At 39.8% G+C, this 446,233-nt stretch overlaps 17 protein-coding genes across 30 annotated transcripts; 14 read left to right on the top strand and 3 right to left on the bottom strand.

The window, feature by feature from the left end:
- Window positions 1–12,353: 12,353 nt before the first annotated feature.
- On the top strand, window positions 12,354–32,406 carry naa25 (N-alpha-acetyltransferase 25, NatB auxiliary subunit). The gene is made up of 24 exons (XM_080876331.1): window positions 12,354–12,459; window positions 13,992–14,077; window positions 18,726–18,864; window positions 18,942–19,060; window positions 20,567–20,641; window positions 20,728–20,835; window positions 21,182–21,260; window positions 21,534–21,645; window positions 21,786–21,875; window positions 23,035–23,207; window positions 23,301–23,413; window positions 23,507–23,714; window positions 25,031–25,120; window positions 25,203–25,383; window positions 27,004–27,103; window positions 27,214–27,365; window positions 27,449–27,574; window positions 27,668–27,911; window positions 28,722–28,845; window positions 28,938–29,003; window positions 29,088–29,185; window positions 29,279–29,389; window positions 29,514–29,654; window positions 30,282–32,406. The coding sequence occupies exons 1-24, from the start codon at window positions 12,402–12,404 to the stop codon at window positions 30,402–30,404; spliced, it is 2,916 nt and encodes a 971-aa protein (XP_080732457.1). The 5' UTR covers window positions 12,354–12,401; the 3' UTR covers window positions 30,405–32,406.
- Window positions 32,407–33,532: 1,126 nt separating this feature from the next.
- brap (BRCA1 associated protein) lies at window positions 33,533–50,014 on the top strand. The gene is made up of 13 exons (XM_080876100.1): window positions 33,533–33,898; window positions 34,075–34,236; window positions 35,980–36,181; window positions 36,432–36,621; window positions 37,018–37,131; window positions 38,722–38,870; window positions 39,233–39,308; window positions 39,421–39,559; window positions 40,601–40,710; window positions 40,786–40,875; window positions 41,531–41,634; window positions 42,313–42,452; window positions 48,046–50,014. Exons 1-13 carry the CDS (start codon window positions 33,820–33,822, stop codon window positions 48,273–48,275), a joined length of 1,785 nt encoding a protein of 594 aa, XP_080732226.1. The 5' UTR covers window positions 33,533–33,819; the 3' UTR covers window positions 48,276–50,014.
- Window positions 50,015–51,121: 1,107 nt separating this feature from the next.
- tor4aa (torsin family 4, member Aa) lies at window positions 51,122–60,768 on the top strand. 2 transcript variants are annotated; one of them, XM_080863649.1, is made up of 4 exons: window positions 51,122–51,372; window positions 51,503–51,523; window positions 55,742–56,209; window positions 57,799–60,768. In XM_080863649.1, exons 3-4 carry the CDS (start codon window positions 55,742–55,744, stop codon window positions 58,654–58,656), a joined length of 1,326 nt encoding a protein of 441 aa, XP_080719775.1. In that variant the 5' UTR covers window positions 51,122–51,372; window positions 51,503–51,523; the 3' UTR covers window positions 58,657–60,768. The 2 variants fall into 2 exon arrangements, with proteins under 2 accessions (XP_080719775.1, XP_080719774.1); XM_080863648.1 differs by lacking the exon at window positions 51,122–51,372 and having other exon boundaries at window positions 51,379–51,523.
- A 1,027-nt stretch (window positions 60,769–61,795) lies between these two features.
- Window positions 61,796–74,810, bottom strand: LOC308384971 (non-selective voltage-gated ion channel VDAC2). Of its 2 annotated transcripts, none has more exons than XM_080863671.1 (9): window positions 74,675–74,810; window positions 71,947–72,017; window positions 71,627–71,676; window positions 65,786–65,938; window positions 65,647–65,699; window positions 64,597–64,818; window positions 63,971–64,121; window positions 63,812–63,869; window positions 61,796–62,150 (listed from the first exon to the last, which is right to left on the bottom strand). In XM_080863671.1, exons 2-9 carry the CDS (start codon window positions 72,011–72,013, stop codon window positions 62,059–62,061), a joined length of 846 nt encoding a protein of 281 aa, XP_080719797.1. In that variant the 5' UTR covers window positions 72,014–72,017; window positions 74,675–74,810; the 3' UTR covers window positions 61,796–62,058. The 2 variants fall into 2 exon arrangements, with proteins under 2 accessions (XP_080719797.1, XP_080719798.1); XM_080863672.1 differs by lacking the exon at window positions 74,675–74,810 and adding an exon at window positions 74,102–74,177.
- A 3,669-nt stretch (window positions 74,811–78,479) lies between these two features.
- Window positions 78,480–90,690, top strand: slc25a1b (slc25a1 solute carrier family 25 member 1b). Of its 2 annotated transcripts, XM_080874697.1 has the most exons (9): window positions 78,480–78,938; window positions 82,325–82,432; window positions 84,922–85,021; window positions 85,625–85,763; window positions 86,903–86,987; window positions 87,174–87,278; window positions 87,382–87,497; window positions 87,582–87,655; window positions 89,130–90,680. In XM_080874697.1, exons 1-9 carry the CDS (start codon window positions 78,827–78,829, stop codon window positions 89,242–89,244), a joined length of 954 nt encoding a protein of 317 aa, XP_080730823.1. In that variant the 5' UTR covers window positions 78,480–78,826; the 3' UTR covers window positions 89,245–90,680. The 2 variants fall into 2 exon arrangements, with proteins under 2 accessions (XP_080730823.1, XP_080730824.1); XM_080874698.1 differs by lacking the exons at window positions 78,480–78,938; window positions 84,922–85,021 and having other exon boundaries at window positions 89,130–90,690.
- Window positions 90,691–90,897: 207 nt separating this feature from the next.
- Window positions 90,898–131,713, top strand: pi4kaa (phosphatidylinositol 4-kinase, catalytic, alpha a). 2 transcript variants are annotated; one of them, XM_080874696.1, is made up of 54 exons: window positions 90,898–91,258; window positions 95,009–95,125; window positions 95,228–95,321; window positions 95,408–95,496; window positions 95,771–95,843; window positions 95,957–96,219; window positions 96,313–96,379; window positions 96,510–96,658; window positions 96,735–96,800; window positions 96,888–96,984; window positions 101,000–101,191; window positions 101,280–101,380; window positions 101,853–101,982; window positions 102,068–102,197; window positions 102,767–102,862; window positions 102,935–103,118; window positions 103,664–103,764; window positions 104,124–104,292; window positions 104,903–104,953; window positions 105,060–105,168; window positions 108,048–108,184; window positions 108,273–108,406; window positions 108,548–108,630; window positions 108,710–108,780; window positions 109,960–110,084; window positions 110,191–110,272; window positions 110,350–110,433; window positions 110,718–110,807; window positions 110,907–111,026; window positions 112,626–112,718; window positions 113,838–113,994; window positions 114,119–114,246; window positions 114,337–114,495; window positions 114,595–114,746; window positions 114,839–114,946; window positions 115,506–115,633; window positions 116,895–117,050; window positions 117,477–117,556; window positions 117,647–117,846; window positions 119,080–119,167; window positions 119,254–119,421; window positions 120,920–120,973; window positions 121,196–121,316; window positions 124,870–124,999; window positions 125,105–125,175; window positions 126,027–126,099; window positions 126,202–126,382; window positions 126,473–126,577; window positions 127,428–127,553; window positions 128,405–128,525; window positions 128,787–128,946; window positions 129,136–129,225; window positions 131,142–131,225; window positions 131,443–131,713. In XM_080874696.1, the coding sequence occupies exons 1-54, from the start codon at window positions 91,160–91,162 to the stop codon at window positions 131,492–131,494; spliced, it is 6,288 nt and encodes a 2,095-aa protein (XP_080730822.1). In that variant the 5' UTR covers window positions 90,898–91,159; the 3' UTR covers window positions 131,495–131,713. The 2 variants fall into 2 exon arrangements, with proteins under 2 accessions (XP_080730822.1, XP_080730821.1); XM_080874695.1 differs by having other exon boundaries at window positions 115,506–115,726.
- Window positions 131,714–139,257: 7,544 nt separating this feature from the next.
- On the top strand, window positions 139,258–152,122 carry marveld2a (MARVEL domain containing 2a). 5 transcript variants are annotated; one of them, XM_080875022.1, is made up of 10 exons: window positions 139,308–139,360; window positions 140,261–140,611; window positions 140,759–140,817; window positions 141,756–142,724; window positions 143,972–144,192; window positions 145,252–145,287; window positions 145,413–145,576; window positions 147,634–147,805; window positions 148,404–148,454; window positions 150,136–152,122. In XM_080875022.1, the coding sequence occupies exons 4-10, from the start codon at window positions 141,773–141,775 to the stop codon at window positions 150,253–150,255; spliced, it is 1,716 nt and encodes a 571-aa protein (XP_080731148.1). In that variant the 5' UTR covers window positions 139,308–139,360; window positions 140,261–140,611; window positions 140,759–140,817; window positions 141,756–141,772; the 3' UTR covers window positions 150,256–152,122. The 5 variants fall into 5 exon arrangements, with proteins under 5 accessions (XP_080731145.1, XP_080731149.1, XP_080731146.1 ...); XM_080875021.1 differs by having other exon boundaries at window positions 140,759–140,850; XM_080875019.1 differs by lacking the exon at window positions 140,261–140,611 and having other exon boundaries at window positions 139,258–139,360.
- An 886-nt stretch (window positions 152,123–153,008) lies between these two features.
- On the top strand, window positions 153,009–163,587 carry oclna (occludin a). 2 transcript variants are annotated; one of them, XM_080875027.1, is made up of 9 exons: window positions 153,009–153,123; window positions 153,631–153,708; window positions 154,082–154,721; window positions 154,805–154,972; window positions 156,386–156,516; window positions 157,343–157,525; window positions 157,736–157,907; window positions 159,949–159,990; window positions 162,848–163,587. In XM_080875027.1, the coding sequence occupies exons 2-9, from the start codon at window positions 153,656–153,658 to the stop codon at window positions 162,869–162,871; spliced, it is 1,413 nt and encodes a 470-aa protein (XP_080731153.1). In that variant the 5' UTR covers window positions 153,009–153,123; window positions 153,631–153,655; the 3' UTR covers window positions 162,872–163,587. The 2 variants fall into 2 exon arrangements, with proteins under 2 accessions (XP_080731153.1, XP_080731152.1); XM_080875026.1 differs by lacking the exon at window positions 162,848–163,587 and adding an exon at window positions 161,609–162,287 and having other exon boundaries at window positions 153,012–153,123.
- Window positions 163,588–167,684: 4,097 nt separating this feature from the next.
- Window positions 167,685–169,283, bottom strand: ankrd34ba (ankyrin repeat domain 34Ba; the record flags this gene model as incomplete). The annotated part of the gene is made up of 1 exon (XM_080875025.1): window positions 167,685–169,283. The coding sequence occupies one exon, from the start codon at window positions 169,281–169,283 to the stop codon at window positions 167,685–167,687; it is 1,599 nt and encodes a 532-aa protein (XP_080731151.1).
- A 21,774-nt stretch (window positions 169,284–191,057) lies between these two features.
- On the top strand, window positions 191,058–239,475 carry rasgrf2a (Ras protein-specific guanine nucleotide-releasing factor 2a). The gene is made up of 28 exons (XM_080875028.1): window positions 191,058–191,769; window positions 200,207–200,313; window positions 206,856–207,003; window positions 207,249–207,338; window positions 207,416–207,669; window positions 208,026–208,105; window positions 212,194–212,387; window positions 213,072–213,181; window positions 216,473–216,591; window positions 216,681–216,844; window positions 218,409–218,475; window positions 218,580–218,707; window positions 218,792–218,874; window positions 220,792–221,040; window positions 221,226–221,318; window positions 221,402–221,910; window positions 224,701–224,826; window positions 225,533–225,622; window positions 230,005–230,111; window positions 235,054–235,166; window positions 236,108–236,168; window positions 236,519–236,622; window positions 237,191–237,275; window positions 237,833–238,030; window positions 238,114–238,193; window positions 238,272–238,389; window positions 239,039–239,107; window positions 239,332–239,475. The coding sequence occupies exons 1-28, from the start codon at window positions 191,491–191,493 to the stop codon at window positions 239,425–239,427; spliced, it is 3,921 nt and encodes a 1,306-aa protein (XP_080731154.1). The 5' UTR covers window positions 191,058–191,490; the 3' UTR covers window positions 239,428–239,475.
- Window positions 239,476–242,025: 2,550 nt separating this feature from the next.
- On the top strand, window positions 242,026–250,872 carry ckmt2a (creatine kinase, mitochondrial 2a (sarcomeric)). Its single transcript, XM_080876652.1, has 10 exons — window positions 242,026–242,047; window positions 243,555–243,731; window positions 246,542–246,740; window positions 247,240–247,335; window positions 247,430–247,651; window positions 248,445–248,530; window positions 248,782–248,905; window positions 249,898–250,032; window positions 250,302–250,427; window positions 250,544–250,872. The coding sequence occupies exons 2-10, from the start codon at window positions 243,589–243,591 to the stop codon at window positions 250,658–250,660; spliced, it is 1,248 nt and encodes a 415-aa protein (XP_080732778.1). The 5' UTR covers window positions 242,026–242,047; window positions 243,555–243,588; the 3' UTR covers window positions 250,661–250,872.
- A 1,181-nt stretch (window positions 250,873–252,053) lies between these two features.
- Window positions 252,054–256,513, bottom strand: ube2l3a (ubiquitin-conjugating enzyme E2L 3a). The gene is made up of 4 exons (XM_080876653.1): window positions 256,378–256,513; window positions 253,666–253,761; window positions 252,961–253,147; window positions 252,054–252,857 (listed from the first exon to the last, which is right to left on the bottom strand). The coding sequence occupies exons 1-4, from the start codon at window positions 256,402–256,404 to the stop codon at window positions 252,703–252,705; spliced, it is 465 nt and encodes a 154-aa protein (XP_080732779.1). The 5' UTR covers window positions 256,405–256,513; the 3' UTR covers window positions 252,054–252,702.
- Window positions 256,514–258,362: 1,849 nt separating this feature from the next.
- On the top strand, window positions 258,363–305,772 carry zfyve16 (zinc finger, FYVE domain containing 16). 2 transcript variants are annotated; one of them, XM_080907432.1, is made up of 18 exons: window positions 258,363–258,551; window positions 264,898–265,007; window positions 269,890–271,919; window positions 277,782–277,878; window positions 282,255–282,431; window positions 282,521–282,660; window positions 289,310–289,526; window positions 289,678–289,800; window positions 290,494–290,649; window positions 290,740–290,964; window positions 291,369–291,451; window positions 291,805–291,909; window positions 293,478–293,628; window positions 293,746–293,826; window positions 293,914–294,076; window positions 294,223–294,328; window positions 294,467–294,643; window positions 299,786–305,772. In XM_080907432.1, the coding sequence occupies exons 2-18, from the start codon at window positions 264,938–264,940 to the stop codon at window positions 299,960–299,962; spliced, it is 4,278 nt and encodes a 1,425-aa protein (XP_080763558.1). In that variant the 5' UTR covers window positions 258,363–258,551; window positions 264,898–264,937; the 3' UTR covers window positions 299,963–305,772. The 2 variants fall into 2 exon arrangements, with proteins under 2 accessions (XP_080763558.1, XP_080763559.1); XM_080907433.1 differs by lacking the exon at window positions 282,255–282,431.
- Window positions 305,773–305,922: 150 nt separating this feature from the next.
- On the top strand, window positions 305,923–320,510 carry LOC308412837 (SEC14-like protein 2). The gene is made up of 12 exons (XM_080907451.1): window positions 305,923–306,435; window positions 307,042–307,117; window positions 313,697–313,740; window positions 314,620–314,682; window positions 314,829–315,017; window positions 315,097–315,192; window positions 315,273–315,333; window positions 315,417–315,500; window positions 316,373–316,479; window positions 316,573–316,712; window positions 316,866–317,035; window positions 318,087–320,510. The coding sequence occupies exons 1-12, from the start codon at window positions 306,382–306,384 to the stop codon at window positions 318,215–318,217; spliced, it is 1,215 nt and encodes a 404-aa protein (XP_080763577.1). The 5' UTR covers window positions 305,923–306,381; the 3' UTR covers window positions 318,218–320,510.
- Window positions 320,511–320,565: 55 nt separating this feature from the next.
- On the top strand, window positions 320,566–362,554 carry LOC308390279 (metal transporter CNNM4-like). The gene is made up of 7 exons (XM_080872071.1): window positions 320,566–323,358; window positions 333,241–333,384; window positions 334,369–334,503; window positions 334,784–334,953; window positions 338,765–338,861; window positions 348,770–348,945; window positions 357,206–362,554. Exons 1-7 carry the CDS (start codon window positions 321,852–321,854, stop codon window positions 357,749–357,751), a joined length of 2,775 nt encoding a protein of 924 aa, XP_080728197.1. The 5' UTR covers window positions 320,566–321,851; the 3' UTR covers window positions 357,752–362,554.
- A 22,911-nt stretch (window positions 362,555–385,465) lies between these two features.
- On the top strand, window positions 385,466–420,136 carry cnnm3 (cyclin and CBS domain divalent metal cation transport mediator 3). 4 transcript variants are annotated; one of them, XM_080872084.1, is made up of 11 exons: window positions 385,470–386,182; window positions 386,273–386,607; window positions 387,713–387,889; window positions 388,307–388,464; window positions 389,543–389,686; window positions 389,762–389,920; window positions 394,284–394,453; window positions 407,616–407,712; window positions 409,496–409,626; window positions 411,363–411,489; window positions 415,601–420,136. In XM_080872084.1, the coding sequence occupies exons 1-11, from the start codon at window positions 385,487–385,489 to the stop codon at window positions 415,657–415,659; spliced, it is 2,253 nt and encodes a 750-aa protein (XP_080728210.1). In that variant the 5' UTR covers window positions 385,470–385,486; the 3' UTR covers window positions 415,660–420,136. The 4 variants fall into 4 exon arrangements, with proteins under 4 accessions (XP_080728209.1, XP_080728208.1, XP_080728210.1 ...); XM_080872085.1 differs by lacking the exon at window positions 415,601–420,136 and adding an exon at window positions 413,453–415,587; XM_080872083.1 differs by lacking the exons at window positions 407,616–407,712; window positions 409,496–409,626; window positions 411,363–411,489; window positions 415,601–420,136 and adding an exon at window positions 396,587–402,006 and having other exon boundaries at window positions 385,466–386,182; window positions 389,765–389,920.
- An 8,967-nt stretch (window positions 420,137–429,103) lies between these two features.
- LOC308390304 (interleukin-1 beta-like) lies at window positions 429,104–442,804 on the top strand. The gene is made up of 5 exons (XM_080872121.1): window positions 429,104–430,097; window positions 435,974–436,160; window positions 440,009–440,173; window positions 440,583–440,722; window positions 441,183–442,804. The coding sequence occupies exons 1-5, from the start codon at window positions 430,092–430,094 to the stop codon at window positions 441,381–441,383; spliced, it is 699 nt and encodes a 232-aa protein (XP_080728247.1). The 5' UTR covers window positions 429,104–430,091; the 3' UTR covers window positions 441,384–442,804.
- The last annotated feature ends 3,429 nt before the right edge of the window (window positions 442,805–446,233 follow it).

Below are 446,233 nucleotides of genomic sequence, written 5' to 3'. Positions count from 1 at the left end.
GATTGTAAATATAGATAATGGATAGTAAATCGGAGTTCCTGACATAACTACCATTTACTAGTAGTCACTAGTGATTCGTGTAATTCGTGCATGGAGGGCTTCACCCCAAATCCAGTACCCTGAGACTAGGCTAAGCGGAAGGAAGGAGGCCAAGGACCAGTGAGTGTCATAGCCACTATTTCTGATTTCTGAGACGACAACTCAGCATTCTGTCTGTATCATCTCATCGATGTTTAATGTAAATGCACAGATGACCAACCTTATGTTAAAAGCTTTTTTTAAAATTATTATTATTTAATTGAAGTCTCCTTTTATTTGCTGCAAGTAGCCATTCAAAGCCTTGCTTTAAAATTGCCTCTTTATTTAGCACATGTGGTGAGGAGCCTAGAGTTTCCATTGCGTTAAGTACAAATCTGTCACAAATCTGTTATTACAAGAGACTCATAGGCCTGTGACAGGTTTGAATGAACTTAAAACACCTGAGTTTCCTAATCTGTTTTCAGCCTCTTATAATTCTAGACAAAGAGGAGTAGCAATTTTAATACATAAAAATATTAATTTCACAATATTCGACATAGTTATAGATCCAGAGGGCAGATTCATAATCGTTAAACTATCTATACTTAACCAAAAGCTATGTATTGCAAGTATATGTGGTCCAAATGTTGATGACCCCTCATTCTTCCACAAATTTTTTTAGTACACTCTCCGAACACCTAGAATGCACAATTGTTCTTGAGGGCGACCTCAACCTGGGGCTAAATGAAGAAATGGATAGGCTCAACACAGCAGGAACTCAGCACAATTGGCAGTCCACAAATATAATCAAACAATATATGAGCGACTTTGGTCTTTGCGATGCTTGACGCTCCCTTCACCCCAACAGTAAGGAATATACTTTTTTTCTCGCATGTTGATCACTCCTACTCCCGTCTGGATTATCTCCTAGTCAGCAGCTCACTGCTGAGTAACATCTCAGACACTGAGATTCACCCTATAGCTCTCAGCGATCATGCTCCTGTATCTTTAACACTAATACACAAGAAGAATACTACGTCAAGTAAAAACTGGAGATTTAATACATCACTACTCAAAGATGAAGAGTTTATCATATACTTTAAAAAAGAATGGACTCTATATTTAGGCTATAATGACATTCCTGGAATATCAGCATCTGTCCTCTGGGAAGCAGGGAAAGCTGTGATGAGAAGAAAAATAATTTCTTTCTCATCACATAAGGAGAAAGAAGAAAACAAAAATGTTCAGGAACTAGAAAAAAAACATCAAATCCTTAGAAAAAGCCTATGTATCACACCAAGATCAAGAAATATTGAACAAAATACACAAAACTAGAATTAAATGAAATTATTAATAAAAAAGACTAAATTCTTAGTACAAAGACTTCCTGCAAAATTCTGAACACTGTAACAAATCCGGACAATTTCTAGCTAACCAGTTAAAAATCACTAAAGAAAAAACAACCATATGTGCTGTTAAAGGTTTATCTGGGAATACAATATATGGCCTTATAAAAATAAACAAAATTTTTAGGGATTTCTATGAAATTTTATATACACCAACAAATAAACTCATCTAAAAACGAAATTGATCAAATTCTCGACAATGTAACTCTTCCAAAATTATTAGACACCCAAGCAATGGCACTGGATTCACCACTGATGCCAGGTGAACTCCAGGAAGCCCTGATAAGTATGCCCAATAATAAGGCTCTAGGTCCAGATGGCTTTCCAGCAGAATTTTACAAAGAATTCTGGACGATTCTGGCACCAATTTTCACAGAATGTTGCAGGAAATCAAAGAAAATGGCAGACTACCACCAAATATAAATTCTGCAAATATTAGTCTCTTACTAAAATCATGCAAAGACCCTGTATTTCCTGCAAGCTATCGTCTAATATCCCTTATTAATGTAGACCTTAAAATAATCTGCAAAGCTCTCTCAAAGAGATTAGAGAAAATAGCCCCCTTTTTAATTCATCCTGACCAAACTGGTTTCATAAAAGGTCGGCACTCATCAACAAATACACGTAGATTCCTTAATTTAATAGGACTACTCATGCAGTAAAAATATTGAAACCATAATATTGTCTATTGATGCAGAAAAGGCGTTTGACAGAGTTAACTGGAAATTTCTATTTGCAACTTTACACAAATTTGGTTTTGGAAACTCTTTCGTAAGCTGGTTAAAAATATTATATAACTCCCCAACAGCTTGTGTCAAAACAAATGACCAAACATCCTCCAGCTTCTGTCTCTTGAGGGGCACCAGGCAGGGATGCCCACTCTCCCCTTCACTGTTTGCAATTTTTATTGAGCCACTAGCAGCAGCAATTAGACAGGCTACAACAATTAAGGGAATAAAATGTAAGAATGTAGAACATAAAATCAGCCTTTATGCGGGTGCTGTGTTAATTTTTCTCCAAAACTCACAAACCAATCTCTCTGGGGTAATTGCATTGATAAACTCTTTCTCAAGAGTCTCAGATTATTCAATTAACTGGTCAAAATCTACAGTTCTTCCAATTAATTGTTCCTTCCATAATTCTTCATCTACCCGACTGCAATCTGGAAATATCTGGAGGTATCAGTGTCTCTCCTAAGCTTGCAGAATTAACTAAATTAAACCACATCCCACTTTTAAAGACAGTAGAAGGCGATCTGGCTAGATGGAAATCTTTACCCATATCTCTCATGGGAAGGGTCGCCGCTATAAAAATGATGGTCTTGCCAAAAATAAACTATTTAGTTTCAATGATCCCAAGTAAGCCATCACAAGATTGGTTCAGATCTCTAGACTCGTATATTTCTAAATTCCTTTGGAAACATAAACCCCCACGTATCAGCTTAAAAACATTACAAAGGACCAAGGATAAAGGAGGACTAGATCTGCCTAACTTTAATCACTACTTTTTAGCCAACAGGATTCAGTTCATCTCTAGATGGTTAAAACACACCTTCTTAGATGAACCCTGGATAGCTGTAGAACAGGCACTATGTAATCTAAAAATTTCAGACCTACCATTTATCAGCTCAAACATCAAATGACATGAATACTTTAAAAGCATCAACATCAGCTCTTCTCTGACAGCATGGTGGGAGTTTCTAAAAATAACAGAGTCTTCATTAATCCCATGCAAACGTACACCTATCTGGAACAATCCGGACATATTACAAAACAATGATCAACTTGCCATATTGGAGTTATAAAGGAATTAAATACTTGGAACATATATTGGAAGGAACAGACTTTATTTCATTTGACAGACTAGTTATACAATATGGAATCGACAAGAAAAGATTTTTGGAATATCAAAAATTGAAATCCATAGTAAAAAAGAAATTTAATTCCAGTGAAGCTGAAATACGTGGTACAATTTTTTAATCTAATATGTCTCAGATATGCTTAAAAACCTTTCAGTGGATCAGAAATCCCAGTGTGCAAGTAATACAATACAAAATATTACATAGAGTGCACTATACTGGTCATAGGATGTTCAAGATGGGCTATACGTCTTCCAACAACTGCTCACACTGTCAAGCAAATACACTGGAAAATTATATCCACGCTCTTTGGTTCTGTCCACCAGTTCAGATGTTTTGGCGTGAGATATGTGAAGACTTATCAAAGTGTCTGAAATGTAATATTCCCGCCTCCCCTTTAGTGTGCTTGGTGGGCAACTTGGATGAGGTCACTACAGAAATAAACACAGCCCACATTGTTTTTACGGCCCTATGCATTGCCAAGAAAACGGTCCTCATTAACTGAAAAAATAAAAATAATCTTAATTCTAACCAATATAAAAACCATCTAATAGATCACATTAGTCTTGATACAGCCTCTGCCATCACATTTGATCAATCCCTCTGGGCTCCTTTGATCAGCTTTATCACCTAGTGGGGGTGGGGGGTCATGGTTTGTTCCTGCCTCCGCTATTGTGGTTGATATCGGGGTAGGGACGGCCTTAGGGCGTCTGGGGATTCCCTAGGGACGTTTTCCCTGGAGGGCCTAACCCAGGGGTTGTGGCCATGACGTAGTTAGGGGCTCTGGTAGCTCTTAGATGGTGTTTTCCTTGTGGCTGCGTACAGCGGAGATGGGGGGAGGGTCTGTGCTGGCAGACGTTGGTTACTGGCCTGGGAGCCTGGCTGGCCCTGGGTGGGTGCGGGATGGGCATGAGGGCTTGGGGGTCTGGGGGTGCTCCACCCCCGGGCTGGGGCTCTGGCTGGGCCTTGGGGGCTTGGGTCCTGGTTGTTGTGTCGCCGGGGTTGTGGGCGGGTGGGTGCATGGGGGCTCAGCCCCAGTGCGGGGGACCTCTGGTGCATCGGCCCAACTGGAGGGCTCTCTAACTGGTGGGGAGGCTGTTACATCTTTGCAATAGGTCTCCTCTCTACTGGAGCTCACTCTGCAGGTGGGGGAGAGATATAGGAGAGGTGGAGAATGAACTCAACTTGGGTGTCTATTGTCTTGTGTAGTCTGGGAAATGATTGGATGATGGGTCGGGTGGGCTGTCCCGGACTCTGTGGGGCTGGGCGGTGCTGCTGCTGTGGGCCCCGGTCCGGATGGGCCTGGGCCCCCTTACCCTGGTGGGTTCCAGAATGTGGGGGTGCCTACTGGGGTCAGCAGGGGAGCTGGCCCCAGGGAGGGCCGCTTGCCCACCACACCCACCCACACACGCAGGGCTTGGGGTGCAGGTGTGTCACCAGGGTGCATGGGAAGCACTCCCCTTCTGTCCCCTTCTGGCCACCTGTGCCTCAATTTTATTCCGCAACCTAGACATCCACATTACTCATACTCTCATAACACATACATATAGGGCCTTGGGGGTGGGCACGTTATACAGCGTCCAGAGGATGCTCTGTGTATTCAAACCCACCTGTGGCGCTGGTGCCCTACCCTCAATTTTAAATGCATACAGACACTGAGGGTTTTCGGGAGGAGACGTGCTGCTCTCTGGCAGGAAGCACCATGCCCTCCTGTGTTTTAAATGCACTTTAGAACAGCACGCAGCAACACTACATATGAACCCCCGTTCTGTTAACCGTCGGGGCTGGGAGGAGGTGCTGGCCGTCAGATTGGGGTCTGGGATGTGGGGCCTCCCTGCTACTGCAGATAAGAAGGCAGTCTGCTTGCCTCCACCCCAGAGAGAAGGGTTACATCTCCTGGGTCTAAGTACGGTTTACCCTTCTGGGGGCAGGGGTACCTGGACCTGGGATATAGAGTATGTTTGGGGAGTGTGAATGTGTGTACAGTGTACAGTGTCTATTTGTGTCTGTCTCCTCATCGGGTGAGTGCCGAGTATTTGTTTGTGTATATGGGGGTGGGAAGGCACGTTTGTGTCTGCACGTTTGTGTCTGCGTGCGCCTGTTCATCTGTGTCAGGTTGGGTCTTAGACTCCACCTCTCTGGGAACATCTCAGGCTCTCCGAGGTATGGAGGCCTATCTCCCCTCACCACACTCCCTGCCGGTGGCTGATGCCCTCAAACGTTGGTGTGTTGGTGGTTCTTGGTGTCTGGGGCGCTCATGTATGTACCAACTCACTCCTGGTGGCTCGAGTCTGGGCCCCTTCCGGGGAGTGGGGTGCCCTCAGGCCTCTTGCCTCTGGGTCTGAGGCTCGGTAATCTCTGGCACAGCTGGCTGCCGGCAGAGCCCGCGGGCACGTCACTGCAACCCCCTCTGGCCCTCTCTTCCCAGGAGGGTGGCACAGTTGCCCCTTTGGTGGTCCTCCTTGGGTCCTCGTACTCTGGGGCCTCTGGATGTCTGGGTCCTGGATCTCGTCCTGCTTCATGCTCTGGGGGACGGGACTATGGCTCCCCACACTCCCTAGCAGATCGTTACATGGAGAAACCTTTTGAATATAATCGTGCTGATCCACACAGGTGTGCACAATATTTAATATTTAGTATCTACTGTTAGCTAGTCTATTGTGATGGTGTTGTATTTATTATGTTGCTCTTTTTTGTTTGTTTTCTCCTTTTTTTTTATTTATCTCAATACAGGTGATCCAGGTGTGTTGTTTGTTTTTCTTTTTTTTTTCTCCCCCCCCCCCCCCCCCCCCACCATCTCTTCTCCCCTCTATTTTTCTTTCGCTCCCTCTCTTTCTTTCATTCTTTCTCGCTGTCCTTTCCCCCAGTTATGTCTGTCCCGTCTGTAACAACCGAAAATCAAATCAAATCAATACATAATTATAATAAACGTCAATCAAATGGACCAATATGGCAAGGCCATGATGATCCACTTGGTAAAGTAAATCCACTTAGCATCTTTCTTGGCCCTCAGACAACAATTCTGATGGCTAAAGATCCAAACAGGACAGGCAAAAAAAAAAAAAAAGTACAAATCTGTCAACTGTTTTATCATTTTTAAAAAATGCTCACTGTCATGTCAAAAATACTTATGGGCCCCTGAAATGAGACCCAGGAATTGGTTACAGGAAGAAGGTGATAGACTGTCTGAAGCAGTTAGAAGACGACAATGCTACTGACTGGACCTAATACTACAGGCTATACCCAGGGGAATCTATGGTCTGTATTGTTAACCAAAGATACATAAACAGGGTGTACCTTTAAGACCAATTGTCTGTATGATCGACTCCGTCACCTCTAACATCTCAAAGTTTCTGGCTCCGATCCTCAACCCGTTGGTAGGCAACTTTGAACACCATATCCAGAACACCTTGGATTTTGTTGAGAAGGTTAGAGATGTCAAGTGGAGACAGGTGAACAATAGTCTCATATGATGTTACATCTCTCTTCACTTGTGTTCCAGTCACTGAAGCGTTGGAGGTAGTTCTCACTGGTGTAGCACTGTCTTGTTTTGTCTGCAATTTTTGCAAGCTTTGCACATTTCACTTTATGTAGTCCTATGTTGATTGTGTGTTATATGTCATATGTAGCACCATGGTCTTAGAGGAACGTTGTCTCGTTTCACTGTGTACTACACCACTGCACATGGTTGGAATGATAATAAAGCCACTTGACTTGATAACTACAGACAGAAACATGAGTGTGCCATGGGTTCCCCAGTTTCACCCATTGTGGCCAACTTGTACATGGAAGAAATGGAAAAGAGGGTTTTGTTATCCTACCCTGGGTGCAGTTTATTTATAGTAGCATGCCAGTGAACATTCCGTTGATGGAATGAAAACAGCAAAGTAATATATCAATCAACAAAATACATAGTTTTTTCATCTGCAAATGTGAAAAATGTGCTGCAGCACAAAATACTGGCCATACAGGCCACTTCTGATTGAATGCTACTGTGCAAAATCAGTTTTGTTTTTAAAAAAATAAAATAAAAAAGTGCAAATCTAGCACATCTGCTTGTGGTTTTGGTCATTGGGGTCTTAGGGTGTAGCATTTATTCTGTGGTCTTGGAGAGCTGGATCATGGTTGTCCAACTCTAGATGCTGGCTTGTTAACTTGGTTCAGACACAGCCAGGTGGAAACCTTTTGAGAGCCATCGGTTTCTGGTCCAGTAGGGCACAGTCCCTCTTGTAGACCAGGTATTCAAGTCAAAGATGTACCCGAAAAGTGGAATATGCCATCTCCTTAACTTGTAACTTATAACTTGTCTTATACAGGTGTAATAGCATATCAGAAAGTTTAATTCCTCCCATATGCTAATTATATACAGGGATGAGTGATGGGTATGGAATGGTGATCTTTGCATTGGACTCTTTGCTCCACCGTTTGACCGATGAAAGAAGCATGAACCCACAGGCATTGTTCAGTAGATTGACACATTTCTTGTCAAACCATTTCATTGCACTCAGACCTTCATCAGACCTGTAATAACAGGCTCCATGGCCCTCCTTCATCAGGTCTTTGTCTGCCATCATGGGAGCTCCACCGGTGCAGTTTGGTCATACAGTACCAATGCATCTGACACCCAAGGAGGTGCGCAAGTTCTGGACCAAGCAGACACTTGTGAAGAGCTGAGGTTCTTTTATGGGTTTGCCTAGTGTTTTTTACAACTTTGGCCCCTTAGAGGTAGCTTCTGTTCCTTTTCACTCAGGGGAGCATTGAAGAATGTAGATCCCCCTTGATACAGCAGCAAGTCATGGATGATGCCAGATGAATTTGCTTGGCAGAACAATTTAAAGCCCCACTCATCTGGTTCGTTGGCAATATATTGGTGGAGAGTGCCAGCCCTTGTGGCTTCATATGAAACCATGACCTCAAACACACTGTGGTTGAAGGTGGATGGTATCATGAGTATCATGCCACAGGACCATGTGATTTTTAGCCATATAATTGTTTAGCATCCATATAGTACTTGTTCAATATGCTTAGTAATATTAATTTACCAGCTACTATAATTTGGTTAAAATTTAATCAGTTGTGATATTTGTGATTTCCACGTGTTATTCTTGATTTTTACAATATTTACTAATATTAACTCAGAAAGTTACAAAAATGACTTACTGAGGAAATTATTTCAGGATATTCTTGCTGTGTTAACACTTAATGTGATTTATCAATCGCAATGGACAAACAAAATGGGTCTAGTGGTCTGATTTTGTGGCAAATAATCAATTTTAATAACATTTGGGTTATGTTAGCATTAGCACCATAAAGGGACAAATCAGCCGTTTGGTTGACCAAGTCAAGTGACATACATCTGTTTAGTATGTCCTCTAACACTATCATATATCAAAAAATTATATCTTCCTACCTTAGTTTAATCAAAAGCACTCAAAATATTTTGGATGTTTTTTTGTTTCTGACTTCCTGGTTGGGAGAGGTATAAGGAGAGGCAACAGTGTCCATTCACAGTGCCTTCTGGTGGATCTTTTTGGCATTACAGATGTAAACCAATTGGTAGAAAAGACTCAACAAGGTAGGTCAATTTCAGTGAAAGCCTCAGTTATATATAGGGCCTGAAAATGTGCTCTACCAAATGGTTGACTGGAACGCTAAAGGGTTAACTCAGTGGACCAACACATCAGATTCACCAGGGAGGATATGAAAAGTGGCAGGTTAGTCATCTTAGACCACAGGTGTCGAACTCCAGGCCTCGAGGGCCGGTGTCCTGCACGTTTTAGATGTGTCCGTGTTCCAGCACAGCTGATTTAAATGGCTAAATTATCACCTCAACATGTCTTGAAGTTCTCCAGAAGCCCTGTAATGAACTAATTATTTGATTCAGGTGTGTTGAAACAGGGTGATATCTAAAACCTGCAGGACACCGGAGTTCGGTGTCTGGAGTTCGACACCCCTGTCTTAGACTGTGAGATTTCCATCAGTAATGGGGGACATTTAAAAGCTGATGTGTACCGTAAACCTACGCATATGGATCAGTATTTAAGGTTTGACTCTCATCCATCCACTGGAACACAAAGCTGGGTGTCATCAGGATGCTATGATGCTATAACATACAGCGAAAACCATCCCCACAGACACTGCAGCCAGGGAAGCAGAGGAACATCACGTCAAGAAGGCTCTGAGTAAATGTGGTTATCCCAAATGGACATTTGTCAAAGCTAGGAAGACACCTAGCTCCAGCTTATCCAGGAGAGAATGACAGCTGCTGCCTAAGTGAAAACCCTTAGTGATCCTGTATGTGGCAGGAGTATTGGAATAGTTGAGACACATTTTTTCTAAACACCACATCTCCTTGGCTTCTAAACCCCAAAACACGATGTGCCAAAAATTGGTCCACCCTAAGGATCGGGTCCTCCGACACAAACATAGTAATGTAGTGTACGCTCTTAACTCATTCACTGCCAGCCATTGGCAGTGAATGAGTTAAACCCATTGACTCATTCACTGCAATTGACGGCTATAGACGTCAATGGCAATGAATGAGTTAAGTGCCAGGAGGATTGCCATAATTCATACCAAACCAAACAACCTCTAGCAAAGCGGATGGCACAACACAGAAGAGCTAACTTGCCAGGCCAGGACTCCGCAGTCTATTTACACCTACAGGCCAGTGGACACTTTCAATGATGAGGATGTACACATCCTGGACAGGGAGGAACGCTGGTTTGAGCAGGGATTCAGGGAGGCCATTTACGTGAAAAGGGAAAGACCATCTCCAAATCGAGTAGGGGACTAAGGGTACATCTTTCACCATCTTACAATGATATGAGTGCAGCCATTCCCCAACTCTCTGTGAATGGTACTCATGGCCATTGATCAGTGGTTGTTGATCAATGGTCATGAAAATTTGCATATTAATGATCAAGGAACTGACCTGACAGTTCGTTGTTCTTTCATGCGGCTAGGTTCAGTTATTGTGCAAATGTACTGTTTATAAGGTTGGGGAAAACTGCAGTCAGTGGAGACTGAGGAAGTCAGTAGGATGAGTGACGAAACGTTTCTCCCACTGAAAACGCTACGTCTGGATAATCAGAATCAACCTTTCGGGATGAGTTTATGTTATTGTGTTAAATTGATGCCCGAATGTTACAGTATGTGACTGCTTGGTGGAAAAACAAGAACAAACTAAATATACAAACAAAAAAGATGAAGCTGCCAAGCAGGAGGGAAAGAGGAAGACAACAGAGAAGATTCATAGATGATGTAGTGAAGGAGGAAATGCGGAAGTTTGGTATGACAGAAGGTGATGAAAGGGTAGTAGAGAGACAGATGATCATTTCCTATCCTCAATCTATGTGGTACCATATTCCAAACAAACTCTTTAATAAGGTCGGGGGGTTAGATTTTCTGCTCAGATGTGATTATGAAATATCTAAGATTCCTCTTAAGTTGTCTAGTTTCTATAAGCAAGCTTTGAATTTTGGGAAACTAATTTTCACCCACAATTTTTCACCTCACAGTTCTGTGCTGTGGAATAATAGGGTTATAGTCATCAATAAGAAGTCCTTATTTAAATCAGACTTGTATGATAGCGGTGTATGTTTTATTGTTGATCTGCTTGATAAAAACGGAAACTTGCTATCTTATGAAGAATTTATTGATAAGTATAAAATAGACATTTCATTTAATAATTATAATAAGGTTTGTAAAGTACTACCCACACCGTTGTTAAATCTTATCGTAAATACTTTAAAGTATTCACTAATAAGAACGTGCTTACCTTCACTGACGATAGGTACCTCAATAAAGGACAAACGATTTAATAATAAATTAATCTCTAATACCTTTAAGCAAATAGTATTCTACAACTACAATGTCAATGTCAGACATGATCTCAATAGCATGTTGAAAGAAAAGTCATTTTCTTTCACTTGCGCCTAAAATGAAAGAAACACACTTCAGAATTATATCTGGCATTTATCCAGTTGGAGAACTCCTGTATAAAAGGTTTAATTTTGAGGCCGACTCTTGTGCTTTCTGTTCTTCCGATCCAGAAACACTAGAGCATCTATTTTTCACTTGTCAGTATGTTAATGCTTTTTGGTTTGAAATACACTGTTGGGTTTCACTCAGAATTTCCAATATACCTTCCTTCACATCTAAGGATGTTCTTTACTTTATGGACAATCTGGATTCTGAAATCTCAGATGTTGTCAATTTTGTAATAGTGCTATGTAAGTTTTTCATTCATTTATGTAAGTGGAAGAATGCCTCTCCTATATTCTCCGTCTTCTTGAATTGCTTTTGTCAATATTTTAAGTCACTTAAGCTTATTTCAAATATGAATAAAAAAAACTGGTCTGTTTCCTTGACTTGTTTTGTATATGAAAATTTCTTTCAATAAAAAAAAAGAAAAGAAAAAAAAAAAGAGACAGATGATCTATTGGGGCGACCCCTAGAGGCTGAAATAAGAATATGGTTTTATTTTACTCTGTTCTTGAGTATTCAGCTTATATTTTATATATTTTAAATAATTTTAAATATATAAAATGACAAGGGTCATCCTGTAATCTTACAAAAACTATAGTAAAAAAAATGCTGGCTTTGCTTTTGTGCTTTGTATCTGTTAACTTTGAGCTTTGATTGAATACGTTTCAGTTTTTAATTTGTAATTATGATCTAAAATCTTAAAAGCCGGGCTTTGACTAAATCTGAATTATTAGTAAAATAGCCAGTCTTACTACAATTTGTGGCCCCGAATTAGCTTTGTTTTGAGTCACAGCCTAACTGGGTTTTTTTTTAAAACTTATTAGGTGATAAACACAGCTAAACAATATTTACAATTATTTTTTATCTATCTGGATAGCGAAACATTTAATCTGCCACAAATACACGAACTATTCTAAAACTACTTTCCTTGGCTATGAAATAAATTTTTTATCGTTAGCAAGCTGTCTGTTTTTCATATTGTATTATTATAGGTTTAAAGTCAAAACTTGAGACAGGTTTCATCCTGACAATACTTTTGCGTTTTCAGCGAGAAATAAAATCCTTTAGTCTTTCCTGAGGTCGCTTCGAATACGCATGCGTGAACATCTACTCAGCAGGTAAACTACACCATGGCGGCGAGAGGCCATGTGCAAGATCCAAACGACAGGAGGCTCAGACCTATATACGGTAAGTTTTCAATGGAAAGTTACACATTTCTTTGTGTGTGGAGGTTCGGTAAACACAGCTGTGCCCTGTCCTGGAGAATATGTTTAAACTAGAGGCTGCTGGAGTCGTGGGGCAGCGATGCGGCCCCTCCAGCTGCAGCCACGGACTCTGCTGCCCGCAGCGCCCAATGACAGTGCACCTTACCCGGTTTTCAACCAAGCCGGGGTAGAACACATCTCCAGTGTCGGGTCTCTGAATGAAACAGCCTGTCCCTTTTAAATCTATAGAGATTCTCGGTGGTGTTGTTGCAATGAAACGTGTGGACATTATTTGTCGTTCGGCTTGACTCGTTCTCAAAGTCGAAGTGCTTTCTCCTCTAGCTCATGGGCGCTATTTAACAGCGTAGCGTAGCTTAGCTTGCTAGTGTGTCAGCTAAGCTGCAGTCAATCAATAAGCTCCTGCACATGCTGCAGGTTGAGAAAAAGAAAAGTTGTTCGTTGATGCAAGTTGGCTTCCACTGTCTGACATATATTTCCTTTGCGATTAACGCCACTGTGACGCTTTAGTTGTTTTGTAGCAGACTGAAGGTTCCACTGTTAACTCCCAGCTAAATTTAGGTTCATAGTAGTTTAAGGACAATGCTTCAAGCTAACTCTAGCGGTTGAGATGTAATGCTTGCTTGCTAGCTAGCTGTCAGCTCGCGGACCTTTCAGTAACAGTGCTGATGAATAACGTAAATAATGGACTATTTGGTGTTGTTCCGTGAGGGGAAATTAAAACAGTTCACACCAGTTGAAGCTGTTTTAATTTCTTTTACTGCTAGTTTTGCACTGATGGAAAATAAATAGTATTTCAAGTCTACAAACCGAAAATACGCATTGTTTTATGTGTGTATACATATCTGTGTGCGTGTGCGCGCGGGGGATTTTTGCGCCCCCCCCCCCCCCGGTGTTACTTTGGGAGTGAAGCTTAAACTGTAATGCAGTTATTGCAGTTTCACTGCAACTTAGAGCTGAAACTTGATCAATACCGGGTCTTAAGTACACCTCAGGGTTCCCCTGGTTTCTGTAGTATTTGGCAACTTTTCCCTCCTGTGATGACAGTTTAAACCGAGAGAATAGACATGACATAAGCACACTGCTGTCTGGTACGGTTAATTTTGGCACTCAGCTGTACTGAGGTATCTCTTGTCTATGTCTGAAGCCGCATACTTTAACCATTCACTAAGATAAGCTGTATTTAATTATAGTGAAAGATTTACTGGCAGTTATTTTCATTATCTGCCGATCATTTTTACAGGTCAGATAGACGTGAAAGCATCTGTAACTCAGATTAATATGGTAAAATTTCAAATTTTGTTTAAACAGCGTTCCAGACCCTTGCAAATACTATCCTGCTCTGCAACACGAACCCTGATAAGCTGGGCCCACTCTGATGTTTTTGCTTAGAAAACAGGAAAAAAATGAATCCAAAACCAAAATAGTTTCTGAATTACTTTGTCAATCCCCCAAATAAATATTAAATAAAAGCGATGTTGTTCTTGTGCTTCCCAGATTACCTTGATAATGGCAATAACAAAATGGCGATACAGCAGGCAGATAAACTGCTGAAGAAACATAAGGACCTGCACTGTGCCAAGGTGGGTGACTAAATGACTGTTCATGCTGAAAGTGTTGAGCTCTGTTGGTGTTCTGTGAGGGTTCCTCCACTGTTGCAAGGAACCTGTACAGGTCTGTAGGTCAGTGGAGCTTATGTATTAAAAACAGTATATTTTATAAAATTTTAGTGTCAGTGCTCATCTGCTCTAATAATCACATTATTTGAAGTCCCAAAATATGAAGAGGGACGCATCAAGGTTTTGCTCAGGCTTGAATTTCAGTGCTAGTTACAGGTGTTGCAATAATCCAGTGGATTCATGCACATCTAGCACCTGTAAAGCGGAATATTCATGCACACTATTAGAGATTTGCAGCAGGACTGGACAGCTGTCTTAAAGTCACAGAATTAAAATAACGTCTGGACAACAGGTCAGAGGTACACTTGTCAGTTCAGCATGTCTCAGGAGTGGGGCTGTGCCATTTTCCCAAACTGCTGTTCAGTTTGTCCCCTTTTTTTCCTCTTCTTAATAAAGTGGGCATGGTCCAAAAGGCAGATTTGGGCCTCCATTATACTTATTTGCGGACAAAGCCTCCTGGAAACCTGATAGCTGAGTAGTCATACTTGTTATGCTTTTTTGAAGCCCCCGGTCTAGAGTGAATGTATATTTGTAATGTAAATTCTCGGAGCAGTCTGCACAGTCACAAAAAACATTGATGTGGACACTCACACTTGCCGTCTAATGAAATTCAAGGATGTAGAAAGTATAATCCCAGTGTTAGTAAAAACTGAGTTTACTAATCTTGGGATTATAGACACTCTGGATTTTCAGTCCCACAATGATAGCTAACTCTCTCAGTTAACTCGGCTAACTCTCACTCTGGTAACACTTTAGATGTCCAACAGTTTGAAAATTTGAAGTTGACTTTCATCTCCGCTGCAGATCACCAAAATAAACTGTTTTACTGGTTTGATCTAGAGCTGGGCGATATGGCCTACTATCCATATCACGGTATAATTTGAAGCATGTGCGGCAACGATATATATCGCGATATATTTCTTTTCTTCTGTAGAACGTATTTTACACACTATAAGGCACACTTAAAATCCTTTAATTTTCTCAAAAATCGACAGTGTGCGCAGAAATCTGTCTTTAGTACGACTTTAGTAAGCTATGAAGGCGCACCGCTTGATGGATTGTCGGAGCATTACGGCTGCCGTAGTCGAGGGCCTTGCGGAGTAATCTGGGTCCAAAACTCTGTCAACTTCAGGTCCCAAAGTCAAACGAACACTGCGGCATCACTGAGAGTTAACAACAGTCTAAATTTTTTCATCTTTAATAAAATGATCAGTGTTGCTGCTTTACCAGGTGTAACAATTAAGTTTAACATCCAGACATCCATGAAAACAGAATTTATGAAATTCAACGGAGTTAGAAGTTAGCAGGAAGTTAGCTCGCTAGTTTCCACCTAAACATGATATAGCATGTTCTGACTGAGAGGTTTCTGAAAAACTTAAAACGTGCAGCTCTGCTGTCACTTTCAACATAAATGAAGACAGAAAACTAAACAGCAGTGACATTTGTAGGGTTACTAGGGACTAGCTCGTATATAATGATGTGCTACTTGAACGCTAGCAAAACAGCTACGTTAGCATAACATTAGCACAGTGAAGCTGAAGGATGAACGCAAACTTTTTTCTACTCGATAAAAGTTAACGTGAGGGTTTCTGGTGGTTAGGGACAAATGCAATTGCATGGTAGGATGCTATAAACAGACCAAACTTCAGTTAGGAGAACAACTGAGATAATCCATCCACATTACGAGGTTAGTCATTAATATACTGCAACAACATGGGAATAGAGCAGCCGCGAGAGAATTCAGCATTAATGAATCAATGGTACGGAAGTGGAGGAAGCGCAGTTTTTGGCTTTCCCCATATTCCAAAAGTGCTTCGACTCTTTGCTATTACTGTCGCCCAGCATAATTTGCAGATGATGTTGTTTGCAGCTGCTGCAATGCTTTCAACCAAAACAGGCGCAGCTTGATGACGACATCAACATGCGTTATCGCGATAGAGTGGTATAGTCAAAATCTCTACCGTTGGCCAAATTTATATTGTTTCTACCGTATACCGTTTATACCACCCACCCTTAGATCCATGTTTATTTTCAGCTACTCTCACTGTATTGCTACCAAGTTATAACAAAATAATTACTTTTTAATATAACATGTAAAAATTGGTAGGATTCCTGATCTTGGTAAGAAAGTTTTAAAACTGATAAATGACGACTGAGTAGGTCAGACTCATTAGAGTGACTTTTTCTCCCATCTTGTTTTTAAAGTTAAGGTCCCATATCTTAAGACTTAGGGACATGTGTTATTCCCTGTTCTCAGAATGTATATTACAAGTTTCAGCACTAAATACTAGGGCTGGGCTATATCATACCGTTCACGATAATACCGGTGTAATTTTGGGCAACGATAGGAAAATGAAATATCGCGATAGAATATGGGTAAAACGCGCATGCGCAGTGCCTATGTTTACATACGCACATGGCGGTGACGCAGAATGAGAAGAGCGAAAGCGGATCGTTGAATGAAACGGATGAACCAGAATTGGTTTGTAAAAATGCTGCAACTTAAGTGGTGTGGAACTGGTTTAGCTTTCGTCTGTCAGATACACAACAAAGCACTATTTTTGGTAGAGCATGCTAATGGCCCATCGTTATTACCGTGTTGTTTGGAAAATACGGCATCCTTTGATTTTTCTGAAAATCGACAGTGCCCCTTATAATCCCGTGTGCCTTATGTATGAATTCTGGTTGTGTTTACTGACCTCGAAACAATTTTATGTGGTACACGGCGCTGGAAAATCTGTCAAATGTTTTAGTACAACTTTGCTAAGCTACGAAGCCGCACCGCTTGATGGATTGTTGGAGCACTACGGCATCGTAGGCAGGAGCCTCGCGGAGTGATACGTACTGTGCTTCAACATAATATTACCGTATTGTGTGTATAACCTCTTTTTAAGTTTTGTGGATATTATACATGGTTATGCTGAGGATATGTCGGCCAATTTCCACTGGAAATGCCTTTTGGTTAAACTGTCAGCAAGGAATTTGCATTTGCACTGTTAAATTTTTATATAACTTTAATGCACATAAAAAAACAGCTGCTTGTTTAAGTGAAAATACATTGATGGGGGTTTTTGCACTAATAAAGTTCTGGAGTTGTAAAGTATTTTGTCTAGTGTCAATTATATCGTCAGTTATATCGTTATCGCAAATTTTCAAATGTATATCGTGATAAATATTTTTGGTCATATCGCCCTGCTCAACTAAATACCACACAATTTTTTTTGGACCATGCCTGAATACCCCAGTTTATTTGTTTTTTTGTTTTTTTTGTGTGTCTGTAGCTTTAAATGCTACTGCACTCACCCCTTTCAGCAAGAGGTCTGTGAGTGACAGAGAAGGGCAGCCAATAGGAGCAATGTGGCTCATTCAATAAAAATAAGATTGCTAAGGATGTAGCAGGTCTACATCCTTAGTCCCCGAGACTCTGTTGGTTCTAACTCCTCAGTAATACTCTGTTGGTTACACAGAAGGCAGGAGACCCGACGGCCGAGCGTTTATTCTTGTTATACTCTTTTTGAAGTCCGCTTGGACACACAGTAACACACATCCAGTATTTGTGTGTTGGGTCAGCCCATCAAGTTTCCACATTGTTGTCTCTCAGCATTGTTTTTCTCCAGAGCGTGTGTGTGTGTGCGTGTGTGTGTGTGTGTTATATGATCAAACGACTTCTGTATGTCCAAGGTGTGACAATGGTATCCAGTCATAATCACAGTCTCATCTCAAAATTATTTTCTAAAACAACAAAAGCATAAAGATGTTGGCATTCGCTATTTTTTTGCAGCCTGTAGCAAAGTAACAGTTAAGGCCATTTCACACCGCTGCAAAAAAGCAACAGGAAATTCAAATATGAACTTGTTGCGTAACATATATAAACACTAAACGCTTTGCTTTTTAGTTGAAAACTCACCGTGAAAAAAAAAAAAAATGAAGTCAGCATCAGGCAATCATGAGAAGGTCCTGATGTTTCTTAAAAAAGAAAAGGAAGAGTCTGATTCTGGGTTGATCCAATTCCCAAGTGAAGCCAGAAGCTGGGAAAATTTCCAAGTTTCATCCTGGAGTTGAAGCTGTATCACCATCACTTATATTACATACTTTGTACACTGCCTCCATCAATGAAAGAGCTCTCTGCAGTCAGATGGGCCATTCCCAGACTGCAAGCAATCAGCCAATCATCAGCCAAAGTGGCAGAGTATCATTGCAGTACTGTGGATTCATGCTTAAGGCACACTGTACACTGAACTACAGGTGGGCCACTGCTGCAGTGTTACAGGTGGGGCTCTAAAATGATCAAGACAGCAGAAATTTAATTTGTTTATTAAACTGTTTTTGACATCAGAAGGTTTTAGGTTCCTAGTGCATCCTTGTCTTTGGAATTGTCTTGTTGAAAACCTTTGTTTGGGTTGCCATTGTGCTTCTAGCTCTAACTGAAAACCTCTGCAATGGCTTGCCATTTTATTCGTGCCAATGAAATCTGTAATGTTTATCTTTTTCTCTTTTTTTGCCTTTTCCTTCTCATTCAGTTTTATAACTCAGTCTTTTCTGCTTCCTCCAGGTCCTGAAGGCGATTGGCCTTCAGAGGACTGGAAAGCAGGATGAAGCTTTCACTTTAGCCCAGGAAGTGGCCACTCTCGAGCCCACTGATGACAACTCGCTTCAGGCTCTGACTATACTGTACAGAGAGATGCATCGTCGTGAGTATATATGCGCACACATGAAAGCTGGTATTAACATTGGATGACTGAATATTGAATATGTGTGTTGTCCACAGCTGAGTTGGTCACCAAGCTGTATGAGGCTGCAGTGAAGAAGGTTCCTCTAAGCGAAGAGTATCACTCTCACCTCTTCATGGCGTACGCTCGTGTGGGAGAATACAAAAAGATGCAGCAGGTGAGACAGCTCAAAAAGAGCAAATATGAGCAACAAGCAGGTTTATGGGCTCACGTGAAAATAGAGCTGGGCGATAGAACGATAACGATATGTATCGCGATATAACTTTTACGCGATAGAGAAATTAAGCTATCGCGATAGACCTCGCCGCTCTTGTCCTCTTAAAAAAAAAAAAAAAGGTCAGCCAATCCAAATTAAGTAGCGCAGAGCCGAACCAATCACAGCCGCAGCGTCACGTCGCGTGACTTGTTAGGTACAGCACAAGTGCCAAGCCGCACGTGTGTTTGTTTGGGAAGCAGCCAGCGGGTAATGGAGGAAATGAGTGTGCCGACTAGAAAAATCAACCGAGCGTGACCGAAGGGAACACAGATGATGGTTCCAATGCCGGAGAGATTGTCGAACGGAAGAGCCATAGAAGTTCCGTAGTGTGAAGGTATTTCGGCTATTTCAAGTCTGACAAAAAACAGAGTAGCGTGCACTGTAAATTGTGCCGAAAGCAAGTCTGGAAATACAATAAACTGGTGCATGCGTCACACTGTGCGCCACGTTATTGTTTCGGTGAAATGAATTTCTACAATACTGTTACTGTTAATTTTACTCTCTGCAGTGTTTAAATGCTTACATATACACACAGTTACTGTCCCTCCACACATACGACTCAGTTCTGCTTCTATGCCCCAGCTTTGTTTACTTTTTCCCACCGAGGCTTCTAGACTTCTGATTGGCCAACATTTCTGCACGGTTAGGAATCTCGCTCCACCTGCTGCTTTGGCATGTTCATAGCAGCGTTTTCCTTCATTTCTGCCTTTATGTGTGGACGGGATTATTTTTTAAAACGAAAACGGAAAATCTCCGTTTTCAAAAATACCCGTGTACGTGTGGACGTAGCCTCAGTCTCTGACTGGAAGCGCTAATTCATCATTCGGCTTTTGTCAGACTAAAGTAACTGTTAAAACTGTTTGAAAAGCTAAGCTATACAACAAGGAGAGATTGAGAATTTCCTTTTAGTTCTCAGTTTATTTGATATTGACAAAAGTTAGTCAGTTTTGTCTGTTCTTCTGTAAAACAAACTAAGATTTATTTTTAGAATTAATATTTTGTTTCTAAGTGGAATTGACAATTTAGTCTGTTTCGTTTGTTCTGTTTTGAAACTTAAACGCTTTAGCGGCTGCCTTTTGTGTAGTTTGCAATATTTGCCTTTATTTATCTGAAAAAGTCTCATGTTCCTTAAGTACATCTACCCTGTTGAACTTATTATGGGAAATAAATATTTAAATAAAAACAAGCTGCTGATTATTTCACATTTTACTTGTGAGCAACGGCACATTTAAATCTTACAAATATAGTTATTTGGCCTATATCGTGATAGATATCGTTATCGCCTGAAATGAAAAAAACATATCGTGATATGAAAAAATCTCATATCGCCCAGCTCTACGTGAAAATGAATTCCATTGATTTAGGAGCAGAATTAATGTATTAATGGCTACATCCTCCTATTTACAGGCAGGAATGGCCTTGTATAAAATTGTCCCGAAGAATCCCTATTACTTTTGGTCGGTCATGAGTCTTGTGATGCAGGTACAAGAAAGCTTTTATAACATGAATGCTGAAATATTAGAATGATTGGTAACAGACAGTAAAAGTACTGTGTGCTTGTTTCTAAGGCAATCTCAGCCCAAGATGAAAAGTTGGCTCAGACCATGTTCCTGCCTCTGGCTGAACGCATGGTGGAAAAAATGGTCAAGGAGGAAAAGATTGAAGCAGAAGCAGAGGTGAGTATGTTGGCTTTATGACTTCAGTGTTATGACAATGGAAACCAACTTAAATGGACAGCAGGATTCTGGCAAAATCCCAGTTACTCAACTTTTATTTTTAAAATTCAGAATTTCCTTTGGATTTTCATTAACAGCTGAGAGAGTCTTATATTTTAAGTTACAGTAGTCATGTTGGCATTAAAAAAACTTTTAGTGAATGAAACCCATGGCACATTAATTGCCAGAAAAAAACCCCCTGATTTCTGCACTTTAGTGTTAACTGCATACATGTTTAAGATGAAAATACAAATGTTAGAATATTGCACAGTCCTTACTTTTTCACTTTAACTTTTGTGTTCTGTAGGTGCAACTGTATTTTATGATCCTAGAGCGCTTGGGGAAATGTGTAGAGGCCCTTGAAGTGATCCGGGGCCCACTTGGGGGTAGGTAGATCCCCACACACACTCACAAACACACACACTTTCTTAAATTGACCATGTGACATTAACACTTTGAAATAGTATCAGTCATGTTTGGCAGGAAGAAGAAAAAGTTATTTATATTTAAAGTAAGCTGTAGTGAGAACATAAAGTGTTAAACAGCATTCTCAATAAAATAACAGGGATAGTTTGAAGTAATGTGGCACACATGGCTTATAAATCTGATGCTGTGCATCCTGAAATTCCTCTTCAGCTAATACTTGTATTTTTGCACAGAGAAGCTGACCAGTGAGCTGCAGAGCAGAGAAAACAAATGTATGATGCTGTACAAGCGACTGCAACGCTGGCCAGAGTGCAACGCTTTGGCCCACAAACTGCTACTTAAAAAGTGAGTGAGTTTTATCTTAACAGTGCACAAGCTGTCCAAGACCAATAACTGATCAGAACATGGCATCAGTCGATGCACATCACTTCTGATGGAGTACAGATATCAGCCAACAACAACCAAAAAAATGTGTTTCTTTGCAGTCCTGATGATTGGCAGTTCTACCCGGCTTACTTTGACTCTCTCTTTCACTTGGTGGATCAGTCGTGGAGCCCGCCAGAAGAAGGCGAACAGTGAGTACGCAGGTGTTTGAGTTTGAATGCATAAAGATTTCCATCCATGTGAACTCTGCATCTGTTCCCTTACTTTAACAAAACCCACACATGATGGTTAAATAAGGTTGGGCAATTCGGTTTTCCAACCAAAAATCGTCAGTCCAATAACCAACGATTATTGGACGGAATATATTTGCGCATGCGCTGACTTTTTGATGGGAGGAGCAGTATAACCATGTACGGACTGATTTGCGCGTTTAGAATTTGTAAGTCTGGTTTGGAAGGAATATTTCTTTTTAATATTTAATAATTAATAATTGACTTTCTTTTCTTGTTTGTTTCAGTATTAATATAGCTACTTTTTGGATTGTTCATTTATATATTTGAGATGCGCCAAATCGCACAAAAGACTTAACATTACGTTGGAAGTTGTTTTTTGGGGTTTTTTATGTTATGAAAGAGACATTTTGATTTTTAACTTTTTAATTTTTGTTGTTTGATCGAGTGTGTAAGACAGATAAACTCTGGAACAGCCTATAAACACTGTTATCGTGGAAAAAAGAAGCCAGTTTCTCTTTGTTTCCCTCCCCACCATTGTGGTTTTTTTATTTAAATAAAATATTTTTGTGTTTTTCTGAACATAGGCTACTGCCTTTCTTTCTTTCTGTTGTGAGTAAATGAATCGCTGCATTTGAGCGCACTCTGAGGAGGGTGCATCTGTTCGCAGCTGCTTCTCTTAGCTTCAACCAACATTATCAGCAAACTTACCCATGTGCAAATAAATAAATCACTCTTGTAAAAACGATCAACGGAAAGCTGAGTCTATCGTCGATATATTCGTCCAATCGCCCAACCTTGTGGTTAAAAGTCCCTTCACTAAGGCATTCCTCCTATTTAACCTTAAAAATCCCTACTAGTTGCTGAAAGCCATGTGTTAATTATTAAATGAATTATTAATTTAAAAAATACACACATCCTTCAGCAAGACAAACAAGATGTGGAACACCTTGTGTCTATGACCGTCTGCTGTGCTGTTCTCCAAACTTTATAGAGGATATTTTTTTTCCAAATTAGACATTATATAATATTATATATGTCCAATTTATCTCTTATTTCTTCATAATATTATATCTTGTCCACGCTGAAGTTTTTTGTTTTTTTTCTGTCCATCCTGTAGCTGTTCAGAGGGTTCAGTACATCACACTGTGGTTGAGGTGGTGAGGTTTGTGGAGGAGAGGATTAAGGGGGAGGACAACAAAGAGTCCCGCTCACTCAGAGGGCCTTACTTGGCTCGTCTTGAATTAATGCACAGACTGAGAGAAAGAGGCTGTCCTGAGGAAAGCCTGCTAGGTAAAACACATACACACACATATACTGAATAAGCATGTATTTATGTATGTCCTGTTGCCTCAGTCTGACAGTCTGTTGGTTGGCCATAAATAGGTGAGCCTTTAGAGTTAATGGTGCAATTCTTCAACAAGTTTGGAGACAAGCCCTGCTGCATCACTGACCTAAAAATATACCTACACCTGCTGTCTCCTGAGCAGCACGTTCAGGTGAGAGAAAGTTAAAGCAGAACTGTGGAACTGCCTCTTGCAGAATGAAAAGCATGGTCGTGAAACACATTTCTGTCTTTGAATTCTTTTTAGTTCATTAATCATCTTAGTGAAGCAGTTCCACTGGGCAACCAGGAAGAGGAAGGATTTGCTTTTCCAGAGGACACCAAGGCGCTGCAGAGGCATTTGTGTGTTTGTCAGCTGAGCCGTGCACTAGGGCTGCATCATTCCCTCGACGTGGATGGCAAACTTCATCTTATCACAGAGCTTAAGGCTCACTATCATCATGGGCTTAAGTTTGGTGAGAGCAACATTTTTATTCACTCTTAGACCCATAAGATTGACATTCATTCAGGATCATCAGATTTTCCACAGCCAAGAGGTGTGAAATCTTGTCGTGGAGCCAGACAGATATGTGATGTTGTCAACAGCAAAGTGTGAATGCCTTCCTTGTTTGCTGGCACATTTCTTCTGATAACAGCAGCATCCAGTTGAACATGCTGATAGTTGATTACTAATAGGGCTTCTTTCTCAGAAATTCCAGGAATAAAAAAGTGCTTTCATACATTTTTGTGTGTTCAATAAAGTTATAAAACTGCAGTTATGCATGACATAGACTGTAAAATAGAAAGACATTGGTAACGTTATGTCATCTATTGGTTTACGGACTTAAAATTTTCAAGTGTCAGATGTTTGTTTTCTTTTGTTTGTTTGTTTGGGGTTTTTTTTAAGCTGCTGTCTTGTTTTGTTACTCTACAGCCGTAAAAAGCTGAGGTGGGCGGGCAATGTGGACATTTAAGTTTATGAATGCAGTAACTTGAGAATGAAACGAGCTTCAGGAGTTTCAAATTGATACCACAGGTGCACCTGCTAATTATCTGTATTACTTACTTTACTAAAACAAGACATTTTAAGATGTTGGGGTTTTTTTTTGTTTTGGTTTGGTTTAAGCCAACCCAAAGTGGCTATTAGATGGACTGCAGATGGAAGTAGCTTCTGGGTCTGAAGAGCAAAGCAAACATGTATTCTTTCTAATTAGCAAGAGGGAGCTCCTGTGATGTTTTCAATAAGACATCCAAATATATAGACACGTATGCAACAATTGCCTAATGACTTTGTGGTCTCAGTGACCAATATTGAGTACAAACTAAAGGCCATTTTGTAAGTTATGGTCCCAATTTGAATAAAAAGGGACGATACACACAGGGTATGCTTTGCTATGATTGATAAGCTGTTAGCCAATGAGCAGATAGTGTCCCTCAGTTTACGGTTAGCTAATAAGGTGAAGGTAAAAATGCTCAGCTTGAGGTTTCAGATAGGTCTTCACTAACCGGTAGGTGACATCACAGTGGCTTTGCCTGTCTTTCATATACAACGTGTAGCACTTGGGTATTGGCTTCATTTTTTCATTTTCATTTTTACAGACAAGCATACTTTTCTTGGTCATATTTGGCATGTTTTTTAAGATATAAAGGTGACTTTGTTGGACGTTTGCAGTCAACATTCTAAGAATTGTAGGGTGACTTTACTGTACAAGAACTGAACACTTTTAAAGATTTTTCTTGTGTTCCTTGTGCATGTTTTTGTTTGTTCTGACTTCTTGGTCTCTCTGAACAGGAAAGAACGCTCTAAAGACGGAGCTGCAGTTTTCTGATATGTATTGTCTCATGGCCGCTCATGTATACATTGACTTATGGACAGAGACCGGTGAGTTTTTCTTTTTCAGTGCAGAACTTCCTGTCTCTCAGTAATGTGATGTGTCTAAATGTGTGTATCTGTATGCTTGTAGGAGATGAGGACATGATGTGGCAGTGTTTGGGTCTCCTCCAGGAGGGACTATCTCACAGTCCTTCCAACGCCCAGTTCAAGCTGCTGTTACTGCTCCTGTACTGTCGACTGGGAGCGTTTGAGCCTGTAGTGGACCTTTACTCAAGCCTGGATGCCAAACATGTACAGCATGACACCATAGGGTCAGTACAGAACATGTTTCTGTGGTGAAACATGGAAAGAAAGCGGATTTCTCGTCACACAACACTTTGTTGCCGATGGTTGGTCGCTCCTTGACGTTCTAGGCTCCGGTTGCTTAGTTAACTATATATCTAACATGTCTGCTACCATGTCATATGTCGGTCAACAGCATACTTCACTTTAATTGGTAGTTGCTTCAATCGTTTGCAACATAAAATCTATAGTATTCCTTAAGTTAGGAAACTGACTTCAATTCAATTTTATATAAAATAAAATTGAATCAAATGAAAAGTTGGAGTAGGGCTGCCACGATTAGTTGACTAGTCACAAGTCGACGACTAATTTAATAGTTGACGCGTTGTTTGAAGCTTTGTAAGATCCCACAAGACATAGGAATAAGTAGGATTTAAGAGTGTAATAATGGACTGAAACAGAATATGGCAGCACTGCATGTACAAGGATGCCAGCTGCCGTTAAATCCCCAAAGAAGAAGAAGCAGTGTCCGGTATCGTAGCTGTGTCCAAATTCAGGACCCGCATCCTCCTGTGCCCGCATTTGTAGGCCGATTACGTTACAGTGACACGACGAAGACTGACAAATGCGGCCGACAAATGCACCCTTCGTTTCCCCAGATTTGAAGGATGGGTCGGGTGTATACTTCGTGGCCCAACCTATCCCAGAATTCCTGCTCAGTTTCCAACAATGGTGGCATCTAGTTAGTTTTAATATTACTGTTATTATTCTTTCTGGGTCACAAAATAAATGTTTAAAATATTTTCAGGCGAGAATGTAGCTGTGTAAACTTCAAATATCTGCTCAGTTTATCAAGACACCACATATTTTCAAAAGCGCTCCGACGTTTTCAGAGACGTCTGTTACCCACCAGCTTGATAGCTAGCCGGGGTTCAAGGCTCACTTCAAGGCTCGGTGAGAACACCGGACTCCTGGCAAATCGTTTTCAAACCCACCACCATCTTTCGCTACTCAGGTTAAACATGATATATAAGTCACTTAGATAACTTGAAAATGTTATTGTTTGGCTTTTTTCAGTATTTTATTTGTTCCTGAGTAAATCGGTTTGGCTGAGATTAAAGTTATTGTTTTTACACCACTGAATAAACATCAAGCAGACAACTGATTATCAGAAGTGTGAGATGCTCGAGAATATACTTCGGTGTCCTGTTATATTTTAGATAGCAAGGAGCAGACGGCTGAGTTTATTAAACTTCACCGAAACAATCTGCAAACTTCATTAAAATTTAATAAACTATCATCTTGTCTTTATTGTTAGTTAGCACAGACCTTAAACACTTAAAGCTGTAAGCTAATGATGGCTGTATAAGAGCAGATGCATGCTGCAATAAGTTGTACGTTTTACATCCAATGGATGTATGATCTGATTAGTCGACTAATTGCAAAAATAATCGGTGACTAGTCGACTATCAAAATAATCGTTTGTGGCAGCCCTAATTTGGAGTAAAAGAATGTTCGGACTAATTTTGTACTTCGGATGAATGTGTCCTTGCCCTCATCAGAATCAGAATACCTTATTAATCCCCAAGGAAATTATCTGAGCTTTGACTCAGATACTTTAATTAAAAACATCTTTTTAATTTTTGCAGTTTTCTGTTAACGCGCTATGCTGAGTCACTGGGTCAGTTTGCTGCAGCCTCCCAGTCCTGTAATTTCTCCCTCAGGTTTTTCCACTCGAACCAGAAAGATGTAAGTCTATCCCTCTTTGTGATTTAACTGCAGAGACTTTTACTGGATCTCCTGCTCTTACGTTACCTTCCTTATTTATCTCTCCTTTGCCTCTGTCTTCTTTCCACCAGACCTCAGAGTATATCATCCAGGCATATAAGTATGGAGCGTTTGAGAAAATCCCAGAGTTCATTGCTCTCAGAAACAGGTTAAACCAGTCGCTGCACTTTGCCCAGGTCCGCACTGAGAGGATGCTGCTCGACCTCTTCCTTGAGGCTGATATGTAAGAATATTCACACTAATTTACATAAACTTGTGGATTTCTATCTATAGTTGATTGTGATGTTGCATTTTTCTGTTTTACAGTGTCTTGAGTCTGGAAGAGAGTGTGAAGGCCATGTCTTTGTCTGCAGAAGAGGATGACATCCCCTGGGATAGTATGAGGGACAACAGAGACCTAACTGTTTTTACGTGCTGGGATCCTAAAGACAGGTATAGTCCTTTTTTGGGGGGGTTTTGGTTACAGAGACGCTGGTACTCACTCACAGTCTCCAATCCAACCCTGTGCTACTCTTTTGTTTACAGACAGCTAACAGATGAACACAGACGTCAGTCTCTAGAGGAAGAGTCCATGTGGCTCAGAATACGTTCTCTAACGCTTCGCCTCCTCGCCTCATTGGCTGCGTTGGCACATATGCCCTCACAGCAAAACTCTGAGATATCTAATGAGAACGGAGTGGGAGACAAGACCTCAATTCTCAGCAGCCTGCTCTCCCAGCTGAACCAGGCTCTACAGACAGCAGCTCAGATGGCAGAAAAACACATACAGGTGCACACAAACAAGCAAGTCTCTGTTATTGTAGCGTCTTTACCGTTTAGTATAAAGTGCCTTGAGGCGACTGTATTATTTTGTACTACACAAATACATTTGAGTTGAAGTCAACCTCACTGACTCCTTTGTCCCATATACAAAGGCTCACTTCACAGCAATACATGAAAGAGAAGGCAAAGAGTGATTATTTTTATTTATTTATTGTTTTTAAACATGAAAGGTGATGGCATATGCATTCTAATGAATTTGAAGGATTTTTCTTTTAGACACAAAAAAGTCTGAATCTCAACTGTCTATTTCTTAGTCCACACGTTTGCCCAGAAAATGCACAAAATGAATTCTGTTCTCCAGGAAGGAGCCAGTGCATTAGTCTAGAGTTGTCCGATTTGAGTTTTAAAATCGTGACTGTTGGGCAACTAACAGTTTATTTTTAGATTCAAGAATCAAACAATACGAAGGCACAATATTTCAACAAGAAATCTCCTCCAGCTGGTTAGTGTGTGTGTGGTGATGGTGTGCTCACCGTGTCCCAGTCAGCAGTGAAACGATCTTAAACAGAAACTCTTTGATCAGGAATACACCTTATGATCTTTTAATTATCATCATGTATCAATTTTAACATCCTCCCCAAATGTATTGGATCCATGTTGCACAGGGTAACTGGAATTAACCTAATTTACAGCAACCCCAAGTGGTCAGATGAGAGTTTCGACCAAATCTCTACATCATCCATATTTTCACATGACGTTTGCTGTACATTTGCGCGGACTGGAGTGCTTTGCTGTAATGGTGATGTTGTTATTCCAGTATCCATTCCTGGGACCACCCTCGACCCGTCTGGTCCTAGCTTTGTCCAGTGGAAGCTGTCAGTGTCAGGCTGCAGCCCTGCAGTTGTCTGTCCACCTACATGAGCTCGAGACGGCTGGACTTGGTAAGAAGAGACAATGGTAACATGAAGACTAACAAACTAATTGGATTTAGCCTGATAATTTTCTTCTCTCCACTCCTTATTTACCCTCCTAGATGGGTCATCCGAGCTTCAGACACAGATCTGTAACGGTTTCAAATCAATAGTAGTTCAGCTTCAAGGTGAGTCACTAGATGGTTTTCTTTATCAAAAATAAACATTATTGTACATCTGGGATGCTTCATGTTTTCCTCCTCTGTCCACAGAAATCCTGAATAAATGCAAAGGAGATTTATTGGAAATGAAAGAAGGCAAATTAAAAACCCAGCCGTCCTTATTAGAAAACCTAGTCTTCTTTGTTGAGGTGAAACATCTCAGTTTCTACACACACAGTTTACAACTTGTTTCCTACCAAATCTCATGCTGTCTATAATATGCACCACTTTATTTTGCTCAGACTGTGTGCATAGTCCTGTGGATGGCTAGTTACTGTGCCAAGATCCTTCGACCACTGAAGACTAGTTTACAGAAAAAGAAAAAGAAGAAAAAGGATGCAAACACAGCTCTGGTACAGTTGCCCCTTTCACTCCTTCCATTTTTAGGTGTACTGTATCTGCATATGGACTCATAAACAATACTCTGCTGTCCACCTACTTGCCCTGAACACTGTTGTTGTGTCTTTTCTTTTCCAGCCAGTGGTGATGTGTGGCTTCCAGGAGCTGACAGGGAATTTGCAAGACCTGCTGACACAGGCCATGGAGCATATAAAGGGCCAAGAGACTGCCATGACATCACTTAAATTGTCCACTTTAACCTTGGAAGGATACACACAGGTTAGTGCAGAGAAAAATATGTTTTTGTTCTGTTTTTGTTCTTTAAATAGAAACAAACACAGGTTTGGTAGCTGACAAAATCTCCAGCCTGTCTCAGCTGCCATAGGACGAGAGGAAGGATACTCCCTGGATAGTTTGTCACAGGTCTAACACAGATAATCATTCACTCACATTCATACCTATGGGCAATTTAGAAGACCATGGGTGGAAGCCGGAATACCCGGACAGAAACGACACAGACACAGAAAGGCCCCGCCCATATGGTGGATTCAAACCCAGGACCTTCTTGCCTGAAACTAGTAATCATTAGATGGTCAAAGGAGCTTGCAAAGAAAAGCGTCTGGACTTCTTTAAGTTGCTTGAAGACGTTTCAAGCAACTTAAAGAAGTCCAGACGCTTTTCTTTGCAAGCTCCTTTGACTACGATGACCTGGATGACTGAGAAACCTTCACAGACATAATCATTAGATATTTTCTATTAGGATTGAATTTATACCTTAATTTGCAGAAAGACATAACAGGGTTTGGATATTACAGATCTTAAATCTTTTAAGCCTCAAATCCAAAGTTTAACTGTAGTATCTCCTGCCCGACTGTGAGGTTTCACCTCCTCTTTCATGTGTTTCAGGAGGAAGTGTCGTTTACGAAAGCTGCTACGGATAAGGTGCAGTGCAGTTACCTCCGCTCCCTACAGGAGGTGGGAGATCTGCTCAAGAAGAGAACAGAAACTATAAAGAACCTCAAGATATGAACGCCATCACGCATGTCCAGAATAACTCGCCCTCGACCATCACCCCTAAATGCCCCACACCACCATCTACTGTCAGCCCACCAGCTATCCTACAAATCCTTCCCTCTTCACTGATGATGGAAGTTCCTGGGCCTCCCATGTTCTCAGTCATTTCTGACCTTGAAATTCTCACTCGGCGTTTGTGAGTTTTTGATGTCTTTTTCTTTTTCTTTCAACACACACCTCTGGAACATTTGCAACTCTTATAGCACATAAGCTTGTAATGAAATTCATGAATTTATACAACAGTTCTAAGTAAAAATGAGGAAAAGAGACATGTTCCTTTAACAGGTGCAAAAGAAGAAGAAGAAGAAGAAAAAAATAATAATAATAATAAATATATAAAAATAAATAAATTAGTGAATACGCAGTTTTAGAACAGCTAATCTAATAAATTATTGTACATAATAAAGAGCAACAACCACAACTCCGTGACTAAATGAGAATATAAGACACAATAAACCACTATGTGTGTTGGTCAGTTATGTTTCCTTTTTTATTATTTTTGACTCTATTATTTTCTGGTGAGTTCCAAAAAAAGAAAAACGCAGTTGAAGGATTGCTTTTCCAGCACATTGGAGAGCAAATGGGCACAATTTTGCAATGAACTCTTTGTAACTCTTTGGACGCCTGACCGCCTGCAGGAAGCCTTCAGACTGATGTTTCCCCATACACAAATTATTGTCATCGTCATTTAAAAAAAAAAAAAAAAAAAATTCCTTTGCTTCGTGTACCCTGTGTGTTTATGTGACTTTAGCACTAAAAGTGGAACCACCTCTGTAGTTGCAGTATTACAAAGAGCAATGTTGGAATGAGTTACTTAATCAGGGTTGGGTTTTTTTTTTCTTTTTTGGGGAGGTTATTGTCTGCCGCTCTTTTTTGTTTGTTTGTTTTTTAATACTAGTGGCACCATTAGTGGAAGCGGTGCTTGTAAACACGGTCTTGTGGAATCAGGTTGTTCCAGCACAAAGAAGAAATCAGGCTTCAGAACTTTTAGAGACAGGAATGATTAGAATTATTTAAGAGACCATCTATGACTATCATAACATGAATGTTCACCAAAAACATGCTTTCTGTTGAGGCTGCGAATATGCAACTGCTTGAATTTGCGTTGCTGAAGGAAAAAGAAAAAGTGACAGTTATAAAGATAAATGCAAAGGAGACTGTGACTGGACTGGATATACTGACACTCATGTTCATACTAGACCAGATTATATGTCCAGCCAATATGCAGCTTCATAGTAACTGTCCTGGGACAACTCTTCTGTCTCAGGTGTGTTTCACAGGCAGACATTGGACCTAATTGTAAATAGCTGAGGCAGCCTTTTTTTGAAGTACTGTGTGTGAGTGAGGACTTCAGTGTGTTTTTAAAAGCAGGTGCAGTAGATGCTATGAGATTTGTCCTGTGTTAATGGTTTTGTCATTCCCGCTTTATTCCCTCATCTTCCTTCCTCCCCCTACTAAAAGACTCGTGAACCAAAATGGTGTCATCAGCTGCTGCATCTTCCCAATTTGTGCAAAATTAGCATCTTGTGCTGTCATCAGTAAACAGGAGGTGGAGGAAAGAAGCAAATGGAGGCATAGTTTACAAATACCAAGGGGCACTGATGGCACTGCAGGTTGTGCAGTTTTATTTATACTGTTGTAAGAATTTGGCACAGCAATGTGAATATGTGAGTAAATGACAAACTCTTCCCCTTCCTGTTAGTCCTGAATATACATTCAGTGGCATACACATCTGCTAATAAATGCCTTTTTTTTTTTTCCTTTTTTTTTTTTTTTTTCTTTAAAGAGTCGAGCCCATCTGTTTGAGTGGTTGGACAGAAGGTGTCTGTGATCTGATTACATGTGTTGAGAATAATGGTTGACAATCTGGAGTGTCATCTTGCCACCCTCTTTTGTTAGAAAATGGAAAACAGAAACACTGGAATGTCAAAGCTTTTTTTAAATAAAACAAGGTAAATGTGAGGATTTTGCTGTATTTTATGTTTTTGTTATTATCAACACTAGGAAAAGGAAAAGTCTGCTTTAGATTTGGACAACTTTTCTAAATTGTAGTCCTACAGATATCTCCACAGATGCTGTTTAACAGGACCAGCCAACCAGAAGAAGTTAGCTTTAAAAGGAGGGAAGCTACACCAGCTTGTTTCAGACACAATGAACTGAAACTTTGGAAATAAGCTCAAAATACAAGTACAGAGAATTGATGTTATTTAGTTAGTCAGTTCATGGTGATTAAACCCAAATCATGAAGTTCTCCTATACACACAGGCAACAGTAAGATTGGATGAAACGCTGGGAACAGAAAAGAATTTTTAAACAAATTATAAGAACCACTCATACAAAGGACCTCAAACCCAGGATGGAGAGTGTAATAGAAAAGTTGACACAAGATGATGAACAAAACTGGAGAGAAGGTAGAAAACCCACTGTGGTGACACCTTAGAGGGAGCAGCCAAAATAAGATGATGATGAACATCCGAGAGTGTGGAGACAGAGAACGTGGCATTTGAACTCCATGTCAGCTATCAGTATTTAAAATGAAGATGATGGAAATTTTGGGGGCCTTTTGGTTGGTGGAAGATATTAAGAACATTTCAAGGTAAAATTGAATATTCATATTTTGGCGGGCATATATATTATTCAGAAGTCTCTAAAGAGGTTCTGAGGCAGGTTTTATCTGAAGACCAGCATATGTGTCTACTTGTCAAAGGTTTCTTGTAAGGAAATAAAAGAGACTGCTCTATAATGAGAATGCACTTCAGTCATGAGTGAGTCAGTCATAAAAATGTCAATGTGCTACGACAAAGGGAGAAATAATGTGGGACATTTTGCCTTGCAATACAAGAAAAAACACCTTTTCCTGTTAAAGTAGTCACCATCATCTTTTTCTTCTTTTGGCTGCTCTCTTTAGGGGTCGCCTCAGCAAAATAATCTGCCTCCATCTGTTCTTAGTATCTTTTTCTGTCACACCACAGGGGAAAAGGGAACAAGAATTTAAAAAAAAAAAACAGCAGAGGGCAGTAATACACCGCTGTAGCGTCTACTCTGCCTTACTCAAATTAAAGAAGAAAAAGCTGAAGAAGACGAAGAAGAAGGGGAAGTGGTTCGACACAGCTAGCTTGTATTAGTATTCAAAACAAATCTGATTTGTGTTTTTATGCGCGGAAAAGAAAGAAAAAAACTGTGCATAAAATGAAAGTTTTGAAGCTAAACTGAAAGCTCTTTGCTTCTGCTGTATTTGTCTGCTTACTGTAATTAGACACGAACTGAATATCTTGCCAGTCATCCAGCTAGCTCTACGTGCTAGCTCTTTTAGCTCAGCTGTCAGCGGCTTGTTTTGTTCTGTGTTAAGTGGCATCCCCAGTTATAACACATGAGTGTGTCGCTGGTCGTTATTCGTCTGGAGTTAGCCGACCAGTCACCTTTTCCACAAGGTTTCCAGTACTGCGCTGGTGAGTTTTATTCTCTTAATTTTCAAATATCTGCTGAAAGTTAAACAGCTAACCAACAATAGGCGTGAAGACCCAATTGTCCACTGTTAGTCGTTTTACTGTTTTCACAAGGTAATTTCAAACTAACGAATTGCTTCATTATAGCTAATGCCTGACTCTGTTCCTCTCGTGTGCAGTTGAAGGCATGTCAGAGGAGGAGCTGCAGGAGAAAGCTCTGGGTTTAGCCAAACACAGTCTGAGTGGAAAAACCGACCTGGAAAGATCAGCTGTGCTGCACCAGCACATAGGCAGCAGAGCCATGGGGGACATGGTGATAGAGACCTTTGAGCCCAGCCCAAGTAAGAATTTTCCTGATGTTTAAGTGTACCTATATATGACATAAAATATGAAAAGCATAAAAGGTCAGCTCTGAGTGCAAGACTTTAGTGTTTTTATCACACTGAACCTAATTCAGCATCTTAATAACTATTAATGTCAACGTTTGTATGGTTAGTAAATAATATTTCTGAAAAGCCAGGCAGGTGAGAAATAACAGGGAAGAAAATGAAAGTGTAAAATACTGACACCAGTAAAATACACTATCTTTTCCATATGTGGTCATCAGGTGACTGTGTATCATGTATAAAACACACAATACTTTCTGGCTATTTTGTTAGGTTTACACCTACTATGTCAGGCCCCTTTTGCATCCAGACATGCCTTAATTCTTCATTGCACAGGGCTAACAAGGTGCTGGAAATGTTACTCAGTTTTTGGTCTATAATCTATTGATTTGCTAGCTACGCATTCGTGACACATATCTCCCGTTCCACAACATCCCAAATATATTGTATTGCAGCGGTCCCCATCCTTTTTTGTGCCACGGACCGGTTTAATGTCAGAAAATATTTTTACGGACCGGCCTTTAAGGTGTCGCGGATAAATACAACAAAATAAAATGATACAACCAAGACAAAAACTGTGGTATTTTATAAATATAATAATAAATGCAGATTCACTGTGTAATTGTGTAACTTTATTAGCAGTGTCCTCCTGAAATGCGCCAACAACATTGAGAGTAACATCCTCCTCTCTGCCCCTTAATGCTCTTTGGTCACTATGGTAATGCAGAAATATTTCTTTCAAAATAAGACACACAACTACAACACGGGAAAAGACCCAGGGAAACCAAGGTAACGATAAAAACCCTGAAGACCATAAATTTCACAGCAGAGCCGCAACTCTCGCGGCCCAGTACCAAATGACTCACGGACTGGTGGCCCCGGGGTTGGGGACCGCTGTTTTATTGGATTGAGATGTGGTGTCTGTGAAGGTCATTCTCCCTGCTGGAAGCAGCCATCAGAGGATTGAAAATAGTCAGCAGCAATACTCAGATCAGCAGCTGTGGTGTTAAAACGATGATCAGTTGATACTGAGAGGCTCTTGACTCTAAATGTCCTGAGAAACTGTCCCCCACAGTATTATTCTGCCACCAGTCTGAACCATTGATGCAAGCCAGGATCCATACTTTCATGTTTTTTGCCTGAAATTCTCACCTTACCAGCCAGATTTCGCAGAAGAAAACTAGACTCATCAGAGCAGACAACATTTTTCACATCCACCTAACTGTTTGGCTTTGGTCAGTCTGTCTGAATTGTAGCCTGTGGAGATGGATGTGCTGGAAAATCCCAGTAGATTATCAGTTTCTAAAATACTCATACCAGTCCTTCTGGCACCAACAACCATGACATGTTCAAAGTAATTTAAGTCACCTTTGGCCTCCATAAATAAAATGTGCCATTTATACATATTCATCCTCTTTCTTGTCCTCTCATTTCTTAGTTTGTAGAGCCTCAGTTTCTCTTTTCGCCTCTACTCACATCTTACTTCATTCCTTCCGAGAGATGTGAGCTGAGGAAGCAACGAATTTTAAAGCCATTTTAAATAATTAGAACATTTGGCGTATTTAGGCGTAGAATAGGCCTGCATGTCTATTCTACCTGTTTTTTAATTCTTGTAAGCAGGAATGAAAGTAAGTTGGTTTTGTCTGTTCATACACATTAAAAATATATATAATCTAAATTGCTGAATTTCTCTTCCAGACACAGGTGGACGTGAGGAGCGGAACAGTGAAATTCAGGATGCAAAGACTGGTGTAGACAGTCAGGAGGGTGCAGAGGATAGGTTTACGACAGGCACAGCTCCGGACTCACCCTCCAAGCAGCTCCCGGACCAGATCTCTTTCTTCAGCGGGAACCCATCAGTGGAGATCATTCACGGTATCATGCACCTCTACAAGACCAAGTGAGTCTCATCTGGTGTGTTTATGACAGATGTGATGAGGTGAACAATAGGGATCTGTATTTGGGCACTTTTTATCAGATCATTGTCGGCTAAATTGCAGCTGATAAAAGTCTGATGCTTTCTTTATCGAACTCCAGAGTCCACCTCAAACTGCATGTAATGATACAATTTCACTTCCACCATTTCAAGCTAACATTGACGTTTTAGTCACAATTCTTGTTTTCTTGTTTTTCCCTGCTCTTTATTGCAGCAAAATGACATCACTGACTGAAGATGTCAGGCGCAGCGCTATGGTGTGCATCATCACCGTCCCAGCGACCATGACCAGCCATGACCTTATGAAGCTCATGGCTCCTTTTAATGATGTCATGGAGCACATGAAGATCATACGGGACTCTACCCCTAACCAATACATGGTTCTCATTAAATTCTGCACACAGGTATCATCTCCTTCACTTTTCCCTCCGCAAGTGAAGTTTGAAGGATGTTGGTGTATGTTTTTGTAAGCCTGCATCAAAAAATTCAATGAATAGTAATAATTGTTGGTACTTGATGTGAGGTTTAGGCAGTTCAGGGTTTTCAGCCTCTCTGTAACATAAACAAATGCTGCCATATTGCAAAATGTTTTAGTTTTGTTTCTCAACTATAGTAATATTGATTTTTACAGTTTTATTTTATTCTCGCAGTTTTTTGGCAATAGACCTTGGGATTTTGATCAATTCAGAGTTCTGAGAGCTTCATGCTTAGAGATGACAGAGTATTAACTGCTGCTTTAATACAATTAACTGTATATAACTGTTCCAAATACAATACGTTTCCGGCTCTCTTATTTGTAGGCAGACGCAGACAGTTTTTACACAGCATGCAATGGCCGCCAGTTCAACTCTATAGAGGAAGCAGTGTGCCAGCTGGTCTATGTGGAGCGAGCAGAGGTCATCAAGTCTGAAGAAGTGAGTGATTTTTGGTTTTTAGCTTTTACACATTATTCAGTCTGCAGCAGGTGGGTGGTGTTTGTGAAGTTATTAGAGGATATTTATCTGAGAATATTAGAGATACACGTTAGTTAATGTTACAAGTGCATTGGTGGGAACAAAAACAAAAAAGTTTGGTGATTTGTGGAAACAAGTCACTCTTTTTTTTTTTTTTTTTTTTTTTTTTTTTTTTAAATAGTCAACAGAGTCCATTAACAAAAACTTGGTTTGGTTTGCTTTGTGTTTTTTAATTAGATCCTGTGTTTTGGGAGATAGAATTGCTTTACAATTACTTACTTTTTTTGTCAGTGGTGTCTGGTGTGAAACAGCTGGTTTACAGCAGGCAGTGTGCCAAAAATGTTTTAATATCACATTGACCATAACTTATACTGATTTTTTTTTTTCCTCTAAACTGCAACAGTTTCTAAGAACTGCATTTAAATATAACCCCTTTTTGGCATTTTATATTACTCATTCTGCTTTAATAAAGGTGCTTTTGTCATCTTATGGTGTTATTTTTGTGCCTCTATTCTGAGCACATGTTAAAAATAAAAATTGCAAGCGCAAATGTTGCATTTTGAGGAGAAAATAATTTTGAGTGAAGAAAAGTATTTCAGTGTTTGCTCTTATCCATATACACTCACACAATAACAGTCCCTCTTGCTCAGTTGTTGGATTTGCTCAGGTCTCTGCTTTGTGTGCTGACAGACATCTGTGGACCTGCTCTCAGTGGGTCGCTTTTCCTCTCAACGTATCTGCTCTGTGCATTAGCCACTGCATTCCGGAAACACGGTCCAGAATGTAGCTAAATCTAGTGGAGTGATTTAGTTTAAACTAGATTAAAACCAGCAAAAAAAATAAATAAATAAATAAAAATTATATATTTTAAAATATAATAATTAAACATACTAACCGAAAATGGATTTAGCTACATTCTGGACCGTGTGTTCGGAATGCAGTGGCTAGAAAGCTGATTGGCTCTTTTGGTCTCCAGTCAGAATTTTTGTATCCAAGTCTGTGATTGGTTGGTTTTGTGGCACACTTGTAACGGCTTACAGAAAGAATTGAGCGTGCAGGAAGCAGGGATGTTGAGAGCGGGAACGACACACTGAGAGCAGGTCCACAGATGTCGGTCAGCACACAGAGCAGAGATCTGAGCAAGAGCAAATATCAACAACTGAGCGAGAGGGGCCGTTATTGTGTGTGTATATGGATAATGGCAAACACTGAAATACATTTCTTGCATGCAGCAATGAATTTTGTTCGCTCAAATTAAACTTTTCTTCCCTCAAAATCATTTTCTCCTCAAAATGCAACATTTGCGCTTGCAATTTTTTTTTACATGCACTCAGAATAGAGGCACAAAAATAACATTATATCATCTCACCTATTGGTGTTTGCTGTTTACACCCTTTACATTGTGTGCAGCCAGAACGAATATAAGTCCGTTTAAATCAGTCCTTCTCTGTTGTTTCAGTATTAAAACCCAGAATTTTTTTAAAGTGATTTCTTGTCTCTTATCATCAACCTCCTTTCTTCCGTTCTTTCCTTCCTGCTCCGTCTCCTCAGGGAGCCAGTCTTCCAGTGATGGAGCTGACTGAGTTGCCCAAGTGCACTGTGTGCCTGGAGAGAATGGACGAGTCTGTTAATGGCATCCTCACCACTCTGTGCAACCACAGCTTTCACAGCCAGTGTCTCCAGCGCTGGGAAGATGCCTCGTGAGTTGAATGCACATACAAGTTCCCCTGTATTTACTACATCAGTTTCAACTTGGTAGTTAGCTAATTTTTGCTTACTCAATTTAAAACACTTGATATTAGACAATAAAACCTATTTCTGACTTACTTTAACAAAGTGTGAAAAGATCTGTTCTTATCTGCCAGCTTTAAGTCAATCATGTGTGATAGTTTCTCTGATGTAGTTTAAATGCATTCACCTGATATTCACTCCACTGGATATTTCTCCAGGCTTTGTCATTTTGTGCCATGTGTTGTTTTTGTCCTGCTCTTTACATGCATTCTCCTGATTTACAAAAGACAACTGCATGTTTGTGACAAAGCCGAATGTGTGTTGTTTTCAGGTGTCCTGTATGTAGGTATTGTCAAACACCAGAACCAGTTGAAGAGAACAAATGCTTTGAATGTGGAGTGCAGGAGGTAAGCTGTTTCACTCTCCCACAGTGGTGTAATAGAAGATAATCACTTGATCTTCTTGCTTTTTGCTTTTAACCTTCTTTTTTTTTGTCCCTCATTGAATCTTTCTTCATAGAATCTGTGGATATGCTTGATCTGCGGTCATATTGGATGTGGTCGCTACGTTAGCCGCCATGCCTACAAGCACTTTGAAGAAACACAGCATACCTACGCTATGCAGCTCACCAATCACAGAGTCTGGGACTACGCAGGAGGTACTGGATTTTGTGCATGCTGCTGTTAAAATGATGCATGTTCTGCTTTTTCTTATTTTCTGTTGTACTTATACTGTTACAGCAGTTGATGCTCATATACTGTACTGGAGTTCAATATTGGGCTCAGCCTTCAGACTGCTTTTCAGTTGCTAAATGTATGTTCTTTCTGTCTATGTTATAGAGAAAGAATAGCTCTAATATGGCCATCTCAGTCACAGAATGGTAAATGGCCTGTATTTATATAGCGCTTTACTAGTCCCTAAGGACCCCAAAGCGCTTTACATATCCAGTCATCCACCCATTCACACACACATTCACACACTGGTGATGGCAAGCTACATTGTAGCCACAGCCACCCTGGGGAGCACTGACAGAGGCGAGGCTGCCGGACACTGGCGCCACCGGGCCCTCTGACCACCACCAGTAGGCAACGGGTGAAGTGTCTTGCCCAAGGACACAACAACCGAGACTGTCCAAGCCGGGGCTCGAACCGGCAACCTTCCGATTACAAGGCGAACTCCCAACTCTTGAGCCACGATCGCCCCAGAAGTCTAACCTCATGTGCTATATCTTCAAAACTTCTGTTTACAAGGGCAAACCTATCACCAGAAAGCTGGTTTTAAGGGAGAAGAGATAAAACACTTTATACAAAGTTATACAAAGATTATTTTGAACCGCAAACCAGGCAAAGTTGTTGGTAGACTCCAAAAACAAAAAGTATGAAGCTGAAAATGAGCAGAATGGTTTCTCTTTAAGGAGGGTGGCTGTAAATTACCAGAATAATTTGCTGCTATAATCAGTTTTCTCCCCATAGGGGGCAGAAGAATACCTAAATAAGTTGGAGCCAGACTCATTATCAGCTTTTATGAAGTCCTGATAGCAAACAGTTCTGCCCTGTAGTAACTAGAGAGACAGTGAAGCCAAAAACAAGAAGGCAAAGTGTAAAAATGACAGAATAGTCTGTAATGATTTTATTTGATGTCTTTTGAAATGTGTTTTGGAAAGTATAATACCTGACTAAGGCTATTGCTGGTATTGTAGATAACTATGTACATCGGCTTGTGGCCAGTAAGACTGACGGGAAGATGGTGCAGTATGAGTGTGAGGGAGACACCTGCCAGGCAGAGAAAATTGATGCACTCCAGCTAGAGGTGAGCATCTGCTGTTGTTGTTTTGTAACGGCAATCGACATCAAAATGTTCTAAATGAGTTCTCTCTGTCTGCAGTACTCATACCTGCTGACAAGTCAGCTCGAGTCTCAAAGAATTTACTGGGAGAATAAGATTGTTCATCTGGAGAAGGAGACAGCTGAAGAGGTACTTGTGGACAAATGCAACACAAGTTTTGCAATCCCTTAATGAATATTGACTTATATCAGGCTGTAAAGTTTAGAAGAACCAAACTGAGGCATAGAAGTCGAGCTCTAGATTCCACTCGATTTACTGATACACATGGATGGTATGGTAAATGGACTGATTCTTATTTAGCGCTTTTCTACTCTCCTGGAGCACTCAAAGTACTTTATACAACATCTGAACTAATAATCACAAATGAACAATTCATAGCAAACACAAAGGTAAACACTTGTAAGTTAGACTGTGTTTCATCATGTTCTCTTGCTGACAACATCTTGAACAGTATTGGCTTATATCTACTCATGGGAGAACTGTTGAGAGCAAAGGACTCACTAGCTGCCCCAAATACAATGAACAATCGCCACAGACACTAATATAACTTATCACTTACAGCTACTTATTCACTTATAAAAATGTACATTTCTTAGCAGTTTAGAGTGGATTGGTTTGCTAAGCAGCACATGTGCAGTAGTATAGGACCCCAGTCCCGGCTTAGTCCTCTTGACTAGTGCCTGTCCATCTCGATTTATCTATTGCCCTCTTGTGGAAATGCAAAACACAGGTCCTTTGTCCCAGCTGCCTTTTTCTAACCTCTATCTTTTTGTACATATTTCAGATAAACAACATGAAAGCGAAATTTAAGGAGACATTGGAGCGCTGTGATAACCTAGAGCGACGGTTAGGAGAAATGAGCAAAGACAAACAGAGCATAGAGAAAAAGTAGGTGTTCGGTTACTTTTTTATATTGTGTGTTCAGTGGTCCCAGTAGTTGTTGGTATCTGTGCTCTTTTTTTATGAACCAATTGGACAGTGTGGTTGCACTATAGACTTGAGTGTATAACGCAAACTAAAACTCTAAAAATTATTTAGTGGAGGAGATAAAGTTATATCCCCACAGCACATAAAACAATTCAACCAAGGCTCTCAATATGTAGTCTTGAGGTGGGAAAATTCCTCATTTCCTTAGCAAACGATTGTTTGACAGCTGAAAATGCCCTAACAAGCACTTACTCAGATCCCATTTTTGTGCTTTTTTTTTTTTTTTTTTTTTTTTTTTTTAAATAACTGGAACTACAGAGGAAACAGGATTAAATGCCTTATTTGAAGAGTTGTCATTGTGGCTTGCAAAATGTGCAGTGGAGCAGTAAATCTTTGTTGCTGCATGGTCAACCAGGTATTGGGTGTGTCACTTCTATGATGCAGGCTCAAATTGATAGTAACATTGCTTTTCCTGCTATAACAAGCCAAAGTTTCTGCTGTTAAAAGCTTTATTTACATTACAACTTCTTAGTTTAGTTAAACCCAATCAGACACCCAGACTTTAGACCAAATAATCTATAGGGCTTGTTTTTGTATGGAACCTGACAACATGCAGCATTGCTGCATTTCTACTTTCAGATGCACTCAGTTGAACAGTCGAGTGGTGAAGCTGAGCCAAGAGCTGACGGAGGAGCAGGAGATGAACCGCTGTCTGAGAGCCAATCAGGCACAGCTGCAGGTACAGCTGTCAGAGGAGGAACGCAAAGCAAAAGAAAGCGGTATGTAAAGAGAGACCAATAAGTCATGTCGTAGTACTCAATATTGATGCTCTGTATTAACTCAGTGGGTTGAAAACTGTAGCATGCTGGTATAAACAGTTTTATCACAGTGGTGATATCAAGTTGTCGAAGCACAGCAAAAAATGGAACTTCTGAGGATGTTGATGCTTCAACTGAGAGGAAAAAACAAAAACGCTTCAAGTGCTGGACGTATTATTTTGTCAGCCTGCCAAATTCACAAATGAAAGAAGCCTCAGAGTGAACAATGCAGTGCAATATTTCCATGATTAATGTGTGATTTGTATTTTTTATTTTTAAAACCGTTGTGATACCCTATGTTCAGAGTAACATATACCAACAGGGAAGTGTAGCATGTTCAATTTGGCACAGCATGTTTACACATGCTGATAGAAGAATTTAATTTAGACTTTTTCAAGATTTTCTTTAATTGGCATTAAATAGCACCGGCTACAAATAAATGTGAACCTGAATTCTTTGTACACTTCTTGTTAGTTTTCATTTGTATATTTTTAATTTTAGTGTGTATATGCTCCAAATGCATGAGGTAAAGGCAATTGGTACAACACTGGTGGCCAGAGTACAGAAAGGATTCTTTTAGATATTTTAACTTCAAGCCTGCTAGTTCACTATTGCATCACCTATTGCTTTAAACAGAAACTGATGAAAGTAGTTGCGAATCTAGAGCAACGGGTTGGTGGAGAAGAATGAGTAACAGGACCGTTCCCAATGATTGGCTGCTGGTTGCTTAGAATATGTAAATACTCAAAATGAAAAAAGGACCTTTGACTATGAAACAGCATGGGTTATTTTTATTTCAGGGCTGTAGTGAGAAACTAGTTCCTCTTTGCACAGAAATATTTGCAAATCATTAACAAATTGCTTAGCCTGCGGCTGAGTACAGTCATTCTGCAAGCAGACAGGAACCACATACACCAAAGAAGTGTTTTTAATATAGATGGACAGAGTCAAACACTTAGGAGATTCATAAATTTTGTAAGCAGTCTCTCTGCTTTCAAACCAGCTTCAGTCTATATTTTCAGATTATTAAAATCTTCTTTACTTATGATTAAAATCTGCAGTGTAAAGCATTTACTGACACCTACTTTGTAGTGTATTACTATCAGAGCACCATTTGCTCTGGACTCAACACAAGGCGGCTTTCATCACTGTTTTGCCTGAGGCAAGTTAAGTATCAGGTCAGAGGTTTGAATGGAAATTTTAGGTTTACAGTTTCACCATACCTGTATTTTTCCTGGCACACACAGTTGTGAGGATCAAGATTATTTAAACAAATATCCTCCTGGGCATGTGCTGTGTGTTAATGTAGAAAAAAAATATAGTAAAAATGTCAGTTTTGACTCTTTCACAGAATGTTATATTCTAAATGGACTGGACTTGCATAGCAGTTTGCTACTTCAGGCACTTTTTACTACAAGCTTCATTTACCCAATGTCACACACCCATTTTTGTGTGTGTGTGTGTGTGTGTGTGTGTGTGTGTGTGTGTGTGTGTGTGTGTGTGTGTGTGCGTGCCTGTGCCTGTGCCTGGCTGGTTTGGTTGGTTGTTTGTTTTTTCAATTCACCTAAGCATACCCATATGGAAAAGATATATATAAATCTTATAAAGTTTGTATCTGTCTTGTGTGAAACTTGTATGAAAAGCATATAAGTGTGAAAACAGATATGAGATCCCTTGAAAAATTATATAATGAAACTTGTATGTTTTGGATACTTACTAAAACAATGTATGAAAGTAATGCGAAAGTGGCCACTTTCATGAGTAAATCATGTAAGCCTTATATGATTTACTCATGAAAGTGGCCACTTTCATGAGTAATCACATATAAGTTTTTACTATTTCTTTTCCGTATGGGTACTCATAGACACTCAGACTCCAAAGGATGTATTTGGGGGTAAGCTCAAGGTTCAGCCTCTTGCCCGGGGATGCTTTGAAATACTTTGGATTGCTGACTGGGGGGTGAACCACAAAGCTATAGTTAATAACCTGCTCTGCCTCCTGAACCACAGACATACATGTTCTTTCCTGTTAGAACTGACTGGGCTCGAATTGAGGTGATCACAGTCCTCCTGAAAAGGCTGTGCGATATGACCAAAATCTGATATCCCGATATAAGAATGTAACATTTTCTGTAAATTCTGTGAATCTCGGGCAGCTCGTCTTGCGGGAAGTGTTTCCAGCTGCGCGTCATGTAGCTGGAGTTGAGTGTTTTAACTGATGCATGAAACGATACATTTTTAGACATAAGTTGTAACGGCCGCAGTTTTCTTTGTGAGTATTTATAGATAGGTGTACTGCGGGGAAAAGCCTGTTCTAACATTTGAGTCTATGGTTAATTTTTTAGCACATGGCGGCTCTTTTTTAATCCTCATCCGTAAATAATTTGCTCTTTCACGTGATTCAGTTTATTTTGAAAAGTCTCAACAGAATCGTGAGCTTTATTGTGAAAGGTTTATGTGGAACATAAACAAGCGGACACGCGATGCTGTTACCGTCGTTGTTGCTAACCACAACGCATAAAAACAGGGGCTTGTCCGTCTGTAGTGTGTTTATATTAAATATAAGAGAAAGAGAGAACTTTAAGAAATTAATATAGCCACTACAGTGACCATCAAAACGATGAAAAAATATTGCCATGAACAGTTTATTTTGCGACACCACGAAACAAACGATAGCGTAAAATGAAACGATAGACGTTTTTATATCATCATCCGATATATATCGTTATATCGAACAGCCCTACCTCCTGCTCATATTTCACTGACATGTACTGACAGATGATGATCTGATCATACAAGTTCACCATGTTATGTTGAATTTACTTTGCAAGCTCTTTGTGTTATATGAATCGAGCTAAAGCAGTATTTTATAGACAAGCTGTTTCTGTTGCTTTGTTTTAAATTATTTTGAAAGCTAAATGAGATTTCTTTTTCTTCAGAGCTGACCCAGAAATGGCATCTTCTTATTAGGGGTGCAATGATACACAAAATTCACGGTTCGGTTCGGTTCAATGCTTTGGTGTCACGGTTCGATATTTTTTCGATACACAATAAGGTTCATGCCTTTTTAATTTGTCATTTATTAAAATTATAAATATATATTTTAACGCAAAAGTACAGTTTTTAAATTTAATGTTGCTGAAACAACAAAGTAATAAAAAAAATCTCTCTGATCGAGAAATCACTCATCTTTGGAAAAGAGAGTTTATTACAGAGAAATGGCTCTTTCCAAAATAAAAGCTATACTATACGCTTCTTCTGGGCTATATTCTCAGCAGCATATTAAACATATCAGGTCCCCATAAGGAGAATCATGTGCTAACGGCTGTCTAAATGACTCGGGTAAAGTTTGTAGCATGCGTGCTTGTTGTTTTTGTCTGCTTCCACTTGTCTTTGCACTAGGATGTTGTCGGAGTAAATGTGCAGTCATATTCGTTGTGTTCCCACTAGTGCTGTCAGCGTTAATCTCGTTGAAATGACATTAACGCCACAACACGGCAAATCTCCGTTAACGAGCTACCGCGGATCGCCCCGTGCATGGGGCTGGACGGCCAACACATTAACGAGCTAACTGCGCTAACGCACTAGTTCCCACCAATGTAATTGAGCATTGCGTGGCACATCCAACATACTGTTTTACTTTAGTCCATGACGCGCTTACCTTCAGGGTCATACGTCACATGAAAACCAAAATAGTTCCAAACGCCAGATCTGAATGAGGGTGGGGGAGGTTCAATTTGCCATGTTGCAACGAGCTTAACTTCTGTCTCGCTAGCTTCCCCTGCGCTCAGTGAATCTGCGTTCGACTACTCCGCCTAGGCTGCACTGTCGAGCACAGATCCACTGAGCGCTCAACACAGACAGCATCGTCAGAAGGAAAGTTGATAAAATAAATTAAAAATTTTGTATTGTTCGATACATATGCGTACCGAACCGAAAGCACTGTATCGAACGGTTCAATATCGATACGAGTATCGTTGCACCCCTACTTCTTATGTTCTGTAAACTTTAGTAACTGAACTGCTCTTTCAGGTTTTTGCAAACAGTGCAGCCACTGATTATGTTAACACAGTGATCTGTTCTTGGCAGAGGTATAGCAGTCTTTTCTTTGTTTAGAGTAATTATGGTGCAGCTTCATTTATTAGCAGCTGATATGTAGGTGGTGGATATGCAGAAATCAGTAATCTGGGTTAGGAACGGAAAAACTTAATCCACAGTGACATAAGTGTGACAGCATTCTAATCAAATATTAGTATCACGTCCAAGACTGGTAAAATCCAAGACTGTGGAGTTGACTTAGGACAGCTGAATGGGATCAATAATATACCAACCAGCTTGTCTGTATGAAAACACCAGAAGTCGTTTTGGGGTGGCAGTCGGCTAAGCAGGGTATTAAGAAGGAGTATCCTTTCTCCCAGTCACACTTTCACAAGTGTCACAATTTCTTGTCTGTCTTCAGAACGCCTGCGGTACAGTGCCAGCATGATATAATGATAATCACCTTTGCCAGTCTCAGCTTTCATTTGTTGTGATTAATTAGCTGACATATATGGCAACACTAATACATCAGCGATAATGTTTGCTAATAATAACAGCTGAAAGGCAGACCTCCAGTGATGTGTGGAATGTGACGTGGTTGTTGGAGGGTTGCACTTTTTTTTTCTCCCCCATTTCTTCTATTTTGTGTGTGGCTGAGAATTTCCCTCCAAGATCTGTGACTTTACGCCCCTTGTTTCCTCGTTGTATACTGCTGATCAGCACAGGAAATAGAACACTGAACATTGTATTTCACATCAGCTCTTAGGGAAGAAATTATTTAGATTGTCAGCTTCAGACCTTATGATTATAATCTCTGTAGATTTCCATACTTTTTGTATAGCTTTTCTAATGCTTACGATTCTACATGTTTATGGAAGTTCGCAACAAGGTCAGCAATGGGGGTTGCATGTAATCAGTAGCATGTTTCAAGTCCATTTCAAGCAAAGCATTTGTTCTTTTACATTGTGTTTACGAGTTCAGCCTCGTGTAAATGCCTCAGCAGTTCCACCCCCACAATGCTTTAAAGTAGCTTTTGATGTTTTTAATGATAAGTTTGTCAGGTGAAAAATTTCAAACAGTGTTTGAGAGGACTTCAGCTGACTTTGCAACAGTGTTTAAGTTTATAGAGCTTCACAGCAAACTGTATATGTATAAATGGCTGTCTGTCCCTCAGTGACACATAACTCATTTGGTTATTTGTGTCATTTGAGGATTTAGCAAATGACTAGATGTGTAAGATCACAACTTAATACATCTAAGACCTGTAAAGCAGACTGACTGTTGAACAGGAAAAAAGTAAAGGGCACAGTGTTGGAGTAATAGTAATAACAAATCTGTATAAACACAGGGTTCCTGCAACTGACACTGCTTGGGCCTTTAAATAATATCATTACTCAATAAATGCTAGTTAGTTAAAACTGTTATCATCTGTCTGGATAAATATGAGTGAATGAATGAACACGTTTAGCTCTACTTTAACCTGTTCACTGTTTGTTCCTCGTTGGCTTCTTTTATAGACGATCGTAAAGATGGAACAATAGCAGAACTGCAGGAACAGCTGAGAGACGTGATGTTTTATCTGGAGACCCAGCAGCAGATTGAACATCTTCCACCAGAGGCTCGCAGCGAAATTCAAGAGGGACAGATCAACATCCCAGCCAGCCCATCTGACGGCGCTCTGGGTTCGGCAGGAGCAGGCCCTTCCTCTGGCAGGGGCAGAAGAGGCCGAGGCAGGAAGAGGAAGTAGGCATGGCCTAAACTCAACTGGAACATGCTAGAAACTGTGTTGCTGCTTCTCACTGTGGACATGTTTGTGATTGAGCCCAGCCCTTTATTCAATATGTATCTGCATTATTGTAATTCTTAATAGGGTAAAGGCAGGAAGAAGGAGTAAATGTTGATAATATTTACCTGCACATTTTCCTAGCATAACTCCTAGCTCCTACAAGAAGAGCATAAGAGAGGATCGCTCAGTCACTCAAAACATCAGTGTGATCTAAATGTCCTCTTCTCTTTCCAAAACTTAAAAGTATATATTTTGATCACAATTTATATTTATTTGATCAGAAATATTTCATCTGTGCCCAGGTAGTACCATATTATAGTACTTCTTTTCAAACACTGCGTGATCTTTTTATTATCTTAAAATGCAAAGATGGTTCTTTTACAAGTGAGAGAAGAATCAAGGAAATTTATGTCCACATTTTCTGAGTTTTTCCTTCATTTCTTTGGACTCGGCTGTTTCATCTGTTATGTTCCAATGTTTTTTTTGTTTCTCTTTTTGTTCCTCCACTTTAAGTAGAAACACTCGTCAGAGAACATGGAGGAGAAAATGCCTTTTTCAGCAGTGCATTGTATTGGGACAGGAGTCAGTGTTCACAGAATGCACAGTATTTTTGTATGAGGAGCAGGAAGCATGTTTTGCCATGTTTTCACCATCTAGGTTAGTGATTCCCAACCACTAGTACAACTTGTGTACCTCAGAGGATTCTACAGCATTACCAGGAAGTAGTTCAAAGGATTATGTATGTTTGCTAATGATTTATTGAAACTATGTGGCTCCTTCCATCAATCTGTATTGTCCCAGTATCCCTTATTTTCCAGCTAATTTCCTGGAAATCTTTCTCAGAATTTCTCCCATAATATTCCCAAGACTGTAGTTATTGACTCTAAAACTAAAGTCTAATATGATTTTTTTTAATTTACCCTTTAAAACTCTTAATATTACTGGCTGCTATTCTATTATTCCTCCATTTAAAGATGATTTTAAATTACAAATATTGTGCCATTTGATGACATTGACCTTTGGCTCTAAGACATTATGATAAGCATCTGTATTATTATGCCATATAAACATTAAGATTTTCAGAGAAATTATTAAAATAACCAGGGTACATTAGTTGTACCCTGGTTATGTGTTAAATACAATACCATACCAGAAAAAACACCAGAAGCAACTGTGACCTTTGCAGTTACAATCCTGAACATGGTGTCATAACCTAGATGATGAAATAAGTGACTCAGCTCCCTCCTTGAATACTAAGATTTTTTTCCCTTGCAAAATGTTCACAATAAAGTTTTAGATGAATCCCTAAGGCCTTAATTAAAAACTGGTGCAGAAAGCACACATTGATTTTTTTTTTATTTTTTTTTTTTATAAACAGCCACTCAAAAGATCATTCTATGCAAAAGATTCTTTACAGCCCTCTAAAAGGAACATAATAATTTCAGAAATATGAGATTTGCTGTCAGTTATTTGAGATGCTAACTGTGACATTGTCTGACAAGATATTTCACGCATATAGCCAGTGACGGCCAACAGGAACCAAGCTTGCTGGTTACTGTTGTTTGTAGACATGAGTATAGTATCGCTCTCGAAAGTTAAATGAAAAGATGTTTTTCCACAGTGATCATCAAGAGAAAAGCTGGAATGTACCTGTAGCGACTGCTTTGAGAGAGGAGATAAAGAGCTGTTTTTTTTTTTTTCAGCCATAGAAGCTTTCATTTAAAAACAAAATACGGTAAGTCATGCTCCTGAAAACATCCGTTCATGCTGGGGTTTTGTTGTTTGTTTTATTGCCATGAAAGTGTTCAGTTTTTTGTTGTTAACACTAAAACTGTGCTGCCACTTTCAATAAAACATTTTCTGAAGTTTTTCTTGTTCTGGGGTAAAAAGTGTGTTAAGCTGAAACAGATGCATACTAGGTTGCCGTCAAGTGACGAATGATCTTTGTTGAAATGACATACTACGCAGCTGTGATGTTAAAGTGCAGACTGTCAGATCTAACTAATCCTTCTGCAGTCTACTACATTCACAGTTTATTACCAGCAGCCTGTTGAAAGTAAACTGTGTACATAGTTGGAGAAAACAGACACGCTGACAGATTAAAAAGCTTGGTCTTCGTAGACACACCATCTACCTGGTAATTGGCATGCATTTCTCTCTACACTCCAAGACAAGTTTTAGGAACTTGTCATTTGTCACACTCTATACCTCCCCCCTGATGACATTTCAATCCTGTGCCTGTGTTTAGTAACAACTGTAGTCACAGGCAAATGATACTGCATGCAAACATTTTCCACACCTTTTATTTTTCTATTTATATCCCCAAGTATGGCCTCTAATGTTTCATCAGCCAGTGGAACTACAAGGGTCAGACATTTCAAGTTATTGATTAATCCTTGAGGAAAAATCAAATCAGGAGCAAGCTGGTTACAGTTTCCAGCAGCCCTAAATGTCCCCAAATATTTCCCTAAACAACATTTACAATCATATAGAGAGGAAATAAATGCAACGATTATTGGGGTTTTCTCTATGTTATTATAGGGTCTTTACCTTACACCTTGTGGCAGCTGTTGTGATTTGGCGCTATATAAATAAAATTAAATTGACTTGAATGTGTGGTCTAAATTTAAGGAAAACAAGCCTCCTGAAATCTTCCTTACATCAAGTATATGAGATCTTTTGCACCAATATACAAATAAGTCCACCGTGATAAATGCTAATGAGAAACAAAGTCTGTGGGTTCTCGTGAGATGATTGACATTTCCCGTTTCTCATTACTGGCATAGCCAAGAAGAAACCAAAACCACGTCAACAAATTCTGAACGCATTGTTTGTTGACTTGATTACCAGCAGTTAAAAAGATATGTGTGTCACCTAAGATATCATTTTAATCGTGGGAATGAAAGTACTTGGGGTACATTTGAGCTGTTTTCTAACCACGTGTGAAAGCTGATAGCTAACTGTGAAAAAGCCTGAGCTGCAGCTGGACAGAAGAATGCGAGAATAAAAGAGGAAGCCAGAGGAGGAGCCAGCATATGGCCGAGAACAGGATTTAGAGGTAAGATAGTCAGAGGGAAAGGCTCTTCCTGAGTTGAGCTGTTGACTATATGGACGTTTTCTCTGCTCTCACCGCTGTGCTGAGCTATGGATTAGTCTTGCACTAAAATTCTTTTTTTTTTTTTTTTTAGATGCTTTAGACACGTATAAAGGTAAGTACAAAAAACCTTTTTTTGCCTAACAGCTTTGCAAGCAGAGTGTGCAGCTTGGTGAATCAACTGTTGTGTATGTAAAATACAAAGACAAAGAAAAAGGTTTTAGAAGGATACTAACTTTCTGCGTGAGGCTCATTTGTGTATATTTGCTCAACTTTCCACGGCCAAAACACACGAAACAAGAAAGAACTGCTCACTACAAAGAGATATTTTTGTAAAGTCAACTTCATGAGCAATAAAATCTCTGGCATGCCGTATCTTTCAGGTGGAAAAGACTAGAAAGATATGAAAGAGCACAGATACAGTCTTTCTACCCTCACGTGCTGTCCTGAATTCTTTTATGCTGAAGTAAAAGAGGCTTGGACACAGGGGTATTATAACTTTTCCGGAAATGACGCTGCCTCTTTGCCAAGATGAACAAGCCAACTCAGATTCCAATCATTGTTCATGTGCTCTGCTCAGTTCTCATTGACATTAATGCTGGCACCAAAAACTTTTAGCAGAAGTTATTTTCTATCCTGTAGTGCGATTGTGTTAATTTATATGTGACACTTGTCTGCTGTCTTGAGCTCTTCTGTAACTCACTTAAAGTTCCTCCTTTCCTATAGCCTGTGCGCTATAATACTGCAGACGGCCTTTGCGCTACAGTTTCTGTGTGTGCAGAATACCCAAGGGAGTACATCAAGTACACCATCAGAGGGTCAACCTGACAGCCTTTGATGACCAAAAACGGTTACAAATGCAAGCTTGTAACCACAGCCTACTTCAGAACCTCAAGCGCACGAGTTTGCAGAACTTATGAAGTTTAAGATTCCTGTGAAGGTTGCACTCACTTGTTTGCGTTTTGGTTTGCCATAGAAGGTTCTAGTAGAGGGTTCACTTCACTCTTCGTGGAACAACATTTCCAAAATGAATCTGAATATTGGTTTTGAAGAAAAACAAAACAGCTCTGTGAAAAAAACCCCAAAACAAACCCATAAATAAATGAATAAAATACAAAAAAATCAGCCTAAAATATTAAATAGATTAATTAAATTCAATAAAAATGTAGCATACTAAACATCAAAAGGAACAGTGATCTTTATCTTCTAACCCTACCGGAAATGCTGGCTACATTTTTAACAGCCACTGAAGCTGCATGTGTCATCCTTCTTTTGTTTTTCTTCACTGTTATATCTGCAGCTATTTCTCACATTTGGTCTCTCTTCCTTGCCATTTTTGCCACCCTGCTGTTCTCAGAATTCATTTCCTCACGTGCAAATTTCATGCAGCTGTGAGTTCCAGTATGCTTCAAAACATAGGAGCAGCTGTATTGTTAGTGTCTTCTGACGTCCACCACTTCAGTATCTAATATCAGCGTGGGGTTAGCGTGGGAGGATCTTACTTAAATTGAGCAAAGATTTTTTTTTTTTAAGAGAAAGGAGGACTGGGTGTATAAGTTGAGCTCTTCTTATTTGGATGCTTAGAAAGTCCTTTCTTTTTCATGAACACTAAAAATAAAGATATACTGTATATATAATTAAAACATGGCAATATTTCAACACTTATGTGTTATTTACAAAAGTTACAATAGATTAGCGAGTGCCAGTAGATTATCTTGCTGTGTCTAAAAATCCACTGCTTCTACTGGTGAGATTAAAAGTGTACTGTATATGTAGCAGCCTAGCTTCCCCCTGTTTCCAGTCATTTCATGCTAAGTTTATGCTAATTGGCTCTTGGGGGGAAAGTTCCAAACCCATATGATACTGGTATCAATTTTGTCATCTATGGCTCATGCAAAACTTATACCAAGGGATACAAAACAACCATAGATATACAGAAAATGACGATAAAGCTAGAATACACTAACTTAGCAAAGAAGAAAATAATGTGTATTTCATCTAGTAAATAAGCTGACATTAATACAGTGCACATTTAGCATTGCTGTTCAATAAATTTTCAGTACACAGTTCTTATTTGACAGGGTAACATAATAGAGCATGGCTGCTTAAAGACAGATATTTCCCCAATAAATGCAAAAGTCTTAATTTCTTTATGAAAATGAGAAATAGAAGCAAACTGAAACTTTCAAACATCCATGGAAATGCAGTATATAAGGAGAAAAAAAGTTGTACAATTCTATTGAGCTTGAAAGTCGAAGTCAGTATTTTAATTGACCACCTTTATGCTTCAACACAGCTTGAATTCTCTTAAGCAAGCCTTCTCGTAATTACTTTAACCTCCTACGACCCGAACTCTTCCACAGCATGCATTTTTAATTTCTCTTTGATATTTGGGCATATTGGGGCCCGATGAATGTAAAAACAAAGAATTACCAGTTTGTTTGTTTTTTACCTTATTTTTATTTTTAAGAAAAATAAGAGCCACATATGAGGATATTCGTTTAAAAGTATTTTGGTCTAAATAACCCAAAATGTGATGTCCACATATGTGGATGCCAGGGAGGTTAAGTAGTCTTTAGGAATGGTTCTCCAGCCTTCTTGAAGGACATTCCAAAGCTCTTTGGGTTTTGGCTGGCTTTGGTTCCATTTTCTGTCAAGATTATCCTGCACTGCTTTAATAATATTAGGACTGCGCTCTTGATCAATCCAAGACTAATACTAATACTAATGGTATTCCAGCTATCAAGGTATACGTTGAATGCAATAGCAGTGTGTCTGAGATCATTATTCAGCTGAAAAACAAAACTGTTGCCAGTCAGATGCTTCCAAGATAGTATTGCATAGTGGATCAAGATCTGATGGTATTTTTCTGCATTTATAATTTCATAAATTGTGACAAGATCCCCAACACACTGGGTGAAATGTAGTCCCAAAATATGTCAGAGCCACCATCAAGTTTTATAGATGCCCGTAGATACTCACTCTTCCACCTCCACGCATACCGACGATATCTACAGAGTCAGTGTTGCCATTAATTTCCAGTTTCCAGTTCTTGTGTAATTTTATTATATCTCAGCCTGTTTTCCAGTTTCTAAGTGACAGCCACCCTTCCACTGAAAGCATTTCTAATGAGGCTTCAGCGAACAGTAGATGGATCAACTGAAAGGCCAGATGCATCTCTCAGGTCTTGTGTCAGGTCTTTGCTGGAGTTTTTCCTATTTCGTAAGGACATGACTTTCAGATACCATTCATCTGCAATCGATAGTTTTGAAGGCCTGCCACTTCTTCTTTTGTCCTCTGCTTGTTCCGTTTCCTCAAATTGTTCACGACACACTGCAAACCATGCTAACGTATGCGAGAATATCTGACAGATATAAGTTTTTGGCTGATAAAAATCACCTTGCTGGTGAAAAAAAAAAATAGATTTTTTATTTTTTTTTTACATCATCCGTTTCGTTTCCTGTTCCTATGTGACCATGATGAGTAAGATATTATTAACCCTGATTCTTGGGCCAGTCTGGGGAAGCAGAAAGGCAACACTGAAAACAGAAACCCCCTTTTCAGGTAAATAAGAAGACTAAAGCCTTCAAAACCACTATTAAAGGAAACTTTGGAGGAAGTTGATGTCTTGCGTCATAGGGACTGGAATCAAAATTAAGATTAGGGAAAATGAGTTTTCCCCAAAACTGGATTTCTCATTGCTGATTCTATCATATTGAACTGGTGCATAAAAATGTAACATGTTTTTATTTTTTGTTCAAACCACAGAAAATAAGCTGAAACGTTCACATATCCTATACATAAGTTACACATTGCTAAAAAGCAATCAAAGAAAAGATTTATAACATAGCAAAGTTGAATATCTGAAAAATATGTTCCGTTATACACTCAGCACTTGGTTGTGGGCTCCTCTGCTGCAGAGTTTTTACTGGTCATGGTCAGCAAAACATTAGTAGTAGCTTTGGTACCGTGGGCACGTGCTGAGTCCTGTCAGAAAAGTAAAACTGGTTACTCCATACAGCTTTTCAGCAGCACAAAGTGCTCTCAAATCTTCTGGTAGATGGCTGCATTACATTTGGACTTGGTAAAACACAGTGGACCAAGCATCAGCAACACCAGCAGATGGATGGTTCCTCAGATTATCACAGACTGTGGAAACTTCACACTAAACTTCAAACACCTTGAATCTGTGCTTTTCCACTCTTCCTCCAGAATCTAAGTTATCCCAAAATGCAAAGTTTACTTTGACCTAAGTAGAAGACTTTGGACTACTGTGAACTTTTTAAGATGCACTGGTGTAGTTTCTTCAAAGTCCTTTATTTCCTCTCTGCAGATGAGTGACCGAGACAGCAGCATCTCTGCCTCTCAAACAGAGGGAGAATTCGAGGGAGAGATGGATGAAGAGCTTGAGGGAGACACGGAGATGGAAGAAGAGAAAAGTGAGAATGGGAGAGGCAGTCCGGCCCCCAGTCTCTCCAACATCTCCTCCACTCTGCGCGCCGTTATACGCATCAAACAGAAGTACCAAGCGATGAAGAAACGGCGTCAAGAGATGGCCCTGGGGGGCCAGTGTCCCCTCACAGGCGCCCCAGGACGAACCAGCCCCAAAATCTTCACCTTTGATGGAATCACCCCCACTGCTTTCTCCTCTCCATCATCCAGCATCCCACAGAGGAAGAAGAGGAGGAAGAAGAAACGGGTGTTGTTTCCTGAAGGAGGGAGACGAAGGGCTGCACCAAAGCAGGACCGCAGCCGAGCCAAATATTGCCTGTATCTGCTCTTTGCCATCGTCTTTCTCCAGGTAAATAAATAACAACACATTTTCCAACAAGTGGTGGAATGCTTCTCTAATGTGCTCCTCTGACCTTTTTCTGGTGCCATTAAGAATTTGATTTACAAAAACATTGAATGAATGAATGAATAGCTTCCATTATTATGACTCATCTCTTGCTAGTCTGCTTCTTTTGTCGCCAGCTACAGTATAAATAGGGAGGGCGGGAAAATTGTGCTATCTTCAGCTCATGTGTATGATTAAATATAGACCTTCTACTTGCTCAGTCATGTCCTAATTCATTCAGACGAGAAATACAACATGCCATGAATCAGTCTAAGGTGTGTTCATCTTTGAGGAACCTTGAGGCACTGTTCAGCAGAGATTGGTTAATCCAGCCGTCACCGAGCTGCTTTATTGTCACGTGTATCTTGCAGCTTTGTTTATGGTTTATTTTGCCATTTCAAATGTAAATATTTAAAACTGGTCCAAGTGTATTTCCTGTTCTAGTTTGCCAAAGTGAGAAGCTGGGCGGAAATCACTCTCAGCTGTTTGCCGTATAACTCCAAGGAGATAATCTGTATATCAGTATATTTATATATTTCTAAAGATATACAGTCATGCCAAAAAGAACATTTTCACAGAACGCCATATAGTCCTGTGAATGTAGTATTTATACAGTAGTATGCTTGCTGAAATTTGGATACTCTATAAAAAACACATATTTGGTGGAGTGAAATTGAGGTTTAAAAACTGTAAGAAATATGGTCCCTTCGAGGACATAGCCACACACCTCACTGTCTAATCACCCTGCATATTTAATACTTAGTGCAGAAATATTATTATTAACAGTTTAATTTCAAAATTAAATAATTCTGTATACTATTAATTAAATTGGATTCATGACGTTAGCAGTAGACTGGCTGCTACGCAGAACTTTTCTGCTTAAACACTCAAAGTAGAACAACTGTCATTCAAACATGCGTTCCTATCTAAAGATTCACACTGATGAATACATCAGGAGCAACTTTGGATTCAGTATCCTTGGGCAAGATAATCAATCTAGAACAACTATAGTCTTCTGTTAAGCAGATGATGTGCTTTGCCTCCTGAGCAACAGGCACCCCTACTTTCACTTCGTAACACTTCATAACGCATGCGTCTGTAAACGTGTCAGTTATTTCTTCCCCAACACAGCAGTGAGATTGTGTTTTACCTTTGGCAAAATTTGAATTGCTAATATATGAATTGATCTAGTACAATAAACTGTGTAACACACCAGGAAATTGGGGGTTTTCTTTTGTTTTCAATAAGAAGATGTTTTTTTTAAACTGTATATTCTGACATATCTGGAAGTTTAATGATTGAAATTCAACAAGTTTATTAGCATTATATTCTACATTTATTTAAGTACACAATTGTTCTTCTTTTTAAAACCTTCTGAAGTTTCACTTTATATGTAATACTGTCTATATAAAGGTTCAAGGACTGCAGATGAGTCTAAAATAATTCTTTGTTTTCAGTGTTCTTGGTCCAAGGAGTGCATCCATTTTTAATGAATCCTCGAAATGCCCCTGCACTCGGCTATATTCTTAATAGCTGTGGTTTGTTTCTTTCAGGTCTACAACGCCATAGAGAACCTGGATGACCACGTTCTTAGATATGACCTGGAGGGATTAGAGAAGACACTGAGGAGGGAAGTGTTTGGGCAGCAGGGAGCTGTGGAGAGCCTGCTGTCCCACCTGAAGGACTACCTGTCTACCTACGTCCACAACAAGCCTCTGGTGGTATCCCTGCACGGCCCGACCGGGGTAGGTAAGAGCCACCTGGGACGCCTACTGGCCGGACATTTCCGCTCCGTGGTGGGTGACACGCTTGTGCTGCAGTACTATGTGCTCCACCACTGCCCCCAGGAGGCGAACGCCCTGCAGTGTGCCAGTGACCTCTCAGCTCAAATCTCGGAGATGGTGGAACGAGCCGAGGAGGAGGAGAAAATTCCGCTCTTCATCTTCGACGAGGCAGAGCACATGCACCACGAGATCCTAGACACGCTGTTGCAGCTCGTGTCCTCCAACCAGTCCAATGAATACCTGAATGCTATTTACCTGTTTCTAAGCAACCTGGGTCATGCACACATCACCAAACATATGCTGCACAACTCTTCGAGTATTTCCATGGCGATGACAGCATCAGGTCGTCATAGCAATCTGGTAAAAGAGCTGACTCCTATTTTACGTAGCATGCTGGAAGAGCTTCACCCGCTTTGGACAGAGGCTGATATCTTACCTCTCAGTCTTTTGGAGAAAGGTCACGTAATGGAGTGCTTCCTGGACGAAATTACTCGAGAGGGATTCTACCCGGATCATGCTAACATAGAGCGGCTTGCGGGGGAGATTGAATACTACCCTGCAGTAGGGGGGCACGAATATTCCCAGACAGGCTGCAAGCAAGTGGTGGCTAAAGTCAACCTGCTGTGACATGCTCTTGTTTGCATTCTTTTAAACATGGAGAAAAGGGATTGAATTTACAATTATGAAACTTGAATGACACGATTCAAAGCCAACGCTTTTAAGAGTGGTTTTGTAAGAATGTAATAAAAAAAAATTCACACACAAAAAGGTGGGGATATTAAACTTTGTTGGGGGAAACAAGGAATAAATTTGGTGAACACTAAAAATGCGGCAGGTAGTCCCTGAAGGGTGGGTTCACCCAGTGTACATAAATAAAAGATGATTTAAGTTCCCTGTTGTTGTATCTCCCAAATACCTCTGAATAGCTGCATAGAAACAGGAGAACACCTAGACATCAGTACAGTGCTGGTTCACAGAGGATATTTCAGTAACTCCAGGGACAGTTCACCTAGCACTACCAGTAAGTAAAATGTAACTGTCTAATTAAACCAATCCAAACACTTAATGAACTGGCACAAAGGTATGTTCAGACATTCAGACACTGCTAAGAGTTTCTGGTTTGACCACCTTGACATTTGGAGCAGACACAAAAGAATCTGGGAGGATAAATCCCACTGACTGTTCTTCTGTATACATAAATCAGGCCTGGGCTGTGGTCGAAACCCTCAGTTATTGGACTGTGCTTTAAATCAGGCTCCAAATTCTTGGACCGTCTTGCGCCGGTCCAAGAATTTCACCTCTAGCAGCACAATACGAATGCCCCCGGCCGTCCCTCTTAATCATGGCCCCAGTTCAGAGAGAAAACCCACAAAATAGAACCGGAGTCCTATTCCATTATTCCTAGCTGTCCCTTGCCTACAGATTGAGTATCAGTCAGTGTCTGTTACACTCATGGTGAATTTTTTTAATTGATTTTTAAATGTGGGGCATTATAAAAGCAGCTCTATCTAGTCATGAATGCTAATAAAGAAAAACAAGTGAAGGATATACACCTTACTAATGGTCTTTTGTGGTATTGAGAAATCTCCTGGATAAGGTTAATAACATGCACTGGAGCTGTGTAAAATTAATATTCACTCATTTATGAAGGAGGAAGTTCATAATGCAAAAGTTACTAATACCTATTACAGGATGTTCACAGGATGTGTGACAGATAATGCAAGACAGCGCAAGAGCACATGGTAGCAAAGTGTCTTTGAAGGCAATCAACATATTTGAAGTCTGGTCTCTGGTAGGGTCATCCAAACAAAGACAGCACAGATGGGCATCACCATATATGTTAAATTGGACCCATTATATTTTTCCTTATTTTCTTTTATATATTAATATTTTATTTATTTTCATTATTTCATTATTTTTATTTTACTTATACTATATATAAATTCCCTATATATAATACACACCCAGTTACATTGGAGGATGATCATACTAAATGTATTTGCATAAAATGACATCAATGTAGTGCTCTAAATGCTCTTTCTGTTTTTTTCCTGCTCTTCTTGCTTCTGATGTTAATTAGAATTGGTATGGGAAGACAACTTTGAATGGGAAGGAGCTAAAAACCTCTTGTTCCAGACAGTGGAAGAATTGAGGGGCTCCACCAAAGCCCAGCACAAGTAAACCGTGAATCATGTAAAGGTACTAAATCAAAGTACAAGAACTTGCTAGTACCTGGGTGGAAATGACCATATTGTTTAAGGTATCTTTCAGTCCAATTGATATCAACTTTATGTGCAGAATTCACCACTTTAAACACCAACACTATTCTTCTTGATGCAAGTGCAACTTTAAAAGAATATTTTTATACTTTAAGAAATCTGTTTTCTTCTCAACAGACATGGCACGAAGGATAGCACATAACATTTGTTATGAAGCTAGTGGCACAAACTAGCTAGCTCAGTTTAGCAATAAGGTGGCTACAGATTAACAACTAGCTTAACAGCCCCATGTAAAGATAATTGCTTTAAATTATAAGGAACAATAAGCTATCACGTATAATTACATAAGATAGATTTTGTTATTAACATTCATGTCATGTGTGGTAATGGTAGTAAGGGTACATGTATTTTGGCCTGACAACTGTTACAAGCTTCTCTATTAGGGTATGTAATGGCAAAGAAAATGACTCCTACATTTAAGTTAGATCCAATCTTCACTTGTCATTTAGATCTTTAAAATCCCAAGATAGTAAAAGTCATGCTCAGCTCAGCTACAGCTACAGAAGCCTGGCCACCACTGCACTGTAAGAGCAATATAATACTAAATACTGAAGGCATTAATTGAGACAAAGAATTCAATTCATTAATAGGTGCTGTTTTCCCATTTTTTTTTTATTATTAGAGTTCTCTTAGTTTACACTGGAAAAAATGAGGTACTGTGTCTATGTGACAAAGAAAAGAAAGTCTCATAATAATAATAATAATAATAATGACAACACAAGATGAAAAAGAAACATTCTGATGCAGGATTTCCAACCAAAGTAACAGGACAGACATCTGGGGACACAACACTCCTCAAGTGTTTCGACTGGAATTACTTGGAGGACAAGCACCTGTACTTTAATATACAGAGCTTAAGAGTGGAGATAGTTTTGAAGACACGATCACTGACAGCAACGAGTGAGGTCCCCGAGCAACATGAGGAAACAGCTGGCAGTCAAGTTAAGATAACTGGTGCCTCTGAGATACAGAAGCAAAATAGCCTCACTTTCATTGTAACCGTTGAGCTGAGACAGATAGATGAAAACAACACTGTAGAAATGTAAAAACACAAACAAACCCAAAGAGCTACCAGAAGATTCCATTATGTTGATTTCACCTACCAAAAACAGAAGTCACAAAGGGCTAAAAAAGCATTTTGAGACATGTGCAAGAATAGATCTAACATCGTTCATGTCGTCATTCCAGAAATCGGTCTTTAACTTCATCCACCACTACTTCAATATTTAATGATATGTGTTGTATGAAAACAATGACATGGATTAAATAGTCCTTGGATTGCAGCAAAAAAAGCCAAAACCGTTCAAATGGATACAAAAATAAAGCGACGACACTCTGCACCTTTTTTAACCAAGCAAATAAGCTTTAAGCTCTGCATCCAACCCTTCATTTGACATGCTTTTAGGAATGCAGTAATAACTCAGTACTGAAGCTTTAAATGAGCTACACATGTACACCAACAACTACTTCATTCAAGACCTACAGGGAAATAAATAGTTATTTCAAACGCCATAAAAACAATTCTCCACAACTATGCACCGCCAGTTTCAGGATCAGCCACACAACTTTTTAAGCATAATGCTAAGACTTGACTATTACTGTCAGAAATGCTCATCAGAAGTATGAACAAGGGAGGGGTGTGTGAGGGAGAGTCCAGAGACAAGAGAAGGAGACAAGTTATCGTGATAGGAGGGTGCCGAAAACTAAGTGCTGAAGTGGGCTTCTTCTTCTTTATTGGTAGGTTTCGTGTTTACGCTTCAACCTCGAAGCCCATGCCGACTTTGTGTCCGCCGGCGTTGAAGTTCTTGCCATCAATGAGAGCTGAGAGGGTGACCTTAACACCTGCACAGACACAGTCATAACGTTGTAGATACACTTTCAATTTTAGACCTGTTCAAAAAAGTTGACATGGGGGCACGAGTATCAGTGCGTCTATCCTATCCTAACTATCCTGTATAAGTGTGTGGTGTAAATTTCAAAGCACATGGTTTGCCCCTTCTTGCTTGATAAAGATCTTAACTCCTGAATTTCTTAGTCAAGGTTGCCCTCACAAGCTTCAAATTTTCGATCGACTGAAACGGGTTAAAATAAAAACATTTTGTACAACCAAACAAGTTGTTATGCTGTGTAACATGTAAATAAAACAAAGTGCAATGACTTGCAAACATCATAAACTCATATTTTATTCACACTAGAACATTAAAAAAACACAAACATTTCAAATGTTTACATTTTACTATTTCATGAAAACTATTAGCTTTTAATTTAGTGGCAGCCATACATTTCAAAATAGCTGGGACAAGAGCAAAAGGTCAATAACATGAGTATGGGGGTATGGGTATAAAGAGAGCATTTCAGAGAGCTAGAGTTTCTAAGAAGTAAAGACAGGGAGATATTTGAGTCTGCGGGGGAAAAAAAGTTGATATTCAGAATATTTTTAGAATAATGTACTTTAATTTTACGTTAAGATGTAATATATAATTGTGAAGACTTTGAATATCTCAGGATCTAAAATGCACCATTAATAGGGAAAGTTCTATGGTTTTAGTAAACAGACAAGATCTTTTACAGGGAAGAGCGTTCATGGTTCAGACAGTGCTAAACTCCATACTGTATATGTTACAGGAGCATGGCTTCATATTCGAAGATTCTAGCTGCTTAACTGGCCTGTCTGCAGTCTAGATCTTAAACCATAGGTGTCAAACTCTGGCCCGCGGTCCAAATTTGGCCCGCAGCCTAATTACATTTGGCCCGCGAAGCCATACCAAATTACTATTAGAGCTGGCCTACTGGTATTATACAGCTAATATATATATTGTTTAGTATTAAGCTTTGCTTGTTCCATATTCAGTTTTTCAGCAAAACTTATTTGAGTCCATAAGAAAAGATTCATTCTTATATCTGGAGGAAGATTTTTTTTTCAATAAATATTAATGTTAGCCCGTGACTTTGTTCCAGTTTTGAATTTTGGCCCACTGTGTATTTGAGTTTGACACCCCTGCCTTAAACCAACTAAAAATATTTGGTGCATCACAATCTGTTGTTTGCTTAGAATCATATATGCAACAAGAATATGAAAACATTCCCCTCGCAAATGTCCAGCAACTGGTTTCCTCATTATCTAGACATTAACGTACTACTGTGTTACTGCCATCAAATTCATTATGACCTATTTTTTTTCTTAGAATTTTTATACTAAACTTAGTTTAAACAAGTGATTTTTTTTACTTTCTATTCTGAATAAAAATTCAGTTTGTGAGATTTGCAAGTCATGGATTTACATATTATATACCATTGTATTGTATGGTCTTTACCTTACAATATAAAGCGCCTTGAGGCAACTGCTGTTGTAAATGGTGCGACATAAATAAAATTGAATTTAATTGAAAAATATCAGTTTTTTTGGAAATGGGGTTGTATTTTTAAACAACCAAGATCTTCCTGTGTAGGTTGGGAAAGTATTTTGCTGGGTGCCAATGGCACAGTTGAGGAAGGTAACTCACCTGGTCGAAGGCTCTGGGTGTAGCCTATTCCGATCAGACTGGCATTGTTCACTTTGGCCTGTAGGGGAAACATGACAAGGCGTCAGACACAACAGCACAACGGTTTGTGAGAATATGCTTCAGCAACAGTGCATGTGAATGTGAAGAGTCAGTCCTCACAGACAGAGAGGCATCTTTGTCCAGCTTGTATTTGGCAGCAATGCCGAAACGAGTGTTGTTGCTGCCAGCTGTCCAGGCCAGAGTAACCGCTGTCTCCAACTCGTCATTTACCTTTTGGTAGATGGAGCCGCCAAACTCAGTCCCGTCATTACTGAGAGAGAACAGACATTTATTTACTTAAGCAAACAGAAGTCTATCCTGCAGACCAGTCTCCAAATTATAAATTCATCCCTCTTTGTATTCCACTTATGACAACCCATAATGAAATTAGTAACTGATGCCCAAAAATGTGTTTTAGGTCACTGGGACAATTTGCCACTAAATTCAAATCAGTTCCAAGTGAACATTTCCATGAGAAAAGTCTGGTTCGAGATGGGAGGAGACACAAATCCTGTGGGGTAGTTGCTCTTGGGGTAGAAGGGTAGAGGGGTAGAAGCAAATCAAGTCCAATATGAGGATATTCTGTCTGTGGGTTTGAACAACCTTTAAAAAAAATGCTTCCACCCAGCAGGTTTTTGTGCAGAGCTTTGACTACAGCAACAGAAGTTAGATATGTGATGCCCATGATTTGAAAAGCAACAAAGCATCTTCACAAACTGTTTATGTACGTATGTAAAATCACTCACACATTGGTGTGAAGCTGGAAGTCCCCGGCCCTGTATCCGAGTGCAAAGTTGTTCTGAGCCAGTTTGGATTTGGCCGTATCAAAGGCCATCTGATAGCCTGCCAGCCAGCCTTCATAGCCCAACACAGCAGAAGCGTGGATGATGGGACCCTCAAAGTCAACATCGCAGCCAATATTCATATAGTCACGCTTGTAGCCAGTCTTGAGCTTGCCACTCTTCTTGCTGAAAAGTTGGTTAATCACAGTGATGAGCCATTAAAATACCAAAACCAATGACAACAATAAATTCCAACTTATCTGGAAACAATATGATGTATTGAATTCCCAGATCACACAGCTCCATGCTGTTAAAAAACTATTTAAACCACATGAATGAGCCACACTTTTGCATAAGCTGACATGTTCTGTTATTACTGTAAACACAACTCTAATTAGATTCTGACACAGACAGAGTAGGAAAGTCAAAAATATATTAGTAGAGAGGGAATGCTTTGATAAGGGCATGCCAAGAGAAACAGAGTGGCCAATAAGTTAAAGGAAATATAAGACACTGAGAAATCAGCTTATTCTTTGAGACTCTGTAGCGGTACATTACTATACATCAACGTGGATACAATAAGTAAGAATAACAACATTAATTATTAGAGGCATTGAAGTACGCAGAAGAACTTTCAAATTTGAATATATTCGAGGTGTAGTTGTTAGATGTTACTAATAATTATAGGAACCTCTATGTGTGTCCATCTTTTGTCAGCACACAATAACATGTAAAGAGTGAGGTCAGCTGGATGAAAACTTCTCTTATCTGTTGATCTATCAGATTTGGAAAATATTAGTAAACTAAGTGTACAGCTTTTACTATATCGGTAGTTAAAGGTTTAAAAAGGAGGACTGAATTTGAGGATAAAAGAAGTTTAAAGCATGCAGCTAATTATTAACAAGGCAAGAGTGGAAAAAAGAGTCAGCACTCTGTTTATCCAGGATTGACCCAAAGTTAATACTGATTACATAACACAGTATAAGTCACACAAACCAATAAATGGAGTCTCACCCTGTGTTTGGTACAAAAGATGTATCCAAGCCAACTTTCAGTCCTTGAGCCAGCTATAGGTAAAGTAAAACTTGGAGTCAATAGGTTTTTTTAGGAACATTTAAACAATTAAATCAGTTTCTTAACCACAAACACACACCTGGTCCTCCACAGTGACTTCAGTACCCAGGGTGTTATCTGTGTTCCACTTCTGGTTGACGCTCAGGCCTAGCTCCTTCATCTTGTACTTGGTCTCCAGGCTCCCTGAGGCCTTCCCTGTATCTGTGTTACTGGAGCCAGATGTGTTGAACTCCTGGTGAAGGACCAATTAGCACAAAGCATGAGTGTGGAACGCAGGGTATTGTTGCGCAGATTGTTGAATTGTTGGATATCAAAATGGAAAAAGGAACTGAGACCAAATATAATTAGTCATGTCAAAAATACAGTGATAATCATCAGCATGTACTCTACATATTAAACAATACAGATACACTGACATAATAAGACAGTCTCACAGATGAATGCATGCAAGACACTAATGAGGCAGAAGACAAACAAAGTGAACACAAAAACAATGATAAACATGATGATTACAACAAAGTGATTATCTAAACTGCCACTGACAATAAGCACTAGAACACTTTTTCTAAACAAGAGTGCATGCTTAAAAACAAAGGAAAAAAGAGAACCTTGAAAAATATATGTAAGAATGCAATGTAATTCTCAGACAGTGGCTGTTGCCCTGACTTGCATTTATTAAAATAAGATTAGACTGCTTTTATGCATAGTGAAATGAGTAAGAACAGTGCCAAGTCATTAGAAAAACACAAATCCACCTCCCAATGTTAATAAGACATTTTTCTGTACTGGCATATCAACATCAGTCCTACCAGCAGAAATGTATTCTAGTTCCGATCACACCCATTCAAGTCAACAATGAAGATTCCACCAAATTCAACGCAGCATGGTTCAGAATTGGCTTTTAGCCTTGTGTCACTAAAATCACAATATTGTCAAAAATGTTACCGGATGCCAAGATGATTTTAGAGCCCTCTAAATGTTAACGGATGTGTATAGAATAGAGATATATATACAGCTACCACACATGAATGCTGTAGCAAATGTAAACAATATTAAATGGACTGGATCTTATACAACATGCCTCTTTAACCTATATTCATACAGGCACTTTTTTCTATACCTAAGTGCTTTCTGTGTAACATTAATCCAATTCTTTCATGTGATGGATGCGTCAAAAACCAACTTGGGATTCAGTACTTTGCCCAATGATACTTTGGCAGACTGGAGAAGGCAGGGATTGAACCACCAATAAAAAAAAGTACTTTATAACAGAAGGTAAGGTCAGCTAATTAATCCATATTCTGAGCCTGAATTTAGCTGGCACTTTTCAATGTATTTTATAAGCTAACCCTCTCAGCTAACGATCACAGATTTATACAGCACAGCCCAATTACAGCTAGCTAGCTAACGGTATCTAGCTTGCCAACATCATTGCCAGTAAAATAATATCTGAAAGGTAATACGAGTTAGATAGTGTTCCAAATTACTTAAGGTAGCATTGTACAGAAATCTGTAATCTGTTAAAAAGTAATGCAACATGTGGCATTGTTTTTGTTTTGTTTTTTATTTCAAATTTTATTTTCAAAGCAAATTATATTTGATTTAAATTACAATCAGGGCTTTTCTCTAAATAAATTCTTTATTACAAAGTACATTTAAAGTGGTGCCCTGCTGATGATTTTTGTATCGACAAGTCTTTCAGTGTGTGCTAACGATAACTAATTTCATTTTACATGTCAAAGCAGAAAAAAAACCTGAGGTAATGATCAGATAAGTCATCACCACACACTATGTATGCGTCGCAAAACAACATATGTATATGAATCAACAACATATCTCTGTGTGAAAATCTGTCAACGAACTGAGACAACGGCAGCACAGTTTCTGTGATTGTACTTCTGTGAGTCCAAAGAGATGGTCCTTTAGCAAATCTCAATTCAGACACAAATATAAGAAAAGTCAATGCAGCTGTATTAGAGACTGACTAATACATGCATCATGTTGTGACAAAGGCCTTCATAGCACATGATGTCCAATAGGGCTGTGCGATATGACCAAAATCTCATATCCCGATATAAGAATTCTATCGTCGATAACGATATAAATCACAAAAATGTAACATTTTCTGTAAATTCTGTGAATCTCGGGCAGCTCGACTTGCTTGAAGTGTTTCCAGCTGGGCGTCGTGTAGCTGGAGTTGTAACAGTGACCATCAAAATGATGAAAAAATATTGCCGTAAACAGTTTATTTTGCGACACCACGAAACAAACGATAGCGTAAAATGAAATGATAGATGTTTTTATATCATCATCCGATATATATCGTTATATCAAACAGCCCTAATGTCCAAGTTAAACTGTTCTAAAAGCTTAGTCACCATTACTGAAGCTACCAAACAAACACAGACGCTGCTTCCATCTTTAACACACTCAGGTGACATTTTATGGCATTTAAGAAAGATTGTGTGACTAAGAACCTCATCAATTACCTAGTAACTGACCAGGAACAGCCCTAGTCATTTCCCTGGGTAACTGCAAACTGATCAGTGTTAAGTCATTCGATTCATCCTATAATACAGAACACGACAATCAAAGTTACTGAGCTGTTTTGCTCTAGAGTAAAGGGGGCTGTTGACAGAATAATGAAACAATGCCATTCAGATTTTTTTTAAATAGCTATAAAAGTGTAGTGCAGCCCTGCCACCCAATGCATCTTTTTGCTTTCTTCCCGTTTTTAAATTCCTCCAAGTCTCTTCTTTTCCTTATTTTCTCTCATACATACACTGAACAAAAATATAAACGCAACACTTTTGTTTTTGCTCCCATTCCCCATGGGATGGACGTAGAGACCTAAAATTCATTCCAGATACACAATATAACCATCCCTCCCAAACAGTGGTCACAAATCAGTCCAAATGTGTGGTAGTGGGCACATCTGCTATATTGAGATAATCCATCCCACCTCACAGGTGTGCCACATCAGGATGCTGATCTGACATCATGAGTAGTGCACAGGTGTACCTCAGACTGCCCACAACAAAAGGCCACCCTGGAATGTGCAGTTTTTTGCGCTATTGGGGGTCTGGGGACCCAGAACCGGTCAGTATCTGGTGTGACCACCATTTGCCTCATGCAGTGCAACACATCGTCGCATGGAGTCTATCAGATTGTCAATTGTGGCCTGTGGAATGTTGGTCCACTCCACTTCAATGGCTGTGCGAGGTTGTTGGATATTCATGGGAACTGGTACACGCTGTCGTATACGCCGGTCAAGCACATCCCGAACATGCTCAATGGGTGACATGTCCGGTGAGTATGCTGGCCATGCAAGAACTGGGACATTCTCAGCTGCCATCTGCCCTGAACAATGTGAACCATGATTCATCCGTGAAGCGCACACCTCTCCAACGTGCCAGACGCCATCGAATGTGAGCATTTGCCCACACAAGTCTGTTACGGCGACGAGCTGGAGTCAGGTCAAGACCCCGATGAGGACGACGGGCATGCAGTTGAGCGTCCCTGAGACGGTTTCTGACAGTTTGTGCAGAAATTGTTTTGTTGTGCAAACCAATTGTTCCAGCAGCTGTCTGGGTGGCTGTTCTCAGACGATCTTGGAGGTGAACCTGCTGGATGTGGAGGTCCTGGGCTGGTGTGGTTACACGAGGTCTGCGGTTGTGAGGCCGGTTGGATGTGCTGCCATATTCTCTGAAACGCCTGTGGAGATGGCTTATGGTTGAGAAATGAACATTCAATGCACGGGCGACAGATCTGGTTGACATTCCTGCTTTCAGCATGCCAATTGCACGCTCCCTCATTGCTTGTGGCATCTGTGGCATTTTGCTGTGAGACAAAACTGCACATTCCAGGGTGGCCTTTTGTTGTGGGCAGTCTGAGGTACACCTGTGCACTACTCATGATGTCAGATCAGCATCCTGATGTGGCACACCTGTGAGGTGGGATGGATTATCTCAATATAGCAGATGTGCCCACTACCACACATTTAATAATAATGGATACTTTATTGATCCCCATGGGGAAATTACTTGTTTTTCTCTGCATTTGACCCATTCACTCAGTGAAGCAGTGGGCAGCCCACTAAGCAGGCGCCCGGGGAGCAGTGTGTAGGGACGGTACCTTGCTCAGGGGTACCTCAGGGTAGCCGTTAAGTGGATTCGAACCGCCGACCTTCCGATCATGGGGCGACCACTTTACCTACTGAGCTATCCCTGCCCCATTTGGACTGATTTGTGACCACTGTCTGGGAGGGATGGTTATATTGTGTATCTGGAATGAATTTTAGGTCTCTACGTCCATCCCATGGGGAATGGGAGCAAAAACAAAAGTGTTGCGTTTATATTTTTGTTCAGTGTATCTTATTACAATGATGGCTGTTTGGGGTGGCTGTGACTCAGGAGGTAAAGGAAGATCGGTGCCTCGATTCCCCGCCAATTTATTCTCAATTTATTGGGAAATATACTTAACACCGAGTTGCCTCTGATGCATCTGCTGAAGTGGGAGTGTATGCGCAAATGTTAGACAAAGGGCTTGGATACAGAAAAAAGTGTGTGTGTGTGAGATTGTGTGAATGACGCTTGAGTAAAAAGACATTTACCACTGAACATGTTCAAAGTTTCAAATAATGAGGACTGGTTGTTTACAACTACCCTGACTGCTCTAAACAGTCGTTTTCAGAAGTTTTTTTTTTAACTCTTGGCTAAGCATGATGTCAGCAGGGAAATATCCCTCACATGGTATTCTCAGGCACACAGCACTAGTGATGAGCACCGAAGCCCCACCCACCCACTGTTCAAACCTTTTCTGTTCAAAATGTAACCAATCAGTGGCTAAAAAAGAAGAGAAGCTAAAATGTCTCGTTTCCACCAGTGAAATAAAGACCAAGTAAAACATAAATACAGGACTATTTTGAGCAGTAAAGGTAGCACAAAAAATTTAAATATTGAGCCTGAAATTAATATAATAGCTTAATAATATTCTTCTCCATTTTCTGGCATTTTATCAATCATACAACATACTGTTTGGTCAGGTATAATAATGCAAAAATAATGTAAAGGAGTACAACCCAAAGTAAAGACAATCTCCATAAAGAAATGGAAATAGTATAAATGAGTGTGAAGAGAGAGAAAATCATTTTTTCATGCTTTATGAATATTATAAAGACAAAAAAACAACTTAACCACAATAACAACTGAAAAAATGACTTGTAATTGAACAAAGGTTTAGGTAAGTTAACAGAACAGAAATCCATGGAAACTTGTTCTGAGTTACACAGACAGACAGAGCAGTCAGCCCTGACACCGATCTTACCATCTACATTAGAGAGCGAGCAGTCCAGGGCAGCAGCGTGGAGACAGAGCAGGGGTTAGGAAAGGTGACCAGAGAGACAGACAAGCCACAAATGCACACCTGCAGGCCTGTCATGTTTCTCAAGAACAGAGAGCACATTAAGCCAAGCAGGTCCACATTCGTCCACCTGAGATGTTTTTACACATGAACTCAACAGACGTGTTCTAATGGAAATAACTCTGTTTGGTTAAGGTGAGGGTCACCTGAAGGAAGCAGCACAGACAGTATATGACATTCAGTCACTTGCTATGAATTCTCTAAACAATCACCTATCAAATTGCCACACAGAGATTTAATGTCCAGTCTGTCTGGACTTCTGCCTTCATGCAGGCAGCACAATGTCTAAAGAGTTCAGAGGTATAGTTTATGTGTGAAAACAGCTTTAAATCCCTTTCAGCTCCGAGTCACAGCAGGAGTCCAGTTACTGTAATTAAATAAGGCATTGAGCATGAGAGGGTACCTGTGCAGCAGGATTTGGAGGTTAGAGATTAGCATGAAAAGGCAAAGGAAAGGTGAAGAATAAAGAAAGAACATGAAAAGAAAAAAGTGTTCTCACCACTCCGCTTTGTGATTTGGTCTTGAGGTCCAGCTTCACAACACCAAAGCCTGATTGATTACAAAATATGAGTTAATAGTTATTATGTGCAAGACAAATCAGAGACAGGAAGGTTTAAAAAGGCATAATTTAACATTTTTAGATAGATTTCCTCCACAAAGGTGGTTTATTAATTGTAAAGACTAAGCCACGTTGTGGTCAGACTAGCTGTAACATCATTTTAAAATGTTAAACGAGCAACAGACGAGCTTGTAAGTAAGTTGTACTTTAGGAATTCCCCACAGTTAATAATTTACTCCTAAGCTTAAAACAGTGCTCACCATATCCCTTGCTGAATATATCTTTGGCGGCCTTGCCCAGGTCTGAGTATGCTGGAGGGACAGCCATTGTGCTGGAGAAGATAAAGGCAGATGTTTCTTTTGTCAAATTTGAAACTTCACAATATTCTACACAAGTGTTTAAAGGCTTAGCAGTAAAAACTCATCTTTAGAAACAGGGTATGACCATCCATGTTGTTCATCAATTGGTTATACTGCTCAGTTAAGTGCTCATACTGAATGAGCACTTAACAAAAGTTAAAGTCTCAGTGGTTTTTGTATATAGTCACAGGTTACTTCACTAGATATACATATTCAGCTGCTTTTTAAAAAAAATATCTAATCAGCCAATAACAAGGCCACTGCATTAAGGCATGGGTATAAAGATGGTCATGACCTGCTAAAGTTTAAACTGAGAACAGAGAATGTTTGCAGAGCATGTCTGAAACAGAGAAACTATCCAGTGAGCAGCAGTTCTCCATGAAAATGCCTTGATGCAAGAAGTCAGAGCACAATGGTCAGACTGCTTAAAGCTGACAGGAATGCAACAGTAACTCAAATAACCACTCATCACAACTAAGGTATGCAGAAGAGCATCTGTGAATTCACAACATGTTGAACCATGAAGCACATGAGTTGCAGCAGAAGACCGCCTGTCAGCCAAGAACTGGAAACAGGTTCCATCAAGATCACAAGCCATTCTCAAACTGGGTTCTTGAACATGATAATGATTTTCATTGTACTTCATTCTTCACTGTCTCTACAGTCACCAGAACCTTTTTGAAAGTTGCTGACATTTGAGATTTTTTGCTGAAGTCCCCATTTTGTTAGGATGGACTCCTGTGTACCTACTGAATGCAATAACTGCCTGTACCTGATTAAACAGTCGGGTTACCTATTGACATCCAGCAGAAGGGAACAAGCTGTTCTTTGATACACTCCTTTTAAGCAAACAACAGTATTCAGGCAGAAACTGGTGTACTTTGGTTAAGCAAGAAGAGCCACCAAGCAATGCACTGAGTCAGGAAGGTCCAAAAAACCTCAAGCAGAAAACTGTTTCAATGCCCAATCCATTAGGTTCAACTCTATGCTGTTCTGTGTTTACTACACCACCAGTCAGCGGTTACGACCTGGAGAGCTACAGTGGTTTCACATGGGATTCACAAGCTGCACAAACACCTGGGTTAACTGCTCTGTTCTGTATCTCTTTTTCCTCGTGACCTCAAGAGCTTTGACAGACAATATAAGAATGAACCATAACCTGTACATGAACATCTACAGCGCAATACAGGACCAAATAACAAAGCTAAGCTGTGTTTTACACAGTGTCAACCTAACAGAAGCTACGCCAATGTTAAAACCACAACTAACATGTCCACTTGGATTCAAACCAGTTTCCACGAAACATAAGAATTTAAACAGTTGCCACAGTGAACATGAATCAAGTTCTGCTGCATTTTGGTTGTTGTGAGATGCATGCCATTGATGATGATGACTTTTACAAGGTGTTAAAGTGAGTAAACCTTTGATAATTAGTATGCAGGGTGCAAACAGCAAAGTGGCAGCAGTTTGTAGGTAATTCCCTCTAGCTACTGTACGCCAAGAGCTCTTTCTTGCGTATTTGTAATGGTCTTCTACTAAAGCATATACTGTGGTAAAGCGAGTTGACTTTAGTTCTGACAGCAGTACTGTAATTATCAGGCTCTGGCTCTCTCTTACTCTCATTATATTTGATGAAACATCTGCTGTTATTACTGCACTTATGGTAACCTACCCTACCTACCTACTATGTTGTTATTATATTATATTATATTATATTATATTATATGAAACCACTGCACACACGTTTGGGTGTGTGTGTGTGTGACAAGATATGCACTCACAGTAAGAGCAAGGAAATGAGAAACTAGCGGTACTGTACTGATGACTGATGTAACTCTAAATAGACTCACACGGAGCTCTAAACGAGACATGTGCAAAATAATTTGGTAAATAAGATAAAGCCACATTTCCATATATTTGTACACGCGCGCTAACTCATGAACCGGCTACGATTGCTGCATGAAGAACAAAAAACTCAATGTGGGATAGCATACAAAAGGGGGGCTCCGTGTTTCTTTCTCTACTGAATATACTGCAGTTATAATCGGACTATTACCTTATGTGTACAAGCAGCTGGTATAGATAAGTTCCCAAGTGACCAATGCTAAACAACAGCTCGTTCTGCTCATCGCAAACGTTCAGTGCTGCATCTCTTAGTTGGGACAAAGGATAGCAGATGGCCGGGAGGAAGGCGTATAGGGGGTTTGACAGTCAGTTAGCTGGTTGCTGTCTAAGTTGCACTGACACACTAACAAGCAAAAAATATGATAGTTGCGAGCATATTAGTGACACCCTACTCCTTTCCCAAGCACACACACGCACGCACACTTTTATATCCAGCTAAACAGAAACCCCACTGGTACGGCTGCTAAATCCGTGCCTAGCTTGACTGTTCTGTGTCGCTGCAATGGAGCTCTAGAAACCAATGAACCAAAGGATTTAACTGTGCACTGCAAAGCTAAACATCATTACATAACAGATACCGTTAGCTATACCGTTACAACATGCTAGCTGGACATCTAACCTTGGAGATAAACGCACAATTCTCAAAGAAGCAACAGCACATATAAATAACTACGCAGGGGTTATAAAGATCAGCGATGTGTTTAACATTTATCAGCACTGTTACCGATGCAGCAAAGGTATTTGCAAAAGGAGTCTGCACAGCCCGGAGCGTCCCTGGCGTGATGCGGTGGAGTGAATTGACAGCTAACCTAGCTTGGAAATGCTTATAACGGGGACAGGGCACAATGAAGGAGATCTATCATGGCGCATGCGCGCTATCGACTAGAAGCGAACAAAGAGGTATTATAAGAGCAAGAGATATATCTGAGACACTGTTAATGTGAGGCAGTAAACGTTTATTAGAACACAGAGGCGGACAACAACGTGCCTTATTCGTGGACGCTTAGTCTTTGGACATTAATGCAGCTTTCAGACTGTCAGTCACATTTACTGTATCTTACTGTAGATAGATACACTGTGTGTCCAGGAGACGTGGCAGAAAGGAAGCAAGTTCTTCCCTTCCACCTGGGAAGAGAAATGGAGCAGAGGTAGTTTTGAAGGAAGAGAAGGCATGAGGCATGAGTTTGAAGCTGGAAATCAAAGGGGTGATGTAAAATGTTGTCAATCCATATATCCCAGAGGTTGGAAGACAAAGAAGAGAAAGAGGAATTTAGTAAGTTAGACGAAATGGTAGAGAGTATCCCAAGGATAGATAGGTTGGTGAACAGACTTGGATGGAATGGAAATGTATGTGAACGGAAGACATGTGATGAGGATGGGTTGGGTAGGGGTGGTGTTAAAGAGAGAAATGCAGGACAGATGGTAGTGGATTTTGGAAAAAGGATGAAAATAGCTGTGGTGAACACAAAGTTAAAAAATAGGAGGGAATATAGGGTGAGGTATAAGAGTGGAGGAATGACTGATCATTTCTTCCTGACTGGCAGCTCCATCTTCAACATCCTGTTGCTAAGTATGGAAGACAATGAATGTGGAAACATCAGTCGTCATACAGTTTTTGTGCTTTTGGACATATATTCTGGTCATTTACTTTTATGTGCTGTTATCTGAAATAAAACTGAATTAGTCTGATATATCAGCTTGTAAAGAGATTGTGAGGAAAGAACCACTGTGAGTTTTGGTGTTGAAGAAATGCCAGTTGAAATTGAACTCATGTAATACCACTTTTTAATGGATTTTAAATGCTATTTCTATAGAACCCTTGTGCTTAAACTGAGCACTCAAAGCACATTTTCCTATAAGCCTCAGTCACCCAAGCAGACATCAGACATTCATTCAAGGATTTTTCTCTATACCTAAGCACTTTGTCTAATCTTCATGCACATTCCGATAGATGGCAACTTGGGATTTAGTGGTTTCCTTAAGGACACTTCGACATATAGACTGGAGTAGCCGGGGAACTGATCCATCAACCTTCAGTTTGATAGATGACCCATTCTACTGGTATAGTGAGTCAATGCAACTTTTATTTAAACACTCAAAAGAACATTTGTCTATTTCTGGGACCAGCACTCCAATACAGGAAGTCTGGATCCGCTCTCTAACTAATCCTAATCTCTGATCCTATGAGTATTACCCAGTCGGCAATACAGAGCTTAAATGGGGCAGATGGTTGAGGGGACTCGCCCAGTTCTAATTGCCTCAAAAGTCATCCATGTGTCTACCCTGCCTCCACAGATAAAAACCAGACTCTGAGTAGTTTTACATGCCCGGTCAGTATCTTACCAGCCACACCAATTCCGACAACTGCCCTGTAGATTAGTGCACTTGGTAACAAACTGTGTTAAATATAACAGGTTGGAAAACTAAGCCCCAAGGGTCAGTTACTTTTAAAGGGCTGGAGTAACCTGTACGAGTTATTTATACTAATGCAGATTAATACTCAGGTTTTAACCTTTACTGTTTCACAAAGGGTTAAAAAGGGAATGTCCACTCCTTAGATTTTTTTTTATTAGAACAATTTAGCAAGAACAAAGCAAAGGGGGAATCAAATCATCTGAATTATACTTATCTAATGAACCTACTCTGAGCTAATGCTAACTTTTGTCTGATCTTTGTGAGGAGAAAAGTTGGAGAGAACAGGCACATCCAGATCTGAAGTTGTGCTTATCTCTGTGCTCTGTGAAGTCCTCTTGATTCTATAATATAACACGGCAAAAATGAGCAGAGGAAAAGGCAAAAAATACAAGACCGATTTGCAGGTTAATAGTTTGGGCAGCTGTTAAATCCTCTGGCATCTCTGCAGCACTTTTCGGCCGTGAACATCTTACAAAGGGCAGAAATCTTTATCTCATCTGCACAAGATTTTTATACCCAGTCATCCCTTCTCTTTCTGGACATTACATTTTCTGAGATGACATCTGGCCTCACCCACTCTGACATCCATAGACTGTTGTTGACTACTAATCACCCGGTGTCCAGTCACACCTTATCATCCTCTCTCTGACTTTTCCACATGCATGATTTAAAGCAAAGTTTAAACTTTAAAATCACTTAATTACATTTTCTTCTTTGCTGTGTTATTCTTTGTGTTGAAAATTCTATTACATATGAACATTCAATCAAATATAAATACAATTCAGTTCATGTTTCATTCAGTTTATGCAATTTTATTTCAATTAGCTTATTCTCATATGTACATCCATTTTAGTAAATCCCTTTTTAATTCAAATACAAAGGAATACTTTCTCTCACTTCAAACTCAGTGTTTATTGATCACACTATACTCAGTACAATTTCTTTTATCAAATCAGTCATGTTAAAATCAGATATTCTTTTAGATCCGTGGCTCTTCAGCTTTGCTCCCTCACCCACTCACTCCAAAGTCAGACTCTCAGTGTGACAGAGGCCTGTCATTAGAACCATTATTTTCCAAGGTCCAAACTGGATCATGTCTACATAATCCAGACATTAGAACAGTTTTAATTACTCAAACTGCATTTCTCATGCAGCACATTAATCAGACTTATGCTTTTATTATATCTTTGATTAAGAATAAGGATGATTTACTATATTTTTCAAAAGCACATATAGAAAAAAAGTCTGTTGCAGCACTCTGCATCACTTTTAACATATAAGGCTGGATGTTAAAGACCTTTTACCCTCAGATGTGATGAGAAGCTGGGAGGACTTCAATCTCTCTCTGTCCCCAAATGGCATCTGGGAAAAGGCAAAGCCTCTTGAAGAAATGGGTACAGGGTTAAACATTAATACAAATCAAAGTTTAACTTCATCCAACTTCAGTTAATGTGATGTTAGATAAGCTATAGGAAAATTAATGGTTAAGCTAGAGCTCTGTGCGGAGGTCTTGAGCCACTGCACAGTTCATCATATTTTACTTCCAAGAAGTTACCTTATTGTAATTTTTAAAGTGGTCCTGTGAAATAGTTTTCCATCATTTAGAGTGTTTCACTGGACACTGGCTGCTTGTCATTTTCAGTCAAGTCCTTGTACCTTACAGTTTTCAGACACATGTTTTGTTTGTTTGTTTGTTAAGTCACTTAGGACCATTAAAAAAAATCAACAGCAGATTTTCAAAGTAATCTGAAAAAGGAAAAAGATTTGCACAGGAACTAAGAGGTGAATCTAACCCTATAGTTTATCCATATGCTGTTACTGACTCCTCATCAGAAATGGTCTCAGTGGCAAGGTGACTGTCTTGACGAAGGGAAACAAGGAATAAGAAAGTTCAGTCCGTGTTAAGAATAAAGGTAGTCATATGAAATATTGACTTTAAAGTTCATTAGAACTTGTACAAACTCTGTTTTTGCAATATTGCAGAATAAAGTCCTGTACTGTACACTCACTCCAGCCCAGCAGGTGGCGGAAATAAGTCCAATTATACGAGGTTAATCGCCGCACAGAAGAATGAAAAGAAGAGAAACGGCGCCCTCTAAAGGCGTGTCAAGTATGTCGCTTAATGAGGCCGGTCCTCCTTAAATGTTTGTGACAAACATGGCGTTGTGCGGTATTGGGGGGGAAAGTGACACGTCCTGCCTCGCCCTGAATAAATACTGAGTCGATGCTGCCAACCTCTGTATGGCACGGAGGGAAGTTCCCTGTCAAAAGTACACAGACACGCACTCTTAGCCAGCATCAAAAGTCCAATGTTCAGCACCGCCTGCTCGCCTTTTTATTTTTCCGCCGCCGCTGCACTGAACACCCAGACTGCACCAGGACTCACAGCTGGCTGAGTTTGCGGCGATAGAGGAGGTCCGGATTGACTTCAAAAAGAAAGTTAGGCCGGGGTACCGCAGTCATGTCTGGACAAAACACATTTGTCAGCCCGTTTCACAGACCCCAGTGTTTGGCTGCTGCAGCTCCCGCGGGGAAAGCCAAACTTACCCATCCCGGCAAGGCCATTTTAGCAGGTAAGAAAGTTGATGTGGGACTGAGCAGAGGCCGCCCTGCAACTTGTTTCGAAGTTTCAACAGTGAGCCTTTAATTGCAGGTGGGATCAGAGCATAGCAGTAATCACTTCCTAGTGTCTCCGGCAAACATCTGCTGCTCAGCCTCTGTGTTATCACTATTATTATCTTCTTTTTATCTTTTCAGGCTAAAGTGTTTGCTTGTTTCTCTTTTTGTTGTAGAAAACCTGACATTTGGTAGATTTGGTCTGTTCAGCCAAAACATTTAGCAATTTGGTAAATGATAAACTTAAAATAAGTCTGCCTCTTTATGACCCAGGATCCAGGAAAGGGGGTTTTGCACACGTCTTACTATTTTGCTAAGTATTATACTGTTGTACAAGTACAGCATGGTTATTTTGAGAAGTTAGCAGTCCACCCTTTATAGTCGACTGCAGCAGGCTTATCTGTGAACACCATAATCAGGAAATAGCGGGTAGATAAACATATCTGAAGTTTTCAAGTGTCTTAAAAAATAATGTCAGAGTTCAACATTAAACCAGGATTCAGTCTGAATAGGAGCAATAATTACAGCAAGCAAACTCTGATGTGGTAAGAACATAATTTAAAGTATTTCTAAACAGAGGAATAATTATGGCCTCTAAGACATGAACAGAAGGTCCATGTGAGTCTGCTGTGGTACAAAACACTTACCTGCCTGCACAGAGCACCTGCTGTGACAAACCCTGCTCCTCAGCTTGGGGCCAGAGGAGCTGGTATGATCTGGGACTTGTAGACTCTAGCATTCAGACAGCTGAGTGAAATGAACTCTGGTGTCCTGCAGGTTTCACGGGTCAGTCAGTGACATACACATATTTTGCACAGCTCAGTGTGTACTAACTAGAGGACAGTCAACATTGCAACATTGTTAGCATGCACACACATGCTCCAGTTTTACTAAGCTTATTTTTTAACATTAGGATCTGGTTGTATGCCAGATATCAATTAAGCTTGGTCCTAGATTATAAATGTCAAGTGGAGCTTTCTGTTGAACTTTGCTTTTAGGTCCAGCTTTAATCCATTTTTGTGAAACTTGTTATAAAAGTTCAAAGATAAAGCCGCACATGTCCGTGTGATTTTTCTCTGTGTCACAGTCAGCAGTTCAGTGGGTGTTTTCTGCTGATGTGCTGGCTGTGTATGGTGTCCTCAAAGGCCCAGCTCTCCATGTTCCCTATAATGAGCCACAGTGACAAAGCACATTGCTCTCTCACCCTTTGCATGCATTCTCCAACATGCCAGCCACAAATATGGTTCTCCTGCTCTCTCTCATTGAATCCTGGCAGAAATGACCACTTGTTGACTAGAAGCACACTAGAAGAGGACTTTATATATCCAACTTTGTGTATAATGGGAATAATCTGGCTGTATCAAAAGTACTGTAAAACACACTATTAATAACCCAGTATATATGTGATGTACATAGATGGAGCTATTGTTGAGGCATTTTTGCCAAGAAATCCCATTTTTCTGTTGGCACTGAAATGCCATCTTCTACTTTTTTTTCTTTTCTTTTTTTTTTTAAGGTGTAGTTTGACAGTTTGACTCACTGCATTTTTCCAAACATACAGCTTTCATATAGCTTTCATGTGAAAGTTGAAGTTCTTATTCACTTGGATAGTGTTTGGCAAGTGTGAATGGGAGATTATCCACACACCATGTGATGTCACAGACTATGTAAAAGATGTACATGGCCACTTTTATGTCACTCACTGGTTAACACAGCATTAAGATGAAGCAATTAGCCTGGCTTGTTCAAAGATATTAGAATTACTATATGTTGCTATTACCTCATAAGCTTACTGGCACAATATGCGCTCTTATCCTGCTAGTATGAAGTAAAAAAAAAAAAAAAAAGTAAATGTAAATTAAATACTTATGTATGATTTTTTTTTTTTTTTTTTCTGAAAAAGTACAGGTCATGTTAATAACCTTTTACACCAGTAATATCTTGGGTCTGTTTTACATTCCTTCCTACTGTAACATTTCCAAAAGATACTACTAAATATTGCTGTTCTAATGTTTCCTAAGGAACCACGTGCCTTCTCTTTATAGAAATAATTTTTGTTATTGTTGCAAGTAATTTTAAAAAGGAAAAAGTAGTTTCAGAATTCCTGCTCGGCATGTCTGTACATGCTGGACTTAATAAACCAGTTCTGTATCTTTTTCCAGCTTCAATATGGGGAACGAGCTGCAGGTACTACTCAGCTGCGTCTTGATGCAGACTGTTTTTTTTTTGTTTTGTTTTGTTTTTTTCTATTTAGACAGAATTATGCCTGGGTGTGTCATAAATGGCACCGTTTATGTAATGGGCTGGTAGCCAAAATGCTACCATGTTTGATGTTGTTGTGAAGACAGTGGTTAGTCAGACTGTAATTAAGGGTTTTTTTTTTTTTTTTTCACAAACAGCCCCACTTGCTTGTTTGCGTGTGAGCTAGAATCATTGTTGTGTTGGATTTTTCTGCATGACATTTGTTTGAAAGAATGCATGTTACACAACAACACAGAACTGAACTTGTGAATGAATCCAAAAGTAAACATGAGTGAAAAAGCACATTAAAGCCTTTATTTTCATCCACTGAGTTCTTAGTTTTCCCCATTATTGCCAGATACTCTCAACACATTGAACCCAGAAGCACACTGGCCAAAACAACCTATATTTTGTCTAGCTTTTCCCCTTTTTACCCCACTTTTTACAGTTCTTAATGCTTTGACAGTTTACTACTTGTAATTTAAACTTGTCCCTTCTGGGTAGTCGAGGAACTGGTCCACTGTCACCTTGCTGAATCCATCCTGCTGCACATTAATGTGTATGGAGAGTACACACCCCCTTGAGTTGGAGATGGGCCAAGGGGAGTATCTGTAGTCAGAAAACAACTGAAAAAACAGCTGAGCCAATCAGCTGCAGGATGCTTGTTAGCTGTTCAACTGCAGATCTGTAGCAACCAGGCTTTTAAGGTGGAGCTAGTCTGCACTTGTACATGAATAACTGTATAGCAGGCATCCGTGAAACAGTGCAGTGTAGATGTGGTGAATGCTAATGTGCACCTCACTAACATTTTTGAAAAGCGACTTTTCTTTTCACACTTGCTTTTATTCTACAAGCCGTATCAGATATCCTTCACACCTAACCACACCAAGGTTTTTATCTGTATTCCTTTGAGCTTATTTTAAATGGTCACATGGCTTGCATCTTGTGTGTATTTTATTTAATTGATTTTGTTTTTTAAATTTATTGCATTTTATTTTGTGTGAGCTGCAAAAATAAATCTTTTAGTCTTTTAAATGGCTCGTTTTGACTCTTTTGAAACCAGCATTTTCTTTTTCCCCCCTCCTCCTTGCCCGTTCTTTAGGTGGGATTGCAGGAGGCATAGAGATCTGCATCACCTTCCCAACAGAATATGTTAAAACACAACTGCAGCTAGATGAAAAGGCCAATCCTCCTAAATACAAAGGCATTGGTGAGTCCTTGTTTAATGTTGTCTTTTTCTTTTTTTTTATTTAGTTCTAGCACTTTTGATGATATCACAATTAAAAAAAAAAAAAAAACACATTTAACATACCTTATAATTAGGGGTGCAACGATACACAAAATTCACGGTTCGGTTCGGTTTGATTCTTTGGTGTCACAGTTCGATATTTTTTCGATACAAAAAAAATGTTCATGCCTTTTTAATTTGTCATTTATTAAAATTATAAATATTAATTTTAACTCAAAAGTACAGTTTTTAAATTTAATGTTGCTGAAACAAAAAAGTAATAAAAAAATAAAAATATCTGATTGAGGAATCACTCATCTTTGGAAAAGAGAGTTTATTACAGAGAAATGGCTCTTTCCAAAATAAAAGCTATACTATACGCTTCTTCTGGGCTATATTCTCAGCAGCATATTAAACATATCAGGTCCCCATAAGGAGAATCATGTGCTAACGGCTGTCTAAATGACTCAGGTAAAGTTTGTAGCATGCGTGCTTGTTGTTTTTGTCTGCTTCCACTTGTCTTTGCACTAGGATGCTGTCGGAGTAAATGTGCAGTCATATTCGTTGTGTTCCCACTAGTGCTGTCAGCATTAATCTCGTTGAAATTATGTTAACGCCACAACACTGCAAATCTCCGTTAATGAGCTACCGCCGATCGCCCCGTGTGTGGGGCTAGACGGCCAACACGTTAACGAGCTAACTGCGCTAACACACTAGTTCCCACCCATGTAATTGAGCATTGCGTGGCACATCCAACATACTGTTTTACTTTAGTCCATGACGCGCTTACCTTCAGGGTCATACGTCACATGAAAACCAAAATAGTTCCAAACGCCAGATCTGAATGAGGGTGGGGGAGGTTCAATTTGCCATGTTGCAAGGAGAGCTTCTGTCTCGCTAGCTTCCCCTGCGCTCAGTGAATCTGCGTTCGACTACTCCGCCTAGGCTGCACTGTCGAGCGCAGATCCACTGAGCGCTCAACACAGACAGCATCGTCAGAAGAAAAGTTGATAAAATAAATTAAAAATTTTGTATTGTTCGATACATATGCGTACCGAACCGAAAGCACTGTATCGAACGGTTATCAATACGAGTGTCGTTGCACCCCTACTTATGATGCTTCAGTACTTTATATTACATAAAGTACAGTGCTGATGTAGAGTTAACATTTTTAATAGAACTTATGTGTTGTTATAGTGGCTTCAGAGCATCGGTAACATGGATATCAGTTTAGCAGAGTATCTGTAACTTCACAGAGATAAAACTGGTATCAGTCTTCTTATCTAACTACCATAGAAATCTTTCTGAATCTCTCAATCTATCTCAAAGATTAATTATTTAAACAGAAATCATAGATACTGTTGAAGGAAAAAATCTGAATGAATAATACTTTCAGGATTTCTTTACTTATTAAAATACAAAATTGCAATTCTCAGGTCAGGTAAGGACCTATGTATACGCAGGTATTGACGTTAGGTGGCTAATCTAGATCTGAATGACTGTGGGCGACCCTTACAAGCAGACAACGTGGAGGAGGTGGGCCAAGTTACCATTTCTGTCCTTTGAACTTTGCTCTGCCAGTTTCACAAGACAGTTGATCCCTTAGTAATCAGGCTTTGTACTTATGGCAGTTGACTCCTGTTGGATCTGGGGGAGAATCAAAGCTGCACATGCTGATCTAAATAGCTGAAAAGGATGTTAAACATGGCATAATAATAGATAAAAGTTCAACTCATTGACAAAACAATGATAATGGGCATTCTGGACTGGGCCTTATAATGGCTCAGATGGGTGAGAAAAAACACAACAAAACATCATCTTTAAATTATTGCTCGAGACATACAGTAGACAATACAGAAAATGCGTTTGAAAATGAAAAACCAGAACAAGCAAATAACACCAACACTGTAATAAACACATTTAAAGTTGTTTGCATGAAGATACCGCGACTCGGCTCAATGCAGAATTTCCAATGATGTAAAAACGTATTTGTTTAATGGCTACTTGAAACGGTTAAGGATCAGCTGTACTGGGTGTTAATCATTAATTGTTTAATCATTTATGTTGATTTGAAGTTGTCGCAATCTTTTGGGCTGTTTGCACAGCTCTCCTGACTTACACACCTGGAATAACAAGCATTGTGAGTGCGCAGACATTAGCAAATAGTGTTTGTGTAGTAAATTGATCTTTGCTCATGAACTTTGGCACAAATCGTGCTTGCGTACTGAAACTGAGTACACAGTACAAACCTCGGTACAAAGGACTGTTTGTTGTTTCCATCAAATTCAGTCTTATCTGTTAACAGTTTATTAGAGGTTTTTTTTGTTTTGTTTTTTTTTGTTTTTTTTTAAAATAACTGTGCATATGCACAACTGATCTTTGATACCAGTGGATCAAAGTAAATTTCTTTTTAAAAGCTGCTTCCTTTTGCTTTTTCTCTTGTCATTTATCCTGTTTCCTTCCCTCTGCAGTTGACTGTGTGAAGCAGACAGTGAAAGGTCATGGTGTGAGGGGTCTTTATAGAGGTCTAAGCTCGCTGGTCTATGGCTCTATACCTAAAGCAGCTGTCAGGTACTGCAGCGCCACAAACAAAAAGCAAATGAGCACACTAAACACGTTTTGGAATGTGCACAGTCATCTATTAACTTTACAGCAACTTTTTTCCAACTTAACTTCAGGATTTTTTTCAGGGTTTTTCACTTTGTTTTACAGTGTAGGAATAACATCATGCCATCAAAACTCAAAATAAAAATGTTTCTAATTTTGAAGCAAACTGTAGCTATCACACGATATTATCAAAAGATTTGTCATTGATTTGTATTTGCTTTATGATTAACTGAATATTTGATCAGTTGATTTAAAATTTATAGCCATATGAGTAAATAAAGGTAATTGCTTATTTTTTTATTTGTTCTTAGTTTTGATTGTCACTTGTGAATAATAATTGATGATTTGCCAGGATTTTTTCTCATCCAGACCTAATCTATATTCTCCTCAAGCTTCTTCAGGAGTTTCCTAGTACAGGCCATGGTTGTAGTAAGAAAGGCCAAATGTTAATTCATTAGTTAGTGCAATTCACAATAGGAAAGCCCGAAAGTTGTTACTATTAATGGCTTCTAAGTGAGATGAAATGTATCTCTGAGTTTGTTTAAAAAAATTCTCTCACTTCTACAGATTTGGGATGTTTGAGTTCCTCGGTAATAAGATGCGTGATGAGAGTGGCAAACTAGACAGCAAGCAAGGATTTTTCTGTGGCCTTGGAGCTGGAGTGGCAGAGGCTGTGGTTGTAGTCTGTCCTATGGAAACAATTAAGGTAAAAAAATAAGTTGAACACATCATGTTGTGTGTTTCAATTCAAATATTTTTTATTACGTGTGGTGGAGATACAAATCTCTCTGGGCTTACATCAGGAAGGATATCTGGTGTTTCTATCAAATCAAATCAAATCAAATCAAATAAATGGAACAACCCATTGGTGCAGTCCCTTGTGAATAAGGAAGGAGCCAAATGTAGCTTTTAGTGGAGTAAGTAAACTTACTTGTGTGGTATATGAATCTTGGCATGGTATTACAGTAACATAAAATAACAATATAGAGGAAATGTTGTTAGTTTTAGCCTTTGCCTGGGTAGGTACATTTGTCAGCCTAACCTTGATAAAGTTTCTTTAGACAGGTTCCAAACTAAGTGAAATGACCCAGAAATACCTGTGTGGCAGCCACAAGAAAGGCTAGCTGATTTCTCTAAATGCTGAGAAAAAGTGCTTCAGTGCTCCCTTAATTAGCTCTATTAGGAATAAATACACTTGACCAAGGGATCAGAGTGATGCATTCACAAAGAACATCGACAAAACTGACAGTGGTGCATAATGGTAATGTTAATTATAGGTGCATTTTCCATTTCGTACCATAACTTGCTACATGTATTAAATTTTCAGTAAACAGGCTGTCGAACCCACAGCTGAACTCTAAATTGGATCATTTTCCTCTGGTTAAGATTCCACTGAAAGCATTAACAGGTAGAATGAAAGCTTTCACACTGAATCATCTCCCCAGAGAGTAAACATAAAATGCAATAAATTTGATTTTATAGGTTATATGTTAAATCTTTGGAATGACACAATTATTTTTTTTCATGGTTCTCATTTATATTGATCTGAAGTACAGCACAACGAAATACAGTAAGAATGAGTCAGGGTGAAGTAAGATGTGCATGTATTGTTGTATTATAGCACTTCTAGTCAATCTAACATCTAATTCATATACTAAAATGGAAACTAATAAACTAAAACGGAATCAAACATAAACCTTTTATACGGTTAAAAACTTCAGGCATCAAAATAGAAAATATAAACACAATAAAAACACAAAACTAATATCCCTGGTGCGAACACAATTGGAAAATTAAAGTTATGGGATACTGCAGTCATTTAACAGTTCAGCTTTGTCCTTGCAGGTCAAATTCATCCATGATCAGACATCAGCAAATCCAAAGTACAGGGGATTTTTCCATGGGGTGAGGGAGATTATTAGATCCCAAGGTAAGAAGGGCTTCAGTTGCATTATACTGCCACCTGTTGTTCCTACCATTTATACACATGTGTTATTTAGATAATTATCCTCCTTATGACTTCTGAGAAGTTCATGAATTCATTTTAGGTGATAAATATGAAAGCTGTAATGAAGGTTGTCATGAAAAAGTGATTATTTTACTGTTGCACTTTTAGGACTAAAGGGGACTTATCAAGGGTTAACAGCCACTGTCCTAAAACAAGGCTCAAACCAGGCCATCCGCTTCTATGTCATGACTTCACTAAGAAACTGGTACAAAGGTAAGGGAGTCAATACATTTGCAACCACTTGATGCAAATAAAAATGCAGTAAAAAAAAAAACAAAAAACTCTTTTTGTTTCTTTTTTTTTTTCTGACGCCTAGGTGATGACCCCAACAAAGCCATTAACCCTTTGATAACTGGACTGTTTGGAGCTATTGCCGGGGCTGCCAGTGTCTTCGGAAACACTCCCCTGGATGTCATTAAGACCAGAATGCAGGTTAGTACCTTAACATATTTCCAGTTTTCCTAGTTTATCCCTTAGCTTTCCAACTAACATGTATATATGCATATTTTCCAACAGGGCCTTGAAGCGCACAAGTACAAAAGCACAGTAGACTGTGCGGTCAAGATCCTGAAGCATGAGGGACCACTGGCGTAAGTTCATGTGCCTGGTTGATATAGTATCTGGGGAAAAATGATTTAAAGGTTTTAAATATATATCTATTTATTCTCACTGTTGGATCTGGCCTTGTTTGAACTGTTAAACTGTCAGTTACCACATTTATATTGGTGAGAACATCATGTAATTTAGTTAGTGACTGCATAGTGTAGTGGTTTACACATCTGCCTAACATACCTGGTTCAAGCCTGGTAGGACACATACATCCTTTGGAGGATGTTTCAGGAAGGGAATCCTATGTGTGTGGTGACTTATCCATCTATCCATTAACCCACTTTATACTATAGACTGAGATTAAGCCTGTTCATTGTAGGAATGATAAAAACAAAGGTGTATTTAAACTCAGAACACATCTGCAGACAATTCAGAATCAAAATGATGTAAGATTTGGATAACCAGAGGAACACAAACTGAAAACTCATCTGTTTATCTTCATTTTGACCATTTTTTTCAAGGTGTTGTGTTATCGTTAATGTCAAAGTTGCTTTAGTTTGACTCACAGGGAAACTTTGTATGGCTCGTCTGTATAGCTTTATAGGTGCTCTGTTTCAGACTAGGTCTACAGCTGCTAATTGATATTTTATCCTCCACTTCATAACTGTTCTTTAAAAAAGTAGTCAGCAGCACAGTAGTGGAGTTGTTAGCACTGTAACGTCACGGGACCGGTTCAAACACTGGTTGGGCTCTTTCTGGGTCGAGTCTGCATGTTCACTCTGTTGTGCCTGCGGGGGTTTCTCCTCTGTACTCCGGCCTTCCCCGTAGTGGCTCAATAATGTAGCAGTTTACACATTTGTCTAACAAGCAAAAGATCCCCAGGAGAGACTAATTCATTTAGGGTCACATCATCAGGTGTAAAAAAAAAAAAAACAAAAAAAAAAAAAACAACTATAATAATAATAATAAAAATATAGCTCTGGCTTCCTCCCACAGTTTAACAGCGCCCATGTTAGGTCAACTTGTGGCTGGACATTGGGTGTGAGGTAGATGAAGTGTGCAAAGTATATTGAATAAACTGTTGTATGGTTAAATGTGACTTATAGTCTGACGTGCTTTGAGTGGTTAGTAGGACTAGAAAAGCACTGTATAATTGCAAGTGCCTTACATTGTCATTACTTCATTACAGTTCTGTAATTTCATAAATATAACAAAAACTAGGGAATGAATAAATGAATATACAAAGCACAAAAATAAAAATAATTTACTGCAGAGTAGCAACATATTATACATTTAAATATTTAAAACTTTAGTTAAGCTGAATTTATACTTATAGGCTCTGTCACCTATGATCTACGGCTTCATATAGATATTTTTGGTCAGAAATGACTAAATTTGGCTTACAGAGTTATTGCCACTAACTTTTTAAAATTATTTTTTATTGACCCTGTAGTATTGTGAAACTCTGATATCATGGTTGCCTAATGTAACATTCACTGTCTGTTACTTCATTAGGTTCTACAAAGGTACTGTGCCTCGGCTGGGTCGGGTGTGTATGGATGTCGCAATAGTCTTCATTATCTACGAGGAAGTTGTGAAACTCCTGAACTTGGTTTGGAAGACGGACTAAAATCAAGTTGTGCTAAATAAGCAGGACTGTCATGACAGGCCAATCTCCTTAAATCCTGTTTCTAGGTTCAAATATCTACCTCCAAGTGATTTTTCAGAAAGAAAGAAAGAAAGGGATTGGTATGTTCTTGATTTATTTATAGCCCAGCAAACAGTAGTTGGAACTATTATCTAGCAGAATCACTGCTTACAGATGCTCTTTTTTTTTTTTAAATTCCACAGAACATTTTTTCACCCTGCTCAATCAGAGAACTGAGAGTGCTCTCAACACAAACAAGGAACTAAAGTTTGTACGTACTGAATCAAAGACAAACCAGTTACTTACCTAATGTAATATATAAACTATAGGTTAAAAAATTATGGGGAGTTGACTCAAATTTATTGAATCAAAAATTTAAACCCCTTTTATATGCAAGTTGTCAGAGAGGTTAGAAACCATTCTGAGGATGTGAAATGCTCCAAAAGCTGCAGGTACATTAAGAACTGCATGGCCGAAGTCAAGATTACAGAGTAATCTGCTTTGTGATTTCTTTTATCCTCTCCATGCACCTTGGAAGCAGGTGAAGTTGTGCCAGAAAATTATTTTTTGCTAAGATTACAGAGTAACCAGTTGTGGAAGATGCAGCATTTCTTTAAATGATAATACACATGTTCACATTATTTAGAAATGCACATTTCCATAAAGAAAGTGTTTGTGGGTAAAGAGGGTTCACTATTAAGTTGCAGAGATGTTTTAAATCAGTTAACTTACTAATGTCACTAAAAGTGCCTACGTGCTGTATAATGAATTTTGTGGTGTTTTGCGAATAAGAATGATTATTTAATGTTGTCACTAAAGACTAGAATAATTTACACATACTACTCTGTTCCAGTCAGTGTCTAATAAGTTCATGTCTTCTATTATCCTTCGAACTGTTAGTTTTTTGTTGTTTTTTTCATTCATTGAGAAATGGTGTTATTAGTGCCTTCCATCTCGTTCCTTTCTCATTAACTTTTAATTGCAGTTTATTTTTATTCTTAACTGTGTAATATTAGTTGCCTTTTCTTTTTTTTAATCAACTGATGACCCAATGTGCCAACTGCTGCTTGAAAATATAATGCCATGCTATTAACTGGAGTTCTAGACACGGAGTCTGGTTGTTTACATGCAATGCCTTTTAAATTAGTTTGCTTATCTTATCTCTTTGTGGAGGAGACACAATGTTTACCACATGTTGCCTTTTTCAGCCTCCCGTTTAACCAGACCCTACAGGAGCATCACACTTTGTCACAGATTTTTAAATATTTCTGGAGTTTTCTTGTTAACAGGTGAATATTCTATGAAAAATCTACCAGGAGTTAAAAGCTGGTATTGTGCCTTCGATCTTCTTAATTCTAATATCAATGCTCAGAAATAAACATGGATCAGACTGTTGGTATGGTCTTTTTTCTTTCAAGCCATCATCCAAATTTCTCCTAACTTTTTGTCAGAATAAGCATTGTATTCTTTGAATGTGTAGGATTAATAATAATAATAGTGCTATTTGTGTTGTACTATATAAATTTTTTGTGATTACTTACTGTTGTGTGTAGTACTGGTGGTTATTTGTGGTTTTCTGTGCACAAATGTTATCTTCTTTGCTAACAGTCACCAAACAGACATTAGCTATCATTGACAGAATGTGATAAAATGCTGTTATATTGTTATATACATTATGGCCACTTGCCCTGTGACTGCTGAGATAAGCTCCAAAATCCTACGGAACCCATGGATGGATTATTTGTTGGCATATTGTCGATTTGCCCTTCTTGGACCTTACGCCTGCCGTAGCTGTCAGTACAGCCCAATGACAGTCATTGGTATTCACTAGCTACTCGTTGAGAGACGCTTGAAAGAAGATGCTTGTGTGTTTGTAGTTCTTCCAAGGGTAGTTAACATGTCTCTCAATGGAGGCGGAAGCAGAGGATTTTATTTCAACACCGTCCTGTCTTTGGCAAGGTCGCTGGCAGCTCACCGGCAGGCACCTATAGACAAGGTAACGCTTCAGTTAGACTAGCGACCTACCGGTGACCAGCTAATAGCCTAAATAGTCTCTGACAGTAAGGCCCGTCACAGACCGCTTTTCTACCAGTGTGGTCTGTGTTATGAATCAGAATAGACTCTAAACATGACTGTTTTGTCAATATATAAATTATAGAGTTATTTCAGGATTAAGGGGCGCCACATAGCATCACTGGTACCTTGCTAATGTCGGCTAACGTTAGCTGTTTTTAGCCTGTAGTTTTCCTTTTAAAAAAACCCAACTTTTCCCCTCATGTGAACAATTAGATCCTTACTCTTCATCCGTACATGTTGGCACAGGAAAGCAAACCCTTTTTGTGTCCTGATTCAGTCGAACACCCGCTGTATGTACAGTTATGCATTTACACAGTATTCTAAACTTTTAGTTTGAGGGTCATTACCAAATATGGTGGCACCAGATCTTTAATCATTGTGGTCTGAACATTCTTTGAATGGACCAACATGTGTAGTCAATGTTGTCAGGAGAGGTGCGGGATAAATACAAGTGTTATGAAAATATGTTAAAAAGCGTTACTTATCTGTAATTTATACGATGTATAAAGAAATAAAATATGTATGACGTAATCAAGATTTGTCCAGTCACCTAAATATTTTGGAGCTGTTCCAATGAGCTGTTTATTTGGCTGACTTCAAAATGAATTTGTTTTTAAATGTATTTATGTATTTGTTTGTTTGTGTAGCGTGTATTTTTATTTATTTGTGGCAGGAAAACACAACGATAGTTATGTAAAAATGACTGCTTTTAAACTCTTTACCTTCAAAATAGACACACAGATCAAGATATAAATTATATATTAGCCACTGTTGGTCAGCAACATCTTTTTTGCTGTTGTATAGTGTGTGTGTCTGTGTGTGTTTAGTACAGTAAGCATATTGTAAATAATTAAGTAAACTAAGACCAAGACAAAATTGTACTTTAGCTCAAATCATTATCAGTTTTTTGTTTTCTCGTATTTAATGGGAAAGGTTAATAAGTTCATAATTGGTAGTCATAGCTTTAGCCTTGTGGTTTTCAAAGTTTTGTGAAAGCCAAAATTTATAGTGACAGTTGTATTCATATCTGCTTAAAACTGTTGACGTGTCATGAGTTATTTTTTCAATTGCACTTTCAGAAAGAGTTTTATTGCATATTTTCAGCATCTGTACCTAGAATGACATCTTTAGTCTTTCCAATAAGCTCCAATAGTGTATTTTATATCGTGCCATCATGACCTTATCACCCAAAGTGGTCGTCCAGAGGCTGAGGGTGTAAAAAAATTAAACTCTTTAACTGCTTACAGTCAGTTAACAAAAGCATATGTATCCAGCATTTGACTTTGACAGAATGATTTAGATGAATGATGTAGTATTTACCTCCTTGTTGTTGTACACTACAGTGATAATGAATGGTTGACAAAAAATCAAGACACACTCTGACTTGGCTATGCCTAGGGCATATCAGTTGCTCTAATACAGTGTCAGCATACTTTAAGTTCATTGTCCAATGTTGTGTAATGTTACCAAATCCAACATGGCTCACACAACAAGTGTATTCAGTTTTTCTCACTTCTGCTTGTATTCAATGTGTCCAGGTCTTATGTCAGGGAAAGAAACTGTGAGACCAATAAATTCTGATCCTGTTCCCAAACATTTCAGTGATGAGGGCTGAAGTAATATTTTAATCCATAGTCACATGCAGAAGTTTTAGCTGACAAATATAGCGTTAATATTGCTGGCAGAAGGTAGCAGAATATATGGTAAGGTGGAGTTTCACTATAGGAGTACTAGCTCGATTCTGAGTCCCCTTTTGGAGTAGGATAAAGCTGTCATCTGTGGTGATATTTTTAGTGTAGTTGATGGGTAACAAGGTCCTCAAACAGGTTAATCTGTTCATGACAGGAAAGAGGGGCAACTTCCCTGTTCTCTCAAATTAAGAGGAACAAGGCAAGAGGTACACAAAGAGGGAACAAATTATGACCTTAAGGTTGTCAATTTCACACGAGTCCATCTAGTTCCAAAACCTACTGCAGATGCCAACTAGCAAAAAGTGGTTTTGTTTGAATGGTATGATTTTAACAAACACTGATTTGAAATTGTTTTATTACAGTGGATCAGTCTTGAAAATGTGACACTGAATGTTGTTGAGAAACCTAAATTGTACAGCCAATTCTCTTCTGGATGAGCCAGTGTTACTCAGTTGAATCGTTAGGATATGTGTTCAGAGATTAAGCAGCTGAGTGTATTGTAAAATTCTACAAGAATGCAGAGGTTGAACTGATTAGAAAATACATTTACTGAGAATCAGAAGGGGGAAACGCTAAACAGGAAGTACACTCCTTGATAAAGAGCCGTGGCTGCAGTAATATAATGACCCGTCAGCCCATTGTGTTATTGTTTAAGAAGTGTGTGCCAGTTTGTGGACTTTATTTTGCTGTTTTTCTGTCTGCAGTAACCTGCTCTATAAATCTGTATGTGATCGTATTGATTATCTTTAGAGATGTAGGATGTTTAAGGGGTTGTCTGATAAACAAAATTTATTTATTAGTCATTGTTCTGAATTTTAGCCAAGAACTACATCTGGTATTGGAGACCGTGTCTGTAGAGGAGGGACTCTACTTAAAAGCCATCTTTGAGTGGGGATTTTTAACTCTTTCTGAAGATTAAAAATATTAATGAATAATAAATTATTATTATACTTCTTGCTTGTTGTCTGAGTTACGGAGTTACTTTCAGTGGATGTTAGAATGTCCTGTGGTTTTTTTGTTTAATTTCAGAATCAGTTTGTAAAATGGAAATGTCCTATTAATCTAATTTCTGCTTATCTTTTCTTTGACATTTTTCAAAAGTCAGATTTAATGAAAAATTTCAATGGTGTCTAAGCCAAAAAGACAGCAGCAGTTTGTAATAACCTGCTGAATACTCATTTCCCTCTCTTTCATTTATTAGTGTTTTGTCTCAAGCTTATTGAGATATTATTTAGTCTTAATAAGCAAATCAGTCATCTTACCTGGATGATTGATTTGGTCTTTGGCTTTGAAATCAAATAGTTTTTAGTGGAATGTTTTATGTGAAGTCTCCACAACATCCCCTTTGTGGGCTTTAATCATTTAAAATATCCTCTCTCTCCTCTCATGGAAAACAAACAGGAAGTAGTGGCCCTGCTCTCTGTTTAAATGGTGGTTAATCCCTCACTGAACTCTCAATCATGGGGCTAATTAATGCCACAGGCAGGTTTTCAACTGGACTTTTAATTGGATTCAAATCCTGAGGCCCATTTAGATAGTCAAAATCATTAACATTAATGGGACAACAAAGTGCCTGTTTTAAACCCACCCATATGGAAAAGATATATATAAATCTTATAAAGTTTGTATCTGTCTTGTGTGAAACTTGTATGAAAAGCATATAAGTGTGAAAACAGATATAAGATCCCTTGAAAAATTATATAATGAATCTTGTATGTTTTGGATACTTACTAAAACAATGTATGAAAGTAATGCCAAAGTGGCCACTTTCATGAGTAAATCATGTAAGCCTTATATGATTTACTCATGAAAGTGGCCACTTTCATGAGTAATCACATATAAGTTTTTACTATTTCTTTTCCGTATGGGCAGTAGGCAAGAAATTTCTCTATATTTAAAATATTGTTATATTTAATAGCTTCCTAAAGTTGAGAAATGTTTACAACTCCTCTTCATCCACCCACATTGTCCTCCCACAGGTTCAGAAGCTACAATGCATGTGTCCAGTGGACTTCAGAGGAATCTTCCAGCTAGATGAAAGAAGGAGAGATGCTGTGATTGCAGTTGGCATTTTTCTAGTCGAGTCAAACCTGCAGGTAAATAGCGTACCTCGTTTCCTCTCCTCATTGTCGTACTTTTGTGCTTGTATTAATTTAAGGATGTTCATTTTCTTATACTCTGGAATACATGTATTTCAGCACAAAGATGCTATTGTTCCCTACCTTCTTGGGCTGCTTAAAGGTCTCCCTAAAGTTCAGTGGATTGAAGAAAGCTCGGAACGCAAAGGAAGGGGTGGGTAACAGTCTTACATGTACTTTATCCTGTCATTTCTTTTCATTTTAGAGGTGCTGTTTAGTCATTTTTTATTTTTGTTGCAGATACCCTTCCTGTGGCAGAGAATTTCAGCTTTTGTCTTGTGACATTGTTGTCAGATGTCGCCCAATGTGATGAAACCTTACGAGGGCAGGTGTGTGGTAATGACTCTATATATACATGGGTATAGATGCTGTTTATCTCATGTGTACTCAGATTTTTAAATACATTAAGCTCTCATTCACACAGGCCTAGAGCCTGGTCAGCAACCATTTGACAACCACCGGTCGCTAGGGAAGAAAACAAATATTCCCCAATTGGTTAACATGTGTGCTGGCAATTCCTGGAAGTTATTTGTTGCTTCAGAAGAGTAAAAATCAAAATGGTTTAAATATTAATAAATATTATTTAAATGATTATGTTATCAGATCCTGGAAGCAGTTATGGACATCATGCAGGTCCTGCAAGATATCTGCAAAAATCCAGAAGCTCATGACAAAGGTACCAACAGAGACCTCGTTCTTCCGTTAAGTGCTGCTATAGATCATTCCAGTGCTAAATAACATCCACAATATTCTTGTACGTATTCTTGTATTATTCTTTTTCTTGTACAGAATACCTATGTAGGTACACTGTGCCCACCTTGCTTGGTGTTGCAAGAGCATTTGGCCGATACAGCAACACTGACGAGCCGTTACTATCCAAGCTGTTTCCTCGACCAGTTGTTCCCTTACTGTCCACAAATGATGATAGCGATACTGTCCGGCGACGGTCCTTCAATGACTTTCGTTCAATCCTACCAAGCTCCTTGCTCACAGTTTGTCAGGGAGACTCTCTGAAACGCAAAGGCTCCTCTGTGTCCAGTGTGTCACAGCAGGTAATAAAATGAAACGGGCAAGAAGGCAAAACTAACAACATGTGTTTATTTAAAAAAAAAAAAAAAAAAATGAAATCCTGATTTTGTTTTCAGGCCAGTCCAGAGAGAGCAGGTCTGACACCCAACTCGCCCGCTGATCCCTCTGCACAGTACTTTGAAGGTAATTTCAGATCAGGTTGACACCTCTTTTTGGGTGCAGTATTTCATGCTTTCAGAAGTTGTTTTGTTTTTTACCGCAAACAGAATAGACATTTTTACGGTACATAATTTATTCTTCCCTCTATGTTAAGGTTCTTACCTCCCCGATGGCAGTGCAGTGGACCCTGACTACTACTTCTCCACCATAAGCTCCAGCTTCTCTGTGTCCCCTCTTTTCACTGGAAGCAGCACTGGAGAGTTTCACGTCCCTCTAGATATGCTCAGACAACTCCTTCACATGGTCAGCAGTAACCACACTCAGAGTTTGGTTTTGTACATGCATGCAAGGTGAACATTGTATTACTTCTTTTGAACAGGTTCAACAGATTGTCTCTGAGTCGTTTTTAAAATCACTGGATGACACCTTGGCAGAACTTCAAGTGGTATGCCTCTCAAGTCCACTCAGATTTCTCTTCACTTTACTTTTCATGTTACGCTTTATTTGTAAATTTCTGTTGCTTTCTTTGCAGGTGAATCCTGGTCTTCATCTCTACTACAAAACCTTCAGTGATCCTCTTTATGTAGCCATATTTAAAATGCTGAGAGACACTCTTTATAATATGAAAGGTAAGGAAATCTGTAATAGATCCTTTAATTAAAGGTAGTTTTACCCTTAACAAAATCTAACTAATATTTTCAACACCTTCAGGCAGTGGTAAATTAACAAGGTGATTCTGCTATTTGTATCTAAAAAGTGCTGTGTTTCTCGTAAAGTCCTTATTTGATGAAGAGAAAAGTTAACCAGAAACTACAGAAACAGTGGTGGTCTGCATTCTCAATTGCACACTTTGATCAGGAATAAAAATATGGTGCCAGAATTACAGGTGATAAACAGTGCTGTAACTGATTGCAAAAATGAGAACCAGTAATATTCTAACTTTTTATTTTTAAAATTGTCTTTTAATTTTGTGATGTTTTTTTTTTTTTTTTTAAATCTACTGTGATCTTGAAAATGGTATTGAGTATATTACTGGTTATTAGTATAGTGTTTGAAATTTTAGTGTCATGAAAACCCTACCTATTAATTGCAGAAAATGTGCAGAAAAGTAGATGGATCTGAGATCCCTCAGATAACAGAGTAATAAACAGCTAACTGAGCTAAAATTAGGTCAGTTGCATATATAGATTTTGTTTTTCTGAAATTTGTATTACAAAGCTAACTTACCAATCTAATTTGGAGTTTTTGATTAAAATACTCTAAAAGCTGCCTGAATCATACACACAAAGTGAAGAGGTCCAGTTTAAGACTCTTAGTACATAGGGCCAATGTGGGCCTCATAAACTACAGCCTTAAGTGCAACCTAGAGGAACTGCAGTTATTACAACTTACACATTAGCTTCCTTGTAAAGCTCTCAAGAATGCCCATCGATTCTTTCACATTAGTATCTGTATTTTGTCTCCCTTCCATGTTTGGTGAAGAAAAAGTGGATGCAAGTTGCATTGACTCACCACATCATCTTGTGGTTTGTTACGCCCCACTTAAAAACGAAGTGTTGACAGTGCATCAGCCACCACATTGTCCATACCTCTCTGATGTTGGATGTCTATGTTGTACTCCTGAGCAAGCAACGCCCATCTCATCAATCTTTGGTTGTGATTGTACATGTGTTTTAGGAATACCAGAGGGTTATGGTCAGTATAAACCATAACAGGAGTGGTGGTTGACCCCACGTACACGTTGAAATGCTGCAAAGCAAGCAACATGGCCAGGGTTTCCTTCTCAATGGTGGAATAGTTGAGTTGATGAGGCTTGAACTTAGCTGAGAAGTAGGAAACCGGGTGACTGATGTCATCAACTCCATCCTGTAGCAGTCCTGCCCCAGTGCCACTTCTAGCTCGAAGACCTTGCTGAAGTCCAGAGCAGCCAGTACAGGGGCACTGCAAAGGAGAGACTTGGCACAGTCAAATGCATGTTGGCACTCAGCAGTCCATACGAAGGGTTCCTTTGGACTGCACAGATGAGTCAGAGGAGCCACTACTGTCGAAAAATTCCGGCAGTAGTAATTCCGGAAGCCTGGGTTAAACGAGCAAAAACATCCCTCAAAGTACTCACATGATCAGTCCAGCAAGAAGAATATACCACAATGTCATCCAAATACACATTACAATTGTTAATGTCCGTTAACACAGAGTTCATAAGTCGTTGGAAAGTGGCTGGTGCATTTCGCGTACCAAACGCCATCACTGTGTACTGCAAGAAATGGTCTGGAGTAACAAATGCTGAAATATCAGAGGCTCTGCTAGTTAGAGGAACCTGCCAGTAACAGATCTAGCTTTGTTATGTAGGTGGTGGCTCCAATGCTGTCTATGCAGTCTTCCATGCGAGGCAATGGGTATGAGTCAGGGACTGTGACTGCATTTACCCTCCTAAAATCAGTACAAAAACGAGGAGAACCTTTCTCCTCGTTTCAAAAACGAGGAGAACCTTTCTCCTCGTTTTTGGTGTCAGCAGACATGAAGAGCTCCAAGAGCTATGGCTAGGTATCGCCAAACCATTTTCAAGCAGGTACTGTACCTCTTTTTTCATTAACTCCCTCTTGAGTATGTGTGTTGCTTAATAGGGCACGCATCACCCACGTCAATGTTGTGCTTTAACACTGGGGTTCTAGATGGTACATCCCCAAACAGACTAGGGTGCGCTTGGATCAGGTTTTTCACGTCATCTTTCTCGTCATGGGGAAGATAGGAGAGGTACGTGTCTAAGGCATCAAGAACCTCTGAGTTCACAAGCCTACCACTCTGCTGACCTTCACTGCCCTTTACCAAACCATCATCATGGTTTATGGGCACAGAAATGAGTGAGATGGAGCCCTCTTTATCGTCTTCCCTAGAGTGAAACAGTTTCGGCATATTTATATGGCAGAGCCGTGTTTTGCGCCTTCTATCCGGAGTGCGAACAATGTAGTTTGTGCCATTGACTTTGCTCTCTACCACATATGGACCTGCAAATTGGGCTGACAGAGATGGACCAGAGGTGGGCACCAACATGAGTACCTGATCACCAGGTTTAAAAGAACGCTGCACTGCCTTCGTGTCATACTGCTGCTTCATTTTCCCTTGGGCTGCTGACAGAGACTTCTTGGCTATTGCACAAGCATGGTACAAACATTCCCGACACTGCGTGACAAACTCAAGCACATTTGATTGCGGCTGCACATCAGATAAAAACTGCAGCAGGGCTGAAACCAAGGGACTCCTGGTTTGCTTCACGAGCTGCAAACAGTAGGAATGGCAGTCCGTCATCCCAGTTCTTGTCAGTCTCCAGACAATATTTTCGCATCATCAACTTTATGGTCTGGTGCCATCTTTCTAGTGCGCCTTATGACTGGGGATGGTAAGGGCTGGAAGGGATGTGTTTGATACCAAGTGATTGCAAAGTCTGCTTGAACAGTTTTGACTGAAAATTGCTACCTTGGTCGGTTTGAACAACTCTGGGCAGACCAAATGTTGAAAATAATTTAAGTAGAGCCTTAACTACGGTGGGAGCGGTGATTTTTCGAAGTGGTATGGCTTCAGAAAAACGGGTTGTGGCACACATGATTGTCAAGAGGAACTGATTACCCGCTTTTGTTCTGGGTAGAGGACCCACACAGTCCACTAAAACACGCTCAAAAGGCTCCCCAACTACCGGGATGGGTTTAAGAGGAACAGGTGGCACCGTCTGATTAGGTTTACCCACAATTTGGCAAACCTTGCATGTTTTGCAGAACTTGGCAACGTCTTTCTTCAGACCTGGCCAGAAAAAGTGCTGAAGAACGCGGTCATAGGTTAAAGTGATTCCTAAATGACCTGACCGCGGGTGTTCATGCGCAAGCTGCAATATGCCGCCCCGGTTGTCCCCTAGGAATGGCTATTTGGCGTACCACCCCCCAACCCTCATCACCTCCTTCCTGCTGTAAAGCAGGTCTTGAGACCCATTTCCTCACCAGTAACCCATCCTCAAGATAAAACCTGTGTGCCTTTTTATTGTTTATTATCTCACTTACCTCTTTAAAACACTTAGGAAAAGTGAAAAAGAAAAAGCCAAAGCCAAAGTTACACAGAGTTTAAGTTCTCTCTCTCACTCACTCACTCACTCACTCACTCACTCACTCACTCACACACACACACACACACACACACACACACACACACACACACACACACACACACACACTAAAGCCTGCTGCCCAAACCACTCTAGCTCACAGCACAACCTGGATGATTTGCTCACTGGCAGACCTGTAACATAGGAAAAGGAGAAAAAAACTCTCACAGAGGGAGAGCCACTAGAGGTCAGCAACCATAACATGGTTCAAAATGGAGTTAGATGAAAGTACTGCTGCTTTCGAAAATAGGAGACTTTTCTTTATGTTCTGTTGATAGCTTTAGCTGATTTTGGAGTTGTTAAAATTAAGTATTTTTTTAACACTGGATTTTACAATAAGTGCTTTTTATATTATTCAATAACAAAATCACAATTTCTCCTTCCCTAATGTCTCTATAATAATAATAATAATAATAATAATAATAATAATAATAATAATAATAATAATAATAATAATAATAATAATAATACAAACATAATTTGTTTTCTGTCAGAACTTCAGACAGACTATGTGAAGGAGGTTCATGACTTTGTACTGGAGCAGTTTAGCAGCAGCCAGTCAGAGCTGCAAAGGATTCTTCATGATGTCGAGTACCTCCAGAGTGAACTGAGCCCACTCAAACTGCGCTGTCAGGCTAATGCCGCCTGTGTGGACCTCATGGTGTGGGCTGTTACTGAGGAGCAGGGTAAGTCTTGCTTCCTGTATCTTAGTCCAACAGTGAGTAATCAGTCTCGATAATCTTGATTGTAAACCTTTTTTTGTTTGTTTGCCAGGAGCTGAGAATCTTTGCACCAAGCTCTCAGAGAAACTGCAATCAAAGACATCCAGTAAAGTCATCATTGCTCACATGCCCCTCCTGATTTGCTGCTTACAGGTAAAGAACTACCAGAGAGGGAAGAAAATGATGTGGGAGCAGGAGTAGAAAAGTGTTGTGTCCTGTTAAGATTTTGTTTCTCTTTGACAGATTAGTGCTTTCTTTCTTTTCTTTTCTTTTCTTTTTTTTCAAGCCAATCAGTATGGTTTATACTTCTGAGGTATAGCAGGAGAATTTTGACAATGCTGAAATCGGGCTAAGATGCTCACATTAGAGCTATAACGATCAGTAGTTTGGTGTTGATGACAAATTTCTGAAACCTAGTGGTACTTGATTTTCTGGGTTATCACTGATGCTTTAGGTAATCACAGACTGTATCAAATCAGAAATTAAAAGCTTTAAAGTAACATCTATTGTGGCTGTCCTGTTGGAATGTTTCTCCTGCTTTCTTCACAGTAAATAGCTGTAAACCTGGGAGAAATGCAAATATTATTATTACAAATGCACATTTAGAAATACTTTTTGTGTTCAGGGGTTGGGTCGTCTGTGTGAACGCTTTCCAGTGGTGGCCCACTCTGTTACCACATCCCTGAGAGACTTCTTGGTGGTGCCCTCTCCTGTTTTGGTGAAGTTGTACAAATATCACAGCCAGTACACCCCAGGTAACTCATGCTCCACCACTACCAGCCAGCCAACCGTGTTCCTTCCAGTTTAATGTGTTCTTACAAGATTATGATTTTGTTTAAGGTGGTAGTGAAATAAAGATTCATGTGACCAATGAACATTCCCAGTCAACACTCAGCACCCATTCGAGCAAGAAGAGCCAGCCCTCCATGTATGAGCAGCTTCGGGACATCTCCATTGATAACATCTGCAGGTGAGTTCCCCCACAGGTACATTAGGCACTGGAGCTTTCCATTTTCCAGTTTGCAAGAAAACAGTATAAATAACAGGTTCACAGAAGTCTTCATAAATAGAACCGTTTAAGATCCAATTTACTCCCACAGAGTTTTTATGAAGGAGAAATAATGGTTCAGCAGTTGTAGTGCATCGGCATACCACAGAACCTGCAGACTGCTTGTCTATCTGCAGAGAGCATCTGTTTTGTTAAATGTGGGTAGTGCTAAAAATATGTGTTATAACCAGTATGTGTGCTCTCCAAAAGTTGATTCTGGATGATTGAGCATGCATCAAGACCAGTATGTGGGCTATTTTTGCTTGTGCTGTTGTTGGTCTGTCAGCAAGCTGTGGAAAACTCTGAAGTTATAACATACAAAGAGATGAAAGTGTGTTTAAAAACAATGATAAATGTCCACTGTGAATCCACACAGGTGTACAACGTGCTTCCCCTTAATATAAGGCATTGCTGAACGAAACCCATCCCACTTGCGTGTACATGTCATTGTCAACAAAGCCTTCACTCCCAGTCTTTCCTTCTGCTCTCAGGTGCCTTAAAGCTGGCCTGACTATGGATAATGTCATTGTTGAAGCTTTTCTCGCCAGTCTGTCTAATCGTCTTTATATCTATCAGGAAAATGACAAGTAAGCCTCTCACCGAAATTATACTCTGCTCTTGACTTGTGAAGTTAAAATAACCAAGATATTGCCCCACAGGGATGCTCACTTGATTCCAGACCACACAATCAGGGCTTTGGGTCACATTGCTGTGGCCTTACGGGACACCCCCCGAGTAATGGAGCCCATCCTTCAGATTCTGCAGCAGAAGTTCTGCCAGCCTCCCTCCCAGCTTGATGTCCTCATCATAGACCAACTTGGCTGCATGGTCATCACAGGGAATGTGAGTGTTTATCTTCAAACTTCATGTGTCTTAGAACTTCAAGCTTCTAGAGTAATTCAATTGAATGCAATTTTATTTATGAAGTGCCAATTCATAACAGCAGTTGCTTCAAGGCACTTTATATTGTAGGGTAAGACATGGCTAAACAAAACTAGGGTATCATCTGCATAGCAGTGTCTTACAATAATAATGCCCAAGGGAAGCATGTATGATGTTAACAGATTTGGTTCCCAGCACAGAACCCTGTGGAACTCCATTACTAACTTTTGCATGTGAAGAAGGCTTCCTAATTATATTAAGAAATTGGAATCATAGGAATCTCTGTGATTTAAACCACTGCAGTGCAGTTCCTTTTAATACTTACGCACAATTGTGAGTTATACAAGGGAATCAAGCTTCTGTGGTATGCTTTCTTTTTCAGAGGAAGGACAGTATATGACATCATATGCAGTGATATTAGACCCAAATCTAACCTTTTTAAAGTGTAATTTTTATTTTTGAAGGGGAACTTTGTGGTTTTTTTTCTCTTTTTCCTTCCACTTTAGCAATACATCTACCAGGAAGTTTGGAATTTATTCCAGCAGATCAGTGTCAAGGCAAGCTCCATGGTTTACTCTACTAAAGATTACAAAGATCACGGATACAGGTAAGAATCACCTTATAGGGCAGATGAGGAATTTTAGTCTTAAAAGAGCATTTTCCCCCCCCCTGGTGTTATGGTTTTGCTTGTTCACATTGGCGTCATGTTTTTTTCTTTACTATTGTCATTTCAGTGCAAGTGTTGGCCACTTGCTCTACAGTCCTGTGTTAGCATTCAAATGTTTATTTCAAGCTTCAATGTAGCTGAGTTTTCTTTTGTTTTTTTTTCTCCATCTTGAGCATCAGCAAGCAAAAACTGTATCAATTCTCTTATGGGAGCCTGAATGTGAACCATACCCCCGCTGTTACAGAAACGCATGTGCTACTGCTTATCTCGTACATAAATGTTCCTTCCTCTTTCTGCAGACACTGTTCCTTGGCTGTTATAAATGCACTGGGTAACATAGCAGCAAACCTTCAGGCTGAGCATATGGTTGACGAGCTGCTAGTCAACCTGCTAGAACTCTTTGTTCAGCTGGGCTTAGAAGGCAAGCGAGCCAGTGAAAGGGCCTCAGACAAGGGCCCAACTCTGAAGGTATGGCACACACTCACATTGCACATTCCAGTATAAGATAAGATAAGATAAGATAACCTTTATTAGTCCCACACGTGGGAAATTTGTTATAATGGGAAGGAAAAACAACACAAGTGGAACTAAAAACAACATAGGGTAGTTAGGTATAAGGTCAAACAAGTCAAGTGAAGTCAACACATGCAAGAGGAAGTTTTTACCTTAAATGGCTTTGCTTCATTTTCTTGGCAATCTGCTTTCATAAGATAACAGCATACTATAATTGGGAAATGATTCCGATTTTTACAGTTTTCCTGCAGCTAGAGCCAGGAAACATAGGTGATGCATATAGTAGCTGTTAAGTCACACTGTATTTAGTTTCCTTCAGATCTCAACCCCCCTGACTTTATAGTTTTTACAGTGCTCCATAAATTAAATTTTTCAAATTTTAATATTTTTATTAGCATGGGAATTTACAGGTTTCTTGTTTGTTTTTTTTTATGCTAGGGTGTTTAATAAATTTGTTAAACACTGAAACTTTTGCTTGTGTAGAAAATATTTAATGTAGTTAACTCATTAATTAAATAAAGTGGTAGTCTATTTTCAAGTGGCTAATTCAGCTCTGTACCTTCAGGCATCAAGCAGTGCCGGAAATCTTGGAGTCCTTATTCCAGTCATTGCAGTGGTAAGTGATTTGTGTATTTTCATCATATAATCTTTGATAATTCAGAGTTAGTGTAAACCTAGCACTTTTAAAAGGTCTGTTATCCCTCCTCTTCTTCTGTTTTTAGCTGACAAAGAGGCTACCACCAATCAAGGAGGCAAAGCCACGCCTGCAGAAGCTCTTTAGAGACTTCTGGCTCTACTCCGTAGTCATGGGATTTGCTGTGGAGGGTTCAGGTAGAAGGAGTTGTTTATTTCTGTTGTGTTGTGTACAAAAATATCAGAAATATCAAAATTTTGTTTGTTTTATCACAGTAAAGCAAACTGAAATTTTTGTAGCTCTATTTCTGTTTTGCATCCTTAGTCCTGTAAAATGTCAGTTTTACTATTTTGTCTCCCATTTATTTTAGTAGTCTCATCATATCAGTCTGTTTTAAATTAGGAAATGCAGTGGGAATTTGTGGGAAAGTTTTCAAGCAAACATTTTTTTATTCCTGGAATCACCATTATCTTTAATTTATTATAAAAGCCTTAATGAATTCATATATCTGTAGCTTCTTTTTAGGATTAAATGTAGTACTGTGCAAAAGTCTTAATCCACCCCTTATTCTTTATATATTTAATTTAATTTTTATTTATCCATTCATCCATTTTCTTCCATTTATCCTTGTCAGGGGCATTCACATTCATATCTATGGGAAATTTAGAATTACCAATTAACCTAACCCCACTTACTGCATGTCTTTGGACTGTGGGAGGAAGCAGAAGTACCTGGAGAGAACTCACACAAATACAGGGAACATGCACACTCCACACAGAAGGGCCCCAGCCAGGATAGGTGGAATCAAACAGGACCTTCTTGCTGTGAAGCAACAGTGCTAGTGGTGCGGTGATTGTCCCATCTCAAGGCACTTTATATTGTAAAGGAAAGAGCCTGCAATAATGGAGAGAAAGCCGGAACAATCGGACAACCCTCTATGAGCAAGCACTTGGTAACAGTGGGATGGAAAACTCCCTTTTAACAGGAAGAAACCTCCAGCAGAACCAGGCTCAGGGATTGGCAGCCATCTGCTGTGAACAGTTGGGGATGAGGGGAAAGAAATAGGACAAAGGACACACTGGATTTAATCATTAGTTACTATTGAACTCTGGCTCTCTTCCACAAAGTGGTTTATATACACATAGACAATGAAAAGCTGTGAGTGAAGAAGAAACACTTGGTGCATAATGGGAACCCGCTAGTAGCCTAGGCATTTTGTAGCATAACTAAGGGAATGTTCAGACTCACCTAACTATAAGCTTAAAACTTTCCCTTTTTTTAAAGCATATACAGTACTTAAAACTAGAGAAGATTTCTGTCTGCTATATCTAAACTGTAAGCTGGTTCCATAGAGAGCTGAGGTCTCTGCCTCTTATTTTACTTTTAAATACCCTAGGATACCCTAGTGCTCTATTGCGGTGAAAAGGTAGTATATCAAGGCCTGTATATGAGGAGGAGGATTTTTAATTTCATTCTGGATTAACAAGGAGCCAGCAAAGATAACAAATGGGATAAATAGGCTCTCTCTTTCTTGTCCCTTTCACTACTCTCGCTGCAGCAGTCTGGATCCATTAAAGCCTTTTCAGGGAGCCTTTAAAACAAACTGATAATAATGAATTACAATAGTCCATCCTAGAAATAGTAAATACATAAACTAGTCAATCACCATCACTCTGTGACAGGATGTTTTGAATTTTAGAGATACAATGCAAATGCCAGGAAGCAGTCCAAAATATTTATTATTTATTTATTAAGAATTATCCTAATCAAAAATTATGTGAAGATTCCTCACAGTATTACTGGAGGCCAAGTTAATATTATCCGAAGTAAGTATCTGGAGAGACACCATTTTTCAAAGGTTTTTAGGGCCAAGTACAGCAACCTTTTTTGTTTCATCTGAATTTCAGGTTTATGTCTTTAAGACATTTCTGCAGTTAAACTAATTTTGTGTGTGTCATTTTTGCTTTGGATAGATGAAATATATTAGATAGATAAAGCCAGAAAAGGGTGGAGTGCCCACTCCGGGTCAGGGACAAGACCCTGCCCCAAGTGGAGGAGTTTAAGTCTCTCGCGGTCTTGTTCATGAGTGATGGGAGAAGGGAGCGGGAGATCGACAGACGGATTGGTGCAGCGGCTACAGTGATGTGGACGCTGTACCGGTCTGTTGTGGTGAAGATAGAGCTGAGTGTAAAAGCGAAGCTCTCAATTTACTGGTCGATCTACGTCCCTACCCTCACCTATGGTCACGAGCTGTGGGTAGTGACCGAAAGAACGAGATCGCGGATACAAGCGGCGGAAATGGGCTTCCTCCGAAGGGTGGCTGGCCTCTCCCTTAGAGATGGGGTGAGACGTTCGGCCATTCGGGAGGGGCTCAGAGTAGAGCTGGTGCTCCTCCACATCGAAAGGAGCCAGCTGAGGTGGTTCGGGCATTTGACAAGGATTTCCTCTGGGCGCCTCCTGGGTGAGGTTTTCCAGGCATGTCCCACCGGGAGGAGGCCCCGGGGCAAACCCAGGACACACTGGAGAGATTATATCTCTCGGCTGGCCTGGGAACGCCTTGGTGTTCCCCCGGATAAGCTGGAGGAGGTGGCTGGGGAGAGGGAGGTCTGGGCTTCTCTGCTTGGGCTGCTGCCCCCGTGACCCAGCCTCGGATAAGTGGAAGGAAATGGATGGATGGATAAAGCTGAGTTTCATCTGCATAGTAATGAAAATATATGCTATGCCTTCTAAAAATACAGCTTTAGGGAAGAATATATAACGTATATAGAACGGGTCCCAGCATAGCACCCTGGGGAACTCCATAATGAAGAAGACACCCTATTTACATGAACAAATTTAACCGTGCTAGCTAGATATGATTCAAACCACATTTTCCTTCCAAGGAGTCAAAGTTTTTATTTTTCTAATTTTTTTTTTTTCTAACAGACATTGGGTGATATATTTGTTAGTGAGTTAGTAAGGAAGCTTTGAAAAATACAGTAATATGTGGATGAGATTAACCATTTGGCATTTACTCACATGACACCATTCATTTTAAAGATGTAAATCCTAAATTTGCTGCTGTTGAAATGTTTAGGTTTGTGGCCAGAGGAGTGGTATGAAGGGGTTTGTGAGATAGCGACCAAATCACCGTTGCTCACGTTTCCCAGTGGAGAACCTTTACGCTCAGAGCTGCAGTACAACTCTGCCCTGAAGAATGATACTGTCACTCCGGTATGAGAATGCCCACATGCAGACAAACACCCAGATATTTTGTAGTTTACCTGCTGGCACTAGTTTTTGATTGATTGTTGAATTCCAGGCAGAGCTGAATGATCTACGCAGTACCATCATCAACCTGCTGGATCCTCCTCCAGAGGTGGCTGCTCTCATCAACAAGCTGGACTTTGCCATGTCCACATATTTGCTGTCTGTTTACAGATTGGAGTATATGAGGTAAGCCAGCATGAGATTTATTTATTTATTTTTTAATATAAAATCTCATGCACATCTTCTCCAGTTTGTACTAGACAAATAAAACTTGACTAGTATATATATCTAACCTTTATTCTGGTTTGTTTTTCTCACATCTGTTAGGATGCTGCATTCTCTGGACTTGGACCGCTTTCAGGTTATGTTTCGATACTTTGAGGACAGAGCAATACAGAAGGATAAATCTGGTAAGAACAACTAAAAAAAAACATTGCCAGTAAATTGGTATTTTTCAATCATTTATTCTGCACATTCAAATGTTTTCAGGTATGATGCAGTGTGTGATTGCTGTTAGCGACAAGGTTTTTGAGGTCTTCCTGCAAATGATGGCTGAAAAAGTAAGTAAGATGTTAGAAGTCAAAGTATATCTTAAGTGCATTTATATCTTTACTTTATTATTCAATGTGTTCTTTGGTTAAATACATATTATTTGTCATGACCTGACTCAAAAGAATGTATCAAAAAAGGGCGATCATACATAGCATTAGGTTGCTGTTAAATGATTTATTTAAATAAAAAAACAAATACTGGTTTTCAGTATATATGCAGTGTCTGATTGCAGGGAAAATGTATGAGTGAGTTTGTGCATGCAAAAACAAAAGAGAGTGCTCTACCAGTCAGCAAACAAGGGGATAGGATATGAGTAGAGAAGAGTCAGCCCAAGGGACTGATTTTCCTCAGCACCATCTGCTCAGGTGTGCTGCGTCCTAAACTGGGTCAGCGCCACCCACCAATTACCTGGAATAGATAGACACAGAAAACCAACACCTGCCATGCAGCCGTCACACTCTCCCCCATAAGACAGGGTTCTTACCCTTAACCAAAACAGAAGATAAACTGCACAGATTTAACAATTTGGGTGTTTTAGGTGTGCTATTCATAACCCCTCACATACACTAAAGGTCCATCTCGAGACTCAGTTGTAAATCAAATGTTTTGTAACAGTTAGATAACATTAAGCAAAGCTGAAGTCATACGCATCAGATCCAAAAACTACTGCAGGAGCGCTGGAAGATTATCATATAACATTTAAAAACATGTTGGTTGTGGAACAAAAGTAGACAGGACCCAATTAAATCAATATTAGTCACTCATCTCAAATAGAACACACAGTTAATAGAAAAACACTGCAGTTAAAAGACAAGCACCCAACCAGATTGTGTATAGACTGCAGTCAAACTGATTCAGTTTTTCTTTTCTGACTTTGCTCTCCAGGGAGAAACAAATCAAAAATAAATGACCTACTGTACACATAAACTACACTTAGAAAGGTTCCCAATTGTAGTCTTAAAGGACTCCTGATATACTGATTTTAGATTTAGATTTTATTTTTGGACTCCAATAGAGTTGCTTTACATGATTTACAGAAGCAATTCGGTGAAAGTGAATTTCCAGCTCTCAAATGTGAGGATTTACTGCTTTTCTCAGTTTCATGTCATGTATATCACTGTAAACTATTTTAATGACATAATCTTGAAAATATTCTACAATAAAATTACATAATGTCACACTTTTAGCCAAAAACCAAAGCCCATGAGGAGGAGCTTGAACGCCACGCTCAGTTCCTCCTGGTGAACTTCAACCACATCCACAAAAGGATCCGTAGAGTGGCTGACAAATACTTGTCTGGCTTGGCTGAAACGTGAGCAAGACTTGATGCACATGTTAATTTACTTAAAATATCACCCAGAGTCACATTAACTGTACAAAAGCAGGTTCCTAATTGACTGTATTTTCTCTCTACTTAGTTTCCCCCACTTGTTGTGGAGTGGCCGTGTGCTGAAGACTATGTTGGACATTCTGCAGACTCTTTCCCTCTCACTCAGTGCAGTATGTGATGATCATTAAGACTGTTATACTGCATTTGTATACCATGACTTATGCTGTATAATTTGGATCTATTGCAGGACATTCATAAAGACCAGCCTTATTATGACATCCCAGATACACCATACAGAATCACTGTCCCAGACACGTATGAAGCCAGAGAGGTAATGTTGCTTTACTTATGATTTGTGTTTTTCAGTTCTTTCCCCTATATATGTATTAATTCAATTCAATTTTATTTATATAGCGCCAAATCACAACAACAGTCGCCTCAAGGCGCTTTATATTGTACAGTAGATCCTACAATAATAGATACAGAGAAAAACCCAACAATCATATGACCCCCTATGAGCAAGCACTATTAGATAATAGATTTTTGTAATGTATTGTCTATGTAGTAGATTTTTTTTTCTCATATATAAAAGACCTATTGTCTCTTTGGTTCTAGAGCATAGTGAAGGATTTTGCAGCACGCTGTGGAGAAATTCTTAAAGAGGCTATGAAGTGGGCTCCATCTGTGACCAAATCCCACCTACAGGTAACATTTATTTTGAAACATTCTAGTCTGTAACATGCAAAACTCCACATGTTGCCTTAAACATGCTTTAAACCACTGTGCTTTACCTGGTCTTTTCAGGAGTATCTAAACAAACATCAGAACTGGGTATCAGGCCTCTCCCAGCACACAGGCCTAGCCATGGCCACAGAAAGCATCCTGCACTTTGCTGGTTACAACAGGCAGAGCACCACACTTGGGGTGGGTGATACACTCATCATTTTTACAAATTCAAGTGTTGGGGTTGCTACAAAAAAAAAAAGTTACATGTTTTGTTATTTTAGTAGTAATTTCTCTACTTGTTTTGGAGGAAGGTTCAGAGGAGGTTGGAGATTGTTACCATCATGGGCTCATCCGGTCAGAATGAGAATGAACAGTCAGTAATCACTTGCAGGGTTTTTCGTTTTATTGAATGAATTGAAGGAAAGACACACGGACTGCTATCTCTGAAAGGAAATAAAGTGTGATTTAAGTAACTTAGTAACTCAAAATAATACATAAACTCAGGAGACTCAAACAGAAACTCACCTCAGCTGCCACCTCATGTGAAGAAAGAGTGAGCTGTAGGTGAGTGCAGTCCTTATATAACGAGTGACAGGCGAGTGCAATTAAGGGAAAGCACCACACCCAATCAAAGGTGAGGAAAAGAAACAAGGCGCATCTGGTGAAGTGAGTGTTCTGAAAGGTGAGCTTTTACAACACTACTACTACACTACTCTACACTACTTATTACATTACCTTTGAGTTACTCCATAACATCACCTGAAATAAATAACTATCAGTCAGCCATGTAAACCTGAGATAACGGTCCCACACACCAGTACATAATCCTATCATAAGGAGGGCATACATACAGTGCTCCAAAAATATTTTCCCCCAGCCTGATTTTATTTGTGCATCATTTTCATACTAACATGTTTCAGATAAAACAAATTTTAGTTTTGGACAGAAATACAGAACACAGTTTTTATGAAGTCATGAAGTCATTATTTAAAAACTCAATTTTTTTTATTTATTCTGGTTATCTTTTAATATTAAAATGCATTTACAATGATTTTTCTCCAGAAACATGTACAGATAGAAATGAAGGCTGCAATACTGCAAGCCTGACTCCTTATATCAGCTTTTGTTATCTGTTGCAGATAACACAATCAGGTTCTGGTTGTGTTTTTTTGGCTGGCATGTACTCAACTTTTACATCACCCTGGGTTGTTTGATAGCTTTGTGATAGCATGTTGTCTGTGCAGATGTTTACACTCAAAGTTGCCCTAGCATTAGTGGCAGTGCAGTCAGTCACATGATTTTTTTCTTTGTTTTCTTAGATATTTTAATATATTAATTATCAGAGTACATTATTAGTGATTTTGGGAGAGTTTTGCCATTTAAGTTTTCTTTATGGACTGATCCTAGTGCAGAAATGTGATTTAAAAACCTTCATCAAATAAACCTTCTGTCATTGTAAAGGTAACATTGCTGTGTGTAATAACTCTGTTGCTTTTGTTTGTCTTCAACTGAACAACTATGCATGTGAATCGTTAAATCTGTTTTATTACATTAAAATGTCAGTAGTGCATAAAATATGACCTAAAATATAAAGTGCTCTGGTTTACACAATAGGGTTAGCAAATCTGCAACAAGTTATTCAGTACTCTATTCACACTTGACAGATAAACTTTTGTTCTGGTAACTGTCATGTCACGTTGAGCACAAATGAGTTATGACTGTTTTTTATTAGTAACAGTTTATGCTTATAGTAACAGCGTGGTTTATTAGGCTCTTCTTTGTCACTTTCTCCTTTAGTCCACTCAACTAACTGAGAGACCAGCCTGTGTGAAAAAGGACTACTCAAACTTCATGGCCTCCCTCAATCTCAGGAACAGATACGCTGGAGAGGTAAAGTCACAATAAATATTACAACCCATATTCACTAAAAGACTGGGGGATGGAGAAAAAAAAAAGAAAGAAGTTGGGGAGAAAGTTAACAGAGGGAGAGGAAGAGAAACCTGAACCTCAGTGATGCACCCCAAGGCCCCGCATGTGTGTTGGTGTGATGAAGTGGGAGGAGAGAAGCCATTAGGGATGGGGAGGAAAGGATCGGGGTGGCCAAAGTACTCCCCCCCTGAAGCCAGAGAGGAGGTACTTTGGGGTACCAACCGCTAACCCCCATAGGCACCCCTGTTCCCCGAAATATACCAAGGACAGGCAGGTTTAGGCCCATCAGACGGGGGTCCATGGCAGCAGCAGCACCAAGCTCCACGCAGCCCATGGTGGCCCACCTGACTCCACAGCAAAGGAAAAACTACACCTACTCCAACAATCAGTCCCAAACTACATAAGACAATAGAAGTCACCCAGATTGAGTCCATCCTCCACCTGTGGTAGATTCCCCCCCCCCCCCCCCCAAAAGTGTGAAGGGGTGATATTGTCATGAAAAGGGTGGCCTGAGAAAGGATCAGCTAATGCTAACAGTCTTAGTTAAGAGTGCACAACACAGGAACATATACTTGCTAGAGTAACTACAACAAAGTAACATGCCAGTAAAATACTGGAGTTTAATTCATTGGGTAAGTTGTTAGTATAATTAACATCACAAGCAATACTACTAGACAGATCTGGAGGCTGTTTTTTGGCATTTATGTGTTGGCTTAATTTTTGATCCTGGAGGTTCCAAAATCTAGTTGAGTTGTCGGTGGCCATTGTTGATCACACTGTGGATAATGGCCACTTCTAATGGACCAGTACCTGATCTAATGGTCCAGAGATCTCTGTAATGTAATCAAAGGGGGAAAAGTTGGACTGCGTTAGCTATTGCGTTAGTGATCATGGCCACATTATTTTGGTTGAAAAAAACACAGATCCTTCTGAAATTTTGTTTGGTGAATGCTGAAATCTTGAAGGGCTCATAACGGTGCCAGAGTGAAACCAGAATACGATGCAGGCAGATTTTGGAAACATAACATCTGTTTATTAGATACATTTTTCATACTCATAAATGTTCTCTTTCATTTGTAGGTATCAGGCATGATCCACTTTGCCCAGGCAGTCCGGGGACAGTCTGATTTGGGCCGACTGATGATTAAACAATTGGGAGAAGCATTAGACTCTGCACAGCCTGAGGCTTTTACTGAGGCCATGTTCAAACTGACTGCCTTGCTCATTAGCACCAAAGGTTATTTTCCTTTATGATTTACTTTGGTATTTTGGTATTATAAGTGATGATGTTGGTATCAAATTCATGTCTCTCTCTTTTTTTGGGGGGTGGGGTGGCATTTTCTCTCCTGAATTGCCTGTAGATTGTGATCCTCAGCTCCTGCACCACCTGTGCTGGTCTCCACTCAAGATGTTTACAGAACATGGTATGGAAACAGCAATTGCCTGTTGGGAGTGGCTGCTGGCCGCACGTATAGGGATGGAAGTACCGGTACATATACTCAAACAAACAAAAACCTCTCTCTCTTGTCGGCATACTTGAATTGCATACATAGTGTCAGTATCCTGTATGCCCGCTTAGTTCATGCGAGAGATGGCAGGAGCATGGCAGATGACTGTGGAGCTGAAGATGGGCTTGTTCTCGGATGCTCAGGTGGAGGCTGATCCTCTCGCTGCCTCAGAGGAAAGCCAGCCCATCCCCTGCCCTCCAAATGTCACCCCTCACCATGTCTGGATAGAGGTTGGATAACTGCCAATCTGCTTGAGTTGTTTATGTGTTATCTTGTTAGTCAATTCTTTTTAAATTCTCGCCTTGTTCTGTGTCTCCCTGTTCAACTAGTTTCTGGTCCAGAGATTTGAGATCGCAAAATACTCCAGTGCAGATCAAGTGGAAATCTTTGGCAGTTTGATGCAGCGCTCTCTGTCTCTAGATGTTGGTGGGGCTAAGAGTAGCCTCAACCGCCATGTAGCTGCCATTGGACCTCGCTTCAGGTATATACCAGTCACAGTGTTTACATAGTATTTATGGTGTGCTTATACAAAATCTCTTTCCTCTATGAAAACCATCTTTCTCTGTGCTCTAGGCTGCTCACTCTTGGTCTGGCTTTGCTCCACTCTGACGTCGTCACCAATGCAACTGTAAGAAATGTGCTCCGGGAGAAGATCTACTCTACTGCCTTTGATTACTTCAGGTAGTCAGACTCAGATGCTTGCTCTTCTTCAATCAAATCTAGGCTTACAACAAGTTAACATTTTTCAGTGCTAGCTGATTAGCATGCTAACTTCAGCATGTCTGTCTTCAATCTTTCACCCAACCTCCTAGCTTTTGTTTATTTGTATTCTGTTATTGTTTGTAATTAAATTTACATTGAAACTTTTTAAACCATCCTATATATTATTACTTTGTAAAGTAAAAACTTATAAATAAACTATAAACTAGTGACAATTCATCAATTCATCCAACAACTGGCAAGGCAGTTAATCAATCACAAAAAATGTAAAACTTGAAAAAGTGCTGCATGAAAAGGGGAAAAAATTGAACCATTTTGGAACGAAAGTCAGGTCTCTGTCATTCTCGCTGTCTTTAACGTGTTGAGCTCTTTTAATCTGGACCAAAGAAGTAAGTTAACCAGCATTCCAACCTTTAGAGCCAAGATAGCCTTAGGGTTAGCCCTAACCCTAATTCAGGATTTAGGTAGTATTAGCCCTAATCTAACCCTAGTGAGACATTTAATGTTTTTGTCTTTCTAGTGTGGCTCCAAAGTTCCCCACCCAGGGTGACAAGCGTCTCCGTGAGGACATCAGCATCATAATCCGTTTTTACGCCAGCATCCTGTCTGACAAGAAGTACCTGGCAGCATCTCATTTGGTCCCACCTGGTGAGCTTGGTACTACCCCAGCCCCGAGCACGCTCTCTGCTGGGATATTTGGATCGCTTATCGTGTCCAGCACTTCTCCAATATCTATCTTAAGTAAGCCTAAAGCAGTGGAGCTTCGACTGCATTGCAGCAGGGGCATGCTTTTACGTGGGTCAAATTTGAGATTGCTTTTCCTCACAGTCCTCCTGATATATGCATCTTTGATATTGATTTAATTTACTTTTCTTTTCTCTTTTCCCTAAACGTTCTTATTTTGGTTCCTCTCATATGCTCAGTTTTTCTACTCTTTCTTTACTCATTTCCTCTACTTTGTGATCCATAAAATTTAAGTCAGTTTTTGTCTTAAATATTTAGAAGCTGTGAGGAAAAGCACAAATTTGTCAGCTGCGTCAACATGCATGACTACTCATCATATCAGCCCACCAGTCCCCCAAGTGATCATTTTTAAAGAAACCATAAATTGAAAAAAATGTTTTTCTTCCAACCAAGAAATTTCCTTCCTCTTCATACCCAAAGACCTTGACAAAAGGCAAGGCAAGGCAAGGCAAGGCAAATTTATTTGTATAGCACAATTCAGAGACAGAGACATTAGAAACAAAAACAAATAAAAAGCACGATTTAAAATTGATTAAAACAAACTAACTAACTAAACACACACATTTCACACCTGTTCGCGCGATCTGAACCCTTATCGTAAGGGGAGCTACCAGTCCTTCTGTGGACGAGCTACTTTCTATTTTAAATTCCCTGAATTTAAAATACTCTCTAGACCCAGTCTAGACCCAGTTGGGGAGCTACCCAGAGCTCTAATCCCACACCTGTTCGCGCGATCTGAACCCTTATCGTAAGGGGAGCTACCAGTCCTTCTGTGGACGAGCTACTTTCTATTTTAATTTTAAATTCCCTGAATTTAAAATACTCTCTAGACATTGTCTCATACTCATACAGAGCATACCTCTTCAGGTCCTCAGTGCAAATTCTGGCTCAGATTACTTGCATCCGATCCAGTATCAGTGCACCGGCTACCTACATTTATTCCGGAGTCCCTCGATTTCAAATACATGATCATGACATCAGCAGAGGGCTAAGTGACATGGTTCATCTCGCTCTTCAACAACTCCCTCATTATCGCTCATATTGTTTGTGACTGTTTTATGTGTAAGGAACGCTCTTGTATAAGTTTAATAAAGCACAGATGTAGATGTGCTGAGAGTAACCCACTGCGTTCATGGCCACACTGATTCTGTTTGCATTTGAACAGATAATCAGGATGCATCTTTGAACAGCCTGTCAGTGATGAACGCTGCTGATCTAAGGGGCAACATGGATTCCAGCTCCCGCACCCAACAGACTGGCCAGGGATGGATCAATACGTACCCGCTGTCGAGTGGCATGTCCACCACATCCAAAAAATCAGGTAGAACCTAGGTTCAGTGTTTCGGACAGTACAAAGAATGAATATTTTATTCAAGAGCCTTTCGAAACTGATAATAGCACTTCCTTCAATAATCAAATATAGTTTAAATGTTGCTAAAGTGTGTCATATCACAATGTCATATCATTTGTTTTAAGAGTGTGACTGACATTTCCTTTCGGTCTGGGTGGCATCATAAAATGTAAAATGAAAATATGGACATTAAAAGCATCTTTGATATAGCAAAAACTCTTGCAGTCATTTGGACTGCACTGCTCTAGACTTTGAACTGGTGAAATATCCAAGCCATCACCTTTTCCAAATCAAAGAGACGAACACAGATGGGAAATGTCTGTGAGACATTAAGGTACAAAAAGTCAGTCCATAAAGGACTTATGGACTGACTTTTTGTACCTTTTCTTTTTCTAGGCACATCCAAAAAAAGTAACAGAGGAACGCAGCTTCACAAATACTACATGAAACGCAGGACTCTGTTGCTGGCATTACTGGTGAGTAATATGAGTGTTTTGACTGCACTTAAGATGCCTGTTCATGATAAAACCTTCTTAATGCTCTTGACCTCTGGTTTGTGTACCCAGGCTAGTGAGATCGAACGGTTGACAACGTGGTACAACCCCCTCTCCACACAAGAGCTGGCCATTGCCACAGAGCAGTCAGTGGAGACAAGCATCGCCAACTGGAGGTCCAAATACATCAGCCTGACAGAGAAACAGTGGAAGGACCACGTCAACCTGGCCTGGAGTATCGCTCCATACCTGGCTATGCAATTACCAACAAGGTGGCCAATCTCTAAGAACAATCTCTAATAACTCATTTGTTTAAATGAGTATTAAACCGCTTTTGCCATTTAATTTCCCATTAACTAAATCCATGAGAGCACTGTTCTGAGTCATCAGGGCCAACTGTCCATTTTGTGCATAAGATAGATCAAATCATCTTAAAGGCCTTTGTCAGAGTTTTACCCCTGATACTGCTGGATAAACTCACTCAGGAACCAGGTCACATAGAGCTCAAGTTTTCACTCGCGAGAGGGAAGCAGTTGTCTCCAACCCACTTCAACTTGCTTTCCCCCTGCAGGTTGTTTTTATTGGTTACACACATGGATATTCATAAAGCTGTATTACCTATGAGAAATTACTATAACTGGTTACAAAGGGTGATTGTGCTGTGCAAGCATGATTATACATTGTGTGTGGTTATATGATGGGAGTGCAGCTCTCCCAGATTGTCGTTGGTAGAATCTGTTCTTCTCAAGGCTGCTTGTTCCCCTTATCAATGTCATGCACGTAGTCATATGCGTAGGTTACCTAGATAGCAAACAGAAGCATTCTAGCTTTCTAAATGGCATTATGTAGCTTTTTAAATGGCAACCTACAACACATACATTAAACCTAACAGCCTATCACTTGACTCACCCTACATAATGTTACACCCCGGCCTAGGCAACCGGCGTGCAACGCAGGAAAATAAAAATAAGGAAAAAACACACGACAAAAAAACCCACTAAGGCTCTCCACCAAATTCCCAAAACGGAAGTGTCTCAAAACGAAAGTATTGACAAAACCCATTTACAGCTATTTACAACAAACTATTTATTTACAACACGGGGGGAGATCGCGACCATGACATACTGAAACACAAGGCTTAAATACATAGAAGGAGCAATCAGGGAATGGACCACAGGAGGGAAACACAGCTGGGGCAAATTAGACCTGACGAGACAAGGAAACGTAAACTGAACACACTAAGATAACACAGACTTTCAAAGTAAAGCAGGAAATACATGACAGTCACGCAAAAAAACAAAAAACTGACAACACCGAAACATAACAATAAGCTTTGAAAACAATGTTGCCACTAAAAAAGGTCAAGACACAACATCCCTCCTTGTGGTCTGCTGCTTGTAATAGTCGAAATTCTGACTAAGAAGAAACCAGTGCTTAATGTAAAGGTGTGACTATCCTTCTTGTACTAGAGTGTAGATTTTCATTTTAAATGTCTTATTTTCCAGATTTAAGAATGACGCCATTGTTGCTGAAGTGACCAGACTTGTGAGACTGGACCCCGGTGCAGTCAGTGATGTGCCTGAGGCTGTCAAGGTGAGATCAGGTGTTCTTGTAAAGCTTGATTTTGGAAATCTTATATGTTTAATGTGACTGAATGTTATATAATTATCCTTCTTTAGTTCCTGGTGACATGGCACACTATTGATGCTGACTCCCCTGAGTTGAGCCACATCTTGTGTTGGGCTCCGGCTGACCCGCCCACTGGTCTGTCCTACTTCAGCAGCATGTACCCTCCTCATCCCCTTACTGCTCAGTATGGGGTTAAAGTGCTACGCTCTTTTCCTCCAGTAGGTCAAGATTTGTTTTTGGGTTTTTTGGGCTCAGCATGGCATTGACTCAAGCTGCTTTCATTAATGTGCTGAACTTTTTAAAAGGATTAGACATTAAAATGTCTTCTTTAAACTGCCAGCTCTCCTGTACAAAGCAATGTGGATTTGCACCAAGAATTGCTTAGTAATTATCGGTTACACTATATTGCCAAAAGTATTTGCTCGTCTGCTTTCACATTCATAGGAGTTTTAGTGATGTCCCATTCTTAATCCATAGGTTTTAATATGATGTTGGCCCTCTGCAGCTATAACAAATTCATCTCTTTTGGTAAGGCTTTCCACAAGATTTCAGTGTGTTTATGGGAATATTTGACCATTCTTCCAGAAGCACGTTTGTTAGGTCAAACACTGATGTTGGACAAGAAGGCCTGGCTCACAGTCTCCGCTCTAATTCATCTCAAAGGTGTTCAGGTTGAGGTCAGGACTCTGTGCAGGCCAGTCAAGTTCTGCCACATCAAATTTGCTCATAAAAGTCTTTCTGGACCTTGCTTTTTGCAGTGGTCATGTTGGAACAGGAAGGGGTCATCCCCAAACTGTTTCCACAAAATTGGGAGCATGAAATTGTCCACAATGTCTTGGTATGCTGAAGCATTAACAGTTCCTTTCATATTAACTAAGGGGCTGAGCCCAGCTCCTGAAAAGCAACCCCAGACCATGATCCCGCTTCCACCAAACTTTACACTTGGCACAGTGCAATCAGACAAATACCGATACTGTTCTCTTGGCAGACTCGTCAATCATATTGCCAGAAAGAGAAGCATGATTCGTCACTCCAGAAAACACATCCTCACTGCTCTAGATTCTAGTCGTGGCATTCTTTGCATTGGCTCGCATTCTCCCAATCTCTCTGTGCACTGTTCTTGAGCTAATCTGAAAGTCATGGGAAGTTTGGACGTCTGTAGTGATTGACTCAGCAGAAAGCCGACTTCTCCGCGCTATGGGCCTCACCATCTGCTGACCCTAATCTGTGATTTTACGTGGCTGACCAATTTGTAGCTGAATTGTTGTCATTCCCAATCACTTCCACAAGCGGTTGACGGTGGAATATTTAGTAGAGAGGAAATTTCACAACTGGACTTAATGCACAGGTGGCATCCTATCACGGTACAACGCTGGACTTAAGTGAGCTCCGGAGAACAACCTATTCTTTCCCAAATGTTTGTAGAAGACGTCTGAATGCATAGGTGCTTGTTTTGGCCATGGAACACCTGAATTCAATTATTTGAGTGAATACTTTTGGCAGTATAGGGTATAGTGTTCCCGGCATAAAACAAGCTTCCGATGGGCCACATGAGAGAGAATCATGAGGCAGTGTCTTGACCTGAGTTCATGTATGACAGCAACTTCAGAGGAGAACTTACTTTGTTCCTCCTTTAACACTGTCACAGCACCAAGATGGAGGATACAACTTCATAAAAACAAATCTTTCTTAATAGTTCTTCATTGTTCTTCCTAGGATGCCATCTTATTCTACATTCCTCAGATTGTTCAGGCTCTGCGTTATGACAAGGTAATATTAACAATTCCACCTTTGCTGATTTCATGACGAAAAATTCCATGCTCTACTCTGTGATAACTTGGGAGATTTTTTTTCCTTCTACAAGAAGTTCATCATATTCCCTTCCAAAAAAAAGAGAGATATTTGTGTTTTTGCTAAAGGCAAAGGAGAGATATATAATTAACTATAATAATAATACCAATATAAGCTTTGTCTACTCTCTATCTCGCTTAGATGGGTTACGTGAGAGAATATATCCTGTGGGCAGCCCAGAAGTCTCAGCTTCTTGCCCACCAGTTCATCTGGAACATGAAGACCAACATCTTTATGGATGAAGAGGGCCACCAAAAGGACCGTGAGTAGAGACTTATCAAATTGTGTTAGTTAGTCTGAGTAACAAAGAAAGAAAAGAATGAAAAACATTTAGTTTCACCCTAACTTCCCGTTATATTAAAACCTACATGAACACACTCAGTAAAAATACTTTTTCAGAGTAAAACATGAAACTGTTTCTATTCAGCTCTTCAAGCTCCTTCAACTGTCTCGTACAAAGTTAACCTAGTTAAGTCCAATTTAAGCTTTTTGAGAAATAAGTAATAGATAAAAGGTGACCATAAAAAAGTAAAGGCAGAATAAGTTTAATAAGAAATAAGTGACATATTCTATTATCATGAATTGACTCAAAGTGGGTAACCAAGAAAGAGTTTACACAAAAAGTTTACTTAAATAAAAGATAATCTATTCAACATAACCTAACCAAAAAAACAAAGATAACCAATGTATTGATGCAAGATGGATTGGAAGAGACAGACTTAACAGTTCTTCGGGGCCAACTTTTATAGCCTGAGGTGAGCTGCATTAGCTGACGATCCTCCCATGCCAGTCATCAGTAACAGCAGACCAGGAATTTCTTGAGAGTGAGAGGGGCTTTACACCCCCATTCTTAAAAAATCAGTGTTCCACCTTGACATTGGAAATTAATCTAAAAGAAATCATAATTTATTAACAATAACGCAACATTAAAACATATCCCATTTAATAAAATGGCCAGCTGATCCATCAAGCCAGCTGATACCAACACCCTTACCAAATCCAATTCCTCTAGCCAGCAACATGAGTAACCTGGATCAAATTCAAAGAGGACAAAAGAAAACGCTAGTAAAAATGCTAGATATAGCTGGAGATTTCTAATAGTGTAACTGGCATATAGAAAAGTGCAAGTGGTATCTCCCCCAGGTTGCAAATCTGTTCTTGCAAATAGGTTTTATAAGGAAAAATTCTTAAACCTCATAATAGCGGGGGGGGGGGGAAGAAATCAAAGGGTTGCTCCAGATCTGAAGAACTAGAATCACAAGCCACACTAACCATAATGTCCAAGACATTACCAAATAGGGAACCAAACTACAATAATGTTCGCACCTATTAAAAGTACATTTAAGGAGCTCTACACCAAAGCTACTAGACCAAGCTACCAAGTTAATTCTTTACCGCACTATTCAAGATCAGCTCTGCAGTTCTTACCAGTTATGTCTATCGACATAAGTACCAGAGGTGGGACCAAGTCATTGTTTTGCAAGTCTCAAGTAAGTCTCAAGTCTTTATCCTCAAGTCTCAAGTCAAGTCTCAAGTAATGTCAGGCAAGTCAGAGTCGAGTCTCAAGTCACTGGTGTAAAAGTCCGAGTAAAGTCACAAGTCTGAAACTTTGAATTTCAAGTCCTTTCGAGTCTTTAAAAAAAAAAACGAAAAAATAATGTTGCAGTTATGCTAAATGTAAATATTAGACCATGTAATTTTTAAATCTGTGTTTTTCTCAACACATGACGAAATAGTGAACGTAGAAAATATACACAAATTGTGAAATTGCACCTCTATAAAATGCAGCTCAATTAAACCTAGCTCCTAGAATAATTTTCACCGAGAGTTCTGAGATAAGCTGCATGTTATTCTTGGATGCGGTTGTAGGACCGGCTTTAAAATCGCATGACAAAAATATCATATACATTAAAAAAACTGCATTACCAACGTAGCCTGGACAACATTTGCTAGTTAGATGAAGTCAGCTATCTCATCGTAGCATATTTATATGCATATTTATAATCATACGGTTCTTGGAGTGAGTGCATACACTCATGAAGTTTAGTAACTTCAGGTCACTGCAACAAGCCCAGGTACAGTTTACCGCCGGATGGGTACAGGACCTTGAAATGCACCGTGTAGAACGAAAGACCATCGTACGTATCATAAGTTTACCAGTCTCACAAATTGTCTTCATAAATACACATTCGTTAACCGTTTATTAATAGGACCTTTGAGTTCAATGGTAATTAATTAGCAGTGGAAATAATTTCTGGTAGCATCACAGAAATGTAGCAGTGACAATAATATTGTATGCTGTAATCGCACTGGGCAATTGGTGATACAAAAACCTGTTTTACCCTGTGAATAAAAGTATATGTTTTTGTCAATGTACCATAATAACAGAAGCGAAACACAATATTGTGTCAGGACAATTCACTATTTATGCACAATAAACAAAGGAGCATAGCGCAACAATTTCTGTTCAGCGCCAGACTTGCTTGTAACCTATATCACCAATTATGTTAAGAAAAATGACGTATTAACTACTACAAAACACTGACCTTCGTGTAAATGCTTGGAGCAGACTAACCTGTGAGCTGGAGTGTTCTGGGACGTTATATTTGGTCTTTGGATGGCTGCAATCCAGGCCACCCGTCGCCTGTTTGTTACTTCGGAAACATGGCTTGAACAATTTCTCTTCAAGACGTAATCCGATAACAACCGATCTCTTTACCCGTCGGCTTCCCGTGGCTGTCATGCGACCGGCTATTGCAGTTAATAATACAACAGCTTCTTGCCATTTTTGTGTTTCTTTTTATCGCTGTGTGACTGATTTCAATTGAAAGCCTGCGTGCGCTAGTACCTCTTGCCACGAGTTCCCAGAATTCTTTGCGGTTTTACCCCTGAATGACGTCACATTTCAATCTCTATATAATATGTATGTTAAATTATATATTTGGGGTGAAATATCAAGTCTTTTCAAGTAAACCGGTTCAAGTCCAATTCAAGTCCCAGGTCATCAGTGTAAAAGTCCAAGTCAAGTCACAAGTCTTAGAACATTTTTTCAAGTCAAGTCTAAAGTCATAAAATTAATGACTCGAGTCTGACTCGAGTCCAAGTCATGTGACTCGAGTCCACACCTCTGATAAGTACTGTACACCATGCCCACTATTGAAAAGTCCAGTCATGTGTTCTGTAAGGCCACAACCCATGAGACAAATGAAGTGGTGAAGCACCAGCAATAGAGCCCACGCTCCCCAGCTCTAGTTCATCAGTTCAAATTATAGACAGATACTGGTGGTGAAAATATTCACCACCAGTATGATCAACTTTTGCTGGTACAATAGACTTTCTGGAAACCAGAGAAATGCTCTCGCGATATTGTCTTCAACCACATTCCCTGCTGCACTAAAGAGAAACCATAGTTGATCTCCTATTGATATCAGACATTTAAGCGTACTAAAGAGTAATTCACCCTTCAGATGAAACCAAGCCAAGCAAAGTGGAGGCTATTTGTGCTCTCTTCCGAAATCAACCACATCAACCATGTATATTAGTCTGCATATTAAAGTATACTTGGGCATGATACATGAGTTGCCCCTACTGTGTTTCTCAAAATGTGAATCTGTGTGAAATATATATATAGAGAGAGCTTAGACATAGAAAAAAGTGTGTGTGTGTGTGTGTGTGTGTGTGTGTGTGTGTGTGTGTGTGTGTGTGTGTGTGTGTGTGTGTGTGTGTGTGCGTGTGTGTGAATAAGACACGCTGTATAAAGAGCGTTCTCAAGTAGAATAGAAAAACTTAAAATTAAAATGAATGTTTCTGCATAGCTGACATTGGGGAGCTGTTGGAGCAGATGGTTGAGGAGATCATAGGTTCACTGTCAGGTCCTGCCAAAGATTTCTACCAGAGAGAGTTTGACTTCTTCAACAAAATCACCAACGTTTCTGCTATTATCAAGTAAGTCTGTTAGCTAGTATTCTGCTATTCGTCAGGGTCATGTATGTGCCACAACCACAGAGAAGTTTAAATTCTGCTGTGTTTGCTGCTTGCGTTTTTCCCCAGGCCAGTTCCAAAGGGCGAGGAGAGAAAGAGAGCTTGCCTCAAAGCTCTGTCCGATATCAAAGTGCAGCCAGGTAAGGAACTGTCTGAGAGTAAATATGGGTGACTCTGTAAACTGTAAACTTCAGTTAAATCTTCTGTGAAAACAGTTTTAATCTAAATATTTTAACATCACATTGTATAAACAGGGTGGGGTGCTCAAAATGACATCATATAGAGAGTAGAAAAAATGACTTTGGTCATGTTTATTATGAGCATCCACCAGTACTTTACATTCATTATAATACATTATAACGTAAAACTCTGTACCGAGCTTGTACCGAGCACAAAAAAAGAAAAAATATCAATATGAAGATGAATAAATATATTTGCTTGCTCTTAGTCATATTGTATGGGTCTGAATAAGGATCCTGCAGCTATTTATTTACAGCTATTTATTTACAGACTGTCCCTTAAAGACTGACATAATGTTCTTTCATTGTGTCAAATGATATTGATAAAATATCTTCACTTCACAGAATCAGTTTTTTTTGTTTCCAACCACTTGGCCAATATATAATACCTTTTGTCCATACAGACAAACACATGCCTGTGTTGTGATATTAAAACATTGCATAAGCCCTTTGTGTTGTAAAATAAAGGTGTATTCTTATAAGGTCAGGCATTTCTTCCTGCCTGTATAGTGTGCTTCTTAGGAGAGCAAGCTTTGAAGGGACAGATTAAAGTGTTTAATTTACACCCTTTAATTTTGCAAACAGATTTAAGGTTACAACACTGCTCTGTTTACTCTGACAAAGACACAGCAGTGCTGAAATGTTAGTCTGCTTGCAAAGGCAGAAGCTGTGAATTAGTCATTGTGCTTCAGGCCCTTCTGTCCTTTCAGAGTTTGAGTCTTATGTTTGTATCTTGTCTTGCTGTTTTCTAGGTTGTTACCTGCCTAGTAATCCTGAAGCCATAGTACTGGACATTGATTATAAGTCTGGAACACCTATGCAGAGGTAATGTTGGGTCTTTATTTGTGTTTCATAGAGTAGTTTCAATGATAAGTATGACTGTAACTTATGGGAGTGTGTGTTTGTGTGTGTTTTCTGTGTTTGCAGTGCTGCCAAGGCTCCCTATCTGGCCAAGTTCAAGGTGAAGCGCTGCGGAGTGAGTGAACTAGAGAGGGAGGGTCTCCGCTGCCCATCAGACTCTCTGGAAGATGGAGAGGAGAATCCAGATGGGTCAAAGAAGGTTTGCTGGCAGGCAGCCATCTTCAAAGTGGGAGATGACTGCAGACAGGTACAACATTTTTCTTTGACTGATCAATGTCTGACACTTCATACTTCATACTCAGACTAATTTCCCTTTGTGTTTTTCTCATTTCTCCAGGATATGCTTGCACTGCAGATCATAGGGCTTTTTAAGAATATCTTCCAGCTGGTCGGCCTGGATCTGTTCGTCTTCCCTTACAGAGTGGTGGCTACTGCACCAGGGGTATGGTTCTTTTCTCTATTATCTCTTCTGCTTTCATCTCCTTTCCCCATTTACTTCAGTACTAAGTATAAAAAATTTAATGTTTGTTTTTTTTTAAAAGATTTTTCATCATTTTATTTATAAAAATAATAAAACAATCCAAATAGAACACTATAGGAATGGAATACAGCTCTATGTAGCTCTAATTCAAATTGCATTGTCCCCAAAATGTTTTATTTTATTTACAGCTTAAAATACTATGTAAAATTCATTCTGACACATCTACATCCCCCTATTGTTTCAGTGTTTGTGCAGGTCAGCAGCATCTTGACAAACTGGAACATGCTAGAACAACTCTTCTAGTTACTCAGTAAAAATAAATATAATGCTACAATGCAAAGCAACTGCCAGCTTGGCTCTGTTCCAGCTGTGCGTACCTGTCCTGGTTTGACATCACTGTAAACCAGTACAGTGTTCAGATACACAGAAAGAAAAAACAATGGTATCGTCATATTACATACTTTGTAATTGTACTCTAAAACAATGAAAACATTAATTTTGTATAAAATATCATCTTTAAATGTAAAACAAATGCCAGTAAGCTTCCACATTATTTTTTTAATACTGTAAATGAGCATATCCAGTTTTGTTGTTGTTGTTGTTGTTATTCTAAAGACAGACCATGTTGGAAAGTGACCCTAAACATGGTGTATGTTTTACAAACTAATGTACATCAGAGAAAATTGTCGACTTGACATTTTGTGCATCTGCCACAAAGTTACTTTTCCTGTAAGCTTCTGTAGCTGATTTGGGATAATAATGGAGGATATTCTGATAAACGTCACACATCATCGCATCTTCTCTTTCTCAGTGTGGTGTGATTGAGTGCATCCCAGATTGTAAATCCAGGGACCAGCTCGGTAGACAGACTGACTTTGGGATGTATGATTACTTCCGGAATCAGTATGGTGATGAATCCACCCTCGCCTTCCAGAAGGTATGGAGCTTAAATTATGGGACTGTTCAAATCAGTTTTGCATATTTCATAATGAGGATTTATTAATAGTTCAGAAGGATTCATAGATGGTTCTAGTATGACAGGCTAGCCTAGTAGGATAGCCTGCCAAAAAGTCTTTTCAAAGTAAAAGTGGAATAGCCATATGGCTACAGACATGTGTCATGAGTGTCTTAATCTGAAATTTAGTAATCACAGGGACACGTTGTGGTTGGTGGTTTGCTGTCTGCCATTTTAAGCAAGGTGTATATTGCTAGCTTAGTCTGCTAAGACTCCTAAACATCAGTTCAGTAACAGTGACCAGCATGTGTGGACCAATAGTAGCACAAAGCGGTTTTCAACACACAACGTTGTGGTTTAAGCGAGAGAAATCACATACATTGTTTGTGTGGTCACAGCAGAGATATATGACTCTCTTATCTCTTAGCGTGACACAGGAGCCATCTTATGAGACAAACTAAACTAACTATTTATCAAGCTATAGTTGAGTGTAACCAGCCATACAAAAGACCTAACTGAAAAACAATTTTGTTGTGAAGCTTTCTTAACAGTCACTTCTCTTAATAGACGAACTTAACCTGCTTATCTAAAACTGTACTGAAACACTAGTAAAATCTGACACCTGTCACTCTTTATGATGTTCCTTGTGAGAATGGATAAGATGTGTATAAAATTAATAATGAGTTCCTGACATGAAAAGAAAAAGGCATATCCATGATCCTTGTGTGAATGCTTTGGGGAACATGGACTGAACTGTCATCTGAGAGATTTTTGAATGTGGTGGGAAATGGGCATAATTATACCTCATTATCACGTGTATGTTCTTTCTGCAGGCTCGTTACAACTTCATCCGCAGTATGGCCGCTTACAGCCTTTTGCTGTTCCTGCTGCAAATCAAAGACAGACACAATGGCAACATCATGCTGGACAGCAAGGGCCACCTCATTCACATAGGTGGGGTGTATGGGTTTGATCTGGATGTTTCCTTTTTTAACTATTATTATTTTATGATTTTTTTTTAACTGTAAGCTTCTTGAATGTCCACACTTGATGGACAGTAGTTATTATTGTTTCAGTAATTATGATCATTATTAACTTGTATTAATTATTGCTCAAATCTGGGCACAATGTTTTAAAACAAGATTGTACACACCAGAGAGTAGTTTCATCAATTTTACAGAGTAATGGTGAAGGTTTGGCATATTTTGTTTGCAGATTTTGGCTTCATGTTTGAGAGCTCTCCTGGAGGTAACCTGGGCTGGGAGCCAGACATCAAGCTGACAGATGAGATGGTGATGATCATGGGAGGCAAGATGGAGGCCACACCTTTTAAATGGTTCATGGAGATGTGTGTCAGAGGATATCTGGCTGTACGGTATGAAGCTGAAAAAACAAACAAACAAGTGTCTCGCGTACTTTTTTAGAAAACAAAAAGGCTTTCATGGTTGTTTAAAGGTTTCTGTCAATTAATTTTTGTGCTACATGGGATTCATCTGTGAAGAAAGTAGTGGCGAAGAAGTTGTTGGTATTGTAAGTTTATGTTTTGTTTTCTCTGGTCAAACAGCCCATACATGGATGCAGTAGTTTCTCTAGTGACCCTTATGCTGGACACTGGACTCCCATGTTTCAGAGGACAAACCATAAAACTTCTCAAGTAAGTTCAACAGTGTGACATCTGAGTGTTTTTGCTTCTGTGGTGAGTTATATTGTATGTAGTCAATATTATGTCAAAAATCTCCCATGCAGTAAAATCCTGCCAATTTATCTGAGACTAGAGCACTATAAAAACTAGTATAGAAATAAATATTTGGTAATACAGGGAGTGCAGAATTATTAGGCAAGTTGTATTTTTGAGGAATAATTTTATTATTGAACAACAACCATGTTCTCAATGAACCCAAAAAACTCATTAATATCAAAGCTGAATGTTTTTGGAAGTAGTTTTAGTTTGTTTTTAGTTTTAGCTATTTTAGGGGGATATCTGTGTGTGCAGGTGACTATTACTGTGCAGAATTATTAGGCAACTTAACAAAAAACAAATATATACCCATTTCAATTATTTATTTTTACCAGTGACACCAATATAACATCTCCACATTCACAAATATACATTTCTGACATTCAAAAACAAAACAAAAACAAATCAGCGACCAATATAGCCACCTTTCTTTGCAAGGACACTCAAAAGCCTGCCATCCATGGATTCTGTCAGTGTTTTGATCTGTTCACCATCAACATTGCGTGCAGCAGCAACCACAGCCTCCCAGACACTGTTCAGAGAGGTGTACTGTTTTCCCTCCTTGTAAATCTCACATTTGATGATGGACCACAGGTTCTCAATGGGGTTCAGATCAGGTGAACAAGGAGGCCATGTCATTAGTTTTTCTTCTTTTATACCCTTTCTTGCCAGCCACGCTGTGGAGTACGTGGACGCGTGTGATGGAGCATTGGTCCTGCATGAAAATCAAGTTTTTCTTGAAGGATGCAGACTTCTTCCTGTACCACTGCTTGAAGAAGGTGTCTTCCAGAAACTGGCAGTAGGACTGGGAGTTGAACTTGACTCCATCCTCAACCCGAAAAGGCCCCACAAGCTCATCTTTGATGATACCAGCCCAAACCAGTACTCCACCTCCACCTTGCTGGCGTCTGAGTCGGACTGGAGCTCTCTGCCCTTTACCAATCCAGCCATGGGCCCATCCATCTGGCCCATCAAGACTCACTCTCATTTCATCAGTCCATAAAACCTTAGAAAAACCAGTCTCGAGATATTTCTTGGCCCAGTCTTGACGTTTCAGCTTGTGTGTCTTGTTCAGTGGTGGTCGTCTTTCAGCCTTTCTTACCTTGGCCATGTCTCTGAGTATTGCACACCTTGTGCTTTTGGGCACTCCAGTGATGTTGCAGCTCTGAAATATGGCCAAACTGGTGGCAAGTGGCATCTTGGCAGCTGCACGCTTGACTTTTCTCAGTTCATGGGCAGTTATTTTGCGCCTTGGTTTTTCCACACGCTTCTTGCGACCCTGTTGACTATTTTGAATGAAACGCTTGATTGTTCGATGATCACGCTTCAGAAGCTTTGCAATTTTGAGACTGCTGCATCCCTCTGCAAGATATCTCACTATTTTTGACTTTTCTGAGCCTGTCAAGTCCTTCTTTTGACCCATTTTGCCAAAGGAAAGGAAGTTGCCTAATAATTATGCACACCTGATATAGGTTGTCGATGTCATTAGACCACACCCCTTCTCATTACAGAGATGCACATTACCTAATATGCTTAATTGGTAGTAGGCTTTCGAGCCTATACAGCTTGGAGTAAGACAACATGCATGAAGAGGATGATGTGGACAAAATACTCATTTGCCTAATAATTCTGCACTCCCTGTATGTGTTTTGACAGCTATTCTGTAGGTGTCAAAAAAGGAAGACAAACAAAACGCAGCCACCTGGAGTTAAAACAAACAAACAATGAGTGCAGCATGTAAGGCACACTTCCAGTGCCACTGGACTGTGAAACTGTTATTTCCACCCAAAATGTGTTCACATTGATTGTTTTTTTCTTTTGTTTTTTGTCAGAGGACGTTTTAATCCACAAATGAGTGAAAAAGAAGCGGCAGCATTCATCATCAAAGTCATCCAAAGCTGTTTCCTCAGTAGCAGGTGACAAAATACTTGCATTACTTAATTTGTGCTGCAGTTGTTACAGAAGACAAATGTATAAGCCCATTGCCAAAATTGGTCAAATATTGTATAGTGTCATTTTGGGATATTAAATAACTTTATTAACACACCCATAGTTAATAATAAAAATATAGAAACACCTTTTTGCTTTAACATTGTTCCTTCTAATAAATATTTGTTAACTTCATTTTAACAGGAGCAAGACATACGACATGCTGCAGTACTACCAAAACCAGATTCCATACTGAAGATCGTCTGTCAGCCTTCCACTGTGCATCCAGAACAAACGAGCAATGCTGTGTTTTTATAAAACTGAATGAGGTGGTGGTCCCGAACACTACTCTGCTCCTCAGATTTTGGCAAAAATGATGCACTTTAACGCTAAATCATCTCATTCTCATGTAATTACTTACACAAGACTGAAAAATGATGTGTGTCGTTTACTAAACAGGTATCTGAAACGCCCTTTAAGTATTTTCTTGATGCTGTTACTTGTTACTGTGCAAACACTAACTTAAGGGTCACATTAGAGAAACTTGGCCTAAAAGGGAGCCATCTTTACAGTGTTTGTAAAAAGCAGCTGTTATCATTTTGTTCCTATGCTGTTACCCATTTTGATGCACTTTATTGAGTACAGTATTTCTGCAGCTTCACCTGCCTACAGTCGAGAGATTAAAGCTCAAATGTAAGACATTAAAATACTCTGAAAAAAATGTAGATGTTTTTAAATTCATCCAAAATGAACGCAGCAGTCAATCAACATTTAACCTAACAGTAGTCTTTAGAAATGTAAAGGTGTTTAGAGAATCAGACATACTCATGCTGTAGCTTGTACTGTAGATTATTTGCTGTAGAATCACATCAGCACAGGCGGTTTCTGTGATATATGTGTAGAGTTATGTGTGACAAACTTTTAACTGTGCTAATTTGATGGTTACACCTTTTCATGCAAGTCTTTATATGTCATATCTGTTGTATGGAGGCATTTTTACACTAAACTTTGGTTCTGGTTGAGCCTTTTGTTTCCACTAATTTACCAATAGTTGTCATTGTATCTCTATTTGTCTAGAGCAGATGCACACAGTAGAAAGTTCTGCGAAGTTATACATTTAAGTAGCACTTACTTAATCTGCAAAACAGCTCACGTTAGTACAATTACTGTTAAATAACACATAAAGAGAGCAAGTGTTGCAGCTGGAATGTGCATGGCATATGTTACTCACAATCAAAATACAAAACTTATTTTGTATGAACAAAATAGTTACATTAACATACGCGAATATGAGCAATATTAAAAGACTTTCATGCAGCGTTTATTGTGCAGGACTGTGCGTCTTTTCTTGCTACTGCCTGTCTTTAGATTAGAAAATAGAGGCACAACTCAGACAAAAAAAAGAAAAGTGAACCTTATCTTATCTTGACTTACAGTGTTAATGAGCAAAAAAAACCAAGATTTTACTTTATAGTGGTTATAGGTTGTCGTTACTTGAGGGGCCATGGTGCTAGTACATTAAATGCAATGAATAAGAGTCCGAACAATTTGGTGGCAGCAATATTTTTCCAAGAGGAAAAGAGCAAATAATGTATCTTTGATTTCACTGAAATTTTTATAAACTCTTGGAATGGATCCAAAAAGGTGGCAAAACCAGGTAGTCCAAATGTGAAATTCCATGTACACTGAAACACAGTGCTTAACATCTGTGGCCTACTTTATTACTCGAGAGGAGCCAAATTTGAATCAGCTGCTACACCAGAAAGGAGTTCCAGGTTAGAGAACACTGGAAATAAAAGCACAAGGTGTTGTAGTGAATAGACCTAAAATAGGCCCACAAACTTAACCAAGAAATTCATTTTTCCTACTTTTTCAGTTTCTTTTTACTACTTCCTTATTTCTTTTCACTTTTTACTTTGCTCTTTACCCTTCTTCCAAATTTTTCCATGTTTCTCTCCATTTTTAATTTTTCATTCCGATCCCTTTTTCTTTCATTTTTCTTTCCTACTTAGCTTTACGCCACTCTATCATTTCTTATTACTTTAATTCTTTATTTCTCCATCTCTTGTTTTCTTTTTCTTGTCTTTTTCTTTATTTCTCCTGCACTATTTGTTTGTTTTTACATTTTTTCCCCCACGTGTAGTATTAAATGCTTAAATACAGCACACAGGCTGGACCATGACCCATTGGTTACTACTATTCTGTCTGTCTGATAGCATGTGTCAGAATACATGTGTGCAACATGTCTGCAAAACCCTGTTTGGAAGCATTCCTCATATTAACATTATTATTAATCTTTGTATCAAAACAATCCTCTTGGCTTACTGATGCAGATGATGATTATACCTAAAAAGCCATTTCTCCTTCCCATAGAATCACAACTGTAGTAATACTTGACATAAAAATAACTTTATGCAATATATATTTATGTGTATTAATCTTGTATCTGTGTGTTGTGTTCTGCAAATGAAATTGCAATGATTCCCTCTGTCCTAGTCCTTGTGTGAAAAGTTTAATGCTGCAGCCATGTTTTCTTATTGTATTTCTCAAAGCGTTTGAGTATATGGAAATTAAATGGGAGAATGTCCCTGCTGAGGTCAGTAGTAGGTTTTACTGAAATTCTGTTATTTTAAACATGTAAGTCATCCCTTATGTTAACCAATATCTCTCTGAAGCTTTGGTCATCTTGCATGCTTTACCCATATATGGTTGTCTTTGTGAGGTACAGTCTGGGTTTTAGCTGGGAGTGAAGTCAGGGAATTTTTTCTGGTCATCATTTTGTGACAGACCTTCATTGAGCTGTTCTAGGGTTCAGAACAGAATTAAGTATGGGTCAGGATTAAGGGCCTGGGAGTGCATTCATTAATGCCCTCATAGAAATAGCCATATGGTGTGTGTGTGTGTGTGTGTGGGGGGGGGGGACAGTTGTTTAGTGCATTGTTTAGATGAGCATCCGTTTTTTTTTTTCTGCTAATGTGTGGAAACTTGTTATTGTCAGAATAAATGTTAACATTTCACCAGAATCAGACTGTCAGTGTATCATTAATTCTTTTTTTTTGTGTTCCTCTAAGTCTTATTTCATTGACATGTTTCCTTTCTCCTTACATTGGCTCTTTTTTTTTTTAGCTGTTCCTTGTTTTGTTTTTTTGTTTTTTCCTTGTTTTCTTTTTCATTTCATTCTTTTACATACGTTTTGTACTTTTCTTTGTTAATGTTTATTTCTTTTACCCCTTTTATTTTTTCTCTACTCCTTTTTTTCATTTCTTTCTGAGGTGAAAAAAAAAGAGAAGAAAAGTTAAAAAAAAAAAACAAAGTAAAAAAAAAAATCATAGCAGACAAAACAAACCGTAAAAAAATCAAAATTTCCTTAAAATAATAGTGTTTGAAGGTATCAGATAACATTAGTTTTATAGGTTATGTGAGCCTGGCAACCACTGAATGAAGACAAGCAAGAAGGAAGAGTTGGAAGACCATAAAGCCAACGGCACTGACCTTTGACCTATCTGAAGCAACTTAAGCAGACTCCTTACAACAGTTGGAACAATAAGAAGCACAAAGTGCAGTTGTTTAATTTTAGTAGGTTTTTTTTCCATACTTAAACAATGTGATTTTTTAAATTTCTGTAATTATGTTCTAAATGTGGTCATCTGATATCCATAAAAATAACCAAAAATTTGTAAAATAACAAACCTTTATTTAACACTGGGCATCACAGAGACTGGTGGTTTATACCAGTAGCACAAAGAACATGATGATTGTGGGATGAATTGTCATTCACAAAGAAGCCCCAAGACAAATAGCTGGCAGAACTGAACTCTTCTTGTTCAAGCTGGTCTTTCTGAAACTCTGAAAACTGGACTTAGTGCTAGCTAGTAGCAAGATACAAAAATCAATATATTGAAATCAATAATGCATAATATTTTTGTGCAGTAACTGTTAATAGTTCCATGAACCATTGAGCCAGGCATGTTGTTATATGGATTTCATTAATATTGCTCCAAAGGTTATCAACAGTAGATATTTATTTCTAGTGTTAAGTTAAGGTGGTTAGCACTGTTGCCTCACAGCAAGAAGGTCTTCAGTTCAATTCCACCATCAGGCTAGGGTCTTTCTGTTTGGAGTTCCCATGTTCTTCCTGTGTTTTGTTAGGTTAATTGGAAACACTAAATTGCCCATAGGTGTGAAAGTGGGTCTATGTGTTGATCTGGTGTCCAGGGTGTACCCTGCCTCTCGCCCTAAGACAGCTGGGATAGGCTCCAGTGCCCCCTGCGACCCTGAAAAGGATAAGCGGAAGTTAATCAATTCAGCAGAATTTTCATACAACTGAATTAAAGATAAAAAACAACAATCCCTTGTGAGCAAGCACTTGGCGACAGTGGAAATGAAAACATCCCAAAGTACCAGGCTGGGGAACGGGTGGGCATCTGCTGTGGTTTGGGGGGAGGGGGTTATATATGTCAGAAAATTAAAGCAAATATGCCTTAAAATTGACCTTTAGGCACTGGAAGTAACTCTCTGGCTAACACAGTTATTTGCTATTAATATTTAGTGGTGTATAATTGATTATTTTATAGGAAATGGAGTTGAAGTCAGTTAAGTGAATAGTCTAAGCAGCCAGCAGAGCTTCTTGTTCTTTTTCTTTTTGCACATGTTTTCATCTTTGGCCTCTGGATTTTCTTGTTTGGTATTGCTGGCCTCCTTTATGTGTTTTTCTTGCACAGTCTCGTGGAGTGTCTCATTTTGGGCCTGAGAATGATCTAGTTTAGTAATGCCACTGCCCATCATTGGGTATAAAGTGGGCACTGTGCTCTGGTTGCCACAACCCATCATTAGGTATAAAGTTTGGATTGGGTTCTGTTTGTGACAACTCATCATTGGATACATTGTTTGAATTGGGATGATGTTGCCAATTATCTGGTTTGGTAACGTTGGACTCTTCTTGGTTTTTCATTGTCTCTTCCAGAGACTGCACAGTCTGCTGCAGTATTATCTTTTCTTCTTCTGCTTCCTGGAGTTTGTTTTTTATGTTTGTGTTCTCCTGGTTTTGCTACAGTTTCCATTAGGAAGCTTCGGTCTTTTCCAGTTCTTGTTAAAAGTTTTGCACCTTCAATTGATTTTTTTTCCACAAAGGGCTTTACTGGTGCAGAGTTTGATTTTGAGGTCTGTGAACTCACAGTGGGCTTGTTGTTCTTATTCTTGCATTCTGCAACTTCCTCTTCTATATCTTTTTTTACTTTGAGGAGTTGCTCACGGAGCTGTTCAATCTCCTGCTGCTGTTTCTTACATTGGATTCCAATTCAGCTTCTCCCTCCAGTTATTTTCAGCTCTGGAGTCTCTGTGGTTTGTGTTGAAGCCTTCACACTCAGCTCCACAGCAGTGTTAGCTGTGTTGCTCTCTTCAACAGGAGCATCACTCTCCTCAGAGAGTTCTCCTCTGTGCTGGACTCAGGCCTGTTTCTGTGAGCCTCTTCCAGCTGTTCTTGGAGCTCGAGAATGTATTTTTCTGCATTTTCTCTGCAGCACTTTAACTGCAAGCGAAGCCAATCATTATGGGTTTTACACTTGGCAGCTTTTACACTTTCCTGCAGTTGGAATCTTAGTGCAGCAACCTATCTCTCATATTAAATGGAGGTCTGCTATCACTGGGTATAAATTAGGCATTGGGCTACTGCTGCCAAGGCCCTTCACTGGGTATAAAGTGTGGATTGGGCCAACATTGTTGCCAAGGCCCCCAATTGGGGTCCCACGCTTCTTCCTCTGGTGTTTGGGTTTCCATTTTGCTGAATATATTCTGTTTATTTTTACCTCTTTAGTTTGGCTGCGCCAGATGAAGTCCCCTCATTTGGTGCCTTTAACAATATCATGCACTCTTCAAACTCTCAAGCAGCTTTAAGCAGTCTGCACAGTTCTTCCATTAAAAAACAAACAAGACAAAACAGAATATAAAATGTTTTTATTACTTAGTTTTTAATATAAAGGTTTTAAATATTTTTATAACAGAAAAGGAAAACAACAAACAAACAACAAATAACAAAACAAGCAGTCGACTGAAAAACACAGCTTTTTCCCTACAAAGCAATTCTGGCAATGAGAACATGACATTATTTTCATGAATTGACAACACATATACAGATGTATGAGCAGCCTAGGAGAGGCCTGCAGAAGTTTATATAGCTGTGAGTAGGCGCAAACAGGAAAGAAAAAAAAAGGTGTGTGTGTGTGTGTGTGTGTGAGGGAGGGGGAGAGAGAGAGAGACCCATACTCATTTCGGATAGATTACACCATCTTGTGGTATAAATATTAGCTTGCAACCTTAACCCTTGGAGGCTTTAAGTCAAAAAAGGGTCCCTTTTTTGACTTAAAGCCTCCAAGGGTTAATCAAAAGGTAAGTTTTTCCATTTTATGAATCTCCTCAACAACGCTCAACCAGTCATCCAGAACAGTAGGGTCAGTATATTAATTAATTAATTCTTCGGGTAAGTCTCCTAAATAAAATGTTATGACGGACCGTTGTTTTGATTTAAAGCCTATAGTCTATTCTATCTTTGACATCTCCCCAAAATTTAGAGAGTTTTCGACAAGACCAGAATATGTTGGTATGATTTGCAACAGTTTCCCACAGCTCCCCCAGCATGAGGAATTTCCCCCTGTTTGTTGTTTTGGTGTTATGAAAAATCATACCAAGTTTTTCCAACTAAATTTTTGCCAGTTGGCAGAAGATGAGGTTGAAGTAGCAGTCTCACACATATTGTCCCATTGTTCAGAAGATATAACAGTGGACAACTCTTTCTCCCATCTTTTTTTAATATAATCTGTTGATGTTCCCCTACTTTTTAATATACTCTGGTAGAGTTTAGAGATTATTGACTTACATCCCTTAAAGTATGTTTGCAAAATCAGATTCATTATTTCATTAGGTTGAGTATTAATTTCTTTAGTCACTTTTGAGGACAAATATTGCTGTAATTGCAGGAATCTGAAAAAGTCACTTTTTCCTAACTCATATATATTTTTTAATATTTGAAAACTTTGAAGGCCATTCTTATCCATAATTTCACAATATACATTAATCCCTTTATGTGACCAGTTTTTAAATTTTAAATCCATTTGGTTTGGTTTAAACTCACAGTCATAAGCCACCCACTTAAGTACTTGAAAATGTGGTTCCTTAGGTTTAGTTCTTTTACTCAATCAAACCAAATAAGCAATGTAAAAGATGCCAAGGGGTTCAGTTCTTTCTGACAAGCTGTTGTCAGTTTCTGATCTCCTATCAGGGCTTGTATTGGAATGACCCCACACATATTATATATTTCTTTTCCATTGGGCCTCACAAGTATCATCACACCATTGTATAACTATTTTGAGTTGAGCAGCAAAGTAGCAATCTCGGAGACTTGTGTGAGAGAAGCCACCTTTATCTTTACGAATTAATAATATGCTATATTTAATTCTAGGTTTGCACCCCCTCGACAAAATATTAATTTTACAGTACAAAATAAATAAAATAAAATAATAATTTAAGTGTGTATTATTGTGTCGTTGTTTTGTCACTGACGTGTTCTATTAACCATTCTGTCTCGTTGTGAAAATTATGTCTCTGTGTAGGTATACTGGATCTCTCTGTTGTCATACGTGTCTTTTTAGCTGTCTTTGAGAACTTTGTCATACTTTGTCCTTGATCATTTACTTTTCTTTGTACATCTAAGGAGAAATGTCAACAGTTCAAATTCCGCGCAGTTCAAAAAGCTGCCAGCTAGGACCAGTTCTCTCTGTTATTGTTGTGTTATTAGCGTGGTATTCGAAAGCACAGTATGTCTTATATTTGATTACTGTCCTGACAGCAGCAGCAGTGACACTTTATTATTATATTGCAGATTAAAGTGGTAGCGTCTACATGGATGAAGATCTAAACGAGCCAGCGTCAGTTTGTGGTGGCGTCAGTTTGTGGTGGCGTCAGGTGAGCTGCTGCTGAACTTCTCTTTTTTCCAACCAGGTAAACTGCTCCTCTGTGTAGTGACGTCAAAGGGATGGGCGAGTCACGTGCTTGCCTTCGAGTGAAACCTGCGGTTAACGTTACTGAAATGGGAGAGAGAAGAACGGGAAAAGGAAGGAAAGCGAATAAGGTAAGCGACCTCCAACGCGATGGTTCCACTACACAGAGCGCGGAGTTATGTGTTTCGCAGAATAATAGAAGGAGTCGGTTGGCGTGTCGGAATAAAAGTTTTTATGTCGAAAAGTAGGCGGTAAACAGAAGGCTGAGTCAAATTGTTGAGTGCTCGAGTGAAGTTTACCTCCTGTTCACTCAGCCAAACATGTGAAAACAGCTGTGTTCGTTAGAAAAACTCATATCGCGGTCTCCAAACTACGTTGAAAACGATATTAGCTTAACATAGAGTCAGACCAGAATATTGGGCTGACCTGTTCTCTTGCCCGAACCCTCATGCTGTGTGCCAGCTCAAACTATGAAGTCCACAGGTCCAGGCCTCCTTCCTTGCGCGCAGTGATATCATTTGATACGGACTACAAAGTGATCCTATTTTCTCGTTACCTGTTTATTATTAAAGCAAGTAGAGCTTGGGAACAGCTTCGTGATAACAGTAGCAGGCGTCTGTCTGACTTGAACTGGTGATAAAGTCAAAAGTGAACTAACAGTCCTCGTCGTGAGCCGCTACTCTACAGTTTAGTCACAGCTCAAGAATTCAGGTCCTTTACTCCAGCTATGAATACCATACTAGAATTTAAAATACTACTCTACGGCTGATGATAATAATCTGTTAAATAAATTAATAAGACGGTTATTTTCATTATTGACCCTTTATGTGATATTAAAAGAATATTTTTCTCCTTGCATTGACCAGTTGTGATAAGCCTGAACCAAAGGAGACGTTTGATTGGTCAATACTCTGAGAAAGCTTAAAGTGAACCTGTTACACTTTTTATTTTACATCTTTTTCACAATGGTGAAATTAGTTGAACATTAACTAGTTAATGTGACTTCTTCCTCATTACTTATGTTGTTGCAGGGCAGAGTCAACATCTTCCCAGTGATATTGAAAATGGTATCGAATAGCAAGTCATTTCCTGGGTATGGGTATAGAGTTTGAAATTCTAGTGATGTGACAACTCTGGAGCTATGTCCACCCCAGTGTACTTTAAGGTCCTGTACCTTGGATAGTTCTCATAGTACAACAGTAAAATTTTGATTGTTTAATAGCTTCATTAAGCATAATTAGGTCATACAAAAAACAGCCGATTCTGAGATGGTCAGGTGAAAGGCACTCACTGACTGGCAACTCAATTTATGTTAGTTTTGGCTGGAGAGGCGAGAGGGAACAGAAGTAGCTGGTTAGCAGAGACTGAACTTTCAAACTAAGGTAAGGTTAATGTGCTTGTGTGAGAAACATTGCCAGCTTTCGCCAGTTTAGCTTCAGCCTAAGTACAGTGCATTAAATGATAAGACAGTTGATCAAAGCATGGAGTTTACAACTCATCTTCATATCTTCCCTTGTCTGTCTCTACAGGTGATTCATCTGTACACTGTATAGTCATACAAGGTTTGCATTCTGACCTGCAAGCCAATGTAAGTCGTGTTGAGTGACTGCGTGTAAACGAGGTATTCAAGCATACTTTTTTTAACCTCTCAAGATCAAATCTGCCACAAGAAACTGTCTTTCAAAGGCTCATTAGTTAGTAAGAATGTATTTTTGTGCTGTCTGCAGTAGCAGCTTGCAGTAAGTAAAGCATTCCTGAATAGCTTATTGAGGCAACAGGGGAATTCATGCTCCATACTTGTTTGCAGCACAAAAATACAGTCTTTATTCAGCTTGCATGGAGGAGGCTTGGATAACATCATAAATCACAAGGGCTTTTTGTATGAAGAGGGTTTTTGCTGGTGGCTTCTGGTACTCTGGGGCTTATCTTTTTTAGTTTGGTGTACTTTTTTCTCCTCGTGAATGTTGGGCTTGAGTATCATTTATGAGATCATCATCAATCTGAGACTTAATTAGATTTTTTTCTTCCTTTTTTCTTTCTCCTTTTTTTCTTTCTTCTGTTATTTAAGTTGATAATAAGAATGAAGCTAAAACAAATGCACACTTCATAATTACTTGATGGATCACACTTCATTGAATACTTAATTAGGGAGTGTTTATTCAACCAGTCAACTATGTTTCAAGTCTCAAAAATTAATGGACTTGCTCAGTGATGAATTGTTAAGAGAAGTTACAATTAACAGGATCAGAAGGCACTGTCTGTTAGGGACCATGTATGTTTAAATAGTACATGTATATATATGTATGTATGTGTGTGTGTGTGTGTGTGTGTGTGTATATGTGTATATCTCTCTCTCTCTCTCTCTCTCTCTCTCTCTCTCTCTCTCTCTCTCTCTCTCTCTCTCTCTATATATATATATATATATATATATATATATATATATATATATATATATATATATATATATATATATATATATATATCAGTACACCAAATATTTACTTATAAACATGTCTGTGCATTTAGGGACCATCACCATCCTCATGTCCTATGGAGGAGGCTCTTACGGACGCACTGAGCGTGTCCGCCATGCGCCCCACTATGACCAGGTACCCAGCTCTTTACCCCGATCAGACTCCTATGATCAACAGCCCCTGAGAGAGCAGAGAGCTCCTCATCTTGCTCAGAGCACCGACCCTCTTCCACCTCCGCCTTTGCCTGCTCAGCCTCCTGTTGGCCTTGAGTTTGACCCCAGTGGAAGTGAAGACAACACTGATCTAGAGCCTGATCCTGCCATTGACATCAAACCAGTCCACCGCTTTATCCCCAACTCATGGAAGAACTTCTTCAGAGGAAGCAATCGCAGTAGTAAAAAGACGTGGTCCATGCCTACGTCTTCAAGCAATAACAACAGCACAACAGACGGAGTTCGCTGCTCCCCCCCACACTCCCCCTCTCTTCCTGCGTCATTCCAAGATAAATATGGCGGATCAGGCGGCAGCTACAATTCACGCAAAGAGCTTCTGGAAGCAAGGGATGGGCACGACTCTGTGTCTGGGCACACCTACCATACAGGTCTGACCTACAGTGAGCGAGTGCAGGAGTACCATCAGCGCTATGCCTACATGAAGTCCTGGGCAGGACTGCTGAGGATTCTGGGCTGTGTGGAGCTGCTGCTGGGAGCAGGTGTATTTGCCTGTGTCTGTGCTTATATCCACAAAGACAATGAGTGGTTCAACATGTTTGGATATTCGTCTCCTGGTGGAGCTTATGGAGCAGGTTACTATGGTGGCAGCATAGACGGGACCTCCTACTACACAGGCCCCAAAACCCCTTTTGTGTTGGTAGTGGCAGGGCTGGCATGGGTGGTAACTGTGATCATGTTAGTGCTCGGGATGACCATGTACTACCGCACCATCCTGCTGGACTCCTCCTGGTGGCCTTTGACTGAGTTTATCATAAACTTGGCCTTGGCATTGCTGTACATGGCAGCAGGTAGGAAACATAGCTGCATCTTGTCAGTGAAGACAGTTCAGTGGATTATTCAGAGAATCTGTTGTTTAAAAGAATATTTTTAAATAGTTTTTTTCAGCGTGGTAGACACCATCAATGTAATTTCATTGAAGACTTTACAGCAAGGGTTATAGAAAGTACCCAGACATCACCATAGACTGCCGTGCTAAAATCTTGGAATTTTACTGTTTTGTTTGTTTTTACTCAACCTGATAAATTTTGTTAAAGCAATTCTAGGTCTAGTTACTTGGATTTTTACCCAGACAGCTGTATGTTCTTGAAATTAGAAGAAAGTTGAACTCTTTACAGTGTGTTCTGTGGCTTGCTAACCAAGTTTGCCAAGACTCCTTTGACAACTAAGGACTTAAAAATTATGCATTAATTTCAAAATGCATAGTCCAGAAGTCAGTGGGTCACTTTTCAATGCCTACATTCATCTTTTATATACAGTGAAAGTTGTTCCGGGGACCTAAAAACATCTTGTTTTGTGCAGACAGTGAACTGAGAAATGCACCATGGCCCAGTATGAATGATTATTTTAAACTGTGAATCATAGAAATCTTCTTTAATAGAGTCCAGAAATAAATAATATCAAGCAAGAAATTGGCACAGTACTCCCTCTTAATTAAAGCTTAAGCGGTTATGATGCATGATAGGCATGATAGACTCATTAATAGGCAAGTCCTGTATTTCAAACCCAGTTATTGGTGGAATGCAGTTAAAAATGTAAAAGAGAAAACAATTTTCAGTTCAACTATTTTGCCATTGTAGCAAGGTTGAAGTGAAGCTATTAGGTATACTTGGGTTAATGACAACTTGGTTCTCAATATATATGTGGAGCCAGTCTGAGTTAATCAGTAACCCAAGGGTGTGTGAAAATTGACAAAGGAAAGACAAAGATAAAGGCTGTGATTTGGGGTTCTGGGTCATGTCATGTACTTCTCATACTCTCTATAGAACCAAACACTGAATTGCAAATATAAAGAAGTCAGATATGTTAATATTAACTACAACTCTGATTAATTTGCTGTGCTTAGAAATACAGTATTGCAGAGATTGAAGCATCAAGTAAAAAAAAATAGATTCAGGTAAAACTGAGGTAATTCCAGTGCATAACTTTGTCTGGTGGTATAATGTAATGATTTTAAAATTAAAATGAATTAAATATTCAGTCTCTTTTTAAATCAGTTTTTGATCTGCATATATAATAGAATATTTTTATTCTCCAGGCATTGTCTATGTTCGAGACACAACTCGTGGAGGTCTCTGCTCCTACCCAATGTTCAACAATGGTATTAACGGAGCGTTCTGCAGAACGGAAGCAGGCCAGATTGCTGCCATTATCTTCCTCTTTGTCACAATGCTTGTGTATCTGATTGGAGCCATTGTGTGCCTCAAGCTGTGGAGACACGAAGCTGCACGTAAATACCGGGAGAGGTACGGCCAGGAGGTAAGCTTGCTTTGTTTAGGTTTGCTCTGTTTATGAAATTGGGTCTAGGGATTCCTTACATTCAGTCAAGAGTTCTTCACTTTGATAACTTAAAAACAGTCTCAAACATGTCCACACATGCAGACGCAGACTGCACTGCAACAACAAACCACATAATTTGCACACAAGCTCCAGGGGAGTGAGTGAGTGGGTGGGGTCTGCCAGTCCTGCCCATGTGTTGCCAAAAGGGGTACACATAGTTCACTCTAGTTTTGCCTTGTATTCTTTCTCTTTTATTAATTGTGCAACATGCAAGTGACCGTTTTTAATTCGGAGATTTAAAGGAGATGATTTATGCCACTGGTCATAACTACACTAGTCATTTTGCCTAGTTATGCACTAAAATTGGAAGCACTGTTAACCTACTGAAATTGTAATTGTGAGGGACAGTTTGTGTAGGTACTCTGTGCGCACATAGTGGGTGAAAAGAGAGAGGGAGACACCAGGGAGTTTATTTCTTAAGTCATTTGCAAGTAAGCGCCTAATCACAGTTAACATTGTTCACATGTAGCAAAGAACAATTAAGCCTTCCATAATTATTGTTTACAAGTGGAAGGATATCAGACAAATGGGTATTAATGTAGTTTAATTGGTTATTAATTATTTTTTAAATTTCTTTATGGTATTTTTGTAATGGCTAATGGCAACAGTTGGTTAATAGTACAGATTAGCTAGCTTATAGTTGTAGCTTTAGTATCCTTGCTTGCAAAACCCTGAATGAAGGTTAAATACATGTGTGCTGGATGTATAGTCCTGCTTTTCACACTAAGCCAGTGGGCTTGTGGTCCATTTGAGGGGTTTATATAAAAAATAAAATAAACATATTTGCCGTCAATTCAAGACATATGAGCTCAGTAGGCACACAAGACAACATTTTAAAAATAACAGAGCAAAAACAAAATTTACAAACTCCTATTGTTATTGTAGGGTTTAATGGCAGCTCAAAAGTAAAACATAGAGATGTAAAAAATATAAATCACATGTTAATGAATTATATTTTTATATATCTTACATGTGCAGATGCAGCCATCAAACATACGAGCTGTGCAGTCATTGGTAAGGATTCTGTAAGAAAAGACTTCACACATTAAAGATGGAATGCAGAAAGAATAAATGCTTGTTTGATGATTTCTCTGTAAGTATTACAGTAATGCAGTAAACATGTTGCTGTGTCTCTGCAGATGGTAACAGATTCTGCTCCTGCTCCCAGAATTCCAGAAAAGGTCCAGGGCTCTTCAGTGGTTCCCATCCATACTGCACCAAAAGCAGTTCCTGCAAAGGTTTTGCAGGGAGCTATACCTTCGGGGCACATTCCTAAACCTGTTATAGTGCCAGACTACATTGCGTAAGTGTTACCTAGAAAATAGAAAAAAAAAGTCAAGAGAGTCAGACAAAAGTAGATACAGTACACAGTCAATCTGCAGTTGTTCCTTTCAAATGTTAAATAAAAAGGCTCAGACATCACAGAAGACGAGGGAAAATCACACCTGCACACACTTAAACATAAACATATCTATTCAATTCAATTTTATTTATATAGCGCCAAATCACAACAAAAATCGCCTCAAGTAGATACAGATCATATGACTCCCTATGAGCAAGCACTTTGGCGACAGTGGGAAGGAAAAACTCCCTTTTAACAGGAAGAAACCTCCGGCAGAACCAGGCTCAGGGAGGGGCGGCCATCTGCTGCGACCGGTTGGGGTGAGAGAAGGAAGACAGGATAAAGACATGCTGTGGAAGAGAGACAGAGATTAATAACAGATATGATTCAATGCAGAGAGGTCTATTAATACATAGCGAGTGAGAAAGGTGACTGGAAAGGAAAAACTCAATGCATCATGGGAATCCCCGGCAGCCTACGTCTATTGCAGTATAACTAAGGGAGGATTCAGGGTCACCTGGTCCAGCCCTAACTATATGCTTTACCAAAAAGGAAAGTTTTAAGCCTAATCTTAAAAGTAGAGATAGTGTCTGTCTCCCGAATCCAAACTGGAAGCTGGTTCCACAGAAGAGTGGCCTGAAAACTGAAGGCTCTCTCTCCCATTCTACTTTTAAATACCCTAGGAATAACAAGTAGGCCTGCAGAGCAAGAGCGAAGTGCTCTAATAGGGTGATATGGTACTACAAGGTCATTAAGATAAGATGGGGCCTGATTATTTAAGACCTTGTATGTGAGGAGCAGGATTTTGAATTCAATTCTGGATTTAACAGGAAGCCAATGAAGGGAAGCCAAAACAGGAGAAATCTGCTCTCTCTTTCTAGTCCCTGTCAGGACTCTTGCTGCAGCATTTTGGATTAGCTGAAGGCTTTTCAGCGAGTTTTTTGAACATCCTGATAATAGTGAATTACAGTCGTCCAGCCTGGAAGTAATAAATGTGTGAACTAGTTTTCCAGCATCACTCTGAGACAGGATATTTCTAACTTTAGAGATGTTGCACAAATGGAAGAAAGCAGTCTGACTCCAAGGTTCCTCACAGCGTTACTGGAGGCCAAGGTAATGCCATCTAGAGAAAGAATCTGGTTAGATACCATATTTCTAAGATTTTCAGGGCCGAGTACAGTAACCTCAGTTTTATCTGAATTAAGAAGCAGAAAGTTAGCGGCCATCCAGGTCTTTATGTCTTTAAGACATTCCTGCAGTTTAACTAATTGGTGTGTGTTATCTGGCTTCATGGATAGATAGAGCTGGGTGTCATCAGCATAGTAGTGAAAATGTATGCTATGTCTTCTGATGATACTGCCTAGGGGAAGCATGTATAATGCTTTTCTAATAGGAAATTTTTTCTGTGAGTTTTCTATTTTGTTTGCACTGATTTTGTTTTTACAAAGTCAAACACACTGAAACTCAACTAGCAAATGGTTTTAATATAAACTGGCAATCATTTTGTCAGTTACCATGAAGTGTATTATTTGTAATATAGGTGTTTCAGTAGTAGATGAATATCAGTTTGTCCACCACATCTTGTCCTCCAGCAACCAAACAGCAATTTTTGATTAACACTGAAGTTTTTCCTTTCACAGTGTGCATTAAATACAGCTGTTTACTCGGAACACATTTGTAAATACAAAGAAAACTGATAAACCAATATACACACATAGATGTACAAGGCAATTAAAACTCCATGAAAATAAATCGCAAATTAAAAGCTTTTCTAATTTGTCTAACTATTTACCATTTTTTTAAACACTTATGAAACTTTAAATCTTTCTCATATTTCAGACAAAAAAAATACTTATTTCATTTAATGAAATAAATGAATAGTAAAACACTATAAATAGAAAACACAACCATGATAGCATATTGGATCTTTATCTCCACTATCGCCATGTATAACTTAAATATGGTTAGGAAAAGATGTGACATTAAAACTGTGCTCTTTGTATTCCTGTTTCCTACAGTAAGTACCCAGTGATCCGGTCAGATGAGGAGCGGGACCAGTACCGGGCCGTGTTCAACGACCAGTACGCAGAGTACAAAGAGCTCCACTCAGAGGTGCAGGCAACCCTCAAGAAGTTTAATGAGATGGACGCTATGATGGGCAGTTTACCTCAGCACCCTACCAACCAGATGGTGATTGCTTATATACACCTCTTAAATTTAATTTAACAAGAACTGATGTTGATTTGCTTAGCACAGCTTCACATTAAGCTTAAACTACCCATTGAGGCCTTTTTGGATGTGTATAGATGTCTACAAGACTGAGTTAGCCACCGTCAAAAAGTTCTGTTTGTACTGTTATATCTACATTGACTCCCTTAAATTTTGCTTGTTGCATTTGGCATAAATACAGTAATTATTTTAAAAATAAAAGGCACTAATAGGTTACACTGAAACTAATAAAATGAAACTAAAATTAAACATTTTAAACTATAAAAGCTAAACTAAAACAAGCAAACCCACTCAGGAATCAAATGAAACTAAATGGAATAAGGATGCATTTTGATTGCATGTTTGGAATATTACACTCTGTCTTTTTGTTTTGAAATTGTACCTCATTTCCTCATCCCGTAACTTCCCCTGTTTGGACTTCCTGTCCCCTCTGCATTTCCCCTCCACCCTGAAATTCCTCACTCTCATCAGAAAGCTGCTGGTACTGCGTCACTGCAACTCATTTTCATACTGAGTTTCAGTGTTTGAGTTAACTATGCCTCTCTTTCTGTTCTTGTAGGAGGTGGATCGCATTAACAGAATCCTCCAGGAGTACCAGAGGAAGAAAAATGTGAGCTTATTGTCTTGTTACTGTTTTATACAATGGGGGGAAGTAATTATTTCCCTACCAAATTTGTGATTTTCTTCACTTACAAAAGTATAAACAGTCTCTACTTCTTCTTAGTTTCATTTTAATGCAGAAGAGACAGATTGTCGACCACAAAATTCCATAAAAACACATTACAGAATTACAAATTGATTTCCTTGTCACTGAGTGAACTAAATATTGAAACCCCTACAACCCAGCCAAAATTTTGGCGCTCACATATTAATAGTGTCCCTCTTTTGCATTGATTACAGTCAGTCAGTCATTTAAAGATATTCCTGATCTGAACTCATCATGTGTAGAAAGAAAACCTGTCCACTTTCTGCTAATGGTGATGGCTTAACTTACATGGGGAGCAGCTATGTGCTTTAAAATGGATGAGAACCATAGTCATAGATGGGTCTTTTAGCAGAATAGTGACCCGAAACTTTCCATAAAAATTTAATTACCATAAAACGCTTTTCCTTTCTTTGAAACTGTGCAACAGCAACATTAACCATAAACAAGGGAGGAGCAAAAAAAAACAAAAAAAAAAACCCCCCAAAGAAAAGATCAGATCATCAAGAAGGATTGCATGACAAAGACTGTTTGTGACACTGCCCCCTGGTGACAGTAAACAGTTGCAACATGTAGACAATCTTTCCTTCCCACTGCTGCTATGTGCTTTTTTTTGTCTTCTCAAGGGTTTTCATTCTTACATTGTTGGGTTTTTATGAAACACCTTAAGGGGACTTTTCTTGATTAGGTGCTATATAAATAAAGTTTAATTAAACTGAATGGAAATGTTCTCAGGTCCACAGCCCTCTGATACTTTTTTTATACCTTTATAAAGTCTTTATTGATTAAACATGGTGTAATTTTTACAGACATATCTTTTATTGCTCTTACATATTTTTTTATTGCTCCATAAATGATCAGGTTTAACAGAGCTTTGAAGGGCTAAAGGTCGACAAAGGTCCTATGCGTATACCTCGGAAAAAAACTGGAAGCTCTTTCTATGTCAAATACAGCTGGAAAAATGTCCAGAGAAACAAAAGTGAGCCAAAAGCTGTAGACAGAAGAACTTTTTTAAGAGTTTGCAGGAAAAGTACAGGATTCTTATTATTCCTTCAAAAAGTGACCCTCTGCAACAAATTTTTTTTGTTCAGTTATTTTGAAGCTAAATTAACTTTAGTTTCAGTGGTCACTGGGATATAATAACCTGTCAAATTTATAATCAAAATCAAAAAGATTTGCTGTCTCTGCTGTAATGTATCAGGTGTTAATGCTGGCCTGATTCCTTTTGGGAGAGGATCCACTGACATAGTATATTGTAACTTCAGCCATCATTAATTCTACATGTGCTTTTTTTGCATTTACAAGTCAAGAGGTCTGTTATGAAAAGGTCTACTAATCTCCACGGATATTGTGTAATTTTAGAATGTAGTTATTGTTGTGTTGAGTATTTGGGATAGCAGGACTATCTATGGAGTCATCGAAAACCACAGTGTTGTAATGAAGCAACATGTTGCCTATTGCAACAGCGTTGCACATTGTTTTTGATGGACAGCAATGTCAGATTTAGGAGTTTATTTAGGCTTTGTCTTTTGGTGGTTAAAGAACAGTAGACTATAATCTGATCACTGTTTCTGCCTTACCTTTACAGGATCCCACTTTCCTAGAAAAGAAAGAGCGTTGTGAGTATCTGAAGAACAAGCTATCACACATCAAACAGAAGATCCAAGAATATGATAAAGTCATGGAATGGAATGATGGCTACAGCTGAAAACCTCTGAGAAATTCCTGTACTGCAGCACAAATACTGAACTGCTGTCGCCATCTCTACATCACCAGTGCTGAAAATGAACACTTGATGTTGCAAGTTGATGCTGAATGCAGTCAAAACCATGAGCTTATCAAGCTTTCCCTGCCTTTTGAAATCTGTTCAGCGACAATAACTGGAAGAAAACACATCTGTCAACAATTTCTCTTTTGAATGTGTGGTTTCTTAAAGCTTTAGAGTCCAAAGCAAATGACCACAATGTTTCATCTTTAATAGGAATACCTTATATATATGTATAGCTTGTTTTTTTTTTTTTTGGGGGGGGGGGGGGGTTGCGTGGATGATACAAACTTGCAGCTATAGTAAATCTTAAAAAAATGTGATGCAAACTGGAAATGGAGAATGTTTGCTTTCAGAGTGAAAGTTGTCCCTGACTTCTACAACCAACACATTTCAAAATCTGCAATTTATACTTTGAAGGTGAATTGTCTACATTTCTGGTTTGCTACTGCTTAGTGAGTAGTTTTGTGAGTGATTGCAGACAAGTTAGCGTCTTCAATGTAAACTACTAGCACACTTAGATCAATGCTAGCAACTGAAGCAATTGCAAGTTTTCCGGTGCTGCACCATATACCCTTATGCAACCAATGTCATGCTAACAATTGTCAGCAATTTCTAGCAACTACTTTCCAACCAGTTAAGAGTGTACACTTTTCCCTAGTGAATAGAGGTTGACAGTGTGTCATTAACATGTCTTTAGGCCTTAGTGAATAATTCTTTAGCAGTTGATTTCACAGTGACTGCCAGCAATCTTCATCACCCATGCCAGTTAGTCTCACATTGCTATATGAGTGCTCACCACTCCCTAGGCTACACTCTTAACCCTGGAGAACCCATGGGGTCAAATTTGACCCTATGGTTTCCCTAGAAAACCAATGGGGTCGACTCTGACCCCATTGGTTCTCCAGGGTTAAATTTGGGTGATTAGCTTAGCTGGATATTAAGGAACTAGGATAAATAGCACGGCTAACTTTAATAAATCCCTAACTTGAATAAAAAACCCAAATACCCCTCTCCCCAGCCAGACCACAGTTCTGTCTATGTACCACCCTTTAAGCTTGCTGTCACTTTGTAGCTTTATAATTTGATTGAATGCAAACCAAAAAATTCTATGTGTGTGATGCTGTGACTAAAAAATGTAGCTGAGGTTGTCCATTTAATTTCATATCTGACAATAGTTTCAAGTGAATGTCTGTATAATTATTGATAATGCTACATTATTTCTGTCAGGGTTTAATCCGTTGTTTGTTTGTTTTTGTCAGTTGTCTGCGTAATTTGTTTTTTCTTACTTTTAACCTCATGAAAACCACTGTTTATATACTCTTTTAAGTGCACGTTTTCAGAATCAGAGTCTTTATTTATCCCCAAGGGGAAATTAGGATACATTACATTAGGATACATTTTTATGTTGCGGTGTCTGAATCTGAAAGTAAGGAATTGTAGAATTGTAGCTGTTTGCTATGTGTACTTTGGATGCAACTTGCACAGACTTTGAGTGGAAAAAAACATTTTGTACATTATAGTCACGTAACTGCCTAAAAATCTCAATTTATTTGCTTTATAACACTGTGAACCTTTTCACTGAACAGAAAATATTTTCCAAGGTTTTTTTCTCTTTAAATGTGTATAATTTTTTCATAATTTCATGCTTTCTGTTCTCCAAATACAGTTCTGCTTATTGGACAATGGTGTAGTTATATTCTTTGTTAATCAGCAGCCAGCCATTTTGCTTTGTGGCAAAAAGTAATAAAATATTGATGGGCAAGAACACCAAAGAAAACAAAAGGCTGGATGGGAGATGAAAGAAGTGACTGAGTAATCAACTGATTAAACAAATTTTATCTTTTGAGTTGCTTTCCCAGTAATACTTTTTCTGGCTTTTGGACTTTATAGTGCAAATGAGCCCATTGAAATACTTTTTCAAAAAAAAAAAAAATTAAAGAAGCTCTTGCTTTAGATGTAGTGTTAACTTAAAAAACATTTTGTAGACAAAAATAGGACAATTCTTTAATTAATAGTAAAAATATTAGTTGATGCAAATCTGGACTTAATCATAACATGAAAATCCTGACTCTAAAGTTAAATGTTTAACCAATTAGGTAGATCGACATCTGGTCACCTACCAAATTGAAGGTAAGTGGTTCGATCGCATCTCCTCCTCTCTGCATGCCAAATATCCATAGACAAGGTGCATCCATGTGTGTAACTGTCAGAATGAAAAAAGCTCTGATGTGAATGAGAAAAGTTGTGTTAAGTGTTTTTGAGTAGAAAAGCGCTATATAAGAACCAGTCCATTTACCATTATTAAAAACATTTTGCACTGGGTTATGTGCGAACATTAACAGAAAATCAAAGCTCAGAATACATTCAAACTTGTTTCTTGTCATTTTATTCAGTTCGTGTTAATTAGTCTTCTCTTGCTTACTTGTGTACGAGGGATACGTTTGTTGGAGTGACACTCAAAGATTGGCGAACTTCTTTATAATGTCACTCATATTAGTTTCCTTCTTTGCCAGGCGAAATAGGTTTGCACGTAAGTTGTTGGACACGTTTGTTAAAATACATTGGTTTAACATTTGTAAGAGACATGCACAACCAACTTAAAGTATTTATAGAAACGTTTTGTTTTTTAATTCAGAGGGAAAAGGCTGACTTCCGCTCATGTTCTGTAATGTGACCTCTGTGATTGTGAGGCGGGGCGTGCTGTTACCGAGCGAGAGACGAACCTGTCTAGGTGTGGTCAGGATGTTTTTATTGGAAGTCGCAGTTTCACTTGAGCTGTTTCAGCTGAGGACTCTTACAAAGCAGCAGGTTAGTGTATCGATTTGAAATTGTGGGACTATCAGCAGAGGCTTCTTTCATTTTAAAATAACGATCTAAAGATAAGTGTGTCGTTGGATACTCAAATCAATTATCCTATTAACCCTATTATCTCTTCTATGAAGCAAAATTGCTAGGAGGATTGTCATGCTAGCAATTGTAATCTTGGGTTTTTATCGCTGCATACTAGCACGGTTATGCTGTGGGGAATAAGTCTCTGAAAATGTCTTACAAATATCTTACTATGTAGGTGTTTGCAGCAGAGTAATTAATAGAGTCAATCATTGTAAATAAAAGAAATGTTCTGTTCCACTTTTTAGTTGAAATGCTGCCTTTTTTTTTTTCTTGGTGAATGTCATAATAAAGTCAGCAGATCCATGGACCTTAGGAAGACTTCAGTTATCACCATTTAACAATGATGATACTTAATAGCTATGACAACACTTATGAACCCTAAATGAGATCTGCTTTAACCATAAATATTCTTGTTTTTTACAGATCAGCACCAAGTGGATCAGAAGTTATGTCTTCCAGTCCCGTAGGAAGCCCTCCTCCTTACGAGGCAGATGATGACCAGTGAGTGTTTTTCGATTAATATTTCTACTGCTGATCATTTTGTATTGTAAGTGTTCATCAGAATGTTCAAGATGATAATATAGAGTATTTACGTTTTTCTTTCTGACTTTGTCATTTTTTTTTTAGTTTGTCTTTATTTTGGGTTGAAATCAGTTTTGTTAAGATTTTTGTTGTAGCTTTCATTTACCTTACATGCAAATAAAAAAGGTATATAATTAAAAATATTTACAAACTAATTAACTTTGACAAATCTTGGTAGAAATGTTGTTTATCTTATTAAATAATCACTATCACTATATATATGTGTGTATATATAATATATATATATATCTCACCATAAACACTGTCTCTTTTGTCTCTCCCCCCTACACAGTAAAATCGTTCCGCAGCCTGCCTATTCTTACTACCCAGATGATGAGTTCCAGCATTTCTACCGCTTGACGTCTCCACCAGGCATCCTCAAAATCATGGCTGTCATTTGCACTTTTTTGTGCTTGCTTATATTTGCTTGCGTTGCCTCCACACTGGCTTATGACTCTCGGGGAGCATTGTCTGGTTTTGGAGGCATTGGTGGCTATGGTGGCGGCTATGGTGGCGGCTATGGTGGCGGCTATAGCGGTGGCTTTGGCGGCGGCTATGGCGGTGGCTATGGATATGGAGGATATGGTTATAGTTATGTTGAACCACGTTCAGGCAAAGGGTTTATGATCGCCATGTCAGCCATTGTGTTCATCTTCGTACTCACGGTCTTCATCGTCATTGTATCCCGTCAAAGCCTATCAGAGAGCAGGAGGTTCTACCTGGCTGTGGTGATCATCTCTGCCATCCTAGCCCTGTTTATGCTTATAGCCACCATAGTATACTTGGTGGCAGTGAACCCATCGGCACAGTCATATGGAACACTTCAAGGCAACACCCTTACTGCATTGTGTGCTCCCTACCAACAACCGCAGTCCTCAGCACTATTTGTTAATGAATACCTTTACCGTTACTGTGTATTTGAGCCACAAGAGGTGAGGGCACAGATTTGATTTATGTCCATTTCTGTCTTTAACTTTTTTCTGTTTCTAATGTGGTGGTTTATTTCCCATTCCAGGCCATTGCCGTTGTGTTTGGCTTCCTGGTGACAGCAGCTCTGCTTATCATGCTGGTTTTTGCACTGAAGACGCGGCAGAAAATCCAAAATTTTGGCAAAAGCAACATTTTGTGGAAGAAAGTGAAAGTCATTGATGACTTGGCACCACCTCAGGATGTAGAGGCATGGGTGAGTGACAGCTTTATATGGGCTTTTGTAAAGATACATTTTCGCAAAAACATTTGTTATTGCAATGACATAAAAAAACAAAACAATTCGTTTCCAATGACGTAAAAACAGCTATTTTTTTGACAAGGACAGCACATTTGAAGCCTTTATTTCATTATTTTTCATTGAGTAATCAGTTCAATTTCTTAAGATCCATTGTTAGGCCTTTATGTTTAGTGTTAATTCCACCCAGCAGTCCAAAGCATTTAGTTTACAATGATTGTTTTGTGGTATCACATATGAACACATATGATAAAGGATTGGAGCATTTTTGCCATTTTCTGAGAAGAGAAGTTATAGCCCAGAACTGTCTTTGTGATCTGATGTCATGCAGCAGTAGAGGACTGGTAAAACCAGTTTGATGGTAGTCACTTGTTTATCAGCAGAGAAGGTGAAATGTGGACCAATGAGCTCTTTCTGTCTAGCACTGTATTTTTGGTTTCAAGGTGTGGCGTGCTCTCAGATAACAGTTTCAGTCTCACTCTGGCATGTCTTTAGTCACATGCTGGCATGTCATGAAGTAAGGAAGGAATTTACACAACATGAACCAGAGCTTATTATTGTTACTATGTTCAAGCATTAAAACAAAGGTATTTACATTTCACAATGAATGATGTAAAACGAGTTTCATTGGGGTTTAGCAATATATTCTAGTGAGTAGCAACGAGACAGTGAGTCATTTTGAAAGTCGTGATGATATTCACCACAGCCAAGTCCTTGCTGTACACTTCACTTTACAGTAGTGAACAGGAAAAGCAGGTTCTACTGGTACTTTGAATTGTATTTATTAAAAAAAAGAACGAAAGAAAGGAAAAAGTCATCAGTTAGCCCATGCGTAACTCCACATAAACAAGTTGATTCTTAGAAAGTATTTACTTTACTGGAGCTTATGGGAACCTGCCTGAAAGTGCTGAGGCAGTGTGAATGCAGCACACACAGTACATGTAGACAGTTAAAGTGTATCTCATTTGTGATATATAGTTTGATTTAGCTAACTAAAATGCATATCAAATGGTGAGAGAAAGTATCTGAAAGAAGAAAATGAATAGTTGGCTAAACTAAAGCTAGCTGGTGAATGGAAAAAGTGATGAGGTTTAATAGTTAATGATTTTGCTCAAACTTGCAAATGACCAGTGAGTTTTGGCTAGATGTTGGCACTGTAACCTTTACACATTCACTTGACAAATGAAAGGTTGCTGCTTTCCTGCCAGAGACACTAGTCCCCTTTGGGGTCACATGAGGAAAAGCATCTGGCGTAAATGTGCCAAATCAAGCATGAAAGTAGCTACTTACTGATGTGCAGTAAAAGTTTTGGATATGGGTTTTATATATTATTTAAAAATATGTTGCTAATTTGTTTACATTTTTGGGAAGGTGAACCATGTGTCTGCTGTGCCTGGAGAAGTTCCCATTTCAGACTACCCAGAAAAACTAAGGAGCTCGAGGAGTCATCTGGATGATGAAAGCACAAACTACGACAAACCACCATACAGCTACAGCCCTCAGTGAGTATGCGCCCTGATACAAGTGCAGGTGTTTATTTCTCAATCCTAATTCAACACTGAATCTCATTTTGTAAGACTGAGGACAGCACCCTAAGACCACTGAGATGTCACAGATACGCATCACAGTTTTCCTCCCAGAATCAGTACTGAAGTCTTGATTCTGGGAGTCTAATTATCCATGTGTTTGCAGCCATGCTAGCAGTCACTGCGGTTACTGCATATAACCGTAGAGTATATAAAAAATGGACATAATGTCTGGGTTTGAAAAGTGAAGCCAGTGAGGAAGAAAGCAGGAAACCTGCTTTCTTCATAACGGCCTGCAATTATGATTCCTCTGGTTCCAAAAGATTTCCAGTTGTGTAGACGTCTGTGGGGAAACTGGCCCTGCTCCTAGGTCACAGTGCTATCAGTACAATCTGTATGACATTGGTCTGCTGCAGTGTATTGCAGACTCAGCTTGAGCCTTGTTTATGCAACCTTGTTTTGCTCCTCGAAACTGATTGAAATTTTTTCTCATGACCCAGACCTAAGCAGAATGAGCTGATTATTATATTATTATACAGAATATGAAGAAAACATGTCAGTGCTGGCCTGGTATTGATGAGGTAACACACCAAGCTATAAGGAATTAGGAGGTTATTAAAGGTTGTCTCATACAGTATGAATTTGCAGGTTATTTATGGCGGTGTTTTACTTCCTCCTACATTAGTAGAAGTTTCCTGACACTCGTCTTACATTAAAATCTTCCATAGTCAACATCTTCTATTAATGTACTAACCTTTGACATCGATTTTCTAAAGTAATTATTGTTATTATTGTCACACAGGCCTGTTGTCCAGGAACTGCCACTGCAAAGCAGGCCTCCCTACAGCAGTATCTCAGAAGTGGCAAGTTCAGCCGGATATTCCAGAACGAGACGACCAGGTCGGCCTCGCCACATAGACGGACAGGACTACGACACAGATTACAACTCGTCTGGAGACGAGCTGGATGACAACGACTTTGACAGGTAAGACATAAGTTTTAATCCTCATAACCAGACCGCTGGAACTGATCATCTTTGAAACATTATTACCCCTCAAGTCAAGTCTATCATATATCGGTCTTTTTTTCTTTTTTCTTTTAATTTTTTAAGAATGTTTTCACATATGAACTTCTAATATTATTATAATTATTTTCATTCTTTTCTCTTCTCTTTCTTCCCATTTCCTTCCTCCAGTGAATTTCCTCCAATTGCAAATGAGCAAGAGCGCAATGACTACAAGCGTGAATTTGACCACGACCATCAGGAGTACAAAGATCTGCAGGCAGAGCTTGATGCAATTAACCAGAGCCTTTCAGCAGTGGACAGAGAGCTGGATGAACTGGAGGAGGGAAGCCCACAGTACCTGGTGAGATTTTAAAATATTTCTAGTACTTCTGACCATAGCTGGACTGGCCATCGGGCATACCGGGCATTTGCCCGGTGGGCCGCTGGCAATTTTTTATTTTTATGGGCCGATGGATTTTTTTTTATTATTATTTTTTTAGGAAGGGTATATATAATGAAAGGTGTTGGATTGGCCAATTGGTCATGATCGACTCTGGGCTGGACCAATTACAGCCGAGGAGGCCGAATGCACCCGCCCCCTTGTTTAGCAATCACGTGATTTTTCGCGCATTGCAGGCCGGGAACTCGTGGCGAAACAATCCAAGTACCGCATCAAATGCAAGCATTTGCAGCACCACAAAACGTTCATTCTCCGGTTCCAATGCCTTCTTGTTTTTTCTTTGCCGCACAAAAAAGGAATGTACAAAACAAAAGTAGAACAATGCCGGTCCGTACAAAGACAGACTCGACGAAAAGACAAAGAAAAGATACGAGGAAAAAATCAAAGGTGTGAAAGGGTTACCCTTACGAGCACACAGAGGGACAAAAGACGTCAGCGTGCTGCCCAACTTTCACCACGCTCATATTTATAATTATACGGTTCTTGGAGTGAGTGCATACACTCATGAAGTTTAGTAACTTCAGGTCACTGCAACAAGCCCAGGTACAGTTTACCGACGGATGGGTGCAGGACCTTGAAATGCACCGTGTAGAACGAAAGACCATCGTACGAACAAAGGTAAGTTTACCAGTCTCACAAATCGTCTTCATAAATACACATTCGTTAACAGTTTATTAATAGGACCTTTGAGCTCAACGGTAATTAATTAGTAGTGGAAATAATTTCTGGTTCATTACAGAAATGTAGCAGTGACAATAATACTGTATGCTGTAATCGTACTGGGCAATTAGCGATACAAAACAACTGTTTTATCCTGTGAATAAAAGTATGTTTTTGTCAATGTACCATGGTAATAACAGAAGCGAAACACAATATTGTGTCAGGACAATTTACTATTTATGCACAATAAACAAAGGAGCATAGCGCGACAATTTCTGTTCAGCGCCAGACTTGCTTGTAACCTATATCACCAATTATGTTAAGAAAAATGACGTATTAACTACTACAAAACTCTGACCTTTGTGGGAATGCTTGGAGCAGACTAACCTGTGAGCTGGAGTGTTCTGGGACGTTATATTTGGTATATCCAGACCATCCGTCGGCTCTTACTTCGGAAACATGGTTTAAAAAATTTCTCTTCAACGACGTAATCCGATAAAAAAAAAACAAAAACGATCGGCTTCCCGTGGCTGTCATGCGACCGGCTATTGCAGTTAATAATACAACAGCTTCTTGCCATTTTTTGTGTTTCTTTTTATCGCTGTGTAACTGAGTTCAATTGAAAGCCTGCGTGCGCTAGTACCTCTTGCCACAAGTTCCCAGAATCCTTTGCGGTTTTACCCCTGAATGACGTCACATTTTCAATCTTTATCCTGGTGGGCCGGTCTCTAGTCAAAATGCCCGGGCCGATTTTTTGTCCCAGTCCAGCCTTGCTTCTGACATTGATAATCTGAAAACCCAAGTTGCTGATGGATAAATGTTGGATATTGGATGCGTGATGATGAAAAAGTGCTTTTTCACTAAATTAAAGCTTTTCTAAACAAAAAAGAAAAAGTAATAAATCAGTAATAAATTGACTGCTACTTATGTAGCACCATTTTTCTCAGTTTTTAGCACTCAAAGCATTTTCTACTGCAAGTTTCATTTACCCATGATGTCCATGGTGTTACACACACACACACACACACACACACACACACACACACACAGTCATGCAGTACTTTTATCTAAAATTCACACACTCGCACTCCGATAAATGCATCGGGTGCAAGTATTTTGTATCAGTATCAAGGATGCTTCAACACATGGAAGGAGAGACAAGAGGCCGAGCCTTCCAGTTGGTAGACGCCCGCTCTACCACCTGTCACCCAATCAATGAAAGTTAAATGTGAGACTTTAGTAATCTGACTAAACTTGAAATGTTTGTCTGCCCTTTCAACAGGATGCTTTGGATGAGTACAACAAGATAAAGAATATGAAAAAGGTATGTGGGGAATATTTAATCTATACTTGTCAGTTTTCATTTATTTTTTATCTATGTCCTGTCACTGTGATACATGTGACTGGACACTAATTTATCATGCTGGTGTCTTGTTAGAATCCATATCAGCTGTAGACACATTCTTGTAATAACTCAGCGCTGATGCATAGTAGGGCTGCCATGATTAGTCGACTAGTCACGATTACGTCAACTATCAAAATCGCGTCGTTTGAAGCTTTATAAGATCCCTAAAGACGCAGGAATAAGTAGTAGGATTTATGAGTGTAATAATGGACTGAAACAGAAGATGGCAGCACTGCGTGTACAAGGATGCCAGCTGTCGTTAAACTCCGAAGAAGCAGTGTCCAGTATCGTACCTGTGTCCAAATTCAGGAACCGCATCCTCCTGTGCCCGCATTAGTAGGCCAATTACGTTACAGCGACACGACGAAGACTGTCCAAATTTGAAGACTCTGACAAATGCCGCCGACAAATGCGTCCTTTATTTCCCTAGATTTGAAGGATGGGTCGGGCATATACTTCGTGGCCCAACCTATCCCAGAATTGATAGCGCGGCCCAGCTCATTTTCCAACAATGGCAGCAGCTAGTTAGTTTTAATATTACTGTTATTATTCTTTCTGGGTCACAACATAAACTTTTAACATATTTTCAGGCGAGAATGTAGCTGTGTAAACTTCAAATATCTGCTCAGTTTATCAAGACACCACATATTTTCAAAAGCGCTCCGACGTTTTCGGAGACGTCTGTTACCCACCAGCTTGATAGCTAGCCGGGGTTCAAGGCTCACTAGAGCCGGTGAGAACACCGGACTCCCGGCAAATCGTTTTCAAACCCACCACCGTCTTTCGCTACTCAGGTTAAACATGATATATAAGACACTTAGATAACTTAAAAATGTTATTGTTTGGCTTTTTTCAGTATTTTATTTGTTCCTGAGTAAATCGGTTTGGCTGAGATTAAAGTTATAGTTTTTAGACAGCTGAATAAACGTCAAGCAGACGACTGATTATCAGAAGTGTGAGATGCTTGTGAATATACTTCGGTGTCCTGTTATATTTTAGATAGCAAGGAGCAGACGGCTGAGTTTATTAAACTCCACCAAAACAATCTGAAATTTCATTAAAATGTAATAAACCATCATCTTGTCTTTATTTTTAGTTAGTACATACCTTAAACACTTAAAGCTGTAAGCTAATAATAGTTATATAATTGCAGATGCATGCTGGTGCAATAAGCTCTAAGTTTTACGTCCAATGGATGCACGATCTGATTAGTCGACTATTCACAAAAATAATCAGCGACTAGTTGACTATCAAAATAATCGTTTGTGGCAGCCCTAATGGATAGCAGAAACGTTATAGACAAAATGGTGACTCTCTAAACTGACCATACGTGTGACTGTAAAAAGTTTTCTCTGGACAGATTGGTCATCTGTCCAGGGTGCACACTGCCTCTACCCTATGACAGCTGGAATAGGCCCCACCCCCACCTGCCCATACCCATCCTGAATTGGAAAAGAAAATAGTTGGATAGACGTAAGATATATAGGTGCCTTCTGCTGTATGTATAATTTACAAGCTTCACCTTTTTTATCCACAGTCTTCAGATTATCAGGTGAAGAAGCGCAGGTGTAAATATCTGAAGTCCAAACTGAACCATATCAAGAAGATGGTCAGTGATTACGACCGCAGGACCTGAAATAAAAATGTGTGAGGACTGTACGCCTGTCTGAGACTGGATCGAGTCACTCTGGGGTTAACGGCTGGATAAATCTACTGTGACTTACACTGAAAGAGATAAAACTGCCTAGCTGTTCATATTTTAGCAGAAAAAAACAACAACAACAAAAACCCCAAATTGTATTTCTGTCTTGTATTTTGTGCTACTGTTTGTATTGGTATAAGTAAGGACTTTCATAGATTATATTGTATGTGTTTATTTAGCCCCATTTGATCAGTCCTACTACGTGGCTATAGACTGTTGAGCACAAAATCACACACAATTCCAAGTTTGAATGTTTTTTGCTCACAGTAACTTGCTTTTACTGTCTCTGAAGTTTTAAGTCCATTCTACTTTTACACGATAAACAAAAACATGTAAATATGTAGCAAACAATGTTTTTAGCAGTTTGTGGTAATAAGTGACCTTATGTGTTAAAGTCTGTTAATTGAAGACAGAATAGACATTTTGACTAAGCATGTTTAATGCATAATGATGTGTTTTTAACAGTGGTTTGTGGTACATTTTTAATATAATAAAATCATTTTTTTCCTTCCAATTCAGTGTCCTTTCCAGCTGACAGTTTTTTAACTGATGTTTAATTGAAACAAGCGTAACATTCAAAGTGGTTGATTTACCTGCAGGGAGCTATCAGCTAATTTGGCCTGTCACAGATACCTTACATAAACATATGTTACCTTACATTTGCCAATAAATATGTTTTGCATAATAAACCAAGCATAATATAAATAATGCTTAGTGCTGTTAGAAAATTGTAACATCACACAACCTATAAAACAGTGTGTCTCCAATTCTAATCTACAGGGTGGGCCATTTATATGGATACACCGTAATAAAATGGGAATGGTTGGTGATATTAAAGTCCTGTTTGTGGCACATTAGTATATGTGAGGGGGCAAACTCCTCAAGATGGGTGGTGACCATGGTGGCCATTTAGAAGTCGGCCATCTTGGATACAACTTTTGTTTTTTCAATAGGACGAGGGCCATGTGACACATCAAACATATTGGTAATGTCACAAGAAAAACAATGGTGTGCTTGGTTTCAACATAACTTTATTCTTTCATGAGTTATTTACAAGTTTCTCTTTGTTCACAGCCACTGACATGTCGAAGAGGTTAACACGTGAGGAGCGGATCGAAATTGTGTTAATATCTGGTGAACACAGTAACCGGGTCATTGCAGCAGATTACAATGCAAGACACCCTACGAGACCACCCATCTCCCATGCTACAGTTAGCAAACTGCTTGCTAAGTTTCGTGAAACTGGTTCAGTGTTAGATTTGTCAAAATGTGGACACAAGAAAACTGTCACTCATGAAGAAACATCAGTGGCTGTCCTAGCTTCATTCAGCAAGAGCCCACAGCGTAGCACTCGCCGCATGTCACTGGAGAGTGGCATAAGTTGAACATATTAGCAAAGATAGTGGGTCCATTCTTCATCAATGGAAACCTCAAGGCCACTTGATATTTGAAATTGCTACATGATGATGTGTTTCCCTCTTTATGCACTGAAGCTGGCACGTTCTCTGAGTTTTTCCAGCAAGATGGTGCACCACCACATTATGGGTGCCAGGTCCAAGCATTCCTAGATGAACAGTTTCCTGGAAAGTGGATTGGTCGCCGTGGGCCGGTTGAATGGCCCCCAAGGTCTCCCAATCTGACCCCAAGAGACTTTTATCTTTGGGGTCATCAGAAGGCAATTGTCTATGGTGTGAAGATATGAGATGTGCAGCACCTGAAACTACGGATACTGGATGCCTGTGCTGGGATTTCTCCTGCGGTGTTGCTATCAGTGTGTGAAGAGTGGGAGAAGAGGGTTGCATTGACAATCCAGCACAATGGGCAGCATTGAACACATTTTATAAGTGGTGAGAAACTTGAAATATGAGTAAATAACTCATGAAAGAATAAAGTTACGTTGAAACCAAGCACACCATTGTTTTTCTTGTGACATTACCAATAAGTTTGATGTGTCAAATGGCCCTCTTCCTATTGAAAAAACAAAAGTTGTATCCAAGATCCAAGATGGCCGACTTCTAAATGGCCACCACCAGAGATGGGCAGTAACGCTGTAATCTGATGACTTTTTTAAAGTAACGAGTAAAGTAAGGGATTACTATCGCAAAAACGGTAGATTACCGTTACTTTCCTGTAGGAACGCTGCGTTGCTTAGTTACTAAAACCGTGATTTTTTTGCGAGAATGTCTCATGACAGTGACGTAAGCGAGTGTGACGTTCGTGACAACAGCTATGTGCAGATCAACAATGGATAATATATCGAGTACGGGAGAGAGTATGAGCGTGCAGCGTTTAAAGTACTGACCTTACTTACTGAGTTTGATTCCATAAAAAGTGAGAAAAACATTAGTGTCCGTTGTGCGTGGGAAGAAAACTTCTTTTTACAGCGAAAAAACCCCCCTAAACTTCCAAGCACCGAGTGCGCAACGACGTAATGGGAAATTCACAGAGAAACTCGTGGATTCTTCCACTGACCGCTGCCGCACACCTGCACCAGGGTAAACCTCCGCATACCCCACTCCTGCTTTACAGGTGAAAATAGAGCAAAAGGACCGCTAGTCTTTGACTTTATTTATTTTCTGCTGTGTTTTACTTGCATCTATTTGAAAGAGTGAGTGTAAACACAAAAAATATTTTATTTTATGTGCTGGAATGTGCAGAAAATAGGTTTAAATGTTAAACTAATTTATTCAAGTCAGAGAATGGTGCATATAATTTAATATTTACTTGATGCATAAAGTAAAAAGATTAAAACTGATAAAAGTAAAAGTTAAAAAAAAGAGACTTTTCCATTTGATTACATTTTGTATGATGGATTATGCAGAAAAAGTAGAACTGGGCTGAAAGATCTATCGCTGTATCACCTATTCAGGTTGTAAATCGTTTTTAAAAAGTAACTAAGTAACTAAGTAATTAATTAATTTCGAAAATAAGTAATAAGTAAAGTAACGGGATTACTTTTTTGGGAAGTAATCAGTAATTAGTTACTGATTACTTTTTTCAAGTAACTTGACCAACACTGGTCACCACCCATCTTGAGGAGTTTGCCCCCTCACATATACTAATGTGCCACAAACAGGACTTTAATATCACCAACCATTCCCATTTTATTACGGTGTATCCATATAAATGGCTCAACCTGTATATAATGCACCATCTGCAGCACATGAACACATTGCAGCTGAGAAGAATGTTGGATCATTTCATTGGACTTTTTTGTGAAATGTAATGAAATAAAAGTGAAACTATAATCCCATCATTACCTGATTTAATTCGTACATAGATCTGGAATTATTTGAACAGTGACAGTTTTGATTCTGTACTTAACAACAAATATAAACTGAAACGATCCAGATTTTAGCTTTAAGAGGACGATCGAGCAGATTGTATTAACTGTTTGTTACAGCCATTTTTATACACAATACCCTAATTTCAAGAGTACAAATTAACTGCAACACTTTTTTAAAAGCCATTGGTGGACAATTGCAGGGTATTGTTTCGTTATTCTAATCAATTGCACAGTTGAACTCCAGAGTGTTTATTCTGGAGTTCAGTTTGCATTTTGAATCCATTTCTTTTAACACACGACATGAGCTACTGCGGCAAACCTAACAGGCAATCCTTAAACCTAAAACAAGAAAATAGCAAATCATTAGCATAGAACATAGAGAATGAAGAAAACAACTGATCTTCCAAATTCTGCAGGATCTACAGGATCATTTCCATGGTATAAAAGAATGTTTCTAAACACCCTGAAAAGGAAGGTCAACGTATTATAACCTTACTTCTACCCAAAAAGACATTATGGGAGAAAATGTAGAGGGTTAACAACAAGGTACAAATTGGACATGAGCTATTCTAAAAAAAAAAAAGAAAAAGGAAAAAGCATACTAAATCATTCAATTTAGTGTGCTTGTTTTTAGTATTCAATAGTACTGTACTGGAATCATTCAATTCCAATTGAGCCCCTGAATGTAAGGACTGTGTCTAAAAATGACTTCAATTACTCAAGATTTAACATAGTTGTTTTCTTTAACAGCCCAAATTAAAATTACAGTACATCTAGAAAGTATTCACAGTGCTTCACTTGGTCCACAGTTTGTCATGTTACAGCCTTATTCCAAAAATGCATTTTAGTTTTTTAGTTTGTTTTTTTTTTTTTTACAAGAATGATCTGAAAAGAAAACTATGGAGAAGGACTGTGTCACTGTGCTGTCTGAAGGATACCACATTATCTGCCAACGATTGTGCAATGTTATGGTATGTGCTAACATACACATGCCACAACACTGCATTGACTATACTCTGCTTAGATTCAGCCAAATGCAGCAAAACACATTTGCCAGCACTTTACGGTGCAAATACAATGCAACCCAAAGCATTACAGTAAAATCAACCTAAGAATTCCTCATGATAAAGAAATGGTATATTCTGTAGTGGCCATGCCAGTCACTTCAACTCAACTGAAAGGGAGCATGCTTTTCAGAGCACTTTGCTCTCTGACTGCAGGCTTACTTGTTCCTAGAGTATTTAAAAGTAGAATGGGAGGCAGAACCTTCAGTTTCAGGCCCCTCTTATGTGGAAACAGCTTCCAGTTTGTATTCAGGAGACAGACACTATCTCTACTTTTAAGATTAGGCTTAAAATTTTCCTTTTTGCTAAAGCATATAGTTAGGGCTGGATCTGGTGGCCCTGAATCCTCTTTTAGTTACACTTTTGGTGCAGGCTGCTCAGGATTCCCATGATGCATTGAGTATTTACTCTTCAGTCACCTTTCTCAGTCGCTATGTGTTAAATAGACCTCTCTGCATTGAATCATATGTGTTATTAATCTCTGGCTCTCTACCACAGCATGTCTTTTATCCTGTCTTTTGGTCGCAGCAGATGGCCACCCCTCCCTGAGCCTGGTTCTGCCAGAGGTTTCTTCCTGTTAAAGAGAGTTTTCCCTTTCCACTATTGCCAAGTGCTTGCTCACACGGGGTCATATGATTGTTGGGTTTTACTCTGTATGTATTATTGTAGGGTCTACCTTACAATATATAAAGCGCCTTGAGGCTGTATAAATAAAATTGAATTGAAATAAATTGAATAAAAAACAATACTGATATTTAAAAATACATTTATTTGTCTGATTACTTTAGACCCTCTGAAAATGGTACTGTGTATAAAAGTTGGTGTAATTACTAAACTGTTAATGTAATATTTTTGTTACACCTTTTCAATGAAAGCTGAAAGTTTTGTTAGCACATTTCTGCACATAAAGATTTTAAAGCTGCATTAACTCAGCTCTTGAGTGTAGTTTAGCATTTCATTCGATTTTGAACTCACATACTCTTATTGATGTCTTGTGGAAAGAAGTTCTGGTGTGTAATGGCCTACAGCAATAAAAAGATGATTTGCAAAGATAACAAGTAATTAAATTAAGAGAGTGGAATGTCCGGCATTTTTTTCTTTCAGCTGTTGGTGAAAGAAAAAGCTAAACTAAAAAGAACTGAATATTAAACTTAAAATTGTTAAGTAACCAGAGGCATGCCTGCAAATTAAAGCTAACATTTCTTTAACTCCCCTGGATATACTTTCTACTAACTTTCTTCCACCAGAACAATTTATTAAAGTCAAACAAGCAGGTTTTTAGCTGGACTTTCTGTCATCCGAGTGACCAAAATGTCTAAATATAATTTGAGAGAAGATCTATATTTAAGAACTGCACACTAAAGCTATTTGACAAGACAGCACACCAAAGCACAGAAAAATCTATAGTTTATATGTTGTTAAATCCATGAATGTCTGAGGATCCAATAATTTTGCATACACTCTTTGGTTTTCCTCAATTAATATGCACACACCATGGCTCACAGGAGAACAGAATTCACGTCGGAACACGCTTGCACTTTTCTTGCATCCTGGCTAGATTTCAAGCTGTGGCCTTGAACTGTTCAGTCTGCATTGAGTGTCTTCTTAGAAGCATCCGCCTAGTAAGCTCTTTCCGGGGCCCAGGAGGAGCAGAGGGAAAAAATTGCTTTTGGCCAGACTCTTTCTCAGAAAAACTACTTCCATTGCTGAGGTTACAAACATTAAGGATGGGGGTGTTAGTAAGAGGTGGGAGAGATCTTGGTCTGGCCTGTGAGTTAAGATCCAGCAAGAAGGCACCAGAACCTCTGCGCTCATATCCAGAAAGGATTCTCTGACTCGTTCCTGATACCAACTCCCTGGAACCCATTGTGCTAGAGGAATGCAAAGGCGCCAGCCTCTTGCCATCTGTCAGGTCTCTAGCTTTCTGCTCTTCAGGGACATTTTGAATGTTTACAGCTATTTGTGGGTCAGAGTTGTATATGTCTGCACCTAGCTTGCGTCTTTGAATGACATTATGAAGGCTTGATGAAGCCATGCAAGGTTGCAGTTGTGTTACAAGAATTTTACCAGTGGAAAGCGAGGAGGGGACTGAATCTGTACCAAGGTTTTCAGAATGCAGATTAGGATGGGAGGCAGAGTGAGATGAAATGAGACCTGGTAGTGGTATCTTTTGTCCAACTTGTTTGGCACTATCATTTTTTCCATCTCTTGCTTTTTCATTACTTGCTTCACACCATTTGTAGCTGTCAGAGTTTTGGCTGTTATCCTCATCCAGTCTAGGAACTCTGAATGAGAAGTTATCAGTCCGACTTAAATCCTGGGCTTTTTCTGAGACTGAAGCTTCAAGAGGTTGCTGGGTGAGCAGAGATGCTGGGATCTTCAGCCAGGGTTCAGAATTCAGCCTCAGTAGAGGCTGCTGCAGTCCATTTAGAGGTGCTTGGCAAAGCCCGCGAAATCTTGACGGGGAGCACGGATGGGAGCTTATGCCACAGATCTGTGCTTCTTTAAAAGAAAAGACTGGTTTTGGAGGGCACAAGGTAGAGGAGGTGCACTGGGGAGATGTGATGAGCTGGATTTCAGATGGAGATGCAGGAGCTGGTAATGTCATTTTTTCTGCCTGGTCAAGAGGACGAAGGGGAGGCATGCTGAGGTAATGCTTGGTTTGCAGTTTACCACATGGGAATTTGTCAGTTGTTATGATGATCACCTCCTTTCCCTTGTCTTTGCATGCATCAAGCAACAAGTTCAGCACCTTTAGGTCTCCAGTCATGACTGCGTAAACCAATGCTGATGTCCCAGACTGATCCTCCAGACTGATGTCTGCCCCACTGGCCAAAAGCAGAGAGACCACCTCTGGGCCAGCCTGCTCCCGGCAGGCATGCATCAGTGCAGATCGACCTTCTTTGTCCTGGATGTTTGGGTCTGCTCCCTTCTCTAGAAGAAACTGTATCAGCTTGACTCGACTGGCACTCTGGGCATCAACATGCTGGGTACGGCAGGCCACCATCAGTGGGGTCTGGCCTTGGCTGTCACTCTCATTGATGTAGGCTCCCCCTTCCAGGAGCAGTCGTGTGAGCCGCAGGCGACGGAGAAACACTGCTTTTAGTAGTGGATTACCTGAATCTATGGTTACACCAGGATTACAGCCTTCTGCCTCCATGCTTCTTGGTCACAGATGGTGATTTTGAAGATGTAGAAAGACAGATTTCTGTGGAAAATAACAAAACTATTTAAGGTTCTGTAGAAGAAGAGCAGTTGCTTGCCATGATGACGATATCAGCAGGAAACCTGTCGAAAAACAGTAGCAACCCACACATACAACTCTAGAAATCTTCCTTAATTCTATACCAATATGATTCTTGTTTAGTTACGTCAAGGTGCAAAAGGACACAGTTAGAGCTTAGATAAGTGTCATGGTGTGGGTTAAAATTCCAGTCTTCGGGCTGTTGTTAGAAAAGTTGAAAAAAAAGAAAGTGCCAGGTAATGCATGGCGACACCTGTCGCATATTATATGTATGTGCTAATGTATTTGTTATCTTTAGTCTTACTTTACAATTTGCTTTTTAATTAATTAACTTTTAATTTAATCTACTCTGTTTATAAGTGATAATTTCAAATGAATTGCATATATTACAGTTTCTTTACCAAAGTGTGAAACAAATAGTCAGGAAAAGCAAGAAACTGATAATTGTCATCTTCATTTTCAGCAGTTCTATGTCTGCAGCACAAGCAGAACCAGCCTCTTTCTATCCGCCTTTGTGCTGTTTGTCCTTGCCTTTTTCTATCAGGCGAGAAAAGGCTGCAGTTAACAACGTCTCAGACAGTAACACAACATTTTCTTCAGTTAGTCACAGAAACCAAAACACTACAATGAAAAACATTCCTAGACTGTTTTTTTGGTAATTCTTCTGCTTTTTGTATGTAAAGTAGCAACAGTGGGTTGTCGTGGTTCGGATTTTTGAGGAAGAGACATACGACTGAAAGTCCATAGTGAGTCAACACAAATGATTTTATTAAAGCACATATATGTGGTGAAGATGGGCTCTGCAAAACATCTGCCTCGATCTCCTGCCTGACAACAGGTGGGTGTGATATTTACAGTGGGGCAAAAAAGTATTTAGTCAGCCACCGATTGTGCAAGTTCCCCCACTTAAAATGATGACAGAGGTCAGTAATTTGCACCAGAGGTACACTTCAACTGTGAGAGACAGAATGTGAAAGAAAAATCCATGAATCCACATGGTAGGATTTGTAAAGAATTTATTCGTAAATCAGGGTGGAAAATAAGTATTTGGTCACCTCAAACAAGGAAAATCTCTGGCTCTCACAGACCTGTAACGTCTTCTGTAAGAAGCTTTTCTGTCCCCCACTCGTTACCTGTATGAATGGCACCTGTTTGAACTCATCATCTGTTTAAAAGACACCTGTCCACAGCCTCAAACAGTCAGACTCCAAACTCCGCCATGGCCAAGACCAAAGAGCTTGCGAAGGACACCAGGAAAAGTATTGTAGACCTGCACCAGACTGGGAAGAGTGAATCTACAATAGGCAAGCAGCTTGGTGTGAAAAAATCAACTGTGGGAGCAATCATCAGAAAATGGAAGACATACAAGACCACTGATAATCTCCCCCGATCTGGGGCTCCACGCAAGATCTCATCCCGTGGGGTCAAAATGATCATGAGAACGGTGAGCAAAGATCCCAGAACCACACGGGGGGACCTGGTGAATGACCTGCAGAGAGCTGGAACCAAAGTAACAAAGGTCACCATCAGTAACACACTACAACGGCAGGGAATCAAATCCCGCAGTGCCAGACGTGTTCCGCTGCTGAAGCCAGTGCATGTCCAGGCCCGTCTGAAGTTTGCCAGAGAGCACATGGATGATACAGCAGAGGATTGGGAGAATGTCATGTGGTCAGATGAAACCAAAGTAGAACTTTTTGGTATAAACTCAACTCGTCGTGTTTGGAGGAAGACGAATACTGAGTTGCATCCCAAGAACACCATACCTACTGTGAAGCATGGGGGTGGAAACATCATGCTATGGGGCTGTTTTTCTGCCAAGGGGACAGGACGACTGATCCGTGTTAAGGACAGAATGAATGGGGCCATGTATCGTGAGATTTTAAGCCAAAACCTCCTTCCATCAGTGAGAACTTTGAAGATGAAACGAGGCTGGGTCTTCCAACATGACAATGATCCAAAACACACCGCCCGGGCAACAAAGGAGTGGCTCCGTAAGAAGCATTTGAAAGTCCTGGAGTGGCCTAGCCAGTCTCCAGACCTCAACCCCATAGAAAATCTGTGGCGGGAGTTGAAAGTCCGTGTTGCTCGGCGACAGCCCCAAAACATCACTGCTCTCGAGAAGATCTGCATGGAGGAATGGGCCAAAATACCAGCTACTGTGTGTGCAAACCTGGTAAAGACCTATAGTAAACGTTTGACCTCTGTTATTGCCAACAAAGGTTATGTTACAAAGTATTGAGTTGTATTTTTGTTATTGACCAAATACTTATTTTCCACCCTGATTTACGAATAAATTCTTTACAAATCCTACCATGTGGATTCATGGATTTTTTTTTTCACATTCTGTCTCTCACAGTTGAAGTGTACCTCTGGTGCAAATTACTGACCTCTGTCATCATTTTAGGTGGGGGAACTTGCACAATCGGTGGCTGACTAAATACTTTTTTGCCCCACTGTATACTTATGATGACCAGTAACTCGCGTCACCGCAGATGAAAAACAACATGCATGTTCAGTAATTCTATGTCAGGAGATAGTCTAAAACATAACAGTTCCTTTCTCAGTTCCTCTACCGCCTCCCAGATGCATCCTGTTATTACACTTTTCTGGACTTGCACAACATTTGCAATCAGTTTACCCAGACAGACTATGTGTCTGTGTTGTTAACCTAAGTGCATGACCTCCCTCTACGTCATCTGTTACCAGGCAAACTCCAATGCAGCAAGCTGCTGAATGCACACAGGCAATATGTGAAAGATTATTATGTGCTTATGCTAACACCTGAAATACAGACTTTAACATAACATCACCAGTTTCAATAAATGTGTCAATGAAATGACAATAATGATAAATCACAAATGATGCAACAGTAATAATAAGGATTAGGAATAGTAACATAGATTATGAACGTAAAATAATATTTCATTCCGACAGGGCGTTTATGTGGGACATACAGATACCTGCTTTACCAGTCATATTAGAGCTGTGATGACAGTGAAAATACACACACACACACACACACACACACACACACACACACACACACACACACACACACACACACACACACACACACACATATATATATATCTCAGGAAAACATTACTGCTGTTGTCTAATTTTTCTGGATTTGAACTACAGAATATAGTTATTGCGGTTTTGCATGAGAAAACAGACATCAGCTGTGCTGGGTGGGAATCACAGATGTTGTGCCACTTATGCATATAATGAACCTTACTTCTTGATTGCATTACCATTCATATGAGCAGGCAACATGTTTTCATCTTGCAACTGATGTCAGAAGTAAAGTCTGTCTGCTGGCAGCTATTACCCATCAGAAAAACACACCACCTACACCATGTTTGACAGATGAGGTGTAGGTGGTGTGCATTCAGTTATCCTGTTCCGTATTTGGTCAAAACCTCTTTGCTGGTGCCCAGGTCAATCACTTGGTTACTGAACTACAGGGAGTGCAGAATTATTAGGTAAGTTGTATTTTTGAGGAATGATTTTATTATTGAACAACAACCAAGTTCTCAATGAACCCAAAAAACTCATTAATATCAAAGCTGAATGTTTTTGGAAGTAGTTTTTAGTTTGTTTTTAGTTTTAGCTATTTTAGGGGGATATCTGTGTGTGCAGGTGACTATTACTGTGCATAATTATTAGGCAACTTAACAAAAAAATATATACCTATTTCAATTATTTATTTTTACCAGTGAAACCAATTCCACATTCACAAATATACATTTCTGACATTCAAAAACAAAACAAAAACAAATCAGCGACCAATATAGCCACCTTTCTTTGCAAGGACACTCAAAAGCCTGCCATCCATGGATTCTGTCAGTGTTTTGATCTGTTCACCATCAACACTGCGTGCAGCAGCAACCACAGCCTCCCAGACACTGTTCAGAGAGGTGTACTGTTTTCCCTCCTTGTAAATCTCACATTTGATGATGGACCACAGGTTCTCAATGGGGTTCAGATCAGGTGAACAAGGTGGCCATGTCATTAGTTTTTCTTCTTTTATACCCTTTCTTGCCAGCCACGCTGTGGAGTACTTGGACGCGTGTGATGGAGCATTGTCCTGCATGAAAATCATGTTTTTCTTGAAGGATGCAGACTTCTTCCTGTACCACTGCTTGAAGAAGGTGTCTTCCAGAAACTGGCAGTAGGACTGGGAGTTGAGCTTGACTCCATCCTCAACCCGAAAAGGCCCCACAAGCTCATCTTTGATGATACCAGCCCAAACCAGTACTCCACCTCCACCTTGCTGGCGTCTGAGTCAGACTGGAGCTCTCTGCCCTTTACCAATCCAGCCACGGGCCCATCCATCTGGCCCATCAAGACTCACTCTCATTTCATCAGTCCATAAAACCTTAGAAAAACCAGTCTTGAGATATTTGCCTTTGGCATTGATTAGAGGGGTTGACTCAATTTGTTTTAACATGTTTCAATTAATTTTAGTTTTTTAGTTATTTATTTTATCTTATCTCATTTTAATTTTCTTTACTTATGCTATTAGCATGTACAGCACTTTGTGAACTCTGGTTTTATGTTAAAGTGCTTTATAAATAAAGGTGGTATGGTATTTCTTGGCCCAGTCTTGATGTTTCAGCTTGTGTGTCTTGTTCAGTGGTGGTCGTCTTTCAGCCTTTCTTACCTTGGCCATGTCTCTGAGTATTGCACACCTTGTGCTTTTGGGCACTCCAGTGATGTTGCAGCTCTGAAATATGGCCAAACTGGTGGCAAGTGGCATCTTGGTAGCTGCACGCTTGACTTTTCTCAGTTCATGGGCAGTTATTTGGCGCCTTGGTTTTTGCAATTTTGCAATTTTGAGACTGCTGCATCCCTCTGCAAGATATCTCACTATTTTTGACTTTTCTGAGCCTGTCAAGTCCTTCTTTTGACCCATTTTGCCAAAGGAAAGGACGTTGCCTAATAATTATGCACACCTGATATAGGGTGTTGATGTCATTAGACCACACCCCTTCTCATTACAGAGATGCACATCACCTAATATGCTTAATTGGTAGTAGGCTTTCGAGCCTATACAGCTTGGAGTAAGAGAACATGCATGAAGAGGATGATGTGGACAAAATACTCATTTGCCTAATAATTCTGCACTCCCTGTATACATGCATCTCTTGGGTTCTGGCCTTTGGCATTTGTGTCTTCATAACCTTTTCAGCCACATTATTACAGTATTAGCAGAGGAGTTCGAGCAGTATCTCACAAGCCCAGATGTGACACTGACATATATAATTTATAGTGTGCACATTATAAATGTGGATCTCTAAGGTAGCATGAAACTAGCATACAACAGATTTGGGATAACAATTTGGGATGACAATCTACAATGTAGCTTAAAATCTTCACTCTACCCTTATGCTGTCCTTATTTTCCCTTCAAATGCTTACTAACTGCAGTGCAAACATTACACCTTTTGTCTTCCTCTCTGCAGATCTCTAACAGTTCTGCACATTGAATATCAAAAAAATCCACCTCACCTAAACAGTATTAGCTCAACATTCATCCTGTGGAAGACCACTGTGTGTGTGTTTGTGTGTGTAGATATATGTTTACTGCAAGTGTGTTGTTCATGGTGAGGATCCTAGAGCCATATAATTACAATGCTATCTTTGTTACTTCAAAGATTAACATCTTTTGTGCATTAAATTCCATTCAGAGTTATTAACTGGTTGTAAGATAAGCAAAATAATAAAATTAAGTTGCGAAGTTGAAGAATCGCTACTGTGTATCTGTGTGACTCACCAGCCTCCAGTCAGTTAAGATTAGTCCTCTCCTGCAGACATTCACTCTCCTGTTGCAGAGCTGCGACTGGCGTGATGCTGGAAGGATTGTGTCACAATAACTGAGAGGAGAAAGAAACTGCAGCAACCAAGGTTTTCCAGAATGAGTCTGCTTCTCAGACAAAATGTGTTATGAGCGCGAGTGATACAGACTTGATTTCAGGGAGGTCTAAGAAATGGTTAATCCATCGCTACAGCAGCAGCAGCAGCAGTTGCAGAGAGAGAGAAAACAAGGAAGGTTGACAAAGATGAACGCACAAGGTGAAGCACTATAGCAACAACATGTTCTTTCATCAAAGGGGGTCTGATTCAGCAAAGGCTTATTAATTGTGAAATTAGCCACAAAGGACTTTTTTTTTTTTTAACTTATGTGCAGAAAGGAAACTGCATTTTCTCCACCTTATCAATGACATCTCCATGACAACCATCAAGAAGGCTGAATGACGGCACACATTGTAATTGTGCTGGAGGAACTGTTCTTTGTCTGTATGAATGTGTGTGGGGGGAGAGTGTGTACACACCTCTGTGAGAACCAGATTCTTTGCATGTACCTTATTTTTTGTAATATGAATGCTTGAATGTGAAGGCTTGTAACAGGGACTCAAGAAAGACAAGGATTACTTACAATTTATTCACCATAAAAAGACTTGTAGATCTTAACAAATAATTATCCTATAATTATCCTATTATTATTTTAAGTCTGATGTGTTTCCCATTAATGCAAGTAATGTGGCTCTATAGATCATATTTACTTTGTGTTGTCCAGCCCAGCTGGACCAAATGTTCAGTTTTCCATATAGTATGTAAAAGCTGTCTGTGGTTGTGTATGTTTTATATCTATTTTACTGTGATCCACCCAGTAGGAAAATATGCTCAGCAGGAAGCTGTCAGTAGCCTCATAACAGTTTTCAAAAGCTTCAGTTTCTCTTGTGGCTACCTTAGGCTGGCTCCAGAAGTCTCATAGTAAAATGTTAAAGCTAAATTAACTAATTAAAAGCTTTAAATGCAGATAGAAAAAAATTGTTTTAGTGTCAGTGAATAGTTCCCTCATTTAAAACTAATTTACAAATTATAAATTGGTTTTATAACATACTTTCTTTCTTCCGTTCTTTCTTTTAGTTTAGTTTTTAAGGCCTAAAGTTACAACTGCAACAGACCCAGTGCCGCTACTGCCAAATATAGTCACTTCTGGCTCCAAAAAATACCATGAAGGTGGCCAGAATGAGTTTGAGGCTTCAAAATGTGAAGTTCAAAAACCATCAGGTGATATCACTGTGGCCACGTCCATCTTACATATACAGTCTATGCACACTTAAACAAATCAGCAAGTGCAGATAAATATGCCATTTCAAGGTGACTGGGTTGGATCATCCTTAATTCACTCACTGGCTACTTTTAATCAAAAACAATAGTTTTAAATGGTTCAATAAAAGATCATGCCAGAGATGGGGAAACAATTAACAGGTTATAATGAAATGAATGGCCATAAATAAATGCAAAACCATTAGAGCACAGTATTTATAAAAACTGCCATGCTTCTGACTTTTTTATATTCTTTGCACATTCTGCTAAGGCTGTTTGTAACCCAGCTGTTACAGTAATTGTCCAAACAATGGTACATGGTTTTTATCACTTTGCTGTAGCCATAGAAACAAGTGTGAGGTCACCTCTGAAGTCTGAGCTAGAAGTGATGTCACTTCCGAGTTGGGCAAAGAAAACAGGGTTTTGCTGCTTACAGCAACAGTGTAGAGCAATTCATGGATTACTCGGAATAGGTATTTTTTCCTCTACCTTTCTTTTTTAATTCTATTGTTATTTAGCAAGCCACACCCACACACTAGTGACAGTATCCATTGCAAGTTTTACTTATATTTGCAAGCCCAGTCTTATATCTTAGATTGTTAGGTAGGCTGTAAAGGGGTATTCCAGTTTGAAATCCCAAGTGGGAACTCGGAAAGAGGAACTAAGAGTGCAATATATAATCCCTCCACAAGATGTTAGCATCGGACAGCGTTTTTCCATATGAGGTCTTATTGATATTTTATGGTCATTTGGATTTTATTTATCCATAATAAAAGCAAAAAATGTAAACACGCCTTTTGTTTGTATATTAAATCAAATACTTTTATTATTCAGTTTTTGACTTAGAATATAAATAAAGCAAATTATTTGAGTAAAATGCAATTTTACTGAGCCACTTCTGTGCTACTAAGTCTCTTGTAAAGGTTATGTCAAATTATGGTCCTTCAAAATACTTATATTTAGTTTAAAAAAAACTATTTCAAAGTATATGTAAAAAGAATCCTTAAACAAGCACTTTATATTAACTCATGCAGCTCATATTTATTATTTTTTAATTGCTTTTTTTCTCATTTTAGTTAGTAAAAGATTAAACATTCCACCCATGATTAAAAGAAAATGATAAATACACACTTGTAAGTTATTGATATTTTTATTGTACGTGAAACAGAAATTTCTCTAAAATCTTGAGATCTTTGTATGTGTGTATATACACACTAAAAAATGCTGAGTTATTTTCATAGCTCAACTTTTGGGGAAAAGTCATGGGTAAGTTGGATTAGTTTGACAAAATATTGGTTTAAAAGTCATGACTCAGGAGTTGGGTTGGCAATATGCTGGGTTCTTTAATTAACTCCCCGGTTTGAATAATTAAGTTGGGTAGCTTTGATCAAGTATTGGGTCAGAATTTTACCCAATTGTTTGCATTGAAGACAATCCTCAGAAGAAGCAACATCATTCTTCACAAACTGCCATTTTCAACTACACTGTGACCTGATCAGATATCACTGGACTTCTCCTCTACTATGAAATAAAACATGGTAAGTAAAAAGTGAATTCTAACAATTTCAAAGTCATGCGCGCTGGGGTAATGAAAGAACAATCTGCTTTGAATCTAGTTTTTGTATGCTGAATTTTTTTTTCTTAGCCTTATTAGACAGATACAGTGAAGACTGACAGAAAAGTAAAAGGGGGAGATATGCGGCAAAGGGGAACAGGTCAGACTTGAACCCAGGCCGAACTGCTTTCAGCCATGCAGCATATGGTTAACTGCTCATCTAACTGAGCTAAACCAGCACCTAGTAAATCGAAGATTAACCCAAATGTTAATGGTAATATAACCCTCATGGAGCGTTATGAGTTTCAACCCAATTTTTGGTCAGTTTAACCCATTTTTGGATAAATATCCTACCACAGTGTGCTGGGTCAAACCAATAACCCAGCCCTGTTACAAATTGGGTTATTTTTCACCCAGCGTTTTTGGTGTGTATGTGAGTGTGACTGTTCTTTGCTTTTTGACAACCTTTGCCCCATCTGCTTCAAAGCAGTAGTACTGGGAACCCGAGTATGAATTATGTTGCATTCCCAAGTTTAACCAGTAAATCCTAGTGTAACCAACTTTAGAGATGTAAAGGTGAATTACAGCACAATAACTACTTGGGCTCGTAATAAAACCCTGGCCAGAATCAGAAGACACCAAATTCATGAGGGGACAAAGTATTGAGCAGCAATAATGACTCGGACACGGAATTAACTTTTGAGTAGCCACTGTTGTATTGTTACAAAGTGTAAAAAACAGTGTCCAATTTGTACAGGGGAAAGAAAAAGAGTATAAAATAAAATAAATAGTGTGCACACTTAAACAAAATAAAAGTACTTGTTGGGGCCCTTTAAGAATTCAAGTTATGTTGACAACAGCCAACTTCAAAGGTCCTTTTGAGTGTAATTAGAATATAAGTACGAGTGTGTGGGTGTGTATCTTCTTCAGGGTGAATTGTCCTCAAAATGGTTGGCTCGCCATTAGCGCAGGGCGATATGACCAAAAATATTTATCACGATATACATTTGAAAATTTGCGATAACGATATAACTGACGATATAATTGACACTTGACAAAATACTTCACAACTTTATTAGTGCAAAAAAACCCCAAAAACCCATCAATGTATTTTCACTTAAACAAGCAGCTGTTTTTTATGTCCATTAAAGTTATATAAAAATTTAACAGTGCAAATTCCTTGCTGACAGTTTAACCAAAAGGTATTTCCAGTGGAAATTGGCCGACATATCCTCAGCATAACCATGTATAATATCCACAAAACTTAAAAAGAGGTTATACACACAATACGGTAATATTATGTTGAAACACAGTACGTTTCACTCCGCGAGGCTCCTGCCTACGATAGCAGTAATGCTCCGACAATCCATCAAGCGGTGCGGGTTTGTAGCTTAGCACAGTCGTACTAAAACATTTGACAGATTTTCGAGCGCCGTGTACGATGTAAAATCATTTCGAGGTCAGTAAACACAACCAGAATTCATACATAAGGCACACGGGATTATAAGGGGCACTGTCGATTTTCAGAAAAATCAAAGGATTGATTTTAAGTGTGCCGTATTTTCCAAACAACACGGTAATAACGACGGCCCGCTAACATGCTCTACCAAAAGTAGTGCTTTGTTGTGTATCTGACGGACGAAAGCTAAACCAGTTCCACACCACTTAAGTTGCAGCATTTTTACAAACCAATTCTGGTTCATCCGTTTCATTCAACGATCCGCTTTTGCCCTTCTCATTCTCCATTTGCTGCCATACTTTTTCCGCCATGTGCGTATGAAAAGGAATAACACTTGTCTTACCAACGTTGCTTCTCTCCTTCATCCAGCCACTCAACTGTGGACTTCCAGCAGGTAAGTATTCTTGCTTTCCTTCCTCTCAATTCTGGATTATTGCTCTCTTTCGTCCCTGCGTTTCTCAGTTTAAGTAGGAGATGCCTCCACTCCTGTTCCTGAGATGAGAAAAACCGGGGAGGACCACGCACCTTCACCTCACTTCCTGGCTGACAAGGTGAATGCGGCCTGCATAGGCTCTGATTGGTCGCCGAGTGCTAGGTACCCCCACGTGGGGTGAACTGAGAGGTGCATTTAATTGTCATAGGACTTATGATGCTTTGTTGATGTGAACAGTTAAGGTAAAGGAAATAACACCTCCTCTTCCTTTATCATTGGTGTAAATATGTTTTTTTCATCTGGGCTACACCCTCCCCTCCTGAACTCATGCACATCCCTGTGCATGGTAAACAGTTAAATGATGATTATTCAGGGGGTCAAGGAAGGGGGTGGGAACAGGCTCTTCACCATCACTGATGACCTCTGCCCAAGCTAAAGACAGTCCTTGCACGAATGATTTTGCTGCTGTGATCAGGGGATTCCCTAACTCTGTATAATCAAGCTGTCGTGGCGGACGACGGTTTCTCTCAGATCTCCTGACAGAATCATTTGTATCTGTTGTTTCCCCTGTATCCATTGGGACCCTTTCCTCCATTCTTTCCTCAGGATTCGCACCTCTGGTGCCAGCCTCCTCAACTGGAAGTTGCTTTTCTTAGACGTCTGGATCATCAACGGGTGAGTCATTTTCAGTCGAGGCTGTTTCATCCACTTGTTCGATTGATGTGACTCCATCGGTGGGTAAGTACTCAGTATTATCTGTAGTACTGGCCGGCATATCAGGTATGTTGCCAAAATGAGATTGGCTGTCAAAATCAGGTGGGTTGTCAATATCAGGGACATTTAGAGGACTCTCACTGACCGTGGGGACAGGGGTGCTCAACCAAACTGGGATGAGCAGATCATCTTCTTCATCTGAGGAGTTCTCTTCCTCTAGCACAGGACTTGCATGGGTTCTTGGCCTGCTGACACTGGATTCTGTACATGCTCACTGGTTTCCTCCACAGGTAGGTAGCCACATGATAGCAACAGATCCCAGTGTAGTGTTCTTAGGGGACCATCTTTGCTTTCAGGCTTAACTGTATATACTGGGAAGTTGCCTGCTCTACCCACCACTACATGCACAGTGTGTTCCCATTTGTCTGAAATCTTATGTTTCCCCCAGATGCAGACATTCCTGACCAATACTTGATCTCCAGCTCCAAGTCTGAGGCAGTTACATATCTGTCAAACCTCATTTTGTTCTTGTGAGCTATCTTTGCAGCCATGTCCGTAGCTAGCCTGTAGCTTTCTTTGAGACGTGACTTGAGTTTTTGCACATATTCAGAGTGAGACGAGTGCTGTTCCTCCTGAACACAAGGTCAACTGGTAACTGATGTTGGCGTCCGAACATCAGTTCGTATGGGGTGAAACGAGTCACCTCATTCCTGGTGCAGTTATAAGCGTGGACCAGGGGTCTTACATGGTCACGCCAACAGGACTTATTTTGATCACGTAGAGTGCCCAACATGTCAAGCAAGGTACAATTAAATCGTTCCACCGGGTTGCCCCTAGGATGGTATTGGGTTGTCCTCATCTTGTGGATACCAGCCACCTGACAGAATTCCTTGATTGTGCGGGACTCGAAATCTGGACCCTGGTCACTATGCAACTTTTCTGGGATGCCATAGTGTAACATAAAGTTTTCCCACAGACACTTTGCCACTGTGCGGGCCTTTTATTAGGTATTGGGATAGCAACGGCAAATTTAGTGAAGTGATCTGTGATCACCAATATATCCTTGGTTACACTTTTTTCAGCTTCCAGGGAGAAGTCCATGCACAAGAGTTCAAGAGGTCGTGTTGTGGTAATGTTGACCAAGGGGGGCGCTCTTTCAGGTTGTGCCTTCCTCCACACGCACCTGCCACATGTCTTCACTTTCCTTTCCACGTCCAGAGCCATCCTTGGCCAATAAAATCTGGTCCTTACAAGGTCCAGTGTGACCGATATGATCATGCAGGCTGGTGAGGACTATGTTGCGAAGCTCAGCTGGAAGTACAAGCTGGTAGGTTGTCTGGGACCCCTCTTGGCGTCGCCTGTACAAGACATTGTTGCGGAGCTCGAGACAGTTAAGCTCTCGGAGGAGGAGTGGAAATTCGGGGAGCTGTGTACGCATGGTTGGAGGTGGTGTGTCTCTATGTTCGATCTGGGAAATAACATGCTTTATACACTGATCGGCACTTTGCACGTCTGTCAGCTCTGCCTCAGTTAGATGGGGACTGGTTGGCAGACCTCCAAACTGTTCCTCTTGCCCATAGCTATCAGGTACAGCGTTAGGAGACATTGCAAGAACCTCCACCAAGGCAACACAATCTGCATCTGCCCCTCTTTCATCGTCAGGACTGACGCTGTAGGTGAACTGCCTCTCACAGATTGCTTTCACAACAGACTGATTGACTCCATTGACGTTGTCTGGATCACAAAGGTGATCTTGAGTGAACTGTTGTATGCGTTCAATCTCTTTTTGTGATTTCAGCTCATCCGCTAGCCCTCCATGTCGTCTGCGTGATAATCCATCCGCATCTCCATTCTGCTTCCCTGGATGTAGAGGAGTTTGAAAGAGAATGTGGACAGTGCTGCTAGCCACCTATAGCTAGTTGCGCCAAGTTTTGCTGAAGTCAGAATGTAAGTCAGCGGATTACTATCCGTTATCATGGTGAAGTGGTTGCCGTAGAGATAGTGACTGAACTTTTCTGTATCTGACCACTTGAGTGCCAAAAACTCCAACTTGTGCGCTGGATAGCGATTTTCGCTCCGTGGCAGCCCTCTACTTGCGTAGCCTATGACTCTAAGTTGGCCTTCTTGCTCCTGATACAACACAGCACTGAGCCCGGTGGTACTGGCGTTGGTGTGCAGTATATAGGGTTTCTGGGGATCAGCGAAGGCAAGTACAGGGGCTGTGGTGAGCCTTTTGATGACTGACATGAAGGCTTGCTGGTAAGCTGGCGTCCAGCGACCTCCAAAGGACTCCTTTGGGTCATGGTACTGATGTGCATTTTGTCTTGAGTTTTCTTTTAATTTCTTGTGGCTAGGTGGATACCCCGAGGTTAAGTTGTGGAGAGGTTTCACAATGCTGGAATACCCTTTAACAAACCTTCTATAGTACCCACCAAAACCAAGAAACGACTTTAACGTTCGCACAGTCTGAGGGACAGGCCATGTTTTAAGAGCCGAAATTTTCTCAGGGTCAGTCTGAACACCATTTCTGGAGACCACATGTCCCAGATAACGGACTTAAGTCTGGAAGAAGACGCATTTCTCTGGTGACAGCTTTAACCGAAACTCTTTCAGAAGAGTGAGAACTTTCATGAGTCTTTCTTCGTGTTCCTCAAGGGTTCGGGAGAATACTATCACGTCATCAAGGAAGACCAACGCTTCCTTCAAATGCATATCCCCCATGCTCCATTAACCTCTGGAATGTGCTGGGGGCGTCAGTGGTCTCGACATGTGTGGGGGAAGGATCTTCAGTGGTAGGTGGCATGGCTTCCACATCCCCCCCCCCAATATGACACATCATCTCCTTCAGCACCTCACCATAGTCTTTGCTACTCAGCTTAGCTAGTTCCTTGAGCTCAGCTAAGTAGGTCTTCGTAACATTACTCCCAACCTTGGTAGTGTACACGCTACTGAGTGTCTTAATTTCATAGACAATGCTGGGGTCAATGAACTGTTCGTCTTTTTCAGATACCTGTGTTATCCCAGTGACAACAACTGCATTAGATATTTTAACAGCAGACTTTTGTATGAAATCCAAACTGGTCATCAGTGTTGGGTAATTAACTTTAAATGAGTAACTTAGTTGCGTTACTAGTTACTTCTATCAAAAGTAACTCAGTTACTTCAAGTTACTCGTTACTTTCAAAGTAACTAGTTACTAGAGAAAGTAACTTTGGTTTTACTCAGAATTCTCTTGTTAATGTGTTGCTTCCCTAACTTCCCCAGCAAGATTGCCAGTCTTCTAGCTTGCTTACTTGCCACAAATGCACTGTACCATCTACCAACAGAAAGGAAAAAATAATGTACATATTTCCACGACAGAAATCCCACGCCTGGGCCCTCATTGACTGCCGCCATGATTCTAGCCTACGTCACAGCGTCATGTGCGCTTTTTACATTCAACACGAAAACTGCAGTCATGGTGCTTTCGATTGTACTCAGAACTCAGAACTCGGAAATTCTGCCTAGATTGATATATATATATATATATATATATATATCAATCTATAAATTGTTTGTTGTAAGATTCAGATAATTATTTTTTAAAAGCTAGATATTTTAAATGAGAATAAGAAAGAAAAGTATTTCTTTGTGCCCCCCTCTGATGTGAACAGTTAAGATAAAGGAAATAATACCCTCTCTTCCTTTATCATTGGTGTAAAAGTGTTTTTTTCATCTGGGCTACACTAGTGTTTAGGAAACACATGATTTATATTCTTTTATCAATGTGTCATTTTTTAAATTTTATTTCAGTCTAACTCTACAGTATCAGTAGTAAATGTTGTTTATCATGCATGCCTATGCAAGGATCCTCTGTGGTTCAAAAACCACAAAACTGCTGCCTGATATAGCCATATGGAGTGTTTGAGCCCTGCACAGCAGCAAAAACAAGTGCCTATTACCTGCAGTTTCTCTACCCTGTTCTGATGAAAATCACCACTCTGAACAAGTACTCTCAGCTGGAAGCAAGAGACACCCACAGCACTGTATGTTTAGCCATCATGACTAACCAGGCACCTGCTTGATTTCCCTTTGAGGGAAAGAACACACTTTTGAGATTTTTTTTATAGCTAACTTTATAGCTAAGTTCACTGAATAGCAGGTCTATTACTGACACTCTGCTTTGGAAGAGAAAAGAACAAAGAAATTATGGAGGTGTACATGTATCTTTTTACATTAGCGCAACTCGCTTGTTCATTTGTAATTAAAATGCATTACAAAATTACATATTACATATTCAGAGAGAAAAAAAGATGAGGATATCCAATTCATGTGGCTAACAAGGCTCAACACCAGAACTTCTCTTTCACCGATTCCCTTTGTTTGTGTTATGTAGTATAAGAATGAGCCATATAAATCATTGTCAGCTTGGTCAGAAACTGTTGATGGATCAGTCCCAGGCTATGGAGTTATTATATTACATAATATTACACTGGTGGAAGAATCTTATCTTAATATCTCTTTGGCTTATGATTGCCTTTGATGATAATGAGACTTGTTTTTCCAGAAAGGAGACGCTGCTCCACATCATCACACTGTCTAAACAAAAACCTTTTACCCTAATGGTCCAGCAGTCAGAATAGCCTTCTCACCTTCTTCTCCATCCATCGAACCTATGATCCAACTGCTATAGGCAGAACCTGGACTCATCGCTGAAAACAACCTTCAGATTCCAGTGCACAAGTTGTTGACACCAGTCCAAACATTCCTGATTGTGAAAGGCACTAATAGCAGGCCTACTAACTAGCAGTCCTGTGAGACTAGTTGTGTGCAGTCTGTTCTGGATTGCCTGGGTACACAGCTAGATTGGCGGTATCTGGGTGTCAGCAGCTCAAAACAAGAGTGAATAACAGAATAAGTTGTTTGGCATTGGCAGGGAACAGTTGGCAATTTTTTCATGGGTATAAACCACCCTTCTGCTGCTCAACACACAAATGCATTTTCATTACAAATGTGGCACCATTTAAGCGAAAGTAAACAGGCTTTCCAACAGTATACAATTTATTGCCAAGAAGCACTGTTACAACACTTAATACATTGATCAAGCATAAATTTCCTAACTTTTGTGTTAAGTTTAGCTATGAAATAAGAAAACAGTAATATATATTCTGCAAAACTGGAAGCTATTACACTTTTTCCCAATAACATATGGATACAGATTATGGTCAGTAATGTTTAGAGATGTATAGTATATGTTTCAGGCATAGTGGTAGGCATGTAGTAAATAGTAATCCTCCTTAATCCTTTGCCGGCTATATCTAAAGTTGTCAGATGGAGATCTACAGAGAGTATTAAAACTCTGTATGGCCCCACTAAGGACCACCCACCATGCAATGCTGCTTGCATGGTGTATTTTACTGCCTAAAATGTAAAAAAACATTTTACTTTATTTTGACAGGCAGAAGGAAAGAAGGAACGGCACACAGAAAATTTATGGATATAGTGAAGGAGGTGCATGCAGAGGGTCTTCACAGTGCTCTTACAGTTTTGATGAAGGGAAAGCTGAAATTAAGAAATAATTTTGGCTGACAAATTTTTACCACAAATGAGCCTACACATGGCTCTGTATACATACTCAACAGTTTTCATAACTTCAAAAGAGAAATTAAAAAGAGAGTTACTTGTGGTGAAGACTATTTTAACAGCACTTTAACAGCTTTATTTTTTTCTGTTTGCCATCATCATTATTATCATCACTACAAAAACCCACCTCTGAACTCTAGACATCTGTTAGATGTGTAATAAAGTAACTCTTTTCTAACAATGAACAACTTCCATGCATAAACCCCCAAACAAAACAGCCATAATAAAAGTAAACAATTATTACTGTTTTATTATTTTAAGATAACGCTGTAAAACCTTGTCTTTATGAGTACATAAATGCCTCTGTTTACATTGTACATGAACACAAAGAGACATGCAATGGATTATACAGTCTTGCTACCTGTTTCACTCTCCTTTGCTGATGGAAGGTGTAAACAATGTACAATATGAATTATCCAACAGCAGATGTTGTGTAAAGATAAAAGAACACTTTCAGTACATTTGTTAGTTATTAAGGTACCCACAGTGCATAAAAATAATTTGTTAGCTTGCCCACATAGTCTTTGCTGTATAATGTTTAGCTTTTTATTCTAAATGATACAGGTTCTTAGCCATTTAGTAGAGGAAAAGCTTCACTGATGTACATTCAAAATTGTACATTTATTACAGCATACTGCTACAGTGTATAACAAAGGTGTGTTCTGACAGTTGGTGTGATGATTATACTGCTTTTAAGCTTACAAATTCTCAGAATAAGCAGTATTCCCCTCCAAGCTAAATACAATTTAAACTGAGCACTATGTGTCTAACGGCAGGCGCTGATGCAACATGTCCTTGTCCACTCCTTTAACCTCACAGGGTTTGTTTGCCTATTTGCTCTTCCCCTTGTAGCTCTGCTCATGATATTAAGCTGCAAAGGGACTTTTTCCCCCCAATTGTCAGCATTGCCACTGTCTGCCTGTGGACACAGTAGTCAGATGTGGCCTTTTAATGCTCTGAAACTGATCAGACATGACAGGATGAGGTTAATCTACCTCAGGAGTTAATGGGCTAGCTCACCAGGACTTCATAGTCGGCTGTTTACAAAAGCGGGGATTATGTATGTGCAATATCAGTATTTTTTTTAGTATTTATTTATTTATTGTCATTGTCAAGAACAATGAAATTGCGTTTGGGGCTTCCATACAACCCAAAAAAAAGAAGAAAATAATAAATACCCCTTAAAACCCAATGCCTTACTTTCAGTCTTAACACATTCGTTAATTCTCACTTTTTACCTTTTTAGGGGGAAAAGAATGTGCTTACAAAGTGCTTACTAAAACACTTCAGCATTACCAGTTGATCATTATAAACTTAGATTTAAGGAAGAGTTAAAAGGCAATACAACTAGGAGAAATTACACAAACACATACACACACACAGGTGCAAATACATAGAAAATACTTTCTACAGTTTTTCCAGTTACATTTTTCCCTTATTAGCTTCTCATTATTGGCTTCATTCAGAACTGCATTTACAATCCATCTCCTCATATACTATATCTTGAATAATCAGGACCCATTATATCTTAAAGACCTTGTAGTATCTTACTATCCAAAAAGAGGACTTCATTCTCTCATTGTAGGTTTACTTGTGGTTACTAGAATTTTCAAAACCCTCACTCAGTTATGCTGCATTGTGCTTAGGCTGTTGGGAGGCCTCCCATGATATACTGTTTCTTTTTCATTCATTTCTTTTCGCTTCTATGTATTTATAAACCTCTACTATATTTAATCAAAAATACTTATTAAACATCATAAATACTTATTAAACTATTAAACTAAGCTATTTCTTCCATAGTGTGTCTTTTGTCCTGTTTCTTTCTGCTCTCTCTCTCTTTCCCCTCACCCCCGACTGGTTGTGGGGAATGGCCGCCCCTTCGTGAGGCTGCTTCTGCCTGAGATTTTTTCTTTGTTAAAAGGGAGTTTTTCATTCACTCTATTGCCAGTAGCTTGGTTGTGGGGTTCCATGTGCTTGAGGGAGTTTCTTTCTAATATTGTAAGATCTTAGATTTATAATATAAAGCACCTTGAACAGAGTCTTGCTGACAGTTTATGTGGGTTGTATGTAATTTTAATAGAACAAATATGGATTAAATTAGATTTTTAATAACAAAAAAAATCAAAGAGTGGCAGTGTTTTTCTACTTTTCACACTCACATTCACACCTATGGACGATTTAGAATTATCAATTAACCTAACCTCACCTCCCCCCACTCCATGTCTTTGGACTGTGGGAGGAAGCTGAAGTACCCAGAGAGAACACGGGGACCACGGGAGAACATGCAAACTCCACATAGTAAGACCCTGATCTGATGGTAAAATTGAAGTCAGGACCTTGCTGTGAGGCAACAGTGCTAACCATAGCTGCTCCATGATGTTATTCAAATTTCTATTATTTTACAGTACTATTTTGACCCCTCTCAGAATATAACCTTTTTAACAGGTCAATGCAGAGTGGAGTGGAGTTAGACTTCATCATGGTAACTGATACTAAGCTGCCTAACAGATTACACAGGCATTGGCTCTGTTTCACTGTGCCTTTTGATAAAATAATCTGTAATAACTGAAAGTAGACATAGATGATTAAACTAAAACTAGGTATAAAAAATATATTATTTAACTTTAAACTAACAAACAAATCCAACAAGGGCGGAGGTGGTGCAGTGTTTGGCACTTTTCCCTTATAGCAACTATGTCTTGGGTCCAAATTTACAATCCGACTGGGGCCTTTCTTTCTTTCTTTCTTTTCTGGTGGGCCTTTCTGCATGGAGTTTGCATGTCCTTTTTATGTCTGTGTGGGTTCTCTACAGGTACTGTGACTGCTCCCACAGTCCTGAGATATGCAGATAGTGGAGTAAGGTAAATTTGTGATTTTAAATTGGGTTTAGATATGAATGTTAGTGCGAATGGTTGTCTGTCTCTCTGTGTTAGCCCTGTCCAGGGTGTACCCTGCCTCTTGCCCCATGGCACCAGCACCCCTGAAACCAGAAGAAGATGGATGAAATAAAAATAAAAAATAGACAAGAGCTAGCTGAAATTATACAGTGTGCTTACAAAACTATCCTAAATAAAAGAAATTTAAAAAAATAAAATACAGGAACTGCTTTTTACTTTTTGTCAGTCTGACATAAAGAAGAGGTTTCCTAAGAGGTTTTGAACAGAGATCTACGCACACAAGTGAAATGCAAAGTCTGTGGCACCTTAACTCCGTCAGTCATTTGTCTCTGCATGTGTGCGACACATACAAACACTGACTACTAAAGCATTACAACATCTGTTTCAGGCTGGATGGGACTTTCAACAGCCATCTTTTGATGCAAATAACCACTTTATAAAAATAGAAACTTCTGCTTTTGTCCACCTTACAAATGTGTGTTAGAAATGGACACACAGAGACACACACACACTTATTAGTGCTGAAGGCATATCTACTCTAAAGGGAACTTCCATAAGAGTGATAAATATTTATTTTGTTATATTTTAAGACTCCTTGAGAACACAAGTGCTCAAAGTGATATGTTGATTTTAAAGGTCAAATCTTGATACAAATACACTTATGCTTAGACATCACTTAGTATAACAACTTATTTTGTAAAAGAAATAATCTGAGAAATAAGTAAGTAGGTTTGCTTTTGATTTAGGTGATTTGGAGTCTGAAATGTATATCAGTCAGACTATCAGTCAGACCTTTGAAAAGTCACTGCAATACTTGCTATTTCATGGAACAAATTTCACCAAATGTTTTGGAGGACTGCAATTAACATTACTCATAGAGCCACATGACTAAGTTGAAATAAATCACCAGAGTTGTTTATCATGCTATTGTGATTTGCACATATCCATTTCTCTGGCCACTTTGTTAGGTATACCTGATCAACTGCTCCCTAACATAAACATCAATCAGCCACACATGGCACTAGTTTAGGTAGGAACCACAGACATGGTCAAAATGAACTGAAGTTCAAACTGACATGGGTTTTTAACGTGTGCTGTTTGTCTCAAAAACCCCAATACAGCCTGGTTTGAAACTGTTGGTCTGCTGGAATTTTTGTTACACAACCAACTCTAGGTTCCTTGCTGATTTCAGAGGTCAGGGAATAATGCTCATGTAAATGTAACAAAATTAGGCTGAAATAGCTGGTAACGGACCCCCACCTCCCCCCCACACACACACACACACACACACACACACACACACACACACACACACACACACACACACACACACACACACACACACACACACACACACACTTAATAGCAATACACCTTACATATACTTTGTAAGGTGTATTGCACACACACACTTAATAGCAATACACCTTACATATACTTTGGTCTCTTGTTTTGACAAAATTGCTTGCTTTTGGTCATCAAAAACCAAAAAGAGGCATTTGGAGAAAAAAGTAGGCTACAAGATTTATCCGGTTTAATATGGGCACCAATATCCAAACTGCTGAGTAAAAAAAAATCCCCAAGTTTGATGTCAACAAACCTGCGAACAATTTTATACCAAACCTCTAAAGGAGGCAGATTTCATGAAAAATATCACTATCCACCTGAGAGAACCAACAAACTGGACCTGAGCAAAGCGGGAACCAGCCCTCCTCAGCAGGGACGTCTTTTTTTTGTTTTTTCACAGCGAAACGTGTGCTGTGTAAAACTGTGGGTGTGTAAACTTTGGTGCACTTTGGTTTGCGCTGCTTAAATGGAACTCCTGCGAGGCTCCGCGCTCAGAGAGCAGCGCGCGGGCTGCGGCGATCTAAGTTGATGTCAAAGCCGATTAGCGCTGATGTCCGTCGTGATTCTGTTTTCACCGTCTGTTCACTGAGTCTATTTCTGTGTGCTGTTGTTGGCGGTACTACACACTCCGTCGTTTTCCTCATTTTTTTAACCACCAGGACAGAAACACACTGGCTTTCTAGGTCATGTCCGAACTTTGCAGCATGGAGATGTGTTGAAGCGGTGCTGCTTTTCAACGGTTCAGCTGACACTGGAGCGTGTATTTGACAGTCTGGTAAGAGTGATGCACTCTCCAACTTTTTATGCCATGGTAAACCTGGATTACCTTTTTCTGCAGTTGAGATGTTAACCACTTTCTCTTCAGTATCCATCCGGTAGAGATAACGGTAGCGATATCGAGGATGCGTGATGTGATACATATGTTTGCTCTTTGAAGTTGGGACCAAAATAAGGACAGGACTCAGTGTAAACATAATGCAGAAGAGCGTGCGGTACAATGAGGGCCACGCTCTGTATCTGTCAGTGGTTGCGCGCAAAGAGGGGACCAAGCGCGGCTACCTGAGCAAGAAGACCACAGAGAACAGTCGCTGGGCTGAGAAGTACTTCGCCCTCTACCAGAATGTGCTCTTCTACTTCGAGAACGACCAGAGCGCACGGCCCTCAGGTATATACCTGCTGGAGGGATGCACATGCGAGAGGGCGCCGGCGTCCAAAGTGTCCGCCATCAGCAAGGATGCTATTGAGAAGCAGCAGGTGCGTCCCACGGTAAACGTGCTTTTAGCGTGAAAAACCGTCAATTTTCTTTGCTCTTTCATTTCTGTCTTTCTTGAGTCCCTTTAAAAAGTCCTCACCACACATACACGGTGTCATGAGTCTTGCTCAGCGTTTCTTTATTTTCCCTCCCAAAACTCTAGCTATCAGGAATTCAGAAGGTAATTAGATATCCTTCATGATACAACCTTTAACTTATGGTGGAATATCCCACCAGGTAATTTTGATGAATTTAGGTTTAAAGCTTTTGCGCTTAAAATGAAGTGTTATGTCCTAATTATACTTAAAAAGTATTTTCATTCGAAACTGTGTCCCTTTTGTACTCAATGCATACACGTTTACATTCAAATATACTTATAAAATAATTCGTTTCTGGTTTGTCTTAAAACTGGCAGTTGCTCAACTATACTTATGCAACACTATTAAATGGTGAGTATTTTTAGGTATGAAAAGTTACACCATCATTCACAAGAATTACTTAGTAAAAGTTGAGAAAGAACACCGTCATTAAAGTTAGTTATTAACTTTACTGACTGACTAACTAACTAACTAACTAAATAAATACAAACATTTACAGTGCTTATAAAAACATACGAACCATTAGTAAGAATTATGTATAGCGGTTTTAGTTAGTAAATAATTCTGTCACTATTTAAACAGCAGAAATTTCAAGAGAAACCTATTAAACAAGTCACACAAAGGGAGTTGTGTTCATTGTTGTATTCTTTTGTGATTTAAAGTCTATATGTCAGGCATATGTCAGGGACCAATTTTGGGGGCATCCTGTTTTGGGGTTTAAAAGCCACGGAGACGCGGTGTTTAGAAAAAATGTGTCTCAACTGTTCTGATACTCCTGCCACATACAGGATACACCGTGGAGAGGTGGCCAGTTGGTTGCAGGGCTAACACAGAGAGACCATGCGCACTCGTGGGCAATTTAGAATCACCAATATAAATCAGAACAATGAGCTGAAAGAGGCTAAAATGAACTGTCAAATAATATTAAAATAATTGCTAAAACCGTTTGTACTATAGTTAGTAGTAGGAAAATATAAAGCAACTAAAAGATCTTTTTTTTCTTCCCCCTTCTCACCATGCTTAATGCTAATGCTGCTGCCCATTATAGCCTCACCTATGTGCCACTTGACTGATGTGTTTCCATAGTGATGAAGTTGGTAGTTGGTGAAATGGGACATACAGTAAGTTTGACGTTACACAATCAGAGATATGAAAATATGGACGTTTTCTTGAAAGGATATTTAACTGAGGCTAAAGGCTAAATGTGATAAATCACACTAGTGTGCTTTTAAATAATGAAAATTGATTCTGCTGTGAATATGTAATACTTTCTGTTTGTGAGTTTGTATCCGACATGTGGTACTGCTCTAGGATGATGCTGTGCTAGACTAAGAATAGCATCCTTGCTCGTTGTTTTGCCTGCAGTCACTGTCTGAATACCAAGTCAACACAACTGCATCTCACACATGGATGCTGCTACGCACTAGTGCTACCTGTGCTATTGGGAGACTACCTTTTACTGTACTCTACTGCCTTTCTATGAGTATGGTACACGTGTAACCAAATAACAACAAAACCTAGTGTAATTTCTTCAAAATAAGTTAAGTGAAAAAGTCCAAAACAATGTACGTATTTTAAATATGGCACAGTCCTCCTTGGTATGTGTTTGCACAGTGAAGTTGTGATGTAAATCCTGTGTTTGATCATAATGCTTGATCTGTAATGCTTATTTCTACCTCAATATTTTTATTCTTGGATTCTAGTAAGGTAGCTTTGGATGATTCAGAGTACAAAATAACCAAAGCTTGGGTGCTGCCCCGCAACTCTTCTTTTCCTCTTGCCTTTTTTGATTGGCTCCTTCTTAGAAATGGAAGTGCACTGTGTGGACCATATTAGGGAGATCCACTCATACTGACAGACATTCGGGAATAGAGAAACTGTTTGTAACTGAGCTTTAATAGAAAATCTATTTGATCTATTTCAACAGTAATTTTTATAACCACAATGTAGGTTGATCATTTAATGAGTGTGCATTTTTGCTCATTTAATAGCATTAAAAAGTGCAATAACATGAGATCAAGTTTTTTAGTAGTCTTTTCTAATACAAATCATCAAATATTCCCATTTTCTAGTTTTCTGAGCATTCATAATTGTTGCATTACTGAGTTTAGCAATCATAACTCCTAACTCCTGTTCATGTCAGTTTAAGTTCAGAAACAAGCTAAATGTCACAAAAACACTGTGTTGTGTTTTATTTCTGTGAGTGTTTAAACACTGAGACCGGTTTCCAGTTTATAACCACTTTAGCTGACTTATTATTAGAATTAGTGCTTATGAATCACTTTTCTAACTAACGAAGGCCTCTCTTCACAAACAGCAGCTACTTATTACAACCTGGGACAGCTGAAATGTTAGCCAAAAAATGAGACAAGAAGTTACCTTAGCTCAGATCAACTAAATATTTACTTTAATCTTCCATGTGTGACACAAGCACACTGCTTCATCTTCATTTCAACACTTTTTAATGAATTGAGTGGGGTACATGTGAATTTCTCAGTCCCAAAGGTGTTTTTGTAATTACCTTGACATTTTATTGACATTTTATTTAATTACACATTAAATAAAATTATTTATACTCTTTATACACAGATGATATTATCTTTGAAAAACAGATTTTAATGACATCCTAATAATATAGTTAATGTCTATTATATTTTTTATATAATTTAAAGACAATGATTCATGAAAATAACTGTAGTGAAAACCACACAAATATGTATTGCATAGTATAAAAAGTAGCCCAGACCGCAGCTTATGTCCTCAGAGAGACGAAGGAAGTAACACAGCACCATTGTCCTGCAGGTCAGGTCGTGTTGAAAGTGGTCCTGGCTGTAAGCGGGAGCTCTCATGTTTGCATCTGTGCATAGCAGACTGATGAAGTGTTTTTTTGTGAGTGAACGCGGTGATGCTCGATGCAGGGCAAGGCAGCTTACAGCTCCCTATTTCTCACTCTGTCTGTCCCTGTCCGTCTGTTCGTCTCACTTATTGTTATCCTTGTGCTTAAAGCAGGCTTGTGACCAGGGAAGCCGCATTAGCAATGCAAGGATGCTGCACAAGCCTTGATGGTTATGTAACCCCCACCCTACCCCCCAACGCACACAAACAAGCCCTTAAGCCTCTCTGGTCTGTAGCCGACACACGCTAGCAAGTGTCCCTCACCCGCTTTTTGTTACATCATTACTATACAGACCTGCTTTCTCTCTGTGGCACCCTTTTAGCAAACTATATTGTCAGACATAGGAAAGGAAAAAACTGATATTCAGCAAGTAATTTATATGTTTATTTGACCCATATCTCATGGATTAGAGGGTTGTGACTTTGTTAAGGACTTAATGTTTGGCAAATACAGACTATAATGACTTAAATACAACTCAGTTTAGTAACATACCCATGTATGGGCTGGAGGAGCCAGAGATTCATCTCCTACCTCCGGATTGGTAGATGATCTCTACTGCCTGACCTCAGAGAAAATCTATCGTATTTCTCTGAATTAATAAAATAGTAATTTTCCTGGAAAATTAGTGCATAACCATGTTCAAATTTCTGCAGTCGTATTGGGTTAAGTTGTTCTTGAGAAAAAACAGCAATTTATTTTGAATTCATATTAATTTATTAAATAAAAAACAGAGTTTGTCATGTGAATGCACCTCTGCAGTTTCTACTTTTAACATATTGCCTATTGAAAGTTTGTGTCACTCCTGGATAATTCTTTTTTTTAACGTTTTGTTGTATTTTTTTTCCTCCTGAGCCCGTAGGGTCCCTTATGTTTATGAGCTTACCAGTGTGGAACATTGGTAAGACCGTAAAATATAACGCAGGGGTGTGTGTTAAAGCTCAGTTTTAATTATTTTTTTATGACAAATGCAACAATACAAGTTATTTTATGTGAAATGTTGAAATACAGGGTTTAGCTAAGGTAGTTAGAGACATGCTAAAGTTTTCAGGTTACTGTAAGGTTATTTTTGTGTGTCTTTTGCTTTTAAATGGATAAGTACTCCTAAAACTGCCATGCAAAGGAGTTTGGTGTATTATGAAATCCAAGTCTTGATGAACTGCTGTTCCTTGTTACACGTGCTAACCTCATTAGTATGGTTTAGCAAACAGCTGAAGGGACAACAATATGACAAATGAAAAAAAAAGGACTGAAACATGCATTGAGTTACTGGTGACTGCTTTTTGAGTATTTGATGATGGGCTCATTCCTGTCAGACTTTACTTAGTGCATTTTTAAAAAACAAACAAACTTGTAAATGAAATATGAAATTTGAAAATGTGATATGGGATGGATTTTCACTATGATTTAAAGGGATTAGAATCTTGTATTCATGCATAAAGTGGAACAGGTGGAGTCAGGATTTGTATTTGTGTCTTTTCTAAATTATGTATACCCTTGTCAAATGCCCCAGTGAACTTAAACACGATAAGTACTTGTAAAAAATAGATTTAGCCTGCAATATATAGAAGTAGAAGTCCCTACTGAGCTTAAATATTACAGCATATTCATAAGCTTAGGAGTCAATGGTGGTATTGTTGTCTTCAGAAACGACACAAAAAGAGAACAAATTGGCTTTAAAATGAGAAGTTAGGCAGTCTTTTACCGCAGAGGCAGCAGCAATCTATATCAACTGGACGGCCAGCTAATGCTAATGTAAAGAAAAAATCAGCAAAAACCATGTGCATAATTATAATCATACATCCAGATTATACTCAGAAAAATGTGATCAGAGTTCTAAAACTGCAAAGATCTCAGCCTTAGATTGCAGAGGCAAAGTGGGAGAAAACCTGGAGACATTTTCTCTAAATGCAGAAGGGGCTCAGCGACCTCACAGGATAGTTGATTGTGAGCTCACAGAATCCTTAACAAATTTCTATTTATTTTTGAAATTTTCCATTAAGACCTTGCTGTAAAACTAGCTTCACAAACAAATGAATGACTGTGAACATGACCCAGTTGTGTACTGTACATTTTTATTGTTCTGTGCACATCAACACCACCAACCCAGTCAGGACCCAGTCCCATATTTAAGATGGCGAGGCATGATTGTGGAAGCCGCGCAGGTGCGTCCACCTTCCCTGCACAGCACCACAGGCCACGCCCCGCCACATACCCCCATCGCCAGGCCAGGGAGCCATCCGGCTGATCCTGCTCCCCTCCCCCCGCGAGGGGAGCAGGCATCCCTAGCCCCTCTTCCTGCCAACGGCGTGCTACCACCACCACCTGCTACTGCTGCGTGGCCGCCAGCTCGGCCACCATTCTGGCCAGCTCCTCATTCTGCTGGCCCAGTCCTGGGTCTGCCGTGCCTCCCGTCCTGGGTTTTGGCACCACTGTGAACATCCAACCCAGTTGTGTTCTGTATATTTTTATTGTTTTGTGCACATCCACATCAACACCACCAACCCCGAGTCAGGACGCAGTCCCATATGATGGCGGGGCATGATTGTGGATGCCGTGCAGGTGCGTCTGCCTTCCCTGCACCCAAGAGCACGGCACCACAGGCCACGCCCCGCTACAATGACCGTTTTTTTTTTTTAATTTTAAAGATACATGGCGCTCCCAAAGTTTTACATGCACAGGCTCATCTGCTGAGTGTCCTCGGCAGTCATGCTGGCTGCCACAATTGCTGCAGAAGCACTAAATAGCACTAAGTAAAATGACTAAAAACCAGAAGTTGAAGTGGGTTTATGATTACCTTGTTCAGTCTTGAAACGATTTAGCTTGATATAGTTTTGCTTTAACACAGCTGGCTTTGTTTTTATATTTGCATTTTTCTACTTCATATTTTATTTAACCTCCTAAGACCTGAACGCTTCCACAGCATGCATTTTGAATTTCTCTTTGATATTTGGGCTGATTGGGGCCCAATGAATGTAAAAACAAAGAATTACCAGATTTTTTCTTTTACCCACTTTTTGTTTCTAAGAAAAATGACATCCACATATAAGGATATTCGTTTAAAATTTTGATAGAACAGTGGCAGTATAATGTCCTCGTAAGTGGATATCAGGCCCTTGTAGAGCAAAATTGAGTATTCGGGTCTAAATAACCAAAAATGTGATGTCCGTATATGTGGACACCAGGTCCATTCATCCATCCGCTTCCGCTTATCCTTTTCAGGGTCACGGGGGGCATTGGAGCCTATCCCAGCTATCATAGGGCGAGAGGCGGGGTACACCCTGGACAGGTCGCCAGTCTGTCACAGGGCCAACACACAGGGACAGACAACCATTCACACGTAGTGACAATTTGGATTATCCAATCAACCTATCCCCACAAGCCGCATGTCTTTGGACGGTGGGAGAGTACCTGGAGGGAACCCACGCAAACACGGGGAGAACATGCAAACTCCACACAGAAAGACCTGATGGTGGAATTGAACTCAGGACCTTCTTGCTGTGCGGCAACGGTGCTAACCACCGTGCCACCGTGCTGCCAGTGAAAATTACGCCCATGTTCATGAAAAGTACTCATTGGTGTCATGGTTTAATTTTGCAACTTTATCTTTGCCTGTCTCTAGAAGTACAAGCCTTGTCAACGCCTTTGTGCAAATCACATAATTTGAACATAGGCATCTAGTAAATGGATAAGAAATACTTTTGAAGTGTAGTTTTCTGTTCTGTGCAGCCATTCCTGTGTAGGTTTCTAGGGATTGTCTTCTTTGAGAATACAATTCCCGACTTTCTCATTCATTTGCTCGAGTCTTGGGAGTTGTTCTAAGGGTCTTAAGACACATTTTTCTCTAGTTTTCTTTCCTGATTCTTTGCAATCTTTTACTCCAAACCTCTTCCAGGAGAGTTCTGTACTGTGTGGCTTTCTTAAGTGACAACTCTTGCTGAAGTTTTACACTGTGTGTGGAGATAACCAAACTAAAGAACATCATTGCACAGAAAAGATTTTCATGGGCTAAAAATGTTGACCCTAGTAATTTTTTTCTGAAATAATAATAATAATAACAATAATAAGAATACTTTAAAGAAAACTAGTATGTTTAGAATTGCCCTTGTTGAAAATTTTGACAAAACTAGGGGTAATACCCTCCTATTGGGATGTGGACATTTTGGAATGTCCAGACAAAAATACTTAGGGCCTGATATCCACTTACGAGGACATTATACTGCCACTGTTCTATCAAAATTTAAAACGAATGTCCTCATATGTAGATCTCATTTTTCTCAGAAAGAAAAATTAGGTTAAAAAAAAGAAGTGGTAATTCTTTGTTTTTACATTCATCAGGTGCCAATCAGCCCAAATAGCAAAGTAAAATTAAAAATGCATGCTGTGGAAGCGTTCAGGTCTTAGGAGGATACTAATCATTTTGTCCTCATCTTTACAGATGCATGTGTGTAAGTGCATCTGTATGTACTTCGTATTATTTGCACTAATTCTCATTTTGAAGTGGAGTCCTTGTACTCTTCCAATTATTACCTCCACTCATGAGGAAGCAGGTCTGTTTTCTGTGTGCTATTTTAGTGTTACTTGTGCTCTTTGTGCTGTTACTTGGGGCAAGAACTCTGACGAGGAAGCTGAATATGAAAATGTGAACCAAGTGTGGATGTTCCTTAGGGCTGCAGCCAACAGTTATTTTCATTAGTCCGTGTATACAAGGTGTATAACAATTGGCTTAAATTATGGAATTTATCACCGCAGCTGGAGGATGTTCATTCATCTTTTCTACTTTGTTGCCAATAAACAAATAACAGATTTGACACAAAAACTCTAATTTTTGAGACATACAAGGAAAGTGGCTTTTTGAGGCATTTACTTACTGATAAAAAATTATATTTAAGCTGGTTCTAGTTTTCTCTTTTGAGAGATCAGCTTTATAGGACTCTTGTCAAAGACAATTTCTTTCGATTTCCACCATAGAGTTTCAGCTGGATTGAAATCTGGACTGTTTCCTGGCCTTGTCACTGAATTATTTATGTGTCCAACACTAGACCTTTAACAAACAAAAGATAATAGCAACAAAAAATGACATCAAGCAAGAATTCACAAGACAAGTGAAATTAAAGAGGGAAATTAAAAGTGCGTCGGTGTCTCACTCCCATTTCTTCTTGTTGCATGTTGAAGCTCTACTTGGAACCTTGTTAAGATCCAATCACGCAAAATAGTATTTCTTTTTCCATTTTTCAAGTGGTCTTAATCTTTTGATTTGGACTGTATGTTGCACACATACATTAATGTAGTTTCATTAAACTTGAGTTAAAAACATATAATAATTCTGTCATTGTCTAGATTGTAAGCCTGAATAAACCTGTTGAAAAAAATACTCTGACCTAAGATTAGAGATCTTTTTTCCAAGCATGAAGTCACATTACTTTTTGTCTCTTTTCTTTCACATAGTACTACTTCATGGTCAATTTTGGCCACGATGGGCAGAAACCTCTAGAGATGCGAACAGAGGATGAGTTGGACTGCAATGAATGGGTGGGGGGCATCCAGCAGGCCAGGTATGAAGTGACAAGAGTTTTCACTCTTTTACAATGTTATAAAATATTGTAATTTATGTATTTTCATCTGTATACGACTTGATCTTTCTAATGGCTCCATACTGCAGTGGTTTAGATATTTCCTTGTAAGTGAAAGGTTTTTAGTTTAATTCCAGCCAGCGATTCAAATTTCTCTTGGTTGCATCAGGAAGGGCATGTAGCATAAAACTCTGAAAAATACCTGCTGTAGAGCAAGAGTGTGTTTATTTCCTGTTTTTATGCCTGTCTCATTTGTTCTGTATAGTGTCCTTGGGTATTTTAAAAGGCGCCTTTAAATAAAATGTATTATTATTAAGAGATGGGAAAGCCATGCAGCAAAGGGCTGCAGGTCAGACTCAATCCTGCATTGCTCCACTCAGGCCATGTAACATATGGTTACCAGCTCAACCACTGAGCTAAACCAGCACCAGACGGCTTTACCTGTCTAGCACTTAGAGTCCCCCGAGAGCAGCACTGCCCAGCCTTCTACCTTTCTACCTTTAAAACTCGCCTTCCAGCCAAATGGCTGGTAGGCTTTTAGCTAGGCTTTAGCTTCAGCCAAGTGGAAGCTAAATTGTCTAGTCATTCATATGTAAATTAGGTTGTTATCTGGGAATTCTGGAGGGGAGTGGGGGTGTGTGAATGAGGGTGTGGGGGAGCTGCTAAAAGCTGTGCACTTCCTTTTGTGTTTCATCTTGATGCATTCTCAATCATCCAGGGAAATAAATCTCTAAAAGTCACCAACTTGGAGTGTTTCAGTTTGCCATCTTAGGGAGAAATCAACACACATGGGTGTATGTCCTTCGTTGCTGAGATTTATTGATAAAAACAGTACAAAAAACCAACCATTTGTACACATATTTACAAATAATAATAAAAAGTGAGTGAGTACATTTCAACATTTTCAGCAATCACTCACAATCCTGGCACTGCCATGGTATCTGTAGTCTGCATTTACCACATGTGTATCTGTAGCAGTGAACACATCGCACAGTGGCATGATTGTTCTTGCATTTGTGTTTGACCTGACACATGGCTCTTTTTCCAGGGCTAGGTGTGGAGGGTTGTGCCCGAAGCAACTGTTCTTTTCTTGCCTTTTTCCCAGCTACATGAGAGTGAGCCAACTCTCTTGCAAGCTCCACCAGGAAGTCCACCCGTCTTTCCTTCGTCCCGGTGTATGCTTGATACAGCACATGTGCATTCAGTGCTGCCATGTCAATCATGTTGTAAAACACGGCAACTGGCCAGTGCCGTGTTCCTCTGCAGACAGTGTACTCCCGAACCATCTGGTCCATCACATCCACGCCACACTTTGTTTTGTTGTAAAGGGTGACAGTGTTTGGCTTCCTTTTGGTAGTGTTGGGAAGCTGGGAAGAAGGCAAGAAAAGAACAGTTGCTTTGGACACAACCCTCCACACCTAGCCCTGGAAAAAGAGCCATGTGTCAGGTCAAACACAAATGCAAGAACAATCATGCCACTGTGCGATGTGTTCACTGCTACAGATACACATGTGGTAAATGCAGACTACAGATACCATGGCAGTGCCAGGATTGTGAGTGATTGCTGAAAATGTTGAAATGTACTCACTCACTTTTTATTATTATTTGTAAATATGTGTACAAATGGTTGGTTTTTTGTACTGTTTTTATCAATAAATCTCAGCAACAAAGGACATACACCCATGTGTGTTGATTTCTCCCTAAGATGGCAAACTGAAACACTCCAAGTTGGTGACTTTTGGAGATTTATTTCCCTTGATGATTGAGAATGCATCAAGATGAAACACAAAAGGAAGTGCACAGCTTTTAGCAGCTCCCCCACACCCTCAATCACACACCCCCACTCCCCTCCAGAATTCTCATGTAACAACCTAATTTACATATGAATGACTAGCCAATTTAGCTTCCACTTGGCTGAAGCTAAAGCCTAGCTAAACACCTACCAGCCATTTGGCTGGAAGGCGAGTTTTAAAGGTAGAAAAGCCAAATGGCTGCTCTCGGGGGCTCTAAAGCCCTCTGATGCATGAATTATGAAAGCCTTGGTCAAGATTTTTTTCTTAAGTGCTTTTATTCTTCTCAGGACATGAAAAAAAATGTCCAACTCTTTTTTTCCCAAAAATAAGTTTTTTTTATAAAGTTATAAACTTGTCCACTCCAGTGGACTACATGCGCCCGAGCACTTAGCATGAAATACTGTGAATTTACTGTAAAAATTAATTACCTTGTGTTCTATTGTAAATATACAAACACTTGTTTGCTTGTATCCTTTGAAAAACATCTCAGCAATTTTTTTGGAACTTTCAACTCATAAGGCCCCAATGTTTAGACGTAAATAACAAAACCAATCAACAGTCCTAGCTGTGAATCCTACACCTGAATATGGCAAACTATCTCCAACAAGAGAAACATTTTTGAGTCTACACAGTTCTATAACGATGCAGGACAGTATTACCAAGCCCTTATTAGCATGCTGGAAGAAAACACAAACTGACATCTTAGTCTCTGCATCTCCGAACACTTCTATGTTCATCACAGCTAGGCTGTGTGAAAGTTTGCAAAGCATCCAGGGCACAATGGCACACAGCATTGCATGCAGATGTATTTGGTCTTCCGTGTGCACGCAACATCATGGCATCTGTTTGCATTTTTCACCTCGGTCAGTTGGGGCCAGTGATATCCTGTGGCAAACCTGACCTCACAGGCTACTTTGGTGACTGCTCTCCGCTTCACGGGTTGTGGGGTCCCACTGGGTCTTCCTCTTTTGCATTGCTGGAGGGTGAATCTCTTCTCCTGTTACTGACAGTTCTTTCCCATACAAGTTGGTGTTGTATGTTATATTATCAATTAGATCTGCTGGAAACAGATGTCTGAAGAAATCTATGAGATCCTTCCCCTCCACATTCAATTTCCACTCTCCTAGAAAAGGAGGCAAGTCTCCATCAAAGTCATTGTCTTGGACTTTCCAAATATTTTTGCGGGCTTGAGTATGGTCAGGTGCCATGTACCCATCTCCCACAGCTCCCTGATCATGCTGACCTTCCTCTTCATCCTGCCCTTCATCGTTCTCACTTTCTGCATCCTGACTGTTTGTGTCTTCATCATCCGTAGCTCCTATGTCTCTGTTCTGCTCTGGCAGCCACTCATCATCACTGGACTTATCACTGAACTCATCATCACTGCACTCATCAATGAAATCATCATCACTGGAGCTGGATGGAATTTCCTGGACTATTCTGTACCCTGCCTTATTCTTTGCTGCATTTGAAGTCTACAAAATATGATAAAATAATTATTATAGTAACTCAAACTACAGCTGATCTGCACAAAAATATATATTTTAAATGAGTAGTTTATAAATGTAACAATTATATGCTTACTCATAACCAAAACAGTCCCAAAAAACAGTGAGACAATTTATGACTTATGTTAAAAAAAATATAGTGGGTAATGCATGATGTCCACTTCATTGGACACATGGTTCATCATAGTTTTCTACATATTAGACACAACAATTTCTTATTCCAAACAGATAATATCCTTCCCTAGATGTTACTGCATATCATCTTTTTTTTTTTTTTTTACCTGTTGGGCTCTTTTAGCATAGAAGGATTGACAGGATATGCCAGCAGTGGTCGGCAGGGGTGACAGTTTGTCTGCCATCTTTGATTCAGAGGAAATTTACTTGCAGTTGCACTAACTGAACACTGAATTGACCTCAATGGAGCATGGCAGCAGAGAGCACTCTAGAGGCTAATATGCAGTTCCACCATAGAAACCAATGCATTAAAGAGATATGTACGTTTTAGTAGCTGTCCACTCCAGTGACCACTATGCATCAGAGGGCTAGGGTAGTTTTAGAGTCTCAACGTGAACCTTAAAGTAGATAACCCATAAGTAACGCGTAAAAAATTACATCTCACTAATTTAGAAGATCTTTATTTTGTGGAAAAAAGCTTTTTTGCTCTATAAAAAAGCCAACTGTGAAGCTAAGAAGCCGTACTACTCCTCACTGATTGAAAAAAATAAGAAAAACCTTTCTCTCTAGCACTGAAGCCATGCTGGCCAAGAGTCAGAGCTCTGTTGGAACTTAACTAGTAATGACGTCATGAATTTCTTCAGAGGTTTTAACAGTTGCGAAAGAAATGACTCATAAACATCACACATACTATCTATACTATTGATACTAATTTTCTTTCCGCCTGATTGATACTGATTCTGATTCTGAGTTAACTTCAGTAATCATTTCCTCCAAACCATCAACGTGTCTGTTAGAGACCACTCCTTCATTACTGCTCAAAGTCTTACCATTGATTATTGTTTTAATCTTACATATGATATTATATCCATGACACAATATACTATAAGCCAAATGTAAGCACAAAAGTAGTCTAGGTATTAGTTTCCTTGAAAACTTGCACTAAAAGTATAAAATAACTGCTTAACACTTCAGTTTAACAACAACTAAAGTAACTTATCCTTGTAGTTCATCAGCAACCTGCATCCATCATGTAAGTACATAATTACTTTCTATCCACCATTTACTCGTCCAGTTATGGAGGGTAGCTTAATTCAATTCAATTCAAATTTATTTATGCAGCGCCAAATCACAACAACAGTCGCCTCAAGGCGCTTTATCAATATAAAGCGCCTTGAGGCGACAGTAGATCCTACAATAATAGATACAGAGAAAAACCCAACAATCATATGACCCCTATGAGCAAGCAGTTTCGCGACAGTGGGAAGGAAAAACTCCCTTTTAACAGGAAGAAACCTCCGGCAGAACCAGTCTCAGGGAGGGGCGGCCATCTGCTGCGACCGGTTGGGAGAGAGACAGAGATTAATAATAAGTACGATTCAATGCAGAGAGGTCTATTAACACATAGTGAGTGAGAAAGGTGACTGGAAAGGAAAAACTCAATGCATCATGGGAATCCCGAGCAGCCTACATCTATTGCAGCATAACTAAGGGAGGATTCAGGGTCACCTGATCCAGCCCTAACTATATGCTTTACCAAAAAGGAAAGTTTTAAGCCTAATCTTAAAAGTAGAGATAGTGTCTGTCTCCCGAATCCAAACTGGAAGCTGGTTCCACAGAAGAGGGGCCTGAAAACTGAAGGCTCTCCCTCCCATTCTACTTTTAAATACTCTAGGAACAACAAGTAGGCCTGCAGTGCGAGAGCAAAGTGCTCTAATAGGGTGATATGGTACTACAAGGTCATTAAGATAAGATGGGGCCTGATTATTTAAGACCTTGTATGTGAGGAGCAGGATTTTGAATTCAATTCTGGATTTAACAGGAAGCCAATGAAGGGAAGCCAAAACAGGAGAAATATGCTCTCTGTTTCTAGTCCCTGTCGGTACTCTTGCTGCAGCATTTTGGATTAGCTGAAGGCTTTTCAGGGAGTTTTTAGGACTTCCTGATAATAATGAATTACAGTCGTCCAGCCTGGAAGTAATAAATACATGAACTAGTTTTCCAGCATCACTCTGAGACAGGATATTTCTAATTTTAGAGATGTTGCGCAAATGGAAGAAAGCAGTCTTACATATTTGTTTAATATATGCATTGAAGGACATGTCCTGGTCAAAAATGACTCCAAGGTTCCTCACAGTTTTACAGCTTAGTCAGTGCGAGTGAGATTCGGAGAACCTCAAAAAGTAAAGTGTGCTGTTAGCACAATTCAGTGGAATTCTGAGGTGTGCAGAATAGAGAATAGAGACTGGACTGTCCCCCCTCTCTGTTCCTGAGAGAAATGTTGTCTTTCTTTCTAGGTATTATTGTTTTGTGTTTTGGATCAAATGAAGGCATTTCAGGGATGAAGACATTTCTTATAATGTTAGGTGTAACATAATACTGCAGAAGTTACTCTTGATACTTCTGGTACATTTTGATGGTAAAACTGACAACACAGGGCCTTTATTTGTAATGAAATATGTATGTACATGATAATGCTGTTTGTTTCACTACCTTCCACTACAATGAAAATCTTTTCTTTCTTATTATCTTGTAGTAAAAATGTTCCACAATTTCATCTTGTTGTTCCTACACTTTTTGTGAGAAAATGTGCTGTGCTGAAAAGTGCGACTCAAACTCTACCTTCTGCTCTTTTTGTGTGTTTATGCAGATTTGACACTACTACCTCATGTTGTTCCATATTTGTTTAACATGCCTGTGTGCATTTGTGTGCAAGTGTGTGTTCTTTCTGCTCGCAGCGGTTCACATTTAGGTCACACTGGTGCTGTAGTGCTGCATGGTTACATCACAGACTTGATCTCGTAACTCGACCTCTGTTTTTCTCTGGTCTCACTTTCTGTGTCTTTCCTATTTTTAGTGTAACATTCAGTAGAAAGTATGCCTCTACTTGCCCACAATGACATATTACTGCAGGTGTCAATAATATCAGGTTACTGCCTGATCATTCGTTTAAGTCTATAACTAAAACAAATTGGCACACAAAGCTCTCTGTACATGTTAAATTACCACACTAACCGACTTCAGTACTGTCCTCCTGTGCTCCTTTTAGCTACTCTGGTATCATCATTGAACGTGACATCCTGATGCAGAAGTACATCCATCTGGACCAGATCATGGAGACTGAGAAGGTTGCAGCCAATCAGCTTCGTACTCAGCTGGAGGACCAGGACACAGAGATTGAGAGGCTCAAAGCAGAAGTATGCATGAGTGCATCTGCATGGCTACATAAATGCACATACTGTCACACACAGGCACCCACATGCACTCTAAAATCAAAGCATGCAGATTCCTAAATTAAATCACAGCAGGACTCCACTGATTCTGGGGCCTATTATTTGGGATTTTTCTTTTTTTTACCTTTTAAAATGTTCCCATGAATGTTTTATATTTTGTTATATTTTGCACATTTTTTCATATGGACGCTGTTGTTGTGTTGTTGCAGATTACAGTATTGAACAAAGCCAAGGAAAGGATGCAGCCGCACCAGAACAACCAAGACGAGGAAGACCCCGATATTAAAAAAATTAAAATGGTAAAGAATTGTAACTGCATATTAAAATGTAGAGAGACAAGGTTGTGAGAGAAACTTAGTGTGCAATGGCTATACAGGTGCAGAGTTTCATGCGTGGCTGGCTGTGTCGGAGGAAGTGGAAAATCATTGTCCAGGACTATATCTGTTCCCCTCACGCTGAGAGCATGAGGAAGAGGAACCATATTGTGTTCAACATGGTGGAAGCAGAGACAGAATACGTGCAGCAGCTTTCCATCCTGGTGAATTGCTTCCTTAGGCCGCTCCGCATGGCTGCCAGTTCCAAGAAACCTCCCATTCGCCATGATGATGTTAGCAGCATCTTCCTCAACAGGTGCAACTCTCTTTTTTTTGTTTTGCGTAACTTTTCACACAAATCCTGTATTTCAGCTGTTTGTAATAGTTTATAATAAAGTTTGTAATAAACTATATACTAGATATAAAATACTGATGTCACACATCAATTTCTGAACAAATATGAGAATGTAGTAAGTCATCAGCTAACACTTGCCAGCCTGGTTAGCAAACGGCTTCTATAAACTGTCTAGGTGTAACGCACCAAACCTAGATCCTTCTTGCGGCCTTCCTGGCCTTATAGTTATACTACTAAACTCATTCTTGGTGAATTGAACTCACTCCTCTCTCTCTCTCTCTCTCTCTCTCTCCCTCTCCCTCTCTTTCGCTATGAAGTGAGACCATCATGTTTCTGCATGAAATCTTCCATCAAGGTCTGAAGGCCCGAATTGCCAACTGGCCTACTCTAGTTCTGGGTGAGTGTTTCCAAGCTTACACTTTTTTTAACATAAGCTGTGGTCAGAAGGTTCTACTACTACATGTATAGAGACAAAAAAAAACCAACAAAAAAAAAAAACCACACCTCTGATTTACATGTAGCTCATCTCCTTGTATATCAAAGCTTCCAGTGGAGCTTTCTGACTGCTTGCATAGAACAGGGTGGTCTGTGGAAGTAGACTAGAGTGGTACATGATAAATGAACTGGTTCTTTTCTGCACTTCCTGAGTAGTCAACAAGTTGCTTCATTCAGTCAAGCACTTTTTTAATGCAAGTGCTTTTTGTCTAACATTCACACAAACATTCATATGTCCAATGGATGCACTGAAGAGCAACTTAGGAATGGCATCTTGCCCAGGAATATTTGGCATGTAGACTGCAGCAGTGTCAGGGATTGAACCACCAACCTCCTAATTAGTAGATGACTTACTCAACCTCCTGAGCTACAGCCACCCCAAGTTGCTGTCTGAAATCTTGATTGGATAGAAGGCACGTGGGTAGAAAAAGCATGGAAAAAAGTGCCGGTGTTAATGGGTGAGTTAGACATGTTGTATATATTTGAGTGGTAGAGTAGAAAGTGCTGTACAAGAATCTCTCCATTTTTCATTTACGATGGTCAAGGCTAATGATGAGAACTGAGTTTCTGACAGCAAGACAGAAAACAAATAGAAGTTTTAAGTTTGGAAACATGAAGCCAGCAGGAGCTTTCACCGGGAGTGTGTTAATGGTTTCTTTGTTAGATTCACTGGGTTGTTCACCATTAATGGATGCAAACTTCTACTATTACATCCTAAGGCATCTGAGGAAGAGCTTTTGGTGCAAATGAACTAAAGTGCAGCATGTGTCATCAGGTGCCTGCTCATAGCATATCAAAGGAGCAGGATTATTTGCAAAGTTTTTTTTTTAGGTGAATGCAAAATTAGATTGTTTAATGGATTTTTGTTTTGGTCAGAATGGGACAAACAGGGATCGATCTGCAAATTAGCAGAAGACATGGGATTGATGCAGGAATGCTTGAACAGATAACTTGAAAGGGAGATCAACCAAACTGATCACTTTATCAGGTGTGCCTGTCTAGTTGTGGGTTGGACCTACGCTTGCCTTCAGAACTTCCTTAATTCTTCATGGCAGTGATTCAACAAAGTGCTGGAATTCCTCTGAGATTTTCACATTTACACAATAGCAGCATGCAGCTGGTTGCACGTTTCCCGTTTTCACCAAATCCCGAAGGTGGTCTATTGGACTGAGATCTGGTGATTGTGGAGGCCATTTCTAGTACATTGAACTAAACATGTAATGTGATGGGATGAACAGGGTTACCAAAAGTACTGAAGCAGGCTGTGGTCCTAAGGAGCCCACAGTGTGCCAAGAAACCATCCTGAACACCACCATCATCAGCCTGAACATGGCACATGATAGATGGCAGGACAGATGGCCTGTGTGAATTGTGGGCTCACTTTCTTGTTCTTCACTGACAAGACTAACACCCAGTATGGTTTTCTGCTGCTGTAGATCATCTGCTTCAAGGTTTGATGTGTTGTGTGTTCAGATTTCAGAAATACCTTGTTTGTAACAAGGTGAGTTACTGTCGCCTTACTATCAGTTTGAAGCTGTCTGGCCATTCTATTCTGAAGTCATCAACAAGATATTTTTGCATCGCGCCAGATATGTTCTCCACTGGCCATTTTCCATGAACCCTAGACATTGTTATGTAGAACAATATCAGTGCATCAGCAGTGTGTGAAATACTCAAAGCAGCCTGTTTGCAGACAATAATCATACCACGCATCAAGTCACTTAAATCTTGCTTATTCAATACATTGTTTGAATTTAGCAGGTCTTCTTGACCATGGTCACGTTGATAAATGCACTGAATTGCTGCATTATGATTTGTATGAAGTAGATTAGGGGTGCAACGATATTCGTATCGATATTGAACCGTTCGATACAGTGCTTTCGGTTCGGTACGCATATGTATCGAACAATACAACATTTGTAATTTATTTTATCAATTTTCCTTCTGACGATGCTGTCTGTGTTGAGCACTCAGTGAATCTGTGTTCGACTACTCCGCCTAGGCTGCACTGTCCAGCGCAGATCCAGTGAGCGCTCAACACAGACAGCATAGTCAGAAGGAAGAGCGCAGGGCACCTCCCCCACCCTCATTCAGATCTGGCGTTTGGAATTATTTTGGTTTTCATGTGACGTATGACCCTGAAGGTAAGCGAGTCATGGACTAAAGTAAAACAGTATGTTGGATGTGCCATGCAATGCTCAATTACATTGGTGTGAACTAGTGTGCTAGCGCAGTTAGCTCGTTAACGTGTTGGCCGTCTAGCCCCATGCACAGAGCGATCGGCGGTAGCTCGTTAACGGAGATTTGCCGTGTTGTGGCGTTAAGGTCATTTCAACGAGATTAACCTGAAAGCACTAGTGGGAACACAACGAATATGACTGCACATTTACGCCGACATCATCCTAGTGCAAAGACAAGTGGAAGCAGACAAAAAAAAGCAAGCATGCTACTAACTTTAGCCGAGTCATTTAGACAGCTGTTAGCACATGATTCTCCTTATGCTGCTGAGAATATAGCCCAGAAGAAGCGGATAGTATAGCTTTTATTTTGGAAAGAGCCATTTCTCTGCAATAAACTCTCTTTTCCAACGATGAGTGATTCCTCAATCAGATACAGGGCTTGCAATATCGCTAGCCCGACGTCCCGGAGCTAGCGATTTTTTCAGTTGGGCTACCAAAATCTATCTCTGCCCTGCCCGTCGGGCTATTGTAGGAAAAATATATGTCAATGCTTTTGCATTCTTTCAGAAATGTAGCTGGGTAATTATGTCATTAGCATCGGTGAGCCACTGTCAATATGTGACATATTGAAGTCGCGTTTGAATTTGCGCTCGTTTTTTTGCTTTCACTTTGCAATCGTGCGAACTGTGTATAGAGAGCGACAGTACTGATCTGTGAGTGATGATAATTTGTGCACCAATTCCTCTGACATCGTCTTATTAATCGTTAGCTTACTATGCAAACATGACAAGTGAAATCTCCCGCAGCAAGCTTAAACATGTGAGAGGTTGATCGCACAGAGAATCGCTGAGCTTATGTGAGTGAGTGTGTAAAAGCATTTCAGTTCTGCTGAGCCAAATAAGACAGGTCAGGGTGAAGAAGTGACAGCCAAAGAAAAGCTTACCACAAAACGGAGAAGTTATGACAAATCAGACTATAAGGCAAAAAGAAAGTGCAGCTTTATGGTTTCATGGACAAAAGAATTTCTGTGGCTGCGATATGACGAGCTAAATAACCAGGGCTGCACATAAGTGGTCCGCAGGTGCGCATTCGCTGTCAAAATAAAAAACACGCACAAGGGTTAGGGTTAAATTTAAAAACTGTACTTTTGAGTTAAAATATATATTTATAATTTTAATAAATGACAAATTAAAAAGGCATGAACATTTTTTTGTATCGAAAAAATATCGAACCGTGACACCAAAGTATCGAACCGAACCGAACCGTGAATTTTGTGTATCGTTGCACCCCTAAAGTAGATATGTGTGGGCCACAAATAAAGTGGCCCATTATTATAAATCACTTGTTTTTTTGCTTTTTATAGTAGAACAACCTTTTGATAATACATTGTGTAGTATGCAGTATGCAAGACCTGAACTCTTCAATGGCATGCATTTTAAGTTCTCTTTGATATTTGGACATATTGGGACATGATGAATGTAAAAACAAAGAATTACAAGATTTTTTTTTCTACCCGATTTTTGTTTCTGAGAAAAATGAGATCCACAATTGAGGGCATTTGTTTTAAATTTCGATAGAACAGTGGCAGTATAATGTCCTCGTAAGTGGATAGCATGCCCTTGTAGAGCAAAATTTAGTATTTGGGTCTAGACAACCCAAAATGTGATGTCCACCACATGTGGACGCCAGGTCCTAGGAGGTTAAATATACATCTTGGATTTTTACATGTGATCTTCTTTTTTTTTTAAGCTTAATAAAATCTAGAAAACCTTCAATGATGTTGTCTTTTAAACTTCTTTTTGACACCCAGCGGACCTGTTTGACATTCTACTGCCGATGCTGAACATTTACCAGGAGTTTGTGCGTAACCACCAGTACAGTCTTCAGGTGCTGGCAAACTGTAAACAGAACAGAGACTTTGACAAGCTGCTGAAACAGTATGAATCCAACGCAGCCTGCGAGGGTCGGATGCTGGAGACATTCCTCACTTATCCAATGCTTCAGGTACTTTTTACATTAAACAATGTAATCCATTAGCTGCTGTTATAAAAACTATGTAATATGCTTAACTGTAAGGCTTAATAATTTGCAACAAACACTGATGATACAATAAATAAAGACAGCGTTATATAGTCAAAGTATAATATTTAGTCATATAACATGGTTACTTTTAAATGCCTTGACCTGATATATTTGCCCTCATATACTGATATACTGTGTATGAGCTCAAATGGCAGGATAGTAAATTTATTTGCATTAATCTAAATAACTTTGTTTTTTCGTCATTCAAAGATCTCTAATATCTTCGTTTCAGTCTGTGGTGGGGCGTGGTCTGCAGTGCCACTGCAGGGGAGGCAGACACCTGAGCGGCATCTGCAATCACGCCTCGTCGGCTTAAAGGCTGAACTAGGTCCTGCAGTGTTGGTGTTGTTGTGTGTGGCTGCAAAGCTGCAGCCGTCTGAAGTGTATTGCAACCGTATTAATAATAGATGCTGAAAAGCATGAGTACATGGTTTGGTCTGTGGTGGATCTTTCACACAGTCTCTTATTTAAAAAGTTAATTTCCCATTCGGAACTTTTTTGGAATAGCTTGGATGGGATTTCATCGTTTAACCATTTACAATTAATTCTTATAGAAGTGCTGTGTGTATTTCACAAATAGTCACATGGGGTTTTTTTACATTTTAGATTCCCCGTTACATCAGAACTCTCCACGAGCTGCTGGCGCACACACCTCATGAGCATGTGGAGCGCAAGAGTCTTGAGTTTGCCAAATCCAAACTGGAGGAACTGTCAAAGTGAGTGTGTGCTTATGAATACAGTTTAAGAAAATGATTGTATTGATTAAATACTCAGACTGTTGTTGAATAATAATAATAATAATAAAAATATGGTTAGCTTGAATCAGTTATTTGGTTTCTGAGGTTTATATGAACCACATAAACATGAGTTACCAGTGTTCTGCTTAAAATTGGCTTCACCTGCAGCACATAACTGCCTCAATAGCCTCAGTACTGATGTAGTACATGAAAAGTGACAGTGCACTAGACTAGAGCGTGCAAAAAAAAAAAAAGAAGAGATAAAAACAACAACAGTGTTTGAAAAGTAGTGAAAGTTCTTAAACTCTTCATTATATAGAAACAATTACCCCATATTAGATTTCATATCATATTAGAAACAAAGTGGCTATTGAAAGGAGAACGGTAAAGATTTTATGCTGGCAATAATTAGGTGGAAAATGAAATGAAAGACAAGTATCTACCAAGCTACTTAAGTGAAATGGCAACACGCCATCTAACAGAAGTTAAGCAATCTCTAGATGTTGTTTAAGTAGTAGGAGTACTGTGAGTCATGTTGTTGCTTTAAAAAGTTACATTTCTCAGAACAAGAATGCTATTTTAAGACATTGTTTTAATCCTGAGAGCAGTGTATTGAAAGGTAATGGTTTGCAATTATTCTTTAAAAACTGCAAAATGGGAATCTGCAGGTTTAAATTTTGTGAGAGAAACCCATATATTTCTGATTTATCAGACACCTCCAAAGAAGCAGCGTGTGAAGTGCATGCTGATGATGTAGCCAGTAATATAACAGCAAAACCTTCTAGGAAAAAAAAATAAACCCACAAACTGTATCAGTGTGTTCCTCGTAAGTAAACTATGGAATAATTATTCAATACTTATAGATCAGAAATAAATTAATTTAAAAGTTTGGGAGTAATACTTGGGCCAGGCAACCAAATCAACAATGTCAAGCTACAAACAAGCTTTAAAAACATTTTGGATTAGAAACCAGTCATTTTTAATTTTGGAGGTTTATATGTTAAGCTTTGATGGATGTCTGGCTGTGTAATCTTTGGACTTCTATGAAATTGCTGTAGGCAAACCTGAGTTCGTGGATCGAATTAGGTTGATGTCTACTCTTCGTTATAGTCAGCTTTCAACAGGCTTTAGGTGTAATGGTCTGTGTGCAGCAGGCAGGAGTAGAGGACCCAAAATGCAGATTTCTGGAGGCAAACATGGAGGCACAGCAAAAAAACCCAAAACGCTGACTAAACTGAGAAAACAAATAACTAGCAGCCAGGCTGGCAGACACAACACACGGCAGAGAATGATGGCAATCATAGATAAATCAAGGAAAACAGAGGGCTTAAATACAGAGAGTGATAACGAGGGAAATTAGACACAGGAGGAGAGCACAGCTGGGAGTAATCGAACATGACAAGACCAAGGGGAAGCAAAACTGAAAATATTAACATGGGACGTAGAATGGCGATGCAGACCTGACACTGAGATAGAGACATGAAAAAGGCATAACACTGAATAAAGGAAAGGCATATTAAACAGAACCTAAGACTGGAAATCAGGAGATACTAAAGAACTTAGGGCGCTAGAAATATAAACAAACAAAATAAAAACTAGACCTAGGCACACTAACATTAGCCATGAAGGAAAATATTTTTAAAGAGCATGACTAGCAGACCAGGGCCCTGTGCTTCGTACGTCGCTTACTACATCCAAGATCAAATGAAACATCCAAGACCAAATCATCGCGCTAACTCTGAGCTCGCTATTCCGGTTCCCCGAACACACCTGTTGTTGACGATTAGTATAGCTGGATGAAGTAATGTGAGATCACTGGGTGGCCCAACAGGGGCTACGCATCGATAGTAGAAACATTGATCGGCAACCCTTTGATTGGTCGGCGAAAATGTCGAAGGAGCGCGCTCGGTATTTTTCGGCAGCAGAGCAAGAACTCTTGAGTGAGGGATTTCAGGAGTTTCAGAGTTTAATTAAAACGCAAGGGAACACTGCAAAGGCTGCAAAAGCAAGGAGAGAGGGCTGGCAGAAAGTTGCTGACAAATCAAACTCGTAAGTAATTCAATAATAACAATAATAATGGAGTGGATTTATATAGCGCTTTTCAAGGCACCCAAAGCGCTTTACAATGCCACTATTCATTCACTCTCACATTCACACACTGGTGGAGGCAGCTACGGTTGTAGCCACAGCTGCCCTGGGGCAGACTGACAGAAGCCAGGCTGCCATATTGCGCCATCGGCCCCTCTGGCCAACACCAGTAGGCGGTAGGGTAGATTTATAATATCACACCATATTATCCAATATTATATTACATTATATTATATTATAATATGTTATATTATATCCCCTTTCACATTAGAGCCACAACAGGACCCACTAGAACATGGGAACAAGTAAAAGTGAAATATAAGAATATTCTACAGAATGGTAATATTTATCACTTATATTGCTTGTCGTCTCTTGGAAAGAGACCCTGGAATACTCTGTTTGTTTGTTCATAACAGCAACCAAGAAAAGGGCAGAGCAAAAAAAAAGACAGGTGGTGGTCCTGCACCCCCTCGTCAACAAGTTGGTTAAGTAAATAATACCCTCACGGGAAAATCGATATCTCTCTATGAGCACACTGTCGCGCTGAGCTAAAGGATCCTGTCTGTCCCGCAATATACGCTGAATTCTGAGGACTCTCCTTATCAATCTTGCACCTTCCGCAATGGGTTGCTCGCGTAAACTGACAGGATATGACTGCGACAGACTTCCCAAATCCACCTTCGCTTTTATAGCCGTGGTCTCTCATCTTGATTACACGAAGTAATTTACAATTACTACTCTGAAATATGAATTACATCTGTAATAATCACATACATGTAATAGAATGTTAATAGTACATTTCCCTTTTTTAGGGAATGACCTGTATGTATCTGTGTGAAATCAATAAAAGGATCAAGTGCTGCATTATCTTTAGTTACATTGATGTTATTTATTTATGGTGAAACAGTGGTGGAATATCGCTGTTGCTTTCGTATGAATGACGCGGACATACCTGCGTGGCCGCGATCTAATCCTGTTTACATAAAGTAAACCTGCTCCCCAGCAGGTTTACGCTTACGGCTCTGTTGCTATGACAGCAAGTCCCGGATGGGCTTCGGGGAACCGAACGATCCAGGATCACGCGAAATCGTCAACAATCTCATCCAGCTAACTCACTTAGCGCGGTACGAAGAACAGGCCCCAGAACATCCATTGTCCATCCATCATTGTTTGTTTTGGCAGGATGATACATGATGAAGTCAGCGACACAGAGAACATCAGGAAGAATTTGGCCATTGAAAGGATGATTGTAGAGGGCTGTGACATCCTTTTAGACACAAGTCAAACTTTCGTCAGACAAGGTGAGCTTCTGTCTTTGTATTTCATGCTTTACCAAGTCATGTTATTCCAGTTCTTAATCAGTTTACTCATTCTCATTGTTTGTGGGCAGGTTCTCTCATCCATTTACCATCCAGCAGTGAACGGGGTGTTCTCAGTAAGGTGCGCCTGGGCTCTCTCTCACTGAGGAAGGAAGGAGAGCGACAATGTTTTCTCTTTACCAAACACTTCCTCATCTGTACCCGAACATCGGGAGGGAAGCTTCACTTGCTCAAGGTCAGCTTCACCTGTTCACAACTTTGCATTTTATTTATTCAGTGGGCAGTGCCCTTTGGTTTGAAAACTCTTTGCTAAGGTAGACCTAACCAGCACTGATGCATTAAAAGTTTTAAACCACTAAGCATAATATCAAAAATAAAACAATAGTAAAAGCCAACTGGTGGTCTTTAAAGGTTCAACAATTATACCATTTTTCAAGGTTAAAATGAGCAAAATCAAAATGAAAACTAAAAGGAGCCATCTTGGTTCCATTGTGGTTAGCATGTTCATGAATATTATTTCCCATCAAAGCAGAAAACTTGAATGCCTTCCTTGCTCTGTTTTTGCATCAGCACACACAAAAGATAACGGTCTTGTGATTTAAGATAATAGGGAAAAATATTAAAGGAAACATATGCTAATTCCCATCTCAACATTTTTATTATTGGAATCTTCCATGATTCATACTTCAAAATATTTTTAACTCACACCAGGCTTTGGTGTAGCCCCTCAGTTTGCTATCTGTCTGATACAAACCATATCTATATGATCCAAGCCACAGACTTCTAGTAAATGGTCGGTATTTATATAGCGCTTTACTAGTCCCTGAGGAAAGTGCTTTACACTGTCCAAGTCGGGGCTCGAACCGGCAACCTTCCGATTACAAGGCGAACTCCCAAATCTTGAGCCACGATCGCCTTCTCTGTTAGTTGCAGAGAACACAAGGATGTCTCTAAGTGCACATTGTACCAGGACATGTTAGTTCGCAGGTTGATGATTAATATTGTAATTGCATCATCAGATTTGCAGCTGCATGTTCTGGACACTTGGGTGAAGAGAGGAGCTGTGGTGGTGAGTTGGATCAGGTGATGGGGGAGGATGCTGGACAGACCTGGCACACCCAAACATATTGTGAGGGTGTGTTGGGAATGCCTGGCAGAGGCCCTGATCTGTGAGATCTATAACTCCCACCTCCTGCTGAACTTCAAAAGCATTCCAAGGGAGGCTGGGGACATTGAGTCCAAATGGACATTGTTCAGCACCTCCATTGCTGAGGCTGTAGCAAGGAGCTGTGGCTGCAAGGTGGTTGGTCCCTGCCATGGTGATTTTGGCCAAACCAGTGGGGTTCTGGAAATACTGTCTGGAGCTATGGGGCAGCGTCTCTGATTTGGCAGACTGGGGTGGTGGTTCCTCTCTTTAAGAAGGGAGACCAGAGGATCTGCTCCAACTATAGGGGTTCACACTACTCAGCCTCTCTTGGAAGGTCTATGCCACCGTACTAGAGAAGAGAGGATGTAGATTAGTTGAACTTTGAATACAGGAGGAACAATCCAGTTTTTGTCCTGGATGCAGTACACTGGACCAGCTCTTTATCCTTTCAAGGATATTTGAGGAATATTTGAGGAAATGTTAAAAACAGCAATCAGCTGCTTCCTAATTTTTTATTTAGAAATGTTCATATTATAATATTAACGATTATTTTGAATTTTTACTTTGCTTTTCCCTCTTCCTTTGGGAAATATTCTTCTAAATAAAAAAATGACATAACTAACTTAAGCTGTGTTTTCTCTTCCAATAACAGCAGGGAGGAATGTTGTCCCTGATCGAGTGTACTCTGATTGAGGAACTGGATGCCACTGATGAAGACTGTGAGTGTCTTTCTTCAGTCATTATTTCCTTTTTCCATGCATAATAGCTCAACTGAGGTGCGACTAATGTTTTGGTTTGTTGTTTGTTATTTCCGACAATGCAGCAAGTCAAGGATTTAACCATCTGGAGTTTAAAATTGTGGTTGAGCCTCCTGATGGTCAGTCCTTCTCCATTGTTCTCCTGGCTCCTTCCCGCCAGGAGAAAGCTGCCTGGACAAGTGATATCAGCCAGGTAAGAAGTCAATGGTACAAAGATGGAATTGAATTTACCTACCTGTGGCAAGGTTTCATGCTTTTTTTCTGCTTTGTGTTTTAGTGCATTGATAATATCCGATGCAACGGCCTGATGACAAGCGTGTTTGAGGAAAACTCCAAAGTTTCTGTGCCACACATGATCAAGTAAGAAAAAATGAGTGAAAAAGTGCAGTATAAATAACTACAGTCGTAGTTGGAAGTTTATATATTTGTCATGGTCATAAAAAGAAGAATTGGTTGTACAACTCTGAATTTATTTTGGGAGTTTAACAATGTTAGAACTACTTCAAAGAAAGTTTCACTAACGCTGGCTAACAGCAAAAACAGAAGCACTTGTCCGATAGAAAAGTTCAGTATATGCTCAACAATTCACCTCAGTATTGCTACCACTGAATGGAAGTGAACTTAACTGAGTCATTGACTCATATTGGACTTCTTTCACAAAGATTTACCAGAGCCAGTTTTATAGGGGGAAAAGCCTATACTTTGTTGACTGCAGTTTGCAATCTTACAGAATCTAGCAGTGAGATGTTGTATCTTTAAATTAACAGTACTGTGCTAAAGTTTTGAACCATTCCTGATTTCTTAAGATTTGCAATGACAATTGAAATAGAATATGGGATGAACCAGACTTTCACGTCATCATGTAGTATATTCTTAACATCCTCAAGAGGACATCCTGGGCTTTCTATTGATGCCACATTTGTGGGGGTTGGGGTACCAACGCATATGAACTCTGTTTTAACAATAACAGGAATTGCAGTTTTTTTTTTTTAAGTGATCATCGTTTTCAGATATTGTGATTCTATTGCTAAAAATCTGATTGTTTCTTCAATTTGAGAGCCTAAACTTTGTTTTGGTAGGATTTCAGAAATAGGGTAATAGAGGAAAGGGTGAAATTGTGGTAGGAGACCCAGACCCAGAGCTGTCAAGAGATGTTGTGAAGGAAGGCCAGACATTAGAACTGGAAGGTGAAACACTCTGGAGAAGACCAGATTTTGAGGCACCCAGGTTGCAGTCTAGGGCTCTGAAGGTTTTAGACATGTTTAGAAAGGGAAATAAGAACTTGTTAATTCCAATTCACACACTCTTATCTTCCAGAGCTGTCCTTGTCCATATCAACCTAGGAGGTTTTCATTTTGCCCAAGCTCACTGTCCTCAAAATCTGGCATGTCTTCCTCTGAACTTTCACCTCTGCTGTAATGTCTGGCCTTCCTTCACCTCACCTCCTGATAGCACTAAGTATGACTCCCTTCGACTGTTCTACATAAAATCCTATGTGCCTGACTTAGTCCTCTGTTATACCATCCGTGGTCATTGTCAGTGCCGTGGGTGACATGACCTAACAACCCAGGTTAAGATGAATATTAGGTATGGACATTAATAAAAAAGTTATTCGTTAAAATATATGTTTTAGTGTTCCGTTTTGTTTTCATCATCTAACTGTTTTAATATTCAGTGAATGGAAATTTTACCAGAAATGCTGGAGAACAGCCTGCAGCATCTGTTGTAGTTTTCAAGAAGTCTCACACGTCTCCTGAGCAATCCCAGCTTATTCTTCTTTGACAAATCTGCCAAGCAGATACAGATTTGATGGTCTCTCCTCTCCCTTCCTGTGCAGGGTTCTAGAGATAGTCTTCTTCAAAACTACAATTCCCAACTTGGCTAAATTACTCACTAGTGTCTTGGCAGTTGTTATGGGGTCTTTAGGCACATCTAAGTTTTCTTTCGCTTCCAACTTCTGAACAAACAGAACAGCTTGTCATCTCTCAAAAGCAGCACATATATTATCAACTACAGATCCTATGAAAGATAATATATGGTTTAAGCTGCTGCTACATGCTGGGTGTTTTTCTGGTGGAAAAAGTCAGTCTGTGCAGCTGCATATGGGAGAACACCAGGGCTGCACAACACTATGGCTGATTAACCCCCCTAAACATCCATCCATCCATCCATCTTCATCCGCTTTATCCGGGGCCGGGTCGCGGGGGCAGCAGCCTAAGCAAAGACACCCCCCTAAACATTCTGATTTAACCTGACTGTGGTATTTTCTTTCTGAAGGTCTGATGCTCGACTGCATAAAGACGATGTTGACATTTGCTTCTCAAAAACGCTCAACTCCTGCAAAGTCCCGCAGATCCGATACGCCAGTGTGGAGCGCTTGCTAGAGCGTCTGACAGACCTGCGCTTCCTCTCCATAGATTTCCTCAACACATTCCTCCACACTTACAGGATCTTCACCACAGCTACTGTGGTCATCGACAAGCTGGCTGACATCTATAAGAAGCCGTTCACCTCCATACCTGTAAGGTACATGTCATCATTTGTAACAGGCATCCAAATATTCATGAATCCTCTATGTATTTCCCCCCCTTCATGTTTAGCACGTATAGCTGCCTGCAGCACGTCTTTCCATTTCCACATTTTGTGTTGCTCCTTTCATCCTCCTCATTCCTTCCTTTTTCCATGCTCTTTTTGTTCTGTCACTGCCCCAGAATTGAGCAACATTCATGTGACCGTCTGTCCATCATGTCACTCTGTCCTGACTACAGTCTGAAGATCACACAACTTGCACTGGACCAGTCCAAGTAAAGACCCTCAGTAGGACTGATGAATCATTTGAGTGTGTTCTTGTCAAGCACTGCACATCAGCTAGTTTCCTTTCTCTTAGATCCCTGGAGCTCTTCTTTGCAACCAACCAGGGCGTGTGGGGAACTGACCCTTTGAACAACAAATCGCCAAGGCTGTGCCGCAAGTTTTCCTCTCCTCCTCCTCTGTCCATCCCCTCTCGTACCGCTTCCCCTGTGCATTGCCGAAAGCTCTCCCTGAACTCCCCTATCAGTGTGAAAACAGGAGCCCTAGACCTGTCCACCACTCGTTCCTCTTCTGCAGCCAACTCCCCAACCTCTAGTCACAGCCCATCCATTGCCTCTCCTCCACCTGGCTCTACCAGAGCGCCCTCTGGCTTTTCCTCCCCTCCACCCACCGCCACAAGGTCTCCTAGCCTCCCCCAGGCCTCTGGGGTATCCTCACCACCCCCTGTCTCCACCAAGGCACCGCTGGATCTCAGCCGTGGTCCTAGTTCCCCAGAGCTGAGTCCAGCTGCAGGGGAGGATGCCAGTGGAGAGCCGCCTCGCATTGATGCCTTCTGTGGGAAGCTGAGGCGCAGCTTCCGCAGGGGTGGGTATCTGCAATACAAAGACATATGAGTCACACTCTGTGAGACCCCTATATCAACACATTTGTAAGCACATGCCTGAGAGTCAACTACTATAAAATAATACATTAAAAACAAGTATGTTTAAAAATTTGTATCATCTGTTTCAGAAGTAGTCTTACATTTTTCTCCTCTAATGAACTTTTTCTCCTCTAATCATTCATTTATTCCTGATAAGGCTTGCCCACCTAAACAGACTCAGTGAAAGACATAAATGGGTCACCATTACCCAACACAGGAATAATCGTGCTCTTACATCACCATCTGGCCACAGCTGACAGCCTGCTCACTATAAAAACAGCACTGAAGCATTAGATCAGAAACTCTCTAACAAACAACAAGGAAGAGAATGACAATAAGGAGATAAAGAGAGCTTTCTACTTTGCTATTGACCCTCTCCAAAGTCCAATAGCAGTCAGAAGAGCAGCTTGTAATCCACAAGTTCAATCATTCACATGAACACTCTGTCTGGTGTTCATTTGAAGGTTGCTTTCTTTTTTGAATACATAGCTTAGTTATCTGTGGAGCCTTTTAGATTAAAAATAATAACAATTATAATTTTCTAACTGTTGGTACGATTTCTTTAAACTGTCACAAAAGATATGTAGAGCTGTACAATTAATGCAGACATGTTTTTTTTTCCTACCATCAAAGTGTTTTCCATGTAGACTTTTCTTGGGTGGGTGGGTGGAAGGGGGGGGGGGGTGTATATTAATGGTTTAGCATTTTAGGGTTGTCTGAGACCATGATCAATTTACTAGTAGACAGTCCTCACACTTTTATTTTGTAAACCTTCACTTTTATTTTTACAGCAAACCAGTAAGCCACTGGCCTTGTTATATCTAGTTTTTCCCTACCAGCAGGCAGGTTGCTTTTTTTTTGTCACAGCCAGGCGGAAGCTGACTGTGTGTTGAGGGAATAATGGACCCAAATGCAGACAAAACGGAATGTGGAACGTCACTTGAATTAACAAAAGGCAAGCCGTTTATTGAGGCTAATAAAAAGGTGCAAACGAAGGGGCAAGCTAAACTGATGCAAAACTAAACTTAGTAGAAACACATGGAGCTGATTAGAATAATGACACCACAGGGGAAGTGAAACTAAACAGAATGAACATGGGACACCACAACTCTTCAAACTAAAACAGGAACATAACCCGTTATATTCCTGTTTTATGACATGACATGACATGACATGACATGAGCTTGACAACATAGGACACGCAGACATGAAACGCATGACAGGCTAAGACGCGGACTTAACATGGTGCACAGACAAGGAACATGAACACTGTAAAAACATACAGAGGGAAAAAGGGGCTGGAGATGACACAGGGACATAAGCACAAACAGAACAAGATGACTGGGGGGGAAACAAATGACAGAAGGAATGGGTCACAAGGGGAAAACGTGTAAACAAGAGGAGGAGATGGGAGACAAAGACTGAAACACATGAACGGTTAGGGAGACTTAAACACAGGGGGTGAAGATACAAGGGGAACCTAATAAACAAAGAACTAACATGGCAACCTAAGCAAAATAGAATGAGCTTTAGCTAACTAAATGAGACTAAAACATAAACAACGAATATCAAAATACAAGGAAACTCAAAACACTGGGTCACACAGCAATTTTTTTTGGTGGTCTTTGATGTCACTTAACTGCCTCTACAGTCTCTTGACCCATGTTCCAGTGTCTTGGATTATAGGTGGCCATGACTGTTCTTGTTCTGCTCTGGGGTTTCACTGCAAACTGGAGGACCATTCTATCCTGAACCTGCAGCAGGCAGAGAACAGGTTTATATGCTGCCTTGAAAAGATTACTAACACTGCAGAGCAGAACAAGGGGGGAAGGGGGGGGGGGGGGGGTCTTAGGGACTAGGAAACGTTTTGTATCAGAGACAACACAAACTTCAGTACTGTCATGACTAGGTTCAAGCTGTTAATCCCCTCATTATCCCTGTTAATCAGAATATCATTTTTGGTTTTTCTTACATTGTTTTCCCCAGTCTTAGGAGTCAGGCAGCAAAGAAAGAAATCATTCTGATGCACATCATAAAGTACACACATTTCTCCTAAATGTATGTTTAGAGTACAGTTAGGGCCTTTGAAATCTATGTCATCATAGATAAATGGTAAATGGCCTGCATTTGTATAGTGCTTTTCTAGTCCCTAAGGACCCCAAAGCGCTTCACACTACATTCAGTCATTCACCCATTCACACACACATTCACACACTGGCGATGGCAAGCTACATTGTAGCCACAGCTGCCCTGGGGCGCACTGACAGAGGCGAGGCTGCCGGACACTGGCGCCACCGGGCCCTCTGACCACCACCAGTAGGCAAACATGGGGTTAGTATCTTGCCCAAGGATATTTGGCATGCAGCTAGGAGGCAGCCTGGGATCGAACCACCGACTTTCTGATTAGTGGCTGACCTGCTCTGCCACCTGAGCTACAGCCACCCGATCTCAAAGGGTTAAGAGACTAGGTTACCAGTGTAACAGTAATTGGGGTTGTGTTTGGTCCATGTCACTTGGGATTGCTTGGCGGCTCAGTTAACTTGTTAATCTTAGATAGGAGATGGCTTATTTTCAGCATGTGCTCGATAGTCCCTAATAATATTTTAAGTTACTTTTGTTCTCTGTGTGTTTTACACTCCCACGTGATTGTTTTCTACCCTCAGTACTGTATACTCATTAAAAAATGCTCCAATACTTGTTTCAGATGTTACATGCAGTATATTCCTTAACAGCTGTCCTGGAGTCAGTATCCCTGGACAAATTCATTCCTGAGTCACCAGCTACCAGTGAGCCAGGTGACACATCCCCCTGCCGCTCGCCTTCAACACCGAGGCATCTCCGTTACCGTCAATCGGGAGGTACCAAATACACACACACACACACACACACACACACACACACACACACACACACACACACACACACACACACACACACACACACACACACACAATTTTCTAAATCTCTAGAGGCATGGAAAACAATGAGTACACTAAACATGGTTTTATTTTTTCATGGTGCAGCATAGAAAATATATTTGTTGAAACTGATTCATTTCATTATTTCATGAAAAATATTAGCTTATCTTAAATTTTATGGCAGCAAGATGTTTCAAAAATGTTGGGATCTGAGTATGGCAGCATGGCAGCTGAGGCAGACCCTTTTTAATGGTCAAGGTGGCTGACAATAGAGGTGTAACCCCTACCAGTTACACTTCTATTGTAATTTTATAGCTATAGTAATTTTTTTCCTGATTTGAGGTTTGATTGCTCATTACACTGGTTGCTGGTGTATGCTGGTACTGTGTGTGAAGAGCTGTGGAAACCCCACAGGTACCTTCACAACACCACTTATATTTGTTTAATAATTTTATTTTTGGTGACTTTCTTTTTTGTCCCCATGCCAAACAACTTTCACATGAGATGACTATGTAAACAGATTTGTCCTCATAATATGATGATTACCAATAACACAAACATATTTACACATTATTTATAACAGACTGTGTAAAGCGAGCAGGCTCTCTTTTTCTTGCTGTTTTTTAATGTTTTTGACTCCTTGCAGTTACATCAGGGGAGACCTCTCGCTGCTCTATGTCACCAGCTTCAGCTTTTGCAATCGCCACTGCTGCTGCTGGACATAGCAGCTCCCAGGGTGAGCATGTCAACTCATCAAGATCCAAAGATGCACACCAGAGGAAGGGAACTGTTGCTTTGGTGTCATTTAAATTAATATTAAGAGGTTGCTAGATGTAATGATGGGCTCAAATCATCTGCTGCAAAAATGTTAGTGCTTAGAAATTCACAGCTTCTACTCTTGTACTCAAGAATGTTATACAGAAGGTAAAAAAAAAAACTTTGATTCAGAGGATATTGAAATTGTTGACCCTATTTATTTGTCTCGGGACTCCATCAGGATTTTAAAAACAGTAGCTAAAAGCCTATATTTACAAACTTTTATTAGTTAAAATGTATGTGCAGTCGCCTTGTTGTGATGATGTATTTGATTGTAAAAGTCTCAAAGTTCTAATACTCTTCCATTTTTAATAGTACTATGCCTTTGTTTGTTTTTTGACATTTATACACTGTTACACTGGTGAATGCTCATATTCCATTCCCAGGGTTCCAAATTATGAGATAAATATGATTGTAAAGAAACTCTGTGAGCCCAAAGCTCAGGAAACAAACTCAGGCATTTTGAGGGAGTTTTTTTTCCTACTCTGGCTCTTTATGATGTCACGGAAAGTAGAAACACTATCCTGCCAAAAATATTCACTGGTTTGACTTCACACCCTCATGAACTTCAGTGATATCCCATTCTGAATCCATAGGATTTCATATGATGTCGACCCATGTTTTGCAGCTATAGTAGCCTCAGCAATTCTGGGATGGCTTCCCACAAGGTTAAAGAGAGTGTTTATGGGGATTTTTGACGATTTTTCCAGAAGTGCATTTGTGAAGTCAGACACTGATGTGGCTACCTAGTTTTCAAAACCTAATTTTTTGGAGGCAGAAAATCGAAATAAACTGTTTCCTTTAGACCAAGGGTCTCAAACTCATGGCCCACATCACCTCTGCTCATGGCCCGTACATTGACATGAAGAAAAATAATGCAATTTAGCCCGTTACTTTTTGTTAGGGAGGATTTGTTTGTTGTTTGTTGAAATATTTGTGGGTGTTTTCTTGTTTGTTTGTTTGCTTTTTGTACTACTTGAGCAATAAAGATGACAGTGTCAGCAGTGACCCACAGCTCATTTAAGTTTGAGACCCCTGCTTTAGAAAGTTGAGGAGCTTCACCAAGGCCCAGTATAAGACAAATATGCATCAATAAATGAATCATGCAAAGCTACTCTATTAGAGTCCAAGAAAAAATATATATAACTGGAAATGTTGTTGTTGTTTTAGTGGCTTATTATTAATTTCTTTTTTTCTTTTTTTGTTGTCCCGTTTGGATCTTTAGCAATCAGAATTGTTGTCTTAAGGCCAAGAAAGATGCCAAGCGGATTTATTTTACCAAGTGGATCATCATGGCCTTGCCATATTGGTCCATTTTATTGACCTTTATTATAATTATGTATTTATTTTATTTTATTTTCGGTTGCTACAAACGGGACAGAAATGACAGGGAGATAGGACAGGGAGAAAGAATGAAAGAAAGAGAGGGAGAGAAAGAAAACCAAAGGGGAGAAGAGACAGTGAGAAAGGGGGGAAGAAAGAAAGAAAAACAAACAAAACACCTGGATCACCTGTATGGAGAAAAAAAAAACAGAAGCGAAAACAAACAAAAAAGAGCAACATAATAAATACAGCACCATCACAATAAACTAGCTAGCAGTAGATAACAGTTTAATACTAAATATTAAACGCTATTGTGCAGCACGCAAGATAGACAGCGCACAATGTGCTTTGAGGCAGCAGCCAAGAAAGGTGTAGTCCACGTCTGTGAACACCCGTGGGTACACCTGTGTGCACACCTGTGTGGATCAGCATGCTTGTATTCCAAAGGTTTCTCCATGTAACGATCTGCTAGGGAGTGTGGGGAGCCATAGCCCCGTCCCCCAGGGCATGAAGCAGGTATGGAGGAGATCCAGGCCCCAGACATCCAGAGGCCCCAGAGTACGAGGACCCGAGGAGGACCACCAAAGGGGGGGAACCGTGCCACCCTCCTGGGAAGAGCTGAGTAGAGCCCCAAACGAGAGGTCACCCAGCTACGGAGCAGAGGCCAGAGGGGGTTGCAGTGGCGTGCCCGCGGGCTCTGCCGGCAGCCAGCTGTGCCAGAGAGGACCGAGCTTCCGGCCCAGAGGCCCGAGGGCACCCCACCCCCCGGAAAGGGTCCAGCCGGGCCACAGGCGCCAGGCCCCGCCAGTCGGCCACCAGGAGTGAGCCGGTACATACATGAGCGCCCAGCCCCAGTCAACAAGAACCACCAACACACCAACGTCTGAGGGCATCAGCCACCGGCAGGGAGTGTGGTGAGGGGAGATAGGCCTCCGTACTTTGGAGGGCCTGAGATGTACCCATAGAGGTTGAGTCTAAGACCCAACCTGACATATAGACACAGACGAACAGGTGCACGCGGACACAAACGTGCATTGCCACCCCCATATACACAACCAAATACTCGGCACTCACCCAACGTGTAGACAGACACAAATAGACACTGCACAGACAGTCACACTCCCCAAACATACTCTATATCCCAGGTCCAGGTACCCCCGCCCTCAGAGGTGCAAGCTGCACCTAGACCCAGGAGATGTAACCCTTCTCTCTGGGGTGGAGGCAAGCGGACCACCTCCTTATCTGCAGTAGCAGGGAGGCCCCACATCCCAGACCCCAGTCTGAGGCCAGCACCTCCTCCCAGCCCCCCAGCCCTGACGGCTAACAGAACCGGGGTGAGTGAAGACCCCAAACCTCCCTCCGCCCGCTCATATGTAGTGCTGCTGTGTGCTGTTCTAAAGTGCATTTAAAACACAGGAGAGCATGGTACTAGCTTCCTATCAGAGAGCAGCACGGCTCCTCCCGAAAACCCTCAGTGTCTATATGCATTTAAAATTGAGGGTAGGGCACCAGCGCCAGAGGTGGGTTGGAGTACACCGACCATCCTCTGGATGCTATAAAACGTGCCCACCCCTAAGGCCCTATATGTATGTGTTATGTGAGAGTGTGAGTAATGTGGATGTCTAGGTTGCAGAATAAAATTGAGGCACAGGCGGACAGAAGGGGACAGAGGGGGAGTACCTCCCCTGCACCCTGGTGGCATACCTGCACCCCAAGCCCTGCGTGTGTGTGTGGGTGTGGTAGAGCGGGAAGAGGGAGGCAGCTGAGGATGGGGAGGGAAGAAAGGGAGGGGCAAGCGGCCTACTGGGGCCAGCTCCCCTGCTGACCCCAGTAGGCACCCCCACACTCTGGAACCCACCAGGGCAAGGGGGCCCAGGCCCATCCGGACCGGGGCCTGCAGCAGCAGCACCGCCCAGCCCCACAGAGTCCGGGGCAGCCCACCCGACTCCACCCCAGAGAAAACTGCACCCACCCCATCATCCAATCATCTCCCAAACTACACAAGACAATAGACACCCAGGTTGAGTTCATTCTCTACCTCTCCTATATATCTCCCCCACCTGCAGAGTGAGCTCCTGTAGAGAGGAGACCACCTGCAAAGATATAACAGCCTCCCCACCAGCTAGAGAGCCCCGTAGTTGGGCCGATGCACCAGAGGTCCCCTGCACTGGGGCTGAACCCCCTACACCCACCCGCCCACAGCTCCGGCAACACAACAGCCAGGACCCAAGCCCCCAAGGCCCAGCCAGAGCCCCAGACCAGGGGCGGAGCACCCCCAGACCCCCAAGCCTCCCCGCCCATCCCGGACCCACCCAGGGGCAGCCAGGCTACCAGGCCAGTAACCAACGTCCGCCAGCACAGACCCTCCCCCATCTCCGCTGTACGCAGCCACAAGGAAAGCACCATCTAAGAGCCACCAGAGCCCCTAACTAGGTCATGGCCACATCCCCCGGGTTAGGCCCTCCAGGGAAAACGTCCCTAGGGAATCCCCAGACGCCCTAAGGCTTATTATTAATTTCTTACAAGTGGCACCAGTATTAACCTTTGCACCTTGTAAACTTTAGCAACACTTTATGATTTATTGTCTTCTCCATTTTTTGTAAATAATTCTGCTGTTTTGGTGCGGATATAGCTCATTTAGTTGAATGGACCACTTATATGTTATAAGGCTACCTACTGGACAGGTGCAGGTTCAACTCTGCCCTGGGAAATTTACTGCATGTCATTCCCTCTGCTTTATTGTCAGTAAAAGCTAAGAGCCAAAAATAAATATGTATTAAAAAAAATACACACACCACACACACACACACACACATATACATATACACATTTATGAGTAGGTTGAGTAGTGCTAGTAACTTAACATTAAAATGAAAGCCAAACCCTGAAAGGACCATGAAAATTCTCTTGATACCAAAATAATAAATGTTGCCTGACATAACATCTTTAATGGCCATGATCTCTGTTTTGTCCTTCTAGGTTTTAACAATTCTGAGAAAGCCTGTGACAAAGAATTCATCATCCGCAGAGCTGCTACTAACAGAGTTCTCAATGTGCTGCGCCACTGGGTTTCTAAGCATTCCCAGGTAAGTCTTCCAGTTAAGTTATAAATTCACCTATTTAAGGACTCTGGTGATTTTCTGTTTCAGTATAAATAGTTGTTCCTGTGTAATGTCACTGTAGCTGTATAGTTGAGAACTCTGGGTAGTAGAGACAGGAGTCCCCAGACAGCAGTCTTCTTGTCTTGCGTATATATTTAATATTTATACAAAAATATTTATACATGGGTAGTCTTTGATGGTGTCATTAGAACAAGCAAAAGCTAAATAACAAAAACTTGCATGTAAGTGACTAATGAAAACCTTTTTGTTTTTAATTAAGAGTAATGTGGTATTTTAAAATGTGTTTTCATTAGCTGGAAACATAGTTGCAAAACTCCTTGCATGCTTCACACTAGTTGAGAACATATGGTCCAACACACATTAAAGTTAAGCTAATTGCCAAACTAATTTTTAGGGAAAGGCGTTATGGACCTTTGATCTTCTGGAGATAGCTCTTTATCAGGAGCAGTGTATGTTTTGGGTCGTTAGCAATTTGGTAGATTAAGCAACAACTCAGACCCAGTTTTCCTGCTGACTGCTGGAAGTTTTCATTCAAAATCTTTGCATATCCTTCTGTCTTCATGATTTCTTCCACACTGACAAGATTCCCATTTCCAGATGCACTGAAGCATCCCTACAGCATAATACTAGTGTGTTTCACTATGGGAGTGAAACCTCTCTCTTCTTTCTATAAACATGGCAGCATCTGTATAGGCAAAAAACGCAAAAATTTCTTCTCATCTCACCTAAGAATGCACTTCCAGTATGCAAAATCGGTCTCCAGGTTGTCCTTCGCGTACTGGCTTGAAGCTGTGTCTTCTGCAGACGTCTGCACCCTTATAGTTCACTCTCGTCCAGGGCTCTAGTGATTGTCTTCTTTGAAACTACAGTTGCTGAAGTTTATATATATATATATATATATATATATATATATATATATATATATATATATATATATATATTCTATAACATATAACAGCAAGCCCTAGTGCATGGTGCAATAAACCACTTTAGCTTCATTTGTGAGGGGTGAAAGTGGTATTAGTCAGTTTCGTCCATTCTATTAAAGCTTCTTTGGAGGAAGAGACCTGCTGAATAAAGACGTTTTATTGCCACTGCAGAGAGAAGTGACACGGTAGATCTGTTGCCATTGAATCATCAAGCATTTTGGACCCATCACGACAGAAAGATTTTACTACATTAACAGAATGAAGAGCTGGACTTTAGGTGTTCTCTATAAAGCTAAGGTAGTAGAAATTGGTAGCAATTATACTGAAGATAAATGTTGCCTTCATGGCTCTTGTCATCTCCATGAAGAAGTTTTTAAAACACTGTTGTCTGTGGGAGGAGGAACTTCATGCTGAGCATCTAACCAAGAATAATACTGTGCTGCTGCCTTGTGTGTATATAGCTGACAATAAAAAAGTCAGCCATGTAAGTAAATGTGACCTAAGTAATGACTCATTTGCTCTAGAAAGTTTATAAGAAACCTAGAGCTGGCTAACTGGACCATTGCTCAGCCCACCTGAAAGAGTTTGTTGTTGTGTTTGTTTTGATTGTTTCTTTTCTCCCGTCACTTTTTTCCCTCATGGAGGTACTTTTTGCTCTTCATGTCTTGTCTCCCACCCAGGAAGCATGGAAAAAGGTCAGCATCTTCCCCAGGGTAGCGAAAAGATTATAATTTTCATTTTACATTATATAAGATGCTATTTTTGCAACTGAATATTTAGCTTGGAAAGTAAACTTCTGTTGGTTGGTCCTAGGTTAAGTGTTATGTGGCCATGACCTTTAATTTTTTTTAAATATCATCCTACAAAAGTCAGTTCAGTTTGTGGCTTTTTACACGCTACTACTGCTGGTCTTATAGTTTTGATGTAATTTTCTAGACAGTTTTATTAATTTTTTATGATGCTTTGCCACATCTAACTTATTATAACAACATTGTAAACAGTGTAAAACTGCTACTTCTTCCTAAAAACATGGTCTTAATTGTTAACACTTATCTGCAAATTGCAGCTCTAACAGATAAAAAGGAGCCTAAAAAGTGACAAGTACTTTTGGGATTGTTTTGTTGTTGCATTTCCAGGACATCAGCAGTCACTATCATTTTCAAAGCGGGTGAAATTGATTCACATTGACCTATGCTTCATAACTGGAAAGATTATTACCCCTGAAGTTGGCTTTGTGTTATACTGTAATGATCAAGTGTTGTCATTTATTTATTTATTTATTTATTTATTTATTTTTGAGAAATGTACTTTAGAGCCTCATGCTAACCATCCAGTAAGGTCTAAGGAATCTTCCAAGAATGGTGAGACAGAGAATTAATGGATCATAATTTCATTGCTCTAGAGGAAGTTAGGCCTGCAGTCTATGTTATCATGGCAATGTACCCCAATGGGATGTAAAAGATGCTGGGAAATTTAAAAACAAATGAACACAGAAAAATTAAAAACCATTGGTAAAGTTTTCAAAAGTGCATGTTAGAGTTATAATGTGTCTAATTAGTAGGTATATCTGATATCCCTGTGTTGGTGTTGTTCCTGTGTCGTCATTATAGGAGCAAGGTAGTTGTATTCACCTGTTTACCATACCTGGCATTGACAACTATAAAGAGGTGAGCACGGGTCAGATCAAAGTACCAACAGCTGACTTGGACCTGTTATTTCTCTGGTGGCCCTGTGGCTCTCCCATGCAGATGTTAAGATGCTGACTCAGTCAGAACCCAACATTTTAGCCTTAAATCTGATCCATGTTCACTCTACCTTAATGTTCATCAACACCAGGTCAGTTAGAATGCAGAATGGCAGTACAGATTTGCAGGCACCTCATTTCCAAACTGTGTAAGTTTTGTTTTGGAGAAATGCACAGAGGATAACAGGCAGCAATTCAGACTAGAGGTTGTAGTCACTCTTCTATGTGGTTTTTATGTAGATGATTGTCTTGTCACTATTGGTTCTGAAGAGGAGGCAGCTTCAAGCATTTGGTCCTCTCTGTGCTTAAGGAGGCTTTAAGTTCACCAACAAGCAACAGATTAGTAACAGACGAGTTATGCTTGCTACCATACCTCAGCAGGAGAGATCAAAGGTTAAGGACTTGGATTTGGACAGTGAAAACTTGCCAGTAGAGAGAGCATTGAGTGTTTAAATAACATTTAAGAGCAAACCTCTCACAAGGAGAAGGATATTATCCACTGTAAGTCCTCTCTATGACCCATTTAAGTTTTCGGGACCTGTTATGTTGTGTTATGGTATCTACTAACATCTGGGCTGGGATGACATGTTGCCACCCACTCTTGCACAAGCATGGACAATCAAGATGGATGACAGCTTGTACATTATAATACTGAGAGGCCCTTTAAATCTTATAACTTTGGAGATGTTGCTTCTGCTTCTGCTCAGTGTAATTCCACTGAAACAAACTAGCATTCCTCACATGCCCTTGGACATGTACAGCTCATTTAGCTGCGAGTAGAATGGACAAGGTGTTTAGAAAGGAGTCAAGGCAGTGATGTAAATTAATATTTGGACAAACTTTTGGATTTCATCATTTAATTTTCTTTCTAGATTGATCCGGGGGAGGGTTGCATGGTTAATTAGGTTCATTTGGAGCTTAGGAAGGAGACAGCTAAAAACAGCTTTGAATCTAGCCTAGGTCAGCTTGCCTGGCTTGAGGCAAGGCTTCAGAGTTAGTTGCTATTTGCTAATTCAGAAGAAGAAATATTCAGATGAGATCAGTGGTTTGCAGAAAGGTGAAATATGAAGAAGAGCAGTCACCTCAGTAGGCTTATTTTCAAGCTTATGGATGGCATTTTGAGAGTTGGGTTAGGCTTAGTAGAGCGCTATACCAGAGGAGGCAAGGCATCAGGTTTTATTGGCTTGGGATCTTCACACTTCTGACCTTGTGCTTCAACATGTACATCCAAAAACATGGCAGAGTGGACATTATCACATGCTTTCTCAGTTTCAGCAAAGCTTTTTGTTTCCAGGTGCAACTACTGCTACAATATAAGGAGGATTTTAGCTAAATATAGACTTCAAGCAGCAATGGGACGTCAGCTGATGATCTTTCCAGATGAATCTCCATTTACTCAGATTAGAGAGGATTGCTTTGGGCCTTCTTAGGTTAAGTGTGAAAGGCGTCTTACAGCGAGAGCTGTGCGACTGGAGGTGCTGTCATCTTTGAACACAGACGCCTTTATTAATGGTCTTGGGGCAATTTATTTCAAGACATGAGAATTTGAGGTATGATAGGATAATGTCAGTAATGAATGAGAACTGGAGTAACTGGAGGATGGAATCGGGCACAAATACATCAAATTTTTGCTAAGGTAAAGGTGTAGATAGGTTTTCAGTCCCCCCACTGGTTCACATCATAGTGAACTGCTAATAGGGTTTGTTCTGTCTCGAAAATACAAAATCTGGATGTGTCTGTCTCGCAGACCTGCATCTCTTCACCTGCTTCCTGCTCTCACTATAGATCACAATGTCATCTGCAAACATCATATTCCACAAAGACTATGTCCTTGCATTTTTCAGCCTTTCAGATTCCACCTTCTGTGTAAGATGTAGTCCAGCTGTGTTCACTTTCCTCCATTCTTATGCTTCACCCCATGTTCCTCCCTATCTTAAAGCACATGCTCACTAAAGTCATTTCCATCTCCTTGGCAAATTCTGGTTACTATTTGTTCCCCTGTATTTCTCTTCTTAACACCATACCTATCCAACACCTCTCATCACCTCTGTTCCCTTCACGTACAACCTCACCCTTTCCCCTTCCCACTGTCATATATGAGTGCAAGCTTAATTAGATGTTAAATACACAATAAACCACTGAAATGAATCTTTCTGTGAGTGCCCACTACTCTAATCTTAACTTCAAGTCTAAGCTTCCCTATAAATATATATGCATGTGTTGTTTCAATCAGGACTTTGAAATGAACAGTGAGCTGAAGGTGGGGGTGATCAGTCTACTAGAAGAGGTGTTGCGAGATCCAGATCTGCTGCCGCAAGAGAGGAAAGCTACAACAAACATATTAAGGTACAAAGGGATTGCTGTAAATATCATTGTGTACTTCTTTTTATCTACACACTGTCCTAGAATTTTTTTTCTGCAATAGGCAAGGTGAAGCCATAGACTGTGCATGCAAAATAGACTTAGTTAACATGTTGTCACCCATTAGTTTGCAGGCGGAAACTTCAGTGTAAGTGTTTAAGACCCTACCTTGCTTTTTCTGTAGTAAAAGTTTCCATATTTGGAAAAGAAGCTGGAGTGCTAAGATAGCACATTCTAGTGGGTTTGGTTACAGCTGTTATTGATAAACTGTAAGGGGGCAATGTGCAGACAAAGTGCAATTAGTAAATATCTGTAATTAGTAAAAGACTTATCCAAGACAAGAATTTCAATCGTCAAAACTGAAGCACAAATTTCTTGTGATGGTCTATCCAGAACAGCTGCCTGTGTCTGTGCACCTGTCAGTCCAATCAGTTTAAGTCATACAAGTGTAAATCTAGGATGAGTGAGTTAAACAGGGTTTTGAGTGCCGTTAACCTAGGCATTTTAACACTAGAATTTATGCAGACAAAGTCACATTTATAGCAGATTGCCTCTAGGGTGAAGTAGGTAAACAGCAGATTACATATAAAAAGAACTGATACTGCTAATTCAGCTCCCTGTGTTGTTAGCCTCATGACCCTGCTTTTGCAGGTCCCTTTCAATAAAATAAACTTTATCTGAAAGATAGGCATAGCTACTGTGCTGTCACCCATTAGTTAGTGAAGACCCTTGTTGTTGTCACGTAACTATGGATGAATTACTTTTTCAAAAATTCATGCAAATTTTAGATCATGATTTTGAATGTTTAGTTGAGTTATTTTCATTGCAACACAAAGTGTTGTAGAGGTTTACATAATGTTCATGAGATCAGCTTTCATATGACTGGCACTGCATGTATGTAATGCTATGTCATTTTTGGTTTTCAGTGCACTTTCTCAAGAAGAACAAGATGATGCTCAGCTCGGGATGGAAGGCATATTACAAATGGTCAGTACTGTCATTTAGCAGAACGAGTTTCATAAAAGATTTTCCTGACAAGTTTATAACTTGTTTGTCGAAATCCTTTATCTCATGAATGACACAGAAGAGCTGCCCGCTTCTACACTTCATTGTGGTAAGAATAATGTCAGTAATGTCATGTCCGTGCCTTGTGAAAAATAGCCGCTGTGGTTACTCTGTATTGAGGAGAATTATGTTACCTCCCTCCTCAAATATCCACAGGTCGTTTCCTTATATGTGGACTTAATTTGTGTTTGTGTGGTACTGTAGTCCCCTGAAGAGCTTTGCAGTTTAGTACTGTTTTTTACACATGCAGTTTGTTTGTCTGTGTTTTCAAGGCGGAGAGTCCTAAATCAGAGTGTTTTGAGTCACTCTCAGCCCTAGAACTAGCAGAACAGATCACCTTGCTGGATCATATTGTGTTCAGGAGTATTCCTTATGAGTAAGTATGTTATACAAGACATTCAAGCTCTCCTTGCATCACCCTGGAGTTATTTAATATGATCATCTCTTTAAAATGTCTTTGTACAGCGCATTTGCCTATATTGAGTCTAGTTGGGTATCTCAACGTGCCTTAAGAATACAGCTGCCCAGTTTATAGTAAGTTAGCAAGTTAACAAATTATACAGTAATTTAACTAGGATTTATTGGCCTGCTAAAACACCTTAAATTAGATGTGTAGAGGACTATAAGCCTGGATCCCAGCAGAATAGCTGATATCATTGGCAGCCTACATCTAGTTGATGTAGGCTGCCAATGATATCAGCTGATCTGCTGGGATCTAGGCTGTTTGATTTTATGGTCTACCTGAACTAACAATATCCTTGATTAATATGATTAGCATAAAACAAAATTACACTTAAAGAAATATAGTATTTGACTCAAAGATAACTTCCCATAGGGGGCTAAAGATTTGGAGGAGTAAAGCTCAGAGATTGTAGGGAACAGATTATGACATGTGGACATACAGTATGTGTAACCTATGATTTTGGATATTTTCTGTCCTGCAGGGAGTTCCTAGGTCAGGGCTTTATGAAGCTGGATAAAACGGAAAGGACTCCATACATCATGAAGACCACCCAGCACTTTAATGATGTAAGACGGTGACTTTTTATCCTGAGCAGTGATGTAGTGGTGGGGCTTATAGGGAGTTTTATAAAAAGTCTGTGGTACAACAGTTGTCTCTCTTGTTCAGTCAGGGGCAAAAGCCAGACAGTTTCTTAAAAAGTGGCCAGTGACCACTACTTAGAGTCCAGTACACATGACATCCCTCTGTAAGCTAGAGGGAGACAGAACTGAAAAAGAGGATTTAACAGACTTAATAATACAAAAGCATTCAGTAATCAAAAAGTGGAAATGGAAAAATACAAGTAAGAGCAGTGCCTTTAATTAAAATATATTTCTACATTTTAAATACTGGATTCTCAATGCTGAAGAATCAAAGGACGAGCTGCATTTAATAGCTGTCTTTCCTAAAATTTCAGTCTATAAAGAAGAAAGCTTTCACAATCAAACTAAATATATATGATTATCCACATTAGATTGGTGGTGTATTCTTTTGCCCACTAATATCAGTGACATAATTTGGCATATCACTGAAGGCAGACAGATTATTGGACACATCTCTCATCTCTCTATACCTTGCTTCACAGATGAGCAACCTGGTAGCGTCTCAGATAATGACCCATACTGATGTGGCCTCCAGAGCCAGCTCCATTGAGAAGTGGCTGGCAGTGGCTGACATCTGTCGCTGCCTCAATAACTACAACGGAGTACTGGAGATCATTGCTGCACTCGAAGGCAGTGCCATCTACAGGCTTAAAAAGACCTGGGCAAAAGTCTGCAAACAGGTTGATTCTCCTTTCAGAGAGCTGCTGAAAATAATACCACATCTGTGTACTGAAAAAATTACTCTTTTTTTCATTATTTTCAGACAAAGGGACTGAGGGACAGACTTCAGAAGATTGTGTCATCAGAGGGACGGTTCAAGAACCTCAGAGAGACACTGAAAAAGTAAATATAGCCAGTGAGCAGAGGAAAATGTCTCAAATCAGTTCATAAACACTGTACATTTCTGCTTTGTCTGCACAGCTGTAATCCTCCATGTGTCCCTTACCTGGGCATGTACCTCACTGACCTGGCCTGCATTGAGGAGGGGACACCCAACTTTACAGAGGAAGGCCTTGTTAACTTCTCTAAGATGAGGATGGTAAGGATTACACTTTCCTAAAACTGAAATTTGGCACAAAACTCACAATTCACTGTGCCTTAATGGTCTATATAGCAGAAAAAACTTTAAAAACATAAAATTTGAATCTGGATGTCAGTTATTGAGCTGCTTAAATCCGTTTGAGGCACATATGCCATACTCTATTGAATACTGACTAACGGTCATCTAGGACTTGATTATGATGATCTATTTAGACATTGAACATCTATGCACACAGCCCCTGTTTTTGTCCATCTTTGTGATATGATACTACAATACCTAAAGTCACGGTTTCCAGAATTTTGTCTTAAATAATTTAATACTTGCACTGAATATCTACCTTTACTACTGCTGGAGGCCTAAACAATACTATTGAACTGGCTCTCCAAAAGGCCTGTACTCTGTGCATCTTTTTTAATGAGCTTGTTTTAGATATTTCCTTCGAAATACAAGCATGTAGCAGGGAGTAATTTCAGGTTATTGGTTAGAGACTAACAAGTCTCTTACCAGGACAGCGAGTGAACCCCCCACCCCCCTCACACACACACACACACACACACACACACACACACACACACACACACACACACACTCTAGAAAAAAACATCATGTCTGAAGCATTCCAGTAACTTTGTCCTTGGTATCTCAGATTTCTCATATCATCCGGGAGATCCGTCAGTTCCAGCAAACACCGTACAGGATAGAGCACCAACCAAAGGTGTGTCTAATTAGATATTTGTAACGTGTAATTATTGTTAATGATTTTTTTAAGCAGATTTATATGAGCTGTTTACATAATTAAAAAAATATACTGAAGCCAGTTTAGCAGGAAAATGTGTTTAATAACAAACAATCAATATCAGAGTAAGTGTATAATTTTTCACTGCTTAACCTTCAAAAAATCCAAAATCTTTAAATTTAACTTATCTCATTCCATTCCAGGTGACTCAGTTCCTGCTGGATAAAAGCCTAGTGATTGATGAAGATACCCTTTATGAACTCTCACTCAAGATTGAACCCCGACTACCACCTGGCTAACTGCATCTTCTAAACAGACATATAGTTGATATATATACAATTTCTAGCTCAGAGCAACACATTCATTCATTCATTACACAGCAGGGGTTGTTACATAGAATGCCATCAATCACTGCGCTTGGGAAACTCAGGAGAAAATGTGCCTTACTGAAGTGTATATTTAGTGAGCAGACTATAAAACAGTGGTACAGTTCTGTTACCTATTCAAAGTTGTCCTTACAACATATCAGTTTTCTTTAACACAAATCAAATGAACACAAACTAGTTGCACTAGTTTACACAGTAAGTTTGGGGTTGTTGGGGTTGTTGGGGACCCTGTAGCAAGTAATCAAGTAATTGCATAATTGAGTAACTGAGAAAGTCTCTCTGTGTGTGTGTGTGTGTGTGTGTGTGTGTGTGTGTGTGTGTGTGTGTGTGTGTGTGTGTGTGTGTGTGTGTGTGTGTGTGTGTGTGTAGACATGCTGGGTTTCCTAAACAGCTGGAGTACGTCACATATTTTATCTACTTTAATACTGTCTGTTTCACAGGAGACGTTATCTAACGCTTCGCTTTTTATCTTTTTTTAATCTTACGCTATGATAAAAAGGAAAAATGAAAGCTTTATGTTCTTACAGATTCTCTCGCATGTCAGAGCAAAAATCCTTAAAGTTTAAACACATTGCAGGTTTTGAAATATGCTCATTACAGTTTTTAAGACATTTTTCTTTCTCTTTACAATCAGATCCTGTCTTTTGAGTTTTTTAATGTTTATGATTTTGTACACAAAACTTTTTGAGCTTCACTTTTTGAGAGTTGGACTCAAGGGGTTCTTTCATGCTACAAAAGCATAGTGCCACATATTCTTGATATGTGGCACTATTCTTAATAGTTCCCGTCAATGTGATCAATTTTTCATATTCATATTTCAAACTCTATTGAGTGTATTAGTGAAATAGTAAGATCTTTGCACTATTAATTTATTATTAATTCAAAGATTTTCATTAGACTGTAATTTTGATTATAACATGAATATAGTGTGATTTCCCCTGAACTTAAAATTTTGTGCTTGTTTGATGTCTTTGGGATGTGGTAGGGATGGGTTATTGGGTCTGGGGGCGTATTTTTTGCCATTTCAAAGGTCCGGAATCTGCTTTCTTACACTGCTGCATACTTTGAAGTTACAGTTTTGCTAATGTATTTATAAGCTTAAAAATAAAATAAAAAATAAACTGTTCAAACTGTAATTCTGATGCACATTGTTGTTTTATCAAGCAGAAAGAGGACACATAAAATCATCAAAAAGAAAAAAAATGAACACACATTGTTGCCAAAATAAAACTTGCACACAGACTAATGCAAGTTCACTGAGAAGAGATCACTTGGAAGAATTGAGCATGATTTACTGAGATATTGAAAAATAATGGATTTCATAATTAGACTCATGACCCATCATGGCAGACCAGAATCTCAGCAGTCATAGGATTTAGGACGCCCCCACCCCCCACCCCCCCACCCCACCCCACCCCCAAAGTCTAGATGCTGGTGGTTGCTGGTGAAGATGAAGACTGAGGGTCTGTGAGGTTTAGACGGGGAGCAGGTAGGTTGTATGAAGGAGAGCCTGAAAGGGAGAATGACTGAGAGCCCATATTTAAACTATGCGAAACAGGGGTTGGTTTAACGATTGCAAGAAGATGATTGGACTAGATTAATGATGTCAGCACTGAGAGTGACAGTGTGGGAAAATGTCAGTAAAAAACATGGCACAAAAACAGAAAACCAAATAAAAAGTGGGTTGAAAATTGGGTTGCAGATGTGCAGCAACTGTAAGGAAAGCAGCCAAAATTGTGTGCCCTACATAAGCATAAGCAGGGTATGAGTTGAGCCATCGGCCATAATATTACACTCTCTCTCTCTCTCTCTCTCTCTCTCTCTCTCTCTCTCTCGCTCTCTCTCTCTCTAAATTCATTTCCCTCTCGCCCTTGCGGGGGTCTTTACCCCTACTTAAAGCTCGGTTCCTCTACCAGATTCCTGGGACCTTGAGGTTCCTGCATCTTTGCTGTTCCAAAGACTGAAGTCTTCTGGACAGAGAGTCTTCTGGGATCTGCTGGATCTTAATCAAATAAAACAAGCTGCACTGAAGTTTACCCATACCCATGCAGCTTATTAGCTGACAGTGCATTGGGAGGACAGTACTTGTGTACAAAACTCTAAGGTTTATACTGGGAGATCTAGTTTCTCTTGGTATTGGCTACAGTGAGTCTAGTTTAACTACCTATCCACATAGGATTTTCTCACTAAATTTTATCCATGGGATTTTTGTAATGTGCAAATATTGAATCCTCTAACTCAGGGCATGGCTGCTGCTGTACATAGCTCTCATGGTCACAGAAGTGGAACAAGAGATCATTTTCAAATATCAAGGTCAAACTGGACAGTGATATTGGAGCCTTGGTGGTCATGGTTAATCATGGCTCAGCAGAAAGCATACTATACGTCCATTGGCTTATAATTATTTCTTTCTGAACTTTTGATTGGCTCCGACCTTCTAATCCCACATGACGGGGTGGAGCCTTGTGTAAGAGGAGAGTGAAAAGCTGTTTAACAAGAGACCCTGAGCAAGAAGGCAGCAGCTTTTCTACAGGTACTGTATCTCCTTTCTCTTATTTCTCCTACAGAAAGCCTTCATTTGCTTCCAATACTTGGGAAAATTATTGAGCTGGTTGTAGAGCTAGTATTAAAGATCCAGGCTGTATACAAAAAAACTGCATGCTTTTGACATTCAAAATTAATGTGAAGTTTAAAAGCTATGGACAAGGAAAGCAGGTGGAAGGTGAAGCAGGATTTGATGATGATTTCAAGGTGATATGTAAGCAAACAACAGGAAGAAACGTAGAAAATCAAACAGAGAGTAGGTGCTTTTTTTTTTTTTACATGAAAAGTTTCCAGTTAAAAGGTCACAGCAACCAGGGGAGGGGACAGTGATCTTAGAGCATCTGTAAGATCTCATAATTTTCAGTGTTGGTTAGTAGAGGTGGTTTCTCACAGGCTGATCTCTAGAAAGAACTCTTGCACTCTCTTTCCACCTGTTTTTCATCCTGATACATCAGCTCTCCTGTACACTTCACCTTCCAACTGCCTTGTTTCCATCTGTCTGTCCCACTGCCTTATGAGGTTCTGGTCTTATGACCAGTTCTGAATGTCACCGTCTGAGCCAGGCATGGCTTGGATCTTGACACTGAATCCTGGCAGTGCAACCGCCTTCCACCAATCTATAAATACTACGCCCATTGACCCACAGAGTGAACTGCCTTTAACCTACACAGAGAAAGGAAAAGCCTTAGAGTGGGACAAACGGAGCTCATAAAAATCATGTGACTAACTGAGTGACTTTTAATTTCAGGTCTGACTCTGATTAATAGGACTAACAACGACCTCACAGCTCCCCTCTATATAAAGACACACTCTCATGGACACAATCCACAGAGGATAAGCTAAAATTTGACCTTCCAGGCCAGGTCCATGAAACTAAATGAATTGCTTTTGTGGGACATTTCGACAAAATTAACAAGAATGATTATTAAAGCCATTTCTTTTTGAATAAATGTCGCATTTTTTGTTAGCTTACGGCTGACTTCTCACTGTTCAATAGCAAAGCATTAGTGTCATATGAAACCTGCCATTCTGTGTCATATGAAACCTGCCATTCAGACTGCGATAATAACACTAAGAGTGTTTGCCAGAGCCTCCCATGGTCTAAGCTTGATATAATATTGAATAAAACTTTTCATGGGTGAAAGGTCATTAGATAAGAGCAAGTTAGGCCTAGATTGTTCTGGGTATCCTACCTTAATCTTTAGAACTCTCACTACAATCACATCCCAATCCTCAGCCCTAACCCTGACCTGATCCTTTTTTGGATTTTTTTCGCAGTTTTATTCTACACCCCAAAACTATAACATCATGACAATGTGATTGGTCACTTGCAATGCTGAATTTACAGCAACATTTATTATGATGATCCAGGGACACCACAACATGAGGATACTAGATACACATCAGGTGTCCATTTCCACTTTGCCTATACGTGTATATGTTAGCACCATTCACAAGTCATCAACAAAACCTTGCTTTTGTGTTTTTATATGTAGTCCTTTTGCTACTGAAAACCCAGCTAGCAGAAAAATGGCAAGCTCTTTCACACGCCTGATCTCCAAGCGCAATACAGCTGTGCTGTTGGCCGGCTTGGGAGCAGGAACAGCTGGATTCTTGTTGAGTGAAAACAGTTCTCTGGCTGCTGAGGCAAAGAAGAAGCTTTACCCTCCCAGGTAAGACAGGTCAACATTAGCACCACTAATGCCACCAAGGGGTGACCAGTTGTAAAAAGAACTTGGTTGGCTAGAAATCTGTTAGAACATTACCATTTGGCTTCCTTGTTCTATGACCTTAATAGTTTTTTATTTTTTGAAGAATTTATGATCTCAGTGCAACTAAAGCTTTACTTTGTAAAATATGACAACAATTTAAAAAAGGAGGATAAAACCAGGGGTGCTCTAAGATTCAGCCTACATTACCTTGTTATTGACAGGTTGTTACAGTATATTTACACATCGCTCAGTCACATCTGCCCCTCACTGGCTATGTACGGCAGGGGTGTCCAACTTCAGGTCTCAAGGGTCCTGCCAGTTTGAGATATCACCCTAGGTCAGCACACCTGAATCAAATGATTAGTTCATTACCAGGCCTCTGGTGAACCTTAAGACAGGCCATTTATATAGCCCTATAAATCAGCTATGTTGGACCAAGGACACATCTAAAACCTCCAGGACACCGGCCCTTGAGGCCTGGAGTTGGACACCCCTGATGTGTGGTTTCAAAATACCAAGTGGCAAATGATACAATTCAACTAGTTAATCTATGGGCATGTCTGAAAGACATGAAGTTCCTGAATGACATTCTAAATTTAGAGAAAACTAAGGTTATTTTACTCTACCCTAAAAATATTAAAACATGGCCTCTCACCAGAATCTTATGCTAGGTGGCATTACCTTAGCCCCCAGTAACAGTGTGAGGAATCTTGGAGTCATTTTTGACCAGGATATGTTCTTCCATTGATAACATTTGCAGGGATATCTTCATCCATTTGCGCAATACCACTAAATTGAAAATTAAGTTTAAAACTTTTCTTTTTGATAAAGCTTATAATTACTGCTGACTTAGTGACCCTGAACCTCAATCCTTAGTTCTGCTGCGTCATCTTTTCACTCTCTGGTGATGCTATACACCACTATTATATTTAACCATTAATAGTTAATGGCTCTCTCTTTCATAGCGCGCCTTTTGTCCTGTCTCTCCCTGCTCACTTCTATTTCCCTTTCCCCCAACTTCCCCTTGAGCCTGCTGGAGGCTTCTTCCTGTTAAAATGAAGTTTTTCCTTTATACTGTCATCTAGTGTTTACTCATGGGGTTGACTTTCTAATATTGTTGTGCCTTTACACTAAAATATTGTAGGGTGTTTACTGTTCAATATAAAGTGCCTTCAAGCATGAGTTGGTACTACACAAATAAAACTGAATTGAATAGAATGATGTCACAGTGGCTTTGTACATCTTTCATATACACTCTATGCTTAAGCAAGAAGAAAGACAGTCAAAAGTGAGGTGAAAGAGTAGGTTACATCATAGGGACTGATGACAATAAGAGATGTGAGGATTGAAGCAAAAAGTTCTTTCTGCAGTAGATGACCTTGACCAGTCAGTGAGTAGGTATTAGACTGCAATTATCTCCCTTAAAAACAGACAGACCAACTACGTGCCTCACATCACTTGCACATTTCATAAGAGTGACTCACTACAAAATGTTTCCATAACAGAAATAAGCAGAAGGTGACATCACTAGACTGTTTATGAACTGATTCATGTGTTCAAAGTAAAAGTACCCTGTATACTGTTTTGTATTTTCTATATAACAAGTTATTGTTTCACAGCAATTTTCCAACTTCTGGGATAAATAAGGGCTTTCTGATCTCATCTTATGCACTGAGCCTGCAGCATTAATAAACATGTGTGGATTGTGTCAACACAGTCCAACTAAACATCTGAGAGTTTCAAAGAGTACACAATGTCATGTCAGATATGCTGGCGATGTCTTGCAAGATCAGTGACGCTCTCACATTTCATCTGGGTTACCTTTGGCTCACTCTCACTTACTTTTTCACACTGTATTTTATGCTCTCCCCTTTTACTGCCTTTACCCACTCATCCTATGCATACATAGAGTACACTTGCTTCTCTGGTGGCTGAAGATAGATTTTTCTGATAGTGTGCTCATATTTAGGCTCCAGGATAAATTTGGAATGATTTGAAGCCTACTTAGTGCCACTGCATGCTGGATCAGAATCTAAAAGCACCTTAAGTTCCTAATAGTTTTACACAATATAAAGATTCAGAATTTAGCCACTGACTCCATATACTCTTTGTCCAATATTAGATTCCTGATATTGATGAACTCTCTGATTCCAGAGTTATAGTACTCTTACCCCCTAAATGGCAGCTAAGTTTAGCAGCTAGTTGAGGACAAATGGGAGCCACCAGTAGCTATTATCAACCTCTGGCTCTCTTTCATTGCATGTCTTTTGTTCTGTCAAATGGCTGCCCCTCCCTGAACCTGGTTCTTCTGGGGGTTTCTTCCTGTTAAAAGGGAGTTTCTCCTTTCTACTGTTGCCAAGTGCTTGCTTAGATAGGGTCATTTTATTGTTAGGGTTTTTCTCCATTATTGTATGGTCTTTACCTTATAATATACAGTGTCTTGGGGTGACTGTTGTTGTGATTTGGCGCTATACAAATAAATAAATAAAAACCCCTAAGTTAGCAAAATAAAAGAACAAAAATTACCTAAAAATCTTTCCCCCAACCCCAAACCAACAATGTACACATCAAATTGTCTATTTGCTTACAAATGAGATATCTCCAGGTTAACCAACTGGTATTCTGTACCACAGCTATATGCTAGATCAGCACTGAATACGTTGAAGGGAAAATTATGTTGTCAACATTAGCTGGAGTAAGAAGGAATATTATTCCAGGGGTGTCGTAACTCTCAAAACTTTTACATTTCTTCAATCCGTCTCCTCTTGAAGCTCTGATTACCCTGACCTGAGGAAGCACAACAACTGCATGGCCTCTGCTCTTACTCCAGCTATTTATGCCAAATTGAGGGACAAAGTCACCCCCAACAACTGGACCCTTGACCAGTGCATCCAAACGGGAGTCGACAACCCTGGACACCCTTTCATCAAGACAGTGGGTTGCGTGGCTGGTGACGAGGAGAGCTACGAGGTAAAACAAAGTGGGTTTTGTTTAAATTATCCACTGAATAACCTGTGCTTATCTTAATAATAATCAGTATATTGATTAATTGTAAATCTGGTAATACGTGAGAACTCAAAAACTGAGGCAGTAAGGTTAAAAAAAAGCATGCCTCATATCACTTGCACATTTCATAAGAATTACTCACTACAAAATGTTTCGACAACAGAAGATAGCAGAAGACTTTTTATGAACTGATTCATATGTTCATAGCTAAAGTATCATGCATACTGTCAGAAATGATGTGTCATTATACAGAGTGTAGTACCTGAATGAAAGTATGGTTGGAACAGTCTTTTTTCCCCATTAAGCCAGTAACTGTTGATTCTTTGTCATAGAGCTGATGATTATCCTTATTATAAAGGTGCAATTCCACACCGTCTATATCATAAGACATCAACTGTCAAAGTAAATTTCTGACTTCCTGAAACAAACCTACACTGCAGACTTTGTTTGCTGGTGCTTCTAGGTGTTTGCTGAGCTCTTTGACCCTGTCATCAAAGACAGACATAATGGCTATGACCCCAGAGTCATGAAACATCCTACTGACCTGGATGCCTCCAAGGTTAGACCATAGCTTCTTGCCACTATAATTTCAGTGCATCCATATTCGATTTCTACACGTATGAAACACTTGTCTTTGCCTTTGTCCTTTCCAGATAACCCATGGCATGTTTGATGAGAATTATGTTCTGTCATCCCGGGTGCGTACTGGCCGTAGTATCCGTGGGCTTAGCCTCCCCCCAGCCTGTTCGAGGGCTGAGCGCCGTGAGGTGGAGCGGGTAGTAGTGACAGCCCTAGCTGGCCTTAAAGGAGACCTGGCTGGACACTACTACAGCCTAGGAGACATGACGGAAAAGGAGCAGCAGCAACTTATTGATGTCAGTTAATCATTTCAGAGAAATGTATACGCTTTCCTTTATATTTAAACTTATGATTTAATGTTATTTGTAATTATTATTTTGTGTGAATGGTAAATTTAAAAATGGTAAATATAGAGATTTATGGGGTGGATGTTTCTTTGGCACCCAGCACTTTGTTGGGTATCCGTTTAGCTTACTGGTTAAACAGGCACCATATGCCTTACAGCTGAAATTCAGTGGCTTGATTTCAGTCTAACCTGCAGCCCCTTGCTGTATGTCTTCTCCTTCTCCTTCTCGCCCTCTTTCCTGTCTACTCTTCACTGCTGAACTGCCAGATAAGGACAAAAATAAATCTTAACAAAATATGTTGCTTAAATAGAGTTTAAAACTTTCCAAACTGAAATAAGGCTTTCAACAGAAGGTGAAGAAACAGCAGCTGTGGCTTTATGTTCAGGTCATCTGCAGGGATATCAACTGACAGTGAAATGGGATAAGCTGTACTCTTGCATAATACCACTTTGAACCACAAGATGGTGCAGCAACCCCGTGTAGCTTCTGTAAAGGCTGTTCATCTATATTTATATATATATATTTATTTATTTTTTGAGAATATATTTTTTAAATCCATTTTTTAAAGACTAATCTCATTGCAGCCTCAACAATACCTATTAAAAAAGACCAATGCCCTTTTATATATGACTCTTTGAAATCTTTTCATCACCAAATTGTAAAGAAGTCTTTCTTCCCTTTAAAATCTAAAAATCTACATCTCTTTCCTTCTTGATCCTCCCTTAACCATTCCCACCTGTAGGATCACTTCTTATTTGACAAGCCTGTCTCTCCACTGTTGACATGTGCCTTTATGGCCAGAGACTGGCCAGATGCCAGGGGGATCTGGTATGGTCTATTCAGTTCTTGTGCATGTCCGCTGCTGTGTGACCATGTATGAGTTATTATTGTGCCTGTTCCTGGAAACTGAGCCACTAAAACAGCAGGAAGTTTGATGCTGTGTTTTCCATTTGGTGTGCATAGCTTTTTATAAACGCATGTTTTTGCACAGACGACAAGTGTGAATATCAAAGTGCCTTGTGTCATGAGTCATCAGCAGTAATGAAAGACGAGTAGTTTTCTTGTTTTCTTTTCCTCAGGCACAACAATGATAAGACCTTCCTGATCTGGGTCAATGAGGAGGACCACACCAGAGTTATCTCCATGGAGAAGGGCGGCAACATGAAGAGAGTGTTTGAGAGATTTTGCAACGGACTCAAACAGGTACAGTGGAGTGTGATGTCAAACAGAGTAAAGGGATATCATTTTGATAATTAGACAGTCTTTTTTGTGGCTGCTAATGTTGCTGAGTTGTATCAGGCTGAAATATCTCAATTATTACTCAGTTTATAAACATTCGTGTTTATACACGAATTGTGTCAAATTTCATATTTGACACATCTTCATTTCAGTCATCAAAAAGGATTATTCTTTGTGACACATTAAATCCACTGTGAGGTGCAAACTCAGCTGTTGTAACTCTGTTTGGCCACTGGTTTAAAAAATAAATGCATCACACTCCCAAACTGTATATAAAAGATGGGCAAAGCCACCATTCCATTCCTGACAGGTTTTAATAACGTTTCAGCATTTTAGTCATTGTCATGTTGTTTTTGGGGACCAAAAGAAACCATATTTGGACAAGAGGGTAGAACTTATTAGCTAGTACTACCTAGCTCGATTAGCAGGTTGGATCCATTAACTATTCAAAGACATATACCTGTTAAGTAGCAGACTTATAAAATACTAGAATTTCACTCACCAAAATTATGTGCATTGGCTTGATTATGAGCCAGGCTCCAGTGGCCACTAGAGGAACTGCATTTCATTAATTTAGCTATGTTACTTCACATGTCAGCACTATCCAATTTTGGTCATTTGGGGCATCTGAAAACAAGTGTCATAATTCTGAGTCTTTGATCCAGCACTTTGAGTGTTTTAAAATTCTGTTTATTAATAAATAATTTCTGTTTGATGACTAGTTTACTTACAGTCTACGTTTGAAAAAGGGAACAAATGTTATATATTATCTATCCTGACTCATAATAAAAGAAAACTGCATTTATTTCATTATGTACTTATTTTGTTAACATGAAAACTCCTCAAATTTCAAACTTCTCAGCTCTCAACTAAAGCGCTGCAAAAAGTGATTATCTTGCTCAACTATTATGTATAGATAAAATGTGATTGGGCAACCATGAACATACTGTTTACAGGTGGAGCACCTGATCCAGGAGAGAGGGTGGGAATTCATGTGGAATGAACGTCTGGGATACGTCCTCACATGTCCGTCCAACCTGGGCACCGGCCTCAGGGCGGGTGTCCATGTACGCCTGCCAAAACTAAGCAAGGTAATATAATGACACTATAACACTATAATTTTAAGTTCTGTTCACTTTTATTTAAATATTTTCAATTTACGACAACAGTTGTCTCATGGGACTTCTGTCAGCTAATTTTTAAAGGTTTCTATAATCCAAATTCTTCCTCATGATCTCATCTAGAATTTTTTTTAAATCCCCCAAAAAACCCAACTTCTATTCATGTTATTATTTCTGTTCTTGAAAAAGAAATCTTTTAACTACAGTTTCAACATGTTATAAATGATTCCAACTTACAGGACACACGTTTCAGCAAAATCCTTGACAACCTGCGGCTGCAGAAACGCGGCACAGGGGGAGTCGACACGGCTGCTACTGGTGATACCTTTGACATTTCCAACCTTGACCGTCTGGGCAAATCTGAAGTGAGGAGATTCTTTTGTTGCCCTTTGCACAATTTATTTTTTCATGCTAATAAGCTCACATGCATCAGTTCTATATAACGCCCTGTCTGAGCTATTCTGTTGCTGTGTGCTTCTAGGTGGAGTTGGTCCAGTTGTTGGTTGACGGCGTCAACTACCTGATTGAGTGTGAGAAACGGCTGGAAAAAGGCCAGGATATCAAAATCCCATCTCCCATTGTTCAGTTTAGGAAATGAAAACTGAACTCCTCAGTTTCCTCGGTGACCTGATCAGTCCTCCCTCTCAAACTGAGCCTGCTAGAGCACCTGAGAGGGACTCCCATCAGCGAGGAGAAAGCATTCTCTTTAAGTTTCCAAGACAGAGTGCATTTCTTTAAGATAAATCATCTTAGACGTGTTCTTTAGAGGAAAACTCTACCTCAAGAAAATTGTAACCCCAAGTTCAATGAATAAACACTATACAACATTTTATTGCTTTCATTTTGTTTTTTGCTGTTGTTGTTTTTCACTTTGGCTGAGCAATAAAGTGTAGAAAGTGGTTCAGAATTCTTTCACTGAAGCACGGTCTGTTGTTTGTATGAAGATAATGTCAGTTTTGTAGTTATTAGATGTCAGTTTATTTTCCTATCATCATCAGCCACTTTATTAGGTAAACCATGCTGGTGCTGGGTTGGAAACCCTTTTGTCTTCAGAACTGTCTTAATTATTAGTGGCTGAGATTCAAAAAGGTGCTAGAAACATTCCTGAGATTTTGGTTCATACTGTCATGATAGCGTCAACCAGTTGCTGCAGATTTTCCAGTTGCACGTGATGGTTATAAAGGAATGGACATGGTCAGCAATAATACTCAGGTAGGCTAATAGTGCTCTGTTGGTACTTACGGGTCCAAAATGTACCAAGAAAATACCCTGCGCACCATTTCACCACCACGATCATCCTGAAACATTGACACAGTATGGATCCATGCTTTTATGTTCATGCCGATTCTGACCCTACCATCTGAACACCACAGTAGAAATAAAGATTTTTCCTGTCCTCTGCTGGCCAATTTTGGTGAGCTTGTGCACATTGTAGCCTCAGTGTCCTCTTCTTAGCTGACAGGAGCGCCATCTGGTATGGTCTTCTAATTCTGTAGCCTATCAGCTTCAACGCTTAACATTCAAAGTTGGTGTCGCTGTAACAAGTAGTTATTTGAGCTACTGCCACCTTTCTAGTGGCTCAAAGTAGTCTGGTCCCTTTCCTCTGACCTCTAAAAATCTATAAGTTAACTGAATACGCTCTCCTTTCCTAACCATTATCTAAACCGTAGAGATGGTTGCGCAGGAAAATCCCAGTAGATGTGCAGTTTTTGAAATCCTTAGATGAGCCCATCTATAGCATCAACAACCATGACATTATCAAAGTAATGTCAATCGCCTTTCTTTACCTCTCCAAAGCTGGACCCAGCTGTAAATCTGGTAAGGATTATGCCTAAAAATCCCACTACAGGAATAGGAAAGATCCTGCATATGCCTCTGTATTTCCTACTGGCTTCTCACATTTGTAAGCATCAGTAATTTTGTATCTTGTTTTTACATCAGTAATAATGGATCTGTTCACTGACAACATGCACTTTACAAAGGGGCCAACAGAGGTGGAAGAAGTTTAATAATATTTCTAAAGATACAAAAATGATTCAATGACTTGAATGTTGTTGCATTTTCAGAAGTTTCTTTGCTCCTGTGTGAATTTTGCATGAGCAACAAATTTAAATTCTGCCACTGCCACGGGTGATTTTACAGATCACGGTGTATCCTAGGGGGAAAACGACTGAAAGGAGTAGACGACAAATATAACCCACAGCATAAATGCCGTCAAGATTTGAAACAATGCTTAAAAATCTGTAAACAGGTGTGCATAAGCTAATGATTAATCTAAGAACACATTCAGCATTAAAGTAAGCAGAACAGCACTTTTCAGAGATTTCACTTTCGACGATGCCACCTCAGAAAATTTTATTTTTTCTAAAAAGGAAAGAAAAAAAAAATCAGTAGAAAGAAGTCAAAAACAACCAAAAGGTGACACTTTGAGGCCAGAGCCTGCCTGTGCACCAAAAAGTCCTGCTTTTCTTTTTGGCAAAGTGAAAGAGCAACACAAGCCTCTATTAAAGAGTGGTTGGACAGTGCTAAACAATGCAGGTTTGGAGAACAGGCCATCTCTGTGAAATAAGGGGATAAGAACAGAGAGTCAGGCTGGGTTCTTTGAACAGGAAACAAAAAGGAAGTCTAAGAGGCGGATCGTCAGTCCACAGGTCGCTTTTCACTGTGTTTCTTTGTGAACTCCTCTGCGTTCTTCATGAATTTCGCACGGTCTTTAGTGTACTCCTCTGCCAGGTCAGCCCTCAGTGGATGCTCTGGCTGAGGCATGTTCACCATCGCAACCAGACACTGAATCACTGGCAGACAGAGGGAATGAGAAAAGAACATTTGTGAGCATATTTGGTACTTTTTGGAACAGATATAAGAAAACAATAATAAGATGTGGATGTCCATTTTCACCTTGGCAGGTTTTCGTGGCTGGCTTCCAGTTCTCCACACTGATGATGGGCAGGCAGACCTGGCCCTTTTCATCAATGTTGGGGTGGTAGATTTTTGTCTTGAAGGTTATCTTAGGTGGCTTGAAAGGATACTCTGCAGGGAAGATGATCTCAATCCGAAATGCTCCTTTGTCATATGGAGGACAGTCCTTGAAGAAAATAAGTATGTGTTAATTTCAGGAAAATCGGAATAATATTTAGTCAACAATAATTACATAATTTAATTAATAATGCTCTTTGACTTTAAGATGACTTGGTGGGGGTCATTTTTATGTGCGCTTTGATACTTTTAATAGTGAAAATTAAAAATGTTGCTAAAATGATTTCAGTGTTCTTCTCTAATAATGTTCTTCTTTTTTATACTTCTGAACATATCAAGGATGCCCCTCTCTACAGCATTAAACAGAACCAAAACTTGTGTCTGACACTTACCAAAACAGAAACCTTAAAAAAATAAAATAAGTGAACAAAAAACAAGTAAGCTGATAATGTACTGTTCACAACAGATATATATATATATATATATATACACAATATTTTTCATACAAGTCAACCCAAATTTCTACCAAAATGTTCTTCTCGAACTTCACAATGTGTGATCTGAAATTTGAGCCATTAGAGAAACAAAAGTGGGAAAAATGTATAGTTACATAGGGTCAATACTTACAGGAACAATAAGCCCTTGCCAGTTCAAAATATTAGATTCATCCACTTGAATGATTCGGAAATTCTTTATTCCAGAATCGCGAATGTCTTGAATCTCCTGAAACGAAACATAATTGATTGAAATTTGGTGCAAAATTATGCAGTGACAGAACAGGAAGAACAAACAGACAAATGCGTGAATGTATAACGTAGAGTAATCAGCCACAACATCTCCAAACTGGTAGCCAGAACCTACTAAAAGTGATCCAAGGAAGGAGAAATGGTGACTCGGCAGGTTCAGAAAGGGCAGTACTGGACCATGCCGTTTTAGCCCACAGAAAAACAGTCTTCAGCTGGCTAGGATAAAAATGTGTCAGCACACAAATTGCTGTGCATGACGCTGCACAAATGCAGACTGTCAGAACCTACAATGACCACATGAACAACACAGTGCTGACTTGGTCCCCAAATTTCCAAGATCTCAACCGAGACAAGCATTGTTGGGATGGGCACACACGGACACACACACACTGACTTAAGGTGTGTTCTTTTGGTGACATTAGGGTGAGCGCCACATTATGAGGTTGTGGTTTTAAACTTGTGGCTGATTGATGTCGATAAAACGTGAGGAAAAGTCAAGAAACCAGCTAAGAAATACAATCTGCTGGGTGTAGGTGATTCAGAGGAACTGTGTAATATGGCCCTGATGGACCGAGTCCCGTCAGACAGTAAACAGTTACATCACTTCCTCCACAATGACTCATACCCGCTCATTCCTCGGTTCAGATTACTATTCACACAATGCATTTTTCCTTCCAGGCTGTTCACATAAATACTGCAAAAACAATTATGGTGTTTTAAATTTTATTAACATCGGACAATGATGGCCTGTGTGAGACCTTCACCTCCACTAATACAGTTCTGCATACTTACAGGGCAGCAGTCATAGATTCATACTAATTAACAATAAATAAATAAATTAATGAATAAATAAATAAATTTAATTAAATAATGGGTTGCCAAAGTGTGACCTTTGCAATGACATGTGTGTATGGCAAACAGACAGAGGTGGAGAACTCAGTTTTTTTGCTATGAAGGCCTGTGATGTATGAAACACTCAAGGATTCATATAGACTAAGCTTTTTAACATAACCCTCAACAAATTAAAGAAAAAAAATTAAAAAACAAAAACCTGAAACAGCTTCAAACTTAAATGGGTATTGCATCTTTAAAATGTGCGTGTGCAGCAACATTGGCTGAGGACTAATGGTTCCATGATGGTTACTTTTAGTTATTTAAAAAAACAACAACAAAAAAACAAAAAGTGTTTAATTTGTGACTTGTTAACCTTGTTTGCGGTTGACTGATTTCAGGTATAAAGCAAAGCAGTTGCAGAGAATATCAAGGAGCAGCCTTGTGATAACAGTCACCTTCAACCACCACAACCAGCTGTTAGCTGAACACTAGCACTAGCATTAGTTTTAAAAAAAAATAGCGTTACAAAACAAATCCATCTGGTTACTCAGATCAAATATTTTTCATTCATATGGTCAAAAAATCTGCCAGTATAAATTTCAGAAGAACATATAGGTGAGATAGACAAACAGGAGGAAGAAACTAGTAAATGTTATCAAACCACTGAGGTCCTACAGTTGCAAGTGATTGGCAGAAAGAAAGTGACAGTCATAATATTTTATACCGATCAATTCAAGCTGTACATGCCCTACAGTCCCAGTCATTTCAGATAATTCTCTTGCAACAGTTTTAACTGAAAGCAAATAGTAGTTATTTTCTAATTCCCAGTGGAATTTGGAATTTACGTGAACTGTAAAACTGAACTGTCAGGAGATTTCAAGAAGTCGTGACAGCACACTTCACCATTTTCTTTTTGGTATGAGGAAATTACTAACATACAGCAAATCAAAACTAAAACGAGTCAGAACAAAAGAAAGTATGAACGCCTGGCCAGCCACTACACTGTTTACAACATTAGCATACAATTCATTTTTTTCTCTCTTTAAAAATAAAAATCAATGTCTACAATAGCCACATTTTTCTACTTACTCTTTTAACTTACAGGAACAATTCTTTCCAATTGTTACACTTAATTCTTCATAATTTATTGACTACTCTATTTTGTTGCTGAAAAAAGCTGAATAAAGGCATTACTCCTTCTGTTTGTTTTATATTGCGTTTGTTTACATGCAAGTACATGACCAAGTCAAAATAACTTTGTATACTGTTTTGCAAATAACTAACTCTTAATCCCCTAAACAAGAGAATAATGTCATTCATATATATATTTTTTATTATTATTAAACGTTTATTAAACGTATACGGCTCAGATGAGGTCTGACGTCACGTCCCAACCCCAAAGTCTCCATGTTTTCGCCTCCGCGGCTGCCTTCAGACGGCGAAAGCGGTTAAAACGAGCTGCTACAGTTTCCACCATGCTTGCCTATTAAACACCAGCTTGCTTTCCGACTTAAAGCCGTAGATGACAGTTTTATCTTAAAGCTTAATCACGCTCTGCTGGCATTTCAAATTAACAACTAAACCCCGAGTCACCGTCTATCGGCCGTCATTATCCTTTCGTTTTGTCAGACACTTGAGCGACAAACACCCGGACATTTTCTCTTTGCTCACGAATCTGTAGCTACACTCATAAAGTCGAAACCATTGTTTAAACCATGTCAAAGTTGCAGAAATCCAACAACTAAGATCTTTTTCTTACCCTAGTTAGTCTCCGAGCCGAAGTCATTGTGGTACCGATTCTGTCTTCTCCTTCTTCTTCCTTTTTCTTTCCGCTCTACCTCGACTTCTTTTCAGTTTGTTTTAAAACGGATGACGGGCGGGATTCTCTTGCGTTACCGCCCTCTTTGGGCCCGGAGGGTTACAGATTTTAACCAAATTTTTACCGCTTTGCTTTGGATATGTGTTCCTGTTTCCTTTTAGGTATCACCATTTCTTTAAGACATCCTTTTAGAATAAAACTATTATATTTATCCATCTATTGTGGTAAGCTAGTCCAGTATTTAGTTCTGTTTATCTAATACATTCATTTAACCATGGCTCATTTAAAGGAGATGTGGAAAATCGATGCAAAACCGTTATAAAAAAAACAAGCACACATGAATTATTTTGAAATTAGAAGACAATTAAAGAAAAAAAAAAGATAATTTCCCCACATTTCAAAGTGATGAAATGGTGAATGTCCTTTTATCAAAAAGTCTTTATGGATTTTTTTGAAAAGTGATTCTATTAAATTAAATTTTTTGTCACCTGTTTTGTCACCTTGCCTCTCTGCACTGAATCATTACTTGTTATTAATCTCCGCCTCTCTTCCACAACACGTCTTTTGTCCTGTTTTCCTCCCCTCACCATGAAGCAGTTGTGGCAGATGGCCACCCCTCCCTGAGCCTGGTTCTGCTGGAGGTTTCTTCCTGTTAAAAGGGAGTTTTTTCTTCCCACTGTCACCACAGTTCTTGCTCATAGGGAGTCTTATGATTGTTGGGTAGGCAATATAAATTGCCTTGAGGCAACTGTTGCTGTAATTTGGTGCTGTATAAATAAAACTGAATTTAATTGAATTGATGATACAATGACATAATAATGAAAATGCAAGAAAAAGAATCACAGAGTCTAAGAACATCCTACTCTCACTAGCTATCAGAAATGTTCTAATTTACTCATAATTCTCTAAATTACAACCTTTTAAGTGTGACTCACAGTGAGGAGCAGTTTTCTTTTCAGTCGCATCTTATATCAGGTGACCTCAATTGTTCACATGTTAGGGTGGGTTAAGGGATCACGCTGATTTCACCTGAAACCACAAGTGGTTTTTTCACACCTTATGTGATGAGTCACATGACTAATAGTGGGTCACTTACCCCCTCCTAAGGGACACTACCAACTAAGATTTAAATATCTGTGACTCTCCACTTTTTAGCCTTGGATGAGAGGTGAAATGTCTTCAACAAAATTAAAGAAGTCCAGCTGTTTCTTTTTAAGGTCCTAAGATTCCTCTGGGCAGAAATACCTTGTTGATGCTACAGGTCAAAAGAGACAGGCCAGGCTGCTTTGAGTTCACAGGACGGACACAAAAATACAAATAACAACTTGTTATAACATATATGTTATAACAAGTTGTTATTTGTATTTTAGGTATGCAGCAGATGACTCTTATTGTTTCACAGTAAGATCCACCATTGCTTGTCGTTGATAACTGTGAACAAACTCATCTGGAGCTATCACACATGACATGAAAGATGGCTATCGTGTTGCCATCTACTCATTTCTGAAGTCCCATTTTGAAACTTTGAGATGAGCCTTTCCAGCATCACAATCTCAGTATTAAAAAAAGAAGAGGTGATGGGAAATGGAATGGTTCTTATATAGCAAAATAATAAAATAATAAATTGCTATTACACAAAAGCACAAGGCAGCCCTTGTTCAACTTCCAATTTTTTATTCTTTATTTTTTTAGAATAGAAAATTATATTGAAAAAATTAACAGAGAAATTTACAGTGATTACCTTTAAGAAACTCTAATGTTTCAGAACTTGCCTGAGAAAGATTTTGTCAAGTTTTTTTTTATTTTTTTATTTCTCTTTTGTATGTAGCTCCCAGGAAGAACAAGTTTACTCACCACCACTTCTGCGCTGGTGAGTAAACTTGTATGCCAGCCACACAGCCTAACCATATCCTGTGACCTCCCGACAGTCTGCATGTTCAAGATGGCCGCTTAAGTGGAGAATTTACACCTCTCCAGTAAAACTAATCCAGCAGCTAGTTGGCCGAACGACTTTTACCGTGGAATTACCCTAAGATACCAGCAACGTTTTCTTATGCGTTACATCTGAAGAGATAATAATTGTTGAGGTTCGACACATGGAGTAAAACATACTGGTAAGAAATTCGTTAACCCCCCCCCCCCCCCTCTCCATAGTTTGGTAGCCACATTAGCCAGCTAGCCTGTTCAGTAACAACTAACAGGCTAATTTTTAGCAACACCTGGCGTAATCGTGCTAATTTCAGTAGACGTACAACAGGCAATCCAAAGGTGGCTCACCTTTAAACAGTTAGCCAGAGTTAGCTGTAAAAATAGGACTCTAGCTAACTGCTAAGTGGGGTTGTTAATGTGAAATGTAAGTGCTAATGTTACCTGCTAACGTTTCATATATGATGGGTTTGCTAGTTTTGTTTACCTTACTCGCTCTTATACTGCCTTTTTGGTTTGTGAAACTGTTTTAAATGAGAGCAAGAAAAATGTATGTAGTATGTGTTGTTTACGCCACAACCGATATTTGTAACTTCAGCTCTAAACAGCCATAGTGAATGTGTTTGTACTTCTCGTTTCATATTATTTGTCATTGCATTTTGCCAGTCTCATAAGCAATGAGCAGCAGAACGACATGAATTTTAAATGACAGAATACTTATCAAACCTCAGTTCAGAGGGTTGTTGAGACTTAATCCTTCCCTTAAATATTAAACCTTGTGGGAAAGAAAAGATAGTTACTGAATGACAGCAGCAAAAAGAGGCTCTCTAAGTAAGACCGGAAAAAGAAGTTCTTCCCACTTTGTGGGAAGCTTAGTGAAGTGAAATAAATTTTTTCTTTTTTTCTAGCGTTCCAAACGTCAGCTTGTTACTGTAATTACTAGAAAAACATTTACTGAGAAAAAGCTGGTGGAATTCCTTAATTAAACCACGTGTTCAGAAAGCTCCAACGTGAAGAAAAGTGAAATTAGTATCTGCTCCTATCCACCACTGTTTAGTGAAACATCTTCAGCAAAACTACAGAAGATAAAATAAGATATGGAGACATTAGCTTAGTCTGACAATGTTTAAAGCAAGCCATCCCTAGGGCTGGTTGGTTTGGACACTGAATTATTATAAACATTAATTATTTTTGTACTATCATCATGTCTGTTTTCTGCGACAGGAAAGGTTGCATAAAAGCACACGGCTAAGCATAGTTCTGAGAATGTTGATATGTTTGATTTTCTTCATTGCAGCCACCACATACTCATTTAAAAAGCTTACAGAAACACTCACTGATTTACTAGCATAGTTAAACGTACAGAGGCACATACACAAGAACACACACCTAATCTACCTCACAGAAGATACAGTACTTACAGACCTATTTTCAAACATATAATATAGGGTATATAAATACAGTGAACACGTTTAACTCTTTGGCAGATGTTGTATGAAGTTAAACTATTAAAAGCATTGCTATTTCTTAAAGGGAAACCAATGAGTAGTTCATTTTGAAAGACCAGTATTTTTTCTCTTTTAAGTATTTGTTATTATTTCTTGTCCAATTACTTGGTTAATCAATGGCATAGTCAATTAGTGAAACAATCAATAGCTGCATCCCTATTTATTTCCTTTTCTTTGTTCATGGACCTTTACTTTGAGAACTATGTAGTGATAAGCTTTATGAGTTAAGTTGAGACATTGAAGTTGTGGGAACTGCATTCTAGTACCAGTCTGTACCTTAGCACTACTGTGAATCATTCATACACGTATCCTTCTTGTGGTGTTCCTGTTAAGTTACCCGAGGATTGTATATCACCTAGTTCTCCTTTCATTTATCGCTTCCGTCTGGTAAAACTACAGCTGAACTACTACTACTTCTACTACTACTCTTCAGCTATAGACTATTGCGCTACACAAACGAGACATAGTTGTCATTAAGTAGTGTAAAAACCCACAAATCACAATGAGTAATAGTTGAGTGACATCAGAACTCACATGGTTCATATCATGTGATGGCTGTGAAACTGGTTTGTGTGAGGGTGACAATTCATAGTTGATACGGGTTTGTATACACTCTCAGCTTTTTGAATTCATGTTGGACTAAATTCTAAGTAAGATGGAGGCTTGCTCTGAAAACAATGACTTGTGTACTAAGGCTTGGCGATTGGATGAATATATCAGCTATCGATGATAGGCTTTTTGCTGATTGTTTTTACAAGAGCGATTTATTTATTTGACCATGAATAAGTTTGCTAATAATGTTGGTTGAAGCTAAGAGTCAACAGAAAAAATAATAACACTGTTTTAACAGCACCCTCTTCCAGCTTCCAGCAAATGCACCCTCCTCAGAGTGCGCACAAATGCAGCGATTCATTTACTCCAACTTATAACAGAAAGAAAGAAAGGCAGTAGCCTATGTTCAGAAAAGGAACCCCCACATTTTATTTAAATTAAAAACTCCACAATGCTGGGGAGGGAAACAAAGAGAAATTGGCTTCTTTTTTCCACCAATGGTTACAGGCTGTTCCAGTGTTTATCTGTCTTACACACTTCACCAAACAAAAAATACAAAATTAAACAAAAAGTTAAAAATCTCCGATAAAATGGTAAGTCTTTTGCCAATTTGGCGCATCTCAAGAAAATAAATAAATACATTAATTAATTCATAATCTAAAAAGTAGCTATATTAATACTGAAACAAACAAGAAAAGAAAGTAAAATATTCCCTCCAAAAAAACCTTTCTAAATGGGCAAATAAGTTCATGGATGATTGCTCTGCCCATCAAAAAGTCTGTGCCTGCGTGAATATATTGCCTAACGTCGGTTGGAAAATTTTTACATATCTCCCAACCTTATTTTGTTCATAATACAAGATAATTTGGTACAAGATTCAATGATGTACTAATTGATATTAAGATTAATGTCTTTGTCACCAGTGCTGTCTTTACTTCCTCCAGCTGACACTCAGCTCTACACAGTAATGCCCCATAGGGCTGGGCCATATTATACCGTTCACGGTAATACCGGTATAATGTTAGGCAACAATAGGAAAATGAAATATCGCGATAGAATATGAGTAAAACGCGCATGCGCAGTGCCTTTGTTTTCATACGCACATGGCCGATTGTTGAGTGAAACAGATGAACCAGAATTGGTTTGTAAAAATGGTGCAACTTCAGTGATGTGGAACTGGTTTGGTGTTTGTCCGTCAGATACACGACAAAGCACATTTTTTTGCAGAACATGCAAGCGGCCATCGTTATTGTCGTATTTGTCGGACTAAGATGCTCTTAAATCTGGGAGTAATCTGGGTCTTAAACTCCTTATTCTTCAGTTCAAACGAACACTGCAGCATCACTGAGCGTTAAAAACTGTCTAAATTCTTTCATCTTTAATAAAACGATCAGCATTGCTGCTTTACCAGGTGTAACTATGAAGTTTAACTTCCAGGCATCCATTAAAACAAAATTTATTACATTTAACAGAGTTAGAAGTTAGCGGGAAGCTAGCGGAAGTTAGCTCGCTAGTTACCTAAGCATGATATTGCATGTTCTGACTGAGAGATTTCTGAAAAAAATCAAACGTACAGCTCTGCTATCACTTCCAACATAAATGAAGACAGGAAACTAAACAGCAGTGACGTTTGTAGGGTTACTGAAGTTGGGCTAGCTGGTATATAATGATGTGCTACGTAATCGCTAGCGACACAGCTATGTTAGCATAACATAAACAGGGAAGCTGGAGGACGAACACTAACACTTTTCCACTTATAAAAGTTAACGTTAAGGTTCCTCATGGTTAGAGACAAATGCAATCGCATGGCAGGGTGCTGTAAACAGACCAAACTTCTGTCAGGAGAACAACTGAGATAATCCATCCACAATACGAGGTTAGTCATTAATATACTGCAACAACATGGGAATAGAGCAGCTGCCAGAGAATTCAACATTAATGAATCAATGGTACAGAAGTGGAGGAAGCAAGAAGAATGAGTTTAATAAAGTTTGATTTATCTGACTGCTTTGTTTCGCTTGATGTGCGTTATAATCCCGTGCACCTTATGGTCCGAAAAATACGTATTGCACACTGCAGTTTAATTTTGCAAAGCACCTCTTTTTAACTTCAGTGGATATTATATATGGTTATGCTCAGGATATGTCAGCCCATTTCTACTGGAAATGCCTTTTGGTTAAACTTTCAGCAAGGAATTTGTATTTGCACTGTTACATTTTTATAAAGCTTTAATGTACATAAAAACCAGCTTCTTATTTAAGTGAAAATAAATGGAAGGTTTTCTTTTTGCGCTAGTAATGTTGTGGAGTTGTATTTTGTCTCGCATCAATTATATCGTCAGTTATATCGTTATCGCAAATTTTCAAATATATATCGTGATAAATATTTTTGGCCATATCGCCCTGCTCTAATGCCCCATCTCCTCAGTAGTTTGCATTAGGGCTGGGCCATATCATACCGTTCACGGTAATACCGGTATAATGTTGAGCAATGATAAGAAAATGAAATATCACTAGGGCTGCTCAATTAATCGAATTTTAATCACGATTACGATCTGGGCTTTCAATGATCATTAAAAATGACTGAGCCGATTATTAGCCCCTCCCTCATTTATCCGCGACACCTTAAAGGCTGGTCCGTGAAAATATTGTCGGGCATAAACCGGTCCATGACGCAAAGAAGGTTGGAGACCGCTGATTAAGAGGACCCGAGGGAAGCTCGGAAAGCTAAGCAGAAGTTATTTGGAGAGGAGAGTGACTGCCGTTGGTTGAAAAGAGAGGTAAAAAAAACTTCAGTGGTGTTGCACACTATTTTATATTATTTTTTTTAAAGTCATTGTTAACCCTTTAAAGCCGGTCAGAGCAGCATGCTCCGTTTTGCGTAACTATTTTTAAATCCCTGTAGAACCTGAACCGTGTAAGCTAGCGCAATAATTTGTTTTGCATATGAAACCAGAGGAGTTGTACTTACATCTTATGCCATCAGCTTGTCCTCGGTCACGGTTTCCTTCCACATAAAGCTTTGCAAAAATTGCATAAAAAGCGCTTGCAGGAACAAAAACATAATATTCCAGAAACACGCTTTGCCGATCCGATCAGCTGTTCGTAACACTTCCCACAGTGAAACAGACGTCAGCGCGAACTATCGCATGTCCACCATTTCCTGGCCGAAACCGGAAGTGATGTCATTTTCGCTGAAAATGTAGTTTCTTTACTTGTAGGCCTTAAAAGCCTATACTGGTCATGTTTGACTTTTCTGAATAGTTTCTGGGATGCTTAGAACTCAAATTGCACTGCTGGAAATAGTTTATTTTGATGCACCTGCTGTTTTCTTTGCAAATTTGCATCATAGGATTGTTTTTTCGTTTTTCCTGTTGCTGTATCTCCAAAATAAAACTATGAAGACACTCAAACTAAATTTCCTGTTGTTGTAAACTATTTTTTGCAACTTTTTTGTATTTAAAGTTTTGAGGGATAAACCTCTTAAATTTCTCCAAGTAGAAATATATGTAAAAAAAACAAAAACGATTTTCAATTTTTTTGTAGTTTATTGCACTTGTTTGCAATTAATGCAGTTACTATGGACTTAATGCATACATATTATTAAAATATGGGCTATAACAGTTGATGTATAGCAACTTGAAATGCTCTCACAAATGGCACTACAACATGTAAAAAAAAATAATATAAGCTCTGGCGGACTTGGTTCTATGGTAGGTCTTAAAGGGTTAAATAAATAAATATCGTCAAATAATAGTGATCTCAATTTCAGTGAAAATAATCGTGATTATCATTTTTGCCATAATCGAGCAGCCCTACACAAAACTCTACGTCCAGATGAACAGAATCAACTTTTGGAGATTAATTGTTATGGTTTTCCATTGACTGTTTTGTGTTAATCTCTGGGTTGTAAAGCATTGTTCTTTTTCTGTTAGCCACTTTGATTCTTTTTCCTTATTTATACTTGCTTTTCTTTTTTTTATTTGTTACCAGAGGGGATCTCCTAAAGAAGAATATCTAAATTTTCACTGCAACATAATTATGGAATTTTAGTGTTATATGAAACTGTGCTTATTTAACACTAATGGAACACAGTTATTGCTGTGTCTTAAGCTGATAAAGATTATAATGTCAGAGATTTCTGCTTCTTCACCTCCAAACAACAGCATTATCAGCTCATTTTAGCCACTTCGCACTATCGTCATGTCACTTTGTGCAGAGTACTGACAATCTGCCACTAAATGGGATGATCCCTGCTAAAGATGTTCATTTGCAGCTCAGCGTCATGTGCATTTGCACTTTTGTTGTCTTTACCGAGGTCCTTGACTGGTGTAGTAAATGTTTACTAAGCTGTGGTTGGCATGTTAAGTGGATTTTTACTCCACCACCCAAACACCAAAGAACCTGAAAAACAATCCAACATTTGAAGTAATCCTTTCTTCACCCAACAGACCTGTTTTTGTTTTTCTTTTCAGAAACTGTAGGGCATAAAAAGCCTCTTTCCTTTAGTGCAGCATGGACAGCTTCTTCAAGGCAGCTGTATGTGATCTGGACAAGCTGCTAGATGACTTTGAACTCAATAGTGGTAAGACCAGTCACACATCACATGGACAGTAACATCTGATAAGGGATAGACATGATTCATTGTTAATGGATTTATTCATTTTATAGTTTATCTCAGTAAAGATATAACAACTGATAACACAAGTAACAAAGAATGTGTATGGAATTATTATATTATACTATTATAAGTCACGTGCGAGAAAAAACATAATCTGAGCAAATAATTTCATTTCACAGGTGCAATTAAATTCCCTGTGTTTAAATTCAATAACTCGCATGCGTAGAACTTAGCAGCCATGCACAGAAAGAAGCCATCGCGAACACAAGAGTGTCTGCTTTGAGGCTGCTGCAGTTTCACACTCTCGTGGGTAGTCCTCGGCAGGATTGGACTGACTTTTGACTGTTTGGAGGCGGAGCCCAAAGGAAGTGCGTGTCCTATTGGTAATTTTGATGCTCAGTTCCGGTTTCGGCATTAAACTGAGTTACACTGTAGCAGCAACAGAAGCATTGTTTAAAACTGTACTTCTTTGCAATATGGAAAATAAACTTTGCCAAATTAATTATCAACAGTTGTTGATTGCTGGGTAGCAATAAAAATACTGACAACTAGGGCTGGGCGATATGACCCAAAATTCATATCTCGATATTTTTTAGCTGGATGGCGATATAAGATATATATCTCGATATATTTTTTTTTAAAGCCATAAAGTAAGAACAAAAGGAGAGTTCTTAGTCAAAGCTGTGTCCCAGATGAAAATAAATTATGAGCATTTATTAAATAATTAAATAATAATGCTCCATAAATAAAAGAAAACAATGTTGTTTTTGTGCATAACAAAAAGCTCACAATTGTGCAGTCAAAATGTAAACTAAAAGACGCCGAGCACAATAACAAAGACAGATTTCACAGCTGCTCTGTTCCCAACTTGACTGACAGCCTGGAGTTTGTAATCCGCTTCGCAACCACGTCTCTTAACAGGTGCCATTTATGGTCCTTATACACAGTAGGGTAATACTACGTTGAAGCACAGTACGTATCACTCCGCGAGGCTCAGCCGTAATGCTCCGACAATCCATCAAGCGGTGCTGCTCCGTAGCTTACCAAAGTCGTACTAAAACATTTTTTGACAGATTGCTGAGATTGTTCCACATGAAATCTGTTCGCGGCCATCAAGCACAACCAGAATTCATACATAAGGCGCGCTGTCAACTTTTGAGAAAATGCAAGGATTTTAGTCCGTGCAGCACCTCTGGGCTGCATGGCGTTAGCGTGGTTAGCTCGTTAGCCTGGTTAGCTAGCTAACACGTTGATGCCGTCCAGCCCCACGCACGGGGCGATGCGCAGTAACTCGTTAACGGAGATTTGCCGTGTCCATCTTGTCGCTTCCTGCAGGTGAAGCGATGGGGGAGGAGGGGGAGTTGTGTTCAGTGAAGGAGAGGCGAGGCCGAGTAACGTTGCGTAAAGACGAAAGTGGACGAAAGAGAGGCAAATTTGCGGTTCCACAAGTATAATTATAACGTAACATAGACTATATCGATATAAAGGATATTGTCACATCTTGTATAAAAATATATCGATATTTTTTAAAAACTCGATATATCGCCCAGCTCTACTGACAACTGTCACTGAATTACTTTGATGCTAAAGAAAATCCTTTAAACCAGAGGATTAAGGAACTTTTGAAGCTATGGCAGTGCTGTTGTCCCAATGTGTTGTACAGTACTCCATAGCTTTTATGATTTAAAAAAACAACAGCAAAAAAACCCTAACTCGTAACGAGAACCAGGAAAGGGAGTGAGAAATTAGAACTTTCGCTAAAATACGTACATTTAAAAAAGTTGCTCAATCTGCAGCCAACACATGTAACTGTACATACCATAAGTTGGAGTGTTTCATAATGTGCCCTAGATTTCTGCGGTTTTAGCATTTTTTTTCTCCCCAGTGTTAAAGTGAAGCCAGTGATTTAAAAAGTCAACAAATCCTCAATACAGATGTGTATCAAAGATCAAGTCTTTCATACTGATTTTTGATTTATTTAACAACTGATAACACAAGGAACTGATGTTTTTGTTTATCATACAGCAGATTAATGGGACAGCAGTGCAGAGACTTGCATTAGAATCTTCTGCTTTTAAACATTTCTTCAGCATTAAAGTAATTCAGTGACAGTTGTCAGTATTTTCACTGCTAAGAGCAACCAACTAACTTTTGTTTTTGTGAGCACTGCTCAGAAGTGGCAAAACAGTAAATCAGACAATCTTTACATCTTGGGAAACAAGATATTTAAAAGAGATGATGTTAAAAAAACACCACATTTTGTGTAACTTCTTGGTCTGTGTTACAAAACTAGCAACCTTTGTCACACCAAGTTAACATGCATACGTTATACACACACACATCTATATTTACTCACAGACACGCGCATAGATGTACATGCATACGTACACATTTATCAGTGTACCTACAGACAAATATTTTCTCTTATCAGCAACATGTTGATATTTTCATTCTATACAATAGTGCCCAGTGACTTCTTTTTTTGGCCAGGCAGTGCATATAGCAGAATATATATAGCAGAATCTCTGTCAGGTCTGGAAGCCAGGAAGGAAGACTCTCACTCAGGCAAAGCCGTGTCCCATCTGGAGACACCGGATTTTATACTCAAACCTGTGATTCAATGATACTTTGTCAAACATCCAAGGTTTAGCCAAAAATGGTGTTTCTTCTAGAACTAACAACAACTGCAGTGTGTTTGTACTCTTAGCACATTTAAATAAGTTTTACACATTTGTCTTTATGAAGACAAATGGCTGTCTTCATTTGTCATGTTACTGGCATGCAGTACCGTATTTTCACGACCATAAGACGCACTGTACTAAAAGGCGCAGTCTCAGTTATGTGTGCCATTACTGTATTTAACACACACATAAGGCGCACTGGATTATAGGGCGCATACAAGTACCGTATGCGTATTTAAAAATAAAGCGGGAGCAAACCTGAGTTCGGTACCTTACTCACATTTCTATTACCGGTAATCGTCATCATCAACAACACACAAGCATACAAGTGTGCGTATTTAAAAATAAAGCAGGAGCAAAACGAAGTTTGGTACTCACATTTTTATCATCAATCAAACCCATCGAAGTCCTCATCCTCTGTGTCTGAATTGAACAGCTGCGCTAAATCTCCATCAAACATGCCAAGTTCACTTTCTTCACTGTCAGAGTCACTTTCCGTGCCGTGCGGCTCCTGGGAAATGATGCCGGCTTTTGCGAAAGCTCGAACAACAGTGCCAGCAGACATGTTAGCCCAAGCATCTACAATCCATTGGCAAATTGTGGCGTAACTCGCCCGGCGCTGCCTTCCACTCTTGGTGAAACTGTGGTCTCCATCGGTCATCCATCGCTCCCAGGCCGCTCGCAGCCTTACTTTGAACGGGCAGTTCACACCGATGTCCAGCGGTTGGAGTTCCTTTGTCAGGCCTCCCGGAATGACAGCAAGCTCACAGTTCATTTGTTTCACTAGTTTTTTCACATTGGCTGTGAGATGGGCACGCATAGAGTCACAGATTAAGAGCGATGGTGATGCGTGGAAAAAACCACCTGGTCTCCTTACATACACCTCCCTCAGCCACTCTTTCATCATTTCCTCATCCATCCAGCCCTTTTCATTTGCCTTAATGATGATTCCTGCTGGAAACTTCTCTTTAGGCAAAGTCTTTCGCTTAAAAATCACCATAGGCGGCAGTTTCTGTCCATTAGCATGGCAGCCAAGCACAACAGCAAAAGAAGACTTTTCATACCCCGTTGTGCGTATCGCTACCGTGCTGGTCCCCTTCTTCTCCACAGTGTGACTCACCGGGATGTCAAAAGTGAGCGGGACCTCGTCCATGTTTGTGATGTGGCTGGGCTGGATGTTTTTGTCGCTGATGTGTTTGCTGCAGTAGGAGCGGAAGATGGCCAGCTTTTCCTTATAATCCGCTGGAAGTTGCTGCGCTACCGTAGTCCTGGTCCGGATGGAAAAATGGCACCGTTTCATAAAACGAAAGCACCAAGACGGACCTCCTTGGAAATGTTCAATGTTCATCTCTTCAGCTAGTGAAACTGCTTTTAGCCGAATGGTGACCGTCGAAACGCTTCTCCCGCTCGTTCTTTGCTCGATGATCCACCGCTCGAGTCTTTCCTCCAACTCGGGCCACCTCGCCTTATGTCCGCGGAAACTCAGCTGCGTTTTCTTGACCTGCCGGAGCTTGTTTTCTAGCTTCCTCCATTTGCGAACCATCGATTCGTTAATCTTAAATTCTCTCGCCGCTGCTCGATTTCCATGTTCCTCCGCATAGCTGATGGCCTTCAGTTTAAACTGTGCTTCATAAGCGTGTCTCTTTGCCATTTTCAGGGTTGTTAAAACAACGATGTTCCACATAATGCACATACCTGTCCTTTTAGACAGGTATGTGCGATTGTCCGGTATATACGATCAACGCCCACACTTCACCCTTTAGCGTTCTCATGGTGTTCTCTACTACGTCATCCTTACAACACACAGGGCGCACTGCGCTATAGGGCGCGCCGTACTTTTTGAAGAAAATCTAAGACTTTTAAGTGCGCCTTATGGTCGTGAAAATACGGTAGTCTGTTTACTGGAGGGTCACAGGATGCCTAAGTAACCAAAGTACTTTATTAGAACTTAGCATTTTTTGCAGTTAGTAAATATAACCATGTATTTGTATTTTAGCACTCATGGTTCGGATAGCAGCACAACTTTGACCCCAGAACCATATTACCAGATTGGGGGGGGAAAGCACCAAAAAAAATCTAGCAAAACAGAATTGACGGTGCCAGTGTATCAAAAGTACAGCTCAAGTGTAATTGAATTAACTGTTTTCCTTTTTTTTGGATTGCAGAGGAACACGAAGGCAGGCCTGTTTCCCTGAAGCCCTCTGTGTACCCCTTCTCCTCACTTGGCCCTCAGTGTTCACCTATAGAGCTGTCCCCAAATCCACCAAGCCTCCCGGACCTTAATTCTCTTCATTATGGATTGACACCTGGCTGTCCTGATGGTTCTGCCAGTCATAACCATAACCGCAGCACTGATAGAGAGGTCAAAGGTCAGCCTCTCACTGGTGTGGACCTTCTGTTGTCTGTGGATCGCAGGTCAGCCAAAAGCTCTACCCCTCCCTGTCCAGACAGAGCTTTGAAACCTGTCTGCGACCTTGTGAATGACACAAGCTCAGCCATTCTGGTCAGGTCCAGTAGCCACGATGCCTTCAGTAAGCTGGACATTGTGGAAAAGCAAATGGAGGAAGAGGAAGCACTGCTTGTGGATTTTAACAGCCCCGAAGTAGGACAAGAGCAAGAGGGTGCATGCCATAGTCGAGACACTCAAAAAGAGCAAACCCTTGTAGGGAAGGGAGAGGTACTGTTGAGTCTAGATTTACATCAGCAGAGTGGTGGATACTCTGCCTCACTCAGTCTGCTTGATGTCATTCTCCCCGCAGCAGTGGAAAGGAGCTGTGATCCCGCAGATCATTCACTATCTTCAATAGATACTGACTTAGCTAATAAAGAGGAGGGGGACAGTGACGGGGGGGATATCTCTGAGCAAGTAGTTGAGAACTCTGTGGAACAGAGTGATCTGGATCCTGTTGATGGTGTTAGGAAAACTAGAACAATCAAAGTTAGTAAAGAGAATGAGTCTCATGAAGCCTTGGATGAATGTGAAGCAGAGGGTCTTCCAGGTCAGGAATCCAAAGCCTCACACAGCAAGCCGGTAGCCCTGTCATGTTTACCCATAGCTGTGTCCATGTGCGGCGCTCTTGTGAACCCAAAGACCACAGAAGATGATTCAGGGGAAGCTGAGCTATGCATTGATGCAGATGTGTCTGAGAGCACAGAGGCAGAATCCCTGTCAGGCCTGGAAGCCAAGGAGGAAGAGTCCCACCCGGAGGCACCCGCTTCCCACCCGGAGGCACCCGCTTCCCACCCGGAGGCACCCGCTTTACCTGCTTTTGTGGTCCAGGAGGTTGCAGAGGGCAGACAGTCTCCAGAGGGGCAACAACAGATTTTTCTTGAAGCTTCTACAGATCTTACCTCCACCAATTGTTCAGAAACCAGCCTAGTAGATCCTCCAGAGTTTGGTTTCCAGTACCTGCCTGAGAGCGACCAGGCTGAGCTGCTGGTTACAGATGAGGAGTTGGATGCTTTCCTGCAAGCACATGCTGAAGCAGAACAGGGTGTTTCTTATCCTGAATCTCTCCCAGAATCAAACAGGGCTCCAGAGGAAGGGCTTGTAAAACAGGACTTAGGTCTACCTTTTCCAGAAAGTGATCAAGCAATATGTGTATCTGCAGAGGGGAGCATTAACCCTGGTGCTCTATCAGTATCAGAGGACTCTTGCAGACCTTGGCAAGACTATTCTTCTGGGGTAAGCTCTCTGACCAGCAACACTTTCCAGTCCCAGCACAGCAGTAGCCCTGATCTACAACCCTCCTATGGAGGTGCAAGACCTAAACAGCTGCACTGCCAAACTGCAAGATCTCCAGCAACAGGAGAAGAGGAAGAGGGGGAGCTGGCTCAGATGTTAAGTGCTTCTACAACAGTGCCAAGTACTGCACAGGATGGAAAACGTTCACCAATAAACCCCAGTATTACAGATGAGCATTCCATCAACTTTAGGGATTCTAACCCTTCATATGCAACTCAGGAGGATCAGGATTACAGTGTGGTGTATGATGAACTGTCAGAACCCCCACCTTACCCTGGGGAGTTTACCATAGACAGTGCCAAGGCAGTGAGCTGCAAAAGGGAGGGAGTGGAGGAGCTAGGGAACAGACAGCCTGCTTGGGTGCCAGACTCTGAAGCTCCCAACTGTATGAAGTGCAATCAGAAGTTCACTTTTACCAAAAGGCGGCATCACTGTCGTGCCTGTGGGAAGGTATGTTAGTCACTGAATAGAATGTATTTTACACTTGAATATTAGATTGTGTCAGCATTATTGTCAGCTGTAAATACAGTGTGGCTGCAATTAATGGTTGTTATGACATGTTGTCAAATGGCTTTTTTCTCTGGCTTGCCGTTAAAAAAAATCCAGTGGCTTTCAGTGAGAAAGAGTCAGATTCATTAATTTAGAGCCACATAAATTTTGTGGGGTGTGTTTTTTTTTTTTTTTTTTTTTGTGGGGTTTTTTTGGCCAACACAAGTCATTCCTTTTTTCCCCGTTAAGGCCCTTGGCCTAATCTGATTTCAGGGTCAACTTTATCCTGTATTATGATACCAGAGTTTTGTTTTAATTATACCAATAACCACAGTCAGCCTTGAGGAGTCCATATTGGTTGATCCCTAATGTATAACCAACTGTTACTTTCCACAATAACAGTGGCTCCATAGTGTTAACGAATAGTTATGTCTATAACTTCAATTCCCTTTCAGTTGATTCACTCGGTACAACACATACAGTTGTAGTCAAAAGTTTACATACACTTGTAAAGAATATAATATAATGGCTCTACCGAGCATCCCGTTATTTCTAAAACTCTGATTTTTCTCTGATAGAGTAATTGGAACAAATACTTCTTTGTCACAAAAAACATTCATGAAGTTTGGTTCTTTAATGACTTTATTATGGGTTAACAGAAAAAGGTGATCACATTTTCTGGGTCAAAAATAATCATACGGCAACATGAATTAGCAATTTTGGTGACTTAGAAAGTTGTCAGTGAACTGAGCTTCATAGCATGGCCTCTTAACTGCTTGTGAGTGATTATGAGTGATGACAGCTGGTGACTTCTCTTAGGCCAGTTAAATAGGGCTCATTGGATACAAACGCTACAATAGGAAAGTCAAAGGAGCTCAGCATGGATCTGAAAAAGCGAATTATTGACTTGAACAAGTCAGGAAAGTCACTTGGGGCCATTTCAAAGCAGCTGCATGTCCCAAGAGCAACAGTGCAAACAATTGTTTGTAAGTATAAAGTACATGGCACTGTTTCGTCACTGCCAAGATCAGGAAGAAAACGCAAGCTATCACCTGCTGCTGAGAGAAAATTGGTCAGGAGGGTGAAGAGTCAACTGGTCAGGAGGGTGAAGAGTCAACCAAGAATCACCAAAAAGCAGATCTGCCAAGAATTTGAAGCTGCTGGAACACAGGTGTCATTGTCCACAGTCAAACGTGCTTTGCATCTCCATGGACTGAGAGGCTGCCGTGCAAGAAGGAAGCCCTTGCTCCAAAAGCGGCACCTTAAGGCTCGACTGAAGTTTGCTGCTGATCACATGGACAAAGATAAGACTTTCTGGAGGAAAGTTCTGTGGTCAGATGAAACAAAAATCGAGCTTTTTGGCCACAATGCCCAGCAATATGTTTGGAGGAGAAAAGGTGAGGCCTTTAACCCCAAGAACACCATGCCTACAATCAAGCATGGTGGTGGGAGTATTATGCTGTGGGGCTGTTTTGCTGCCAATGGAACTGGTGCTTTACAGAGAGTAAATGGGATAATGAAGAAGGAGGATTACCTTCACATTCTTCAACATAACCTAAAATCATCAGCACACAGGTTGGGTCTTGGGCGCAGTTGGGTGTTCCAACAGGACAATGACCCCAAACACACATCAAAAGTGGTAAAGGAATGGCTAAGTCAGGCTAGAATAAAGGTTTTAGAATGGTCTTCCCAAAGTCCTGACTTAAACCCCATTGAAAACATGTGGACAATGCTGAAGAAACAAGTCCATGTCAGAAAGCCATCAAATTTAACTGAACTGCACCAATTCTGTCAAGAGGAGTGGTCAAAGATTCAACCAGAAGCTTGCCAGAAGCTTGTGGATGGCTACCAAAAGCGCCTAATTGAAGTGAAAATGGCTAAGGGACATGTAACCAAATATTAGCACTGCTGTATGTATATTTCTGACCCAGCAGATGTGATCACTTTTTTCTGTTAACCCATAATAAAGTCATTAAAGAACCAAACTTCATGAATGTTTTTTGTGACAAAGAAGTATTTGTTCCAATCACCCTCAGAGAAAAATCAGTTTTAGAAATAACGGGACGCTCGGTAGAGTCATTATATTATATTCTTTACAAGTGTATGTAAACTTTTGACCACAACTGTAAGTATGGGACATATATATACGCCCCGCAGAGCAGCCACCGAACCGGAATCGGACCACCACCACCTTAGTGAGCGATAGATCCAGCAGAAAGGACAGTATGAGCCACCGAAGGGGCTATAACGTCCAACCGATAAAACCGTACAAAAGTTTTTAAAAACTTTTAAAAGTTTGGCATGAGCCCGCTGGCGGGCTCATGCCAAGCTGAAGCCCGCCAGCGCTCCTGCATGGTTTTGGCTCGTCATCGGCTAACCTGTCAACATGTTCCATGTGGTCAGCCCAGCTAATTGCCCGGACATCGACCGGATAATTCTCGTCTTCGGACTCGGACGAAGCCAGGGCTCCAGACTCGGAAAGGAGAGGTTCATGCCGTGCAACAGCAGAGCGTCCCAGCACTATTTCCACAAACGCCACCGCGTGTTTCCAGGATCGAGCGCCGGAGCTAGCGACAAAACGCACAGGCTTCAGGCTCCGTCAATGCTCTCCTAGCGTGGATGATCCCCAGGCAGACAGGGCAGGCATTGTGCTGGTCGCTGTTGTGCAAAGAGAAACCGCATCCCTGAAGACGGGGGCGAACAGAAGATTTCTGCTTTGCTCGCATCAGTTTGGAGTCCATTCCAAAACGCAAACCCAAATGCTGCACTCCGCGGGCAGCCTACGGACCAACTGCGTGGTGGAGGTTGACACCAACAGGGGCAGTTAAGCTAAGTTCAAGTCCGCAGACAGTGGAGCTAACTAGTAGCAGCTAGCTAGCCCAACTCAGCAGAGGTGTTCTCAGCGAGGTGAAGAGCATAAGAACTGAAGCATGACTGTGATGACAGCGGCTATATGTGCAGGCGGGTCCGTGCGCGTGTCATCACATGTCATCCGCCTTAAAGGCGTGAATAAAGGTTTCTTCAGCCAAGACACGCAAGGGCGTGATATTAGGGGTGGGTTCTTATAATCGATTCATCGATTAAAATCGATTCTGGCTTGGATAACGTAAAATCGATTCATTAAAATCCTGAATCGATTTTTTAATATAAATTTATTTTGCCCAAAATGCCAGAATCTCAGGTGAAATCTCACAAAATTTCAAGAACCACCAAACAGTTAAGACAGTAAATGAGAGCAGGAACACGGATTCTGCACAAAGACTTAAACACACAGCGGGACCCGCGGATCAGAATCAGTTAGATGTCGCTTTTCTCACAGTCGGGGCTGAAAGCCGACAGCTCGCTGACTCTGATCTGTCGGCGGGTCTGCGCTTTGTGTGCACGCCCTTTATGCGCCGATTCTAAAGCTGTTAGTTTGATCTCTCTCCAAACAATATTGACCGAACCAGCAGCAAAAGAAGATCCAAACGCTTCACATAAACATCGTCATGAATTCACTCAGACTTTTACTGTTTTGCTTCCACTGTGATGCACAGCTCTCTCTCTGTACTTCAAGAACAGTTTCCCTTTCTTCATTATTCGCTTGCTTGTTACGCACAAGTCTACTGTTGTTTACAGGCTGTCGGCCGCTGTTTTTTCCCTTTTACATTCTTCCGAAAAGAAAACCTCATTTCTGCTGTTCAATACTGAACAAATTTAAACTTTTTAAAATTATTCAAAATGCAAAACGCTGTGTCTGTAATAAAACCGCTGTAACTTCAGAGGTGATGTTCATATGTTGATTAATGGTTTTCTTTCGTTTTTGATGTACTGCAGAATATTTTTATAAAATCCCAGGCCAGGAAAATCACCTTCATGTTTTTCTGTGTTTTATCCTCAGCTACTTTGACACAAAGGCCTCTGCTGTGATGCTCACACCTGTGATAAAGTCTTGCGTGTGTCAGCTTCCTTTTTATTGATACAAAAATATGTAAATGTACTGATCTGAATTATAATATTTCTGACTGTCAAAATTTCCCAGATTTAAATCGAATCGAATTAAATCGAATCGTGGATCGAATCGATTCGGGGCCTTGTGAATCGGAATTGAATCGATTCTAGAAATCAGTGACGATACCCAGCCCTACGTGATATCCCATACTTAGGTGTTGTACCGAGTGAATCAATTGAAAGGGAACACCAGTGCCTAGCATGCGAAGGTATCACTTTCAAAACTGGGAGGTGATGCAAATTCCTGGATGGGTTGCGTCAGGAAGGGCATTTGGCCTAAAATTTATACAAGTTCAGACATGCAGATCTATTCACTGTGGCAACCCCTTGCAAATAGCAGCTGAAAGAAGTCAACTTCTGCAGTAATAGCAAAGTAAAGTGTAATTAGTCAGCCACTAGCCGCACAGCATTTACCTGACTTCGGTAGCTTTGTTAAATGCAAGTGTTCAGGTAGACAAAGAGTGCTACATAATAAAGCAATACAGCTGTTGTTTCACATAATTATTATTCCTTTATTTATCCAGGTAAATATCTCATTGAGATTAAAAATGTCATTTGTAAGAGAAACTTAAACAGTTTAATGCCGTTAAGCTGGGCATACACTGTGCGTTTTTTTTCAGTCACGTTATTCAGCTCCTGCTCAAACTGTACAATTAAATCGCAGGGGTTAGAGGTTCGTCGGTCATGATGCAGGGTCTCACACTATATGGCCCGATGCACTGATGTGACCTGAGTGCTCACACTGTGCGTCCATAACATGAAGCTTATAACACTAAATCTGTTTCTTGCTCTCCCTCTCTGTCTTTACTCACACAGACACACACACCACCACCATCAACTTTGCTAAATTGCTTATGAAAAACATTGACCAGGCAGCTGCAGTTGAGCAGCAATGTCCATACAACTCTTTTCATAGTTGGTGCAGTCATGATAAAGTTCTACAAGTTATGCCTCTATCGCTTGTGTCCAGATCACACGCTGCACTTCTGTTTGCGCATGCGCAGTGTGAGAGGCTGCGTTGACAACCTCACAAGGGCCAACAGGATTTCAAATAGGTTTGATTTCCTTGCGAGCATACGATTGATGATCGGGAGCTATTCGTGAGGTGTTAATCGCTTCTCGTTACCCCATGTATACTCCACGATGCACGACACACAATTAAGGTGAAACTTGGGCCGATCCCCAAAACGGTCGCACAACTGAAAAATATGCTCAAAATGGGCCAAAGATCACACAGAGTATGCCCAGCTTTACAATTAAACAGTTAATTGACTCAGAAATGCAGAGTTCACTGTTGAATAATCAGATTTTTCCTGATTACTTTATACAAAAAAAATCTGAAAACTGTGAAAAGCATCCATCATAAAAATCTAGATCCCAAAAGTGATTCTGATAAATAAATCACCATAGAAGTGATTACCTAATGAGCTTCTTATAAATGCCTGTTTTGCATTGCCTGTTTTTTCTTCTTGTGTAATTCAAGGTATTTCTGGAAGTTTTTAGCATGTAAGGGTAAAATTTCTGATGAAGTGAGGACCAAATATAGCACAGTGAATTGATGTAAGCAGAGAGCATGAGTCAGCAGTTCTCTTTTCAGCTTTTCTATAGGTCTGTGCTGAGTCAAGTCCCTCAAAGGCCTCTTATTAAATCAGACATGATTAGGTTCTACTATTGATTATAGCACAATCTTATGCTGTTTGAAGGACCAGATAGACAAACACGTTTCAACATCCTGTTAATTGTTGTCTTCTTCCAGACGTGAATTTACTGTCCATGCAGATTGCTGTGTAGCGTATCTATGCCGTCAATGTCATCCTCTCTCCTCTGTGGCAGGTTTACTGTGCTGTGTGCTGCAACAGGAAGTGTAAACTGAAGTACCTGGAGAAAGAGGCTCGTGTATGTGTCCTCTGCTTTGACACCATTCACAGAGGTAAGGTTCTTGTTTGGTTTATTTGTATGCCTTTATTAAGATCCCCATGTGTTGTACCATTATAAAATACATGATAATATAGCGAGTCAAACAGGTGGTGGGCGGCGTGTAAGGGGTCACCTGTGATGGCCCTGGTGAGAAATTGAGACAGAAAGAGTTGGCAATAGCCTCCAGGGGTGGCAGAGGGCAGTAAATGATTTAACTGCTCATCCAAACATGAGTGAGTAATGAAATTAAACTGTATTATGAAAATAAAGTAAATAAAACACAATAAATAAAGACAATAAAAATATTATTTGTCCTTTTGTGAGGACCAGTTTCAGCTCATGAGAAAGTTAGAGCATTTGAGCTGGCCTTTATATTTTCCTCACATTTCTTTAAATGCCTGTTTTGGAGTCAAAGCTTTTAGAGTTAAAGTTGAAATCAAGTTTGGACGTACTTAAATCTAACATTGTTTGCATTGTAACAATGGGTTGTGTTTCTTACATTAGTAGAAGGGAAAATGAGTTCTGATGGTTTTGTAGATTTGGTGTGTGTGTTTTTGTGCATGTATGTCTGTGTGTTCAACTATGCTAATGAATGAGTGAGTTTGTCTGTAAACGTTTAAAGGAAGATGTGGTGGCTGCATTGAAGAAAAACAAAGTTTTCCTCTGACAAGAAAGCCTAATTTCTGCTGTTCAGTACTGGAGGAATTTAAACTTTTACAAATTATTGCTTAGCTGTGTCTTTAATAAAACCTCTGTAACTTTGCTCTGCTTTACTTAAGCAGCATCATGTAATGTTCTTATGTTGATTCATGATTATCGATCTACTGCAGTATATTTTTAAGGTGGTTATCTGCTATAAAAATATAGGCCAGGAAAATCTCCTTCATGCTTTGTTTTGTCCTCAGTTACACAAAGGCATCTGTCGTGATCCTTACACCTCTGATGAAGTCTCACAAGTGTCAGCTTTGTTTTTATACATAGATATAAAAATATGGATATATACTGATAAATGATCAGAATTATATTTCTGACTGAGTCAAAATTGAATCGAATCGACCTTGCAAGGGACCTTGTGAATTGGAATTGAATCGATTATAGAAATCAAAATCAATACCCAGCCCCATTTCTATCCTAATGAAAACACATACAAGCTTTCCTTTAGTATTTAGGTAGGAACACAAAGCTGACAGCACAAAGCAAAGATAAGAATCCTAAATTTTGGGCGATGTAAATCAATTTACACATTAACATATTTCTGAAGTTTCTTCGTTACAGTGATTCTACTGTATAAACATGAACAGGTAGAAACAAAGGCTGCAGCCTGACTGCTCATCCATTTGCTACCTGAAGTTTAGGGTCTGGCTGCTAGGCTGGCGTGTGCATTCAACATCATTCTGGGTTCTTGGCTAGCTTAGTGTTATCATGCTGTATAGGCAGGTGCTTGCAATGAGCTGAATAATATGATGAAAGCCTTGAAATAAATATGGTCTAGTACACCTTATGCCCCTCTTTAGATTTACTCCTGCTTGCTCCAAGTATCAGTGCAATAGAGAGTGGTATAGCTGCCACAGTCAGCCTTCAACAGGCTACCTAATTTAAACATCAGACTAAGTTAACAGTTCATTTTTCGCTGTGTAAAACAAACAACGGTGGATTGGAACAGTTACAAAGTTAGCTTTTCCTCATGCCGGAGCTTGGTGATCAGGTAGTTTCGTTTACTTTTTCCAGTAAAAGTTTAATGCTGATTACAGGATTAAGTGATGCTGTTTTGGAGACTGGGAAAAACATTTTCTTTAACTCTCCCTGAGGTCACCATCTTGGTAACAATAAAAGACGTGGAAATAGGCACCTTTTTTTTAGCTGGACTGCAGCAGTGATATGGAGAGAGATGGGAGTTGATTGCAGAGGAAAGTGATAACAGGACACTATTACTTGTCCTTGAGCTTGTGAGTCTATGTAGTACAGGACCACCGAGTGCAGTGGACATGTGATGCTCACATGCTGTCTAAATTAAGGAGGAGATGGTCCACTTTAGTGGCTTTTGGATGCTCGGGCAGTGTGTTGCAATCCTTCTCTTCTCTCCCTCACACAGCTCCTCCTCTCCTCCCCTCTCTTGCTTTCCTCTCCCTCACTGACATCAGTATACGAGGCTTACTGCATACACCTCAGCCTACAGCTAATAGCCTGTTATTATTTACGAGAGGAGCCACTTCAGAAAAGCTGTGAGGACTGGTCTGATGTCAGTTGGCGAGAGAGATTTGTCATAACGTGGATTAATTGTGTTTTAGTTGAGGAGGAGATGATGAGGTAAGATGCTTCTTACTTGTAATGAATAAAATGTTGGAAACTTTGTACTGCTGCTGTGCTGGATTGTTTGAGTTTAGAATGTGTGCATATATTGCAAATCAGTGTTTTGTCTCCATTTTAAGTAATATATTTGGTTATGTTACCGTTGCACTGAAAATGGGGTCAGTAAATAGCCTTAAGCCTTGGTTGACTTTTTTTCTGCCATGTCATCCTTTCGTTGCACAGCAAGGCGAATAACTGTTCTTGCATTGATACTAATTGAATTATTGATACTAATTGAATTACTTAAAAGAAATTATAGAAACAAGGATCTAAATAACAATAATATCTTTGTAATGTTTCAATCTGCTGTGGTTGCATTCCTGTGTTTTTGAAAGCGACATTGTTGTTGCTGTCATTACATACTGGATAAGTAAAGCTATGTGATACATAATCAATATAATACGACATAATTGCTTGATCAGCAGCGCTGAGAAAAGCTGCTCTGAAAGCCTCTCCACTATAGCCAGTTTTCCTGAAAGTAATAACTCATCTTATAGCAATGTTGGGGACTAAACCAATATCCAACTGGCACAGCTTTAGAAAAGCTGTTATGCTGATGTACGCTACAGTCCTACACCCCAACACTGAACTTTATGAATACAGAAACTTGAGAACAAGGCAAGAAGGAGTTTCAAATTTATACGTGTGTGTATATATAAGTGTACGTCCTAAAACTTGACCTCATGATCAAGGATAGCGGTTACATTTTGTGAACATCTTGTGAATGTGATAGTTTGAGAACGTAGGATTTTGGAACTGATACCATCGGTGTATCGGCTTAAGGGTACCACTGGCTGCCACCAATTTTATTCTTTTAGTCAGTGAGCTAGAGGAAACATGTAGCGGCACTCTTCTGTATCATTCACCTGCTGCATTAAGAGGGACTCCAACTCCACCATCTTGGACTGCAGCTGGTAATGATAGCTAGAGAGCCACACTTAAGGGAATGTGGAGCAGGTGGAAAGTGGTTCACGTTCCATAACAACACAATCACCGAGGCAGCAATACAGATGGAGGGCTACCAGCTGCAGGCCAGGACAATGGAGTCGATGTCCATCTGTAAGAGAACTAATTTGAGAGGCGTTTTGTTATTTGTCAGGATTTTCTTAATTAAAATTCCTGCAGTGGAAGTCTGTGTGAATATTATATACTTGACAAATTCAATATTTAAACTGCATTTAGACGCATTTAGATATATATCTGTGTTAGTCCATTATTGGTCAGATACTGCTAATATACTGTCCAGCTTTTTTTCAACAGGCTTCTCTGAAGAAACTTACTGATAGAGATGCTTTTTCCTTCTCCAGTGTCCTCACTTATTTTCCAAATCTGTAACAGAACCGCAGAAAGTGGAAGTCCTTTTTAATTAAACCAATGAAATATAGCTATAATAATATGTTGCAGTGCTTTCCTTTGTTCTCCACCATTTGCACTTTCTAAACACAACTTATTAATTACAGGAAAATTATTCACAATCTTGTAGCCATTGCAGTAGACATGCCCCCCCTTTTATCTTCTGTATGCTTTTTTTAAATCTTGTTTTAATTTTTGTAACAACCATTAATTAATTGTAGATTAATTGTAGATTTTTTTTTTTTAAAGCAAAAAGAAATATCCTGGTTCTTCGTAGCAGGGGACAAATTTAGGCTGAGTGGGCCTTATAGGCCTCAGTCACACAGACCTGTAAACTGGGCCACTTGGGAAAAATGTATGGATTGCATTCAAAATAAAAGTTGTGCCTTACTACTAAAACCAGCATGTTTCTTCAAAAGGCACAGCCTTTAATTACTTCTCCAGAAATACAATAAACTTTAATAACGAAAAATCATTTGACCACTGAAGTTTAGTTTACTCTAAAGAGGACTTGAAAATCTAAATAAAACCTCAGATTAGATTGCCACCATTTCACAGACATTCATATTCAAGAAACTAGTCTCTACATCTAAATGAGTCGGGTAACTAGCTTTTTAGACTCGAGTTAACACCTTTAAAAAAAAAAAAAAAAATGAACATGCTTCTAACAGCATCCTTCTGTTGTAGCCCAGGCTCTGGAACGGATGATGAGTCCTACAGGTCCTAGCCCAAACCCAAATGTCCCATCTGAATACTGCAGCACAATCCCCCCTTTACAGCAGGCCCGTGCTGCTGGTACTCTAAACTCCCCACCACCTACTGTCATGGTGCCTGTGTCTGTTCTTAAACACCCAAGCAATGACGGTAAGGTTATTCTTACACAGTCTGCTTTACCTTTCACTTGTTTTCCTTAACTGTACCCCTGAAGACACTTCCTTTTTCTGTGTTATTAGGTTGTCCTCGTGAGCAAAAGCGCGTGTGGTTTGCTGATGGTATCTTACCCAATGGAGAGGTGGCAGACACCGCCAAGCTGTCTGTGATGAGCCGCAGGAGCTCCCAAGAGTTCAGTGGTGCCACCCCAGATGAGACAACAGTAATGCAATCATCCTCATAGCTCATCTATCAGGATTCCACCTTTTTAGAACTTTATAACCAGGGGTGACCATACAGTAAGTGGTCCGCAGGTGCGCATTCACTGTCAAAATAAAAGATGCGCACCAGACAAGAAGTTGCAACGCGCGTTTGCGTACATATAAAAGGCACTGTTTTTGTCCGCTAGAGTGGGATTTTCATTGCATATTCTGAACCACATCTCTGTGCGTCCATCATTTGTTTGAAGCCAGCTCACCACCTGCAACCACTTTTCCGAGAATACGTGCTTCTTTTGCGGTTTGGACTCCTTTGGACATTTCTTTGGAGATGGAGGAACACCAATGTAATTGCTTAAAGGAGCTTGCTTCTTCAACATCTTTAAGAGTTCTGAACAAATGTCTGTCCTCCTCCAGAAAATCCTATGTACCCAAACACACGTTGCAACTTCTTATCTGGTGCGCGTCTTTTATTTTGACTGTGAACCCGCACCTGCAGACCACTTACGTACACCCCGGTTTATAACTCAACAAATGGCTCAAATTACTGATCCCTTGTTTTGGTATAAATACATTGTAAATACCTACACTCATTTAATAGCCAGTATTAAAGTCAACATGCCCATCTGTCTTGAAAGTTCAGTCACTACTGACCAACTAGTCCCGGCTAACTTGGGTTTCTCATTCTGTGGTCCCACAGACTCCACTCCTATGGCGTTATTTTTGTGCCACTATTCTGAGCGCACGTAAAAAAAATTTGAGCACAAGTAAAAAAAAGTTTGCAGGTGCAAGTGTTGTATTTTGAGGAGAAATTTATTTTGAGCGAAGAAAAGCTGAATTTGAGCGAACAAAATTCATTGCTGTGTGCAAAAAATGTATTTCAGTGTTTGCTATTATCCATACATACACACACACACACACACACACACACACACATACACACACACACACACACAATAGCAGCCCCTCTCGCTCAGTTTTTGTATTTGCGCTCGCTCGCAATTTTTTTTTTCTGCTCTTACTCTTGACGAAGGCGGTCGCACTTTTCTCCTCTCCTCCTCTCCCTTAGCTTCCCTGCTTAGCCTCTTATGTCCTAGTCTAGTCTCGTGGTTTTTTGTATTACTTTTCCCTGGAACACTCTCTCACGGTCTGTTCTCTAAAACCTAAAAGAGGAATTATGGATTTGATCAACTGGTCCCTGAATGCAATTGACACCCCTTTCTCAACGAGAAGTTTGGGCTTGGGTGAGCCTGAGTGCTGAAGATATTTACCTATACGGAACCATGGTAACAGGGTTCTTGCTGATCGGAGCTGGCTTGGTCCTGACTTATTGAAGAATTAAGAAAGCGGAACCGGCTGTTCAAACCCCCACAAGGCTGCCCGCTGGGATTGAAACAATGGGAGAGGCGTGAGTTTCTCAAAATGGACTCATTGAGTGCAGCACGGATAAGATCTTGGAAAGGCTTACGGCTGCCGTGAATACTCAGAATAAGATCTCTGAGTGCAGACTGGATTACATCTTAGAACGGCTCGCTCGGAATAACATCTCTGAGCACAAATTGGATGACATCTTGGGGAGGCTCACTGTGGTCGTTAGTTCTCAGAATCGGCTCTTTGAGAACAAGAATGACAACATCACAGAGCGCAAGTTTGATAACATCATGGCAAAGCTCACGGTTCTCCAACAGGAGATTGAGAGACCAGTGTTGGACTGTTAGAACTGCTTTGAAATTCATATGAGCTGTTCGCACTAAAGTAAAAAGCACCATCACTTCATGCGGATACCCTTTCGTCACCAGCTGCGGTCGCAAGGCTGGAGCCGAACAAGAACACCCTGATAACGACTGTGTTTAGTCTGTTCCTTCCCATTCCATGCAAGGCCACCTGGGTTGGCTGGAAGACTGTTTACTTAGCCTAGCAGGGCGAAGGACACTGTCTCAGCTGAACTCTGGACACGCACACACATACATACATATACACCGATATGCACACACTCATCCCCCCTCCCTTTCCAAACGCCTTCGATGTTGTGCTGTGGACATTTATGTGCTTTTTTGTTCTCATGCTGTCCTCCCAGGAGCCCAGCATGAATAGAGGTCTCTTTTTTTCCTCTTGTACTTTCCCATTGTAGTGTATATTTCAGTGTTTTTTTTTTCTGTAACGCTACCGATCTCCGACCTGTATCCCCATGTGATGTCTGTGTTGTGTGTGTAAGGGGGGGGGGGGTCCTATTTCACTGCAGGGCAACCTGCACGTGGCGAATAAAGCCTTGATTGATTTGATTGTTGCTCACGCTCTCAACATTTCTGCCCGTGCGCGTTCAACTCTTTGTGTACGCCGTTATATTTGTGCCACAAAACCAGCCAATCACAGACTTGGATGCAAAAATATCTGATTGGCTGTTCTGGTCTCCAATCAGCTCGAAATGATGAAATGCAATATCCCAGAATCCATTTCGTCCAAAACTCAAACGAGGCAGTGGCGGAAGAACACAGAGTGGCGGAGTTTGAAATCATCAAGACATCACATATTTCAATAATGCTCTAACGTTTTCGGAGATGCCTGTTACCCACCAGCTGACCGTGTAGCTGGACTGGCCATTGGGCATACCGGGCATTTGCCCGGTGGGCTGATGGTGTTTTTTCATTTTTATGTTTGTTTATTTTTGTAACGGTATAAACAATGAAAGGTGGTGGATTAGCCAATTGGTCATGATCAACTCTGGGCTGGCCCAATTACAATACATCCGTATTGAGAGGAAAAGGAATGCAATTAGTACCGTACTTCTATGGGCTCAAAATATGGTCATAAATATTTTGTACTTGTAAATCGGTTTTGTACTTGTAAATCAGGATTTGTGTGTGTGTGTGTGTGTGTGTGTGTGTGTGTGTGTGTGTGTGTGTGTGTGTGTGTGTGTGTAAAAAAAGATTAGTGCGTGCGTAAAAACGATTTGTGCGTGCGTATAAAAGATTTGTGCGTGCGTAAAAAAAGATTTGTATGCGTAAAAAAGATTTGTGCGTGCATAAAAAAGATTTGTGCGTGCGTAAAAAAGATTTGTGCGTGCGTAAAAAAGATTTGCGCGTGCGTAAAAAAGATTTGCATGTGTGTAAAAAAGATTTGTGTGTGGACTTAGCCAAAAAAAAAACCCTGCAAGTTACAACTACGAATTTTGACCCTATTTTTCTTCCTTTCACATTGGTGAATGTCATGTCAATCACAAATGTAACAATCCAATCAGAGAACAGATGGGTTTGGCTGTCGGAGGGGCGCTTTTTTTTTAACTGCAGGTCTTTGAAGGGAATAAATGCCCTTTTACATGCCAACCCAGCGTTTTCCTTCATCACCACCAGTGTTGGTCAAGTTACTTGAAAAAAGTAATCAGTAACTAATTACTGATTACTCCCCCCAAAAAGTAATCCCGTTACTTTACTGATTACTTATTTTCAAAAGTAATTAATTACTTAGTTACTTAGTTACTTAGTTACTTTTTAAAAACACGATTTACAACCTGAAGAGGTGATAAAGTGATAGATCTTTCAGCCCAATTCTACTTTTTCTACATAATCCATCATACAAAATGTAATCAAATGGAAAAGTCTCTTTTTTTAACTTGTTTTATCAGTTTTAATCTTTTAACTTTATGCATCAAGCAAAACATTTAATTATATGCAACATTCTCTGACTTGAATAAATTAGTTTAACATTTAAACCTATTTTCTACACATTCCAGCACATAAAATAAAATATTTTTTGTGTTTTCACTCACTCTTTCAAACAGATGCAAGTAAAACACAGCAGAAAATAAATAAAGTCAAAGACTCAGCGGTCCTTTTGCTCTATTTTCACCTGTAAAGCAGGAGCAGGGTAGGCGGAGGGTTACCCTGGTGTAGGTGTGCTGCGGTCAGTTGAAGAATCCGCGCGAGTGTCTCTGTGAGTTTCCCATCACGTCGTAGCTACTCGGTGCTTGCTCGGAAGTTTAGGGGTTTTTTTCGCTGTAAAAAGAAGTTTTCTTCCCACGCACGATGGACGCTAATGTTTTTGTCACTTTTTATGGAATCAAACTCAAAGTAAGGTCAGTACTTCCACACTTTAAACGCTGCACGCTCATACTCTCTCCCGCACTCGATATATTATCCATTGTTGATCTGCACACAGCTGCTGTCACCAACGTCGCACTTGCTTACGTCACTGTCATGAGACATTCTCGCAAAAAAAATCACGGTTTTAGTAACGCAGTAACGCAGCGTTCCTACGGGAAAGTAACGGTAATCTAATTACCGATTTTGCAATAGTAATCCCTTACTTTACTCGTTACTTTAAAAAAGTAATCAGATTACAGTAACGCGTTACTTGTAACGCGTTACTGCCCATCTCTGATCACCACGAAGGACAACAGTCTGTGGTCGTCCGAGTTTGGTGATTTTTGTGTCACAGGACTACGTGTTTAATAGAGGGACTTCCACAGCCTTTTCAACAGCGCTGCGGACGCGGGGGGGGGGGGGGCGGCAGTGTTTTGGAAATGACAGTCTTCATTACAAAGCTTTCTTCGTTATGAATTAGCATACATGTTTTTATTGAACATTTGAAGAACTAGCAAAAAAAAAGCCACAAACTCTTGTAGTTCACATAAAGTCAGAGATAAAAACGACAAGGAACAGGTGCATCTAGTACAGGTAGAGCTGCTGCAAAAACCCACAGAGCCCAGCAGCCAGCGTAACAAATTCTGGATCCTTTGCTTTTAGTTAGCAATTAGCATTAACTAATCCTAAAGTAATAATGGTATTTCTAACCACTGACATACCACAACTTTATCCTTTCAACTGCTGCTGAAAGTAAGGGGACCTAACTGCTATCGGATATTTATATAGAGATTACTCTTCAAGGACCTGCAGTTCAAAAAAATGCCCCTCCGACGGCCAAACCCATCTGTTCTCTGATTGGATTGTTTAATTTGTGATTGACATGACATTGACCAATCAGCTTAAAGGAAGAAAAATAGGGTCAAAATTCGTACTTGTAACTTGCAGGGGTTTTTTTTTTTGGGCTAAGTCCACACACAAATCTTTTTTACGCACGCACAAATCTTTTTTACGCACGCACAAATCTTTTTTACAAGTACAAAACCGATTTACAAGTACAAAATATTTATGACCACATTTTGAGCCCATAAACTTCAGCTAGAATGAAAAAAGACAAAGCTGGAGTTATTCTGTCTTTACGTTGCACAGCTGCCTCTTCTCCCATCATTCTCTCTCCCTCCCTCTCCTGTGGCTACTTCAATCATAAAACCGATCAATGATCAGCTGTCTCTCTTGTTTGTTTATCTCCCACTTTGCGCCAGAAACAGGAAACCAGCGGATGTTGTGCTAAACAACAACAGCACGTTCAAGCTTGATAAGCTGTTGTTAGAATTTATTTAAAATTAATTTCTAGTATCAGCTGATGTTTGCTGGAGCCACAGCTGTAAAACTGCTGGTCATGGTATCGGTTTGGAAACATGAAGGTGATACAAATCATACATATATACCAACAAGACGGTGTACATCACTGTCACAACAGCGTTTGTTTTAGTTCAAAGGCTTTATGGTTTTTCCTATAATACCTGGTGGTGTAGTCGGCCGATTTTTTTGTCAGTTGAGCTTTACATATTATGTTTAACCCGAGTGACCACCCGGTCAGCTGGTGGGTAACAGGCATCTCCGAAAACGCTAGAGCATTATGGAAATATGTGATGTCTTGATGAATCGAGCAGGTATTTGAAGTTTACACAGCACCATTATCGCATGAAAATATCTTAAAAGTTTATTTCGTGACCCATAAAGAGAAATATTTCAAACTCCGCCACTCTGTGTTCCTCTGCCACTGCCTCGTTTGAGTTTTGGACTAAATGGATTCTGGGATATTGCATTTCGTCATTTCGAGCTGATTGGAGACCAAAACAGTCAATCAGATATTTTTGCATCCAAGTCTATGATTGGCTGGTTTTGTGGCACAAATATAACGGCGTACACAAAGAGTTGAACGCGCACGGGCAGAAATGCGAGCAACACGTTGAGAGCGCGAGCAACACGTTGAGAGCGCGAGCAACACGTTGAGAGCGCGAGCAACACGTTGAGAGCAGTGGATTTCAGTGTTCAGCAAACACTGAAATACATTTTTTGCACGCAGCAATGAATTTTGTTCGCTCAAATTCAGCTTTTCTTCGCTCAAAATACATTTCTTCTCAAAATGCAACACTTGCACCTGCAAACTTTTTTTCACTTGCGCTCAATTTTTTTTTACATGCGCTCAGAATAGTGGCACAAAAATAACGGCATACACTCCCAGTGTATTGAACTGCAGCTAAGGTCGCTGGCCCTTCTACTCCATATATCCATGTCAATTATCAGGGCCAGAGGTCCTAGAAACTCTTTCATAAATTGAAAACAAGTGCTGCCAGCTGCTGTCCAACATGGACAAGTTGACGTTCATACACATGATGAGAAACTCTTGAGAAGCAGCTGATTTATGTGCTTCTTGGCAACCTGGCATTTTCTAGTACTGCTACACTAAAATAGACAATTAGATAGACAATAAATAGAAATAAAAAAAAAATGGACAATAAAAATTAGTCCATTGACGATGGTATTACATGAAATGACATTCTTATTTCAGCCTGGCTTACCTGGGGCAGAGACCGGAGTTAACAGTGCATCTTCCCCTGAGGCTGCTGTGGCAGCAGAGGTAGCTTGCCGCCCAGTGTCTGGACCCTGGGATTTCGCGTTGCTTTGTGGAATTGGTTCTTCAGTGAACAGGTTTCCCAGTCTGCTGCCAGACAATGAAGACGAGCTGCCTCCACTGCTCATTGCCACTGGAGAGGACGAAGGAGGAGGTGTGTTTTAGACATGAATCTCTTGGTTTATTTTTGCACATCTGGACATCTTATGTCTTTCTGTTGTGCTTGGATCAGAGTGAAATGTAAGTCTCACACTGGCTTTTATGCGAAATGCTTTAATAATCGCTCTGCTGTGTTTTCTGTTTAGATGTTTTAGTTGAGGAGAATCCTGCTCCATGTCAGATTCTGCACTTACTAGAAGAAGGCGGACCCCGTCCTCTGACATTCATTCTTAATGCCAACCTGCTAGTCAATGTCAAACTGGTGACATGTAAGTGAAAAATGAATGAACAAATATGGAATTATGTAGTACACTAAAAAGTGTGAAATAACTCAAAACATGTTTTATGTTTTAGATTATTTAAAATAGTCATCCTTTGCTTTGATTACTGTTTTGCACAGTCATGGCATTCTCTCCATGAGCTTCATGAGGTAGTCACCTGAAATGGTTTTATGCAGTCTTGGAGTTCCCAGAGATGCTCAGCACTTGCTGGCCCTTTTCCCTTCACTCTGTGGTCCATCTCATCCCAAACCATCTCCATTGGGTTCAGATCAGGTGACTGTGGAGGCCAAATGAACCTGACAAGGCACACCTTTGAAGTGAAAACCATTTCAGGTGACTACATCATGAAGCTCATTGAGAGAAGACCAAGGATTGGCAGCGCTATCAACAAAGCAAAGTGTGGCTATTCTCAGGAATGTAAAATATAAAACATATTTAGAGTTATTTATCTTTTTTAAATTATTTTTTTTGCTACATAATTCCAGATATCTTCCGTCATATATTTGATGTCTTTAGTATGTATCTACAATGTAGCAAACAGTAGAAATAAAGAAAAAAACATTAAACAAGAATGTGTGTCCAAACTTTTGACTGGTAGTGTATCTCATATTTCCTCTTTCAAATTTTGTGAATCCTCACATGCCTTCCAATGTATTAACTCTTGTGTGTTTTATCTTCCAGACTCTGGCAGGGAATGCTGGTGTTTTGGCTCTAATGGGCTGCAGGCTCTGGGACAGAAAGAGTTAGTATTTCTGTTGGAGTGTTTGCCTCAAGAAAAAACTCTTCCCAAAGACCTCTTTACCATATATCTCAGCATTTTCCAGGATGCCCAAAAAGGTAATACCTGCCTTCAGCCTGCCTTTGCAACTTTTAATAACTACACCTTTAGCTTATAAAGGATAACATAATCATTATCTTGTGTTACAGGGAGGTTTGTGGAGGAGCTGGATAATGTGACTTTTACAAGTAGTTTCTTGGGCAGTAAGGATCATGCTGGGATGGTATTCTTCTCTCCCACCTGCCAGTCTCTAGACGGCCTCACTCTCCCTTCACAGCCATTCTTGTTTGGCCTGCTCATTCAGAAACTGGAGGTGCCCTGGGCCAAAGTCTTTCCACTGAGACTGCTTTTGCGTCTTGGAGCTGAATACAACTGTATGTAAATCTTTGTTGCTCATGACAACACTGAGTGTTATTTCATATTAAAACATAGTAATCTTAAACTTTGATTTGTTGAAAATGAAAAAAAAAACCTGCTCTTCTGAAACCTTATGGTTATTAGTTTATTATTATTATTGTTAAAATGATTAGTTTCAGCAGTTTGCTGAGTAAATAAAAATACCCCAGTTCCACCTTCTCATTTGTAAAGAGCTTATTTTACCAAAAGCAGTCACACTAACACATTTTATATCGTAAGGTAAACCCTTCTACAAGTTAAATTACTAAACCATTGTAAATTACTGTCTGTAAGCATATAGGCTGTTCTAGGAGAAAGACACAGGGACAAGTGATACATATTGTGCTTTTATGGTTTATTTACATATGTTTTTGTTTTTCAGCGTATCCCACCACACTGATAAGTATCCGTTTTCGGCAGTCAGTGTATCGAGAGACAGGACACACCATTATGAATTTATTGGCTGTAAGTAGTGCAAAATAAGATTTTGCAATAAAGAAAATAAGATTTATTTATAATTGAGAAGCTTGGCAAAATTTTGTTAGAGCTAAAACTACACATAATTCTTAACTCCACTCAAGCCACATTTTAAGTAATGCAGATTTCATGGGTGTCTGGCAGAGTAGTTTTTGATTTTGATGATTGACAGTTTAAAATTAATTTGTTTTATACTGGGCTTTTGGTGAAAGGTTTTTGAACATAAATGTTATTAGGACAACAGTCATAGACACTTTTTTGATGCTGATTATTGGCAGACTTGAAAAAAATTGATTAGAACACTTTGATGAGTTCAGATTCTATAAACTGTTCTCATCCAGGATCTAAGGAACTACCAGTATAGCCTGTCAGTGGTGGAGGGCCTGAGGATCCACATGGAGATGGGCCACAGCTACATTGATATTCCCAAAAGTAGCTTCAGTGAGGTAAGAGTTCCTTTAATTTTGTAAAATAAACTTGTTCAGATTCTGGTTAGGATTTAGATAAACATTGATAATGCTTGAATATGTCATTTGTCACAGTTGCAACTAAAAAAAGAATAACTTCCCAGGTGTTTTAGTGCCCAAGCTTCATGTACTTGGTTTCAGTAGATGTTGACTTCTTTATTTACAAGTGCTTTGGGTTAATTTTTTGGTAATCAAACTACAAACAACCCCCAAAATTTCTGTAACTTCTAGAAACATATTGGTTTAGAAATTAGGTTTTTGTGGTCGTCCTCTAACTCCCTTCAAAGGATAACTGAAAAGGGTACAAAGTAGATTAAATCAGTTGAATGATCAGTACAATATGTTTTTCTTTACTTTCTTTCGTAAATTGTCCTGCCACATGTTGAGAAATTGTCTTGTACAAACAAGTCAAAGCTACTTAGTTTCATATAGTTGTATCGTGGTGTTTTAGGGCCATCATTGGCAAATAAAAATACGTTTTGGAGGCTGAATATAGAGGTAGCATTTAGAGAAAAAAAACCCTAATAAACCCTTGATAAATTATCTATTAAAGAATGTGTAGTAAGATCTGTCTTGAATGAACAACCAGAAAATGATTCCCTTGTCGTTTTAAAATTCTCTTTACAACATAAAACCGAAGTCCTCTTATGCGCCCCAGATAGACATATACCCAGTATAATAAATGGTCTTGGTCCTCTTTCAACGTTTGTAAAACCATCTGTCAGGAACTTGGGGATTATCCTTGATCCTGCTCTTACGTTAGATAGTCATGTTAAATCTCTTGTTTGGTCTTGCTTTTATCATTTAAGAAATATTTCTAAATTGAGCTCTATAATATCCTATACCGAACTGGAGATTGTTATTCATGCTTTTATCTCTTCACGACTGGACTATTGCAATTCCCTGTTTACTTGTCTAAACAAAGGTTCTTTGGAGCGTCTGCAGATCGTTCAGAATGCTGCAGCAAGACTTTTGACGAAAGCTTCTAAATATTCACATATAACACCGTTGCTTACGCAGTTACATTGGCTTCCTGTCGAATTTAGAGTCCATTTTAAGATTTTGGTTTTAACTTTTAAGGCTCTTCAACATCAAGCACCACCATATATTATTGAACTTTTACAGCCCTATGCCCTTAGTAGGTCTCTGAGGTCGAGTAGTCAGGGCCTACTTGTCATTCAGTATACGAGATTGAAAACTAGGGGTGATAGAGCTTTTGCTACTGTGGCCGCCAGACTGTGGAATTCCCTTCCTCAGGACTTACGATCCGCTGATTCATTGATTACTTTTAAAAAACAGCTAAAAACACATCTTTTTAAAATTGCTTTTTGCTAACTTTGTTTGTATTTTGTCTTTTTAATCTGTTATATCTTGTAAAGCACTTTGTGATCTCTATCTAGAAATGTGCTATATAAATAAAATTTTACTTACTTACTTACTTAGGCCAAAATCAAACAATGTATGTATGTAAAAATAATAAGTAAATAAAGCAAAAGTTGGCACACAGCAGTGTTGTACAGAAATGTATATTTTTCTGTATTTTTCAGGTGCAGAAGGTGATAAATGCATCCAATGAACATGTCATCAGCATTGGAGCAAGATTCAGCTCGGAGGCCGACTCTCACCTGGTCTGTTACCAGAATGAGGAGGGAAATTACCAAACCCAGGCCAACAGCATGCCTGGGAAGTCTCGGACAGGTGAGTGTCTTTAGAAATGCTCCATACTCCTCTATTTTTGAAAAATAAAACATTAGAGGCAAGCATTTTGTTGTACCATGCATATATGAACTTCTGGGGGTTTGTGTTTTGTTACAGTCACTGGGGCCAGTTTTGTGGTGTTCAATGGAGCACTTAAAGCCTCCTCAGGTTTCATTGCGAAGTCCAGCATTGTAGAAGGTACTGTGACTGGTTGTTGGCTCTGAAATACTTATGTCCATTCTGTTATTGCTGGGCCAGACTAGTCAATTGTTTTGTTTTTACCAGATGGTTTGATGGTGCAAATCCCTCCAGAGACCATGGAATCTCTTCGCTCTGCCCTCAGGGAGCAGACAAACTTCCACATACCCTGTGGCAAGATTAATGATGAGCAGGTCAGAGAGAATGTGACTGTCCGCTGGGTGGAGTGGAATCCACCTGTCAACACAGGGTAACTGCACGCAATGATTTACTCCATGTGTGTATGTGTTTGCCAATGCCAGTATTTGATCATATTTTAACTAAAACACGATGCAGTTTAAATCTCTGGGAAAACAGTACTTTCTACTGTGACCCTGTGAATTTGTATTCCTGCAGCAAAACTAGTGGAGTTGATGGAAGATCCCTAGATGGAGTGTGTAGTGTGAGGATGCAACAAGACACTGAGTTTGAATCAGACAATCGGCTGATTACATGCACTGAGGTAAATTTTCCTTTTTTCACATCAAATTGTTTGCTCCTATCTGACACCTACTGTGAACTGAATGAGGTTTCCATTCTGAGTTCTAAAGCCATCTAAAAGTTGTGATGTGTGCATGACCTGAACTGTATTTCTGTTCAGGTATTCTACCAGCTGAAGTCTCCAGACTGCAACCTGGCATCTGTCTTATCGTCCTGCAGTGTTTTTCAGAAGGAAATAGCGTTGGCAACCTGCAGTGCTCTCACTCCTCACCTCGCCGTTCTCACTTCCAGCGGAATCAACTCACTCTCACTGTGTGTCTCGACACAGGCTGACATGGTAAACAAGCAGTGATTCAGGTTAATATTGTAAAACCTTTTTAAGACGCAGAGTGGTCTTACAAGGTATTTGAAAATGCAGATGCAACAATAGTGATGTATTAATGATGACTGACTGTATTTAAAAATCACACACTAGTATCACCACTCTAATGGTCATTTTTGAATTCTCTTGGTCAGTTATGGTTACAGACTTTCTCACCACCTTCATATGCTTGTGTTTTGAGTTTAACCATATGTGTGTGTGTGTGTGTGTGTGTGTGTGTGTGTGTGTGTGTGTGTATATGTATTAGGGGTGCAACGATATTCGTATCGATATTGAACCGTTCGATACAGTGCTTTTGGTTCGGTACGCATATGTATTGAACAATACAAAATTTGTAATTTATTTTATCAACTTTCCTTCTGACAATGGTGTCTGTGTTGAGTGCTCAGTGAATCTGCGTTCGACTACTCCGCCTAGGCTGCACTGTCGAGCGCAGATCCACTGAGCGCTCAACGCAGAGAGCATCTTCAGAAGGAAGAGCGCAGGGCAAGCTAGCGAGAAATGGTAAATGGCCTGTATTTATATAGCGCTTTACTAGTCCCTAAGGACCCCAAAGCGCTTTACATATCCAGTCATCCACCCATTCACGCACACATTCACACACTGGTGATGGCAAGCTACATTGTAGCCACAGCCACCCTGGGGCGCACTGACAGAGGCGAGGCTGCCGGACACTGGCGCCACCGGGCCCTCTGACCACCACCAGAGAAAGAAGTTAAGCTCTGGTTGCAAGCTCTGGTTCTCTCCTCCTGCTACCCCCCCCCCAAAACCCATCTCCATAGAGACTGTGTCAGCTCCCAAACAGACAAAAAACTAACTAAAAACCAGCAACAAACAACTTAAACATAAACAATTACAAAGAAAGAACAATAAAGTATCCACATCTGAACCAAAGAGTAAAACAGTGAAATGTGGATTATTAAATATTAGGTCTCTCTCCTCCAAGTCTCTGTTAGTACATGACTTAATAATTGATCAACAAATTGATTTACTCTGCCTTACAGAAACCTGGTTGCAGCAGGATGATTATGTTAGTTTAAATGAATCAACACCCCCGAGTCATTCTAACTACCAGAAACCTCGAAGCACAGGCCGAGGGGGCGGTGTGGCAGCAATTTTTCACACCAGCCTGTTAATCAACGAAAGACCAAGACAGACTTTTAATTCATTTGAAAGCCTGATGCTTAACATTCTCCACCCCAGCTGTGAAACTCAGAAACCAGTCTTACTTGTTATCATCTATCGTCCACCTGGGCCTTACACAGAGTTTCTGTCTGATTTCTCAGACTTTATATCTAATTTAGTTCTGAGCTCAGATAAAATAATTATTGTGGGTGATTTTAACATCCATGTAGATGCTAAAAATGACAGCCTCAACATGGCATTTAATCTGTTATTAGACTCAATTGGCTTCTCTCAAAATGTAAAAGAACCCACCCACCACTTTAATCACACTCTAGATCTTGTTTTAACATATGGCATAGAAACTGAACATTTAACAGTGTTTCCTAAAAACCCTCTCCTGTCTGATCATTTCCTGATAACATTTACATTTACAATAATTGATTACACAGCGGTGGAGAGTAGACTTTATCAAAGTAGATGTCTTTCTGAAAGCGCTGTAACTAAGTTTAAGAATATAATCCACCCACTGTTATCATCTTCAATGCCCTGTACCAACACAGAGCAGAGCAGCTATCTGAACGCTACCCCAACAGAGGTCGATTATCTTGTTAATAATTTCACCTCCTCACTACGTACGACTCTGGATACTGTAGCTCCTGTGAAAACTAAGGTCTCTAATCAGAAGTACCTGACTCCGTGGTATAATTCTCAAACACGTAGCCTAAAGCAGATGACTCGTAATCTGGAGAGGAAATGGCGTGTCACAAATTTAGAGGATCATCATTTAGCCTGGAGAAAAAGTTTGCTGCTTTATAAGAAAGCCCTCCGCAAAGCCAGAACATCTTACTATTCATCACTGATTGAAGAAAATAAGAACAACCCCAGGTTTCTCTTCAGCACTGTAGCCAGGCTGACAAAAAGTCAGAGCTCTTTTGAGCCAACCATCCCTTTAACGTTAACTAGTAATGACTTCATGAACTTCTTCACAAATAAAATTTTTATCATTAGAGAAAAAATTACCAGTAATCATCCCACAGATGTAATATTATCTACAGCTACTCTTAGTACCATTGATGTTAAGTTAGACTCTTTTTCTCCAATTGATCTTTCTGAGTTAACTTCAATAATTACTTCCTCCAAACCTTCAACGTGTCTTTTAGACCCCATTCCTACAAAACTGCTCAAAGAAGTCCTGCCATTAATTAATTCTTCGATCTTAAATATGATCAACCTATCTCTAATAATCGGCTATGTACCACAGGCCTTCAAGCTGGCTGTAGTTAAACCTTTACTCAAAAAGCCATCTCTAGACCCAGCAGTCTTAGCTAATTATAGGCCAATCTCCAACCTTCCTTTCATATCAAAAATCCTTGAAAGAGTAGTTGTCAAACAGCTAACAGATCATCTGCAGAGGAATGGTTTATTTGAAGAGTTTCAGTCAGGTTTCAGAGCTCATCACAGCACAGAAACAGCTTTAGTGAAGGTTACAAATGATCTTCTTATGGCCTCTGACAGTGGACTCATCTCTGTGCTTGTCCTGCTAGACCTCAGTGCAGCGTTCGATACTGTCGACCATAATATCCTATTAGAGCGATTAGAACATGCTGTAGGTATTACAGGTACTGCACTGCAGTGGTTTGTATCATATCTATCTAATAGACTCCAATTTGTGCATGTAAATGGAGAGTCCTCTTCACACACTGAGGTTAATTATGGAGTTCCACAGGGTTCAGTGCTAGGACCAATTCTGTTTACATTATACATGCTTCCCTTAGGCAGCATCATTAGAAGACATAGCATACATTTTCACTGTTATGCCGATGACACCCAGCTCTATCTGTCCATGAAGCCAGATAGCACACACCAATTAGTTAGACTGCAGGAATGTCTTAAAGACATAAAGACCTGGATGGCCGCTAACTTTCTGCTTCTTAATTCAGATAAAACTGAGGTTATTGTACTCGGCCCTGAAAATCTTAGAAATATGGTATCTAACCAGATTCTTACTCTGGATGGCATTACCTTGGCCTCCAGTAACACTGTGAGGAACCTTGGAGTCATTTTTGACCAGGACATGTCCTTCAACGCACATATTAAACAAATATGTAAGACTGCTTTCTTCCATTTGCGCAACATCTCTAAAATTAGAAATATCCTGTCTCAGAGTGACGCTGAAAAACTAGTTCATGCATTTATTACTTCCAGGCTGGACTACTGTAACTCATTATTATCAGGATGTCCAAAAAACTCGCTGAAAAGCCTTCAACTAATCCAAAATGCTGCAGCAAGAGTACTGACAGGGACTAGAAAGAGAGAGCATATTTCTCCTGTTTTGGCTTCCCTTCATTGGCTTCCTGTTAAATCCAGAATTGAATTCAAAATCCTGCTCCTCACATACAAGGTCTTAAATAATCAGGCCCCATCTTATCTTAATGACCTTGTAGTACCATATCACCCTATTAGAGCACTTCGCTCTCGCTCTGCAGGCCTACTTGTTGTTCCTAGAGTATTTAAAAGTAGAATGGGAGGGAGAGCCTTCAGTTTTCAGGCCCCTCTTCTGTGGAACCAGCTTCCAGTTTGGATTCGGGAGACAGACACTATCTCTACTTTCAAGATTAGGCTTAAAACTTTCCTTTTTGCTAAAGCATATAGTTAGGGCTGGACCAGGTGATCCTGAATCCTCCCTTAGTTATGCTGCAATAGACTTAGGCTGCCGGGGATTCCCATGATGCATTGAGTTTTTCCTTTCCAGTCACCTTTCTCACTCACTATGTATTAATAGACCTCTCTGCATTGAATCATATCTGTTATTAACCTCTGTCTCTCTTCCACAGCATGTCTTTTATCCTGTCTTCCTTCTCTCACCCCAACCGGTCGCAGCAGATGGCCGCCCCTCCCTGAGCCTGGTTCTGCCGGAGGTTTCTTCCTGTTAAAAGGGAGTTTTTCCTTCCCACTGTCGCCAAAGTGCTTGCTCATAGGGGGTCATATGATTGTTGGGTTTTTCTCTGTATCTATGAAGCGCCTTGAGGCGACTTTTGTTGTGATTTGGCGCTATATAAATAAAATTGAATTGAATTGAATTCAACATGGCAAATTGAACCTCCCCCACCCTCATTCAGATCTGGCGTTTGGAATTATTTTGGTTTTCATGTGACATATGACCCTGAAGGTAAGCGCGTCATGGACTAAAGTAAAACAGTATGTTGGATGTGCCACGCAATGCTCAATTACATTGGTGGAACTAGTGTGTTAGCGCAGTTAGCTCGTTAACGTGTTGGCCGTCTAGCCCCATGCACGGGGCGATCAGGGGTAGCTTGTTAACGGAGATTTGCCGTGTTGCGGCGTTAAGGTCATTTCAACGAGATTAACCTGAAAGCACTAGTGGGAACACAACGAATATGACTGCACATTTACTCCGACAGCATCCTAGTGCAAAGACAAGTGGAAGCAGACAAAAACAACAAGCATGCAAGCATGCATGCTACAAACTTTACCCGAGTCATTTAGACAGTCGTTAGCACATGATTCTCCTTATGAGGACCTGATATGTTTAATATGCTGCTGAGAATATAGCCCAGAAGAAGTGTATAGTATAGCTTTCATTTTGGAAAGAGCCATTTCTCTGTAATAAACTCTTTTCCAAAGATGAGTGATTTCTCGATCAGATAGATTAATTTTTTTATTATTATTTCGTTGTTTCAGCAGCATTAAATTTAAAAACTGTACTTTTGAGATAAAATAGATATTTATAATTTTAATAAATGACAAATTAAAAAAGCATGAACATTTTTTTGTTTCGAAAAAAGTATCGAACCGAACCGTGCATTTTGTGTATCGTTGCACCCCTAATAGGTTTTGGGAAGTTTTTTGACCACAGTAATTGTGAAGTGAACATCTGGTATTGTGACAGCCCTATTTTATTGTGTTTAGCACTTAAAGCCTTTTGAATATTTCTTTACTGTTTTTTCTCAGGTGGAGTACCAGGCTGGCTCCAAAGGCAGTCTTCTCCCACAGCGCTACATGAATGAGATGGACAGCGCTCTAATCCCTGTCATCCATGGGGAGAGTGCAAGTGTGCCACAGACTGCCATGGACATGGAGTTCATGTTCTATATCACACATGCCATTGAATGTGCATGTAGACCATGACACACTCAAAGTTTTGGAGGCAAAAAAACAAAAACATAGCTGCAGCTTCAGGCAGGATGCTTGTTCCCAGCTGGAGCAGCAGCCACCCACACAGGAAGAAAAACATTTCCACCCTGAGGTTTGTGATTTAGAGGGATCAATGATTGGATGATGGTCTTCTGTTAAGAAGCCATTGTACTTTTGAGTGTTTCATGTTCACCAAAGCTGCTTTAATACAAGAAGCCAAACACTAAACAAGAAATATGACAACATGACCAAAAGCAACCAAACTATTCAAAGCGCTTTCCTCTGCTCTGCCTTCCAGACTCCCTGCTGGCCTCCGTCAGTGTGGAGTACCTCAGTGAATGTTTCCTACAGACACTATGGAAATGGCTCTCATTATTTTTACATTAAAAGTAGGGACATTAATGAGCGTAGACATGTGATCAGGTGCTACTATAGAGCTACTTGACATACATAGTTGACTTGTTCTAAATGCAGACATCACAGGGCTCACTTTCTCTCAAGGTACTATGCTCTCATTTGACATGATGGTTGTGATGATACTGCACAAGAAAACAATGGGCCTTCTGCAGGAAACCTTTTTGTAACTATGTCCTGGGGCTGGGCTGATGAATGATATTTGATTGAAATTCCAAGTTTGCCTTTTAATGATAATTTATAAAAACTAAACCAAACTTCATTACAGTGCACTGCTCTAAAGGACACCTATCCACGTGCCCAGAGTTTCTCCCGGTTTAACTCAACTCAAGCTAAGAAAAGTAGAGTGTTTGATCAACAAGGTCTATCTACAGGGAGGATTAACAATCGCCAATTGCTCAGGGTCTGTTTTTTTTTTTTTTTTTTTTTTTTCCCTCAATTGAGTCTGCTTTCTGCAACAAGTAACAGTTGGATAGCAGAGGCTTCAGCTCTCTTCCACTCACAATGTAACTGCTATGCAGGTCTCTTGGTGCACACACATCCACTGCTGCTCCCTGCCCCGTTTGCAGCAACAATCTCCCAACCAGCATGGCATGGACCAGTGATGCTAATTTTAGCTTTATGTTAAAAACAACTCCCAATTATTTCCCAGCTGCCTACTAAAACACTCTGGTACTCTCACGACTCTCCCCTTTTTTCATTTATTTATTTGTTTTTCATTTAAATTATATTTGACATATAATTTATATGTTAAATTATATGGCAAATATAATTGACATATAATTGTTAACTGTTAACAATTATTGAGTTTTTACATAATGCTTAAGTGTGTTCATTTTGTGTGACAGAATCACTGGTTTAATTGACATCTAGACCTGTCATGCTTTGTTACTTGTTCTGCTTTATTTATTGTCAGTTAAGTGTTACACAACAACTAATCGTTGATGCACAACAACCTAACAAGCTGACAGTGAATAACGTGTACAAGTTACCAATCTTATATTCGCCAATAAAATGTCAGACTTTAAAGAAAAACGACAGCCATTATGACAAAAAATCCAATGAAGATGTATCCAAGTCAAAGAAACACATTCCAATGTGGATAAAAGCAGAGACTGTGCACTACATTAAACGACAGGTCTAGAATATACATGAATTTCATACGACAAAAGTGCAGGATGCAACTCATTCAGGGGAGGCAGCCTCACCAGTGTAAACGGTTAGCTCAACTGAGCTGCCCAGATGTTTGGCTAGCTCAGTGTCTAGATGACACTTCGTAATACTCTCAGCTGAAAGCATCTGAAAAACATTTCTCTGAGCCCTGATTGTACAACAGCAGCAATAATCAAGGATTTATTTATTCTGTCAATTATAATTCGTAATTATAAGGCCACACTTTCCTTACAGGCAATGAGAGTGATGGAAACAAACCTGTGGGAGTGAGTCTTTCCTGCATGAGGCCCAGTGTGTGTGTCAGTAACATGGCTGAAGTTTGCGTCTGGAACTTTACAAATGTTTTTTTTATTCCTAAAAAGTGAACATATGACAGGTATATTTTGGCAGGATTAAGAGTGTTGACCTACTGACCTTGATGAAACTACAGAACTATTTGGATAATAGTATTACAACTGGTGGAGGTGAGGGGTTAAAATATTCTCTTGTAGTTGAATATGTCTTTCTTGGTGAGTAGCTGACGTTAAAGCTGCTCATTACTGAGCTTGCAGGTGTAGCTCTTCTCAGAGCTTTAGTTTCTGTTTCCATCATCCTGCTGGCACAAAATTGATCCAATAGTATGTTTGTCTTAAAATCTTTCCGTTATTATTTGATCATCCATCTTCACACTGAGGTTTCATTTCACACTGAGATCTTACAAAAGAAAAGATGATGTCAATCCCGACAGTTTTTATTTCTCAGAAGGAGGTGTAAATTTAACAAAGAGGATGCTATATTAATTGTACACACTCTGCTTCTGGATGAAAATGTCCAGTCAGGGGAGTTAAAACAAAAAAATCCCTCCTGTTTTTCACAGAGATGCTCTTTCAGTGTTGATGACTTCTTGCCAGATCAAACACAAAATACTAATGATTATTTTCTCCTTTAAGATGTTTTACGTTATCTGCTTCAGTCTCAGTTAAATGTTGTTTTTGCACAGCTAATGAGAACTCTTTCATTCAGTTCATCTCACAACTTTTACTAGTTATTTAAAAAAATGAAGATGATTCTTTCAGATGAGAAGATTGATTACACTATTATCAAGTCACGAACACAGATTGTATATAAGCAATGGAATTGGCCATAGTAATGTCACCAGTTATGTGGGACTGAAGGTGCCTGTTTTCATTGTGAGCATTGTAGTGTTTTTGAATTGGATGTGAAGCGTGATGGATGGATCAGACTGAAACTATTGCTATTCAGTCTGGTCGCCTCCTGTTGGCCATTTATAGAAATTCAGAGTTAAAGCTCTTCCACATTGGCTCCACTTTACAAGCCCAGAGGCTACCTCTATCTTTTATATAGTCTATGTTCACGAATTAGCTTAGCTTAGTTCAGTGTGATTGGTAGAAACGGGTGAAACTGTGTAGCCTGGCCTCATTCAGCCTTCAAGAACCATCAAAGCTTACAAATTATTCTGTATATTTTGTTTGATGTTTAGAAAGAAGGATGAAAACCACTGGAGTTAATTGAGTTAATTGGTGGTTGGTTTTTAGGCTTTTTACATGGATAGAGCAGCTAATTGTCTTTACCAGCTAACATCAGACTTAAGGGCTGCCATTGACTGACACATTCAGTGACAGGTAACAATAGCAGTGACACACTCAAGTATTGTCACCTTAATTCTGTGCTGACTATAAGATGCTGAAACAACTGGTTATTTTGTTCTAATGAAGACTTTGGTTTCTGTTGCAGAAAAGGCAGAACAATAACATTTTAATTATCAGCCAAATTATTATTTTTAAGTGTTGTTATTGGCCCAACTTTTCAGAGCTAATTCTCTATTGACCATTTCTTTTAAGATAAATAATTCCTATGCTTGGTCTCAATTTCGTTCATAATATTAGTTCACTTCATGTAGTACTAAAACTACTACTACATGCTGACTTGTCTAGTGTGTAAGTTTGGACTGATTAATTCTCAAATGGACATGTCACGTTCTGCTCTTAAATGAAATGACATTCTGAATGTTGGACTCAGGTTGTCCCGCGATTTACTGCATGTTCTAAACTTGTTCTGCCTTTTACCACCCATATGGACAATTTGCTGTCTGCTGCTGTTAGCTAGTAAGCTAGCAAAGCCACTATCATCAGTGCTGATGATTACAGCCTCCTGCTGGCTGAACCTTGTTTGGTGGTCCTTTTCTATCATTCAAGTAGCGAAGAACTGAGACACGACGGTGGTTTCCAGTCTAAATTCAAGTCTCATCTAGCAGCTTTGTGGCTTTAGTTTAAAATTAACACACAAATATAAGAGTGGTATCAATCTTCTCATCCAGGTTTTGTGCAGAAGGACAAAAAAAGCTAATTTCCTCAGTTTATTGATTGGAGTAGGAGCTGTTTTATACTGGGTTCATATTTTAGCATTATTTAATGTCTCTATAACAGCTTTAGGCACTTTATAAATATCAGTGTGCTGATGTGTTAGAAAAAAAAGGTTTGGTTTGACAGATGCCCGAAGGCAATCTGTCAAACCAAACCTTTTTTTTTTTTTTTTTTTGGTAATGATATTTCTGGATCCAAACTGGCAGTTATCTCTTATGAGTCGGAATAATAAATGCTCCTGAAACTCAGAGTACACAGAGGTTATGTCCCTGTAAAATGCATTCACTTTTGTGTCCACTGTTTGTAGCAGTGTTTTGCAGCCTCCATTTGTCTAAAGCTAGGTCTGAGTTTGTTTGTTTTGTTTTGTTTTTTTAGGGCAAAGTGCATTGTGTCGCATCTCATCTCACTTTTCAGTTAGGACTTTTTTTCCAAATGTATAGATGATATCCTGTATACATAGAGATTGTATCAAACCTTGTGCATTTTTTAAATATTAAAAGTTATTTTTGAAATGTTGGTATAAAAGAAAAAAAAGTTAATATTTTTGATAGAAGGTTGGCTACATTAATTCTGCAGTTTGTGTAGCAAGCTGTTTGAGAGGAGAAACAAATCAAGAAATGAATTAATTGTTAGAAGGTGGAAATATCTAATCTCAAAATACATGAAGCGCTTTCGTTTGACATGAATGTTTTTGGTAAAAATCTGAATACTGAGCTTAGTTATGAACTCTTCTGCAAGTCGTGCTCTAATTCTTAGCAACAACTGCGTTATTATGAATACTCGTGTAAAGACTTGTAAACCTCCAGGTTGATTGCAGTCTTCTAGATGTATGAAGGTTTATACAGTTTTTTTTAATCACTGAAATCTGTGAGTTGTTGATTAACTTCTCCATGTGAGATATGTTTATTAAACACTAGAAAGGTCAACTGCCGTAACTGACTGTGTTGATATTTAGCCATGCATGCAATGACTGAATGTTAAATTGGGAGGCTTTCTAGCTTCAGTAGAAATCTCTCACCCTTTGGAGAGGCCGTGATCTATTGCCTGAAAACTGCATTTATGTACACCTAATCTGCAGATGATATTTTCTGCTAACATAAAAGGTTGTCCAAAGATTTAAATTGGCTATAAATCTGACCTGTAAAAAACCTATGCAAACGAAATGTGTTCAGTGGACTGAATAAGCTGAGTCTGAATCTGTATTTATATTGAATCTGTATTTAAGGTCCTTTACTAAACACCAACCACACTTTAATCAGGAGCTCACAAAGACTTACTATTTTCCACCTAAAGCCACTTTTGTTCTTTATGGTGGATTATCTAAAGTTGTTATTATTACCATTACCACCATTATCATCATTATTATTATTGTTGTTGTTATTGAGTAGTTTGAAAAAGGAAAAATGTGAGTTTTGATTCTGATGTAGAAAGCGGGTATGAGGGGAAATTGTGCCGTTTATACTGCCGTGCAAACATCTCTGAAACGTACGGCAGTGGTTTATGTAAAACTTATTGATTTTTACAAAGTCCACCTTTTTTCCCCTCCATTACAAAATGGACATGTTCTCCTTCCACAGTCCAAAGCCTAATAGCTTTGGATTTTGGGACGAGAACATGTCCATTTTGAGAAATATTTTGGGAGGCAAATTATTCAAATTTCTTTCTCTCTCGTTAAAACAACCTTCCACTGTGTGAAAATGAGAAGTATTGATTGATTTGATGTAAGTTTTTGTAAATCATCCATTTATTCATAAGACCAGCTTTACTTTTTGAGGACCCTGCGGTCTGCATCCTAACCAGTTTCTGAATAGCCTGTGTATTTAAAGAATAAAAGAATTTTATGAAAAAACAAAACTCAACCTGCCTGTTATCTTTCTGAAAGTTAAAAAAAAAAAATAAATAAAATATTTAACTGGAGTTTCCACTTGCTTCACAGAGTCAGGCCCACAGACTCGCCACTGTTGTATGCTGCACAGCCAGGCCCTGATCATATGCTGGGGATGTATATATGTACACTGGTGCATGTCTATACAAAGCTCTAAAATTCAAAGCCCCAATATTAAAGTGAACTCCAAAGTTAATGGGGATTTGGTGTAACTTAATTAGCAATGGTGTGATAAGTGAGCACTTGGAAGAGTTGCACTTATGGGCCTTACTGAACTGGCCCAAAAGCGATGTGAAAGTGAATTAGTTTATCGGGTATTCACCCGACTCTCCCTATTAGTCATTCCATCCCTGCCTGTAATCAGGTTTCACAAGGTGACAAAATATAAACATCTTTAAGCTAAAAGATGAAAGTCCACCTATTTGTGTGAGTGTTTGGTGTGTGGGCAGATCTCTGTGTAGGGATGGGTCGGTGTGTGTGTGTGAGGGGGTGTGGCTTTTTTACTATTCTATCTCAATTTTCCCCAAGTGCTGTTCATTCACATAGGCTGCTTCCATTAAACACACAAGGTCACAGAGATGAGTGGACGAATAGGAGACCTGAGCCCAAAGCAGGCTGAGATTTTAGCCGAGGTAAGACATTTACAATTAACGTTATGCAGATATATATGTTCAGTTGAATGGTTTAATTGTTCTTATCTATCAAATTGTTGTATCTGTGGGCTTGAGGTAGTGTCATATGCAGTAACTCATTGACTCTGGTCTTTGGTCTCATCAAAATTGGTTGATATTATGCTGTGAGTTTACTGGGGTGTATCTTTTTTTTTTCCACACAACGAAACACACCACTTTATGTTAATGTCTTGTCTTGTAACATAAATTTAGGGTGGTGGGTTAAGCCTTGAGGAAAGTTTAACTATTCTCTTTTTGAATAAATTGAAACTACAAATAAATTAAAAAATCATTTTGTAGCTTGAACTGATGAGGCCAAGTTAGTACTTTTTGGGCCATTAACAGTCTTTATTATAAGTTAGGTATCTCCTGGTTGTAGTTTCATATATTTGTATGACCAACATATATTTGATTGCCTGTGATTGCACACTGTTATGTACAGACATGAGAGTGGTATCAAACCTCTCTTACTTTGCAATAAAGCGACCAAGTCTAATTTTGCAAATGTAAAACTGTTCCTTAAATAATAAAATAACTTTGTCTTCTCTCTGGTTCTCTCACTTCCAGTTTCGGGAGAGGATTCAGGACATCCTTCCAAGCTTGCCTGCGCAGCATGATCACTACCTCCTGCGCTGGCTCAGAGGTGAGACTTGCATTTATGTACAACACACACTGAAACCACCTGTTTATAGCAACAATCACCCAAGTCTAGAGTGACTAAAGACGAATGTAAAAAAACAGAACCAGCTGGAAAAGATGAGTGACAATTAACAACAAAAAATCACGTGGAAAGGAGAGATCTTCGATTCAGTACACTAAATGTATGCCAGTCTCTCTTTTAAAGAGGCTGCCATATGTTTAATAAATCGGTTTTACTTTGACACATATTTCATATATGTTAGTGTTCTGTGTATTTACAAATATTTCAATGAAAGTGCTTAAATATTGCCACTTACTGTTAATTTATTCTTCTGCCCTACTACAAGAATGACTTTGTCAATCCAATTACTTATCAGACTCCAACCCTGATATGAAGTGTGCATTCTCACTGTTCAGGTGTGTTGAGAAGCTGTAACTATCTTAAGATAAGAAAGATAAGATACTTAACGTTGAGTGAAACACAACAAACATATAACAAAATAAGTGGAAAGGTATGAGGGTCAATAAAAGTTAAAAACGAAACGTAAACCAAAGTAAATTGACTCAAATAAAATAAGGATGAAGTCGGATGCAAATATGAAATTATTTATTAAATAACAAAGTAAAATGTTTCAAAAATCAACAAAGGAAAAATCTGATTTCAAACGGCTTAATGAATATAAACAGCACATATCAGATGGCCCAGCGTAACAGAGGCCAGAGCATTGTGTTTGCATCTGTTCTCTGCTGTAACAGTGAGCGAAAAGATGATTCTCTGCTACCCAGACATGTTGTATTGTAAGGACTATTGGGTGACATATTAAAGATTTCCTGTATCAGTACTTGTGGCAGCTAACAGGCATAAAAGCTGTTAAAGACCCTCATATAGAGGCTAAACAACTAATAATGCTATAAATTAAAGATTTCAGTAACACGGGATATTTTTGCACAGAATGAAAGCTTGTGGTATACCACGAACTTTTCATGGCTGCCATTATACTCTACAAGTATACTGGCAGCCTTATAATGCCTGAGGCTACCTTCAGTCTCTGGTAAACTCTGATATTTAAAGCAGTTGAGTAGGAATAAACAAACAAACCTGTTCCGAACATGAAACTAAATCCAGTTTCAGTGCAAGAGTGTAGCCATACCAGAGATGGAGGGTTCATCCATCCATCCATTCGCTTCCGCTTATCCTTTTCAGGGTCGCGGGGGGCGCTGGAGCCTATCCCAGCTGTCATAGGGCAAGAGGCAGGGTACACCCTGGACAGGTCGCCAGTCTGTCGCAGGGCTAACACATAGGGACAGACAACCATTCACACTCACATTCACACCTAGTGGCAATTTGGCTTATCCAATTAACCTATCCCCACAAGCTGCATGTCTTTGGACGGTGGGAGGAAGCCGGAGTACCCGGAGAGAACCCACGCAAACACGGGGAGAACATGCAAACTCCACACAGAAAGACCCCGGCCTGATGGTGGAATTGAACTCAGGACCTTCTTGCTGTGCGGCAACAGTGCTAACCACCGTGCCACCGTGCTGCGGTTCAGTATCGGCAGAATACTTCTTTCAAGGGACTGATCTCATAGATATAACCTATGCGTTCATGTTGATTATCTATTATTGCCTACAAATTTGAGTTTTTCTTTTCTTTTTTGGGGGGGGAGGGAATACTGCATTATATTAAATTTCATGCCTCTAACACAAGAGGGGCAAAACCTTTTACGTAGTAAGTTTATTGTGTCATTTTACTAAACGATCTGAATCTGAAGTGCGTGGTATAAGGACTCCAGACTTTTAATAAGGTGGTTTTAAATCAGTCTTCTTGTTAATTTCCACTGCCAGTGAAATAAAAGTCATTGAGTAATGCATTAAACATGTGAGCTTAGAATGAGGGAGAAGGCCTCCCTTTCTCTGAATAGCATTGGAATTGCATTCTATCTGATGCTGTGTTTAAGGGTCCAGTGAGACCTAAAAAGAAATCAAACCTGACTGGAGATAAAGAAACATAGTATTTTCACATGGGCTTATACTTGGAAGGAAGTTTACTAACATACAAAAAATAATTAAAGATTTTATATAAAGGAAGTGGAGTAAATGAAGTAAACATAATTTAAATGTGGAAATATACCTACCTCATACAGTACTCGAGTAAATTCAATTATCGCAACTGATTATGTAAAGTGTAATAAATCAGAAATTAGAAGTAACTTCAGTTTTATTATGCTAACTTGTGTTTCCAGTTATTAAGGTTTAATGAATGGTGATGATTTTTATCCCCATCTATTCTTTCCATACAAGCAGAGCAGCTGCAGGAAGAGCTGATATACATCAGAAAACATTGTTGTTGTTTTTTAAAAAAACAAACAAAAAACAACCTTTTCTGGCTGCATTAACTGACTTTCCATTCTTTAGAAAGTCAGTTTATCGAATAACCTGTCAAATTAATATTACTGAATCATGGTTAGTGTTGGCTCAAACAAAAGAGGACTCTTCTATCATAGAAATGTATCAGGATAAATTCTGAATGTATTTATTTGCATGAATAGTCAATGAAAATGTGCCATATGTGCAGTTTTCACATATGGCACATATAATCATTTTAGATTTTTTTTGTACATTGCAGTTGATTGACTGAAATAAATATGACCCAAACTGTTAATTTTCACATTTTCTGTTTCTACATTTTGAATCTAAATTTCAGATTGATGTAAAAATCAACCTGAAATTTGACCTCATTCACTCTGCATTCACTCTGAAAACTTCTAATCTGACATATTATTCTGTGGTTTGCATGTGACATTAGTTTCTGTTGATGAGTAACTTGTTCCATGTGTTAAACAGCCTGTAGCTCCTGGTGCCCAAACACCAAGAAGCACTGCAGAATGAATGTAAACGTTTGTATACTTATAAATACTAAATTAATTAATTATTAAGCATTTACTTCAGTGATAAAGCACAGAAACTAAGATCATAAAGAACTGTCAAATGAACATAATACCAAATGTGAAAAAAGTACTACCTGATTAGGATGAAATAATTACTAGAATGCTCAATTAATAAACAGTAGCTTTAAACTACCATCAAAATGGGTTAAAAATTGCTTCCCTAACCTTAAAGAAAAATCACTCATCTTGGGTTTCTTGGTGCCCTCCTGATCCACCACTTGAAACTGATACTTGAGCTGTCAGTTGCATTAGAATTTGCATTACTTAGGCTAGCTAGGCATGTCTTGAAACTAGTTTTTGTGAATGCAAAGGTGCTAATGACAGGGGGGGGGTTTACAGAGGGAATTCATTTGTTGTTGAACAAGTGCTCAGATGTTTCATTTTTGGGGAATAAAAAAGAAAGCTTACATGTTCTTTTGCCTACTAATGTTTAGATTAAACAGCTGATAGATGTAGCATATTGTCTGATTTGTAGTTAAATCGGGATTAACTGCATGGCACGTGTAATAAAAGATATTTAAACCTGCTCACATACTCCCAATGGGTATAAACTACCCAAAAAAGCAAAATAAGACAGACAAAAAACAAAAAACCTTTTTAACCTACATATTTGAAGCATGGGTTCAGTCTGTATCAAAGACTGAAATGTTTTTTATTTCCTGTAATCTGATGGAAAACATGTATTAAAATGAAGTGCATTTACATGCTGTAGCTACAAATGTCACTCTTTTGTTTACCCTCCATTCCATGCAGCTCAAGAGGGAAAAACTGCCCAGAAAAACAGACATGAAACATGTTGTCCCGAAGACACTTGTGTTTTTAACAGAACTGCATTTTAAATTTCTTGTACTGATAAAAGCTGGTAAAGACTCACTGCTCACTGTTGCACTCTTTAACTGAAACATGATGCTCAAACTTGAAAAGACTTTCCGATAGAACATGTCTCCTCCAGCTTCTTAGCACAGACAGGCTACATGATGTATATAAAATATGGGCATGGATAAACCTGGACTCTTTCTAATGGCCAGCAGTGAGCCATTACTGAGTCAGACTCAAAGAAGTCTAAGCTATTGACTCATCAACTCTTGTGATCTGTGACCTCAGTAAACAGTTTGTGGTTTCAGTGGCTTACTGAACACATCATGATGTTTACTTTTAGTTCAAAGGGAGGATAAAGCACAGTGAAACTGACCATTGGGCTTGCAGTGTCCCTCTGTTTCTCAGTAAGATCCACTCAACTTTAATCATGACTGAGTTTAAACACCAAGATGCTGACAGTGAAAAATCTCAGCCTGAGTTCTCTGCTGTTCAGTTTTCTCAAAATCCTGTGCTTTAGTTGGTATTTGATGATGTAAAGACAAGAAATCAGTAATTAACTGTCCTGCTTTTGACTACTTGCATCTGTTCTGTGTCTGCTTCAAAAAGTTAACCATATATTTTATACTTGAACCAGAGCAGGATGATGCATTATGATGCATTCAGGGAAACAGCCCCCCCCCCTCCCCCCCCCCCCCCCCCCCCCCCTTGCAAAAAAACCCCCTGTGAACTCAGTTATGCCATCTGTTGCCTCTCTTTCCGCTAGGCTAATGACCTACTGGCTGCCATCTTTACATGTGACCTGTAATGTTTTAGCATTTAGTTAGATAAGGTTACCTTCCAAAAAAGTTGTGATATACTATTTTTATGTGAGATATAAAGTGGCATATATGGCATAACACTCTCTACTAAAATGCGGTGTAGTAACAACAATACCCTTTGTTTGTTTGTTTTTAATCAGGTTATTTATGAAAGCCTTAGTCGTCTTTCAGTTAATCATTGATTTCTTACCTATCAGTTTTGTCTGACAGTTTAAAGAGAATGAACATGGAGTCAATGCCATTCTCAGTGTAAATGTTTGTTTTCTGCTGTGCAAAACCAGACTTGGTCTTGGTCTCCAAGCTTGATCAAGAGTAAGCTTCAAAGCACTGACTGCTGCTGTTTCAGCTGAGCTACAATTTAATTAAGTTGTCCTGGTGATTTTTAAAAAGACTGATATTTTTTGTCTTCCTGTATTTAATAACACAAAAGTCAAACTGAGTTCTAAATCTTTATGAAGTATCATGAAATAGGTAGAGCTTTGAGGGCAGTCCCTGCGAGAATCTGACATAGTTTCTAATCATTTTGAAACTTGACACTAGCTTTAGTTTTGTCAAATTGTAAACTGCAGTAAAAGTATCATGTCAGCTGGTCAGTGCATTCACTCCTTGATGCTACCATGTGAAAGAACACATCAGACTATACATTAGAGTTTGACTGATTAGTTTAAGGTATGGTTCGAGTGAAGAACAGATTACAGTCTGGGTGATCTGGTTTAGAAAGTTAGACACAGATTAGAATGCTCGTTTGGTGTTTTCACCTTTCACCAACTACAGCACCCATTGTACATGTGTACATGGGTGCTGGATGATGCTTCAACAGAAACCAGAACAGTTCTACAACAACCGCAGTCTGACACTACATATTACCATCAAGGTCTAAATTCCCTCACTCCACACCACGCATGAATTGATTCCCTGAATCCAGGAGAACATCTGGATCTGAAAGCCTGTGATATGTTCTTGACAACCTCAAGAAAATGTCTCACAATTTTGCTTATTTCAATTTGATATGTATTTCAAAAATGGTAAATAAATCTTTGGTGAATTTGTTGATTAGGATTGCGTCCAAAAGTCACATTGTTATTCAAACCTTTTTTTTATTATAATTTTTAAAATAATCTGACAAAGAAACTAACTAAAAGACACACAACACCAATTAATTTCCCTGTTGAAGCTAATAATAGGGTAAAATGTTTGAAAGAAGACACTTTTCTAGCAAAAGTCAGCTCTGACTATTTCAGATCTTTCTGAACAGAGAGCACAAATGCTCAGAAACAGTGTTTTCTTGGTTGGAGATACTGTTACGGCATTTTGAATCAGTGACTTAGGTGATTTATGCTCTGATCAATAATGCAGGGCCCTGTCTGTTCACTCAGCTGTTTAAAGGTCCATAGTTCAGAGGGACTCAGATAAACGGGGTCTCTGTGTCTGCAGTTCAATATTTGTGTTAACCTTGGCCAGTCTCTTTGCTTGAGTAAAAAAAAAAAAAAAGTATCATAAGGTTTCTGTTTTATGATCATCAGATATTGTTGATGGTCTTTTAAGTTTACTTTCCTCTTCTGTATGCAATCATGATCAATCTACTTAAAGGGCTAATTATTTGTATTAAAATGTTTAATATTGCTTGGATAGTATCATGGCTAACTTTTTAAGGATTCTTTTTGAAAAAAAATTTTCTTTATCTTTTGGTGGTGATTTGTTGAGATGTTTGAGAAAAAAGGGGAGGGTGAAGAAAGATTTCTTTTCAGGTGTCCTATAGTTTTCCATTTAAAAAGTAATAAACTGGCAACCACAAACCAAATTTAAAAAAAAAAAACTATAAAGGAAGAAATGTATTTTCTTTGTTCTTAGTTAAAATAGGTATTTTATTTTCCCAGAAGATGGTGTCTTCTCATAGTGTCTCACAGTAACCTGGCATTTCAGTGTTACAGAAGTGGCGTTGTCAGTTTGATTGTATGTGTCTAATGTGGGATTTTTTTCTTTTCTTTTTTCCAGCCCGTAGCTTCAATGTTCACAAAGCTGAAAGCATGATCAGGAAGGTAAGCTCTGTGTTGTTCAGACGGTGAGAGCCTGTTTGCTCTTCAAGTACCCAACTAACACCCAACACGTATTTCTACCTGGTGCTGCTTTTCAAATCTCTGTACTAAATGTATTAAATCCATTAAAACTGTATTTACCTTTTAGATATTACATAAAATGACGAGTTTATATAACACAGTGCAATGTTAAAGATTAATCCAGTGTTTGACTTGTGGCCCTCTTTCTAGGGAATTTAGTTAGTGACTCTTTTCATGTTCAAGGACAAAGTAATATAGGACAATGTATAGTAAAGTAAATTCATGGAATTAATGGATCAGACTTTATGCCTATAGTTTTAGGGAACCTAGTGCACATATTTCCAGCTATATATCTTTTCAGAATTCACAGTTTAAAATAATCCTCATTGTGATTGGCTGAGTGATAAAGTGATAAAGGCACAGGTGAGTTGGGCTTATGAAATACACCACCAGAACTGTGTAGTTGAGATGATCATATTAGTGATATCTGCTCTCACTGACATCAAACAAATCCAAGAGTGGAAAAACTTAGTGAAAGCAGAATGTTTAGAACAGTCTGAGGGCAGAGCATTGGGCTCACAGAGGTTACTTAATGGACTCTTTGTCTGAAATTCTAGACATATTTAATATAAGCAGCCAACCATTGTAACAGTATATACTGTGTATATGAAACAGAAAATAAAGTAAAGCATGAAAAAAGCTTCTTCCATTTCAAAACATGAAATCATTTCTAGAATAATAGCTATAGAGTGTCTTTGACAGCTGGAGCATTTGTGGGGAAACACATTACTCTGTGTTTGCCTGGTTTTTGTAAGCTTTAGTCTTTAACTTACCCAGCCTTGTTGTCTTCGACCTCTGCAGCATGTGGTGTTTAGGGAACAGATGAAAGTAGACACCATCCTATCTGACTGGAAACCTCCAGAGGTAACCTACTGCATTTTCTTTTTAGCTAATATTTGTGAAAAAGTAGTCTGAACTGAGGATGAAGGGGACTGTTGTTAAATGAGCAGTCTTTCAGACTCTTTAGTTTTTGAAGGTCACATTTTTTTCTTTATGAATCCATCTCTCAGGTGATTGAGAAGTATGTATCTGGAGGGATGTGTGGCTATGACCGTGAGGGAAGTCCAGTCTGGTACGATGTGATTGGCCCTCTGGATCCTAAAGGTCTGCTGATGTCAGCCACCAAACAGGACTTCCTGAAGACTAAGATCCAAAACACAGAGATGCTACGGCAGGAATGTCAAAAACAGTCTGAAAAGGTCAGCCAGGAGTTCTCTGTTCTTCCCTTTCCACTCCTCTCTGCTCGTCTCTTCTAATGTTACTGTGTCTCTCTCTCAGTTGGGGAAGTACATTGAATCCATCACTCTAATCTATGACTGTGAAGGACTTGGATTGAAGCACATTTGGAAACCTGCTATTGAGACCTATGGAGAGGTTTGTTATCAGCTTTTGTAACAATCACCCACTCATACACACGAAACATCTATGTGTCATTACTGCTTTCGGCCATGTAGATCCTCACCATGTTTGAAGACAACTATCCTGAAGGCTTGAAGAGGGTGTTTCTCATCAAAGGTACATAAGACCATTTGTCTGCATATTTGATTTCCACGTTCTGTTTCAGAATTTTGGTTGATAATTTGTATCTTTTGCTGCAGCGCCCAAAATGTTTCCTGTGGCCTACAACCTGATCAAACACTTTCTGTGTGAGGAAACACGGCGCAAGATCATTGTTTTAGGAAGTAAGACAACTTTTCTTTATCCCAGTGTTTTCTGAGTCTTTACTTGATCTTGATGCTAACATTAGCATGCTGAAGTAACAAAGTACTTGCAAAAAGCAGAAACGGGATTCTGAGACCACCCATGTGAAAGCCTTCCATTACTTGGCTACGTCTAGAAATTCTGTCCATAAAAATTACAAACAGAATGGATGACAAAGGGCAGCCCTGGCAGAGATCATCATGAACTTATCGCTGGCTATGCGGACCAAGCTCTTGCAATGTTTCTATAAGGACTGAATGACCACAGGTCTGGTGATACAATTATGAAATCGATCATCGACCTACTGCCTAGAGCTTCCTGGTGCCATGTGGACCACCATGTTTTAACTTATGCTAAAACATGGTGTTTGTTTTGGACAAACTGTGGTTTGGACAGAAATCCAACAATAAAACACAGCTTGGGTTCAGATCCAGGAGGCCATTCCTCCCAATTATGCCTCTCACCCAGGGCAACTCTAGACTAACACAGAGTCCATCCCGGCTCCAGGAGACTGGTTCTAGAGCCCAAGCCGTGCGTTGAGGTGAGCCCAACTATATCTCATGAGGATGAGCTGGGACGAATCTCTGGTGGGCTCCTTCCCCGCCAGAGAGTTGACATCCCATGTCCCAATTTTGGTAGCTGGGGATCGATCCACCAGGGCTTCTGTGCTACCTGGCACACATTGCACCTGACCCCTATGGTCAATATGCAGTCTTTCTTATATTTACTATTTAGAGTTTATAATTTTACTCTTTTCATCTACACGAATGTCAACCTATAAAGGAACTAAGGTCATGAAACAAAGCAGTCTTATTAAACTAAAAAGTTTTAAATTACAATATTGTGTTTACAGGTAACTGGCAAGAAGTGCTACGTGAACATATTGACCCAGATCAGCTTCCAGTGGTGTATGGAGGAACTCTGACTGACCCAGATGGAGACCCCGAATGCAGAACCATGGTGAGAACAGAGGGAAAGACTGATTAAATACAATGCTGTTCCTCTAAAATTGGAGACTAAAGTGATGCGTGTTTTTGCGTATTGTGGTTGCAGATCAATTTTGGTGGTACAGTTCCCAAGTCCTACTATGTGCAGGATTCAGTGAAGGTTCAGTATAACAAAAGTGTGACCATCAGCCGTGGCTCTGTCATCCAGCTGGAGTATGATGTTCCTGCAGCCAGCAGCCTCCTGAGGTACAGCAGGTTTATTCTGTGTTCTGAGAACAATGAATCACTGACTTGTAGTGTGTGTTTGTGGTGATTTAGTGATATAGACTTTAAAATTAAATTAAATTTAAAAAAAATACTAAAGCTGCCACTCATGATGAATTCATTATTGCTTGTCAGGTGGCAGTTTGCCAGTGATGGAGCAGATATTGGGTTTGGAGTGTACAAGAGGACTAAAGAGGGCAGCCAACAGAAGATAGCTGACATGCAGCAAGTTCTACCCAGCGAGCGCTACAATGCACACTTGGTCCCTGAAGATAGCTGCCTCACCTGTCCTGAGCCCGGAGTCTGTAAGTAACTCACAGCTGTGTGTACAGGTACTTTTGCAGTAATGTCTGCAAAATTAGTCTGTAACAATGAAAATTGCTCATTTCATTTTGCTTCCAATGCGCCAGACTTTCTTGTTATTTTTTCTTTAAGTGGACTTGAGCAACAGTCCTCCAGCTTTCTAAAGATCTTTCAAACTCTATTCAAAGACCGTTTATATAGGAATCCTTTTTGTTTGTTTGTTGAGGCACTTTAACAATTGACATGTGAATCATTTAAGCATATTCAAGGCTCCTAACTCAATGGACATAACGGATAACTTAAATTCAATTTTAAATTGTAACTTTACGTACCTCGTTACTAGCAGCCTGTTGTAAAAACACAAAGCACATAATTTATTCCCTTTTCCTTAGCTAAATGTCAGACTGCCTTTCAAACCACCAAAGATAACAGTTTAATAGGCATACAATAGTACTTTTGCACTAACAAGGTGATTCCCAAAGAGCTATTGGCCAAAAACTTGGCATATCTCAACATTGTATGCAGTGGGTCCTTAGAAAATGTGAGGAAACTGTCAAGTGGAGGACAAAAGAAAATGTGGCAGACCTAAAAAAATTACCTACAGCAGATGAGAAGTTGAGGTATACCAAATTACATAAAAACTGGACTGAAAATCAAGTGCCAATAAATGTTATGTAGTGATGACTCCAGATGTGAAATTTTGGTTTAAATTGTCATTGATATCAGGACAGAGGTACAACAGTGAGTGTCTTACAGTCATAATACAGTGAAGGCTCTCGCTAATCCAGTATGACCTTTATGTGAAAGCAGTGAGGGATCATCTGGACAGAGAATGTAGCAAAAGGCTAGCTCTTCTTTGGATGCTATAGGGTGTTCACATATTCAGAATCAACAAAATTCTTATTAAAACACAACCTGTCACATTTATAGAGTGATTTAGAAGTGTAGCTGTAACGCGGTGATTTCCCTTGTGGGATCAATAAAGTATTTTATGCGTTTACAGGATGATAGCTTTTCTTAGCTGTTAGTGACTGTATCCTTTGCTTTGTGCAGATGTGCTGTGTTTTGATAACAGCTACAGCATCCTTCAGTCCAAGAAAGTGAGATACAAGGTTGAAGTTATTCCACCGGCAGATGTTCTGATGCAATATCCACGCAGCAGTGGTGATGGAAGGCTACAGTGAGGACACCCACAGCTGAGAGGACACAGTTCTGATCTTTGTTACTAGTTAGCTATGTCATCCCATCGGGGCTAAATTACCTCCACTTCTTCCACTGCGTTCAGTATGTATGAATTCATGATACACACATGCATACATTTGTTGTAATTTTATTACGAAGTGACTTAAAACCAGGCTGAATTTGGGAGTCACAGCTGAATCTGCAGCTTTCTTTATCTTTATAGAACTTTTCACTGATTAAAACTTGAAGTTTACCTGACTAATTGCTAAACAACCCATGATAGCTGATTCTACTGGTCACTTTGAATCAGCAAAAAAGATGTTTTTGTATACATCTGATTCATTTTGAGCTCTATTTTTGGCATCTACCCCCTCTCAAGGGAATTATCGCTGGGGGGGGGGGGGGGTTCAGCCCCATTTTGATCACAAACTTCATGTAATTCATCTATATGTAGTCTGTGAGTTAAGCTTGTGAGGGAAGTTAAACAAAATATCTAAATCATCAATCAATATATATTTCTCAATCAAACGCTAAATCATGAGATCATTTCTGAACATGTATTTACACATACATTTAGGACACTGTACACATTATAATTAAACACTGTTAGGTGTGTTTGGCTTGTAGTTAATGTAACAGATGAGTTACTTTAATTGGAGAGCTTTCCACAGACTTCTGAAGGTTTACTTCAGCATCTTTTAGTGGTAGCTTTAGCTAGTATTGAGTGGTACATACAGTATTATTAAGGGAAATATTAAACAAATTGAGAGAAATAACAGGGTTGGTTTGCCCACGGTGTAATGTAGCCATTGTTTTCCACTGCAAAGAAGAACCATTCAGAACAACAGTAACAAAAAGAAATGTTTACTTTATACAGCATTTCAAACCAGAACCACAATTAACTGTACAAGCTCATCATTTAATACTGAAGGACCACATTTGTAAAGATTTACTGTGTTCTAGTAATTTTTGTAATTAATATGGTAATATATTAGTAAGATGTTCATATATACGTGCTTTGTGAAATATAGTATAATATAAGTGCTTTGTATAAGTGCGTCAGTTTGGGATGGATACAAGAAAAAAAAGCCCTTAAGTTTTAAAAGGCCCACAACATCATGTTTTTGTTGCCATATTTGTCTCTTTATAGTCATCCTGTCTGTGTAGATGTGTTCAGCTCCTTGTGGTAGTTTTGCATCTTGTACATAGTTTCTCTGTCTTAATATTGACATGTTTTGTTTTTGTAATCTGGGCCTGTTCTATGAAGAGAGTTGAACATATCCAGGGTGTCTTTTTGTAATCTGGATTCATCCACTAACCTGGTTATTAGCTGGTTATCAGCTTGTACATTTCATTATTTTTTAAAAGAGAGTTTTAGGTTTTATTCTGCTGCCTGGATTGTTATTAGCTGTTTGAGAGCATGTAAAGAATAAATATAAAAATTGAATTCAAATGAATGCTTAGAGCTGGAATTTGGAACATATCCTGCTCAACAACAGTACAATTTACCATGGCAATATACCCTCATAAGAAGCTAACTACCTTCATGATACAAAACACGCCAGGATTAACCAGTGGAAATATGGTTTAAGAGGTTAAGTAATACAAACTTCCGTGTTAGAGAAAACACACTGTAAAGTAATACAGTATTACAAGTGTGCATTTTAGGCACTTTGGTGGGTAAGATTGGAACAGAGCTACTACATTTAAAAAAAAGTTTAGCCTATTTGAAAGAAAGGTGTCATAAATGTAGACTGTGTAAATTAACCAACTTAGCAATATCACAATTCTATCTTTTAGACATGTGAGAATAATGGATTGTAACTGACTATTTCTTTAAATTTATATTTAAAAGATAGTGTTAATTTTTCACCTATAGACTCAGTTGTGTTTAACAGCCTAAGAGTAAAAAAAGAAAAGAAAAATAACACCAGAACGTAATGGGTAGGCTTAGTTTATGTGCCAATTGCATATAAAGTCCACAAGTACAAATAGTTTTTCTGGTACAAACATGCACAGAGGCAAAACAGTCAAATTACTTTCTGGGGCTATTTATCAAATCAAATTCTGAAGTTTTGTTTGATAAGTGTACCTCCACTCTGCTCAAACTGGATAATAATGGCCTTTAAAATTACTGATTGCTGCACTATAATCTCTTGAAATTAAAGATGTACATAATTATAATTGATCCACAATCTAAAGAAGCATGACGTCATGATGTAAAATGATGCTGGTTTATTTCTTAATCATTGGAAACTCTGTCATTGTGGAATTTTAATAAATAAATTTTTATTCATAAATACAAACCTTTTGTACTGTTTTTTAATACAGTATCCCTTATGTTCAAGCACATGCAAGTGTGGTATTACAGAAACACATAATAATCAGTATGTGACTGCAAACTTTCAGCTTTAATTCTGTTTGTTTAACAAATACTTTAGATTAGACACTGTTGGGGAATTACATACATTTTTTTACATAGTCTCTCATTTTCTGAAGCGTCAGTGACTGCCTGAAGTCTAGAAGCCATAGACATCACCATGAAATCAAACCATGTGAAAGGAACAAACGTTCATTTCGTTTTAAAATTCGCATGCTGTGACTAAAGAAAAATGTCTGTGTCTGTGCACATCGCTTTAAAAGAGGAAATCGGTCAGAATGCTTCGTAATGTGTTCAGTTAGGGTTGTTCCCTGGACCCAGGCATCGGCAATACAAAATAACAACAAATAAACACAAAAAGACTCACATAAAGAGACAAAATAGACAAAATGGCACGGAGACAAGACGATATGATAACCATTGTATTTGTATTAATTTTGGCACGCTCGGCCCCTCAGAAATAATTTTACCTCAGACCTAAGTACAGTTTTGATAAGTGGTGTGGCCACTGGGTGACGCTACAGGAAAGGACTTTTAACGTTATTGGCTTATTACATAACAGCTAATTAGCGAATATTAGGATCTAATAATAAATAAAGATGGCTAATAAACACTGCACTGGGAAAAAAATCCGTGACAATGCAGTGATGCAGTAATGTAATAGTCAACCTCGGAAATTATTAGGCTTTTCCACATCTTAACTGAACTGATACAGACAGCTTATGTAATTATTATCATTATACAAACGGGCTATATCCTGGCTCCACAGAGTTTGTCTCTCAGGAAATAAATAAACGTCCCCTGCATCTAGCATCCCTGGCCGGGCATCGTGCCAGCGGGATGCAGGCTGGTGCAGGATGAGGATGGAGGGCGGGGGGATGTACACAGATGCCATGTGCCTTTACATAACCGCAACTGGCTTTGGATACAATTGGATGAGAAATCGGTGGCCAGGGACAGCAGCAGCAGCAGCAGCGTCCGTCCTGCTGTGTGCCGCAGTGCCCCGAGCCCAGCGGGGAGTAACGTGGCCGGGCACTGAGGCGGGGGGAGTGTGAGTGTTGCTGCAGAAAAATGATAGCGAAGCGTCACCAGGAGCGTGTGTGACCTGCAAGGAGCGTGAGTGTGTTTGTTTATCAGCTCTACATGTCGCTGTCCGGCAGTCGGTGTTAATGTGTGTATGTGTCCGTGTATGAGTGAGCGTATGTGAGAGATAGCGGGAATGGGGGGAGAGGGAGGAGCTGCTTGGACATGAGTAAATGACGTCAGCTCCCAGGTCGCCGAGCACAGAAACAAACATGGCGACAGAATGGAGTGGACAGCAGGGTTACATTCTCACCGTGGTTATCTGTCTGTGGAGCGGTCGGACAGAGTTGGTGGCAGCCGCTGGGCCCGGTGTCAGCGGTGGAAGGGGAGGCGGCGGCGGAGGCGGTGGGAGTCAGGTGCTCGGCATGAGGCTGGAGAGGAGCAACAAGCCGGCCAGCACCACTGACGAGGGTGTCATCCAGGTGACCGAGGAGAGCTCCGTGCAGCTCCGGTTTTACGGGGTCCAGCTTCACTCGGGCGCCTGGTCTGAGATCCAGTTCACAGAGGTCAAGAAGGAGGAGGAGGAGGAGGAGGAGGAGAAGGGGACGGTGGTGGCGGCGGCCCGGGGCGGCAGCGGCATGATGGACGCGCTCGATAAAACTTGTGCGGATTTCACGCAGGACATCACCGTCGGGAACTTCATAAACGTGAGCAGCCGGGGCACGTCGGGACTGCTCAACGTGCACATTAAGCCGCTGCGCAAAAGCGACCAGAAGAAAGAATACGCTCTGTGCACGTTGAGCACGGACGGCAGGTGGGTGCAGCTGGGGGACAGCGATGGCCGGATGCTGGTGGTGGAGGAGAAGAAGTCGCTGCTACCCATGTGGCTGCAGGTCATCATGATCTCGTGCCTGCTGGTCCTCTCGGGCATGTTCAGCGGGTTGAACCTGGGGCTCATGGCGCTGGACCCCATGGAGCTGCGGATCGTTCAGAGCTGCGGCACCGACAAGGAGAAGAAATATGCGAGGAAAATCGAACCGATCCGCAGCAAAGGCAACTATCTCCTATGCTCGCTTCTCCTGGGTAACGTTTTGGTGAACACCACCCTCACCATCCTCCTCGATGACCTCATCGGGTCAGGTCTGGGCGCCGTGGTCGCCTCTACAATTGGCATTGTCATATTTGGGGAGATCGTCCCCCAGGCGCTGTGCTCGCGTCACGGGTTGGCTGTGGGAGCAAACACGATCCTGGTCACAAAGTTCTTCATGTTCCTTACCTTTCCTCTGTCCTTTCCCGTCAGCAAGCTGTTGGATTTCCTGCTGGGACAGGAGATCGGCACTGTGTACAACAGAGAGAAGTTGGTGGAGATGCTTAAAGTGACAGAGCCTTATAATGACCTGGTCAAAGAGGAGCTTAACATGATCCAGGGAGCCCTGGAGCTCAGGACCAAAACTGTGGAGGATGTGATGACTCCCATAGCCAACTGCTTTATGATCCAGGCAGATGCTGTGCTGGACTTCAACACTATGTCAGAGATCATGGAGAGCGGATACACGCGCATACCCGTGTATGATGAGGAGCGGTCCAACATCGTGGACATCCTGTATGTGAAGGACTTGGCCTTCGTGGACCCGGACGACTGCACAAACCTAAAGACCATCACCAAGTTCTATAACCACCCTGTGCACTTTGTGTTTCATGACACAAAGCTGGATGCCATGCTGGAGGAGTTCAAGAAAGGTGGGTGTGCATTGACATAATCTAACACCTGATGATGTTTTGTTCTGAAAATCTGCAACCTTCATATCACCAGGGACCTAAACCTGTGTGAGCTCAACAGCCCCCCCTCTCTCTGTTCACCAGCACTATTGATTAGTGGAACACCACAGCCTACACACACACACAAAGCACATTTCATCATCGGGGCACATGTTGTACTACTCTTATAAGGGGTCAGGGTTGAGCTTTTAACCTGCACACACCTGATAAGGCTGTCATGAGGGCAGTGTATGTTTATGCATTCACTTATTAAAGATTGGAGAGCTTTAATTGTCCCATGCACAACAATACAACTAGCATAGCTGCAGTATAAAATTGAAACCCAATATGAAAAGGAATAAAAAGAAACTAGACAAACACTTATTTGGATAAACTGTCATATAAATGACAGTTTATTAAAAAAAATCCATAATATGTTTCTAACATGTGAAATAAGAAGTGCATCTAAGTTAATGTTATCATTGTGTCTGCTGAATATTTCTTTCATTAATCAAGTGATTAAGTCAAACATAAGGCCTAGATTAGTGGCTACGTGGCTGTTGGCCGTTTGGTGCCACTGGCTGATTTTGCAGGGTACAAAAATTAGCAGTAAGGTACATACATACATTTTTCACTGTATGTGGAAAAAAAGTAGTATCAAGAGATAACGAGATTAGCTGTGGTCCACCCACCCAATTTCTGAAATGCTTTTCTAATTCGGTGCACATCTGAATATTTGATGGTTTTCCCTTCATCCTAGTGACCAAAATACTACCCAGAGCTTAAACCACAATAAGATGGTTACAGTCAATGTGCACTGCTGGTGGTCTGTTTGATATCCTAGCATTTTTTTTGTAATGATGTTAGCCTGGCTCAGTGTGGAAAAAGTTATTGACCACATAAAGCTAATCTGAGAATCTAATTGAGCTTTATGTGGTGAGGGTGACACCCCCAAAGTGTTGGGTCATAAAATTGCTTAGCAATATCTTGAACCCGCAGTTCACACTGATGTAAAGAAATGCAGCAACTTGCAGTTCAGACCTAAGAAAAAGTTATCTTTTCTATTATTTTTGTTTGAAAAACATTAACAATTAATTTCTAGAAAAACTGCTGATCTTGTCCTTTTCAGTGTCAGATAAGAAGTAGGGCAGCATTTACTTTTCTTATCAGTAAATACGCATATTTAGATCATTAATGGAAATTCATTTTTGCCTTCGAATAATTCAGTATACACTCTTCAGCCACTTGGAACACTAGAAATCTAATACACAGCTTATACTTTGTTTTCCAACATTTTAGTTCTTATGTCATATTCAGATATATATCAATACATTTTAATATAAGAAACAACAGTAAAAGGTCATGTTTCTGCTGTTATATTTTTATAACCGATAAATCTGTTCATTCTATATTTTTGCAGAGAACTGACACATCTCTATGCTATAAGAGTGCAGTTTCCTTGATTTCAATTATATCCACCCCTCATTTGTTCCAAGACACCATGATTGTTATGACAAAAATCTTCATTTAAGCCTTCGCAGTGGAACTTAATGACTCCCATGGGTGATGTCATGGTGGCTATCTCCATCTTTTCTGTTCATGAAGAATATGCCAAACTTTAGATGTTCTTAACATTTTATCCATTTTCAGTCATTTTTGGTTATTCTGGTAACATTCTGGCTGTCTGTCAGGGTTATATTGTTGATTGTCATTTATGCTTAGAAATATTTAACCATATATGCTTAGAGGTGTATAATCGATTGTGTAGTGATAGGATGTGTGATCCTTAGTAGTCTGCAAAGACTTTGTGTGCATTCCAGAGTGTTCTGGCATACACACTCACACCCTAGGGTCATGAGAGATCTCGTATCTTCTCTTACTGATATTCTGACCCCACAGTTGGCCATATTATTTTGCAAATTATTACATTAAAATGCTCCAGAAGGGATAGACAGTGCAAAGATAGTGTAGAGGACCAGTTCATTGACTCCAATCAGGTATAACTGATCCCGATCAGTTATACCTGATACCCAAATTAGCCACACCACTCCAGCATCCAAATGGATATATTGGTTTTTTTTTCTTTTTTAATGTCACCCACAGTACATTTGTTATGAAGGAGGAAAGGGTTCATAAAGGACAAAACCATTTTTATGCTAAATAGTAAAAATGCTTTTGATAATGTAAAGTTGGGTATCAACCTCAAGTTACTTCTAGAGGAACTGCAGTTTTTGTCACTTCACATTTACTTCATTTTTCACCCCAAAGTGAACATACTTGAGCTGTGCAAGTTTGCATATAAGCACAGCTCAGTGATAAAGATAAAGCAGAATCCGCACCGTTTAAAACAATGTCAGCAAAAGTTAAAAATGAATTTGTGGCAGGGCTGTGATGTTAGATTGCATTGAATCTGCCTAGTAAAGTGGCTTTAAGTGAATGTAAAAGTAATTTTTAAAAAATGGGGAAAAATCAAGAATACAAATGTCACCATCAGAAGCATTTCAGCTTACCAGAAACGACAAACTAAAATATTTATAATTGTGTGCTGCAATGACTTAAACCTAAGTGGCCACAAGTTACTCCTTTAATTAAATCTGGCTGTGGATACCACTGATCATCTCTAGTCAGAGATCATCTCTAGCCTAATCACTCAAATCATCTGATTTGTGCTGTTTGATGGGACGAAAATCGGCACGTTCAGCCGTACAGGAGTAGTGCCAGAAATCCACTGATATACACACCTTGAAAGCTGAGCTTAATATCATAACAGCCTTGGCGCTGCAGCTGATTGTGATGGTCTTGCAACATATCAATGTGGTTTTTTTCCCCAGAGACATTAAAAACATTGCATTTCATTCTTTGACATTACATTTATAAGACTGTAGATATGAAAAGAACTACATTATGAAGCTCAGTCATTGTGGAACTGGCTGCATGCCTCATTTCCACCTGCTGCGAGATCGATCAACTTTAGACCAGACAACAAACTACGGAGGCTCCGGAAAAGTGCAATCAAACGATGAGTTTTATTATCACAGGAGAACAACCAACCATCAGCATACGGAATGGGTTGCTCTGACAAGAATACATTGGGTTCTGGTTTTATAGGATAAAATATCACACCTACGTCAATACAGTTCAAAAATACATGGTGACAGACGGGCAAAAGTTCAACCCGTGCAGACAAGGGTACATCACGTACACTTCTAATAACCATACACTGACATATTACTTCTCTTTTCTACATTACTTGCCTTTTAGGGTAATAACTTCAGGTCTCAGCATCTCTGAGAGCTAATAATGGACCCTCGTCCTTAATCACTAAGTAGAGTCCTTTGCAGCCAGTCTCAAACTGAAGCAGAAGACGCTTAGGCCTTCGCTCAGACCTGCTACTAGATTAATATGTGTATCGTAAGCGTGCATGCAATTAACCTGCTATGTTCTCATCTCCCCTCAGCATGTATCATCTGGACACTCTCACCAGTGAAGCTTAAAACCTTCTAGAATGGAACATCAACTCTAACCAAGCACATTTATGCATTGTGTATAAAATGAACTCAACCTGTAAAAATAGAAAGGTCAATGTGATGACAGACATATTCAATGCAATATAAACCCTGTAGGAAATATTACTGATAAATGATACTGTGAAACATGTTATTAATACATTCTTCATAAGGCAAATTATATGGTAGCAATAAAAGAGTCTCTGAATCCCAACACACCCCAAATTGCAAAAGAATTAGTGTAATTTCAGCTGTCATTGCAAATAAGCATCACCTTCAGCTGTGGCTTTTTATAGCATCAAAGCCCAAGTCCTGCATGCATGATGCATAAGCCTAAATAAAGTGCCATTTGTCAAATTACCATGATAATAGCAAAACAGGAAATCAAGGTCTCCATAGTATTTTAGGCAATCTGATGTCAACAATTCAGTTTAAAAAATTGGATTTTTATATTTCAGCCCATTAATCTTCAACAACATGAGCACATTTTTGATGAGAGACACTTTTTGTTTAAGGTTAGAAACTGAACTTGTCTGCTAAAAATGTGCTGCAAGGAGATGGCGTTCAAACCTTCTGTGGGGGGTGGGACTGATGGTGGTAGTAGTGCTGTCTGATGTATGAGTCATGTTTTTGGCTGCTGGCTACCACATTGCTAGGACTGCACACTACAGTGCTAGCAGTCGTGGCTTTGTTTGGTCATGGTAGGCTGTCTTTATGATGGGTCATAAGAGACTAATTCTCACTTTAATAGTTTCATAGTTCCAGGTGAAATATTTTGAGTGGGAGGGAATAATTTATGGGAGCTTGAAGCAAATTAGTGAAGCATCTGTGGTTTTGTGAGTTACCCAGTGGTCTATTTTCCTACCTTTACAAGTGGGTACAAGTGGCAGGAATGAACTTGCTTTGAAGGGTGCCTAGGCTCAGCATTAGAGATCATCAGGAAGGGCTCAGAGTAGAGCTGCTGGTCCTCCACAGTGAAGGGAGTCAGTTGATGTTGTTCAGGCATCTGTCTAGGAAGCCTCCTAGGTAAGGTGTTCCAGGCATGTCCAAGTAGCAGAAGACCCTGTGACAGACCCAGGACATGCTGGATGCGAAAACCTCTGTCTCCCCAGGCGTGGAGGAGGGAAGTGGGCATCTCTGCTTAAACATGTCAGAAGAAAATTGAGGGATAATTTTTTTTTTTTAAATTTTAGAATCCCATATGGAAAAGAAATAGTAAAAACTTATATGTGATTACTCATGAAAGTGGCCACTTTCATGAGTAAATCATATAAGGCTTACATGATTTACTCATGAAAGTGGCCACTTTCTCATTACTTTCATACATTGTTTTAGTAAGTATCCAAAACATACAAGTTTCATTATATAATTTTTCAAGGGCTCTTATATCTGTTTTCACTCTTATATGCTTTTCATACAAGTTTCACACAAGACAGATACAAACTTTATAAGCTTTATATATATCTTTTCCATATGGGATCATTTCTTAACACAGAACATTTTTTAAAATGTTTTTAAAGCACATGTAGGAAGAAGAAAGCTGTTTGATAGAAATCTTGATGTCAAAGTCATTTTTTTTGCCTCATGGGGCAAATGTTTGAATCTGTTGGCTGAAGCTGCTCACTATTCAAACTACTGATGATATATTGATGCACTGAAAGCACTAAGCCTCAAACAGTGGCTGTTTGAGTACATGAAGAACTATAAATTATATAATATATTTATATGTATGCCGTGAATCATTCAGTCATATTCAGGCTCTTAACACCAGGGATAAACCAGTGTCATGTCTACACGTAATGGACAGCTTGGCAATTAATCAATTTTAAATTAAATTATTAGGCACCTTGTTGCTTGGGGCCTTTTGCAAAAGCACATACGGTAAGTTGTTTCCTTGTATTTACTGAAACTATAAAACTTGTGAAAGATAACAGTTTCACAGGCATGCAATAGTATTTTTGTACCATTAAGATCTCAAAAAGCTATTAGCCCAAAATCTGGCATATCTCAGCATGGCATGCAGAGTGGACCTGAGAGATACATCAGCCTATGGTGTCAAGGTTGCTGGTGAAAGAGTGGCTTTCAAGAAGCTATACTTAAGGATGGGAAATGGAGAGAAAAAGCTGAGGTATGCCATTACACTAGAAATGGATTGAAATTCAGTGGTAACAGGTTTATGGAGTGATGAATCCAAATTTGAAACTTTTGGTTCAAGTCACACAGAGGAAGTTAGAAAAGAAGTACCACAGTGAGTGTCCACAGACATCTAGAAAACATGATGGAGGTTCTTTCATGGGTTGGGGTTGCATTTCAACAAGTGGTATTGGGAATATGGTCAAAAGTACAGTCCCAATTAAAATAAATTAAAAATTTTGCATGGTGGTAGAGCTTCAACATGCAACAAAAAGAAATGGGAGTGAGACAAAAAAAATTTTGAGCATTTTACAGCTGATCAAAAGTTTAAGATCACATGCCTTTAAAAGGCCAAATCTGTGCAAAAATGTGGATTAATTGTCATTTTCTGTCAGGTAGTCACACTGACATTCTCATTGCAAAGGCAAAAAAAATTTCCCTTTTTGAATGTGTTCGGTTGTTGAACTGCATAAGCAGTTTCTCTCACAGTGTGCCATCACTGCTGAGGTGGGACGCATTAAGACAGTCATTTGGAATTCCTTAAATGATCCGGAGGATTATGGAACAAGAAAGTCAAGTGGAAGACCCCCAAAAATTTCAGTGCTGGTGTCTTGACAGACAGCCACTGGACGATTCTCGACCCAAATTAAAGCCGTTACTGGTGCAGGCTGCAGCCCAATAACCATCAGATGGCATCTGAGACTGAAGGGCTTCAAAAACAAAAAACGTCTTCAAAGGCCTCGTCTCCTTGAACTCCCACAGAACCGACAGTTTGGACTTTGCAAGAGAGCAACAAACATGGGATATTGGAGGTTGAAGAAAGTTTTATTCTCTGACAATAAAATTTTTTACCTTGATGTTCCTGAATGTTACCCACCCCAGCCCGCCACCTCTCACCATGGGGAAATTCCAGACTGAGACAGAGTCCAGCCCCTCTCCAGGAGGCTGGTTCCAGAGCCCAGGCCATGCGTTAAGGTGAGCCCGACTATATCTAGCCGGTACCTCTCAACCTTACACACTAGCTCAGGCTCCTTCCCCACCAGAGAGGTGACATTCCATGTCCCAATAGGTACCGACATGCAAAGCGGAATGCGGCGCGGGTGGTGGCTGAAGCAAAAACTCGGGTCTAGGAGGAGTCCGGAGAGGCCATGGAAAAAGACTTTCAGGCTGCCTCGAAGAGATTCTGGCAAACTGTCAGGCGACTCACTAGGGGAAAGGGGTGTTCTACCTGCACTGTGTATAGTGCGGGTAGAGTGCTGTTGACTTTGACTGAGAAAGTTGTTGGGCGGTGGAAGAAATACTTCGAGAACCTCCGCAATCCCACTGGCTCGTCTTCCGTTGCAGAAGCAGAGTCTGGGGATGAAGGGGATGACCCGCCAATCTCTGGGGGCGAGGTCACTGAGGCAGTTAAACAACTCCTTGGTGGCAGAGCCCCTGGGGTGGACGAGGTCTGCCCAGAGTTCCTGAAGGCTCTGGATGTTGTAGGGCTGTCTTGGTTGACACGTCTCTACAATGTTACGTGGAGATCAGGGGCAGTACCCCTGGACTGGCAGACCGGGGGTAGTGGTCCCCATCTTAAAGAAAGGGGACCGGAGGGTGTGTTCCAACTACAGGGGAATCACACTCCTCAGCCTCCCTGGGAAAGTCTAAGCCAGGGTGCTGGAGAGGAGAGTCCGTCCGTTAGTCGAACCTCGGAAACAGGAGGAACAGTGCGGTTTTCGTCCTGTTCGTGGAACACTGGATCAGCTCTTTATCCTCTTGAGGATGCTTGAGGGTGCATGGGAGTTTGCCCAACCAGTCTACATGTGTTTTGCGGACTTGGAAAAGGCATTTGACCGTGTCCCTCGGGGGTCCTGTGGGGGGTGCTCCAGGAGTATGAGGTGTCTGGCCCATTGCTACGGGCCATTCAGTCCTTATACAACAGTTGCAAGAGCTTGGTCCGCATAGACGGCAATAAGTTGACTCGTTCCTGGTGAGTGATGGGCTCTGCCAGGGCTGCCCTTTGTCACCCATTCTGTTCATAATTTTTATGAAATTATAATTTTTATGAACGGAATGTCTAAGTGTAGCCAAGTGGGAGAAGGCTTTCACTTGGGTGGTCTCAGGATTTCATCTCTGCTTTTTGCAGATGATGTGGCTCTGTTGGCTTCATCAGGTGATGGACAGCTTGCCTTGGAACGGTTCGCAGCCGAGTGTGAAGCAGTGGGAATGAGAAACAGCACCTCCAAATTTGAGGCCTTTGTCCTCAGCCGGAAAAGGGTGGAGTGCCCATTCCGGGTCAGGGACGAGTTCCTGCCCCAAGTGAGGGAGTTTAAGTATCTCGGGGTCTTGTTCACGAGTGATGGGAGAAGAGAGAGGGAGATCAACAGACCAATTGGTGCAGCGGCTGCAGTGATGCGCACACTGTACCTGTCCCATGTGGTGAAAAGAGAGCTGAGTGTAAAAGCGAAGCTCTCAATTTACCAGTCGATCTACGCCCCTACCCTCATCTATGGTCACGAGCTGTGGATAGTGACCGAAAGAACGAGATGGCGAATACAAGTAGCGGGAATAGGGTGGCTGGCGAGAAGTTCGTCCATTCGGGAGGGGCTCAGAGTAGAGCTGCTGCTCCTCCATTTCGAAAGGAGCCAGTTGAGGTGGTTTGGGCATCTAACAAGGATGCCTCCTGGGCGCCTCCTGGGTGAGGTTTTCTGGGCATGTCCCACCGGGAGGAGGCCCCAGGGCAGACCCAGGACACGCTGGAGAGATTATATCTCTTGGCTGGCCTGGGAACGCCTTGGTGTTCCCCCGGACAAGCTGGAGGAGGTGGCTGGGGAGAGGGAGGTCTGGGCTTCTCTGCTTGGGCTGCTGCCAACGCGACCCTGCCGCGGATAAGTGGAAGAAAATGGATGGATGGATGAATGGATGGTCCCGAATGTTTCCAACGTTATTGGCATGACTGGAGGTGTGGAGGTGTGGTCCAAAACTTTTAATCAGCTGTATAGCAGCCTGCTTCAGTGTAAGAGTTGTTTTCAACAAATTGCATGCTCAAAAAATGTTTTTTCTCTCTCCCATTTCTCCTTGCTGCATATTGAGGCTCTACTTGGAACCTTGTTAAGATCCAAGCATGCATAATATGCTTTTTTCTTTTTGTTGTTGTCATTTTTCGTGTGGTCTTAATCTTTTGATTTGGGCTGTATCATCAGATTTTAATCTACCATGCAATACGAACTGGAAAGTGTATGATGGGCAACTGCTTCGGTTTTCAGTATGAAAATTATCCAAAAGATATTGTCAATGCAGTAAATGCATAACCTGGACATAAAAACACACAACACTTCAGTAAGTCACTGTGCCTGTTTCCTTGCAAAATATAAAGAAGTAATGGGTTGCTCAAGACCTTTTCAAAGCAGATCAGGTGAAAAAGGCTGGGAATGAAACACTGTTTAAAGGTTCACCACTGGAGTTGATGAAACCTATTGAAACAAAATAAATGTTTTCTTGCTGAAAATGGACGTTTCTGTTTCTTTTACTTCATACAAATCAGTGAGCACCATGGAGGCCAAAAGTAGATAGTGCTTCTGCTTCTGCTGGTGTTTGATGACCATGAACTGTGACAGGTTTCCATCCTGCTGACCTGATAATGTTTTTACTTAACTCTTACTGGCAGCCATTGCTCATCATGTTGTATCAGGTTTAGTTGTTTGCACACAGTGCTGCATGCAGTCGGTGCATGTGGGGAGTGTTGTGAGAACAATGCAGAGTCATGAGTGCAATAATGCTTTGTGTCCTCTTGTTATATACCTCTTTCTACTTAGCTTCGTTCTCCTCCTGCCTCTCTCTCTGTCTCACTTCTCTTTATCTCATTCTGGCAGTCCTTCCAACTCTTTTCTCTTCAAAGCTCTTAGCCTAGTCTGGGCTATATTAAGGCATGAGTCTGCCCTCTCATCAGTCAGGATAAATCCACTGACAGATCGAATAGCAGTGTGACTTTTGTAAAACAAAAAAGGATGTTTTCTTGTAGCAGGAGCTAAATCTGTCTAAAGGCTAGATGCTGAAGTTAAAGACGCAGCAGCTGCACTGAAACTCGCTAACTTCTTCTCCTCTGTCGTGTTTGATGCTGCCCCACTTTCATGTTAAATGATTTCTGGAAACATAGGGAATTTAAAATGATGAGAAAAATGATATGCATGTTCTACAGTGCTCTTGTTTCTCATAACCTTTAGGTGATCTGTGTCCTCACCAGGTAAATCTCATTTGGCCATCGTCCAGAAGGTGAACAATGAGGGGGAGGGAGATCCTTTCTATGAGGTGCTGGGATTAGTCACCTTAGAGGATGTTATCGAGGAGATCATCAAGTCAGAGATCCTGGATGAATCTGACCTCTACAGTGAGTCAGCTCTTGCTAATTGCTGACTGCAGCACTCACATAAATGTTATAACACATAAACACTCACTCACCGACAAAAGCACTGGTACAGTGATACAGCAGCACATGTACACAGGACCTGTACTTAGAGATGATTGCTGTGTTGTCCTACTCATAATATATATAATTGTATATAATTTAAATGTTAAATAAAATCCCCACAGCCTCCCATGTTAAAGTGTCCAACTTTATGATATTTATATTGTTAATGATCACATTAACATGACTAAGGTCTGAAAAGCTCAACCTTTAATAACTCACATGATGGAGTGTTTTTATGTCCCTAATAATTTGACTTGCTGTAAGTTGCAGACCACAAAAGTTGTTCCTTTAGTTTTAATGAGTATATTTTTAATATTTTATTATTCATTTGCCTGACACGTATTGCTTTGCGTTACACCTGTATAGCTTATGAATTCACCTTGGTAAACAAGCTGACTAGCATTACCTTATAACTTCTCAAAGTCAAAGTAAACTTTATTGTCATCTCTGCTATATACAGTACAGTACAGACGAGGCTCCAGTTCCATTCAGTGCAAAAGACAACAATAAATATAAGAAGAGAAATAAATATACGCTTAGGTACGTAAGGTAAAAGGATCAATAACAATTTAAAATTTACAATTTACAGGTTTAATGATTTAAAGTGACCAGTGTAGCAGCTTGTAAACATGAGATTCTTGAGGGTAGAATTGTCCATAGAGCAGCATCTGCATTACAAAGGCAGTGGTATGTGGAGTGCAATAGAGTCAGTTAGTTAACGGTTTGTGTGGGACACAAGTGCTATCAGCTGGTGCCTGCTCGTGCTGCCTCCTCCTCTTTGACTTTCACCTTTCTAAGTTTAAACTTTTTTGAAATTTTAACAGAGCAAAACATGACTTTTCATTTAATTTCATTCATTTTTACTATTATTTAAACTCCTATTTCTTTTCTTTCTTGCCACAGCTGACAACAGGAACAGGAAGAAGGTGGATCCCAACAAAAGCAAACGCGACTTCTCAGCGTTCAAGCAAGAAGGGGACAGTAAGGTGAAGATCTCTCCTCAGCTCCTACTGGCAGCTCATCGTTTCCTGGCCACAGGTGATATTCACTAGGCAATAATCTTACATTTAGCCAGCACACATTTGTTTCAGTGCCACTGACTATTATCCTCTGCTGAATCACAGCCACTGTCTGTACATGCTATCTTTTAGTATGCAAATTAACAGGGCTTAAACTAATCAGCTGATTTTTATTTATTGACTGTAAAATGCTATAAAGTTATCTACTAAAAACCTCTCAGTCAATAATTAGTCCAAGGCCTGTATTTTCTGCTGTTTTAATTTGATCGTTTACAATGCCTTTTTTTCTCTCCCATTAGAGGTGAGCCTGTTCAGCCCATTCCAGATCACAGAGAAAGTCCTACTGAGGATCCTCAAACATCCGGATGTCATCCAGGAACTAAAGTTTAATGAAAATGATAAACGATCGCCACAGCACTTCCTCTATCAGAGAAGCAAACCTGTCGACTACTTTGTTCTCATTCTGCAGGTAAAAACACATTCATATAGTCTGTAGAAATGGTGACATCACCTATATGATTTGGTGGTAATCAGGAGTATGTCTGGGACTTTTGAAATACTGTTTCACTACCAGTTGGTGAGTAATTGGTGAGTGTTTGCAGACAAATTGTCATGTTCCATACAACCTATTGACAATCTCCTGAACACCAAACACCGTTTTTGATGCAGCACCATAAAATTCTTTATGACCAAGTACACTTTGGTCAAGTTCTCACAACTGGCTGTGGAATAGTCATTTTTTCCCCTAGGGCATAGGTGTCAAACTCTGGCCCGCGGGCCAAATTTGGCCCGCAGCCTAATTACATTTGGCCCGCGAAGCCATACCAAATTACTATTAGAGCTGGCCTACTGGTATTATACAGCTAGTATATATATTGTTTAGTATTAAGCTTTGCTTGTTCCATATTCAGTTTTTCAGCAAAACGTGTTTTAGTCCATAAGAAAAGATTCATTCTTATATCTGGAGGAATAAATATATTTCAATAAATATTAACATTAGCCCGCGACTTTGTTCCAGTTTTGAATTTTGGCCCACTGTGTATTTGAGTTTGACACCCCTGCCCTAGGGACTGGTGGTTCCCAGCTAGTCTCTATGAGATTTCTGCCCAAGTATGCTAATAAGTTAAAAACACTAAAGTTGCACACCACTCCAAACCTAGCTGACTAACCAAAGATAAAGTGACTGTCATTGCTAACAGAGTCTGATGGCTTTGAAGCTAGAGATAAAGCCTTGAGTTGCGCATTGGTGAAAATATTGCAAAAATATCATACACTTAGACTGATAAAGATCATTTAAGGGGTGACTACAATAACAGTATGTTTTGTGGTTTTACCACTGCTCATTCATCTTAACATCAGTCAGATAATAGGCAAAAATCTGACTCCATGTGACACTTTCACTCATTGCCTGCTTCATTTATATATCAAAAAATAAATGCACAAAGAAATGTAGAAATAAAAAATCAGAAACAATGCATGTGGAGAATGATACAGGCAGAGAAGTACAAAATCAAATGAATGAATACATAGTGTAAGTGTTCACTTCAATTCAATTGTATTCATTTAGCATCAAATCATAGTTATCTTAACGTGCTCATAGTCTCCTCAAACCACTGAAAATGTGAAAGTTTATACATTTGTAAACCAAATGTCAATTAAATTGACACTAAATAAAAAGTACTCTACATTGTATTTTTGGGATTCATGATTTATTCTTTTTTGAGTCTCTTATTGATTTATCGATTCATTTATCTATTTTCATTTTGGCATAGATTTCAAGGGTCATAATGTAGTCAGACTGGATGACGTAGATTGACCTGCTTAATCTGGTGACCAACAGGTTTATCTCTGGTTGTTAGAGTGGTTGGTGGGTGTGTGTGTGTGTAGGGGTGATTTGCACACATGCAGGCTCTAAACACCTTTCGAGTCTGTACCTGACTTAAGGTACTTACAGTGTACAACAAAAGTGTGCATGCCCTTAGGAGGGTATTTGGAGAATTGAGTACGAATTCTCTATTTAGTGTTTCAAAGCAAGATGCAGATGAATACACATACGATGGCTGTGTCTGCTGTGCTGAGGCGAAACTGTTGTTAGTTTCTGTAGGCTTTGTTGTCAACACCTGAGGTGTGGATAGAGGGACTCTACATGCTCAGTGTGCAACCTGAGCAGAACTGCTCCCATTCCATCACTTGGCAGTGTGTGTGTGTGTGTGTGTGTGTGTGTGTGTGTGTGTGTGTGTGTGTGTGTGTGTGTGTGTGTGCGCGCGCACACGTGTCTGTCTTGGTGAGGACCAGTTTGATCCTTATACCTTGGAAAATGTAGATTTTAGCTTGTCTTTATTGACAGACCTCGTGGCGCTTCATTGAGTTTTAGGTTGGAATCAGATCAGTGCAGCATTTATGTTAAAGGTTAAATTAAGGCAGTGTATTATCGGGAGTCCTGAGAGCAAGGAAAGCACAAACGTCTATGTGTTGATTTGTTTGAGGTAAAGAGACACTGAACCCTACACTGGAGTGCCTGCGGCAGGATGTAATATTTATAGGAGGCTAAGGTGTTTCTCTTACATGCCATAAGACCCGACTCGTGGATTTTTCACTGCAGAGGCTCCAGGTCACACATGTATCACATAGACAGTCTGGTTCCTGCAGGTCCTGGAAAGCCTGAAAACCTTTTGAGGTTTTGATTTACTGCCCTGGAGGACAATCCTGGAAATAAGGGAAATAGTAAAATGTCCTGCAAAACAGGGTGTGAGGAAAGATGTTCAGCAACATGATTAAGGTAATATAGCTGGCTGAGAGTATTACTGGAAATGTGATACATTCAAAAGTGCAAAAACATTTGGGCTTTTGCATTACTAATCATGCCAGTTTGGTAAAGGCAACATGGATCATTAAACAACAACCCAAAACAACAACTAATGAAATGCTATGGAAGTAACTCTATTTTACGCCCTTTTAAATTCAGTAAAAGGACTAGATGTTGTACTCCCTGATAATGCATAGCTTTAAATGGCGAGAATCTTGAGGGATGACTGTTATGAGGAAAGGCAGCCCAGAAACGTTGTGTGCCTCAACTTTTGGTCTTTTACCAAGCTAATCTGCCATTGTTTGGGGGGGGGGGGGATTAGAGATCTGATCTAGGTTATCATATTGAGATTTGGGACACATCATCAGTAGTGGACAATCCAAGGAGGTCCTGCCAGGGTTGATCAGGCCCTGCAGTGTGTCACTGGTTTATGTTAAGTTGTTATTTCTCCTATTCTTTCTTCTGTTTATTTTTGTACAGTTTATTTTCTCCTATCTATTCACTGCAACTGAGAAATAATACTTACCTCTTTAGCATTTATGGAGCTTCACTTCTTCAAAGGGATAGAAAAGGTACAAGATAGGAGAGAGCAGAGAGGAGAGCCGGAAGGGGGGCATCCGATCTGGCTTCCCACAGCTGCCCGCTGGATTGGGCTGTACGCTCTACCTCCCCACCGCCTCCCAGAAAAGGGAAGAAGAGCAGAGGGGAGAAGAGCATAATATTTTCTTTTCTCTCGCGGTTAGCTGACTGCTGTAGCTGCCCAAGTGATGTCAGCCCTTTTTAACCATATCCAGTGACTGGTCCTCTCAGCAGTGTTAGCTAGTTCTCTTATAGCCTGCCGTTGCGCCTGTCCTCTGATCCCAATCTCTCTAAGCAGTTTTGCTGTTGTACTGGCAACAAAGTCCGTGCACTCCACTTCCACCGGGCGCACCTTGATCTTCCAGCCTCTGTCCTCTGCCTCAGCTGCCAAGTTGGCATACCACAGCTTCTTATGCTGAAATGCTTCCTCTAAAAAAACATTTTGGATCTTTCAGACTTTATATATTCATAAAAACAAATTGACCATTTCTCATAAACAGTAGACCAAGCCTAGCGTTGCTGACATATTGAGTCAGGATGTAGTGGTTTTAGATCTTAATGTGGTCTGCATGGTAGAAGTGGAGGCTGTGTAGTTACAGAAGCCAGTAAACAGGCTGATGCTAAAGTTGTGCACAAAATTTTCTGCAGGAGTCAGATGTGGTTTTCAAGGAGATGTCTCTGTTATTGTCTGATGGAAAATCTCTTTTGGTCATTAAATGATAGACATATAGAAGACCTTTCCACAAAGATAGTTTTAGCTTAGCAGCCTGGTCCCCATCTAAGCCTTGTGTTACTGAAAATGTTTGGAACGGTCACTTCTTCATCAAAGATTTCCCTAGTTTGTGTTTGTCTCTGTGTTTGTGTATTTACGTTTGCATTCGTATTTGTATTACAGGGACGGGTGGAGGTTGAAGCCGGAAATGAGAACATGAAGTTTGAAACTGGCCCGTTCTCCTACTATGGAGTCATGGCTCTAAGCACACCAACAATGGGTGAGACACACGTATACCAACACATGTGCATTTACATTTGTACCATTTACTGACCCAAATACAAAATTGAAGCTGTGTTCTTCCTATCCCAGACAAACTTGTCAGTTCAGATAAAACTGAAGTCTCCGTGATAGTCACTGGGTTAGAGTGTTATAAGCTGTTTCTGCCCCTGTTCTTTGTGCCAACTTGGAGGTCTTGATATTCGTGTGTTTCAAATATGAGCATAAATGGCTTTGAACTTGTGCAGCACTTCAGTTTCATGGTCTGTAATGGAACAACCTAAGAATAAATTGGGAATTGATAAGAATTTAGCTATTCTGATTCCATCATCCATATCACTTATGTGTTGGCAGTATAATGCAAGTGTTTCTGTTCTTTACACTTTACCATTGCACTCTTGTAAAAATAAAAGTAATCTCCATATCCACACAGTAGACTGGGCCATTAATTTCCTTCTCCAGCACACAAACTGAAACCAACTGACAGACTAAATATTCCAAGGAATTGAATTTCTGGGTTCTCAATTTCCATCATGGAAGGACCGGCCCCTGCATGTTATGCATCACCGGCAGATGGAAGAAGTGGCTGACATCCAGAAATCCTACCAGGGGCTGGACTGAAAGACAGCACAGGAACAAGCTCTAAGTATAAAATCCATAGAGGCTGGAGTCTACCACACCAGGCAAGACCCCAGTTGCAGGCTGTGTAAAGATGCCCCTGAGACACTCCAGCACATCACAGCAGGATGCAAGGATGTTGGCAGGCAGGGCATACGTGGAACGCCATAAACAAGGCGCCGGCATAGTGTACAGGAACATCTGTGTTGAGTATGGCCAGGAAGTCCTGAGGTCAAAAGGGTGGTCGACAATGAGCCATGCTAAGATCCTTTGGGGCTTCCAGATACAGATGGAAAAAATGGGGGTGGCTAATCAACCAGACATAATAGTGGTGGACAAGCAGAGGAAAACGGCTGTAGTGATACCGAATGACAGCTACATCAAGAAGAAGGAACACGAGAAGTTTGAGAAATACCAAGGCTCAGAGAAGAGCTCGAGAAGATGTGGAGGATGAAGGTAACAGTGGTCCCAGTGTTAATCGGAGCGTGTTATATAGCGCTCACTCCGATGGATGAGCAATTTGGGGTTAGTATCTTGCCCAAGGATATTTGGCATGTAGACTAGGGGAAGCCAGGAATCAAACCACCAACCTTCCGATCAGTGGATGACCTGCTCTACCACCTGAGCTACAGCCACCCCTATATATACCAACTCTTCATGTGAATCAAAAGGAATGCACATTGCAAGAACTAAACACATTTTCTTGGCTCAAAGTTTCTGGGTGATAACTATGCACATAAGAATAATTAGTCACATGTAATTATGTCTGGTACCTTATTTGATAGAGATCTTTATGTTTTCCTGGAGGCTTATGGAAGCTGAAAGTTTAGAATCCCAATTCCCCGATTCCAAAAGAACTTCGATGCTGCTTGAAATATTAAAAAAATAATATTTCCGAAACTCATAAATCTATATTTATGTGTTCGCAAAGATTATGACATGTGGGGAAAAAAGGCAAATGTAAACATGATCCAGATCCTGATTCAAAGCTCATTTAGAATGGATTTAAGCAAAACCAAAAACTGTTTTGCGGTCAATGAATCAAAATGAGAAATTCTTTTGGAAAACATGGATGCAGCATTATTTTGAATTTTGTGCTTCATATGCAGGTAAAACTTTGATTAAATTTGAGTAAAGTTACGCAAGGCTATGTAAAAAATTTCTGAGTTCATGTAAAACTTATTGTCAGATAATGTAAAAGTATAGCAATTAAGGCAAATCTTATTTGGAACTGGCACACAAATCTTTTGAGGAACTTACGTTACCTTGTTGAAAGGTAATGTTTGCAAGGTAACTCTAAAATGTTGTAGAGTTATGTTAAATTTACCATGAAGTTGTGCAAATACATTCCCATGTACAGATCTCTCACTTGGTTTTGGCTCTCACTTCACTATCTCATTACCTTCTTTTATAACTCATAGTAATGTTTTGTGTAGCTTCATCTGTGTAGATTAATTAATTTCAAACTTTCATATAGTGACTTATTTCATATAGTAACCTATATGGGATTTATCAGAGATGTTCCTATCACATTTATCAGCTGTACATTCTTACTGTTCACCTGTTGTGTCACAGGTAATATGGCCTGCAGTTCTCCAGCTGTAGACTCATCTGTGTGCTTCCATAGTGTTGTCTGTTTGCTACAAAGATTTAAATGCATGATGATATTGCTTGGGTTTGAAGCATATCTATCTGACAGATTCCAGTTTGTGTATGTAAATGGGGAGTCTTCTTCAGCAGGGTTTTGTGCTGGGACCAATACTTTTTACATTATACATGCATTCCTTAGACAATACTATTAGGAAACACTGCATAGGTTTTCATTGTTATGCAAATGATACCCAGCTTTATTTATCCATGAAGCCATATGATACAAATCAGCCTGTAAAACTACAGTCACGTCTTAAAGATATAAAAGCCTGGATTGATCTGTTTTTTGTTTTTTTTTTAACTTTTACATTTCAATAAAACGGAGGTTATTGTACTCAGTCCTAGGAATCTTAGAAACACGATGTCTCACTAAATACTTGAGATGACATTACCGTGGCCCATCACTGTGTCAGAAATATGCTGAAAAGCTAGCTTACATTTATTACATCTAGGCTGGACTGTTGTAATTCAGTATTTTCAGGTTGCTTGAAAAACTCCCTTAAAAGCCCCTCAGTTGATCCAGAATGCTGCAGCGAGGGTACTGACAGGGACTACAAAGAGAGAGAATATTTCTCCTACATTAGTGCTCTTCACTGACTCCTTGTTAAAATCAGAATTGAATTTAAAATAATCTTTAGATTCAAAATCTTGAATAATCAGGCCCTGTCATATCTTAAGGACCTCATAATACTTCAGATATATCATATCATATATCATCCTATGAAAGCACTTTGCTCTCAGACCGCTGGCTACTTGTGGTTCCTAGAGCTTTTAAAAGTAGGTAGAGCTTTTAGCTGTAAGGACCCATTTCCACGGAACCATTTCACAATTTGGATTCAGAAGACAGATACCATTAATATTAAACTTAAAACTTTAATTTTAGATAAAGCATATAGTTAGGGTGGGTCATATGACAACAGGCTGAGGCTGCAGTGGGTGCCCATAATACATTTTTATCACTTTTTACTATCTGTGTTTTTATACACCGCTTCTGTATTTATTAATTAGCAGTTAATTGAATTAAACTCTTGCGCTCTCTCTCTCTCTCTCTCTCTCTCTCTCTCTCTCACTGTACTTTGCCCTCACCCACAACCTGTTCCGATGAATTGCTGCTCCTTTTCCTTCCAAGTGCTTGCTCATAGGGGGGCTGTGTGATTGTAAGCCTTACTTTGAGGCAACAGTTGTTGTGAATTGGGGCTATTTGAATGGAATTGAATTGAATCTCATGTTCCATCCATCCTATAAATTGCGTCTCCTATTGTATCTGGAACCTACGTAGCTTGAATTGGATCTGTAGGAAATTGTCATTTCTGTCATGAGTGTGTCTGTACCCCTGTTAACAAAGGGTTGACAGGAGACCAACATGTTAGACAAGCTGCCCCTGACTCTGCTTGGAGATCAGTTACAATCTGCATGTTATTATTCAAATACAAAAATATGGAAACAGAAGTAGCATTTGCAAGTAAATTAATCAGTTACTCAGTGACTTGTAATCTTAACACATGAGTTTTCTCACACCAAACATATTGGTTAACTTGTGATGTAGAGGAGTTAGAATGTAGTCTATAGAAGCTTTTAATAACTCTTTCAGCATAATATCTGTTTCTTTCTGTAAAACTCACTGCACTCCATCCTGTGCTAAAGTTGCAAGTTGACGCAAAAGAATTATGTAGTAATACAAGTGTTATTGTAGTAGTTATGCATGTATTGCATGATAATGTCAACGTAGTCCTCAAAAGAACTCTAGAAAACTGTTCTAGCTTTACATTTTTTCAGAACTTGTTGAAAATGTCTAAGAAATGAGAAATGGCCAAAATGAAGGCTCTAAAAAAACCAAAAGAAAAACCAATAGTCTGGTGGTATTTTCTGTGGCCAGTTTACAGATTAGCTGATTGTTTCTCCTGAGTTGAACCTCCCAGGCTGTTGAGAGGATTTCTGTTATAGAAGGTTAAAAGGTTAATCCAGCAGTTTAGCACTGCACTTGCCCTGCAGTGACATATTCTGTCCATAAGTGTGTGTCCCTATCCACACCTGCTCTTTTATATGCTTTTTGTTGTAAAGTCATGTTACTGCAGCCTAATTAGAGAAAAAAGCACCTTAAGGTTCGCCTTTTTGAGAAGTTTACCTGAACTTGTGTGGATGAAAGAGAGTCCTTAACACTGAAGCCTGTTTTTCATTGTATAAAGGAAGCATCAAATACATTAACACTTAGACCCGAGCTTTAGTCCAATTAAATGGCGTCCCTTCAGTGCTGTATTACAAGTTTTATGAACTAGGTCATGGGTTCACCATCATTGCTATAAAAACAAGGTATTTTTGATCAGTGTATCACAGGGACAACTAACAAATCATTTAATCTCACTTTTATACCTATGGCCAATTTAATATTCCCGCTTAAGCTAATCTATGCATTTCGTTGCCCTGTACCTGTGCATGTGCAATGACAATAAAGTTGAATTCTATTCTATTCTATTCTTTGGATGGTAAATGAAGGTTGGAGTGCCTGGAGAGAGCACACTGAAATAATTTCCCCTGTATTTTTGTAGGGTCTCTACCTTGGAATAAGCATCTTGAGGCTACTACTGTTGTAATTCGGTGGTGTATAAATACAGTTGAATTGAAACAATTCAACAATTGAAAGCACGGAGAGAACATGCAAACTTGACGAGTTGACGAGTGAATTTGAACACAGAACCTTCTTGCTCTGAGGCAATAGTGCTAATGACTGTGGTTAGCACTGAAAACAGGTTGACTCAATGACTGCAAGATGCTCAGGTCCTATGGTTGCAAAACAAGTCCAAATCATCACTCCTCCACCATACTTGACAGTTGGTATGAGGTATTCGTGCTGGCATGGTGTGTTTGGTTTTGTCCAAACAGTTCACTGTGCACTATGATCAAACATTCCTACTTTGGTCTCATCTGTCTCAAGAATATTGTTCCACGAGTTTTGTGGTTTCTTTAAGTGCAGCTTTGAAAACTGAAGCCATGTTCTTACTCTACTTACCCTCTTAATTCCTGTGGAAGCAAGTAAGGATGTACTTGGTTTTTCACAGGGCTCCACAGAGTCATGTGAACCAAATAGACCAAGTAGATCATAAGAACAAAGTACTTTTTCACATGACTGTAGGTGACAAAAATAAGGAAGCAAGGGATGTTGCCCTATGGAAAGACACCTACAGACTCAAGCTAAGTTTGCAAGCTGACATTAACATGTATTTCAAAGTTTGCAGTGGTACATAAGCTTTTATTAAACTTTGAAACAAATCTGCATAAGGAAAATGAGAATGAAAGATTTGTATTTGGAAAAAAAGATTCAACTTGTCCTCCTTTCTGTAGTTTTCCATGCACACTTGAAATATGCCAGCAGAAAATATATCTCATATATCTTACACTTATTATAGTTAATATAATCTATAGAACTGCAGAAGCTACAGACACTGAAGACTGGATCAGTGCCAGCACCTTTTTTTTAGATCAGCAAGTCACAACAGTTTCCTATATAATGGCTATTAAATGTGACAGCTACTGTTTGTCCGACAGAGATGGAAACGGGGAGATGTATTAGCACACTTGAGTTGAAACAAAAGATCCATTTACAGTATGAGTCAGTGCCACCTTACATCCTGATAATATGTCCTGGAAATTTGCCTTGGGGCTCCCACAGAGAGAACAGCTTACCTCCTCATTGTACCACTGTGTGATATTCCAGTGGCATGGGAGGGTGTCATAGGTTTCCCTTAAAAGGAAAGTAAGTCTGGATTGTGGCATCCTCCAGATGTTAATAGCGGCATCCCATCTTGTCCAGGGTCCTTGGTGCCATGGAGGCAATGAGAACCCAATGACATCAAATCGATAAGTGAATCGGAATCACTAAAGTCTTATCAATTCCCATCGTTTGATCTTGTCCCACAGCTCCTTCAAGTGGCTTTCTCATCTGGTGCAGCTTTCCCCCAGTTCTGACAGAGCTGCCGGGTGTCTTTGATAACGTTTTTCTCTCTCTCTCTCTCCCCCTCTGTCCTTGGGGCTGTGGGCTCCATTCAACTAACCTCACCAAACCTCTCTCTGCATACCTTGAAGATGAACTTCCCAACCCTGTCATAATCTGTAATAAATTAGAAACATGGACGTGAAGGTCTTAAAGTGGATATCCTGCAAAGTACTGTTAAAAGTTTGTTGTCAGTGAGAACATATATCCCTAATATGGTCATCTGTAGCTGTGAGCACAGAACCTGCTTTTCAAAGCTTAAGTTTTGTAAGGGGCAGCCAATCAAAAGAAAGTTGGCTGAAAGCTTGAAAAGCTTGTGTCAAATAAAGGATGAACTGATGGGCTCCATCAAGGCCCAGTATGAATACAAATTTATCTTAGACTTATTTTGAGTTGTGAATCATGCAAAGCTACTCTTGTGCAATCCAAGAAAAATAATGTTTTAAAAAATGTTGGTCAGTGCAGTCATGTTTTTTGAAAGACTTTTTTTTTAATTTAATGAATTTCTGTTCAGACAGTCCTTGACTGTCTATAGCAGGTTACACTGTGAACATTTCATCTTTGTGCCACTAGTCACAAAATTCCAGACATTTACATTAAAGATTGAATCAGGTCACAAATATCTAACACTGTCAGTGACTTGTGTCATGGTAATAAGATGTCAAACACTTAAAGGGAGCTGTGATATAGCTACTGTCCCTTCTTCTCTTGTTTCTCTTCCCTGTTGGCCTGTTTCTGTTGCTCTGTCACCACTTGATAAACCGCTGCTTTATGTGCACGTTATCCACCTCAGTGTGTGGGATGTAAATGTCAAACACTTGACCATTTCTAATCCTGAAAACAGAGTAACTTTTATTCCAGTGATGCATTCAGATATCATGTAATCTAGACAGAGAGAGAATTATAAACTTGAACATTCCATTTATGTAGAAATTGTGGTGGGGTTGTTTTTCTGTAGGACATTATCTAATGCTTTGTCTGTTGTTTGTTGAATTTTACAATTCTCCCTTTTTAAGGGCTTTGAGTGTGTGAGAACTCGGATGTTGTGGTGTGTTGCTGAATAAGTTGGAAGTTGAAAAATTCTGAGTCTGAATTTTTTTGTGGAACGCCCCCTCAACTCTGAGGGGGCGTTCCACAAACCCAAAATTAGTAATCCAAGATGGCAGCACTGAACATAAACAGTAGTCAAATTGTAAACTATTAACTGTCCATTTTCCCCATTTGGGCACAAACCAACAAAATGAGCATCATGTTACATTTAATAGGACTTTAAACTAGCAATTGAGAGAATAAAGCCATTTAGAAAGTGTTGAATTATAGGTCAAGGGAGTAGGAAGAAGAATGAAGAAGACATTCAGAGAATCTCCTACGTTATCCTCAGAGTTCAATGGAACAAACTTCCAAGCTCTATGGTAATAAAAAATGAGTACGTAGAGTGATCCAGTCTAACTAAATCAGGAGAAAAATCATAAATAAATAAATAAACCCGCTCATGTCTCTCTCTGCCCCCTTTCTTTCTCTCTCAGCTGTCACCCCTCCTCTTTCCCCGTCAGTGGCCTCCCCCCCTCCACGACGCCTCTCTCTTAAGAGATTTTCTCTGTTCTCTCGTTTCCCAGGTAAATACTTGCATGGACCTGTGGAGGCAGAGCCCCGGGGGCCTGTATTTAATCAGATTTTCTCACCATCACCCCGCCCCCTTTCTTTTCTTGCATCATGTTCAGAGTCCTGATCCAACAAGTCAATGTTTTAGAACACATGTTTTGTAGGAAGTAAAGGTGTTTTGCTTTTTTTTTTTTTTTCATGCTGTCCCTTTTTTCTGGGTTTTTACTATTTCTACCAACAATGATTATATTTCTAAAAGGGTTATAAGGTGTAAGGTTTTTACACTGCTCAACCAAACTCATGCTTTCAAATATTTCAAACTTCTCCAAAGTTTGTGTCTTAAAGCAAGAGCTGGAAGTAAGAAAATCCCAAAAAGGAGTTGGTTAGAAAATTTTAAATCATAAATGAACCTTGGAAAGATTCAAAGGTTACAAAAAGCATGGTAAATTAAACATTTTTGACCTCTGATTTTTTTTATTTAGCAGAAGAAGTTAAATGAAAACTGTTTGCTTTCAGCTTTGAAAACTCACAATAGGTATTTGTGATCATTTTCAGACATCTTATAAAGTAAGCTGATAATATAATGTCCTAAAATGTTGACAAACAGCAGCTTATCATGTCTTCTAATTGCTTGTGTTGTCTGATATACAGAGCGAGGATATTTAAAAAAAAAACATTTAATGGTCTCACAGGAACACTGCAAAATGCGACTGAAAGCTATGATCAGCTTGTAAATGGACCTTTAGTTAATATTTGGTTTTATTGTCCATATTCATTGATAGATAATTGATTATTCTGTAGTAAAATCAGTAGCTGGGTGCTGCTGTATATTTTGAACATGCTGAAGCGCTCACTGCTGATGCTGCATGTGGTCTGTTTGTGTCTTCTTCTGAAGGCAGGTGTGACAGTTAAATGAGCAACTTGTTGGATGGGATTCTTGATGCTGTGACCTCTAATTTCTAACCCTGTCAAAACTAACACCTCCTGCTAACCACTGATCTACGTTCAGATGGTTTTCCATCACTCTTGTGATATTTACCAACAGCTACACTAATCTGACTGCAGAACTCTGGTTAACAAAATAGTTTTGACACTTTGAAGAATGTGCTTATTTGTCTTTCTGAGGGCTGAATGAAATGTGCAAATCTCCTGTGATTTTGCCCATTTCCTCTACAACAGAAATGGGAATAGTATGTATTGTAATGGGAAAGCTTAAGAGCTTTGAACTGGATATCATTAATTTAATGGAAAAGCTCACCTCTCATCCCAGAGACTTTAGCTCTTCTTAATTGAAGAAGCTTCTCAAGCTAATCACACATGCAGTTTTTGCTAAATCCCACTGCAGGTGGTATCTGCCATCTTATGAAAGTGGGAGTTAATTTCTAAGTCTGAATTTCAGTGCCTCTTAGCTGTAATGTTCACATTGCATGAAAGCTTTTGTTCATGATCATCTGTATTTGTGGGTGGAACTTTGTAGAGTCTTTTTTAAGTGGCAGATTCTGTGATTTTTCTACAGAGGTAGGCTAGCTGTTCAACCCTGTTCCTAGTCTTAATTATAAACTAAGCTAAGCTAATTTTTATTACCTAACTCTAAAAGAAAGAAAATCAGCATTTTTTTTTTTTTACAGTATCTCCTCACTTACTAAACTTGCTCATCCAATTATGATAGGCCGTCCTCTACCCTAAATCATCTGTAAAACCAATGACAGAAATCTGTTCTCAGAGCTCAGCTGTAAAATGCTCAAATGATGCTCTTTGCATCATCACACAGCATGTTTGGCGCATTCTTTGCGTGACAAACAGTCTCCCCACATTCATGCAGTCATAGCACAAGTATGACATTTATATGTTTTGTGTGTGTTTGTGTGATCTGTTGCACTGTGTACTCATTACACCAGCCCTCACCACCTCATTCACCCAGCTGCCTTCACTTTTTCCTTGCTCATAATTATTTTTGTTTCCATTTTTCATTCATGTCAGCTTTGTTAATTACTTTTCTTTTAGAGACCCCTTGTCGTTTTTTGCTCACTGTTTTCTCTGTTAATCCTTAGAGTTCCGTTCTCCGTCACATGGGGGCAACCTCAACCGCTCGGCATCTCTGAGCTGCACCGAACGGGCTCCAGAGAGTGGCTCCGTCTGTGGAAGCAACACTCAGATCCCAGGCACACCCTTCCAGTACATACCAGATTTCTGTGTTCGAGCGCTTTCAGATCTTCAGTTTGTCAAGGTAACTCCCTGTTTGACTGACAAACATTTTTATATAAGCTGATTTTTAACTTACTATACTTCTGTATAACACAGACACCCATAGGAAATGAATTATTTATAATGGTTCTATTTCAAGTATAAGAAAAAAATATTTAAAAATTGCTTCCCACAATGCAAAATCTAAACATTTCTTCTAAAAGCTACATATTGAACAGTATTTAAATAACACTGAGCAGATGGAAGAAATAAGATTTTGTGGCATTTAAATCAGGCAAGTACAAATAAATGCTTGAAGTAGATGAAATCTTTCAAAATATCAAATTGTGAACCACACAATTTGTCGACACTCTCTCTCTGACATAACTATGTCCTTTTTGTGGATCAGTGAGTCAATGTCTCACTTACTGGCGAATGGTTTGACATCGCTAGTGTTCACTCCACTCCTGAATCTATATATTCGTATCCACTTTTCATGAAGAGGTGAATTAGGGGGTTACATTCACACAAAATGGCATAAGACTGGAATAAAATTTATTCATTAACTGGAAGACTCTATTAAAGAGACCGTGAGTTTACGCACCAACACACAGCAAAGAACCCAACAACCTCTAAAAGCAACTGGCTCCATTTTATACTCTACCTGATTCCGGTGAGCATCTAGAATAGCCCAAGTCTAGAGTTAGCAAACCAAATGAAAACATAAACATCCACATGAGCCATCATCAAACCACAATACAACACATGAAAGACACATTTATATTTTTACCAAGTCCTATAAATAATTAAATAACATATAGACTTCAACCACTTCTTTATAAATTAAAACACCTTAACCACACTCCCCTAACTTGGGATATTGGTTTGCTCCAGGAGCTCATAAGCAGGTGATTGAGCTGCTTCTACTCTTTTGCTCCACATCCTGCAAAAGAAACAACCAGGAAAGGTGAGTACTGTTAACACACTTATCTTAATACTTATATAAAGAATTTAGGTTACAGACAAATGATAATGATAAAATGTGAACAGCTCTAACTAAGGTTCTTTTTCCTGACACAGGTCGGATGGCCAGTCCCCCTGTTTCTTCACCTTCCACAAGCGATTCACTTAAATACTAGAAAATGAACCTAATAAAGAATCACTAACCACAAATGTGTTTTCTTTCTTTTATGTAGTTTTTAAATATGTAGTTTTTAAATACAAATCACTAAAATTAATAAAAATACAGGTAAGGGCTTCCAGCACTGTCACTGCCCACAGTGAATTTCATTAGCTTTTGTGTATTTCTGTGTAGGTTCTCAGTTATCCAACTCATACTAGTTTAAGGAGATTAGTAAGAATGTGACTAGATGTCTTTAAGTTTTGTGAAACTTGCAAAAGTCCTGCTACTTTTTTCCTAAGCTCCTTAGAAAAGCTTACTTGTAGTCAGTCCAGGCAGTGCTGAGATTGATATGTCTTGGGGTCCTGATCTACTGCTCTGTCAACCAGGAGCTGGTGCTTTGGTGTTATCTGCCATGCCCTTTTAACTGTGCTGTGTGTTGACTTTTGCCTAGTCAGCTTGGTTGCTATGATAGGAGCTTCCATGTTGTGGCGAGGTAGGTAATTCGCATGTGTCATACCTTTGTGGAAAACCTTAATGATCAGGATAATTCTTCTTGTTCTAGGAAGTTGTTGTTCTCTTAGGTTATTCAGCTACTTTCTCTTAATTATTCTTACAGGATTGGTCAGTGTCAGCTCTGGGTGAATCAGTATTGGTCCCTTTCAGCTGAGAGTACACTTTGGATGGCTCTTTGGAGAACATGCTAGTTATTTTCTTGGCTCTTGATTTTCTGGGTATCTCTTCAACATAGACACTATGGACACTTGTTTGGCCTCTGTTATGAACACATTATGGTGCCTGGTATTCATCCTGTTGTTCTGTAGCCTGTCTGTCATGATGGCGTTTTGCACCCTCTGTTAGCTGACTAACGTTCTTCTGGGCTAACAAGTTGAAATGAAAGCAGGTAGAATATCACCCTTAGGATGTTACATGAATAGGAAATTGTATATTTGGTAGTATTTGTGATATAGCACAATATTTTAATAAGGAAAAAAAATCTCAGTTATGTATGTAGCTACATTACGTTGAGCTATAAATTAGGTAGATCTCTAATGGAAACAGTTACATATCTGTTCTATGGGAAGCAGGGAAAGCTGTGATGAGAGGTAAAATAATTTCTTTCTCATCACATAAAAAGAAAGAAGAAAACAAAAATATTCAGGAATTAGAAAAAAACATTAAATCACTAGAAGAAACCACGCGTCCCACCAAGATCAGGAAACATTGAACAAAATACGCAAAACAAAACTAGAATTAAATGAGATAATTGATAAAAAAAAACAAACAAAATTCTTAGTACAAAGACTACACTTACAAAATTATGAACATGGTAATAAATCCGGTCAATTTCTAGCAAACCAGCTAAAAATAAATAAAGAAAAAACAACTATATGTGCTGTTCAAGATTCATCTGGGAACACAGTATATGACCCGAAACAAATAAACAACATTTTCAGGGATTTCCATAAAAGATTGTATCCACCACAAATAAACCTGTCTAAAAAGGAAATTGATCAGTTTTTAGACAACATAACTCTTCCGAAATTATTAGACACTCAAGCAATGGCACTGGATTCGCCACTGACATCAGGTGAACTCCAGGAAGCCCTGATAAGTATGCCCAATAATAAGGCTCCAGGTCCAGACGGCTTTCCTGCAGAATTCTACAAAGAAAAACGCACAAACCAATATCTCTGGGGTGATTTAATTGATAAACTCTTTTGCAAGAATATCAGATTACTCAATTAACTGGTCAAAATCTACAGTCCTTCCGATTAATTGCTCCTTCCATAATTTTTCTTCTACACCACTGCAATCGGGAAATATAAAATATTTAGGTATTAATGTTTCTCCCACGCTTGCAGTTCTAACTAAATTAAACCATACCCCACTTTTAAAGAAGGTAGAAGGCGATCTGGCTAGATGGAAATGTTTACCCATATCACTCATGGGAAGGGTTGCCGCTATAAAAATGATGGTCTTGCCAAAAATAAATTATTTATTCTCAATGATCCCAACTAAACCTCCACAAGATTGGTTCAGATCTCTAGATTCATACATGTCCAAATTCCTTTGGAAAGATAAACCCCCACGTATAAGCTTAAAAACACTACAAAAGACCAAGGATAAAGGAGGATTAGAACTACCTAACTTTCAGCACTACTTCTTAGTCAACAGGCTTCAGTTTATCTCAGGATGGCTAAAACATACCTTCTTAGATGAACCTTGGCTAGATGTAGAACAAGCACTTTGCAATAATCTAGAGATTTCAGATCTACCATTTATCAGCTCAAACATCCAACGACATGAATGCTTCAAAAGCGTCAACATCAGTTCTTCTCTGACAGCATGGTGGGAGTTTCTAAAATTGACAGAGTCTTCATTAATCCCATGCAAACATACACCTATCTGGAACAACCCTGACATATTACATAACAATAATATGATAAACTTTTCAGATTGGAGTGGTAAAGGAATCAAATATTTAGAACATATATTAGAAGGAACAGAATTTATTTCATTTGACAGACTAGTTACACAATATGGGATCAACAAGAATTTTCTTTTTAGAATATCAACAAATTAAATCCATAGTAAAAAAAAGAAATTTAAACTGAGTCAAGTTGAACGACAAACACCACCAAGTGTGGTTCAATTTCTTACTCTTAAAACCCCCAAATTACTTTCCAAAATATACAGAATGTTCTCGTTTGGCTCTCAGCGAAGGCGGTCACACTTTTTCTCCTCTCCTCCTTACCCTTATCTTCCCTGCTTAGCCTCTTGTGTCCTTGTCTTGTCTCGTGTGTATTACTTTCCCTCGAACAGTCTCTCACTGTCGTTCTCTAAAACCTAAAAGAGAATTATGGATTTGATCAACTGGTCTCTGAATGCTATTGACACCGTTTTCTCAACGAGAAGTCTGGGCTCGGGAGAGCCCGAGTGCCCTGGAGGGACTTTCCCTGCCGGATACACGATGGACGGGTGGCAGAACTGGAGGGTCATGTGCCTGGCGGGACTGTCGATCGAGGACCCTGAAGATATATACCTATTCGGAACAATGATAACAGGGTTCTTGCTGATCGGAGCTGGCTTGGCCCTGACTTATCGGAGAAATAAGAGAGTGGAACCAGCTGTTCAAACCCCCCCCCCCCCCCAAGGCTGACCGCTGGAATTGAAGCGATGGGATGAGGCGCGACCTCTCACAACGAACGCAGCATGGTTAACACCTTGGAGACGCTTACGGCTGCCGTGAAGACTCAACGGTGCCAGCTGCTCAGGCCCAAGGCTGGAGCCAAACAAAAAATCCCTGATAACGACTGTGTGATGACTATTCTTCCCATTCCATGCAAGGCCAACTGGATTGGCTAGCAGACTGTTTACTTAGCCTGATAGGGCGAAGGACACTGTCTCAGCTGAACTATGGACACGCACACACATACACTTACACTGATAAGCACTCACACATCCCCCATCCCCTTCCAACGCCTTCAATGCTTGTTGCCTCCTGGGAACACGAGGCGGGTCTGAGCCCGCGCTGGAGAGTCGGCGCAGTGGCAGGATGGCTGCTGTGTTGCCTGGGAGAACTCCTTATCCCCTACCCAACCCTGTTGCTGGTCACGTGCTCTACAATGTTGTACTGTGGACATTTATGTGCTTTTCTGTGCAGAGGAGTTTTTTTTTTGTTTCCTGTTCTCATGCTGTCCTCCTGTAGCCCAGCATGAGTAGAGGTCTCTTTTTTTCCTCTTGTACCTTTCCCACTGTAGTGTACATTTCAGTGTTTTTTCTGTAATGCAACCGTTCTCCGACTTGTATACCCATGTGATGTCTGTGTTGTATGTGTAAGGTCGGGGGGCGGGTTCATTCCACTGCAGGGCAACCTGCCACTGCATGTGGCGAATAAACTTTGAACTTGAACTTGAACTTGAGAATGCTTTCTAAAACAGATGAATCAATATCACTTCCTATTGCAAAATGGGAAGCGGATTTATCAGTTAACTTAGACTAAAACTTCTGGTCTCAGATTTGCTTAAAATCCTTTCATCTAATTAGAAATCCCAGTTTTCAATTAATTCAATACAAAATATGCACTATAAAGGTCATCGGATGTTCAAGATGGGCTTTACGTCTACCAACAACTGCTCACACTGCCAAACGAATTCACCGGACAATTATATCCACGCTCTTTGGTTCTGTCCACCAGTTCAGAAGTTTTGGCGCGAGATATGTGAAGACTTATCAAAGTGTCTGAAATGTAACATTCCAACTTCCCCTTTAGTGTTTTTGTTGGGCAGCTTAGATAATGTCACTACAGAAAAGAATATAGCCCATATGGTTTTCACTGCCCTATGCATAGCCAAGAAAACAGTCCTCATGAACTGGAAAAATAAAAATAATCTTAATTCTAACCAATATAGAAATTATCTATTAGATTACATTAGTCTTGATACAGCCTCTGCCACCACATCAGATCAATTGCTCTGGGCTCCTTTGATCAGCTCCATCACTTAGTGGGGGTGGGGGGTCATAGTTTAGTCCCACCTTTGCTGTTGTGATTGGTGTGGGGGTAGGGACAGGCTTAGGGCGTCGGGGGGTTCCCCAGGAGCATCTTCCTTGGAGGGCTCAACCCGGGGTAGCGGTCATGGCCTATTAAGGGCTCTGTTGGCTCTTAGGTGACGGTTTCCTCGTGGCTGCGTGCAGCAGGGCTAGGGGAGGGTCTGTGCTGACGGACGTGGGTTACTGACCTGGTAGCCTGGCTGGCTGCCCCTGGGTGGGTCCAGGACGGGCGTGAGGTTCTGGGGGCGCTCCGTCTCTGGGCTGGGGCCCTGGCTGGGCCTCGGGGGCTTGGGTCCTGGTTGGTGTGTTGCCGGGGTTGTGGGCGGGTGGGTGTATGGGGGCCCAGTCCTGGCGCAGGGTGCCGCCGGTGCATCGAGCCACCTGGGAGGCTCTTCTACTGGTGGGGGATGTTGTTACATCTTGCAGGAGCTCTCCTCTCTTCAGGAACTCACTATGCAGGAGGGGGAGATACAGGAGAGGTGGAGGAAGATCTCAGCCTGGGTGTCTATTGTCTTGTGTAGTGTGGAAGATGAGTGGATGACGGGGTGGGTGCAATTTTCTCTGAGGTGGGGTCGGGTGGGCTGTCCCGGGCTCTGTGGGGCCGGGCGGCGCTGCTGTACTGGGCCCCGGTCCAGATGGGCCTGGGCCCCCTTTCCCTGGCGGGTTGCAGAGTATGGGGGTGCCTACTGGGGTCAGTGAGGGAGCTGGCCCCAGGGAGGGGTCACTTGCCCCTCCCTTCCTTCCCTCCCCATCTCCAGCTGCCTCCCTCTTTCCGCTCCACCACAATCACCCACATATGCAGGGCCTTGGGGTAAAGATGTGTCACAAGGGTGCAGGGGAGGCATCCGCCCCTCTGTCCCCTTCTGGCTGCCTGTGCCTCAATTTTATCTCACAACTTAAACATTCATATTACTCACACTCTCATAACACATACATGTAGGATCTTGGGGGTGGGCACGCTACACGGACTCCAAAAGACCATCAGGGTGTACAACCTCACCCCTGGCGTCGTTGCCCACCTCTCAATTTTAAATACACGTAGACATTGAGGGCTAGCAGGAGGGGCTATGCAGTTACCTGCTGCTCTCTGGCAGGTAGCTCCATGCCCTCCTGGGTTTTAAAGGCACCTTAGAACACACATGCATCAACACTACATATGAGCGGGCGGAGGGAGGTTTGGAGTCTTCTCTCACCCCCATTCTCTGCGGCCTGCTGGAGCGGGGGGGCTAGGAGGAGAAGTTGGCCGTCCGACTGGGGTCTGGAATGTGGGGCCTCCCTGCTGCTGCGGAGTCGGGGCGGTCTGCTTCTCCCCACCCCAGTGAAAAGGGTAACACCACCTGGGTCTGGGTGCAGTTCCCCCCTCCAGGGGCAAGGTTACCTAGACCCGGGGCTTAGAGTACACTTGGGGAGTGTGATTGTGTGTACAGTGTCTCTCTATGTCTGTCTCCACGTTGGGTGAGTGTTGAGTAATTGCATATGAGAGCATGAGGGTGGGAATGGATGTTTGTATCTGTGTGTGCCTGTTTGTCTGTGTCCATATGTCAGGTCGGGTATCAGACGCCACCTCTCTGGGGACATCCCAGGTCCTCCAAGGTATGGAGGCCTATCTCCCCCACCACTTCCCCTACCAGTGGCAGACACCCTCAGACATCGGTGCGTTGGTGGTTCTTTGTGTCCGGGGATGGGCGTCCAGGTACACACCGGCTCACTCCTTGGTGGCCCGCTTATCAGGGCCTGGAGCCTGGGGCTCGCTCGGGCCACTTCGGGGGTGGGGTGCCCTCGGGCTCTCGGTCTGGGGCTCGGTCACTCTGGCACAGCTGGCTGCCGGCGGAGCTCACGGGCACATCACTGCAACCCCCCCTGGCTTCTGCTCCGCGGCTGCTGAGTGACCCCTCATTTGGGACTCTCGTCAGCTCTTTCTGGGATAGTGGCGCGGCTGCCCCTCTGTTGGTCTTCCTTGGTCTCTTGTGTTCTGAGGGCCTCTGGATGTCTGGAGTTTTGATCTCGTCCATACCTGCTTGATGCCCTGGTGGACGGGGCTGTGGCTCCCCACACCCTCTAGCAGATCATTACATGAAGGAACCTTTTAAAACAAGCGCGTTCATGCTCACAGGTGTACACACACACAAACGACACCCTTTTTGGCTCCTACCTCAAAGCACACTGTGCGCTGTCGATCTTACGTGCTGCACAATAATGTTTAATATTTAGTATTTACAGTTATATTCCCATATATGTGATGGTGTTGTTTTTATTATGTTGCTCTTTGTTGATCGTGGTGATCCAGGTGTTTTGTTTGTTTTTCTTTTTTTTCTTCCCCCTTTCTCACCATCTCATCTCCCCTCTATTTTTCTTTCTCTCCCTCTCATTCTTTCATTCTTTCTCCCTGTCCTATCCCCCAGTCATGTCTGTCCCGTCTCTAAAAAACGAAAATAAAATAAATACATAATTATAATAAAGGTCAATAAAATGGACCAATATGGCAAGGCCATGAGGATCCACTTGGTAAAGTAAATCCAATTGGCATCTTTCTTGGCTTTCAGACAGCAATTCTGATGGCTAAAAATCCAAACGGGACAGGCAAAAAAAAAAAAAAAAATCTATTCACCTTTTGTTTTGTCTTGCATAGATCACTCGTCCTCAGTACCAGAATGGTCTGCTGGCATCGAGGCTGGACAGCACACCACAGTCTCCAGAGGGCAGTCACACACGCCTGGACACGTCGGTTTCTTTGCCCCCTGTGACGCCACCAGGGCCACACACCCCACTGCCGCTGGCCACACCTCCTGTGAAGCGCCCTGCATCCAATTCTCAGCCTACACCTCTGAGTGACCGTACCACACTGCCCCAAACCACCTCTTCTTCCTCCAGCAGAAGGCCAAGCCATTCTTTGCCCCAGGCCACTCCTTCTCCAAGCAACCACGCCCCTATCTCCCAAACTCCTCCTTCCTCCATGAGCACCGTCCTGTGTGCCCAAAACCCCAATCTAACTCTGAGCTCCACCCTTTCCTCCAAGTCTCCGCTATCTCCGCCCTCTGTCAGCCCAGAGAACGGGCCAGGAGAGACTACTTCTCTGCTCAGTGAGCAGCAGAACTGCATGGGCCCCCACCGGCCCAGCCACCCTCACCCACATGTTCACACAATCAGTCACGCACATACTGAAAGCACCATTTAACTCAAATCCCTCTGGGATTACCAAAACTACCTGTGCACTCACTATCTCACATTACATACCACACGGGCACTAATTCTGGTTCCTGTTTGCTTGCTGTCACCTGACCCTTCCTTTTGACAAGAAGCTGAGGAGATCAACAGTCTGTGAGACCAATAGACTTCCTCCTCTGTACCTTCCTGCATGTTTCCCTACCAACACTGAAAAAAGACCAAGGGGAGAGGAGAGAAAAAGGAACCCTAATGAGTATGGTATTGTATTCTTTACATGTTAAAATAGTATAACAGAGGAAAAAAGAGCAAACAAAGCAAGACAGAAGGAAAACAAAGCAATAATAATTATAAATAAATTGCATGTTCATAAAGGAGTAGGAAGAAGCATAAGCTTATTTAATCCCACTCACTTTCCAATATTTAGTAATTAATAGTCTACACTTTTTTCTGTTTATGCCCTGTCCATCAGAAATTCTTCATTACAATTACTTTACATGTTAAATGTATTTTTTAAATTATACATGTATATATGTATAAGTATATATATTAGTATAGTATATATATATATATATTTCTTTTAATTATATATATTTTTCATTTACACAGGGTTGTGTCTGTACATCTTTTGAAGATTACTTCCCTTAAGTTGTATCTGTTATGCATATAGTTGTGGGTTTTCCCTCTCTCCAGGTTTTTGACATTTTTGCTCCCACATTATTATAATAGGGTAAAAAGAATTGGGGCCAGGCAATAAATACAATTTTGTTTTTGCTCATAATTTTGGATTCTAGCAGTTATGGAAGCAGATCAACAAAAATGAGCACTACATGTGTTTTGGAAGAAAATACTAAAAAATCTCTTCAAATAGAACTAAAGCTTTGGCTGTTAACATCATCACATTAATAGAACAGACATCCCTACTATAATCCTTATCCCTACTATGCAGTTTAACATAAGACATTTTTGCTGTTGTTTTATTTCAGTTGCATGGACGTTTGAGTTTATCTTTATCAAGATTGACATTTCCAAAAGTACTAGAGTTAACAGTTGAGGCTTATTCCATTAGTGATCATTTATTCAGTTTCTTGTTAATGACAGCCTTCTTGACTTGTTTTTTGAAACTGAGGCTGATTCTAAGAAGTCATTGTTGTGACAGATGAACACTTTTATTTTTCTTATTTCAAAAGAACCAGATTCACTGTATTGAACCGCTTCTTCAGTATAAGTATAAGTAAGTATAAGTTGACACATACTGAAAAACTGGTGGTGATGCAAGTTGTAACTTGTTTTAAACCAAATAGACACATTCTATTATGTCTGATCTTTTGGGGGGGAAAGGCTGGACTTTTCCTTATTTCAGGAAGCCTATTTTTTTTTTTTGAAAAAGTCGTTATGTCAGGTAAATCAATCAGCACAAAAATTACTTATGTATTTATTTTATAAAACAAACAAACAAAAAAACCCTGTGGCTTCCTGAAAAAAAGCTCGAAAATTGTAGCTTCAAATTTGTTAATTGGTAATAAAAATCACGAATTAAGGTGTAATTAAGGTGCTAAAACACTGGTACGGTCCTTTAATGCAGTGTCACTAGATCTGTGAAGGTGGGTGTCGGTTTGTGCCTACCTCCTTAATGCATTTTTTAAAATTTATTTAATTTCCAGGAGCAATATTAAAATATTTATTTTGAATAATATCGATCTATGAGTATTTGACATTTAATTTGTTATTTATTTGACTTTTATTTATTTTTTGCTTACTTTTACTTTTGACAAGTTAGAGGACAGGCAGGACAGATAATATTTATCTTGACTGTCTTCCACTTCCAGTACATATCCCTCACTGTGAATATAGTGTCCATCCAAAAGAGGCTGAAAGAACTGGACATCAACTGTTTGCAACACTTTGTGTTCACTGTCTGATCTCTTTGTTATAAATTCTCTACTAAAGCTAAGTTTGATGCTGCTTAAACCTCAACAACATTGAGATGAGGATTTAAATATTCCAGAGCAAGTAGCATGTGTGCTCATGGTTTTTCATAGCAAGTGTATTCACAGCACATTTGGCTGCTTAAAAGAAACATTATCTGTTATCCAAAACTCCCAACCAAAGTCTGTGCTAGCTTCGAATGATCTTAAATAGGACTATAGTTAATTAGAAATATTGGTGCAATTTTTAGAATTAAACATTACATAAGCAGGTTAAAATCTGTTAGCTTTTCAAAAGACTGGAAACTGACTACCTACAAACATCTCTGAAGCCTTTGGAATAAAACAAAAACAGACTAACTGGAATCTACAGTGTATTTTCCTTTAAAACTGTAGTATGTTTATTTGGTTGGTTAACATTGTTTAGTTTTTAGCACCTTTAGCATTTAGGTCTTATAAAAACACAAAAAGGCAGATTTCCATTGTGATTTTTTGGTAATGTTTTCAAATGTAAGTCTTATTTTCACCCGACTACACACTGCACTGTAATCAAGTACATTTGAGACGTAGTACAAAGTACAGTTGTACAGTCAGACACGGTGTAGATCGGTTGTAATCTCGAGGTGTTGAAACACAGTCTCAAACTAGTGCTGCCCCCACTTCGCTGCTCTAGAAAATTGTTGAGTTGCCAGTAAGCACAAGGTTAATAAGCGATGGGCAAAAGTCGGCTTATGACTTGATCTTAGAATGTAGCTTGTTTGAATTTAATGGACAACAAACACTGCATGTCTTCACGGTGATTCACACCAGTAGTTTTAACCTTTCCCTTAAAAATCCTCTCTGTCCTTGTTCAGTATTCTAGACCAGAGATACATTCATATCCTTGATACAATGTGAACTACATTTTAAAGTGTATTTGTAAATAGTACTGTTCAGCCCATGTTAAGAAGAATGACAATGTTAAAGCTGCTAGTATGTAATCTATCTTTTTTTCCATCTGTCTAAAAGACAATTGAACTGACTTTAACGATAACATAAGAGAGACTATTTTTTTGAAGATCTAGTGAAAGATATTTATTTGAAAAAATACCGACGTATAAGCTAGTTTTACAAAAATGCATATGAGTTACGTAGCATAAAACTCTAAAAGTAAAAATTCCAAAACATTGGTTTTTTTCCCCCCCAGAGGGCTAAAAACTGGGTTCCTCTCCAGGAACCAAAAGGCCACAGATTTACTGTGAGTCAGTTGTTTTGGGTGTGAATTAATTTTTTTATCCTGCAATCTTGTTTTGAAGTGGATTCCATTGTAGTTTAGACCATCTTCTTAGGGCTGTAAGGGTACACAAAACTCACTGTTGGTCATAAGTGCAAACGAATACTTTGTTTAATTTATACTTAAAACTAATAAGTGTTTAACTCACACGATTTCCAAAACCAAGGAAGTCTTATCATGAAATGAACTTTTTATACCCTTACACCCATATTGTCATCATTTCAGTTTTGTACCTCAATGATGCATATTGCAAAACTGATTTTTGAGCATAGAGCAAAACTGTAGCCTTGTAGTATTCCATTATCAGCATACCAGACACTAGGGGAGGTCCGGGCAGCTAATTTTTGCCCAGGGGACAAATATAAGTAAAAACTAGCCATGGAAAATAGCTGCACTATGTGAAAATATAGAGTTTATTTAGCAGGATCTTTCTGACCAGGGCAAAAAACCTGTCTGTTTAAAGCATATATATGTATAGTCAAACTAGCCTTATGTTCTGTTTCAAGAAAATGTCCACTTCTGGTTAATACATGTCATGTAGCAATTAGTTTTACTGGTTTCCAGTAAAGCCACTGGTTGGCTGTTTGACTACCAGTTTGTGTACTGGGAAATGTGAAAACTTACTAAGTAACGTTGTATTTATTGTAAACGTTCTATTTATAATTTGTTTGTTTTTATGTGCACAAGGTATCTGTCAAAATGGGCTTCCGGCTGTAACACGCAGCTTTTATTGGGTTACTTTGCCCAGAAACACTGTGTTCATTTCTTCTTATTGTTGCTTGTGTTATATTACTGTAAATATTCTGTACATGAAGAGGTGCTGGGGACACATGGAAAAAAGAGCTTTACTTGTAATGGAAGATGAAACATGATTTTTCCCCTTGTTTTACTAGGAGGGCATTGCATAGCAATAAACAATGCACAAAGTTGGCCTCAAATAATAATTTACTTCTACTGTCTTCTATAGTATTCTTCATAAATGGCATGAAAACCAAAGCTAATTTTCTCTGCCAAAATCTTTCTTTTATTTTCTACTCTCCTCCTACACTTCCTTGTCACTTTTCCTCATGTTTTTTTTTCCAGCCTGTCTTATTTCTGTTCATCTCCTGCTGGATAAAGCTATTGAAATTCCTTTGGCTACTGGCTTATCAACAACACCTGCTGTGTTGGTTTTAACACTGCATTGGTGCTGGGATTAAACCTACACAAAGCTTAAACGTTTTATGAAGCACAGTGAGGTTTCCTGCACTGTGTATCACTTGAAATTGTTTGAGGTTTCATGCATTGAGGGTGAAATACATTTAGCAAATTCCAACTGCATGTTTGCTGTTTGATTAGTTTTTCTGAGTTGCAGACCAAATGTAAGAAAAGTCAGTGACAAACTGACAAATACAAAACTCCAGGCCCTGAAGGCAAAAAAGTCTGCTTTCCCTTTCCTTCTGTGCCCAGAATACCTGTTTAGCAGGTTTAAGTGTAACGATACATTTTTCTTTTATTGCAAGGGTTGAGCAGAGATGGAGCACTTCCAAATAAGGATTGTGTAATTAAAGCAATGTGTATATATTATTTTCTAACTACTGTAAGGCATAAAAAGCAAAACGAAATCTGAGGTTAATAAAGCTGAGATATATTTCTCTACAGAAAATCTGTCTGACTCTGTGTCTGCAGGAAAATGAGCTTATTTCACATTAACTGTTGTGAGAATTGTTAGAAGACATCTGAGAAAGTCCCAAGGCAAAGTCCAGTCCAAACAGTGGTTGCACACATGAAGCAAAAGAAGATTATTTCCATCTTCCAGTGCCAAGGCCCCAGCACAGAACAGAACAGGCCTCAGTGACAACAGATATGATATTAAGTGTGAGGTAGTACAAAATGAAGATCTGAGGTGGGCTGCAAAGTGGATTGCAAATGTATAGCAACTGTGTGCACACTGAGGCTAAAGCAGCCTAAGTAGCACGTCCTATCTGAGATTTACTGGATGGGTGATTTATTAGTTGTGTAGAAGGTCATAACCGAAGTAATCAGCTATTACTGTCCCCAGCTGGCTCCCTCACACCACCACAGATGCAGGGTCTTGAGGTACAGGTGTGTCACTGAGTTGAAGGGGAGACATTCCTCCTCTGTCCCTTTCTGAGTGTGTTAGTGTGTCTCCATGTTGGGCAAGTGTTGAGTATTTGCATATGTGTGCATAAGGGTGGGATTGCATGTTTGTGTCTGCGTATGACTGTTTGTCTATGTTTATGTGTCAGGTTGGGTCTTAGACTCTACCTCTCTGAGAACATTTCAGGCCCCCCCATATGTAGGGACCTATCTCCCCCCACCACACTCTGGTGATTCCTTCTTGGGCTCTTGTGCTCTGGGGGGCCTCTAGATGTCTGGGGCCTGGATCTCCTCCAGGTCCTGGGGGGCAGGGCTATGGCTCCCCACACCTCAGCTGTTTGTTTGCTGGCATTGAGAGCAGCAGAATTAACTGGGATTGCACCTGAGGTTGATTTTGTGGCCTACCTGAAATACTTCTTTGTTTGATTTACTGCACAAATATAAAAGAAAAGGAGAAAAGGGAGCACACATTGCAGGGAGGCTTTTATTCCTTTATATTAAACAGCATGAGAAATTAGTGAAAAATCAGTGACTTGAAATAAATAAAATTATTAAAAGCTTTACTGAGACACAAAATCATGTCACCAGGGGCGCTGCCTGAAAAATAGAAGATGCTAAAATATTATTTTAGATGATTAGACATTTGTACGGACTTATGTGGTAGGGGTTATCAAGTCTGAAGTCTCGCACTATGTTGAATTCAAAAAGTTCATTAATAATTACGAACCTATAAATGCTGTTGACAAAGCTGATTAGAAATAGGGTTATCTGAAGTTCAGGGTCAGGACCACACATCAAACATTCTCTACCCTATAAGTTTCTGTTGTGTTTTCATGCCATAGCCATTGCAGGGATCTGCAAGAAGCCTTTCCCCCCCCCCCAAATATCTTAAAATGCTTTAACATGTGTGGTGTTGTGGTCCTTATTCATAATTTTCTGATAAGTCTGCTCATGGTAAGTAAAAAAACAGCAGTACAGCCTAACAGGGATGTGAGAGTGTTCACATTCTCTATCACAAGATTAGACCGTTATCACGCCTGACTTTTGCCCTCATCAATCCTGTCTCTCTTTAGGGCTAGTTAATGGTGTAGTTATTAGTGGATAATACTGATACTGAAGTTGAGGCTGCTTTGTTCTTTGCTACATGTAGAGATGCATGAAACACTCTCAGTGCAGTTGCTCAAGACAAAACTAGACCTACAGTCAGTGTTAAAATAAAATTGCTATAGTTTTTATTGTTGAATGGATAATGTGTAGACATACAGTCACAAAGTGTATATATATCTATCTATCTGGTTTGTTCCATGGTTCATCAGTTCCAAATGTCATTATAATGAGTTTCGTTACTAACGCTGCTCTTTTTAAGCCAAATGTTTTTCATAAATGAGAGAGGTTTTCATACCTTGGCTTGTTTGGAACAGGATTTGTTTGGGCATGTTGAGAGTATGATAGCAAAGGTTGAAAGGTTTTGGCCTGAAGAAAGAGAGGTATGACATTCCTTGCTGCTTTTATCAGGTAGGCTACTGCAGTTTGTCAAGGAGCAATAAAAAAAGGGACTGGATGTCATGGTCCCTGTGCCTGCCCAGCCGGCCTCACAAGGCTCCACTTGTGTTTTTGCTTTTTCTCTCTCTCCCCTACCTCTCTGCCTGGGCGGAGCTCACAGCTGGCTCCCACCCTTGGCTCACACAGCTGTTGGCGATCAGCTGATTACTGATCTACTATTTGAGGCTGGGTCACAGATCCTCTCATCGCTGGATGATTGAGCTACTGACGTTAGTCTTTCTTTTGGTCTTATACCTTTACGCCCTACCTTCGTGATTTGTGAGTGATTTCTCCCTTCCCTATTCCAGTTTATCTTCCCGGACCTGTGACCTCCCCGCGGTACGGACGTGTGTGAGTCGGATGTAAGGACGTGAGCGAGCGAGAGAGAGAGAGAGAGAGAGAGAGAGAGAGAGAGAGAGAGAGAGAGACTTCCCCTAATCCCCTGGAATCCTGGACTTTCCCCCGTCACTGTATATAGTATTGCACTGGTGTGTAAATAAATAGTGTTCTGATACGTCAACCTGCTCTGCGCTTGAGTCCCTGCTTTCAGTTTGTGACACTGGAGGGTAATGCAATAATGCTGTGGCTCTGAAAAACTGACAAAGTTGATCTGTATAATGGTCACACTGGTTGCCTTGGATTTATATTTGCATTAGTTCTTGGTTCAAATGTCACATTATTTACAGAGTGATTAATTTTTCACATTAAATAAAAATCAGTTTTAGAGTCTCCTCATTTCTTATTTTTGGAGAAGAAAAACTGATGGCCTTAAGTTTTATTAAATTCTGACACATAAGTAATATACTCGAAACTGAGATCAAGACATTTTTTCAAGAGACACCTGTGTACAAAAAACACATAGAAAAACTGACAAAGACAACTCAAGACATATTATACATGATCACAATAAAGAAAAAAGTAGTTGCAGACAGACAAATACAACTTTTTAAATGCTTATAGGGAGTTTTTTCCAAGTCCAGTGTGAACAAGAGGCATGGCTAATGTTAAAATGTCGTGCAACCTGACACTGAAATGTTTACCCTTTTAACTAAACATCATACAATGCTACTGTCTTTGATTTTCTGGTCACTAAAAATCCTGCCGATGGCTTGTATAACAGAAATGTGATTTCCTTGTTACCAGGCTTACTTATGAGGGACAGTGCTCATGTTCTCTATGATAAGCATGTACAGGGAGTGCAGAATTATTAGGCAAATGAGTATTTTGTCCTTATCATCCTCTTCATGCATGTTGTCTTACTCCAAGCTGTATAGGCTCGAAAGCCTACTACCAATTAAGCATATTAGGTGATGTGCATCTCTGTAATGAGAAGGGGTGTGGTCTAATGACATCAACACCCTATATCAGGTGTGCATAATTATTAGGCAACGTCCTTTCCTTTGGCAAAATGGGTCAAATGAAGGACTTGGCAGGCTCAGAAAAGTCAAAAATAGTGAGATATCTTGCAGAGGGATGCAGCAGTCTCAAAATTGCAAAGCTTCTGAAGCGTGATCATCGAACAATCAAGCGTTTCATTCAAAATAGTCAACAGGGTCGCAAGAAGCGTGTGGAAAAACCAAGGTGCCAAATAACTGCCCATGAACTGAGAAAAGTCAAGCGTGCAGCTGCCAAGATGCCACTTGCCACCAGTTTGGCCATATTTCAGAGCTGCAACATCACTGGAGTGCCCAAAAGCACAAGGTGTGCAATACTCAGAGACATGGCCAAGGTAAGAAAGGCTGAAAGACGACCACCACTGAACAAGACACACAAGCTGAAACGTCAAGACTGGGCCAAGAAATATCTCGAGACTGATTTTTCTAAGGTTTTATGGACTGATGAAATGAGAGTGAGTCTTGATGGGCCAGATGGATGGGCCCGTGGCTGGATTGGTAAAGGGCAGAGAGCTCCAGTCCGACTCAGACGCCAGCAAGGTGGAGGTGGAGTACTGGTTTGGGCTGGTATCATCAAAGATGAGCTTGTGGGGCCTTTTCGGGTTGAGGATGGAGTCAAGCTCAACTCCCAGTCCTACTGCCAGTTTCTGGAAGACACCTTCAAGCAGTGGTACAGGAAGAAGTCTGCATCCTTCAAGAAAAACATGATTTTCATGCAGGACAATGCTCCATCACACGCGTCCAAGTACTCCACAGCGTGGCTGGCAAGAAAGGGTATAAAAGAAGAAAAACTAATGACATGGCCTCCTTGTTCACCTGATCTGAACCCCATTGAGAACCTGTGGTCCATCATCAAATGTGAGATTTACAAGGAGGGAAAACAGTGCACCTCTCTGAACAGTGTCTGGGAGGCTGTGGTTGCTGCTGCACGCAATGTTGATGGTGAACAGATCAAAACACTGACAGAATCCATGGATGGCAGGCTTTTGAGTGTCCTTGCAAAGAAAGGTGGCTATATTGGTCGCTGATTTGTTTTTGTTTTGTTTTTGAATGTCAGAAATGTATATTTGTGAATGTGGAGATGTTATATTGGTTTCACTGGTAAAAATAAATAATTGAAATGGGTATATATTTGTTTTTTGTTAAGTTGCCTAATAATTATGCACAGTAATAGTCACCTGCACACACAGATATCCCCCTAAAATAGCTAAAACTGAAAACAAACTAAAAACTACTTCCAAAAACATTCAGCTTTGATATTAATGAGTTTTTTGGGTTCATTGAGAACATGGTTGTTGTTCAATAATAAAATTATTCCTCAAAAATACAACTTGCCTAATAATTCTGCACTCTCTGTATATCAATGACTTTTATTCTGACCAATCCTGTGTCTGTTTAGGGTAAAATATATTTAATATGTTTAGAATTTCATGAGTACAGTGTCATTTCATAGAATTGTCATGTTTATTATAACTAAAATAAACTGAAGTCAAAATTAGGCCTACAAATAAACATAATACAATGCTGCTGTCTTCGTTTTGCTAGGGAGCACCATCCCACTTTTTCATATAAGATACATGTAAGTAAGAAAACAATCACCTGTGATTAATCACGATATACAAAATGAAGAGGCTTCAGCATTCATATAAACAGTACTACAATAACCAAATGCAGACAAAATCTGGTCTGTAATATGATCTTACAACTTGTGAATGACAAACAAAAATTAGTTTCAATATAAAAATCGTCATCTTTAATTTTCTTGAAAAGTGTTCCACGTGGTTTTCAAAAGTGAATCTAGCATCCAGCCATAGTCCTAAGTATTTATATCAGTCACGAGTTTCTATGTTATCACCATTAAAATCAATTAAAATCAAATCATCAAAATAACACAGCACCCTTATAAAGTGAAATAGCTGTGACTTAGCTCATGAATGGATACTGGACATATAATACTAACACAAAGACTCAGTATAATGATATGCAGTTTCAGAGTTATAGTATTTCCTGGATTAAACAAAAATTACCTGTCATACACGAGAGACAATTTGGAGACACAATAAAAAAAAAGAAGCCCCAACATATACAACAGCACCACAGTCACATCTGTTTGTGTGTGTGAAACCAAAATGGCCGCCACATAGCTCAGCCCCTGATAAGAGACAGCATATTGAGTAAATGTATTTACTCTTCAGTGCCCTTCTTGACTTCATTGTAGCTAAAAATTGAGAAAGCCATCTGTTCAATTTCACTGTTATCCCCACGCTCCATTAAACATGCAAACATCCCATCCCCAATGTAAACCAGGTCTGAATAACTACTGGCCCTTTGTTGATGATCCAGGGTGAGCTCCAGTTTTTTTGGCTCATGTGGAGTTTTGTTCAGATATACTCCTAGATCCTTTCTTTTGCCCTTATCATTTGGGTGTGAAAAAAGTAGCTATCTGGGGTCCTGACTTTGAAAATGAACATTGAAAGATAGTCGTCTTTTCTGTGTTTAGCTCCTGATTTGCTGAAGGTTTGTTGCCCATGGTTGCTATATGTGAGTACAATGAACATACAGGTGTAAGAAAGAAAATCTTGTAGGTGCTATTTGAGGATTATTAGATTGGCAACTTGCAGCTCTTATCAGTTGAGATCAGTGTCAACTGTTACTGGGTGTTGGTAGTTGATTATATATGGATTATATAGATAGCGTCACTTCTTTATGTAAAAAACAAAATCTGATAAAAAAAACAAAAAAACATTAACAATTATCCAAAATCTGCTGCCTGTGCTGCTCAAAGCAATGTTAAGTATGTTTTTATTTCCTGAACACAAATAATTCTATCCATGCAATTATGGATTTACACAAATTATAATCCAACATTATTCTTTTTTTAGTATTTTTTTGTGTCTGCTTTCTGTCATATTTGGCTTCTTATACAAGTGAGAGATATAACAATCTGTATTGTAAATATATCCAATCTTACTGTAGTAGTACAGTAGTTCTGTAGCTTCAAATTCAAATTGGAAAGCAGAAAATGTAACTAATATTAACCCCCAAAAAGTGTAATTAAAACATCCCACAACTGTAATAGAGCTCAATACAAACTCTGTGCAACAACTCACCTGCCTGAAGTGTAGACGGGTTGTGATTTACCGCTGAGTAATGACAGAACCTGTCGCTGCGTAGGAAGTCATGTATAGTTAATGATGTTTCTGTTGCTCTGGTATGTTTATAAATGTGCAAAACAGTGGTACTACATGCAGATTAAGCCTGAAACTGACGGGGTGTGTCATGAACTTTACTCACTGGTTTAATCTGGAAAGTGCCAAAGATAATTCATTAGCTGCTAATGAGATCAGAATGCACAGAAAGAAGAACGCATTGAATCCTAAGTAGGAACATAATCACAGTAATGGCCCCTGAAAGATTTGGAGCTCGTTGCTAAAGATGAATGGGCAAAAAGCTGATCTGCAATTATAGGAAACATTTGATTGCTTCTCTATTTATTATTCAGAAAGGTATGAATAATTCTGGACATGACACCTTTTGCCCAAATGTAAACACAAGCTGAGAAATATATATTTTGTTTCAACAATGATGCCTCTTGTACATCGTCATTATCTTTTGGGAGACATCTGTGTCATTTCTGGTCAAAAAAAACTTGCTGGTTGAATAAAAGTATCTTTAAGTCAAATTTGCCACGGGTATGAATAAGTATGGGCTTGAGTGTGTGAGTGTGCATGTGTGTCCTTATTGAACTACAGTTATAGTTTAATACATTTGGCCTTATTTCTCAAAATCAGACTTCAACCATCCAGAGTGGGTTTGATAAAGTTCGTTCTAATAAAAGTCAGTTTTCCTCAATGTCCTAAAATTTTCTAAAAAATTTATGTTGTTTTCTGGACACTACCTGGTCAGCCAGCAGTTGAAGGGTGATAATTAACTGTCGCTTAGCTAGTCAGAATGGAGAATGTATCAGAAAAAACTCGAGTCCAATTTCACTTTAGAAGTTACACACTGATTCAGTGTTAATTTTAGTGACCTCTGACTGATGTAATTGGGTTTCATTACTGCCGATGTGAATTGCATGTTTATTTATGCTTATCTTTAGGCAGCAGTTTGTAATTGGATTCATTCTTGCCTGTTTTGGCCCCTGGAATGAATTTTACAAGGGTTTCTGGAGTTTCTAGCATTTCTAGATTAAAATTATAAATATATATTTAACTCAAAAGTAGTTTTTAAATTTAATGTTGCTGAAACAACAAAATAAAAAAAAATAAAAAAAATCTATCTGGTCGAGGAATCACTCATCTTTGGAAAAGAGAGTTTATATATTTTTCCTACAATAGCCCGACGGGCAGGGAAGAGATAGATTTTGGTAGCCCGACTGAAAAAATCTCTAGCCCCGGGACGTCAGGCTAGCGATATTGCGAGCCCTGTATCTGATTGAGGAATCACTCATCTTTGGAAAAGAGAGTTTATTACAGAGAAATGGCTCTTTCCAAAATAAAAGCTATACTATACGCTTCTTCTGGGCTATATTCTCAGCAGCATATTAAACATCAGGTCCCCATAAGGAGAATCATGTGCTAACGGCTGTCTAAATGACTCGGGTAAAGTTTGTAGCATGTGTGCTTGTTGTTTTTGTCTGCTTCCACTTGTCTTTGCACTAGGATGATGTTGGCGTAAATGTGCAGTCATATTTGTTGTGTTCCCACTAGTGCTGTCAGTGTTAATCTCGTTAAAATGACATTAACGCCATAACGTGGCAAATCTCTGTTAACGAGTTACCGCGGATCGCCCTGTGCGTTGGGCTGGACGGCGTCAACAAGCTAACTGCGCTAACGCACTAGTTCCCACCAATTGAGCATTGCGTGGCACATCCGACATACTGTTTTACTTTTGTCCATGATGCGCTTACCATTAGGGTCATGCTTCACACGAAAATCAAGATAGTTCTGAATGAGGGTGGTGGAGGTTCAATTTCGGGTAGCGTTGAGGCAGTTGCCATCTTGCAACGAGCTTAGCTTCTGTCTTGCTAGCTTGTGCTGTGCTCAGTGGATCTGCACTCGACAGTACAGCCTAGGTGGGCGGAGTAAATGGTAAATGGCCTGCATTTGTATAGCGCTTTTCTAGTCCATAGGACCCCAAAGCGCTTTACACTACATTCAGTCATCCACCCATTCACACACACATTCACACACTGGCGATAGCAAGCTACATTGTAGCCACAGCTGCCCTGGGGCGCACTGACAGAGGCGAGGCTGCCGGACACAGGCGCCACCGGGCCCTCTGACCACCACCAGTAGGCAAACACGGGGTTAGTATCTTGCCCAAGGATATTTGGCATGCAGCCAGGATGCAGCCTGGGATCGAACCACCGACCTTCTGATTAGTGGCTGACCTGCTCTGCAACCTGAGCTACAGCCACCCCAGTAGTCGAACGCAGATCCACTGAGCGCTCAACACACACAGCATCATCAGAAGAAAAGTTGATAAAATAAATCAAAAATTTTGTATTGTTCGATACATATGTGTACCGAACCGAAAGCACTGTATCGAACGGTTCAATATCGATACGAGCAGAGGCAGAGGCAGACATTTGATACACCCGGGGCTTAGCCCTAAAGGGTAGTATGCATGTGGGATTGGCGGGAGGGTTAAAAATGACTTAAAGATTAATAGGCTCTGTTTTGAGTTTTGTTAAAAAAAGAATAACTTCATATAGGGAAAAATATATATCACATGTGCAGGACACCTTAAACTAGTTTTTTTAATTAAGCAGCAAGGCAGAACAAAGTCGGAGCTGTATCAAGACACGAGGACTAAACCCCAATTCAACCAGACCCAGAACTGATCCGGAATTATAACAGGACTACAACAGTTCAAAATCAGGACTACTTAGGATTTAACCAAGACAGAACCAGAATCAGAACTAGATGATAGTAGCACTAAAAATCATCATAGACCTGCACTACACTTATTTTTTAATTCTACCAAAGTCCACTATTTAGATTGAGAAAAGTTTATATAATTATTTAGCATTGTTGTGCAAACAAGCCTGCAATGAATATGGAATTTGAAAAATAACAAACCTAAAAAGAAACACTAGGTACGAGATACATGAGTACTATGATACGGTGATACTTTTGGTAAACAACCATTTGACTAACATGTCTGTCTCACCTGCTCTTGTTCCATCTCTGTTCTGTCCTCATTCTCCATCTCCCTCTCTGTTCCTCTCTCTCCCTTTCTCTCCTTCTTTGTGCTGACAATCAAGCCAAACACCAACATCCTCAAATATACAGTTGAAACCAGATATTCACATTCTCTTCAGATAAAAAACACTTTTTTAATTGTAACATCAAATCAGACAAAATGTTTATTTTTTTTAGATTGATAAATATAAAAACCATTTTTGTTAACTTTAAGAGTAAAGAGAGAAACTATCTGTATTTCTTAATTGTAAATGGCACCAAATTGTATTAAAAACTGAGCCACACTTATGGAGCTCCACAATTCTTTTCCTGGTGTTTTGGTTGATATCTCTTGATTTTCCCATTTCAAAGAAACGGGCTCTGTGTTTTGCTTTATATGCATCCACAGGTGCCACCAGTTTACTCACATGGACTCTACTAACCTATCAGAAGCTTCTTCAGCTCAGAATGGAGTCTGGAGTGTTCTTATTAATTAACAATAAACCTAGAGCAGGGGTCTGCAATCTTTAACACCCAAAGAGCCACTTGGACCCGGTTTCCACGCAAAAGAAAACACTGGGAGCCGCAAATACTTTTTGACTTCTAAAATGAAGATAACACTGCATATATTGTTTTTTATTTTACCTTTATGCTTTGTGTGAACAACTAAAGTAAGTAAGTAAAGTTTATTTATTAAGCGCTTTTCACAGACAGGCAGTCACAAAGCGCTGTACACAAATATTAAAATAAACAATACAATCAATAGACATTATACACAATGTAAAAGATCAAATGTAAATAATGTAAAGAATATAAAATACGTAGATCAACAAAAGGCTTGTTTGAAAAGAAAAGTTTTTAACTGCTTTTTAAAAGAATCCACAGAGCAACTAAGGTGTGTTGCTTATGAAATCCATGAAGTGCTACCGAGAAAATTACATTTTATTTATGTAATTAACACATTTTGAACTCTTAAAGAAATATAACAAAAGGAAAGACACCCAGCTGAACTAAAAGGATCCAGCAAACAAAAACTGTTGTGAGCCGCCACCCTTATATCGCCTTTGGGCTTTTGGAGCATTGACCTGACTTTTAAAAAGTAATTGGAAAAAAAAGCACTATGCTGCTAAAAAAAAAAAGATATTTGCAAAATTCTGCCTAAATATGTACTTTACCTGGTTAATGTGTGTGGCGGGACGTGGTCTGAAGTGCCTCTGTATGGAAGTCGGACGCACCTGAGCGGCATCCGCAATCACGCCTCGCCGCCTTAAAGTCTGTGTTCTCTATGCTGTTGTGTTGGTATGTGTCGGGCTGTGAGCTGAAAAGCTACAGCCGGCTGTATGCGTACAGCAACCGTGTGTGAAAAGCGGTCAATAAAGAGATGCTGAAAAGCATGTTCATGCAAATATCGTCGGGTCTGTCGTGATATGTAGTGATGGGCAGATGAAGCCCCATGAAGCACTGAAGCTTTTCATCCAATTGGTTCACCCCAACGCGAAGCTTCATGAAGCTTCATTTGCTCTAGCAGGACACCTACTGGACGTAAAAATAATAGCTGGCATGAATTTGAAGAGTGTGGCATTTTGCACACAGCCTGTAAATGTCAACAACAAAAGGAGTGTGTAAAACACCTATAGTGTAGTGATGGCAGTATACTGTGTATATTTATGCTGGCAGTATGGAAAATGATTATTTGCGGCAAAGTTCGAACCGCTTCATGAACCAGTCACGTGGTACAGCCGGGCAGCGAGGCTTCGGACGTCATCATTTTCAGCTCCTCCCATAAATGAAGCAAGCCTCGATACGCGCTTCGCGGAAACGCCCCCTCCATTACTCGACACACGCTCCGAAGCCTCGATACAGAACGTCCCATCACTAGTGATATGTTTACAATAAGACTTATGGTCCTGAACCTCTGCGCACAGCGTCTGCAAAACAGGGCTTTCATCTTTAAGCAGGACTGTAAGCTGTCATCTGTGGGGCGTGAGCGGTGTTTGTTTTTAACATAGTTCACGGTGGAGAATAGCTGCCAACATAATGTGGATCCGAAGATCCATAATTGGCCTACCTGGGGTCGAAAGTCTCGATAAATGCACAGCGTTTCGGCGGGTATACCGGCTTCCGCGAGTGTGACGCGTATTTTGAGCGATGCAAAAATAATAAGATATAATTTTATTTTTATATTTCAAAATCACAATAATCTTCCAATTTAGAACTACAAGTTTAAAAAAAAGAACTAAAAACAAATAAAATACACTTCAGCTAAATACTTCTAATTTATTTTCCCAAACCACCCGGAGCCGCAAAATAAAGACTAAAGAGCCGCATGCGGCTCCGGAGCTGCGGGTTGCCGACCCCTGACCTAGAGTATATGTACACCTAAATTTGATGAAAGTGATCAAAAATAGACTGCTCTGTCTCTCTTTATTCTGACATTTAACTAATTCAAAATATATTTCAATATTTATTTATCCAAAACAAAACAAGTTTACTCTAAATTGATCTTGTACAGTAAAAAAAATGTTTTGTGTTTTCCATAAAGTGTATGTAAATATCTGGTTTAAACTGTGAATATACTGCTGTGTATTGAAATTCCTCTTGTTTTGCATAGGAATATACTGAACAACATACAAAGCATAATATATAAAATAACATCTACCAGAGTTTTTTCTTTGAAAGAGGCCCCTTATGTCCATTCTTGTATATCAGTACATTACTGAAACCGATTTATTTAGCCGTGGAGGGTAACAACTGAAAATATGAAATAAACACACATGTAAGCTAAGACTCTCTAACGAAACAGCATTGTTGTTCGGCTTTTCATTTCGCCATTTGTTGATTCACTTTAAGAGCAAGTAACATAATATGGGTCAAGTGATCAGTTTGGTATCAATCTTTCGTGATACACTGTCATATTTACATTATTTGTACAGTACGAATGATTTGCTTTGGTACCTGGTCGAACTTCAGTTCTGTTCTGTCTGCCTGGCTGCGCTTCTCCAATAGCACACTCGCAGGCAGCAGCTCCCCCACCCCCTGGCTCAGTCGCTTAGTGTGTCTGAGCTCGGATCATACCAATATTAGGGGGGATTTATGCACAGTTGTAAATTCCCACAGTGTGCGCTATGTGCTTCGAATATTGTGTGTAGTTTTTGTTTTATACAGTTGTCAGCCAGGCATCTAACTATGAAAAAACTAGCTAGCATGACGGAGTTTCTCAGCTGGGTGGGTGCTATGTTACTGATGTTGAACTTTATTTTGTTCATATGGTTAATTATTAGAGTTGCCAACCATCCCATAAAAAAACAGAATCGTCTCGTATTCAGAGAAAATATTACGCGTTTTCGTATTGAGGTGAAAAGGAACATTTTGTCCCGGACTTCAGCTACAATGAAAAAGACACAAAGCTGGATTTATTCTGTGTTTACGCTGCACAGCTGCCTCTTCTTCTCTCATTCTCTCCTCTCCTGTTTCTACTTCAATCATAAAACTGATCAGTGATCAGCTGATCGGCTTTTCTCTCTTGTTTATTTATCGCCCACTTTGCGCCAGAAAGAGGAAACCGCGGGTGTCGCGCTAAACAACAGCAGCACGTTTAAGCTTGATCAGCTGTTCTTAGAATTTATGTAATATTAATTTCTAGTACAGCTGATGTTTGCTGGAGCCACAGCTGTAAAGCTGCTTGTCATGATGTCGGTTTGTATATGTGGTGAGAGGGAAACATGAAGATGAAACCAGGAGATGTCCTTACTGGATCATCAGAGCTGAACAGGTGATGGAGAAACAGGTTTACCTTTTAGGTGACAGGAATGAGTTGAAGGGAAGTCGTGAACTGTTTCTGAGAGACAAATAACACCAGGATCCTTTTCTAAGTAGCTGACAGCTGCTAACTGTGCAGGGGCGGGTCTAGCAAAGTGTTGCCAGGGGTCCATGTAGGGCATTAACGGGGAAAGGGGGGCACAAGGAAATACTTTTCTTTCTTATTCTCATTTAAAATGTCTCGCTTTAAAAAAATTTTTTTATCTGAGTCTTACAACAAACAATTGATAGATTGATACATATATACCATCAGAACAGTGTACATCACTGCCACAACATCACTGCAAACTACACAATAGGCAGCCGCTAAAGCGTTTAAGTTTCAAAATAGAACAAATGAAACAGACTACTAAATTGTCAGTTCCACTTAGAAACAAAATATTAATTCTAAAAATAAATCTTAGTTTGTTTTACAGAAGAACAGACAAAATTGACTAACTTTTGTCAATATCAAATAAACTGAGAACTAAAAGGAAATTCTCAATCTCTCCTTGTTGTATAGCTTAGCTTTTCAAACTGTTTTAACAGTTACTTTAGTCTGACAAAAGCCGAATGGCGAATTAGCGCTTCCAGTCAGTGATTGAGCATGCACCGGTTTATTGTATTTCCAGACTTGCTTTTGGCACAATTTACCGTGTACGCTACTCTGTTTTTTGTCAGACTTGAAATAGCCGAAATACCTTCACACTACGGAACTTCTATGGCTCTTCCGTTCGACAATCTCTCCGGCATTGGAACCATCATCTGTTTTCTCTTCGGTAACCTTCGGTCACGCTCTCGGCACACTCATTTCCTCTCGGTAGATTTTTCTCTAGTCAGCACACTCATTTCCTCCATTACCCAGGCGGCATGGCGGCTGGCTGCTTGCCAAACAAATACACATGTGCGGCTTGGCACTTGTGCTGTACGTAACAAGTCACGTGACGTGACGCTGCGGCTGTGATTGGTTTGGCTCTGCGCTACTTGATTTGGATTGGCTGTTCTTCTTTTTTTTTTTTTTAAGAGGACAAGAGAGATGAGGCCTATCGCAATAGTTTAACTTTTCCATCGAGAAAAAGTTATTTCGCAATACATATCATTATCGTTCTATCGACCAGCTCTACCTCTGATCGAAAAGCAGATTTTTCTCGTTTGCACAAATTAATTCAGATTCACACTAATTCTGTTCACAACAACAGAATGAGGAAGAGGGGGGGAGGAACACAATTAGATTGAGTTACAATTGGATGGAAGTCGAGGACAAGGAGAAGGAAGCTTAGGATGAGGAGGAAGAAAAGCAGCAGGAGCATCTTTAGGGATCTCTATGATGTCATTGAGGTTGGTTTCATTAATATGGTCCTCTCACAAAGAAATATGACTTGTTTTAGTTCACCTACTTCCTGTATTAAATAGTGATGTGCAAAATATTGTGGAAAACCACAGAGCAGGCACGTATAGGGCATCTGCAGTAGGGCTGGGCTATATCATACCATTCACGATAATACCGGTGTAATTTTGGGCAACGATAGGAAAATGAAATATAGTGATAGAATATGGGTAAAACGCGCATGCGCAGTGCCTATGTTTACATACGCACATGGCGGCGACGCAGAATGAGAAGAGCGAAAGTGGATCGTTAAATGAAACGGATGAACCAGAATTGGTTTGTAAAAATGCTGCAACTTCAGTGGTGTGGAACTGGTTTGGCTTTTGTCCGTCAGATACACAACAAAACACTATTTTTGGTAGAGCATGCTAGCGGGCCGTCGTTATTACCGTGTTGTTTGGAAAATACGGCACACTTAAAATCAATCCTTTGATTTTTCTGAAAATCGACATTGCCCCTTATAATCCCGTGTGCCTTATGTATGAATTCTGGTTGTGTTTACTGACCTCGAAATGATTTTATGTGGTACGCGGCGAAAATCTGTCAAATGTTTCAGTACGACTTTGCTAAGCTACGAACCCGCACCGCTTGATGGATTGTCAGAGCATTAGGCTATCGTAGGCAGGAGCCTCGCAGAGTGATACGTACTGCGCTTCAACATAATATTACCGTATTGTGTGTGTATAACCTCTTTTTAAGTTTTGTGGATATTATACATGGTTATGCTGAGGATATGTCGGCCAATTTCCACTGGAAATGCCTTTTGGTTAAACTGTCAGCAAGGAATTTGCACTGTTACATTTTTATATAACTCTAATGCACATAAAAAACAGCTGCTTGTTTAAGTGAAAATACATTGATGGGGTTTTTTGCACTAATAAAGTTGTGGAGTTGTAAAGTATTTTGTCTAGTGTCATTTATATCGTCAGTTATATCGTTATCGCAAATTTTCAAATGTATATCGTGATAAATATTTCTGGTCATATCGCCCTGCTCTAATCTGCAGGTAAATGAACATCAAATTTCTCAGGCTAAAATCTGTATTATACTTTTAGTCTTAAGAACATATGTTGTATATTTATCACCCTTATGATAAAACCCATGTCAGCCATTGGTTTATGGACTTTGTATTTTGAAGCCTCAACATTTGCTTTATTGCTATGTTGGTTTTTGTGAGCCTTTTGGGACCATATTAGGATGAGGGATCAGAATCTGGAGTCGTGCACACTATTGTTTCATTTAGTGTGTATCTATAAGATTTGTACAGCAGATCCAAGTTGGGCCTTGAAAACAGGAACGTTGTCTGCATAGAAGAGAACTTTAATAGTAGGCTTGTAAAAAGTGAGGCCTTGTGCTCACATTTGCTGCAAACATTCGTTTAATTCTGTCACCCTGTTTTGATGCAGAATTCAGTTGAAATCAAGCAAGAACGGGACTTTCTTTTTTAATGTGTTCTTGTGAATTGATTGTGTATCGCATACATTTGATTTGACTTCCTGCGAGACAGCAGTTGTCCGCTGGCCAAAAAAGTTTTCCAAATACCTCCACGTGATTAAGCCTGGATTTAGAAAAGAATAGCAAAAAAAATCTGCACCTCCTGCTTTACATGCAATTTCTGATTGTGTGTTTAGAGGCGGCGGCGAAAGGGGAGACCTCGGCTCATCCAGCTGGAGAGCCTGACCAAGAGGAGTCGAACATTAACTCAGCTCTTCCAGGGCACCCTGCAGACTCAGCTGCTGGCATTCGCGAGGGAGTGCGGCCGCCGCTGGGATGACGTGACCGCCAAACAGGAGTCCATCACAGGTCGACTGTAGGTATGCGAGTCAGACCTTCTGAGGAGGGTTTCAGTTTTCTCTCTTCTTTATAATTGACCCTTGTTTTCTCTCTCTCAGCTCCTTGTCTCAGAGTGGGAGGGATTCGAAGCACAAAGGGAGGAGCTTGTCATTTGGTTAGCTGATATGGATGTCCCCCTGAGTGAGGTTGACCACTGACAGGAAACACCTGTGAAAAACTGAAACAACTGCAGGTGTGGGGTTGTTTTGATATAACATATATTTGATATGATACATATATCAGAGACATTGTCCTAAACTGGACTAACAAAGGACCATGAGTCCAACATGAAACTTGCCTTACATAACGCTGAAGTTCATTGATCATTTTAATCAAAAACTTGTTGTTGAAATATTTTTACTGAACATGCAAACATCTGCTGATGAAAATGTGTTGATTTTATTGGTCTGTTATGAAGCTATTGCTATTTCTAATGTGTTTTGTATCACTTTCTGATGTTTTATTAATTAAACAATACATGTATTGTTGTGTTATCTATAGATTATTACTGTTTAAATGACTAATATGTGACATGTATTAGTTGTGATGTTGTGCTGAGGGTTAAAATGCCTTTTTGTCTTTTGGTATACTACGAAATGGCAATAAACCATTAATATATGTCTATGCTGTGCTCGTATTTATTTTACCCTGCTCAAATTCAATTTATGTTAGATTTTATTTTGAAAGATTTAAAATGGTTTAAAATGGTTCATTAAAGAACCATTTCAAAAAGGTTCTTTAAAAAAACATTTTTAATCATTTTTAAAGAACCATTTTTAAAAAGATTCTTTGAAAATGTCATGGTGCTGGCCCAGCGTTTTGTGTTTTATGATTATGTCCCTCTGTTCTAGTTATTCTGTGTCCTCCCCCCTTGTGTCCGGTTTGGGTTCTAGATTTCCTGTTTTGTTCTGAAAGTCTGTGTCTGTTGTCATTGTGTTCAGCTTGTCTCCTCCGGTCCTCATGTGTATTGGGTTCAGCTGTTCTTCCCTCCTGTGTGTGATTACCCGATTACCTTGTGTGTGTATATTTAGTGGGTGTCCGTCTGTGTTCATTGTCGGCTCGTCTGCGTTCATCTGTGTATCTCTGCGTTTTTGGTATCCTCCGTCAGTCTGCGTCTCGCTGCCTTTCACCCCGTGCCCTGAGGATTTCTAGTTGCTCTTTAGTTTTCCCAGTTTAGGTTTCCGTTAGTATGTCTCATGATTCGTTGTCTGTTCCTGCCACTGTCACCTGTAAATAAACTCTTACTCATATCATCAGTCGGCTGCCTGCATTTTGGGTCCTCCTTTTCCTCCACACCACACGGCTCACTCCGCCAGCCATGCCAGAAAAACCATTAAAGGTGCTCCAAAGAACCATTTCTTGATGGTTCTTCAAAGAACCATTGTTTGAAAGGTTCTTTGTGGCACCAAAAAGGTTCTTCTATGGCATCAGTTTAAAGAACCACTTTTGGTTCCAGTTGGCACCTTTATTTTTCTGAGTGCACCCACCCAGCTGTATAGAAACTCCGTCATGCTAGCTAGCACGCAGTACGAGTTATTGTAACTGATGGTAAAAAGTCAGCATAACGGAAATAAATTACACCTAAACTTGGTTTATATCTGACTCAGATACACTGCAGGTCATAACTTCTTACCTGAAGTTCAGTTCACCTGACACTCGGACCGCCTCGGGTCTCTCCTCCTCCTGCCTCACCTTTCCATCATCCACCTGCTGGCCTCCACCACTTGCTAATGTTACTGAATCTGTGGAAGCTCCGCCATAGCCACCACCAAACAACTGAGTTATTTTTACACATCGGCCAGCATCTGGCCAATCCACCACCTTTCATTGTTTATGCCGTTACAACAAAAAAAAATCATAGGCCCATAAAAACGAAAAATCACCATCGGCCCACCAGGCAAGTATGCCTGATGGCCAGTCCAGCTATGCTTGCAACCCTGAACTTATTGTCTAATAAAGGAGACATGGAAATAGCTTTAGTTTGTTGTAGATCAAAGTGGAATTAATTTGATTGATTTAATAGGTATTCTTGGTGGGAATCCTGTATTCTAGTAGATACAGTCCCAGCAGCAGGAGATTGGAATCGAGCATAATGACATTTTCTAAATGATCAAATTAAAATGCAGACATTACCGTAGCACTGCAATGCAGAGTTTGCACTTCAGTGGTTTCAGGTACGGCAAACCTACACACATAAAATCTATCTCCTCAGCGCAGGACTGGTCTGGCACAAATAAATCGGGCCTGGCATTTTTGGTCCAGGCGACCAATCATGATCACTCACAAAAATGCATCAAAAATAAATCTATGTTGATTATGTACATAATTCATTGATATTGAGAGACTTTCTTTGTAATTGGTCCAGTTGTTGGTTGGCTCTTAGTTTCACTGCCCTGCAGCATATGACACTAAAAAGCTACACTTTAACTATTAGGTGTGGCTCATGATCAAAGCATCCATGCATTTTACCTGAATCCTTGAGTCCCTCTATCAATTTGGTTACCACGTTGATTACACCTTCCTCTGTCGCTCTGTGAGGCCTGGTTTCTAGTTGTTACTGGTAATATAGTTCACGATGCAGCAGATATTCTACATGTCGGTTAATTTGACACGTTTTCCTGCATTTATTTTTAGTTTCTATTTCTCTTTCAGCGTTTTAGCTCCACATTTTCGCCACTTCTTCCACACTAAACTCAGTTTTACAAGATGCGTAAGGGCACAGCGAAGGTACGGGAGAGACCAGTTGCCCTGAGAGATTTGATTGGGCAATCCAGTGTCGGTAATGAAAATAAACCAATGGGCTGTGTGTAGCACTGTATGTACTAATATTCTATAAAGCACTAGCACGTTGCTAGTTGCTACGATCAGTAAAACATGGCACTTCCAGACATAACATAATGTAGTCCCAAACGTTTTATTTTTATTCTTCCAGTTGCGGAGTTAATGCTGTTGAATTAAAAAGACGATTACATTTAATAACATAAGCTTAATCTATGTATGATTTTGATTTGTTTGATTTTATAAGTTCAGCAAGGATTCTGTCCTATGTTAGAATATATTGGCGTCTATAGAATAACAATACTGTTGAAAAACTGCTTTCTACAGAAAAAAATCAAGCAGTAAAGCTGCACCTGATGCTCTCTGCATAGTACCATCGAGGAAATACAAAGACTTCAGACACTACTGATCGCTTTGCTTTTCCGGGAGAAGTCCAAGGAATCTTCCAGTGGTCACACCACTTTCTGGAGACCTGATTGGTTAGTAAGTGGTGATTTTATACCTGGTAATCTCTAATCAAATCAAATCAAATCACTTTTATTGTCACATCACATGTGCAGGTACATTGGTACAGTACATGTGAGTGAAATTCTTGTGTGCGAGCTTCACAAGCAACAGAGTTGTGCAAATACAATAACGTAAACAAGCAAAATACAAGAATGGCTACATCTGAAACTAATAAATATATGTACAATATATAATAGTATATGCACTCCTGGATGTGTATACTAAATATTTTTCTACGTGTGTGTGTACACACATATTTTACAAGTTAAATAGAGTAAACAATAAATAAAATATATAAAAATATACAGAGTTGAGACATGTGCAAAACAGTGGCATTACTGTACAGTATGGAGTGCATAATGTTGAAGTTCCAGTAGTGAAGCTGAGGTGTCTATGAGGTGTTCAGCAGTCTGATGGCCTGATGGAAAAAGCTGTCTCTCAGTTTGCTGGTACGGGACCGGATGCTGCAGAACCTCCTTCCTGATGGAAGTAGTCTGAACAGTTTATGGCTGGGGTGACTGGAGTCCTTGATGATCCACCCCGCTTTCCTCAGGCAGCGCTTCCTGTAGATGTCTTGGAGGGAGGGAAGCTCACCTCCAATTATCCGTTCAGAGCACCGCACTACTCGCTGGAGAGCTTTGCAGTTGTAGGCGGTGCTGTTGCCATACCAGGTGGTGATGCATCCAGTGAGGATGCTCTCAATGGCACAGTGATAGAAGGTCCTGAGGATGCGGGGGCTCATGCCAAATCTTTTCAGTCTCCTGAGAAAGAAGAGGCGCTGCTGCGCCTTCTTCACTGTTTTGTTTGTGTGTACTGACCACGTAAGATCCTCAGTCAGATGTACACCAAGGAACCGGAAGCTGCTCACTCTCTCCACAGCAGCGCCGTTGATGGTGATGGGGGTGTGTACTTCTCTGCACCTCCGGAAGTCCACTATCAACTCCTTTGTCTTGCGACGTTGAGGGTGAGATGGTTGACTTGACACCAGTGGGTCAGGGCGCTGACCTCCTCCCTGTAAGCCGTCTCATCACCATTGGTGATAAGACCCACCACTGTAGTGTCGTCCGCAAACTTCACAATGATGTTGGCGTTGTTAGTGGCTGTGCAGTTGTAGGTGTAGAGTGAGTATAGGAGAGGGCTCAGTACACACCCCTGTGGAGCACCAGTGTTCAGTGTGATGGGGGATGAGGTGATGCTGCCCAGTCTGACCACTTGGCGTCTGTCAGACAGGAAGCTAAGGATCCAGCTGCAGAAGGAGCTGCTCAGTCCTAGATCCTGCAGTTTCCTGTCCAGCTTCGAGGGAACGATGGTATTGAATGCTGAGCTGTAATCTACAAACAGCATTCTCACATACGTGTCTCTCTTCTCCAGGTGTCATTTGATGACATAAGGACAAAAACTATGTTCCACGTCCAGTTACATTTGTTTTTGTGCTTCGTGTTCCCTCCCTAGTCTGCGTCTTTGAGAACTGTCTCATGTTTCCTGATTTACTTTGGTAGTTCTTGTCCTATGCGCGTTACTGCCCAGTAACGTTACTGCCCAGTAACGTTACTGCGTTACTTGTAACGCGTTACTGTAATCTGATTACTTTTTTCAGGTAACGAGTAAAGTAAGGGATTACTATTGCAAAAACGGTAATTATATTACTGTTACTTTCCCGTAGGAATGCTGAGTTACTGCGTTACTAAAACCATGATTTTTTTGCGAGAATGTCTCATGACAGTGACATAAGTGAGTGCGACATTCTTGACAACAGCTGTGTGCAGATCAACAATGGATCGAGTGCGGGAGAGAGTATGAGCGTGCAGCGTCTAAAGCGTGGAAGTACTGGCCTTACTTACTGAGTTTGATTACATAAAAAGTGACAAAAACATTAGCGTTCATTGTGCATCGGAAGAAAACTTTTTACAGCGAAAAAACCCCCTAAACTTCCAAGCAAGCACCGGGAGTGCGCTACCACGTAATGGGAAACTCACAGAGAAACTCGATTCTTCAACTGACCGCTGCGGCACACCTGCACCAGGGCAAACCTCCGCCTACGCCACTCCTGCTTTACAGGTGAAAATAGAGCAAAAGGACTGCTAGTCTTTGATTTTATTTATTTTCTGCTGTGTTTTGCACAGCAGAAAATAAATAATAACTCTTTCAAATAATTTTGCATCTATTTGAAAGAGTGAGTGTAAACACAAAAAAATATATATATATTTTATGTGCTGGAATGTGCAGAAAATAAGTTTAAATGTTAAACAAATTTCTTCCAGTCGGAGAATGTTGCATATAATTATGTTTTTGCTTGATGCATAAAGTTAAAAGGTTAAAACTAATAAAACAAGTTTTAAAAAGAGACTTTTCCATTTGATTACATTTTGTATGATGGATTATGCAGAAAAAGTAGAATTGGGCTGAAAGATCTATTGCTTTATCACCTGTTCAGGTTGTAAATCGTGTTTTTTAAAAGTAACTAAGCAACTAATTACTTTTGGAAATAAGTAATCAGTAAAGTAACGGGATTACTTTTTTGGGGGAAGTAATCGGTAATTAGTTACTGATTACTTTTTTCAAGTAACTTGACCAACACTGGTCCTATGTTAATGTTTTCAGTTTTGCTTCAATTTGGTCTCATCATGGTCGTCCGCCCGCCTAAAAAAAAGTCCAAACAGCCTGTGACATTTTCTCCCAGTACTGACAGCTGTATTAGTTTAACAGCAAGTAAAGAGGCCTAAAGTGATACGTTTTGAATTGTGACAGAAAATGGGAGCCAGAGTCTGTCGCGGTTTTAAATTCACTACCGGATGCACTCGGCTCTTCTTGAAAGGGATGTGACGCAATAAAAAACCGCAACATGTACGACAGATCCACACTCGCGGATGAGGCCTGTGCGCGCGCGTGTGGAACCGTAATGGCCGCCGTGCAGCTCAGTTGCGCTGTTTGTTTTGCTTCATTGGCTCAACCCTCCGGGGGGCGGGGCCGCTGCGGGGCTAAAGTCACGTGATCTAGGCAAAGCCAAACTGACCAATTCCAATATGGTGGCCAGCCTAGCAGGTCTACGGTTCCTGTTGATGGTAGTGTTGTTCTGCGGAATCAGGTACGGCGCCTGCAGCCAGAAAGCTCCGCAGGTTTTGGGGCTGCGGCTGGAAGAACCAGTGGATCCGCTGTGCATGAAGGGTCGTATCATTTCAGCACCAAAAGGAGCCACGTTTAAGCTCCGTGTCTTCGGGTTTAATCTGAATGGAAGCTTGTCGTGGGTCGCGTTCGCAGGAGCAGCTGGCGGAGCGGCTGGGGCTGTCGGTGATACACCGGACCCTTGCGAGGAGCAGTCCAACCGCCAGGACTCCAAGTTAAAGGTGACCAATTTAGAACTCGACGATGCGCACAGCGTGCTTCTAACTGTGGAGGTTAGCACCTCTGAGGGGGAAGCTGGCAACGAGCAGACCTACTACCACCTGTGTGTGCGGAGTGGAGAGACATGGACATCTGCGGGCCTGGACAGACTGCGAATAAACACTGACACGGATCTGCCAGCAGACTACATCCCGCCGTGGGGTCTGGCCGTACTGATAGTGCTTGTGCTTATGATCTGCGGATTGCTGAGGACGGTGAACTTGAGCCTTTTGTGGCTGGACCCAGTCGAGCTTTATGTCCTACACAGCTGTGGATCCGAGGAGGAGAAACGAGCCGCCAAACGGCTGGAGCCGATCAGGAGAAGGGGGAACTTCATGGTGAGTTTCTAAAAGCACGTGGGGAAGCCACAGGGAAAGAAAGGTGCAAATGAAGTAGTGTTTTCTAAACGCATGTCTTTTCCACCGCAGGCATGTTCTTTGTTGTTCCTGTGTGCTCTGGGGCATTCTGTCCTCGGTGTGCTCCTGTACCGGGCACTGGGCTCCATCGTCTCTGCTGTGTTCAACAGCGGCTTCCTTATCTTCTTCCTAGCTGAGCTGGCTCCTCACATCTTGTGCTCAGGTTACGGCTTCCAGCTGGCGCCTGGTCTGACCTGGCTGGCCCAGGTTTGCATGGTGCTTACCTGCCCCCTGTCTTGCCCTCTGGGCCTGATTCTGGATCTGGGGCTGAGGAGAGACATCAGTACCTGTGGGATAAGGGAGAGGGCCATGGAGATGGTACGGGCAAACGTGAATGATCCTTACAGGTAAATATAGTGGACTTGGGAGAGTATCACAGAGATCTGACATAGAGGTGCGATGAGTATTGACACTTGGTTTAAAAAAAAAACCCTGATCTGTTTGTTTGTTTGTTTGTTTGTTTGTTTTTTAAGAAAGAAAAAAACACATGATGCTTCTGAACATACAGAGTAAACAGAACTAGAAAAAAAGATACTATAGGACATAACCAACAAAAAGTGTGTTCTGTCATACTCTACAGTGCATAATTCTTATGGTACATTATGTTAGATTCACTGACATACAGGAACAATTTAGTGTTCCAGACACAGACTCTTTGCTAAGTTTGAGTTTAATATTTGATTAAAATGTCTGACACATTAAGATGCTTTGATTCATGATTAATGCCAGACATCCCAGTTTACTTTAACAGAAGCATTTGGTGTGATTTTGGCCAGTGCTTTCTTGTACTGTTTGCATAACCAATGACTAACAGGAACATCATTCGTAGAAACTTGAAATGTAACTTGAACCCGAAAGACTTGACTTTTAGGAGTTGTCTTTGTTTAGATCTCCAAACACTTGATATTCTAGTTGGATTAGTCCAAAAAAATTTGAGATTATTCTGAGGGTGGACTTCTTTTTAAAGACTTCACAATTGTTATATTCTTCTTAACACTTGCCCATGAAAGACCTGAAACTTGACTCACACGTGATCTGAAAGTCTTGAGAGTATTTTGAAATTTAGATTTTTTTTTTTTTTTTTTTTTTTTTTTTAAACAGACTTCACATTTGACCCCATAGTAGCCTTGTAATGATTTGAAACATGACCTGGCCTAACACTGTAAAAATTTGATGCTTGAACCAGATTAAGTCTCAAGACTCAGTTTACCATGTGTGTATTGGTCTAACTGTATTAACACCTTAGACAGATTAAGTATTGAGACTGGACTCAGACTCATTTTCAAAAGATTTAAGACTCGACTTGAACTTGGTTCAATAGACTTTTTAGGACTAATCTGCATTAAATTTGTAGGATTTGAGACCTGACTTGAAGTTGGTTCTTAAAGATTGGCCTAGAAGATTTGATAATTGACTTGATTGTTGACTCAGTTTTCTTCATTATGTTTGTAGTGAGTTTGTAAAGGAGGAGTTCAGTCGTGGGACATTGCGCATTAAGACCGTGGAGGACATCTTGACACCTCTGAAAGACTGCTTCATGCTGCCTAGCTCGGCTGTCCTAGACTTCTCCACTATGTCTGAGATCATGCAGAGTGGTTACACCCGTGTGCCCATTTATGAGGAAGAGAGGTGGGATCAGCAACACAACACTCACTTAATAGCTTAACAAAAACATGGCTTAAAAACTTGACATGGCAGCATTCGCCTCATCTGAACAGAGTATCTGTAGAATTGGCAGCTTTGAATTAGGCTTCTTGGTATAACGTTGAATAAATGTAAATCCTTGGATTCACTCATTTAAAAATGTCTATTCCTTGAAACCACCATGACAAAAAAGACAACAGCACAAGTGTATATTTTCTTATAATCTAGCACATGCAAAATATTCTTAATAATAACCAGAGTATGTGTGTCCAGGCCTTTTATAACTTCAACATTTTTACCAAAGAATGAATATAATGGTAGCCATAAGAGTGCAATGGAAAGGTCTTTGGGAGTTATTCACATATTCATACCAATCATAAGCCTTTGTTTGATTTCCTTCAGGTCTAACATTGTGGAAATCCTTTATGTGAAAGACTTGGCTCTGGTTGATCCAGAAGACTGCACCCCAATGACGACTATCACCAAGTTCTACAATCACCCTCTGCACTTTGTGTTCAATGATACCAAACTAGATGCCATGTTGGAGGAATTCAAAAAAGGTTGGCTGCTGTTTGATTTGTGGGAATGGTTGGAATCATAGAAAATTATAGAGTTGCCATGCTGCAAGCTTTTCACCTTTTTTATTTACATTTATTTTTATTTTGGAGCTTTCATTTTGCTCATATCCTGAATTATTAAAAGTCTCAAGTCTCATGACGCCTGATACATGCTTTGATCAAATCTTTAAAGTATTAGAGAGAGAAACTCGAAACAGTTAGACAGTCCCTTATGAGTTGGCCCCCTTTCAACAACAAGAGACAGAGGCAGAACCAGGCTGACTGCTGTGATCCTGAAGCTAATAAGCCTTGATAGATAAGTATATAATGTCATCCTTTTGAGAAGTGATATAAATAAAGTAAATAAATAAAGCCAGAGTAGCCTATATATTTTATATTTTTATTGACCTTTAACAAATGTATACTAAAGTACAATTAATTAGCTGTTGGCAGCTCTTATTGCAAAAGAATATGCTTGTACAGACAATCTTGAGAATAGCAGAGAATGCCAGCTAATCCCACTTCAGATTAGCTGATGATGATGATGATGATTCAACTGATTCCGTTTTACACATTTTATTAGTAAATCTCATATAGGGCACTATTTGAGTGGCTTCAGTGTGTCTGTTATGCATCTGTAAACTGCCTTACAACCCATCTCAACCCAAGATCCTGCTTTTTGTACTGTATCTGACTTCATTAATTAAATATTTATCATCATTGACGCCTGCCCTGAACTTTAATTTGATTTTTCTATAGAAGGTAAAGAGGTGCCAGAACTGCTATACTGCCAACTCTAAATTAGTGCAGGCCTGTCCTGACTAATGTAGTCCACACAGAATATCACTGGCATGTTGTGAATTTAATAGATGCTTATTTCTGTGATTTCTAAGAAGTTTGTACTGGAAACGACTTAAACAGTAAGTTTATCACACTGAATCTAAAGAAAATCACTCGTGTGAGTTATGACTTTGTAGCCCTCCTTCCTGTTATGTCTCCTTTATAATTCAGAGTTACTCTTTTTACTCCAAGTACCTTTTTCCTCACTATAATTTGCCATTAACCTTTATCCTTTAATCAGGCAACTCTCACATGGCCATCGTCCAGAAGGTGAACAATGAGGGAGAGGGAGATCCTTTCTATGAGGTGCTGGGTTTGGTCACTTTAGAAGATGTCATAGAGGAGATCATCAAGTCAGAGATCCTGGATGAATCTGATGGCTACTGTGAGTGTCTTTTGGAATATTGGCTTCTTTGCTTCTTTTATTGTTATTTATTGTTATTATTGACTCCCCTTGCAGTAGACAGGAAAGTAAAGCGTCCCCTCACTCCACTGGAGATTCCTCTGGAGCCTCGCAGCACCCATGAGGAGTTTTCTCTTTTCAAGCCTCCTGAAGGAGAACCCAAGATCCGAACTTCACCACAACTCCTGCTAGCCACACACCGCTTCCTGTCCAGAGGTATGTGATTATGTGTGTTTATCTGTAAATCTCTACTGACCGAAGCTAGCACATGAATAAAATAGTCACAGTTTAACACAGCACATGTAATGATTATGCCACGGACCTGGTCAACCAAGCAGTAACTGGTTAAAGGGGAGTTGAGACCAGTCTCTGACTTTGACATTTTCCCTTACAGGAAATGTGTAAATGTATAATGTGTAAAGATGTGTTTGTATTTAAATGTCAGAACAACAAAGTAAAGTTTTAGGTCAAACATCTCAAAAAAGAGAAAAGGAAAGGAAAACAGCAACAATAATTTTCTGCACAATGTCTTCAGCATGAATCAACATCAACAACACCAGATTTACTAACAGGGACAAATTCCGCAATTACAAAAATATGCACATGACAGTGAAAGGCTTGCTAATGATATCCTTACTGACTTGGCTACAGCAGTTCATTTTAATAATAACCAGCATTGTACCATAAGGTTGGAGTATGCTCTAATAACCAAATGACCACATTGTGTAGGTTGTGTAAAATCTTGTGTTAGGAATTGCTGGAGTCTGTGTGTGGATAAATGTGCGTGATGTCCAGATAAACCGCATAGCGTGAGTGGAGTGTAGGATTCATTTGGATAGGCTGTCCTATTACGAAATATTCCACTGTATAAATCTGAAATATCTTTTTGTCTGTAAAAGGCACAAAGTGTATGTTCTCAACAGCAGGTTTAATGTGTCTTTGTCCAAATTTGTTGACCCAGATTTCGCTTTCTGCAAACTAGTTTCCTTTTTCCAGAGAGTTAACCCTGGATCATTTATCATGCTTATTGACTCAATGAAGCTAATTTGCTTGTTGCCATATTTCTCTCATACTGTACTATGGAGAATAAAATGTAATAGTTTTACATTTGACTGTTTTCTCAATTTTGTAAGACAAAAACCATGGTTCACATTGCCACTTATTCATATTTAAATTTGAAATGGGCCTCTGCTCTTTATTTACCCAAATACTTGTTAAAATAGGTATCAGTTGATGATGGGGGTTGCCCATTTTTCCCATTTTCCCAAAACATGTTCACCCTTTAAAGGATTTTGCTTCTCAGATTGTATTAACGCAGAGGTTAGGTTATACCATAGTTACACTACACTAGCTTTTTGACATTACAAAAAACAACAACTTTAAGAAGCTTTGGGGCTCCGACTCTATTATTTAGCAATACGTGCAGTGTCACAGCTGTCTAGAAAGTGGTGCATAGTCAAGTAATGTCTAACTAATTTTAGAAAGTTTAATGCAGTGACCCCACCAATATACACTGTATTGACAAAAGCATTCACTCGTCTGCCTTCACACCATTATCAACTGTGTGACATCTAGGGCTGCCACAAACGATTATTTTGATAGTCGACTAGTCACCGATTATTTTTGCGATTAGTCGACTAATCAGATCATCATCCATTGGACGTACAGCTTATTGCACCAGCAGCATCTGGTCTTATATAACTATCATTAGCTTACAGCTTGAAGTGTTTGTGCTAACTAAAAATAAAGACAAGATGGTAGTTTATTAATTTTTAATGAAATTTGCAGATTGTTTCGGTGAAGTTTAATAAACTCCTTGCTTTCTAAAATATAACAGGACACCGGAGTATATTCTCCAGCGTCTCACACTTCTGATAATCAGCTGTATGCTTGACAGTTTTAGCTGTGCAAAAACTATAACTTTAATCTCAGCCAAACCGATTTACTCAGGAACAAATAAAATACTAAAGAAAGCCAAACAATAACATTTTTAAGTTATCTAAGTGACTTATATATATGTTTAACCTGACTAGCAAAAGACGGCGGTGGGTTTGAAAACGATTTGCCGGGAGTCCGGTGTTCTCACGGCTCTAGTTAGCCTTGCCCCCGCCTAGCTAACGAGCTAGTGGGTAACAGACGTCTCCGAAAACGTCGGAGCGCTTTTGAAAATATGTGGTGTCTTGATAAACTGAGCAGATATTTGAGGTTTACACAGCTACATTCTCGCCTGAAAATATGTTAAACGTTTATTTTGTGACCCAGAAAGAATAATAAGAGTAAAGTTAAAACTAACTAGCTGCCGCCATTGTTGACAACTGCGCTGGGCTGCGCTATGAATTCTGGGACACAGCTTCTTCTTCTTCGGGGTTTAACGGCAGCTGGCATCCTTGTACATGCAGTGCTGCCATCTTCTGTTTCAGTCCGTTATTACACTCTTAAATCCTACTACTCATTCCTGCGTCCTTTGTGATCTTACAAAGCTTCAAACGATGCGTCGACTATTAAATTAGTCGTCGACGATTTTAATAGTCGACATAATCGTGACTAGTCGACTAATCGTGGCAGCCCTAGTGACATCCCATTCTAAGCCAGAGGGTTTAAAATGATGTGGGCTCAGCCTTTGCAGCTATAACAGCTTCAAATCCTCAGTCTTCATGGCAGATTCACCAAGGTTTGTAAACATTTTTTAAGAGGTTTTGATTAATGTTGACATGTTACCATTTGATTTGTCCACTGCACATCTGTGATCCTCAAAAGATCTGGTAATTGTGGCAGCTATTTGAGTATGGCCAACTTATCGTCATGGCACCCGCTGTGCTCTTTTCCTGGTGCAGCCCGTCTGCTTGAAAGTTTGATGTGTTGTGCATTCAGACATGCTCTTCTGCATACCTTTGTTCCAGTGAGTGCTTATTTGAGTTACTGTTGTTTTATTATTAACTTGAGGTAGTCTGACCATTTTGCTCTGTCATCAACATGGTCTTATCACCCAAAAAAACGCTTCCATCTGGACATTTCTTGTTTTCGAACAATTCTCTGTGAACCTTAGAGGTGATTGTGAGAGGAAAAACACAGTATAGCTGCAGTTTCTGAAATATCCAGCCCAGCCTATTTGGCACCAACAACTATTCAAAGTCACTTAATTTAGTTTTCTTCTCGATTCGGATGCTCTGTTTTTACTGTACAAGTCATCTTGATCATGTGAACATGCTTAAATGTGTTGAGTTGGTGTAATGTAAAAAGCTGACTAGACATTTGTGTTTAAGTAGCTGAACAGGTGTACCTAATAAAATGTTCAGCCAGTGTACTTAAAGATGCTAGAGGAAACCTTCCAGACTACTTATTTCAGTTATTCAAATAGTGTCAGTTCACAACCAGTCATTTCAAACCACTTTAGATTGTAAGGTCAAGACTACAGTATTATTGAGCAAACACCAACAATCATAGACTATTCCCTGTAAGCGGCTCCTTGAGTTGATGGGAAGGAAGAACTCCCTTTAAACATGAAGCTACGCTGCATATGAGTCATGACTACGTTTAAGTCATAACCCTTCCTCATATTATTATTGCCTTGGTAAGCACAGCAAAAATGATTAGAGTGACCCTAACAACTAATAGTAGATTAATTAGTTCTCACCTTTATCTTTCCTCTGTCTGAAAACAGGCTTGTATATCATGACTCAACTCTGGACCTAAGGTCCAGTATTGATGTCTTTGGCAAAAGCTACTGAAGCATTCAAAGAATTGAGCCTCGACTGGTCACAGCTAGTAACACCACTTTATTGTTGTGTAAAGCACTTTGAGTGCTCAGAGTAGAAAAGCGCTATATAAGAACCAGTCCATTTACAGCCAATATTCAACAAATTTCATTGCGTCCAGTGGTAGAGAAAAGTGTTCAGATCCTATACTTAAGTAAAAGTACAAACACCATACAGAAAAAAGTACTTGGGGTAAAAGCTCTGGGGCCCCTTTAGGGAAGTGTCCACCTGACAGGTCATTTCAAATTATCCATTGACTTTCTATGGGAGGTGCGGTTGCAGTCACTGTAGGTCCCATGATGTGAAAGAATAGAATCTATTGTTAACCCAAAATATGACATGGTTAAAACGATATTTCCATCTATTAATAAACATTACGTGGAAGGCACAAGGAAGAAATCACACACTTCCTCGTAAATGCTGCCTCATCATAGGACCGATTCATAATCAACAACAAATATGACACATTTTGAGTCAGTCCAGTATGACAGAGAGGAGCTGAGGTGGATATGGGTTGCAAAGTTTGCAGATAGCCTGCCTAAAGCTGCAGGATAACTTTAAAGCAATACCTGTCATTAGGTTTACCATCTAAATCCATAGATGGTGAGGCATGACTTTAAAATCAAGTGATTTGTCCTAGCTTGACTTTGTGGCATGCTTGAGCTAATGTACTGCTTGATTTGGTAAAACAGAAAAAACTGTAAACTGCAAAATGGTAAAGGTAGAAGGAAAACGGAAATCGTCAAGTGCCTTAAACTTGTGTAAATGCATTTATTGTCCAGACAATGAGTTCACTTGTCCTATTTGACCTTTGGCCTCTGTAGAAGTGGAACACTTCAGCCCAGCACGTGTATCTGAGAAGGTCCTGTTCCACCTGCTCCGTCACCCCAGTGTCAACCAGGAAGTGCACTTTGACCCTAACAACCGTCTGAGCCCAGCACACTATCTTTACACCCGCAACCACCCAGTGGACTATTTCATCCTTCTGCTGCAGGTATTTGCTCATATACCCACACTTTTAAAAACTTTTAGCAAAACCAAATTTTGTCTGACAGGAACAAATATATGCTTGAACGTTTATACCACAGAAGATTCAACTTCAAAGTTAAACTGGTAGCTTAAGTCAGTCTGTAAAGTGAATTCAAAGAATAGCTTAATATCTTTATTTTTTTGCTTTCTTGCTTGAAGTAGAGAGAAGATTGACACCAGTTTTACACATGTACATCTATTGCCCTGTACTAAATGTGAGGATTCAGTATAACAGTTTAAAACTGGGGAACCAAGAGATCGTTTCCACATTTTACCAAAATACTTCTTATAATATCATGCATATTTTTCTTGTTTCCTTTGGATATAATTATTATTACCTTTTAGAACATTTTAGACCATGTTTGTCATTTATTTATTTATTTATGTGTGTGTGTGTGTGTGTGTGTGTGTATAGATATATATGTGTGTATAGATATATATAGATATAGTCAATCCTTCAAGCTCGGGTCCTCTACCAGAGGCCTGGGAGCTTGAGGGTCCTGTGCAGTATCTTAGCTGTTCCTAGGACTGCGCTCTTCTGGACAGAGATCTCCGCTATTGTTCCCGGGATCTGCTGGAGCCACTCACCTAGCTTGGGAGTCACTGCACCTAGTGCTCCGATTACCACTGGGACCACCATGACCTTCACCCTCCACATGTTCTCGAGCTCTTGAACCGTTCGATACAGTGCTTTCGGTTCGGTACGCATATGTATCGAACAATACAAAATTTTTAATTTATTTTATCAACTTTCCTTCTGACGATGCTGTCTGTGTTGAGCGCTCAGTGGATCTGCGCTCGAAGGTGCAGCCTAGGCGGAGTAGTCGAACGCAGATTCACTGAGTGCAGGGCAAGCTAGCGAGACAGAAGTTAAGCTCTGGTTGCAACATGGCAAATTGAACCTCCCCCACCCTCATTCAGATGCGGCGTTTGGAACTATTTTGGTTTTCATGTGACGTATGACCCTGAAGGTAAGCGCGTCATGGACTAATGTAAAACAGTATGTTGGATGTGCCACGCAATGCTCAATTACATGGGTGGGAACTAGTGTGTTAACGCAGTTAGCTCGTTAATGTGTTGACGCCGTCCAGCCCCACGCATGGGGCGATCAGCGGTAGCTCGTTAACGGAGATTTGCCGTGTTGTGGCGTTAACGTCATTTCAACGAGATTAACGCTGACAGCACTAGTGGGAACACAACGAATATGACTGCACATTTACTCCGACAGCATCCTAGTGCAAAGACAAGTGGAAGTAGACAAAAACAACAAGCACGCATGCTACAAACTTTACCCGAGTCATTTAGACAGCCGTTAGCACATGATTCTCCTTATGGGGACCTGATATGTTTAATATGCTGCTGAGAATATAGCCCAGAAGAAGCATATAGTATAGCTTTTATTTTGGAAAGAGCCATTTCTCTGTAATAAACTCTTTTCCAAAGATGAGTGATTTCTCGATCAGATAGATTTATTATTTTATCCCTTTGTTTCAGCAACATTACATTTAAAAACTGTACTTTTGAGTTAAAATATATATTTATAATTTTAATAAATGACAAATGAAAAAGGCATGAACATTTTTTTTTGTATCGAAAAAATATCGAACCGGGAATTTTGTGTATCGTTGCACCCCGTGTGTGTGTGTGTGTGTGTGTGTGTGTGTGTGTGTGAGAGAGAGAGAGAGAATCAATCTCTCGAACCGGCAACCTTCCCAACTCTTGAGCCACGATCACCCCCATATACACACACGCATACGCACACGTGTGTGTGTGTATATGTGACTATGTATAGTTTCTATTATGTATTACAGGTACAACTTATATTGACTGTGCCAGGCATTGCACTAAAAAAAGTAGATAAGCAGGAAAAAATACTTAAGGGATCAAAAACACACTTATTGGAGTCACGTGGGACCGCCGAGGAAGATGGCCGCACACTAGAGGCGCTCCTAAAGCCTGTTGATTAATGTTCTGAACCTGGAAACATACACTCCAGCTGTAGTCATAAATTGGACACCCTTTGTTGACTTTGAAGTTTTTCAAGAATTACCGTCTTTGGAAAATGGCAGGTAATAACAAAGCAAACTTTTTTTTTAAGGGAGCTACCACGAGGAAGAAGCAAGCTAGCATTAGCCTCGCTCCGGAACCGCCCGAAAATACACCTGCATCTGAGGCCGCCTCTCCAGCAGTAGTTGAGGAAGGTATAGGGAGCGAGAGCAAAAAGGATGTTTTTGAGGAAATTAAGAAAATGAACGCTACTCTTCAGGTCGTAGCAAAAGATGTCACCACTATTAAAGAAGCCACTAAAGAACTGAAAGATTCGGTGGAAGATATAAAAGTGAGGTTAGGAGAGGTGGAACAACGTACCTCAGACATGGAAGATGCCAGCATGCTTACCGAGGCAAAAGTGGACAAATTCCAGAAAAGGATGGAGGCGTTGTGGTCACGAGTGGAGGACCTTGAAAACCGTAGCAGGAGGAACAATGTACGGATTATTGGACTTAAAGAAGGTGTGGAGACACCCGGGAACGTGGACAAATATGTGACGGAGATTCTGGCCAAAGCACTTAAGCTTTCTGGAAGTGAATTTGAAATTGAACGTGCCCATCGTTCCCCTGTACCAATGCCGGAATCTAATGAGCCTCCCAGGGTGATACATGTCCGCTTTCTACGTTCATCTGCTGGGGAGAAAGTACTACGGGTGGCCAGAGAGAAGCGTGGAGTCGATTGGCAAGGCGCCAAGCTTTCCTTCTTTGAAGATGTTACAAGGGAGCTGGCGGAGAAGAGGAAGGCATTCAACCCGGTCAAGAAGCGTCTCCGAGAGCTACAAGTGAAGCATAGGCTGATGTATCCTGCAACACTCATTTTTACGTGGAACGGACAAAAGAAAGCATTCAAAGACGGAAAGGAGGCCGAGAAATTTCTGCAGGAGTCGACTTAGAGGAGTGCGGGACATGATGTAACAGATCGGAGAAGTGTATGTGAATTTTAAAATAAGGTAACAAATAAAAAAATGGGCACAACGGGGCCGCGGCGGCGGTGCTGCTATCGGACGATTAGCGTGTCTCACGGACCACGGACAGTTTGGTGTCTCAAGCTAAAGTTAGTTAGGCTTGGGTAGGAGGGTAGGAGGGGAGGGAGGGGGCGCTTAGCAACGTTGTTTTGGTTTGCTATGCAAAGAAGGGTGTTGGTTTTGTTCAGGTTTGTTTGTTTGTTTTTTTTAATGACGGCTAGTTTGATAGGACCAGATGGGTTTTGTAATATTGAGTGCCTATGCCTATATATTTGTGTTGTGTTGTAAAGCGCACAAGGTGTGCCTTAACCCATTTCTATTAGAAAGCGATGAACAGGTATACTAAAATAATATCGTGGAACATAAACGGATGTGGGGACCCAATTAAGAGGAAGAAGGTTCTAGCATACTTAAAATCTAAAAATACAGATATAGCGTTTATTCAGGAATCCCACATTGCTGGGGAAGAAGAGGCAAAAAAGTTTAAACGAGACTGGGTGGGCTCCATTTTTCATAGTTCATATTCGAGTAAACGAAATGGTGTTTTGATCCTTATTAATAAAAAATTAAGCTTCGTGTTGCTGAAGAAATATAATGATAAAGAAGGGCGCATTATCTGCTTGGAGGCCTTAATTAATGGGGTTTGAACAGTTTTGTGTAATATTTATGCACCTAATAAAGCAGAGCCAGATTTTTTTTTTTTTCACAAAATTAACAAGATAATAGGGGATCATGAGGGGCAGGTAATATTGGCTGGGGATTTCAACCAGGTGATGGATGGGATAATTGATAAGAGCAAACCCAGGGGTACGTCTACACCCAGGGACAGAGAGGCTGTTCATTTACTGACAGAGGATCTTTGCCTAGTGGACATTTGGAGGTTAGTTAATCCCAGTTCAAGGGAATATACATTTTACTCCAATTGTCATAAAACATATTCGAGGATAGATTTCCCCTTAATATCAAAGTCTCTGGTCGATTCAGTCGTCGACTGTGAGATTGGTGCCATTGTCATTAGTGATCATGCCACAGTAGAGTTGCAAATTGATTTAAACACAGATAGAACGAAGAGGGGTCGCTGGAGGCTTAACATGATGTTGTTGCAGAACAAATGTTTTAGTGAGGAGTTAACAAAGGATCTTAAAATTTTCTTCGAAATCAATATGGGTTCCACAGATAAAGTAGCCACAGTTTGGAAGCATCTAAAGCATATATAAGAGGAAAGATAATTGCATACGCAACAAAAGTTAGGAAAAGTGATCTAGAACGGGGAAAAAACCTTAGATAAAGAAATACGAGAATTGTAGAAGGATTTAGCGAGACAATACTCAAATTATAAATACCAGACTATATGTAAATTAAAATACCAGCTGAATGACATTTATAACAAAAAGGCATAATATGCCTTATTTAGGCTTAAAACAAAATTTTATGAAGGTGGCGAAAGGAATGGAAGACTATTGGCAAGGCAACTGAAGCAGCAAGATAATTTAAATAATATATCTATTATTAAGAAAGACTGCCAAGTGGTAACCTCATCGAAAGAAATAAATTCAATTTTCCAATCATTTTATCAAGATTTGTATAAGTCTGCTGGTGCACTTAATGAGGGGGAGGTGAAGACATTTTTTTTCAGGTCTACAATTACCTACTCTTTCTGGGGAACAGAAAAAAAGACTGGATGAGCCTATAACTGAAGAAGAGGTCAGAGCTGCGATCTCATCAATGAAGAATGGGAAATCGCCAGGCTTGGATGGCTTCCCGATTGAGTATTATAAGAAATATATTGATATTTTAGCTCCAGTCCTACATAAAGTTTACCTTGAGGCATTAGAAATAGGTTCCTTGCCAAGTACGTTTAATGAAGCACTGATCTCCCTTATTCCTAAAAAGGATAGGGATCTATCGGACCCAGCAAATTACCGGCCAGTAAGCCTTTTGGGCGTCGATTGCAAAATTTTGACAAAGGTTTTGGCCTCCCGCCTGGATCAAATATTACCAGATATCATCAATGGTGATCAGGTTGGCTTTATTAAAAATAGGTCCAGGACCCGGCAGGGGTGCTCTTTGTCCCCGCTGCTTTTTACAATATTTCTGGAACCGCTGGCCTTGGCTATTCGAGCTAACAGGGATGTCAGAGGTGTTCATGCAGGGGGTATGGAGCACAAGTTATTTCTATATGCTGATGACATCTTAGCAGTATTAACGGATCCCATGCAGTCTCTACCAGCGCTACTCACATGTGTTGAGTCATTTTCAGGGTTGTCAGGTTATAAGATAAACTGGGACAAATCGGAAGGCATGCCATTATCAGCATCATGTCATTCTAGATGCGTTACTCCATTCAATTCTAAGTACTTACCTTCAGGTATGAAGTATTTAGGAATAGTATTAAAACCCAAACTGGAGGATATTATGCTTTCAAATATGGAACCTCTCCTCCTAAAGATAAAAACAAATCTGGATAAATGGGGTAAATTGAATCTTACACTATGGGGTAAAATTTATGTGATTAAAATGATGGTGGCCCCACAGTTCAATTATGTTTCCATGATGTTACCTGTACGAATTCCTTTACACATATTTAGTCAATTTGAGAAGTTAATTAAAGATTTTTTGTGGAATAACAAGAAGCCGAGAGTGAATATAAAGAAAATGTGGGCCTCTAAAGACATTGGGGGAATGGCCCTCCCAAATGTGAAGTTGTATAATTTAGCTTTTGAAATGTCAAGACTGGCCAAACACTGGACAGGATCGGACTCTGAGCTGAGCTGGATGAAGATCGAACAGGAACTAGTGAGCCCTTTTACACCCTTGGATGTTCTCTCACAGGGCTCGGCAACTAATGGACAAGACTTTCATAATAACCCAGTGCTCGGGTATTCCAAAGCTGTCTGGGTAGAGGTGCACAAGATGTGTGGAGCATCTCATTTAAGACAACCTTATACCTCGCTATGGAACAACACTGCTGTACAGATTGGGCGAAAAACTGTGCTCTGGAAGGAATGGCTTGTCAAAGGCAAACACGGGATAAGTGATCTTTACTCAGGGGGAGTGTTTATGTCATTCGTTGAAATAACCCAAAAATATGGTTTGATAAGAGAAAATAATTTTTGGAAATATTTACAAATAAGGGATTGTATTACCAAAGGGAAATTTACTCAAAGCTCAAATATGGTGGTGGAGTTTTTAGAATTGTCCAGTACGGCACATAGGGCAGCTGTTTTCTACAAACTGTTTAACAATCCAAAAAAAGAGATGTGTGAAAACTTAAGGATTATATGGCAGAGAGATCTGGGTTGTGCAATTTCTAAAGAAGACTGGCGCAGAATTTTGTCATTCTCTGATAAATATATAAGAGAGGTCAGGGGTAAATTTACTCAGTATAAATTAATACACAGATGGTACTTCACTCCGTCCAAACTTTATAGAATGGGAATCAGTCCCAGTAATGTATGCTGGAAATGTAGTTCAGATCCAGGGACCTTTATGCATGCTATTTGGGAATGTGGGAAAGTTTATCCCTTTTGGCAAAAAGTATTGGATAAAATAGGAAGGTGGATTGGTTTGATGATACCCCTGTCACCAAGACTGTGCTTATTAGGGGATCAGTCGGTGTTACCTGGGGTTTCAAAATATGACTTTGTGGTTATAAAGGTGGGGGTGATCGCAGCGGCTCGAGTTATTCTCAGTGTATGGAAGGAACCATCTCCTCCAGAATATAATAGGTGGAAAGAAAATATGCTGAAAATGGTGTCGTATGAAAAATTCTTTGCTAGGATTAATGATAATAGGGAGGGTTTTGACAAATCATGGGGACATGTTTTTGGCTGAGATGGCTGGAATTTATTTGGTCAGGGCAATTATCTTTAGTTAAATTTTATGCTTGCTGCATTGTATGTTTGTGTAGGCACTCAGTAATGGAACGACTTAAGAATTAGATTTTATTGTCCTTTTTTTTTTTTTTTTTTTTTACGGGTGTACCGATAGTTAGTAGGTATTGAAAATAGACCCAAAATATAAAGGTGAATTAACCATGGGATTGGAAGCTCTTTTCTTTTCTTTATTGTTTCTTTTCTCTTGTTGTTTTGTTTGTTACTTTGTTTGTTTTCATGTTGTTAAATGTTAAAAACAAATAAAGACTTCAATTACAAAAAAAACCGCACTTATTAGTAAAAGTACAAATTTAAGACTGTAAAATACAGCCTTTTAGCCTGACGTAACCTGAAAATCACTGACAGTGGAAAACATTATCCAGAAATAAGGATATAAGTAACACAAGCAAAGCAGTAGAAGTTGCATGTGTGAATAATTTTTTTTAATACTTTCTCTTTATTGATTTTCATCTTATTTTACATACAGAACTAAAGAGGGCAAGGGAAACCAACACAGTCACATATGTTCGCATATTCCAAAATACACAACGCCTTGTTTTACTTACACATATTACATATTACACAGGTGCATGTCCCATTCAAACAAATTCGCAGCTGTCCCTCTGCATCACAGAGGTATCAGTTTCTAGTCTCTTGACATATAACGATCCCATCGTTCCCAAAGTCTCTCTCCTTTCTCCTTCTGTAGCCGCAGTGAGAGGGTAATCAGTTCCATATGATGAATTGTGTTAATAATGTCTATGACCAGCTTCCGTGTGGGGGGGCTTGTCTGTAACCAACACTTAGTAATTGCCTTTTTGCATGCAACCATAATTATTTTCAGTAAGTATGAGTCTCTGTTATTTATATCCTCAGGGATATTCCCAAGGTACATGGTACTAAAGGAGAAGTCCAGTATTACTTCCAGCACATCCATCACCATTTGTTTAATCTCCTCCCAAAAGGTCTTCAGTTTAGGGCATGACCAGAAGACATGGAAGCAACCTGCAGTGACCTCCCCGCACTCCCTCCAGCATGAAGCGCCTGAACCACTTATTTTGGATTTCTGCTTTGGTGTGATGAAGAATCTAATTAAATTCTTCCATCCAAAATCTCGCCATGTTAAAGAATTTGTGGTAGACAACACATTCTTCCACATCCGCAACCAATCTTCCTCTGAGATAGTTATACCTGCTTCTTTTTCCCATCGATGACTGACATATCTTGTTGAGGTCTTTTTCATGGCTGTAAAACTTCTGTATATTTTGCCTATAGTACCTCTTATAATGTTCTCACCATAAGCATCCATAAATATTTGGATCACCCCACTAGCATCTGCGTCAAGCATTCTAATTTCCTTCCGGAAGAAGCTCCGAACCTGCAGGTAACGATAAAAATCTTCCCTGCCGATCTCGTAAATCTGACACATGTCCTCAAATTTGATCAGCTCCCCATGCTTAACTATCTTACAGATCGCAGTGATTCCATGCCTGGACCACTCCCTGAATTTATGGTCTAACAATGCTGGAAGGAAGCGTGGGAGATGCGCTGGCCATCCCAGCAACCCTATTTCCCTATTAAGACCAAAAATTTTAATCACATCTGCCCATTTTTTCAGGGAAAAACTTACACATAAATTTTGCATCTGATATGCCTGTGGCAAACTCTCAAGAGACCCCAGAACAGACTGTATTGGGAAATCCATCAAAGAAAGCTCAATGTCCTTCCATTTTGCCTCAAACTTAGAGTTACACCAGCACACTAGAGGTCTGATCTGGGCTGCCAGATAGTAATCCTCAAAGCACGGTAGAGCCATGCCCCCCCGCTCACCAGGCAGCTGCATTGTTGCATATTTCACTCTCGGCCTTTTATTTCCCCATATGAATCTTGAGCAATGCATATCCCACTCCCTAAATTGTTTTGCTGGGACCTCAACTGGAAGTGCTGCAAACAAATATAGCAGCTTTGGGAGGATATTTATCTTTATCGCTCTAACTCTGCTGCCCAGATCGAGGGGGAGCAGACTCCACCTCTCCAGATCTTCATATATCTTCTTGTTCACCCGATTATAATTAACTTCATATAACAATGCAGGGTCTTTTGTCAGCAGGATCCCCAAATACTCCATTTGAGATTGATGCCATCCGAATCTATATCTTGCTACCAATTGTCTTGAGGGGTTAAAGAAGAATGTCAAGATTTGAGTTTTTTGAATGTTCAGTCTATAACCAGACAGTCTGCCATATTCTTCCAGTATTTCCATAAGCAGAGGAATTCCCTCTTCCGGGTTTCCTAGCGCTACCAGCACATCGTCTGCATACAAGCAAATTTTATTTTCCACATTCCCCGTTGTAACCCCCTCCAATCGAGTATCTTCCCTGATACATTGAGCCAATGGCTCAATGAAAAGGTTGAAGAGCAGTGGGCTCAACGGGCAGCCCTGCCTGCAGCCACGTTGTAGCGTTATCCGATTTGAGAGGCTTCCATTAACTTTGATCCTCGCTGTTGGAGACATATAAATCATTCTTATACACTGAATAAACCTGTCACATAGCCCAAATCTCTTCAACACATGAAACAGAAATTCCCACCCGACTGTATCGTATGCCTTTTCCGCATCAAGCCCAATGAGAACTGTTCCAGTTTTCCCTTTAAGTATCCGGTCAATAGTATGAATGGCCCTTCTGATATTATCGTGTGTTTGTCTGTTACCAATGAAGCCTGTTTGATCCTCCTCTATCAGCGTGGGCATCAATGTACTCAACCTCCTAGCCAAAATCGCGGCAAATAGTTTATAGTCTATATTTAACACGCTAATAGGTCTATAACCTCTGGGGTCAGTTTTATCCTTCCCTGCTTTTGGTATGACAGAGATATACGCCTCCTGCCACGATGGTGGGAGCGCCCCCCACTCAGAGAGTAATTAAAAGAGGCCTTTAGTAGCGGGATTAAGGGTTCCCTCATCTGCCTATACCACTCTGGTGGAAATCCATCACATCCTGGGGCTTTAAAAGTCTTGAGTTTTGAGATCCCAATGTTAATCTCTTCTGCTGATATTTCTCTGACGAGTTTTTCATTCTGCTGCTTACCTATAAATGGTAGATCTAGGCTGGATAAGAAATTCTGAATCTTATGCTCATCTGCTTTGTCCGGTTGTGTGTATAGCTCAGTGTAATATTCTTCAAATGCTCTCTGAATTTCTTCAAGTTTATTAGTTATCTTATTTGTTTTTAAATTTCGAACTTTATGAATAGTGTTCTCCTGTTGTTGCCTCCTGAGTCTCCATGATAATAGCCTAGCAGCTTTGGGTCCTGCCTCATACCACCGTTGTCTATTATATTTTAATTTTTTTTTCAATTTCCTCACTTAAAATTTTGTGGATCTCCTGTTTAACCAGCCTCATCTGCTCCAATACCTGGGGGCACCTTGTAACGGTGTGCAATTGTTCCAATTTTCCCAAATTTTCCTGCAAATCTGACAGCTTTTTTGCTCTGACCTTCTTTAGGACTGCACATTTTGCAATAATTTTACCCCTAAGGTATGCCTTAGCCGCATCCCATAAAATCGTAGGATTAACTGTTCCATTGTCATTGAGTTCTAAATATGTTTTTAACTCCTGTCCCATTTCTCTTTTAAACAAGTCATTATTTAACAGACCTGTGTTAAGCCTCCATAAGGTGTTTTTGGGGCTAGCTTTAAACCCAATCTTCATAGTTAGTCCCGAATGATCAGATAAATCTCTTTGTCCTATTATACAATCCTTCACTCTGTGGAGATCTTTACTAAAAGTAAAGAAATAATCAATCCTCGAGTACATATCATGTCTCGCTGAATAAAATGTAAATTTGCGTTCATGTTTGTGTAAATATCTCCATATATCTATAAGCCCCAACTCAGACAACATTGTTTTTACTTGTTTCTCTAATTTAGTTCCCCTCCGGTCTCGGCTAGTTGTATCCCATTTTGGATGGAGAAGTAAATTAAAATCTCCTGCACATATACATGTACCAACACTTTCTGCGGCAATAAGACTGAATATCTCCTTAAAGAACCCTGTACTACTACCAGGGGGTGCATATATATTACACAGCGTGACGTCTTCCTGTTCCATTTTCCCTTTCACCAACACAAATCTTCCCTCTTTATCTTTATGTTCTCCAGTAAACTCAAAACCAACCTTGTTCGGTATCAGAATGGCCACTCCTCTTTTTTTGCCAGATCTATGTGAGGCATAATAGATATTTTTGAATCCCATTCTCTTCCACTTCTCATGTTCTTCCTTTGAGAGATGCGTTTCTTGTAGAAATGCAATATCAATTTTTTCCCTTTTTAGCTTTGAAACTATCTTACTCCTCTTAATGGGATTCTTTATACCATTTACATTCAAAGACAATACCTTATAATACCGCATATGTTCTATATATTTCCAACTTATTTTCCTGCACCAACATAACAATACTCCCAGCCCTCAGAACACATAATAAACACACATGAACAAAGACAGAACTTGTCTTAACCAAATAAACCAGGTCTTCCATAAGAGAGGTTTTTTCTCTCCTCTCAGTCTGGGGGAAATGCCACAGTGTGGGGCCCCTCTCGTTTCCTATTTTAAAAGAAAAAGGGAAACTAAAAAACAAAAACAAAAAACATGTGAGTCACCTGCATCGGACCCTCACCACTCTATGATCAAAGGGGTATCGACGTGCCATATTCCATCACGGCCAGGGGAGGAGGCCATCCAACCATATATCCCCCTGTATTGATCAGCAGCCCGGCGCACCTGTTGTTCCGTTGGTCTTATGTTCATCTTAACAGCGAAACGGGGCGGGCGGGGCGCAGGTGTTACTCCTCCGTACCTTCAGCTTTTCCCGTGCGCTCCCGCGTAGATCAGCTGTATTCCCGGTGCGTCGCGGCCCAACCACGCTCGTCGGTAGGATACTGCTGATCATCTCCGCCGTAATGCCTTTGGGCTTTCTTGTGGCCACCGGTCCCACCGTGTATCCGCGTCTTCTTAGATCCGCCGCAGCTTCCTCCGCGTTATTGTATAGGACCATTCCCGAGTCAAAATGAACCCGCATTTTAGCAAGCGGGGTCTGGAACCGGATGGCGTTTTCTTTAAGTACTTTTTTAACCGGGCCATACTCTTTTCTCTTCATTTGTATGTTTTCGGCATAGTCGTGATCAAAGAAAATCCGTTTCTCCTTTATATATACAGGCTTCTTCCATGCAGCGCGTAGGATTTGTTCTTTAATATTGAACTTTAAGAAGCGCACCACCGTTGATCGAGGGGGCGCCCCCGGCGGCGGCCGCACTCCCAGCGCCCGGTGAGCTCTCTCTATCCCTAGGTTCTTCTCGCTGCCCAAGTCCACACCGTCCCCCAACTCCGATATCATCATGCTTTCCACATACCTTAGCATGGAGGTGCCTTCTATGTTCTCAGGGATGCCATATATCCGTATGTTATTACGGCGTGAGCGCCCCTCCAAATCCGTAACCTTCTCTTGGAGCTGCCTCTGGCAGCAGCTGAACAATGGCGTCCCATTTCTCCTTCCCTACCATGTTTCTTTCCATTTCTTCCAGATGTTTCCCCACCTCCTCGATCCTGCTTGTGGCGGCGGTAACCTGTTGATTTATCTCGTGTGTTAACTCGCTCATTTGGGCTTTCATGTCCTCTTTCAAACTTGTTCTCACGAGCGATAGCTCCTTCTTCATCTCTGCCTTAAGGTCTTGCATGCCCTCCGCCACTACTTCACCCACCACTTGTCTGAGAGGGCCTAGCGCTGATGTTGCGGCCTCCGCCGCCATCTTCTCGCCCTCTTGCTCGGAGCGTGTTTCATATGTCTTACTCTCAAGTCGCGTTTCTAAGCTTCGGCCTGGGGCTCGTCCCTTCTTATTTTTATTTCCGCTCATTATTCTTAAAGGGAAAATCGCTTTTAATGAATTATATTCTTGAATTGCGGATTATTTTAGCTATCGATGCAGGAGCTCCTGTTTATGCTGCTACTCTCGCCACCATGACACCGGAAGTCCATGTGTGAATAATTTTAAGGACATTCTTGTGAGTTTATTGTATATGTTTTCTCTTGTTTCCAAAAACAATGGTAAATGGTAAATGGCCTGCATTTGTATAGCGCTTTTCTAGTCCCTAAGGACCCCAAAGCGCTTCACACTACATTCAGTCATTCACCCATTCACACACACATTCATTGTGTGCATGTTTCTTGTTTGCTCCTTGTCAGGGCCGCGTTGAAGTGGAGATTGGCAAAGAGGGGCTGAAATTTGAAAATGGAGCATTTACATACTATGGCGTGTCTGCTTTGACGCTGCCATCTTCAGGTGAGTTTACAAAACACAGAATTGCTTCACAATGCAGGGACAATTCACCCGAAGACTGATCATACAGATTTCTGGGCATTTAAATGCATCATCATGTTTGTTAAGATTGTGTATACTTCATGAATTAAAATTAAAAGCCATATTTAAAAAGTTAAGATTACAGTGTAGTTTTAACACTCAAAAATAAAACTATTTACAAATTTTATTAAATTGTTTTAAGTAAGATAAACAGGGCAATTTCACAGCATTCCTGTAGAATACTAAAACTATTACATATACAGTAATGTACTTTACATTATATTAATGCATTTCAAAGCGCGCGTGTCACTCCGAATGGCCTGGAAAATTGTGTATTAAGCACTGAGAATCCTGATAATTATTTAGAGATATTGTATTCAAGAGTTTCATTTCACCACTAGACTTCCAGCTGTAAGTAAGAATATGTCTTATTATTTTCATTATTTTTCTTGGTAAATAAAATCCACAAATCATCTCCACAATTTTAAAAGCCTGAAGTGACATCTTTCATGTCACATTTTTGTCTGACCCCTAAAACATTTTACAACCTACAGAAAATACTGCAAATAAAATCACACTGAGCTGCTGGAGCAGTTAAATGTTGTTTTTGCATACATAGTAGACAACAGATATTAATAAATCACGTTAGGGCTAGGTTTATATGCTAAGTCATAAAAAATAAGAAAACAAATTGAGCAGGATAAATTAAAATCAGCCAACATGTCCTGTTTTACATGCATGGAAGTTTTAAAGAAGTTCTTGGAGTTTATATTTATGCCTGGAATTTAACCCCATAGCATTCATTTTCATATCAGCTAGGTTATAAAAGACTTCATGCATATAATGGTCATTTTAGGTATTCCCTTTAGGTTTGACCACATAGTATTATAATTATAACAATGTTTCTGTTTTAATCTAGTAAATGACCTTATTGCTCATTTTAAATGATTTATATTTTTGTTTGATAAATGACCAAAATAATTGCCTAATTTTAAATAAAGGCTGATAAATTCTTAGTCCTTGAATAAGCCATAGACTTGTATGCTCAGTGACATTGTTCTTTCAGTTGAATCAGGACCTTCCAAATATGGGAAGAGATTTTGAGCAGGAGTGACTCAAAACATTAATGGAGCCAATATGTAACATTTACAGTATCTGTAGCATGTTAGTTAAATCCTAGTTGAAGACATTAGAAATAGCAATTTAAAGGCACCTAACAAAAATTATGTGAATTACAGTTTAAAGCTAAACTAGTTGGCTGTAAGTGGGACCAAATTTTGTTACCTTTTTATTATTTACCTCTCATTTTATTTATACCAAGATTAAAACCTTAACTGTGATTTAAGTACATTAAAATTACATTATTTAATGGTCACTAAACCACGTAAATTTCCAATCATAAGCTACTGTTTCAAGTTAGCAGTTTTCTCTTAATAATTCTCTCCATAGCAAGGTTTGAAGAAATTAGATTTAAACTTTATCATATAAACTTACATATTAGTTAATTGATTTTTTACACATTCTTCATAATAATTATAATACTTGTTCCAAGGGTTTGTCAGTCGCTTCAGTCACACCTCAAAATTTTATCTTCAAACCAGTTAAGCATACAATAAGCTAAAAGTAATGATTTCTACTAAATCATAAAGCTGTGTTTCAGTGTGTTTTCATAACAATGAGTTGGTGACAATAAGAAGACAAAAGAGCTCAAATTTGCAATGCTCCAGATAATGTGCAGGCTGTGTGTATGATTGTGCAATTTCAGTGCACCAGTCTCCGGTGTCAACTCAGCGTCACTCTCCCAGGGATCCTTTTGAGTCAGCAGAAGCCACAAGCCCGTCCAGCTATTGCCCCGACTACACCGTCCGAGCTCTCACGGACCTCCAGCTCATACGAGTTTGTATATGTGTCTTTTCTCTTGGAAAGTATTCATCCATAACAAAGACTATTCGTAAGCATTAAAAAGTTTTAATTTAATCTGTATTGGTTAGTAAAGCGTATCATAGACAATATAAAGAATATAACAGTTTGACAGAGCCTACAATAATACAGAGAAAACCCCAACAATCAGATAATCCCGATGAGCAAGCTTTTGGTGACAGTGGGAATCCAGCCCTAACTAAATCATGCATTCATTACTTCTATGCTCGACAGTGTTGGGCAAGTTACTTTGAAAAAGTAATTAATTATAGTTACTAGTTACTACTTCAAAAAAGTAACCGAGTTAGTAATTGAGTTACAAGATTATAAAAGTAATTAATTACTTGCAAAGTAACTATTGCGTTACTTTAAAAAAAAAAGTTTAACCCACTGGGGTCCAGGGTATAATTGGCCATTTTTAACTACTTTTGATTTCCCCTCTACAGTTCACCTAAAAACTATTTACTTGCCTTGTTTAGTATCATCCTTTTTAGCACAACCTCACATGTCTGAATTTACAGTTATGTTTTTATTTTGATATACTGTATTAACACAATTGATCTAAAATCAGACAAAACATAAAATCCGAGTAGAAAAAGTTATGTTTTACTGTAACAACCACAAACATGTTTATTGAATCATATTTCATAACTTTAAATGCAATTATAAATTGTCAATTTTAAAATCATATGCAAAAGTTTTGCAAACAACAAAGTTATTTGCAGCCGTTTACCTTTTACCCCCTTTTTTTAAATAACCATTTCAAACTATTTACAGAACAATCAGCTGTTCTGCATTCAATAAGATGCCACACAAATTATTTGTGCCACTCCAAAAAAATTATTTCTAAGGTGACTACTGTCTCCAGGTAGAACCTGGAGACAGCAGTCACCTCATTGTTCTGACACACAACACAATACTATCCACAACACCTAACTACACAAGACAACACATTAACTACAGACTCCAAATATGCTGAACGTCACAAATCACTCACATCTCAAAACTCGCTCTCTCTCTCTTTTTCTGAGAGTGCTTGCTAGCGCTGTCCTTAGACATTAAACGTGACAAAACTATTGAGGAAAAAACGCCACGAATTTATTGTTTATCATGACTCTGGTTTTACGTGGTCTATCAACACAATTTAAAAACTGGTATATATCACCTTGTTGGTTTGTCATCTTGAAGTGGTCATGTGATTGGCTTACCACGACTACTTTATTCTTCCTCAGTCAAACAGCAGCACTCAAGCGATTGTTTTGCCCCCTTAGCTACAGGTGTTGTGCCAAAAAGTGATCGTTGGGCAGAAAGTGATTGCCGTCCGCGCAGCTGCTAAAAGCTGTAGCGCCCAGATTACTTACAGTTACTTCCGTGCAACTGATAAAAGATGTGGTAAGCTGAAGACAGCATCTGTTTGTTGAAAAATAGTAAGGCGACCGCACCGCATTTTCTTGTTAGTAACGGTAACCGCGTTGTAACGATAGAAATGGTAATTAGTTAGATTACTCGCTACTGGAAAAAAGTAACGCCGTTAGTAACTCGGTTACTATTATCCCATTATCGGTTACTTGTAATGCCGTTATTCCCATCACTGATGCTTGACTACTGTAATTCATGATTATGAGGTTGTCCTAAAAACTCCCTAAAAACCTTTCATTTTATCCAAAACCCTGCAGCGACATTACTAACTTGTGTGTACGTGTGTTTTGCAGGTGACACGTCTACAGTATCTCAACGCTCTCATGGCGTCACGCGCTGGCCAGAGTCCAGATCCACCTGAGATCAAGATTTTGCCGAACAGTCAGACCAAGCTGCTCAATGACAGAAACACCACGCAAGGTAGCTTTGTTCAAAATGATGTCTGACTTGCCGGGTGTGCTGCCCCATCGACTACAAAGCTTTGTTTTCCAGACGCCTTTTGTAAACGTTTACAGGAATGTGCATTCCTTTTTGCCTTCAGCTGAACTAAATTAATTTTTTCTCTTTCTCTTTCTTTTCCCTCCTTGCGCGCCTCCATGTGTCCTCTCTCCTCTGGCCTGTCCAGAGTTCCCTGTAAACTTTTCATTCTTTGATACCATTGAGAACTACTGTTAACACTTTTGTTTTGTTGCATGAGGTAAATGAAATGCAGCCTGTCACTGACTGTGTCCATTTCTGGTTTCTGGAACCATCTCACTTCTCCCAGTTTTACTGTAGTTAGCTGAGTCTCTTTGAATCTGCATGGCTGTTCTACTGAATTGATGCCCTTCACAAAGCTAATGACAGGAATCTGGGTGTATATAAAAACATAGGCGACAAATGGTGATGAATTGTGTCCTCTGGCATCCAAAATGTAGGTCTACACTTTACAATAGAGAACTTAGGTGAAAACTGTTTGTTTTAACCTGATATATTTCCCAATAATGTGCCTTTATGGATAATGCCCACTGTGTCCTCTCAGTTCAATTAACTTCAATTCAATTTTATTTTATACTTTCAGTTCACAACGTCTGATGTACGTGAGTACTGTCAGGTAATGACTGTGATGTTAGAGAGCTTCAGTAATTCAGCAGTCCACTATAAGCAAAGCACTCAGTCATGGTGGGGAGGAACAGTATCCTTTTTAATAGGAAAAGACATGTGAGAACCAGGTTCTCCAGGTCAGTTAGGTTCTATGTAAGCGATTTCTTGATTCAACTGCTCAGTTAGCAATCCTGCCTAGGTGTTAAAGTGGAGCTTTCTAATTTGGCTAAACATGAAAGGCATGAGTTCTAGCACAGTACCATGTGGAACTCCACGACTGGTTAATGTGTGGAAGGAACACACCTTGTTTACATGAACAAATTGGATGAGATAAATATAACTCAGACTGCCACAGTGAACCATCTTCATTGTACAGATTCCAGAAAAAGAAGAATCGCTCAGAACGGATTATACTGACATCAAAAGCACCCTGCAGCTGCAGATTGCTGTTTCAAATCACAGCTCTAGAAATGGGGAATATATCAGAGTTAAATAAAGCAAAATTATTCTTTGAGAATAATATTAAACCCCTCCCCCCAAAAAGGCTTATATTTTCAAAAAAAAGGTTAAAAGGTACAATATATGTTAGACTGTAAATTTGAAACTGCATAAAATAAAAAGAAAAGAACTAAAAAGATCAATATTATGTGATAAATTAACAGCTCTAACCTCATGTCAATCCCATATTGTGTTTCAGAGATATCTCTCCTAATTGAGCATGTTAGCCAGCTAGCATTTGGATGTTTCCTTTGTGTCTTGGTGTGGAATAAAAACTCTGTGGAGCCTCCAATATGATCTCTGTCCAACATGAGAGGAACTTGTAGATCTGTCCAGAAACAGTACTGTGCAAATATTTCAGGCAGGTGTGAAAAAATGCTGTAAACAGAGAATTTAGAAAATTCTACACAAATAGGGATGCAGCTGCTTCAGGATAGCAATTCAATGCACCTTCAAAACAGCAGGTACACTAGGTACACTTGCACACAGTTTTTGAAGGAACTCTGCTAGTAGGTTGTTCCAAACATCTTGGAGAACTAACCACATATCTTCTCTGGATGTCTGTTTCCTCAGATCCTTCTGTCTCTTCATGTAATCCTAACACGCTTGATGATGTTGAGATGCTGAAGATGGTTCTTAATGACTTTGTCTGTATGTTTGGGGTCGTTGTCCTGCTGCAGAATAAATTTGGGGCCAATTATATGCCTACCTGATGGTATTGCATGATGGATAAGTATCTGACTGTGTTTTTCAGCACTAAGAACACCATTAATCCTTACCAAATCTCTAACTCCATTTGCAGAAATGCAGCCCTAAACCTTCAACCAACATCCATGATGCTTCACTGTTGCGTGCAGACAATAATTATTGTACCACTCTCCAGCCCTTTGACGAACAAGCTGCCTTCTGCTACAGCCAAATATTTAAAATTTTGACTCATAGGTCAAAAGTCTAGAGCATGTGCTGCCATTTTTCTGCACCCCATTTCCTATGTTTCCGTGCATAATTGAGTCGCTTGGCCTTGCAGCCAAAAAGCCATACCTCCAACTTGGAAACAACTCTTCCATGAAGACCACTTCTGGCCGGACCTGGGTGGGTATACCTGGGTCCCACTGGTTTATGTCAGTTCTGAGCTGAAGGCACTGCTGAACATCTTCCAATTTCGAAGAGTAATAAGCTTGATGTGTCTTTTATCTGCTGCACTGTTTCCTTGGCCAACTACTGAGTCTACAATCCTCAACGTTGCCCGTTTCTTTGTGCTTCTTCAAAAGAGCTTGAACAGCACATCTTGAAACCCCAGTTTGCTTTGAAATCTTTGTCTGGGAGAAACCTTGCTGGTGCAAGGTCTTGTGGTTCTGCTCAATATTGCCATGACATGAAACGGTCTTTCACAACCTCACCTTGGTAGCAGAGATTGGCTGTTCCATATAATAATTGCTGATGGTTTGAAGGCAAAAGGTGGTAATACCAAATATTGATTTGATTTAGATTTTTATTTTGTTCTCTCACTGTTTATTTTTATCAATTTACAAAATACAATCATTATTCATATTTCTGAAAGCATTCTTTACAGCATTTTTTTTCACACCTGGCTAAAACTTTTGCAGAGTACTGTGTTTTTCTTTTAAACAGTCATGGTTCTGACTTCTCTGTGAGCCATGTAAAAACAAAACACATGGGCAGTAAATGAAACTGAGGTGACATGGCCACGTTGATTGGCATTACTGATGTCGTTGGCTGATATATTTAATGTATTATCACATCAGTTTTGTGATGGCTTAAGAAGTCTGTGTACCCCTGGCACAAGGATGGAAAAATAATCACCTGGGGAAAAAAAACCAAATATCATTAGCAGCTATTGATCATTGGTATTGCTATTGTAAAATTGGTATCTAACGCACAGTCGCTGGAGACTACAGCATGACCAAAATTATTTTTGCAGCCTTGTGTAATTAACTAGAAATTTCATTGCTTTTGAAATGGTTGCTTTAACAATGGGGACCAGGTGTGTAGCCACTCGCAGTCAGTTACCATCTTCAGAGCGACTTTGGTGCCCCAAAATGGTGATAAAGCAACAACAGAGACTCGACAACTCGACCTTGTAAACTTGATAACAGATTGTTGGACAACAATTTCAAATCTTTTACCATCATACATACACAGAATTAACTCATTACATTTATAGACTGGTCACAATCTCATAGATCTTAAACTGAAGTTCAAAAACTTCTGCACAAATAGGGATGCAGCTGCTGCAGGACAGCCATTTAATGCAGTTACCTGGTAACCACTGATTTGCTTATTGCTTCATTTGTTTTTGGTTTCCATCCTGTTTTTGCTCCAGTGTGACTGAGTCATCCGTGAAACCGTGACCACAGTCATTTAAAGTTTTTATTAGAAAGGAGGCAAAACATAACAACGGGAGAAAATGTGTTAGTCTATTATTAGCAAAAATTAATTTCAAACTTAACGGAGACCCGTCATATACCTATTGGAGGACTTGTTACATCACCATAAGTGTACTAAAAAAGACAAAAGATGGCACTAAAGTGATGACAAAGTCTGTGCTCCTGAGAAAAGCTGTACTTGAAAATATTTTTGAGTTGAATGTCATCATTTTGGCCCATGATATATCTCCAAAATGAATACAGCATACAAACTATTGTTAGTTATTTTATGTAAAATATAATACAGAGGGAAAGCGTGAGTGTATTTATAGACAAAGAACAACTCTTTCCTAATCACTGGCTTTTCTTCATCAATCGTGCTATCTTTCATGTCTTGAGGCAGACTATTGTTTCCTATTTTTATTCCCCTGCCATCATCTTTTAATCCCCTCTTCATATTACTGTAACACCCCACCCACCCCCACCTTAAACCCCCTGAGTGGGTTTACATAAGTGTGATGATGTGACCCCTTACTCATCCTAGCTCTCCTGTCATTGGTCAGATTCCACAGGTGGCACCAGAGCCCAGAAGAGCTCCCCAGAAGATGAGGCTCACGGGTAGTGCAGTTTCTGTCAGCCTGTTGTTTGGGGGGGAAGCCCTCCTCCAACCAAGTAGAGATTGGTTTTGTTTTTTTATATCATTGTTTGTAATTATTGATAAATCATCTATGGCTGGAACCTAGTTATTGGACAAGACTGGAGTGGAAGTGCTTTTTGTCTTTTATGTACATCTACTGTTCACACTGTTCATTTCCACCCACATTCCTTTATGTGCTTACTATTGGAATTATTATTTTATGCAATTTTTAATAACTTTGGACTATGTGTGTGCATGTTTATGTATATACAAATAAAAATGTGGTATAGCAGGAAAAAGTATATGGATCCTTTGGAATGACCTTGTTTCTATTGGGATTCATTATAAAGTGTCATCTGATCATCTTCTTTGCCAGAAGCGCAATGTGCTTCAATCAGCAATACAAAACTGTGTGTCTGAAAGAAGAGCTTCCTGTAGCTGCAGGTCAAACTTGCACTGAATTATGGAAAACTCTTTCCCTGCATTTTTTTTGTTGTTGTTATTTTAAAAACTGGGCTGATACAAAATGCAAATATCTCCAAAGGGTTCCATTGCTGTTTCTTGCCCTTGAGTATACATTTTAATCTGGTGGTGCCTTACTTCCAGATTGAGCCTTCTGTAAACTTGTTTTGCCATTCCTTACTTGCGTGTGTGTGTGTGTGCGTGCGTGCGTGCGTGCGTGCGTCCCTTTGAGACATTAAAAACACTCGATAGTGGGTTCTAAGCAGATTTGCACCTTACATTTGTGCACTGTGGAAGATGTTAAACTATTTGGTGAGATGCGAGGTACGTCCGAATTTTTTCAATTCATTTAACATTGATGCCATACTGTGTGTGTGTGTGTGTGTGTGTGTGTGTGTGTGTGTGTGTGTGTGTGTGTGTGTGTGTGTGCGCGCGTCTTTGATCTTTCAGTCGCTCATGGATGGTTTTCTAGGGTCTGGTTCTACTACCATAGACCTTGGATCTGTAGCAAAGATTTCTTGAAGCTTGACTGATTTTTCACAAATTCTGGATATAATGTTTTGTCAGGGTAGAAAACATGGCTAAAACAGCACCGGCCTTTTGAAAGAATTCTAGAAACATTTTGTTCAGTATAGGGGTTAACAGTGTAGACCTGTAGAGCTCAGGTGCTGTTGATTGTTACTATATACATAGAAGTGACTGACCTTTCTGCTAGTTTATCCCGTTGTTCTCTTTTTTTCCCCCCCAAACTGGCAAGTCAAATTGAAACATGCCTTACTGTGAGACAAAATACAGTGTGGTTTCTCCAAAAAAAAAAAAGAATATAAGGACAGAACTATAATTCAATATGAAACTGAGGATGAAAAGATGCAAAAGGATTTCCAAATTGACGTCACAAGCTGATAAACTGTTATTTGACATATCTTTTATTACTTCACATCACACATTCACCATAAAGACTCTGACATGATGGAATGGAGATTTGATAGTCTAAGAGAGGGAATTTTATTTGGCACCCCACAGTTAGACATCTTACAGTGTTACTGTTTAAAGGGACCTTAACACAAGACTAAACACCTGTTAGTGTTAATAATGTTTGAGACCTTTGTCGACATCAAGATTAGAGTGCACTGATTTCTATAGCCTTTCTGCTGTGATTGGTTATTATGCCTTCAGGCATGTGTGATTGAGTATGTGTGATAAATTCAGAGAAAAGGACTATAGAAATTCAACCAATATAGAGGTCCTTGCATGACGTCTAGCAAAAGGCCAACAGCACACCTAACAGGGGTTCTTTTTTCCCGACAAATTCTGATTGGTCGAAGAATTGGCTTTTACAGAAAGACTGCCACTACAGACTTTACCATAAAGGGGAAGAAATCCAGAAAGTATCAAAGCTAAAAAAAAATACTAATGAGATGCATAGACATTTATATGAACAAATTATATATATCCAAATATAGACAATTTTGAGGTTTTTTTTTTAGGTTGTTATTTTTTCCCCACTCAGTCTCTAAACAAAACTCCAGACTCGTGGTTTGTACTTGTACTTTGACTTTTGGTACTTTGTACTTCTGCTCCAAACTTTAGGTTGCAGCTTTTTAAGTCTCACCTACTTAGCTGCTATTACCAGGCCAAGGAGGTGAGACTATGTTGTTATCTTTTGCATCTCTGCAGGCTTAATTCAGAAACATTGAGTACTGAAAGAGCTAGAGATTTTTGTTGAATTCTTTTTAAAGATTGGTGTAACTTATGTGACCATACAATGCCTTTAGATAAACAAAAACATCCATCATGTCTAAAAGGACCTGTGGAAACACCAGTTGGAACAATAGACCGTATAGATGATATGGAATTGAGACAGATCACATTACTACCTTGTCAATCACTCTAACATTTTGACTCTAATGGAGACCGTAATTTCTTTTTATAGGACTTGAAACCATAAAAGGAGACCATAAAGTCATCAGGAAAAGCAAGATTTAATATAAAGTTGTGCAATCAGATCTGTGACACAGAAATGGGACATGTTTCTATTGTTGCTGTTCCTAGTGTTCCTTAAGTAAGTTCTAATATACATGCTGTGATGCTTCTACGAGTAGGTCTGCTTTTCATAAGTCTTAAGTTTACATGACTTATGAAAAGCAGACCTACTTAAACTTAAGAGCATACAGTAAGCAGCACAGCACAGAGCACTGTGGTTAAGTAGAGGGTCTGCTCCCTGCACTGTTCCCAGTGTGTCGTCTAATCCTTGCAACTGGAAATCAGATTGGCACTGAAAGGGTGAATGTGGTGAAATGTTGTTTCTAATATTGTTTAACTGCAGTTGCCCTGTAGTTAAACAAGATTAGATTGAACAAATCCCAAGCATTTGTTTGTGCTTCAGAAGCACCTTTAAGAACCTTATTTCCCACCTCTTTGAATTATGATGGCATTCCTGTGTGTGTGTGTGTGTGTGTCCCCGTATGAGTTCAACGCAGTATGTCACCTGTAGACCATGAAAAACATCCAGTCTGCACTGTAGTATTCATTATCCAGTATGCTGACAGTCTAAAATACATTTGAAATGTCTGTCAGTCATTGTTGCATGTGTGTAAACATGTGAGAAAGGTCAGAAGTGGCTTCTAAATAATCCCTGTGTTGATGATAAAATATTAATGATAACAAGGAAGGACAGGAAGAGTCAGTCTTATAATGGAAAGCTTTCACTGCATAATTAAATAAATGGAACTAGATGAAACAAAGCAGTGGGATATAAAACAACATCTTATTCTTCATTGTAGGACCTATTATCTCATTCATAGAGGAAATTAACTCAAAGGGAGCAAATACAGTTTTGTGAGGTGATGGAAAGTGAATTGGCAATGGCCAAACTTATGAGGTGAATTGTCAGAAAATCAAAATGAATCAGTGAAAGCACAAACGGGTACAGGTTCATCTTATGTTTATATGACAATCACAGTTGAGATGAAAGAGTTCCAAAAAGGCCCAGCAATCTTTAGTTTGGGAATGGCTGCTATATTGTATAAGGTAGATTTTGAAATCTAAATCTAACCCTTAAAGGATAATTCTAGTTAATTTCAACCTAGCTTACATCCCAGTAATTTGGCTCAATGGCTCATGCTAACTTTACCTTGTCAACTCCATTGTAGAGGTGGCAGTGTGAGAAGTTGCACAAGAAGTCAGCAAAGTTGTTTCTTTACATTGTGTTGATGACTATAACCGATTTTTAGAAACTGTTTTAAATTACAGACATTTAACTCATTTTAAATGTCTCCTTTCAATTTTTCAGATGCACGGGTGCCAACTTAACCTGAGAATTCATGGCCCATTAAGCCATTTCAATAGGAAACACACCATGTTAATCATTACTTAATCATTACATAATCAACCTAGTGTATTTCCCACATTGGTGTGCAGGGTTGCTTAGGAGTCGGCGCTGTCAGCTGTGACACAGTGTGTTTCTTTGTGTTTCAGATCCATGTATGTTAGATTCAGTCTGTGCACATGTATGCGTTATTATTCAAGTGTATTGCCATATTCCAGCAGAATCCCAGATTCCCTGATAATGGGATTGTGAGTAAATATTTTTTTCAGCAGTTTGCTCATTTTTTGTTCTAAAAAAGTTGATTTCTATCAAAAGATTGAATGTAAAAAGATAATCCTGATTTTGTGCGACTTGGGCAGTTTGCTGATGTTAAGAATGATGTATTACTAAATGACTACTTGGAGTATAAATCTAGGAAATATTTTATAGGTAATCAGTCTTAGTTTCCAGGTACAATACTGTTACCAGACGAGTTATTGAGAATTAAATAGTTCTCGCTCTCTCTCGCTCGCTCGCTCACTCTGTTACATTTGTATAGAACTTCTAAAGTTATTTTTGATGGTTTGTTTTTTCTGGAATGCTGCCAGTATTGGGTATATTGGGACTCCATTGAATTTAACACTTTCAATAATTTCTTAAGAAATAAAGTCAATCCTGTTCTGAACATGTTAATTATGATTGCTTTTTCTTTTCATACGCAGCATATGACATGACGTGAGATCGCTGACATGAGGTTTTTATACGGACATAGTGCGAATAAAGATCAAATAAAGCAGTTTGCTTGAAACAACAACTTGGAACCTGAACACAACATTCCCCCAACATTTTCAGTTTCTAGTGTGGTGTTGTCAACACCAGCCTAAACATGCCTGACGGTGTTCTCTGGATGAATCCCGTACTCTACCTGAATCTTGGCCAGAGCTCAGTGTTTTACTGTAGTTAAACAGAAGATGGCAGCATCTGTGTTGTAATGAGCGGAATTTTAGCAAGAGACAAGTGTATCAATCTGTCAGAAATATATGCAGACACCAGTATATGTTAGGGCAGCTAAAGGAAGCAGAATTGGATAAGCAGAAGACGAATGGAGGGAGGGAGCTGTGTAATGAGATGCATGCAGGTGATAAGAATCAAAGACATTGAGGCAAGTAAAACTGAAGGCAAGATACTGGAGACAGGTATCTACTAAAATAAAATAGGAAGCGAGAAGCAATAGCTAAACAGGAAATGAGACAAGAATTTAAGGGGAATTGACAGATGAGAAAGGGCCAAGAAACTGAGGGAACAAACTAAACTGAAACATAATTCGTGAAAGGAAATATATTAAGTTGAAAAGATAAACACAAAGAAAACTAAGAATTAAACATATTATTCAGTAAGCAAGACATGAGAGCACAAAACCTCAAAATGCTGGGTCAAAGACCTCTGATCATCACACTCCTTTCTGGCTGAAAAATGTAAAATATTATTATTACTTATTATTGTTAATACTTATCCAATTTTTATATATTTAGCATATATATATATATATATATATATTTAGCATATATATATATATATATATATATATATATATATATACTGTACATACATACAGGGAGTGCAGAATTATTAGGCAAGTTGTATGTTTGAGGAATAATTTTATTATTGAACAACAACCATGTTCTCAATGAACCCAAAAAACTCATTAATATCAAAGCTGAATGTTTTTGGAAGTAGTTTTTAGTTTGTTTTTAGTTTTAGCTATTTTAGGGGGATATCTGTGTGTGCAGGTGACTATTACTGTGCATAATTATTAGGCAACGTAACAAAAAACAAATATATACCCATTTCAATTATTTATTTTTACCAGTGAAACCAATATAACATCTCCACATTCACAAATATACATTTCTGACATTCAAAAGCAAAACAAAAAACAAATCAGCGACCAATATAGCCACCTTTCTTTGCAAGGACACTCAAAAGCCTGCCATCCATGGATTCTGTCAGTGTTTTGATCTGTTCACCATCAACATTGCGTGCAGCAGCAACCACAGCCTCCCAGACACTGTTCAGAGAGGGGTACTGTTTTCCATCCATCCACCCATCCATCGTCATCCGCTTTGTCCGGGGTCGGGTCGCGGGGGCAGCAGCCTAAGCAAAGAGGCCCAGACCTCCCTCTCCCCAGCCACCTCCTCCAGCTTGTCCGGGGGAATACCAAGGCGTTCCCAGGCCAGCCGAGAGATATAATCTCTCCAGCGTGTCCTGGGTCTGCCCCGGGGCCTCCTCCCGGTGGGACATGCCTGGAACACCTCACCCAGGAGGCGCCCAGGGGGCATCCTTGTCAGATGCCCGAACCACCTCAGCTGGCTCCTTTCGATGTGGAGCAGCAGCTGCTCTACTCTGAGCCCCTCCCGGATGGCCGAACTTCTCACCCTATCTCTAAGGGAGAGGCCAGCCACCCTTCGGAGGAAGCTAATTTCTGCCGCTTGTATCCGCGATCTCGTTCTTTCGGTCACTACCCACAGCTCGTGGCCATAGGTGAGGGTAGGGACGTAAATTGAGAGCTTCGCTTTTACACTCAGCTCCCTCTTCACCACGACGGACCGGTGCAACGTCCGCATTACTGCAGCTGCAGCCCCAATCCGTCTGTCGATCTCCGGCTCCCTTCTCCCATCACTCGCGAACAAGACCCCGAGATACTTGAACTCCTCCACTTGGGGCAGGAACTCATCCCCGACCCGGAGTGGGCACTCCACCCTTTTCCGGCTGAGAACCATGGCCTCGGATTTGGAGGTGCTGATCCTCATTCCCGCTGCTTCACACTCGGCTGCGAACCGTTCCAGTGCGAGCTGGAGGCCTTCACCCGATGAAGCCAACAGAACCACATCATCTGCAAAAATCAGAGATGAGATTCTGAGGCCACCAAAGCGAAAGCCCTCCGCCACTTGGCTGCGCCTAGAAATCCTGTCCATAAAAATTATGAACAGAACCGGAGACAAAGGGCAGCCCTGGCGAAGCCCATCACCCACCGGGAACGAGTCCGACTTATTGCCGGCAATGCGAACCAAGCTCTTGCAACGGTTGTATAGGGATCGAATGGCCCGTAGCAATGGGCCAGACACCCCATATTCCCGCAACACCTCCCACAGGACACCCCGAGGGACACGGTCGAATGCCTTCTCCAAGTCCACAAAACACATGTAGACTGGTTGGGCAAACTCCCATGCACCCTCAAGTATCCTGGAGAGGATAAAGAGCTGGTCCAGTGTTCCGCGACCAGGACGAAAACCGCATTGTTCCTCCTGTAGCCGAGGTTCGACTAACGGACGAACTCTCCTTTCCAGCACCCTGGCATAGACTTTCCCAGGGAGGCTGAGGAGTGTGATCCCCCTGTAGTTGGAACACACCCTCCGGTCCCCTTTCTTAAAGATGGGGACCACCACCCCGGTCTGCCAGTCCACAGGTACTGCCCCTGATCTCCACGCAACATTGCAGAGGCGTGTCAACCAGGACAGCCCTACAACGTCCAGAGCCTTCAGGAACTCGGGGCGGACCTCATCAACACCAGGGGCTCTGCCACCAAGGAGTTGTTTAACTGCCTCAGTGACCTCGCCCCCGGAAATTGGCGGGCCATTCCCCTCATCCCCAGACTCTGCTTCCTCCTCGGAAGACGTGTCAGTGGGATTAAGGAGGTCCTCGAAGTATTCCTTCCACCGCCTGACAATTTTCTCAGTCGACGTCAGCAGCGCTCCGCCAGCACTATACACAGTGCAGGTAGAGCACCGCTTTCCCCTCCTGAGACGTCTGACGGTTTGCCAGAATCTCTTCGAGGCAGTCCGAAAGTCTTTTTCCATGGCCTCTCCGAACTCCTCCCACACCCGAGTTTTTGCTTCAGCCACTGCCCGAGCCGCATTCCGCTTGGCCTGTCGATACCTGTCGGCTGCCTCCGGAGTCCCACAGGCTAACCAAGCCCGATAGGACTCCTTCTTCAGCCTGGTGGCTCCCTTCACCTCTGGTGTCCACCATTTGGTTCGGGGATTACCACCACGGCAGGCACCCACCACCTTGCGGCCGCAGCTCAATGCAGCAGCTTCGGCAATGGAGACGCTGAACATGGTCCATTCGGACTCAATGTCCCCGGTCTCCCTCAGAATGCTGTTGAAGCTCTGCCGGAGGTGTGCGTTGAAGATCTCGCGGACTGGGGCCTCTGCTAGACGTTCCCAGCACACCCTCACTACGCGTTTAGGTGCACCAGGTCTGTCCAGCGTCCTCCCCCGCCACCTGATCCAACTCACCACCAGGTGGTGATCAGTTGACAGCTCAGCCCCTCTCTTTACCCGAGTGTCCAGAACATATGGTCGCAGGTCTGCTGATACGATTACAAAATCGATCATCGACCTACGGCCTAGAGCGTCCTGGTGCCACGTGCACTTATGGACACTCTTATGTTCGAACAGGGTGTTCGTTATGGCCAAACTGTGGTTAGCACAGAAGTCCAATAACAGAGCACCGCTCGGGTTCAGATCAGGGAGGCCGTTCCTCCCAATCACGCCCCTCCAGGTCTCGCTGTCGTTACCCACGTGAGCATTGAAGTCTCCCAGCAGGACAACAGAGTCTCCAGGTGGAGCACCCTCCAGCACCCCCCCCCAGGGACTCTAAGAAGGCTGGGTACTCTGAACTGCCACTCGGCGCATAAGCGCAGATGACAGTCAGGACCCGTTCCCCGACCCTAAGGCGCAGGGAACAAACCCTCTCGTCCACCGGGAAAAACCCCAACGTACCGGCAGCAAGCCGAGGGGATATTAGGATACCCACCCCAGCCCGCCGCCTCTCACCAGGGGCAACTCTGTTTTCCCTCCTTGTAAATCTCACATTTGATGATGGACCACAGGTTCTCAATGGGGTTCAGATCAGGTGAACAAGGAGGCCATGTCATTAGTATTTCTTCTTTTATACCCTTTCTTGCCAGCCACGCTGTGGAGTACTTGGACGCGTGTGATGGAGCATTGTCCTGCATGAAAATCATGTTTTTCTTGAAGGATGCAGACTTCTTCCTGTACCACTGCTTGAAGAAGGTGTCTTCCAGAAACTGGCAGTAGGACTGGGAGTTGAGCTTGACTCCATCCTCAACCCGAAAAGGCCCCACTCATTTCATCAGTCCATAAAACCTTAGAAAAACCAGTCTTGAGATATTTCTTGGCCCAGTCTTGACGTTTCAGCTTGTGTGTCTTGTTCAGTGGTGGTCGTCTTTCAGCCTTTCTTACCTTGGCCATGTCTCTGAGTATTGCACACCTTGTGCTTTTGGGCACTCCAGTGATGTTGCAGCTCTGAAATATGGCCAAACTGGTGGCAAGTGGCATCTTGGCAGCTGCACGCTTGACTTTTCTCAGTTCATGGGCAGTTATTTTGTGCCTTGGTTTTTCCACACGCTTCTTGCGACCCTGTTGACTATTTTGAATGAAACGCTTGATTGTTCGATGATCACGCTTCAGAAGCTTTGCAATTTTGAGACTGCTGCATCCCTCTGCAGGATATCTCACTATTTTTGACTTTTCCGTTCCTGTCAAGTCCTTCTTTTGACCTATTTTGCCAAAGGAAAGGACGTTGCCTAATAATTATGCACACCTGATATAGGGTGTTGATGTCATTAGACCACACCCCTTCTCATTACAGAGATGCACATCACCTAATATGCTTAATTGGTAGTAGGCTTTCGAGCCTATACAGCTTGGAGTAAGACAACATGCATGAAGAGGATGATGTGGAAAAAATACTCATTTGCCTAATAATTCTACCGCCTACTGGCGTTGACCAGAGGGGCCGATGGCGCGATATGGCAGCCTCGCTTCTGTCAGTCTGCCCCAGGGCAGCTGTGGCTACAACCGTAGCTTGCCTCCACCAGTGTGTGAATGCGAAAGTGAATGAATAGTGGCATTGTAAAGCGCTATATAAATCCGACACACACATACATATATATATATATATATATATATATATATATATATATATATATATATATATATATATATATGTGTGTGTGTATACATATATGTATACATAAAAATAGGGTTGCCAACTCCCTGAAAAATAAATAAGGGACACCTCGTGGCCAGGGCCGGGCAACCCAGTTGTCTTCACCCTTCCCAGTGTGGTGAATTTTCTAGCTCTTTTTTTGTTTGTGAAATTATTATTTTTTTTAACCATTTGACTTGAAGTTGATTTAAGTAGATGCATATTCTATTCTTTGTGATATGAACACATGTGAAACAAGTGATCATTTAGCCATTTATTTTCGATGTGTAAAAATAACTCAGTTTGGTGGTGGCTATGGCGGGGCTTCCACAGAGGCCAGCAGGTGGATGAGGTGAGGGGAGGCAGGAGGAGAGCCCCGAGGCAGCCACCAGTCAGAGTGTCAGGTGAACTGAACTTCAGGTAAGAAGTTATGACCTGCAGTCTATCTGGGTCAGATATAAACTAAGTTTAGGTGTAGTTTATTTTCGTTGTGCTGACTTTTTACCGTCAGTTGCAATAACTCGTACTGCGTTCTAGCCAGCTTGATGGAGTTTTTAGGTGGGTGGGTTCTATGATGTTACTGATAGTGAACTTTATTTTATTCATAAGGTTAGTTAGTAGAGTTGCCAGCGGCTCCTTAAAAAAATGGAATGGTCCCTCATTAAGAGAAAATATTACACGTTTCGTATTGAGCTGAGAAGAGACGCAGTTTGTCCCGAACTTTAGCTAGAATGGAAAAGGACACAAAGCTGAAGTTATTCTGTCGTTACGCTGCACAGCTGCCTCTTCTTCTCTCATTCTCTCCCCCTGCCTCTCCTGTTGCTACTTCAATCATGAAACTGATCAATGATCAGCTGATCGGCTTTTCTCTCTCATTTATTTATTGCCCACTTTGCGCCAGAAAGAGGAAACCAGCAGATGTCGCGCTAAACAACAGCAGCACGTTTAAGCTTGATCAGCTGTTGTCAGAATTTATTTAATATTAATTTCTAGTATCAGCTGATGTTTGCTGGAGCCACAGCTGTAAAACTGCTGGTCATGATGTCGGTTTGTATATGTGGTGAGAGGGAAACATGAAGATGAAACCAGGAGATGTCCTTACTGAATCATTAGAGCTGAACAGGTGATGGAGAAACAGGTTTACCTTTTAGGTGACATGAATGAGTTGAAGGGAAGTCATGAACTGTTTCTGAGAGACAAATAACACCAGGATCCTTTTCTAAGCAGCTGACAGCTGGTAACTGTGCAGGTGTGGATCTAGGAAATTTTTGCCAGGGGGCCAGGTAGGGCATTAACAGGGAAAGGGGGCACAAAGAAATACTTTTCTTTCTTATTCTCATTTAAAATATCTAGCTTTTATTAAATAATTATCTAAATCTTACAACCAAAGGTTTTATCTGACGTAAAATGTATAGAAATCATACATATACCAACAAGACAGTGTACATCACTGTCACAACAGCATTTGTTTTCATTCAAAGGCTTTATGGCTTTAATACCTGGTGGGCCGGTCTCTAGTCAAAATGCCCGATTTTCTGTCCCGGTCCAGCCCTGCAGGTTAATACTGGCAGTGTCACCATGCCAGCTGACTGTATTTCATCATCAGCCAGTGTTGTTCTTTATCAATATTACCAAAGAAGTGTATGTGTATATATATATATATATATATATATATATATATATATGTGTGCCTGGAACGGTGACCCTGCAATCGGCAGTAAAGTCAAAACCTGGTCACCTGTACTAAACTGCTGCTCTTCAGAATGCCGGTCATAAAAATACTTCATCTTGATTAATGAAAACATTCTTGGCAAATGCTTTCGCTTTTCAAGGTTCTGTTTGGCCAACTGACCTGCCACATACAGTCTGTGCCGAAAACCATTAACATAATCTATCAAGTTCACCTGACAACCACTTATCGCACAGCACTGTCAACGGTCCCCGAACTTTGTGGCCAAAGACCAAGTCATTTGGGCTAAACCCAGTACTCTCCTGGCACACTTCACGCGCTGCCAACAGAAGCCACGGTAAACCTTCCTCCCAGTCACTCCTCATTTCGGTGCAATAGGCACGTAACAAGGACTTCAGTGTTTGGTGGAAGCGCTCTAAAGCACCTTGGCTCTGTGGATGATAAGGAGAGGCTTTATTATGCACAATATTCAACAGCTTAAGAACTTGTGCAAATAGATGTGACGAAAAGTTTGATCCCTGGTCACTCTGAATAATCTTCGGTATGCCAAATACAGAAATAAACTGTGTCAAAGCCTTCACCACAGACTTAGCTGTGATGGTACGCAACGGATATGCAGCAGGATAACGCGTAACCTGGCACATTACAGTTAACAGATACTCCGAACCAGATTTTGATCGAGGAAGAGGGCCCACACAGTCAATGATCAAATGTTCAAATGGGTTACTCACAGCAGGGATGGGACAAAGTGGAACAGGTTTAATAGACTGATTTGGCTTACCTACAATTTGGCAAGTATGGCAGGTCTTAATGTAAGCTGAAACATCACGCTTAAGACGTGGCCAAAAGAAGTAGCGCAAGATGTAATTATAAGTCTTCGTCACACCCAAATGTCCAGATTTGTCATGAGAACACTTCAACACCTCGTCACGGTATTTAGTTGGAACCACAATCTGGACAACTGGACTCCCAACACAGTCCAACCCTTGTGGAATCCACCTACGGACTAGTACCTCCTTCTGCAGAAAATAACCAGAGGCCGCACTTCTAGCGTCATCACTAGGTTGCACTTTGTGAAACAGCTCAGTCAGTGAAGCATCAGCACGCTGTGCCTGAATTAACTCTTGCTGGGAAACTGACAAATGTTCAGGAACAATCAAGTCTGGTTCAACCTGACACTCTTCTGCTTGAGTTACAGGCTCTGCATCCCTTTTAGCTGCAGCCCTCGTAACAGCACAAGCTGCAAAGTCAGAAAAACCCTGTTCACACTCATGGGACTCATTCAGAACTCTAGATTTAACAGGTAAAGAATTGTTGTGGGCAGTCTGAGGTACACCTGTGCACTACTCATGATGTCAGATCAGCATCCTGATGTGGCACACCTGTGAGGTGGGATGGATTATCTCAATATAGCAGATGTGCCCACTACCACACATTTGGACTGATTTGTGACCACTGTTTGGGAGGGATGGTTATATTGTGTATCTGGAATGAATTTTAGGTCTCTACGTCCATCCCATGGGGAATGGGAGCAGTAACAAAGGTGTTGCGTTTATATTTTTGTTGAGTGTATATATGTGTGTGTATATATATATGTGTGTGTGTGTGTGTGTGTGTGTGTGTATATATATATATATATATATATATATATATATATATATATATATATATATATATATATATATATATATATATGTGTGTGTGTATATATATATATATATATATATATATATATATATATATATATATATATATATATATATATATATATATATATATATGTGTGTGTGTGTGTATATATATATATATATATATATATATATATATATATATATATATGTGTGTGTGTGTGTGTATATGTGTATGTATATGTATATATATGTATATGTATATATATATATATGTATATATGTATATATGTATATACATATACATATATGAGCAATGTTTGTCAAACAAGTGTGACAAACATACAAAAAATAGGAAATCGGGAAGGGGGAAACCCTTTTTCACATTTTTAGACACATTTTTAGTAGACATCAAAAGTCCCACAAACATTAAGTTATGGATTTTTTCCTCTAGTTTTGTTTAAATAGTTGTGTAAAATGGGGAAAAAAACATCAACCTTTCACCTGAATTAATGCAACTTTTTCCTCCTCACTGTGTGTCTAGAAATGAGTAGCATTAGGCAGAGAGCATATTCTTTCCATTTCCCCTGTAACAAAATTGCAGCAGTGTGGTTTCTGATGACATAAAGAAAGAAGGTCCACCTCTAGCCGCATAAAGGAAGCTGCTCACACACAGGACTGTCATTCAACTTGCAGTGCAACAAGTGACACTAATTACTTAAAACGCTCGCAAAACCTGGACAGAGAACTTAAAAAAAAAATCCCAATTCAGCAATTTACTTCGCAACTATGTGTGATTTTGATCTCTCTCAAGCTCTGGACTGGTAAGTACAAGAAGTTCTATTCAGTTAAATTTATTTTAAATTTAAGCCAAAAGCTAATGCTTTTACTAAAACTATCATAACAACATAATGTGATTTTTACGTGATTATGGATATGTTAAGTAAAATTCTAAATGTTTTATGCTTTTGATCTCAAACCAGTAGCTAAGGGTGGAGTTTCCCAAAAGCATTTGCAATTATAGAGTTACATCCTGGGTTATTGTTTGTGAAAAGGGAACAGCTCCAGTCTGGCAGCATGTTTCGTTTCCCATTCCCTCACTGTAATCATATTGTACTTGCATTCTGTGTCTAAATACATTGCTTGACAAAGCATGGTGTTCACATTACAACAGACATTTGTGTATATAGGTATGTAGGCTGATATTGATAATTATATACAGTTATACGTGTTTTTATTCCATTCAGTGTCTTAAAAATGTTTTATTTCATATTTCAGCTCACCTGAAGAAGGAATTGAATCTGCCTGCTTTGACATGAAGGTAAGATTTTTCCCTTCCATAACTTTTTCATCTAATATCTTTACACTGTCACACACACATACATTCAATAACATTTAATTTAAATGGAGTTTTTAAACAAATTTTACTATTTCATGAAAAATATCATCTTATTTTGAATTTGATGCCAGTAAAATGTTCCAAAAAAAATTGGGTCAAGGGAAGCAAAGGCTAAAAACGTGTGGCAGGGTGTGGTCTGTAGCACCGTATCTGGCTGATACACCGAAACTGCATCAGCTCATCACACTTCCCCTGCATTCAAGTCTTTGCTGGGTCCTGACTGTGTTGTTTTAGTTGGTGTGTATGTTCGGCTGCAAGCTAAAAAGCTGCAGCCGTGTCTGTAAAACAAAGACCGTGAACAGTGGCGGTCCTAGCCTGTTTGGCGCCCAGGGCGAACACTCCCTCTGCCCCCCCCCCCCCGCCAAACACACACACACACACACACACACACACACACACACACATAAAACATATTAAGGATTATGCATTAACATAAAACTGTTGTCGGAACCATACTGAATTTCACCAGAGAAACACACACATATGAAGAAGAGAGAGAGTGTGCATAGTATGCAAACAGCCACCAAACAGCCATCATAATTCATCATACAATGAGAATAGAACAAATCAACAATTGACAATGACTAATTAATATTAAAATCTGTAACATAATGTATTGTTTGGAGTTTAGTCTGTTACTGTTACTATTTTTACCATTTCTTCTTGGAGCAACCCACATTTCCTTAGGGATTAATAAAGTATTCTGATTCTGATTGTTTCAGGATACATGACTTGCCATGATCCAATGACACATCTGGTTACCTGTATCTTTTGCTCGTTTCTCCTCCTCTTCTTTTTTCTTTTTTCTAAACTGAAGACATGATGGCTTTGAACTTTTCTTGTCCATCTTCCATTGGTTTTAATTTTACACTACAGTATGAACACCCATCCCCCAACTCAGGGATCACCCCAACATAACCTAATAAACCTACACCTTAGTTCATTTTGTCTAGGGTTTATTTCGAGGATTTCGCACAACCCAGGATTCCAATCATGAATACATAATGGGCTTGGATTTACAACATTATGAATGAAATGTGGTCTACTTGGAAGCAGCAGGGCTCTCCTCCCCTTTTGACGGGTTGTGTGTGAGATTTTAAATCATCAAACTGTAAATTATGAATTTTAAATTGTTATTGATCCCTTTATCGCGGGGGCAATAGTCCTAAAGTGTATATTTATTTTCTTACTCTTCTTGTTTGTTTAATTGCACTGCTGTAACTGGAGCCTCGTTGTCTTGTAAGCAAGTAAAACTTTATTTATATAGCACCTTTCAAGATAAAAATCACAAAGTGCTTCACAGAAGCTAAAACCTAAAAATAAAAATCAACTAAAAGCAAGTTTAAAAAGATGGGTTTTTAGCTGTTTTTTAAAAGTGACCACTGAGTCCACAGATCTCAGGCTCAAAGGGAGGTTCCACAATCTGGGGGCCACAGTTCCAAAAGCTTTGTCGCCTTTTGTTTTCAGCCTCGTGTGCTGGACAGCAAGCAAGCCCTGGTCACATGACCTCAGGGACCACCTGGGAATGTATGGATGCAAAAGTTCACTTATATATGTTGGTGCTTGTCCATGCAGGGCCCTGAAAGTCAAGGTCAAAACCTTAAACTGGATCCTGAATTTAACGGGGAGCCAGTGCAGCTGAATCAGAAGCTTTGCAGCAGCATTCTGAACAACTTGCAGACGATCCAAAGAGGCTTTACATAAACAAGTAAACAAAGAATTACAGTAGTCCAGACGAGATGAAACAAATGCATGAATGACAATTTCTAATTCGGAGCGCGATACAATGGGACTCAGCTTAGCAATGTTTCTCAAATGATAAAAACAGGAGCGAACCAAAGATTTTACATGGGCATCCAAAGTCAGAGCTGAGTCAATACTAACACCAGATAGACGGTTTTGCAAATGTAGCAAGTGGACCCAAGTTTTCCATAACACTAGGTACAAAAGTTTTAGGAGCACAAACAAGAACTTCAGTCTTCTCCTCATTTAGTTGAAGAAAGTTTCCAGCCATCCAACATCTAATGGAGTCTATGCACTTGTGCAAAATTTGTAGCTTGGAAACATCATGGGGCTTAAAGGAGATATATACCTGAATATCATCAGCATAGCAGTGATACGAAATGTCCTTAAAAGTGCTCAATAAGTGTTGAAGAGGAAGTAAATACAGTAAGAACAATAAAGGCCCCAAAACTGAACCTTGTGGCACACCATAGGCAAGAAAAGTAGAAGAGGAACTGTACTTAGAGGTAGCCACAGAAAAGGATCGTTCATGCAAATAGGATTCAAACCAGTCCAAAGCAGCCCCTGATATACCCACCCAGTCTCTCAGCCTATCTAGCAGAATATGATGGTCCACAGTATCAAAGGCGGAGGTCAGGTCCAACATCAACAGAACGGAGCATTCTCCTGCATCACATCTCATTAAAATGTCGTTGGAGACTCTAAGAAGTGTAGTTTCAGTAGAGTGAGCTCTACGAAAGCCAGATTGGAATTTATCCAGAATGCTGTATTCATCTAGAACAGCTATAAGCTGCTTAGCCACAACCTTTTCTAAAATCTTAGAAATGAACGGTAATTTTGAAATCGGTCTGTAGCTACTGAGAAGAGAAGCATCAAGCTTAGGTTTTTTTTAACAGTGGGTGAATAACAGCATTCTTACAATAAACAGGGACCTGACCAGAAACCAGTGAGGTATTAATAATTGTGAGCACACAGGGACCAATAGACTGAAAGACATTTTTAAACAAAGATCCAGGTAAAATATCAAGAGAGCAGGAGGATGCTTTCATTGAATTAACCAACTTGACCAGCTCAGGTAAGGACACAGGTAAAAATCTTTCTAAAATTACAGGCCTAGCTTGAGTTGGAGCAGACAAGAGAGACACAGAAGGAGAGATACTGTTCCTCACGTTACTGACTTTTTCAACGAAGAAAGAAAGAAATTTTTCACAATCTTCATTTGATGAAATTGGGACAGCAGGTGGAGCAGGAGCAACAATATCACTAATGGTGTCGAATAGTACCTTAGACACTAAGTCTGAGAAATAGGCCGCCCTCGCATCTCGAACTAAAGTGTTAAAAGAGACTAAAAGTTCCTTTAGATAAAGGAGATGGACATGCAAACGCGTTTTCCTCCATAAACGCTCAACCTTACGGCAGCAACGCTTTAAGAAGCGAATGCTGTCATTTAACCAGGGAGACGATTTTGAAACCGGAGCTAGTCAAACTTTGACAGGACAAACATTGTCTAAAATACAAAGACAATGATTATTAAAAAGATTTGTTAAAAAATGAACATCATTATAGGGAGATAAAACTAAATTAAAAGCATCGGAAAATTTAACAGCACTAGAGGAAGTTAAGATGCGAGAGCTAACCACGTGTCGAATAGGAGAGAAGGACAAATGAAAAGACAGATTAAAAAGAATACAATGATGATCCGAAATAAAAATGTCCTCAGTACAAATAAAATCAATGTTTAAACCTAAAGTAAAAACAAGGTCCAGTGGTGTGTCCTTTGGTGTGTGTGGGACCAGACACATGCTGAGTAAAATGAAAAGAATCCATGACGCTAAGGAAACCTCTGGCAAAGAGGTCAGAGTCATCATCAACGTGTATATTAAAATCCCCGACTATAACCAGTCTGGACAGCTTCAAAGTCGAAGATAAAAAGTCACTGAACTCCTTTAAAAACATAGTGTTTAGGCCAGGTGGACGATACACTACAGCGCAGTAAAATGGATCTTTATTTCCAATTCTAACCAGCTGTAGTTCAAAGGATGAAAAATGTCCGACCAACACTGCGCGACAGTAAAACCGGCTTCCAAACACCGCAGCGACACCTCCTCCTCGACCCGACGTCCGAGGCTGGCTGATGAATGAGTACCCACTCGGACAGAGTTCAATGAAGGATGAAAAGTCACCATCGCGCTGCCAGGTTTCGGTTAGAAATAAGAAGTCCAGTTTCTTGGAAAGAATAAAATCGTTCAGCAGGAACGTTTTATTAGTCATTGATCGAGCGTTGAAAAGCGCCACTCTCAGCGAAGTAGAAGACATATTATTAACAGAAGCGGCCCGATTTAGGGGACGAAGAAACAGAGTTTGATCCGCGACGTTCATAAATTCCACTCACCGCGGGGATGGAAGGCCAAACAACAGGAGAGTCTGGATGAACACTCCTGAGGTAGCGCCGTCTCATAGATCCAGGCACAGTTAGTCCCCGCTTCCAGAACAGTCTGAGTTTTACCTGGACACCTGCTCTTTTTCCTCTCCTTCTCCGTGACTTGCGCGGACACAGAAAGGCGCCACTGATGACACCTAACGAAGATCCAGACACCGGTGTCGGCAGCGGAGGATGGAAAATACCGCAGGAGGATAAGGCATCTTGACTTATCATAGAGGATCGGATGGATAATAGCGTCAGGCGATCATAGACAAGGGCAGCCAACACATTAGTGACAAAAAGCGAAAGCAAAAAGGCCGAAAAAAACAGCACAGAGAAACCACGGCCGGCAGCGGCAAAGCCAAACACAGGCGCCATCATACCGGAAGTGTCTTGTCTCTCTATATACTGGACTGTATGTAGCGGAGATGTCAATAAAGTTTACTTTGACTTCAGCAGCAAGCAGGCGCACCGAGGGCTCTCGCGCTCACTTTTCGCATATAGAATTTCGAAAAAACATCGGTGCAAATTATTAAGTCTGTATTATAATGTCTGGTGTTTTAGTGTTCGTTAGTTTGTTTTTATTTTGTTTTATTTTGCGAGCTGGTTATTAGATGCTGCTCCAGCCAGCCAGAGAATCCCCCCACCGCCCTGCCCTCTCCTCCCTGTGCAAGCAGCAGGCGCACCTCGCAAACGGAGGGCGATAGAAAATCGATCGGTGCCTATGCCATTCCCAATATGCGCTGGCATGATGTCAGGGCAGCATGAGTACGAGCAATTTTTTTATTTTAATTTTTTGCCCATGCGCGTGATGCCGCCCCCCACCACGATGCCGCCCCAGGCAACCGCCCGTGTCGCTACTATCAAAAACCGCTACTGACCGTGAATAAAGTACGCTGGAAAGCATGAAAATATGGTTGGGTATGCCTTGGATCTATTACAGTGGTGCCAAAACCCAGGATCGGGGCACAACCGTAGCTTGCCTCCACCAGTGTGTGAATGCGAGAGTGAATGAATAGTGGCATTGTAAAGCGCTTTGGGTGCCTTGAAAAGCGCTATATAAATCCAATCCATTATTATTATAGCATTTTATTAGCGCCCATTTCAAAAGCCGGCATCTCTGATGGTATGTGAGCATGTTAATGTCTATGGAATTGGCCTGACTGACTTGAACATCTGCAAAGATACCATCAGTGTTAAAAGGTATACACAGGTTTTAAAGCAACATATGCTCCTATCCATTTTCAAGGAAGGTGAGATATTGTGCTGCCATCAAATTCAAAATGACCATATTTTTTCCTTAAGATGGTACATTTTCTCAGTTAATTCTCAAAATGAAATATTGGTTTATGAGAGTTGCAAAACTTTACATTCTTTTGGGCAGTGTCTAACCTTTTGGGCATTTTTTTGTACTTGCAAGAGTGTACAAAAATTGTGTACAAAAAAGTGTACATAGGCAACAATATATCTAAGTGAGATGTACAGAATAACATTTTTTATGGAGCAATGTTGAGGTTACGTAACTTGTCCTGAGCAGCATTTTTTTTTTTGTCTCACTGTAAACTTTGTATGGCATGGATGAGAAGCGGCAGCAGAAGTCTGACTTCTTGTTTTTCTGCTTTGTATTATGCAGGAGGTTGAAAGTGAGATCTTCAGACTTAATGAGGGTTTGGAGCTGATGGTTTCCCACAACAGAAGGACCATGCAGAGTGTGGCTCTTTTAGTGCTGGGGGTAAACAGGATGAAAAAGCCACTTACTCAAAGTGACAGTAAGCTCAGTGATGATGATGTCATGAACATCATAGACAGTGTAGTGAAAGGTAAGTAATAATATTGTTATACAGTTAAAAAGAAATCCTCTTATGGCTTATATAATAAAAATAAAACCACACAGTTACCACACTGCTGTGAAGAAATACAAAATTTCTGCTGTTTAGCCCTTTTAATTGTATTTCTCTTGTTTGGGTACATGATATTCTGGGCAACCACATAAGTAAACTAATGTCTATATTTAGGCACTGTAAAAATGAGACAGTGCTGCCATCACCAGGTCAAATTGGAGATTACTAAATCTGCCCTATATACAGTTATCATACAAAATGCTGTTATTAAAAAAATTGGATCAAAAACACGTTTTAAATAAAAATAGTACAAAAAATGCTTCATTTTCATAGTCCCACTGAAAATTAAAAGCAACAATTTAATAAATATAATTCTATCATTTAACACGACTCTTATTATCATTGTGTTTTTTCCCCTCATTTGCTTGTTCACAAAAGAACAATAATTAAAATAAGTCAGACATTATTGTTTGCCAAATAATTTTGTAGCAGTATCTGGCTTAAGCATACTGATCACATCATACTGATGTGATTACTGATGTATTTTTTTCTTTACTGAGAACAAGCTGGAGCAGCTCATTTACTATATTAATATGTCAAACATCAATGACAGCTATCAATTTATAATTGAAACTAAAGTGCAACTAGAAAAATTTGCATTTCCTGCGAAAATGCTGTGAGGATGCTTGAAACTAGCTGAAAAAGCTGAAAATTTGCAGAAATTGTAAAAACTTTGCAGAAGCAAAGGAACTTTGCTAAAATGGAATAACTTAGCAGAACTGCAATATCTTAGAGGAAACATAATACTTGGCAGAAATGCAATAGCATAGCAGAACTTAGCAGAAATATTGTAACTTACCAGAAACATGATAACTTCTCAAAAATACAAAAATTTAGGAGAAATAGTATAAGATAACAGAAAGAATATATTTAGCCAAAAATACTCGAACATTACAGAAACACTATGATTTAGAAAAAAAGTACAACATAGCAGAAATACTGTGATTTACCAGAGACACTGTGATGAAGTATGAATATTGTAATTTTAAATTAATACTATAATTTGACAGAAATACTATCATTTGGCAGAAATACTATGTTTCAGCACAAATACTCTGGTTTAGCACAAATATTATAACATAGCAGAAATACAATTATATAGCAGAAATGCTATATTTAGAAAGAAAAATATAATATAGTAGAAATAGTATGATTTAGCAGAAATACTGTAATCAGCACATATACTGTAACATGACAGAAATTCCTCCACTTAGTAGTAATACTATAACATAACACAAATGTTATGATTTGGCACAAAAACCATGATTTGGCAAAAATACTATGATTTAGCAGAAATACTATGATTGAGCAGAAGTACTAAGATGTAGTAAAAGTACTTTGATTTAACAGAAATACAATTATGGAGGAGTAATACTTTAAAGTGGGAGAAATATTGATACACACAGACATACACAGAGCCTAAAGGGAACAATATTTGTGCCATGGAGTGCTAACAAGAATGTGAGGTCCATATTAGAAAAGCTGGTAAAATCATAAAAGTTTGCAGAATACTGTAAAAGGCTTTCTCTCTCTCTCTCTCTCTGTGTGTGTGTGTGTGTGTGTCTCGCACACACACACACACACACACACACACACACACACACACACACACACACACGGCGAGAGAAGCAAGTTTCTAGGTCAGTCAAGCAGCCTGGGAGCAGCTAAATTTGAATCCACCAATCAGAGAGGCTGTGTACTTTTTCCCGCCAAAACAGGTGCACAGAGACAGGATTTTTGTAGTCTATTTCTCATAGTGAGGATTCCCCTCAAACAAATGACCATAATTTCCTAACCGTAGGGGCTAGAACGGTCATTCTTACACAGTTTTGTTCAGAAGAGATGGGGGAATCGTCAAGTGTTGACAATTTATCATTAAAATATGGATTTTTAGAGATATATGACATGGATGACTTGTTGGCTTAGAAGTAGGGTTGCCAACCGTTCCTTAAAATACGGAATCGTCCCGTATTTAGAAACAAAAGTACACGTCCCGTATTGAACTAATAAAGGACGCACTTTGTCCCGTAATACAGTGAGGATCAAAAGTAGTCTATAACTTTTAATGGAATTAACGCTTTGTTTGAAAACATAATTCCCAGCCCCTCTCCTGCTTTGTGACCAATGAGCTGACAGCACACTTATGACAATTCGAGTATGACAATTCAGATTACCGCTCATCGAGGAAAGGTCGCTTGAAATACCGGAAGACAACAAGTCAAGGCAGTTTTTGCTTTGCTCTACTCAGTTATGGTGCATTAGAAGTCAAATATCTTTAATAATTCATATTTTAATGATAAATTGTCAACACTTGACGATTCCCCCATCTCTTCTGACCAAAACGGTCTAAGAATGACCGTTCTAGCCCCTACGGTTAGGAAATTATGGTCATTTGTTTGAGGGGAGTCGTCATTATGAGAAATAGACTGCAAAAATCCTGTGTCTCTCTGTGCTGCGTGCACCAGTTTTGGCGGGAAAAAGTGCACAGGCTCTCTGATTGGTGGATTCAAATTCAGCAGCTCCCAGTCTGCTTGACTGACCTAGAAACTTACTTCTCTCTCCCTGTGTGTGTGTGTGTGTGTGTGTGTGTGTGTGTGTGTGTGTGTGTGTGTGTGTGTGTGTGTGTGTGTGTGTGTGCATGAGAGAGAGAGAGAGAGAGAGACCCTCTTTAGGGCAGCATCTCATTGTTGGAAAAAAATATAATATATTCAGACTGGTTGACTGGCATAGACCCTCCGTGTGTGTCTCTCTCTCTCTCTCTGTGCATTTGTGTATACATATTTGATTTTGTGTGTATCTGTTGGCTATTCCTTCTTGTTTTTTAAATTTATTTATATTTCTTTTTTTTTTTTCACAGGTGAACAACAATTAGTTTTGAGGGAACTTAACCATGTTCCGTTTTTTTTTTCAGCTTGTCATCTTACTTTTCCAGTATTTTCACTTAAGTTATTACTATTCTGCTCAATCATAGTATTTGTTCTAAATCATTGTTATTATGCTATATTGTAGTATTTCTGCTAAAAGATACTATTTCTACTATATTATATTTTTCTTTCTAAATATAGCATTTCTGCTATATAATTGTATTTCTATGTTATAATATTTGTGCTAAACCAGAGTATTTGTGCTGAAACATAGTATTTCTGCCAAATGATAGTATTTCTGTCAAACTATAGTATTTGTGATAAAACATAGTATTGATTTAAAATTATAATATTCATAGTTCATCACAGTGTCTCTGGTAAATCACAGTATTTCTGCTCTGTTGTACTATTTTTCTAAATCATAGTTCTGTAATGCTTAAGTATTTTTGGCTAAATATATTCTTTCTGTTATCTTATACTATTTCTCCTAAATTCTTATATTTTTGAGAAGTTATCATGTTTCTGGTAAGTTACAATATTTCTGCTAAGTTCTGCTATGCTATTGCATTTCTGCCAAGTATTATGTTTCCTCTAAGATATTGCAGTTCTGCTAAGTTATTCCATTTTAGCAAAGTTCCTTTGCTTCTGCAAAGTTTTTACAATTTCTGCAAATTTTCAGCTTTTTCAGCTAGTTTTTGCATACAGCTTCAGCTTTAAAGCATCCACACTGCATTTTCGCAGGAAATGCAAATTTTTCTAGTTTTTTCTGTGTGTGTGTGTGTGTGTGTGTGTATTTGTTTTTTTTTTTTCTTTTTTAGAAAAACAGAAACTGCTGTTTGTCTAGCTTTAGGTGAATAGAAATTTTTGTTGTTTTTCCTTGTTTTGTTTCCTCTGTCTCTTTAGAAACTGTTTGGACTCCCACCCAAGGAATAAAACGAAGGGACTTCCTGCGTGCCAACAGTGAGAAAGCGTTGACACTGTGTGACAACTCTCAGAAAGATCTTGTTCTGTCAGGAGAGTTACAGCTGCAGGCCATCACTCTGCAAGGGGGATATTGCCACCGCAAAGGTACAAACAGGACACAAAATCATTTACATAAGCAGGTATATTAACGTACTGGTACTAAACTTGAGTATTTCAGGTTCATGCCGCTTTATAGTCCTACTCCGCTGAATTTCAGAGATATTATATCTGATGACCCTCAGCTTCAAGGTTGGAAATGTGACATCAGTTTTAACAATCTAATAAAGTTAACCCCCATAAAGAACAGCTGTGTTTACTTCATTAAGTAAAAGCAGGTGTTTGAATGTAAGACTTGTAGTTGGAGCAAGTATGTTTAACCTGTTGGACTTTAGGTAGAGAGTGTTATCCATCCGTCCATCACTACCAACTAAAAACAAATGGCCATTCTGCACAACTTCAGTCTTCCAACTACACACGAGCTCCTGTTCTTACTTTTTTTGTTTCCTTACGTTAGTGAATTTTAAAATGTCCCGGTACATCCCTTTCTCCGTCCCTCCTGGTGACTCTCCTGGTCTGATTGTCGTCCTGTCTATCAACAACAACCTGTACATGTCTTGCCGCATGGAAGATAATAAAGTTGTGCTGTTTCTGGAGGTAAATATAAATTCACATGATGCAATCCCATTTTATTTCTTTTTAGAGAGTATTAAATAGACAAATTCTCCTTGCCTCCAGCCTCCCGTCTTACCCTGTCCTATAATTTTTATCTGAAAATTATAATGGGGATTTAATAGGTCCAATATTTTACTTTATATGTCACACTTTAAGTTGATGTTTATAGGCTTTTACTACTAGTATTACAACTTATACAGGGGACAGTATAAAAAATTTGGTTTTAAAATTATTTACTCTGAGTAGTTTTCCAATAACTTTGACTTACTATGTCTGAACATACCTCACATACCTCTTTAGTGCAAAATGTGGATATTTTTCCTAATGATTAAGTCCCAGTTTTAACTTTCCATAAACATTTTTCTTTTTCATTGGGACGAAATGTGTTTCCATGCATGAAAAAATGACTGGGAAACGTATTCTTTTCATCTCTTTCTGCCAGCAATACCATGATGACATTTTAACCGACAGAGACATGGACCGATTTCTCTTCTACAGGAAAACCACTGGAATTTCTCTAACCACTTTTGAGTCTGTCAAGTTCCGCGGCTGGTACATCAGCACTTCACAACAGGAAAACCAGCCCGTTGAACTGTGTAAGGTGGATGCTGCTAACCGCCTTACAAGCTTCAGAGTAAACTAAAAGATGTTGTAGCACCCACGCATCTGTATAATTTTTGACATAATCACTAGATGAAGCAATTTTATATAGTAATGCCTGAGTCTGTAGTGGCAGTGTTCTGTACTTATTGAAATAGAAAAGCTTATGACCTAGTGTAACCTATCAAAAGCACTATTACTTTATAATACATTTACTTACAACATACTTAAAAATAAACAAAGAAAAAAAATTGGAAAACACATGCCTTCTTTGTTGGAGAAAATTGTAACAGAATATTCCTTAAAACTACTGATATATTTTCTTTTTTTCTAAAAAGCTATTATCTTTATTTAAGTTTATGCTATTGCTGTGGCTTTTTAGCCATTAATGCTCTGATTTAAGTCTTCTGCAGTTTTTTTGTACTAAGACCTTTAGAGGTTACGCTTTTCCTTTTCTGATATCAGCTGGTGTTGTGGGTTAAAAAAATACTGTTATATATTTATTTTTTCAATTTCCTCCTTGTTAGCTTGTATTTTGTATTGTTTTAAAACCTCTTTTTGTGAAGAGCCTATATATCTTTAAGAACTTGTAATGTGTCTTCTCTAACCAGTGTAAGGATTTCAGTACCATATTAAAACAAACAAAGAGGGTAGTTTCAACTGGTAGATCCAATTATCTGAGAACAAAAAGTAAAATTAATTAACTGTTTGGTAAGAAAATGGGTTGTGAGAGCCTACTTTAGGAATCTGCCAATAAATAATACCCTAATCTGCTGTACTTCCTACCTACAGATCTTCCTACAAATCTTGGGATATAATTTGGGAAATTACTCTTCATCAGCAATCCATTCACTTGAGCATTGTTGTAAAAGCCGCATTGTGAACTTACAATGAGGCTTTTACAACAATGCCGCATTGTGAACTTACAGCTATGACATTTTCATGTCATAGCTGTTGTAAGCTTTAGGACCAAGTGATAACTGCTACATCTGATTACCTGTGAATTACATATACATTCATTTCTTGGAGAAATGTTGTTTTTGCATTTATTCAGGATTTATTCAAAACACATGCCTACAGGAGCCTTTTCTTCAGTACTATGTAAATCTCAAGTGAAGGAAAGAAAAGCATTGTATATGATTGACAGGGTAATTTTTTTTTTAAATTAGGTTTTGTGAAATTATATATACTGATTATGATTTATCTGTATTTTGTTGCACTATATCTTACATTTGGTGTCTAAAATCTTGTAACTGCATGTAACTGCATTCTCATAATTTCTCAAATAAAGAATGCTAATTTTACATATTAAAATTTAACTTGATCACCTTTGGTAATCTTAAATTTATTGCACTTGATCTGTTAAAAACATTTATTATGATTGTTAATCGGTGCTGATATTTATGAAATTTATATTTGTGTAATTGATTGACTGATGAAAATGTCTTGAGACGACGCGGAGACTCTAGCAACATTTTAATGTAATGATAAACATCCTTATTAAGTGACCAACGCATTTCGGCTAACTGCCTTCATCAGAGTCATTGTAAAATGTGAAACAGTTTGTGTTCAAATAAAAGACAGGAAACAGAGATTTTTTTCAAATGGATGAATCACACCTTCACAAACAAACCATGTGACCAATTGACATTTAACGAGGTGGTATTGGCTATTTGGTAAATTGGTTATGTCACAGTCCAAGTGCTTATCCTGTTCCTCCTTCCACAAAGGAGCAGATACCAGTCATGCTGATGGATGAACCTTTTATGGCACTTTTCAGCTCTGCTAAAGTAACTTCCTGGCTGTATCCCAATTCAGGGTCTACAGCCTTAAAGTACACAGCCTTAACGGTCCTCAAGGGCCGCGTACTCGAAGATCGCTACGGCCAGAAGTGCGAGGCTTGTAGGCTTGTGAAATGGGACGGTCTAGCCTCGGTCGCACTGACCAGGTTGCCTAGCAACCGTGATACCAACCGCTGGAAACGTGTCATACAGCTTTGTTTGACATAAATGAATGAGGGATAACGTATTTTGTTCATTTGTTTCTACGTGAGCTCTGTGTGATTTAATGACCAGAGGACTGTAAAACATGATTGTTGGGCTTCATTTCTGTGCTGAACAGTCATTTTAAGATTAGCTAGTAAATAACAATTAGCTAATGTTGTTCATGAGACTAAAGTCATCTCACTTTGGTAATGTGAATATAATATGGCCAATATTATAGTTAATATATTAATTATTATTAGTTATTACAGCAGTGAGCTTGAACTCTGTGTCAAAGATTCAAGTTGCATTTATTTATATGTCCTATCACCTTAAATCTTCACTCAAAGACAAGTATCTTTGACAGTGTATCTATAGATGTATTATATATGAGACAAATATTCTTTTAGTATGTTGGCATTACTAAATTTGGCTCAATGCTTACATATATGTGTAAAAAGAAAATGTACGAGCTGTAATAACTGTTGCTGATAGAATGAAGAGTAGACCAATATATTAAATATTCCTTTATTAGGTGAAAAAATTATACCATGTGACATAACTGCTTTAAGTCATACAGAATAGATATCAGAGCCTTAAACAGGCTGACTTCTGCTAAATGGGTCAAACTGAGCAGAAAGTACACAAACACATAACATCCTTATAGAATATGATGTAACACTATAGATCAACCTACCTCAGAATATATAAAGCATATACACAATTACAGCAACATGATGCAACAAACATAGCAGGACTACTAATCTAAAATACTCAAAGCTTCATAGAACTGAAACAAACATTTATTTTTAGGTCCATTCTGCTGCTTATACATACTTTAGGTTTCTGAATATTAAACTTGTTTCTGCCTTTCATAGTGTTTAACTTGAAGGCCCTGAGTACTTTCTCCCACACTGAGAACACTGGAATGATAAAATTATTTGAACATTAACTAATAAGACTGATTCAGGACAGACAATTAGTTATTTTAAACTTTTCTAGCAGTCCTTCACAAACAGGGAACAGTCTCTGTATTCTCTCCATCTGTCAGCTGCTGCTGGCTCTTCCTCCCCCTCTTCCTCACACACTGCTGAGTTTGTCCTGGTGGATCATCAGGGGTGCAAAGTCTCACAGATGATGTGCAGCAGTGGGTCCCTCAGTCTGTCCTCACTCTGGACACTTGCAGTTGTCACACATGGAAATCAAATGTGTTACAACGCGTTACTGTAATCCGATTACTTTTTTCAAGTAACGAGTAAAGTAAGGGATTACTATTGCAAAAACGATAATTAGATTACTGTTACTTTCCCGTAAGCACGCTGCGTTACTAAAACCGTGATTAATTTGCGAGAGTGTCTGACAATGACGTAAGCGAGTGCGACGTTTGTGGCAACAGCTGTATGCTAGTAATGTAATTTCCGGCTCTTTTTGGAGAACCGGCTCTTTCGGCTCGGATCACTAAAAACAGCCGCCTCTTTCGACTCCGAACCGGCTTTTCAGGTTTTTTTTGTTGCTTTAATTAATTTATTATTAAAAATAATATAAAATTATGCACAAAAGGAATTACTAATGTAAAAAAAAAAAAAAAAAAAAAAGTGGTTTTATTTATATATGTTTATATATAAATATATGCGGTGGCCCCTAGAGACAAAGCACGTAAAACTCCAAAAAGCACCTACAAACTCTAAAACACATTTCTAGCTTTAACTGAACTTCCAAAACAGAGCTATCTAGATCACTTAAATTACACAATTGAAAGAATATGTGTATTGTTTGTGTATTTAAACAAATAATTTAAAAAAAAAAAGTTCATTTACCTATTACTATCACACACTAAATCCGGTCGTTGGTACTTCCTGGCTTGTGTAGCCACTAGGTAACAAAAGATCAACACTTTCTGTTTTATTTGGTTCATTACAGTTACATGTGTTCAGTACATGTGTGTTATCAGTAAGTTCAGTTTTGCATATAAAGTTAAAGTTCTAAACTAAAAATCTTTTAACACTCTTTTCTTTGTCAGTCTGATGTATTTTTGCTTTTACACACCCATTCACCTTCACCTGAGTTGTTGTATCGTTTAAGCTATGAAAATGTAAATAAATGTCACAGCTGTCGAGGCGAGCCGTGTGGTGTTGGAGGGAAAAGGACCCAAAGTGCAGGCAGTTGACTCATAATGCAAGTGACGTTTATTTACAAGTAATAGGGTGACAGAACTGGCAGTGAGAAATGACAAATGACTAAAGAAACCTAAACAACAAACCTGGGAACATAAGAAACCGGGTGTGGGGCAGAGAGATGCAGCGAGAGGAATGAAACACCATGGAACGCAGACGAACCAGACACAGGTAGGAGAACACACAGGTCTTAAATACAGACAGCAGTAATCAGGGGATGAGAGAGAGGAGGGCAACACACCTGGGAGAAATCAGAGCTGACGGGACAGGGGAAACGTAATCTGAACACACTCACATGAGAGGGGGACCTTCAGAATAAAACAGGAAACTCAGACACAGAGAACCAGACTGAACTAAACAGACAGATTCACAAACAGACAGTGTGACACCATAGACAGACAGAACACAGAAGTGGGACCAGGGCAGGCACAGAACAGAAACCTAACAAATGGCAAATCATAACAGAATACATACTCAGAATAAACGAAAGCATAAAGAAACACAAAACACTGAGTCGGCAGACTCAGGACCATGACAATAAAAATGTTTATCTTTAGATTTTATAGTAAAATGAATCATCTAACCTTTACAACGGAAAAAATATTTGTTAAAATGAAGCTAAGTGAGTCCTTTCCATAAAAATTGAAAATTAGGAAAGATGGGCAACCAACTTGAAAATTACAGCAAGCAGTTTTGAAGCTAAGAAACATTAAATCACTTTGCACCTTGTACATTCT

The sequence above is a fragment of the Rhamphochromis sp. 'chilingali' genome, assembly GCF_963969265.1.
Source record: "Rhamphochromis sp. 'chilingali' genome assembly, chromosome: 2".
In the NCBI taxonomy this organism is placed as follows: Eukaryota; Metazoa; Chordata; class Actinopteri; order Cichliformes; family Cichlidae; genus Rhamphochromis; species Rhamphochromis sp. 'chilingali'.
This window is presented reverse-complemented; position numbering and strand designations above follow the sequence as displayed.

Excerpts from the sequence above, each read along its gene's own strand:
- naa25 (XM_080876331.1), top strand. The coding sequence starts at position 12,402 with ATGGCGGCGAGAGGCCATGTGCAAGATCCAAACGACAGGAGGCTCAGA. Across the intron at positions 12,460-13,991 it reads GAGGCTCAGACCTATATACG|ATTACCTTGATAATGGCAAT; the intron begins GTAAGTTTTCAA and ends TGTGCTTCCCAG. Across the intron at positions 27,366-27,448 it reads CTCTTCCTTGAGGCTGATAT|TGTCTTGAGTCTGGAAGAGA; the intron begins GTAAGAATATTC and ends TCTGTTTTACAG.
- brap (XM_080876100.1), top strand. The coding sequence starts at position 33,820 with ATGAGTGTGTCGCTGGTCGTTATTCGTCTGGAGTTAGCCGACCAGTCA. Across the intron at positions 36,182-36,431 it reads ATGCACCTCTACAAGACCAA|CAAAATGACATCACTGACTG; the intron begins GTGAGTCTCATC and ends TCTTTATTGCAG. Across the intron at positions 41,635-42,312 it reads AAACAGAGCATAGAGAAAAA|ATGCACTCAGTTGAACAGTC; the intron begins GTAGGTGTTCGG and ends TTCTACTTTCAG.
- tor4aa (XM_080863649.1), top strand. The coding sequence starts at position 55,742 with ATGAGTGACCGAGACAGCAGCATCTCTGCCTCTCAAACAGAGGGAGAA. Across the intron at positions 56,210-57,798 it reads TTGCCATCGTCTTTCTCCAG|GTCTACAACGCCATAGAGAA; the intron begins GTAAATAAATAA and ends TGTTTCTTTCAG.
- LOC308384971 (XM_080863671.1), bottom strand. The coding sequence starts at position 72,013 with ATGGCTGTCCCTCCAGCATACTCAGACCTGGGCAAGGCCGCCAAAGAT. Across the intron at positions 71,677-71,946 it reads TATATTCAGCAAGGGATATG|GCTTTGGTGTTGTGAAGCTG; the intron begins GTGAGCACTGTT and ends GTAATCAATCAG. Across the intron at positions 65,700-65,785 it reads AAGTCACTGTGGAGGACCAG|CTGGCTCAAGGACTGAAAGT; the intron begins GTGTGTGTTTGT and ends CTTTACCTATAG.
- slc25a1b (XM_080874697.1), top strand. The coding sequence starts at position 78,827 with ATGTCTGGACAAAACACATTTGTCAGCCCGTTTCACAGACCCCAGTGT. Across the intron at positions 78,939-82,324 it reads CGGCAAGGCCATTTTAGCAG|GTGGGATTGCAGGAGGCATA; the intron begins GTAAGAAAGTTG and ends CCCGTTCTTTAG. Across the intron at positions 87,498-87,581 it reads TCATTAAGACCAGAATGCAG|GGCCTTGAAGCGCACAAGTA; the intron begins GTTAGTACCTTA and ends ATTTTCCAACAG.
- pi4kaa (XM_080874695.1), top strand. The coding sequence starts at position 91,160 with ATGTCTCTCAATGGAGGCGGAAGCAGAGGATTTTATTTCAACACCGTC. Across the intron at positions 108,185-108,272 it reads AGAATGATACTGTCACTCCG|GCAGAGCTGAATGATCTACG; the intron begins GTATGAGAATGC and ends GTTGAATTCCAG. Across the intron at positions 126,100-126,201 it reads TCTGGAACACCTATGCAGAG|TGCTGCCAAGGCTCCCTATC; the intron begins GTAATGTTGGGT and ends CTGTGTTTGCAG.
- marveld2a (XM_080875019.1), top strand. The coding sequence starts at position 141,773 with ATGTCCTATGGAGGAGGCTCTTACGGACGCACTGAGCGTGTCCGCCAT. Across the intron at positions 145,577-147,633 it reads ATAGTGCCAGACTACATTGC|TAAGTACCCAGTGATCCGGT; the intron begins GTAAGTGTTACC and ends TGTTTCCTACAG. Across the intron at positions 147,806-148,403 it reads AGCACCCTACCAACCAGATG|GAGGTGGATCGCATTAACAG; the intron begins GTGATTGCTTAT and ends CTGTTCTTGTAG.
- oclna (XM_080875026.1), top strand. The coding sequence starts at position 153,656 with ATGTCTTCCAGTCCCGTAGGAAGCCCTCCTCCTTACGAGGCAGATGAT. Across the intron at positions 157,526-157,735 it reads GATGACAACGACTTTGACAG|TGAATTTCCTCCAATTGCAA; the intron begins GTAAGACATAAG and ends TCCTTCCTCCAG. Across the intron at positions 157,908-159,948 it reads AGGGAAGCCCACAGTACCTG|GATGCTTTGGATGAGTACAA; the intron begins GTGAGATTTTAA and ends CCCTTTCAACAG.
- rasgrf2a (XM_080875028.1), top strand. The coding sequence starts at position 191,491 with ATGCAGAAGAGCGTGCGGTACAATGAGGGCCACGCTCTGTATCTGTCA. Across the intron at positions 208,106-212,193 it reads CTGGCCTACTCTAGTTCTGG|CGGACCTGTTTGACATTCTA; the intron begins GTGAGTGTTTCC and ends TTTGACACCCAG. Across the intron at positions 213,182-216,472 it reads AAACTGGAGGAACTGTCAAA|GATGATACATGATGAAGTCA; the intron begins GTGAGTGTGTGC and ends TTGTTTTGGCAG.
- ckmt2a (XM_080876652.1), top strand. The coding sequence starts at position 243,589 with ATGGCAAGCTCTTTCACACGCCTGATCTCCAAGCGCAATACAGCTGTG. Across the intron at positions 243,732-246,541 it reads AAGAAGCTTTACCCTCCCAG|CTCTGATTACCCTGACCTGA; the intron begins GTAAGACAGGTC and ends CTCCTCTTGAAG. Across the intron at positions 250,033-250,301 it reads GCCTGCCAAAACTAAGCAAG|GACACACGTTTCAGCAAAAT; the intron begins GTAATATAATGA and ends TCCAACTTACAG.
- ube2l3a (XM_080876653.1), bottom strand. The coding sequence starts at position 256,404 with ATGACTTCGGCTCGGAGACTAACTAGG. Across the intron at positions 253,762-256,377 it reads CGGCTCGGAGACTAACTAGG|GAGATTCAAGACATTCGCGA; the intron begins GTAAGAAAAAGA and ends GTTTCGTTTCAG. Across the intron at positions 253,148-253,665 it reads GGCAAGGGCTTATTGTTCCT|GACTGTCCTCCATATGACAA; the intron begins GTAAGTATTGAC and ends ATTTTCTTCAAG.
- zfyve16 (XM_080907432.1), top strand. The coding sequence starts at position 264,938 with ATGGACAGCTTCTTCAAGGCAGCTGTATGTGATCTGGACAAGCTGCTA. Across the intron at positions 282,432-282,520 it reads TAAACACCCAAGCAATGACG|GTTGTCCTCGTGAGCAAAAG; the intron begins GTAAGGTTATTC and ends CTGTGTTATTAG. Across the intron at positions 291,452-291,804 it reads CCATTATGAATTTATTGGCT|GATCTAAGGAACTACCAGTA; the intron begins GTAAGTAGTGCA and ends GTTCTCATCCAG.
- LOC308412837 (XM_080907451.1), top strand. The coding sequence starts at position 306,382 with ATGAGTGGACGAATAGGAGACCTGAGCCCAAAGCAGGCTGAGATTTTA. Across the intron at positions 307,118-313,696 it reads CCTCCTGCGCTGGCTCAGAG|CCCGTAGCTTCAATGTTCAC; the intron begins GTGAGACTTGCA and ends TCTTTTTTCCAG. Across the intron at positions 316,480-316,572 it reads ACCCCGAATGCAGAACCATG|ATCAATTTTGGTGGTACAGT; the intron begins GTGAGAACAGAG and ends TTGTGGTTGCAG.
- LOC308390279 (XM_080872071.1), top strand. The coding sequence starts at position 321,852 with ATGACGTCAGCTCCCAGGTCGCCGAGCACAGAAACAAACATGGCGACA. Across the intron at positions 334,954-338,764 it reads ACTTTGTTCTCATTCTGCAG|GGACGGGTGGAGGTTGAAGC; the intron begins GTAAAAACACAT and ends TTTGTATTACAG. Across the intron at positions 338,862-348,769 it reads TCTAAGCACACCAACAATGG|AGTTCCGTTCTCCGTCACAT; the intron begins GTGAGACACACG and ends GTTAATCCTTAG.
- cnnm3 (XM_080872082.1), top strand. The coding sequence starts at position 385,487 with ATGGTGGCCAGCCTAGCAGGTCTACGGTTCCTGTTGATGGTAGTGTTG. Across the intron at positions 389,687-389,761 it reads GGATGAATCTGATGGCTACT|TAGACAGGAAAGTAAAGCGT; the intron begins GTGAGTGTCTTT and ends CTCCCCTTGCAG. Across the intron at positions 394,454-396,586 it reads ATTTCATCCTTCTGCTGCAG|GGAGCTACCACGAGGAAGAA; the intron begins GTATTTGCTCAT and ends TTTTTTTTTAAG.
- LOC308390304 (XM_080872121.1), top strand. Across the intron at positions 436,161-440,008 it reads CATAGACAGTGTAGTGAAAG|AAACTGTTTGGACTCCCACC; the intron begins GTAAGTAATAAT and ends CTGTCTCTTTAG. Across the intron at positions 440,174-440,582 it reads GGGATATTGCCACCGCAAAG|TGAATTTTAAAATGTCCCGG; the intron begins GTACAAACAGGA and ends TCCTTACGTTAG.